Raw genomic sequence first — 576,716 nt, 5'->3', positions numbered from 1 at the left:
GTAAATCTATTCAAAAGTGAAACAAAGACAGCCTTTAGAGGATACCTTACACCTCACCTGGATCAGGCACGTAAGGGCAATTCAGATAAAAATCTTGTTAGCAATTCAACAAGAAATAGAAGATTTTCTCTTTTCCCTGCTTCAGGCTTTATTTAAACTCTTTGTTCAAAAATGAACAGAGTGGTAGTCGGAATCTAATTTACAGATATAGTTTAGACGTCTAACTTTAAATTAGAAGATCACACAAGAAAACCATTTACACGTAAATGTTAAAACCATTACTTAATCTTTTTTTTTCACTTTATATTACATAAAGCCAAAATGAAACTAAATACATGTTAGCCAGCTTCATTCACAAACATTAGTCAAAATATACACATTACAAAAGTAAACCAAAAAAAGAACTATAAACTGATGAAGGATTTTTTTTCTCTAAATTTTTTTTTTTTTTGAAACGCCATTTGCAATTGAATTGCAGTCGCTCTAAAATAAGCTAAACAGGTAGAGTACTCCAAAACACATAGGAAACACTTCATGTTGGTGGGGGAGATGGGCTTTCTTTTAAATGAGAATACTCTTCTGTCAAAGCAAAGCTCTGTTTCAGTTCAGCTAAATAATAAATAGATAATTATCACTCAGACAAAAAAGTCTGATTTAACCTTAGATAATATTGCGATCCTTGAGCAGTCTCGCAATATTTTTATTCCCTTTGAAAGGCATTCCTTTTTTTTTTTCCTCTTTTTTTTCAGGTTAAAACTGAATCGACCGTGGGCGAAGTAACTAACAGAGTTTTCCATCCGAGACCTAACATTTCCACAGAGATATACAAATTTACAGTCTGAGGGTGAGACTTAATTAGTGGAGGGGAGGGGGGAGACACACGGGGTCCGAGTCATGCGTCTTATCCTATGGAAATCATGACCCGCGCTTCTCAGCATCCCGTAGCAGCGGAGGGCAGAAACCCACGCGGGACAGGGCAGGGAGCGGGACGGGCAGCATCCCGCACCGCCGACATCCTTCTCTGCGTGGACTCCACGGGGGGCTACGAACCAAGGACAGAGCTACCCTGTCCTTTCCCGGGGCTGCACCTGGCCCTGCCGTGCCTAGCCGGTGCCTCACTACCCCCCAGCCAGCCCCGTCTCTCCTCTCGATGGCGGGGGTGCTGCAGAGGGACCGTTCTGAGCGAGCACCGCGCGGGTGCGCGGGGAGCCAGGGAGGGGAAAGCCGGAGCCGGCGGACGGGAGTTAACCCCCGTGTCTGTCCCGAGCACACACTTTAAGGGGGCAGGACGGATAGGTCCTTTTCTATTATTTTTTTTTTTCTTCTTTTTTTTCTTTTTTTTTTTTTGTTTTTTTTCTTTCCTCTTTTTTTTCTCTTCTGTTTCAGCTGGGCTATCTGCACAGACCGCATGCAACACACACAAGCTCTACCCGAGGCAGCGGGCGGGGGACACGCAACAGGTCGGCCACCGCCCCGGCGCTCCCCCATCGCCTGTCCCGGTCACCCTCCGTGGCCCCGGCGGCGGCTCGCCCCGCTCCCCGTCCGCACGAATGTGCCAGCAGCCATCCAAGCGGGCACCGGAGCTCTGCGCGGGCATCCTCCGGCCGCGGGTCATAGGGCCGCGGCGTAGGCTGCGGGATAAGGGTCCAGCTGGGGCTTGCCCATGCCCGGCAGGAGGATGTAGGCCAGGGGCGGCTGCAGCCCCGGGCCGGGCCAGGCGCTGCAGTTGCAGGGGATCATGTAGCCCGGGTTACCGGGCGACGGGTGCGAGTGCGTGTGCCCCCCGGCGGCGGCGGCGGCGGCCGCGGCAGCGGCGGCCCCGTGGAAGGCGCCCGCCCCGCCAGCGCCGGGGTAGCCCAACGAGGAGGCGTAGGGCAACCCGGAGCCCGAGGAAGAGGAGGAGGATGAGATCTCGGCCATTTTGGAGCCCAGGTCCAGCAGAGAGTAGGGGCTGCTGGCGGCGGCCGCGGCGGCGGCGGCGGCAGCGGCGGCGGCCGACTGGGGGAAGAAGACGCGGGCGGCGGCAGCGGCGGCTGCGGCCGCCGCCTTCTCGGGGTTGGCCAGGAGCGACTCGGGCACCAGCCCGCCGGCCGCTCCGGCATGCAGCCCGCCCGCCTTCAGCCCGTGAGGGTGCTCGTGGTCCGCCACGCCGCCCAGCCCGTAGGGCACGGGGAAGGCGAACTTGTCCTTCTTGAGCAGCGTCTTGGGCTTCCGCCGCGGCCGGTACTTGTAGTCGGGGTGCTCCTTCATGTGCATGGCCCGCAGCCGCTTGGCCTCGTCGATGAAGGGCCGCTTCTCCGACTCGGTCAGCAGCTTCCACTCGGCGCCCAGGCGCTTGCTGATCTCCGAGTTGTGCATCTTGGGGTTCTCCTGGGCCATCTTCCGTCGCTGCGCCCGCGACCACACCATAAAGGCGTTCATCGGCCTCTTGACGTGATCCACCGGCTTGGACATGGTGTCACCCCGCCGCCCCGGCGAGCCGCCGCCCGCCCCGCACTGGCGGCCGCCTCCTCCGGGATTGTCTGCCGCCTCCTCCTCCTCCTCCTCGTCCCCGCCGCGGTCCGCTCCTCCAAAAGCAATCTCGGCGGGTGCCCAGGCACGGCGGCACCGACTCCCGCGGGTGCGGGGCGGCGGCACCCGGTGGCCCCGCTCGGGGCGCGGGGCGCTGCCGAGCGGCGGCGGCGCCTCCCCGTCAGGGCGCTGCAGCGGGCGGCTCGGGTGGGACGGCCTCCGTTCCCCGCCTGGGCCTCGGAGCCTCTCTCCGCGCCGCCGACGTCCGGGCCAGGGCTCTTCCACGGAACGCCCCACAGGCGACGGCGGCCGGAGTCCAGACGGGACCGCAGAGAAGTCTCGACGGCGAGGGCAGGATCCGGCGGCAGGCGAGCTGCGCGGGGTATGAGGGTCCTCGCTTCGCTGCGGACGCGATGCTGCACGGCAGTCTCCGGTGCGGCGGCGAGCCCTGGACGGGGCGGCGGTCAGAGCCCGCCCGGTGCCATCGCCGGCCGCGGAGCTCGGAGGGCAGCCCGCCGCGGCGCGTGGCGGGGCCGGGCGGGACGGGGTCCGCGGCGGCTCGGGCGCTGCGGCTCGGGCCCCAGGGGGCGCGGGCCGCCCCGCTCACAGCCGCCCCGCTCCGCCCGGGGGGGCGCGGCGAGCAGCCCGCTCCTCGCACATACTCGCCGGGCGCCGTTCGCAAGCGGCCGCTGGGCGCCGCGGGCCTCCTGCTTCGCGCCGCCGGACAAACTTCGCCAAGTTTCGGCGGGATACGGGGCGCTCCGCCTGCCGCGCGGCTCCCCCTTCTCCGGCAGCCGCCAGGTCTCTCTGGGTTTTCTTGGCCGCCGACTCGGAGGGGCGGCGGGGCGGGCGGGAGAGGCGAGGGGCGGAGGGAGGAGGAGGAGGCGGCGGAGGCGGGGAGGGGGGGGACACACCTAATTAAAATCCTCGGCGGTCCGCGCCCGGCGGGCCGCCGGCCGGGCTGTGAGGCGGGCGGCGGGGGCTCGCAGCCGGCGCGGCCGCCCCCTCCTCTCGCCCCGTCGGCGCGGCCCCAGGCAGCGCGCGCCCCGCGTGCCCCCGCGCCGCGCGCCGCCCTATATGCCCGCACGCGGCCTGCGCGCCGCCGGCGGGGCGGGGGGCGGGGCCCCCGCCGGGAGGGGCGGGGCCTCGGATGACCACGCCCCCTCGGCGGGCCCGGCAGCGCGGGGAGGGGACGGGCGCCGCGCATGCGGAGTGTTTTGGGTTGTTTGGGGTTTTCCCTGCTCGGGGCCGGTGCTGCCGGAGGCGGGAGGCTGCCGCCCGGGAGAGCATCCCTGGGTGCGGGCAGCGGATATCCCCCCCCAAAAATTACGCGTCTTTTCCTGGCCGTTCGGGACGCCGCTTCACAGTGCCCCCAGCCCGAGTTGTCCGACCGTGTTCTTCACCTCCTGTCAGTCAGGGTGAACTTGCTCGCCTTGTTTGTGCTTCGGCGGGTCGGTTTTGACTTACCCCTGTGGTATGTGGAAGCGCCGACTCCAATAAACCATTAACTCTTCCCGTGCTGGCATCAGGCTAGGCTCTGCCCGGACGGCTCCGCCGTCCTTTTAAGGAAAAGTCGGAACCGGGCTTCTCGAGTGCGGTGCACGCCTGGGGCCGCAGCCCCTCCGGGAGCAGCGCCGCATCCCCGCCGGACGCGCCTCGGGGCCCGGCCGCCGTCTGGGACATCGCGCGGGGTGGCGGGGGGAGTGATGTCCGCTCGCCGCCGGGATTCCTTTGTCACGCCGCCCGCTGCCGTCTCGTCCGGGTTCCTCTCTGCGGAGCCTGTTCCATCCTCCGGCCGGTCTCTGTCCCCCGCTCCAGCCGCGCTCCAGCCGCTGGGCTTCGCGCCTTCCTTGCCGCCGCACAGCACCTCTGCCCGCCACCATCCCCCGCAGCTCCTTCGCTGGCGGGATGTTTGGAGAGAGTCCGAGCGCCGACCTTCCACCGGAGGGTGGTTCCCGGCGCTTTCCCCGACGGTGAGACCGCCTGGTCCCGCGGCAGCCTGTTCCGACCACGGTGCCCTGTAAAATACCGAGCGGCTCCTCTGTAAACTGCGTCTTCTCTCGTTTCGTGTTTTACGACCCGTGTACTACTACTTAAACCTAATTCTCTCAATCTCCGAATCCACCTTGCCAACGCTTGACCTCCTACAATCCAATTAGCCGTGAAAAAAAAAAAAAAAAGTACCCGTCGGTTGTCAAAACGGAGAGATTAAGATATCTACCGGCGCTGGCTGGTGTACAGGGGAAATGGGGTTTCTCGAAAGTGGGTCCCCACCAAGAGGGGCTAATCCCGGCGCAGGTAACTCTGCCCTGGAGATCAGGTTATCACATCGGCCAGCGCATTCCCCTTTTGGGATGAACAGACAGTATTTTCAACCGCGTAAACCACCCCCCTCCGTTTGTCTAGGGAAACTCTTTCCTACATCTCTCGATCACATGTGGCGTTGTTGTGTTTGACATTTAAGGACTCATCCCCTGTCTCTCTCCGCACAGATCGGATGCCGGCTTGATCCGCTCCGTGCCGGCGGGATTGCGCCCGGATAAAGTCAGCTCGGGGGAAGGCAAGAGCACGGTTCATACACTCCCGGCCGCAGCCATGAGCAGGGTGAGAATCAGTAACATCTACTGGAGTGTGATCGGGTCGGAGAGGGAGAGCGGGGAGGGACAAGCAGCAGCGACTCACTGATGCCACCACCAGTGGCACCCCCGGCTCCCGAAGGCTCCCGGCCCCGCTCCCGCCAGCGGCCCTGGGGAGCAGAGCGGGCTCGGTTCCAGCGAGGCTCCTTCCCCGCTCTTCCTTCCCACCCTTCTTCTCTCACGACCGCACTCCCTCTCCCTGTGACCCGAGCCCGTCGGTGCGAGAGCAGGGTGCGGTGTGGAGGATGGCGATGGCCCGGTGTCGCGACAGAACCGCGTGAAGCACTCAAGGCGGGCACATGGGTGAAGCCCTGTGTGACAGCTCCTACACAGATGAGTGTCCCCAGCACGACCCCTGGTCACTCCGTGGGTACTGCCGCAGCAGGGCTGCTGCTCTGGCTCTGCCAATGGCAAAGCAGGGTGCAGGGAGCGGGCTCCACGGAAACCACGCGGGGAAGGGCCACGGGTGTCGGCACGGGGCTCGGGGACGTTCCTGGGGTCACCATTTGTCTGAGAACAGCACAACCACCAGCTCGCAGGTTGTCCTAACAGACAGGACAGGTGAATTGGTCTTAAAAAGAAGCATTTGCGTAACTCTCAGTAGAGAAGATGCCTCAACTCATGGACTGCATTCCAAAAATGTCATCATTTGCAAACTCATTGCGTCATCTGCACGTGTTTCTGACTGCGTTCAGTCCACCAAATAATGCAAACGGTAATAGAATTTATTGGTCATAAATTATTGTACACGACTCGTTCACAGGCTGAAATCTATGAATGGCTCAGTACTGGCTCAAGCCTGTTTTTCTAATCGCAAATTAAATACTTTATTCGAAGGTCTCTTTTTCAAAAGAGCTTTCCCCCTCCCCTCACCTAAGGTTTGCGGCAACCACTGACTACTAAAACAACCACCCGTGGTTATTTCAGCGATGCTGGTAGTTACAGGGGGCCTGCCTTTCCCTGGTAATCTGCTTTGAAGACAGTTCCAAGTGATGGAAACTCTTATCAGTTCCGCTTGGAGCAAGGTTGGACTGGTGTTAGGAACGACCGGAGGGTCCCAGGTCTGCCCCGGTTCGAGGCGGGCGCGGCGCGGGGGAGGAGGCGGCTGCTCTCCCCCCGGCCATTGCCGCGGTGCGGAGCGGCTGCCTCCACATCCCTCGCACACTCACACACACACACACACACAAACGCAGAGGCACGGGCACTCTCTCGGAGAGCCTTCAAATCCCCAAACACAAAAAGGGAAGGCTTTATCGGAGTTTAGTTACTTATCTGGATTTTTGTTAAACCGCTGCTGTGATCTCCGCGTAGTTGTGCGAGTGTGCTAATTGTTCTGATAATGTGTTGTTATCGATACGATAACAATACAGTCGTGTATAATGTGATTTACTTGCTTTTGACCTGTCAATTCCTGACGCATGCAAATTCAAGGGCGCGATCTTTCCTTCTGCTACCGGAGGGAGGTGGAGGGGAGGGGTGATTGTGGGGGGAAGCAAAAACCCGAGCAGATGCATCATCACACGGAGGCTAAACAAGGCTTTCCAGAATGCAGTGCCACACACCATCCAACAAGATGAGAGCGCTTTAAAAAATACTAAAGGGGGGGTTAGACTATCTTCTCCATAACTGTGTGTTAATTCTGCCAGCTTGCTTATAGTAACTACACCCCACTCCAAATACTGCCCGATTTTTCATATTCTTACCAAACATCTAATCTCTCGTATTTTTTAAAGCTGAGTTTGAAGCGAGTTTCAAGGAAGCAAGCTCATTTCCTCTTAATTTTTATTTGAGCCTAACAATCAGGTAGCGAATCAAAGAGATAAAAAGAAGTTGAAGAACAGTGGTTATCCCGATAGCGATCGTGCCTCCCCATTGAAAAGCTGATTCTCGGGCTCGGCAGCCCCAGCACTCCCCTGCAGTAGCAGAGCCACATCGGGTTTTCACGGCTCCCTTTGTGCACCGAAGCGTTTCCATCCAACAGCTTTGAAAGCTGACATTTTTCTTCGTGTAGGGTATCAGTCACCGGTCCCACCTCACTCGCAGCTGTCCGAAGTTGCTGGGCTGGCTGGAATCTTAAGCACGCCAACAGGTTGGCAGGCTGATCATTCTGCTTGCATGAAGCTTGGCAGGTTTGTGAGCACTCCTAAGTCTTTTTCCTCTTGTGAAATCCAGTACACCTGTAGCAAGAAAGGGAGTTTTACCCCGTGAGCTCTTTATTGTGCATAATATGCTAAACTCATTCATTTGCTTTTACAGAGTGCTTCCAAATGCTCGGTATTATTATTTTTCAATAACATTCGCTTATTATTAGAGCAGCTGGTAGCCCAAGCTCTAGTGAAGTGCCTGGCAAAGGATTCTATCATAAAACACTGGTTTCTAAGTTTATAGTTTCTAATTTGGCTGTGAAAGTGTGATTCTGGATGGAACTTGGCACTCAATTGCTCAGCTGGAGAGTAAACTTTTTATAATAAAAACATCGGTTCATTGGGTTTGCTATTTTAAGTTAGAAGAGAATTAACAAAGTTTTTACTCGTTTGGGAAGCGTAGAGAGGTCCTGTACTTTTTTGAAAACTAAATGTTATGACTTCAGTAAGGGTTGTGACTTAACGTGTATTATTTTAAAAGCAAAGCCCAATCTATGTCTCTGTGCTTTTGGACACTGGGGTTGCTCTTGCAGGAATACCAGACCTAGATCTCACACAACCATTAATAGCAGTTCTGATCAGAAGGTGGTGACGGGATCCTTACTACTCTTAGAAGTAAAGAAAACTTTAAAATTCAGCCTATTCAAACTTGCTAAGAGACCTACATAATGTTAATCTAATCTGAATGCACTCCATTTGTAAGGCAAGCTATTTTAATGTACTTTAATGAGTCAATTTTTTGCTGTTTCTTAATCTTTTTAGCTGTCTGGGAAGAATGATCAGAACCATAGCCAAGGAAGTCTTGGCTTCCTTTGGGGAAAAAAAAAAAAAAAAAAAAAGAGATGATGTTGTGTGGTTACATGCTAGTCCCTGTCTGGGGAAGTGAAAGGTGAGAATTAGTCTCCCAGCAGAGTTCCTGGACAGGCTTAGATATTCCAGAAAAGGCAGCTAAATACCTTTCCAGCAAGAGGAACTACTGAAAGCTCATCAAGTACTACTGATGTGTAAACTTTCCCTGCTTCATATGATGAAATCAGAGCTCATATGGATAGAGACTGCTGTTCCTAGCGTCCAGGTTTCCGTGTTTAGGCAGTTGCCTATAAATTTTCTTCAAAGGCTGAGCAGTGCTCATGCTTTCTTTTTCCAAATAAATGGACCTTATCATTGTGGTGTCACTGCCTTGTATAATCTTATAGCTCCCTTTTAGGAGAGACAAGCCTTGATTTTTGGTGTTTTCTACTACAAGCTTCTTTACATATATAACCTCTGAAGACTTTTACATTTAAATTCCATCAAAATTTTACAGTGACAACAATAATCTTGCTTCCCTTCTTAGGGTGTCCAGCAGATTGATTCATAACTGTAAAACACAAAAGGTTGCTTTGCTCATCATGGGTGCTAGACAGATCACAAAAACAATTTGTGATGCAATTTTGAAGACAAGGTCTTATATGTCACTGGATAAGATTGTTGTTTGGAAACCTTTGATAGGCATTTCAAGATTTGTAAGTGTACCCAAGGAGGCTAGAAAGAAGATCAGAATTTGGTCCATTCCCCTCTGAAGAAGAGTTAAGCATAAATCTTTGCTGTTTGCTTCTGATTCTAATGACATTTTAATTAACTACAATCAACTAGGGAACGGAGGCCCGTAATGGAAAGAATCTATATCTCCTTGGGTTTAAACTCATGGCCTTTATTTCTTTATGGTCAGTGTCTTGTTTATTGGTTTGTAAGAATGGGCAGTTTCTGCATTCCATTTGTTAGGAGGGATCAGAATGCCACTCAAGAAAGTTCAAAGTTAATGGTCCTAAGCCAGTTGTAATGATCAGACGAGTTAAACACAGAGGATGCCTATCCCTACACACCACCTACATTAGTACCTGCACCTGCATTCTTAGCTCAGATCAATGGTGCCACAGCTTTCCAAGCAAATCTCTTCACTGTGTTCACTCATCATGCTTTGGTTTCCATTGAGGCGCAGTTTCAAGTGAGACTTAGTCACCAGGTTCTCTTCATCTGCTCTCATTCATTTGCAGAGTGTGGTCTGCAAAGATTCCAGCTCAACCTAAATCAGCTAGACACCAGTGGCACAAAATAGATTCTGTTTAGTGTTCTTGATTCAGACAGGTGGCCATTGACCATTCCACTTTTTGCATCTACTTATTTTAGGTGCTTCAGAATGATTTTTTCTGGTGGAGGATATAAAAGGCACTTCTGCCTCAGCATGAGTGTTCCACTGACAAGGAGTAGCTCCACTTTGTGGCTGTTCTGCCACCATAGGCATAGATAGTCAAAACCCAAGGACCAGTGAGTTTGTGGTTGCCTGGCTGGCATCCTTAACACAGCTTTTGGGATTTTGCTAGGCATTACATCGTCCTCACAAAAATGGACATTGAATGGAAACTATTCTAATTTTCCAAAGTCAGTTGAATAGTTGAATCTTATAGTGGTAAACATTGCCTCAATATTTTTTTTTTTTTATTTTCCTCATTTAAGTGTGCAGTTTCAATAATAATAATTGTTAGACTATTTTTTTATCTCCAAATTTAGATTTTTCTCTCATTTTAAAAAGTAATCTATTATTTTTTAATAACTTGTCTCTATAAATACTTGTCAGATGTATATAATCATCTGCTACTAAGTAAATACACTACTACTGCTACTACTGATCTGAAAGACTCAGATCTCTTATTTTGTCAGCATCATGAAGGCTTCTGATGGAGTATAGTACGCAGTGCTAGACTTAAAAAAACGTGGAGTCAGTGGACAGAATGCAGCAAGTCTGATAAAGGTCTAAAAATGTGCTACATGCATTGATACACAAGTGAAGATTGAAAGCAACGTTGTTACTTAAGCTGGAGAGGAGAAGGAACTGGTCTTTAAGGGTATAAAAGTTAAATGCAAAAATGAGAGGATTAAATCATGTTTGTGGAGATAAACAAGAGGTAATGAGCTTAAGATGTGAATTCTAGTTAAATCCTGGAAAAAACCACAAGCTTCAAATAATGAGTATAGATATGCAGAGCCTGCCTCTGCCTGGAGAAGGATGAGGGATGTTAAAACAGGTGAGAATAATTCATCAAGAGTGACAAAGCCATAAGACAGGAGTTTTCTTCTGCCTCTCTTTGTATGGATATTTGACATGGGAAGAATCAGTCTTAACTTAGTTCTTCATGTAGTTTTTCCACTTTTCAGAGCCCACACATCCTGCTGGTTCACAGCCTGCAAACTCGCTGTTCCTCTCCTACCCACACGTGTGATGAGCAGCACTGCTCCTCCCCTAAATGAGCATTGCCAAAATGATCATATGTGAGCATGTCTCCCACTGACACACTGAAGAAATGTTCTGTTTTACTATGTGGTTTAGCAGGTTCTGGCCTTCTCTTTCTTAGCACAATTTTATCACTGTCAGTGGGAAGTCCTGTTTCAGCTTTGCTGTTTCCCTCCCCCACTTTATCACCTTTCCATTGTGTTTCAAATCTCCGCTGAAAGTAAATTTTCTCCATCATTTCTGTATGAGTTTCCCCTCCAACTGCATTCTCTAGATCCATAATTAGAATATTTTATAATAGTTTTATCATTTATTATCCTTTATATGAAATGTCAATGCAATGTCAATGTCATTTGGATCGCACGAAAAAAGGAAAGGTCATCACTGATCGATAGCATTGGCAAAAAGTTGCCAATGGTGTGCCAAATCAGTGACAAATTTGACTCTTTGTGTATAAAATTTGTTTAGAGTATCTTTGCTGATAATATGCAGGGAAGTTTGTAATCCTTTACAGACATTTTAATTTCTTACATAATATTCTCCCATGTGAGGATGCTTATTATCAGTGATATAAAAGAGAAAGGTGGTTTTTGTTAGTGTTACTGAAGAATCTGACTTTTTTTACTGATTCTGTAGAAAGAATAAGAGAGCAGAACATACAAAAAGCAATGGAGTTTAAAAGAGAAAAAAGTTTTGCAGCCTTCCTGGAGTTGCCTTTTCATTTCAGTGGGTAAAATAAAATCAAAATTTCCAGAAGAAGTTCTTTTGGTTTTCAATTCTCTTGTCAACTTTCTCTTACATATTATCAGATGTTGTTTATAGAGTATGAAGAAGGTCATGCCAAAAAGTACTCATTTGCCCAGAAAGTAAATAATTCAGACTTGGAACTTCTAAAAGACACAAGAAGAATTAAGTGCAGATCTTTCAAAGTACAAGAGTGCCTAAGTTCCATTGATTTTAATTCCCTCAAGGAGATTCAATGGGATTTTATGCCCCAAATTCCTTGAAAATATCTGTACACTCTGAATGGAATCAGCCCAAAGCACATTTATTCCTTATGATAGAAACAGATTGTTGTATTGTTTCTTGTTCACCCCCTCCAGTTTCTTAATGCTTCAACTGTTTTCCAAGTAGGATGGTTAAACAATGGTTAGAACAAAGACTATATAAAGTTCAATTTTCTTGGATTCATCTGTGTCTTTACTCCATTTTCCAAATGAAGCCCAGTCCTGCTGCACTAGGAGTTACCTGAACAAGTTCCCGTGAAGTAAGCTGGTATGTGACCATACTCAGTGCTAACTGCCTATGTTCATGGCAGCCTAGAGATAAAAGAAGGAAAGTAACTGAAAAATATCCTTCAGGGGAAAAAAATGTATGAACCATGTCAGAAGCACTGATGATTGGCAGTTCCAGTGGCATAGATGATGTGCTGTGGTGTATCTTACCTTGCAAGGACTTGCTCCTGAGATGATGAGACCTAAAATGAGATCTTGTGGATGGCCTTGCCATGGTCTTTTGTTGAATTGGGTCAGGAGTGCCATATCTTTCTTTTGTCACACCATAGAGACACCAGAAGCGTGTCTCTGGGGCCCTGACCTAGTGGGTGGCATTCTTGCTCATGGCAGTGGAATTGGAACTAGATTTGCTTTAAGCCCCCTTCATTCTTGCTCATGGCAGTGGAATTGGAACTAGATTTGCTTTAAGCCCCCTTCCAACACAAACCATTCTATAGTTCAATATCTTAACCACAAGATATTCTACCTCTTCTTTTCAGCTAAGGAACTTTCCTTAAAGCATGTATTAAGCCCCTATTTTGCAAAGTAATTTAACAAAGTTGTGAAATGATAGGAAAAAAAAAAAAGAATTAATGAATAATCTTCTCTTGCTGTGATCCTATAAAAATGTTGCAGGTGTACCTGTTAGAATTGATAATATTGCTGTCCAACAAAACAATAGTAGTACTTGTATTTGAGCAACAAACACTCTGTGCTTTCTTTTGCTTCATTTGAAATAATGACCCTGTTAAAAATATCAATAAAGCTGCTATAGTTCAGAAGAGCCATACTTAAAAACATAGTTCATAAAATCACAAACACAAGGTGTGACCCCAGCCAGCTAAAAAGAAGAGAATTGTTCTTGTTGTCTCATGGAAAAAGAGAAACTGCTCTCCTTTTTTTCTCCTGGTTATCATATGGACAGGTAGAACCTAAAACACATTCATACAATCCACCAGTATTAATACTGGGATTTTCTAGAATGAGATTACTGCAATTTTTTCCCCCAAGTGCTATGTGTGTGAGAGGTAGACAGAAAAGAAGAAATAGTTTACTTGTTTGCTGTAAAAATCCCCAGAGATCTTGGACATAGTAAATACAAAAACTGAAGGCCTGCTCAAGTTCACGGGCCGCCCTGAACTGCCTCCCAGGTTCACTGGAGGCAGGCAGTAAATTGCCCAAACTGAGTCTTTCATGACTTCACTGTTAAATTCAAGCCTTCCCAGGTAAAAGTCCAGTTCATTAAACTACTTGGTTGCCAGCCCCGTTTCCTCTCTCCCTGCACAACGGCATGACTGCTTACCTTAATGACAAGGAGACTGTTGAACATTCAGTTCCTACCATTGCTGGAAAGACTGAAAGTATAATATCCTTTGCCTTCAGAAAAGTGTAACCCTTCCTGCCTCCCTGCTGTATGTATGTTTCCCTCAGACAGAGCTGTGCTTATGAATGTTTTGATCTTATAGGCAGAGATGAGTTTAACAGGAGAGTTTCACCTCAAAGTATAGGTGCAATGAGTTTATTTTGGCTCACAGCACAGAGTTTAAAACAAAATAATAAATTAAAACTGGGAGGAATCCTTCAGGCACTCTGACATTTTTCTTTTTCTTTTGCTCTTTCTTTTTCTTTTTGTGTTTAACAGGAGGTGGCAGTTGTAGCATTTGCAAAATAATAAGTATGATAATTTGACATTGTGATATGATTACTTATGTAAGTGCTTAGACATACAAATACCTAAGCACTAATGTCATCATTGAGAGTCATGGCAGTTATTTCAGCCAAGTTAATAAAAGATCATTACTATAACTATCTACACAGGACTGAACATGATGGGGAATCTGGGATATGAAAAGTCTAACAATAAAAAACACACTCAAAGTTTATTCTTAGTGTATTTGTGCTCATTGTGATTATTCCAACATCAAATCAGAAATAATTCAGCAGGTACTTGATCTTTAGGGTTATATAGAGATAACATTATACAATAAAATTTCACTTTTCTTATCTGTGTATCTTACTCCCTGTTTTCTCTGGTAAGAAATCTAAGCACAGTTAATTTCAACATGATTTCTCTCTAGTTTACATGCTCCTGGATCCTAACATAGAGATGTAAATAGCTGGGTGTGAACTTGCAGGTATTATATTCAGCTGACACAAACAACACAACCAGATAGTTCTGTGTAGATAACAAACTCATTTCTACATCAGTTGGGAATCAGAGCTCAGGTGATTGTTGTTCTTTTAATGATTATTTATTTAAATTGGTCTAATTCAAATACAGAGTTGGTCCCAGTCTATGGCTGGCTGGACAAAATCCACAGGTTAGACAAAACTTTGGGACAGGAGTTAGTCCCATTTCCCTGTCTCATCTCAAACCTCACAGCCAGGACTTTTCCATGGCACTCTACTATCGCTTCTTCTTTTCATCCAGAAAAAGCCTGCAAAAACAAGCCTTGCTGAGTTATGCAGGGGCCAACAAATCTCAGTCCTGGCAGATAGAAGAGGAGGTAAATCGCAAAGTGAATTTCAAAGTGATATCAGCAGAAATGCCTCACTGAATGGGCCAACCTCCAACCTACCCATAGAAATTTTAGACAGTATCTCTCCAGGCTCTTGGGTTCAAAGAGAGCAGCTGTCCCTGAGTTAACCAGGAACAATTGCACTCAACACACCTGCTAAAATCAGTATTTCCTACTGAGGCCTAGAACTCAGTCCAGCACTGATCTGAACATAAGCCCTCCACACAAGCCCCTCACTGAACTTGACAGCAAAACTCTGCAGGAGTGAGGTCCCTGATGGAGTGTAGGGATAGCTCACACAAGACACACTGCAGTGCCATGCCATGTCACTGCCAGTGTTTCCAAGCTCCTTCCAAAGGGAAGGCCAGTGTCTAGACAGAGGAGCGCCACGACCAAAACTGGACGCTCATTTTTAAAACAAACACCACTGCTAGAAAAGGATTTAGTACATTCCAGAAGGCTATCCATGCTATAGTTTGAAGACACATACTCCTGGAGTCTTCCTTCCAGAACCCCTCTCCTCTGCTGCACCAGCACCCAAAGCTGTGGTCTGATGTGGACTGATCCAGCCGAAAAACAACCATCAAAGAAAAAAACCACTAGCTTTCACCAGTCACACAAACACACATCTGACTGCTGACACTGATAAATGAGTGGCAGTGGAAGAGTGAATGCAGAGAGAAACATGGGGTCTTCCATAGCAGCAGAGTCTGAGATCAGCATAACCTACTTGTGAAACCTCATCCTATGTGCCGGTTGGTGAAATTCACACAAGGAAAGCACCACATTTACTCTCTTAGAGAGGGTAATTCTGGTCTGAAATAAAAATTACTATGAAGTTAAGTTCTCCTTTGAGATAGAAACACCACTGCCACCAGCTCTCAAAGCTGCTTGCCACCCTCAGCAGCCCTGGTGATCACAGTTTCAGAGCTGCCACGTTGGGAGGAAGAGAGCCATTCTTCTTTTGCTCTGCAGCCAACAAATTGTATTTAAAAATCGGGACTTGGCATAGATCTGTCTCTACTGGCAGTTTGTTTGTATACTGTGTTTACTTATGACAATGAAGAACCGAAGAAAGACGTTTGAAGCTGATTTATCAGTAATTATCAATGTCTAAGGCCATTACAGAGCAGCCTCTAACAGGCTTTGTCAGTCAGCAGGATCTGGCCTGGAGCATCAACAAGGTATGAATGGAGCCTAAAGCTTTCCTTTTACCTCTGGAAACAAAGAAGGAAAACACATTTATGACTTCTTCAGCCATCCCAGTCCTAACCAGAGTTTCTCTCACCCAGCTGTCTGTCAGGAGAGGTTCCACTGCAGTAGGATCACTAGCCAGCAGAGGCAGTGGTAGCACAGGTAAAAGGTCCAGGGAGACTCCTTTCCCTCACTGCTCGCACTTGCCAACTCATAAGTCTCTGGCTGGTTCGTTTTGACACTAGATGTGCAGGAACAGCTGGGAGCATGGGGGTTGCAGCTCCTCTAATGTGATTCTTCACCTTCCTCACAAACACGTCTCCAAAGCTCCAAGTCACATTGTAGTCACACCCAAACTCGTGACATGCAGCTTACCACACCTCCCTCCCCATGAGCTCCTCAAGGCCCTTCAAAGTCATCTGACCCCTGAGCATTTCAGAGCTTCTGGCTCCTCCTGACTCTCCTAAACACTTTCCAGAATTAAAGAAGCACAGCAGAGAGGAACACACATCCACAGAACTGAAACCTGTTGCAGGAAAATTGCTATAACTTCATATATCTTAATGACTGAGTTTCATTAATAGCCTGTGTGTCCGACGAATTCGACCAGATCCTGGCTGAGCTGGGAAATTTCTGTGGAGAAATCCCTGGCACCACATTTGTTTATCTTTGTCAACAATTTGTCTCATTGTCTCTGTCATTGATGAAACCACAAATAGTGTGCCAAGATCATTTGCCTCAATAAAAATGACAACAAATTTAAGAAGCATAGATACGTAAGCTGGACTACAATCTTTATCAGCGACACCCAAAAACTGAACTGGAACCATTAGCTTTCAAGGACAGACTATTAAAATAAGTTCTCCACCTCAACAAGATAAACCTGTCCATAATGCATATTTGTGTCCATGAAGAAATTGCTTTGATCTTGAATACAATCTTTAAAAGAATTAGAAAAATAGGAAAAACCCTGGTACAAAGGTACAAAGTTGAGGTTTTTGAAACTTGCACACATGTGTTCAAGTGTAATGACTTGATTTCATTGATGTTTAATCCTTCACCTTCAATGTGAAACTCCACAGGAGTTACTTCTAGAAAATGAAAGAGGGCATGCACATGAGGGGTTAATGCAAAGTAGCTTATGTACATTCATCTTATAGCCTCAAATAATTCAAGGTGCTTTTCTCACTTGTCCCCAGTTAGACAAAGCTCAGATATTTACTCCTGACTGAAGTTACAGCTGTTCTTCCTGGCTCTCCCAGGTGTGGCTCAACACAGTAATTGTCCCAGGGCCTCTCTCTTGCACCAGCCATGGAGCAATGGCTGGTGCAAGGGCCTGAGCTAGAGCACCTGATCAGCCACTCCAGAGAGACAGAGCACAGTCAGTAACATTCCCATCAATGACCTCTCCAGAGCTGTTTGCAGATGATGGCCTTCACTTAACACTGAATCATGTTTAGTTCTCCAAATTGTCATATACTATGTCAGTTACGTAAAAATACTTGTTCTACATCTCTGATGGCACTCGCCTCTGGCATCTTAGGCTATACCCTATTCTGAGTTACATTCCTTGTGTTGTGGGTTGGGTGAAATGTCATTGAAGCTATGGGCATACCCACTGCCTTCCTTTAATGCAGCTGTAAGGAACAGTTAATCTGCTTTCTGAAGTAAGAGCGACCTCCTCCCCAAGCAAGAGCATATGTCGCTGTTCTAACCCATGGTCCCCACATGGGCTGCTCAGGTTGAAGGGTGTAGCAGAGGGGTTTAGCTGACTGGTGTTTTTTTAATGGAACAGAATGTGTATGCGTGTCTCTGTGTGTGTGGAAGAAGGAAGGAAAAGCCCTACAAGAATAAATACAGAAAAATTAGGTAGAGCATATACAAAATAATAAGACTGTGGCCAATAGAAAAAAGAAGAAAGGAAGTCTTTGAGCTGAATGCTTGAATCTTCCTGATCTCAGTGAACTGATTCCTAAAGACTTTGTAAATAAATAGTATTTATCAGAGAGATCTGATTCCATAGGAAATTTCTCTTTCTAAAGGAAAAAAAAAAAAAATCACAAGACGCTGAACTTAATTTAAGTGTTCAGGTCAAAAGATATGAGACGAATCCCTACTGAAATCAGAAGAATTGCACAAGATATAAGCCAGACTGGAATTTGCCTCCCATGTTCAATATTCATTTTTCCCTGCCTCTAACATGAATGCATAAACATACAGAGAAAAAAATAGAAGGGATAAGAAGGGAGGAGAAAGGGAGAGTAGAAAGAGAGCATGTAAATCTTATCATTCCTCATATGTGCTCAGTACAAAATTATAATTTAATAATGCTTATTTCTTGACATAGTCATTAGATTTTTTTCCTTTATTAAAATGAAATAGCAATGATAAGCAATAATTCAAGGTTTTTGATTTGATGACATAGGCTATACAATTTTGGCTATATGGATTTTTGTGCTATTCATAAGCCTGTTTAGCTTTGCACTTGTGTTGCAGGAGGATTGAATTATAGCTTTGCAGTAGATTAGATTTCTTTGTATTATTCTATTTATATCTATCTGGTAGCTCTATTACACATTTTCTTCATACTATCTTATAAACTGATTGGGACATGTCTCCTTTTCTATTGTGTGCGTAAGTGCCCACCACAGTATGGATTTAAAAGCAAAATTAAATACCCAGTATCCCAGGCTTAGAAAATCATTGGTGCTCTGTTGCTGCGTTATGATTCTGCCTACAGTTCTACCTACCTACTTTTGGCTTATACAGAAAATGCAATTAGAGACATGGATTGTTGAGAAATGGGAATTATTTTCCATGAATCATAATGACGAAAATTTGTCCATTTCTGGCCCCATTTGCCATATTTGAGCTTAGCTGAGGAGAGCTTTTGATGGCACTCTTACATTCTTAATACAATATGCTGTGTAATATCTAAATATGTTCTCAGCTCAGTTGGCATCTTTGTTTGCTTTGGAGTGCTGTGTCTTTGTGTCCTAAAATATAAGATGTATAATCCTTGCATTTGCTCTGTGACTTGAAATAACTAACATGCTGTTATTTCCTATGAGAGACCTAATAGTTAGGGAAAATGCTGAGTATTATACTCAGCAATAAAATGTTCTTCAAGTGATAATACTGAATACTTTAGCATAAAGCAGATTCTAATAATGGTCTTTTCTTACACTGTAGTTGTTGAATTTGGTGTTTGTGAAAGTAGGACTCAAGAAATGGACTAAATCCAAGTACAGTGTGGGCAGGTGCTGTACAAGCTTTCCCTCTCAGTTTCTCCAAGTCCCCCTTCATTTCAGACTGTTGATGTTTTCACACTGTACCTCCTTACGGCAGAAATGCAGTGTTTTATTGTGTGGACAAATATTTGCTGGATTCTGAGATGAAACCTCCTCAGTTTTTTGGTTTTTTCCCTGTGCCAGGTCTGAACTGGGGTTTTTACAGGTGGGAAGCTGGTGTTCTGATATAGCTGCACAGAGGATGAAGAAGCAAAGCTTCAGACCTTGTTAATTTTTACTCTCCTCTGCACCCAGAAAATATACATTTTTGCCCATTTCTAAAAAGTCTGGCAAAAGACATTTGATAATAGTGATAATGTTTAAACAAAGGCTCAGCAGAGATATTGCCTGTTTTTGGGGCCTCAGTTAAATGAGGTTAGCCTTTTGCAGTTATCTAACTGTAAATTAAATGTGGATCCCGTGATGTCTGAATTAATGTGCCCCAACTGTATTCCTCCAAACAGCCCTTTAAACTAATTTTGCACATTTTCTATATATTTATGATAAAAATGTAAATGAAAGAATCAAAACCTGGTAGCTTTACTTTATAATACTTCACATGAAGCGTACAGGCAGAGTAAACATTGGAGGAAAAAAAAAAGTATTAGTAGCTCTAGGAAGCATAGAGTGTTTAATATCCAGATTAAATATTGGTGGAGCTTGAGCTCCTTTTCTGTCAGTCTATCACCTGCTGTTGTAAAAGACTCCTGTCACATGTCTCCTGACCAATTATGTCTGCAGTAGCTTGGGAAGAATCCCCTATCCGTCTGCTCACGGTGCTGTGGGCTATGAACAGGAGACTGCCCTGAATTATTCTCAGGATAAACCCTTTATGGGTTTTAGAAACAATTAACATATCTATTTTCTACTAGTCCAAAAGCTTTATGGGTAGCACAAATGTAAATTTATTTTAACCTCAAATCCAATGTATAATTTTTGTGGAACTGGAAGTAGGGAACCAGTGTGATTGGAAGATACATTTCAATTAATTCTTCCTCCGACGCTTTATCTCCTCGGCATCAGAACCTTTTATAGTGTTAAAATTAACAATTATGCAGCTGATGGCTGGCTGAAACCACAGGGGATCTGGAAAGGGCTTCAGATAACACAACATGTATAAATCATTCAGGAGAACAATTCATGAAAGAAAAGTTATCTGTGTTTTGGATGACATTGGAAGAACTAAATAGGAGTCAATTTGAGGAAGAGACATTTTGCTCCATTGTCCGGCCTGGCTTTTTTTTTCTTTTTTTTTTATTGTGTTGTAATATACATTTTCAAAATTAATTAACCATTAACAGCAAGATAAATGTTTCTTCTTGTGTTAGGGAAATGCTGGCCTCGGTGGTGAAAGATTATTTCACATGAGCAGCACTCTTCGGGAAAGCTGTTGCCAGATAAGGTGGCGACTGTACTTTGAAGAGGAACAATGAGAAGTGACAGACAAGACCGTGTTTACCAAACTGAATAGAGGACTCGCAGGTTTCCACTCACTGCTCGGTTACCTAAGCCCAGGGAATCAAGGCTGGAGTGCTGTTTCACCAAGCCGGATCAGTAACAAAGTGGTAACTACTTCAGAATATAATAACACGCCGTGAAATCTTACTCCAGGGGGTAACGAATAACATTTTCTTAATTTAATTTTTATGAAATGTTTAAAAAATTACTTTGTTGGAACAGCTCTTGTGTTTATGAATTTGGCAGCTGTGGAGGATTTTTGTCCTATGCTTTTTTTACAACGTTCAGACTTCTGATTACAGGTCGGGGTGTGAACGCAGCACGACTCAAATGTGAAATCCTTTTATTTCAACCAGGCCATAAATGTAGAAATAAGAAGAAGATGTTATTGTTCTGCAGCTTAAGGAAGATCTAAATTTGGCAGCCACACTGTACACAGAATGGCACAGGACTCATGTGTGTGTAGTGCTCTGAGACACAGTCCTGAAAATAACTAACTCCAGGAGAATCTTACAACCCACCTCATCCAGAAAAGGCCACTGGAAATAGGAATCTTTTCCCATTTTTGTCTCTATCACTGCAGACCTGGCAGAGCTGGTACCTTGAGTATAGGGAAATTGCTTGTGGCCTTTGATAAAGTGCTCCATTTTAATTATTTTTATGCTGTGTTTGTGGTTCTACAGTCCTGAACCCAAATATTTGTAGAGCTGAACTCCAGAACAATCTCACTGTGTGCTTACAGCATCTGCAGTTTCTTTGTTGATGTGAACAGTGCAGATCAGCACTGCCAGATGAGAGTCCAAACAAGTTCAGCAGGAAAGAGGAATAGAATAAGAACATGCATTATATATATATATATATATATATATATATATATATATTTACATATGTGTGTAATGTACATATGGGATTGTTTCTTCATTCTGTCACAAATATATCAAGGGGATTTATGTTAGAGGACAACATTAAACAAAGTTTGTGATGCACAGCTGACAAACAGTCAGACTGTATTTACATATGTAAATGTATATATGGAATGCAAACACTGTATGAAAAGGGCTACTAGATACAATGTTTACTTTAACTTAGATGTCTGAAATTGGGAGTGGCAGTTTTTGGTATGTGCATCATCAGCTGTTATCTACTTATTAATAGTTTTTATAATGCATATGATTTTTATTTTTTTCATCCACAGTTATTTTTACATTCGAGCTCTTAGCATCTTCAGGTTCTGGCTACAGTATTATTGGACAATATTACGTAACATATTTCTAATTTTTATTACATGGAACTTTGTATCCCTGAATATGTTTTACAAGAGCATATAAGCATCTTTTTTTCCCATTCAAATTCCAATCCCATTCAAATACAAAATTACTGAATGCAGGGGCAGAAAATATTTGATTCAAATCACATTTTTTTGTTTACTGTCAAGAAAACTTTCTTTTATTATGTGAGGGGATAAATTTTTCTGCTTAATTTTGAAATACATGTGTTAGCTGCGGAGTATATTTTCTCTTGATGACAATCAGCAGATTAGATTAATCTAGTAGCATTAAAGAAATAATACAGATCTTTGTTATTTATGTTATCCAGAAGATCTTTAGAGAGGTCTTGGAAAATGGACCTTATAAGTTATATTAAGTAATGATGTAATTATATTAAATAATGATAAGTAATAGTGCCAAAATGTTTGGCTAAGTCCCTTTTTCTGCTAGTGGCCCACAGAAGTGGAAGGCTGAGATTCTTGTATCTACCTGTGCCAGAAATGTAGTGCAGATCAGGGCCAGCTCACAGACTTTTGCTTGAGGAAAAATTTCTTCTGTGTTCGGGAAAGTTTTTTGCTACCCGATTTATTTTGCTCTGTTCAGGATATCTGGGTCTATTTTTTTTTTTTTTTTTTACTTTTTAAACTTCAGGAAACTGAAATTTGAAAAATTTGAAAGAGCATTTCTTGGCTTTGATTGACATCATTACATTTCACAAGTGGTGAAATTAGTTTTGCTTCTTGTTTTGTTTTGTTTTTGTTTGGTTTTTTTGTCTCAGCAGTCCCAGAAAAGGTAATGTAGTGCTTGATCACGTAGAGATAAAGAAGTGGGGTTTGACAGACGAGGGTACTGGCAATAGATTTCTTGCTGAGGCATTTAAACCAGTAACCTTCCAACCTTATGCTTTTCCTTCTCTAGGAGGTAGCACATATGGAACAGGGATGGCTGAAGGAAACATGTCAGCTTCTCACCTCTGGCAGTTTTAAGACTGCTATCTTAACATGAAGTCTCACTGGTGGTTATTCATCACACTAGGTCAAGCTGAAGTTGCTATCATTGCTTCCAGTGTCCTCTTGGTAGATGGACACCACTAACAGAAGTATGGGTTAACTGCTGTAATAATGCTGCTAAACTGCACCATTGCTGGACACCAGACAAACTGTCCATCAAGCCCTAACTTTTCCTGAAGTGCAGTCTTTGCCCTAAAACTGTCCTCTCATCAGCAACAAACACTGCTTAGATCTCTCTGCCTAGTTTCCTTACTCTAAACTGTGATGATAAAGGGTATTCATCTGGGTCTCTAAGGAATGATTAATAAACAGGCAAAAATCCATTCCCCATAAGGCTCATAGCCACAAAACCACAGGGACATACTGTGTTTGGGGTTTCTTTGCATGAATCTTGTCGTGTTCTTGGTGCTGGTTGTTTTCTACACAGGGGAGGGAAAGTGTGAAACTAGCCCACAGTTTTTGCCAACTATCAGAATAAAACGTATCTGTAGAGAGTATCTTTAGAAAGCAGAGTACATATCCAGAGCACTCAGAGCAAGAATTGTTAGTCTGCTTGCTAGTATTCCCACCCACTACCGTGACACTTGTATTCCTGCTGGAGAGTGGCCCAGCTTCAGAAGGAAGGACTGCGCTTAAATAATGTGGGGCACGTCACTCTAAATAGCATTGGAGACAAACACAAGATGTGTTACTGAGCAACTTAAATTTCTACATGTGTTTTCTTTTGGATTATGTTCACAAAGAAATGGTGAGATTTAATTTAATCAATTAAAATTATTTCTTCCAGCACTTTCAAACACCTGTCCTGAGTCAGGACATTCTCAAAGACGCTTCCTTAAAATAGGTTCAATTTTCATAAGCTGGCATTTTCCAGCAAAAGCAAGAAAAATCACCATTTCTGGTGATAAAATTTCCTTTTTTAACACCTGTGCGAGGCTCTGTCCTCAGGACACTGCAATGATGAAATGGTGGGCACAAACTGCCTCTGCCTTGTCACACAGAATGTGCCATTCTGCACTTGGTTCACTGATCTGGTGGAGGAGACAGGTGTGTTCATTGGTGTCTGTTCTGTATTAGTTGCACAGTGTTTAAGCTGTAAAATCCTGTAAGAAGAAAAGGCATTTGCACAATGTCTTCTTAGAGATAGCACTGTTATAAATCATCACATAAAGAGAAGAAAAACTTTCTAATTGCATGCTTTATCTTCAAAAGTTATGAATTTCAGAACAATCTGCATATCAGGTACCTTGTTGGTATTTTAGTGCTAAAAGGCTTCTGTTGATGTATATCCAGCTTCTATTACCTATCTTTGACACGCCACATAGTTATTTTCTTTTTAATCTCTGAAAAGCAGAAATATTGTGAGCTCTTTGCTGGTGCCAGTATGGATAGGAGCCATCCCTAAAGACACATATATTGCAATTGGCAAGATATAAATCACATACTGTATAAATATAGAGGTGTTTGTGTGTCAGGATGTTGGCAAGTGGTTTGTGGGAAAAACTACTCTGTTGGATGCTGAAAGCATCTTTCAGATCTGCCATTTACGACTCCTCTTTTCTTGATGCTTTTGTGCCAGTCTTTGGATTATCATTAGGGGTATATGTGATTGCGTGTCCAGATGTTGTACAGAAGTGCCTTGAAAGAGAAAGAGGAATTCCTGCCCCATTCCTAGTGAGAATGATGCTGTTAGGAATTTGTTTCAGGGTTTGTTTGCTTTGTTTTTGGGTTTGTGTTTCGTTTTTTTGTTACTGTTTTTTCTTTTTTTACAATCACGTCTTCATTCAGTAATGTCAGCACTTGTTTATTTGTATGGGAGCTTTGTTCTCTACCAAAACTGGTGCTTGCAACTGCCTTGCTTTGAAGCATAGTTATTAACCCTTTCCAAACCTCACCTGCAAAGGTTATTTCCTTTCACCTTGTTTCTTCTTTTATTTTTTTTCTTGCTTTGATGAACTTACTTCAACTTGTCTGCAAGTTCACAGGTCTCAAACTGTGTCTTAGTTCAGCTACCTTGCTTTAAATCCTATGGCATGAGTATTGCTCCTGCAGTACAATCCACACTGGTCCTATGGAAAGCTCCAGACAGTTTTAACTTCTTCAAGAATCCTTCATTGTCCCTTACCTGACAGGGCAGCTGACAGAAGCAGCCAACAGGTACTGCACTTTGGGCACTCCCTTGTGAAGAAGGGTGAAGGAAACAGGACCAGAAATGATGCCTGGCAGTAGTGGTACCTCAGGGCATGCTCCCCAGCACCACCTTGATTTACCAGGGGCCTTAACACAGAGTGAGCTCCTGAAGGAGGACTCAGCTGTCTGAGTCTGGGGCTGACAGGGTGCCTGGGACTCCTCACTGAGTCCTGATGGTCATTAAGGTTATTATCAGCCAGCAATAATGACAAAGCAGACCACCAGCATCTTATGCATTATCCTGGCAGGAATTCATCACCACCAAGTTGAAGGAAGTGATCCTTCCTAAACTCAGCATAGGTGAGACACATCTGCAGTCCTGTGTCCAGCTTTAGGCTCCTCAGTCCAGCAAAGAACTGCAAGGATGATTAGGAGCCTGATTAAGAATATGATGAAGCATCCATCCTATGGGCAAAGACTGAGAGAGCTGGGACTGTTCAGCCTGGAGAAGAAAGGCTCAGGGGAAATCTTGTGAATGTACATAAATACCTGAAGGGAGGGTGCAAGGTGGGTGGAGCCCAGCTCTTCTCAGGGGTGCCAGGCGAGAGGACAAGGGTCAATGGGCACATTGTAAAACACAGGAAATGGCATTTCAACATAAGAAGAAAACTTTTGCACTGTGAAGGTGGTCAGATACTGGAACAGGTTTCCCAGAGAGGTTTGCTCTCCAACTTTGGAGATACTTAAGCCCCATTTAAATAGTGAACAAACTGCTGTAAGTGACCCTATATAATCAGTTGAGCTGGATTAGACAGTCTTCAAAGGTGTCTTCCCACCTCAGTTGTACTGTGATTCTCTCATACATCCTCTTGCTCTTCTTTGTCCTTCAAACTGGAAAAAAAGGCTGACCAGATAGAAAGGTAGAAAGACAAAATGGTGCTTTGATCAAGATCCTGCTCTTTCAGAAAAGAAGTGTTTATATATATAGTGTAGATTTTATGCACAGTACCTGCCCGAATCAACACAAAATTTGAAATAAATAGAGGAGATACCCAGGGGAAGCCATGTGTCTCTCATATCTCAAGCAAGGGATGCCAGTAGCTTTGACAGAGTAGTTAAATATCCAGACAACATAATCTGCGCTGGTAAATCAATAGCAGTTCTCTGTTTGTGACATAATTTCCTTTTTTTTTTTAAAAAAAAAGGCAGTATTTTATGACTAGATCTTTACTACATGCAGGGTCAATGGATCTGTTTCCCATAACAGGCAGCTGGGAGTCCCCAGCTGGAGAGGTGAAGACTTCCAGCCTAAATCTGCCAGATTTGGGGAGGAAATGACTACAAACACAGCAGGCTGGAGTCCAATTGCCAGCCACTGTTTGGATCTGATACCTTGTAAATCCATTGGCAACTCCACAAGGACTAGACCGTCTTGAGGAACAGCTCAAGGATTAGGGAGGATGAAAGAGTTCATGTGCGTGAGAATCTTGGTGCAAGGGACTGTCTGGCCATATATATTTAAAATAATCATGGTAAAGAGTGAGAGACTTTCTAATCACATGTTATCTCAGATCAAATTTTGAGAGAATTGATTTGTTCTGAAGCTACAGCATATACAATAATTCATGATGGTGAAGTATTGAATAAACACTACACTGTCACCTTTTTATTATTTGTCTCAAACTGTACTAAAATCAGTCATAATTCCTGAAAATGAATTCCTGCTATTAGTTATCTGACCTGGATGAGAATCAGTAACCTACAGCTGCAAAGCCATGCATATAATTATACCACTTCCCCACTGAACTTGCATTATTATTATAACTGTAACCAGCCTTTGTAGAAAAACTGCCTCTACACTGCATCTATAGCCTGTTCTAAAATAATGACATGTACCATTTCCAGAGAAGAATTACTGATTAAACATATTCCTTTTAATATTTCATCCATTGTCCTCAAAAATATGACAGTTTCCACTCTTTAATGTATTTTTTCTACACCATTTGGAGTTTAGGATCCATTCCTTAAGAATGAAAGTACAATGCTATCTTGCAGAACTGAGTTGTCATGACAAAAATTGATATCAGTCTAAATTATCTATGCAACAACATGATAGAAACCCAGAAATAGGATAAAGTAGCAAAGCAGTTCAACTTCCATTAAAAATAAAAGCTCTGTTAATAAGCTGCTGGCATGATGTCATTTGATATAACCATTTTAGGGTTAATGGTGGTTTGCTATCATGCAGGATTTTGAAAGTGTTGAAGTTATCAGTGTCCCCATATATGCCTTAGCTCAGCAAAGCAGTTAAGCATGTTCTTAAGTCTCATTCTGTAATCTCTTTCTCTAACCATAAATCCTGCTTCATTGACTTCTGCACTTTTTATACTTTGCTGAGGGAAATTCATACTACCTGTTTGGCAACATAACAGTGGCATGACAGACTAGTGCATGCTTGCAGCATGTTTAGGATTTTGTTAGAGAACACTTCTGGAAATGGGAGGAAGATGTAATAACAGAGAACATCACTTTGTTCTTTTAATTTTACTTTATGTAGATCTTTTAAGATGCAAATGGTGTGTTGCTAATTGCAGTGTCTGTTGAGATACTGATACTAATTCTTCAATTATATTCATTATTATTTAGCCTTTATTTATTGACCCTTCAGGATTCAGAGAGCTACATATGAGCCCTAAATTCTTGCAGTCTAAAATGCAGGTCCAGAAAAACGTGGATATCCTATGGAATTCAAAGTTAGGGGATAAAAAGAGGGAACAAGAAAAATCCCATATTGATTTGGTGAGCACAGTTGTTCCAGGTTTCTTTCCTTTCTTCTGTGTCTATTAACCAGCCCAGTGACTGTACATTTTTGTATGTTTCCACCTTTTGTACACTGATGTCCATTACTTTTGTATGTCAACCATGTGCAAGTAGATAAATCAAGCACTTTTGTCTTACAGAAAGGTTACTTATTCTTATGTACTTTATACCTCAGAATAATTCACAGCACTATGCAGGTACTGGTGCTATAAATAGGAGATGCAGGTCCTTCTTCCAAGCCCTTTACAAGTTTTCACACCATACAGGCCTGGGTGATTTAAAGATGTTCAAAACCACTGGGCAATGCCCTGAGCAACTCAGTATCCAGCTTTGAAGTTAGCCCTGCATTGAGCAGGCCTAGGTGGACCAGATGACTTTGTAATGATGCTTTAATATAAAACAAAAGGAATAGAGGGTGAATCAGATTCTCCAATAAGACATCACCGGTTGTTTCATTATATCCAGCATAATAATGGTAATTATTAAGTCAATATGCGTACACCAACATGTTAAAAAATGTAATGAAGAGAGAAAAATAAAAGTCTTCATGGAGGTATTAATGCTATCTTTTAGGGAGGTTAATGAGAAAATCCTGTTAGACAAGAACAGCTGAGATATGGAATATCATTTTTGTAAGAAGTGCTGACATCTGAGAATTTGTTATTGTTTCAATTCAGGGTGAAATCAAATGTTTCTGATATGCCATGCAAATATTGCTTTAGAAAAAAAGACTTAATTTCTTCAATATTTAATTTCATAATTCTACCATTGTGTTTCAGACTTCATTCTCTGTTTTCAACCAGAGAATATGCGGGTGCTATGTATTTATGAAGTGCTGGGCTGATTCCTGTGAGAGGATGTGCAGTGTCCCTTTTCCTTTGCCAGGCAGACCAGAGAACATTTGCCCATACTTCACGAGAACTGGACTGCACATCCACTGTACCCAGACTTGTTTTAGAGTGAGCACTTTCAGTATCACGACATAATTTCCAGGGCAGCAGCTGGCAGCAGCATCATTATTAACTACCTTCAAGGACACAGTGTGCAGATAGACTGGAACTAACTTCTGGGGCTTCACTTAGGACGCAGGTTGACTGTCGCTGAATGAGAGATTTTGAAGAAATTAACCTTAGCAAAGATGCAAAAGGAGAAGAAAGGCAATGGTAAAGTCCAAAGTGGTATTATTCTAGAGACAAAAAGAGACTTCAAAATTTTTGAAGACTGTTTTGAAATAATTTTACCCACTAATACTATAATAAAGCAGCCAGAGATACAATGGTACCAAAGCTCTAGCTATGGTGATTAGCAATACCCGAGCATTCAAAACTAATCTAGAAGTAAATGAGAGGAGAGAGAATATAACCAGAATACATTCCATCTAAATGCAAGTAAGCGTAACAAAAATAAAAGGAAGAGCCCTAAGAAGTCTTTTATTGAGAGAAAACTGCAACAGTAATATTTGAAAGAAATTTCTCTCTATATAAATCAAATACAACAGAAGGTGCTGTCTGCTGAAAAACCACTTGTGTGCTCTGCTGCAAGTTCTTCAAAAGGGTAAAGAACCTATCTTGGAAGATGATCCAGACAATGTTAAAGAAAGAGAAAGCAATAGTCTTAGGTTTGCTGTAGGAGAAGTATGTGTTTTTTCTGAGCAAAGGCTGAGCCAAAGAACCAGACAGAGACCTGCTCCACTCATTGCCTGAGTTTAGTTTGGTCAACATTACACAATGTGAAGCACTGAAGAACATAACACCCTGCTTCAACTAGCTCCTACTCTACCTTCCTGGAGATAAAGTTTGCTCATCTTCCTTTCACAGTTAAGCATATGACCATCAAAAAATTAGCAATAAACATCAGAATCCAAAATACTCATGACAAGTCTATTAAATAACTCATAATGGGAGTCTTTTGACATTCTTGTGTGGACTATTCCTTGTGTTACAGAACCCTGAAAAGGTCATATGTCTGAAACCTTTTATGTTTGGGAATCAGAAATCTCAAAATTGTGCAACTGTTTTCAGTTTTAGACTTGTCTGAGAAAATGGGTAATTCAGCATCCCAGAATGTCTCTGCATTCTGCCAGCACTGAGGTACCTGATTTGACATCAGGGCTCAACATATTGTGCTTGGGTATAAATAATTCCACTGTCATTCTAATAAAGAGGCCCAGGACCATGAACTTGACTGACTGTATTGTTTCATTTTTCCCCTTCTATGTAAGCAGTCAGATGTGTATTCTAATGTTGCTCTCTAAACATGCTCATGCTTTATTTTAGGTTTTCTACTAATTTAAGGTGTTTCCAGAAGATAGTGATATCTTTTATTGGAGCTGTCCTGGTGCCTAACAGTTCAAAATGAAGATCAGAGTATGATCGAGCATGATTTTAATTCTTTAATGAGATGTGCTGTTGCTAGGTGTTTGTCATGTTTGAGGCATGTGGTGATAGCAGCTGCATGTCTAAACCTGAATCTCTCTGAAAATTACCTGTGCTCATGATCAATAAGTTCTGACAGTTCTTAGAGATCATTCTTAAACTGATAATAAGAGCTGTATCTGTGTGCCTGGTCTTAATTAATGTAATTAATTAAGATTAATTAATTTATTTCCAATTTAAACAAAAAACATTCTGAGCTACCCTCTGTAACTGTTTAAGTTTTCAAGCACTTAATGTAACATAGACTTCCCTTTCCCACCTTTTTGTCAGATGACAAAGATTATGGCTGAACAATCAAATACTCCTCATTCATATTTAATTTGCAAATGATACACTTGTACCTGGAAAAATAATCCCTGCTCTGATGCATGAAAATGGGAAAATGGACAGCTCCTTTTTGGCAATGGCAAGAAGTGGTTTATGGTAATTTAGGCTAACCTTGACCTCTCATATATAAAAGCATGAAACTCTTTAACATGCAGAATCTGTCTAGTTCTCCTCCTGCTCTTCTTGAGTAAATTAACACTCATTAGAAAGTGGGATATGTAAAACCCAATCTTGAATGCAATGGTGCAGGAGATCTGTGTCCTGACCTTCCTAAAAGCATCTGGACACTACTTAATTTAAGCTCACCCTCAGAATTCTTTACTCCAGAACATGGATTCATTTAACATTTTTGTTTTTTCTTTATCACAACTTGCATTCTATGTCCTTTGCCCATCTTTTAACACCACTGCTCCTAGGGTGCCAGTCATGCACCCACACCCAACATGAACAGTCCTGTGAAGGACTCTTCCTTCGGAGTCCAGTTCTTGTGTCCCTCTCTCTCCTGCCAGAGGCAATTGACAGCTTGTACCATAGTCTGACCAGCAGCAGTAGGTAATTTCCCTTCCACAGTGTCAACGTTTTGCTGAAGTTTAGCGCAAAAAAGCAGATTTTTCTCCAAAGCTTCTCAGAGTACCAAAGCTGTATTCTCCGTTTTTGGTGGGTTGTGGGTTTTTTCTTTTCGGTGATTTTTTTAAAATTTATTTTCATTTGTTTGGTTTTGGTTTTTTGTTTGTTTTTTTTGTGTTTTTTTTTATTGGTTGGTTTTTTGTTTGTTTTTTTGGGGGGTGTGGGGTGTGGGGATGTACTTCAGGACCTTCAATGGGTAAATCTCAGGGGTTTACCTATTTTGGAAAAAGTTTTATTTTCTAGTAAAAATGCACCATGTGCTTCACACAGTCTGAGAAAACAGCATTTCCCAAGGGGGTATTGAACATGCTCAGACGAGTGCTCTGTTTTCCTAAGGACACCTGCCAGAACCTTGCTGACTTATCAAGTGTTGAAAAGTGCTTGGCATCAGCCATCTCTCACAGAGTTTCTCTCTTTGTTGACAGTAGGAAACAGCCGTGTTATGCATATTTCTTTAATTCTCTTGGCTGCCTACATAGCAAAGTGTCTCTTATATTTTCTTCTACAGCCACTGATTTCACAAAGAGAAAAGAATATCCAGCTCTTCTTTTGGTCTGGGTTTTAAGGGAGTGGGAACTGACCATGAGCAGTTCAGACCAGGAACTGAACAAAGACAGAAGAGTCTTTCTTGCCTTGGCCTCTGATGGGAACTTCTGTGTCTGCTGGAAAATACTTTTCACAAAATATTTGTTGTCTTGGTCCCTTGTCCCTCCAATCATGTTGTGTTGGTGCCTTCATGATCAGACTGAGGACATCATGGGTTTTTTTAATTTTAGGTTTTGGTATACTTCCTTGAGTGTTATTCTGACTTCTCTCTTTCCCATTATGTCCTGTATTCACAGTTTATTTCACATTTTACCTTAATGAGAAGTTGTTCACACACATGAATTCCCATTTGCCTTCTGATGACCACAGGATGAAAGCTGCTTAAGGCACAACTGTTTTGCATGAAAATATCCATCTCTGACAGAGTCTGTCTTCAGTGTCTCCATTCAATCTCTCATTTTTCTCTTTGTGTTGCATAGGAGAAAAATCCCCCAGTAAGGGAAAAGCTCTTTTTTATTTGGTAGGGAATTAATAGTCAGAGCTCCACATTTCTGTGTGCAAATTTTTCACTCATGTACAATTTTTGCATTTTGATTATTTGTGCCTCGACAAGATCCTCTGGCCAATTGCTTCCTGTAGTAGTCAGACTATCTTCTGCCAAACGAAACATATGCACAGCTATCAGGCATTATTATCAACACCTATCCTGCAGCAGAACTTTTGTTTGTGATGAGTAATTTAACACTCAACACCCTGAAACCTAAAGCTAATATTGTGAAGTACTCCAAGGAGACAAATTGCATGTATCTTAAACTTTTGATAATCATCTGGTAGTTTGGGGACACTGTGGGTTTTCAGCAAACAAAACAACAAAAAGTTCTGTTCCTCAAGCAGCCAGGGAACTTGCTTTACCTCTCCTGGAGCTGAGTATCAGCAGCTTGTGGTGCCCTCCTGGCACAAGGACCAGAAGCTGGGGTGTAGGTGCTCCCCCTCCAGCAGGCTTTAGCCTGCTTTGGAGACCATTGATCCAAAATGAAACTTTCTGCATTCATTCAATTTGCAGCTGATGAGCCAGTCCATTCTCTAATCTGCTTAACATCTGATTCCTGGAAGTAGACCAGTATTATGTTACCACTTTGTTGAACGAGGTTCTATTATCACAGGGACCTACTGTCTTTGACAGTGGTTTTTGGCTTTCACCATCTTTCACTCTCAATTCTGTAATGTAATCGCTGGCCTACACTGAGCAGTGCAAGAGTAAAATATTGACCTGCTTCTCTGGTTAATGGCTATGTAAGCATTACAGTACCCATTCTTCAAAGGAACCCCAGTGATCAGTTGAGAAAAATAAACTTTGTTGTCAAATATGATATTCCTGTGGTGAACCTCACCTATTTGCCTCAGGTTCTCCTTAAAACTTAGTTTAGAATTATATGAGGGGTGAGTACAGCTCTGACTGGCATCAGCCACCAATTAAAATAACTTCCCAATGAAAAATACCTTGAGATGGCTGCTACGTTTTGTTTAGTGGATCTTAGGCCTGATATTACAGCAAATTTCCTATCTGAACCATAGGTGGGCTCAGAGATAGATGTAGAATTTTCTGAGTTGTGGGAGGTATAAACTCTTTCTCCCTAAGGATTCACTGCTGTAAGCTGAGAACAGTGGGAACCGTCCGTACAGCCAGACAGTTGTCTCTGTTCCCAGCCTCTACTGCTGGCAGTCTCCGTGTATCTACATTCCCCCTCCTCAGAACACATATAATTCTTCTCTTCAGCATCTCTCATGTCTCCCCTTGCCTGACAGAGACCTCTGTTCCTCAAATGACTCTTCTCTGGTTTGTCAATAGGTTGTTACCCCTAGTACAGATTTCAGCTGCCAGCTTCTGCTTCTGGCATTTTCTCTTTGCTGACTTGTAAGCCTCAGATAATTCAATGCCATATTCACTCTTCCATCTTACTCTTGAATCCTTTCTCTCCTCACTGTCACTTCCAAGCCTGGTAATTGGTTTTATTGCTTTCTTTAAAAAGGCTTATGTCATCTTGAAACTTACTGCTTTCTGACTTAAATGTGTTGGGACCACCTGGACAGACAACAGCTATCTTTGCCTTCTGATGTGCACAGCTTGTTCTTCAGGATCATGGTCTGGCACAGACTCAGCTTAGGTGCATGCAGGGGTGTTCCAGCCAGGACAGCTCTTCTCTTGGCCTCGAAATCAGAGGGATGGCAGTAGAAGGGTATTGGTATGTGTGCAGACTCACATGACATAGAGTCAGGGTGTCTCCAGGAGAAACAGTCAAGCCTGAGAAGTGGGGAGCTCTCCACAGAAGAGCTTTTTAGTACCTGGAAATGGCATTAATGATGAAAATCCAAACAACTGTATTGTATTGTATTGTATTGTACTGTATGTAGTGAGTGGCAGTGCAGGACAGTGTGGCTCTAAGAAATCCCAAGACAACCTGTAGGAAGACTGCGGAAGCAGAACACTCAGAACAAGAAAGCAAACAACTCAGGAGAAGGAGCTGCTTCTTTTGCTTTGCCAAACAAAAAAAAAAAAACCCCAAACAGCTGATAGTAAACTACAAAGTGTGGTATTTGCTGACTAGGAACTCAACAGCCCCTCCCAATGCAATTCTGTGCATGAGGGACACAAGCTGGCTGTACAAACATTCAAGTAATAAATAGGAGTAGAAGGGTGGCAGCACTTGTAGATGTTGCTTTGCCAAGACAACAGCTAGGAAAGAGATTCTGTTTTAGTATTTTTTTAAAAACATGGAGAAAGTGCTGAAAAAATGCAGTAAGTGATTTAAGAACTGGAAATGCTCTCTTTTTTTCTTTTTTTTTTTTTCTGCTTTTTTTTCTTAAAAGTCTAATCAGAAAGAAAATTGAGAAGGGATTTGATTAGAGTACATAAATCTCTTTCCTGAGAGAAAACATGAGCACTGAAGTGATCTTGAATTTAGTAGAGAATGAAATGGTGGTTGAAATTGGAAGCTAAGTCAATCCAGGACAGAAGTTAGATACCTCTTTTTTTAGGAGTGAGTGGGATTAACTATTCAAAATAACTACCATGCAATAGATTTCCTGTCTCCTGCTATTGTGAGATCAAGACTAGATATTCTCTAGAAGTTATGCATTAGTCAAACACGAATTATCCTTTCATCAAACAGAAGTTACTGGGTTGTGTACAGATTTAATTGGGTGATGAAGCAATAGGTCTAACATACTGAAGATCAAATTTTATGATCTAATGGTATGCTTTTGTAGTAGAACATAAATGTGGATGTGTGGATGTGTATCTGAGAGATATAGTTCTTAGGATTACTGAGTATGTTGGTTTCAGTTTGAGGGTTCTCCATCACCTCTAAATTCCCATCTCTTATATCAGGTCACATCTGTGCAGATTCTTCCCATGCATCCTCCTAATTAACGGCACAAACACTCTTCAAATTCCTTATACACTATGCTGTAAATGTCATAATTTATGTAAATACTATGTGTGTTGTAGCACTTCACCAATTTTTAACCAATCACCAGAACACACCTGGTCCCTCTAAGGAAGTTCTTGATTCTGTTGAATAAAATGGGACGGACACTGAAACATTCAGAGGTTCTGATTTTGAACAAACTCCTCATGCAGGACTATTTGCTCACAAAACCTGGTGCTGAAGGAGATTTTGCTTCTGTTCATCCATGCAAATTCATGTCTACATATTAATTTCATATTTCAGCTGCATATCTGTCTCATCTTGCACCCTGCACAGCTCATGTGAAAGCAGTGATGATACAAACGATCTTTTAAAAATTCTTACTATTAATATAAATAAATACCTTTATATATCTGGATACTTCTTGTATAGTAATTCCTAGTAAGGTTTTGATGGCTTAAGGTTTATGACTTAGGAGGTTTTGTTTAGGAACATCTACATATTTAAGAGATCAGCTAATGTATTGTAGAACTGTGGACATATCTGACTTCAGTAAAGAGCAAGATGAATACTCAAGCTGCTTTCAAGCTGACCAAGCATATGGTTCAAGACTTCTTTCTCCATCCAGACCTGCACGTGAGAAAGTCCTGGGGACTATCTCACTCTACTGACCCCAGCTGGAGCCTATTTACAGATTAGTTCTTATGATTACATCTGCAGAAGGAACAGATGCAATCTGGGCTACTCTGTACACACAACACATGCACCAGGACCACAGTGATAGGAAATGGAGAAGATAGATGACAGACAGACAGACAGACAGACAGATAGATAGATAGATAGACAGACAGACAGATAGATAGATGTGCAATGTATTAATACAATGTTCCTACTGCAATACATTCACTGCAGAGTGGGGAGGTTCACTTGACGATGCTGTTGTGAACATGAAACATTTTCAGGTCCTAGAGTAGCAGAGGTATTTCTCAGAATAAGCTCATGACAGAGCTGGAAGGTTAATCTACAAGCTGATTGGCAGGTAAATGAACTTTCCCCCAGAGAATACTAACAGAGATTTTCCACTTTGTAATTAGACATGTGATTGAAACACATACTAATATATCTGAATCATATTATTGACTTCAGTAACTGTAGCTGAGGCCCAAGGCTCAGTGCCTGCTGTAAGGAGATGAGTGGCCGATGCCTTTTTCTGCAGTACCTCAAATTTCTCATGCTTTGGGCTTGGAGACCTCTCCAAAGTCAAAGTAATAAAGAAACTAAACAACTTAGAAAATTCCTGGTTATTTTACTAATGAGTGTGAGGCAGAGTGTTTGAAACTCTTTCTGAGCTCCCATGGATGGCTGGCCACTAATCTGAGAATACTGAGCAGGCCAGTATGGAGCTTGGGAGCAGCTCCTCAGTTTCATCAGTTATATTTGTGTTTGGCCCCCTTGAGTCCAAATAGCACAAGAAATTATAAATACCCACAACGGCAAGGAATCAAGTCTGGAGGCATATGAATTTTCTTGACGGGGTCCTACAGTGGTTGAATTAATTCCTCAGGGGAAATGTTTAAAAATGGGTGGAGTGAAAGGTATCCTGATGTTATAGTCCTTCCTCACTGTCAGCTCCTGCACAGGGAAATATTTAAATCAAAAGGATTAAATGCAAGTCAGCTGGAGGGGAAAACACAATCAGAGATTCAATAAAATACTTTCAAACTGGTTGCCTTTGTTTTGAGAACAAATTCCTGGGAAAGGAAAAGTAAAATTCAATAGACAGCTAACATGATAAAATAATACAACCAGAAAATTAATACTTTATATCAAATCAATAAATGTATCACTGAAGTACAGTATCCTCTTCCTGAAATAATTTAGTTCAGTTAAATTATCTGTGGAATGTTTTCCTGTTCCAGGCCATTTACCATGGGCTGTCACAAATCCCAGTTCCAAAGGACAGTGGGTGATATTCTGATGATCAGAAAGCCTGAAGCATCTGAAAAGCAGCCACCAGAATGAAGGACTGCTTAATACCTTTAAATAAGGAGAAGATTGACTTCTTAAAATGACAGATACCTGATTGAATTTCTTTACAAAACAAGAAAATAGATTCATGGCGGAATTTTTGTTTGGATGTCAGCTAAAAGAACAGCTTTATATTATTGGCAGATTGTGCTATTCTACACAAACACCTTCAATGTGCAATTAATGAGTGGAAAATGATGGCATTTACTCCTGTTACAGAATGATAGGCTCTAGTTGAGGCCATACTACAGGCATCCCTGTGCATACATGGAATAGGGAAAAGCCTCCAAAAGGAGTGTTTGCAGCTGCTTTAGACAAGATGTCACCACAGGCAGGGTGCAGGGCCAGCCCATGTAGTCCACAACCAACCTGTGGAAGTTGCTTCAAGGGGAGGAATTAGCCATCCACAAGAAGCAGACAGGCAGAAGGTTGCTGCCTGTAAAGATCTCATGTCAAATTTTGTGCATGGACTTAAACCTGACCCATGAGTTTTTTACAGTGGAAATGTCTTTGGCATTCTCAGAATTGTCAGTGCTTGTGACAGCTCTGCAAACACTGGCGCAGGCTGAAGCTGGGAAGAAGCAAGGCTGACTTTTTCATCTTGTAGACAGGAAACTGGAGCACATAAAAATCAAGGGTGCAATTCACAAGCCTAAATGTAAGAAGGATCTACTGTCATTGTAAACATCTGATGGTATCTAAAACATCTGCATGGGGCTTGCAGGCAGGAGCTGCAGGAGGTCTGCTGGGGCAGAGCTGGAGGCTGGGCAGTATATCCAGGGCACTAAACATGGCTTTATGTTTAGAAACCTGAATTGCTCTCTGAGGGATTGTTCAGGGACTGAGTATCTATTGCAGGACAGGAGTTTGGAAGTAGCTATTTTGAGAGATGGTTCATTTGCTTTCACATCTACACTTCCAAAATATGTATAATTAATGTACCCTTTACATTATCATCTCATGGACACCTCTTTTCCTTTCTGTCCAACACAGAGCAACATTTCTGAGAAAATTAGAATCTGAGTCATTCCTCTGATTTGTACCATAATATAATAATGGAGATCCATTTGTACACAGCAATTACTGAAGCTCAATATATTTGTAAATGTGTGCAATGTATTCATGGCAAAAACAACCAATACTATGTGATTTAAGCTCAAGATTTCAAATCTAGAAAAAAAAATTACAAATTTGGTCCTTCTAAAGCCAACTCATTTCCTTTCCATAATGTCCTTTATGTGAGAATTTCTTGAGCTTGAGAAATCTCATCAGCAACAGTTCAGCTTAAATATTTCCTCTCCAACCCATTCAAACTGCTGTGTATTAAATGACTTTGTGGCTTTCTGACACTGTAGGCAGCTCAGTTGAAAATCTGATTAAGCAAAATAATTGCCTGTTGTACAGCAAGAATGTAAGTTTTTATGGGAGAACTGGGTTTTTTGTCATTCATCTCTGTCAGACCTCTGCATTTTGATACACATTTGAATTGATGTCACTGCTGACAAATATGTCCCTGCCCATTCTTTGCTATTATCATGTTTTCCATTGACATTTCTGAGAAAATAAAGAAGACCTTAAAGTTTCTTAAGGACAAGATCCACAGTCCCAGTATCAGCTCTGGGTGATCTCTAACTACATATCACTAGTGAGGATTTAGCCAATTGAGTTGTTATAGCTTAACTAAAATAGCTTCAGCAAAGTTGGAGGGTATATCAGCTTTCAAACAAGATAGCAGATATCTCTCAGAGATGTGGAGTGCAGCTCTCCTCCTTGAGTCCTACCCTATCACACAGCATAGCATAACCAGAAGTTTTGGCTCAGGAGAAGCCCTTGAATTCAGTAAGGTGTCAGAGCTGGACAGAGAAGGAGGATGGTGTTTTTTGGCTAACTGCTCCATTAGTGCTGTGTGGGACAGAAGCTCTGTAGTGCCATGTAGCTCCAGCACAGGGCTGTGTTCTCAACAGGCACATTTGGGCAGATTTTGTTGTCCCCCAGGCCAGACTGCTGTCGAGTTCATGGGCATGAACTCATGTGTTACTGAAGGTAAAACCAAACAGTCCATCAGGGAATAGTAACCCAGAAGGAAATAGGAAGGAGGGAGAAATAAGCAGGAAGTACCCTCTTGCATCAACACATAGAAATGGATCAAAGGAGACCACTGTATTCTGACACAATGTTAAAGTACAAAACCAAGCACATTTTGTTTAGATTATAGTGTTTCAGGTGTTTGTGTTTCTAATGAGCATTCTTCTGTCTGGAGTGCAATGTTAGTGTGATTTTCTTGGGTGTAAAAGAGTCATGTCACTCAGTACATGTAATTATTTAAAAGGAAAATATGTTCTTATATTTAAAGTCTGTTAGTTTTAGAGATCCATTGGCTGAAAAAGTACTTCTATTGACTGAAAGGAAGGTTTCAAAATTTGGTGGTATAAATAACCCAGTTGGTCTTATAAGTGTTGTAAAACAGGTTTTTCGTATTGACTAACATTTGAAATCCAGAACAATATGCCAGATTTACAAATACAAATGAGACTTTATCAGGAGAATTTGGAATAAGACAGAATGTGATGGACAGTGTTCCAGCCAAAGCCAGTAGCTCCCTACCAGAGTCTGCACTAGTGTCAAGAATCAATGGATAACAAGACACAATACTTCTGAGTGATCTGTAGTCTTAGAGGATTAGAATCTTTCAAATCTCTGTCTTGGAAAAATGTTGTATTAGAAATACTGAGGTGCACTGATATGGATAAATAAAACATTCAGAATACCTTGGAAGATCACAGGAAAAAGAGGCTGTAAGTGGCTTTGAGAGGTCATCTACTACCTCCACCCCCTCCAGGGAACATAAACCATACCTCTGATGTTCCTGACAGACACTTGTCTAACCTGTTCTTGAAAAAACATCAGTGATAGAGATCCTTCATCCTCCCAAGGCAATCTATTCCAAGGTTTAACAAGAAAGTTTTTCCTAATGACTAGCCTAAATCCCCTTTACAGAAATTTAAGCTCATCAATTCTTTCCCTATCTACCAGGGACATGAAGAACAGATTATTCCTTGCTTGTATGAATACACTTAAAAACTGTGAAAATTTTTGACTTCGTTTCCCTGATATAGGCCTTGCAATTTCAGGAGGTAAAAGGAGACTGGTAAGAAAAGAAGTCAGGAATCGGTAGAGAGCAAGTGTATATGTGTAGGATTTCATGTCTATAAACTGTTATATAATATATAATGAATGTAAATTTTATGGACTAAGGTGCTAGAATTCAATCCCTGAGAGTACAGTCTAAGACTGCAAACAGCCAGGGGAATACTCCTGATTTTTGAATCAGGACCACCAAGCTAAAGCCTGTTAGTGGGTCCTGGTCATCTTCCTCAAAGGCTGCTTCTGATTTCAGTTTCATTTTGCAAAGAAAAAATTGCCTTCTGACTTTATTTTAAGGTCTTGGGTGGAGGGTAAATATGAAACAGAAAGAAATCAGTTTTATCACATTGGATAATATATAGGATGCATCTCCATTGGTAAAGGACTTTGGAGCAGTAGGAGCAGACTGACAGGGTGGTGCTGAGGACCTCATATCCACACCCTGTGCATTTCAGAGGGGGTGAAGCTGGACTAGCTGCAGCACAAGCCCAGGGACTGAATGCCTTTAAGCAGTGGGAGCACTGGATGTGCATTTTGGAGAATGATCTCTTGGTTCTTCTGTAGCAATTTTCTGCTTCCTCCAAACTGAGTAGATTGTGTAAAGAGGGAATAGGGTGAGGAAGACCACCCTAAGGATTGGTTATTCTGGATGGACAGGACAGGACAAGCAGTGTGGGTGATGAGTTGAGAATTACAGGGTGAAGCCTTGCTAAGTATTTTAGTTTAGTGTTGACTCAAGAAAAATGGATGACAGAAAGGAAAGGCATATAATGGAGGCTGTCTGGAAGCAGTCTCCATCCCTAATGCAGCTTTTCTGGTATTTCTTTCATTTTTCAAGCATGGTTGTTTGTATGGTCATTTGATCCAGAACAGGCAACATTTTATTTTTTTCTCCCCTACTCAGTTTCCAGCAAGGTCAGTGTGCTGGCCTGCTTCACTGTGTGACCACACAAATGATCAGTGGAGGATGGGGTTTAGGAGAAGGAACAGAGGACTGCCTGAGTCATCATGGCCACCTGAAAACCTCTGTGTAAGCTCTGCATAGCCAAAGATGAGTTAAATCCAAGTCAGGCTGACTGAGATGAACGACAATAAGGTTATTCACCCCTGCGGTTTGGAAAGCACTTAGCATGATTCAAAATTAAAGAAATGTCCAAATATAGAGACCTGTCTTGATCTCACTGAACACAAATCTCCTTTAAAGGCAGGATGAAATTCATTTTACCTGTCTCCAGTTATCTAGAAGTTAAATGTCTAAGCCAGTCACCCTGAGCTCCCTCTGTATTCCATCAGGAGTAATAGGTATTTCCTGAGGGTAATTGATCCCTCCTTATGTTGGATGTCTGACACAGGACACATAATTTTCTTTCTGAAGGTGCCAGTTTCTCTCCATTGACTGAAAAAAGAAGCAGGGAGGGTAACTCAAACTTAGATGATGAACTTTTGTGTGTGTAAAAGTAGGAGGGTTGAAACCCATCTTAGGGAACCTCACCATTTGGGTACCAGTGAGGAATCGTATGGTCACAGCTGTATTTCACATTTGTGGCCAAAGCTCTAAGTGGCCTGCACATAAGTAAGGCCTCATAGGTCAATGAGTTTTGTCATTACAAAACTCTGTTACTCCAGGAGAGTAGGAATCAGTCAATAATGAGAAACTACATTTCCTGGCTGAGATGGCCTAATAATTCTTCACACCATGAACTCCTGATTTGTACTCTGGTTTTTTTACCAAGATCTTTATCTTAAATCAGAGGAAGGGTTGGACTTGGTGTGAGTCATCTCAGTGTCCAAATAAACTTAGTAATAATTTGAAATTTTAAAAATTTGACACAGACATTGATTTAATAATATAGTAAAAATAATTGCAATAAGGTATATACTTTTAAAACCCTTTTCTTCCATGTATGTGAATTTCCTTGTTTATTCAATTGTGGTATTTAAGCCTATAAACAACCATTCTATTCAACTGTAAGCATTTTATTATATGCCATTTATTTCTGTGATGCTTAAATGCTTTTGTCATACTCCAGTCAGGTTCTGTCAGGATGAGAACAGGAGCTCTGCTCATTTTTTCCCCCCTAAAACTGAGTATGATTTTCTCAGTTTTACCAACAATCTGCAAGTCTCCCAAATCCAGGCACTAATTAAGATTTCCCTTTTTTCCACTACTGGCCTCACTACTGTTTAAACACCACAGTTTGCTATACCAAAAAAAGTCTCACTTTGAATCTTTCTGCTCCTGAGAGACTCACTCTGCATCCTGCTAATGTGCTGACAAAACATCATCTGTGTTGTTCCACTGGAGTAATTACTCCAATGTATACTTTTTTAATGTAATTAATTTAATGTAATTAAATACATACCATCTGTGGTAATGCAGAGTCCATGTCCTAAGAAGAAAAAAGACATGAACATACATGAATGGTGCACGATACATTTTTTACTCTACCTATTTAGCTAAGCTTCTAAAAAAGGGGCAAGACAATTTCTGTCTTATCTTTAGGCAGCAGATATTTTATGTGGAGTTCCTTCATGTATAAATGCACCCACACTATATCACATCCAGTGTAAGTGCCATTTAGGTAGCAGACTCCCAAGTGAAAGAAGTGCCAGGAAACTATTGTCTTACTCAGGGGAATAAAAAAAATTCCAAGAGTTACACAGATAACTGGCAAATTGTACCAAGCTCACCAGGAACTATAGTAGGTATTATTATCTGTGGGAAAAAATAAAAAAGAACAAACTGGGATAAGCAGTGACCAGCACCAAGGTATTTTATTCTCCTGTGGGCTTGTTGTTTTGGAGGTTTTTTTAAGCTACAAAAGCCAATCTTCACTCAGGAAATAGCGTTTTTTGGTTTCAGGAGTTTGTCTTTTGACAGTTTTTCTCTTTAATCAGAGTTTGACTCCATCACAACAAATGACATTTGTGTTCTTCTGAGCAAAGAGCTAGACAAGATATAATTAGAAATACTTTAGCTGACCTTTCATAAACCACGATCCCCAACAAAACTGTTTGGAATCACATTAAAAAATGGTCTTGCATCTTTTGTGGTTACAGACAAGATTACAGGATACTTTTATTTTAGAATAATTGCACAGTGACCTTCAGTGTTATTTGCAAAGGTCATATTCTCTTCACATACCCTTGATTTCCTTTCAGTTTTCCCTTTTGTCCCACCAGACATAAATTTAGCAAAGGAAGAAGAAAGAGAGAGTATTTTTTCTGTGGTTGAAAACTGAGGAAGATAGTTCAAAGTCCCCATAGGCACTCAGAGGGCTCTGGGCTATGATAGGCTATTTTCTACCATTTAGCTCCTGTATTATCACTACTCCTTTTCCTTCATTATTCTCCACTTATCACATGCAGCATCACTACAGAGCCCAAATAGAGAGTTGTAATTACCCAGCTGCCACCTGATAGTACCCCTTCTATCATCTTTATCTCACAAGGCCTTGCTGTTTCATCATTGGATAAAACTTGCCCATGGCAATGCCTGTGATAGCACATCTCAGAGATACATTTAAAGTTTACTCATTTATCGCAGAAAAATGCTGAACCCATGCAATTATTAGATACACTTGCCAATTTATTTGTTCAGTAAGGCTACTTTAACTCCTTTTTCTATCAGCTATTTGTTCTGTTCTTCTTGAAAACACTGAGGTCACCTTTGGGCACTGGGGTGAAATAGGAAATTTCCAAGCCATCCAGGCAGAAGGAAGCCCAGACACTCATTGATAAAAACAGACCTATGTATTTCCTGGCTATATAGTTTGAAATGTGTGTATTTTGTGCACATTTTTTCCTTATATCACCCCATGAGGCTAACTTGTGGGTCATATGGCTTGTGCATCCCCTGCTCCCAAAGCAGATTTCCTGCACTGTGCCACCACTGTCAGGTCCAATCCAGAAATACCACATTTGGGAAATAAGTAATCTGCTGACAAGCGTAAAAACTGAGCGTAAAAATGTGAGGACATAATATTAAATGTATCCAGATGCAATTGCTCTATGAGTAGTCAACATCTGCTCTGGCCTGCGTGTCTGACTCTGATATTTTAAATTGCTATTTTGCTCTAGGATCAATGCACACTTCCTGTCCTTCAAAGAGAGAGAGAGAAAAAAAAAAAGAGTACAGAGAATGAGAGTTAAAAATATTTTTTTTCCCCTAAAATTTTCAAATCATATTTACTGTATAGCAGCAGTAACAACAAACTTCCAGTTGAATCCCGTGCCAATGTCCACTATGGGGAGCCCCACAGAACTCTCAGTGTGTGAGATTCTCACCCACTTAACATGGGCTGTGGGACAGATGTCCTGAATTTGGGCTGAGCCACTCAATTGCTCTGTAGCCTTGGTCAAGCCATGCAGGAATTGCAAATGTAGATGCTGAAGGTGTAGGTGCATGGTGAACAAAATCAGCACAGGCACAACAAAAAGTACTGAGGTCACAGCACTCACTCAGTAAATCCTCTTGGGTCAGCCAGCCCCAGAGAAGCTCAGTTCCATGATCCTGAGTCCATGCAGGAGGGTCTGTGTATCTCTCTGATTGCATCCCCCATGTCCACAGGGCAGGGAATGCAAAGCAGGGTGAGCCCATCTGTCTCTCTGCAAGTCCAGGTGCCTTAGGCTGGTCTCATCCTGGTACAGAGGTGACTGCTCCTTTCCTGAGTCACAGCTGCCCCAAGCAGCAGCTGAGCAACACTGCACAGGAGTTAACAAGCTTGGCTGGATCTGAGCTGGCTCTGCATCCCAACATCCATGGTTTATCAGCCACCTGGATAAACCACCCACGGGTACTTGGGAGTTGACTGTGTAATACCTAGGGAGAACAAGGAAACTGTGAACAGGAGTCAGAGAAGCCAGAAAACTGAGAAGAGTGCTGCCAGAGCTAGTCAGTGGCAAATTTTGGGAAGGAAGGGATGGCAAAGCTGCTGCTCTGGTAGGGTACTTCTTCCCAGCTACAAAGGGACCTCTGGCTCCCCCATAGGCTTCTGCTTTGGGATGTTATTTTTGAAGCTGAGGACTTCAGAACAATCTTCTCTGGAAGCAAACCTGGTGGGAACTTTCCTGTTCCTGCCATCACCAGCCCTGTGCATAGGATGATTTCTGCAAAGTGAAAGACCCTCCATCGCACTGTCACTGCAGATGATTTGGAGAGGTCTGAAAGCAGTCAACCTAAATATTGAATTTTTATTTAATATTTCCATATATTTTTTTTAAAAAATGACTTGTCTGTATCTCAGTTCCTGATATGTATATAGCAAAATCACAAAATTTCCTTGTTCTGGAGTAAACTGCTTTGAGAGCAGCTCTCATTACCAGGATGACTTAGACTAACCACACTGCTCTGGCATTGCCAAGGGAAAGGAGATCTTGGAGACATTCAGGAGGAGCTGATTGCCTGAGATGCCCTCTTGTGAGATAAACATGAGGATCCCACTGGGTCTTCTATTCACCTTCCAAATACTACACACGTACCACACCCTTTGGAGAAATTCAGGTAGCTTCAAACGTAGGCTGTTCACCAACATGAGAGAAGCCTGAAAAAGTTTCACAAAGCTCCCACCCACTTGAAAAAAAGAGAATACCAGCTAATTAATGGAAATTGGCATTGAGTATTGGTTCCACAAAGTATATTAGAGTTATTTTCTCCCAGCCCCTCAAATACCTCTGAACAGTGTTTGTGTGCAACCTGACACAAAATGGCATACCATGTCATAAATTTTTAACTAATATTTTATTGAGTTTGCATTCATTTCATAAATTTTTATTACTTCTTAGCACTAAGTATTTTAGTACAGATGTTACTATGGCAGTAACTAACAAAAAAGCAAACCAAAACCTATTGCTCTCCTAAAAGCAATACTTTTAATTAAGCAGTGAATGTGTAGCTAAAACCACGTGCCAGGCAGTGAATAGCTGGCTTGAATGACTGTGTAAGTGAGAGAGAGACTGAGCAGCTCATAAGCCCTAAAAGCCCTTTATTGCAGGTACAGAAGTAATTTCACCATATACCATAGTTAATATTCAGGAAATAAAATTATTAATATTATTTAAATATTTGGCTCCATTTAAGAAACTTTAACTTTGAAACAGAGCTGAACCAGATGCCGGCTTTCTTCAGCTAGCCAAAACCAGCACATGGCCTTCCAGATCTGGCTGCTCCCCTGACTAGCACTGCATATATTTCTTTTTGAGGAAGGCAGGCCCAAGAGGTAGCATGTTCACCCTCCCAAGGCAAAGCTCTTCAGGTTTTCAGCAGTAGGACATTTGTACTTTTCTTCTTGCTGACTACTTCAAAAGACCATGAGAAGTTTGTCATTCAGGCTTCCAAACTATGTTTATCAGGGCTCACTAATGGTGAGGAAAAAATTGATACTTCCCCCACCTCTTCCCATACATGAAGAGCAGGATGGTGATTTTCCAGATGGAAAGATGTCAGATTTGTTCCATCCTTGCCAAGCACGGATTTGGTTATGTGGGATCAGAAAAGTGCTGTGCGGAAACAGAGAAGCTGGTTTATGCTCAGTCTCCATATCTGTGGAGGAGAGAGGAAGGGATCATCACTTTCTGGCTCCCCCAGACATGCTTTGCAGGTAGGACTTGTATTTTTATGGCCTAACCCTTGCAAAATTAACCCTAGAAGAACTCTACTTTCCAGCTGCACATCTGCCTCCATCAGCACCCTAAATGCCCTGATAGGACACTTGTAGTTGGGTTCTTTTTCCCCCTTGGACTGAGATTGATGAGAGAGAGGCAGTTTTTTCTGGTTTGGACTTGGTTATTTTTCTCTTATTTATATTACATGTATACAGGGTACAAGGAGTTATGTGCACTAAGATAGAAAGGTGCAAAATGGCTAACAAAGAACTTTTTCAAGGTCTTTTATATGTCCATTTATCCAATTAAAAAATGCCAAGTAATTATTTTTCTTAATGATTCAATGACCCAACACCTGTGTGCTGCACTGCAGCATTTTCTATCCAATCACTTACTACTACCCAAAAACCTCTAAAAGAAGAACATGAAGAAGAAAGAAGAGGGAAAAGAGACAACACCCAAAATCCTCCATCTTGTCTTCTGTTCTCTAACCTTGTTTAAACTCCAAACTTTAACTTTTTCACCCAGTGACTTAAGAAAAATCTCTAATTTACACACTCACGCTCTTAGTTTCTCTATTTAACTTTAACAGTTGTTTTAATGGTGTTATATGAAATTCTGTGCTTTCTTGGATGTCAGAGCCACGTATCAGAGATAAGGGCACGCACTCTGTGCCTCTGACTCCAACACCTAAAGACCCACGAAGGACTCACACATGGGGCCTTGGAGGTCAGTCCTTTTCTTGCTGCCAACTGGGGGTGTCACTGACAGTGGAGTCACCAGACCCAGAGGTACTTAAAAGATGTGTAGGTGTGGCACTTAGGGACATGGTGGACTAGTGGTGGACTTGGTATGCTGGGTCAGTGGTTGGACTTGATGATCTTAAAGGGTTTTTCCCAACCAAAAAGGTCCTACGATTCCAAGATCAAGTAGTGGATAAATCATGGCACAAAGCTGGTGCTTGCTGTTTGTGCTGCTGCAGCACCAGATTCTCCATTCTGGTACATAGCCAAGTTTGGTGCTACACTACCCCAAATAGTTAAGAGAACAATGTAAGTATGTCCCAAAGAGATGGAGCTGAGATATGAAACAAATAACAAATGCCAACATCCTTCTCCCTGCCTCCCCACTCCCCTCCCCCCAGAAGAAACCCAAAAAACAACAACAACCACAACAAAAACACAAACAAAAACCCCAAAACAAAACCAAAGGTGACTTTGGAGAAAAGACTGTAGAAATTATGAGGATTCCCAACTGTACCCTTATGGTATGCTCATACTGAGTTGAGGCCAAGTCACAAACATGCTGGTTCCACACTTAGCCAGCTCCATGTATGTGAGGTTTGATCTTATGAGGGCCCAAGACCAGGGAGCAGTGCCCAGGGCAGTGACACTACTGTGTGCTTAGTGCCATGGGCACATGTTACACAGGCTCTCATTAGCTTTGCTTTTTATTATGGTGAAACAGATCTTGTTCTTACCTAGATAGTCATGGCTTTTTTGAGATCTTTGGGAGAAAGGACCAGGGATGAATGTTGATGAACGCCTCGATTGTTTTTATTGCTTTCATCTGAAGGTTCCACTAAATAGATGGGATCAAGCCCTTGAATCAGGAATAAGCATGTTCTCAGGCAAAGTCTTATTCAGCAAAGCACTTATATATATATATATGCTGAAAGTTAAGTATAAACCTCATATTCACTTCTGGACCTTATATAAGGGACATCCATTTCCATACACCAGGCTGTAAGGTCTTAGAATAATTGAATTGTGTAAGATATGTTCAACCTGGGTCAAGTCCAGAGCAGAGACAGATCAACAGCTGAAGTTTAATATAGATCTTCTTGAACTTCGTTTTTGGCATTATTTCTGAACAGCAGAAGAGAGGAAATCCAGACTGCCTTAAAGTTGCTCCAGAAAGGATAAATCAGTGTCTCCATCTGTGTAATATTCCTTGCATTTCTGAACTCATGGCAGAAAGTGCTCTTTTACATATTCATACAGCATGTGTGTATGTATTGAGATATGTGTAAAATAAATATAAATATATAAAAATATAGAAATATATATGAATATGTATATAATAAATATATAGAGACATATATGAGCTCTGAAACACCTTTCTTAGTATTGTAGCCAAACTCACTTTTCAACCCAGTTATTTGAAGCAGATTAATTTAATAATTTCTATTATGAAATTTTGCAATGAGAAGAACAGGTGTAGCATCATATACAAAACTAGGTCTTTGTAAACAGGACTGTGATAAAAATCTGCAGTTAAATTTTGCTAACGCACCACATTTTCCAGGCAGAAACTTGGACAATCAATGTCCAGGAAAGAAGTTTATAGTATTAAATTACCTTATGCCACAGAGGCAGCTCTGCCCTGATGATGGGTAGTTAAATTTGTTGGTCCAAAAATACATAAAAATAGGACAATAATTGCATCTTTTTTCCTAGCAGTGAAAAGTTATCGCCATTATTACAAGGATGCCCTAAGAGTATAGTCCTAAGAACTGAAGTCCTCTAGAAGAGGAGAGTTCTGATTCTACAGTTTATAAAAAGGAGATTAATTGTTTTTAGAATATCTAGTACATTTCTCTCTCCTCAAAATCACACGCCAGAAAACCTACCACAGTTCTCTTTATTATTTGCTGTTACTGGGAGTATCCAGAGTGATCTACCCCAGCACCAAGCCCTGCACAACCACAGAGAGATGTAATCAGTGCCTCCATGGCACACATATCCTAAAGAAAGAAGACAGGAGCAACATGAGCAGAGGGCAGAGAAAGATGTACAGACAGACAATGTAATGCTGAGGCTAAATCAGCAATGAAGATCTGTCACCCAGGCAGGTCTCCCACATCTCCTGGGCCTCATACCAGCACCATAAAGAAAAGGCTTGGTTTCTTTCCTTGGCCCTCTTAGACCTTCTGCTCATGCGTTGGAGATGCCTGTAGGCTGGTTCAGCAGTTGCTGCACTGATCCAGTTTAAAGCACTCTATGCACCAGTGCAGAGCTTCATCAGCTACACAGGGAAATGGTCGGTGTTCTTCTGCCCACCTCTTTCCCAGGAAAAAAAATCACCCAGACAAACAGAAGAAAACATCAGCACAGTGTGGAAGACTGAAATAATGGCAGCACTGACACTATACCGGCCTTTGGCATATCTTCATGATGTCTGCTTCATATCAGGCTGAAATGTAGCCTGTGGTGGATCAAAAAGGTGATCCTTCCAGCAGGACCATTGCTCTTTTCTAAAGCAGGACATTGAGCTGCTCCTTCCTGGAGGTACTGGGAGGAGAAAGGTTCATGTTACATCAGGGAGGTCCCACTTGGCCAAAGGAAGTTCCTTAAAATTGATGTCTTGAAAGAGGCCGTATTCTGCACTGTGGATTAGGGCCTGAGGCGAGCTCAGCAATCTGGCCAGGAACCAGCTCCTCAGAAAGAAACACAAACACCACCTACACCTGTGCAAGAATAAGCTAGGAAACTTCCCCTCAAATGAGATAACAAAAACCCAGCAGGTTAGTCTCACGTCTCCCATATGAGATAAGAATTGTTTAAGGAGACGCTTCACAGCTCTTGGATTTATCAAGGCTAGATACAGAAATGGCCTTTCACATAATATTTTACCTGAAATCAGAAATTACAAGAACTTTATGGATGCCAGACATTCAGGTAGGTATTTTTTTGAACTTTGCAGTTGTTGGCTTCAGGCACTGGTAGTTTTTCAAGCTAGTTAGAAATTTTATTTACTGGGTATTTACTGGTCTCTATTGATAACCCTAAATCAGTGGGTCATACTATATTCTGGTATAAAGGCCTTTTTTCCTCAATGGCTTCTGATCTGGTTTCTTCCTTCAACATCATGGGAATCACTTTGGTTTATGTATTATTTCAGTTAATTATCGGGTTAGTAATGCTAACTGTTCCATAAATCCCAGGATCATCTGGAGTGGCTAAGGTATTTATAGTGCAGGCTTTCCAGTACAGTATTTGATTTTAACACTAAATTACAAATTTTTGTAAGCAGCTTTCCCTTCAGCTCTCACCCACTTTAAGAAGTGTTAGATGAATACCATTCAGTTTTGCTTTCAGACAATAAAGCCCGGTCTTACAGGCTCTGCCTTCACTACAATTTTAGCTATGTCAGTCAGAAACAAATAGTAGGGAAAGATGTAGGGGGAAAATGTTAGCCAGGACTGATCCCATTAACTGCAATATTTCTTGCTTGTTGTAAGATGAGTAGTAAACTGCCTATAGATTCTAAGTAAGATATAAGTGAATCTCATTCTTGCCTGCTTATAAAATGTTGATTTTTTTTTTTTTTAAACTCAGTTTATCCATATATTCACTTAACAGGAACTGTTATTTTCCAGAGAAAACTGTTTTTATGCTTACCCCTCTAAAGTAGATAGTGGTGGATGCATTTTTTCTTTCTCTCTATGCTGGACAGACAGATCCCCTTTTAAACTCATGAAACTGTACAGTCTCAAGTTCCGTCCTCAATCACACACCCCTCTAGCAATCCAAAGGACAGCATTTCAAGGGTTTCACTTGCCTCTCCCCTCAGCCTCAGCAGAAGTTTGCAAAATCATTTTGAAAGCATTTGTCTTTACAACAGTTCTAAAGATGCCCGATACTTCAGTAATCTGGTAAATAGCAAATAAAACTCTCGGGCATACTCCCTTGATACTTCCACTACTTTGAAAGACAAAGGCAAATTGACTGCCAGATGAGAGTTCTCCAGTACATAAATCCTTGTCTGCAAAGCCACAGAAACTTTGCACAATGCCTTTATCTTTCCTCTCTTTGACTGTGGTGATATAATGGGGACACTGTGTTCAAACAGCTATTTGCTGGAAAAACTGCAAACACTCAAAAAATTAAACCTAGCACAATTGCATTCAGGCTAATGAAAGCTGGGAATGTTACAGAGGTGACGCTCTCCATCTTCGCCATGAGGGTGCATTATGGGACCTGTCATTCCCCGGCACTCCTGGCTGCCAATCTACTGTAGGGAACAGTGCTAACAATACCCAGCGCCTTCCCGGCCGTGGGGTTCGTGTCACCAAAGGGCAGCGGGCTGACGGACGGGGAGGCCGGCCAGGGGAGAGCAAGCGGGAGCACACGATGCCACTTGAGCAGGGCTGATGGCTTGAGGCGCTCTGTCTTGGGGCATTGATAACTACTTTAAGGCATGTCCTCAGGCAGGACAGTTGACACCCAGGGAGGCCCTGTTAAAAGATGAAATGGAACTGGTGTTTTTGTCTGTATTCTTGACTGAAGCCACAACAAGCTGTTATACAAATCCCTAAATTACCTACTTCTCCCACCTCTAAGAGAGATGGGCCAGAGGCACCAGCTGGCTGCGTTCAAAACTCTTTTTCTATGTATAACCATAAAAACAAGCTCTTCTCCAGCATTTATGTGAAAACCAGTAAAAGCAAAGCTAACTGTGACAAACACGCCCAAGAAGTGTTATTATTCACAGAAGATACTTCGAGGGAAATCGCTATCTAGCTGCAATTTGCTTACTTGCTGAGCCCTTGACTCTTACTGAAGGTGTCCAGTGTCAGGTGTCAGAGTTCAAGAGGGTATCAACTACAAGGCATTGTTCAGCACATCATTAATCTCCTGAGGAACTCCATCTGAGGCACACAGCCCTGCACACCGGCTGCAAACAATAGGGCAGAGGAGCTGATAGTCAGCGCTCCCACATGAGACAACTGCAACCCTGGAACAAACAAAATTAAGCAGTGCCTGGACAAGGCTGAAACAGCATTCAGCTCTAGGCTAGGTCATGTGGCACGAGCTAATTAGAGCCAGCTTTGGGAGTAGGGAGCAAGACTTCTGTACCAGGGGAGGGACAACTGTCTCAGCCACCAGTGATGGTGGGAAGACTTGCTGACCTTTGAATTTGTCCCTGCATGAGTTATCCAGTTTTACATTTTCAAAGCCCTTCAAAACTGTTTTTGGAAATGATGCAGATACTCAGCAACTGAAGTCATGCAGGAAGTCAGCGTGAGCCCCTGGGAATGACCCCAGAGAATGGGAGTTATCAACCACCGTGACAGACCTGGTATCTTGGAGGGCTCAAGGCTGAGGCAGCGCATGTTTCCAGCGTGGTATGTTAATAACAACCAGCACTTGAGCTCCCCTGTTTTTGATACACTCGCCCAAACAAGCTTCTTCCTCCTGCTCTACAAAAAGCCAGGGTCATAGGGGGGTGATGCATCTGCCTGACAGCTCAAGCATATGGATTTAACAACGTATGCTAGAGACTCCTGGGACGAGCAGCCCGGAGAGGAGAGTTGTGCATGGCTGCCGGTGTGCATCCGATGGCCTTTGTGGGTGCACACACAAGGTTGTCTTGCCACAGACACAGCGCGGTCAGCCTACAGAGTAGCAGTCATCCAGAGTCATAGAGGATTTGGAACAATCTCACTCCTTCAGCCCATGAACTTGTTGACTATTCGTAAAATTTGTGGCTATTTCTCTGTGATTCTGCTTAACAGTCTCAAGGCAGGCAGCCTTTTCTGATAAACCTTGTAGTGGAGTGTTTAGCATAGCGCCTGGGCCTCTTACATCATCCTAATTCAAAAGCTAAAGAATAGTGAGACCTCTGCCAACTAGGCAAAATAAAAACAGCAGCAACAACTCTAGTTACCATTCATTCCCATACATACCACAGCGATGTGCCGAGCGTCCCGCGGCTGCTGCTGCCTGCGGCACCAGTGCCCTGCACAGGCAGCTGTCAGGTAGCGGCAGGGAGGATGCTTTGGTGGACCTCCATTCAGCTTGATGCTAAAGGCAGGACAATGCACCACTGTGCTCGCTGGGTTTGCAGGGTCAGACGAACATAAAATCCAGTGGTAGGCAGTCCTCTACATTCCAGCATTGCAACAAGATCCTAATTAAGTCTGTACAAGTTATTGATTTTTTTGATTCCCAGATCCCCACTAATTCATCCGTCATAGAGCCCTCCTTACTCACACACTTGAGGACTGCTTAAATATTTTTCCAGCTGAGGAACTGTGGTTACTGGACCATACCCAGAAAGCCTCCTAACTCAAATGAAGATCACCAGGGTCCACATCTTGCCCCATTTGTCATATATTTATTGAAATTATTTTGAAGAAGGAATCCATGGGGCAGAGTAAGAAACTTACTCTGCATTTCATAACTTGAAGTATCATGGTATCTTTGTGAAAGGTGTTTTCTCAAATCTTTAAGCAGGAGAGAAAATTATATTTGGTCCTCTAGATCCTGAAAGAGTTAAAAGTTATCAGCTACAGACTAAAGCCACCATGGGCCATTTAGCTTACAATTCTTATTTTTCTTGCAAAGAAAGTGGGAAAAACATCTCCCACTCTTCTCAAATAATTTCCTTTAACAGAGTTATTTCCTTGGGTAATTTTCTTGTAATGAAATATTGTACCTTGTTTTGGAAAAGTTATGTATCACTACGTTACCTCCCACATTTACATTAAGAATGAAGAAATGTATTTGGCTTTCTCTTTCCTCTTATAAGAAAATGGTTAGCTTGTTGACAATTTTTCAAGGAGCAAAATCTTATGGAACAAAATTAAATGTAAATGAAGGCTTCCATTAGTGCTTCCAGAAAGGGAAAAGTGTGTCTTTCCATAATCTATATTACAAGCACATAGTAATACCGTAATTTAAAATAATTAATCAAAACACATATAATCCATCATTGATCACACTGGCAATTACATCTATTTGTAAGTTTGTAGCACAAAAGTTGCTCAATACTGATGGAGGTTATCTGAATTTACCACAGTAGAAACGTTTGAGAGAAGTTATGATGACGATGGCCTTATTTGCAAAGGAAGAAAAACATCTTCTACCAGAAGGAGGTTACTAATCATAACAAAGCAGACAGCAAGAAACTTAAGGATAATTTGTACCCTTCTTCCTTCCTTACTGGAAAAAGCCATGTTTAGTAACAGCAAGGACTTGTTAGCTTTGTAGCAGTAATCTTTACAGGAGGGACTACATTTGTCTGTGAGGTTAGACTTAGTTTCACTTATTCTAATGGTGGGCTAACAACTTCATCCTAAATGACGTGTGGTGGACTGCTCCATCTCCTAAGATGCAGTAGGAGTCAACACAGGAAAAAAAGAAAAAAGCCTGTGTAGAAGCACCAGCTTATTACAAAGTCACAAGTTCTGAGGCTCCTGAAACTGTTAATCCACAAGAGTCCTTGCCATTTTGAAGAGGTGAATACTGTAAGTCTCTCTCCATTCTCAGATATTCAACTTACTGAGTTTTGCAGTCAGCACCCAGTAGACTTGGGGCACAGCAGATCTTTAAGAAGAAAAGGATGTTTTCCATGAGCTGGACAGTATTACATCAGGTAACCATCATGTGGCAACAACAATCACCTCCTCTTGTGGATTTGGGCAAGCTGTAAACCACAACTGGAGGGAGGAAAAAAAAACCCAAAAAAACAAAAGGAAGAAAGAAAAGAGAAGGAAAAAGGAAAACATCGTATTTGGCAGGCAACCTTTGATGAAGATGGAAACACTCTAATACTAGATTCTCAAAGAAAGCAAGTCAGCGAAGTTGCATTGAGGTGGTACAAAGCCAGTAAGTTCAGTAAGACACTCAACAAGAGTGTGTTGTTTTTCTAAAGCTCTCTATCTTACTATGATTTGCTCTTGTTTTACTTAATCCCTACAGACATTCCAGATTCTATTTTTTCCTCCTTTGTTATGTTTTTGAAGGAAAGAAAGAAAATATACTGTTTATCTACACAGCTATCAAGACAGATTGCCAGGCAATTATCTGTTGGAATCAGTCAGTCTCATTACGAAAGTGCAAGCTTCTACAATAGCTGACACATTCTCCAAAAGAAACACTCATTGTCCGATCACCTTCTAGGTCATCATTGCTGGGCTCATGGATGGCACCATGTACACAGCAACAAAAGCCAGTCTACACTTTGGCCAAATGTGCAGCCAGCACTTTTGTCTGACTGAGTCTTTCCAGTTCCTTCCTGCAGCTCTGGAAAAAAAAGCAGGCATTGTGCAGGCAGGGAGAAAAATCCCTAGTGCCCAGCACCTGTGCAAGAGCTCAGAGTGCATTATACTTATCCAAGTTTGCAAATAAGGGCTGCTACTGTGATTCCTGAACAAAAGGAGCTATTAAGATAAGCGAAACTCTTGCTCCCTTTCCTGCCAGCTGAGTAGCATCCTGATCCCCTGGGTACCTCAGGACCCTCCTGCTCCCAGCTGGCTCTGCCCACTGCTGAGGCAGGGGCAAGCTGCTTGGCAGCCCGAGGTTGGGGTTCAACATTTCCTCCCTTCCTGATCTCATTAGCATGAGACTCAGACAGAGCTGCTCCATTCAGAGCTCTGGCCTCCGCTTGGTTTGGGGGTCTCTAATTCTTGTTTCTGGCCACTGTGCAACCAAAGAGAAAGCAGAGGGTGAAATTATCTGACACTGCTCCTTTCTGAGGGGAACAATGACTGCTGGTAATCAAGCAAAATGCCATCAGCTAACGAAGCTCTTATGAAAAGTACACGTTGATATTTCGGTAAAGCTACATCCTGAGAAGTTAGCATTTCTCCTTCCAGAACAATTTACGGGGCACTGGACATAAATTGCAGCCATCCCAGAGTTTCTGTTTCTTCCTAACAAGTTGCAAATAGTTAGAAATGGAGAGAAGGGTCGCATAGCGATTACAGTGGTTTAAAATCTAGTCCCTTAACATGCACAACTGCCTTTTCCACACAGAAATGAAAAATCATATGAGGCATCACATATATTTCAAAAATATATACATTAATATAATATACATATATTTTTAAGGGGGTTTAAAAGCATCATCTAGTAATATCTCCTGAAGATTAGTACATGATAGCTTTCCCTTTGGAGAAAGAAATGAGGAAATAGAAACCTTTGTGAAGGTGTGACTCCCCTTGCTCCCTAGCTGTAAATGAAGTCAGTATCTGGCTTGGATAACCCTACGTTCTTGTTCTATTTCCAAGATAAGAAAATAGGTGATAAAACAGTTATGTGACTGATATGCAATCTCCTACCCATCCCTGTTTAGTTCTTGGGAGGTAACTGAGCTAAATGCTGGAAAGCCCAGGTTCTGTGCCCAGCAAGACAAGGTGTTTTGCCTGAGTTTGTCTCTCTTGCCTATTTGGACTGCAGGTCTGCTTGGGAAGGGACTGAGCACATGCACTGCCTGTCATAAAGGGTGTTACAAGCCCGTGCACCATCATTCTCCATTACATCGCACTGTATGCTGTTAATACACAATGTTAATTCACTCTGTGTACTCTGTGTACTCTGCTAAAAGACTAGTGTACTATACTGTGTTATGCAAGACCTAATTTCTGGTTTTACTTAGATATATGTCACTTAATAAGATCAATGTCTTGACATGCTCACCAGGACAGATCTCAGCATGGACAAGTGATCAACATTGCTCAACCATTTGACCTTTTTCTTCCTAGAGCCATCAGAGGTTGACTTATTTTGCTTAGTTGCCCAAACTTTGCCAGAACCAAGGATTTAAGGATTTGATGATCCTTAAATCAAATACAATCACCTTTCTTTACCTACGTAGGCATATCAGTCTTTGCACCTCCTGTAGGTTTCCCTCATTTTTTCAGTCCTGGTCATCTTTGGAATGCTGGGGTTGGCTTGGAAAACAGTTGGCAGCTTCAAATAGAAGCAAATCACTGGCCATCTGACCTTGTCCCCTAGATGGAGCTTCCAAAACTAAAATGCATTTGTTCCTTAAAATCATGCTATCTTTGTTGCTGCCGGTAAACCAACCCCCAGTTAGGGCTTTTGACTGCCCTTCTTTGTAGGAAGAATGCTTAAATGCTCCTTGAGACCACAAAACAGTTAAAAGAAAGTTGCCACACTTTAAAATGTTTGTTTCTATTGGCATAAAGTCCACCCCTCTGCAGAGGACCTGAACCACTCCACTAGTGTCATCTGCAGGTGTGAGTGACCATACCTCTGCCACAGCCCCTCTTTCCACTCTACTGCTCCTTCTCACATTAAGGTGCAGATTTTTGCTATTTTAATACACTCCACGAGGAACAAGGCAGCTTTAAACAGAAAAGCAATCTTCAAAGCAGCCCAGAACCTGCTTCAGGTAGGAACGTGAAGAGATGGAATAAAGAGCGTGGGAGGCATGGTATTATTTTGGAAACAGGGAAATCCCAATTTTATTAACATCTCTGAAGCATCCAAATCTTTCTGCACCTGGGATTTTCCCAGGTGGGATGGGGAAGTGCATTTTTCCATTTGATAAAAACCTGGATATAGGGCCAAACTGAAAAATTCAGGTAAACCAGAGTATTTCCAGTCCAAAAACTAACTGCTTATGAAATAGCCGCGCTTCCTTTGGGAATTGGTTGCCCTTCATCACTGCAGTTTCAGATTTGCTTTGTCTTTCCTGCAAAAGTGCCACGTTTTTTTGTTGCAGGGCTTGCTTATAAAAAATATTACAAAAATAGTTTATCGCTTGATATTGACTTACACAAAACCCATGAAGTCTGGTGCCTGATGAGGGCCAAAGCAATACCTAAGAGCCTCCCACAGTTGTGGTGGAGAGCTCTGAGTGTGACCTAGAAACTTCTGTCCCTTGTTGGTCCCTTTGCACAACTGCATGTGACAGATGCACCCGCACCAGCTGGCACAGAGCTTGCACACAGCCTCAGGTGTGGCCACTGGAAATGGTGGTTCTCTGTTTGGCTGCTGCTCCTCAGCATGCAATGAGAGCTCAGGCAAAAATGATTGTATGTTCACAATATCTAGTAGTGTAGCTCCTTAAAGCCCATCTTTCCTCTCAGGAAAGGGAATGCTGGCCGAATTGCTTGACTCGCAATTCTCGCGAAATGGGGTAGCCCCACCTGGTCCTTTGTGTAGGAGTAAATTAATAAAAAATTCGAGGTCAAAGAGTACAGACTTCCAGGAGCAAAGCTGCAGGAGAGACATGATCTGGTACCCCTGTACTTACACCTCATGCCTATGGGTGTATGAGACACCATGCACTCACATGGCTGGGCAAAAGAAATAAGGCAATAATAACAAATACATGTATTTCAATTACTAAAATGTTCCCATACACCAGGCCACAAGCTTAAAAACTCCATCTGTTTATTTAATTGCAGTTTACCAGGATCATGGTAATTAGAGATAAAATAGATCTGTTAGATTATCCAGTTTATTTTACTGCAAGAGCGGTAACTTAATAGGACATATTAACATATTAAATTCATCCTGCCCTAGATCTCAGCCAAAATGCAGAAGAGATAAGAGACGTTAATGCAGTTTGCCTTCATAATAAAATGGTTGATATCTGCTTTATTTTGGCTTGCAGTGCTACTGTGAGTCATGCTAAGAAAAGGCTTTTTTTGTCCTTGTTTTACCTGTAATCTGAACCTCGCTGCATTGTTCAGAGCACCTCCTGACCATATTGCTCTGGTTGTAATTAACCACAGCACCGGGCTTTGGATTCCTGATGCAAATAATATCCCAGAAAGTTACTCTGGATCGAAGTGATGTTTCCCAGAGCACTTGCAATAGTATTTCATTCTGAGCTACAGGTTGCAGCTGGTCTGTCTCTCACTGTGTGCTGCTAAGTGCTTAGACTGGCACTTTATTATCAGAATAGAACAAATCTAGGCTAATGTGTGTAGTATAAAGAGTCCCAGGGAGCCAGGGCTCCTCATTCTCCAACCATTCTTTCCAGTTTTTCTGCTGTTGCACTCCGGATAATTGCAGTTTAATTGGGTGACATGAAATGAAAACTGTGTCCACATTATCCAGGATTATCTCTTTTTCCTGAAGCCTGCCACCAATTGAAAGGAGCCCATTTATCAGTCCAAAGAGCTGTGCTCAGTTGCTTTTACGAGCTGGGAAGAGTGTGAGAACAGGCTGGAAATGGGAGAAAAGGACTTGACAGCTAAGAAAAATTATTTCAGTTGTTTATCACAAGGAAAGTTTATCTGATTCTTTACAAAATGATATGGAGGCTCAGAGTGTCAAGCCATGAGTAATGAACATTGACCAAGTTTGCTTCCTCAACTTGATGTGCTCAAACACTGCCTCCCTTTTGTGTGGGCACAGATCAACTTTAAAAGCTTCTTTCAGGCAGCATGAATACACTTCATTTTACCAAAAAGAACTTTGTATTGATAGCTAGGAAAAAGGGAGGTTGTTTAAAAAGGAAGGGTAGACAATCAGGACAAAATGAAGAGCTTTCAGTTTCCATTATGAGCATGTCGCTCTATTCTTCTCAGCTGTTTATACATTCCCAGCACAATAATGCCTCTTTGCAGTACTATGTTTCCCCTTTTACACTATTCATATTGAAAAAAGCCCTCACATCATGACCACAGTAATAAATACTATAGAAATGTGGGTATAATGTCAATTTGCATTCTGTGAGAAGATCAAGGTAAACCTAAAGGCCAAAAGAATATTCCACTAATGCTCATTCATCATTCTACAGTCCAGGTAACAGAAGGACCTTGTCACTACACTGCACACCCTTTCAATTGCTAGTGCATCTGTGCGAATATTTTAGCCTAATGCACTGATTGTTAAATAGAAAGAGCAGTCTTTGAAATTGTCTACTGCACTCAAATCCCTTGCTGCACAAGGTCTGGGCAGGAGTGGTTGCTATTCAGAAGGAAATATAATGCATTAGTTCAGTAAGCACACTGTGAAAGTGACTGAAGATATTAGGAGTTATTAAATTAAAGTTTGTGAAGAAAAAAAGCTCATGAACTACAAATGGCTACTGTAAATATACCATAAATACCTCACACAGAGGAATGAAAACACCTTCTCCAGTAGTTGTCCAAGCATTTCTGATTATAAATCCAACAGAGAGGAGGGATTTGAATACGTACATACTAATAAATTTCCCTTTTCCATCACTTATGGTTCCTTAAATCATTGGTCAGCTGCACTAATTAACATTTACACCACACCTCTGAGGTGTTTCACAGACATACACAGAAGCAGAGCATTGCTGGCACTGAACCCCCTTTGATTGTGCAGTGTCCTGGGTATGCTCTACATATCCAAAACTTTAGTGTCAAACCTGGTCCTGAGCCCATGGACAGCAAATGGAAAGACTTGTGCTTGTATGAGTGGCCCTGGGATCATCCCACTCCATGTGTCTGTGTGCTGGGTGTTCTCCAAGAAATAAAAATAATATTCAGAGCTTGCACTTCCACTTTTTGTTTAATACTTAATTGACTTAAATGTCATGCTTTGGGTCTTAAGCCAATCTCTAACTATTAAAGGAGGCAACAACACAATGCAAGAGACTTTATTCTGTATTTGCCCACTGGGAACTTTTTGACACATCTCTGGAGTTTTGAATGCCTGCTGCTGTCAGAGATGTTCTGCTGGACAGGGTGAAGCTTGGAGCAAGTCCAGCGTGACAGTTTTGGTTTGCCTGTTACCATGCTGTGAGATGGTGTTTTAAATATTTGGAAAGGGAGGAATAGGAATAGGAGTACTTTAGGATGCCACAGTCAAGGGTTTGTAAAACTAACAAAAACTGGTGAGATGTCATCTAACCTTAATGTAGTCAATTGTACCATGAAATCTGTGCCTGAATGGTGGCTATTCATTTCATGGAAGTCAAATTGCTCCATATTCATCCATCATCCAGCTGAATTCCTCTATCCCTCTCCTTCTTTCCTCTATCTTAAACCATGATTAGAAATGAAACCTACAGGAAACATAACTTATTCTGGTTTTTGAGAAGTGAGCTGTGTAGACAAACCACAAAGGAGCTGGAATTTCATACAGTATATGGACATGTTGATATATTTACTAGCAAAGTCTCACAGGGCAAACATTTTGACAATTAGGAACATGAAATGCATACTCCTGAAGAATGTATTTTTATGATCATGTATTGCAGTTTGACAGCTTCTGTCACGTAGAATCTATTTTTGTATTCTCTTGTGCAAATTTACCAGAAAGCATATACACAGTAAGCATTAAAATAAAATACACAGAGAAGCCAAGCACTTGTCATCATAGCATATAGCCAGGTCCAGAGAGATGAAACTTGTCTTAACCCATGAAAATCAACAGCTCCACATGTAGGAAGAGTGGTGAACACTTATAAAGGCTGGTTAATGTACATGTCCCAGGTAGCGTTCTCCTCTTGTGAACAACACATTTTAAAAGTTACTCTTTCCTCCTGGTCTATGACTGACAACTTTTTTTGGTTTGTTGTATTGCTAATCCATATATTTGCAAGTGAAAAAATGTCTGTCTGTTGGCATAAGGAAAAAAACCCCACCTTAGCATATTTTACCTGGTCTTTAATTTTGAATGATCAATGTCTGTAAGATGTGTTTTATTAGAAAAGGTAGTTGCAGTACCTTCTGTTTTTCTCAGCTATCTATATTTTTTAGATGGCCTATCTCTCCCTTTTAGTTCAAGAGGCTGCTACTGAGAAAGAGGAAAAGATATGACTTGCCTCTTAGTATAAAGAATTTCTATAACTTTGCTTTGAATGTTCCTCAAATCAATGGCCTGTCTCTCTATATATATATACTCAGGCTTTTCATTAGAGTTTTGTCACCCACTGAGGAGTGGGTCACTCTCTGAGGAGGTGTGAAATGACAGGACTGCACTTAAGAAAAGAGATACAATTCTAATTTCCACTTAAATGAAGGGCTGCCTCCATTTTTAAACCAATTAATAAGAATTCATAATTAATGAATAATTAATAACAATAACTAATGAATAATAATTTTTAAACTAATGAATAAGAGGAGTCAAGTGTGGAGTAAGTAAGCCTATATAAACATATATAGGTCTTTAATAAGACACCAGCTTGTAAGGTATCGTGACTTTCACGTAGTGTAAAGCAGATGGCTCTTCAGAAACATTTGCTGATGATACAGCAGGTGTGACATGTTCCATAACATGTCTCACTTGCCTTCACATGTTGGCTCTTCACTGGAATGAATGCAAACTCCCTTCAGCTAAATTATGGATGTTTCATGGGACCTGATAAGGAGGCATGTCCTGGAGGAAGACAAGGCAAAACAAGGCAAAAAAGAGCTTGTACAGGACCCATTTTGTTGGAGAACCCTGTACAAGAAAGACTTGCAGATGATTTAAGCTACAGGTTTTCTAGATCTTTAGCTCCAGTTCTGAAACCAGCTTGCCTGCTAGCAGTGTGGAATAAGCCACAGTATTTCCAGAAGTGGGGAAAAAAATGAATCTGTACCACTGTAGAGGACTCTAGTTAAACACCTTATTTTGAATGTATAATTTTAGGCTTAGCAATCAGGAAAATTCAATCCTATACATTCAGAGAATCTTTAGGAAAAGTGAGTCTGTTCTCACATAAGGATCTAAAACTACTGGCTTCATTAGTTGCTTACAATCAGATGTACTCACATCTGACCACTAATGATGTTTACTGCTCTGACATACTTAGAGACCAGAGATGTTCATCTAAGGAGTATGTTGGCAAGAGAACCAATACACGTGAACTGGTCATGGATAAACTTTTCCTGGGAAAGGGGGTTCCCTGCTGTCAGAAGGTAGAAGGTATGGATCAACCTTTTTTTGGGAAAGAGCAAAATGCTAACAGCACTTGAGAGAGAGCTCTGTGAGATTACTACATACATCATTTAGCCAGTGTGCTTGCAATAACAGATGGGTGAGCTGAATGATAGGTCCCTGCCGGGCCTATGTTCCTGGGGGTTTTTTGTCATCTTCCTTGTTCCTGGTTTCCTAGATTTATTTCCTTCTTTCCTTTTTGTTCACTCTTGCTTTTAAGAAAATGAGGACTTTAGAGGAGAAACAAAGAAATGCTCATAAATGATATATGATTTGTCAGAGCCCAGGGATCAGACTAAGCAGACTTCTGACTAAGCAGTGTTCTGCAGGAAGCCATGGCATTGCAAATAGCTAGACACTGTATTTGATCAGTGGAAGGTACTTTAGGTGCCCCCTTTTTCTGTCACTTGTAAGGGCACAGAGTGTGGAAGATATGTCCCTATCTAGATTCAGTCAGCTGTATTCATTATAGACAGTGAAGGCTCACCTGAGCCAGTTCACCAGGAGAGATAAAACAATCAAGTTGCCACTTAACATTTATGCTCTAGTCACCTCTCAAATAGGAATTGCACTGATATCAACAATCCTCAAATAGCCCCACAAACTGCAAATCCTACAGTATCTCATTTATGTGTACATGCCAGAGTTGTCATACTTGCTTCAAACCGTGAAATTCATAAATCAGGATTTGAAAAGGCATACATTATAGTTGGTTTCAGATAACAATATTATGAGTTAGAGATGAAAGGGAACAGGTTGGCCAAACATCAATCCAATTCCAAACTGGTCTCTGTTTTTCTAAAAAAATAAATAAAAAAATTGAACACACTTATTCTTTTTCATCCAATTTCACATTTTTAAAGAAGATTTTAAAGCAATCATCTTTGCAATTCTACATGAGGAAGGCAGCTCTACTCAATCCATGCATGTCAATTAACTACAACTATGTAAAGTGAAAATCAACTCCAGATTCATGGGCATTCAAATTTAAAAGTCTAGATGCCTAATGTGAGTGTTTCAGGTCTCAGCTGAGGTTGAGGAGATGATGACTGAGATGTCGCTGCAGACACATAAATGTCTACTGTTCTTTGAACCTGTCCTAAGGTGTCCAAGATACCTTCATGGTACTGGCAGATCTGACTAGGATTACTGGGTACTGGAAGAGGAGCTGGATGGAGGCTGGTCTGGTTACCTAATTTTATGCAGCTGAATCCACCACTACTCAGTACAGCCAATGGTATCTACCAGATCCCTTGTTGCATGCCGGACACAGCATGCTGAGGAGTGCCTTCCACTTCCATGGATTCAGACACCACTGAGGACACAAGAACCTTGCCTCTTTTCAATCCCCTGTGCTTCCCCACTGCACTGAAACACTAACACTGCATTGCACAGCAGTTCACAGCTAACAAGACTGGTCCCCACTTGTATTCTTTTTTCCTACCACACTACTCGCTACCTTCTTATTGAAAATGTCCCCCTTATGTTTCTTTATTTGGACACAGACCCATGGAGATATCCTTAATTTTCCCTTTCTGCCTCCTGATATACTTGCTCTGTCTCCTTGTTTGATTGTTTTTCATTTTAATAATGCACTTAGGATTGTTTAAGTAGCCAAGGTATATATACAATTTTTCAATCCTTCATAATGCCTGCACTGTTCTGTGACACCCACATTATATTTGTTCTATCTGAGCTCTGTTGCTGTAAAAACGAGGTTCCTTTCCTTGGACAGATAATTTCATGCCTTTCACCAAATCTTTTTATTTGATCCAGGCTTCTAACAAAACCAAGTAGAAAATTTTCATGCTGACCTTACTGAGTCATTGGCATTTTTTTCCCTACCATGTTCCTCTTTATGCCCTTCACCCCAGCAGTACCAGCCTTGCTAGACCCTTTATTGTTTTCTCCCACACACATCAGTGTCTTTCTTTCCAGCTAGAGTTTGTAGTGCCTTTCTATCCCTCTCCTCTGTCAAGTGTGTCCTGAAAATACATTCTTATGAAACAGCCACAAGCATTACACCACACTGGAAATGTTAACTGTCCATGTGCTGCATCCTGGGTGTTGATGGATGAGATGAGCTCTTGCCATACACAAGACTGAGGTGGCCATTAGGAATGAGAGCTCTGATAGGAGTCAGGTTTAGTTTGAGAAAGTAGAGTAATAGTATGGACAACTCCAATGATTTCTGGTGAAGTGTTCGTGTAGAGAAAGCTGATGCAAGATAGTCTTCTACTGGTACTGGCTTGTTGTAAACCACCTTGGTGCTCAGAGGTCATCCTTTGCTTGGAGTGGGTATGATATTCCATGTCTTTTCCACCTTGAAGCTATTTCAGTGTTCTGATGGGAAGAACATATGATGATGGTTATTGAAACCATTTTGAGAGCACATTAAGAACCATTTAAAACTGGACTTGGGATGGAGTCTTTATGGATTTGCAATGACAATTATCTGTGAGGGCAATAGGTTAGAGATCAAACAATATGCATTAATGCTACTGAGAAATTTGCTGGTTACATTCACAATAATTAACTGTTTTTAACAGCAGTTTCTTAAACTGTAACCTCACCTGAACTGGGACTGCTTTAGTCTCTATAAACTTGCCTGGCTGAGGCTAGAAGATGCTTTTTTTTTTTTTTTTTTTGAGTGTCAGAGTAAAATGATTTATCTAGCACTTAAAACCTCAAATGGGCTGGGCAAGTAATAATTTAGCATTGTAGCTACTACAAATTAATCTTCTGCTCCACCTTTTCTCGTTTTTATTATTTATGACAGTACTACCTTTCACGCTGGGCTCATTAACACTGTGTCATCCAGCGAAATGCCTCCAGATTGCTGCCTACCACTTGGAAGCATTGGGAGAACAGGTAGTTCCCAGTCCATGCTTCCCCAGTTATGTCCCTGTTCCCCACACATGCTGGGACAGGACTCTGGCAGCTCAGGAGAATGGTGAGGTGATGGACACATCCATAAGGCTGCAGTTTGTGTCTGCCTCAGCTTTTCTCCAGAAAAGAGAAAAACAACTACAAGTTGTTCACCTTGCTGAACAACACATGAAGAAAACCAGCCAGGCTGAGAAACCCCATTCTCCTTTAGAGACTTTGCCTCCAGCTGGAGGATACTAAGCCTTGTCCGTCTCCTGCCAGGCACCTGCCTGGGCAATGCTTCTCAGGGGCCTGCCAGAGGGTGTTTGGGGTCACACACTGCAAGGAGGGAAAGAAAGTGGCTGCCAAACCCCCAGCTCTGAGTGTCAGGGTCCCTTAGATACACAGAATGGGGATGCCTTGGAAAATGAGGGGCACAGGAATTTCCTCTTCCATAAGCATCACTTAACATATCACAAAACTATTCTGCTCCTTCTTAAGACGGGACTAATTTCCCCATATCTGATTGTTTTTCCAGAACTTCATGACTCAAAATACTTTGACTTTCAGCTGAAACATATCAAGGATAGCCTTATCACTTTTAATTATTGTCCTTCCAGTTGCTCTTCTCCTGCCCTGCACATTCTCATGCCCTTCTGCGTGCCACCTCAGCTTTGTTTTGCTGAGCCAAGCATCACAAGCACTTGTAATATCTTCTTTTAAAAGAGGATCTCCGTTATCCCAGTCATCTGAGGAGCTCTGTACTCATTCCAGAATGTGGTGCTCCCTCCTCCCTAGACCCTCTGATCACTGTGCAGGTAACCAGCAGTCCCACTGCCTGCACAGCAATGATGGCAGCAGCTCCAGCCTCATAGGCTTATTTGTCCCAACTTGGCACTTCTTTCCTTACTCTGTAACTGTTCTGGCACTAGTATTTCCCTGCATTTATTTCCAATACCTTGGCTGGTTTTGAGCTTTTTTCTTGGTGTTGTGTTGTTTGGTTTTTGGGGGTTTTTTTTGTGATTTTTTTTTAAATTTTATTTTATTTTTTACATGTGTAGCTCTTGGTGGCTTCACAGCTGGCAACTCAGACAGGAGCTCTGACCAACAAACATACCCAAGTCTTTCTACTCCGCACTTTCTTCCAAGCAGGCATTTCCAACCTGTCAGCAGAAATTCCTCTGAGCAATCCCTCCAGCTCCCTCCATGGCATTTTGTATTGCATTCTTCATCAGAATTCTATGCCAGGATGCCCATTTTGTTTTGCAGGATATCCCATTCATCTCTGAATGTTAATGATGTTGTCTAATGAGGCCAACAATTAGCTTCTGATGGTGTTGAGCTGATGTCATCTCTTCAATAATTTATCTCCTTCAAGATTAATATTATCTGTGTTTTGCATTGCTGCCTGCATGTAGCAGTCTGGATCTGCCCTAGAAAGGAGAAAGGTGAGGAAAAAGTATGTCAGCCTTCCTTGAAGGTCTAACTGCTCCTCAGGGCAGGTATTTTCTCTTCCTCTAGGTCCCAGGGTTCACAGAGCTATAAAGCTCAGACCTGGATTTAAAAGAAAACAAAACCAAGCAACTTGCCAGAACCACTGCTGCGTTCCCTCCAATTCCAAAGGAGGGTGGGAGAGGTGGGAGAGAGTACATAAAGCTATGGGCAGATGCAGAGGGCTTGGTTCTCTGTGTTAGCAGTGAATTATAAGGCAGCTTTTCATTCTCTCGATGCTCCTGTTGGATTTTGCAGGGAGACATAACCTCTGCAGATATCTCTGCAATTAACCTATAGCAGGCTACAACTCAAAATACTTTATTAGCAATGATAACCATCTCTCAGCCAGCCCTTGGACTCAAGCTGGCTTGCAGTAATGAAGTGGGCTGATACAAAGCTGCTTGTTTATATGAGTTGAGTGACACAGAGGGATTGCAGCATCTGAGTTTTCAGCAGCTGTGACATTGCCATCACACTGGACTAAAGCGCTTTAATTTTTGTCATGGGATCAGGAGACTACTTATCACCCATGACCATTTGCAGCCATTATTATCCAAAATGCTGGCTGTGAGAGGGAAGTACAAAAGTTAGAATAGCCAGTGACCTTCTCAGTCAAATAACATTGATCTTAATGCATGTAAGACACAGAGCATGTTTCCACTATAAGTGATGTTAAATTTAATAATATTTTGAAATCTCTGGCCATCGTATTCAAATCTTGGCTTAAACAAGAATCAAAAATTAAATTGGCAGTGCCCTTCTCCTGTTTTCATATCACAAGAACTGCTTTGTGTGTTGTACATGCCAAAATGTACAGCAAGTTTGGGACTCAATGAGGACTACCTTGGGGAAGCACAGCCAGTTTGAACACATTGGAAAAGCACGGTCAGTTTGGAAAAGCAGGTTTTTCTTTGGCAAGTCTGCACATGTGAGCCAATACTATTTTGTTCCTTAACTGGACTTCCTAACCATCCACAGACACCAAAATCTAACAGAAGATGTGAAATCCTCTTATGGTGGAAGTTGCTGCCAGCAAAAGTGCTGTGTGAGGTGTTGGTGTTGTCGGGGCTCTGAGAGCACCCATGGTATGGAGGTCCCCTGAGTCACCCACCCACCCATGGGTGCCTGAACACACTGCCAGGACACAGGAAGAGCAGAACTGCCCCACAAAGTGGGGACAAGGTGTAGGGGTGCTTCAGGGACCCCATGTCACCCCTGAGGATGGGGGCTTGGGGATCCTATCAGGGCAAATAAACTTCAGTGGTGCTCATGGTAACCTAACTAGTACTGACTGTTAATTTCTGAAAGTCAAATTTTATTTGATCTGCCAAAACTAGTTTCAAAGTGCCTGATGTGAATAGCTTCATATAGGACCAATTTTTGGAAGATAGAAGGCTAGCATATCACCAGACCAGGTTTAGATCTCTTCAACCTCCAGGTACATGAAAACCCTCACCTGGACATTTGTATTCATTTATCTGAAGTATTTAAATACCCCATTGTTCGCAGCATGATCCACTGTAAACACAGGAGAGACTCCTATTAGCTTGGAAAAAACAGAGGCAATGAAAAAACAACCACTACGGTCATAAACAATAGCTGGTATACAAATAACCATCCTTTTAAACATACAGCTTGGTGTATCCCACTTGCTCCTGAAGAAACAGACTGTGGTCTTATGTGAAATCATTGCAGGAGCTGTTGCACCGTCTCTTCCCTTTCCACCCTTTCTGGCTGCTGGAGTAAGCAAGAGGGTAATGGAAGAGGCAGTTCCCTTTTCCCCTGGGAAATGCAGTTCCCTCTCCCTGACACAACCTCCAGAGCTTTTCCAGAGCCCTCTCAGAAGTGTAGGCACAAATTACAGAGAAGCCTTTCCTCAGCAGTAACGAGGCCCTGGGGATTGTTGTTGGCACTGCAAAAAGTCTCTTGCAGGCTTTAAATAAAGACAAAGCACATAGAAAATGATTGCAGGAGTGGGATGTTGGGAGGCAGTTGGTACAACATGGGAAAAAACACAATGGGAAAATGCAACATGGCAGTCTGGACTGCCGTGCTACTTAAGCACAGGACCTTTTCCATTTCAAATTCATGGAAAACTAACATTCCTAAAGTTAGCCTGCCTTCTCCTTTTCTTACTTAAAGAAATTAGTTTGCCAGAATCAGGGATAACTTCTGAGATTTATTCTCACCAAAACAGAAGTTCCATTTTCTGTGAGTGAAGGCTGCCAGGTCCAGGTGCTTGGGCTCTTGTCTTCCATGCCCACACAGACACACAAATACTTAGTGACACCAAACAGCTTCCAGCATGATCATTTTTGAATCTTGTCCAAACTTCCCATCAGTATTGACTCAAAATATTGTGTGCATCATAGTAAAAAAAAAAAACAACAAAACTGATACTGTTTTATTGACCAAAATAAAAGTTCAGAGAAAGAATTACAATAAAGAAACAGCAAGAGCAGAAAATTTATCACCCATGCTTAGGAAGTCACTCGATCTATGAATGACTTCCGCAGAAGTCTCTTGAAATACATTTTTTGAATCTACATGGGCTACAAGAACTTGTATGCTACACAGCTCTGCATTGTTGTTGCAGTCACACACCAAGCCATCTTCTGCTTCCTCTGACACTGGACCTATTGTGCTGCTCTGCATAAGCGCCCCATCACCTCAGCCCTGCTTTCCATATGGATAAGCTTTTCTTTCCCTGCCCATTCAGTAAGACTCAAGGAATCAGGATGTCACTGGGTCTCTGGTTTGTCCCTCCAAGACTGCAAAAGTTGTGTCACAAGTTGCTGTGTTGTGGCCAGTTGTTCTTATGACACTCAGCTCTTGCATTCTGCTATAGGTGATTTTCAGAAAACAAGGTGGGAAGAAGCCTGCTCTTGTAGGGTAATGGGCTGATCTGCTGCCCTTTGTGATGAGAAGGATCTGACATTTTTCTAGTGAGACTGGTGTATAATTGACAATGAGATCCATCAAGACCAATTTTTCTCTATTTCCAATCAGGGAGTAAAATTAAAGGCATATAAATAAACCCATAACTCACCTGCTGTCATGCAGATGTTAATTTCCTCAACACTTGTTGTACAGGAAGCTTTAAAGTGCTGAAGTTAAACGGGTATTTTTGGCATGACTTAATTCTAATCTTTCAGGTATCATAAAAAGCAGCCAGAAGATATTTATGTCAAAGAAACACGTGCAGCCCTTCCGAGCTGTGCTGGGACAAATGCGGTGCTGCCTCAGCACTGCCCCAGCACGGGAGCTGAGGGGGAGCAAATTACTGGCTGTCACCAGGCGAGCATGTCTATTTGACAGCAAAAGATTGCATGACAAATTTGGGGATTTCTGGATGGTGCTTGCATGGCTGTACCCAATACATATTGCAAACCACTTCAGGAATGCCCTTCTGAAGGCAGCTGACCAGGACAAAAGCCGTATTTTCCCAGCTTACGGCTCAGGAGACTGGGTGTGAACATGGTGTTCAGTGAAACCTTCAGGTCCACGGTCTCTAAAGGGTTACAACTAAAATGTCTGTGGAAAACCAGCTTTAAAATGTTATACAACAAAACATGTTATTGCTGGTATTTGAGTCAGGCTTGATAATGCATTTCAGGCTAAAATATTTCTTTGATTGTCACAGAAATATACGGAGAGCCAAGTGTTTGCTTTCAATGTGCAGAATATATTTGGTTGCATTTCATTACCAGAGGCTAATTGTCTGAGAAACAGTTTTCACATCCAGCATTCCTGATACGGCAAAAAAGAAAAAAAAAAAAAAGAAAAAAAAAGAAAAAGGCTACTGAGAACCAAGAAGCCTTATGTTGCTGATTCTTTAAGAGTGAAAGGATTAGTAGTGGCAGTGAGTATTTAGGCACTTTTTGAAAGAAATATAGGTTAGTTCTTGGATTGATGTGGGTGCCCAGCGATCCTGCCCAGCACTGAAGTTAGAGCACCACGTGTGTGCTGGCTGTTTATAAATACCTCAATAGCCGTTTTCAGTAAAATATGGAAATTCCTTCGTTCTGTAGCTGTTCTCTGTTAGATCATTAAGCATGTCAATACTGCTGAACAATCAAACAGGGGAAAAATGGTTTAATCTGCTTATGCTGGAGTGCTTATTTATTACAATCATTCATCAAGAAGACCTGAAAAAAAGGAGGTTGATTATATCCATTGGTTAAATACCGCATGGTACACAAATGTGGCAAACACAAGAAAAAGATGGGCATCCTGCCTGATAAAGAATTACACTGAAAGTGAAAGGCTGACCTACAGTCAGCACATGTTAATCATTTTTACACCAAAGTGAGTGTAACGCTTCTATAGGGAAATTACTTCAATCTGGTCAGTGCAAGGAGCAGTTTGTATAATCGGATTGCAAATAAGGTTTGATCACATTCCAGCTTAATCTACTCTCTGAGCACCATTTACAGCACTAAATCAAACACTGGGAAGCTGCAGGTGCTGCTTTACAGTCATTACACCCAAGGGGCAGGGACTTGGTAATAAACAGCAAATAAATTGAAGCACTGACTTGCCTGCTACGGGGCATTTCTAATTATCCTCTAGTTTAGCTGGAAATTGTCATGCTCTCATCACAGACTATTTTAACTGCTGCTGAATAAGTGTGACACTTTTAGACTGAATTAACTGAGAATATGAAGAAATGCCTTCCTTTTTTTTTTTTTTTCTTTTTTTTTTTTTATAATGCTGGATCAGAATGTAACTTGCTAAGATTCATGGACGACAATCTGTTTTCATGTCCCCATGCTGGAAGTAGAGACATAACAACTGTAAGCCTCATATATATTAATTATGGACTGAAGACCTACCATAATGAACAGCACTTGTCATACGTTTACTAAACAGTCTGATAAGCAGGGCTGCAGCCTCCCGTGCTGCACTTGAGCCAGGATTGCTGGTGCTGCTGTTGCCTAGAAAAGTTGATCATACGAGTCTATGGTGGTTGACAAACAGCACACTGCTGTTGTGATATATTTAGTGAGTTTAAGGAGAAGGGAGGAAGATAAGACCCCTAACATCTTTTTAAAAAAAAACGTTGTTTGGAAATGCGCAGATAATTGCAGTGATTAAAAGCCACAAATATCTTAACCATTTGTGATATCTCCAGATCCTCCCACCCAGGTTTCAACCTAGTAACTTGTCAACACAAGTAATATTCAGAGGAATGCTGATATAAAAAGACACCTCTGCTGGGAAGTACAGTATCGTAGCAGCAAAGGTATGTAATACACCTTGATGAGAGGTGATGAGGTGATCATTTTTGGTACTTTTAGTAGGATGAGTGATATGCAGGTAGCCTGACAGCTGCAGTTGTGAAGCTTCTGTACAGCTCAAACCCAAAACTAAACAGCTTTTCCTGATAGGAAGATATCAGTTGTAACTAGCTAAGACATATATCTTTCTATTTTATGAAGACATCATTGTGTAAACTTCCAAACCGGATTAAAATCTCAATTTATGATCATATTTTTACCCAGATGAGATGCTTTTTATTAATATACTGTGAAATAAGATTCATAACCTTTATGTAAATTATTCCCACTAATATCCCTAAAGTACTATTTAACAGGTAGCAGTAATGAATGCAATTGGATCACAGCTCTGCAGATATTCTTTTTCCACTTGCTAATGAACAAGAGACAATAGAGTAATCCTTGGGTTTGCATTTTTTAGGACTTCAAACAATTAATAGCTTAAAGGATTTATTGCAGAAGAGATGCGTGACTGCCAGTTTTGCAGTGCTCGGTGGTCCGCCCTCCGAGGAGGACTGCGGAGGGATGGCACTGCACAGTGCAGGGGAGCTGCTGTCATCAGAGCTGCAAATCAGCTCAGCTTGCTGACCTCCCCTGCCAGGCTTCAAGGAGCCAATAAGGGCTGCACATTCACATTATTTATTCCAGCAGGGAGTAAATGGATCTTTTCTGCTGGATAAACTCGGTTGCAGACGGGAATAGCGGTGGAGCAGAGTGCCCACTAAAATACTGTTGAAATTTCTAAACCAAACAGAGGAGCAAGGCTTCACTTCTCTGGAAGTGTCTTCTTAGAGCTGTTGTGGGAAGAAATTAAGAGAATAGAATCGAGCTCAGAAGATTAAAAAAAAGTTAAAGGCCAAAAAGACCGAGATCTCTGTTGCACCCAGTTCTTTTCCACCTACCAATTAAGTTTCAAAACTGCATTTTTATTTGTTATTACAAATAACAAATAACATTTCTAGGTGTTATCACAGGGGCACAAGTATTATTCCTGCACTTGGAAGACTTCCCCCCCACACAAATAGCTACTCTTAGTTCCAGTGGCCATGACTAGGACCACTCAACATTAGCTGGCAACTTTTTTTTTCTTATGGAAATGCAATGAATGTTCCTTTGTTATATGTTGATTTGGTCTGGTATCTGCATTTAAAGTGCCTCCATGTTGTAGATGAGCTATGCTTTTCACATTATGTTCTTTCTTTTGGTTTTCAGGCAAATTAATTAACATGATACAGAAAAGGGAGAATACAAATGCTGAAGCCCTCACTTTAAGCCCTCATACTCTTTTGTTCTCCATTATTGCACCAAATTATTTAATTGGGTCTCTCTGATTGTGCACAGACACAGAAAAGAACACAGTCTATTGTGAGAAGCCCTACAACCATAATGCAGTATCAAATTCAATTCCCATCAAAAGTGCTTGCTGCTAAAAGCCTGTACTGTGGCTGCAGATTAATGAAGATCTGCATTGAGCAAAGTGGTGGTCGTAGAGACATTATTTTTCTCCAATAGAAGGCCTATTCTTGAAGAACAATAAAAGCATAGAAAAGCGTTAGTCTGCTTATGGATGGAAATAAATCAAAATGAATAAGAGGGTTGATGGAAATAGTCTGAAAGCAGTAGAGTGGAATTCTGAAAATACTGTTTTTGTTTTGTAAGGATTTTTTTTCCCATAGTCTCTCAAAAATGCTGCTTGATGGAGGCTCAAAAGCCTTGGAGTGAAGGACAAATCTGAAAAATCAGAAACTAATTGCAGAAAATCAGCATTCTACAAATGCATTTTTTTTTCTGTGCAGAGATGCTGCACAGAATTCAGAGTCAAGAAGAAAATGTAAAGAAAAAGGAAAATGAGTCATTAACTAACACACAAGTTTGATCCAAAGAACAACCAACAGCCCTGAAATAGCATTCAGTCACCTTCAGATGAACTTCTCTTCTGTTTGCCTTTCTCTTGCCATGACTTTGTACATAGTCATCCTTTCTTTCTTTCTTTCAGTGTCAAGATCAACTTTGTGCCTATTTGTGTCAATGATTAGGGCCAAATCCCAAAGTACTTGCCAGCAATGAGAACACCACAGCATTGACTGCAGCTGGACAAGCATGTGACACTAATACAAAGAAATTTCTTTTTAGAGCCATGTGTTTTCTCTGTTTGCACTTGCAGGTGGCATCCCCCTGGCACTGCTCAGCGCTGGATGTGTTTGAACACCGAGCTGAGGACTGATAGAGCCAACAGGCCACGCTGTGGTCAGTGACAGACTGTCAGTCACTGTCAGGCTCTGAAGAGAGGAGGGAATCCACACTCACATCACCTAGGGCCACCCCCCAGATGGAGACAGCCAGGCCAGAATGCTGAGCAGGTTGAACCTCCTCTCTGGAAGTGTTTCCTCCTGTCCATTGGGTATGTTGAGATGCCACCACATTTGGAATACTGATTTGGGTGAACTGTTGGGTGGCCTAAAATGAGGCCAGGTGAATCTGGAAGAGATGTATCAATTTTAAATGTTTAATCTCAGTCCTTCCTTGCAATCTCAGCATCTCAACTGAGTGTACAATCATAAGTGATACAAACACTGAGTACCCAATTCACATGCTCAGGAAGTGTTTCCATCTCTGCACTGAGGATGCACATTTAGAAATAAGAAGTGCAGTAAGTCCAAAACAACAGATGCTTTATTATCAGTGTGCAAGGCTACTTTTCAAGTCTTCAATGTCTTTTAGGCCTAAGTCCCCCACACTTGAAACATGAAACTCTTTATTGAGAAGAACATTAACACAGAATCATTTAAGAAGTCACTGCTGTGAAAGCCAGAGAAGTAACAAAACTTCTTTCCAGAGCTGGAGCCGCTCATGGATGATTCTGCGCATTATCATGATTCAGAGGTCTACAGTGGCTTATCATATTGGATGATACTGGCCTGCTATTCAGCTCAATAATCTATACAGGATAAAATAGAGTTCATCATAGCCAGTGAGCAAGAAGGGATGCAGGTTCTTCTTAATTGCTATTCAAAACTATGTTCTGAACCCACCTTACAGGCTTAGAGCTTCAACATCACCCAGGATTTACATTGATTGCTAAGAATGTACTGACAGTGGAAACAAAGTGGAGGTGCCTTCTTGATTTGTTTTACCCTGGATGAAGTCACACAGAGAAGCTTTGAATCACACTTTACAATAAATTTACATTAGACTGAGTTCTGCGCTCTGTCATTATTAACTCTCGGTCTGAGACCTGTGTTGATGTGAAAATCTCTCAGAACATCTCCAAGGACCTGTGTTCCTCTAGTGACACATATACTGCAGGTAAACTTAAAAAATTACTCCTTTTTGGAAAGTAAGCAGCCTATACTCTCTTATAAAAGCTGCCCCTGAGTATCCAGACCTGGCTACTCTGATTTCTGGGGTTCTGTGAAGAGGAATATGGCCTGGAGACACTGTAGATGTTGAGTGTGTCCAAAAGATAGGAGTACAGAAGTGGATGTCAGAAGGAGGGGAGCAGACTAGGTGCAGTAGCTGTAGCACAAGCACTGACCTGTGCAGGATGTGAACAGTAACTCGATGGCTAAAAATGCCACATCTCATTTACAGGGGCCTTATTCTGTTTTGTGGAGTCTTTGCACAGCTTGAAGAACTCCCAAGTATTTATGATGAATAAATAGACCTGAAAATATAAGAGGGTTTGGAACAGTACACACGTTTTCTTCAATGAAGGATTAAGTGCTCGTGAAATACACTGGGTATCCCACAGCTCTGCAGGGACTGGAGGAGATAGCACAGGCCTAGACACTCACACATTTCAGCTGAAAGGCTGAAGGTCAGCTGGGACACTTCATGGTTCCCAAAGTGACTCCATTGCTGCTACACACCTGAGTGCCAGCTCCTTTTCAGAGCTGTATCATGGGCCTGTCCTATATCAGCCAAAGGGAGACTTCCTGGGAGGTTGGAACAGTTAAAATTGCATGTTTTTCAGCACAAATGATGTAAATATTAGATTTATTGTTTCTGTCTTAGGTCCATCTTACTACTTCTTTTTTTGTTGTTGTTTTGTTTTTCTGGTTGATGATAGCTATCTAGGCTAGAAATCTAGGTTTTGAGCATCATCGATGCTCACCATGCTCTCCATCACCACCCTCTCCTTACCATCCTGTCTGCAGATAGCTGTGGTGAGTCTTACCTGAGTTCCATGAGGCAAACCCTGCTGTTGGGAGGGAGATGTGCTGCACAGGTAGCGCTGATCCAGGCATTCACCAGAACGTGCCACATGGACTCAGCAGTGCAAACCTGCTGGGGGCTGAGATGGTCTCAGGTGCTCAGAGTCTGGTTTATTCTACCAACTCCAGAGGAAGGAGTATTGTTTTCCTGCACCCAAGAGCTGCCTGGAAATTATCTTGAACAACCTGAAACTGGAAAAGAAAGATAGGAGCCATTTACTGTGTTCCTTTCTGAGATCACTGGGTGCAGACTGCAAAAACCTTAGTTTTAGTTTGATCTCTCTTCTCATTTTTCAGATCAGCTGTCAGGTAAAAACACCACTGTCAGGTAAAAAACAACTCTAACAGTTGTACTTCTCAGCCTTTGAAGCTGCCTGGCTGTTTTTTTGTTTTTAAATTTTACAGATGGTAAAACACTAGAAAGGAGACCATAAACTGCCACCCAGCTTGTGCCAGCAGAAAGGAGATGTAGGAGAGGGATGGATGGTGCAAGGACAAGACTCTATGGCACTGCCATGGGTTGAGTCCCTGGTCTGAGCCCTGCCTCCTCTGGTAATTACTAACCACCTGCAGGTTGGTCTTTCTTGTAGGGATGTGAGCAGCCACAAGGGCTGACTATCGCTTCTCATGGCTGTGCTTCTGTTTGCATTAAGTCACATGGAGTTTATAATCCCTACAAGCCATGCCAAACAAATTATTTTGGACAACACTGTACATTTTGTAACTGATTCTGTGTCTGACATTTAGATGCTTCTGCTGAACCCTAACCCAAGACTGATATTAGAGGAAATGTAAGTTCTTCGCTCAGCTTGTTTGATCAGACAAGAGAGCAAACTAAACAAAATCAGGGAGTATATTGAGCTCATACATTGTGCTCTTATTAAAATAACATTTGCTAGGAACAGTGGTGTCAAACAACACTCATGGATTTATACATCTGCTTTTGTTCTAGCAAAATCAAAGTTTGAGTGAAATCCACCCCTTGTTGTGAGAAAACCTCTAACCTTTGCTGCAGCCTACCTAGTGTTTCCACACTGACTACTTGAACAATACATTTCTGCTCTCAGATTATCTTGGCATGAATCCTTCAGTAGGTCTTCTAAGCTGTGGGATTTGAGGGTTGGCGACTAAACTTCCTCATTGGGCGATTCCTTTCCCAAGAAAAGCTTCCCTCAATAAATACTGCAAGCAGCTTGTGCCTGCACTGTCTTTGAAATGTCTGTCTCTGTTTAGCAACAAAAGCACTTAAGACATAGTGAGCTTTGCACTGTGTTATAACTTTCATATTACCCTTTGCACAGCCATTTTACTTCAGCTGCATGCTGTGTATCATTCATTGCAAGTTTACTTCATTCTCTGAATTCATAGCTGATGCTCTCTGGACCATAAAATTTCAGCTGCAAAACCAGAACATCTCATTATTTCTGAAATATCGAGCTTGTATCTTCTTGATAAATAATTCCTACTAGTATAATGTATCAGACTAAAACATATTTTCTGAGGCCAGTGAGGTTAAAGCAGCAATCTCACCTTTTTTAATTTTTTTGCCCTGAAGACAGTGATTTCCATATATAGAGTGACCCCGGTTTGTGTTGAACATGGGGAATGAGGATGAAGCATGAAACGACACATATTGCTGTCAGAGATTTGAAATGAGGCCTGCTAACCTGTAGGCAGCCTTACAGGACTAATCAGTCCCTCACATTACCAATGTATTCAGATTTGCTGCATGCAGCAGCCAGCAATGGCCAGGGAAGTTTTCTTTTTTTATCACTGCCATTGACAAACATTACATTTTAATGCAATTCTCCCCTTCCATCTACTGTCTAAAAAAAAAAAAACTCACACCAAATCCTTTGACACCATATCTCTGAGACACTGGTCTCATCTGGTTTCCTTGATGCTTGAAGAGTGGGTGCGACTGTGTTGATTTGCTTTTGAATATACATTAGTCAGCAGTGCTTAAGCAGCTGATAACATTTTTTTACTCTTGTAGCTGACAACACAAACTCTTTTGAATTCATCTTGCTTCCTAAACTTTGTCTCTGAAGTTTACAGTAGCCCAAGACACCTGAGCTGAGTTTGTTTGGAGATGTTGGAAAACGTGTTAGCAGGAATGAAAGCCAAAGCCTGTCTTTTGCTCACAAGATTTTTCTTTTATTATTGTCTAAGCATTGGTCAAAGCATTACCAAAAGAGCCACTTGAATCCATAAACTGACTTTTCCATTCAGAGCACACACCCAGTGAAGACTGCTTTCTCCCATTTGTAAGACAGAAATTTCAATGCTGGTAAAATGTAATATATGCTCATTCAGATCACTGTTGTGCTAAGTGCTCCTTCATCCACAGACAATAGCATTTCTTGTGTTCTTGGTATATGTGATGCCTCTCCATTTCAAGGTTTCATACAGGGAAATAAAACAGAAAAGTATAGAAAAAAACCCCACTAAAAGTCCTAGTGAGTAGTAGCATCCCAGTATGAAAATCCCTTTAAGTGAGGATTCCATTACCAGCTTTTCATGTGGAATAAGGCATAGCAAGAAGAGCTGGGTCAAGGGCACAGACCATACATCCCTACATCCCTCTAGTGCCAGTCTAGTGCCAGTCCAAGCAGAAATCCACCTGGAAATGTACTTTATCACCAGAGGGCATGCAAATACCTCTCCTTGGATGCTTCTGCACCTTCTTCAGGATTTGTGGTGTGCCTGGAATCCTTGAGTATTGCTCACTAATGCAGTTTGGGAGCTAATGACAACACAGTGAGACATGCAGCAAGGAGGAAGAGCAGGCACTGGTGCTGAGGCTCAGCACATCAGCTGCATGCTTAGCATCTCCAGAATTAGTCCTCCTGTCTTCCATTGCATCCTGAGGACATGGATTTTGCTCCTATTCAGCCACTAGTTCTCTTCCCAAAGGAATAAAGCAATGGTGCTCTCTGCCCTTATGTCCCAGCAGGTTTTCTAGTCCCTTTTCCCCTCTTTGGATCCTTCGTAGGAGGGGAAGAGTGGAGCTTGCATCACAGCTTGCTTTGTTTGGTAAGAGGATCAGTGCTGTAAAACAAAATTAACAGTAAGAAGAAAAATCCATGTTTTTAGTCTTGAGTATTGATAATGCTAAAAATTTTCTGGAGGATGTTTTGGACCTCTCACCCTCAGAAGGTGCTGCTGCAGGGTGATTTAGGCCACATTCCATTGCCACTCTGGGCCACACATTTCTTTACTCTCTTCTTGCACCAATGCTCATGCAAACCTCTAACAAGCCAACTCCAGGCATGCAACTAGCAAAAAGCTAATTTGGGAATAAAATAATAAAAAAAAAAAGACTGAAAGCTTTAAAGTTTTGCAGATTCTGATCCTAAATTTGCTAAGCAGTTCTTCAAGATAATAGGCATCCCACAAATTTAGACCCAACCTTATCTCATTCTGGAAGAAATGGAGATGAGAAGGAGATATGCTGGCTTGGAACAGTGTTTCCCCTGTTCAGTGAGTCTTTAGTGCATCCTTCAGCATGATGCAGGGGCACTCAAGCCAGGTCCAGGATAGCAGCTCTGGAAATGACAGTGCTCCGGTCACACCAGTGCAGTGCCCCAGCCTGGCGGGCCCTGCAGAGGGGAGGTCACATCTGTAACTCCAGACTGCACCAGCTGCCAGCCAGGGCTATGCACAGGGGTCCCTGGGGTGCCGTGCACCTGCCAGTCCTGTGAGGACCTGCTGGACACTTGGGACAGCACCCCTCATCTCTGTGTGGGCAACTGTGCCGGGCAATTGACCTCCACCGGCATTAGCAGCCACCCAGAGGCGGTCACCAGGTGGATGCTCCATCGGATCTGCCTCCAGCTGACTGCATGGACATGGGGAACAACCCCCCAGCTCGTCACTGAGTGCCATTTCCCAGCGCTTCACTCCCGCTCCGAAGGATTTACCTGGAGGCTCGGTTTACCACGGAACTCGAAAGCAGCTCTGGGGAACTGTCTTTTCCTCACAGAACAGAAGAAGGGAAAGTTCCCACCGAGGTTTTACATAAGTGTTATTTTTCCCCTTGTGTAATGTATGCAGCTGAACTCGGGGTTTTTTTTCCGCTTGAAATAAAAGAGCTTCAAAGGCAGTTTAAATAAATAAGTAAGTTTGATGAAGTGATAGAATATTTCTGGAGGAGAGATCATTGGCAAATTCATTTTAGACTTTTTTTTACAAACCATGGCATCTTGTTTTTAAAAAGATGATTGAAGTCTTTGAATTTGCCCCTTGGACCCATTTAAATCTGGTTTCTAATCCCTTAGTCTCTGTAATCATATGAAACCTCTATTTTGGTATTATCATATGAGTCCTAAGTATCTGCCAAATGCATACTATATCATCAAATATTTGTCATACAGTTGTGATTAAGATGTAGAGCCCTCAAAAGAGTTGATAACAGCTTAAGCAACTTTGGAGTAAATGAAGGGATTTAAAGGATTAGAAAAGAGATAACAGATGTTAAATGTGTTCAGATTTTTCTGAAACTTTTGTTGGTTTTTAAATACATGCCACAAATAATGAAATACAGAAGGTTTTCCTTCATGTTATATTCACAATTTCCACTCTCCTACATGTTAAAACAACTAAAAATCAGGTGTCCCTGTCACCATTTATCAGGGCATTATACATCCAAATGCCATCATTCAAGCACTTTATGAAGATGACTCCTCTTCAGTGAGGCAGAAAAGAAGCCCACATGCTCCCAGACCTCACGAGCCAGGCTAGTGAGCCAAAAATGGCCTTTGTGCTCCTTCTCTTTTAAATAAAGGCTCCAGGCATTGACTCACCCCAGCTGTGCTGGTCTTTTGCTGCAGTGTGTGTCACAGAGGCCCTTCCCTGGAGCCAGAGACAAGGAAAGAAGGAGGGTAAATGGGGAGAAATGGCCAGGTCTCACCTGGGGTGGCACAAGGCCAAGACCTGGCCACATTGCTGTACCTGGAGCAGCACCTGGGGGATTCTTCCAGGCACTGAAGAAACATTAAAAACTAGATGGGGTTTAATTCCATGATTTTCAAACACCAAGAGAACTTCTCTCAGCCAAGCAAGTCAGCTCTTCTAGTTCAGGCACTCAACAGATTAACAGTTCTTATTATATTTTATAACAGCAGACATAATGGGACAGATCTTACTGCAGAGAGGCCAGGTGAATAGTTCTTATCCTAACATGCCTTGAGTCTATAAGGGGAAATAGAGATAATTGTGTGCCAAGAGTACCTCATTTTAAATGGTGACCAAGCACGTTTGCACAGACAAGATGATTTTTCTTGGATGACCAGGATGAAGATCTCAGTGGAGTTGTTGCACTCTTGAGCATGATCCAAGACAAGAACTGAACAGTTTTGAACTTGGAAATAAAGTTCTTTCCTGGCAGCAGATGGAAAAGTGTAAGACCACACCTGAAATGGTGTGTTTATTCCAGGTGCTGCTTTATAAGATGGGCATTGGAGCAGTAGAAAGAGCAACAGAGGTGCTCAGGTGTTTCTGCAGGGAAGGGAGTTTAAGAAAACAGACTCTTCATTTGTTGCAAAAGAGGAGGCAGAGAAAAAGGAACATGCAACGCATGAGATGCTGAGGAGTGGTGAAAAGCTGGATGCCAAGGATCTGAGAGTGGAACAAAAAGCTGGAGGAAGAGAAGACAAGGTTTTCACAATGTTTCTGCACACTATCTCCCTGTAGAGGGTAATTAGTATGAGGAGCACAATAACCCACAATCGTCAGGCAGCCCTGGATGTGTTTACAACACAATGGTTTGCTGCATTGGCAGGAGAAGCTGCAAAGTTTCTTGGAAACCCCCTTGTTAAAATTCTTCCATCAAACTGAGGATTATATGACAGAGATAAAATCAAAAAAGCTAAGACATGAAATGCTTTTCAATTAGCAAGGGACAACCAAAAGAAGTTCTTCAACAAAACAGAAATGAAAGAAGAATAAAGGGAAGTATAACACTCATTAGTAAAAGGCAAAAGAGAACAAATAAGCAATGAGGGAGATCAGACTCAAGTGTCCAAAATCTCATTTACTATGGCCTTCCCTCCTTTCACTCTAAAAGAAAAAAAAAAAAACAAAACCCAAAAAAAAATAGTTGTGTCCAATTATTTATAAAGATCAATTTTTGGGAAGAAAGGAAGAAACAGAAACTCCACCCAGGATAACAAGATCAGTTTGCATTAAAAAATAATTCTTTTGGGTAAACAGTCAAGCTAAAGGGGACACAGTTCATGCTACAACACAGAAAGAATGATTTGTAGTCTCCCACAAGGCAATACTGAGCCACAAAAAAGCCAAGCCCTGGTACTTGCTTTGGATGCTATGGTGACACTGAGCTGAGATTTTGGACTCCTAAGTCTCTGTGGTCTCAGCACAGGACAGGCAGCTAGGCATGGAAATTCTGAATATGGAGGTTCTGCTATATCACCATACCTCACTACCTCTATTTTTAGAGGAAAAATTAATTTTATAGGTTTATGGGATAGCCATACAAACAAGTTACTGGGGGAGGAGAAGGTGTGAACTTGGTGTCAGCTGCCCTGCAGTAGCAGCCATTGCACCAGCATGGTGCAATGGGATATGTGAAGGAGTTTCCTCCTCAGTAAATATATGAAGGACAACAGCCAGCCTGGAGAAAGAGAACTTATTGTGGGGAGAGGAGCAATTAAACAGAGCAGTAATTAGTTCCCATATCCATATCCCGAGTATGAGGACACAGGAACATTTCTGAAGGACATATACTTCCCATTTGTGTTCAAAAGGCTGTACTTTAGGATATGATTTGTCAAAATAACCATGTGGATTAATTGGTCTCCCAAGGCTGTTTGCCTTCATTCAATGATCATCATTACAAATGTGCATTTAACTGGTAACTTGTGAGTTACTTGACTGGGGGCATCACAGCACATGTGTTTTCTGGCAGAGGGGAGTAGAAAGTGTGAGACTACACATGAAATATTTTGGAGAGTTTTGAGTAAAATACCGGAACCAATATGAAAAGGAGAAAAATAAGCACTGAGAACAATTTCCAAGCCTTGGAAGCCAAGTCAAGACCAATAGACTTTGGACTGCATCCCAAGGAAGATGTGTACAGTAATGTGCTGGAGTACTTTTGCTCTGCATGCTTTAGGCATATTAACCTTATTAAACGCATATTCAAACAGCTCTTTCACACTTGGCAATATTTTTTCCCCAGATCACTGTGATATTATTTCTGAAAATTAAGTAGAAGTCTTCTACTTTTGTTGTGGTGCATCCTTGTCAACCTGCTGTCAAAATTGGCCCCAAAGAGCTTTTCCCAGTGTTAAATGATGAAGTCATGAAGATCTTTTGGAATGCATCTGCAGGAGCAGGGCTTTTTTTCCTGCATTGTTTCTAGTCAGAAGCAGGTGGTTAGAGACTGCAGCATCTTCTAGAACAGGAGGCAAGAGATGCACAGTAGAGACTGGAAAGCAGAAAGCTGGTACTGCCACCCAGGATTGTCAGGTTCAGGCAAATGAGCATGCAGGAGCCTTGGGTGAGTTGAGTGCTGAGGCTCCCATGGAACAGCTGCTGGAGATCTGGTCAGAGGGATTGGGGGACCTCAGAGAGGGGCAAGCACCTCTGCCAGCAGAAGCACCAGCTTCTGGGCAGAACTCCAGTGTAAACACCTTTCTGAGGAGATAAATCCCATTCCCTCAGCTGTGGTGACCTGTGCCTTATTGCAGGTGATGCTCATGCCAGCACAGCCCCTCCCTGCCTCTCTCACAGTGAGTATTTCCCTCTTCTCACTTTTATAGTGAAATAGAAAGGGAGTCTTTCTATTGATTTCAGTGGATGAGGAGACAGGACTTGAAAGAACAAATCTACCATCAAAGCCCCCACACTAGCTAGCATGGAGCAATTTGGGAGGGTGCCATTTTCTAGAGCAATTCCCCCAGGGTGAGCTGCGCTCCACAGGCTCTCTACAGCTCCAACCAAATATTGTCATGCTTCCCTAATATTACACCCTGTACTGATTAGATTGGTTGATTACTGCTCTTTTATTTAGTTATAAAGCAGTGATGCCCCTATATTTAGCTGGAGGCAGCAACAACAACCTTTTGCATAATGTAGAGAAAAAAACTTGCACCAGCCCTTGGTGATCTGCCTGGGTAGCTTGTTTTATTGGATTTTGTGATATTGAGATGGTTTGGCAACTGTTGGCCTGTCAGATTGAGAGGTCACTCACCAGCCTCCATTAGAGATTTAAAGGCACTGCAAGGAAACTCCTTGTGTCAATTTGACTCAATTTGCAAACTAATGAGTTAAGCCCTCCCAATGTGTTTAGGGTCAGCTCAGATCTATTTGGGAAATGTTTGACTATTAGCATTTAAAGCTTCAGATGTGCCATTTCCCCCTTCTGCTCCCCAGCCCTCCCCAGGTTGCTACCTCCTTTAATTTCCCTGCAGGTTTTAGAAAGGATGCATTAAATTAAAATCACTAGCTGTTTTGTGAGCAGTCTTTTGTGACCAGTAATGAATGTAATGAGTGAAAAAGGAGAGGGAAAACAGGATGATTAAATGATGCTGGGCTGTTTTTCACCCAGCAGTTTGCAATGTGACACAAATGGACAATTGGGGCTTTTCTTTTCCCATTAATTTGTATCTCTGTTTGCACTTGTCACATAAAAAACAGACTATTTACTAAAACATGAGGTAGGTAACAGATGCCACCTCCTTTGGAGCTGAACCTGATTGACCCTATGCCTGATAGTACAGTTGTGCAATGTTATTTTGGATTTTCTCAGTGTTGGACACAGCCCCAAGTACTTTGAAGCCTAGGCTTTACTATCATGTGTTTTTAGAAGTATTGGTACTTTGCCTTGTGTGGTTATTGTGTTTTATAAAAATACAGCACTTATTCTGAAACATTTGCCCAATCAGAACTGAGAAGCAGTCAGGAGTCAAATTTTTTTCAAACTACAGGCAGAAAGAAAAGCACTCCTTCCAACAAAAGTTGGGGTTTTTCCATGATCTGTATTAATCAAAAACTTTAGTAATTAATCAGTTTTCTGAGCCAGCATGTGTTCTGTGTGTGTGCATGTGCGTGTTGATTAAACCAAGCATCTGGATTTGAAATCTTTAGCTATCTTATGTTCATCAGACTATTTCAGGACTATCCCGAAAAACATTTTCTGCCTACTACAAATATACCAGATTCTTTCTTATTGTTTGCTCATTCCTATGAATCCCACAAAACAGCCCCCAGCATAGGAACAGCCCAGATTTAGTACCCTAACTAAAGCAAAGCCCATGCAGCTCTGTGCACACAATCTGAAAGTGAGGCTGTTGAATCGTGGTAGGATTCACATCAAGGCTTTAACCAGGAGTGGATCTGGAGTTTTTGGAAAGCACCCTGTGAGACTGTCCAGCCCAAGCTCTGGGAGATGAACATCTGGCTAAAAGAAAATTGTATAAAACTGAGTATGGGAGCAAGGACATTCTCCATCTGATGTTTCACTAAACGTGTGTTTAAAATGGGTGCACTTGTCACTCCTAAGGACCTCACAGGAGGCTGAATTCAAGGTCTGGTTGAAGCAATCCATGGTTAAGGTCAAAATCCGTACAGAGAACCTTTGCAATAATTCTCCCAGGGACAGGGAAGAGTAGTACTTAATTCAGAATTAGCAGAAATGAGCTGAAGCTGGCCAGGGTGTAATTGATTTTAAAAATGAACTTGGATTCACAAAGAAATCAGGTATTTTTAACATGACTTCTTTCACAGCTGATGGGCTGTGTGAAATGATAGGTCCTGTAGCTCTGACAGGGCTCCAAGGAAAAGCATCACTGCCAGAGACAAGTGACATATGCAGTCAGCCACAATACTTCAGCAACAGGCAGCCTCATCCTACTATTAAGTAAACACTTCATCCAATTTCCATTTCAATTTTATCCTTGCTGCTGACACAAGTCATTAAAATGCACGAACTAGCTTTGCAATTATTCATTCAAATAACACTTTAAATTGTAAGGGGTACTCTTGCTCCTGAACTTGCAGAGCTGCCATCCACACCTCACCGAAACACTCCTTGAAAAACACAGGGATGAGAAAGTGGCCTTTCCATCCTGATTCGCCTCCGCTTAAAGATCTGCTTCTGTTCACAGGAGGAAAATGAACTCTCATGCAAATAAGGCAACAACGGTAAATACTTTTTGTTTTGTTTTTATTGAATGAGAAAACAAACTTTAATTTGAATACTAAACCATCCAGAATATCTAGCTGAAAACATGTTTTTATTATTTACATTCCTAGGTTTGGCTTGTTATGCTTCTGGCATATCTATTCATATCTCTTGCAATATTTTTTCATTTCATATATTAATATTTAATATTCTTTATACATTGTTCAACCTTAATGGTTGTCTAATTTCTGTTTTTCATCCACAGAGAAGCTATTAATTTATGAGCATATAGGGCAGTAAGTAATAATTTGCATGAATGCCTTGAGCAGATATGCTTCCATAGGCCTCCCATAGCATAGACTTTGGAAAGGGTGATACCATCTATTGGCCAAGCTTCAATGAACACTCTTTACAAGAAGAAGAAGAAAAAAGTTTTTTAATCCATAAAGAAGTCTACTAAGTGAAAAATCAAGAGAGATGACAGGAACTGGATTGTTCCTAGGGTTTGTTTGGCTTTTTTTCCTTTTTATTAATGTGTTAAATATATTCCTGTGGTTTAGAAAGCATCGCAGAAACTGAAGTTTTCTGTACATCTTCAGGATTTACAATGAGCATTAAAAAGATTCTCAAAGACTGGCTGGCCTGCAGGGACATCCCCACTCCTGGTGTTCCCAGCCACAGTCTGGGACTTTCTTTCCAGAGGGTCAGTGATAATTTACACCCTGTGGTAAGACTAACTTCTGAGTCCTTCCACAGACAGATGTCAATGTAAAGCACTAATAATGTTTACAATATATTACTGTCCTCAAAAGACGCAAATGAAGCAAATAATGGAATTTATTTTGCATTTGGTTGAGTATGGGGTGGAGAAAACATTGTTTGTTGGTTAAGTGCATGTCTACTGTCTTCACATACAGCTCATTAGAGCATGTGAAACTGCTTGTTCTGAGAAAATCCATGAATACAAAACATTTCTGGTGGAAGACCTTTCTACTGGACAGCAGACTTGAGGAATTTGCAAATTTTTTGCAGACACACAATTTTGACAGAGTTTTCCATGTGAAAGGGTTGAAACCTCTTGTTTACACCACCAAGCCCTCATTTCATTTCTTCTGTGAATCCCTGTATTAAAATTTATAGAATAGAACATTAGAAAATATTAGAATAAATAGTTAAATAGTGGTAATATGTTTTTAAAGTTGTTGAGGGCTTTTTGGTTGGTTGTTTTTTGGTTTGTTTTTTTTTCATTTTGACACAAGTATAATAATAGCTCCCTGACTTGACATTGGGGTGTGATCAAAGCACATTTAAAAAAGATGGACTTCATTGTGAAAGGGAAATCTTGTGTTCTGACAAAGTTTTTACAGAAAGCTTAAGCTCTGCATTTAGTGTAGGTGCACTTGATTAGAGCCCTGCAACCACCAAAGACCACCCAAAACCTTGAAGTGGTAAGAAATGAAGGAAATACCTGGTGGCTGACAGATACCTTTCTGTGCTTTCTCCCCAGCATCTATTTAAGCAGGGGAGTTGATCTGTGAATTTTTCCTTCCATTTTAAGAGTAGAACAAGAATCCTATCCACCAAGCAAGAAGTTACTGCAGAATGTCCTGCAAAACATCTCCTTTCCCAAAAGACATTTCCAAAGCCTTCATTTAAAGACATTTTCTCCATATTTCATGTGCAGTTCACAAAAATAGAGCAGCAGGGCCTGTGCATGTAATACTGGCTTGCTTTGCTGCAAGAGTACATTCAGGCAGAAATATGTGTGACTTTTTCTTCAGTCATCTCCTTTTTATGTGTAGTGATAACTCCAGTTAAATTAGACTCGGTAGCCTGAATAAGCTGATCATGCACAGGGGGTAACAGAGTCAGAGCCTGGCCTTGGGATCACTCACACACAGCATGGTGGTCACAGCTCTCCTGTCCAAGCAAGGGTCTGTGTGTGAGGTGTAGATCTGCAGGGAATAGCCACAGGGGGATAAGATGCTGCTTTTAGGGTACTGGCTGCCTGACCCATCCCAGACAGCTTCTAGGTGCTCTTCCTTGTCTCCTCTTCAGGCAAAAGTGTGAAGAGAGCAAGACTCATGCTTTCTCTCTTTCTCTCCCTGAAGAGATGATGTTCCCTAACTTACTTTCATGAATCTTAACCTCGTTTCTCTGGCATTTTGCACTGGGAGAGCGTAGAAGTCCATAACTAAAGGTCTGATTTAGTTGCTTCTGCCTGGTCTTTCAGCTGGACTGAGAGAAGATTCACTGCTTTCAAAAGTATGGCACTGCTGATTTGGACATTTTTCCTAACTGGACATCCATTAAATAAACGATACCTAGCTTTTAAAAAAAAAAAAAATTAAAAAAGTAGTCCTCCATGTTAAAGACATATTTAATTTTTGTTTTCTTATTGCATGAACTGTGAAAAAGAAGGAGTACATGGTAGAAAGTGTGGCTGAAAAAAATATCAAATGAAAATTTATCTTCATAGTAATTTTATACTCAATTTCCATGGTTGAAGAACTAAAACTCTAATATTAAAGTTCAAAATTAAGCTGTGTATATGAGTGTACTAATAGTACTTGGTAACATGTAAAATAATCTGTCATATTGCTTTTGCAACTAATCATTAATGAATTAATGAAAGTGTTTCACTGGTTTTGTACTGTGTAGCCTAATGAGATATACAGTATTTAAGGCTTTCAAAGATTTAGGACTCTATTAATGAAAAATAATTATTATCTTACAATACTAATTAAGTATAATTTGCACGGAACTAACATTTTCTAATCCCTAAACATTAGTAATGACAACAGTTCCTCTTGAAGCTGTTAACTGCTCTGCAACACTTTTTAAAGGAAGATGAATGGAAAAATGTGCTGGCAGAGAGGGATGCTGGTAACAGCATCCAGGCGGAGAGCCTCCAGGCATATGAGGAGAGGCACATCAGCACCTGCAGGTGCCTGTCTACAGCTCTATACCCCCTGTTCTTGGATTTAGCAGAAATGTAAGAAGAGGACACCAGGACTGATTTGCAAGGTGAGAAGCGAAGCTGCCTTTTGTACTCGCTATGCTATGTACTCGCTATCCTATGGATCCTGAGGACTTGGTGGAGACTTTTCTTTTGCCATAAAGGGATGTCTGAAGACAGGTGCTGGAACGGGATTGACTCACTGGATTTAACAATCTGCTTGTTAAGCAGTCTCCTTTTGTGTAGGTTTTCCCAGGAGCACCACATCTTGTCCCTGCTGCAGGCTGAGGGTACATCCAAGGTCATTTATGCTGGTTTGCTCAAGAAGCAGCAAATGGTTAAACTGCAATAATTGGTGATGGTGTCCATGAAATAGTGGACATCAGCTTACAAGAAATCCAAGTTACACATCCAAGACCCAACTGCTCCATATCACTGCTTTTCCCTGCAGGCATGCCAAATGAACATCATTTCTGCCTGTTGTCCTCTGAGCTCTGTGACACCCGCAGAGTCACAAGTAGCCCCCACAGGTGGTATTTGCAGGGCTCCTCCATGGTCTAGGTAGTAGATGGCAGATACTAGCAGCTGGAGTTTTTCATTCTTTCTTCACATATGGGTGATAAAGAAGAGCAATCTTAATTCTGCCACTTACTTTCCAGTTAAAATATTAATGGTCTCTTTTGTGGATAGGATAGTCTGTGCACAGTAAGGTACACAGATCTTAGAAATCAGAGAAAGGTTTGGGCTGAAAGGGACTTTTAAAGGTCGTCTAGTCCCGTCCCCTTGCAATGAGCAGGGGCATCCTCAACCAGATTAGGTTGCTCAGAGCACCATTCAACCTGACCTTGAATGTTGCCAGGGATATTGCATCTACTATCTCTTTGAGCAACCTGTCCCAGTGTTTCACCACCCTTACTGTAAAAGCCTTCTATCAAATCTAAATCTACTCTCTTTTAGTTTAAAACCATTATCCATTCTCCTATCACAACAGACCCAGCCAGAAAGTTTATCCCCATCTTTCCTATAGGTCCCCTTCAGGTGCTAGAAGTCTGCTGTAAGATCTCCCTGGAACCTTATCTTCTCCAGGCTGAACAACCCCATCTCTCTCAGCCCATCTTCATAGCAGTGGTGGTTCAGCTCTCTAATCATCTCTGTGATCCTCCTTTTGTCACTCTCCAACAGATTTGCTATGCCGAGGAATATATCACCTATCCCTTTGTTCTACTTGACTAAAACCTTACAAATGCTACCCTAAGACTGATGTTATAATCAGGAATGAAAGAAAATGTGGTGACAAGTAGCAAGAAGATAGAAGTGTCTCTCGAGCTGGGGAATATCTGGGTCATGTAAACTGCATCCTGCTCCAGCTGCACTCCATGCTTGCCATGCAATCTTCTGCAAAATTCTACTCTTGTAGCCTGTGGAGACCAGTAGACTTTTAATTGCATTACCAGTATCTGAATGTTTAGCTTTGCATTATAAAGCTATTTGAGTATTTTGGAGATTTGACTGCAATTTTGAAGGCTTTGCTGATTTGTAACCATGTGACATACTGCAAAGAATATTTGCAGAGGTCAAATTAGTAACTGACAGGAAGGCAAATGGAACAGAAGACTGAACAGAATTTGTGATTTTATTATTTTGTGATATGTTAATTTTATGTCTTTTATCTATATGCATTTTATTAACAAACAACAGTATGTTTGCCACACCACTTCCTCAGTGAGAAGTGCATTTTGAGGAAAGAGAAGTCTATAGGAGTTTTGAAGGATCATTTAATTTCTTATAATTAAGGTCTATTAGAAAATAACATGTGAATAGATTTTCCCTGAATGTTCAAAATAAGTTTTGCAGCCTCAGAATGAAGACTGAAATCATTGAATAAGGAGAAAGAGCGGGAATAAATGAATTAACTAATAAAATACATTAACTAATTTAAAGAGCTTAAACAATACTAGTGCTAAATGATGCTGGACTTAAACATTCTTCTGGGGATTCAAGGAGTTCATATGTCAGAGAGAGACAAGAGCTTCTTCAGTCATGGGGTTACCAAGTTGATAAAAAGGGAAAAATAATGTTGCTGAGAGAGGGAAACCCAATCCATCCCACTCCTGCCAGTTTGATGACAGGGCCAGCAGGAGATGCCCAGAGTCCAGTGAGTGATCACAGGTCAGCAGGAGAGCACCTGGAGAGCAGCACAAAAGAATCTCAGCCACTCCAACCAGTAAATCAGCTACATCAGGACCCATCTTAAATGTGTCTTTGCTCACAGCACAGGGAACAAACAAGAGGAGTTAGAGATGGGCACATACCTGCAGGGCTAGGATCTTACTGGCATCACAGAGACCTGGTGGGAAGGCTATGATGCCTGGAGTATTGGAATGCATGGATGCAGGCTCTTTAGGAAGGACAGGCAGGGGAGCTGAGCTGGTGGTGTTGCCCTCTGTATCAGTCACCAGCTGGAGTACATGGAGCTCCACGTGGGGATGGGTGAGGAGCCAGGCCAGAGTTTATGGGTCAGGATTAAAGGGAGGGCAGAAAGAGGTGACTTTATAGTGGGTGGTCTGCTACAGGCCACCTGACCAGGAAGTGTCAAGGAGACCTTCTACAGACAGATAGGAACGACATCGCGTTCGCAGTCTCTGGTCCTTCAACAACTTCCATCTGTTCCAACTTCCAACAACTTTGTTGTTCCTTCAACCCTCCATCTGTTGGAGGAACAACACAGCAGGACATAAGCAGTCCTGGAGGTTGCTGGAATGCATCAACGTTAATTTCCTTCTCCAAGTGACAGAGGAGCCAATGAAGAGACGTGCTATGCTGGACCTTGTTCTCACTAACCAGATGAGACTGCTGGGGACTGGACAGCTGCAGGGAAGCCTGGGCTACAGTGACCATGAAGTGGTCACTGCTTAGGGCAGGGAGGAAATCACACAGCAAGCTCACTACCCTGGACTTTAGGGAGAGCAGACTTTGTCCTTTTCAAGGTTATGCATAGAGAATCATGAGATAAAGCCCTGGAGGGAAGAGCAGCCCAAGAAAAGTGGCTAATATTCAAGGATTGCCTCCTCCAAGCCCAAGAGCAATGCAGTCCAAAAAAAATTAAGTTGGGAAAAAATGGCAGAAAACCTGGAAAGATAAACATGGAGCTCCTGGACCATCTCTAACACAAAAAAAGAAGCCTACAGAGGTTGGAATCAAGGACTGCTAACCTGTGAGGAATACTGAGAAATTTCTCACTATAAAAACATGGAGATCTGTTGGAGTGAGTCCAGAGCAGGGACAAGAAGATTATCAGAGGACTGGATGGGACTTTGAGCAACCTGGTCTAGTGGAAGGTGTCCCTGCCCATGGTAGGGAGGTTGGTCTACATAACCTTTAAAGGTCCCTTCCAACACAAGCTGTTCTATGGTTCTGTGATACAATCTCTCTTCCTCAGCCTCCTGGGCTTATTAGATGATTCACCTCCCCTTTTTAGTCAGTATTTCTTTTTTTGTCACTATTGCATCTTCTTATCCTCATTCCTCACGTCCATCAGGGGCTCTCACACAAGCTGCACACAGGAAAGGATATCAGCATGCTAACCTCCACTCCCTTCCTGCATTGTTCTGACAGCCTGGGACCCTTCCAGCGCCTTTTGTCTTTATTCCTAGGTTGCTGTTCTTTCCTTTCTGTTCATCTACCTCCTGCCCTCCTTATCAAGTCAATTTATGCAAATAAACTGATAAAGTAAAAAGGTTCCTTTTATTTTTTTGAAACTTTATTTTCATACATTTTATTCAATGTCTATGTTGATTAATCCTCTTAAAAATTATCTGCTATTCTGGATAAGCGGAATTAAACAAAACAGAAAAAAAATCTTTAGTGGCTGAATCTTTTATATCTATATATGTTATTGATCAGACCATAAAGACCTTTTGAAAGACCATCTGAAATTTCAAAGCATCAAGAATAAAAATGTGATATCCCTGAAGTGTTGTGTTGCATTTCATCTTCTATCTCCAAATGGTCTTTAAAACTCTCCAGAAAGAAATTCATAACAATTCTTTTGTGAGTAGGTGCAACATAAAGCAATTAAAGACCTTTATTCCAGAGTGTCCAAGTAGGAAAGTCTAGATGCAACCAGTGAATGAGTCTTGACTGTAGCATTTACTGTACTGTAGCTGTGGGCCCTGTTAAACATTCAGTCATCATCTGATAAATAGGAACTACTTCCATATTATAGACATTCTTCTGAGAAATTTTGTGTCATAAAAATGAATAGCAGAACACAGATTTGCTGATATGCATTTTAGAACATAAACTTAAATTTTAAACTTGCTCATCAATGTTAACTGACACTGTTGTTTTCATTTTCCGCTTTCTACTTGCATTTAAAAGGGGGCACTGAAGCAAATAAGGGGAAATGGCCTCCACATCTCATCCATCACCCAGCCTCTACTTCCACTTATTCACATCAGCATGAGCCCAGAGGAACTGTGAGACCAGCAGCAGGGCTGGTACCATTTTGCACAGCTGGAAAAGCCAGCACAGTCTGCCCATTCAGGGCCACAGTTTGGCTCCCTAAGATGGAGAGGCTTGGATGCAGATGGAAGCACACACATCTGTAATGATGAGCAGGATCGATGAGAGCATTAATTCCGTCAGTTGTTTAATGCAGTGGTTGTGTTTCTCTAGAGAGTTGAGCTCAAATTCAATTTAGATGGGAAGTCACAATGATGCTGGCCATTATTTTCCTCCCAAGGAGATATCTATCTGCCTCAGCTACCATGACATAATTGGCAAAATCTACTCAGGACAAGTCAAGTCTAAGATTGATAAGGACTGTTGGGCAATGAACCTTGAACCAGGGCTGCCTGCACCATTCCTTACTCTGACTAGTATTGGGATGTCTAGACCCAATAATTGCTATATTTAAGGAACAAGTTTTCAAATGCAACTTTTAAGGTCTCTGCATTTCACCTGCTGAAACATGTAAGGGCATGCTCCTGACTGCGGCTCACCAGTCATCTGCACTAGGGATTTGAGGACACATTTGAACTTAGACTTGCTCATGGTTTGAGCCTACAGCTTGCCTTTTGGTGGGCCCTGAGCCAGAGGAAAGGGAAGAAGTGAGGGGGTGTGTGGCTCCTTATGTAGACAGGACTCCTCCAGGATGTACACCCATATCCAAACCCAGGACCACTTCCTTTCTCTAAGACCACCTTGCTGTTTCAATCTGGGGATGACTGTGGCACTAACACTCTTAAAAATATCAACCATGATGTTGAAGACCTTTGTATCAAGACACTGAACATTTCCAGAGCCAAGAAACATGTTAAAGATGAGTAATTCTCCTCCTTACACTCAGGCCTTTTTCCAGCTACAGTTGTGGCTTTGTTTATTATTACTGTACCAACATTCAATGTCAACCTCTGCATGGACAGAGCTAAGCAGGGAGGGAAGATAATTTACTTCCTTGAGTTTCACACTTTAAGCAATGCCTCTTATAAAACATGTTTTATTCACTATTCACATGTGGTGAGACTTTAATAGGAGTCTTAGCATATGCTGGCAACAAAATTTAGTCTTCAACATTCAGATTCCTCTCCAAATAAAGGACTATGTCATCTCTGGGATCAGGAATACTAAAAAATGTGAATTCTTAGCTCTAGCTAAAAAGGACATTTCCCACTGCTTCAGTGTACAAGGGTTGTGCTTAGTGATTCAGTAAGACCACCTTGACATTTAAACATATGTCACTCACTTCAAAAATGTTTCTAGCCCTCCACCCTCCTCAACCCCCTGGCCTCTATGAAAAGGAAACTGAGCCTTTTAAGGGCATCTGTCAAATGTCAGGCAAGCATGCATAATCTGCAGTGTGCTCCCAGGGTAACTGCTGAATAGTTGCTGCTAAACCCTTCTGAAATTAAGGAAAGACCCAGACCTGTTGAAATGAAGAACAAAACAGGAGGAACTTTTAAAAATAATTTCTTGGTACAAATGCAGAGGCTTCCACTTTGGAACACGTGAGTCTGTCACTAGTGGTAGCAGACTACCATGGCACACATTTGTGACACTGGCTGTCATAATTAATTCCTTGGTAATTGTTGCTAGGAAAAGAAAGTTACAGAGAATGCAGCTAGCACAAGGTACCCAGCACCAGAAGAGGGAAAAAATTGTTTAGTGAAGCCTTTGGGAAAATTTGACAGATTAAGCTTGACTTTTAAGGTTCTGTAGCTTATTAACCTTAAACTGTGAAATTCTTGAGAAAATGAGGACAGAGTGTGAACACAACAATTGCAAATGTTTCCCCTGTATTGAAATGAAGTGATAATGTGCATCGCTACAGCACATAAATGGCAGAGATGTTGAGAAACTCAGCATTTCCAAGATAATAAAATAAATGGTCAGAGGAAGTTTTCCTTAGCTCATTATGATTTATAAGGCAAACTAGAAGCCTTCTAATCTATTACTCTTGGTAACAGTTACCTTCACACCCAGAGATGTATTTATATATGCAATATATCCAGTAATATCCCGTCAGAAGCTGAATGATTTATCTTGTGGTCTGCAAATTACATTAACAACATAATTAATAACTTAGATATAAAAACTGTGTATGTCAGAGCAGTATGTCATGTAATCAATGGCAACAAATCATTTTCTCTGGTGTTTAATGACTCTTTCAAGAGGGTGAATCTATAAAAACAGAAGAGTCAATCAATGAGGAGGTTGCATACATTGTCTGTCCTATTTGCAGATTTGAAAACTGAAGCTGTCTTTATTGTTTAAATTTTAACTATTGGAAATCAATCTGGGAATATAAACAGAAAGAAAAAAAAGGTATTAATGGTAAGAAAAAGTTGGTATCTGTAAAATCTAGTCAGAATTGCCAGCTTCTCAGGTATAGCTAGACCCCGATCACATAAAACATTTATGAAACCATTATTGCTTGCACAAAAGCATAAACATGGGCAGTACATTGAAAAATTATCTTTTGAAAAGGGAGTGCTTTCTCCAAACTATAACGTATAATTTGGAAGGGTCCTGCAAAATCAATGATCTTTCCTGACAACCCTAGTTCATTCCCAATGCCTGCTCCTGAAAGCGTTAGTCAAAGCCCACCTCATTCATTTTCAGGAGAAGAATAAGGTACTGCATTTCTTCAGGATACAGACTCTCTTTCATTTACTGACTCTGGGTGAGCATTTGCTCAACTTATTTCCATAGGAAGGTGATCTGAATACAGGGAGAAGCTCTTATCTAGCAACTGCTCTAGACTGTCAGGTTCCTCCCTGTTTTTTGGCAACAGACTTTGCACTTGTACTGACTCATTTCAGGTGAATACACTCATTCAGCAGTCAGGGTTGTAATTCAGGAAATGTTTTCATGCTGTTATGACAGATTTTTGTATTTATTTTTTCACTTTAAGATAGAAAGAACGACTGCCTTCTGTGTAGCTTGGAGGCACTTAGAAGCCCCAAAAATTTTTTAAAAAATAAAAGAGATAATTAATAAGGACATCATGCCTTTTCTATGCTATCTGTCTGGAAAAAGCAGCTTTTAGTCTGAAGGCAGCAGAACCTGGACTGAAGTGGATTTGGGTAGGACACATCTACTCTCTGTAGACTTTACATGCCTACAGTGTCCATTTCTGAGCTGGTTACCTCACTCTCTACTAGTAGTAGCAAGAAAAGGCTGTGTACTTCAACAGAACAATGTCAGAGGTCAGCACAGGGATGAAGTAAGTAGTCTCTTCCAATTAACTCAAAAGAGTGTCCACTTCAGGTGGAGAAGTCCTACCTTCAGGCTGCTTGTGGGTATTCACCCCAGTGCCCCTTGTTTGCCAGGAGCTTCACAGTCCTGAATGCCTTTGTGCATGTGGCCCACAACACCGCTGAGAAGTGCAGGTATGGTTATGCTGATCAGAAGGGCAATCTGACTGCTCTCCTGTGATGTACAGAGAACAAAGCTCAGCCTCCACCTACTTCCAGCCCCACCCAGTCCCCTGCCTCCCTTCTTGCTTCTGGCCATGGAGGGTATTATAGCTTGAGCAGCTACAGAGCAATAATTACTATTTGTGTGCATTCTTTTCATTGCCATATTTTTTAGAAGCCACTCTTGATCTTGTTCAAAGTGTGACGCACGGAGGATAACGACTCCTGGGACAAACAAATGGCACTATTTAGGAGTGTAAGCCTCACTTTCCAGCTGCATTTGTATGTATTTGTGCGCTTCCCAAGGCAAAGCTGGAAACCAACTTCAGCTGTACAGCGACAAGGTTGGAGGGAGGGACTGAGAGGAGAGAGGGAAGGAGAACAATAAGATTTTAGATACCTAGAACAGGGAGCATACAGTTAGATAAGAATAACCCATATACGGCAAAAGCCAGAGACAGCCAAGGATCAGTTACACACTGAGCCTTTAATGATCTGCTTACATCAAAAGCCCTTTCAAGGCACAGCAACATACCTGCCCTGCCAAGGCTCCTGAGCTACAGGATAATGTAATGATCCCTACAATATCCCTTCTCTTTTGTGAGTAGTTTAAGCAAAGAAAAGCAGCTGCTTTGACTCCAGTATTAAACCTCATCTCAACTAGGAACAGTAATGCCACCCTATACGCTAAAATGTGCCGTCTTTGTGTGCAGAATGACTCTACCTGGGGTATTTGGGTATTCCTTGTTCAGCTTCAGTATTTCTTTTTTTAATTTTTGATTTTTGGTGCTCATTGTGTGGGAGCTGGGAAGTAATTCTCAAATCGGTTGAACTCATCTTATTTGTTTCACGAGCAGGTATTTAGATGAGCTTTGTCTCCCTAAACCTCTTAATATAAAAAGTAAACTAGATTGCCTGTGAGTGTATTGACTGTGTTAAGAATGCTGGATTGTATTGCAAAGGAGTTGAGACCTGTAATGTTATCACTCAGCAGGAATGGATCCCATCAGAAGGCACATGGCGTGCCATGACGTAGCCAGCCTTAGACCACAAAAGCAGACTTTTCTCTGTGAATTAGACAAACCACACAAAAGGCAACAATAGCTAGCATAAACACTATTTAATACTATTCACAGGCTATTGAAGAGATGGGCGTTGACTAAGAATTGCAGCAAAGCCAGTACATTGTTGTCAGATGAAAGGACGCCTAATGAACAGGAAGCATCATTTGAGCAGGCTGACAGTAACCATATAACTGCAGGATTGTGGGACTGGCATTTACCCCATGGGTCTTTACAGTCAAAAAAATAAAGAGAAATTAAAGCATAAGGAATCCTTTTTTGTAGGCACTTAAAGCCCATAAAGCAACACAAGAAAGTGTACAATTGTCTTTTCATGATTTGTCTGTGCTTCAGCTAATCATAAAAAAAAAGAACTTTTGGGGTGCAGTAACTATAGGTTCTCTGTCACAAAATAAACCCTTCAAACAATAGACGATTTGGGTATTTGCAAATTGCCCCAATTGAAATAAGAGCTACATTTTTTTTTTCTTCAGCTATTTCAAGCTATATTCTAACAACGGCTGCCTCGGTGATGTCAAGATGATACTTGCCCCGACAACCAGGCTAAATCAATGCTTTTGCAGTGGTCCTACTTTGTTTGCTTATGTGTTAGGGTGGAATGAACATAATTAAAAAGGTTCCCTTCTGATACAATTATTCCAACTATGTTCTCCCATCCCTATGATCATAGGGATCTTTCACAGAAGAAAGCTTCCAATTGTTCCTGCTTTGTGTAGCCAACCTTTTAAATTACGCACTAAAGATGCATAAGCAAGATGCCAGAACTCCTTTCTTAGAAGAGATTCAGGTTCTTGGAGAACAAAGATCCAAGAGCAGAATTTAGTTAGTGAGAGTTTTTCTGAGTAAGACTGAAAATATTTTAGGGCTGGTATGTTTCAAAATACTCTTTGGGAGACTGAATCTGGAACAGTGTCCACAGAAAGACCTCCAGGCCACTCAGGCCTGTTATTTGGCAAAAGGCTGTGATGAATAGCATTGTGGCCAGGAAGAAGATATTATTATGTTCTGAAACCAAAGGACAGGCTCTGTGCTGTTTGCCACTGTCTGGGCAGGGACAGTGGAACCAGATATATCTGTGCATGTGTATATATATATATATATGTGCACTGGAAAATCAGCTCCTGAATTCCTGATTTCTCTGCACCCTGCCCCTACAGCAAGCAGGACACACAAGGGGCTGCAGGGAGGATGGATATAGATCTCTTTACTCCCACTTTTGGACACTTCAACCACTGAAAGCCCCAAACCAATTTTTTGGCACTGACACTATGAGTAGGAGGCAAAGCAAGTTTCGAGTAACAAAGAAGTATATTCCATATCATGATTCAACCTCTTTCTCCACTAAATCCTAACAGTTCATTCACTAGGTGCACTGTGATACACTTTCAGAAAAGAAAGAGTAAGCAGGTGTTGAGGGACTGAAAACCTAAGATCCTTTACCACACAAAACAGCTGTGAAAAGGCAATCCCTGTTGAACTGTGTTTCACAGGATTTTAGCTGAATTGCCTCCTTAAGGATTTAATTTTCCTTGCAAAAATTCAACTACTTGAAAATTAGTTCTACATTAAAAATGCTCTGAATGAATGAATGCTGGATCTGGCCAGCTCCTGACTCACTATCAGCCCAGTTTACCTCACCCACGCAAACCTTTTGATATGTTCTGAATTAGAGCATTGGTTATGCAGTTGACTTTACATGCTGTTTATTAACTGGCAGAGGGAGACCAAAAGAAACTCAGATTACAGCATGCTGTGCCATTACACTGTTTTTAAACATCTCCTTTATGTTTATATAAATATATTTAAATATACATTATAATATATTTTCACCAATAGAGTTTGAGTGACTGCTGTATCTAGTTGTAGAAGTACATAAAATGCAATTATAAAATTTCATTGAACTTGAGCTGGTGAGTTGGGTAGTTAATGTTTACGGGGGCACAGCTAAGATTTTCTGGGCAGAATAAACAGAGTAGGATGTGAATGATCAAATGAATAGCTGATTTAGCTTTAGCCACTGTGTGACTTAGTGTAGTTTATCATATATGTAAGGCTGGAAAAGGAAAACAAAAAGAAAGAAAGAAGAGAAATAGAAGTTTAATTAAATGCCATGGATGCAGTATAATGCAAATCTCACAAATAGAGCATAATTGGTTTAGCAGAGGGATCCAATGCCATAAATAACCATTCATAATCATATACAATTAACATATCAATAGTTCTTTTTTTGAGTTATAGTCCATAAGCTAAGTTAGTTCTTCACTAGAAAAGTCTGGCAAACCAAGCTGTTAATTAAACACTTTTCAGAATTCAGTGTCACATTTTTACTCCTCCACAAAAAAAAAGTCTGAACCTATTAAAGTGTCCTTCTTTTCATAAGCAGAAGGACACATTTCTTTCCTATTTAATACCATATAAATCTTCAAAGAGGAAAAAACAGTAATCTCATGCCTTTCCATTACAGCTGGCTGTGCCTTAGTACAGTATTGGTACAAGGCAGTAAAGCAGAGACATTGGCTTTTTTCATTGAGTGGAGTTTGTGCCCGATTGAAAAAGACTTCATGATGATCTGAAACAGCCTTTAAAGAACCTAGTCCCAGATGAGAGTTTATGTACTTTAGGTAATAATTATAAAAATAGGCTAAAAATCATATTTTCCTTGGAATTAATTAATATCTCTCTTCCATGTATATTATGATAATTCAATCCTGGTGTCTCAGTAAAATAAAAAAAACCCAGCTCATTAAGGAATGGCAAAGAGCCTGCCAGCTACCTGCAGAAGTGCTGAGAGCTTTCTGAGTACTCCCAAATTAAAGGGGAATTAGAAAAGCTTTAATTCTTTGCACAAAGGCCTCAGATTTTCACCTCAAAATTGCTTCAAAGAAAGGTGACTCTCCAAGCAGTTCAAGTTCCTGCTCTGCTTTGAACAGAACAAGAGATGCAGACAGGCTTGCTTTCCATCTTTACTGGGATTTGTCTTCATTATTAACTTCACAAAACATAAGTCCACACTACAAACAGCAGACCCTTCTTGACTGATTGATCTCTGGGCCTTCCTCCACTCCAGCTCCACTCTCTTTCTGCCTCCAAAGGCCTCTCCTTATTGCCCATTCAGTTCCCACGTAGGCAGATCTCTGTGTCCGTCCTGAGGCTTCAGCTGATGGAGAAGAAGGTGACAAAATGGTCCAGGTCCCTGCCATGCCTCTCACTTCCTCCTTGTTCAGCCCCCTATTGTGACAGTGTGCAACAATGTTGGGTTTGTTTTTAATTTACTGGTGTGTTATCTTTTAATGAGGGCTCCACTGGAAGGCCTGAGAGCAGCTCTCTGGTCCTACATATAACAATGTTTTATCCTCATATCCACACATTTTCACCCTCACCTACAAATCAGTCAGGCAAACACACATGTAATAACATTCACGTTTGTCTCCACCAAAACTACTACTTTTGAGCTGACATCCATCTCACCATGAGGACCACAAGGATACAAAGACCTACCAGGACTCCCTCTCAAAGGAACCATGTCAAGCTCCAGCATCAGGTATGTTTTAAAGGATATGATGACTTTTTTCTCCATTTGATGTTATATTATATAATCAGCTTAAACACAAATACTAGTTAGGACAGATATCTTAGGAGTTATAAAACATTTTCCGAGCCAATGTGCCTTCTGGATTCCTTGTTGAAATGAAATGGGACTCCATGACAAAAAAAAAACAAAAACAAACTTGAGTAATGAAATGTCACCTTTCACCCCTTAACTCTAATGCCATAGTCTGGTCTGTTGGTTTTCTTACCAACATTTCATTAACAATGCTGTGGGAGGAACAGGGATTTTGATTGATGGGACCAATGTTACACTAAGCTAGTTGATTATTTCATATTGAATGTCATACAAAGATATCTAATAGCACTTAAATCATTAGCTAATGTAAAACAGAGGACATTTAAATCATGAGATAATGGGTACAGATGCTGTACTGGTGCTTCCTAATCTCTGAATCAGCTGAACTTTCAAAGCCAAACTCTAAATCCGGGGTTTCCAAATTCTGCAATACCAGTTCAAAACTTGCAGGCATGGAAAAACAACACCCTGCTAGTGAGCACCACAGCCTTACAGCCACAGATCTCTGAGCTTAATCACTTGCTAGGACTTGACGACATTCCTCATTAATTTAATGTGGTTTTTATCTTCAGAAGTAAAATGGCACACTTAGTGGAATTTATTCCACACACCTGTATTGTGTGTACTCTGTGTATGAATGAAGCCTCATGGCAGACATTAGTGGCACTGAAAACAGCAAGTGCCAATGTAAACAGTATCTCTGCCTCATTTTGGGCACAGGTCTAAGTCCTCCACCCACTGGAGATTATGAGCACAAGCCTTTCTTCAGGTGAGAGTCTGACCAAGCCTCTGGAAAGCACTACAAGGGAATTTTGGATCCAAAAGGGGAATGAATATGCCAAGCACAGGTCTACCAAGAAAGAGAATGATGTAGATCATCACCTGAGGGGCTGATGGGACATATGGAGGCAGTTGGGTCTGTCATGCTCAATTTGGTCCTCTGGGAAGCCTAGCTGTTTCTTTGCCTCCCATTGACACAGTTTATAATCATCACCTGATCAAGGAGACCTTTCTCAACAAGTCCTGATGCTTGCTAGATAAAGTGAACCAGTCAGGCTGAAGTTTAGGCTGAAGACCATGGTGAGCACCACAAAGAGCTGCAGGTGAGTGATATATCAAAGGATGAGTGTGGGAGGGTTTTACAAGAGCAGTGACAGGTTTGGAGCAGTGGGTGAGAAATATGGCTTTGCCCATGGTGGCCACTTGCCCAGGCTTGCCAGAGGAAAATCTGCTCTGTATGAGGAAGGGAGGGAGAGGAAAGTGTCAGGAGCAACACAGCTGTGGAGCAGACTGAAGGACAGGGGAGAATGCAGCTAATACCAGAGAAGTCTCAACAGGAACTTCTGAATTTAAAATTACTAAAGCTGAAAGAATTTCTGCATCCCAAAAGAAGGGAAGGGAAAAGGATTTCTGAAATAGTGTTTCATTGCTAACCATGCAGTGTTTACTGCTAGCTGCAGCTACCCATGCACTGATTTTATACTTGGGTAAGAGTTTTCCCCACTCCTGGGCTGGGGTCATACTCAGAGCCTTTATTTCATTGCAGCTGGCATGTGGGCAACACAAGAAAGCACTGCTTCTGCTGTCCCTAACAAGAAGGGCTATTCAGCGAGAGCCCTTCGACATCCTAACCCTCGCTCTGGGACGGGCCATTTTGAGCACTTCTGTTCAGACCTTCCTTTTGTCCTGACTTCCTTTCCTTCTTAGGACACTTTTTTCTTTTTTTTTTTTCCCCCCCAAAAGACACTGCACAGTCCAGAAATTCTCTGCTCCTTGTGTTGCATGTCTGGAATCCTAACAAGTCAAACCACAGGAGTTAAGCCAAAAATCTGAATGGAGACAATTAAATTCTTCAACACTTGCAAAAATTAAGGAGTCATAATTTATACTGACTTTAAAATCCACCCCATCTGTTAGTACATTTCTAACAATGTGATTTGTCACAGTAAAAAGTAATTAAATGAAATGTATAAAAACGAGTCTCATACTGGTTTATGCATAAAATATATTTTATTATAATTAGTCACCTGAACAAAAGATGATGAAGCAATTATAACTGGCAGCACTTTCAGACTTTAAACACACAGCAAATGTAGTGCAGGCAAAATATTTTCTCCATAAAGAATTGACTCACACAGAATATTTAACAGGGAAACCAAGTTTTATTTAGGTAATCCAATTGTATTCAAGAAACAGAAAGTTTTGTGAAAGGACAGCAGTTATGTGCAGTGTTGGGACCTGATTCAGAGTCAATTAAAAAGCTCCTGCTGATTTCAGTGGCTTTCAACCAGCTTCCTCAGTGTGCCACTGTGCTGAAGAGCTCCCTCACTGAGCCAATAGAAGGAATCAATGGTCTTTTACATTAGGAGAAGAATAACCCACCCGGATTAAATTGATCTCACTGGCTCAACTACATAAAAAGTTCACATTAAAGCTGCCCATTATCATACGAATAATCAAACCCTTCTAATGCTGCTACTGTTTTTACCATTTCCATGTTGTCTTGTTGTGTTGGTTTTGGGGTTCTTTTCTTCACTTTGACACTTGCAGACACACCTGTAGTATTTTATTTCTGAGCTAGAAAACAGAAAGCTCTTTGATTCGGTGTAATACCTTCAGCTGTGAGGTGTTACTGTGTTCGCAGACTAAACAAGAAACTTTGATAGAAAAAAAAGAAACTTCAAAAATATAGTACTAAACCCATATGTAATGAAAAACTTGCAGAGGAGAGAGATGGGATTCATGCCATAAGCAGAAACAGCACTAAAAGCAGAGAAACAAAAAGAATGTCCAGAGAGGGAATGATAGGGAGGTCTATTTCTAACCTGACTCAACCAGAGGGAGACTGTTCTTGTCAGTAATTTAGGAAGAGCCACTGGTAGTTGCTAAACAGCCTCCTCCAAGGGAGTAGCTCTCTGCACCATCACAAAAAAAACAATCAGACAAAGCCATTTAGGGTCAGAACAGATAAAAATGTCAGTCCTTCTGATCTTAGAATGAATTTCTAATATGTCTCAGAAACTTAAATCTCCTTCTTCCCTTTCCTGCAGCTATAGTCTTTTAAGTTTTTTCTGCTTTTGGGCAATGAGGATTTTGTTTATAATGTGGAAAATACAAAATCCAAAGAAGTTTTGTTTGAATTCCTGGAGGGAATTTCTTTCCTTATTTATGTCTCTTAAACTAAGAATTTAAGTTATGCAAATCTAAGTTGCCAACTTTATACTATGCTTGTGCATGTTCTTTGTTTCTTTAATCAACTCTTACTCCTGTCATGTTGAAAAAGGACAAAGTACAATAAACAAGAATCAAGTTTTCCAGAAAGTAGCACACAATCCAGCATTAGTGCTCCTTGCCATCCTTCTTTTCTACCTATTTATGCCCCAAATCTAGCTAACCAATATTGCCCACAGCTAAGAGCACTGTAGCCCAGAACACTGCTATAATATTGACTCTGAAGCCATAAAAGAATAAGTGACATTGTTCATAACTCAAACATCACTACCATATTTCACTTCCAACATTTAAAAATAAAAACCAGAACCCCAAAGCCTTCATTATTTAAGTTAAACAATGAAACTGTTACTGTGTCGCTTGAAGCCCTGCTTTGCTCCCAGTGTCCTAGGACAACTTTTTTTTCCTGATGAAGAAAACATTTTATAAGACACAGATACATGCAAAACATGGCCTCTTTAGATCAGTTGCAGGATTACAGGTCGCCATGAAATGAAGGATAAAAGAGGGAAAGGATTATGCCAGGAAAACATGAGAAAAAACAGTTTCATCTCTCTGTCAAAGTAAGTTACAAGGAGGCAGTTTTAAAAGGTGATAATTTTCTTCACCTTCCTTGTTACCTGGGAAATGCTTAGACTAAAGAAGAATAAAATGTGAAAATGCCTCAGCCTGCACAAGCAAGCCAGAACAGTGTTGACAGGATTACAGAAGTTGCCTAATTAGTTCCTTCTTTGCTAATATCCACCCTAAGAACTTCACTTTAACTGGTAAACAATCAACAATTCAGGGAGAGAAGCTCAGGAGCTAAATGTCAAATCTGAATGCTCCTCTTTCCTGGTAAGGGTCACTTGCCACCAGAGCTGCTCCCATGGGCAGCAGGGACAGGTTTGGGAGTGGGGCAGCTCCCCCTGCCACAGAGGTGGCAGTCCAGGAGCAATGTCAATCAGCCCTGCAGCCTCCCCAGGGTGACCCTCCTCCTGCCTCTCTTCCACCATCGCTTGGAAAGGGGAGAGGAAAACTTAGCCTTGATTTTTTGATTTCTTTTTCTTAAAGGGAACAGGAATTGCTCATCAGGTGTGTATGTCCCCTTGTGGGATGTTTGCTTTCTGCACAGCCCCACCAGATGAGAGGTGGATGTTGCTGCTGTGCTACTCCTGAGAGACTCACACTAAAACCAGATGTGACAGTGATCAGCTGTCTTATGGTCCTATGTGTTTTGAATGTATATGCACATGACTTGAAAATTATGGCTCATTTCTTAGCATATTGTAATTGATAAAATCCCAGTCTAGAGTTTATACATCCAAAGAAACAGAAATTACTATGATTTACCTTTTTCCTTTTCCTCTAGTTAAACAAAACAAAAAATTAGAAAATTTTCATAAACCCACTTTTCTAAAACAAATGAATTCCAGACCCCTAGAATGTTGCAGTGACTTGATAGCAACCATCATGCTTTTTTTCTCTTCCTCAGAGGAATAACAAAAAAAGTCATACAAGTCACAAAGCTGCCACAATTCATTGCTATACTCGTTTCAATGTACATTTTATTCCCATTCTTCTACTTTTAAATTGTGTCCCCTAGATGGTTAACTCCACAGGGAAGGGATTATATCTTTTCTTTCTTATGTAGTTCTATTCATAATGGTCCCCTACTGGTTCTTTTGGACACTATCATAATATAAATACAAATATTTACTACCACTGCTAACACCTAGAAGAATTATCCCTTATATCTGTGCAGCCATAGTCAGTAAAATTTTACAGATCCTGGTCCAGTAAATGCATGTGAATTGCTGTTACATATTGATCCAAATGTGTGGGTACCTGTAAGACCTGCAGCCATCCAGGTTAGTTGTTCTAACTCCTCATTTGCCATCATCATCAGGGCTCTGTATCACTGCTAACCTATACATGCAGTAGGTTACGTGTCCCACACTGGGTGAATAATTTTTGTTTTCACAGGACTCACCATTAACAGGGAGAGAAATTATAACCTGTGTCAAGCAAGCTCGCTGCCTGGCAATCCTCCTCCCTTTCATTTGCAGAGTGGTACACTAAAAGCTGGCAAGACAGACTTTATATAAAGCCCTTCTGCAATAAAGATAAGACACAAGGGACTACTTGTAAATGACTGATTTTCTCCTTTCTGCTCAGTTCACAGCTATATATTATATATTATGGTCTGGTGTTACAGGGAGATTATATATTTGTCACATGGTAAAAGTTTTCATGACTGCTGACTCCACTTTCCACACTTAAATCTATGGTTTTTCTAAAACACCCAGGCACACATGTCTTCTTAAAGTCAAGCTCAAATGAAATACAGTATCAAATGAAAATAATATTATGGCAGGTGTCCCTGTTCCAGATTGTTTTTCTTATATTGATAGCAAGATTTTACTCCAGCATATAAAAAGTCTGTTTTACCAGTAAATACTGTATTATACATGGTTTAGGTATATACAAGGTTTAGGTGGAACAGCTATATGATCAGCAAGGGAATCTACTTTCTCCTTTCATGTCTAAAATAGGTCCATTTCTGAAGTACAGCTACTCCTCAGTTCTGGAAACCGGGAGACAGTTCTTAGAGACAGACACTTCCCCAAAACGGAGGCAGATGGGCTGTGCTTGAAGTGTCTTGAGATGGTGTGGCTGATTTGGTCTTCTCTGGAAGCTGCCCTGCAAAGCCCCAGGCTGATGTTATCACACCACTGACCACAAAAGACTGACTGGACACCCTTTTGTCTATGCTATCTCAGTGGTTTTCCCAGCACGTGTCAGGCTATGTTCCTCAAAACAAACACAGGGTCTGGAAGCAGAGCTCGGTGTAGTACCTGGCTTTTGCACTCTGCATAGATCTGAATGTGAGGAGAAGAGGGAGAAGATTATGGGCAGTTTCCTTCTGCTTGGCAACAAATATTTGCACCAGTTTTCTCTTTCTTGACCTGTAGATGGCTGTACATGAGACAGCTGCTCTGAAATCTCATGTCAGTCGAAGGAGAAAAATGCACACTTTTCAGAGAAATGTTCATTTAGATGTATGTTTTGTGATCAGATAAATCTCTTGAACAATTCTTCCTGTTTTTCATTGGTGTCTGGGTAAATGCCACCTCTAGCTGGCACATAAGTTTCAGAGAGAAAAGTGACTCTGGCCTTATGAACATGCAGAGTTTATCATCCACTTCTAAACTGAGACCTATAAACCAGCCTGGCAAAAGTGCTGTGATATGAGCTGAATTGCTCAAGCAGCACAAGTTTTTTGCATTTTGCTGGTTGCTCTGTCCTTGTCTTTAATCTGCCATCAAATCCTGCTACCAGTTCTTATATTTCCTTTTGCTTCCCTGACAAGATTTCCTTCCTCTTTCTCACAGTTGTCTTGTATTAGTCCACATACAGTGAAGTATGCCATGAAGTTATCTAGAGTGTACCTCAGATGTTGTTACCACCCCAGGAGATATCCTTATTGATCCAAAACAAAACTGAAAATATGATTTTTGTACCAAGTTAGATCTGCAGCTTGAATGAGCAAATGAACACTGTTGACTTTTAAGGAGTGAGCCATCCTCTTTGTTCTGCCTAAGGAGAAGCCCGTGAATTTGATTGCTTGATCTGTATCTTTGGTTCAGCATACAGGGTAACAACTTTTGGCTTTTCCTTCTGCTAATAAGGAAAAATTCAGATAATTGGTGTCTGTCCAAAATCACTAAATATCACTTAATTTTATCATAGGCTAAATTCAGCTGCCTGCTTAATTCCTCAAAGCTAGTGGGACTTGGCTGCATTCTTTTATTAGCGTTTCATTAGCATGACCAGAAGACTGTTTTTCAACATTTTCAACCTAGCACTTGAGGGGACTTCATTTGGAAAATAAATTTATTTCTATTTGACAGAGGCCGTGTCCTCAATAACCTTTGGCTGTGTGTTGCATGTCCCCCAGAGGTGGTCAGGGACACCTGAATTCAGTGGTGCTGAGCGTGTTCTGGGGCTCCTGGTGGGGCCAGGTGCTATGGGCAGTAAACATGGGCATCACACACATCATCCTGGCTGGAGCCAGGATGCAGCAGGGTGGGTACACGCCGTGCACAGGCGCTTGGCAGCACGCCCAGGTCCTCTCGTCTAGACACAGCCAGCGGCTTAATTAAGAGCTAAATAAAAGTTAGGCTGAAACTTTAATGTTCCTTGAGTACTTTCGTTGTTTGCTGGCAGCTTTCCTGGCCTGTGTGGAGGGCTACCCATGCAGAGACAACCTCCAGCCTGACACGGCTGCCTAGCACAGCTCACCGACAGTCCTCTGATGGGCTTCACAAGCTGAGAGGTGCACAGGATCACGTTACCTGCTTTGGAGTGTCTTACCTGGCCTCTGTGGCCTCTCCCGCAGGTCCTGTGTCCTCCTAGCCCACTTGGATGTATTTCACCAACTAAGACACCTGAAATCACTGTAGATTCACTTGAGTCGAGTCACTAGGTGATTTTATCCATCTCCCTGCACACAGGGACAGTAAAAGAGAATTCCTGACCTTCAGAGTCTCGGCAGTGAAGACTGCTACATGCAATAGGGTCAAAGTGATGTGCAAATATTCAGCCGTTCACGCTCTAGGTGTTACTGAATTGGTACTATGGGACCAACCAGGAGCCTCAGCCTTGGGTTAGGACCTTGGTTAACACCAGTATTGTGCAGACTAGCACAGAGACTAGCAATGTCTTTGCTCCAAGGAAAAGGCAGAACTTGGAGAAATAAAAGGAATCAGTGTTGATTGATAATCTTGAGATCGCAACACTTTAAGACACTGCAAGAAGTCTGGGAAATTGTTTATGCAAGTCCATGCAAATTTAGCATGGAAAAGACAATGTTTTTCCCAGTCAAAACCAGTGGGGAGCTACTTAAAATAAAGATGAAAGGTTGGGTGACAACAGGTTGTGAAAGCCCTTACCAGTGAAAGCAAACATTTTTTGTGCAGTAAAAAGGAGAGAGTGAGTCAAAGAGACAAAAACGCCTGCAGATCTGGCTAGATGGGAACAGGGCAAAAAAGCATTTCTCAAGTTCACAGAAAAGCATTTTACAGGATCTACCTGGAAAAGCTGTGCCTCCTGGGATACAATATTTGGGCCAAAAGTTGTCTTTTCTCTTAAAAAACCTGAAAGTGTTTTTCCTTTTTCTTCACTCCCCTTCTCTCTGTGTTTCTCTCTCAGGAAAGTTCTCTGCAGAGAAATGTTGGATTAAAAAACTTTCCTGGCCCAAGTGGTAGGTCACAGATTTTGCTCCTGTTCTCTGAGGTGGGGCAGCAGCTTCTGGTCCTCTTACCAGCTGTCATGCCTATAAACATTTGTGCTTTCAAGTAAAAATAGTATTAAAATAAAATCTATATTTGTGTTTCCTATGTTGCTGGTCTTAAAAGTAGACAGGTACCACAAGGCTGATAGAAAAAGAGTGATTTCTCAGTTTCCATCCCTGCTCCCACCACACTGACGAAGAGATTTCTCCCAGGGTATTCCAACAACAACAAAAAATGTTAATCACTGACATCCTTAAAAATCTTATCTGATCTCAATGTATTTCATGAACATTTCCTAAAAATAGAAATCTCTACTATTGTAGCTCCCTTCCACCTTTACCAACACATAGATAACCAGGCATTAACTGTTAACCCACTGGCCTTGACCAGTCACCCACTCCAACAGCCACTATCACACGGGCAGTGTGACTTTCCTGAATACATTCCTGTTTGGATTGGAGAAGGTTTTTAAAACAAATAAACTGTGAACCTCACACACATGACTTTTAACTTAGGATTGTGGAAACCATTATACATAGAGGATATTGTTGTCTATGTGAAAAGCAATGGCTCCCCTGCTTTTGTCTGAAAAAATCAGACAGTTTTGTCAGAAATGAGACAGAAAAATAGGTCTATTTTTAAAGAAAATACATCAATGAGGTGTACTTCAGTCAGGAAAAAAAAAAAAAAAAAAAGAGCAGCCGATTCCATGAATAAAGCTCGTTCAAAGCCCGTAGTGAAGACTTCCTAGTTTGCCAGACAGTTGGTGGAGTCAGCCATGCCAAACTTGGCACATATTTAAGAGATATACGAACACAATGGATTAGCGGTATTTATATTTCACCCTTCACCTCTCACGGGGGTCACGTTCTCAGAAGAAGGTGACATCATTGTGAAACTTTACCCTGCTTAAAGCCCCAAGCAACATGTCTCCTTATTTAAAGATCAGATTATCCCTCCTTCATTGTTTTGCATTTGATTTTGTTCCTTTTCTCCATTTTGGGGAAGGGCAGCTCACTATTTTGAAGAGGTGATGGAGCATGTCAGGATTTAAGGAGTGAAAGGGAAGAGATTGGTTTGGATTTTCTGCCTCTCTTTTGTGTGCTCTGAAGCTCAATATACTTAGAGTGGTGACTGCAGGTACATGGGCAGAAGAAAGCTTTTGTGCTCTTATAAACCCCAGCGTTTGCTGGGGCTATACCTCTATAGTCAGACAACAGGAAAGAAGTTCAAACAGTTTTTTAGCCACTTTCCATTTCAATGGGTGTTTATTAGCAATATCACTGAGTCCCAGAGACAGCATTTTAAAGTGTTGATAAGGAGTTTGATGCACACACAGATAACACATTGCAAAGAGCAGTAATGACTATGCATGTCCCTGTTTAAAAGAAAGCTGGAGGACTAAGTCTTGCTCACATCTGAGTTTATAGTTTTCCATAAATGGTAGCTGGGTGTTAATATATGGGAAACAACAGGAACACTATTGCTTCTACCTCTTCTAGACAGTTTCTTACTCCACTATGCTCAAGCAAACTCCTCAACTTCAGCATGTTTGTAAATCTGAATAACTGGGGAAAACACCTACCTTTCTATCATCTTTATCTAAAGTAGTTTGCAGAATAAGGAGAACAAATCTCAACCCCATATCATGAATCAAAGGAGTTTCTCATGTCAGGATTTTTTAGCAATTTTAAAAAATATTGCTAATATAAATTCATTGTATTTTATATTAATGGATGTGACAAACAGAGCAGATATAGTAATTTCAGGAGAAAACACTTTCAAAGAAATATGGCAAAGCAAGTGACTCAGTGAGATATTGGCAATTCTGAGGGGAACTCATGTCATTGACCATATGGAAGTGACAAAGTATCACCTCAATGCACTGTTCAAAGATTAATATGAGAATAATGTCATCTTGAATGTCTGCTGAAAGCATGGGTTGTAATTATGTGAATATTTTGGTTACTGTCTTCTTACTAAAGGTGGGTGAATACTGTCATGAATGCTTGATCAGACATTTAACTGGATTTGCTTCTGCCTCACTCACACCTCTTTACTCTCACTTTCCAAGCACTGTAGTGCATTTCAGTTTTACTGGTATTTGCAAAACAAAACAAACAAACAAACAAGCAAACAAACAATAAACAAAACCAACCAACCAACCAAACCAAAAAAAGCAGCAAATTTCAAGGTCATATATTTAAGTATTTCTTTTAGAAGGCACTATAATTTAGCAATCATGACACTTTGTGCTAGAGTGCCCTTAAAAAACTAACCTGTTTCATGGTTCTGTCCCATCTTCTCATTGGGTTAGTCACAAACAGGGAATTAAGACTGGGGAAACCTCCATGTGCATTTTGATCCTGGTCTCACTCACAAAGAAGTCAGTGATAAAACCCACAGATTTCAATGGTGCTGCATCAGAACCTTCATCCTCATGAAAATTTAATAAAGGAGAAGGAATAGCACCATGCAAGATACATGGCCAGTTATGATTTACTGAGAGAAAATTATTAACAGGGATTAACAAATACCTGCAGATATCTTAGTTAACATGCATTTTACTACTTTATATTTCTTTTTATCAACCTCTAAATTCCTATCACATGCAGAAATTACATGGAAATATTCCAGATCTGCACCTTTGGGCATTGCACAAGGTGTAATTCATCACCTATACAGGGGATACACACATGTGCCAAAGTATTTTTCTCAGTTACTTTCCTTTTTCATTTCCCTTTGAAGTCCTTTTTACTATTGGTTTTATATGGAGTAGGAAAAGGTTTCCTAAAGAATTAAGTACTTTTTTAAGGAAGGCAATGGAGGAAATTTCATGACTTTGCTATGTATCAGTTTTTGATAATGGGGTGGTATTTCTGTGGCAATTTCCACTTTCTATATTAATCCTTGGAGTAGCAGCTGTTTTACTATTTCTGCTCCCTATGAGTAAAACAGGGCTTTCTCTGAGCCTTCAGGGATTTCATATTACAGAGTTCCCAAGATTTGGTTTCTCTAAAGAAGCTCTTTTGCACTGTTTCCACCTGAGCATCCAAACTGTGTTCAAAGAGAGGGGAAGGTAAAATTAGAATGACTCAACACATTATGACATCTCTTTGAATTAGTTGTAAGGGAGAGGACAAAGACAGCCCTGTCTGGTGAAGAACACCTGACCAGGAAGCAGCTATATTTTAGCTCATGGACCATGTCCCTGCTGCAGCCTGTAGAAATTACTATAGAGGGGCAAAGTTGGAGGATGCTTGTGGACTACATCTTTCATCCATGGAAATCAATCTCAGACATGCATGTTTACATCCATACGTGCAAGGAAAGACAGAGTGACTTTTGGGCATTCCTGAAGTACCTGCTGTGAGGTGTATCCTCCTTACCCTCTGTCAAAGCAGATCTCAAGAAATGTGACCCCCTTGAAGACACAGGAACTCATGGACAGTGAGGGTCTTGTTCTTACGGCTCGGAGCTGCACTCAGGAGTCATTCAGCTCTTCATACTTCACCTCATTCTCAGGAGGAGTGAAATCTTGCAGGCAGTAATGTCTGCAACAGTAGCTGTGAGAATCTAACACTTGTGAAAACTTTGCTTTCTACCTTGCATTGTAGTAAAAGATAAAAAAGAATGCAAAACCTAAAAATACCTGAAAATGGCTAAATTTCTAATGACTGGTTGAAGTAATAACCTCCCTTAGACCAAAGTAATCTTTGATACAAAGGTTTGGGAAGATGCACAAGGAGAGTCTCCCAGTGGCGATGTTAAAAAGTGAGAAGTTCAATTCAGACTGTAATCAAACATGGAAATTGTATTCTAAAGAGATGCTAATTCTCCAGAGAACATGATAGCTGTCGCCAATAAATACACTGCCAAGGCCTGACATACTCAGGTTCAAGTAACCCACCCATCCATCACACATACGCACACACTTCAAGGCTTCCTAAATTCTGTTTCCAGGGCCTGATCCCTGAAAGACTGAGGAACACAAACAACCTTGCTACATGCCAGTAATCCCATTATCAGGCAGGATCAGGCCCTGATACTGAACATACTATCTCGCTGGTTCTAATCAAAATGCAAATGGCTTACACTGCATTTGGGTTAAGCAACAAACACCAGGAATATTTTGAGATTTCATACTCATAGAATTGAGAAATCTTCAAGGTTGTTTGTCAAAAAGGGGTTGCATCATTATATTTTTCTGCATTTCATTTGTGTTAGCTATGTTAATGTATTACAATTTTTAAATCATGTTTTGTTCCCAAGTCCTTCTATGTTTTTTACAAAAACATCTCTATCATTACATTTGCATTTTAAAAGACTGCGGATGTTATACTTACAATGGGTATTATTTACATTTCAGATTTCCATATATCTGCACCAACTGGCTTTGCTGGATCTCTGGTACAATCACGCTTTCCATTATCCGTCTTCTTCTGCTACAAAGATAATTCACTTTACCTCCAAACTTTGCTAGTCATGCTTTGTATAATAACTCATGTCTTACTATCCCTCACAAGTTTGGCGGCTCCTTAATATAGCACTTACAGAGAGGGTGCACTACATATTGATCTAATTAAACGTTTCTGAATCAGGACAACAATAGTAATGGGATTAATTATTGTAATTTGTGCAGCAGAAGTATATACATAAAGAGGCAATTTCCCCCCTCCCCGTATAGCCAGCAGAAAATGAATTTCAGACATTAGGACCTGAGAGACCAGAGAGCTACAGCTGCTGAGCTAGTGTCCCTCCCATAGTCCTGGCCAGCAGCTCTGACATCCTTGCACAAAGTAATCACAGATCACAGCATTTAATCACTGAAAACAAGCACTCCAGAGGACAGCAGTGTCAATATCCCACTCTCTCATTATCTGTTTGGATTGCACATCCACACTGTCAGATAAACAGAGTGGAAAATTAAGATTAAAAATATGGTAATTTCATTTCAGGCAGCAGGCACCACTCACTGCCCCTATTATGCTATTGATTACCTCTGAATTCAATTTTTCTTTCAATGCAAACTTTAATCTGTTTGCTACCCAGCAATTCAACTCCCCAAGGGCTATTTGAGAGTAAGTAACCATTTAATCTGATGCTAACTGAAAAATCACCGTCCTTAATGAATTGTGTAAATCATTCAGCTCTAAAGCACCTTTGACTTCTATTTCATTTTTTATTTTCTACTCAATATAGGAAGGGATCGGTGTGTGAATAATTACAAAGTAGCAAGTATTTTTAAATAGAGCAAATATGATAAAAACCCTATTATAGTGGGGCATGTGTAATGAACAGTACTTTTTAATTTCAAAATAGCTATTCATTAAAAAAGAATGGGAGATTAAAAAGAGAGGCTCAAAGCTCAAGGTAAAAGTTGATAGACATTGTAATTACATGGTTAATTTCAAAGATTTATATGCTGTTATGATTTAAAAGGAATTTTTATGACCTGACATTTTCATTTGAGAAGATTTTTTATTTAAAATTAATCTTCTAGCTCCTATTCTTAATTATTTCTTGGCAAGCGATAAATGGGAATACAAAAAATGCCCTATATCAAATTTTCAGCAGAATAAATGCATGTGAATTTGTGAACAGCAATAAAGTGGTCCTACTTTCCGTACTTGAATCACTTTACATTGAAATCCAAGGCTAAAATAAATTCTTTGTATATGGAAATTATTGACACTTTTAGGAAGGCTCTTAAGCTGCAGATTCACACTCTGCTTTTTCTTTTCCCGACTAAGAAATTCAAGACTCTTTGACTAAGTCGAAATTGCCTTTCTACTTTGCAATTCAGTTTTCGGCACACCTTTCCTCCTCCTCAGCTTTGACGGGTTTTCTTCCCAGCTCCCAACAAAGAGCCTGGCAGTCCTGGGAGGGACTTTGCTGCCCAAATTTCCTGCAGCCTTGGCGGCAGTGAGGGAAGCCAGGGGCTGACTCAGGCCAGACACACACTTTGGAGCCTGTTTACAGCCTGGCTTGTGAAGAAGGCACATCCCAGTCCTGGGCTGGTTGGGCTAGGCAGGATGCACTCCTGGATGCTACCCCCTCCACCCACTCAGGATTTTTCCTCAGAGCTGGCACAAAACTGGGAGCTCAGCTGCAGGTAGTGCCACCACAGAATCCTTCTCTAGACACTGGTGACCATGCCTTTTGTTGTAACTTTATTGATCATGCAGGGCAGCCTGATATAAAAGCACCTTGGGACCACTCAAAGTTTCCCAGCACCATAGGAGTGCACCCAAGTGATAACAGGCAGTGGTCCCAGTCCTCTCTCCTCTGGGTCTCAATGGGATGTGGGATGAGGGTGCAGGTGTGAGATGCAAGACACAGGACACAGGATGAGGGATGCCAGTTGCAGGATATGGGGTGTGGGGTACAGGACATGGGATGTAGGATGCTGTCTCCCTCACAGTGCAGCCAGGGGAGGCGAAAAGCAGCACGCTCCAAAATGCATTTCCTACCAAGACAGCTGTGTGGACAGCCACAACAGGCTTGAAGGCAGCCCCTACTATCAGTCCTGGTTTAGATTCCAAATAGATTGGGCAAAAACATGTGGGGACTAAGGGTTTTTTGCATGTTACCTGCCAGAAGGTGCCAGTTTGCCCTGCCATCCCTCCACAGACACCCCCAACTCCACATGGCCCCACTGCTTTCAGATTGAGCTTCAGAGATGCCAAGGGAGCCCTGCCAGGTCGGAGGGATTGGCAACATCCCTTTTCTCTACAGCAGCAGCAGCAGCAGCACACTGAGTAAGGGGAAGGACAGGTTCTGCCTCCCCAGTGCTGCTCAGAGGGAGCTGGATGCAGTGAGCTAGGTTCTGGGGGTGGCTCGCTCCCACAGCACCTGCACCCCAGCGAGTGGGAAAAGACAGCGCCCTCTGCACTGCTGTGCTGGGGAGAGCAAAGCCAGCTGGCAGGCACATGGGAAAACACACTGCTCCTGTCGCTGTGATGGTAAAACCTCTTGGAACATCTGGCTGCTTCCAGCCCCAAAGAGATGGTGGTGAGGGTGGTGACAGTGGTGGCACTCAGCAGGTTCCCTGGGGTCCCACTGTGTGCTCATGGGTTTGCGTGTATGCACATGCCCTCAGCACTCTCCCACCTTTGCACACACTCCTCACAACACATGTGGGGGGATCGGTATGTGATAAATCACAAAGGTGCATACTAAATTACCCTTTTATGCCTTCCAGACATAGTCGCCTGCATTTTCTGTCCCCTCTCATACCCCGCTGTTGGCTTTCCTCTCCTTATTCCCAAGCACAAAACAGCTAAAACTAGCTACCCTTTATTTTTCTTTTTTGATTCAAACCTCTAGGTAAAAATTCCCTCCTTTCTCAAAAAATCCCTAATTCTGTAGGAGGTTATAGGGCTGCAGTACTTTAGGGCCTCAGCTAGCCCAAGAGGCAACCACTACCAACACCACCACCATGACTCCTGCCACCAGACGACATCCACTTCCTGACTGCAGCAGGCACTAGACTGGGAATCCCATACAGAAAGCTACTGAAACTTCACTGGGACTTGCCCATCCTTGCATTAGTCCTACTGACTTCCGTAGGACCGCAATAGCCAAGGCTCAATGTAGGACAGCTTGAGCACCTCCTGTGAGGTGAATTGAGAGTGGAGATGTTTCCACCAAGTGAGGGAAGAATTCTTCCTTTCCTGTGGGATGCTTGTTCATCATCCTGGAAATTCCTGAGCTTCCCTATAATATAAAATTATGACAACATGATGTATGGTGAAAAGTTTTAAAGGGGAGAAAAAAACCCTATTCATGTGGTTGAGGTGCACTCTCGGTTTTGCTACAGGTACTGTACAGAGTTGAAGTCATTAAGGCTACTGACATGAAGAAAGTGTTACCAGTGTTTACAGAGCCCCAAGTCATCTGGCTTTAGAGGCAGAAGGCTGAAGTGCCAACAATGTTATTAAAAACCCTCTGCGATTGTTCCAAAATACTTATTTAATAAAGGTAGCATTTACAGAATAGTCCATGTCGGGGCAGAGTAAAAAGGTTTTGCTGGCACTTGTTTGGGAAAGGATGCATTAACCCATGTCTTATGACCCAAAGCATGACTGAAAAGCATGATACCACACAGAAAGTATTTCATGGAAACACAGCAGTACTGGAAGCCTATGTATACTGCAGGTCAGCCTGACAACACACAGGCCTTGAAGAGCCTTATTGTTCCATCACAAACACTTTCACAAAATCATAGGTACATGACACTTAAGATTTAATCTGAATTCTGTACAGTTGCCAAGCATGTCTTTTTAAAAAATTTTTCTAACAGTGGGACTACGGTCCCACTAGAGCTGTTATCTGTGTGTCTCAAAAATTCAAATCATTACATTCAGACAGAAAGAGACCATATATAAGCATTTTGTCATATTTAAATACTTATATATATAAAATCAAGTTCAGTTCAGAAAAGCCAGTAAAAAGTTCATTTACATGATGGAGAGAGACTTTCTTCTGAAATTACTTCTGAATATGAGACTTAGGCTCCTCAGGCTCTAAGCAATTTACATTTTTCTAATTTAATCCCCAAAACTATAAAATTATCAAAACAGTCATCTGACCTGTACTTGCTATACAATTTATCCATGTCGTAGAATTTTAAAAATCAGTCTTCTTTCTACAGAGAAGTATAAATATGTAAGTATGTAAGCATGCATGCACATGGTAAATGTACAGATAATATACTATACAGATAATAAAGTATCCATGAGAGAGAAACACTGGACTGTGCAACATATATTACAAATATGCTCTATGTGTCTATTTTCTCTCACAGCTGTCTTGGTAGGAAATGCATTTTGGAGTGTGCTGCTTTTCGCCTCCCCTGGCTGCACTGTGAGGGAGACAGCATCCTACATCCCATGTCCTGTACCCCACACCCCATATCCTGTGACACACTGTGACAGGTGTCACAGTAACTTCTGATCATACATTAAATAGGTGCTACATACATTGAACACATTTTGTACACATACCCTGGGTATTGAAAGCTGAAATAATTACTTTAAATGGAAAATGATGTTCTCCCTCCCCTTCATTTTTCATTATACAGAAATGATCCCCACACAGACAAGGAGGGGGCTGTCTGCAGCTTTTGCCAGCTGAGAAGAGGACCTGACTTCTGGCAGGAAGAGGAATGTTGCTAAACCATCCCCTCAAGCTACCATATCTCTTCATGATTCTTTGTGCTTGTGCACAGCAGAAGACAGATCCTCCTTGAAGAAGGGCTTGGCTTTTTGTCACTTGGATTTTGTGCCTCCTCAGGACCCCTTTCCTCACCACTCCCACTTCCATATTTCATAATCTGAAAAACAAATTTAAACCCAAGTGATTAGATTTGTGCTTTTCAGGTGTATCTGTTCCTTATCTGGCTTGCTAAAGCTTATCTAGTCAAGAAGCAGCTTAGACCCTCTGGGCAAAGCCCCCTTTAAACTGGGAGCTCTTTCCAGCAGCAGCAGCCTGCAGTTTTGCATGTGCTTTTTTGGTCTCCAACTCCCTCACTCACCAACACACATGCAGTCACCCTCTCAGTCCTACACACACACTTGCCATAAAAACAGACACAGGAAAGGGGGCTGCCTGCCACCCCTCATGTGTCTCTTCCAGACATGATCCTGTAATTTTTACAGTATTTGGCAGCCATCACTTTTAGCAGCTTGGCTAAAAGTGTAGCCCCAGAGAGCAGATTGTGATGAGGTTTTTTGTGTTTTAAGTGGTTCTTTTACACTCTGCACACACATGCAGGATAATTCCAGGGAGCTTAGCACTGCTGGGTAGTTGGAAAGTCCATGCAAGAGCTTACTGTGCAATGTGGCACATTTGCACTGTGGCCAGAGACTTCTGTCTGGCCATAAGGGTTTGCCCCTCATGGAAACAGAGTGAGAAAGCTTCAGCCCCTTCCTCAGACTTCTCTGAATTTCCATGTATTGCTGGCATGGTGTGTAAAGATCATCTGCTAGCCAGAGACCCCTGATAGAAGCTTCTACTACCAGCAGTACCTAGGTGCAGATGTGGTGAATAAGGGCACGCTCACAAAAACCCTCTGACTCTGCCTCTCACAGCCTGAAACGGGGCTGATGGAGATATGGCATACAGCTACAGTTTGGGCTCAAGCTCCCACACTTTAACCTCTTAGCCTGAAAGAGGTACCAGGTTACCTTAGTCCTGTCCTATTTCAGCTCAAGCCTATCAGCACAATAGGAAAATTTGTTCGTGTGAGCACACAGTTCCCTTCATTTGTCCTTCATGATTTCTCCTCCAGGAACAAATGAGAGTCCATAATGGACCCCCTTCATTACAGTGGTCAGTACTGATGGTCTGTCAAAGATGCAGAAAAATGCACGTATGCAGAGTAATTTTAAATTAATATCTTTTAACATGTTGGTGCTGAAAAACTGCCTCTAAAGCTGTTATGATCCATCATGGCAATGAGCACTTATGGACTTTTAAATCCACAAATTAGATGTTGTGCACAGGAACTAGAGGCAATTACATTCAGCTCAGTGCATAGATCCTCAGCCACACAAATCCAGTTTCAGTCCACGCCTTCCAGCATGCCAAACCCCAGCATTTGCTTGTTTATGTATCTATTTATTTACAGCTAGGAGTGAAGCTATTAAAACCATACATATAAATAAAATTGATACAGAGAGATAAAGAAAAAAAATCAGTGTGAACTTCGGTCTATAAAACGGTTATGCTTTCTCACTATTATAGTTTTTGAAATAGCAGAGACCACAGATGCATGTGCACACACACAAACATATGTACACACACAGACTCAAACTTCTCAGCACAAAAAAAACCCAGGAAAAAAAATCATGCAGTGAAAGTTGAGCAAAATTTCACTTTTAAAAATTCCATCTGGATCAGAATATCGCAGCTTCAGTATCTGCAGACTTAGCACATTTTTGTGGCTGTCTTAACTCTCTGAAAAATTGATTTATTTGGAAACACCTACAGACATTTAAAGGCAAAAGAATGAAAATCATACCACAGAAGAAAACATTGTCAGATGGTATTTTTTGCAAGGGTTTATACAGGTAGCTAAATTCCTGGGTGTGCCACATTGTCAGCCAAGCACATGCAGCATGGATGAGAATTTTACTATAAGTGCAGTACAGAAACTCTTCTAAACCTAAAAATTTCATCAGTACCTCTCACTGCTTACCACATAATTGATGATAAAGTTTTCTGTCTCTGAATAAGAGTGCAGGGTGGGAAATGGGGAAAAATCGTTGTACCTCCCCTAGGAAAAAAAGAGTGACAAGCATGTGTTTTTTGTCTTTCAAAATTTGTCTTTTTAAAATTTGGTTTTGTCTTTTAAAAAGTTTTTCCAATAATGAAATGAAACAGAAATTTTGAAACTCACCATCATTACATAAACTCCAATGCTTGGAAAGTGGGGTGAAATCATTGCTCAATAAACCCCTTCAAATCTTTGAGAAGGTTATGCTTATTTCATCCCTTTTCCAGAGAAATTTCTGATTTTCCTGTCAATTTCTCCAAAAATGGGCAAGAGTATGTGAGTCAAATAGAATTGTCATTTTTTAAAGTGATTGGAGCAGCCTCAGAAGACAAAAATTTCTAGACTTTCTGCATGATAATTGGCATAGGATACCTCTGAGGGATGGGGAGAGGAAGGTTCATGGCTGACCTGAGAGGGATGGAGAACAGGAACACCAGGAGCCCAGGAAATTCTGAAGCAACTCAAGGTTAACTTGTTTCAAAACTATTTAAGAAATAATGTTGAAACTATGACATAAAGCACCCACTGAAAGGGATGTGGTGGTGAGGGATGTTCTCTGACTTCAAAATGGTTAAGGGAAAGCTCTTGACAGGGAAAGAAATGCATGACAAGAAAATTGGGATGCCAGTTTTGAGAGTAAATTAATAATAGGAAACACAGGCAAGGTAGATGAAATGCTACCTAATAGACATTTTCTGCTGTATAAATTAAGGAGCTGCTAAGGAAATGCTTTATTACACAACATGTAATTAATGTGTGAATCCTTAAGCCACAGATACTGCTGAGGTTAGAAAGAGAGGATTTTAAAATGGACCAATGTTTATATAGAAATTGAGAATTGTGATACATTAGCTGGAATAAAACCCAGGACACATTCCAACACAAGGAGACTAGTTGCACAAAGAAACTGTCTACAAAACTATTTTACATCATGTCCATGTCCTGTGGTTGCAGAAGGACATGATGAACTGACATCTTGGTGCAGAAGAGAGAAAACGAGAAGGTCATGGCCACACTGTCAGTCACATATAACCCGTACCATTTTTCTAACTCAACAATAAGAATTAAGGGGCAAATTTCCCTTAGCAATAAAAGCTGCAATTCTCCACAATGCAATTTCTTACCTACTTCACCATATGCAGTGCTGCTTAGGACTTCAGACAGTGGGTAAGACTACCTGCAGTTGCTCTTTCTGGGGTTTTTTTTCACTACAAATATACGTTAGAAATGTTAGTTTTGCGACATTTCTTTGCTGCTTTTCCTCCTCCATCCTCTTGTATGCAGTCTGTTAATGCTGTCTAGCTGGACTTTCTTTTCTTGAGCTGCTGGAAGCCTCAAACATGTTTATTACTATACAGGCGATAAATAAGTATTAAATGTCCTACAAATAACAAAATGTATTTAATTTACAAGACCACACTTTTGGAAATCTCAGCAAAATGGCTCACAAAGTGGAACACCTCTGCCATGAAGGTGGCTTGCTCTTGAAATTAAATGCATGGATGAACAGGAAAGGAATCTATATGGCCAAGAAATGCACTCCAGAGGACTGTCACTGAAAGAGACATTCAAAAACAAATTAAAACATTAGTTTGGATGATAAGAAATTATATCAGCATGCACCCTGGTACAAAGATAAATTCCCTAGGGACACTTCTAGGAACATGTAAGCTTTGAACTGAAGTACAGTGGGAAGATCTTTATGTAAGCTGAAAATAAAGTAGTAGTGGAGCTCAGAGTGGCATAGCTCTGTCAGCAAGGCTGGGCTGAGAGGAGAAGCTGAGCTGCTGAAGCACAGCTTTGCATTGATTTAACTGTGCTGCTCCTGGTTTCAGCCCTCAGTCCAGCACACTCAACCTGTCCAGCAGCTGCAACACGTGATGCAGCCAAGGCGAGCCCCGGCACCAGCAGAGGAAAGCCATCACAGCTAAGGGTCCACACATAACAAAAGCAGGATTCCAACCCCTGACTAAACCAATGACTTGCACACTGCATATACTCCCTTTAGCACCTGCCCACCACCTCCCTGGTCTCACTTAACTGGGCAGCTTCTCTGCACAGTAACTCACCTTACCCAAGAAGGTCAGAAGGTGCTCCAGTCCAAGGTGCACCCAGCACCTTGCAATTGACTATTCTCTAGGCAGCAGAAATAGCTCCCTAGGAATTCACCCAGACCCCTTATGGCTCTGCTGGATGTCTGAACTCTCACACTGTGGGCTGCAGCTGAAGTGCTCACACAGCACAATGCCAAGATGCCCCAGTAACATCTTCAGAGATGGCTTATAACATTATGGATGCTAAATCTGAGCCAGAGTGCCTGTAGTTATTGCAGGCCACATAGCTCTCAGGCCTGACTGAAGCCTAGCCTGGGAAATTCATGAGAAGGAATTAAAACAATTCTCAGAGATACTAAAACAGCCTTGCAGGTGTTGTTTTGCAACCTGTTGTTTCTCCTTGCAAGAGACAGTCAAGGGGGGCAGAGTGCCCCTGACCAATGATGGTGGTGTAGTACTTTGTTAACCAATAAGAGTTTCCTTTCTGTACTTTCCACGTATCTGTCTATAAGACAGAGCTGAAGCAATAAACTAGGAATTCTCCTGTCTGACTCCCATGAGAGTCCATGGTCGTTCCTTTATCGCCGTTCCCAATCGGAACGACATAACATCAGGTTAATTGTCCAGCTGGAGCAACATCTCAACGCACCTCGGTAGAGCTCATCCAGCAGTGTCCCTATGCTGGTTTACATTACAGTGTGCCTTTCCCTGACTGCTTGCTTTCAGTTGCTCTCTCCCAACACTCAAAAAGAGAACCCCAGCAGCTGGATGTGCCTTCCCACGCACCAGAGGTGGTACCTACACTCCACCTTATTGCTCTACATTTCTGGGGACTTGCTTACACAGCTCTCAATGCATCATACAACTTTCTGTGGATTATATCTCCTCCCCCAGCACTGGGACAGGGAGTCTGGGACTTTGGAGAAAGTGGAGCAAGAGCATGTCTCCATCCCCAGACCTAACCCTACCACAAAACTATATACAGGTCACTGTCACAGATATATTAAAGTCCCAAAGATGGAGTTGCTGAAGAGTTTTAAATAGCACTTTGAGACTAATGGATAGCTTCACAGGCTGAAATGTGCCAGCCTGGAGTAGATCCTCAGCATATGAAGAATCAATGACTGTAAACGAGGAGCTGAAATTGGAAGAGGCAAAGCACAGTGCAGAACTAAAAAGAAATCACTGCACAACTAATGTGATAGGAGAGGAATTGAAATGGAGAAAAACATCCTATTTCTGTGCCCAAAACAGGTGGAAATGTGAGGAGGAGTTTTTCTTTTTTAAAAAATAATATTTTAAAGTAGTAAAAGACTTTCCATTAAAAAAAAAATGAGGAAAACTTTCATACAGCTATGGGGGAAAAGAAAAAGTGACCTATGATCATGCTGCAAAGGAACTTACCTCCAAATCCGAAACACGTCACAATGATAAATGGAAAGAAGTTAAACCTCCAAATGCTATGACTATCCTCAGTTCTGTTCTGGACAGATGTTTGATGTATTGTATCTCTCTATGACAGAGACCTGAGGGTTCAGAGGGGGTTTTTTTTATTATTTAATATTTTAGTGAAACTTGTATAGCTTGTCATGCCAGCAAGGTATTTTTTAATTAAAATGAAATGTATGTGTGTGTGGGGTGAGCCAGAGTTTATGAGGAGCTTCTTCAGGGGAAAAATGAATCAGTCCAGGATTTTCAAGAAGGATTCAAGGCTAGGCTCGAGCTTACTAACTCAGGAGGAATGTAAATTAGAGTGTACTTACCAGACAGGGAAACCTGGGCTGGGAGTCAGGTTCTCCAGCTGGGGAGTGTGTCTACCCTTGCTGCTCTGCATGGCAAGCAAAGTGGGCATCTTCCAGCAACAGGGGCAATAGGAATGTGATCATGTCTTAATGCAATCCTATGCAGTGGGTTCTAAGAATACTCTGCTTGAGCAGGGAGGTTGGATCAGATGGCACCACTCTGGTCCCTTCTAGCCTGACCCATTCTGTGATTCTGTCATAAAGGTACATCAGGAGCTGTAAAAAGAGCCTCAAGTTCAACTTTCCAGCAGCAATACTCCTATACCTTACTGGGACCAAAGTGGAAGTTTTCCTATTGCCTTATTTCCTGGAGTTTGTCAATGAACTTGTCTCTGGGGAGGGATTCGAATCACTGAGAAATCTGACTGAGAAATGCCATTACATCTGAACACAGGACTAGTATTAGAGGCTAAAATATCAGGGAGGTGACCCTTTTTTAAAGGCAATTGTGTATACTCTTACACCAGGTCACAAAAGAAACAATTGATAGTAAGAGGAGAAGATGAGAGGCATAAATTTATTTCTTCTTACAACACTTAGTGAATGCTATGTCTGTAGTTTATTTTCATATTATTCATATTCATTTTATGAGCATACAGTAGGATCTGTTTTGTCTTTTCCTGGGAGATGAATGGTATTCCTCAGGTTTTTTTATTACTTTCTGAGGGTTTTTTTATTGTTTTCTTTTTCTATTGATTTCATAATGTGATATACTTGTAATAAGTACTTGTCTTCTCTGAAATCATTCTTGATAAACAATACATATGAATCATCATTTTTCAACCTTGTTCTGAACCATTTCAAAATTAATAGACTAATTAGTAACCTGGTAAACTATTATCATAACCATTTTTAAAAAACCAACCACTTTGGTGTGGTCAGAAATCACTGTTGAGATAATATCCATGACACTCTTTTGCAACACCCTGCCACATCCCAAGACTTGAAAGTTTCTCTGCTATGTGCTGAAGCATGCTCTTGTGGTGGGACCTAGAGTGCCAAATATGAAAGGGTGACTCACGTTCCTCGGGATCCAGAGATCCTGTCCTTGAATATTTCACATAGTTGAATCCCTAGTCAACCTGCCTAACTTGAGGTGCCTGGATCTCTCCCCACCAAAGGTACCTGGGGTGGAAAAACTCCTTCAAGAATTGTCCTATTAAAGGAAAGCACCTGACCTGAACTGGGCCATACACTCAGGTGCTGTGCAGAGGCTGGGCAGTGCTACTCCAACTTCAATCTAGTTAAATTTCACTGGCTTTTTCTGCTCTTGCAGTGCTTGATATCTTCCTTCTGCTACTATACAGGTACCCAGCCCTGTCCTAGCTTTTCCAATCTGTCTGGAATTCTAAATTTTCAGCAGCACTGGTGTCTGCATTAGCGCAGCGTCATGGAAGGATTTTTTAATACTGCCAAAGCCGGATGACAACCACTGTGCTATGATCCTACATGCAGCTTCATCTTCAGTCTCTCCCCACTATGCAGGGTGTTAACCAGATTATATTTCTATCTATCTTGCGCAAGATGAATATTTCTAAACTGGCTATCCCAGTCTTACAGTCTGCAGCACTATCTGTGTCCGCAGCATGAATATTTTTATTAAGTCTCCCATCTTTCAAGAGTGACTTTTCTTTACCCTCCCCTAAGCAGCAACCTCTCTGAAGGTACTCTTCCCTACTATGCCTTCTCAAATATTGACCTTTAAATCTATGTGCAGGTGGACAAGGATGAGCTCCCCTTTGTTGGTGCCTGCTTACAAATTTTCTGTGGATCTCTTGATGCCACAATTATTTTATGCACACACCTTCTGCCTAAGCATGGAGAAAAAGCCCTACCACCAACCCCATCGCCTTTCCACAGGAATAGCAGCATCAGGGGCTTGATGAAACATGAGTTCTGCAGCCATCCTGTCCTGCTCAAGCCATCACAAAACCAGCAGCTTTCTGAATATGTCCTGCATGTTGCCATGGTGCAGGAGAGGAACCAGTTTCACCCTCCTGTTGCTGAAAGCCTAGAGTGCCTCAGTAGTGACATTCCATGTGCCACAGGAAGTCTTTCTGTGGAGTTTTATAGGTTTTGCTACTATTTTGCCAGCTGGCTTCTTGGTAGCAAATTGAGCAGGAAATTGCATTTTCCCCCCTCTAATATATTTAACCATTTAATCAGGCTGCAACACTTGGTATTTTCTGTGGGCTTTAAAGAAAAATTCTACCTGTTGTGCCTACAAAATAAAAAAATTATCTCAATATACCAGCTGGGTTTTGTCATGTAATCCATCTTTCTCATGATGTAACCAACAAATTTCTAGTATTTATATTGAAAAGCCATGCACCTAAACCAACCTTCCTTCCTTCCTTCCTTCCTTCCTTCCTTCCTTCCTTCCTTCCTTCCTTCCTTCCTTCCTTCCTTCCTTCCTTCCTTCCTTCCTTCCTTCCTTCCTTCCTTCCTTCCTTCCTTCCTTCCTTCCTTCCTTCCTTCCTTCCTTCCTTCCTTCCTTCCTTCCTTCCTTCCTTCCTTCCTTCCTTCCTTCCTTCCTTCCTTCCTTCCTTCCTTCCTTCCTCCCTCCCTCCCTCCCTCCCTCCCTCCCTCCCTCCCTCCCTTCCTCCCTTCCTCCCTTCCTCCCTTCCTCCCTCCCTTCCTCCCTCCCTTCCTCCCTCCCTTCCTCCCTCCCTTCCTCCCTCCCTTCCTTCCTCCCTTCCTCCCTTCCTCCCTGCCTTCCTTCCTCCCTTCCTGCCTGCCTTCCTGCCTGCCTTCCTGCCTGCCTTCCTGCCTGCCTTCCTGCCTTCCTGCCTGCCTTCCTGCCTGCCTTCCTGCCTGCCTTCCTGCCTTCCTGCCTTCCTTCCTGCCTGCCTGCCTGCCTGCCTGCCTGCCTTCCTGCCTTCCTGCCTTCCTGCCTTCCTGCCTGCCTTCCTGCCTTCCTGCCTGCCTTCCTGCCTGCCTGCCTGCCTGCCTGCCTTCCTTCCTGCCTGCCTGCCTGCCTTCCTGCCTTCCTGCCTGCCTGCCATCCTGCCTTCCTGCCTGCCTTCCTGCCTGCCTGCCTTCCTGCCTTCCTGCCTTCCTGCCTGCCTGCCTTCCTGCCTTCCTGCCTCCCTCCCTCCCTCCCTCAAGCTCCAAAGCAGAGAGCATTGCACTTCTCCTTTGGAAATAAGGCTGTCTTGTCACAATTTCTATCCTGAGTACTTCCTTTCATAGCACTTGAGGAAGAAACCCATGTCTTACTGACTTTTCCACAGCCAAAGTTTAGCAACATAACTCTCACTCTGGTTTCCTTATGTTTACAAAAGATGATGTATATCCCTCTGGAAATGGATTACCAGGTCTGTACAGGCATACTTGTATCTTTGTGTGCCTCTATCAGCATCACCTAAGGAGTCAAAGACAGCTGGAGTCACTCCATGACTGAAGTGTTTGCTCTCAGCTTCACTTATCTTGTGGAGCAGGCTGTCATGGCATGACCTGGAAATCTTCAATTGGAGTTCAGGAGAGAAAGCAAAAGAGAGAAGTTTATCTGGCGCATAGCATCCTTCACATTCCCTAGAAAGCTTGTGTTGCTAACAGCAGGCCTGCCATAGAGAAGAAGACATTTACAAAATTCCCCTCTGGACCTGTGGTGGGTCTCCCTAGAGTCTGGAAGGTCCTGAAAAAAGGAAGACAGATGAGAAAATGTTTTCTTTCTGAATTAGACAGTGAATATTTCAGTTGAAAGGGATTTATGTGTAAGTTTAATTCCTTCTCACAACAGAATATAAACTATGGTGTGAGTAAAGGGTTTTTGCGTGATGTCTGCATCTCCTTCCCTCTCTTTAGGTAGATAAACCTTTCTCTCCCCACACCCCTGATGCTGAACACCAGGATAAATCTGCATGTGGCCAACAGCATTTGGACACTCACATCAACATAAGGAGAGATTATGGTGAGCATTATGGCCTTCTGGTATTGAATACAGAGAAAATAAGGATCAACAGGAGGGCACAATGCATACTGGCTGCAGGCTGGCCAAAATAATCTCAATATCAAGGGCTGTGGAGGTGTTGAGGTGCCACCTGGGCTACCAGCTCAATTACTCAGCTCAGCTGGAGAGAAAAGGCATAGCAGAGAAGATGGCATCTGTGTTTTTGAGTCCTCAAAGGCTATCTGTGGAGAAGGTAAACTCATTTAAGACCTACTTTAAAACCTGCGCATTGTATACCCATTGTTGACCAGAGGAAAAATAAATGGTGTTGGTACACCATGGAGCACTTCAAAGTGAGCTTAACTAACTATAAGTACATCCAGAGTATACCTGGTGAAACATTTTACTTTTTTAGACTTTGTAGGTTTATGTTGTGTTTGCAAAACCATCTATTTGTTTGTTGAAGTGTTATTGTGATACCAATATCACCAGGCCCCATGACTACAGCACAAATGTAGATGTAAATATGGATTTTCTCTCCAACAACTGAGACCTTAAGCTCAACATCTGAGAGCAGTAGGTCACTTGACATGTTTAACACCAAAGAAATGTCCCTCATGGTGTTACAACATTGGTTTTAAAGCTCTTAATTACAGACCCATCAGACCTAGGAACAAGGGTTTCATATCTTTCAATCAGCTGAAGGAGTCTTCCTGACAGCAGCAGTGTCTTCAAGAAAGATATCTGAGCTGAGTGTGGTTGCTGGGAGAGCAGCACTGTATTATTCATGGGAATATGGCAGGTATGCAAACTCCTGTTGAGTTTCCAAATTGCATACAGCTTTTCCAAGAAATAGTCCTGGCATTTTGCTCATTCATAGAGGAAAGGTACTCCCATAAAGCAGATGAAAGGGAAATGGGAGCTTAGCACTCAGAGAAAAGATCCTTTCCTCCTTGTGCCCCTTTAGCACAGGAAAAAGTGACAAACAAGTTCCCTCATTTCCCACAGCAAGGTAGGCAAAGCACAGCACCTGACAGACACCATATCAAAGGGACAAGCCACGAGGTTAGCATGAGGCATCACTCTGTCACAAGCACTGCTCAGCCACCTCTGCCCCAGCGGCACTTGCTCGCCAGGTATTATCTTCCAACAATTTGCCTCCATGGGTTTCAATGGGAAGCACTAAGACACTCTCTTTCAGGAGGAAGAAAAGGGGATCAAGTAAATAAAGAGGCCAAATTACCTGAATGCACCAAGAAGAAATATGAGAGGATGAATTTAAAAGAGACTGCGTGGCATGCTGCTTTCTGCCATCAGAAAGTGGGAGGCCAAAGCAGCACCTTTAAGCTCAGAGAAGATGCTGGAAAGAAGCCTGGGACAATGTGACCCCCTGTGGAGCCAAGAGAATTTTGATGAGTGTCAAGATCAAAATCACCATATTTTAATGCTGGTACTTTTTGTCTCCTAATTTTGAAGACAAAGCCATAATAAAAAATGTATTTTCAGCACTTATTCTGTTTAGATTAAAAAATTGAAATGGAGAAGAAAAGGTGAAGCAAAAGAAAGAATTTTTGACACCAGAAGCAGACAGGGTAAGATATTTTCCTCTTCATCTTTTCCTGCAAGCATAGGCAGCTCCAGCCAGGACAGGTCACCAAGAAACATTGCAACACGTAGCTGGTAAAAGAGGCCCAGATCCATCAGAAGTCTTTACAGGACTGAGCCTCTATGCTTCATGCTAGGTCAATTACAGTGGCCATGGCCAAGCCTGCAGCTCCCTTGGGAGAACACATCCCACTGTGAAGCTAATGTTTGTAAAGTGGTCCCATATAAACAGCTGCCTCACCAGTAGGTAGATAGGACCTGGCAACAGGGAGCCAGGAAAGCAGGGCAACAGATGAGTTGGAACATATCAAAGACAATTATGTGCAAGTAGGTTTTTCCCTGGGTTTTCTCTTCCTCAACCTGCAATGGAAAAAAGCCTGAGAGGTTATGTATGGAGAATAAAAAAATGGATAAAGGAGAGGACTTAATTTGTAGGTGAGTTTGAATTTTTAATACTGTGCCCCAAAGAAACCATTGCCTAGGTAGCCAAATACTATCTGGAGTGACTAATAAAGGAAGGAATTATGGCAGAGACCCCCATAGCCATCCCATCTATCTAAGCTAGTGAACAAGCAGATGCTTTAGCTTTCTCCGCCCAGGAGGCTGAAATTCCCCTCATGAAGAGCCTTCTAACATTAATTGCAGAGACACAACCTGCCTTTCTATAAGACAAATTAATAATTTCCTTAATCCATCATTGGGAAATGGAAGGCTTTGATGCTTTAATTCCTTTCCTGTGACCATGGCAACAACAAAAAGGAGGGGGGTGGGGAATGTTAATTTTCTCATCCATGAGAATTTCGGCAAATAGCATGTTAGCATTCTTTGCCTGTAATTGAGTCTTGGCTGTAGAGGAGTCCAGAGAATTACACAAAAGGCAGGTAACCTCAGACATAATGGTACAATGATGAGAGGGAAGCTGGAGCTAGACTTCAGCAACATCACTCAGGACAGAAAATGCAGAGGGGCTGTAGCACTATGACTATTCAACCCAGTTCTGTCACCCTTCAGGGATAAAATCCAGCTCACCACAGTGTTGTGCTGGGGGCATTGAAGCCCACTGATGCTCAGAAAGGGAGACCTGTTAAAATTAGCATGGTTTACCTTCTCCAAAAAAAGAAACAGAACAAGAGGACATGATTCTTAGTCTGCAGTACAAGTAATTAAAGCATTAAACTTGGTTATTGCATAAAAGTACAGTGTTTGTGTGTGCATGTATATAAATACACGTCTGTGTATACACATGCACATGTATCTCACAAGCTCATACCTCACAGTCCAGTGTATGTTTGCACATACACTACCAGCTGTGAAAGAAGTCTCTAGTACCCAGATGGCAAATTGTTTTTATGTCATGCACAACTTGCAGATGCATGAGTAAACACACCTTCCCATCCAAAACACTTGACCTCATCCATGTGGCCTATGAAGATCAGTCTGATGTGTGCCACACCCTGCAGTACCTGAGAGGATGTTAGCCCTCATGGGCCAAAGCCATGCTGGGGAACACACACCAAAAAGTGTAGCTGGTTACAGCACAGAATTCACACCCTCTAGCTTAACAGGTATGGACAAGGCCTCCACTTCTTTTCCTTAGGAGTACAAGCTCACCCTCCATGCTCAAAACCTTACTTCTACAAATCCACTCAGTTGAAACTATCCAGGGCACACTCACGACAGCTATAGTTCAAAAAAACCCCTGAGGTGTGCAGACAAAAATGCCCACAGAGCTGATACTAAATGCAGCTCCACTGCTGGAGCTTCCACTGATTACTCTGCAGCAAGGAGAGGCTGGATTCCTAGCATGTGAATCAGGTTGCATGGTTTGAGGGAGGCTGATTCACCCAAGTTTGACTATGCTGGAACTGATAGAGCCAAGGCTTTGCGTAAGTGAAGGTATCAAAGCAAGGATCTAACATATATAATCCTCAAACAGAGTGCACGTCCACTTGAGAGGAGTCTGCACTCAGCTGCTCTGAGGAGCTTGTGTCTTGAGGTTCTTGGACATGGCCCATGGGCTGCCTGGTCTGCTTGGAGGAGATGCTGCCCCTGCACCTGCACTCTTTTGTAGCTTGGATTTGTAGGCTGTGTTTTCTAACACTTCTGGCACCCACTTGTCTTTCCAGATGCTCAGGCACTGGAAACATAGTAAATGCTGAATAACATCTGCTTCATCGGTATTAAATAAAAAAATGTTTTGACTTTATGGCTGCTGGGGGAATACAGTGTGATTTCAGGTAGGTACAGAAATACAGTGCAAAGCTTTGAATGGGCCAAGAAGTGTCTAAAGGGCACATTTGTATTCAACCCCAAGCACTCGGACCAGCTCTGTAAACGTCAGGTTCAGCTGGTGACAAAGGTTAGGACACTTCCCTTCTCTGAAAAGCAAACCGCATTTACTCAGTCTGTTCGTGGCGAGACTTGGCCAGTAGGCATCATGAAGCTAAATTTTACTAGCTTCACGAAGCAGCCCTCTTGAAGTAAGAGCCTGTGCAATCAAAGGAGAAGAGTGCCTTTCAAAGGCACTGAGCTTGCTCAGCTGCTCCTCAGAGCTTCTTTACCAGTGGGACGCCTCCCCAAGGATCATGTCCTGCACAAATCTATGGTTTCTCCAGACAACTGCTGTCTGTTGCATTTTTCTGGATTATTAAAACCCAAGGCAGCACTTTGCCAATAGCACTGAGAAACAGAAACAGCAAACAGTTGCTGCAATGCTGTGTTTCATATAATGGGTGTGAAATTTCCAAATAAAATTCTTCATCAGTCCTGAACTAATGTGAGTTTTTACATTCAAACAGTGAGAAAAGTTGATCAAAAAAGTTTTGCAGCTCTCAGGGAACCAGAGATACAGAATGCCCCTAAAATCATATAGTTCATAGGTAGCACTCTCAGCCAGTAGTGCAACTTGAAGAGGTTTTTCCCTCTGAAATACAAACATTTATGTGGTATTAAGATACCTGAAAGTGATTTAGTGATTCTGACATTGTGAGCTGAACTTCCCACAACAGAATTATAATTAAATACATTTAACTTTCACTCTGTGCTTAATCTGCATTTCTTGAAATTCATGTGGACCTATTTAACCTTCAGGGAACATTTATTCACTGAAGATGGCTATTCACTAACCAATCCCACTTCAGCTTAATACCTTACCTTTTGTGATACCTTCCAAAAACAAAATCCAGATGTAAAAGAGTATGCAGGTACCCTTCTAGCAGCACAAATCCTATATGAAAAAGCGTTTGAGCATCTCTATCACCTATCATTTAACCAAGATGCCTGTTTCAAAATTCAGGATGCCTACAGAAGATGGACAAACAGGCCTTGGGCACTCAAAGTGCATTGGGAGAGACAACTAGAGTTATGCACTAGAAATGCCCCTGGAATGCCTGTAATGCAGAGTGTAGGTCTGTTTAAGGCAGGGTTGTTTACAGTGCACTGCACTGCATTGTCATGGTTTCGTGAAGTGCAAACAGGGAATAAGGGTACCTACAGGAGCCACTGGTAGTCTATTTGCTTAGCTGCATAGGTAGAACTGATGTATCTTGTAGTTTAGGGAAAACAAATGTTCTTAGGAGGACAGAGAGAGACACAGATGTATATTTTGTTTACTGTTAGGGATATTAGTTTTAGCACATGTGTGTGTGTGTGTGTGTGTGTGTGTGTGTGTGTGTGTGGGCTTAGAGGATTAAGCATGATTGTGCATTGACAGTCAATACTATTTGCATTTTATCATGTGCAAATGATATTAACACAGAAGTTATGATGCAATGTGTGGCAAGTTTCATTATCCCTCATTAAAGCAGCTCTCTCTTGCAAGTGCAAATGGACTGGAAGGCTGACCTAAATGTAGAAGAAGCTGAATGCTGATCCTTATCTTAATGAACAAATACAATTAGCCAAGTGTAAGAGTGTCAGGTATTGAAATGATCCTCTATAGTATCTTCTTTCTTTTATTTCTCTGCCATGAGCATCTCCTGATGATATCATAGAAGCATCTCATCACAGCACCTGGCAAAAACTACCCGAGGGTCCATGGAGCATCATATCTGGTCAGTCAGTCCAGGCACAGGGTAACCAGCCATTTCTTCTGTGGCTGGACTTCCTCAGACATACGCTTAGACTTCCAGGACATCCTGGGGAAGGTTTCTATTTCATGCCTTTCAGCTTTCTTGACTGTCTCAAAGAGTGGACAAAGCATCAATCCCTTTTACCAGAGCTGGTGTCCCTTGCAATGGTTGTTCCACTGGCAATTTATGATAATGAAGATGTGAATGAGGGGTTTGCAGAGAACCTTTGCCATCCTTTGGGGAATTCTCTTGATAAAAGTGTGGTAACGACAGTGACATCCCTTCTTCATTTTGGTTGCTGATCTCCTTTGATTTGTAGTATCTACCACAAACAACCAAAAGATTTTCATCTTTCATGAAGACCCACTGATGAGCTGGCTTTCATTCCTCTGGAGTGAGGTTTCTGCCAAGAAAAAGAGGGGAAATAATGGAGCTTCATAGATGGAATACTTGAAAACAAAGTTACACACAATCATAGAACAGTTTGAGTTGTAAGTTACCATTAAAGCCCATCTAGTTCAACATCCCTGCAAGAAGTAGGGACATCTTCAACCAGATCAGGTTACTCAGAGCCCCATCCAACCTGGCCTTGAATGTTTCCACAGATGGGGTACTCACCACTACCCTCTCTGGGCAACCTGTTCCAGTGTTTCACCACTCTCATTGTAAAAAATTTATTCCTTCTGTCTAGTGTAAATCTACCCTGTTTCAATTTAAAACCATTACATCTTGTCATATCTCAATAGACCCTACCAAAATGTTTATCCCCATCTTTCTTACAAACCTTGCTGAAGTACCAAATGATCACAGGAAGCCCTCCCTGGGGCCTTCTCTTCTCCAAGTGTAAGAACCCAAACTTCTTCATAGAAGTGCTCCAGACCACTGATCATCTTCATGGCCTTCTTCTGGACTTACTTCAGCAGCTCCATGATCTTCTTATATTGGAGGCCCCAGAGATGTACTCCAGGTGGGGTCTCACCAAAGAGGACTAGAGGGAGACAATCTCTTCCTTCACCCTGCTGTCCATGCACCTTTGGATACAGCCCAGGCCTTCATGGCTGTGAGCACACATTGCCAGGACATGTCCAGCCTCTAACCCACCAGCACCCCCAAGTCCTTCTTTGCAGGGCTGCTCCCTATTTCTTCATCTTCCAGACTGCATTTATTCTGGGGGTCTGTCCTAAATCATCTCCCTGTTCTCCATGTGCCTTAGCACATCTAGGAGGATCTGCTACATGACTTTCCCAGGCACAGAGGCTGAGAGGTTGGTACTTCCCAGGCTGTTCCTTTCTACCCTTTTTAAAAATGCGTGCAGTATTTCCCTACTTCCAGTCCCAGGGGCTTCACCCAACTACCATCATTTTTCAAATATGGAAAGATATATGGATATATGAAGAGACACATGGATTTGTGTAATCCTACCACTGAGTACAAGTTATAAGAGTTGATGTTGCTCCAGACTTGACTCCATTGATTAATAGGCACCATGTGCAACACATTTATATTTTGGGACACAGGGACTTCTTCCTCCTTAGTTAGTGCAAGGGACATCTTGCTTCATCAGAGCAATGGAAACTTGAATCTTTGTGTGTTCCTGCATCAAAGAGACATCTGGGACTGTCTGGGCTTTTCCAGTCAAAGAGCTACATCAGAATTGATTGCCAAGACTATTTCAAATGAGTATTCACAGAGTGCAATGATTAAGACTACTTGTGGACATTCATTTCTAGTCTGAAGTCCTCTAAAATTTTCAAAGCAACAAAAATATTTTTACCTGCTTATGCAATTATATTGCAAGATTGTCCCTCTTGATCTAGCTTCTATCCCCAGTATTTTTTCAAAGAGGCAAGTAATTTCATCTGGATTTGACAAGCTGTAGAGAATTTAAGGTTAAATTTAGGAGAGGTTTGGTCACAGACTTTTAGATGACCTGGCCTCTGGCATCTCATGAGCCACACTCAGTATCCCTGCGTGGCTGACAGAATTTGGGTGCTTCAAGATTTGAACACAACAGAGCTGGCAGGACACAGTGGGACCTTCTTGAAGGGAGCATGCAGCTGCTTACATTGAGGCAACAGGAAAAGTGGAGGACAAGGGTGTATCTGCAATTCTCTCTTGCACTAAAAGCCCCTTGAGGCTGGAGTGAGGCAACCCTGTCTGCCTGGGATCCATTGTCTGGAATCTTCTCCTGGAGATTGGTACCTACGCCCTTTCTTTCAAAAGACTCCACACAGATCAGTCTTTTAAAACACAAAGCAGGAAGAAGAAAAGGTGGTGATAGCTTTTATTATATAATGCCTCGGTATTCAAAGTATATGCTGAGGAAGTGGAAGGCCCGGGTTCCTCTCCCGCCTCAGCCCGAGGGGCCCAAACCCACATCTCCCACATCCCATGAGAGTGCCCCAACAACCCGGCTGGAGGCTACCTTGGGCGGAGGAGCCTCCTCCACCCCTGCTTTGAAACAACCACACTCTGCAGCCAGGAATTTCAGACTCGGGAGGGCGGAGGGGGCTGCGAGGGAGAGCAAGGAGGGGAAACCTCGCTCTGAGGCCGCCACCAGGGAGCGGGGAGCCCCAGGCTGCCTCCTCACTGCCCTGGCTGCTGCCATCCCGGGAGGTTTACACTCTGACTGCGGGTTCTGGCACCCAAAGTCCTCCTCTCTCCTCGCCATCATGATTCTAGGAAAGGCTTTTAGCAAGGGGGCACTGCATCCTTGCCCCTGAGGGCACTTCCCTGGGAGGCAGCAGGCAGGGGTCTCCTTTGGCCCTGTCCTGCTTGCTCTAAGGGTTCTCACACCCCTTCTGGAGCAGTGGATCGGAGCTGGAGCTGCCACGGCGCTGCGTGGGGAGGTGCCAGGTGCAGCTACCAGGGCCCACCGAGCCCCTTCACAAGTGAAATCCTTGTTTTCTCCATGCCAGGGAGGCTCCAGTGGGCATGAGGCACTAAGCTGCAAGTTTTGGCAGCTCTGAGGACTCCAGGGAGGGTGGCTCTGGGCACCTGGGTGAGCTTCAAGATAAAGAATCAGGTGTTTCAAGGGTTTCCAGGCAACTACAGGGTTAAGAAGGTTAGGTTGTCTGTTTTCCAGACAAGCTGCCTAAACACATGGATTTCAACCCAGTTTATACCCTTTGGTTTTGATCTTACCTACAGCAGAGGAGGTTTCTTTCTTTCCAAGCAGGCACACTGGGTGGCAGATGGAATTAATGTCCCCTCCCTGATGCTAGACAATAAATCAGCTCCTCACTAAAATTTGGGATTAAGAGTTGTCCAGAGAAATCAAAGTGGGAAATCAAGCGCTTTCCTCAACTGCAAGGCAATGGATGAGAGAAGAGGGACACACTCATCTCACTCAGATATGATGATTTCATGTTAAAACTCTAGCATTGTTGATACTTCTTCCAGTCTAAGATTGACTTTCCCAGTTAAAAAATAGAAAAAAAAGTAAAAAAAAAAAAAAAAAAAAAAAAAAAAAAAAAAGTAAAAAAGGAATTATGCAAACAATTTAACAGCAGGGACCAGTCTTTCTTATGCTTCCCTCAGGATGGGCAAATGGGAGTCCTGAACAGCTACGAACAACAGTAGCCAGATTCAGTAAAAGGGCCAAAATATCCTGAGAGCTTGGCAGCCATCATGAGCCAAGAAGTCATGAAAAGGCAAATTCCACTTGGCAATATCTGATAGAAGTTTGCCTCAATATCAGTTGCAGGGAAAGGTTGAACTGATAATCACTTCTTTCGGAAAAAAAAAATGCAGCTGGAAGGAAAAGCAGATTTTCTGGTAAATCTGTGACAACAGCATCAGCAGCTCCAACTGGTTTGTTGCCCATTCCTTTTGGCAGCCCAGTCATCTCCCAACGATCTACATGTCTCTATTAAGTAATCCATTTGGCTGAAGCAAAGGGATCCCCATTAGCCACTTAACCAGCCCATTAAGACGTCCTCCTAAGCACTGTGGGCTGTTACAACTTCTTTGCAGAGCACCCATGAACTTTGTAGGGTCCAGCACATGTCCTGAAAATCAGAAAAGAAGAATTTTTTCCTGCGACATGGAGACCTCTGAGGGAAACCTCACTGTTGCTTCCTTCATGCTCTAGGAAGCCCTCCCTAAAAATGTCTCCTTTCTGGGGGGCTTCTCCTCCAAAACAAGCTATATCACTCCCATGGGGCAGTCAGTCAGTGCACTTGTAAGGACAACACCTGCAGGGAACATGCATGCTTCGGCCATGCCTGGCACAGGATAAACACCTGCTCTTGCTTACCAGCAGCACTTGGCCTTTCACTTTCTGCTTTCAGCAACTTGAACTGGTTCTGCACAGGGTCTGTTGCAATTTCTCACATGCACAGAAACACACAAAGAATACAGGCAGGTAAAACCTGTGCAGGGGGACTCCTGCCAGCCCTGTTCGATCCCAGCAGACTGCAAGCATCTTGCTGTTCTTTACATTCTTTTGGCATGTGCAGAGGCATCTTCCTCTTCCCCCAAGCCCTTGATGGTTTCTATCATTTGCTGCTAGAAAAAACAGCAGAGACTTTTCCATAAAACTATTTGAAAAATGCAGATTCCCTTCCCTTCTGTGTTGATGTATATGCATAATGTGACACACCATTCAAGTAAATCTAGTTTTATTGACAGGGATACAAACAGAAATGAACAGGCACATGCTCACCTGAAACTAGATGAAAACAAATTTTTTATTTGCAGGTACAGATATTTATACCAAACGATACACAGAAAACACAATGTCTTTTCTCTGATGTATTAGGAATATGACTCAAAAAAATCAACAAACATTAACCACATACATAAATGTGTGATCTACACAGAATGCTTAAAAGTAATTGCAAAAGGATTTGTTGAGTAATTCCAGAAAAAAAAAAAAAAAAAGATTGTCAGGAGACGACCTGGTTGTGGGAAGAGGCACTTAATTCACTGCATGAATGACTCAGGGTGAATTACTTGCATAACTCCACTCAAGGAAATCACTACTCTGCAAAAGTGCATACATGTTAAATCAACCAAAACACAGAGCGGTCCATATTCTTGGTACAATGCTGCCTTCCTGCTGGTACAGAATGAAGAAAAATGCTCTCAGCTGGGCAGGGAGGGAGAGAAATCCTCTCTTTTGGTATCCTGGCAATGTTTTCAAGAGACAGTTCAACAGCGCTCACTTGTCCTATTCATGCTTGGCACTTGCATTAGAAAGAAAATCCAGGCCTGTAATACTGAAGAACAAGCTCTTGTTGACAGTGAAACTTTGACTAATAAATCTGAGGCTGTATTTCCCACCAACTCAATTTAGTGCCATAAGATAATTATGGTCTTTTCCTGGAAAACAGAAAAGACCATGAAGAAGGTCCGCTGGCATGAACACTAGTAAGATTTACTTTCTTCAGAATATACAGGATAAATAACTCCTTCCTTTATTTTCTATCTGTGCTTGAACTGTGAGGTACAAAGCTTACTGGAATCAAATAAAGGGAACTATTTTTCATTGTTTCACCTCACTTTAGTTCCCTATAGCAAATATCCAGAACTGAAAAATAGAAAGAAAAAGAGAGGAAAAAAAATTTAAAAAGCACCATAGCTCATTCTAAGTCTCATGTACCTGACCAGTGTGACCACAATCCACCAGCCATACTTCAGGCACCACATTCAGATGTTACTGTGAGCAGGTGATACACATCCCATCGGCTGCAACACAAAGATTTAAATTGCATAAACTGGGAGCTTTTTCTCTGGGTACAGTGAATGCAGAAACTTCAGCTAGTATTCCAGAGCCCTTCTGTTAGGAGCATTATTGATTCTAACAACAGCTTGGTCTATAAGGTCTATAAGGAGACTCACTGCCCGTATAGAGGAGGAGCAGCAGCTGCAGCAGGAACAGCTGGGCACGGAGAGCATCACATCCAGAGCAGAGCTCCACATGGTAACAATGGCACTCAGGGCAACAGCATCCTTGGGGAGGCAGGAGAAGCGAGTCTGCTTTGGTAGAGCTGCCCAACAGCTGAAGCACTGACTGCAAAGAGCAGACCTGTCAGACCTGTGTGGTGGCAGCTGCAGCCTGGGCCACCACCGCCCCACTGGGGCCAGAGAGTAGGAGTGAACACAAGGAAATGGATCCTGCTGCCCAAGATCATCTCAGCTATGCTGACAGAATGGAGTAGAAGCCCCAGCTCCTCCTGGTGTTTCTACAGACAACTGAATAAAATGCATAAATACTCTCTGGAACTTGGACTTGAATCTAGGTTTTTCCTTTGTCCCGGTGTAAACAATCCCCCACGTCATTCACTCATGGTGAACATTCCCATCAAAAAGTCCTCAGTATTATGTTTTGGTCATGCACTAGATGGGAAGATCCAAATAGGTCAGCCTAAGGAAAATCTGCAACACTCAAAAGTATGCTCTAAAAGAACAAGGTATCCCATGCAGGAGAGCATGGTGCAGCTTTTAACTCACATGTTTGAAGAAGGCAGGCATAATCCCAGTATCCATGTTGAGCCCAGCAACTTAAAAGCAGGATGTGCCCTGGCTCCTGAACGGCAGTGGGACTACCTCCAGTTTCTCCTCAAGGATATTGTACTTTTCAGCATGTGCTGCATCCATGGCTAAGATCCATAGGGAATTTTGTATCTCAAAACAGATGAAGCTATTGATTCCAGGCCAGTTTGGGAGTCAAGTGGTGCCAAGGTGCAGACAGTGGAAACCCGTTTTCATACATCAGAGTATGGCCCTGATTTTCTGTACATTAATATTGCTCCAAATCTATGAAGCAGCTTTAAACACTGAGTTTATGAAATTCATGCTTGTTTTGTGAGCAGGTTCCTAAAAAGCATCTTTGGCTTTGCTACTTATCGACAGCTCTCTTTCAGGCAAGGGAACAAATCTCCCTCTTCCACTTCTAAAACTGCTGTATTAACATAGGAGCACACACATTTGGCAAGTGCTTGCTCTGGGAGGATATAGCTCCAGGTGAATATTGCACATCCCACAGGCGACTTGTGCTGTGACAACCCAAGCCAAATTTGCTTAGAGGCAACTAAGACAGCTGCATGGTGGTTGTGAGGTAGACTTTTGGTAAAAATATGAGAAATTCTTAACACATATTCCATGGTAGAAAAGGAGAGATGACAATTCGTGTTGTTACTAGGTCCTGCAACATGCTGCACTGGGGGATTATTGGCAAATGCACATAATTAATCCTGTACTAAAAATCCTGCATCAAAATAGCAGAGCAAAGTACTTGAGACAGTTGGAAGACATAGGGAAGAATTTTGCATGGTTTTCAGAAAAAAGCAGTTTTTGAGTGTCTTCTTAAATTAAGCAACAAACTCCTCAGACAGAAGCATAGGACTGAGTGGTAACAACAGATTTTGGAGTTATGCTGCTAACCCACCTCACTTCTGTCCACTGACCTTCCACATTTCCACTGTCCAGCCCAGTGAGCTTGCCAGCTGCTTCAGAGACCATACCACATCTGCACTGGTGCAACTTTAGAAGTTCTCCCATCACAATTTTTTTAATCTATTTGCAATACTTTTTAGCAATTAAAGCAAAAATCTTGGTAATGTGATCTGAGAGATCTCGGACTGGAGAAAACTGGTAAAACCAAGCTGGCATGTATTATTGTGTTTTGTACCTCCAAGTGGATTTTCAGGTCTTGGGGCTACTGATGCCACCGAGAGATGTTTGGAGATGTCAGACATGTCCTGACTTAGCTCAGCCCATAACTTCTGCCTTCAGACACACATTTGCAAGCACAACAGACTTAAGACAGGCTTCTGAGAAATGCCTTTTATTGTATGACAGCAGTTGTCACATGAACGTCCACAAAAGAAATCATTCCATAGCAATACCAAAATCAAATTATTACAACAAATGCAAGAACCAAACCAAACAAAAACCAAAGTTAAAATGATGAAAAAGCAGCAAGCTGTTACACAATGTAAAACATACACAGAAAGCCACATCTTCTGCAAAACTGTTATGCTTATCACCATCACAGGAAAGCAGTGATTTCAACTCTTTCTTCTCTCCAAAAAAAAGAGGCAAATTTTGAAGTGAGATATTTCAAAGGGTCAGTTTAACAAAAAAAAAGAGCAGCATTTCTTCTGATTCTTTCTGTAATCTTATTTCACACATCTATTGGGAAGGCTGAAAGAAACCATCAACATTACTTAAGTAACCAGCACTACTGAGGCTGGTCAAAAAGTCCTCCCTCTTCCAAAGGGCAGTACTAATGGTATCGCAGAAGATTATGACCATCTGGTAAATGGTGCAGTTCACTAAAGAGAATTTTTGTCCTTAAAACAAGCAAATAAGGAAAACATGAGATAGCCTGTCCTGGTGAACTGTGGCTTTGGAAATGCCAACATGCTCTGTTGGCTCACAGCGGTCTTTTGAGAAGGGGTGGAGCAAAGACATACCAAAACAAATGTGCAAAAAACAATTCTCAATATCAGAAGTAGAGGCTGTTCCTAGATTTTTACACCTAAGAAACAACAGTTCTGTAACTGATGATTTTCAGTATTACTATAAAAAATTATATTTATTAGAAATAAGACTCTGGAATATTTTAAGGCACCTCATGGCAAAGAAATATTTTAAAGGCTTGAATAACTCAGGAGACTGAGTTCTTTTTCCAAGATCCCCAGTAATGTATGAAACTTAGAGTAACCTGCTTTACTATTTCCAAATAAAGCACAATTTTTTTCAAAACAACCATTTTTCAAAATGGAAGTTTAAAACTATTTACATTTTTCTTTATAAGGAAGCATAAAATGCTTGTTGGAAAGTCAATGCATTCATTTAACAGACTAAGACTTTCATCACATGTAGGTCTTTTTCTTCCCCTGATTTGAGTTCTGCCATTCAGGTACCTTTTTTACCTAATTAAAATGAAATGGGTCGGTTGGTCTTAATCAACATTTGAACAAAACAGCCATCAACAACACCAGCAAAACCAGTTTCCTGAAAAAAATATTTTTGTTGCTTTAAACCAAAAAGATGAAATAATGCCAAAGACAGACATGAACGGCTTGCTTTTAGTTTTTCTACTCAGCAATTTATGGGTTTCAAGTGTGATTTTGTAATAAATTTGTTTTGTCTGATATTGATATTTGATACCTACAGCGAGTAGTGTCCTGCAAAAACACGTGAAGAAGCAGAATCATAATTTTCAGAGATACCTAGCATTTTTGTGCGCATTCAAAAAGCTACAGGATCAAATTAATTCTAGCTTACAGACTGATAGCTAGATCTGTCAGGGTCTCATACCAGTGAGTCTGCAGCAGCCAGCGTTTTGGAGTTCTGCTCTGAAATATAACTTACCATAGATTGATTTCAGAGTTGAAATGAACTAAAACTGTAATTATACCCTTGGTTTACGCATGCAGATATCCTTGGATCTGGTAAAAAAATATAAACTCGAGGTATGTATGGCCAGGTGAACTTACTATTCTCTTAGAGTACGTAAAAGTCTCTGTATTATACATCACACTTCCTCTTCTATAAGAACTGTTTAGAAATAATAAGGATTCCATATTATAGAGCGCAGACCCTGAATATATTCACACTGCTCAAAAAAAGAAGATAAACAAAGCATCTCCAACTCCCAACTTGACAAAGTGCACTGCCTTACTGGTCAGCTCACCCTAGCTGTGTTTTGCACCACTCCAACCAGGACTTTCCACAGCAAAGCTTGAGCAGAGTTTGGACATGGATCCGTAGATCCTTGCCAAAAAGGCAGTTGTGGACAAGGCCATGAGGTTGAACTTTCTTTACGCTACACAGTCCCCCAGCATTATCTAACATGACTTTACACCTTCATATACCTGTGCTATGCAACCACTGTTCTCACTCAGTGGCATTACAGCCCAATCCTTATTTCAGACAACTTGAAAGGAAAAGAAAACAGCCACTGAACACACAGGATGATAACTGGTGTGCTCTCAGAAGGATCTGCCATAAGCACTGCTTACATGAGCACACCTGTGCCATGTGGCTTGGTGGCTGGTAGCTGCCCCTGGCTGGCTGGTATTTTATCATCAGATGTAGCACAAGCCTCCTCCTGCACATCACTGTGTCACGCTCAGTCCCACTGATCTCAGTGGAACTTGTTACAGTGTAAGATGCTACACACTGCAGGAGAAGTGTTAGGACTTGACAAAAAAAGGGTAGGGGCAAAGGCGTCTCATTTTGTAACTCTCCCCTAATGATTTCAAAGCATGTAAGAGGAGGTTACCAGCAAGCACAGATACCTGATGTTCATTCCACAAGCTCCAAAAGCTCCTCAGAAAGCTGGCTGGTGGCACTGCAGACACAATTCCCTCTCTCCTGGGATCTCACAGCAGGACAGCAAGCCCCAGTGCAGGGAGGATGCTGTGACAGGAGAACAAGGATTCTCACCATTGGGCTGTCTCCCAGAAGAAAAATGTCCAAGATGAGTGGTTGAGGCTTTGGCCTCAATTTATTTCTCAGTAAGGAGTAACTTTGTATCTGACTAAATTAAAGAGCGGTTGAACTGCTTGAAATGAGACACATTTGTGTTTGCCTTACTTTTAGGCCACTGGATGAACACTGGAGTAAATAACACTTGTTTGGCATTACAAAGGTAATAGCAAGCATCTTCAGTATTTTTTAAAAAGCACAATATTTTTCATGTCCTGAAGAAATCTGTTGCATTTTAGTCTCTCCTGTGTCCTTTAAACAGCAAGATGAATAGATGTATTTTCTACTGGACCTCAAAGAATAGCTCACTAAATTTGAAAAAATCTGAAGCAGCATAGCACTTGCTTGATTTATTTTTTAAACATGGGAATAGTGCCTTTGTGTTAAAGTGCTTTGCTGAATCAGGACATAACTTATGAATATTGAACCCCTCTCTCACTGCATTCCTCTCTATCAGCAACAGCCATTTGAAACTACAGCTTGTATTTTCTTACTTATTCTGGCAGGATGGTAACTTCAAACAGCTGAAGTTCAACAGAACCCCTGATGCAAAACTTTAAACATACTAAAGTTACATATTTTTAACATATATCCAATGAATTTGTTGTGTACCCTGCAGTTACAGCTTTGGCTTGAAGGCACAAATATTAAGGCACAATAAATGCAAATAATGTATACATTTCAATGTGTTGTGTTGAAGATAACTTTGTACTACACAGTATTTAGGTATAATGACATGTCATTCAAACATTTCCTCAAGTTATTTTAATACCTTTTTTTCTTTGATAACCTGGGTAAAAAGAGGAATGTATGTTAAATTATTTAAATATTTCTTCAGTGCAAATGTGGTAATTTTCTTCTGAAGTACAGAAGTTTGAGATAGATTTTTCAGCATTTGGATTTTAGCAAAATAAAGCTAATATTTACATTCATCTTGAACAGCATTATTTGAACTGTTTATATATATATATATATATATATAAAATGTATATAGTACTTTTCTATCAAAAAGAAAAAGTGATTTTGGCTTCTTCAAGTTTTTTTCCTACCAGCCTGCATAGGTACTTGTGACAGGCAGAAAGACAGTCGCTCTAGACAAGTAAGTTGCACACTACCAAATCTGCTGTTCTGACAGAGCTGTCATGCTAAAGTGACACCGAAAATAATTTGGTTTTGCTTGCTCTCAAAATATTTCTAAAAGAAAAAAAAGGACACATTCCAATTATTTTACTAAGCTCCAAATATGCACACTAGACCTGTTAGGTGTCCTGCACCTGTTTAAATAAAAGAGATCTCTACCACAAAACTTTCAAATAAAAACTCAATCCGCCTAATTTCCTTAGCAATACAAACATAATTAGTTGGAAAGAAAAACATATTGCACTGAAATGCAAGAAACAGGGACAGTAAAAATTTTCTTCTCTTCTTAAATAGGAAGGATGTCCAGTGCAAAGAATCGCCCCCCTCCCTCCCTTTCCTCGCCTGTTGACACTTGCAAATGCTGTCACTGAATTTAGGAGGTCTCAGGTTTACATTCTAAGGAGAACAGTTAAGGCAATGAGGAATCACAGTGCAGTTTCAGTTATGCATAATCCTGAGGAAGGATCCAAGGAGGAGTCTGTGGCAAGCTGACCATTCTGAACAACTTCCGGGTAATTCTTACTGAAGTATATCTAGGAAAAATATTAGAGTCTCTGAGTAATTAGGCACCAAAAGTCCATTTAGCATCAAACAATATTTCTGGAGATAAATATAGTAGAGATATATATCCTTAAGGAATCCCAACAGGAACTTCAGGTTAGTGGTATTCAGTAAATGTATGTCACTGAAAAATTAGTAAAATTACTATATGAACTTACATTAGAACAAAATGTGAGAAAAATCCCACACAACCTGTCAGTTCCCTCAAATTTTGTTAATTCAGATGAATAGATATGTTTTATCACTTTACATTAAACTGATAAGTAAAATCATTTTACTAGCTCAAAACATGGAGATAAATTAAAAACAGGATGACAAAGAAGCTGTGAAATCTTGCGTCTGCACAAGGGTTTCTCATTTTCACACATAAAATGAACACAATGGATTTGGATGTTAAAATCAGGTTGTAATCCCTATATTTTACAAACTATGATTGACAACCATTGAAACTTCGAAGTATATGTATGAAATATCCCAGCCTTTAATTTGTGCTGCAGAGCAGTTATAGGGCCTATAGAAATGTGATCTCAGGATAGTGAACCACAATAATGAAAGAAGAAGCAAAAGCTTTAACAATGACTCAACCAAGCAACTTCTCTAAAACGTAAGATGATACCAAATAATAGGACAGTTCTTTGCCCAGCCTTTGAGTTCCTGAATTCTACCAATTTCTAGCTCAACTAGAAGAGATACAGGTTTCCTGATAAATGTATAATCAGAACATAAAGGAAATGAAATGCTGTCAAGTTTCACTGTTCCACAATCATCAGTTTTTAGCAGCTGTATCATATCTCTGTTCCTTGACAGATGCGCATAACAAAATGAAATAATGTCAAGACTTGTGTGCTCTTATCTAAAAATGTGTTGGGTGAAAAAGGACTTCAAATGCAATTTTTTTTTCAAAGAAGAATGTGAAAAGTTTTGTTTGAGTCTTTAAAAACAGAAAATACACTATCTTTCTGAAGCTGACACGTGTCACGAGTTAGGTCTCATAGTCAGACTGCTTTGAGTACAGCTTATGAAACATTTCTGCAATTTATATTTAAGAGTGTTGTCAACAAAGTTCAGTTTGTTTGATAATAATATCCTTTTCACATACATGAATACATATATAAGACACATGGGATAAAAAAGAAATAGTCATTCTACAAAAATATTCCTGTAAGTACCACTGTCATCTTTTGTGCACTCACTAATGCAGGGTATATGCATTTTTACAAGTTTCAAAGAATATTCAAGTCTGATTTGAATCAGCAGAAGAATTGGGAGTCCTGTTAAGAGGCATTCCTCAGTAACCAGTCACAATCGGATGCAACGGAGGAAAGTTAATGAGGCTGCTGACTGCACACAGGCTGCAGACAGCAGCCTCAGTATTCCCATCCCGTTCCTGGTTTAAAACATAAAACTTTGGCATACTTTTAATTCAGCTTTTGAATGTGATTTTTTTTTTTAATGGAAAGCTAATAGAAAACCTTGGCACATTACTAGAGATGTAATGAAATGGCAGCTGCTTTTCAACTGTCTCATTGCAATTCTTCCCCTGAGCCCAATCCCTCAAGATATTAAATGCCCAAGTCTTTATACAAGTTTCTTCCACTGCCAACAGAGCTGCAACCATTTTAAAAGTAACCACTGAGGTGAGATAACACCTAGTATTTTAATATTTACACATCTGTCATAGCTTAAAAGTAAAATAAAACAATCCTTATTTTTTCCCTCAAAGTACTCAAACCTGACTGACAGAAACCCATCCCTATCCTGATGCCACCAAAGCCTGCAGAAAAGCCTCTCTCAACACTGCCAAGAGCAGGGAGAACACACCAACTTCTGGTTATCTGAATAATTGAGAATTTTTATTTTTTTTCTTCTTTTCACTGCTTGATGACTATTTCTCTCTTTCCCATAGGGTTTTCTCCTAGCAGCTTCTTGTAAATTGAGCAAAGATAAAAACAGTCTTATGATGTCAAGCATAACTCAGTTGCCATCAAGCTCACGGGCTGTTCAATACATACTCAGCAGTCGCCAATTTGAGTTGTGCCTGTGTTGCTTTCTTTGATATTTACACAAAAAAATGGGGATACTGAGTGACCAAGTGAGCCATACAATAGCAACTGGATCAATTTGGAAGCCTGAGCTAAGGTTCCAGCAACAGCTCAGTATTGCAATGCTTCACTAAGAGGCCCACGAGATTTTATGTTTCTTAAATATGTCCAAGTTAGTTTTCCCAATTTAAGATGTGAAGTACCTCTTCATTTGCACTTAAAGGATATATGCGAATATAGCAGAATCAATACTTTTCTAGAAAATGCATTTGAAGTTTCAGCTTACTGAAAGAAGATATTCGTACAAGTTTGTGTTGTACAGGTCCAAAATGAAATAAATCAAGATTCAGGTCCAAAATATAACAAATTGAATAATCATTGCCAAAGCATAACCACATTCCAAACCATTTTACTTAGCAACCCACTGCAACGCTTTTTGAAAAGTATGTATGTATGTCATATTACCATTTCTTTTTATGTGCAGCATGCTGTTTTCCAAAAACAGAAAGCAAGCTGTTCTTCATAAAAACAGTTCTTAGTAACCACAGTAGGAATGTGGGAAGCCAACAGCAATACATGCAGCAGACTCAGTAGTGTAAAAAGAAAAACCATTGGAATCAGCTCTTCTGACTAAGCGACTTCTCTGAAAGTATGCATGAAGCACAAGGGACAGCAACAACAAAACCCTTGAATTGTCCAAGTCCTTCAAACAGAAAGAACTATAACTCTGCTTCTGGGTAGCTGCTGACTAGAGATACAGTCTCTTGATTCCCATATTTTTGGTCCAAGTGTGGAAAAGCACCATGCTTTGCATTCTTGGCAGATGCTAAGGCTTGTATCTGCCTTCTAGCCTGGGAGTTAGCAAACTTTTTCATCAAACCACATTTCAGCAGAGACCGGTTCCTGGATCTCTTCCCTTCCTGTACAAAATCACATAACATTGATGTGGTAACTGCAGATGACTATATGGGCAAGTAACATCAGGCAATTATTTTTATACATTTTGAATCATCTTTGAATTCAATTGTGCAACTGGGGAGGGCTCCGGGGAAGGAAGGAAGGAAGGAATGACAGCATGACATAGCGAAATTTCTATAGATGACAGCTGGACAGCCTCACCTCTTGCCTTTCCAAGGAGAAAGCCTTAGGAAGCTGGCCTTCACTTTACAGACAAACAATGGTCACATGGATTTGAAGCTACCCTTTTAAATACCATTTATATAACCTCCAGATTGTCATACACATACCACAGAAAACATGGCTAAGCCATTCCTTCCTAATAAGAAAATAAATGAAACAGTGGAAGTGGACAGCAGTACTCATAACACTGCTTAGTTCAAGATAAAATTGTTTCCTCTTGCATGTCTGCAATTTGTGCTACACAAGAATTTATAGGGTATGCTCTCAGCTACAGTGCTTTACTTGAAAACCTCCTTAAAAAATAAAATCTAAGAATGCGAACAGACACAGAAATCTTTTCCCTAATCTTCAAAAAGTCCAGTGAAACAGCATCCAGACATGAGCACACAGCCTCCATGACAGCACAACTTTTCATTTTTTTCCGGCTTGCTGGAAACTCATCTATTTTTTTACTGGAAAATAGTCAAGCACCTGCTATTTTGTTTCCTGTCTTTGTGTGTTGTTCCCTGTCTATTGGTCTTTTGTTTCCCTGTGGTAACACTTTAGACTTTGTGATCCTCTAGCCCTGCTCCACACATCCAGCAACTTGAGGAAAGGAAAGCAGCAAGGCTAAAGAGCTTTGCCTCTGGCCTGTAAAAGGCTCTCTTAGGTTGTTACCAGCTTAATACCAGTGCCTTTCTCGGCTGCTGAAAGCACAGTTACATGAGCTCCAAGCAAGCTGCTGCCAAACTGAGCACTGCCAGTCTCAGCTGAAGCAATGCTAAAACTTTGTTGGCACTGAGAGAATTAAAATCTTGCTCTGGACAGCCTGCATGGTAATTTATCAAGAAAAAAGAAAGCAAGCCAAAGCTAGTCAAAGAGATCCTCAATCACAGGTCATTCTTTTTTATCTCTTTATCTCTGTTTCAGCTTTCCATCTGAGAAGTGGAGATGATACAGCCTCACCTCACAGGCGTATTATGAAAATTAATCCATTGATGTCTCTTAAACACTTTGATTGCCAGAGGAATGCCCACAATTACATTAATAATTTTGTACTCCAAGTAGGATTTGAAAAGTTCACAGTGAATCAGGAACAGAGCCTTGCAGGGAACAAGAAGGCGAGAAAACACTCAACATTTGCTTCTCAGCTGAGCCCTGCTCATCTTTGGTGCGGAACAGAGAGCCAGGGTACAAGAACAAAGTAAGGGAATGAATACACAACAGAAGGAATGTGATCAAACCCTCAGGAACCACGGCATGGTCACAGGTACTAAGCCCCACCTAAAATCTGATGGACCCTTTAAAAAATAAAGGCATAACAGATAAATGTTTGATTCTGCAGCCCTAACATGTTTTTTACAGCAAGTTAAGATCAATGCCCAGCACAAGTGAGTATGTCCTATATTATTTACACTTACTGTTTTGTGTACACACAAAAGGATGCAAGAAATCCAGTCTTTCAACTCAGGGTATATAAATACATGTATCATTTGGAAGTCTGTGTATATCCCACTGAAAATTATGGCTTTGCCTTGCAAAACTGACAGATCCTTTAGTGGAAGGCTTACTGCAACACTGAATATGCTAACTTGAGATAAACAAACTGCAGAGACAAACTTAATTATCTCTTCTTCTAAAATTACCCGTTTTGCTGTTTCAATCAGAGAAGCCGCTTCAGTCTTGCCCACTTGTTGCACCATTTTGTAAAACAAGCTGTCTTGTTCTTGCAGCAAAATGTAAGGCTCACCATATTCTTTCAGTCTTCCCGCATCTAAAACCTGTTAAATCAGCAGAAACCAATGTATTAACATAAGAAAATGAAAAACTAAATGTTAGAGACTAGAAACCAAATGTAGGCAACTACAGGCAAGGGAGAAATGTATGCATTTTTAGTGCTAAGATGAATTTTATACCCTGAAAATGAATTCTGTCCTCTTCAAACTAGTATAGCGCTTTCTCAGTTTACAGACCTGTTGTACAATTTTGAAGTGCCCTCTAGCCATTCCACCTATAGGACTCCAATATGAAGTTATGCAGAATATGGAAATACAATGTTTGTGCAGTCGACAAAGCAGATTATAAGATTCATTGTGTAAGAAGGAAACAAAGAGGTCCAAAATGGGCTCTGAAGTAAACAGCTGTGGGTAAAAACCACGCAATAACCACCAAGACGGTTAAGGGAGAATAAGTAGGTCTTTTGAATTATAGGTGAAGATGTAATTAAAGAAAATGAGGGTGTTGCTGAAAAGATAAACAATTTCTTGCATCAGTTTTCGCCAACTATGTATTAGAAAGATATTTAAACCTCACCCTATTCTTTCCACATAAAGAAAAGATCAGATGCCACCATGGACACAGGTACCCAAAAAGAGGGGAAGGGAAAAAGAATGAACAACAGAGAAATTAAATAAGCATTAAAGTCAATAATCCACAGAGAATATACGCAGTCAAAAATATAGGAAAGAATTAAGAATAAGCTGACTGAACCTCTAGGAAACTGTTCTCAGAACTAGTGACTTCATTTAAGGACTGCATGGCAGCAAACACTGAACTTACATTTTTAAAAGTCTTTACAGGATCAATTCAAGGAAATTTTAGACTAGCATATATATTTTGATATAAGATTAATATTAATCAAATTAATTGAAACAGTCATTAAAACAAAAGACACACAGATCACAGGTAGAATTTGTTCTCCACAGTTTTAGCAATCACAAATCTGATACAATTTTTAATGCACCAGAAGAAAACTAAAGGAAAAATGGTTTATATGGATTTTCAGAAAGATATCTGGTGTAACTAAATAACCATGCTAAAAGAACAAAGCTTTTCAGAAACCTGGACAGAAAACAAGATATTTGAATTAAACAGTACAGCTTTCTTTGTAGAAAGCTGAACAGGTAGGAACTGGTAGGAACCATATTGTTCTGGCATAGGTGGTAACTACTTGTGTTAGTCATTAGAAAAAGGAGGTGTCAGAGAAGTGACAAACCTTTGAATGACACAAAAATGTGCAGGTGAGTCTAGACCAGAGGTTCAGATACACCTAACTAACCTAAGAGAATGAGAAACACAATAGCAGGGAAAAGCCAATATTGACAAATGCAATGCACTCAAATACTTAACTGGCTTATAAATTAATGGTGTTGACTCAAGAAGGAGATTTGGGTTTTAGTTTGCAAGTTCAGTACTTTACGCCATGAGTAGGAGTAATGGAGTTTAAAAAAAAGGAAAAGAATTTATGTGAGAAAATAATTCAGAAAATATTTTTGTTCTTATATAAATAAAACTGAACACATAGGCCTGCTATTGACAATGATATTGCCACAACAAAAGGACTTCAAGGACTCAACTCAAGCCATAATTGTGGTGTACATACTTGTGAGAAAAAAAGAAAGATCAAAAAAAATTGAGCTGTTGATTTCAGGAAAGAAATGAATAAAAGATATTGTGAGGAAAACTTCCAAAGTAACAAAATAGCGTGCAAACTTCTGTTCAAAAGAAGAATCTCCAACAAGCTTGTAGATTAATTCAGAGTCCTGTGAGGAAACTTTCAAATGCGTCGTTTGCCTGTGCAGCTCCATAAAACCAAACATCCTGATGGCCCAGGGCAGGCAGATCTCCAAGCGGTCTGAACCCCAGTAAATGACAAAACACACAGGGAAGGGGCACAGCTGAGCTGACCCCTTTGCCTGAACTGGTGTGAAAACACCACACTGCCAAGATCACTGTCGACTTGTTTGACACCAGAGACCCAGCATCAGGGAAAATGGACCCAAATTCCTTCCCTTCCAGTTCAATTAAGTACATGGCATTTGAATGGAAAATAACTCAGACAACAAACAGCAGCATAATTATATTTAATTTTATGAACTGTATGCACAGCAACCTACAAGAAGATATTTGCTATTTTCGAAAGCTCTTAGAGAACCCAGCCTGTATTATGAATTTCCTTTGCAAGTAATTTCCAGCATCGTTTGGAATTGCAGCTGAAGAAAGTGCTCATAGGAAAATCTTAAATATTAGTAATATTGCACAGCTCAATATAGTCATTTAATAGATGCAGTATTTCACCTGCAGAAGTATACTTGCACACATGCTGACTTTTCAGTGTACTTAGTCCTATCTGATTTACTCTGAATATTTAATGAATTAATGATTTAATGATTAATTATAAATATATCTTTTATCACAATCTTTTTTAAGCCACTGTATGTCACAGGTAAGGACCTTGCTCCCTTAAAAATGCAATAAATTATTGTATACAATTCAACACTTAAATCACATTGCCATAGCATAGAACATCTCTGTTGCCTTTAAGTAAAGCTTTTTCCAGCATATCACTAGATTAAGGGAGCACTCCCGAAGAAAGGAAACAAAAAGCATCCTCATTAAATGTGTCTCTTACAAGTAAAGAACTGGAACAGACAAGTAGAGGGTTTAAAAAAATTATATTACTGCAGTATTGCAATTTTAGCATTCATTTTGCAAATATCTGAAACAATCACAGAGACAATCTTTCCCCTCCAGAGAACCTGGGGAAAGGGAACATTATTCTTCCAAGTTTTAAATAGTCAAGTCCAGAAGACAAATGGATAGAGTGAGCAATTTCTGTCTGGAGAAACTCCATCCACATTTTAAACAAATCATTAACCTATTCATAGCCTTTCTTTGGGAATAAAACCCAAACTTGTGTTATAAAGACAGACAGAACAGCCATAGGGAAAAAAAGCTGTGTTAATTTTTAAAAAAATCTGAAATGAAAAATGAAGAATGAAACTGAACAGACATTATCATTCCTACAAATCAGGAACACTATAAACCCTGTTCACCAAGGAAAACCACTTTCTACTAACTGCTGTCATCTATGAGACAATGGAGAAAATTTAAGCTGGTTTACTTGGTAGTTATGCATTTATGTATTTATATATTTATTAAAAAGCGCTTAGACAAAGAGATAGGTACTCTTCTTTGAAGAAATGTGTGCTGATAAGATTTACATAAATAAATAGGTACTTTGGCTAAGGCTTTGCATACTCTTACTCACTGACTCCAAGCCAAATTAAAATCATTAGGACTTCAAAAAGCCAGCTAATCATTCAGGAAAGGTGGAATCTGGTGTTTACCAGCCACATATTTTCTGATCAACTTGCAACGCTTATCACTGCACAATACAAGAGAATCGAACCCAGATATGTTCCAAGGCAGTTGTACCAGTGGAACTTGATACAGAAGAGCCAGAGAAGCTTGTAGCTGGCGAAATCAGATCGGCAGGGAGATTGTGGAGGACACACAGGAGCACTTGACTCTGAATCAGACTTGAATTTCATCACAGGCTTCAGTGCAGATATTGAGAGAGGGGTTTTGTGCAAATCACTCAACTTTTCAGCTCCTCGCTGACTCTTTGTAAAATACATGGAATAAAAACTTGATCATTCTGTGGGAGCTAACTGCCTGTGAAATGCTTAGACAGCCCAGAGTGAAATAAAAACAAACACAAAAGAGTTATATAAACCCAAAATGGTCATATGTAAACCAGGGCCAGATTCTCAACCCTCTTGCTACTGGCAGCTTTTTTTACCTTGCCTGCACTGTTCTTGCCTTTGTAGTACCACCTTTATAACTACAACAGGATTTTCTCATATGAAAGAGTAATTCCAACAGCACAAAATTTACAAAATTGGCTGCTGGCAATCATACAAAAGAAAACATGCAGGAAAATTGCTGCTCAATGGAATTTGCTCACCTCCCCAAGTATGGTGAAAACATCTTTACTTACAGCTATTCAAATTAGCATTGCTCAAGCAGCAATATAGAGACATGTTAAGTTCTAAAAAGGCTCAAATGATGTATTATTCTTGTGTAAAATCCTCTCATGCCATCTAAAATTCTATTCCACCTAATGTTTCAGCCTGGTTGAATAGTCTGAGCCAGTGACTGCTCATCTGAGTTGTGATCTTTCCAGAACCGTAAGAACCAAAATGGTAGAAGACAACAAAGTTTTGAACAGCATTTTATTTGATATTTGGGGCACATAATTAACACAAAAAGGGGATGATTAAAATATGACAGGGAAGGACAGAGAAACAGAAAAGAAGTATTTGATCTTGACCTGCAATATCAAACATGAGAAGATTATTAGCCATTTAAATGTGTTTATGTTAACTCTAACTAGCACAGGACTATTTGTCTATGCCACAAAAATGTTGCTGAACTAAATATGGGTAAGATTAGAGCACTACATTTTGCCTCAGCTGTAACCTACCAGGGTATCTATCCCCGCTTTGCCTAAGTCCCTCCCTAAACCCCCCAGCTTTGCAGTATTTCCATATTTCCCATAGATTCACAATTTAATGTATTAACCAAGACAAAAAAGCAGGGGAAGAGAGACAAAAAGTAAAACATAAAATGGTGAGAAAGGAGTCAGGAAATTAATTTCACCATGAAAAGAGAGAAACAAAACAACAAGCAACAAGGATAGATGAGCATCAAGATAGTTGAGTTTCCAAAAGAAACTTAGGCAGTAGAGCCAGAACACCTTTTCTGCTTGATGATTGCTCAAATAATCTATATTGTTCTGTTGCACAGGACTTTGGAGAAGCCAACACCAATTTTCTAAGTGAATTTTACAATCCTCTTTGTGGATCAATATGTATATATAATTAATATATATATACAATTGTAATATATATGTATGTAAAAGAAGTGTCATTAGCCACAGAGAGAGAAAGAAAAATGGCCTTTTAAAATGCTGTAACAAACACCATGTACTTACAGCTATCCATAGACACAAAAAACAAAGTTCTAAATCCTGTGTTTTTTAACTTTCAGCAACAAAAGCAGACAAACCAAGAGAACAATAGTTATAAAACATTCTGAGAAAAAAAACAATCCAAGGTTGGAAGTGTTCAGCAACAGAGGAGGGGGGCATGGGAATTTATTTCAATTATTATTGAGGAATGACTAGTATTCTTATTCACGTTCATATTCACCATTAAGCCAGAGGGGAAATGGGACATTTAAGAGTTGATCATAAATGTTTTTATTTCCTATTCAAAAGAAAAATAATTCAAGGAAATTATCTCCTTGGGAATACATCTGATTTAATTTAGACTTGGAGAAGACATCACCAAACAACAAAATCATTATTAAAGTTCAAAACTCTGCTAGGAGTACAACTTTGAACAATGTTTTCCTCAGAGAGCATACATCAAGATGATCTTCAATAAAGTCCTGGGAAGAGGAGAATATTCAGGAGATGCTTCTGGTTACATCATATTATAAGAAATATATTCGCCCAAGACAATACATAGCTTTGTGGGAAAGAGGCAACAGCCTGTACTCCAGTTGGCATTAAGTTCAGATGCAAGCATGTTCTGTCTCTTCTGTCTCATCATGGTTTGTCAAAACAGATCAGAAACATGTACATACTTCTCTGAAGAATCATTTATAAATAGCTACCTATCTAAACATGTTTATGAACACCAAAACATATTGAGAAGGCTGTAAATATAACTTAGAAACAATTTTAAAGGTTTCTTTTATTTTAAAAGTTTCCTTTTTTTTTTTTTTTTTAAAATTTTTGGTGGTGAAGCTTTGGTTGGTTATTTTTGGGGTTTTTTTTTTGTTTTTATTTTTCCTAAGCCTTCATGTTTATTCAAATCATTCCCCATGCTCCTTCAGGGTACCTATACAAATTATTCTACCAGTGACTCCAGACACATTTGGTGTCAAATAATGTATATGAACAGAGCACAGCAAACCTGGGAATTTACCTTCTTATAATCTGAATTATTAATTTCTGATTTTCCAAATAACTCACCTCAGCAGAGTTTAACTTTGCTGTAACAATGCCAGACTTGTCACTGGTCATTGGGATTTGAAACATACTTCCTTATCCCCTGCTTCACAGAAAAGTCAACTTTAGACATCTTGTTCTGTAATCAATTTCTTTAAACTGAAATTACTCTTTGGCTGTAACTTTGGGGAAATTGAGCATGCAGCACTGCCTGGTAAATTAGTTCACACAGGTTTTCTTTAGGCTTCTTGCAGAGATTAATAAATCTACCTTCTTTTCCTCCATCTGATGGCATGCCGCCTTAAGCTGGATGGAATGTCGTGGGGAAAAAACACCCATGACATATGTAGTAATAAGACTTACTCTACTGATAATCACTAGATATGAACTCCTTCTGTGTGTCGCCAAAGAAGTCTGTTAACCACACACTGCAAATGTCTCTTGTATCACACAGTTTCCTCACCTCCAAACATCTGATATACCAGTGTAAGTCCAACCCTTGCTTCAGAGGGTATGAAGGGGCCTCGTGCCAGTGCTTACCAACAGCTGACATGAACACGTACGTGCTGACAAAACTCTCCCTTGGTCAATCAGTAATGACTGCTTCCATCACTGTAAAGCCACATTTCTCAACTAGGATTGCAGAATGACTTAAATGTGGCCTGAAGTGATACGAGATATACTTCAGTTTAAAAAATCCCACTCTTTAATAAGGCTTTTGAGGGTCTTAGAAAGGTAGATAAGCTACAAGGATATTATACTTTTCAAGAGGTTAAGGAATATTGTTGCAGATGACTGAGCATGTCTCCTGGTTTTATCAGTTTCTGATGACAACAAACTTGTGGCTCAGCTGCCATGCACAGTTTCTCCTTATCAGAAACTCTGCTCAGGGCATCAGCCACCAACATGACCTGTGCTAATTTTCTTTTAAACAGTAATACAGTGTTTCTGAGCAAGCAAAAATCATTCTCTAAAGATGTGTATTTCTAGTACAGTCTAGATTTGATACCACTGTCTTTAAAGAAACATGATATGACCCTCCTGTTCTTACACTGATGAAACACTTTCACAGACAAACACCTGACAGAATGAGAGATCAATGTTCATCAAACATTGGCTTCACTTCCTGCAGAAATTCAAATTCAACTTCTTCGTTTGAATGCTTCCAGCTGAAGTACAGCCTCAATAATTAGTTGTTTTCTTTAGGCAAAAGAAGAACCTTGCTGGGCAGCCCTCTTGAAATGGGAGCAGCTTTTAAGAACTAAAGATGCCAATATCTTAGAGAAGTGTGGCTTAAAACTGGCAAACAGAATCAAGAACTCTAGCATATTTTCAAGTTCTTTGGGATTTTGACTTGATTTTAGAGGCAGATAGGTTTGACATTTACAACTGTCACAGACACTCCATTTCAAATGAAAAGTCTTGCTCTGATACAAGACCATGGCACACAGTTCAATATCTTATGCAAAACCTGGCCTAAACATCTGTATAGAATCTTCTCTTAATGGTAAAGATGCATATATTGCTTGGCTTTGAAAGCAATGTCTTCACTGCTAATATTTGTGGAATTCAATAAATTCCAAGAAAGAAAACGGAAGGATCTTGTTTTCTCTCCTGGTTTGGTGAACATCAACCCAGTTTCAGAAGATCTGGGAACAGTGGAATCTGCCTTTGTTCAGAATCAAAATATAACTGACCATTTCTGAAAAATCATTTGCCAAATGCTCAGCTCTTGCAGAAGCTCCAGAAGTCTTGAGTTAACAAAAGAAAGGAGAAACGTTATGGTTTCCAGGCCCTCTGCTCTCCAGGCAGATCCCCTTCTATGAGTATCCTTCGTATTTCTGTCTTCACATTTCCTTACTCAAGAGACTTTGGTCCCAGAACTCAGTGGGGATCTTTCTTAAGTTGAATAAAAACAAAAATGAATTTAGTTCTGATATTCCTTAGTCCGTATTTTCAAGACAGAGGCTGAGCCAAAAAAAGGGGTTTTGTTAGTGTTTGTTCCTTTTGAATAATGACAGCAGGTGCACCAGTATAAATGTAGCAATTTTACTGAGGATTACTAGATTCAGACCCACAAGGTACTTTAAGGTTTCTATGAAGAATTAGATGCTTAGTTACAAAAATTCAGCATCCATTCTAGCTACTATAATCCATTAAGCTCCTTTTACATTCTTTAACAGAACATACTTCAATAGTTCAAGCATAACATCCAATAATATTTCACCACACTCCAGATACTGGGCTAATGAAAGGTCAAATCCTCTTCCACCTTTCTGTTACAGAACAACAAAAAAAAATACCCATCTTATACCCAACCAGTTGTCCTGCTTCAGAATTTTGAAGTTATAATTAATTCTTATTTTAATAAATTTTCATATTCTATAGTCCCAGGGCCCAGGAATATTTATGGTCTCATCAATTGACCTCTCTTAGACATCCCAAGCACTCGAGGGCCAGTGTCTGACAGTGGGCAGCTCTCCACCAAAGTGTGTCCAAAGGAAACACTTTGACATGGACACACTGAAGACCAGAGTCAACACCAATGGTGAGACACAGCTTTCACAAGAACTGTTCTAAAGCAAGGACTGCATGTTCTGTGTCTTGTGACTTAACGTAATACTCCCTAAACAGAATGCTGAGATTTGCTGTAAAACACATTCCTTTTCCAGCAGTGGTATTAAGTGGAAAAGAAAGCCATGTAAAGAAGAGTTGACAGACCATAGCTTTTCTAATTTTAACTCAGTATTACTAATTTAAGTGTGCCATCACTACTTTCCTGCATTCTCCACATCTCCATCTGAAGCTGGGAACTGCAGTGAAAGCTCACATGAAGGTATCAGTAGGACAGATGGGGCTTCCCCACTGCTACGGGAGCTCTGCCTCTCACTGGGCTGCAGATTCAGACTCCCTTATGTTATCCTCTGATGACTCTGGCACTTCTGGCAATGCAGTTTTTCAAAAGGAAGGCCTTAACCTGACTGCCCTGGGTACACAGAGAACACAACATTTTCCTGGGAATGGGGAGCACTGCATCCAGACCTCTTCAGACAGCACAGACTTCTGCACTTCCAGGAAGAATGCTGTGATTGATCCCCATGGTAAGGAAGGGCAGTATGGCCATCACCATCATATTCACTTAGATGTCTATCACCACTGTCTCATCTCCATCTGGATTGATGAAGGATATGAATGGGTCAGATATGGGAACTCCAGAAAGAGACTCAGACCGTGTCTGCCGCGTAGCATTTTCTATCTAGCTGTAGGTGACGCCCTTTGCACCACACACCACACTGCCTGGATCTCTCTCTCTCTTTGATTCCAAGATATTTCTACTTACTCTTGGTGGACTGATTGCTCTGCTGAAGTTAGATATCTACAGTGCAAGAAACACAGTTCCTGACTTATGAGGCCCAGATGTTCCACCATGGCAAACACAACATCAGAAAAATGAGAATAATCGAATGAGGGAGGCGTACCGGAAAGATGTGGGAAGTAGGGAGGCTTATCAGAAAGACGTGGGAAGTAATTTTCTATTGACCAAAAAAAACAACTCAGGTCTGGCTGTGAAGTGCATTGTATTGTTACTCTGAATATTAGTCATTTCAGAATGTAACCACAACAGGTTTTCACATAAATAAATCAAATCTCTTCCCATGATTCTCTCATCAAAAACTTCCTATTTGAATGACAGTTTTTAATTACTAGATCAAGTTCTGCTTGCATAAAGAGTTTCCATTTCAAAGAAGTATTGCACTGATATGAAAACTCTCTGGAGAAACATCCTTGTCATTGAAAAAAGCACAAGTTTTGACTGTGACTTTTCTCTGGAGAGGCCACAGCATAGTATATACAGCAAACAACTCCATCAGGTTCTTGTCAGATGCACATACTTTATTTGCTACTGAACCACTATGTACCTGGGTGAGCCTCAATTTCTACATGCTTCTGTTTGCCCCTCTGTAAAAACAGAGTTTCTAAAAGTCATTTCTCAACCTGAAGAAGGAAGCAGAGAGGAAGAGGAGAAATGGATAATGGGGATTTTATACGATCCCCCTGGAAGTCTTGTGAGTGGTGTCCATTGGCTGCCACAAGCTGCAGATGCAGTTTACATAAAAGGTCTTTGCCCTCTGTGGTGAGGATGGGACAAGGAAGAAGTTGTTGAGGTGGTGGGGAAGCTACAGGGAATGAGGGACCAGTGAAGCAAGCTTGAGCTGAGCTTCTGCCAGGATTTGCCATGACAGAAGAGGTAACTGCAGCTTTCATCCTACCCCCACCTTCTACCATGCAGCAGAGTGCCTACCTGTGCCAAAGAGCCAAAATGGATACTGCTAGCACCTGATGGGAAGAGTTACACCTTGGCTTCTCAAAGTAATGAAGGAAAAGGAATGAGAAAGTGTCCTAGTAGATGCTGGAGTAGCACACAGGGAAGAAAAAAAAAAAAGGAGCTCGAAAACCACTGGATTATAATTTTATGGTAGTATTATTCGATGGGCTGACTTAACAAGTCTTTCCAACTTTGGTTCCAAAGATTGTATGGATACTTCCCTATCTCACCCAGGTGTTTGAAGTTTAATTAATTAATGTTTATAAAGAGCGTTACAATTTCCAGATGAAAGGTCCCATGCAAGTGCAATGTAGCATTACTCATTGAGGCGATTGGGTTAGAGAGTATCACGTTACACAATACAGCTCTTCCCTCAATGATTTTAAGCGTTTGAAGTTCTGATAAAACGTGTTTATCACTAAGACAGATATAATGGAAATACTCTTAAGGCGTGACCTGGATTATGAAAGCAGAGGTATGGTTTTGGGAATGGAACAAACGAGAATTAAAACAACTCCTGAGGCCAGATTTGTCTACAGTTGTATAAAATATATTCTGTTCTTCCTTTTTTCCCTCCTTGAGTAGGCTTTTCTTCTCTTCTAAAATAGAACCGGTTATTACGACGGGTGTGAGCAGACATGCAACAGTTCACGTTCAGTTCCTATTTCCATACTCATCCAACTTGACATTTTCTCATGACTTTCTCAAAATTATTTTCTCTTCTAATTTTTTTTTTTTTTTTAATGTTTGGATTAACCCTAAAGGTGAACTTCAGGGATCTTTTTTCTTTCTTTTTGGAAAGTTCTGCTTTAACCAGTAATTAAACAGAATTAAATCAAAAAACTCATGGACAATGCCAAGCTGGAGACTGCAGCCAACACACTCAACATGATGACCAGTTTTGACCCCTAGTACAAGAGAAAGCAAGGTAAATCTGAGCAAGCTTGAAATAGGGTTACAAGGGTGGTCAGTGAACTGGAGCACCTATGAGGAGAGGCTGATGGAGCAGCATGTTCACTCTGGAGAACTGATGGCTTCGGAGGACTTAACAGCAACCTTCCCACATCTACAGAGAAGTTACTGAGAAGACAGAAGGCTCTTCAGTGAGATACACAGTGGGAAAACAAGAAACAATTGCCATAAAAGGAATAAAGGCTTTCACTGGACATAAGGAGAAAAAAGACTTAATTAGCAGATAATTAAGCATTGGAGCAGGTAGCCCAGAGACTGTGGAATCTCCATTTCTCAAAGTTTTCGAGACTCAAATGGAAAAAGTCTTGAGCAGCCTGATGTGAATTTACTGCTGACCCTGCTTTGAGCAGGATGTTCCTTTCAACTTGACTCAATGGGAAAGGTGGAAAGTCCTCAGTGATATCCACTTGTTCAGGAATAGGCTTGAACATTTGTGACTGATTTAAGAGAGCTGAACAAGTTTGCCCAAAATTTGATTGAAAAATAACTTATTATTTGTCAAAAGACAATTGTTAATATATTGACTATCAGGTTGTATCTTTGTTCTTCTTCCTTCATTTTCTAAAAAACTTATCACGATAGCAAACAAGAGAGATTTGGGATAGCTTATAAATAAGGCATTATTGCACCTAGAGGTCCTAATTAAAGGAGAAACAAAACAAGGGCTTTTAATAATACTGGGTAAATGAATAACAATGCACTTTCTTTGTTGTATTTCTGACTCTTGAAAAACAATCTTCATCAAGTTAAATTTGTGAATTACTAAAACACACCATTGACTAACCAAATTATAGAACACACTAAAAGCTTTCTTTAGCTAAGTCTTCTCAAGTTTTGTGATATTGAAGTAAATAATTAATTTTCCATGAATTCTAATTTTATTAATAGCCCTTATTAATTAATAGTCTTCTAGAAGAATATTCTTTTTCTTGGAACTTTTAACATGTTTTTCTTCCAAAATTCTGCTTTAGTTCCTCTAGGAGTTAGTAAACCAAGTAATTAAAGTGTAACAGAAGCACACCTGCCATAACTCTGATCATTCTAAATATAAGATGATAATTCTAATTTGCCCCTAAACAGAATCAATAACTGAGTAAGGATGCTGAGAAAATAGGCATCCTTAAAAAGAGGCATTGTTACAAAGTTACATTTCAGTTTTCTCCTTTTTTTAATCAGGCTTCTCACCTTCCTCTCTCCCCCAGTTTACAGAAATCTGTAAGATCAAAATGGAGCAATGCAAAAAGATGAAAAATATTTAAAAGTTACTACTGACTGCAGACTCAAAGAGACATCTTCTTGTAGGTCTCTTTTTCAATACTCCAAAGTGGCCAAAAGCATTAAAGACTATTAGACAATTAGGAAACTAGAAATCTTAATAGTGACTAAACTGAAACAACATAAGAGTAAGAATAATGTACAGACACTTAAAATGCAATAGAGTAGCTATGTAGTTGGCAATTATTCTGAGTAGTTTGAGGAAAACGGAAATTTTTATGCTTTGCTCCAACAATTTTTGGCAAAAAAAAGGTAAAAACATTTAGTTTTCATTGCAACTTCATGACATTAAAGGTAAAACTAGGAAAACATCTTTGTGGAGAGAGAATTCTGTGCCTACCATGTTAATGGTAGCTAAAGAACCAAAACCCACAGAAATCCCTTTGGACAGCTAACAAACACACACAGCTATTAATTAGGTCACAGTTGTTTCCTCACAAATCTTTTGTTCATTTCAGTTGTAGAAAACACCAACATATCCATTAGACCTGTGGGGAGGTATTCACCAGAGAAGAAAATATTTATTTATTATATGTTAAATGCTTGCAATTACATGACTACTTGTGGCAGTTCTGCTGGTTTCTCTCTTTGTAAGTAAACTATAATCACTGAGCTCACAATCCATTCTACTCCTTAGAACATCACTCACCTCAGCAGATGGGATTGTTTAATTTTGTGTACTTCAGGCAACCACTGTAACTCAATCAAAAATTTTTAAATGTTTTGAGCATCCAGTAAAATAAAACAAAACAAAAAACTATGGAAAGAACGATCAAGTTTCACTTTCCTAAGACAAAAGTTGAGAGGTATTTTTTAAGGTTACCACCAAGAGGTGAAGATTAATTTCTGCTCATAGCCCATTTAAGTTTGAGTTCCACTTATGAACACAGTTTGTCCCCTGTGCCAGTTATTTCATTAATTGGCTGTGAAGATGTTTGCAAAGGGCTCATGCTCTTATTGCAGAAAATTGTAAAACTGCAGGCTGCACATCATGTCAAGGACACAAACCAGGCAGATTTCCTGAGAGCCCAGGGAACACCACTGCCTTTATGAAAATCATCATAATTTCTATGTATCTGCAACACACTGTGGGGCAGACAAGGTGGCAGATAGGGTATAACATTCCTCTGCTGTGAGTGAAGATGACAGAGGCTGCTGCATTGGTAGTGCTTCATCTTCTCAGTTTGAACCTTGCTTTGGAAAGCTGGCCATGTTCATTACCTCACCAGTCTTGTCCTACTTCTCCCATCACTACCTTTGCTCCAGGGCAGCTGCTCTCTCCTGACCTCCATGCTTCCTGCCCCAGAACCTCCACCACTTCCTCCTCACACATCCCACACCAACTATTGCCACTGCCTCCCTTGGCCCACCAAGACTGCACCCAGCTGACTCTTTCCAGAACCTCACGGGTATGACTTCACAGGCTCCCAGTACTGGCAGAGCTTATTTGCTCAGGTCTCCTGCTGCACCTCACCTGCAGTGGGTTTGTGCCTTGAGGGATGGAAAGCACAAGGCAAGAGAAAGCAAGAATTCTTTCCAGGTCATTACAGCTACAGTTTTATGAGTTGTGAGTCACAGTAGCTAGCTTAATGAGGTTAACTTGGACAAGCCTAACATATGACTTACACTCCTAACCACTGCTGGATCAAAATTAAGCAGAGTCAATAAAATTATTCTTCTTCAGGAAAGAAAAAAAAAAAAAAAAAGTGAAACAGTTCACTGTCTTACCATAATCCTATCACTGTCAATAATGGTGTTCAAGCGGTGTGCAATGGTCAGCACTGTGCAGTGAGCAAAGGTTTCACGGATCGTCTTTTGAATGAACTCATCTGTTCTGAAACACAGCAAGAGCAATGCAGACAAAAATAAGATGTTTGCATGGATAACTGAATGGCAGGCAGGTTTTATGACTTCATCAAACATGACTGGATAGAAGGAAATACGCTTATAAAGTTATTACTGTGCTTCTTCCTCTTGTTATATCAGATGACTTGGAAGCATATCATGACACATACTCCAAAATTTATACCTGACAAGGAAAGTGTTTATTCTTGTAAGTAGAGCAATAGGCTTCATTTCAGGAGACTAATTTCTCAGACTTTGATTATAGAAAAGGGAAAATTCTGTAGATACAGATCATTCTACTGACTTCTACACCAAGAAAACACTGTTATTCTCTTTCAAGATTTAGTTTGTGCAAGCAGTGAAGAAAAATTGGTGGAAGTAAATACCCTTCACTGCAAATCATCTGAAGAACAGACACAAGACAGCCTAGAAACAAGGTTCTTGATTTCAAATGCAAACACAGATTAATTAGAGGAAATGGTTGGTAAACGAAAACAGTACTGGAATAGCTCAAGAACTTGAATACTGAAAAAACCCAAAATTTGGCATTCTGTGTAAATCAAAGCATTAACTGGAATGCACAACCCAAGGAAAGAGACAGAAGATTTCAAGTTAAGAGCAAGCCCTACTGTATGAACTAAGCACCTAAGAAAAGGACAGCAAAAAGAAACGTAAGACTTGTAAAGAATGAAAACTAAGCTAGAGCACAGACACCAAATAACAGGACTGAAGTGAAAACTGTCACAAATGAAGCTGAAAACTGAAAAGGAAATCAAATTACACTGATACATAGGTAACTAGAACTCTAGAATGTTCTTTAGCCCTACAAATGAGCATTAAGGCAAAAGATGGGCAATACTCATAGAACTGGATCTTACTGGAGTAACTAACTAACTGTACAGGAGAAGCACTGACACCACCTCACTTAGAGGACACCTGTCAGGCTTATATATGGAGATCTCTACAATCCTCTCTTAAATCAGTGAAAGGGAAGAGGCATGGCTGGAAGGTGAATCTGAAAACCTGGATTAGGCAGCCATACGGCAATGAATGCCCTCTAGAGGCACCTGACAGCCCACACTGCGCAGGTAGCCTTGGGTCCCACCAGCCAGGCGTTGTGAATACTCACCAGCCTACAAAAACACCCCAAAAGACAAATGGCAAAAATGAAGAAAAAGGAACAGAAACCAAATTTCTCATCCAAGACAGAAGGATGACACAAAGAACTCAAAATATACTGGTGTTAGTTCAACCAAGGAAGCTCCAGCCTAGAAGTCAGTCACCTGAAGTCAGGGGCCTCATTTCCAGAATTTCTATTAATACATGAATTTGTTCATTTGTATGTATGATGACTGGAGAATATTAAAATGCTACAGATTAGGTTAAAAAAAGACAAAGGAGCTATCTGAGTAAACTAGGCTATTTAGGCAGGCATGTTGGCTGCTATCAGTTGCTTGCAAAGCCTTAATTCTTCAAATTTTTCAAAGTAATGAGAAAATAAAATAAAATACATAAAATATTCATAAAACATATCTTCCTCTGATTAAGTAGTATTTTTTTAGACAGTAGTACTCCATACTGAAATCATGTTTGCAAATGATGAATATCTGGTATCACTTCATGAATTACGCAAAGAGAATTGTTCTGACACCATCATGCCAGGAGGCACCAGCAATAAAAAGTGGACAGACAACTTTGGAAGAACTGGATCACTTAGAGGAATGAAGTAACTATTAAGTTTCTACAGTAGAAAGTAGGAGCTCACGTGCTCTGAAGGATGAACACAGCTTCTGTTACAAGCTAAGTTGAAGCAATCAGCATGACAATGGAGAAGACAGATCCTTGCTGATGACAGGAAGAATCATCAAAGAGAAGGAAGACATAAACAGTTAAGTAAGAATTCCATGCGTTCTAACTTTTACCTTCATCTGGGGACTGAAACATTTAAATTCTGTCATGAGCTTAAGAGAACTGTGTTCTGGACCACAGTCTGAGAGGCTTGGTCCTTCTGCTCCTACTTCCTAAAAGAAGCTCAAAAACAAAGTAAGAAGCAGGTGTTCCTCAACTCCTTTTGAACAAAGGCCAGTAAGCAATCAGGGAAAGAGACAGGAAGAGAAGTCAGGACAGGGCCAGGCTCTTTAGTTCTGTGTTATCTCCTTAAGAAAAGGAAGTTGTTAATCATATTCCAGATCACTGCAATACCAGTCCTTTCACCCCAGTGTTAATGCATGTATCTTTTTTTCGCTCTCTCCTCAGCAACACCTCTATAACCTGACTACTCTTACCTCCAGAAGGAAAAAGAAAAGCAGAGATATCCATGAAAACACTCACTATGGAAGAGCCTCATAGAGACAGCTGGATGTGTTCTCTACACTGGTTGAAATAGCAAAACAGAAAAAAAAAATTCAGTATTCAATACTCCCTAGAATTGTGTAAAAAAGCCTTTTTCAGGCTTTTACAGTCAAGCTCAAAGTTTTCTGCAAAGTTACTACAGAACACCAGAATCATAGCTAGCTCAGGAACTTTGATAACAACTTTATAAAGGCTTACAGTTATTTGTAACTCAAGTTATTCCTACTGTTTTCAAAGAACGTCTCAGCCTTGAACATCCCTGTCCTCTACATTAGTTTTATCTTTTATTATATGTCTTCTTTATAGCACTACCTCTTCTTACATTTACAAGGAAAAAACCTCTCATTCTTAGAGAGATACTATCAAACTATTATCTTAAACAGGTATTTCTTGAACACAAGCTTATCACTAACAAGAAACTGCTGTCCATATTGTGGGCGTGACAAATGTTATAAAATGAGACTACAGAGTAATCAGGAACAGACTTAATAGCTCCATCTTCAATATCACGGAACAAGATCTCATGCTGATGTGTCCGCTGACTGACACTTGGCTAGATTGTCTCCAAGGCTCATGGCAGATCTTGGGAGCACAGTTTTTGGGACAGCGGGCAGAAGCACCATCAGTAACGTCCAGGAGAATCTCAGGAAGAAGCTAGGCAAAGCAAGAAAATCTAAAAATACCAAGAAAAGCATCTGTATACAGAATTATTTGCTGACAGAGTGTAGAGACTGTATCACATGCCAGATAGAACTAGAAAAGTACCAAAGAAAGCATAATTTCTGTCCCTTTTTCAGGACATAAATGCACTCTTAGTAGTGCCTACCCACATTGAACAAGTGTCTAGGCAAGTGCCAAGTGATTTTATCACCCACTTCAGTGGATCAGACCTCTTCATCTTTCAGGCACATTAAAAACCAAAGATGCAACCTGAATACCAAAACCAGGGCTGCTGGATGACAAAAACTCCATCCTAATCTGATTATATAAAAATGGGAACCACAATACTCCCTACTGCAAGGAACAATACAACAAGAAAGCACAAAATAGTGGTAGAGTTGTCCCACAGGCACCACAGGTTGAGGATCTAACACCAAGTTTCCCAGCAACCCAAGATCTGGTGTAACCTGAATTAGCTGACTGTGTAAAAAGAAAACTATCTAAAGAGGAAGAATAAATATGATCTGAATGAGAAGCAACCAAGCTGCTGAAAGGAAAACTGGCTAAGTCATTATCTTCTGTCTAATGTCCTCCTGGGATTGTCCTGAAAGCATATCTCACACTACACAATTCCTGAGAGGCTTAGATAATTTCTCCAAAAGAGAAAGAGTTACAGATAGCAGTTAGATGTAATAAAAGGTTAAACCTTACAAGGTTAAGACAGCTAATGAACTGAACTACGTGCAATGGCTGTTTTTACCAGACTCAATGAACAACCAATGTAAAAAGGTGGCAGTGGTTTGCTTGCCAAAAGTTTTGTTCTCTATAAGCCAAAATATCAGTTAACACAATTAAAACAAATTCAGTATTTTTAAAAAATCTCAGTAAGGAATGATTTTGTTTCTGTGTATCGCCAAAGCAACTACGTGAAGATTTTCAGCTCTTCTGCTCCAGATTTCACACAAGTTTCCAGAAAAGTTCAACTGCTTTAAAACCAGACTCTATTCTTCAGAGTGAGAATGGCCCAAGAAGATAAAATCAAATTAAATGTCAGTCATCACCTAAATCATGCAGGTAGTCTGACTTAGGCCAACCTTCTTTATGGTAAGCTCCTTCCCCCCCGCCCAAAAGCATGCACGAAAGTCACACTGTGGAGTCACCTCAGTCCTCTGGGGAAGGTACAATGCCCATCTTTCACCCTGCATCCACTGCCTCACAACATCTCACCCTTCCTTCTCTTCCTGCCACCCCTAACCCCTGCCTTCTCACATGTGGGAGTTCAGGATCTCTGACCAACGAGCCAATATGATCTCGCAGATCCCATTTATTGTTGACATTACACACTTATTCATACATTCTAAAACTACTGACCACACGATCACACATCTTTTCATTGGTGCCCCTATCCTGTCCATGTGCTCTGCACACACCCCTCGGGGCACAGGATTGGTTACAGTCCAGATGTTCAAGCACTCTCTCTTATCTGGCTCCTGTGGTCCTGTTTTCTTGGTTTTTCGGCTTCTTTCTTATTTTTAGAACAGCTTATGTCTCAGCAACCTTGAGAAATTCCAGAGGGTCTGATAAGTAACTACAGACAGTTTGGCTGGTGCACACTATGGCCCAAGCTGTTCAGACGCATTGCTACGCTCACACCCGCTTCCAGGTTGAACTGCAGAAGGGACACGGTGGCAGCAGCAGTTGAGGCTGCTGAGGGAGAGAGATCAAGAGCCAAAGAGCCAAAAAAACAAAAAAAGAGAAAAGTATCTCCAGAGCCTACAGCAGCTCACCATGATCTCCCATCTCAGGTGCTTGATATGATGTGTGCTCACTGCCAGGTGAGAGACAAGGGTGCCAGGTATGGGGGCTGTGCATCAGAAGAGGAGGAGGAGGTTTTCCTTACGCGCCAAAAATGCCTCCCTAACTGCTCAGTTAAGCAACCCACATCAGCATTTCCTGATGATCATCCTATCAGATTGCACAGCTAAAAAATACTTGGCTCTAGTTATACCAACACATTAAGGAAAAGGTAATAATGACTGTAATGCAAACTGAATTCAAAGAAGTTCCAAGTTATTATTTGTATTGTTATGCTTAGAGTTGATACAAACAAACATTTACCTTATTATAATATATATTGCAGCATACATTAATCAAGATCAATTAAATGGATAGTGCAAGTTGAGAACACACATGTGAGATGCCAAAATAGGGAGGATGAGTAAGATGGTATTAAATTTCCACACCTATGATTAATCACAGTTAATCTACCAGAGCCCAGCCAAAAATAAACTAAGAGTGAAAAAAGAAAAAAAAAAAAGAAAAAGAGAACCTCTGGGAAGGGAACGCACTTTTCTAAAGATTTTAGAAATATACTGACAGCTGAACTGTAAAGCTACCCCAGTGGCACCACTTCTCCCCCAAGAAGATGTTAGAAAAATGAGTCACGCCCAGATGACATACAAAATCCTTAATGCATCTGTTTGAGGGACTTGCTGTGTTATTGTCCTCTTTGGACTTTGAGTTCTCCCTCAAGCCATAGTTTGTTGGAACTATATATTCAGCTCAGACTAATTGATGCAGTACGTTTGCAGTATTGTTTCCAAAATATTTCCACCAGTGCTTCAAATGTTTCAAAAATTAACAGTGGGGGTACTTAGCTATTGGAACAATTTAACAAGGGTTGTCATTGAATTTTTTTTGCTATTGAGGTTGGATGTTCTTCTAGAAGTACACTCTAGTTCAAACAGGAATGAATTCAGGAAAGTTCTGCTGGCCTGAGTTATACAAGACAGAATAATGAATAAGTGAGTCCATCCTGTAGACTTAAACATCTCCAACTCTGTTTTGCAACTCCTGTGGTGTTTCGGACAGCTTACCTTCTGCCCCTGCCCCCACTATAACTTACCACACCAGCATCTGAGCCATTTGAAAGGACAGCATCTCATAATCAGAAATATCTGGTTTTGCTCATAGCCTTTTTTCACCTTTCTAGTTTTAGGGGGTTTTGGGAATGAGATGAATTAAATCTTTTGTGTTTATTTATTTCCAACAAACATTTCTTCCAGAAGTCAACAGAACTCAACTTGTTTCACGGCTATTCTGATGTTACAGAGATGCATTTTCAAGAACATTCTTGTCTTCTAATCTATGGCTGCAGGACAAATAGACTTTGAATATTAATTTCCCTGCTCTATGGAATGCACTGAAATTAGGGATCTTTTGAGTGCTTAGTTTATATCCTCTGCTCCATAGCCAAAGCTCAATCGCCCCGTTTTGCATAGACAAAAATGATGGTATCATCAAAAACGTAAAACAGCAATACAAACTACATGAAATATAAAGCATTTAAGTTCATCTCTAAAGCAGGGATGAACATATTAGAAGAGAAACCAGCTCATTTTAATACGACAGATTTTGTTTTTACCTTGGGTCCACATTTGCTGTTGCTTCATCAATGATAAGAATACGGTTTTTTTTTAGAACTGCTCTGGCAAGACACACCAGCTGTCTCTGACCAACACTAAAATTAGATCCAGATTCTGCCAGCTGTGTCTCCAATTTGTTGGGTAGATCTTCCACAACCTCCTTCAGTTGCACCTGTTGACATGTCAACATACTGTAGGATGAGTAACTCTCTTTTAAATCAGCTATTGTGTGTCTGATGACACAACAATAAGTATGCAAGGTTTGCCTTTTATATTCTGACACAAAATGAGTAAGTGCCAAGTTGGATTACAGAGTATGTCAGTTATTAGAATTCTAAAAACATTAAAGCACGTTGTTAAGAATCTATTAATGTTCATTAAAACCAAGATACGAATCAAAATATAACCAAGGCATCATCCCAAAGGATAATTCTTTCATAAAAGACATATAACAATATATATGTCTGCACACACATGCACACATGCATACATAAATGCACATATTATAGTCTACCTTTTTCCATCAACAGCTACACCTTTATCAAACCTGATGAAAACATCTAAAACTGAACACACACAAGCACTGTAATGTTATTGCTATGTGGATTTTAAATACCAGGTGTATATTATCAGATTTAGTAAGTCACCTCTTCTAAGGCGTTCCACAGCTCTTCATCAGTGTATTCATTGAAAGGATCTAAGTTTTTCCTCATAGTTCCAGTGAATAAAACAGGCTCCTGAAATGCAAGTTTCATAATGCAATAGGTAACTTAATGATAATCACAGCTAACCTAAATCAACAATAGCACAGAAATAGCCAACAAGAAGCTATCATTTTTGAAATGCAAAGGTGTTTATTACAACTGCATGCTTTAGGGGGAGATGTGGGGGGTGGGAGAAGCAAGTGTTCAACTACTCTGTATGAAGATAATTTACCAAACAGGACAGGTCTGTTTGAAAACTGTTGTACACAGTTATGTTGGTACTTGAACGGGCATTTACATGCCACTGTTCAGATGCCACAAGCTATATATATACTTATATGAAATCATTGCTATCCTCATGGTATTGTTAATGAAAACCAACAACTAGCACTGTCAATGAGCTCGCACTCCTAAATTACTTTTGGGCAGTTTTGGAAACCTGTTTTTTAAGTACATAAACCAGAGAGGAATCAAAGAGCTCACAATGCCTTTCCGGTTTTCCTTCTGTGTTTGGCTGTGGGTTTGTTTTTTTTTTCATTTCGTACCATAAAAGCCCTTCCATTTTACCATCAGGGCTAAGCAGAAACAGCTTTCACCATTTAAAACCTAAACACATCAAAGTTTATCTAACCTGCCACAGCCCCAAAGCAAACTGACTTAGAACTGGAGCACTGCTGGGCAAAGCTCTCACTCAAAATACACCAGGGAGTCAAATCAGTACCTTCTCCCATTCAGGTACCAATGTGGGTTTACCTGTGGTCGAAGCAAGTTTTGTTCTACTTCAGCTCCCAGTCAGAGCGATAACAGATAATTAATCAAACTGGCACAAATCAAATCACACTGAAACTTGTAGTATTTAAGAAGTGGGGAAACTACTTTGGTTCAAAACTCCTTAAGGAACAGATCAGTACTCAGTAATGTGATTTGCCAGACCTGTGAGTCATGCACTGACACGACTTTAGGGCTAAACTCATTTTCATACCACACATAAAGACAAAAACAAGTCAAAAGCTGTAACAGTGCTCATCATAAATGGAGACCATTCATCATGTTGTCAGTCTTCTTTAAACTGGGGAAATTTTAGACAAAATGTGTTGGGTTTTTTTTTTTCCTTTCTCCCCTGGGAAATAAAATCTAACTTACACTGGGTAACTTCAGCTTATTCTGAGATTAACCTGTCATTACTTTCTCCCCATCTAACCCTAGTGATGCCCAGCTTCAAAGAGCTGCAGCAAACCGGAAGAGAATTCAGACCGTAACTCTTTTATTGTCTTTTAATTTCTAATCCATCTGAGTGCTATGAAACAATTTAAAAACACAGAATATGCCATAAGCAATATAAAAGAAAATACACACTTCTTGAATGAACATGCCAATTATTTGTAAGTATCTGCTGCAATAGCAATGTCACTAAAAACCTGTTGAATGAGCAAAAGGATTTAACACAAAACATTTCCAGGCCTAAAAACAGTCTTCTTCAAAAACACCTAGAAACTAAATTGTTTAACAATACACATTTTAATAAAACATTTGACGTATTTTGAAAGTATTGTTAAATTTATTTTCCGTTTCAATCCATTTTTATAGGTTGACAAAAGAAGAGGCCGAACCTATAAAGTGTTCGTAACTATTATAAAGGTCCTAACAACAGACGTGCACTGCAACAGAAGATAAGAATATTTTTTAATTACCATTTCTGACACAGATTATTTTTTAAAACAGTCTGGTTTATGAGAGGAAAGTAATAAGACTAACCTGTAAATAATTGTTGTAAAAATGCTTGCAGTCAGAGAGGCAGACAACATTTGCATAGAAAAGATTTACAAACACAACCTTTACACAGCTCCATCCAAACAAGCAATTAGAAGCCTAAGCACATTTTTATTTCTCCAGGTAGGTATTTAAACTCACACACAAGGAAACTTCACTCTTGCCTCATCACTCTCTAGGAATGGTTCTGTTTAGCATGTTTTATGTTGCAATTCTAATAAGCATCTCTCTCTCTGGTTTTTCAGCTGCCCACATAATTATGCAGATATTTGCTGCAAAGTAACTACCTAATGTTACACTGCTATTCCCATTATTGACACTACTATTAGCACAGTACAAGACAATGCCTATCATACAGTTAACCACAGCAGAAACTTGATCCCAAACCCTCCTTCCTCCTCTTCTTCATACAATCACTTGACAGTTTCCCATTTTTTAGTAGAAACAGCCTTCCCGTACATAAAAACAAAATTACAAAACGTTACCTGCTAGCCTTTGGACACTCAAAACTTTTGGGACTATGATGCAAACCTTATATAAACTTGACAAAAATCACAGAATTCCACTGGATTAAAACAGTATTAAAACTATGTTAAAAGACCAGTGTATGAAAAAACCTCACATGTATAATTGAATGCAGTGAACTTTGAGCATCTCTATCATTCAACATGTAGAAACTGTATTTGACCTGCAGTTTTCCTGTCTCAGCATCCTATTTTGTTCAGCTGGGCTGAATTCTTCAAAATGTAAAAATCACCCACAATAGCTATGGGCAAGGCTTTCAAAGAGCTGTAGACCTTGAATGAACTGATGATCATCTGCTTTCACAAGAAAGGAACACTACACACAAACAAAAAACTGAATTTAAATCCATATAAAGTTCTCTTTACATACAAAAGATGACTAGTTCCAGTGAGTACTGCAATAACAAAGCCTGCAGCATGCAGAAACAAAAGACATCCTGCATTAGGCAACAATCCAATTGCTGGGGAAGTACCTATTTTTTATTTTTTCAATAGCATACCTGTTTCTTTTTTACTCCTATTCTTTGAGGAAAAAAAAAAAAAGCCTCATTACCATTTGTATTAGATTCTCAGCTTAAAGAAAGTAATACACTCTGCCAGCCTGACAACAGACTACCACACATTCAGACATAACTCTAAATACCAATTCTCTTATAAAATAAAAAGATCTGAGAAATAATGCTAAACATGGCAAAAAAAATCCTCTGATTTACAGTCTACTCTTCACTCTACTGCTAGAACAGTGCAGATGAACTACTTTCCAAAATATGACTTCACATTTGCAGCATATGAGCTTTTCAATTTACCTCCCTCTCCATTGGAGAGCTAATGTCCACAGAAGAGACCAGAGCTCTGGTGAAACTGTAATATGCACAGACTTTGCCTTTTAAGTTTTAAGGTTATACATAACCACTCTCTGATACAATGTCTCATGAAAGTAAGACTCTGAGAGAGATCTGTGTGACCTACTGGACTTCTTTCAACAGCCTATCTTCTACTCCAGCATGAGAGATGAGGCTATTTCCAGCACTGCCTTACTGGGTTTTTTCCCTGCACTGCAGCCTTTCTTGCATTCAGCTTCTAAAATTCATCAAGTTTTATTTATTATAGGTCATCATGGTCTACTCCTTAGTCTGTTCCCCTGGTCTTCTTTGTCCAACCTCCTCCAAGTAACGCAAAAGCTGATAGCTCACTTCTAGGCAGCACATTTGCTCTTTCTAAATCTAGCACCAGTCATTTTGTACAGAGGTGACAACAGAGGTGGAAGTGGTTCTTCAAAGTCCCTTACTAAGGAAGCTTCAGGCAGGAATTGCTGCCAAAGGATCAAGCGACTTCAATGGACTGCTGAAGATTGGTTCATATACTTACCAGATTTTCTCTGCTTTTCCCCAGACTATGGGAGGACAGCATACAGCTAGCACAGATATTCCAAAGGAGCAGACAGGGTACAAAACTAGGAAAAAAATGCTCCAGTCCCCAAAATTGATTCTGCTTATCTTAAAATAATCAAGACCTCACTCAAGTAAGAATAACGCCTTGCTGCAGTTCCTGTGCCTACTGCACAGAGAGGTGCAGGGGGAACATATCCCAACAAAGCACTTTAAACGCTATGGTATCATATTCAAAACATCCATGGCAAACCAAGTCACTCTCTTACTTGAGGTATAATTGAAATTTTCTTCCGCAAGTCATGGAGTCCCAGCTCTGATGTCAAGTACTTATCAATCCAAATCCTTCCTTCAGGTTCCGCCAAGCGAAAGAGGGCTGCTATCAGAGAGCTTTTCCCAGCTCCGGTTCTTCCCACTATTCCAACCTACAGAGCAAGCCAGGCCTGTACAATTAAACTGAGAGCTTTTCAGGAGAAATTAATATGTCAAGCAACATTTTTACAGCATCATAGGATTTACAGTAGAACATGCACCAAATAAAACTTCTCTGTAATTAACATTCTTCCAAGGGGAAAAATCCTCTCCCCTTAAATCAGTCTGGATTCAGGTGACATTTGTATACACGACAATTTCTTGGATCATATTCAAAGGTGAATGATTCTCCCTTAATGTGTGGTGTCCTATTGTGTAAACAAGATGAAGTGGCTCAATGCATACAGTAATGTGATTCATCAACTGCTAATTTTTATACTAAACCTGGTTTGTTGAGTGATGTTAGGCAAATCATTTCAAGCATGCATCTACTACTCAACCCAAAGAAGCACTCCCATAAAGCACTCTGGGAGCAATGTATTCCCAAGTTAAATAATTGAGACTGATTTTGGTTAGTTATGGTTAAGGTGAAGTACTTTAAAGTAGCATGATTATAAACTGTATCCATACTTCAGACATCTTCAAGTACTGAAACTATAAGGCCATGACATCAAGCTGAAATTCCTTTTCAAACAGAAGAAACAGCAAATAATAAAATCACAGAGATTCATGGTTCTCTTTGTTCCCAGAGAAAAACTGGAAGATATATGCAGTGTGAAAAAAAATTAAAGCTTTCAGAAGAAAGAGACAATGAAAAATATGGGATTGATAGCTTTAATGACAAGGAGCTAAGACCTACAAATATTTCTTCTCTTTTAAATTTTTTTTAATGTTGCATTCAGAAAAAGGATTCTTAGAGAAAAACAGTGTACAGTAATCAACTGCATCAGAGAAGATAATGGCCCTCTATACAGATCTGATCTGGCAGAATTTGTTATTTCCTGCATTCTGTTCTAATCCCTACATTTAAAAAAAAAAATAAAATTAAAAAAAAAATCAGCACACTGGAAGAAGTTCAGAGCAGTGCAAAACAAAATTAATATGGGTTGGAGATACTGGTTTGATGTGAAGGATTTATGAGGATTAAGCATGTATAATATGGCTTGGTGAAGTGATTGGGGTGCAGAAAGGAGGAAGAAAGATGAAAACCTTCATGAGCATACGTACAGACACCAGAGGGCAATTACCCACTGCCTGAGACTCACATGTATGCAGCAATGACTGCTGAAATGAAATTCAGCGCAGGAAACTGCATCAAAGTGCAAGGAGAAACTTTCAGTCAGAGACACTAAGTTCAGACAAAACAGGACTGTCCACATTTGATAAAAAATACATACTACAGTGAAATAGTACACTTCAAGGAGCAACTTACACTGCATAATCTGAAAGGTATTTTCTATTTCTACATTCTGATTCAACAATTTCATCCAACCATTCATTATTGTACTATTGCATATAAACTAATTAACATTTCTACAGTGCCTATTATTAAACAGACTAATTTAAGCAAATCTGTTACAAGAAATGATAAAATGTCTAATACTCTAAATTATACCAGTGAAACAATGGAAAAATAGTTCTGAATAAACTACAGCTCAGAAAGAAAATGCTGAATAGAGAACATAGACAACCAGAGTTGTGAAAACGAAAGTTCAATTGTTCCTCAATTGTTATATGTCAATATAAAGTATTGTATCAAGGATATAAAGAAAAAAACATTAAAAAATTACATTGATACTTAAAATAAAAATGCAGCTGCTCTGCATATTGTCAAAATCCCACTTTCAGTTTGGCATCAAATGAAAGGACTATGCTCTTCAACATTTAGAAAAATCTATTTGCATCTTTGGTCCAATTGACTACAGGCTATTGAAAATTGACAGGAATTTGAAATAGCTCTCAGCATTACTAGTAGTAATGATATTATGATACTATCATTTCAGTATATTATCCATTTTTTTAATACATTTTATTCTTCAGAGGCCCACACTCACAACCCGTGCAAATACTGCACCTGTCTGCAAATGGAAGTGGCACCTGTCAGGAATCACAGGGCCAGGATTGTGCTGCCTGATGCGAGCCATGTGCACACACAGGAGTACACCTGCCACGCTGGGCTCGTCATTACTCAAGTGTCACTTGTACTTGTGCAGAGCTGCACAAAAAATGTGAGATTTACAGCATGTCAGCTACTCCACTGAAACTGCCCATGTCTTTGTTATCCCTCCGGCGACCTCCCTTGCATGGTACGTTGTGGGAGCACAGCTGCCATGCCGTAAATCTACATGTGCACCTTCCTAACCTTTTCACTCAGCCCACAGATCCAGGAGCTGTCAGGAGAAGGCACATTTAACAATATGTTGGCCAATAAGCATTCATGAGCTCCCTTGAAACAAAGATAGAGGTGTGCAAAACCCAATGCTACACATGCTAACCTCCCCCTGCTGCAGCTATAGTAGCAGAGGAGGTTAATCACTGCCAGCTACAGGCACAGCAGGTTGTGTCTCCCTGGTCTGTCTCTGTCAGACCACACTACTTCAGCAAAGATGTTTAAAACACAGGGTCCTTCTAAGCCTCCTTTGACTATAGGGAAATACTGAATGCCGAGACATATCAAAAGGGACCTTAACCTCTGAGTGATTTGCTAGCAGTCACCTCTTTCATTCTCACTGTACCCACAGCTTCCCAAACTGGGTGGCTACAAAAAGAACTACAAGTACAGCAGAAGCTTAAACTCACTCCTGCTGCCAGGGGTACTGCAGCCACCAAAAGTCTCCCTAAGCCAGACGCCTGAGTCGTAAGAGCTCTCAATGGCAGCAGTCTGGGCAGAATCTCCAGCACATCTGGAAACCTGGTTCTGGAGAAGATGCATCTCCATAATTAAAAGCAATATAAGAAGGAGAGATGCTTGGGAGATTTATTTTACACAGAATACAGCCTACTGCAGTATTGTGCAAAACATTATAGAAAGCAAACACAGTTCCTGGCAAGTTTCAAGCTGGGCAAATTCAGGATGACGAAACCACAGCATAACTGCTCAGCAAAAAGAAATACCCCCAGTCATCCCTCTCTCTCCTGCCCCCACCCAGGACTGAGGCATGCATTGCTAGTATGTCTTGCTTCCGTTTTTAATTTTATTCCTGTCTCTCACTGAGAAATATAGAACTTCTAGTCTATATTGGAGGGACATAAAACAGCTAAGGAGACAGCCCACATGGCTCTTCTCAAGAGACCATTTTTAACTCATTCACAGCTAATTCCAGAAAATCATCTCAATGTAGCAAAGTCCAGTTGAATTTTAGTAACATGCATGTTATTAACAGGCCCACTTGAGGAAATGAATGGGTTTGGAATTGAATAAAAAAGCATGTTAAAAAGGAAGCAAGGGCAAGGATTGTAGAGTTGAACCAGCCTCCTAGGGAAGACCTCCTAATCAAAAAGGTACACCTGCATTTGAAATATGGCAAAGCACAAATTAACACTTCAGGGCTCCAATTTAATTTTGTCTGTGGGGGAGACCTTCCCTGCAGCACTCTTTCAACAGGGATAGTGTCAAAATTGGGGAGGAGGAGTCATATTTGCAGATGAGGAAGAGTTTTATTTCTATGTTTCTTTTGGCTACCAATCTAATTAATGACAAGAGTTAATTGGATTGGTAGCCAAAAGGAACTGAAATAAAATCCCAAATTCTGAAGTTATGAAACTGATTTGTATTTCTATCTTCCATTTCGGGCTCAGTGCAAGGGCATGTACATTCCTTATTTTCCATTGGTTTTGCTCACCTTGTCTGTTGACATACCTGATTCCAATTATGTTCCCTGTGTTGAATCCCCAGTTTCCTAATGCAGCAAATCCATTTGCTTTGGATTTGAACAAACATTCTGGGCTTGGCTGGTATTTTCAATGTCTGCCACTCTCTGAAGAATCTTAGATATTTTTAAGGAAATTATCGGGTATGTTTAATCCCTTGTTTTGACAGACTGAAATATCATGTTCCCAGACAAATTTATGCCACACTTGCCAGAAATAAATAGGCTGTAACTTTTGTTACTAAATATAACTAAAGCTTAATTTTTTAAAAGAACACTTACTATTATCCTAACATCCACATATTTTATAATGCATTTCCAACATGCAGCTTCTTGTCAAGTCATCATCTTTGCTTAATTTCTGTGAATATCCAAAGAGAGCTGTATACCTACCTTTTCTTTTGGTTCAATCACAACAGACAAATGTCTTAAAACCAATGGTCCGTCTAGACTGTAAGTGAAGTTAACATTCTCAAATGCTATCATTCCTTGGTTAGGCCATTCTGGTGGTGGATGTTTGTTGGTCTCCCAAGGAGCTTCTTTTTCAAGTTCTGTGTATTCCATCACTCTCTCTACTGATATCATCTAAGGGGAGGAAAGACAACATAGATACATGAACTTCATCCTATGGCATACACTGCAAATACTGCATGCATATAAGTATGTGTGCGTATTTTTACCATAGAGATTCAATGCAAATTACTCCATGGTTTTTCTTTTAAACACAGGTAAGAGTATCTGGTGTCATTCTAGGCCTTCTTTATATAACTAAAAAAGTGGAAAGAATACATCTCATGTCCTACCACAGATTCAGATATATCATGATACATAAAGCCATTCATAAGCATTTCTCATCAGTAGGATTAATTACAAACCTAAATACATACATTTTAAGAAAATTAAGCTAAGAGAGTTGTTTGTCAGTCTTGACTAAGATAACACCAATCCATTGTGTGTTGGAAAGACAAATCTAGGAATGAAACTACCAAATGAACTACATGAATGAGTTTGACTTATCCTTGCACAGGATAACCCCCTCAAAAAAATTGCACCATGTGCCTGAGAGCATTGTCCAAATACTTCTTGAACTCTGGCAGACTTGATGCCACATCCACTTCCCTGGGGAGCCAGTTCCAGTGCCCAACCTGGGTGAAGAATCTTTTTCTAGTATCCAGCCTAAACCTCCCCTGACATAACTTTAGGCCCCTCAGGTCCTGTCACTGGTCACCAAAGAGAAGAGGTCAGAGTCTGCCCCTCTCCCTCCCTTCACAAGGAAGTTGTAGACCACAACGGGGTCTCCCTTCAGTCTCCTCTTATCCCAAGTGACCTCAGCCACTCCTCATAAGGCTTTCCCTCCAGATGCTTCATCATCCTCATGACCCTCCTTTGGATGATCTCCAACAGCTTCATTTTGCATTGTGCTGCCCAAAACTGCACACAGGACTGAAAACAAGGGTGCACCACCACTAAGCAGAGTGTGACAATCACTTCCCTTAACCAGGTAGCAACAGAATGGAGATGAAATGCTCTTGCAGGTGTAGTCACCCTTTAATAACAAGGGATTTTTGGTGGATGTCCACCTATCAAAGAAGTTGATGCTAATCATAGTTCCATAAAACGATCAGCATTTCACATCAAAGCCAGGTTAGTGAATGGACTTTCTCTTCCAAGGTATTTCTGAGTCACAGTCTCCAAGAAAGCAACTCAGTACATGTGACACTCCCGCAGGCACTTCCAAAATGTCCCCAATGGCATGAAAAAAACCTGAAAGCTTTCTTCCCATTTCTCAAAAAAATCTGTCACCACCAATCTACTGGTGTGTGAAAAATGCACTGAAAAAGCAATATGACAGCAAAAAAAAAATTCTACCTTCATTATTTTCATTATTATTAGTTAAGCTTGGCTTTGTAACTTCTACAAAAAGACTACACATTTCCTAGACTACATACAGCAAACTGTAATTTTTGGTAACTTCACTTGTCAACACAACAAAAAAAATCCCATTTTTATGTTTAGCATTTTTTTTTACAATCTAATTTTCTTATGTATCATCTTAAGAAAGTAGACAGGCAAATTAGAACATGCTAGTAAATATTATGAATTGGTCAAAGGTGTTCTATATTATATATTTTGGAAAAAACACAACCTTCTCAGATGAATATAAACAAATACTTTCACATTTGTGTTACGTTAGAATGAATTAAAAAGTTCTAAGCCTTTGCAGTGAAATAAGAGGACTCTAAAATGCCCTGAGGGATATAAATATTTTTTTAAAATGTAATAATAAATAACAATACATTATAAATACCAAATAGAAAAACATAATTTAAAATCTTCCTTATAGAAAGGGATTAATTTTAACTTTTAATAAGTTGCAATACAATCATCTATACTGTAACTGGACAGTCCCCATCCAGAGGACAATCCCTGGACACAGTTCACCTCAACAAACATTCAAAACCAGTCAGACAATTTATAACCTAAAAGAAGTTATTTTTCTTTATGACAGCAGAGTGGTGCCTCAATTCCTTGCTAAGGTATTAATATCCTAAGTTAATTAAGAAGAATATCATCCTTAAGGTTTCATGTCATAAGCATGAAAGGAACCAAGAGGGGAAAAGGAAGAAATAAACATTACCAGGTTTTCAACTTCAGCACTTTGTCTAACACCCCACTGGAACGATCCCATGAGGGTGATTGCATAGGAGAGTGCCAAACCAACCTGCCCCACACTCAGAGCTGCAGAAGAAAGGAAAATGAGACTTGAATAGGTAAATTGTAATTAGGCAAAATCTCAGTTAAGCTCTCTTTCATGAGGTTACGTACATGATGGAAGCATCACAGCCAGAATTTTATTTGGTTATGTGCTACTTGCTATCTGTGCAATGAGTAGCTCCAGGCAGAACAGCTGGCTACTCGCTGCATTTTTGGGGTACATTCTGGAGACATTTTAACAAGATAATCCAAATTCTCCTTGGCCTGGTGTTTATCTAAAAACTGAGGCTCAGTCTCAAGATCATACTTACATGGATTGTTAGGGTCATCCCTGTCTGGCTGAGCATTAGTTAACTGCTCCCTATTTTTCTACAGAAATTTGATAAGGCCCTAAATCTAAGCAAAAATTTTGCATAAAATCATTTCAAAATTAGTTATGAACACTTACATCAACTTTGTACTCCTATAAGCAGTCAGATAAAGTAACAGGACAGAATATTTCTTCTCTGTGTTCAGTGGGTCTACTCTCACAAAATAAATGTATTCTGTCTGCCCCAATATTAAGCATGACTGTCCTCTGACTTATTTGAACTTTATCCTAATATAGTTCTATTGACTTCAAGAGGACTATTCTTTATCCAGAGGCAAGGAAAGATTCAGGACCGTTGTTTTGACTTGTCTTTTTGCATTCTACTAACATCAAACCTAGCTCAAAATTTGCAGACTTGTGCAGCATCGAGCATTCAAATTTTAAAACACACGTGCACATACAAAACTTATCCAAAGAAAAAAGAAAAGAAACAAAACCAGCAAATTAGCACTAATTTTCATGTCCAAGATAATTACATCTTCCTTCATGTTTTAGATGACTATCTCATTCTAGTACATCTAACCCAATTACATCCTGGATGATGCATACACTAATGACAGTTCATGAGTGACAGTGAACATAAAATGTATTATTATAAGGCAATTTTCTTTCTGGAACTGGACTATCCCACTGATCCAAGATATGAGAAGAGTATCCCTAGGAAGTTTAGTTTGCCATTTGACCTACTGTACCATGTGCAAAGGAAAAACATTGTAAAGAGGCAGCTCCGTGGGTGTTTCAGTATGAAAAGCAAAGCCCTGTAGGCCCAAAAGAGAAAGACAAAGGCAGGGAAACAGAGTAAGATTTATTTCTTGTTATTGCTCTGAAAGCCAGAATCTCAAAAGTGAAGACTAGAGAAGTGCACGTTTGTTTGCACACTTGGGGATGATGACAGATATATGCCTCAGCCCGGAAGATGTCTGAACTGCCTCCAGTATTTGCAGGAAAGCAGATACAGCCCCAATGCCATAGACTAAGGAAGAGATCATGATCTAGAAAGAAACATTTAACTTAATTACAGCCTTTAAACAACTAGAAACAGCAACATATGAAAAAGAATTAGGCATTACTATACATGGTAATTACTGGGTGAACTTTTTCTAACATCTGTACTTACTCTTGGCGAGAAGCAGGGAACCAAAAGCAACCACTATAACAAAAATGGCACAGATGGCATCCAGACGCACAGCAAACCACCTTGAGGTTGTCAAGAAGAGAAACCAGGCCTCTAAAATGTATTTTATAAAGACACAAAACCAGTGGATTATTAGAAAACAAAGTTGTATAATTATTACTAAATTAATTAATGTTAATAATACGAGTTGTCAAAAAAAACCAACACTGCCATCTTCAAGTGCATGTCTGCATGGACTGATGATGATCAGGATACTGACCAGTTCTCCTGAAATTGTCTAATTTAGTTTTCACACCAGTAGCAACCACAATAAGAAGAGAAAGAAAAACAGTGAAGTCTCGAAGCATGGTCCACTTATTCAAAATGGAAGCCTCTTCTCAACTCTAGTGGACTCAAGTCTTACACAAAAGGCAAAAGTACAACTGCATTTACTGTAGCTGAACTAGAGTCTACAGGATTTTAGCTAGAACATATCACAACACAACTGTCAGAGCCAAGTTTTTAGAAGGCAGCTGCAGCTGGTTAAGCTCCTGTAGGAGCTACTCAATACAGCCACTGCAGCTATACAGAGCTATTCAGATGATTAGACATGTAATTTTACTTTTGCTCACAGGTGGACATCTCCACTCTGCACTCAAATAGCAATTTGGTGCTAAGTTCCATGCCAGGTAGATATGCTAAATACAGCACAAAAAGGCACTGCAATACAGAAGGCAAAGTGTTTGAATCCAGGGCCAAAATCAGAAGCAAAGTATCCATAATAAAGCGTGGCATTAATTACTGTTTAGGCTGCACTCAGAGGAATTGTTCCAGCTACTACCAAGTCACAGCAAAAGGCTACCATTCCAACCCTTTCTGCCTTGCTTGCCATTACTCCCTGCTAAAGATCACTGCAGTTTCAACTGTTCAGTGTTCCTTAGCCCAATGCTGGGAAAAATTCAGACTAAAAAAATTCTCCCTTTTATAAGACAGAGAGCAGGCAAGTATGGTTATAAGTCTGATCATCTTGGATAGCCAGATTATGGAACTTTTGTTCCACTGATCCTAATTGTCCAGGGAGGTGCATTAAACTGCCAGCTTGAGGTGGGTCATTTTGCAACCTTCCAATGCAACAGGGGTCACTGTGCATAAAGAAAGGGATCTGACTGCCACAGGAACTGATAAAGACTCATCGTGATCTGACGACTCACGGGCTTGCTTATAGAGATGGGCACTGGGAGGAAAGAAACTTTGGGTTTGATCAAATGTCAGCCTGCCTTTTAGATGTTTCTGATTTAAAATTTGTTTAACACTCCATTCATAGACATCCCTCAAAGGGGTTCCAATCGAGTGTCCTGAGTCCTAGGCTCAGGCCTAAATAGAGAGGAAGGTACTACTCCAGCCAGTAGTGCTAAACAAAACCATAGCTAGTTGTGAGAGCCTTCTGCAATGCAGAAAAGAATTTAAAACTCTTTAGGAGACTTTAAAACCCAGGACTCCAGCTTTGTGAGCTGGTTTGAAAGGTGCTCTCTTACGTCAGCTACTGCTTGCTCACATTTACTATCAAAGAACTATTCAGAGTGAAAACAACTTCAGGAAATCTCTAGTTCAGCCTCCTGCTAAAGCAGAGTCAGGTCAGAGGTCAGACCACGTTGCTCCTTGCTTTATGCAGTTTGAGCCTTGAAAATTGACACAGTTGAAGCCTGCCCCGCTGGGCAATCTTTGCCTCTGCTTGACTGTGCTCACAGTGGAATAGTTTTTCCTTGAATTCTAATTCTAAGAGGTTAAACATCTCTTGTTACAGCTTACAGCCATGTCGTTGCTCCTACCACTACGTACCATGGTGAGGAACCTGTATTTATGGCAACATCCTTGCAGGTAGCAGAAGGCAGCTATTAAATCCTCTGTACTCTGTGAACTGAACAAACCCAGCTACCTCCAAGGAAATATCTCTTGTTAATACCCTAACTATCTTACCGTCCCCTCCAGGGAGCTCACTCCAGTTTGTCAGAATGTTTCCCAGATCTCAGGGTCCACAACAAGATGCAGTAGTCCCAGTGTGGGCTAACAAGTGTGGAGGGGGACAATCACTTCCCTCCTTCCCCAGCTGTTCTCCTGTTAACACAGCCCAGATGGTGTTGGCCTCCTTTGCTGTCCATGTACACATTCCCAGCGAGGACCAAAACCAAAACACACTTTAAACCAGCTGGTGTACCCCAAAGGCTTGGGTGGGAAAGACACCAAGACAAAGTGTGTAGGAACACAGAAGAGTGTGACTGAGGCTTGACCTCAAAAACAGGTTTATGATCTGCCCAGGAAGGGGATTATTGACAGTTTTGTTAGGGAGATGCACAAACTGACTGAAAAATGAAAGTGTTTTTATGTTCCCTGGATCTGACTTTAAAATACAGAAAAATATTCTCTTAAACGTCAAGGTCCTCTTTGTCTAGTGAAACTTCTATACAGAATTTATTGCCTAAAGATGTCTTTTAATACAAAACTAAACCACAACTTTGTCTTCCCCTGCTATCAGGTACTGTAATGTTGATTTGGGCAGAGAACTAGCAACTATAAAATATTAAGAAATGGGAAATTCAAAGCTAGAGGTGCCTCCCTGGAAGATATACTACACCAGTCACAAGTCACTGAGCTCAACATGGTCAGGGTGTATGACGCTACAACTTGCGATAAACTGTACTTCAAAAAGGCTCAGCTGGTTTTGTCTGAAATCACATAAATCTACAAATTACAAAACAGCCATCAAATATATTTGTATGTCTTACATACAAATATGTAAAAAAACAGGAAATTCACAATCTTACCTAACAAACACAGAACCGAAAACTTGCATTCTGCTATATTTTGAAGAACATTGTAATAGAAAACATTTAAATAACAGAAGTCAAAGAATCACAGTGCAAACCTGAATTATATTACTTATGCTTGCAGAATACCAATATTTCAAACCTTCCAATTATGTTCCATAATTCCGTATTTTAGATTTAAGCCCTGAAAGCTGCTCAAAGTAAAAAGTAAGCTAGATTTATGAAACTTTTTCAGGATTATTTATACTAATAATATCTGCCCATGCCTAGCACACTACTTAGTATCAAATCCTTCATAATATAGCTTGTTTCCTCCACATCTCTCTCTGCCCTCCTCCCACCCTTCCTTTACTTAAAGATGGAATCCAGGAAAATGTTAAAAATTATTCTTTAAGTATTCTTATCAGGCATACTTTCAAATGTTTATCTTATACATTGTTAAAACATATGCATGGATATTCTAAATTATATTACCGCCCAAAGTAAACTCTCTAAATCTAGACAGATAATGTTTTTGTTCTAATACAGGAATTTTACCCTAAAGAGACAAATGCACAGCTCCTACTGATTTTAATGCACATTATATACATGTCGCTGAGGGCATAAGATATTTCCCTCCTACAGTGCAAAGTATTTGATTTTTCACATCAATTCATCACAAACCTGAGTGGAGGTCTTGGTGTGCATCAAATAATTTTTGAAATCTTTCCTCTGCTTTCAAAGCCCGAATAGTCCAAAGACCCTGGAGGGATGATGACAAGTGGGAGAACACTGGACTTCGAGCTACAAAGGGAAATGAGAGTTAACTTAACAATAGCTGAAGGACAACATTTAATTCTTTTTGTACCACACTAATCTTTAATCCTACCACTTTATATTTAACCATACAAACTACTCTACTGCACCTTTTTAGAATAAATATGCAGTATCTTTAACTAATGTTCTCTTACCCTATTAGAATCAGTCAGACAGCCAGGCAGATTAATTTATACAAAAATGTCTTACATTTCTAACAATGGCTGTCACTGAAGTAATTCTTTGAGCTTTATTAATGACATTAGGCATCCATGTTTGTTATGCATAATGCTTAATATTCCATATCATAGTCAAGCTAAAGTCAGGCACAGGAGTCAGATAAGGTCAGAAATACCATTAGTATATGCATGCAAGGTCCCAAAGACCAGCAGCTTAGCATGTTGGTAACTAACTTTATTTACAGATAGTTAACTGACATACCCTAGGTTTATCATTATGCAAAACAGAAGTTCAGCATGTAATTCACTAGTTGAGAACCAAGGCAATAAGGAAGCTATTTGCATAGCAAAAGAAAAAAAAACCTTTGATGGACTGTCTATAAAATACTACCATTTCAAATAATAATAAGTAGGGTTCAAACTAACATTAAGTCCCGCCAAACTACATACTTGTGGATTCTAGACGTTTAATATCTCTTGAAGTGTCTAAGAAATATCGTCGAAGAAAAATGAAAATAATAAATAGTGGAATTAAGGGGATGAGTATCCAAGGAATCACTGCCACAGCCACAGCCACCACACCAAAAATCTGTAGGAGAGTCTGGAGCACAACAGAAACAAAATAAAAAACTCTTTGCCAGAAGAATTTAATTTAAAACAAGTATAAAACTATTTAACACTATTGAAACACTTAAATATTTAAACATAACTACCACATTTAAGAGCAGATGCATTGTATAACATATGAGCAACTATTTTTAAGCAATTTGGAAAACTTAGAGTAATACCTAAATTGACTATTTTTGTAGTTTATGGTTTTCCTCCACATTATTTGTTCTTTAAAATCAGTCTTTACAAAGCTGGTTGACTGAAAATTAGTGTATTTCTTTGTAGACTATTTTGTGACAGCTGTAATAAAGTAATAAATGATCAATGTAATGGATAACTAATCTTTAATGGACCCTAGTTATTTGGTGAATCAGGGATATGTTTTTGCATTCCTGCTACGAAGAAACTGGTGAAAAACTGGATTTCAACTTGAGTTGAAATACTTGACACTTGGAAGAGAGACTTTCAACACAGGCTTGCAATGTTTTCCTGAACATGGCATCGTCCCATTTAGAAAGAACCCAGGAGAGGAGAAAGTGGGCTTTCTCTTCTCAAAGGACTGCATTGTGAAATGCCACAAATAAGAAGAAAATGTTACACACCACAAAAAGTGTCATAAAAGGCTTGTTTCACCAGCTTTACTAGAGTGTCATGTAACAGGTGACGTAAACCTGACTTCACTCTTAGAAAACTAGATATAATGACGGAAACTCTGTTGCCTAGGACAGAGGATCCTGGCCCAACTTTCTGAATTAAATCCTCCATTTTCTTCAGACCCTTTTACATCTTTCATCAAACTTTCAGTTTGAATACAGTCAAGTACATCATCTGCACACAAACTTCTTTCAGAACCCAGCTCTGCATGCATGAATGTATGGTTGGAGACCTGGTATACTATAATGAGGTTGTGTCCATTTGTTCCCTAAAAGGGAGGAAAAACCCCAACCCATACAAAAATAAACCCATACAGTACCAAAACCAGATAACTGAAATCCTAGCTCAAGATTAAATTACTGTATTATTCTCATCAACATATTCCTTAGAAATGACAATATTTTCTAAAGATTTTTCATTTTATGGACTGTACAGCAACTACCTTCTTCATCACCCCACACAACACAGAAATGGATTCCAGCTAAATTTTGTGGCTGCCTGACTTTTACATTCCAAAAATACATTAGTGCCCACTGGGTGCCACAAATGCATGTCTTGCAGCAAAAATGCTTCTCTCCCTTAAACTTCAACAGAGAGCTACCAGGGTTTTCAAACATTTTTGGTGGAAATGTAAATGAAACACTGAATTTCCTGCTACACTTCTGATAGCACACTAAGGCTAAAACCAAGTACAACCTTTACCCCTAAATTTTCTTTTTTTTCCTTCAGGCTTCTCTGACTTTACCCTAATTTGACCTGACCAAAGAGCAAACCCACACACCTTACACATTAAGACTGCATGAGTCAGCTCTAGGCTTAAAGGTCTTAACTCATGAAAGATTTATCAGTATAATAGCCCCCCATCTCATAGATCCTGAAAGCTCATTTTAGGGTCTCATAACTCTATTAAGAAAAACTGCAATAAGGGAAAGGAGCTCTGGAGGAAGTTGCATTACCACTACACTGCTCATCTGTGGGTTAAGGTGTTGATAGCACCATGTTGTTTGACCTTCTAGAAACACACAGCAGAGCACAAACATTTTACCTAGATTTCATCAGAAGGAGGTAAGGTGGCAATGAAGGTGCACAGCGTTTCACCTGGATCAATTATGCACATGGCTTTGTCAGCACAAAGCAAAACAAATCACTCTGGGATCCTCACTCACTGCCCTCAGCTCTTCTCTACCTTCTGCTTCTCTGGCATTCTTTAGAAACCTGCAAACATATTTCCTTTTTATCACTGGATGAGGAGAAATGACATAAAGATTCCTGACCTCCTACAAATGTTCTCCTGTCTAGATCTCTACTTTCCTCACTAATGCTCATTATCTCTGCCAAGCCTGCCAGCCATCCACATGCTGGCTAGTTTCTAGAGGTTCCCACACCTCCATCCTTATCAGCAGAGACTGAAGTCCATTCCTTCCTTCCTGTTCCAAACTCACTCCTGAATGTGCTTTATACACCTGCTGCCTTCCCCCTCTGTCACTTCCTAGACAGTCACAAAAAAGTTGTTTCTGAAGTACAGTCTCCTCACAACATCAACCGCAAATCCAAAGTCAAATGTTGCGGAGAACTGTTTCAAGGAAAAGAATTCTGAGGAAAACAAATGCTTCTGAATAAAAAATAAAGAAGCCAAACTAAAGTTTTAGAGATGATAATCTACAATATGTTGCAAAGTGCCAGTGGGGGTGGGAGTGGGAGTAAAACTATTAAGATCCAGCTCATGTAAACAAAGCCTTGCTATGGCAGAAATACAGGGAAGGAAAAGATGGTTAGGATGACTAAAGTAAAAATCTGACACCGCCTTTGGAAGGAATTTTAGATGAGCCTGCACCACCTTATCATTATAAAAATTTATGATAGGGTGGATCAGTCATGTGTGTTGTCTTTTTTGAAAACCAAACTTGCATATAAATTAACTCTTAATGAAGCAGTCTGAAAGCCAGACACAACCACTTGCAGACTGTAATCATGTAGTCACTGCGTGAGGTAAGGCAAAGGTTCTAGCTCCTGAATTTCACAAGAGACAACCAACTTTTGCAGCTGGAGACTGCCCCAACTTCTACCAGGTTCACTGCATGCAAGCTGCAGGATGCAAGGTAACCAACAGGCTGGCAACAGTGGTAACACGAGTGTCTGGTGTCTCTCCTCTCTGGTGACAAACAGCAAGAAATGCTCAGGACTGGGTGTCTAGACTTCCCATGCCAGAATCAGCTTACAATGGAAAGTTTTATCAAAAGTCCAAGATTTTCCTACACAGAAGAAATATGGTCTACAAAACCATCACCTTCTAATGTATTCCTTAATTTTAGCATTCAATATGTAATGACTGTAAAAGCAGCAAACAAACTGAAAAAAAAAAAAGAAAAGCAACCAAAACAAAAACACAGGAGCTGATGAATTACATTTTACAGCTATCTGCACAGTATTTAAAACAAGGCCACCTTGCACAAAAGACAACAGATGACCAAAGAGACAAGACCAAAAAGACCTGGATAGTTTCAGAAAAAGACCATTGCTTCCAAATGGAGCCACAGTGTCCAATGTCCACCTTCAAACTTCAATTTCCCTGGAGAAAGATGAATCTCCCACACACAGCCGGCACACAGTCTATCCCTAGAGTACAGAAAAGCACGTTGTTTCTGTTGGGAGTTACCCTCTTGCTTACAAGAGTCCTGAGAGATTCCCCCATGATCTGGTCACTCACTCCATTCAGTGTGGCTTTTCTTCCCTTAAAAATCTCCTCTTTTACTGCAGCAGGCATACCCAACTATAACCCTCTGGGGAAATGAATGCTCTGACCAGCACGTTCGCTTGTCAAACATGCTTTCCCTTCATCATCTGATGACCTACTTCTCCATTATTCTTACAGGTGTGGAGAGCGGTATTCTGGAGTTTCTATCCCAAACAGGTCTGTCTCAAACAGATCTAGGACTAACAGGTATTTCTGTACCACAACCACAGAACAGAAAAACATGGTATAGGACCTACTACCATAGGAACCACACCATCCTGGACTTGTAGTTGTTGACCTGGAAGGATCTCTAATCAATGAGAGGATCACAGCAGATGGGATTTGAGACTCGGAGACCTCACTGTGGGAGTCTAGATGTGGTCTACATGGTAAAACTCCTGTCCTAATTTAGAAGTTTAGAAAGTGATGAATAGAATAGTAAAATTGTTTAGATTGGAAAAGACACTAAGATAATAGAGTCTGCAGCACTGCCAAGTCCACCACTACACCATGTCCTTAAGGATGGTATATGCATGTTTTAAGCATGTCCAAGGATGGCAACTTCATCCAAACTTTAAGTGCATATCTGATGACCCTCTGGTTGAGTATTTTGGTACAATCCACTAACTGTATTTACTTGATACCTTCTGACTACACCAAAGTAAACATCTAAAGCCCATCAAGCCTATATTTTGATGACTGAATCTACAGTCAAATCTCATGCAAGAACTGCAGCATTCCAGGATTGGTTTTACCAATACCTAAGCAGCAGCCAAGTACACCTACTCAGCCCCAATTCCTAAATGATACTTCCTGGGCCCCAATACACACTCCCAAGGATTACATTAGCCCATGGAACTGCCACAAAGCCATGCTAATTTAATAACAGCAAAGGCACATGTCCTTGATTTCAGTTTGAACCTTCACTGCATTAACTTTGGGTACTCTCAGTCAGGTTGTGCTGTCTGAAGTAAAGCCAGGTCAAAAAAACTACAAACCCCCATTCTGTTAATACTTGCTTGGCATCACCCTTCCTCCTCCTTCTCCTCTACCCCTGACTGAAATTATTTCCTTGTTAACTCTGCCAAATAACTGCATGAACAATCAATCCCTAATCCAGTTCTGACCTTATCTTTGAATGTTTTTTTTTTTCTTCAAACAGACTATTTTGAACCAGACTGTCTGGACTGATTGACCTGCATCTCTGTTAAAGAACAACTGCACAGGTAGCTGGTTACACTGGGACACCAGAAGACAAGTTTCTCTGGGAAGATGACATTGCAATAAGATCAGAGTGATAAATACTTCACTTGGGCCAGCTCCACCCAGAACCACAGTGTAGATTTTCTGCATTTTTCCCCTTTATTACAAAAAGCCACAGGAAACATCCAAAGAGAAACTAGCACCTAAACAATTCTACTTCATTTTATTCACTTAAAACAGCTGAGGTGAGCAGTCTTGTCTTCAAACTACCTTTAAAATAAAATTTATGGGTTTTCTTTTGGAACAGGTTAAAAATAAGTATATATTGTTGTTTATACTATTGCTTGCATCAAACTGTCAAGAACACATTTGTCTTCAGCAAAAATGCAATGAAGATTTATGAATACAGGAGAGCATATGGGACACATTAAACAGCATCTCTAACAATGTCCTTTTCTGAAGCAACCAGGGACAGCAATCTTTGACAGGAATGACAGCTCTCAATCAGTGTTAATTCAACTATAGGAAAATGTGCATCCACAAGAGAATTTGGAATTTGAAGACCACGACAACCAATGCATTGAAAGGGGGAAAAAACCGACACAACTGGAGGAGAAATGAAAATTATCATTTCAGATAAACTGAATGAAGAAAGTAAGAACTAAAAACTGCCAGCTCTAAGAGCTTCGAAAAGAGCAAGTTCATCTTATCTCCTGTGAGATGCAGGATTCTTCTCCTCTGAATCCTGCTATTTGCAATTAGTGGACAAGGGGTTACCTAACTAAATCAATATGTCACTGCAAATGGGCTGAACACATCTGCCAGATACACCACAGAAACGTATTCAAAATTTCCAATCACATCCTTAATGCTAGCACCTCCTATTTGTTCTCGTCTCTACAAGACAGTCCTTCTGGATTGCTGTTTTTCCAAGTGAACAAGAGTATACTGAGCTCCCCGGGCAAATGTTTTCTGTGCCACCAACATGCTCACTCATTTAACTTGGCATGCCTTTTGTCATTAGGTGAGAAGCCTTAATGTTTGTTTGACGCCACGGTGAACTGTGTGCCATTGTTCTTTAACAAGTGACCTTATAATAAAAAGGGTGTTTTCTTTAATACATTGGCACTGCCACCACTCTCATATTCAAACAGCATTTTATCATCAGTAATCTCTTACCTATCAGTAATCTCTTACCCTGCAAGAAGGGATAGAAATAGATTCTCTGGACACCCTGGGCCAGGAGGCTTAACTGTCTCATGCAGAACTTGACTGTAACAGCAATTTTCAAAAATCACAGTCTGGGTCTGAGACTTCAAGATATGATGCTTTAGAAACAGACACATAACCAAGCTCTAGACTTGGTGATTCTTACAAACACTTGAAATACTCATCCCTTACAACTCTGCACTACATTCCTACAACATACAGAGGTTATCTTCTTTCTAATAATAAACTACCTTCACTCATGTAAGAAGCTTTTTGCCAGGGCTCTTCAGCCATGGTAGTAAGTTATTCCTGCTAATACAGGTTTTCCACGGAAAAACAAGCTTTTATCAGAGCCAAAGCTACTGCTCTACTTAGGCATGCAGCTCCTGCTCTTACCCACTGTACATGGAAACCAATACTGTCATATACAAAAGGACAGTGACAATAGCCAATCTTGTAAATGGCTGTGGACAATATATCCTTGTATTTATAAGCAGTAAAACCTTGAGCAGGATCTTTGGTTTTCTGAAGTACTCCTTGTTTATTGCATCTTGTGCCCCCTAAGTACATCTGCACAGAAGTGCTCTCAGTGATTTGGGCAGCAAGTCACAAATTTGCAATGAGGATCTACAGAAAAGTGAGAGGTCTTCTTCCTGACGTCACAGGAGTTAATTTTTAACTTTACTGTGATCTCTCTGTATGAATAATAAAAAGAGTTAATATGTTTTTGCTGTTCAACAACAATGTGTTTTGTTGTTTGTCGCTTCTCCTGTGAACAGACCTTGGCTATATCCTTATATTGTTCTTTTCCCAAGGAAAAAGAGGTGCACACACAAGAACTGTTCACGTAAACTACAGTGGTCTTTGTACCATGAAAAATATGTTTTATCTTGTGAAACACCTCTGATGTCCAGCACAACTTCCAGGTAGCTTGAGGAAAACAGCATTAATCAGCAAGTGTAGAATATGCACAGACACACAGGCTTTGCTTTCCTAACAGCTCTTGTCAGAACCTGCCTGCAACACTACAGAAAAATGTCTGGCATCACCTAACACTCCCAGAGTTACTCCTCAGGTAGCAGAAAGCACCCCTTTTCCATCATATTAATTTAGAGGGGCTGTGGGTCCAATATCCACCACCATTCCAAGTGTGGTTGCTTTGTTGGCTGTGACACTTGCTCCAAGATTCCCAGAAAAACGCATTTTTGTATCTCCTCTATCAGTCCTTGCTGTTGAGTAATTGGTATTTTTAAAGGAAAATAAAGAATGGCTTGACAATTTTTGCTCCTCCTACCTCTTAGAAGGCATTTCTATGATGTTTCCCCAGCTATACAAGCCCGATACAGCCCAACTGAGCACAGAGCCTTATGAACAAAACAGTTGATTCAACAGTGGGTATTTTACTCTAGTAATGTTAAAAGTAGTATATTTCTCACTGTATTCTTTATTCATATGTTTACCATTTTATCATCAGAGGCTGATTCACTGATCTTTGTCTCCATTTTATCCCACTTAAAAAACCTTTTTGAAAGCTGATTTTATTTCAGTGATAATTATGGAGAACATATACACAGAATGAGAACAAAAAACCCCAAACTCTTTTCAGGCAATTAGGATGCAGGAGACAGGTCTTACACGCCAATACAAAATTATGCAAAAAATGGACAGTAAAAGGACTGGGAAGAGTAAGGCTGGGAAAAGTTAGACCTTTTGACACCTCCAGTACAAAACTGTGAGTGCTGGGGTACTAAACAGGGGAAGTATCACAGAAAGTAGCTCATGCCCTCCACAAACAGCATCTTGTATTGCACTGCTGGAGAAAAACCACTGACCTAGACAGACCACCAATAGCATTCATTCATGTTCTTATGGTCTAGTCCATTAATTTACTTGCTGAAATACTGTCCACTCTTCCTGTGAGGAATTCCTCTGAGCTAATGATGATGTTATCACTTCTTCACACATGATGTGCACTTTTTTTTTTTTTTTTTTTGCAGTTCTTTAAAATGTTTAGCAAAATTGTGCTTACCACAAACACTGCCGACCCACATGTCAAACTCTGTCCCTAAGCCCTGTACTTTCCTGCCTCAGGTCTCTTGTCCTTCATGGCCATAATGCCAGAGCAGCTGTGCACCCTCCTCAAGAATACCTCATTTTCAACTGCATGACCTTTTCTAGCCAAGAATACCTCATTTTCAACTGCATGACCTTTTCTGCTCAGCCAAGTCTAACTTTCACCAGAAGTCAATTCTGGGTCTTTCAAGAATTTTAAAAGCATTGTGCTACATTCAAACTGTGGGCTCTTCTGTTAAAGATTTGAGTATCAATTCCTCAGTAACACAGCTCTTCAGCCTTACAGCAACTACAAAGCTTTTAAGAATTTTATTGTTGTTCTTGCTATTTAGAAATACACTATTCATGTATTGATTTTTAGGTGGAATGAAGAACTACTCGTATTTCTGTAAACACCACAACAGCCTCTCTTCTCTGCCCCAGTTAAATGAAAACTATGAAAAATATTAAGGACCACAGCATTAGCTATCCTAAGAAATAAAAACTACCTTCTGTTTCCTTCAGGTCACACTCCTACACAGCAGATATGCAAAAAATGCTTTCTACCCTTACCCTGACGTTTCTTTCTTTAACTTCCTCAGAGCTTTGATAGTTTGGCATGGCTATAAAACACTACTTTCCTATTGAAAATAAACTCCTGACTCATAATTTTTCAGTACTACAGGATGTCTAGTGATCACTCAGCTTCAAAAAGTTCAAAAAGATCTTTCAGCATAATTAAACTAATCAGCACCAGCAGGTTTCATCCAGTTCAGCTGTTCTGTGCATGTCCAGAACCCAGTGAGTAAAGAGAAAATTCCTTGGCAGAGAATAAACATTATTTACTGTCATAAGTGTGTGCTCATTCTTTATGTGTTACAAATATGTAGCAAACCGACAGGAAGACTTTTCAGAAGTTTTTTTTATCACAAACCACCAATAAAGGCACACTTACTAAAGTAACTAACTGATTCCAAAATCCAAACTTTCTATAAATGAGAAGATTGAAAAATTATTTTTCTAAGTGTTATGTTGTGTTTGACAAAAGGATGGACAATTGAATCAAGCACCAAACCCAGCAGTTTTACAAGACCTAAACCCGTTATTTTAGCATAAAAGTGATGTTCATAGCAAGAGAGTTCTGCTTATTGAAACATTAGATTGATTTCAAAAACCATTAAGAAAATTATTTAGGGATGTGGCTGTGGAAGAAAATGAAATCACTCAGCATCCTGTTCTTCCACTGTGCAGGAATAGATACTATTAAGTGCTTGAAAGAGGGCCTTTCTAAATAAACAGATTTTTGTATTTCAGAAGTACAATCCAAATGAATAAATTTTTTAAAATAATACAAAAATGTCTTGTAATGTAGATGTATGATGTAACAGAAAGACATATGACATTCAGTTACCACCTGAACTCCCATCTTTTCTCACACAGAACTGCCCATACTGCAGTCTCCTCTACCTTTTGACAAACTCATCTGGAATTTTCAAATCAGAGTTCACCAAGTAGCCACAGTATCAGCTTCAGCAAGGAAAAAGTTCCTACATTGTGTAGATGCACACATAACCATGGCAGAACATTTCTGTGAGATGAAGTCTTTATTTTTGCTAAGGATAATTCCTTGTCCCACATGTTTATTTTGGGCATAAATACACATAATGATTTAACACACACACATCAGCTACATGGCTTAGTAATTCAAATTACCTCCAAGTTTCTCATTTCTTCTTGAATCAAAAGTGAAATCTCCAATCCTTTTGCCGAACAGTGAAATCCTAATTTGTTTGTAAGCAGACATTGTCCTATCTATAGTGTATCAGTAGTTTAAGGCAATCTAGAAGATTTGTCCTTATCACCATTTGGAATAGGATTGTTACACTCTCTGACTGACAGCAGAATTAAAGTATTTCTAGTTACTGTAAAGTGTTAGAAATGTTAATGATTTTCAGACGTCTTAAAACTAATCATCAATCTGAGACAGATATGACAGGTTGCAATAATGCTTACCAAGTCAGGGAAATACCTGTAAACAATAATAATAAAAATTCCCACTCTGGCACTAAAAACAGCAGTAGTATATACACAAAGAAAGACCAAAAAGAAAAGGAGAAAACTACAGAATATAACTTCACTTGCATACATAAATACTCTTACAAAATATTTCTTTGCCTTCTTTCACATGAAAGAAAAGCAAGTGAGAAAATAACTTCCAACAGATATGAACAGCCCCAAACAAACAGAGTCTCTTCCTGGAACTTTTACAAATTCTACCTTAACCAAAGTGGGGGAAATTTCCAGACCACATAGAACAGGGGGGAACATCACTGGACTTCCATACAACTATCCTGCTTTCTATCATCTGAAAATAGATTGAAAGTAATCTGATAAACAAAACAGAGAAGCCCATTCGGAGAAGGGATGATTTAAAGCTGACTGTAATTTTGTATTTACAGTTTCTAGCTTTCAAAATACTGCAAGAACAACTACCAATAAACCTCAATATGCTCAGATGTTACAGAAATTAGGATAAAGACTGCACCTCACAATGCTCATATGCTCTAGAAAAAGACAGAATTCCACTAATTGAAAACTTTATTTTTCAGAGCACTATATTCACACCACCTGTTTTCCACATTTCAATGAGAAAATACAAGAGGCCCAGTACAAAACTATGACCTACTTTTACCACATAAATGGAGAAGTGCAAAAACTAAAAGGAAACGAGTTAAGAAAAACAAGAAAAGCAGTAAAGGAGGCAAGAGAACAAGAAGGTAATGACACCATATTTTCAGTATTATTTTACCTTCTTTCCCATGTTAGATAAAGAGTTGCATCTTCAAACTTTATTAATACCAAGTAAATAAACACCCTAAATTATTAAAGCAGTTACATTATATTCATACACAAATTAGTTTTGTTACAGTAGTGATCTCTGCAGCCTTGACACAAATGTGTGGAGAACTGCATGCGTAACTATTCTTATAAAAATTCTAAAAACGAACATAAATAGTAAAAAAAAGAAAAAAAGAAAAAAAGAGAAAAAGGTGGGGGTGAGGCAAAGGCTTAGGCTGGGGATGCATAGTCACTATAGTGAGAACAGACCCTTAACCTTCCCTGGAAAACCAAGGTTATATAAAAACAGGAATTCACCAACTAGCAGTGACTCCAGACTTCACACATTTTATCCTGCACACACACCACCAATCTGAGTAAATATGCAGCCTGTATGATGCAAGATACTCACCCTTCTGTTCAAAGGAATGTGATGACAGGTACAAAATAAAGAACAACAATAGCTTTGGCACAGATTATCTCCCACTGCTGGTCACCATCAACAAGACTAATTGGCTACTGAGATGTAACAATCAAGACATTCAAGGACAGAGGAAGAAAAGGTCAATAAAAAACTGTGCTATTTAGACAAGTGTCTGTGCTAAACTCACAGCTTCTGCATGTTGGTCTTGGAGACACAAATGCAACCCATGCTTCCTCTTCCCAATACCTCCCACCCCTTTTATTTGTTTGCTTGTTTGTTTTTAACAAGACAGTGGGGTTTATTTAAAAAAAAAAATACTAAAACTGAATGCACATGCAAATACTACATTACCACAGCAAACATGAGTATCTTACTGCAATGATCATATTAACCTTTTCTGAAATTAGAGTTCAAAAGTTGCCAATGAAAAATTATACACCCCTATTATTTTTCTTTAGGTTTTAACTGGTCTTTCATTCTGCAATAGCCAGATGCCCTGTAATATGCATCTTGGGAAGGTACAGCAAAAAAAAGTCCTGTAAGGTTTCAGCTGTCAAGTGTTACCAGGCAACTGTTTGTATTTCTGTAATTTATTTATTTTTCATTTAAACCTCAGCACAGCAAAACTACCATGATTCAGCAGAAGGGAAGCTAAAAGGTATCCAAGCTATCCAAGCCACAGGTCTGCACGATGCACCCGGCTCAACAGAGTATGTTGACATTTAACACAGATCCCACTACTGTTTACCTTCTTACAACACACTTAGGATCATATTTTGAATACACACAGAAAGAATTACTCTTTAATGAATAAAAATATCTCTTAAAACGCACACATGCATATCGACTAAACTCAGTTAAACTGGAAAAAACAACGCAACAAACTCCTCAGGAATCCCACCTCTCACAGAAAGCACAAAATAACAACGTCATTGTTAAGCTAAAAGGTCCTGGAATTCCTTCTACACACTTTCCCTGACATCCTCACACAATAAAATGCAGGGGTCAGTGGTACTGAAACAAGGAACGGCAGTTCCACTCTTGTGCACATACGAAAGCAAGTGACCCAAGCTATTATTCCAGTCTGAGGCACTTTTTGTTCCTAATATCCAGATGCAGCAGCTTCTTTTTTCTCCTTTCTCTTTTTTTTATTTTTAAGAAATGACTGTGGACACCTCCTTCACATTTTCCTTTTCTTCAGTATTTTCACTTCATAAAGCTGCAGTCAATGTGTTTTGTGTGTAGTGAGAAGGGAATGGCACATTCAGTGGTGGTCTCAGCCACAGCCTACATTGGTGGCTCAAGTAGTCTCAGGATTAGGTCTTTGTGTGTGATGAAAGGATATGAAAAGTCAGTTATTTAAACTCAGTCAAGCTGTTGATTTTGGGGAGGAAAAAGGTTTTGCAATTCAGTTTTCCTCAATAAATCACTGCCCTTTTTCAAGGGCAGCTGCAGATAGTTCACATGTTCACAGTGTTCTCCAGAAACAAAACAGATCATGATTTTTTTACCCCTCCCCTCAATCTAACGTAGGGTAAGAAATCAAAATGAAGGGGCCATCACGTTAATTACTCAAATTCACTTGAAATTAAAGCAGAAAAACAACTCTGTTAACAAGTTATAAGATCACTGAAAAATTACAAGGGCAAGAAACTACAGAGAAAACCATCCCTTTAAAATTTACCATAATAACTTACAGAACCAAAAGGAAGACTGAAATATGTTTCACCATCCTATGTACTCAATCAGTTTACAGACATAATTTCCAAGCAGCAGTTTATCAGTTTGGGTACTCATCTGACAAAGTCTGAGATAAGAGTTTAAAGATGTTAAGCCTCTGCAGATCTATCTTGAGTCAAAATATGATTCAGTCTTTGTTGAGCTCTCAAAAATAAAGCATCCAAAATATTGGCCACGTAGGAACATCTGGGCACACATGCATAAACCACTATTAAATATTTTGGATTATTAATTCCTAATACTCCCACATTAATTTTAATTCCTAATTTCTAATACTCCCTCAAAATTTTATTTCTTGGCTGGCCTTTTCCCCAGTTAGTGCACCGTGGTTTTTTAGTGCTGCATGGAGCTAAATATTGCCCAGGGAAGCTGTGGATGCCCCATTCTTGGAGTGTTCAAGGCCAGGTTGGATGAGGCTTTGAGCAGCCTGGTGTAGTAAAAGGTGTCCCTGTCCCTGGCAGAGGGTTTGGAACTAGATGGTCTTTGAGGTCCTTTCCAAGCCAAAGCATCCTGTGAGCCTATGATTTTAAACTACAGACCCCACACCTACCAGTGAAGTCCACATCGACAGAACCTTATACTCCCACAGAGGTTAAGGCAGGACATTTATATCTAAATATAGTAAACCCCTCACAGAAAGTTTTAAAGGACTATAAAGGCCTTCACACAAGTTGTCCTCTACCTGAGGAGACTGTAACTTAGCTGGAGAACAGCTGCCAAAACCATGTAATTCCAGTTAAGAGATGCAGACTGAGGCTAAGGAGGCTAACAATAATTAAAAATATATAAGTTCACAGAAAAAAAAAAAAAAACCAAAACCCCACCATCTTCACCAAACAAGTTCATTCAGCTTTTTGACTATCTTAATCAACCTACAGCATTGATCACTACCTGATTTTACAAACAAATTTAATGCCATATTTGGTAGAAATAGTAAGTATCACAGTGAACATTAAATTGCTTTCTATTTTACTGTTTTAGGAGAACTAGTATGTAACCTTATGGTCAGCCAGAATTCATTACAGAAAATAAGACCCAGGCTTAGACTGAAGATTTTAAAGTTTGTTTGTTTTTTTTTACTTAATGAGCTTTGAACTAGACTCTAAACATACCATTAAAGATATCTTAGCTGTAACAACTAACTTAACCTTTGGTTTCTTCTCAATTTTTCTATTTCACATCTACCCACAGGGTTCTGTTCCAATCATGCAGTCAAACATAGCCATAAACACGTATTCATAAAAGAGACTTATTTTTAATTCATAAACCTTGTGGATACAGCAGTAATTTCCACAAAACACAGTCAGCTGCACTAACATGAGATGTCTCACATGCTGTTAAAATTCTTAAGAAGAAAAAATTACTGCCTTCTAATGAGGACTGCTTCTCTTGCACTCAATCTCTCAAGACAGGTGTGTTATATTTTGGTGCACTTCAAACCAAAGTATTAAAAGATAGCAGAAAACTTTAGAAGCATTGCAAGTTGCTACTTTGGGAGACACTGCAAAGCAATGGTTTTGAAAAACCTAATCAGATTTTCAGAAGAATACACAAGGTTCATGATGCATTTTTGTGCTTGTCACATACTTTTCATCTTTGCTTTAACAAGAAAGTGTACAGAGACTATCCACTGTCTTGAAGAGAGTCTTTATTCTCTTTAACTCAATGGAAGAAGTAAAAATTAAACTCTTTCTGTTCAAATAATTAATTTTTATCTGGTATAGCTGTCTAGACTAATAATGCTCATTATGTAGTGCACTGTATAAATCTTATTACATACTCCAAAAAGAATATTACCAATTTTTAGCATTGCTTAAAAATCTGTATTTTGTGTAATTATAAAATTCTTGAAAGTAGTAGGTGGCATTTAATTATTTATTTATCGGTATTTAAATTGGCTCGTCCTGTAGTTTTTGGGTGTCCAATCACATTGTATTTATTTGTGCTGAAATTCTGCACTCACTTGCCAATACAGTAAAAGGGTGGAATGCTTCACAATGATCCCAGCAATAACTCTGAAAAACAACCACTTCTTCAATGCAAATCCGCTCAAGAAAAGCTTCTACACACAAAGTACGATGAACCAGTTACTGCATTGTTTACTAAGTTTCACTTGATTCCTCCTGACAACCATTTAAACAATGAATGTTGGGAAATGTCTCTCAAAGAATCAACAATAATGGCTGGGATCAGAGCTTTTATATCCAGCTAATACTGTTTTTAGAAAGGAGAAAATATTTCTTCCTGAAGGGATTATAAGGAGTGTTACAAAAGACACCTGCAAACAAAACAAGTGACAAAAGATCTCTATCATAACTGATAACAGTTATCCTTTGTAAAAATCTCTGCTTCATCAGATGTAAATATATCCTTGCTCTTGAATATCAAAAGCATCCACTAAGCAAGAAGCCTGCCAATCAAGAAGAGCAAATTTTAGAAAACCTGCCAAGAAGAAAGTATTTTTTCTTATGGATAGCAGTGCATTATTAATCAACAGTAAGATCCTAAACTTTCTTTTCTGATGCCAAATAGAGCAGGCAAGCTTTGAAACATAGCGTCTTTTTAATAATGTACTGGACTTGTAAAATTTACTTTGTTTTTTTGGAAAGCAGAAACTTTTCACTTAAAAAACAAACTCCAGAATTTGACAAATAATTCAATAGCCAATTTAAAAAAAAAACAACATAAATTAATCAAGATGAAGGAAAATGTTTATCAAATGTGGTTTACAGTAGGAGCTTGAAAGAAGGAAATAATCACATCTAGAGAAGCAGCCTTCACTCTTGCATTCCAGACCAGTTCCGTTTTGGAAAGCACACACTGCCTGGAGGATCTATACACTGGTCAATAACTGGGTTTTCCAGTGTGGTGGTAGATGATTCAGTCCTCTGTACCATGTGCCATGCACACAGGGTAGACTCTCTCAGCTTTCTTTTGAAGCAGATCAGTGTGCTCTGTCAAAAGTAAGACAGTGCAGTTCTCAAGACAGTTTGCTTCAGGGTCTGCTCCCAAAAGGAAGTATGGACAAGATCACACCAATTGTGGCCCCCTCTGCTTTTGCAGACTTCTGTAATATATTCCCAGCAAATTTTGCATCCTCAGACAACCTCACATGCCTTTAAACCACACGTCAGGGCATGCAAAACACCCACTCAGTTTCTTGCTATAAAACCACCATGCAAGTAGTCTTGCAACACAACTCTCACATTATTACTGTAAATGCACAGAACTAGAGAAAAGGGTTAATGACAGAGGTTTTTCTCAGGACCACAGGACCCAGAGGATGCTCTGGCCATGAGCAGTACACAGTATGAAGACACAGAGTGCAGTTTGCTGTAAAGGGGGGACACATTTACATATAAATCCCTCTGGCCCAATGGACAAGCGCACCGTGCAGGACAGATGGGTTTGACTTTGTGCATGCAAACTATGTGTATGCTAAGAGAAGAGGATAAGGACTGCAGGACAAACTGAACTTCCAGTCAAAAAAAAAAGGCACACATGATAGTCTCAAGACAGCTGAAATAAAGTAAGATATTCTGTCTAACAAGACAGTTAACGAGACTGAAGTAGACTTGGAATCTGTACAAACAGTAAAAAATGAAATTTTTTATGGAAAGACCATATTACACTTTGAAGAGGAATTTAAATTAATTTAAATTAAATTAAGTGGCCATGAATTAAAAATCCTAATATTCACTGTAAGCAACTCCCTAACTCACAAAAAAAAAAAAGTTGCTGTAATTGATAGGTAAAATACACCACATTCCCTTCTTCCCCAAAACAATACTTTAAAGTGGCACTGTAAAAATCTGAAAAATAAAACACACACTTTAATTTCAGCTATTTCACTAAACTATAAAAAACAATTTATCTTAATAGGTGTTTTTACTTGTTAGAATAATTTATTTTCCTATTTTCAGGAGTTCAGCAAGAACATGATTAAACTGCTCAATCTGAAATGTCTTTGGTTTATTTTTAAATAAGTCAAAACAGGGTTTAGATCCTGAGTAAATTATCTTTAAGAGTCAAAGCAAAGCTAGCAATAGCACTTTAAGAAAAATTTCTGACCTCAGCATGACAGGTGTGATCCCCTAAGTGGATCCAGATAATCCACTAAGTCTTTTTTTATCTAGCCTCCACAATTCTGTGTATTCTATGAATCATGTTATTTTCATACAGTACGATCACTCCTTTTCAGATTTATCCTCCTACAATTTTTTATGAGAAAGATTAATAGCAAGTGCAACAGAAAAATTACCTTGATGTCATATATAATCCTTTATCATTTCATCATCATCAAAATCTCAATGCTTTGTCCATCTTTCTTTTCTGCAGCAACTTATTTCACTTGTTCCTATTAAGGCTATTATATTCACCCTATTACTACTAATCTTTTCTTTGTAAATAGCCACACCTATTTTAATCCGAAATGGTGTGGTAAGCATTTGATTCTTTGTGGAAGTAGACATGTAATTAGGTTAATCTGCGCTATCTTTTCATGTGAGTTGATTGTTTCTTTACTATGGACATATTTCTTATAACAGCAATAAGCTTGCCAGATTGCTTGGAGGCAAATCAGGAGCAATTTACCAAGCATGTAGCTACTATGAGCTGAAATCTTGACATAATAGCAAGCTGTGTATAGCCACTCCTACCTGCCAGTTATTACTCATGTTAGCTTTTTACTGACACGTTAAATTTCAACCGCACCTTTCTTTCATAAACAAGTACTTTCATTCAACTCAGTTACATCTGTGACAAATAGCTGATCTTCAGCAAAGCATACAGGAATCTAAATGCAGAATGCAGTGCAGAAGTCTTTGACAGCAGCAGCTGAATTACCTGTACGAAGTCCAAGAACGTCAATGGAAGCAAGTCATCCAAGTGGCCAATATCTTTGGAGAAACGATTTAAGATTCTTCCTATAGAAACAGGGTTGAGAAGAAAAACACAAGGGAAGTGAATATAATTCCTGCAAAGATCCATGTTTTACCATTTCAAAAACAATTAAAAGGAAACAGCTGGACTCAAAAAACAGAAAGGCAGTTTTGGTAACCCCCATGAAGGGACTCTTCTACAACCACTGCAATATATTTTGAAGAATTTCTTCTACAAATACCTTCTACCCAAATATAAAACCTTTACTTAAATGGGCTCCGAAGATAATATTTCAACAGAATTTAACAGGTGAAACACACATGTTTTATATGCTTAACATGTGCAGGTAAAGGTTTACAGTTCAGACAACTTAATGCAAGTTTCATCAAGCAACATCAGCCAGAATCTGCTCCTATCCTTGACTGAAACTCACTAGTGCATGCATGTCTCAGATAAATCATAGCTGATCTAACTGATCTTTTTTTAGCATTTCTGTTCTCACCCCTCAACATTATACATGGACTCAAATTGCAGGCATTTCTAAAATAAAATCTAAGATAGATTTGCATTCATGTAGCCCTACATTTATACTTATTCAAAACCTTGACAATACTGATCTTTATTAAAGCTAATAAAATGATTTTTAGTCTGCTGTCAGTGAAGCATTTACATTTCTCTATTTTCCCAGGTTCTACTTGAGTGAAAAAAATCAGTTATATCAAGACTTCTTCAATAATTAAAGTCACAGCACTGCCACCCGTAAGTGGATTAGTATCTTTCTCTATTAATCAGTATCTCTACTCACCAGGAAAGAAACGAAACCAGGGGTGGGAATCTGGCCATTTCTAAGGTGTGTGATGCCCATACATGCATTCACATTGCTTTGTTATCTGCATATATCTTGATTCAATTATACTTTTAACTGGTACAAACATATTCACTGCACTGGCAACAAAAGACTTTTTTTATTTCTTTTCAAAGGAGCTCATTAAACTGAAAGCGAGTTTAAAGTTTCCACAGAGTGCGCTGCAGACGTAATTTAGAGATAAGAGACACTGAAGTAACTTCTGTAGCAACCATCATGCTAGTTTTCTGCTCACAGCTCTTTTTCATTATTTTTTTTTTTTTTTAAAGGGAATTTCTGTTCTACACTAAACAATACAGAAAACAACCTCTCCTTAGGTCTGGAACGTGACTCTGAAGAAAGATACTGGTGGCAAAGAGCTTGCTCCGCAATACTTCACTACCCAATGCAGTTACTTCAGGCAGCCAAGAGAAGAATTCATCCTTTTTAGACTTTGCACACAGAGAGGAAGGGTATACAGCAACACAAGACTCAGAAAAATCTCTTTCATCTTTTTCTACTGGGATTAGCATGTGGGGATGTTCCCTTTTACTTATATCAGGGTAGATACATCAGAAGGAAGTCCAAGGCAATTTTTAAAAAAACTTTCTTTTTCCCATGATTTTCTTACATAGAGACTGGTCACAGAAGAGTAACCAAGCACATGCTGCATACATGCTGTCACGAAGGCTTCCTAATATTCTAAAATTTCACATTCTAGGTTATTTTCACGGGCAAAAAGAAAATCTTTCAAAGAGGTTAAATGCTGCCTGTTGATAGAGCTTTCCTCAGCAGCGTGTCCAGGGGGGGGAGATAAGGGAAACTAGGTGTAATAACAGACTGGGCTCAGGGTATTAGAAATCTGTTCACAGATTTGTCACCTGTCTTCTTGATGCCTTAAGTTTTAGCTTTCATATTTTCCAGATTCTGTATTGCATTAGTATGTAAGTCTGAACTTCATATAGAGTATTAGCAAGTTCTCTTCACAGTTTAGTTAGACAACACAGTCCTTTTCCAGCCCTAGAACCAAGGGCACCATTGCAGCTTCAGGACCCAAAAAGTATAAACAACAGTGAACTGAGGAGAGCAAATCGGGAGGATGGGACATCATAACCTCAAGCTGTAATTGGACAATTAACCCCAGTATGTAAATGGACCAAAACTTAAAAAAGTGTGAAAACTGGTGACCAGGTGTCCATCTTGGACAGAGCCATGGCTGGGCTCTTGTACTGCCCTAGGTATATCCTTTTAAGGCCTTTTAATAAATAACCTATTTTATTCCTTCAACTCTGTCCAGCCTCTGTTCTAGGCAGGCTCTCAAGGCATCCTTCTGAGGAACTTCACTTTATTTTACAGAGCACGGAGCACAGCAAGGGGAGGTGACAGTGCTAAGCCCCTCCATGAAAAGCTGTGAGACCCACCAATGACAAGCTGTACATAAGGGCAAAGGATTATTCCCATAGCAAGCAAACCCCACCTTAACTCAGCCTAAGAATCACCCTTTGCCTTTTAACCCCAAGTCAGTTTTATTTGTAGTGGTTTCAGACTTAAATAAGGAGTTGTTGCGCAAAGGCCATCCCACTGCCAGGAGGCAGCAAGGTCACTGGGGCTGGCTATTTTTCCATGGCCACAGCAAGGTCAGCCCAACGCTGGCACCTCCAGCAACCCAGCAACACCTGCACATCAGGAGTGACTGTGGCCTTCCTCCTCTTCCAGAAGTGTTCTGAGCAACGTGGTCATGACAGGAAACTTAGCTTGCCCAGGCCGTCTCAAGCAATCCCTGGTTTCACTTCACATTACCACCAACAGCTCCAGTTCCCAGAGGTGATCATGACACTAATTAATTGCCAAAACTGCATTTTTTTTGCAACTGCCTTATGAAATTGTTAAGTATAACAATGTTTCTACAGCCTCTGTTTTGACAGTTCTGTGAGCTGCCACTAGGGAAGTGGAAATTAATCTGATGTTATCAATAAAACATGAAAACATCTTTTAATCTGCCTAATCCTCTTTAAAATGTAAATACAGTAATTCTGTAAAATGACATTGACTAAAATTTGAGTGAGCAAAAGAAATGGTATATGAAAAAGACAAATCTTGAAAACTGGAACCTTCCACAGTCCACCTAACATAATTAAACAGTGGCAACACGAACCAGTTGTTTCCCAAATAAACATTGAAGCCAATCTCTGATAGCAGAGCTTCACTGATTTTGAATTTTCAAATTAAAAAAAAAAATTAGTCTATTTAGTGTTTGCACATAGAAATTCTGGAAAATGACACCTGAAGTCATTAAGACGAGGAAAATCTTTTGCTTATTGCTAAGAGGTCTGTATCTCCCTCCTGTACTATTTATCTGGTGACCACTAATGCTTTTCAACAGCTAAAGGCAAGCAACAAACCCACAAGCCTTAGCCTCATTTTTGTCATTGCTGTTTTTCAATCCTATTACCTCAGAGACAGTAGAAGAGAAAATACAAGTCTGGAGATGTATTTCAGGTCCTGTTCACACGGATGTAACTGAACTGGCATTTTATACAGCACACCCTACACAGAAGAAAGCTACAGTAACCCACTAAAGCAAGTTCCTTCACCATATAGCAGGGACAGCAATGCACCTCCGAGCAGGAGTGTTATGCTTTGGAAATATCCACAAGATGCCCCACAGTATTGCATATTCAATTACAGTATTGCATTCAAAGCAATTGCTTCATTTATAAGGATATCTACAAGTACAAGAGGTCTATTTCACAAGGTATGAAGAAACAACTGTTTCCACTTACTGGAAGCACAGTAAATCAGTGACTTACTTATGCCTTATTAAGCATGCAAGAGAAAACATTCCAGATTTAAAAGTTAAAGTACCTATTTGAGGTCAGGTCTCAAAATGCTTACAATTATGACTACAGCTCCTACCAGAATTTGCAAACCTAACTTTTGAGAATGGTTCTTCTTTTGAGAATGGAAACTGTTGCACCTGCTATTCATGAAGGGCAGGAGCTGAACCACTTACCTGCCCTCTCACCCTGAAAATTATGATTTCTCTTCCAAACCTTAAAATTCCTCTCTCCTAAACTAACAGACTATCAACATTACTGTGCCACCATAGTTCATATTTCCAAAAACCCCAAACTCCTAGAGTAAGCATCTCTGAGATACATATAAATGCCTAGTGTCCCATCTATAACAATAATTTTTAGATCAGTCCAGTATATCCAATTCACAAAAATTTTTAAGCTTTCTTAATACCTACATCCTTTACTTATCCCAGCGAGGGGCTACAAAAGCAAAAGGAAAATACTACACTTAAAACTTTTAAGTCAAATTTCACCAAGCCACTTATGAAAAGAAGTCTGTTAAGAAATCAAGGATTAAGTATGCCAGTATTACAACAGCATCCAAACTGGTGAATAGTATCTGCTAATTCAATCACTCAGGCTTCCACGTGGTGTGTACTGTTAGTAGCAAGCTGCAAAAGGGGACGTGCTCTCTTCAGCAGTCTTATGTTTGTTTTTACATCAAATAACTTAATCAGAACACACACTGTTGTTAGATTTCTTCCGAAGTAATTAAATAACTATTCAATGCCAATTAATCACTGTTAAATAAGGGTCTGTCACCAAAGTGCTATGTACACATTTCAGACTATTTAATGGTCAAATACTTGGCAGTATCAAAGTTAAACAATGATTCATTAAACCTCCTCCCCTACACAATAGTTAGGCTAAACTTGAAGTGAAAGAATCAAAACTCTTTTGTCCTCCGTGAAAAAGACATCAAACCTCAGTATGTGATATTCTTTTCTTCCTTGCTCTGTAAACTGCTTTAATTGCACAAATCGGAATGTGTTCAGGTGCTACAAACCCACTTTGCTTCTGCAGGTGCCTACTGATACTCTGGAATTGATGTTCAAACCTATCATACAAATAATGAAAACACTCGACTGTGCCACACCTTTTTAAAATGTTTATACATACTTTATCATGAAAGAAATATAATCCAAACTGAATCAACACTCAAGATGTAAACACCAGAAAAGGATTTTTTTTTTTTTAAAACAAGAAACTAGGATCCTCCACTGGAATAGCCAAATGCCATCCACAGTAATCAGTGTTGTGCAACCTAAATTCCAACGACCATAAGAGCAAGAGTACATTATTTCTAAATGTATTTGGCACTTCTAGTATACTTTGTTGGCCAGGGCATTCACTGAAATACTTCTGTGTAACACAATAGAGTAGGCACATTGATTTTCTATACCTTGCAATGAGCTTACAAAACCTTTATACCCACTTGCTTCATCACACATTGCAGAAATACTTTGTTGCTACTTCTCTACTTCATTGATTCGCCTCTTTGGAAAAGTAAAAGGGTTTAAGAAAAGGGCCTTCCACAGATAGAAGGGTTTTGCCACTTGTGTGTGTATGTTTGTGTACAAGTGCACACTCTTGGAATGTTTTTCCCCTCGGAGATCAGGCTAATCCTCAGTGCAGGCAATTTTAATTGCATCACACTTTTTATTTCAATATGCAAATATTATTAATAAATACTGCTTTGCATGGTAACCTAAACTCCTCCATAGCAATTGGCCTAAATATCCCTATCCATGTACTGCATTTACCAGGGGAAAAAAAAGAAATCAAACTCTCTTAAGCTGCTCTGAAACAGTGAAGCCAGAACACCCTCACTGCCCAGCCTCCATGGCGAAAAAGTTACATTCTCTTCCACTCCTTACTGCAAACTTACAGAAACCTGTCTAAAGGCAACCTGTAGTGTTAAGAACAGATTCAAAAAGGTGAATCATTTATGTGTAACTAAAGATAAACAACCAACTAGGACTGCACACTTGCTTGAAGGTATGGCATGCCAAGGAGATGCTCACCTGGGCTAGGACAGACAACCTTTGGATGGATCCATGTCAGACAACCCCAAAGCACACACTGTGCAGCCACTGACTTAGCTGAGCAAGCAGCAGCCCCTCGTGTCCCCCACCCCCGTGGCACCATGGCTGGGTGCCACCGCTGCCTGCAACAGCCATGGCACAGCATGGGCTTCCTGACCTCAAAGAAAGGAATCGTGCACTCCAACAGTCCCAATTACAGCTTGGAACACCAAAGCCCTTTTAAATGGGCACCTGGTAGCAAAATAATGCTCTCAAGTGTATGTGTGGCAATAAAGGCACACTCAAAAAGTAGGAATAGAAGGAATAGCTGTACAGAACCAGGTACATTTTAAATGCCCATCCAGTGAACTGCATTGAACACACTTCCAGTTCTGTCTGTGGTACAAACTGGCAGCTCCCCACATATCTTGCTGTTAAGCTGTGGCATTCAGCAACTGATAAGCCTTTACCCATGCTCAGTTCACACATACAAACACACACCCCCCCAAAAAAAGAAAAAAAAAAAAAAAAAAAAAAAAGAAGAAAGTACTGTAACTACAAGCAGCCTGCCGTTTCATCAAAGCAATGACAAAGTGGATTGTCCATATCAAATGTTGGCAGGAAGCAGACATTACATCAACCTTGTAAAATACAACTATGAAATCAACAAAATAATTAAAGATGGATTACTGACTTTGAAAGGAATTGTAAGTTTGTGAAATATTTCTTCAGAAAGAAATCTGGAAATGCATCTCCTGCATAGCTGTCAATTACTGATCTACCCTGGCTTTTCTTCCATATTTCTACAAAGAAACGTCAAAAGGTCTGTTATCTTTTTTTAATATATGTTTAGCACCACATGTCCACACAAACTGCCATATACAGCATTGCTGTCTTCCCCACAGGCATCCTATAAATATAAATAAGAAATTCTACCCCATTTTTTTCTTTAGCGGTCTGAAACTGATAGGAATATTATCACTTTCTTAGACATTTGCAAATAGGCTCAGTGGTGCTGGGCCGAAATATGCTGAGATCATAATATCCATTTATCTAAACTGCCAGCATGTAATGAATTCAGGTGGGAAGCCTTCTATCCAAATTAATTTACTACTTGAAAAGGACTTTTTACACAAATGCTGTCAAACAAGAAAACAGTTAAGAAACGAGAAGAAAACGTGAACACTGTGTTTGATCTTATTTTTAAGTGCAGGATTTAAAGGAGGAAGAATAACTATGATAAAGATAAGAATGGAAAACAGACTTCTTTGGAAATGAATTTTTATTTTCATGGCTGATGGAGACATCTACATTACGTAGTATGAATTCATTGATTCTAACCACAACATTCAGTTGTTTCTGAAGCTTTCTAGTCCATACACACCACTGATTGGAATTATCCTGCTGTGGCAAACCAAAATAGGATGATGCTCTATACAGCTCTTTTTAACTCTTTGGTAATTTATGTGGTACGGCTGATTTGTCCTTTTTCCTGGGTGTACTCAGAAGAGCATCTGAATGACAACATCTGTTATCACCAGCCAAAGTCTCCTCAAATAAGATACAATTCCAGATGTACCAGCATTTACAAAACAGAATTTGACCTTGGTGCTGTATTATCCTGGCTAATAAAGTGATTCCTTTTAAAAATGTATGCTAGAGCTGGGATAATATATTCATCAGCAATTTTCTAATTATTGATCCCTGCAATCACACCCTGTAATTGATTGTGAAAGGAATATTCAAAATCATTCAGAAGTACAAACTTCTAGCAATACGTAAAAATTTTATGCTAGAACCTAAGTACAAAACTGCATCTCTGCTTCATAATTAGAGTAACAATGGAAGCAGGCACCTGCAACCCCCCCTAGTCCCTGGAGTACTATCAAACTTCTAATACATAATCCTGTGATGAAGATTGCCAGAATAAAGTTCTAACCATTCTAGAAGTTAAGCTCTGGATATCCTCTCTGTTTCATTTTAAACTCATCCAGTGAAGCTGTTCCAAATTATCCTCAGTTCAATGAAAAATTCTATATTTAAACATACTGAAACAAAAAAACTCACAACCTAAAATGACGCCACCAAATCTAATGTACTGCCAAAATACAGCAGAACTCAATTTCTGCTGTATGCTTCAACATAAGCAACATGACTTTTCAATCCCATTTTTAAGGGACACAGTCAAACAGAACAAAAACAAACAAACAAAAAAAAAGGTTTTTGTATAGAGGAGGCGGGTACAGGAGAGCTTCAATTGGCTTCCTTACCCTTCCAGAAGGGGGAAAAAAACTTGAAAATGGTAACCATTTGCAACTTCTTCTCAACCTGCCTTTAAAAAGATGTCAAGTTATACACTACTGACAAAATTCTCCATTGATTTACACCACCTTCTTTTTCTTTTTCATATATAAAAATATTTTAATATTATTTTTATATTTATTCATATTTTCTCACTGCAATGCAAAGCATTTGTACAATAGAAACCCAAAACATTATTTACAAAATGTAGTCTTATACTGACTTTCTACTAGCAAGAGTATTAATTTAATTCTTCACTAAAATATTTAACCACAAATGCACCCACTTCTGAAAGAGCACTTGTGTAGTCTAGTTCTTTCTGCTACAAATCCAATTTGGGTTGAAATTATGTCCCAAGTGCTTTTTAGCTGGAGGAGAGACTTACAAAAAATTAAACAGAATACTACAAATCAGGAGGGACTAGAAATATCTGAAAAGTATTTTGTTACTGGAACACTTACATGAGAGGAGAGAAACAGCTATTAGAGCTATTTTCATATTTGTGAGCTAAATATACATCAATGCAAGAATTAAAAATGGAGATACATGTCACCTTCCTGGTAAGGTTTTTCCAACAACAAAAAGGATTTTTTCTATGCTATTTATACTACCAAGACTTGATTCAGAATAGGCTTGAAATACTGCATTTCAGAAAATATTAGGGTGGATCTCACATATCTCTTGCAAATCTGCTCATATTTGTTGCTTTGCTTACCATTCTATCTCCTAAAAATAAATCTCATAATAAGAATCATAATTTCTAATGTTTCAATGTTTTTCTCTTCCTCCCTCCCTTTTTTTAAAATTGGTGTTGAAGACAGAGAGGCTCAATCTTCACTGCAGTCTAAAATGACAACGAAGAAACAGGACATTACTGAATATAAAGCATTTGACTCCTGAAATCTTAGTTGAAACTGCTATCTGGTTGTCATTCCAAAAACAAATAATATGCCATGTTTTATTAGTCTTATATATTCAGATCTCCATTCATCTTCTTTCTTTTTTTTTGGAACCATGAAAGACAATTCTATAGGGACTGTTTCTTCTGTTTAGAAGCCTATAGGGGCTGAATTCTATGGGCCTGTCTTGGGACAGCCAAGACTTCTGGCTTCTACCTAGCCCACCCATGAGGATAAAGCCTCTGGACAGGCCAAACAGCAGAGGCACTTCACAGCTTCATGTGACTCTGAGAGCCCTTCTCTTTCGTTTGGCATGTTCCTTCAGTTTGATCATTCATTTTAATTTTGCTTCAGCTTAATTTTCTTTCTCTCTTCTTCTGGAATAAGTGACTGTTTGGAAAGGAGGGATTCTCTCTGAAGTTCATACATTATATACCCATGTAATGATTCCTGAAATACATTTTCCCTTTTAACTACTCTTACTATAAAAAAGCCACTGGTAAAAAATTTATAAAGAAAAACCACATGGGTTTGGCTATCCAGAATACGCAATAGATGACACTGGATAATTTTCAAGGGATTTTTTTCCTCCCTCACATGGAATATCATTACTACAGAACTCCAGAGATATTCTGGTATAGCTATCAGAAAGCTCACTTAGTCTGTTGTGCAAATAATCAAAGCATTCTCTTAGAAAATTTGCTCTGTGTTAAAGAAGACCCACACCACACCCTAATGTCCCATGAAAATAAATATTTTGCTTCAATTTGGGACTTTTATAAACCACACGTTGGGGGAAAGTCACATAACATTTGGAAACAACTACATTCACAACGTACGTACCATTCACAAAATAAGATATTGGGAAACCTGCCATCCTTTTTATAAAGGCACAGCCAAGCCCAGGGGCCAGGACTTACAAGAGAGGCAAAGGTGGGGCAGAGATCCACAGGAATGTGTTATTTTCAGCAGTCACAGAGAATACACTGAAGGTGGGCCGCCCACCTCTCCAGCAGGCATGTTAATTCTCTACTACAGGCACTTCTGCTGTAGGTCTCCTTCAGTCCCTGCTCGTGAAGCTTTGGAAATCTCAGTAGAAAGTACGGCACCAGAAGAAGGCAAATGGGCGCGTGCCTGAAGGCTACAGCAATCAGCATGGGAGGGACTTCAGCTGGAATGAAATCCTTTGGGTTTTTTGAGGGGCCTCATTTAGGGCATGGATCCTTTCCAGTGGAGCCAGCTCCGGGGTGTATGGAGGGATGACTTCACCTACTCTTCTGTTTTGTGATTGGCACCAAATTCCACTTGCAAATCTTGCCTCACAACCAACCAAAAATCTTTTTCTCAGAAAAGCTGAAGGCAACCACAACTCAAGAGTTTTATTCCAGAAGTGGTGTCCAAGAGAATATACATATAGTCTGACAATGCATTTCCTTGGGCCATTGGCTTATGGGGAAAAAAATGTCACTATAAAGTAAACTTCTTTACAGCCTAAACTATAATTAACAACACTTAAATGAAATCAAATGAGAAAAAAACCCCAAATGTGACCTCTTCTCTACTGTATATTTTGTTCATTATATTAAAGACATTTTAATAATTACATTATTAAATGCTAAGCATCTTGAAATGCGGCGCTGCCTTTGACTCTACTGTACTCCTCTACTGGGCAACTATTAGAAAGCTTCATCTCAGAAACAAAAAAGAAAAATATACTAGAAATAAGCAGCTACAAATGAGAAGTAGCTGCTGACCACACTAAAACATTAGTTGTGCATATATCAAAACCCAAGAACCTTTAATGTTTATGTATAAATACACCTTAAACAAATCCCCATAGATTTTTTTGACAGCTGAATGCTAGAGGTCAAATTAAAACTGTATGTTTGTATATACGTTGTTTAAAATTGAAGAAAAAGTCCTATCATTTCCTCTTTTTCATGGCTTTCAAATAATAAGAAACTTACAATGATAAATAAGTTAACAGCAACATTTCTTCACTTCTCTATGAGCACAGAAAAAAATTCACACACATCAAGGAGGAGAAAAATTATTTGACTGAACGAACCGTCATTCAAGCAGAAGTGAATACAATTTACAAACCCTTTTGGTTTTGTTCAGTTCAAAGACAGACTTCACTGTGAAGCTCTGATTTACAGCTGTCCAGCAGTATGAACTCCTAAATAAATAAACAGGCTAAAACAGAAGAGTGCTGCTCGCAACAAGGGGCTCGTTGCCATTTGTTGTCTGCACGTCAGAAACACCCAGAAGAGGAATTACGTATCCGAAGCGGGAGGCAGAGCCTGGCTGGGACACAGGCTGCACCACCACGTAGCCAGCAGTGTGCCCTGCCCTGAAGAGTTTGTGTCAGTCAAGAGAAACCAACACAACTGACTACAGAAGGAATAACGAGCTAGGGGAAGATGGAGCAGTAAGCTGGAACAGAAAGTTGCAGGACAAGACGTGTTTTCAAGTGCAGGAACACAAAGGGGTCACAGAATTAATGAGTTTCCCCACCCATACGTTTAACTGCTGTCAGTGTACTGCAGTTACAACGCTACTGGTGCATCTCGAGAGATGATTTTAAGATGAAAAAATTGCCAGCTTGTGGATGAACTTCAGTGCACAGTGAGCAGGAAGTTACAAAGATGTAAGCATGAAAGATAAACAAGCAAAATGATGAGGGAGTAGTTAAAAACACTGGAATGTGCCAACTGCTCCATTTACCGGGTACAGAAATAGTAAAAGCTTTGCATGGGGAGAAGGCTAATGCACTAGCCAAGTCATACTCCTCTCTACAATTCCTGTTAGACTCCCTCACAGTATATTGGGGTTTCAAGATTAAGAAAAGCTCTTCCCTCCATCTGACCCTGGGGAGCAGGTGCAATAGAGAATTGTCAAGAGACAAACTGGCAGTCACAGCCACAGACTTCACCAAACCCGGGTGTTTGGATATTGAGAGAGCTTTTGTGGACATATTTACTTGAATTTTTGCCCTGCTTGCATGTGTCTTCTCCTTCACCCTCAGCTTCATTCACTGCATATCCATTCCCCATTTCCTCTTCTCTCTCTTCCTTCAGCACTGGTTCTTCCATTCTCCTTCACCATGGCATGGCACAAGCTCTAGGTACAAATGTCATCCCACACACAACCAGGGCACAAAGCCCAACACAGTGAGACACAGTGTGGAAGAGTTGGGGACAAAGCAACTGAGAACAGAAGGTGAACACAAGGTGATTGCAACACTTAAAACCAGAGAAGTGCCTGAACTGATGTTTTGGAAATGCAGGGTGACAAAAAGAGCCAGACAGGAGAATAACACATGAGCCATAAAGGCAACAGAAAGGGTGTTTTACATTGAAAAACATGGGAAATACAGCAAGCAAGAGATCAGGTTCTGAAATAGTTCCCAAACTAGAACTGTGGAAGTAAAAAAGCCAGCGTCACCTGAAGGAAGGTGGCAAAGTGCATCCAGTACATACTGCATAACCATAGGCACTGGACACATGCAGCCTATTCACAAGGTTATACTCTGACAGACAAGGCAAGACTGATATCTATTGAAACAGATGTCTTTAGAAAACAATTCAGAGGATTTTAGTTACTTCTTACAGAAGCATATTTCACTCTGCTAACTACAGAACTGCAGGGGAAACAGATGGTTGTGTCTCATTAGTCTTTAGAGTACACTCTGATTAGTTTCCTTAATTTCGTTCACGCACGGTCTTAAGATTTCACAAGGCCAATTAAGATTTCAGGTAAAGGAATTATCAATAAGAGTTTTCTTTCTTCCTTCAAAACTCGTCTGTCATTGGATTTTTAATACTTCACTTACTTAAGCATTGATTTTGTTTTCCTGACACCCATTTTTACCACAATTTGGTTTTGTTGCTTTTTTAAACCAGCAGCTTTTCTGCTGAAAATACATCGGACACATTAGGATGAAACAAGTTCCAGGACTGTAACAAACAGGACAACTAGAGGGAGTCATGTAACAACTATGACAAAAATACCTATCACTTAATACATAAACCACTATTAAACCCCCTCATGGAACTGAAGCACAAGTTATATTTTGTAATATGCATTAAAATTTTTGCAAATAATCACAGATCATAATCTGACCCCAAACATTTTGGGAAAGGTTCTTTCCAAACAACAGCTTTGCCATTATTCTGCTTTCAAAAAGACACCAAATTTCTGATAAGGCATGAATAAAATGGAGAAATACACATATAATAATGAAAGAAAATGATAGAAAAATACCTCGTGTTTTTGTTTCCCTCTTCCCAAAACAGCATGAGCAAAGAACTTGATTCTGTATCAATTTGCAGATACATCATTAAAACATATGAAACAAAACTATACCTCCAAGCAAAAGAACCACAAAAGGCAAAATTGTATTAATAAACCAACCACTATTAAAATTAGAGAGTATTAATTAGTAACAACTTAGCATAGTAGTTTATTTAATTAGAATATTTGGAGAACTAATGTTGGCTCTGATAGTTTTCAAAATGTAGCTTAACTTTAGAATGCATATGGAAAGCATTCAATAAACTTTTCAGCACAGCTGAATGGCATTTACAACACCTCTTAATTTTCTGAAGGTTTATTTTGTCCTTGCCTGCCTCTAGAGAAGTCCTCCTCAAATAGCAGTTCACATTCCTAATATGAACATTCAATTCTTAAAAGTTCTTAGTGGTCAACTATGCAGTGGTCATGCCTCCAGGAAGGGGTCACAAACAAGTTTAAGTCTTTGGATCGCTCTAAAACCTTCTAAGACCTCCTGGACAACTGCGGGTTTGGTTCTTTGTTTCTTTTGGTTTTCTGAGAATGGAAATTGAAAATGCCTTTTGACATCAAGGTTTCATAACCTTTCATAATTCAGTGTTTTTCTGGAAAACTGTCACTTTACAGATAGACAAAATGCTGGGCTTACGAAACAAAAGTCTCTAGCACAGCACACAGTCTATTCCACCTTCCAGAAAGTTTATACTTCTACAGGTACCATGCTCATACCTGCAGAATTTTATCCACAATAGACCACTTGGCATGGTTAGGACCTAAATTAAGTCAAGACATCACAAGTTACCTGAACTAGAAATCCAAATAAATTTGAAAAAAAAATCTGAAGTGTGTTGTAAAACTGTATTTCTCGAGCGTTAACACTTGCATGAGTTACATTCTTTCCTCCTCAGTGCATTCAATCACCCAAAGGACCATTATGTACAGAAAAGAGATCCTAGAAGGACTGAAAAGTTCTGACATCAGACAATTTACACTAGCTGTGAATCCCCTTGAGGAGGTATGAATCATCTCTGAGGTTTAAATTAGATTATCAACCAAGTGAAGCAGCACGGTAAATATACAATAAAAGATGAATGCCTACAGGAAAATAATTTTTGCCCCTAGTGGCAGATGCTTGAACTTTAAAGGATCTGAGACTAAGCTCTTTGTCTAAGCCTTCCTAAGAGAAAACAACTGAAATAATATTTTTGGTTGGTCTAACTTTGCTCCACATGCCACATGAAAACAGTATCTAACCCCTGTAAATGAAAGTATATTGTCACTTCTAAACCAATTGAGGATCAAACAATTTACAGAAACCAAGACTTATTTTGCTGACAATTAAGCTCTATCACCAAGACTCGAGATTCAATGAAATTTGACAATTGTGAAGAAAAAAGCTTTTGTCTGACTAAGTCTGAAGCATTTGGAAGAATCAACAGAAAATCAGAAAACCGAATTAGATTGAAAAGCCTTTGAGGATAAAATACACTAATTAAAGTAACTGCCTTCCTTGCTCTGTTTCCTCTCTGAATTGCTTTGGTATCACAGTAGAAAGGCATACAGCAAGAGGAAAAATTGGTCTGAGGAGCAAATTCACACTTCCTCTTATACCAACAGCATTCTCTGTCCATCCTGCTGGTCAAGTTCCATTATGAGAACCATCACCCCTGTAAGGATGAATGTATAAATCTCTGCACCAAATCTGAGAGGCATGAAAGGTCTTTAAAGCCTTCTTCTTCCATGCTGAACCTCTTTTTTCATCACATTTACTTCTTAGTAATTCAGATACAACCCAAAGCTACCAAAGTGCTGTAGGTCACTAGCTTGAAGAGTATTTTTCCATCTCCTCCTCAGGGTGGGTCAAAGAATGAATGTGTCCTGTTCCTCCAAGACCCATACAAGTAAAGCAACTCAGAATGGGGCCTGGGTTGGAAGGGACCTTAAAGACTACCTAGTTCCAACCCCCCTTCAGTGGGCAGGGGCACCTTCCACAAGACCAGCTTGCTCAGAGCCCCATCCAACATGGCTTGAACACTTCCAAGGATAAGGCATCGATAGGCTTGTCTGGACAACCTGTCAGCAAACCTCACAGCAAAGAAGTTTTTCTTAATATCTAATATAAATGTACTATCTTTCCGTTGTATTAACTTGTCCTCTTTATGCCCATTTAAATTGAACAATATGTAAGATTTCTATTCTAAACACTTCCATGCGAATTTTAAAATTAGTAACAAGTACTCAACAAGCATTTTAGCATCTTGTATCTCCTAAGAAGTACAAACAACAGAGGCAGAGAAGGAAGGTATTAACAAATTAAGCACTGCTCACAGCATTCCATTTTAAGCTAAAAACAGATCATTTCAGAAACCTGGGACTTTGCATTCCACTACACATGTGTTTCTCTATTAAAAGTACAAAACAATATTGCTTTCGTAGGTGGCTGAGATGGGACAAAATTAATTAAATCCTATTTTTCCACAGGAATGTTTCTATTTTTTCAAGCAAACAAACACTTCTGGAAAGCGTCAGATTGGACATTTCCACTCTTGAACACTCAGCAGGTGAACAAAACCATCTGTATAAGCCCTCATAATCTTAGAGAAACACTTATTTCTGAACAATCACTTCTAAACACTGTCCTTAAGCCTTTGGTAGTAGCTGAGCAACATTGGTTATTAAATTGAGGTGCAGCAGAGTTTATTTTTTCTTATCTGAATTAAAAAAAAATATGTCGGGATTGTTTTTTCCATTTTTTCTCTTGGGGATTTTTGGGCATTTAAATATAAGCAGCATTCAGTGAATGCCTTTGAATTCAATATTAAATCATACTTGTAGCTTAATTATGAAAAAAGATCATTGTCACTATGTATTTGGAATATTAAAACTTGTCAGCTTTATAAAAACCTCAAGGCACTTTTTTCTCTCAAATTTGGCTTTATTTTGAAAGCACTCCTTAGATAAGATTTCTTAATATTAGAGTAAGTCTAGCATAACTAGTTTTCTGTTGAAAATACTGATGAAAAAAAATTCTCTCTATATTGTTAGTTTAACAGAAAAAAAAAGATGACACTTCTAAAGCTAAAACCGTCTGTATTTCACAGTTCTGAGGCTTTAAATTTGCAGAGGTTTCTGCAGGTATCTTTTGTGTCAAAGGAGCACCAAAATATTATTTTTTTTCTCCAATGGTAAAGGAACATTAGCTGACTAAAGGTAAGAACTACCAACTCTTCCTTAAACCATTTCAATATTTCTTTAGTCAGGAAATACCAGAAATATTCTGGAAAGCTAACTGTAATTGTTTCCTTTTGGCTGGTTGTTGAGACAGGAGAGAGGAGAGAGGAGGAGTGTTCTTCTAAAAGAAGACTGGGGAATTAATGAAGGGAGAAAGGTATTATACCAAAGTATTACACCAAGTATAATACCAAACTCAAGGAAAGCACATGGGGCTTTACATATGCATATATTTTAAAAAAAATATTAAAAATATGTTTTTTTTCTCTTCTTCTAAGTGGCACTTTCCAAATTTTAGACACCCATCCTTAAGCACGGGGGTTTAACTCTCTTAGTGAAGACAGACACTATCTCTTCTCTAAAGATCACCATGACAAGATTCTAAACAAAAAAATTTGTGCTCTAGAAGAAGAAAGGAACAAGACAGTGTAAAGTTTACAGTTTTTAGGTATTCACATTGAAAAGGAGAGAGCGGGGAAAAACCCAACACTGAGCAAATGCCCCTGGCATCTAATCACTTATTGTCCTCCTGGCATGTCCTAGAAAAGATGGGGCAGGGACAGTATTCCTGTATGAGAAATTAATTATGACATCTTAAGAACAGATGTAGGTATTTTGCCTAAAATGTAGACTAAACTACTTGTTTTGGGTTGTGAACATTCAAACCCATGAACATGAAATTACACTGAGAAATGAATACACGTGGGGACAAAGAAACATGTATTCCCAGTGAAGGGAAGCTTACCACAAAGCAGAGTGGTTTTTCTTGCCTACACATGAATTAGCAATATTCTGCATTGCATCATTTACATATTAAACAGACAGTAACTTCATTGAGAAAAAAGAGGTTTACCACACACACACAGAAATCTCATCACATCTGATAAAAAGAGAACTGAGGAAGAGCTAGACCATCTCTCTTCCATCTATTATTCCTTATAATTGCTAGCAAGAATGTCCAAGTTCCAAATCTTCACCTTCTCAGATTTCCAAGCACCTTCAGATTATTCTGCATTCTCTGCCCCAACACTAACTCAAGCTAGTGAAGACTTATGCTTGAAAGAGGACAGAAAAAGTAGCATTCCTGGACTCAGAAAGCAGAGGATGAATTCAGGACACAAAAATTAAACAAAATGTGGATAAAAACTGACCAGAACCATGTCAGTGGACAGAAAAAACATGACCTTATGAAAAGCTGAACTCTTAAACTTCCTTTGAATTTTCAAATGTCATAAATGTTGGACAATGATAAAAGCTCAAGTTTGAGAAATATCAGTGATCTTTATGCTCTTTTTTTAACTGGTAAATGAGGAATGATGAGGGAATCCTACAACTAGAAGACAAACACATCCAAAGTCATTTGTAAGTCTTTTATAACAGTGCAAAGATGAACACAAAACCAAAACCACCTCCTGAGCACAAAAGGCACTCTGTTCTGAACCAAACATCTGAGAATGAAGACTCTGCCACCTTTCTGCCATACAGCAGCTTGCTTTGCCTGCTGGCTCTGTGAATACAACTTCCTACCCAGCATTAGGTGAGTAACAGCTAAGGCAGCTCCAGCCTATCCAGACTTCTCAGAAACCTCATCACTCTGCAACCTCCCTTTGGTACCATCACAACTAAATATTCTGCTCAAGCCAAAATCAAAAGCTGTGGAAATTAAGTACGCAAATAAGAATCAGGAAAATGTTCAACAAGAGCCCAAATTTAAATGAACATTAAAACAAACCCCAAACAAAAATGAACGTGCAGTTTTCAGTCTCAACCTACCTGCCTCAAGGTCAGTATAGCCACAAGCAATAATTAATGTCCATTACATACTACCATCCTAATTACAGGACTATTGTCCAGTAACTAATAAAACAAACAAACAAAAATGTTCTTCATATGCCTGTTGATATTTTAGAACACTTTGAAAAGCTCTCTTAAAGCTGGTAGATATCAACATACACAGTACAGCTTATAATAATGTTACCCTCTCCAAATGTAACATTATCTCCGATAAAATTACATCAAAAATCAAAACCTGAAGGAGGTTCTGCATATGTATTCACCTGAAAAAAGCCCCGAAGTACCTAATGATTTTGATGAAGGAAAAAAAATTATCTTGGTAAGACGGGGTGGAAGACAGCAAACAATGCTGTATTGTACCATCTGTACGTAACTTAAAGTTTGCATTTTTTAAACTGAACAACACACTAAAGTCAAGTTCAATTCAATACCTCTGCTTCTGCTGTTATTTCTATTCTTCAGGGTTTAGTCTGGATTGCCAAAACAGGCAGATTCACATACAACAGCCATTCTTTTCTACACTAAAATTTTAATTTTGGATCGAGAAGTGCCTTTTGTTTCCAAACACTCTACAAGATCACCACAGGCACAAACTAATCTTCACTTGTTGCATAATCTGCAAGATGCTGGCAATCTGAAAAAAAAAAAAAAAAAAAAAAGAAAAGAAAAAAGAAACCTCAACTAATTAATTCACCCAGATGCTGCAGTGCAGATTACCTAGGATCATCTGGGAGAAAGAATTCTGTGCAGTATAAAGCAGAACAGTGTTAATGAAATGAGTTTGCACTGTGATAGTGTTTGCTTCATTTTAATTTCCAGCTACTCAGATTAAACAAAAAAAAACCAAAAACCCCAAACACCCCATCAAGGCGGGCTGGTTTTTCTGCAAACACCACAGCAGTCTAACTGTGTCTGTGTCTCCATAAGGGACAGCAGTGGAAGGTTATGGCACAGCCAGGAGCCCAGGACAGCCAAGAGTCTGATGTCACCCAGGGTGGGGAACCCAAATGTTCAAGGTTCCCATTCAACCAGAGGGGGAGAAGAGCTGGATGGCCTTTCCCACGCTCCATACATGTGGTCTCACCACCTGGTTGTTCATCATCCCTGCCCAGCTCTTCCCCAAAGTAATTTATATTTGGAAATGCTTATGCCTTGTTCCAAGGTTGAATGAAGTGAGTTTTGATAAGTTTTTCCTCATTTCTCAGAAATGTTAATTTCCCATCCAAAACAGGCATCCATGAACAGCAAAAGGACATTCTATCCACATGGCACCTCCAGTCCCCAGTATCCCCAGCAGTTGTAGCAGCATTCCACAATTTATAAACAGATTAAAAACAGCAAAAAAAAAGGTACATATTTTAAATAGTTATTATCAAAACAAACAAACAAATCCTCTATTTTGGATTATCTCTAAAAGCTTATTTGTAGCTGCATCACCTCAGCTGGGCCCTCTTTTTAAGCCCCTTACAGTTTTCCATCAACATTACAGCAGACTCTCCCTTGGTTTTCAAGTGCTTCCAACCAACATTCAGTTCCTCACTGCCACAAATCTCCCCCAAAACAGCATGCCATCCATGCAAGACTAAAACAAAATTTCATTTTTATTTTCCAGCTACACTTGCAGGAAAGGGAGGTCTCTGAACAGCTTCTGTGCAGTCCTCTAAAGCCAGTATTTTTAATTAGACTTTCCTGTCTTGCTCGACATCCCATGCCTCCTTTTTGCTCGGCTGAGGTGGGGCGAGAGCAGCTCTCTCTGTAGCTGCTTCAGTAAATGAAAACACTAGACTCTGCAGTATCTGGGCAGGTCAGCATATGGTCAGAAATGAGTTTCACAGCAGGCTGTTTTCCCCACCAGGGGATCTTAATGTGAAGAAGATAGAAAATCCCTACGAAGGGACGTGGAATCTTGTGCTGGGGAAGCAGGAGGCTGCACTTGGAAGGGGCTGTCAGTACAAGCTTCACGCTATTTCCCTACCAAATAATGTCTCATCCCCTCCTACAAACAGCTTTCCCAAAAAGCTTTTAATTTTATCTCCCATATTAGGCATAAATGGGGTGAGCTCTGACTCGGTGAACTGAAAATGTAATGGGCTTGTCTCATCGGTTTATGGCCAAGTTTCAGTCAATTACTATTGCTGAAAAGAACAGGATAGAGTTGAATCGAGTTACGCTAATAGATAATAAATGTAAACATAACTCCAGAGTGCCATTTACTGACTTTAAAGACTACTCCTATAGCAATCAACTTTGTAAGGCTCTTGACAGAATCATAATGGTGATAAAACACATGGAAGCATAAGACTATTTAAACTCTTAACAAAGCCATGATAATACTAACAGTAAATGAGCAACTCCCATAAAATATCATTTAATAATCACACCCTGATAAGATTTAAAGTACATATCGCCATTGTTATATGAAAAAAACATTAAAGGGTTTTTTTCTTTAACACATGTAGCAACCTAACAGGTTTTAATTACCACACCTACTTCAGTGACGAGCTGTTCCACTCAAACACCCAAACATAATATTTACAACGTTGTGTGGTTGTTAAGGATCTTGATGATTGATGGAACCCATTGTGTTGCCATCTTAATAACAACAAATGCAAGTGATTACCAACACAGAAGAGAGAATCTGTGTTTTTATTTTACAACAAAAGGCTGTCCTATAGGGACTTCTTTTCAACGTAAACTAACAAACCTGTGCACATGTGAATGCGCTTTAGAGCCTGGCACAGAGTCGAAAACAAAGCCTCTGCTGCTTTAAGGACAATGTATTTTTTTGTATTAGCTTAAGAGAACATGAAAGCTGTCAAAAGAGCTAGTACAGTTTTTCGCAACCCTGCAGAATTCATCTTGACCACAAGGATATATGTGAAAACTGCATCAGAAAGATAGGACAGATCTTGTTTCCAAAAAAAAAAAAGAAAGAAAAGAAAGCAATTGAGTCATTGAGTCAAATAGGAATACAATACATTTCCTGGCATTGCTACTGAATATTTATATCACTGACGAATGAGACTACAAACAAAGTATCTTAACATGAAGCTTTGCCTGGTTAACTGCATGATATGCCAAAACACCACCTACTGTAAATCACACAGTTTAAGACCAGTATTTCTTGTTTAAACACGCTACTTGTTCAGCAGAATCACTTGTGTGAACAAGCATACATTAATGTACACTAACTAGAGCAGTTTCACTATCCATCTGATAAAGTATAATTTAACAACCTCATTATCAGCATTGTAATTTTCAGACTGCTGAAATACCATATTCGTTGCAAATATTATATGGTTGAAACACTTTAACAACATTGCCCATTTGACACTTCTGTCAGATAAAATGCAGATAGTCACTTGTGCATTGATGAACATGCTTTTAATCCTATAAAGAAACTTTCTCTGTCAAATTATAAGCGTTTCAGCACTCAATTTATGAATACCATAATTAAAATCCTTATGCCTTAAAGAAAAACAAACTCTTCATTATAACAACAGCTTTCTTTCACATTTTAATCTTTTATATTTGGAGTTTGCTTTCATGTGCTGTTATTAGCTATCAGTTCAGCATGTCATTTCTGGCTGCCAAAACCAAAAAAGAGTATTTCTCTCCGTAACTTGGTCAAATCTCAAAGTCTAGGTAAGCACCCAAAGGGATCAATGTTTATTTAATGCTTCCACAAAGCATTTGTGGGGGGAAAACAAATCAGCTAATTTAATAGGTCGAGGATAACCATCATACAGTTCAGTGCTTCCCATTTCTAAGAAGGTCAGAAATGCTGTAAAGTCTGCCAAAATATTTCTTTTCCTCCTATAAGTGTCAGAACCAAGAGTTTGGGGAGATACAACTCAGGGAAAAAAAAAAAAAAAAAAAAAAGCTGTGCTTGTGTAGTGATTCTGGTTTAATTTAAATTTCACACAGATTCTCTAGAAGGGGAAGCGATTTCTATTTTATCTGAAGAAATTAATGCATATCATCCATTCCTTCTTATAGCACCCATCAGCAGAGCAGCAGGAGATTTCAGCTTCCTAAACTCAATGCAATTCAAAATTACACAGAATTCGCACTAAAACCACCATAACTGAAAATGATGCAGTTACACATTAGCATCACTTTTCTAATCTCTGTCCCTAAATCCCAGAAAAGAATAATTCATTCACAAGCTAAGCAAGTAATCTTGAATCAAATCCTGAAGTTTGTCAAAAGTAGGATCCTCTGAACTATTCAACAGGAAACTAATTTCAGAAGAGGCAGGTCCCAAATCAAGTCTTTGCTGCTGAAGTCCAGGCCCCTTCCACCTAGCTTTATAACAAATTTGTTTTGAAGTGCTACAAACATCTTGAAAAAGAAATTAAAAGGAAAAACGGCTGAGGAAGGTCTCCCTGGTGGGACTCTTCTAACTCTAGAGGGTTATCTGACTTTTTGGCCACTATTTCCAAAATAAAAAAAGGCCCTGAACTCAGCACTACATGAAGCTGAAAAGCTTATTGTGCAAAAGATCAGGAGAAAATACTACTCTTGCAGATAATGAAGACAACTGAATGGAACCACATTACTATTGCTCAGCAGAGAGGTTGAAAATTCACTCCTCAAATATCATCTCTAAAAACATAACAGATGAATTTTGTTATCCTTCTAAGAGGCCGCTGTAATGCTCAACTGGGATAAAACAGATCATGCTGCCCTCTTGTGCTAGACATGCACAGAAACCAACCCCTTTTTACTCCTGCAAGTGACATGTAAAGAGCAATACATAAAGCATTCACCAGGAAATAGGAATCGTCCACATCTTCCTACTTTACAGATACTTTGACATTCATGTCATTCCCTTACTGGGATATGGGTAGAAGAGCAAAGGAAGTTTCCAGAGAGCCAAATTCTACTCTTCAAATTTTTTTTTCAAAAAAATAAGTTTTGTGAACAAATGCAGACAACTCAAACCCAAAATACTAACACTTCAACTACTCATCAAGCTTTCACAACAGCGGTGTAAGTGATGCAGTAGAGATATCTGCTGATAAACTGGTATTTCAGTCATAAATAAATGGCAAATTTTTCTGAATGCTGGGTAAGACAATACACTTTGGTCACTTAGGATTATCAGCTCAGTAGGGTTAGGCTAAATACTTAAGAAGGAAAAAGAAAGAGAGACAGTCAATTATTAATAAGGTTCTTCCAATGCAAAATATGCAGTAATGTTTAACTATTTTTAGACCTATGCCAAATTACAGAAAGGTGGAATCTGTGTATATACAAATATTTTTGCCTGGGAAGGGAGACAGGAGAGCGGTCCTTTTATTCCTTTCCTCTCTCTGCTGTGTAATCCAGCTTCCAAAAATACATTGACAGTCTTCTATCATCTGGGTAAAATGCTAGTTCCCTTTACAACTTTTCCCTCCCCAGATATTGCTAGTGCAATCTGTAAAGAGAGATCTTGGGCTCATGCCTAAACTGATTCACAAAGTATAATTTTTTTAGAAATAAGTCATCTCATTTATTCACCAAGACTGATTGGATCTACACTGTTGGGAGCTGACAGACATGTCATGATTCACCACGCATTTCCATTTCCTAATGTCGACTCTCTGATGCTCCTCGTTACTCTGCTTCCCCAGTAAGAACTTCCAAGAGCTTGGGATGTCTATTTATTTAAGTTTCCTTCCTCAACTCTGGAACACAGATCACCATGTGTTCAAAATACTAGCCGTGGCATTTTTTAATTACTGATTATTTTCTGATAAATAAAACAGCAAAATTCAGTTCAGCAATTGCTTCTGCTGAAGAGACCTCACATTAATACTGAGAACATGCTGGATGCTTAAATGACAGATCTGACATTGCAATATTAGCTTTGCTAATACAGGATATGATAACTAATAGTTTGGCTTAGCTATTACAATCACAACCCTAGAAAAAGGCACATTTAATAATTTCAATTTCTTTTTAGTATGTCTTTCATAGGCGTATCAAAAAAACAATTGGGGAAAAAAAAATACGTCCCATGTGAAATAGCATGTGAAGTTCTAAAAGATAAATAAACAGTAAAAAATCCACGTAAATCCAACAATGAAATACAGATATTACAAACAGATTTCAGAACTGCTAAATGCTGCAATTCTGAACAAGAACATTGTCTCATGTGTCATCTTTTCTCTTCCCATTTTTTCCTTTTTCAAATAATGCAGAGATCAGAACAGCAGTACTTTTGCATGCCACCTTGACCAAAAGAAAGGTGAAGGTAAGGAAATATACGCATCCTGAAGTTAACCTTCTATTATAAAGCATCTGTTGATTAACAGAAACACATATCTAAGTCACAACAGTGTGTGAATACCAGCGACAGGCAGGTTTTATGAATGCCAGTTTTACAATGCACTGCTAATTAGAGCTTCACAGTGTTACAAAGCAAACTGGTGTTACTCTGCATTGCTGCTGATGTTTTCTCTCTAGTTCTTAAATTTGTTATTATGAGCCAGATTTAGGGGCATTCTTACAAGATCATTACGTATTCTCTCAAAAACAAAATTACTGCACTTGCTGTGCACACATACACAAGAGAGACTAGAGGAAAATCCCCGACACATCAGCACTAGGATTTCTTCTCATGTATGTGCTCTCACAAGCTCACCATTAACCCATTTCCTGGACTTCCCTTCTAATCCTTTGCAGTGTCCTTAGATTTACATTTCCACACACTCACATTACAAGCAGGCCATGTAACACAGATCTAAACTTCTGCAGTTATAGGGGTATTTATTAAGATTAAATTGTACACATTTCTTTCATCATATCATGGACATGAACCTTTTCTCCACATGGGTATCCATTTCCTAAAAATATTACTACTTTCACTGAAGCAATAAAGCCATCCCTATATATTCTTTAATTAAATGCCTTCTGGTGCTATGAGAACAAGCCCATGTCCATTTTTAGCCCAAGGGAGTGAAGGCCATCAGTTTTCTGCTCCTCATGTAAAAGAGAAAACTTTGGCTAGTCAATCAGTTACCATCCACTTCCCCCCCCTCTTCACTCTGCTCCAGCTTCTCTCTCCCTTCTTTTGAAGAACATAAGGATCTGGATCACAGTTTTACAAAATGCACTCATATTCAGCATATGGGAGACACCCTGTGAAACTGCATCAAAACAGCACTGCAAATACAAGTCAATGTACAACACCAAAGCTGCAGCTAATTCATTGTTCTGTAAGCTGCATTTAAAGACAGTAAGATGAAACATCAATAAGCTGTCGGAGTTTGAAATTGAAAAGGACTACACTGTTAAATTTCAAGTGTGTAAGTAAAATTTAGATTTAGAGTGTCTCAGGAAAAGAAGCAAAAGAACCCAACAAAAGTGCAAAAATACCATCAAATTGTAATTGTCCAGAAATGGTACAATTTGTGCAATCAAGAAGATACATTAAATACCAAGGTTTGTTGTTGTTTTTTTTACTAATAAACTTACCTATAGGATTTCTGTCAAAAAACAAGACAGGAGCTTTCAGAATGGATTGAAACATTTTGTTGTGCAAATTCTGACCAGAATTAACCAGAACTTGAAACACCAGAAGACTTCTTATTATGCCAAATAGTATTGTAGCCACTGTTAAACCTGAAAGGAAAAAAAACCAAAAACAAACCATGAATAGAGCTTCCAAAAAGATATGGATCTTTCAGAAGAAGAAAAGAAGTTAAAAATAAAACTGCACTAAAAACAAATTCTCTGGACTTCTGCATATAGCAAGAATCCAAGCCTAGGGGGACTCAAACTGAGTGCAGAGCACAGATACATTTGTCACTAGCTTCAGTTATTATCACAGAAGCCATTTAATCAGTGTCTCTTTTTCTGTTTTGAAAGAATTGGTACTTCATAGAAATGTAAGAAATATCTGTTAACCCATGAGATAAATGTGTATTAAAACTTTCTGCATAACAGCGTTACTAAAAAATTAATTTCACAGTGCCATGTACAATTGTGGCTTGCGGAGGTCACTGTGAAGATTCAACACTTGCCAGCAGGTATTAAACAAGTAATATATACATGGCTGTTTAGAGACAACCAACTCCAAATCAGCCCAAACCACTCATGCCATTCTTCCCCTTGTAAAACACACCAAATCATTTAAACTGCATGTCTTTCACACTTTGTAAAATGCATTCCTTATGTCACGTGAAAGTCCTTCTAGGGAACTGGTCCGCAGACTTTTTGTCTCTCTTCTGGGCACAACTCTGCTGGCAAGACAAGGGTGCTACACGGCAAAAAACTGAAACAAATAATGAGATTGCTGCTGCTCTGTTTATGCTGTGCATAATCTCCAATGGGGCTGCCCAAATTCCCTGTCAAGAAGGGTGAACAGTGAAGGTCTAAACCTTGCATTTAGCAAGCTTCCAGGCTCCACATGATCTGCCTCAGAAAATCAGCAAAGCTACCTCAGGTCTTGAGGACACACTGAAGTTAGACCACAACTATCAGCAGAAAACCTTGCCTATTCTAAGGGCAGGTTAAAATCATGCACAATTCAGGAGCAGCTATAGCAACAGTGAGAAAGAGGGAGGTTTTAGATTATGTGACATGGTTAAGCTATGCCATCCTGTCTCCTTCTCTATTCTCCCAGGGAGCAAAAAAACATATCATCACTATTTAATTTGTCTGCTTGCAGTTAATTGCTTACATTCTGTGAGGTGGTGTTTTCAAGAAAAAAGATGATGGCTGGGACGAGAGTCTGTTTGCCTTGACCCAGCTGCTGTATTCCAGACCAGGCAGAAGAAGACAATTTTTCCAAGAGTAACTGCATATACCCGAACAGGAAAGCTGGGTCATGCAAGAAGGGAGCAGGAGAGGCACAAAGCAGGAGGCCATGGCACAGCCCACTCCTAGCAGCAGTCTGTGGGAGTGACACGAGGAAAGGGACCACATCCTGGGAACCCCACTTTTCTGTACAACTTTACTCAGGCCTGGAAGCAGCTGTTGGTATGACCCTCCCAGAACAAAACTCCTGAAAAGACCTAACAGCTGGAGAGAAGGAGGAACAAGACACGCTTATGAGTCCTTCACTCATTGCTTTCCTGCTCATGAGCTCAGAAGCTCCATATGAGAGAGATAAGAGCCCTTTGAATGTTTTCTTTACAGAAGAGGTGTAGAATTGGTACCTCAGTTCTGGCCAACAATAGTGTTCCCTATTAACAGCAATTTTACTCTTCAAAACCTTTGTCTCACAGAAGCAACAAGGACTAAGAAGGAAATACTACAGTGGGGTTTTTTTGTTTTATCAAACATTCAAAATCAGAAGTAAAAATGTTAAATTGTTTTATACTGATTAAGAGATTACAGAAAAAGGTAAGTTGGATTATTACATATTTCATATAAAATACTTTCTTTTTATAACTTTGTCAGCTTCACTTACAATTTTGTGTAGGTAAGTCAATGCTGTCTGTTCAACCATAGCAAATATCTCACTAAGTCATCTAAACACTTCAATATAAAGATAGCTTTTGTTGTTCAGCTATCTAGAGCAAAATATTCCTTAAAGGATAAAATTTTCACTAATGTGGTTTAGGCTGTCTGGTCAGAGAAAGTGAAATTTTCCACATTTAATCATACTGTGCAGTCCACTGGAACAGTTCACGAAATAAGACATTACACAGAGAAAATAAGAGCCAAGTTTATCTGGCTCCTAAATTGCTGCTTTCCAGGCCAAACACAACGTTTTCTGTCAGCCACTAAGGTCACGTGGATTCCAGAAAACAAACTAAACAAAAAATCCTGCACCTATTCTCTCACCCATGGAGATGTTTCTGAATGCATTCAATGCATATTCTTCTGGCATTCCACCTGTTTTCTCACACCAGTCATTTACATCTCCATGAAGAAATTACCATGCCATACAAAACCGTACATCACTAGGAGTGTTAAATAGCAGAATCTGAGAGCATGCACATGATTTTTCTGTGGCAATTTTTACTACATCTCAGAGCAGTTTTTCAAGATGTTTGGATGCCTGCATGCAAGGATCAACGCCCTTTTCTGAATATTCAGAAGCATAATGCTACCTATTGAAATATATTGAAATGTTTTTTAACAACCTGCTTTGCATACCCATCTAGTATGGCTTTTAAAAACTTGTTCTTTTGCTATGGCACTTCAGAAGAAACATAGCCATGCCAAGTTTTAGAACAGCACAGAACAAACATCCATTTCTAATCCCTCTTGCCATCCATATAATGACTGAAGATTCAGCTCAATGACTTACTAATATATAGACAATAAGCACAACCTTAATGTGACTGACTTTAGAAACACTCAATTCCTGATTTACTCTCCAAAATCCAGGCAAAGCAATTAAAGACTCTGCATTCAACCTATTTCTTCTGTCAGATGTATTTTATAATAAATATATTATAACCTATTTAATCAGAAAGCAAGACTCAGGCTTCTAAACTGTTAGAAGATATTGCTCAGTTACTGCTAGAAATCACATTTCCCCACACATTTCTTTGCACCTCTCAAAACTCTCTATCAGATAATAAACAGTTCTTAGACACACACAGGTGCATGTGCAATTACCTGCATAAATTCCCAAATAAAAGTTAAGGTCTAGAGGTCCGGTCGCATTCGTTCCATTATTTCCATTTGTTGAGAGATTCAACTTTTTTTGATTATTTGCCCTGTGGAAATGCACACAGAAGGTAACCATCATCAAATAAGTGTGTTTAGCTGTTTCTAGATTCAATTCTGTTGAAATCTTTAGTCCAAAAGATCTCATGCATCGATGCTGCCATGCATCACAGCATGAATAGATGCAATTAGAGTCCACACTCAGCATTAAGTTTAAATTTTTTTCCCCCACAAAAGAGGTGGAAATCAGAGGAAGACCTGAACTATTGTAGAACAGGTTCCATTCCTTTTCAATTAAACAAACAGAACTTAACTGAAAAGGCAGAAACCACCAGCCAGTTGTTATCATCAACTTACCAGTAAGAAAGCCACCAGTCCTGGAGCACATAGGCCACCTTGAGCAAAAGAGGCAAATACAAGAATCATCTTACAAAATTAAAAAAAAATTAGAAAATTAAATTTCCTTGCTATTCTTTCAAGCTCTCTGGGAAAACATAACATATTCAGAAAAGTATGCCATCCAGTCTTTCAAGACCAGCAGCAATTTGCCAAGCACATTAGAAGGTGCTCTACAAAGAAAGAAGTTACCTTAAATTACCTTACATGTTAGCAAACTAAAGGAAAGCAATACACTTTAGTAAACAAAATATAGTAGCTCTTCCTAATGTATGTTAATTGAACATTAAAGAACTCATTTTCTCAGTTCCTAAATTTGCTACAAGAGATATTCCAAAATTCTTTTTGATTAACAAACTTTCTGATGTTACCAGTCCAGAAATTTGTGTTTACACAAGATAATTACCAGAAACAGGGTTGAAGGAGGATGAGAAAGGAGAGGGAGGGAAATATTCCTTCTGCCACCTTCCTTCTGTGACAAGAGGTGACTACAAACATGTAACAGGGTTATTATCTCAAAATACACTTCTGTTCATGTGAATTTGAAGTTGTGGGCAGTCTACTACAGAGATTTGATCTTGCTTAGCTACCTTTCCAAGAAACTCAGTGCAAGGACAAGCAAGATGTTAAAATATATGGATTATTTTTTTACAGCAAAGAGAAATAATTTCCACAAAACTAATCTGAATTCTCAGCAAGAAACAGAGAAAAAGGCAATAAGGTATTTTCACTCAGCTTCCTCAGCTCACCATTGCTTTCAGTAAGTTTGTAAATAACTTTCCTTGTTTAAAATTTTTTTTATATACCTGCTACAGTCTGCATCACACAAGGTATTTGCCTATACTCCTCCTCACTTTCTCACTCTGCTAAACAGTGATCCTCCATCTAAACTTTCCTCATAGTCTGCACTTATCAAGAGGTGAGCTGTTCTTTGAACACTTCGGTCAGACTCTGTCCTCCCACAGCCAGTAAATCTCTTTACCCTCCTCAACTGGAAACATTCTGACTGTTCAGGCTTGTTAAACTTTTATAATGCTTTTATACACCTTATGATTTTCTTCTCTTTCTAAACAAAGTACTCTGGCTTATCATTTTTTGTGCCATGTTGTCATCAAAGTAATTATTTTAGTGAGGTATTAAGTTGAAATAAGTGCAAGACCTCTCAATGCTGTACCAACAATTCCATGCTGACACTTGCGTACACTACAAAATTATTAAAGAACACCCAAACATTTTAGATGAAACATTACAGCAACAAGTATGCACTATATTCAAAAAAGAAAAAAAAATAAGAAAAAAAATAAGAAAAAAAAAGAAAAAAGAAGAAAAAAAGAAGAAAAAAAAGAAGAAAAAAAAGAAGAAAAAGAAGAAAAAAAGAAAAAAAAGAAGAAAAATAAGAAGAAAAAAAAGAAAAAAAAAAGAAGAAAAAAAAAGAAGAAAAAAAAGGCATGGGAGGGGGGAATCCTCACAAACCCAAAATACTTTCAGTATTATTTGTGACTTCCAACGACTTACCTGTGCCAAAATATTAAGTACTAAGAGTATAAAAATCACAAAGTAGTTTGCTCCTGCAGTGAAATATTTTCTGTAAACTTTAAAGCCTATTTTTCCCTCATGGCGACTCTCTTCTGGAACTGCAGCCAGTGCATTTTCACCCTGAAAGAAAAAATCCACAGAATAAACCCCATCAACCTCGTAGTTACAGATTCAGATTACGCCACTCGAAAGTCATGGTTCAGACTTAGCAAACAATTAAACAAGGAGATAAAGTGATTATGCATACAAAAATTTTATATTTTAAATACAGAACTACAGCTATGACAAAAAAAAATAGTCTCAGTGCACTAATACTGAAAAATCTACTCTGCAAAGCAACATTTCAAGGATTTTATTTGGCATTGCATCACCAAATATAACACAACTTCATATATAGCCAGGAATATTTACTCTGACCACTATCCAGGTTCTTCTTTTCTTATATACCACCTTTACTTGTAACAGCTCCAGAAATTAAATTTGGGGAAGATTCTGTTTTCAGAATACAAATGTGGGCAACCTTTCCCTTCCAGAAAAGCATTTAAGGTAAACACTCTTTTACAAGTATGTACCAAAATGAACCAACATATACCCAAGACTTAAAAATTATCCATAAAGTTCTAATCATCTCCTTGTAAATACCAACAAAGCATCTGTTAATAGGGAAGACAAGTAAAATGACAAACGAGAAGCCATACTAAGTAAACAATGGACGGGGAACACTGAAAAACAGAGAAGGAAAAAATTATACAGGCATAAAGAAAGTGAAAGAACTAAACAAATTAATAAACTCAGGATTTTTTCTTTTAAATTTTTACAGTGTAGTCAATATACACTGTATATAAAATATAAAAACTTGTGTCAGTTCAGTGGACATGTAACAGTTGATTTTATTGCCACAAGACATGCCTGTACAAGAGCAGTGGGATCGAGACACCTGACAGACATGAAAAGAGAAATCCAACCTACTCATCCATAAAAGGTGAGAAGCCTATCTCGGCTTTTTGTTTCTCCAGCCACCCCACCTTCCCACTTCTCCCCATCCAACAGTCTTAATGCTGCTAAGAAGTTTGGTACACTGTTTGTGGATACAAATTTAAGAGAATTTAAGAGTGGAGTTGCCTTTGGGACATTAATAATTTAAGTTTACTGCACTTCGGAGCAACAAAAAAAACATCCCTCAGAAAGGTACTAAAAAGTCCATAGCTTTTTTTTTTTTTTCTTTCTTTTTATAATCTCACTGCTTTTCATCATAGAGAAGGAACAGAAATAACAGATACCCACAGCAAAGGTGTCAGTCATCAGGGACATACAGGGATTGCTTGTTCCATGGATGCAGTGCTAGCACAAGCCTAGCAGGGTTACAGGGAGCCTGCACTGTTTGAGGTGAACACACACCAGCAGAAGGCAACCTCTGGTAGAGAAACTTTAGGGTTGCTTTTGCACTGGGCAGGCCAAGAGATAAGGAGGCACCTGGAAGTCACACTGGCACCATATAAAGCCTTCTGTTTTCACCAACAAAAGGGCTAGAGAGAGCAAGGCAGTGGTGTCCCAGGATTACCCCCGCAGGGTAATCCTGTGAGCTGCTCAAGATCATGTGGGTATGTTTATGGGTATGTTGATGCCAGCCATGCAAACACAGACTTTGCATAAAGCCACAGCTTCTACATGCACTTCTCAGAGCTCAGGATTTCAGGGGAAGTGTTCATTTCAGTTCAACACTCCACAAACACAGTGAACCCCCCCAATACAGTGGGACTTTAAAGCACTGCTGTCAGAGGACAGACTGCAAGAAGCATAGTGTGGTGGCTCTGGACACAGCCAAGAAAAGCTCCCAGCACCCCGCAGAGCTGATGTTGAACTGCACAGACTGACACTGCAGGGTTTGAGCAGCACCACACTGAGCTGTGAGCTGCCAGCCAAGCCCAGCTGGGCAGCTCCTCCAGAGGCGAGCTGATCTCACCTGATAACGCAATTCAGTAATCCCTGAAATCCCAATGCTGCAGGGAAAGCCCACATCGAAACTTAAGTTCAAAACCAGCCAGACAAGAACCAAGACACTTCTATCCTTTGAGCACTCACAGGTGGCTGCTCCACGGCTCCATCTTTCTGTGAGTGGACAGACGAATCCTGGGACAAGACAGAGGACTCCGAGAAGGTTCGGTTCCGGGCAGCCTTCAGGTTGGGCGTTCCTGGAACTGATGGCTGTTCTACCACCTCCTCATCTTTTTTCAAAAGGGAAGCAAAGTCGATGCCAGATCTCAGGAACTCTGCATAGGTACCTTTCCCCACCATTTTACCCTACAATCAATATAAACTTTTAGTACTTTCATTATACACTTTCCAAAAAGGACAATTTTTCTGACCTGTCCTTGCTACCTCTGGGGTGCTGCAGTTGCTGAGCACACATCCCACTGCAGTAACTGAGCTGAAGCCTCTGTGAGGCTCACTTAGAGGAGCAGGAACAAGCTCTTTAGGCTCTGACCAGTCACCCTGGAGCAGCTAACAGGGCCAACAAACAAACAGGATGAGAACAGCCCAAGTTACAGCCAGGGGAGAACCACCTCCCTGGAGAAGTTGTGGGAGACAGCCAAGCCATTCAGCTTTAGGACAACCTGTTAAACCACATACACAACCATCAGTCTTTTTATATTGCTCCGTCCCAGGGGTAAACACCATCTTCATTTTCTGATCCTTACAGAACCTTACAAGGAGCAACACAGACTATGTCCACATTCCTTTCAGCTCTACCACAAACTCATTTCTCAAGAGCTACTGTAACTTCTAAAGCAATCTGAATGGAAAGAAAAAGAGGGACAGTGTCCTTTTTTGCACCATCACAATGCATCAAAAGTAATTTCAAATATTTCACTACCCAGCCTTAAAAAAAAACAAGAAAAAAGGCCCCAGTTGTAGGCCTTGCACTTCCCCTCTGCCTCTGGTACAATGAAGATGGGAAGGAACCAGCTGCACTGAAGGCATGCTCATTCTCAAAGGACCCAAGACTATTTCTCAGCCTCAATTTAAAAACGGATTTGTTGCAAAATTAACACAGTTCTAAATTCACACAGAAGTGTAAGAAACAAGAACAAAAGCAAAACATTTACACAGTCTTACAGTATATTAAATTTGAAGCAAGGGAAGGCTAAAAATTTATTTCAAAACCAGACAAAGTGTTTGAAGAAATAAGTATTATTAATTCAAGATTATTTATATGCATGATAGAAGAAGATTTTTCAGGAAAGGTATTCCAAGAAAAATCAACTTATTAAGAACTTAAAAACCATATGTAGTCATAAGTAGACAGAAAATACATTTACAAACTAAAAATTGAAATCTGAATTTTATTTTTTTCCTTTCTTAGATTAAAAAGGATAATTACAAAGTGTAAGTATAGACATTGGAATCACTTACATCCTTTAAAATTAGAATCTGATTTGCAGCACGGAGATATTGCAACTGGTGAGTGACCAAAACAGAAATCTTCTGATGTAAGGCCTGACAAATACATCTGCAAAGAGATGGAAAGATTAATTAAAATTCAATGTCCTAAAAGATTTTAATTATATCTGTAAAAGCTATTCAATTACTCAGGTTTTAAAATCAGAAGATGACCATGTTTACTAAATTTACAAAAAAGACCTAAAACCTTAACAAATATGTTCCTTATTTAACTCTTTAAGTTTTCAAGGTAGGGAAAAGAAATAGAATTATTTCTGGTCTGGGAAAAAAGAGGAGGCACTAAGCAATTTCACTAAAATTGTCCTAAACGTTCTTGAAACAAATGTAGATGTCATCAGCTGAACTGCAAAGAGAGTATTTTAAAAAAATTATACTAAAGGGAAGAGAAAGAAGGGAAAGATACTGTGGAAAATTATGGAGAAATGGAGAAATACAGCCAGTAAAAGTAACTTTTTGAGAGAAGCTTTCAGACCAGCTCTAACACTGAGCCACAGAGACTTCTGGAGAATTAAATAGTACTACTGATTTAAGAAAAAAACCCCAAAACATTCCAAAATAGTCCGTAAGTGTTTATTTTTCCAACTGGCTCACTGAGACTCAAGGTATCATCATCCATCTGTTTTTAGAAGTACTGCTCTGTATAACTGAAGAAGAACCAGGGGAAAAGCCCAGTTCTAAGTGAATCATGCCCTTTCTCACTGACGGTACAGAAAACCCAGGGAAAGCCTTCTCAGCAGGGGATATAGCTGGTCCAAGAGCTCAGACATCTGTTGGAGCCTGCCCAGCACTGCCATGACCTTTTTACCTGCCTTTTAAAGCCCCACAGAGCTCACCTTCCCTGAGATTGTCCAGCACTCTCAAGAGGCACACTTTGTTAGACTGTGAGCACACTTAATGCATGACAACAGGACAAACTGCTGCACAAACTCCAGTCACCACCATCACATTTATTAAATACACAAGCACACAGTCACACAAGATCCAGACAGAAAACACCCAAAGGTTCTTCAGCTTTCTTGAGTACAAAAAAAAGCGAGATGAAGAGGCTGTGAAAGCTGCATCCTCTTCCCCAACTAAGAATCAATTTAAACGTAAAAATGTTCCTGGCAGAAGTTAAATGGGTTCTTCTTCATGTTTAAGCTAAACAGAAATTTCAACATCCTTGAAAATGTATTCCAGGGACAAGCTACCCTCGCCATTACAAAATCTTTCTCTGAAGTTCAAGTTTACGTCCTTTGGTGCAATTTCAATCCATTAAATGCCCAAAGGCCCCTAGACCAGTTAATTCCTGTGTACAAAGCCCCTTCATACTTTAAGCCCTTCTCCTCCAGACATGAAAGAAAAACAAATAAAGTAATAAAGAAGTCTCCCAAACAGACTTTTAAGTTGGAGATAGGCTTCTTTCTTTTATGCCTCCTTGCCATGGACACCTGAACGTTCCTGACCACCTACACTGGAGTATGAAGCTGGTCTATACATTTTCTGAAGGGCACAAAATCAAAACATTATTTCAGCTGAGACCTTACCTGTACAAATCATAATAACAGTATTATTTTACTATATGTATGTACTATCTCTATGTACTATATTATGTACAAAACATAACAGGAATATGATTTGCCACATATGGTACTGGTCATAAATCCCAGGGTGCCATTTCCTTAAAAAGAACATGACATTGCTGAGTCATACTTGGCTTGTGACCTACCTACACTCTACACTTCCTTTTCCATGTAACTACCACACTATTGATCCCTGCTATTGTACATTCATGGACTCAACACTTCGCAATTTTCCCGGCTGCATGCACCTACTAATTCACATCCCATAGCCAAAACTTGACAAATATCTGTCTGTTTCCAGAAGTGCCTTTAGAGTTGCCTGGTTTTCTATCACCTGAGTATGGACCATCAATGACCTTCCTACATCATCAGAAATACCAGAATCAGGACAGACCTCTCCAGAAATTACAGCCTTCCAATTCAACACAAATAAGCAAAGAGTATTTTAAGCTAACAAACTTAAGTAACAGGATACTTTAATCCATTTGAAAAACCCACTGCACTTTGACTGTAGCAAACTGCTACATGATTAAAAAATAATTAGCTTGTGCTTTGATAGTGAAGAGCATGAAGCAGGAGACACTGAGAAGGGGGCCTACAACAACACAGTGCTCCCCTGCACAAAGGCAGAGTCTTCGCACCTCGTGCATGCAAATCCTCTTTTGTTCTTCCTTCCCTATCAGGTCTGCTTTTCTTTGAGATGAGTTTTTCCTTCAATCTTTTTTAAGTTTTTATCTCCAAGAACCAGCTTTCTTTCACCTCTGCAAAATGTCTCTCCTTTAATGATTCTACTTTCTTCCTTACCACTCCTTCTCCTTTTTGGAAGTTCACATGCAAGTTTAACTTTACTCTAGTTAATACTTACATTCATTTCAATGAAAATAACCACTGAAATGAAATTAAAACACATGCAGAAGTGCTCACAGGCATAAAGCCTTTGTTATATTCATTTACTTCCTATATTTGTTTTCCTCTCCCTTCCGTTTAAATTTAAGTAGTTTGAGAACAATCCCCCAGTTAGTTTTGCACATTTCAAAGTTTACAAATTTTTTTTAAAAAGTGTGCTATGCTTGCCAGAGACAAAAAACCCACACACCCTACACATTCTACTCTGCTGTCTCTAGTTCTACTCTGCTGCTTCTGTTTCTATATCTACCTTGGCAATCATTTATCTCCATCTCATGACAAGTCCCAGTCACACATAAGTATGACTGGTCCACAAAATTAATTGACCTAAGCACTAATTGTTCTAGGCACCGGGTAGCACTGGATGGCTGGAGAAAGTATATAAGCAAACATAGGGACATGTCTCCTCTGGTACACATTTACACAGCTTCCAGAGTCCTTATATTAGGAACTTTTTTGAGCCAGAGATCCTGGTGTTCAAGTAAGGTCTTTGTGAACTTTTTCTATGTGAATTCTGTCTGATACTAGGAATAATGTGCATACCACTCCCAAGAACCATCACAACTTTAGGTCTGATTTAAAAAGATTCCTAACCTGTCCTGCAACTCTGACTACTCTCACAAGCACAGAGGAGAAGGAGAAAGAAATCAGGCTGATCATCAGCCTGCTACACAGCTCCTGTCACTGGAAAATATACATGGGAAGGAACAATACCTAGAGAAAGGCATGCCCAAATAGACTGATGAAATATAAACCTCACTCTTAAAAACATGATTTTTGAGTCAATACCACTGGTGGAACACAATTTAATTTCTACCTAAAGGTGATCTGAAACTATATAATTTATAGCAATACACAGATAAACAGGGAGAGTAGGAAATTCCTTGGGATCCAAGTGCAATTGCATGATTTTCTTAGAAATCTCAGTCTGCTCCAAACTTCACCATACAAAGAAATATGCTACTGGATCTGTGATGGCCATTCCCCATTTTGAAACTAGAGGCCTCAAAATATTGGATTTCTTAAAAGTTAATTAAAATTAAAAGCCACTTTTTAAAAAATAAATAAAAAATAAAGGCATCTTTTCATATCCGCATACAAATATATAAAAAAACCATATAACTATACTAGTAACCCCCCACTGGAGAAAGGCTGAAGCATGCTTACTATTAACTATCAAAAGAACTCGGAAAAAGGCAACAAATAACACAAAAATGGGAAAGCTTCAGTTTATACCTTCCTAGGTACCAAGGAATCTGAACAAGAAAGAGGAACTAATTGAAAATCTGGCTTTATCTACTCCATCATCCACAGAACAACTTGTCTGTATCACAAAAATTCTTAAGAGCCACAGTCCCTTATTAATAATATCATGGTCTGTTTTCCCACTGGAGCTGTGCTACTTGCATTCTTGCTCATTTGAAAATTATTTATATATTTTAAACTGCTTACTGCAGTAGCTGAATAGAACACAAAAAAGCTGCAAATGTAATGAACCAGCCATCCACATGTCATAGCTTTGGGGAATTACTAGGAACATAACCTATCTTTGATGTAAATACATGGACTAGACACTTGTAAAAAAAATAAACTTTAACATAAAATTACAAGAAAAGAAAGAGCGAGTGAACTGAACAATATCCACTTCAGATTCTCATTAAAAAATCCCCTGTTTCTTCCATCTCATCCATTGTTTTAAGCCTCGTGGTTTGGACTCCTGGGGGAGCAGCCTGCATGAAGTGGTGTTTTGGACATTCCTCAGCACCATGTTCTAAGAAATCATTCTTGCCCAAGTGCTCTCTGTCTTCTCCACATTTTTAGTACTATTCAGGAAGCACTAAAGTACATGCTTTGCCTTGTTTTTCAAAGCAGCTTCCTGAACATAACACTCTTCCCACTACCCCTAGTACCTTTACAGATTCCACGAAGGCCTCAGAAGACCACTTCTGTTTGTAAAAAACCCTCTCTTAAAATCTTGTGCAGGGAGGCATTGCTCAGTTTTCCTTCCCACTACTACTCCACCCAGTCCATTTTCTTAAAAATGCTTTCATTCTACTTGTTTGTGTTTTGCTCACTCTGATCTGAAGTTGCAGAGAAAAAAAATGAAAGTACAGAAACAACCCCAGTTACTTGTCTGAGTTTCGAATTCTCTGAGATAACCTCCTTATACCTCCTCATCGTCACACACTTATCAGCAAAACACATGCTGTGCTCACAGTGCAATGGCTTCTATCTCCTTTATGGTTTTGCACATGCAAAAATCCACACTTCCAGGCTTGCAGTAGAATGTAGATGCTGCCAATGTCACAGCTCACATGAAAAGCAGAGTAAGCTGAAGAGGCAGCCTGACCTCCTTCACAAGGCACCATGCTACTTTCCTGTCTCCCTCTTCATTAAGAGACCTTAAGACTTCAGGGAAAGACAGGTTAGCAGCTCAGGTGGGTGCACTTTCAGAACTCAGGCACTGATACAGTCAGATGCTGGAGTTGCAGGGAGATCTTGTGCAGAAACAGAAAAGCCGCAGCTGAAGCCTAGAAAGCTTAAGCAGGCATTAAAGGAATTTGATAGTGTATGTGAACTAGAGAAGTGATGAACTCCATCTCTCAGCTGTGGCAGCTAAAAAATGAACATAAAGCCTATGCATCATAAAACTCTTACTCCATACTAGCTGACAGAAACAAACAATAGCCTTTTAAAAACATCATTAAAATAAAGCAAAATATAAATGGGGTTTCAGAGTATCCAGATTTGAAACTGCAAACATCACCAGGATGTACAATTTACAAATTCTGATACTGAAAGCTTCCCTGTATGGGGAAAAAAGAATCTGCATGCCACTGCTATTCAGTGCAGTTTCTAAGACCACTTCTGCAAGATTTCTGCAAGTTTTTATGATCATCTAGGAGCGGACAGGAGAGAACAATAGTAAAACCAAATTAATTCATGTATTTGGAGCATGGAATTCAAAGGATGCAAATATGCTAAACAAAATGCATTTATTTAAGGCCTCAACCAAAAACCACTGAATTCCATCAACAGAAGCTTTTCCTTCTAGTAAATTCTAGGTTAAGCATTTTAACATAGAGAGTTGAAAGCTGTGAAGAAGTAAGGACAAAACACTGGCTGACTAACAAAACTATTGTGATACTCACCTCTGTGCCTTAGACTAGACAGTTTCAGGGGGATGGGGAAGAAGAAACTCACTGAAAAGGGAGCCTGACTTTTAATGGGCACTCTCCTGTTTCTCTGGAAATGGGGGAAGGTCCAGTATCCCTCTCTTACATAGCAAACTTGTACATTCTCTTTCCCTCTATTTCTGCCCTCTGAAGTCTACTCTGCAGGCCACATGCCCTGCTTCACCCAGCCAAGAGGAATTTCAAGAACCAAAATGAAAAGTTATTCAAGAATCTAAGACAGTTCTGTCCTCTCCTTTAGCCAGTTGAATTAAGTGCTTATTACTAGCAAGTAAAGTTGAAGCATACTAAGAAGTGACTTGAAATCCCAACCCGTTTTATTCTTCACTCAGTACTAATATTCATAAACCCCATTATTTATAAACCCCAACATTCATGTATGAAACTCAACATTCCTGAAGAAAATGGCATATATTCCCTTAAGAATATTTCTATTTATAATATCATCAAAACAGATTTTTACAGGGCTTTTAAAAACAAAATCAACAAAACACTGAGGGGAAGGAAAAAAACCCTCTATCTTCCAATTACATAAAGTAGGGGAAAAACCAATCACAAAATGAATGTACTAAGTTTCATGAAGAAATCCATCTCCCCAGAAATGCTTTCTCGAGTTTTTCGATAAGGAATTACAATACTACAGTTGCATTTTACATTAAAATAAAGCAGTAACATACTTTTCAAACAAATGTCTTCCAACTTCAGCATCTACTGCACTCAGTGGATCATCCAAAAGATAGATGTCTGCATCTTGATACACAGCTCTGAAAGGTTTAAAGAAATGTCAGTATCACGAAGTCTTACATTAGTTTACTTTAGTCATTGGAGTCTAACAATTTATAAATTTTAGAAACAGCAAGAAACACTAGCCTGGCCAGATTTACACGGGCCTTCTGTCCCCCACTCAGAGTGGCTCCACGATCTCCTATTACTGTTAGGTCACCATTCGCCAGTAATTCCAAGTCCTGTGAACGTGAAAAAACAGATAATTTTTTTTTTTTTAAAGTCTTTTTTAAAGTCATTTTTAAAGTCATTTTAACTTCAAAGACTGGCAAAGACGTTTCACTTCTTATTTGAAAAGTATTAATGTAACACATTAAAATATAAGCTTTCATACTAAATGTAATATCTGTTGTTACTTTTTGACTCTATTCTTTCAGCAAAAGGTAATTGAGAAAGCAGAAAATATAGATGAGATCCTAAAGTTCACTTTCTCTACAGCTGTGCCAGAGGAAAGTGCACTACTATCCATTGTCTTACAAGGAATATTTATTGTTGATTCAGAAAATTCAATAAAATACTAAAAAGTCTAACAGTAAATTTGTTAGTTTTTATTAGAACAAAATTAGCTGTCACAAAAAATAAAAACTGAAGTAACCATTATTGGTAAATTATCTTGCCAATGTCCTTAAAAACTGCATTGTTTTTATTCTTACTTCAATGTATTCAGGAAAAATAACTACAACATTCATCACACTGATTTGGTTAATTTGAGACCTCAGGACTGTGGATAACAACAAAATTATAGTGTTCCATGTCATATTACTGTATTTTCTACTCAGGAAATACAGAAGTTTTACATTAAGCTACAAAACATATTCTTAAAGCTTATTCACAGCTTTTATAAGACACGTAAGTTTGCAAGAAAACTATGAAAGCAAATCTACCATCAGTATGAAGTGGGGATTTTTTTTAATGCTGTTTGCTGTCTTTTAAAGTCATTAAAACCTTAAGTTTAGACAACAACATGACTGAATATCAGCAAGAGATACTAAAACTCTATCTGCCAAGTGTAAAAATCTTGCAAAAAATGTTCATTACAGTAACCATCTGCTTTTCACCTGTGTCACTGCTGACAGAAATATCATAACATGCTGCACGAAACCTTTTTAGCTGCCAAGCAAAATGTCTGTTTCTTGACAAATCTGGCTTAATCCTCTTCTCTATCTCATGTCACAAACTCCTTTGCACACAAACCTTTCAAATATATTTCTTCATATAACTACTTGGATTCAGCAAGTTCTCCAGTACATAGCCCTAAGGTTCTTTTGATAGCTGTTGGCAATGCATAACACACAGCAAACATGACATTTATTTCAAAGGAAAGCATATAGGATATTTACAAAATGAAAGTCACAGAGAGTGCTAGCTTGATCATTTGTGTTCTGCCTCTTATTGCATTTGCACACACCCCTACCACAACACACATGAAAAGGGCTAAAATGTAATTATGAAACAAAATAATAGGGAACAGCTTTTCCCAAATGTGTCAGCGCTCCACACATGCTGTATCTCCCCCTAGTGAAAGTTCTGGGAATCAGAAGAGGATGCCTTACACAAGGATGGCAAAAATAACTCCAAATTTCTGATAAGTAACAGGAGTTATTTCACAAGCTACTTAAATCATTCCATCATACATTGCATCATGCACCACTGGTCTGAAAGAACACTAAAATAAAAATAAACTTCATGGAAAGAAAATACACTAAGAGAAAGCCTTACCTTTTTAAGAGCACAGACTTTTAAAACATTCTCATATTTTTCTTTCTCGTATTCCTTGTCAAACAGTATATTACTTCTTACAGTGCCAGAAAACACCCAAGGCTGCTGTGAAACGTAGGCAATTCTTCCAGTAACATTTATCAAACCTTTGTCTTTAGGCAGTTCACCAAGCACGGCACTTAGGAGCGAAGACTGGAAAATATTTAAAAGAAAATGAAGTGAAAATTAAAAAGTTTGGTTGCATTAAAGACATCACAGAGATTGAGCAGTGTTTACTGGCACGATGGTCTATTTCACCTTGTGTCTCAAACTACTGCTAACAGTAGAAAAGCACTAGTACCCTTTTCATGCAGTCTTGAAGCAACACAAAAAATACTGTTTAGTTCCACATCACCTCCTCCCAACCCTGAAGGACACTGGCCTATCTTGAATGCCAGTATCCTGATGTGGAATGTGTGATTACATACATAAAGGAACTGTGTATTTTCAGGTTTCTAGTTTTCACATTTAATAGACTCATAAGCCTCATGAAATGGTGTAAATATTAAGACTTACTTTTCCAGCTCCTACAGGACCAATCACAGCCAGTAATTCCCCTCGTCTGACAGTAAATGAAATTTGTTGAAGTGCTGGGGTTTCTAAACTCTGGGGATTGAGAAAAAGTCAGGATTTCTCAGTAATGAAACACAAACCATCAAAATAAATACTTAGAAACAGAAAACAATGTGCATACATCACTATAAACTACCAGTCCATATGCCCACCATATCTTCAGGCATAGGTTTTTGCCTCTTCAGTAATTCACAAACACTTCTGAAAGACCCTCATCCTTCACCACGAACATGCAACACAGCTAAAATAGCACTCAAGGAAGAAGGAGGCCGAAGGCAGCAGAAGCAGGGCTTCCTCAGAGCCCACACATCTGCGCGGCAGCCTCGGAAACACGAGGTGGGTGCTGGCCACCACACTGGCATTCTCAGCCCCTGCACAAGACTCAGCGACTCCAAGCACACAGACAAATGGAGGGCTGAGGCTCCCAGAGCCTCAGGAAAGCCAGGGCTCTGTTTGCTCTGGTCAAGGCTCTATCCAAAGTAAAACCAGAAACATGCCATTTGATTTCACACAACTTCATCTTGCACATTCATGCTGCCCTTGGACTGTCTCTTTAACATTCCTTTCCAGTATGCCTATCCTTCACGTTATGGATGAGCTTATTTCCCAACATATTTTGCACCTCTTCTATCAAGGTTGCAAAAATGCCTACTTGTAGAAAGAAAGGATGCTCATGTCTTTAACAGCTATGCTAAACAGCAATTTCTAAGGACCTGGTGCAGCTCCCTCTCATTAAAGCAGAGCACCTTTGTAACAGAATCTGCCTTTACAAGCAACTTCACCCACACTAAGCATGACTGACACTAACATGCAAGCAGTAAAACCTAAGCATTAAATAAACCCCAAACAAGTACTTTGATTAAGGAGCCAACCAAAAACACAGCCTTAAGCTCCAGAAACAGAAGAGCAAGGTTAAGAATACCTCAATATGTCCAGCCACTTTTTGAAGTTCAAGTAGCTGAAAAGGCCATCGGCTTAACTCCATACAAAAGAACAAGAAAAATGTTCTGGGACTACATAAGGAGGAAGCCTGCAATTCATTTCAAATTATTTGGGAAGAAACAAACCCACATCTATGATGGCTGGGATAGCACACACGTGCCAGCAGAAAGCCCCGGCAGGCAGCCCCGCTGCCAGAGCTCTCGGACTCACTGCAGGGCTCACATGAGATGCTCAGGCTGCCAGAAGCTGAACTCAGGCTCCTTGGGCAGCTCTGCTAAACCACTTCTGCTGCCACTGGAAACTTCCACGAGGTGGCACCAACGGGACTTTTTTCCTTTTCTCTGCACAACCCCACCATCCACCCCAAGCAGCATCTGACCCCGAAGTTGATTCCTCTGTCCAGAGCACATAGCTCAGGTGCTCACCTAATGCTAAGGTCAGGAGAACCCTACGAATTTATGGCAGCCAAAGATTTTCTATTTTTTTTTAACACGAAGTTTGTAGGAAGAGAAAATATCTCTTATTAAATCAATGCCTAGATGGAAAAAAAAATAAGCTCTCAGACACACAGGCTCCTCTTCAGACCTCTTGAGGCAGTGCTTCTGTATTCACAGAAGTGCAAAGGCATTTCCGCCCACATCAAAAATTTAAAAAAACCATAATGTAAGAGCCAAAAAAACATTACAGAAAGATTTTTTAAAAGTTCCTACATTATTACTGCCACACTAAAGCAATACTGGAAGCTTTCATAGAGCCTACACAAATCTAGTAATTCAAGCAAACAGCACAGCAACATGTACCTAAGGGGCAGCGATATTTTTGCAAAATAGTATTCCTTATAATTAAAGACGATTTGTCCTGAATTCATCACATCTATTTTTAGCACTAAACTGAGGCACTTAAATTAGTGCACATACTGCAGTTAAGTTCACCTGACAGCTCATTATCACAAATGTCCCAGCTCCCCTGTGCCCTGTCAACTTGCTGCGTCTCCAGCTTTCCTCCTTCTGCCTAACCTTGCATGTGGCTGTTTATGGGACTCAGCTACCAGAAAGCTAATCTCATTAAAAGTGATTCATTTTCTATTGCTTCATCCCTCCAAACTGCTTCACCACAGAGTCATACAAACCAGCACATAATATTCACAACCAGAATAAGTGAGGCAACAGACAGAGCTGCAAGGGCAAGAGGACACAAAAATGATCCCTTCAGGGGCAGCAACTCCTTAAGTGAGCTTGGGCAGACCTTACACGCCCTACAGACAAGAAAACGAAATAGTCCTGCTCACCTAAGGGATACAGAAATCATATATTGCATAGAAGTACTATGCTACTTAGGTTTCTCATGTAAGGACTAAAATTGCAGGGGATAAATTTGGCTTCTGTTCAAATGCTGACTGTAAATCTGAAGTTGCTCAGTTGAGCAGACAGACTGTTCTGTGAATTCAAGGAACAACAGTAAAAAGCTGTACTGAAGAATCCCTAATTCCATGCTGGCATCAGACTAGCCTGTGGTACACAAAGTAATATTTGCCTAAGTAAAACAGAAGTGTGACCAGGAATTAATTGGTTTTGTTTATCTTTTGAGAAACTGTAATACACCATGTTAGGCTGTTTTCCTAAAAGTGCAGCTAATAATCCCTTTTCTACTTCAAGTGATTTTGGATTCATGGGTTGTTACTTGGTTCTTTTTTTTTTAGTATCACTTTTGGGAAACAATCTCTAAAAAATAATAATAAAATAATTATTATCCTGCTGCAGAGTGTCTGTACAGACATCCAAAGTGTCTTGAGAAACCTAGTCAGGGTAGCAAGCTAAGCCTGCTACTTGACAAAGGATAACATACTTATAATACTCCTTTCATAACTCCTCTCCATCAGAACTTACCCCTTTTTTCAGTGAGCAAATCTATAAAATTATCTTGCATCATTTTAAGAGTATATAATAGAAACTTTCTGAGCAGATCTTAACAGTTCTGAGAGAACTGCTCTTCTCCCATGCACACTGCAATTAAATATCAAAATGAAAGTTACATTAACAGTTTTGTGGATGGCTTGTTGGTTTGGGTTTTGGGGTTTTTTTAACTGAAAGAAACCAGTAATTCCAGTTATGCCACCCTGCTTTATGCAATATAAACAACACATGAAAAAAAAAAAAAAAGTGTTTTATGGGCACTTTATGCAAACACTTCCTATAAACTGTTAATGGCAGTACCAAAGTCAGTTTGAGAAGAAAACAAAGACTAAGCAATACACTACATTTTGCATTTGAATGTATTCACAATCAAGTTTTTCATATCAATTAATTGTTAAAAACTTGATCAGTGCCTCAGAAATATTGATGTCACAGAGAAGTCTGAGAAAGTAAAGCAGAATAAAATAGTTATTTTCTTTTGCAGCTGAGTAGCTGCAAGTAGACCCTCAAATATGTTTTCACACCTGATCTTCCTTGGGACACAGCACAGGTAGGGGAATAAGGTTTAGAAAGGGAAATACTTGATGTCTTACTTGCATTACATTTACATGCAAAAGTCATTTTTAGAGCTTCCAGCACCTGTAATGGAGACTGAAAGCTCTCTTATGTGAGGATACTGGCAAGTTGCAATAGTGCAATTCATCACAAATTGCAGGTTTACCATAGCAACTAAAATTTTAAAAGAGAAAGAGTCAACCTTGGCCTTTCTTCCACAAAAGAGACATATAATAAATTTATCACATGTTTATTGTCCCTTTTTCTAGCCATTTTGGTGAGTTTGGTGCATTTTAAGCAGAAAAAATGTGCAGCTGAACAGTCCCAAAATACAGAGCTAAAAATATGTGCTGACTTGTCTCTACAGCTTTCTAATCTGTTGTGAGAAGTATAATATTGTACTGGTTCTAGACTAATAGACTGATCAAGCATTCAGTTCACAAAAAAAAATCACCCACATGTTCAGGCCCACCTTGCTGTGTGGTGTGTCCTTAATTCCAAATTAAGTACCTCAGCCACAATACAGTCCTGCTTAATAAAAAGAGATATTTTCCCAGAGAAACGCAAAGTTTTTCATTTAGTATAGTATTAAGAAATAGCTGCTTTTAAGATGCACTTGATAGTGTTTTCAGTACTATTCTACAGTTACCTTAACATACTGAAAAGACTCTCAAGCTCAAAGGATGAAGTACAACATATCAGCACACTATACATACACACACTGCATTTTAAGATTTGAAATGCCAGTAGCACCAATATACTTAACATGTAAGTAAATTTACCTTATCCCAATAGCAAGTCAAATCCTGAACATGAAGAATGATATTTTCATTACTGCCATGCAGTTGTGGCTTGAAGTGTGAGACTTCATCAAGCATCAGAAAGTTCTGCAATAAAAGAGAAGCAGAGGATATTGCTTAAAGTGAGTCTGAGAATGGGAAAGGAACCCAAACATGGTTTTTGAAAGCAGCATACAGAACATTAATCATGGGACTGGGAAAAACAACTACAAACTGATCAAAGAATTACATTTCCAAAGCAATGCACAACTACAACAGTGTACCTCTAACTAGCTAACACTCGCTCCCAGAAAACATCCAGAAGTGCAGATTTAATAGGAAAGGACTCTAACAATCACCTGCTCAATAAAGAATTCCAGATAGAAATGGATCTTGAGAACCTGTCCTGTCCTTTCCTTGAATCACTGACAACTTTTGAAATTGTTTAACACCCTCTTTCCATGCAGAAGAGGTGAAACCCTCACTGCCACACCTTCTCATTCCACTACTTTGATGGCAAAGACTTATGTTGTTTCATTGGAAGAGTAACAAGGTCACGGTAAGCAGCTGTCCTCCGTCTCTATTAAGCATTCTTCAAGTGACCAACAGAAGACAGAACACTATCTGAATGTTTCCTTATTTCAAAGCCCAGGATATTAACAAAAAAAGAAACCTGCTTACATCTGCATAACTGGTGCACTGCACTTTCACTACTGCACTTCTACATTACATCCCAGTCAGCAGATTATTCCTTCAATTTGCATAAGCGTGCACTTTGTACCATAGCCACACTTCCACCACACCTTGCCTGATGCTAGATTAATAAATATCCCAAGCACATTTAGAAAGGAAAGGAGCTATTTCCACAGAAAACTTTCAAGGATAACAGCTACCACAGTTTTATGACAAAACACAAGAAATTCTTTTATCCTTTGACTCACAGAGTCTAAGGACCTTAAATAGGCAGCAGCAGACAATATTTTGGGAAGAGAAGGAATGTCTTGATCATAAAAGCCAAGACTAGTTAACAAGTAATTAGCTAAGAGTTTGCAGATGCGAGATAGCTGCTGAACACTCACAGAAAGCAGTAACTAAGAGGAAGCAGGAGGAGGATGTCAGGAGCTGTATGAGGGCAGGGAGATTACTGCTAAGGCTTTTACAGGCACAGAGGTACTGCTCAGACTCCAGCTGCTGCGCATTGTTACAGAGGGCAGTGAGAAGCCAAGCATTTTAACGCGGCGGTCCACAGTGTACAACACACTCTTGCTCTGTTAGCACCAGCCATCAGCACTATCAATGCTCATTCTTACTGAATTTGAGTCTTCACTCCAGCACTGAAAGCAGCCACAAGGCAGAACCTGGGACTCGCACCTGTCCTCCATGGATGACAGGGTACTGCAGTGTGAATTATGAATCCTATAGCTCCCATCTGCCTGCTTTGTTCTTCAAATCCCAATCCCAGCATGCCTGCCTATCTGTACACACATTCCTCTTACTTCAGAAACATTTGCAACACCTCTTTGCCATGCACACTTTTCTCCTACATCGCAGCCTACCCTACAGCGCATGTCACGCTTTTTGTACCCGCATACTCACACCACGTCCTGTTTCCAAAACAGGTTATTTCATTACAAATCCCAAACTGCAAAACCATAGTAAGGCTGCATTTGTCAGTGACGTTAAAACAAAGGCAGAGTAAGACAAGGAATCCACACCCCCTCCTAGTCAGTAAGGCTACCTTGATTCTTCGGATGCTGATCACCGACTCGGACACTCTCTCCACAGCTGAAGGGAAGAACAGGGTCACTGTGAGTCTCACTGCTCCGTAGAGGGACACTGCCACAAACACCTTGCTTGCAGAGATTAATTCGCCAAGTAGTACATATGCCATGAAAGTCATGAACACTGTTATTTTGCTTGCCACAAAGAACGAGGCTAAGTTCAGTCCTCGGAGGTAGGAGCTTTTCATAACCATGGCAATCTCCTTCCTAAAAATGCAAAAAATAAGCAAATCACATCAGTCTCTCTCATTACTATAACCTACCCTCAACAATACGATGAGGGAAACCCCCTCTCAGGATTTTACTTTCATATCCTTTCTCCTCCCCTTGCACCACCCCAACTCCTATGCAAACAACTGTGAATAAGACATGTTCTTTGGTAAATAACAAAAACAAACAAACAAACAAACAACCCAACTCAAAACAAAACAAAAAAAAAAACCAACCAGAATTTAAGAGGCTTGGAAATTCAGAGGAGAAATTCATTATATTTAATACCTTAATAGCTATAGAAAACAACTATTTCTCAGAGTCAGAAAACTAACGCACTATTTTCTTCTTCTCCAGTCAATCTAGTTTTTTAATTCAGATTCTAATCTGCTTCAAATCTTTTTGGGCTGCGTGCAAAGAGGGGAAAAAAACCTGTATAAAGGCCAAGCACCCACCAACTCCTTATCCTTCCAATATCAAAATCCATTGTTCAGTCACAAAACTTGTAACAAGATCAACACATACTCTGCAGTTGAAAAAAATCAGGGCAATTTCCAGAAGATCAAGAGTTTGCCCATGACCAAAGTATCTGTCATTATTCAGCTGCTGCTCCTCAAGCTATATCACAGGATTTAGAGTACTTCTTTTCATCTCAGTCTAAATCCTTCCCAGTTTGGACCCTGCGCCTGGCTTCTTTTGCTCTAGGAATTCTGGTTCATAAATTAAGAAAATACTGATCTGTGAGGCCAATTGTTCTGCCAGTCATTGCCCAAACTGAATAGCGATTGAAGTACTGCACAGACACTTAAGTCTCCCTCCAGCAACTGAAAAGCTGCTGATGCGTTTGTTCTCAATTTCCATTTCAGTTAAACTGCAGTTTCCACTTCTCAATGACTCAACAAGTCTAATCCTCAAAATGTTACTGCACTATCATCTACTATGATGTGGATGCTATCAGGCGTATCTCCTTACCAATATAATCATGCTTCTTTATCAAGAGAACCACAACTTACTCCTTCCCCATATAGTCTACTTTTTGTCTGCTTAGTACTATCAAATATAAAATCCCAAAACAATTCCTGATTTCTCTTTCAACATATTCTGGCAATTCTTAGGGAAAATCTTAATAATTTTGATCACTTTCCACTTGGAACTATACATTAAGATTAGAAACTCAGGTTGTGATTATACAATTTGAAGTAAATTAAGCAATCACTAAATGAAGAAAAGGATGCAGGATGCACTTTTCTTCATTTAGTTTTCCAGGATACTGGAAAACTAGTTAAGCAACTTTCCCACTACACTTGCCAAATTGGCTGAAGTGACAAACTTCTAAAGAGTTTCAAAGACTTATTTTTTCAGCTTAAGGGTTCACAATCTCTGATCTCCTCCAGAGTACAGAGAAGGAACATTTGTATGTAAACTATTTGAATTTGGTCTAATTCAATTACTTCTACAAGCCTGGATGAAAACTCTTTTCCCACCCTTTAATAATCCTTAATAATCCGCTCATTATCTGTGTCTCATCGGCAAGTTTTTTGTGCCGCTCTCCATAAATACCAGATAAATTACAGCCTACCTGCAGGCTGCATATAATATATTACATTGTCTTGAGGCACAAACTTACATAAAAGGAAACTAATACGGACAGACACAAGAAAAAAGAGCAATGAAGGAGTTCAGAAGGCATCTTAGCCACTGTCAAGAGGCAATGTGGAAATAGTGGACAATAAAGCATCCGGCTAAATTTAGGAGTTTTAAGTAGTTTTCCACAACACAGTTAAGGAAAGGAAAGAGGGTTCAAGATGTGTTCTGGAAGATCTTACTTCTTCCCAACATTAGAAAGGAAGCCTCTAATCCTAATGAGGTGTTGAAGATGGAAATCTAAAATTTAGTGATGTGAATACACCACTGAGGAAGCTCTCAATGAAGAAATATCCTCTCTGGCTCCATGCAAGACACTAAAGCTTCCCATCAGTCATGAACATTCAAAGAGCACATTATCCTATAATCCAACAGATAATAGAATCCAACAATTATCTGTGTGTGAAGAAACATCTCAGGGAACATTCACAATTTTTCAAGCCTGCACATGGATGAAAAGAAAACTTCTTTTAAGAAAAGGATTTTCAAAATAAAACATTAAAAACAAAAGAGTCAGATAATCTGCAGCAGGATAACACTTTTCTATTTGTATGTTGGAGAGGGACATGACATGAAAATCACTTTATAAGAAATATGCACCCTTACAGTTACCCTTTAGTACTGAATGCTGTTAGTGTCAGTAAAAGGGAAAATACTGACTGAAAATCAAACGTATTAATGTGTTTTAATCTGATGTCAAAGAATCGCTGAAATGAATGTCTTAGGATACCAAACTCAGCTGGCCTTGACAGTTGAATAACAAGGGAATTTCTGATCTACTGTCTCTCTCCCTTCTACCTTTCCCAGGTGGCTTGAGTAATAAAATGCATAAAAGGAGGATGAAACTGCTGCATTACAACTGCTACAGCTTATTAGTTGCTTGTTTTGAACACAAATGTTAAAGAAAGCATAAAAAAGCCTGAATTATTCAAGTTTTTGAGGATTTTTTTAAATTTTTTATTCCCTTAGAATGTATCTTCATTCCTCCACTCCTGCCATATAAAATTTAAAAATAAAAAACAAAAACAAAAAGTGCAAGGAAACTGCATTTTAAAGCACAAAATAAAGCACTTATTCACATGTAAAAAATAGAAAATTACACTGGTCATACATCAAGATGTCTCTTTCCAAGATTACCTTCTTAAACCATTCACAAGTTCCGCAAATGATTTTTCCCAAGCGTACATCTTTATTATCTTCATACCGCTTATCACTTCATTCATGGTCCTAATCCTGACATCTGTTAAGGCAGCTGTCTTGCTTCTGAAAATAGGACAAAGGAAAAATTCTCAGATTCCCTAAAAAAGACCATTTATGATCGCATAACATATTTATAAAGTTTTTGCTTTTATTTGCAAAGACGATTCACAAAACTGTAACTGCATTGAAGGGTTTTCCTGAAGATCTTAAAGCTGACACACAGCAGGCAGACTTGATATGTTTGCATTCTTAGCTCTCAGGGAACTGAGAATTGATTCAGTGTTCAGAACTATGAGTAAGTTTGTGCAAACACACAGTATTAACATATCTGCTGTTTATTGCATTTAGAACTAAACAAAAATAAGAAAATCGCTTTAAAATATTTCAAAATGCAAAAACAATCACCCTTGTCATAAAGTTCTTTTGATGTTGTCAAAGAAACTGGCCCCATTTGTGACTTTTTAGGATTAACTGCAGTTGAAAGAGAGATTACATAGCACATGAGCTATAATTCATTAGATAATCTAGATATGGTTTCTTAAAAAAAATAAAATATTATTTAAGCATTAATTATAATTAACACTAATTTAAGTATATCTATTTTGGACCCACACTATGTTTGCACTGATGGAAAAAATGGAAAACATGTATTATTAAATAATAAAGTCACTGTTTTAATTAGGGAAAAAACACTGAAAGTTAGAAGCCACAAAATTAATGCATAAATCATGCTAATAGATCCCACTGTAATTCTGAATTCATTCACGTAGACAAAAAGTTTGCACATGGAGAGCTATGACCTTACCTTTGTTAAAACATACCTTTACCTGCCAAATTACTTATTTCTGCATATACTAATGAAAGTTAAGTTCCAGAGATCATTAAAAAAAAATTCAAATCTTTTTAGAAGGGGTGACTGGGCTTTCTCAGCTTAACCTGTCCCCTGTAAGATTTCTCTCACACACTGGAAGAAATCACCGTAATTATACAACGCAAGTTGAAAGAATTTCAAGCACCTACTCGTGATTTTAAAAAAACTTCTCAGCACCAGCGTTCCATAAATGCTAGGATGGCTGAAGCAGGGTATTAAAAAATATTTATACAAGGGAACTGACAAAAGGCATTTAGAAACTTGGCCCTAGTGCAATCACGGATTCTTAATAACACTGAGGAAAATAACGTAGCCTAAACCAACCACACCAATGTGGAATGAGATTACCTTTGCTACTTCATATTTTCCTTTTTCAAACAGAAACAGTAACAGAAAAACAATTTCTTAAAGAATGTAATAGCTCATTTCTTCCCTGTACACACACCACCACTAGAAAAGGCAAAATTAGTATGTGTTGCTCATGTCTCTGCAGCAGCAAACAATTCTCGCCTACAATCCTGGAAGTCACCTAACTTCCAGGCTTGGTTTCCACATAATAGAAAGTTGACGATGACAGAAAATAACAAAGTTAACAGAGGTTTCTTTTTTTAAAATGGTGTGAATCAAAAAAGGCTGCAGTTCTCACAAACCAATTTTTCAGCTTTCCTGCTCAAGTGTTATCATAGTAACCATCCTATCTCAAATTGCTTTAAAATGCTCAAGAGGTTGGGGGAGTGGTCTTTTTTATAATTTAAGTTACACTCCCCTTCTTTGCAATAAGCATATTTTGTACGTACATACCAGAAGCCACAGACACAGTGATATCAAATCAAGTATACAGATATCCAGTGCATTATGGTAAATTACCACAGAGAAAAACATGTCCCTGGTATTAAAAATACTAACTTCAGAGTACAAACAGATCAGTCCAATACATGCTCACATAGCATGTCAAGAGTGCAATAAGAAAGGACCTGAAAATTTTTTGTCTGAGAAGACTCCTCTATGATACTAAAACCCATTCTAAATTAAGCATGCTACAAAATTCCTTTTTGCTTTCACAAGGCATATTTGGTGGGTTTTAATTATGTCTGACACAGCAGTTAGACACAGTTTTTATCTTTAAGAAAAAGGACTTGAAATAATAATACTCCAGTTGCATGACTAAGCAATGAAAGCATCCAGCTCTTGTAAATAAAATACATTAAAATGGTCTTGAGTCCAATAACTGAACTGTTTCCCAAATAATATATTAGGTCATGTATTTTCCAAAACTTCTTGTACTTGTGCAAGTAAAAGCAATCCTGCAGAGTACAGTGGATGCCATTCCACAGGATACTGAATCCACATCTGCAGACTCCCAGAGCACTGAGGCCAATGGCTGCATCATGAACTGGTGTGAATGCGTGTTTACGCGACTGAGTCACAAGAATAATGCTGAATAATAGCACAAATTAACTGCCACACCAACTGCTTGGATTTTAGCAAAAGCTTTAATCCTTAAATTACTTCTTCATAGGCTGCTCTCCTTAATTCCATGCAGATTCCCAGCAACTGCCATGTGAACACGCTCATCATTACAGAGCTAAAATCTATTCCAGTTTTACCATTAACTCCTTCTGTTCACTGCACGTTTCTGTTCACAAAGAAAAAGATCTGTGCACATGGACACAAGCAGAAGCTTTTCTAGTTAACAAATTCTTTCCCTTACACTGCATCCAAACAAATGGCTGCAACTGAATGGGTAAAAAACCTCAAACACTGTTACACTGCCACTGATCAATTTCTAAAATATGTACCTTCAAGAAAGAGATTTTTGTCACCCTACTGTCTGACCCTGGACAAGTCTACTTATCTCTGCCTCAGTTTCCCATCTGGGGAAAAAAACCTGGGATATTAAAACCTGCCACCACAGATAAAGCACCAGCTGAGCACTAGGTATTTTAATTATTGACTCAAAGCTCAAAAACTTAGAACTAATGAAAAACAACAATCAGGTAACTAGATACTTATGTATGCATGTTTCACATGCAGTGAAAATTCGCATCTAAGAATCCATGGTAAGTGTTCTACAAACAGGCTTTATCATAAAAAGAAAAGCCCTTAGAATTTGACAGAAAACTCTGAATGGATCATTTGAGAAACAGCCCTTGAACATTATTTGAGAAACAGCACATGAATGTAATGACTGAAGACTACTACACTGGTTACAAATGAAGAGGTCTATGAGTTGTTTTCATTTCATAATTCTCATCTTTCTCTTCATACCTGGCCATACAACAGCAATGCCAGGCTTAGTATGTCTAGAAATTTTTCACTTAAAGAAATTTTACTTATCCAAAGAGCTAAGAGGAACTCATTCAGCAAAAGATGCAAAGAAAGATGCCCAACGGTCCTAAGCATATGTGTACAGAGTAAAAGAACATCCAAATATTTCCAATTAGATGTAAAAGCCTTTTATAAAGTCATAATATAAGTTAAGCATGGCTAATTACACAAGAAACAGAAAACTGGGATGCAAGAACTTGCCTCAACAATCCCATCAGAAGCAAGTCTTGCTGGGTTTTTTTTAGGACAAAGTTACAGAAAAACAAATTAAATTTGTCTGATAATGAAAAATTACTTCAAACTCTTATCTCCACAGCCTAGAACCTTGCAGCTGGAAACCTCATAGCTGGCATCAAAACCACCATGATCAATATTTTTTCCCTTGTCTCTCAGTTCCTTCCCCTTTTTTCTCTCTGAATCTTAAGTCATGCAGGAGAGAGAGCAAGATCTTTGAACAAGAAACTTGCAGAGCTTCCTGCTGCTACTCCTGTATCACCCCAGTAAGCCACACAGAGAAGGGCTGATTACATGCCCTGTGGAGTAACCACCCCCCAAGAATCACTGCAGGAAGGCAAAGCTCACCTCTCACAATTCTGTGCCACAATCTACAGCAAGGTAGCTACAGAAATAATCAGACTCTTTCAATGTACTAGACAGCTAATGAATAGCAGATATTTCCAGCATGTTTGGAAGACAGACCACTTCAAGTCCATAATCTGGAATTCAGACATCTCACATTAGCAACTATAAAAAACATTAGCAAAGATAAAAGACACTGCAAAAAATATCCCCAGACACAAGCTGATACTCTGCCTCCACCCAGTATGCACATTTTAAAACCCAGCACAGAAAATAGCTACAACCCAAAACATGCAGCCTTACCTGAGGGAAGAAAAAAGCCTCCCAATGCAGGTCTGCACAGGGAGAAGAATAATCAGAACTGCCATTCCTGCGAGACATGATGGGCCTATTTGTGTCCAGAGAAGTACTGTTACTGCTACAGCCTGAAGTGGTCCAGCCCACAAGAAGTGCAAGAAAATTGTTACCTAAACAAATAGTTAAGAATCAAAAATTAGCTTTTGACCTTATCTAACAAATTAAACCTCTAGTAACACTTAGGAAGTATTTCTGCCTGTGGCAAGGCCAGGTTGGATGGGGCTATCAGCAAACTGCTAGTGGGAAGGTATCCCTGCTCGTGGCAGGGGGCTGAAATTAGATGGTCTTTAAGGTCCCTTCCAACACAAAATATTCTATGTTTAAGAAACAACTAGAAGAAATGTTCATTATAAACATTTAATCACCAATTTTAAACAAAACTTTCTTAATTCCAACCCCACAGTTTCTCCAGCCCCTTGAAAAGATCTGTAAAATACTTCTTACTTGATCAAATTTGTTCACGTCGTTTGACAGCAGGTTTACTATTTGACCAGTGGTAGTTTTCGCCATAGCTACATTACTGAGACGAAGTGCCTAAAAAATTCAGAACAGCCTCAAATTATCACAGCTTATAAAGCACAGTACACCTGTACACACAAGATTCAATACATAAATACAGTACCAGGGCTAAAGCTGAAGGCACATCTCAGCTTTTGCCTGAGAGCACTGGGGGCTTAGATAAAATAAGGGTTAGACTAAATATCCTAAACAAAGTCCCAAAGAAAAGAGTATTTAAAAAAATTGTCAAGGGAAGGACTGTGAGAATAAAAACTCCCTATCTTCATGTCTAAAGTGATTAAAAATATGAAAATACCAACACAGCAAGTTACTAAGCAAAAGAGCTGTAAATTTCCATGCGCACTGTTCTCCCCCTCACTGTGAGTAACTGTACAAAACAGGAACAGAAAATTCCACCTGAAGGCCAGATTAAAGTCAGAACAGGCCAATTGCAAGCATTCTGTTTTGAACATGTTATCTGACAGAAGGCAAAAACTCCTCAAGTTATTAATAAAATTATTAATCTTTGTCAATCAGAGTGTCCCTTTACAAATCACTAACTCTTGAAACATTGCATATGAATTATATATAATGAAGTTTAGCACATGCTATGAAAAACAACAAGATTAAAATATCAAGTATTTTTATACATTAATAAAGAAGTTAGTCAGTAGAAAATAATATGTGTTTATAAAATATCCCCACCCAAAAAATCACATCTGGAAATATCTGAACATCTGGCAGTCTGAACCTTACTGTAAAGATCCAAACTGAAATTCCTCAAAAATACTGATAACACAGCCAGCTTTCTTTGACACCTACTAGAAGGAAAACATATGTTTGCAGCACAAGTTAAAAAAAATATATAAAGCATGTTAGATGTTTTTTCTGTACAGAAATGGTTCACTCCTCAAAAACATTTCACATTTTTAGGCAGTGCACATCTACTTCTCCCTCTCCAAACATTATTAGGGTTCCTTTCTAACCAATTATCAAACCTGAAGAGCACTGATTGTTTCAAAAATTGCTCCAGTATTTTGAAACAAGTAGAAGAACATCAGCCATCAAAGTACTATTCAAAGCATAATCTCAAACAAAGTTCCTTACATTTTTTGCACCTCACTTTTGTGTTAGAAAGGTATTATTAATCACCGAGAAAATCCCAACTCTAACTTCATTGAAACCAGCAGGCAGAAATTAAAACTCCACTATGAAATTCCTCCGACATTCCAAAAAATAAATCTAGGATACTGGGTTTATGAAAGATCAGATTTAGTTATTTGAGAAAATTATTGCTTCATTCCTTGTCTTCAGCCACCTGTCTCTGATCCACCTGACATCCCCCAGGTAGCTGCCTGCTGCTGTCATGTTTGCTCCACACCACACAATGAGGTTGGTAAGCTCCGAGAAAAGCTGCTAGAAATCCACAGATCATAAAAACAGGAGTTCACATGATGCATGTTTGGAGACATTTCCCATCAGGATGTGTTTACAGCACCTCTTGTACAATATATTTGCTGCCTGAGGTTGACCTGAACAATCAGAAGACCATGCCAATCTCTTGCTTGTGGCCTATGGCCTGGGTCTGTCTTGGACCTGCCACACAATCACCTTCCAGACTTCTTCCTAGCTATTTCTACATAAGCAGCAAAACCAGTTTTAATATGATTCTATGAGTCCACGTCATTTTGACCAAGACAGTTTCAGGAGGAACCACACAAACGTCTGAGCCAAAAGGAGCGTGCTCATCTGTGACTGATTTGTCTTCTCAGGGAAGAGGCAGCCATTCCCATTGTCAGTGGCAATGCAGTTTTAGTATTTCCTTGCTTCCTTCTTGGTTTTGATTGTTTTTCTTTTGTTTTTAAGTGAAATAAGCCTTGCATTTTCCTGGCTGAATGGATCTGCCTCGACTGCAAAGTAGCAGTTTTACTTTCATAACCAATTTCTACCAAAAAGTCCTGGTTTGGTACCTTCCTCTTTTACTACATCTATACACAGCCCCATATGAGCTGAGGAAAACTAACTTCATCCTAGCTAAAGTCAGAACACTGACCTCAAAGAATTTCTAAAAGCTAAGTCTTAAAAAAAATACAACAACAAAAAACAGTTTCCCAAAAGTAGCCTTTGATTTAAAAACTAAGTTCCAAGTCCACACGAGACAGATTTCGTTTTCATTTTTGTTAATAGTTTTCTATGTGCATCACTAATACTTCTTACTGGTAACAAAACTTCTTAAGAGTTTGAATACAGGGTCTTTGCAAATTAGATTTGAACTTTCCAGTAAATGAAAAAGGGTCTAAAATTTAATTATGAACACTTGAAGTTCTGTGTTAAGAATGCTCTCATATCCAATCTATTTATCCTTACAAATCCAAGATTTTATTTTTTACAGCAATTAACAAACTCTGCTAAAGTGCTGGTAAATAAACACCCAGGTTTCTTTTGAAAGCCTGTATGAGGTTAAAGAGAAAATATGACCTATTTATAAGTAGCACATAATGAAGACAAATTATTAGAAAGGTTTGTCCATGCTCTGCTGTTACCTCAACTCTCACTCTCAGAAGTAAACACAAGGGCAGATTAATTTTCCATTTAATCCCATCTCTAGAAACAAGCATGCATATTACAAATATTTGTTTTCCAAGCTTCTAAGCCACTATCAACCCAGCAACAAACACCATCACTATATACGTTTTGCATTAATTTAGTTTTGATAATCTGTTTAGTAAATTAATACCTTAGAGAGATGATTATGTACAAGAAAACATTGTGCCATGTTAGAGCCAAGTTCCCAGAGGATCCTTTTCCGAAGTATCAAAAGAGGAAGAGAAGAAATGTGTGTATGAAAAGTAATCACCACTTAAAATGAGGACATTTTTACTCCCCTCAATTTACTGCTTTGTCCAAAAACTTCACATGACCTACGCCAGTAGCACAAGTGTTGGTGTTAAGTTAATGGAACCTATGTTTAATGGTTAAAATAATGTGGATTTCTTAACGTTTCAAAGAAACTGTGGTCTTGATTCTTCAATTAAACTTCTTTGCTGAGGTCTGAAATTGAGGGTCACTATTCCAGCACCACTGAAGATAGAAAGATGGGGCATTTTCCCTTTCAGCATTCTCAGCAGAGATTTCCTGCTTGGAAGCAGACAGATTCACGGTTTGGGTATTGGCAACAGCTTCAGAAGAGTGAACTAGGGCTCACTGCTCGGTTGCTTGCTGCCCAGAGCATATCAAAGAGAGCATTTCATCCCTCCTATAGATAAAACTCAACTCCTGTTGCTACACTTGCCCTCTGACAGCAGCCTCAACTCCATCTGTAGTTCAGGACAGCTATTTCTTGATCAGGACAGGGACAGCATAGAAGCCACAGCTCACCCCTTCTCACATTTCACTGGATTTAGTGGAGGGCTTCAGTACTCCCACAGTAAAATCAGTAAATGGTAATACAAAACTCTATCTCCCTGCCTTTAGGATTCCACTTGATTCTGAACTTTTGATTCTCCTCTCTCTCTTCCCCCTCAAACATGAGGGATACTAAAGGTGAAGATGCCAAGTGTCCCTGCCTGCCTGGAGGGAGAAGTAGCACTTCCACAGACCTGCTGCCACCCCCTGAGGGAACCTGATGGATGCCCCAAGGGAGGGGAGCAGCCTCTGATCTGCAAAGGAGACAACCTGCTACTAGTTCTACAGCACTGATGGAATAAAATATAAATAACTCCTGCCATTAACCACAGCAGGGGTGGGAAGAAACCTGGACAATGAAGCAGTTCCCAGGAGACTGAGAGTGCTGCAGCATATGGTGACATCCAAGCACCACATCCTGCATCGAGATCAAACTGCAAGGCTGAGTAGCTGCCAGCATTTCCTGGGAGCTCTCTCCTGCTCTATGCTGCACACAACACGTCCAAGAGAAATGGGGGGGCTCCTCCCCAACAGCAGCAGGAGGCAAAAAAAGCAGCTTCTCCAACACTTTAGGGATATTTGACTCACCACCTTCTCTAGGCAGGCCTGAAGGTGTCATCCAGACACCTCAGCAAAAAGAGAAAGCAAAGCCACATGCGTACATCTAAGGCCTGACATATTTCACATGCATTAGGTCTCTACAAATGAGTAACTTCAATGGAATTGCAGGCGTGAGCATAATAAATGACTGCATTTTTAAACTCTCCTAACAGAACAGCTGCCAAATACAAAATATAGCTGTGAACAGGTCTGCTTACCTTCCGATAAATCATGTGGCACATAGCTACCCTCAGCTTCATGCCAGCCCTCTGTACATGATAGAAGTATAAGTGGTGCATTATAGCCAGAATAAGCGTGCACACAGACAGAGCACCTGCGCAGTAATATGCATAACTCAAATCTTCCTCTTTTTGAGAATTTTCAAAAAATTCAATAATTTTTCCCAGAATAATTGGTTGAACTATTTTGAGGGTTTCCTGAAAGAGAAGGAAGAGGGGAAAGTATTAGTAACTTCATATCATACCGTGCTAACAAAGTCTGTAAACAGGCAAAGAAGAGCCAAGTACTGCCGTAAGTCATATCCCTTATTATTTTGTCTTTATTGTGCTCTAAAGTGTCAAGCCAATTTTTATCAACACATAATCCAAAAGAAACATGTTCCACATTAGAATGTAGCTGGAACTTCAAAGAGAACTCTCTCAATTACCAAAAAACCCTTTGATGTTATAAAAATTGCACGAGTATGTATTACACTTCCATTTTTTAAAATGCCATGTGTCCTTTAGAGCCACTTAGAGAGCGAGCAAAAAATCCTCAATTGGGCACCCAAGTCAGACACATAAAATACAGATAAGCCTTACAAAGCAAGTCAATTGTTTGTGATGTCTCAAAAATAATGCGCTCGAATGAGCTCTCTGTTCCATAATCCTGCAGTTATGACTCAGTTTTTTCAGTCTCTGCAGGGCTATAGCTCTCTTTTACCTTTCCAAGAACACTACCAGGTTCTCTGAGCAGTCAAGTTACCAGTACGTGTCATGCAATCTAAGAGGAGAAGTTTCACATTGCTGTTAGCCAAGAAGTAGGTCCTGTGACATTTTACACCACTTACCTCAATCATTGTGAAAATTCCAAAAACTAAATAGGATTTCCAGTAACACAGAATAATGGCTTTTGTTAAATGTGGTGTTTTTCCTCTCTTTTTTGCTTTTTGCACCTCTTTATCCCAGTACCTGACAAACAAAGTGCAAATATGTTGGAGGACAAAAGTAAAATCACAAGGCAATTACCTAAAACAAAACACTTTCAGACTAACAGCCAGATTGTCCTGGTCACCTTAATAAGATCTAATAAAACAAAAGGAATTAAAGATAATAATTCACATACACACTTGGCACTTAGTATTATAGGCCTATTTGCTCTTGCTCAATCACAAACAATTCACCACTCTTGACTATTATCGACCTTGACATATTTGCTGATGAGGAACCCTCCCTTTATTTCTTCTTCTCTCAGTTCAGACAGTCACCACTCACCTTACTTAGGAGCCCACTATCATATGATCTCATGACCACTAAACTGAGGCAGCAGTGACTTTATCCATATGCTCTGTGCTTCCCCAGAGAGGTTTTGATGCCCAACCCTTTCCCATGTCTGGCCCTATTTTTTTTCTACCACATCAGAGGATGAGGATTTTGTCACCCAACCCTCTGCACACCTCTCTGAAGGTGAGGATTCCTCAGCAGAGCGGCAAAGACCTTTCCATTACCACGTCTGCCCACAAGTAGGACACAATCTGTTCACATAAAAACCAAAGACAGTAATAGCCAGCATGATTTTAACAAAAAAGTATCACAATTCAAGCAGACTCCTTAAAACACACTGCTGTCAGACAGGATCCTCCCCCTTTCTTCTGAAGGCTAAGTGTTTTCTGCCAAACCTCTGACCTTGATAGTTTGAGGGGTGAAATGAGTCTAAGGCATGAAAGCCAACTATTTTGCAGCAAGGCACAGAAGTTCAAAGCATACAGATAAGAACTTTTTTTTTTAACCCTCTGTTTTTTTGTTACAAGAATTACAGAGTTATTGTCTACATGCTTTGAAAACACAAACTGTGTAGGTTCCGTGGGATTTCTTGGCTCAAGAGAAAAGACTGCTTCCAGAGGCAGCTACCTATGAATTATATTCTCTGCTTCTTGGTCAAGTACACTAAAGAATTAAAAACCACTCATTTTTTTCTTCTATCATTTCCAGACTCCTGCAAGTGTGTGCTTTTACTATAAAAATCATGGGGAAAAGTCCATCTTCCCCTACAGCTAGTCCCTGAACTGCTTCAAGACACAACCATGGAATTTGGCAAAGTTCCCCAGCTCCAAAGACATTAAAAGCAGCAACTCCTACAAGCTTATCACCAACCCTCTTTCTTCAGTTAACTTATCCAGAGCAGGGTGATGTCAGATTTAGCCATAATCTTTCACTTCTGGATTTTTTTTGCTTCTTGAGGAGTCACTAATCCCAATCAAATTATTGGGAAAGTCCATCTGCTCTGCCTGCAGTGTAAAGGCAAGAAACAGCAAGGCTGTCTTTCACTAGGAGGCATCTTTTCCTCTAACTGTATTTAGTAGAAGATTATTTAAAGACAAAAATCCTGTTGCAAGGTTCACAATAATTTATATAAATAGTAATTATTTGGAGATATTTTCCTACTAAAAGATAGACCCCCTGAGTCTGTAACACTACAAACCAGTACACAGTCCATGAAAAGGTAGTTAAAACCAAGTAAAAACACCTCCTAGATACATTCTTTTAGCTGTCCAAGGCATCTTTCCCACTTTACCAGTGAGTGGCAGATTTTCAATATACATATAGATATATACACCCATATATTTGAAGGGTCACTTAATTCAACTGACACAAAATAAACAAACAATCAAAAAGAAATGAAGTATAAAACTTTTTTTCTCCACTTTTACACAAAGCAATTTGAAGTTTCCACAGCTATTTTACCACAGGACAGAAGATTCACACATTTATTAAGGATTACTACCCTTACAGTTGACCAGAAGTTGTCTTTCACAAGCGTTCTGCAAAGTGTCAAGTTAATTCTAAATGACATAAGGGAAATACTCTAACACAGTTCCATTATGTGTAACTTGAAAAAAACTAAAAAAGCTTCTATGGTAAACAAATTATCTTAGTTCTTATTACCATAAATTCTTCAGTATTTTTAACTTTTTTAAACTTTACAGTAACATCTTTTAATTTTAGAATAGAAATAAGATTTTTACCTTCTCCAGCATTAATGCAATAAAAGAGAACAACTGTACCTTCCAACGCAAAGTAATTTGCAATTTTTCTCCTTACCACTGCAACTCCTCTCCAAGCTTCTCTGAGGAATCTTCTGGCATCACTTTATACATATCATCTTCTTCAAGCTTCCGTTTATGGCCGATAATAAATAAGGGATTCAACCACCTGGTTAAACACAAATTATTAGTTAAGTGATCGGCAGCCCAAAAAGTAATTTCTTTAACATAGTAATTTAAGTCTTTTACCTGGTTCCTTCCTTCTCCTGAATCATTCAACATCTAGGCATTTCACTGCACTTTTATCTAAGAACTAAGCCAACCATTATCTTGCAAATGGTAAAGAATTTCCCACTTCCTAAATCTCTTTATGCCCTTAGCACCTTACCCCCAGGCATCCAGACAGCCACCATAACCATTCTTGGTCCTAAGGGAATTGTTTTCTTTACGGTGTTTCCTTACACTCAAGGAAAAATAGCATTCCTTTAAATATTAAGGAAAAAAACAGAACTTAACCCAACGGTTAAAATATTGACAGCAGTAAATAAAACTGTAATGCACACTAAAAGGCCTTTTTTTGTAACATTTACTTGAGGATAAAAGTAGCTGCTGTTCAACTGACAAGTATTAAAGGTAGTAATTTAAACATAAGCCATGAAATGTAAAAATGGGAAAATAATGGTTATTACAGTTGTCCATCAGACGGAGAAAAAGGGAATGACACATGCAAAACAGGCATGGCTTAGTGGGAACAATGGAGTTAGGGAACTTGCAGTTTTCCATTTAGTTTGTCTCTCTGCTGAATTTGTGGTATTTTGTTTCCAGGAGACATGGATTCTGGCTCTAAGGCTTTTCCGACAAGTACTTTCTCAACTGGTTAGCACCATCAAAATCAAGAAGTCAGGGATGGATCTGTTTTGGAAAAAATACTCTTGCACTCAAGGCAAGCTATCTGTCTGATCTCAATTGCCTGTGAAAGTTCTTAACTGCTGCTTCGTTTCTGATACTTAATTATTCTCCCAACTTCACCAACACAGTTCTTAGAAGAATGTGTGGTGTGGTAGGTGAAATCTATTATTTTCTGGAAGACCTACATGTGAGATTTCAAAACTGAGTTGGCTTACAATGAGGGTATTTATTTACTCACAACCACAACAGTGGTTAAGAATCCTCATCAACTTGCTCTACATTTCTTGCTAGGGCATGTTCCAGTTTAAGTGTGTATACACTGGCTTACAAGAAGGTTGTTGGCTAGTTTTATAGAGGGTGGGTAGGCAGCCAGAACCTTAGAGGAGGCTCAGAAAGTTTCTTCGAAGATAGCACTGTTGTAAAAACCTTTTTCCCAGGCTCCATGGCACAACTGCAAGTAACAAACGGGATTATAGAGTGTTTTTCCTTCACTACTTAGCATGTTAGCACAGTGTTTTCATGACTCACTCAAAAAAAGTAAGTCTCTATCCCTAGAGTAGCACCTTTGATGCCTAACAGCCCTTTTTAAACTCTTGGAGTGAGTACTGAAGATTTGTTTATGTGAGCTGTTAACTTCTTAAAGTATGTTAAAGGTACAATTAGAAACAGAGAGTACTTGTCAGACAACTCTGCTGCTTGTACTTTATGGTTAAATAGCATCAAGGCCCAAATCATTATCACAATTTCCCCACAAAAGGTCCTGATAAAAGGTCTCATATACCAACTGCTCCAATCAGCAGCAGAACTTCTGCCTGGTTTGACACAAGGAACCTGTTCCATTGAAACACGTCTTCTTTGGCCTCAGTTCTTGCAGCTGACCACAGGTGAAAAGCGGGTATGAGGCAAATAACCTCAAAGCCATTTAAATAATTTCTGCCTGCTGGATGAGATAGCCTCTGTTTGCTCCAGGACAAGCAGCTATGGGAATGATCTGCAGACTTCAGTCCACTCCTGAGGCCCATTGATACCCAGCATTCCTTCTCTTGCAACATCAGTATTAGCCTATGATGGATCCATAAACAAGTCACAGGTCTCCTTTCAGACAGAGGCTGAAGTTATCTTTCTCCGCATGAAAATCAGGATGAGGCAGCCCTTTCACAAAAATAATACGAGGGATAAATCCTTCTCCCATCTGTGGAAATGGTCATGAGATTTCACTGGCTACTGCTGCCAAGGTGGTGAAAACAAAACCGGTTCTGACGTTAAACAAGGAACATAAATAGGATATTTATTACAGAATCACAGAAAGGCTGGGGTTACGTCAGAAGGGACACCCAGAGGTCAGCAGGGCCTCAAGCAGAGGGCCACCTAGAGCTGGTTGTACAGGACAACATCGAGACAGCTTTTGAAGATCTCCACAAAGAATTCATATCCTCTTCCAAGCAACCTCAGACAGTGCTCAATCACCTTTACAGCAAAGAAGTGTTTCCTGATGTTCAGAGGAACCTCTTGTTACTCAGTTTATGGCCCCACTGCCTCTGCTCCTACTCCTGGACACTACTGAGAAGAGCCTGGCTCCGCTCACCTTGCACCCTCCTCTCAAGAATCCATCTACACTGATGATACCCCCCTGATCTCCTCACCAGGATAAAGAGTTCCAGCTCTCTCAGCCTTTTCTCCCAGAGGAGATGCTCCAAACCCTTAATCATTCTTGTGACCCCCTTCGCTGTGCTCTTTCCAGTATGTCCATGTCTCTCTTGTACTGGGGACCCCAGAACTGGATTCAGGGCCCCAGCTGTGGCCTCAGCAGTGCTGAATAGTACTGCATGCAGCAGAGGAAAACAAAAGACACTTTAGAATCAGACTTAAATATACAGTCTTAAAAAAAAAATAAAAATAGTGCTATTAATTTTACTCAGTGGAACACACACTTTTCAAAAAAGCAAGCAGGCAACAGAAAGAATAAGGGAAACAACGCTTCTGAAGGCAACTGCTCAATCCTGATGGTATTTGATTCCACACTACAGCCAAGAGCAGCAAGTGCTGACCACAGATGTGCAGTCCACTGGAAAGTAACCAACTGAAAGACAACGCTCTCAAGTATACAGGACCGTAAGAGCCATTAGTTTAGCCTTTGTCCTTAAACTCTCAGAACAACTCACTGATGCCCAGAACTGAGGAGTTCTTACAGTTTGCAGTAAATCCCTTGTCCCCCCATCTCCACACTGTACCTACAGTGGGAGTGAATCTGAAAAACATTTAAGGAGCAGATGAGAGATGATAGTGCAAGGTTAAAAACTGCCAGAAGTCTCAAGGCTGTCAGACTATTAGTTCCAGTGAGACCTGATGTAACTTCAGGGCTTCTCCCTTTCTTCCATTAGTTAAAACCATAACATTGAAAACAGTAATATACTGCACTACAACCTCTATGTTGACATTAAAGAAGGCAAGGAAAACCCACCCAGAGTAAGCAGAAAACTATAGTATTTCATTTTGTGACTCATTTATTATAATGGACGACATGGCAAGGACTCAGCACAAGTCCACATTTCCGTAAGGTGAGGGAAAAAATTGTATAAAAAACTCCAAAAATTTAAAAAAATCACCCATTGTTGACCTTTCTGATTAGTGTCCTCCCAAAATACCCATCTTCAAGAGCTACTGCTACAGAGTTCTCAAGAGTAAAAAAGCTTTTAACATTATGTTGTATAACGACCTTTAAAAGAAGGTTAAACATTTTTCTTTTCAAATGATGCTTAGTACTTCAAGGGCTTTTATCCCAAGAATGAGGACTTCTGCAAACTCAGAAAAGTACAGCAAGAAGAGTTTGAGCATCACCATTTCACTGACACATCCAGAACTTTATGCTGGAAGGTCTACTTCCTGACAGAAGACTTAGCACATGGAGCATGAATGCCCCATGCAGATGATGCCCTGTGGAATTCTCTGCACTCACATCAGAACTGAGACCAACCTATTTCACACAGCCTGCTGTTACTCAAGTCACACACTTGTAACATGCAAACCAACCAAGCCTTCTCTTGCCTGAAGGCTCAGTTAAATTAGAGCGCTGTCAGAGGACTGTTAGAGGAGGCTGACAAATACAGCAAAGACCTACATAAATAAAGAACATCCCTGAAACCCCAACGTAGTCCTAAAGGAAGACTACTCATTAGAGTGGTATGTCTTTTGTCAGAACAGAGATCAGCTACCACAGATCTCTTCAAGGAGTACTAAAAACAAAAAAACAAAAAACAAAAAACAAAAACAAAAAAAAAAAACACCCCCCCCAAAAAATTAGCATTCATTATGAAAACAGAACCTGTGCAAATTGCATTATTCTTTAATAAAAAAGCTAAAATAATAACCAAAATTAAAGAGACTGAGGATAAATATAGACAGTCATCTGAGCCCCTTCTCCCACCCCAATGATGGGCTCAATACCAATCTATTTTACCACAAGAAAGAAAGGAACAATGTGCTGGGGAGATAAGACTCACACTCCCTTTCTGTATTTCCTTCTGAAGAAGCTGTTCAACTTAAATAGAAAGAGGACTGCTTAGTAACTGTCTTTATTTCTCCCAGGTACTTTCCTGTTTACTAAGAATTTTGAATTTATTTTTTTTTTCTTACATATTGCCTCATTTTAGTTACTCTTTCAGAACACAGGGTTCACATGGTGCCTTTCAAAGAGCTTAGCCCTAACTCTTCCTAGCATGACCTACACATGAGTATCTGTAAGAATCCTGAGTGCCTTGTGCTCTGTTGGGAAAGTCTCTGTTCTATCAAACCGATTAGCTGATCAAAGACGTCAGTCTGGAAACATGCCCTGTTACTGTCAGAATACTGATGTCACTTGGAATAAAGATTAAAAAAACAAATTAAAAAAATCACTCTATAACCTGCTGCAAACCCAGAGATAGCCAACTGCAAAGCAGCAAATCAGTGTTCTGACCCCAAAAGGCTTTTCACCTCTGCATCAGTATCCTGGGCAATGATAAAAAAAGAAAGTGATTCATTTCTGAACTAGCAGATACACAACGACCACAATATAAACATTCACTTCCTGCATTTCCCTACTCCTGGGCCCTGACGTTACACACCCTTTAAGATTACAACACAGTCAACCAGCCACAATTTACTTGGTTGCTCAGGAAAGTTCATTTTTTTCCAATTGTTCTGACAGCAACTCCACCAATATACTGGAAAGCCTCTATGATCTGCAGAAAAAGCTAAGACAGTATTTGCTTACCCTCCTAAGAGAAGTCAATCCCTTCTTCAAAGACAGCACGAAAGAGAAATAGGCACTGCTATCCAAAAGGCAGCATCATTAAGGCTAGTAATGCTATTCTGCTTCATACATGAAATAACATTTCCTAAACAAGAAAGCTTGTAAATTAGATTTCCTATCATTCCAAAATCAGCAAAAGAAGAAATACATTACAGATAGGTATATGAAACTAATAGCAGTGTCCAGCTCAAATGGTTCATTAACCCAGGGATGGGACCTGCTGTACCTCTGGATTTGTATCATGTCCTGCTTGCAAATACTCAAAGAAGTACCATTCCCACACTGCAGAGCAGGCTTGCAGAGCTTTCTAGAAACCCAAGCATGTATTGTAAGTTCTTCATGAACTGATAAAGTCTAAAAAATCATCAGCCAAGAAGCATTTGCAATTACGTTACAAAGCCGACACAAATAAAAAAATGTCATAAGATCAAAGGATGTGTCTGTAAGGGCCTTGGGTGCACCCACAAGTCTCCACAACTATAATCCTACAGTCAGGCACTTGCATATAGCAGTACCTTCCTCTGCACAAGTGCAAAATTTCTTTCTTACCAGTTTCACAAGAGCTCCTGCTTTATCCCAGGACAAATCAGAAAAATCAGGCTACACAAGACTGCTTGCCTGGTTAGGAAAATATTTTCTTTATTTGTAATAATAAGCAGAGGTTTAATTTCTGGATAATTTTACAGCACCCAGTCAAAGCTACATCTGGTACACCCTCATCAACTAATTCCTTAAAGAGGTGGTTTACAAACTGCATTTTCCCTGTTCCTCTTAAGCTTATTTGTGCACTACATTACAACCATCACCTGTTTACACTCAATGTCCAGTTATTTTTCAACAGTTGCACAGGAGAGTCTTTGTTTACTCAAATTCTTCCGTAACACTAGGATTTTGTCTCCCTTGAGCAGCTTGGAAGCACTACTTCAACAACTAAGCTGCAAAGTAACACATGTTTCTTTCTCTTTAATCACCTACTTTGGAGATGGCTTTTTTGATAAAATAAATGGGGTTTGCTCACAGGCCCTTTGGATAATAATGCACATTGCTTATTCTTCCTGGTCCCAGACCTCAGGAGCCTGCTTGCCTCACTGTACCTTTGCATTACCTGCCTTTGCAATCTGACACTCTACACCAGCACTGCAATTCAGCACTGCTATGTGCTTGCTCTCAGTCCAGGGGATCACTGGTGGCATGGGATGTACAGAAAGAAGGACACACACACACTGACAGTCCCCAGAGTTATGCTGCAAGAATTCATAAATACTCAAGCAACAGTTTGTAGTCAACATGTGATTTTCTTTTAAACCCCTCCATTTCACATGTTCATCCATTTTCATTAGCAAGCTGCCTTCTCCCACTTCCCCTTACGAAGGCAGTCGTCCACAAGAATAAACAGAGTAAGCCTGATATTTCTTCAGATGCTTTTCAACTGGTGTTTTGGTTGCAACTTCCCTGCCCAGCTTAATGTGGCTTTAAGAGCAGCTTTTCTCATTGCTTACAGAAGGAAAAAATAGGAATACAATGAAATTACTTCAAAGCTATATTAACTCAAAAACGCCCTTCAGGCTTCCAGTTTCAATACGAACTGTATTAACCTTTGATACCCAGCTCCATCTCATCTTCCCAGCTGCTGCTTTTTCACAGCATAGTGTGAGCAGCTAAGCTGCTGAACACCCAGCATTTCCGATACTGACAGTAACACGACTGGTACTTGACTACTTTTATTGCAGGCTGTTTTCATGCTGTTCATCAGCCAGGTACAAAATTACCTTATTCATCTAGCATACTCCTAGTATTTCAGACAGCAAGAAGAAGCACAGACATGGCAAGAAGAATGGGGGGAGCATACTGCAAACTAACACATTCTGCAGGACCAGAAGCAGGGAAGAGAGGGCTGGCATCACCTGTACCTGTGGCATTTCGAAGACTATCATTAAAATATAAATTCCAAACACAACAACCACAGGCCAAGAAAAATATCAAGGTACCAAAGATTTGATGTAAAGGTCTGAAGATTGTGACGTATAAAAATAAACTTCAGTAATTCCTCACTAAAGAAGGACCTAATGGTGGGAATTTCTGTATTAACATCCTTTCTTGGATGGACAAGCAATGGAAATAGGGAGAATTAAAGTGCCCTGTGAGTTCCCACTGTTATTACAAGTGGTACGGTGCCAGAGATACTAAACAAATTACATAAAATAGATGACTGGTCTTTTTAACCTTCCACTCCCAAAATCTAATTGGGTTATCTCCCTCCTCTACCCTACATATTGCCTAGTTTTCTAGAAGCAGGATAGGAAACTATTTTTGGAAAAGAAAAAAAAAAACAACACCATGAAAATAATCTTAATTTTGAGGTTCTGCAGGAATTAGAAGCCTTTTTTTTCTCATCAATGATACAGTAGGCTTTACATAAGCATTCCAAAGGCAAATAGTCTGTGTTTCATTATACGCTTAACAGTTCATCTAACTGCATATCTAAGCACAGATATTTACAGTAGATAGCAAATGCTAACATTTCAACAGTTTATACACACTTGTTGTAACCCATACAATCTATTCAGCACTCTTTATCCACATATTTTAACTTCACTAGCTCATAAACAGTAATTTTCAAGTATTTTCTTTCGCACAATACAGACATATTGCAAATAAGCACGCAAAACTTAAAAATTAATGCAATAGTTCCAGAGAACAAATTATTTAAATTTGACAGCAGGACATTAAATATCTGATAAATGAACAAACAAGGCACTATCAAAAAAAGGCACTTTCAAAAAAAGTTGTATGTATGATCCTCAGTCTTCTTTCATCCAGGAGAAAAAGAGAAGCAAATGTGATTTCAACCTCTGGGTGCAGAAAATGAATTTTCTGTTTATCTATAGTGAAAACACTTTCATTTTCTTCAGAGTTTCTTATAGTACCACAACTGTCCTGGACCAGTAAGTCAATAATTAAACTTGCCTACCTCAGAGATCTTTATAAAGTGGCATTACCACGATCAATTTCAGGCATTGACCATAGGAATTCACTAAACATCAGAAAAGATCCCAGGCAAGTCACAAAGCCTGGTATTTTCATGGTAAGTAAATGTAAAATCCTCACAGTCTAATCTGTTCACTGTCACCTTAAAGAACACAAACCAATTTTATTGGCGGCACCACTGAAGTCCAGTTCAAATATCCAAGAACAACGATGAATTCTTTCCAACTTCTTTCAATACAAGGCAAGAAACACTCAAAGACAGACAAGCAGGCAATACTTAGGCTGCCTGAGAAATCCAGTGAAATCAGTCAGTGGCCTTTCCAATTCTAAGCCACAGGGAGGAGAGAGGAGGAAGTTAAGTAAGGTGTGTAACTATTCATACTGCTACAAGAGAACTCCATGACTTGACTACATTTGGCCAGATGAGCAGCTACATATTGCACAGTCCTCACTCAAAATCCTGGGACTTACATATTTATGTTTACCCCATTCAATTCACACTTAAACCCAAAAATTAAGATTATTTTTTACTCTTCTCTCCCACTGCACTTCACATCACATCCATGAAGATTAAGTGGTTTTGTCATTCTCCCCAAAGCACACGTGTAGCAAGTCAAAAACAATGCTGCCAGACACTAAAAAGTAATGATAAATCAATCATTGACTTATTCCTTGGAGTAACAACTCTGTAGATGCCTTGGTGCAAGTTTTCAGACCACGTTTTAATGCTGTTAATGTAATCACAATTGCCACATGTCAGGTCATGATGCGAAAAGGCATCCAGCCCGAGGATGATGATGGTGTTCAGTACTCCAAAAAAAACAAATACTTGTCATAATCATGGTAAGTCTGTGACAGATAAGTAATTACTATTATTATTAAAATGAAGTTACACATTTGTATGAAATCTAGAAGAACTTTAACTTCTTTTACTTCTCTGCATAACAACTCTGGATACTCTTTCCAGGGTGTTCCAGCTTGCCCTCCTCATGTTGTTAACATCATAAAACTACCCAGTCTTTCAAAAATTTAATCACAGTCTATGTTTTGCAACTTTCCACTGAAGTGGATTCAATGTCCAAATAGCAGAATGCATAAAAATTCAACTACTATATAGAAAAACATCTGTGTTAACTCAAGGGAACAAGTGCTCTGAGCAAATAAAGATACAATTACTACTTAATGAACACGCAAGCTCAAAGATGGGTTAATAGCTAGAAATGAGAAATATTCTTATTCTCTAATGTTATTAATTTAATAATCCCCACCATCCACATCAGAAAAAAAAAATATGCGAAAAAGTGCAGTTCTCAACTGCATGGGGGGCTATAAGGCTTTTTCAATTCCTAAACTTGCTACAGCTGAATAGCTGTTTAAACATGAAAACCACAATTGAATCCTCTCTTCCTTGGACAAACCTTAAAAAGAAAGCAAACCCTCCTACCCATCCTTCAGAGTCCTCATTCTTACCAGCAAACTGAGCCAGCAATAAAAAAAACAACAACCTAACAACACAGATGAAGTGAATCAGAAATTCAAGCATTCCAAACTGTAACTGAAATACCAGCCAGGGCTTCAAAAAGTTTGGTGGGCATGGAAATTGTGACTCTTGAAAGTCAGGATATATCCGAATAATATCTGAAACATCCAGAAGACCAATTTGGGCTTTGATAAACTTCTGTTAATACAGATAATTCAGTGAGAGACATGGAAAAACAAGAATATTTTGCAACTTCCCTGATCTTCACACTTCTGTCATAAATAGCTTTCATTCTTGTAACATTACACAAGGGACACATTATAAAAGTAACAATATTAACACACAATCCAGATGCTCCTCTTTCCCATGAATGTACTGCTGGAGTGTTTAATGTTCATCAAGCTCATACTTGCCAAAGTCACAACCCAAAAGTAAGAAGACAAGCTTTGAACAATGGTAGAAGAATGTCTCTTCAGCCTACACACTCATTACCTGAGTTTTATAACTCAATGAAAACATGACTTTTTTTCCTCCCATGAGTTTGATCCGATTTGCACCAGGCAATAATTTAAGTTTTTATTCTGTACCACTGGCATGAAGTGGGAGAGTGGGTTCCTTACAATGACAAAATTTCACTTTTGGAGAAAAATATAAACAAAATAAAAACAAGAATGACCTTTTGCCAGCTGCTTGCAATGCCATACTTTTTACCCTCGTTGACAATAAGCAGCCAACACCTGGAATATGGAGAGCAGAGCAGGCACAGAACTACAGGGTTCTGCTACTACTCACAGGATGGCCTTACTCAAACACTGTTTTCCCAGTTCTCCAGATGACAACATCTCAGAATGTTCTGTGTGAGACAACAGCTAAAATGAAGCAGTACTCACACAGCTGGAGATGCTACATTCCTTGTAGAAAGGGAGAGTAATTCTTAGTTACCCTTAAAATTAGCTTTATAGCTAAATGAGAGGGTGTTTTAACACTTCCTGAATTTTATGCAAAATGGTATTAACTTGCAGAAAGCTGATAGCCTCTGCTTATTCAATTTTACCCACTGAAGGTATTATTTCAGCTGAAATTTTCACCCAGAAAATACTACTGCTTGTTGGCCGATGCTACTAGTGATCACACACTGAACATTTAGAAGGCTGTTTTCACTGCTGTGAATTACACTGCTATAAAAGCCTGAGAAACAGGACGTTGGGAAAATTCTAAAGCTTTCCAGGCTCCACTAAACCCTTTTCTCCAAAGCAAAAGCCCTATGGTTGTACACAGCATTTACTGTGAAGTCTCAAGTCCCAGTAGAACTCTGGACTTTTAGCAGACCTGTCATCCCCTAAGCACAGCCTTCCACCTATTTTTCCCTTTGCAAAGTAATAACCTAAAAATACATGTAAGGTAAAAGGAGCCTTTCCAGTGCTTGCCTAAAGCTAGGGAAATTTAAGGTACTTCACTGTTGCTAGTGAACACTTCCCTGCAATCCTTGCAGAGTGATACAGAAGGCCTAAAAAAAGGTACGACACGAGCAGTCAGAAAGCTGGCTACGAGCACTGCATGCTTCTTTTTCACATCTAGCTGGATTGGATTTGGCAGAACTACCAGGAACACCACAAGGTCCCAGCAAGGGTAAGGGAACAGTCCAGAAGCAGTCCTGGAATGCAACATGGCCAACTTAGGTTCATCCCATTCTGCCTGGATTTCACAACAAAGCTGTTTCCAACTCGGGCATCCCTGGTGTCAGAGCAAAAGTCAAAATGCTGGACACAGGGAGTTCTTCACAAGTATACAACCTGCCTTTTTTATTATTACTTATTTATTTTCTTTCTTTTTGCACACAGTACCTCTGAGGACATATCCTTGACTGAAAAATATGTTTAGTTAAAATTTGTCAGGGTTTTTAGAATTCCCCTATCTTCTAAAGGGGACTTCTGCACCTGCTCAGAGCTGCTTATGGAATCGAAGAGTTTTTTATTTGTGTTTCAGAGGCTTCCAAAAAAAGAGCTTCACCTGCCCTCCCTTCCTTCCCCCTCCTCCACCACACAACATGTGCACCCTGGTTCAGGCTACAGCAGGTGAAGCAGGAGAAGGACTGCCTCTGTACGTGCTCTTCCAAATGGGATCGGCTAGGACAAACAAGCTTGGCGCTCTCCCGTTTGACTTTGCACGTGTTTTCCTACTACATTTCAAAGCAGCTATAATGTTGAGCTGCAGTTCCTCACCTCTTCGAGTACAGATGTCTACCCACGCCGAGATGCCCACTAATAAGAGACCAAGCACTAACTCCGGACTGGTAGCCATGTGGCCCCATAAAGTTTGTGGCAACACCGCCAGCCTTCGCTCTGTGACACCCCAAACCTGTCCGGAGCGCAGGCAGCAGATGCGTGGGTGAGAGCAGCAGGATGCTGCCCAGCCGTTCCTTAAGCCAGGAAGTTCCCACCTAGCCATGGGGGTCAGAAACCACCTCACTGCTGGAGGGGAAAGCCCAGCACGCCTCGCCGGGATGAGCAATCCCTGCCCGACACCCGTTATTCAAACGGGGAAGCAGAACAATGCCTGGGAGCAGCCCTGCAGCCGGTCCCGAGCAGGGGTACCCGGGCCAGGAAGCAGAACACGGTCCCGTCCTCCCCGCAGCTACCGAGGGAACCCAACACGTGCTCGCAGGGGCGACGGGGCCGCGCCCGCCCGCCTGAGCGCCGCCGTGCCCGAGATAGGCAGGCCCCCAGCTGCGCCGTCCCCGCAGCGCAGCCGGAGATTATCGCGGGCTGCCGGGTTCACCTCAGGAGACCTCAGCCCACCTGCGAGCCGGGGCTGCCCCGGCGGGCAGCGCTGACAGCCGGGCCCGCGGGGGCGGGCAGGTCGCGCCCGAGCCGCGGCTGTACAATCACTGCCAGCGGGGCAGCGCCGGCCGCCGCTTCCCTTCCCCGCTCGCTGCCTCCCCTCCTCCCGCCCGCCCGCCGCCGGGGCGCTCCGGGAGCCCTGCTCAAGTGCGAGCCGGGCACCCTCAGCCGGGGCTCGCCATTCCTGAGCGGCCGGGAGAGGTAAAGGCAGCGGCGCTAAGCCCGGCGCCTTCCTCGCCGGCGGGCACCCCGGCGCCGCACCTCCGGCGCTGCCCTTCCCCCTGCCCTCAGCCGGGCGCTCACCAGAAAAAGAGCCGGGAGCAGAGGTTGGCATCCTGCAGCGGGTTAGGCTTCTCCTCGCGGGGCACCCGCTCCATGCCGCCCGCCACGCCGCCCCGAGCCGCCCAGCGTGCGGCGAGGGCGCAGGACCAGGAGCGACTTCCCACCGCCGGCAGCCGCCGCCGCTCTGCCGCGGGCCGGCGCTGTTTCCGGGAGAGCCGGCACCCCCGCCTCGGCCCTCCTCCTCCTCCTCTTCCTCCTCCTCCTCCTGCCAGCCGCCGCAGGACGCCTCCTGCCGGCCCGGCTTCCCCGCGGAGCCTGAGGAGGTGCCGGCTATCGCCGGGAGCAGCTCCGCTGCGGCTGGCTCGCTGCGGGCCGAGCCTCCGGCCGGGGTACCCTGCTCCGCTCGCCCGGTTTCGCGCCTGTACGTGTCCCTTGCTGATGGAAAGCATCTCCTCGGTGCACGCAGCGCCAAGCGACAGAAAAATCCAATTTTTTTGACAGAAAAATCCGTCGCGACTCGGGCAAGTCGGGCTTAGCGGGAGCAAACGCCATCAGAAACGCTTGCTGTCAGCGCTGCTCCCCAGATGCTGCATGTTCTTCTAGTCGAAAATGAAAACCAAGCCAAAAGAACAGTGTTTAGGAGAGGCTGACAATACAAACTAAAGGAGCTAATTAATTTCAGAACACGGTGCAGAACTGAAATTGGCAGTTTTCAAAGGTTCAGCAAGTGATCACCAAACTCCTCTCCAGTCGTGTTGCCCATGCCCTGCCAAAGGGACCCTGAATAAAAGGAGTTGCAGAAACTGCAAGAGACCTAGGAAGACAGAAATGCAGGAGATGTATCTGAAATAACCAAAGAACTGTTAATCTCTGTGGCAGAATGGTGCCCTGCCATGCTGTTATTTTTAACTCAGTCTCTGAAATCCAGGATGGCGGAGGTTGCAAGAGACCTCTGGAGTTCACCTGGTCCAACCCCTGCTGCTTAAGTGCCGTGTCCAGGCAGCTTCTGGGTGCCTCCAAGGATGGAGCCTCCACAGCCTCTCCAGGCAACCTGTGCTAGTGCTCGGCCACCCCCACAATGAAGAAGTGTTTCCTGGTGTTCAGGTGGAACCTGCTGTGTTTCAGCTTGTGCCTGTTGCTTCTGGTCCAGTCACTGGACACTACAGGGCAGAGCCTGGCTCTGTCCTCTTTTCATCAGTATACACACTAATGAGACCCCTCTGAGCCTTCTGCAGGCTGAACAGTACCTCTCAGCCTGAACAGCTCTCCCAGCCGTTCCTTAAAGGAAAGGTAACCAGAATCCCTTCATCATCCTTGTGACCTTTCACTGCAGTCTCTCCAGTATGTCCATGTCCCTCTTGGACTGGGGAGCCCAGAACATAATGCAGGACTCCAGCAGTGGCCTCACTTATGAGTAGAGAGCAAAGATCACCTCCCTCAACTTTCTGGTAAATACTCATTCTAATGCATCCTAGCACGTCATTAGTCTTCTTTGCCACAAGGTCACATTCATAGCTTATGTTCAACTTGGTCTCCACCAGGACCCCAAGCTGGGGTGGCTCCCAGCCCATACTGGTGCCTGGTGTTGCTTCTCCCCAGGTGCAGGACTTTGCTAAAAGGGAACTTCTCTGAACTTTTTGAGGTTCCTGTCAGCCCATTTCTCTAGCCTTTTGAGGTCCCTCTGGATGGCAGCAAAAGTCTGTGGAGTGTTATCAGTCACGATCAGCCACTCCTCCCAGTTATGTGTCATGGTCCCTGGTGGTCTTTAAGGAAAGACTGGATGTGCCACTTGATGCCACAGTCTAGTTGACAAGGTGGTGTTAGATCATATGGTGGACCCAGTGATCTCAGAGGTCTTTTCCAATTTAATGCATCTGTGATCATCAGTAAACTTGCTGAGGCAGCCCTCTGTTTCATAGGGATCATTTATGAAGATGTCAGATAGTTTTGGACCTAATGTTAACACCTTATGTACACCACTAGTTACTGACTTCTAGCTAGATTTTCATCTACAACCCTGATCTCCTAGACTCCTTCCCACTCCAAGCCAGCGGCAAAACAAACACCATTCTTATGTTCTGTGTATTCATTTCATTCATGTCCCCAGGAGCAGCCAGCCCTTTCTCTTCTTTCTTAAATGTATTGACAGTGAAACTATTGACAGGGCTGGCATCTGACTTTAATTATACACACCAGAGTTGACATGTTGTTGAGATAAAAGAGGGTTGGGGCTACACTATATTATTGAATAAATAGCATCAGTTAATGCTTGAAGGAATGTTATAACCATATGTCAGAAAAATCTAGCTTAACCTTGCTGTCAGTGGACACCTATGGGGCTGGAAACAGCATGCATTGCCTGTGCATACATGGTGTGCCACAGAATTTTGTGAACAGTAAGTAGTACACCTGTCAACATCTTTCTCTAGATAATTCCCTATAAAAACAAGGGAAAAAACTTGTGGAAAGAGTGCAGTGGTTTGAAAGGGAAGACTTTAACAAAATATATACATTATATATTCCATAGCCTGGATAATAAATTTAAATAATGTCCCAAAATTAGTGAAGAAAAGCTCTGCCCATCAGCAAAATTTGACAGGTTTAGATTTCTGTGAGACAGATTTGTCTAACTAGATACTCAAAAGTGAATTAAAAGGTATGACAGCACAGTGCAAGTCCCAAAATGACAATAAAGTTTGGGTCAGGGAGAGGGAGAAAGGAAAATGTAAATCTTAAGCCTGACTTTAGCTTTGTGAAATAGTTGCGCAATGAAAGATTACCCAAACATTTCTTAGTTTGGGGAAGGAAGTAGTAGACGATTCATGAATAGTAATTTATTTTCAGAATGCAGATAAAAGTATTAAAGCAAAATATTCAAATAACTTTTTTTCAGTATTATTGTGATGATGGGAAAAGGACAAAAAGCAATCCTCAAGAAATACATTTTTGGTTTGCCATCATTATGATTGATGAATGTTGACACTACTTAAATTTTAAATACATACTAGTGTTTGCTCCTAAGTCCAAAGCAAAACACTCTAAAAAGTTTTGGAGAAGAAAAAACTAAAAGGAAAAGGCAACATAACATTTTTTCTTAAAACCCTGAAAGCCAAATTAACCTGTAATTCTATCTGCTGAGACTGCAATTAGAAGCTAATGCAGTAATAAAGAAGTGTGAAACAATTGGCCAAAGAAGTGCTCAGGAAAACCTGGGACTACCCATGGAGAGGAAAGGGAAGGGAAAAGAGCACAGTAATGAATTTAATGATCTTCTTTCTATTTTAGGAGTCAGAAAAATCAAGTGCCATTTTATGCATTGAACATTTTGCTATGGTAACACTATTTTCATGTAGAGAGAACAAGATATGTAACAAACTAATCAATGTGTTACTTAGTAAATCTAAATTATTGTAGTCATATGGATAATGATCTAGCAAAGCCAGATATTCAAACAGGGCAATAGCCAAATTAAGGCAGTGGCTACTGAGTTAAACTTGTTATGCATATACATTGTCTTGGGGAAATAATATTTATTCAGTGCATAAGAAAGACAGTACTCACTAAGTAAGAATTTCATGATGTATGGTCTTATGCCTTCTTTACTGCCTTTTCACTTTGAATACAGTCAGACTGACAAGTTTCTTCATCTGCACTTTTAGGGCATTTATCATTAAGGAGTTCATAAATATCTACTTTTCTCAAAACTCTTAGAAGATTACTGGGCAGTTTCCACTGATTTCCAGATGGCAAATAAAGCATGTGGATCTTGTGGTAAAATGTAAGCACTGATCCCTGTTATGGAAAAGGAACCTAAAGCTTAGTCTTTTGGAGGATGTAGCACTATAACCTTTCCTTTTCAAGCAAGCAGACATTGATTTCAGGGCTGGAGAGTTTTTCCATATCATACCCCAGGGCTTTGAGATGAGAACCTAGAAAACCAAGAAGCTGTGGATGTGTGTATTTGAAAAGTCTGTATAAAATATTTGCTTGGCAGTACGTGGTGTTTCTGAGGCAGTATTAGGGACAGAATCAAATTCAAAGCTGTTTGAAAGATGTTGCAGGGATTAGTGTTCCAAAGGCAAGCTATGATAGCAGAATGAGAAGGCTTTACAACCATGCATTGTTTGAGTTTAATGTTTTTGACTGAAGCCAGGCAGAAAGGCAGCCCATATGCCTGCCTGACAAACCAAACAGGCAGCGTTGTATTTCACCACGCTGCTGGCAGGAAAGCAGGCTGTCCCGCTGGCTGGGAGCCCAGCTTGTCACTACCCAGTGGCCTGACTCATCATCTGGCTGATGTATCCACTGGGGAATGGTGCTTGTCCTTCTGCAGTACAGACATACTGGTCTGTTCTTGCTCAGCTGCAGAACGGAAATGTCAGTACTGCAGAACCAGGCTGTAATTTTTGTTATTGCAACCTGAACATCAGTATGTAATGCCAACAGTCTTTCCTGGATGCTTTTCCAATTTCTCCTTGTTACCCCACTAGCCATTTCTATATTCTCTGTATCTTTTTCTACGTCTCCATATCAATCTTCTACATGTCATAGTTTCTTATTTGTGCTGACGTTTTCATTCTCCTTGAATAATGATGCAAATCAGGTGTGTGTGCATCAGTGCCTACTTACCTTTAGACATGGTAGGATATTCCATGCAGCCACAAGTTACCACTCCAGAAGTTTTTAGCCTTCCTTTAATGGTGTTTTACATGTCTATCCCATGGTGATATCTCTGATGCCTTAGAGATGACTGTAGTTGCAGATACCCTTATTTGCCTTACACAAAACTGTGTTGAAATCATTTATCTATAGCAAATAGTTTCTACTGATTATCTGCTAAGATAATATTCAAACCAGTTACTTTCTATTAAATTGAACATTTGATGCAGTAGAAAAGTAACAGAAAAGATTGTAATAAAGTTAAACTTGACTCACCTACCACCTGTTCAGTTGCCCCTAACAATTTCATCTCTTGTATTTCATGCACTTAGAGACTGATATTTTGTATGATGATTTAGATGAGGTTGCATCAGGCTTTCAGCAGCAGCTCCTTGCATTATTAGTGAAAACACAGACTTGTGTGTTTACAATATTGCAGTCCTGAGCTACATAGCCCTCCCTTCTCCATTCCTAAGCAGCTAAGAGCTCATTTCACTGTTCTTCTCTCATCAGGTAACAGGCATTAATCTTCCTGCTACTATTCATTACATTTTCAAGTATTCTATTTTTTGAACCATATTTATAATATTGATAATACAGTTTCTGAAAAGTCTTTCCTTCCATTCTCTATCGACTGATATGTTACAGCAAATCTTGCCCTTTATTTGCTTGCTTCCTATCCTGATCTCTTGGTTTTCTAGCTTAATACTAATGCACGCAGCCAGGGATAATCTCCAAGCAACAGTGAATTACAGTAACAAAAAAATTAAGTTCAAGTAGTTTCAGGGCAAAGGTGAGTCAGCAAACAAAACCCAACCTTCTGCAATTATTGTGCAGACCATGACTGATGGTCTAGGGAAATGAAGATTTCCATCCCTGACTTTTAAAAACGAGATTGCTTCTGCAAGGAGCAGGGAGTTGGGCTCAATTATCTTGTGAGTTCCTTCCAACTTGAGATGTTCTGTGATTCAATGATTCTGTGATCTCTGTCACAATGTTTGCTCAGCATAGGCAACCTAGTCTGAGGGTAGGGAGTGGATTGGCTGACATTCTGACTTGTGCACTTTCTGTGAGCAAGATTGACAGGATATTACCATGACATCCAGAAAATGGAGGGAAAATCTCATTTTTAAAACCTCATCTCAGCCTGGAGGTGAATGGTTCATTTCAGTCATGTAGGTCTGATTCCAGCGATACTGTGCTCTTGCTGTATGGATGAGGATCTTATGCCTAAGAGTTTTATATTGATTTTCTAAAGCAAAACTTGGGACACTGTAAAATATGGAATTCAAATGGCTTTGATAAGAAAGCTCTATTTTCAAAGGTGACTATGAAAACATGTAACAAACTACCAGCAAATAACATTCTTCGACTTGAGTGATTAAAATCTGTGCTTCTTTCAAAGCTTTTCTTGATTACAGCATTCCTTTGCATTTTCCACATTTATTTGTATAAATGTATTTTCCATTGCATGTTCTCTTTCATTTGTTGTTAACCTAAATGGGCAAAAGGGAGAAAGGAGACATCAGAAGTGGAAGCATGGATGTTCTCCTTTACCTTAGGAAGGAAAAGGGAAATAGTGAGCACTCACAAATTTATAAGCCACAGAGCAAATCAGTCAGCAGCTCCACCATTACAGCCCAGACATTTCTGGTTTTTTCTTGAAGCCACTCTATTTACATGCCAAAATCAGGAAAAAGAAGAATTATTTTCTTCTGGAAAGAAAGAAAATTACATGAGTAAGCAACAAGCTCCAGAGGAAAGACACATAGGTCACTTTTCAGAATGAAACATCACTGTCAAGATCATCTGGATCCTGATTGTTTCATTTGTCATTGCCAGACTGAAGCTTGATAAAATTATTTTTGTCAATAGCAAGGGGACAGAAGACAACACAGAAAAAGTCATAAATTACTGCATAGGTCTTTTTTTCTTTCTGTAACACTGAGCCACAGGAAACCTTAGTTATATTGAGTGGCAAAGTGTGGCTTTTTCCCTTCTGGGAGTTACCAACTATGATGGGATTTTGGACATGATTAAAGTAACTTCTCTTGTTATATGGCAAGAATTCTGATATCACAATAGGAACTGCATATGTTTCCAGTAGAGCTCCTCAGTCTATACACTTTCTTCAAATATGAATGAACCTAAAATCCTAAAATATATGATAACTATTTTTTCACCTTTTCTGAGGTGCCTTGGGACAATTTGCTGCCATCAATGGACTGACTGAAAGCCTGATGTTGTCCAGCATCCTGGATGAAGATGGAAAAAAGCTAGAATACTGCAAAGTCAATAATATTTAGAGATAATAAAATCAGGTAAGTTTCAATAGGAAATGAAACACACTGTACTCTTGATTTCTAACTTTAATAGGAACCTCTCAAGGCAAAGTCAAATACAAGTCTGTATATGTGTACACCATTGCCTTTGGAAAACAGAAAGCATAAAAAGTGACCAGGCATTCTAACAAGATGCTAAGGACAGGAAAGTTAAAAAAAAAAAAAAAAAAATAAAAAAATTATAATTTCAAAAATTTTCAGTTTTTCTTTATTTTTCTGGTGAGAAAGGAGAGGATAGTTTACTCAGTTTTCAATACTTTCCTGGAAAGCTAGTGATACATGGAAAGTGGAGAAGGCAATTCTGTTCTAAAAGAAATAAGCTAAGGCCAGCAGAGACATCTTCAATGTATGTTAAGTAACATCTGACCTGGGTGTGAGGCACTTCCCAGCAAATACAGACTGTCAAATCAGAACACAACCCAAGTAAAATGACAGTAAACACCTTTACTCTCAGCCATGACCAACACGGTCTGTCAACACTGTTGTCACTTGGCCTTCCTTAGATCTTGGCTGTTTCACCAGGATCTAGCACATGTAGATCCATGGCCTGACTTTTTGGCTGGGTCACACGGAGTTCCCACTTTTTCTGGTGCACCCACAGTTTGGGAAGTAACTAACAAAAATTGTCTCTGACACTTCTGGGCACAGCTGTCAGCAGCCCACCAATTACCTGCCAATGCAGAGGTCCCAAAAGGCAATTTCTTTTGCCCACATATCCTTGGCATCCTCACTCCTATCCACACACCAGTGGGTGAGGCCCTTATTCCTTAATTCTTTCTTGGCAGCCTGACACTTCTCTGGGGAATTGCAAGCACAGGTGGACTGCATACCAGGAATGCATTTTGTGAGTCAGAGTTTTACAAGATTTCTAGTATAATAATTAGTGCTAAAATCTTCCTTTATCTAGTTTACTTTAAAATGGTAAATTTAAGCCCAAACACTACAAAGTGTTTTGTCTGAAGAAAAGAAGGCTTGGGGGAGACCTTACAGCTCTCCACAACTACCTGACAGAAGGCTGCAGTGAGGTGGACATTAGTATCTCCTATCAAGTGATAGGACAAGAGGAAGTGACCTCATGTTGCACCAGGAGAGGTTTACTTTGGCTATTGGGAAAAATTTCTTTACAGAAAGAGGTGCCAAGCACTGGAACAGGCTGCCTAGGGGTGTGATTGAGTCATCATGCCTGGAGGTATGTAAAAGGTGTGTAGGCGTGGCACTTGGGGATATGGTTTAGTGATGGCCTTGGCAATGTTAGGTAATAGCTGGACTCAATGATCTTAAAGGTCTTTGCCAACCTAAACGATTCAATGCTTCTGTGACTCAAACGCTTATAAATACTGACTCACAGGCACCAAGCATTTATTTTCCTTCCTGTAGACTCTTACAACACCTTAATCACTGCTTGCATCTAGGTATCTTCTAGCAACATGTTAAATGCCATGTATATTCTTGTTCTTAATCTGTTTTGGTTTCTGCAGCTTCAAGCTAATATGCTCACAGCTGTGTTTATGTTAGAGAAAAAAGGTTGGTGTAATGTATATTGCCGTTAGAGGAGAAAAGTCTTCCTTAGTGCTCCCATTCCATGACTGTTTTTCTCAGCCTCAGACAAACCAAGGTGGAAAATTTTGTCTCCCACTGAGGGAGGCTTACTCTTACAGTGAGGATGTTCTACTTTGTCTGTTGTGGGAAGATGTTAACCTTGGTTGCTGCAGCATTTAATTAGATCTCCGAGAAGAGGCAACAGTGCACTTGGAGGGCAAGAACTGAGATCTTGTATTTAACAATAGTTTATGGAAACATAGAAGAGAATAAAAACTTAGAGTACTCCATGTTACCTCAGGGATGTGCACTTTGTCTTCTGAACTTCACTGTATTTCCTATGGCCCGAAGGCTGCATGTCCAAGTGCAAAGAGTGTGTATAGTCCTGAGGGAACAGGCAGGTGTGTAAATGTAAAAACAAGAATGTCATGGCTTCAGATACAGACCACTAAACTCCAACATAGTCACATGTTCTGTGGGAGAAAAGAGAAAGGGCTACTTATGTTTGCACAAAATACACACAATTGTTGGCATTGGTGAAAAATTCAGGGGTACTCCCATGCCATGACTTGAACTGGCCAGATGTAAACCTACACATACTCACTTCTTCCTCTTTCTTTAAAGCTGCAGAGCATTCCTGGGAATCCTGTGGCCATGTTTGCATTTGTTACATTTTAATCTTTTTCTTTCTTTGCATCTCCCTGCTTCCTGATTGAGTCCTCTGGCCTGCAAATTCACCTGATGACCTTTCAACCTTTATACTCTGTGTCAGAGAGTAATAAAAAGACTGCAGATATTTTCAGAAGAGGAGTGGTGGTTCCAGACATAGCACAAGTAGGAGAAACAACCATGAAGTTAGAAAAGCCAGTGTAAGAAAAACTGCTGTGGCAGTAAGGAGTACTACACGAAGCACAGAGATTAAGTGAAGAAGGGCTGGAGGGAGGTATTATCCAAGGCTTGGGGAGAAGGTGGATCCAAGCTGGGGCCAAAGCAAGAAGGAAGGAAAATGAAGTAAAAGGATGGAAAACTGAGCATAATTTAAAAAAAGAGAGAGGTGAGGTTAACCATGAAAGGGGGACAGGGAAGGAGGATGATTATGGCAGGTACTAAGATGACCAGAAGATGGTAATGTGTGGAATGGCTGCTTTGTCCAACAAGCCAAATGTGCACATCACACCTGACAACAAAGTGGGAGAAAACTTCTTTACTTTTTACTTGAGAAAATCTCCTCAATTGCGACCAGGGACAGGCAGGAACAGGTGGAATAAATTTGTGTGTATATAAAATTATATCTCTCTGTATGGAATGGCTTTGGGATGTACCAGAAATCATAGCTGTAATTCTGTTTCTCTAAATAAACACATTTCATACCCTTCAAAATGCACTTCACTGCAGCAAAATTACACTGTCATCCCTCCTGCCAGAGAAAGCTGGTTCCCCTCTCTGTGCTCTTTTCTTCTCCAGATTGTCTTCAAAGGAGATGACCAGCCACCATAGGGTTGCACAAAAGTATCAGCCCTCTCTCTGGATGTCTAAAAGCTTTACACCTCCTAAAGGCAGGCAGCACCATGATTATATTTTCACAGCAAGAATAAGTTTTCCACAATCCCGTCATGCTGCTAACCATGTCACCTGTGCTGATGGCTTTTCCTGCCTGCTCTTCTCAACAGGAAAATGGAGAGTAAAAAAACCTCAGTGAACTCATTTTCCTCATTTTCCTACCAGGTAACCTTTATAATACAGGGTTTCAAGGGGACTGGATAAAGCACTGTTTTCATATATTAAAGCTGAGCTCCTTTGAGGATTGACAGTCATTTTCATTCTTTAATTGTCCAGCACTGGCATAGAGCTTCTGCCTCAGGACCAGGATTCCCAGGAGTTACATTATCACAGAAAAAGAATTAGAGTAATTTTGCCAGCTTTTGTTCTACACTTTATATAATGCCCTTTTGAATGAGTCATTTAGCCTGCCAAATTTTAAAAAATATTTTCCTTAAGTAATTTTGTAAGAATGATATTTCCTTATAGGAAGGTCATTATTTGAAGGAAGAAGGCCCACCCAGCATAAGACAACCATGGCATTAGTAAGTTCTGCTTTGGAACATTTGTGAGTAGATGAACTGGCTGAGTGCTTTCCACTTCCTCCTGCACAGTTTCTATTCAGCAAGAGTGATTCAGTAAACTCAGACATTTCCTTGGACATATCTGCACATAAATTAGATTGACAGCATCCAAACAGGTAAACAGGAGTAAATAGGACTTTTGGAAATCAAAATAAATCTAGCATCCTACTGAACTCCAAGTGGGCTGCAAAGCCTGTTCCCATTCATTGCACTACCCCTCAAGTAAGTCCAAATATGAGATACATCCCTAAACATCCCTGCAGGCCTTAATTATTCAGAAATATATGAGCTGCTGGTAGTCCAGAGATGTGAAGTGATGTTGCCCCTTCTCTGTGAAATAGCTAACATTCTGTTTGAATTAGGCACCACTTGTGGTAACATACTTCTCTCTAAAGAGAAGTATGAGTATGAGAATCTTACAAAAGAAACATGGAATTACAATTCTCATTGTCTTCGCCACAAGGGATAAAACCAAACAATAATTCAGTGGTGATATAATACAGTCTAATACCACAAATGCCAAGGTGATACTAATCTGCATTTTGGTCTCTGCTTCCTTACAGTAACCAGTAGAGAAGCTTAGAGTTTTACTTCTTGCTGAGACCTATGACAGCCATAAAGCAAAATGCTTTGGCTAAGCACATCCTTAGCTCCCTAATGAGACACTATGCTAAAAGCACTTAAATGTATTTGCAAAGTACATTTAAGGTGAGTATAATTTGTATGAATGACAACAAGGGATTGATGGAGAGGGAGAAAAATCTTTGGAAGCAGACTTTAGCAACATTTAAAAAAGCACACCTAAATTTGTTGGCAACTGAACAAATAAAGAATTCAGAGAGAGATACCAATGATACATTTCTACAGCCAAAGAAGAAGCAGGAGTTCCTAACTTTGTTGCTTGACCAGTGAACTATCACAGCTCCTAACATTCATACAGGGAAATTCTAGCTGCCATGGCAACCATTTTTTTCTGGTTGATTGCACTGGATAAATATTCGATTAAAACCGTTTTATTTATTTCTCTAATCTAAAGGTTTCTTTAGTGAAACTGTTAATTTAAAGGTTTTGCTACCTAATCATGCAGCAACTGGCACAGTTCAGCCCTGGCTTGGATGAATGGCAGCACAATTAAATAATAATAAATATCAGACGATAGAGAGTGAAAGCAGTAAGGGAAGTGGAAAAAAGGATGCTCTTTTGGCAGTTAGATGGATGGGTGAACCTATGTGAATGATACTTTTTTATTATTATTTGATGGTAATTTCATAGAAGAGGTAATTTCAGCTTGAAGAAAGCTTTTTATTAAGGCTGTAAATCTGAACACTTTACATTTTTAATCTTAAAAGAAATTATAGACTGAACAAGTGATTTCAAATTGAAGAATCAAAACTTTATTTTTGGACAGAAAAATATAATATTTTTCTTGTCTTTTGCTGTTATTCTCAATTTGGATTATTTTTTACAGAATTCTGTGAATCTAGAGTGAATTATCTTGCCAAGAAAACAACAACCTGAGGAATTTTTCTTTCCTTCCTCCCTCTCTTTCTCTCTCTTTCTCTCTCTTTCTCTCTCTCTCTGCACTTCTTTCCTCCTTTTCTCAGCTCTGGGGACCACTAGCTCTTCTACAAGAGAAGTTGTAATACTTCTGAATCTGAAAGTATCTACAAGTTGCTGCCCCAAGCAGGATCACAAGCAAACCAGAACAACCATGGAGGAATCAGAAGATAAAATGTCAAACAGGATGATGGCTTTTCAAACCCACAATATTATATTTATTACTGGGTTTAGCCATGATCTGGTTTAAATGTTTCTACTCCTCTGATCATATAAAATATTAATGTAGTGACAAGATTGTTTTCATAGTTTTCAATACTTGCTTTTTTTACTCTGCACTCAAACTTTTTATTTTTCTTTCCTTGAAGCATTCCTCTTTTTAAAATTTGGAACAGTATTAGGTTTTTTTCCCTTTGTTTTGACTCTTAGAAAGTCAGAGGTCTGCTTTGTTCATGTTCTTTCACATAAAAGGCATTGTCAATAACACCTGCACAGGCACTAGAATAATTAACATTTTCATTTTTATTATGAGCAGATTTTTCTGATCACATATATGCATTTCTATGTTATCCAAAGAATGCAATCAAGGCATGCATTAGACCTATTCTTACACAGACAGACACTGACACTTTCCTAAACGTCCACACACAACTTTCCCCATGCAGTTGGTCTTTTCTCCTGCCCTCTGACATATGAAATTTCAGAGGAAGAAACAAAAATGCTGCAAAATCCCTAAAATGTTGCAGTGTGAATGTATTTTTTGAAACCTACAAAGAAATAAGAAACAACTTATTCCTGCCCTCTTTATTATTTCTTTTTATGCAGAACTTTATTACCAGCTGCCCAATTTTAATGGGTACCACCACATCCATGGGAACACACTTTGAAACTACAGTTTCTCCTTAGCTGTACTGTCTTGAACAATAAATACACACTTGGTGCACAAGTGCTTTAACCATAGTAGGAATGATGAGCAGCACCAATAACATCTCACACAACCATTTCTAAAAAGGAAACACTATTCAGTTAAGCAGTTTTCTCTGGGAGAGCACTGTGTGTGCTGCAGAGCTCTCACAGGGACAGAACCCAAAATTGGAGCATCATACCTGTACCATGCTCCTCATCTCTCTCTCCCACATGGTGCCTGTACCTCATATTACCCTTATGCTCCAGGTGCACCATGTCACCCTCCTGCCTCGTGCCTTTATCCACTGGGGTCTAATAGCAAAATGGGAGGTAAAAATTAACCACAAACCCTCAAGGCTGACAGCTTTCCATACTGTTCCCCAGGGGTTTTACTGGGATATACCTGGCAGCCCTGTTTGGGTCACTGACCTGAACCCATCCCCATAGGCCCAGCCTGCCCAAATGCTGGCATGGGGTAGCACCTTTCTGCCACCCCACCTTATCCCACAGTGAACCATGTGCTTCCCTTAGCCTCTGGCTTTTGTCAGAATGCCTGGATGCCCCCCTCTTTTTGGTTGCTCCAGATTCAGAAGAGCTGCAGGAGAGCACATGGTGCATCTCTTTGGCTGACAGAGGTGAAGTCAGGAGAAGGTTGTAGTACCCAATACCTTGGGTAGTACAACCAATCTGAAACAAAAGATGTTTTCTACCCTACAAAAGCCAGTTACCATTGTTCATATCCAGGACAAATAATTTTCATTTCCCTCACAAAAACCTTGGGCAAATTCAGACCCTTACAACCAAAGAATGGCAATCATGAGCTCGCTGTAGTTTTCCTGAAGCTGTATAAGAGCTGCAGCTGAGAGCAGCATGACTGTTGCTCTCAGACCACCATAGAAAACTCAGAAATTTGGGATTGAATGGTTGGCCTTGACTGACTGGGGTCTGAAAAGCTTCATAACATCAAATGAAATTTTCCTGGGTATACCTTTCTCAGAACAGTCCTGAAATAAACGTGTATTTTGCCTTTTAGCAGTTCAGTCCAGGCAGCTCAGCCAGTTAATGTGGTTAGAACAACACGCAACTATCTAATGAGAAAGCCCTAAGGACAAAACAAGTTCTCTAGGCTCCCTGCAGCACCTCAAGGCCTATTTCTGTTTTTTACCTTCATTGCAGAAGGAGCTCACACTCTATTTGCAAGCACATCCCCCTGCCAAAACCATCCTCTGGTATTCTTCCAGGAGAAACCAATGAAGATTTTTTTTCTCAGACATGGGAGAGCAAAGTTTGTTTTCTGTCAGAGGTGGTGCCTTTCCACATCACCAGCTCTGGCAGGCTGCATGCATTTCTAAATGTCCTGGAAAGTATTTTTCCTTCCTCCAGAGCAAGCAGGCTCAACTGTGGGGGTGGCTGCATCTCTGCAGAGGAGAAGCAGGATGTCCAGCCAACACTGAAAGCCTTGTTTGCTAATGCTGTTCTCCTGGGAATGTCTTCAATAGGGTAATACCACTTCTGTACTAGCAAACTAAGCAGTGACAGGGACATAATTTGAGGACTTCTAGGTGACACGGAATACACTGAATACACTTCACATCTCTGGACTCCCAGCAGCTTATATATTTCTGAATAATTAAGGCCTGCAGGGATGTTTAGGGATGTTTTCTTCTTGTGTGTCCAGTCTAGCCAGAAACTAGATAGGGGGAATACAGCTAGCAAATGTAGCAAATGTTTCATCTTATGCCATCTTGTCCCTCTGAAGCCTTTTATCACTGCAGTTTCTGGAACAGATGAGTGCAGAGCCAAGCTTTGAGACTTCTGAGATACAGGCTGGGTGATGCAGTAGGATAGGTGGGAAGAGACAGAAAGGACCCATGAAGAACGGGTAATGTTTGACTTCACTCTCGTGTTTCTGTGTAACAGACAGTTCTGGTGCCTAGTGTGCTGCCTCTGCTGAGCCTCTTGCTGCTGTATAACAAACAGTGGAAGAGGGACAATGTCTAGGCAAACACATACCCAAGAATGTGGATTTAGTTGTTGCATTAGAAGTGACATCAGCCTAACAGCAGCAGCTAACACATACCAACAGGCTGGTGAGCAGCATGAGGTCATTGCTCAGCTCTGCTTCATGAACACCATAATTTTGTTACTTTGTCTGCTAATCCTTGTGACATTAATGTGTTTGTAATAAAGTTAACTCTTCCTGTTGCATTTGTTTCTATGGAACCTTGGCCTTGAAGGCATTGCCAGAAGTGCTGTAATAGAACAGTGATCCATGAATTTGAGACTGAGGGACATGTAGGTGCCTAGGCCCTACATTAATTTAGGTGACATAATATAAATGTCTGCATGACTAAGTCTGTGGGCTTTGCAAACCTGAGCAATGACTGAAGAGTGATGACACTTGCACATTAAGCCAAGCCAATTGATATCACAGCAAAAACAATTGCCAAAAAAATCAGTTTGGATTTTAGGAATAACATCTTAGCACATATCCTCATGAGAGACAACAGGACATTTTGTGAGATGCAATAAATATCTTAAGTACTATTATGTTACCCTCCATGGGCTCAATCTGTGGTGTGCCTTAATTGAGTCCATTACAGATTTTTCAACAAAATCATCATAACAGAGTTTTAAAGAAGAATTGGACTTTTTAAAGACATTGTTTTGTTTGCATTTTCAATAGAAAGTGGCACTACTGCCCATTAATTTAAAGTACTCCTTGTACTCAATTTGAAGCTGCATGGAAAGAAAGAGATAGAGATTTTAAAGCAGATGTCATGTTCTTGAGCCCCAAGCCTGAATTTATAAATACATGACAAGACAGATGTCTTAGAAAATGTATTGGGATTTCTCCATCTGAATCCTGAGGTAGTCAAAAGATTTAAGACTGAGGAAGGTCTTAATGCTCTGCTCCCATTCAAACTATTCAAGAAACAGATGGCTGGAAGACCTGCTGTTCTTTTTTTTGCCTCAAAGAATGAGACTTCTGTTACTTTGAAACATTTGTAAATTAGATTGAAGGATTTTGCAGATGAACCAGTCATTAGAGATGCAGGAATTTTTAATTTGTAAAACTGGCCCAGTGACAATGAGTCCCTCAAGACACTGGTAGAAAGAAGAAGTTCAAGCATCATGGTCACACTATAGGCACATTTCAGAAGCTGGATGTTACAGAAGAACTGAAGCATTGCCAGAGGAGAAAGAGCCCAAATCTGCGTCCAGAAAGTGTACCCTGCACAGATTGCTTCTGAAGTGTATAGCAGGAGGTATTAATTTCCTCACTCATGTGGAAATTATATAAAGATGTTGTGTCATCTTTGCTTTAATATCATCCTGAAGAATCTCAAAAAATTTTGCAATCTGCAGAAGGAGTGTCCTAGCAAGTGCTGGTATCAATAATGAGGGGAGAAGAAACCAGATGGAAGCTTATCTGCTTTACTGATTTTGAGGGATAAAGAAAACACAAGCACAGACTCTCTATATTAGCCTGTATTTAGATGGTTCCTCACACCAAACTGATGTCAGCTGTTTTATCCCATTACACTGGATAGCATAAAATACACAAGAACTGAAAGATGAGATGATGTTAACTCCATCTGTATCCTTTACTTGCTGGGCCCTGGGGTCAGGTTTGATATCTTTCCTGACATAGTGAATTTTGCATTAGCAGCACTCTGGCTGTCTAAGGCAGAGGCTGAGTGGTTTCTTCATTCCACTTGCTCTAAAATCCACTGATCACATAGTCTGCAGGATGTACCTAGCATCTGGAGGTTTGGATTTACATAGGTTGAGGAATGTATCTTCCACTTCTTTGACAACTGTTTTAGTTAACATACAATTTTTTGGAACTGATTGCTGCCTTTTTCCATATATTCCTCCCCCATCTTTACTAAGGAAGCCATGAGCCTGTCATCTGCATCCCAATATATGATGTATGTGCAAAGCACAGAATGGACCCAGGTCTCACTGTGGCACTTCCTGTAGCCCTTAACAGAGTGCTTAAATCCAGGAAAGAAATGGCATTTGAGACTACCCTTTGGTAGTCTCACCCAACTGGAGTGCTGGTATCTCCTCAGTCAACGCATAACAACTGCAAGGGCATTCCTGACTGGGTGCTGTCTCTTGCACAACCCATATCCCTTATTGAGTCCAACGCTTCATTATGGGTTCATACCGGCCTAGCATTTTGTATGTGCCTCCTTTCCATACAAGTGGATCCACACTTTCTTTCTCTGTCCCCTCTGACTTTGTACATCTTGATGCCTTTTGTCATTTACTTTGAAGTTCTCTGTGAGCTTTGAGTCATCTTGATTTCAGACCTTCCCAATGTTGTCCCACTGTGGTCTGAACTACAGAGAAGTAGTTTAGCAGGCTAAAATAGTCTATGTTACTCACTTTTCCCTATTCACGCAGTAGGTTTGAAGCTGTTTTTTCTGTCTTGTATATCTGCAGGTTACCAACATCCTTTGCATTCAAGTTCTTGAACTTCAGGCAGTTATAGATAAGTCCTATGAATTTATCACCACTTCTTTCAAAACCAGGGAGCTTAGTTTTAAAACTACCTGAATTTGTCCCTTTCTATTAAATTGGATCATCTTGTGACCACTTATTTTGAAGTTTTACTCCAGAACCAGAGTACCACAAAGCACACATTTCAAAAGCAAGTTTAAAATTACATTAGTTCTTGGTGCTTAAATTAGCATTTGGAGAAGAACCTGTCATCTCTCACAGTCAGCAATTATATGCTCTATTGCAACTAACGAAACAGAAGAAATAAGTTTTCAATATATATCTGGAAAGTTTATGAGCAAAAGACAAGTAAAGAAGCTCAGGTAGCTAACATTTTGCAATTACAGACATGTATGTCTGCCAAGGCTTTATATTACAGAATGGACATGTAGTAAAGGACTGGTCAAGAAACAGGAAGAGCTGGCACAACATGATCAGCAAAGAAGAGAGACAGGGAGGAAAAGAGGCTTATCAAGAGCAGGCAGAAAGCACAATGGAATTTGTTGCCAAAGCATCATATTCTTTTTGGATTCCATCACAGTGATTCCAAATTATCAGAACTATTTATCTTTTAAATACAATTGCCAAGCTTTTTGTTCGTCTGCAAAATCAAGTTAGGTGGTCTTTACCTGTGTTACCCAAGCAGGTCAACTTTTAAGGCATTTAGACCTAGATGGTTTCTTGCCTAGGCACATTTTCCTTCCTTATTTCTTGTAATCCGATCATATTAGTGATATGAGAATCACATTAATGATACATGAATCACAGTAATGATATGCTTATCACATTAGTGATAGGAACCACCTTCATATTTTCTTTCTCTAGAGCAGTATATATCCCTTTAAATAAATATTTCACTTTCACTTTCTGTTTCATTGCTTGTATATGTAGTCACATCCTCAATTTTATCATTCAATGGCAAAGATGCAAATTCCATGCTTTCATTTAAAAGAGATAAAAGCTACATATTTTTAAGCATGACTTTCAGTTCACCTGTGTTTAGGAAGCAGTGATAATACTCAATCACTCAAAGTGGGTGGAAAATATAAAAGGGAAATAAAGCAGGTGAGTAACATCAGCTTTGTGTAAGGTGTTAACACCAAGTGCAGTTCCACATGCCTCAGTGCAGCTCTGGCCAAATGAGGCTTTGTTCTTGGAGCTGGACTTTAGGGTGGAGATCTGTGAAGTATGTGCAGCTGTAAGTGGTGGGTAGACAAAGAATTTGGCACTTCAAGATGTGTTTTGTCTCTCTTCTCTGAATGAGATTTTGTAAGTTTCCACAAATGAGGAGGTGGCACTTCAATAGTTATTCTCCTCTCATTATTGCCCTTCTCAGTAAACATAACACCCTTGCTTCCATCAAACCCCAAATAAACCACTGATTTAAGGCGATTAAAAATCATCAGCCAGGAGTCAGACAATGGGTATACACCTGTCAAGAAATGTATTTTCTTTTAATAATCAGGATAATGGATGCTGTCAGACTGGAACAAAAAAGAATATCAGGACAGAATGGCAATTCAATTTCTTTTTTTTTTTTTTTTTGCAAAGGGCATGTTATTCACCACTGAACTGTACATGCTATTTATAGGAATCAAGAGATTTTACTAATATCTAGTTGTCTAAACAAATTCCCCTACTTTCTGAGCCCAATGCAAATCTGTTGAAAAGCACAGGGTTAAACACTGGAACATCTGCAATATATGTGTAACATGGTAGAGGCTTTGACACAACATCATTCAGAGAGCTGTAAAATACCTGCTGCAGAAGGTGCCTCAGTCCCTTCCAAATTCCTAAAAGTAATTATCTAGATAGCTAACAAGTTTGGCAGGGCCAAAAAGATACAGAGCTTTTAGAAATATTGTAGTTGCCAGCCCAGATGAAAAGTTGTTTTTTTTTTTCTGTGCTCACTGCAGTCAACAGTCTTATTTTGTCTTAAATCTGAATATAATTGCTTTTAGACACTGTTTAATAGTCGTTCCTGAAAAATGAAAGCTTCCAGATTGTATTATCACTTGGCTGTGAATAAAGAATTCGGTATTAAACAAAGACAAAAGACAATTTATGCATGCAGGATGAAACAAAGATGATTCAGACAAGGAGATGATGTTGACTCAGACAAACACAAAGCTCTTCCCCACGATGCTGCTCCATCAGACTCACACCTGTAGCACTGGTCAGCTGTCATCCAGGGTGAGGATCCAGGTTTGTTTCAGGATGTCCAGGAACAACAAATGCAGGTAATAGGCTTTTAGAATGTAAGAGAGATGCTTTTATTCCTACTATGTGTTTAGCATGGGATACGGCCCTAAACTTTGTCCCACTGAGTACATCTATATTGAGAAACAGATCAATGCTATCTAGTGACCACGATGGATTGCAGCTATCCTTTCTCCTATCTTCTCCTCTCCTTCCCTCCCTTCCTTTCTTTTTCCTTTCCCTTTCTTGTCCTGCCATCAGCTTGTGTTGCATGAGGAAAGAACTGGGGAGAGGGAGGAAAAGGAGAATTCCCTCAGCCCAGGGCCAAGGATCAAATGTGGGAAGGCACAACCTTCTCACTTGCACTCTGCTTCTGGACCCCTGAGAAGCCAGCTTCACACAGGAGTACAGTGTTCATTCCTGCCAAAATTCAGCCTCTGAGCAACGTAACTATCAGTATTCAACTACACAAGCAAAAACTTCCCAGTGATGTTTTTCCCATTCATGAATCCTTCCATTCCCAAGCCAAATGAAATAACAACAATAAATTACAAACTTTAACACAATGTGTAATCATGTGTAAATACCATCATCCTGCTAATGAAATTATTTTACTCTCTGAACCTGCAGATCCCACACTGCCATAAGAAACAGCAAAGTTTTTCCTCAGGCATCACCACTTCTGTAATGAAATTGCAGGAGTAATTGCCTTAGTTCTTGTCCTCAAGTATTCCAGTTTTGCTTTCCAGTCTGAGAACTTCTCAGGCAAATATGCAAACATTGCTGGGACATGATTAAATACAGATAGAGAAGCATGAAAGTCACTCTTTACAAGAAAGCACTTACTTTGCTCTGGCTGCCATAGAAGACAGCACCACAAAATTAAGTAGGTCAATTGTGTATTCTCTATCATAATCTCTAAGAACAAACCAATGGTTTGCTTTCCAAGCACCATGCAAGACATTTGGCTGCCTGTGTGGAATTAAGCAGAGCACAGAATAGGAAAGGTTGGTCAGTAAATCAAAAAAGGTACCTCTGGCATGACACCAGGAATTAAAATCTTTAGAAGGAATATGTTTTAATGTTGGAAGGTCATTGAACTACTTGTTTTCCAGATGGACTGATTTTACTCTGCCAAAGCAGTTGTTCATGTGCAAGAGCTATTTGTCTAAGATTACTTAGTGTCTTAATTTCCAAAAGTTATTACTTTTGTCAAGACTTCTTTATTTTTTTTTTTAAATATTTTATGACTATTTTTCATTGAGGACAGTGAATGATCAAGCCTTACTTTGACATAGGTGGCATCAAATTTTACTTTCTTTTGAGAGAGTAAACTGTAAAAAAATAACATATTACTCGATTCCCAGTTCTGGAAAATAATGCTTTCAGAAAGTTCTGAAGAGTCACAACTGAATATGAGTTTCCAATGCACTGTGAAACACATTATTTTCCAATATACTGTGGAAAATAATAGATTATTTTGAATAAAAAATAGAACCAGCATTGGAACAGGCAATACCAGATTATATCTTTCCTTTTTTGTGCCCAAAATTTGACAAGAATATTGAAACATGCCAGTAAAAAAGCCCCAGAAAGTATCTGAAAGTTCAAGAAAATATTTAATGCAAAGGACTGAAAGAATTTAGTGTGCTTAGATTATGAAAACCATAATTGAGGGCATACACTGACTCCACTATAAAATTATTTCATGGAACACTCAAGGATGGAAGGCAGCTCAAAAGATCATCTCGTCCAACCTGGTTAATTTCCAGAGTAGCCATTATTAAAAGATTGTTTAACAAAACAAGAGACACTGACTGATGAAGACACATTAAAGATTTTGAGCAAATTTTGCCCTTGCAGCAAACTCAGAAACACATTCCTGGCTGCATCTTCACCCATTGAATCAGAAGCAAATGCCTTCTCCAAAGATAGACTTTAGTTATACTAAAAAGGTGAAATTGTTGAAATCTAACCCATGTTGTGACATACAGAAAGATGGAAATGTGTTAAGGATTCCTTCTTTTCTTAAGGTGCTGCAATATCAAGAGCTAATAATCTATATGAGAGACAGATAGTAAGTGATAAGCAAGATGCAGCATTGTGATTAATTCCCCTCCTCTTCAGTGCTTGCCCTGCTATGAACAGAGAGCTGAGAAGGGCTTAGATCCTAGTGAACAGCTTCCTGCCTACCCTAAAGCTGCATTCATCTGCTGGGTTTTACAAGGCAGATGAAACTGGACTTAACCTGTGGCTGGCTGTAATCATGCTTTATCAGCTCCTGATAATTTTGGATTACATTAATGTGGCAGGTGTGTTTCATAGCTGATGGACTGTCTGGGTGTGCTTTTAATTAGCAGTAAGGGCTGGATTTAAGAAAAAGGCTGTAGTTGCTGGGCCTAAGTCTAGCTGGGTGGTAAGCTAGGAAAACACTAGTAAGCAAAGAGCTCTGCCCCACCTTTAGCTGTTCACATATGCTTTCTGCCTGGTCCATTTGTAAGTGTGAGACAGATCTCTGCAGTCACCTCACTACTCTTGGAAAACATGGTGATGTTGTCTTAACTATTCAGAGGCACTGTCAGAACAATACTGTCCTTCTCCAGTTTTACAAACCTGGGCTCTCTTTCAGTTTGACACAACACTGAGAACAGTGTCAACTGCACTAAATCACACCTTAATCTAACATGCATTCCTACCTGAAAACTGAAGAGGTAAAGGATTTCTGTATATGAATGAAGTGTCCCATTGAAGAGGAGGCTGAAGAACAGCCAGAGTAGAAAGCTAATCTGTATTTGCTGTAGGAAACTCCAGCTTTGGACTTTCTGACAGGGTAAATAGCATTGTTAGGAGTCAAGAAGGAAAAGTAAAAGATAGAGTCCTTTGCTTCTCTAGAGGAAGTGGTCTGAGGCAGACACAGCTGAGCAAGAATGAAATATTTTGCACTGCTCCCAGAAGCAATACAAAGAAATGGCAGGAAGAACCTATACCAATCCTAGTATTAGGCCTTGGAAGAAGTATGCTTGACATGTCATGGATTTGGGATGTCAGTGGTGAATGACCTTATTGAAAATAATTTCTCTGTGATATAAAACTGCTGAACTCTACTAAATTCTTCTTTCAATATATGAGCAGGTCACAGGAATTGCTGCCCGGACGTAGGCATAGTTCTGTATTTTGTGTATCAGCTTTAAGTGATATCACCAATCTCTATCGGTACTGAAGTGCTTATGTGAGCAGGAGAGGTTGGCATTGGTCACAGGAATTTGCATAGCATGTTCAGAACCTCAGCTGTTTAAGACAGAAGGAGGTGTATGTATGTGTGCTTATGAGTAGGTGCATTTCTACTGCTTTTATGCTAAGAATGACTAGCAGCATAGCAAAAGTCATGATAACTGCACACTGGGCAGATACCCAAAAAATGCAGTAGTTGAGCAGACGGGTCTCTTTCCCACCACACCTCTATGGGACATGGGTAGAAGCACTTTCTTGAAGGAGGACAGGAGGGGAATCTGCTGCAGGAGGGCAGATTTTCCTTCTTGCCTAAATCTCGTGTGAAGTGATAGCCTCCCAGAGGGCTGGTACCCTGGCTGGCTGGTAGAGGCAAAGAGGGCTGTGTCTTCCACACTCCTTATGACATAGACTAAAGAGATGTGTAAAGAGTTTTGCAATGTGATTTTGTGTTGCAATTCTAAAGAGCCGTATTATCAGATGAAATACTGGGAAGGCACCAAAACTCTTCTGGTATGCAAAACATAGCATTAGAAAAATAATTCAGTAGCTCATTTTAATTATTAATTTTCATAATATCATTACTTTATGTCACAATATTCCAGGCAGTTTGGATTACTTTGTCACAGTTGGACCTTATATTCAAAATTTATAACATCCTTTCAATTCTATTCTTCATGTCAAGCTGTTTTCTCTGTCTGTACTCAATAACATGGCACAGTACTCAGAAAGGATTATTTGCATGTACTTTTAAATATACTCATTTAAAACTACTAATACAATCAGATGATATGAACTATGTGCAGACAGGGTTTGTGATTCCTCAGTTCTATCATGATTTCTGCCCTTAATGCCCTGACATCTGGACAAAGGCTCCCCTGGGCATGGCTCCCTTGTGTCCGGGCAGGACCTGGCTTCCAGGACCCATCCCTCCCCCCTGTCCAGGAGCAGGGCAGCCAGGGTCACCAGGACAGCTCCAGTCCTGGGCATTGGTCACCTCCTTAGGGATGGGGACAGGCTGTGTCTGGGCTGGGGCATTGGCCCGTGGGTGCAGATCTGGGTCAGGATCAGAAGGCAGGTGCAGGCTGGCTGCACCACAGTGGGGTCTGTGTCTCTTCTAAAGATACAGCACTAAAGATTTGTATTCAGAGCAGCTCTCATGACATGGGATGAGCCCTGGCCATGGACCCCTCAATAAGGGATACTATAGACTGATAGAATTAGAAAGGTTGGAAAAGATCTCCAAGATCATCAAGACTTGACTGACCACCACGTTTGTCAGCTAGATAATGACACTAAATGCCGCATCCAGGTATTTCTTGAACAGCTGCAGGACAGTGACTCCGCCAGCTTCCTGAGCAGCCCATTCCAATGCTTGACTACCCTTTCAGATAAGAAATTCTTTCTGCTGTCCAACCTGAACCTTCTCTGGTTTCCTCTCATGCTGCCCCGAGCTGCCTGGGGCAGCTCCCCAGCCGATCCTCACCTGGCTTTCAGGTAGTATTAGAGAGTGATAAGGTCATCTCTTTTCTCTAGGCCAAACACTCCCAAGTTCCTCAGCTGCTCTTCTTATGACTTTCTAGATACTTCACCAGCTCTGCTGCCCTTCTCTGGACCTGCTCCAGCACCTCAATGTCCTTTCTAAATTGAGGAGCCCCGTATCTGAGGTGAGGACTTACCAGTGTCAAGTACAAAGGTACAATCACTTCTCTAGCCCTGCTGGCCACACTATTTTTGATGCAGGACAGGATTATGTTGGCTTTCTTGGCCAATACAATCAATACACAATCTGGGTCAGGCAGTGGGGCAAGGCCTTCAGACCATCCCTGAAGAGCTCCAGGGGCATTGGAGAAACTGGACCTGCCCCAGGTTAGTTTCTGGATGGGGTGGAGAAGTTCAGATGCCACTAAGGAAGTCAAGGCCTGGGGCTGAGCTGGGGCTCAGGGCGACGCAGAGAGCGTACACTGCGAAGACCCTCAGGGCAGGTGTCCTGTGCTCAGACAGGAAGGGTCAGCAGGGCCCGGGCCCCACAGCCCTGGAGCTCATGGTGGCCTGAGCTGGCCAGAGGGCAGCGGGGGCTCCCCATGGGGGTGGCAGGGCAGGCCCTCATCCAGGGAATGGGACAGCCCCAGGAACAGCAGCCCAGTGTCAGACACAGCCCAGTAATCATTAGGGTCCAAGGTCAAGCTGGGAAGTCAAGACTGCAGGTCAGGGACAGGGTCCAGCTCTGGATCAGTGGCCCGTGGCCCAGGACAACCTGGGCTGCCAGGCACAGTAGCTCTATTAAGGACCAAGCTTAAGTGCAGATCCCACAGGGCGGAGAGGGACACCTGCCATGGCTTTTCCGCAGCACCGTGCTGGTTGGGAGTCTCTTCCCATATCTGCAGCAGGAAGGGAGATGTGCACCATCAGATGCACCATTTGTAAGCCTGCCTTCAGCCCTAGCAGTCAAACCTCTGGGAAGGGTGGATGTGGATGCACTCAGGGTGCTTACACAGGTTTTCTCAAGGCTGAATTCACTTGTATGATAAACGAATAATTTTTTCAGCATTGTGCTATTTTTCTTCAGTGTTTGTGTGTGTCTGTAGCACTTATATCACAATATTTCTGTTACTTCCCTCTTTCCTAGCCTCCTTACTTCTTTATCTGTGTTGCAATCTTTTCATTTAGCATCTATCATCATTCAAAGCACTGAACTCTTCTATCCACAGCACCCTGGAGCTTTCAGTAATGCTATCAGTATACTGTAGCATAGGCTTATTCTAATAGAGGCTGGGTTTGATTAGTTCAGTCTATAAAAAAACAAGATCTCATTGAGCCTATCACTTCATCTATAACTATTCAGAAGTTCTCATCAAAGCACTTTGAATTTCACCCCAGATTTCAGCACTGATCAAACACATGATTTGTCCTATCATTCTAACTTCACTGTGTTTTAGCTCTTTGCCGCTCATATTTTTATGTAGACAAAGCCTTTTTGGCTTTTTGCCACTTACTGCAAGTCTAGGTTGAGTGCCAACAGCAGCAATACACTTAGTGACAGCAAATGTCTTTAATTCAAGTAAGTTTGCTAGTGCCTGGTGTCAACAGCATAAAATAAGGAACATAATGCTCTATCATCCCAAAGTAGCATTTTCAAATTAATCTTTTATCCTTAATGCCCAGTTAAGGAACAAGATGAGAAAAACAATGTTAATCCTATGTGTTTTTATCCTCATACCAAACACTGATTTGAATCAGTTGTTCAAAATCCCACACATTCTCAGACAAATATTCAAGAAGTGCTCATATAAATAATGCACAAGTGAGCTGTTTGTCTCTTAAACAACTAACAGAAAATGTTTTAAAATGTAATAAAGCACAGCTTGTACTTGCATAGGTATTAAATACATACATACATACATACATACATACATATATATATAATACATAACTATAAAAATAATTTAGTGTAAACCCTGAACTGGGTTACCTGCTGTATCCATATATTTGCAAAGCAATTTTCCTAGTGATAAGGATATGAAGTTTTTCTTTCTCTTCTACAGCAGTATCATAGAATCATGTAATAGTTTGAGTTTGAAGCGTCCTTTTAAAGACTATCTAGTCAAAATTCTCTGCAATGAGCTGGGACATTCTCAATTAGAGCAGGTTACTAAGAAACTTATTGACCCTGAGCTGGAATGTTTACAGGAATGGGAATATAAAAACTGTACTGTCAATAATGGGATTATACTATAGTACCTAACAGTAATACAATCATACTAGTATTGTGACTGCAGTGCTCAATAAAAAGTAATAAATTTGGGATGAATATAAGATTGGGTTTTCCTCTCTGTTTATGTCACCCAGCACTTCATGATTAACAAGCTGAACAGCAAACATCTCAAACTACAGCTGCTCCATACCACTATAATGTTGAAACATGATGTTATCCTTTTGCTATAGTAAATGATGAAATTGTCTTGTTCCTCAATTATCCCACTTCCAGTGATTTCATTGCTCCTTGAAATTCCTCTCCAGCCCCTTCAGCTTATGCCTGCTACCCTGCTTGGGTTGATTTCTAGGCTGCATGCATCTGACAGAGACATCAGAACTTGGTGCTCATCTGGAATGCACCCTTCCTTCTTTCAACACCATCTCGTACTTCACTGCCAGATCTCAGGAACTCCTTTTGTGCTTGTGTAATAGGACCAATCATATTACCATACAGCTGATCTCTTGCCTGACTGAATTTATTAGAGATGTCTCAGGGCATTTGACTTCTTTACACACTGTTTTCACTTCTTTGACTTCTCCAGAACCCTTGAGTCACTAATTCTGTCTTTAAAACTTCTAGTTTTATTTCTTGTCCAACTTCTCCTGGTTGTTTAGGCTTCCCATAACTTCCTGGCAGTGCTCAGGATCGATTTGCATGGTCCACACACTCTGCATAGAATTTCTTTGGCATGACTCTTTATTTATCTCATACATTGTTGTCTCTATGTTACCTCAGGTACTGCCTTTGCAGAGCTCTCTTTTCTCTTATCCAGATAACATCAGGTTTGATTTGCACTTGGTTCTTTTTTGTTTTAATTTTACCATAATTTTCTCCACAACTAATTCAGTTTAGCTAAATGTTTGCTCTAGCTGTGTTTGTCTTCATGAGGGAAATATATGTTGTCAGCAGCCAGATCTGTATCAGCATTGGGAACTCATCCAATTAAAAGCTTACAACAATTGACATAGGCTGAAGTAGATTTCACAAACTGAAAGCTACAGCTTACCTGTGTAAACATTCTTGCCCTGCTGCAGAGGCGTCAACTGTGTTTAAGAACTGGCACTGGACATTTAAAAAGATAATATCAGTAGTAAAAGAAATACTGCATGTTACTGGCACAGTGTTCAGTTTAATAGAGACAGCAAAATGTCACATAATTAGTTACTGTATTTGTGGAGTTCAGAGAAAATGTTTCAACAAAGGCCTGTAGCAAAATGTTTTCCCTTTTTCAACTTCATTTTAAACAGTCCTTAAACTCCTGGCTGTTTTCCAACTATTGTCTGTTCAGTAACAGAGAAAAAAGCTTTGATATAATGGAAAACAGCATTAACAGGTTAACTTTCAACTTCGACTTGAACTTCTTAAATGACTGATTAACTTACTTCTTACAGTTTATAGAAGAAATGAGGGTTGTAAACAGGACTGCTTACTTCTTCCTTATCACTTAAGTATCTGTTTAATTTATTCATCACTCACACACTAACTCTCTAGAAACCAGTGCAGGGTGAAGTGCTTGTGACCATGAATTCCACAGTCATGCACTAGAAAACAATCAAGATAAAGGCCAAGAAACCACTAAGGCCTCCTTAAACCATGAAAGCGTAGTCTACAGTTCAAGTGGTGTCTGCAGGCACTTTCCACTAAAGTAAGCAGCCTTCAGTGTCCCACCAGCATAACAGTCATGAGTTTGTACTGGATGGGACCTTGGTAGGAAATGACCAAAGACTGAGAAGGAGAAGACACTTAGGAGTTTGTATTGCAGTTTATCTACAAATAGAAATGTGAAAACCCTTCCTATGGAAATAGCATGATAACAGCTTTAAAAGAGCAAGGTCTGACTGAGAAGGCACCTCTGCCTTAGATCCAGGTCGCTAAGAAACAGACAGGTAGCCTTGTCCTCCTGAGCCTGGGTAGATCCTCACAAGCTATGTTGATAAGGCACACTGCTGTGAATAGAGAAAAAAGAGGAGTAGGGAGGGATGAGAGAGTGTTTGCTACAGTCATCCTTGCTTTGCCAGTCCAAGTCAGTAGCTTCTGAGTTTGGGGGTTTTTTTGGTGGTTCTGTTTGGTTGGTTTGGTTTTTTGGTTTTGGGGTTTTTTTTTGTCAGTCACCACACTCAGGGAAAGTCCAGAACTAGACCTGAACTTAGCATCAGATATAAAACACTTCTTTGAGCTCCTCTGCGTGCTCAGCCAACATTACTGTCAGTCAGAGGATTTAAAAAAGAAAAAAGATACCTGATGAAAGGTCTTCTCAGTACTCTGTGTGAATTATTATAATCTTTGATAAACAAAAAAGCAAACCCAAAACCATCTTTTTGTATGGTAGATATAGAACAAAAAATAATCTCAACTCTCAGGAATCTGCTTCAAAGCTGGATCCATTTCTGTATTCTCCTCTATGCCCTTTCAAAGTTAGTGAAAATATATATGAAAGATTACATGAAGTTTGACCCCTAACATAAGAAAAATGGTACTACATCATTTAACAGCAATGCAAAATTGCTTCCTTCCTGTGTAATATTGTCCTCAACGTTAAAACCTGGTATATTATAATGACAGCATGTGGCAAACCCACTTTCCATGTCTTTCAAGTTGTCTGTGTTAACAAAAAAAAATTCTATTCACTCTAAATATGTGGGATGTGAGCCTACTAACTAGTCTGAAAAGAAATTCCTTCTTGTAGTGTCATTTTCTGATCTGTACAATCATCCTTTCGGGTCCTCCTCAGTGCTGAGCCTAAGGCTGGTTAAAGTGGAAGTACCAGATGATGGTTCGCCAGGACAGTCTCAGCAAAACTCCTCTTGCTCTTTACATGGAATGTTAATGATGTTTTAGCACCTTTGTTTAACCCTTCCATGAGTTATGAAAAGTCTACAGAAAAAATCCAATGCCAGTGTTCAGTGTGTCATTTTATCACAGCTGTAGCAGGGAGAATCAATACTAGAAGTACCCAAAGGAAAAAATATAGACCACATTGTCAAAAGTAAAGGTGTACACTCAATAGTCAGGGTAATTTCATGTCACCAATGGCATACACTAGCACCAGAGAGAAAAGGAGTTTGCTCCTTCTTTAGGGAGGAGGCCAAAAGTACAGGAAAGGTATAAATACAGCTGGAAGTTGAAATTTTAAAAGAGTAAAGACTGAACAAATCTGCAAAATGGTGTGTGTCCCATACCAGTAATGATTGTATACTCAGGAATTGAATTAGAATAGCTGTTTCAGTGTGGTGCTGTCAGTGCCTGCTACTCTAAAGATGACATTTTAGTAAGTCAGTTGCATAATTTGAGGTTTCTTCATGACATGAGGTTGCAGGAGTTCAGTCAGTGATGGGACAGATGTTTCTGTGCTACGTATTTCATGCAGAGTGTAAGAAGCAGTACATTTTCTACCATGAACAAGTGAAAAGTCTCAGTGGGGGCTGCATGAGGCTCATTCTGCTGACAGTTGCAGCTGCATCACCGCTCAGGGACTTGTTGTGTCTATTGTTGCTCTAGAATCGCTGTTCTACAAATACACCCACAGACACTACCTCCTCCAGTTTTAGAGCTGCTTGCATGGTGGCTGGTTATGCCTGAATTAATTTCACAGCCTTTCAATGAGTTATTTTTCAAGTGTTGTGTGATCCTCCTAAAATGTGGTAATCCGTAAATAGCGCTGTACCGTTTGGACTCTGAACCTATTTTGCTAGATGGAATGGTTGTAAGTTTCCAATTAACTGAAAATTAAGCATTAACTGGAATACTTTAAATGAAAAAAAAATGAAAACAATTAATTTTTACAATTAGAAATTAGTAAGTAAGTACTAGTAATTAGCTCCTATAAAGTTGTACCTTGACTTTCCTTCTAAACATTTGTAATGCCTAGGGCCTTTCTTAAATCACTCAAGTGTGACAATTTCTTTCAGCCACATTAACTTTCTGTAGCAAGTGGTACTGAACTTGTTCAAGTATAATTTGCTTATGTTATGCCTTTTTGCTTACACACGTGACTAAAGTGCTTTTCCCTCCACACAGTGGCATTAGTAAGATCCCTGGTTTACAGAGAAACATGCTGGGAATACAGATTATAGCTTTCATATTTTGTTTCTGTGGGCTGGGAGCTGCTATTGCTGCTACTGCATCAAATGAGTGGAAAGTCACTAGTCGAGCATCATCTGTTATCACTGCAACCTGGGTCTTCCAGGGTCTTTGGATGAACTGTGCTGGCAACGCACTGGGGGCTTTTCACTGCAGACCTCACCTTACTATCTTCAAAGTAGAAGGTAAGGAGCATAATTTAACTGGAACTTATGGAAAGCCACATGTATTGCAAGTTGTGAGCCTGAGGAGTAAAAGATTATTTTGCCTTGTGCAAGGGATTATGTTTAAAGAATTGTGATGAATATAAATAAACAATCTTGTAAGCAGAATATCAGAAACAACTTTGTAGGAATGATACGTATTCCAAGAAAGAAAGTAAGCTCTACTCTGTGGTTGGTAATATGTGATAAGTATACTGGACATAGTGCCAGCAATAACTGTCAGTATCAAACCACTGTTAGCAGAGAAATGGACTAAACTGTCTTGCAGCTCTATTTTCCATCCCAAAAGGAGCATTGTGCTTGCTGGATGGTGAGAGGGGGTAAGATAGCAAGGTCTGTAACAGCTATCAGTGCTCTGAAAAAATCAGAGAGCAAATAACCACATCCACAAATATGTGCATGCTGTGCAAATACATATTAGGAATTAAGTGTTAGTATACCTGCTTGTATAGCAGGCTAATATTTTGACTTTAAAGATAAAAGGTGTGCTGTTTCAGAATGTCCACTTTAATGGAAAATGTTGGATTAGTAAGTCATCTATCAGAGTGTGAGAAGGAACGAAGGCTTCTTGCCTTATGTCAGAAACAGCTTTTCTCAGAGACAGGGACTAACTATTAGTGTACCATGAAATGTGGTTTGTGTTTCTCTCTATGTGTAAAGCAGTAAATTAAGAGGTTTGGTTTTATTTGCTGTTAAGCCTTGTGATAGTAGGCAAAATACTGTTATCAGTTAAACTCTGTGTATGCACTCATGAGGGCCTTGGCAGAAGGACTGCTCTCCCTGGGGTAGACAGCACACAGGCAAGATGGAGTCAGACTACAGTAGGAAAAAATGCATTAAAACACAATTGTTTAAGGGAACCAGAAAATAAACCCAGGCTAGACAGAACCAGTCTCCCAAAGCTTTTACAAGACCAGAAAGAAGTACAGTTCTGTTAAGATATGAACAGCCAGTGGCTGTATGAAATATCAAATATAACAATACATGGTTGTTGCCATATATATATATATATATATATATATATATATATTTATATTACATAGATAGGGTCATAGACGCACACATATATAGAAACTTGGAAGCTTGGGGATGTTCCATATCCTGATCTTTTTTGGCATTCATGCCCCTGACACATCAGACTATGTGCTGATACATATGCTGCACATACAGATCAACTCTTGCACATACAGATGATTTTGAGATAAAACTTGGCATAATTTCTCTACATATTTCATGATGCCCTGTTTCAAATCATCACAAATCACCCATGAGAGATGTGAATGGATAAGAAGAGTTTTATTTCCTCTGAAGAATGTTGTTCATCATCAAAAATCACTTAAAAGGCACAGAAACTCACACATATTTTTGAAAAGTGACTATTATATTTTGCAAATAACAATTTGTGCATTATTTCTGCCAAGATTTAAAGAAAGAAAACTACCTCTTCTTCTCAGACATTGTTTAAAGCAATGTAAAGTAACTAGAAAGTACCATTATTTCTATTGTTAGTAGCACAAAATCTGCTTTCAGAATAATCTGATGTTTGCCACTTCATATTATTTTCATCACTGGATGATTGAAATTTGAATAAACAGAAAATGCATATTATGCATGCATTGTTTAAATATATATTTAAGCATTTGGGTAAGATTTCACATGTTAGATAGATAAGAAATTCACAAATGAAAGTAGCACAGTCTTGTTCATGTAAGAAAGTAACAAGCTGCTGTAATGACATTTAGTAAGTCTAATTTTAACTTGCCAGTGCATGCACCAGCAAAGGGTAATGTTACATGTAGCACAAACACTACTGGGAAAGAGTGAGGTATTCAGTATGGAAAACCTGCTAAACATAAACTACTGATAATCCAAGGAAAGCAAGGGTTCAACAGGGAAAGGGCTTTGCACTCTCACTCCTCTCACTCTGTCATGGATTGTAAAACAATAAAATGCTCACATTTAAGAAGTTATGAACCCTCTGTCCTCAGAGCTTCAATATATCATTATAACTTACATACTGAGGCCAATGAGGCCTGGCAATATAACTTTTCTTCTGCACGTTCATCTTTTTATGGAATCTATTTGCAATTTTTCCCAAGACAACTTATACAAGTTCCTCATTCCATTCCTATCTTTCCATTTTCAGGTTACCCTACAGAAAATATTAGCAATATCAGCAAGAGTAGTAGCAACAGTATTCAGTGAGTGTAGTAAGTCACTTCTACTCCAAAGAAGATTAATTTGATCATTCAATGTTTAATTGCAATTTTTGTGAGGATTTTGCAGAGGAAGTTTTTTTTTTCTGGTTTTTTTTTCGTGGTTTTTTTTTTTTCTATGAAGTTTTAAGGGGTTTTGTTGGGTGGTTTTTTTTCTGTTTTTCACAGCAAACAAAAACCCCTCAGATTCCAGAGGCCTTTTTCTGAGCATGATTACCCTGCAGTCACAGGCAGTATGTAGATATTTACCAGAATCAGCTCAAGGACTAGTGGTGCTGACAGGAACATAGGCAAGGCAATGAGAACTCAGCTTCTGCAACTCAGCCCAGGTACAGATGTTGAGGGGTTCATGTTTCTGGAAGTCTGGGTCAGCAGGACCACACTGCCAACAGTATCCAAAGCTAACTGGGCTTGTACATTGCTGTCAAATGTACACGTGCATTCACATGTCCAGCCATGGTGTGCTCTGCTGCAGTGACTGAAACATTCAGATGAAAGATTTTAGAGGGAGATCCTGAATAGTGACAGCATTGTAGCTAGAGTAATTTAAGGCAATGTTTGTGGGAAGAAGCAATATCTTTTATTAAATCAACTGCTTTGGGAGACGTATGCAACAAAATAATCCATCAGATCTGACACAAATACAACAAGCTTCAAGCTAAATATTATCTGGGAACATTGTCTCTTCAGTAAACTTGGTTGTGATTATCAGAGCATCAGATACACCCATGGAAATTGTATGACTAAAAGCATTACTCACAAACATAAACTCACACAGTCAATAAATGCCACAAATTAAAACTAGCAGCAAGACAACATTTTTTTTCAAAAAGAGTAACCTTTGATTAACCACTCAGTCCTTATCAGCAAGAAAGATACATAAAGACTCTTCAAAGCATGAGCCTGAGAACTGAAGCTCTGGAGTCATGAGCTTCAGAAAGATACTGACTTTTTACGGCAGTTTCCATCCAGCTTGCCTTCTGCTAACTCCCCAGCGCTCCTGCAGTTCTACTGCAGGCAGTAGTTAACCATTTTTGTCATTCTTCTCATGTATATAATTCTGAATTATAACAATGACAGAATTTACCAGATTTGGCAAGAACTATCTTTTAGCTATCAAGCATGGCTTAGACACTTTATTTAGGTATTTTGACTTTGGTGGTGTTACAGACAGCTGTTTCATTCACATAAAATAAAGAATTGTAGCTAGCCAGTTGAGCTGTGTCTACATCTGTTTTCTGTGACACTTCTTTACTCTGTCAGGACAGCTACTAGGCTTCTTCAAACAATTTGTTTAGCATTTTGCGTGACCTACCTACGGCACTGTTTCATGACATGGTTTTCCATACCATGAGCTCAGGGAGACATACAAGAAACTAGGAGAAACCGCTTCCTTGAACTTTTGGTTTTTTGAGGCTCAGATCTCCTGCTGGCGTCTTTTCAGTGCCTTTTGTCAGTGCCTTGTCAGTTTTGGCAGAGCCTGATGGGGCAAATAGTGCTATCCTGATGGTAGCCAATATGGAACACGCCATGCCCAGCTGTTCTGGGTCACATCAGCAAACCGATTCAGAGCTGCCTTTTTATGATACCACCACTGCAATGCAGACAAGCAGCAGAAGGAAATTTATACAAGACAACTGCTATTGCAGCACATGTACCCAGAACAGCCTCGAATAGTCAAACACCATTTGTGTTCATCAGTGTGTAGAGAGCAGCTCTAGCTGGGCTTCAGGGTAACACTAGCAACTTTTCCAGAGAATTCAACCTCTGGAGCAGGAAAGGACTGACATGAGAGTGTCCCTTGCTTGACAGAAACTTACTGCCAGGGAAAGCACACTATGCATCTCTTTGGTGCGAGTCAACAATCCAGCCAGGTACACACACGGCAGCCAAGGCCAGGCTTTTCCTCAGCCTTAGAGGAGGGCATTTAGTGCTAAATCTCCCAGAAGCCAACACCACGGTTTTACACCCGTCCTGAGTGGGTTTGCAGGTGGTCAGGTGCGTGAGTGCTGGGGACGGGGACGGCGCTCCTCCTGCCTGCTGCTTGGCAGATGGCCGTGCCCTGCCCGCTGCCGCTGCCCGCCGCGGTCCCGCTGGGGCCGGCGGGAGCGCTCCTCTCTCCATGGTGCTGCAGGAGCGGCCCCGGCAAGCGCCCGCCGTGCCCGCGGGTGGTACCGCCCGCCCGCCTGGGGACAAGCAGCTGCCCAGCTCCCTGGAAAGGCGGCGTGCCTCGCTTCCCCCGGGGGATAGCCACAGGAGAAGAGAGGTTTAGCTGTACCCAGAGCCCGGGCAAGCAGCAGCTGTGTGCGCTTCTGGCGGGTCACAAAGGAAGGGGCCGGGCCGTCAGCTCGGGGTGGTGGGCTTCAGCTGTCATCAGGAAGGGAGAAATCCACCGGGACGGATTTCTTCTGGCTGATGGTCAGCCACGGGGGACTCTGCCGGAGAATCCTCTAGGCAGTCAAAAGGACAGAGTCACGGGAATCGTGGTTTAACCCCGGCTGGTAAGTGTGCAGCTGGCCACTCACCCCCCAAACACGCTCAGTGGGATGGGGAGGAGAATCAGGAAAAGAGTTCTTACCTCACCCGTAGGCTGAGGTAAAAACAGTTTAATAATTGAAATAAAACAAAATATAACAATAATAATAGTAAAATCACTAACAGTAATAATAATAGGAAAAAGAGAGAGGAATAAAACCCAAGACAAAGAAGTGATGCACAGTATAAATGCCCACCACCCACTGACCGATGCCCAGCTCATCTCTGAGCAGCAATCAGCCCCTTACAGACAATGCACCCCACAGTTTATATGCTGAACATGATAGTCTGTGGTATGGAAAGTCCCTTTGGCTATTTTGGATCAGCTCTGTTTTCTCCCAGCTTCTTGTGCACTTCCTCACTGGCAAAGCATGGGAAACAGAAAAGACCTTGACTTAGGATAAACACTACTTAGCCACAACTAAAACATCAAGGCGTTATCAACATTATTTTCATTCTGAATACAGAACACAGCACAGTACCAGGTACTAGGGAAAAAAAGTAGCTCTATCCAAGCCAAAACCAGAACACAGGATCAAATAACTCTGGAGGATAGCTGTGCCAAAGAACTTTCCTGTAGCAAGCAAATCCTTCTAGGAAAAGTGCAAAGTGAAGGGAGGTATGACTGATCCATGTTCATTAGGCTGAGCCACCCCTCTGATAAACTTTTGTGTTCAATGAGTACAACATCCATGTGGTGACTTAGAAAATTCAAGTCAAAACAGTACTGGCAGAGTTGTCAATATGCAAGGAAATATACACTAGGATCGATAGCTCAAATTTGGGAAAGGTGACTATGAAACATTGACAGAATTCCTCTCAGACTTTTATTAATGGCTTCATTCCCATGGCTTAACTTCTTAAAGTACTCTCCATTTTTCAGCAGGCAGAGGATCACCATTTGGACTGACTGAAATGCTGATTTCAGCATGGGATCTTTTGTACATGCATAGGAATACGATATCAAATCTTGGTAACAAAAGGTTCTCCACTGTTACAGTTTCCATCTCCATTGTAGCCAAGTTATTTCCAAGCTCTACTCTTCTGACATTAGATGACTGAGTCTGCTCTCCCCTCAAACAATATACCTGAAATACATTTGGTCCCTAGAGGAGTCTGCTAATGCACTAGACATCATGAAACATCATGACAATATACAGCAAATACCTTTGGAATCTCTTACATTGCATATCATTGCCCCCACGCCTAAAAATCATGAATAAAGTAAATTAAACAGTTCAGCCTAGGTAGCAGTTAGTTGGAGACATATCGTGCCTTATTATTAGGCTGGTTTCAAGTTAGAAAAGGAATGGATTCATGTGCAGCAGAGCCATTCACAAAGTAGCCTCTGGCAGAACAGATATGAACTGAAGGAGGTGGCTAACTCCCATGTATCCAAGATATTTTTCCCACAGGGAGCTCCTGCAGCAGCTTTGTAGTAGATACAGAGCAAAATCCAGGGGTTTCAATGGGATGGTAAATTCCAGAAGAACCCCCCCAGGGGCAGAACAACCCTGTGAAAACTGGATTTGTAGATCTCAGAGCTGACATATAGGTTAAAGATTCTGAAGTGGTTTTCAAGGATTCCTGCTGCCGAATATCATCTTCTGTTTGCGCTCTTTGATTCCAAGATTTTAATCTATCTGCTCTGAAAATCCATGAATCAAAACCACAATGAATCACTGTTTACTGCTGTTTATTGTGCAGGCTTTCTGGCTCTGGCCAATTACATGAACTAGAGTAGTCCAGAGCTGAGGGCAGACTGGAAAGAGATATGCCTACTGGGGAATCTGCAGCCAGAAAGATACAGAAAGAGAGTCCAAAAACTGCAGGGCTAATCTGCACGGGGCCAGATGGAAAACAGTGAGGGTGGAGCCTTCAGAGGCTGCTGCCAGTGATAGAGAATGTGGCTGCAGGTTACAAAGGGCAGATTCTGACACTGCTTTAAAATCTTCAGAGTTACAGGAAAACACAAGACCTTGCAGACCAGTCCTCCTTTTTAGCTCATTTACACCTGGCTGACTTGACAGCATCTCTTCAATCCTCTTTTTGTGCTCTGAGCCTTCTCACTGGACAAGGACAAGGACAGAGGTTACAGTGCTGAGATTTTTTCCACTTTTGTCTAGATGTGGTATCTAGACAAGAGTAATGTTGCTTTTGCTTATCTTCACTCATTTTTACAGATCTTTGCCACCCAGAGAGGTCTTCATTTGAAGAAAATCACTAAGGAAACCTGAAAGGTAGAAAGTGCTTCTATTTGTTAGTGTGGTGCAAGGACAGGAATGCAAAGCTTGTTATTGGGGCATTAATAACAAAGCTCTTTCATCTTCTGATACTCACATCAGGATAGATTGTTATCTCTGCTTTGCTTTTAGTTTTCTTTGATTACGGCTACATAGCAGCAGAGAGTGTACTGCAAAATGAATAGGACTCAGCAGTAATTGGTATGCAGCCAGTGTCTTAAAATATCTCTGTTCAAACAGGTTTTGTACCCTGGTCTGCCTTGTGAGCACTGAGGTGGGTGAGGGGAGCTTCCCTCTGGCATATGTTGAGGCCAATGTACCTCCTCTTATCTTTTTAGCAGTCATGCTACAACCAGAGCTACATTCAAAGTTCAGAGATACAATCCATTTCATTTTCACAAGTCCCTGCAGCAGGAGGGGAAAGGAGACCTGGCAAAACCAGCTGAGATAGGCAGAGGGTAAGAGAACGAGACTGAAGTGCTGAATTTGTAAATCATTAAAGCTGATGATTTTGAAATTCACACTGCTGAGATTTAAGCTCTTAAATATTTATTTTTCCATCATGGAGCAGTGCAAGGCAGAGGAGAGAAGCTAAGCAAATACCTTGAGAATGAATATGGGGAAATGTAGGGGGAAATACATGCACATAAAAACCTCTCCTACAGTTATTATATGAAATTGGCTAGGCAAGTAAGAGTCACATGTACATTGGCAGAGAAAACAAATCACTTCACAGTCAGTAGGGATATTAAATCCCCTAATGCACATGTTACCCTATCTCTCATAGTAATTACATGTAGTTTTGCAATGTAAAGCAAAATGCCCCATGAGCACAGCTATTTTATTAGAGATGTGCACATGGGACTCCTCCCCATATCCCACATGCATCAAGTCCTACAGTGTCTGGTTTTCCTTATAAGCCTTCCCTGGAGTGGGTGCCATGGATCTTTGCTGGTTCAGAGGCTGGTCAGTGTATTCCCTTTGGTTTTTCACTGACTCAAATTAAATCAAATTCTTGGAGCAGAGGTGTTGCAAGGGGCAACTCAGGGCTTCAGAGCTCCACTTTTTCAGGGTAGTTGACTCAGTCCTGGTGCCAGTACTGTGAGGGCCCTGGTGTCCAGTAGATACCCATAATCCACCCAATCTTCTATCTACAGATGACATTGAAGCCTGGCTCTCCTCTATGATGTTTCTCTTCAGGGATGCATTTCCTAAAACAGGAGAGAGCACATCAACTCAGATTTCTGTGCCTTAATGTAGGACATTCTTAACTGCCAGAGCACTTCTCAGCTGCTGAAAGGAAAATATTTATATTTTTAATTCAGCAAAGCGCATGCTGCAATTCATGTACATGCAAAGTCACCTGAGAACATTTCATTCATATCTCCCCTTAAATAGCTTGTGCTGGCCACCCAGACATTTGCCACCTACATTTCTAAAAAATTACCTGAAACAGTTAAAAAAGCAGAGGTACTGAACAGTTCTGAAGACAACGCCCAAGTCTACTGACACATTCATTTGACAGTTTGGTTTCTTTTTTAGTGTTAACTTTTCTAAAGAAAATGTATGTTAATTTGAAGGTAATTAACCAAAGCTCTAGTAAAACACCTCCTGAGAATTAACCTGCATAAAGGCAAAATTTTTAAACTGCACATCCTGAGCTATCTTGTACTATTGAACAGTTTTCTGTAACCGAGGCTTACATGTGGTAGAAGTGTAAACTGTTTAAACAGTTTAAAACAGTTTAAAATGGTACACCATCAACTGGAGGTGTCATTAATATTATTTTATGAGTATTTTAGGTTAGACTCCAAGTTTTTACTTCTAGCTGCCCCCCCCCCCCCCCCCCAAGTTAATCATACAGACTCTACTGGAGTTTGAAAGAGTACAATTGCATAACCTGATGGTCAAAATGAGAAGCAAAATTAAATACTTGAAGATTCTCATTCATGTGTTTTCAGAATAATACATGCAGGTTTTCTACCAGGTCCACTCTAACAATTTTTATGGTTGCTATTACTTTTGTATCTAGTTAAGATGTGAGGCTTCTCTTCTGCAGATACCAGTCAGAAACAAAGATGTGTCTAGGGCTCATATTCAGGGCAATGCACACTCAATCATATTTCCAAAGGCAACGAGAGCTCTGCAGTCCTAAATTTCCTCTGTAGATGGAAATCTGCCAAAATCTTATGTTGTTTGGAGACTGCCTTTTCCTTCTTCACAAATGAATTTCTAAACAATAACACAGAATGCCACATAAAAGCCTTTCTATTCATATTTCATCCTGTAAGCAGCAAAAGCAGAAACCAAACCCCAGCCAGTCAGAAACAGTGAAAGTGACTCTCTGCCCGTATCTGTGTTTATTGGGCCACCAGGAGAACAGGATTCTCGGGATACATAAACAACTTTTCCATTGCAAGCTCACCACGTGTCCAAGCTGCTGCCCCAGGCTGGCATCCCATCCTAGCAAACATCGTGCCAGATGCTGGGCCCTGAGTCAGCCACCTTTTGGTAGTAGCAGAAATAGTAATCTCACAAAGTGGGGAAAAGAGGTAATTTAATTAACTAACTAACTAATCATTAATGGCATCTGGCTTTTCCATATCATATTTTTAATGGAAATGCTCCACCTAACAAAGCAGATGATAAAATATATTCCAGCAAAATTAATGCAATAGACATCTTTAATTTACACCACCTTTCAACATCCTCATGCCATACATATTTTTGTTTTACTCAGTGGCTATTACAAAATCTCCAATATTGTGCTCACTTAATATCGTCCCTAGAAACTCAGTTCTTCACAGAAATGCAGCGTTTTCAAGCGTCAGTGCCCCTTGTGCCTCAAGGCTCCGATTCCCCCCACGGCCGGGGCACCCTGCAGTGCCACAGCCGTACTTTGGCCTGGCCTTCTCCGAGCGCGCAGCCACCCCCAGCCCATGGCTCAGCTAATCCTTCCGAGCAGTGAAGCTGCCCTGCCGTCCTGCTGGTGCTGGCCCCTCTTGAGGGGCTGTGCTGGGCAGAGCAGGGTCGGAGGCAGGAGGAGATGGCAGCCGAAGCCAGCAGGCTGCAGTGTGTGAGGGCTGCCGAGGGTGCGGGAATGGCTGCACAGTGTGGGGCAGGCCTTCCCCGCGCTCCCCTCGGCACGCACGGAGCAGAACTCTGCGTGTTAACACAAACAAGCCAACATTTCCAGCCGAGGTACTTCACTCAAGTCTGTTTGCCAAGTGGCTTCGCTACCTTCTTTGGTTAAGGTTAAGAGAAATGTTGTTGTTCAAAGGAGAAAACAAGTGGAGGTGTTTTCCCCCCTCACCCTTCCTGTCTACAAATTCAAGCACCTCTGGTCTGCAGTTCCTTATAAACAAATGAAGGAGCTTTTGTGGAGACTGTTGATAAGAGGTGCTCCGCACCACTCCACATCCCACCGACATTCATTATTCTTTTTATGTATGCAATAATATGCAAATGTCCGAGTGCTTCCTAAGGTCACTCACTACTCTGCAGTGCAGTGTTTGCTCTGGTTACTGCAGGGACCTAAGGGCAAGCTCAAGGCAACCTAGGACAGGAAAGGTTGTCAGGGCCAGCTGATAAGATTTTCACCTATCAGCAAGGTGTGCAAAAATCAGATACAACCTGGTGAAAGAAGAGTCACGGAGATGGGAATGGCTTTCTCCTGGGAAGAGATTGCCAGGAGATAAAACGCCTGCAGACAAGGAAAACAAGTCTGATGTACAACAGCTGGGTCATGGAGTAGGAAGAAAACTCCTGAAAAAATACAGGGACTGCAGCCATCCCAAACACATCAGACCATTGGGAAAGCAGAAAATGAGCTTGCAAGGTGCCTGAACATAATGGTGACAAATTTGCCACCACTTTTAGCACAAGAGGCACTGGACCAAATTTCTCAGTTTCAGCAAAGTCTACCTGCTCAACTGGGAGAAATTAAATATTTCCAAATTTTCTAGCATTTTAAGCAACAGAATGAGTGAGAACTCTTATCTAAGGACTTTGAGTGCTTTCAGCCATCTGTTCTTTACAGTTTTGAACCTTGGATAGTATCAAAAATCTGTATCTAGCAACAGAAGTCTATGTTATGCCCCCTTGCTCATACACACTCACAGCACATGGTTATAGCTCTTCATGATGAAGGGAAAGCACTGCTGAACAAGGGACAGGAACTAGGAAGCAAAGAAATGTATTTAAGACCAGCAAAACTCCTGAGAAGATCTTTAAAAGAAGAAGGAATGGGAGCAGGAAAAGTCTGCTCCCAACCAAGATTTATTTTTATTATGCATGAGTCATTCAAAGTGGATTTAAAGCCAGAAATTTTTTCACTGGCATGCTCACTTTACTCAGTAAGTGAAAGAAATAACATTACTTCAGGGTCTGAAGTTCACTGGGTTGCATCTGATTTCACTCACTTCTACCAACAGCAATATTTTTGAAATGGATTTATTTCTTTCTGTTTTCCTTTTCTCTCAACATCCTTGCAGCCTTACTGTCTCCTTCATGCTACCAGCAGAGACAGGTCAGTGCTATGTCTGACCTGGTATTTGCTTAGGTAATCTTAAATTTTTATAATCTATCCTCTCCTTTGCCTCAAAACATCTACCTTCTGCTTTCCAAATTACTTCCTGGAAACTCAGCGGAACAAGAATTCTCTCAAGCTTCTTGTCAGCTGTGGGGGCTGTGTAGATGGACTAGCAGGGATCAATCCAATATCCGGAATCCTCTCAGCTGAAACTAGTTAATGCATATAGATTTTACTGTTTCACAAAAGAAAAAACGAACAAGGAGGACTTTTCAAATTCGTTTGTCTGTAAAATGTGAGATGGCTTCTGTTTGACGCAAGCAAAGCCTCTGCTGCTGTTGTGTGTCCACTTTGGGTACTACACTTGAAGCATGATGCAGAAGACTTGGAAAGAGCACACAGATAAAAGCAACTAGAAACCCTCAAGTTTATGGAACAGGTCTATGAGGAAAGACTGTGAGAGTTGACACTGTTTAGTCTAAAGAAGAGTAGACTAGCTGTAGGCACAGAGATAGTCTTTAAATATGTAATAAGTGGTTGAAAACAGGAAGAGTATAATCAGTTCCCCATGTCCAGTGGTAATACTGCAGGAAATGGTGAGACTGGATTGTTACAAAGAATTTAAAATTAGCAGTTTTATCATTCCATCCTAAAAGCAACTGCCCTTTTTTACGGACAGCCGGCCTCTAACCCTTAGATTACTTTTCCTACTCTGCAGTTCTTTCACTTTGTGATTACCTCTGATATCTATGATATCTATGATACCTGAATCAGCTCAGCCTTACACTCCAGTCCTAGCTGCCAGAAGTGAAATACACCTCTTCATGTCCTCACCTCTTGTCTCTCTGGGACTCCCCTTGCAACCTGTTAAGGTGGAAAGCCATTATTCGGAAAATACAATTTATACAGCAGGTAATGCCCACTTGCCAATAGCTTGTGAACTACAAAGATCTTTTAGTGAACTTTTGATCTGCAAAGGCTAGTTGGTATTAAAGGATCTCTTGCACCTTTTTTAAAAGTATTTACTACTTTTATTATTTTTAATTTGGAGTGGGTGTTTTGCCCTGTGTGTGCAGAGCATTGAGCTCTATGAAACATTTGATGCCTGTGATTTGGCCTAGGTGTTGCTAAGAAATCTACAGCCCTAAACAAAGGCAGCAAACTCATATTCATCCTATTTCACTTCTCCATGATGTTTTTACTGTCAAACAATATTCTGCTAGCATATCTGAAAGAGTGCAAAACAGAAGGGGGGCCCAGGGGGCAGAGAAAGACATTATAGACTCCTTGAAGTACTCAATCTATAAGGATATAAAGCTATTAAGGATAATATTATCCTCCTTCTATCACACAGAAGAGTCTTGGATGGTGTGGGTCCTACGGTTCTGCTCTCTTCCTGCCTGGGAGATATTATCCTGGTTCATCAGGCACCTGAGTCTGGATATAGATGAGGTTTTAAAATTCCAGCACTGGATCTTAAGCAGAGGTTTAGTATTTATCCCAGACCACTTTAGACATGAGTGGTGTAAAACATTGTGTGTTAGTTAATCATCCTGTGGTCACTTTATAGGCAACAGGAACAGGGAATCCTGTCCCTTTCTGGGACAGGTTCTGTCTTATCTCTGGGACATGTCTACAGCAGGTCAGAGGAGCAGTCTAGACATGCCAATTAACAGTATAGCAGATGGATGATTAGTGAAGGTATGGACATACTATGAATCTATCCTGACTCAGAAGATACCTCCAGGTGGATCCCCATACCTCAGATCAGATGGATGTAATTCCTATAACTTTCAATCCAAACATGAGAGCACACGGAAAGCAGTTTCCTTCTCTCCTTCTGCAGCTAATTTTCCCATACTTCACATCTCTCCTCTCTCCTAGTCTGTGCCTGAAGGGAGCAACACTTCCACCAAAAGCTGCTGCAGGGGCAAAGTGCTGCAGCCTTTAAATTGTCGCCTCAGATCAAGGAGTCCCTCTTCATCCCACATCATTCAGTCTTCACTGAATAGACTTTTACCCCACCAGGACTCAGACTGTCCCTGGTGTGACAAGCCTTGTCACCCCCTCCTTCCACACAGCCCAGGTGCCCCGCTGAAATGCATGTTCTTCTTCAGCTGTAGTGTGGTGATGGGTGTGAGTATGGAAAACAAGTCTCTGATAGGCATTTGCTGAGAGCCGACATCTCACTCATGCAAGAGGTAAAGCCAGCTACTTCAAAAACAGCCTGCCATGTATTCCTTTCATCAAGCTTTTGCATAAAACCTGCTCCGTGTGCTCATGTGTGCACACAAATTCAAGTTGTCCCTTGTTTCTATTGTTAAAGATGCTTCACTTCTTGAAAGGTCCTCCACGAATCCCAGACTGGTGGAGAAGTAGTTAAAGTGGGCAAAAAGGCTAATCAAGAGGAAAGGTTGGTTAAACTCAGTTTTGAAGGCAGCTCTTAGGAATCAATGGACATTTTCATGAAGTGTTTAATAGTTAGAGTGAACTGAAGCTCTACAAACCCTTTCCAAAGGAGCCCTTTGTTGAGATGTTGGCAGCATATGTCTGGCTGGAGTCAAATAAATTAGTCATCAGATAAATCAGTCATGCCAGCTATGAGAGTGACACCAAAATAAACAGAATATTTTAGTCAAATCTGTTAAACAAAAGGAACAGCAAATCTCAATTTAAACTTCCCCCATGTAATTGATGCATAATTAAACTTCTAAACATGAATGCAAGTGTGCTGATCCAGGGTGTGTGATGATGAAGATTGTATCTTTGAAAGTAAATGGGGATCTCCGGATGCAATTAAAAGTAATTTTTGAGTTGCTAGTTCCAAGTTCCTACTGGCAAAGTCCAAGAAATGTAAAGCCTGAGTAATTCCTAAATTACTGCAGTTTCAATGCCAGGGAAACTCCACAGATTTTGATGGAATTACATAAGACTCAGACTTCATGAGGCCAACAGAACTTCCTCCTTTTAGAAACAGATTGTCAAGTGCTTTAAAAAGAAAATGTCAGAAAAAGTTTATGGAAATCACATGCTACTGGTACAAGAACAAAATTTGGGGAATGTGCAGCATATGGCAACATCAGTTGGCATAAGGTAACACAAGTGCATTACCCCAAACATGTAATCTTAAGTAATCTACCTTACTAGTCTAAAATACACAAACAGTCTGAACTCTTAAATTTTTATTGTCTTAAAATACAGACAAAATAATAACAGTGATGTTCCTATTAGTCCACTTATCCTTATGATTAGCTCATATATTAATCATTATTGTAAAATGAAATATTTTTTAAAAGCTACTTCTTTTACCTCTGTCCTTGCACCACTCCTCTGAATGCCTGTTAATCTGGTCAAGGACTCAGGTCCTGGAAGGGAAAAAGCAGGGCATGTGAAAAACTAGCAGTGCAAGTGAACAGCAGCATGTGGGAGAGAAGCACTGCTTTTAATTGGATTAAGGAAGTTAAAAATGTTGTGAGAAAGCTTTTCTTATCTACTTAGTGCTTGTTTCCCAACAGCTGCTATTTCAGCCCAAAATATTACACTTTGGGTGCTTAATGTCAAATAAGTAAGCAGATTAACTGGCCTCCAATTCTCACGGGCTTCAGATGTCTGCACTGAGATCTGGCAATGTGACCAAAAGTAGTTCTTAAGTTTGGCTTCTTTTTTACAGTAGTTCATATACTATTGAATTCCATATCTAGGTATTAATTCCAGCAATAAAGTTTCATTCTTTATCTCGAGGAATAAAACTGTATTTGCATTGGAAAGTCTGTGCCACTTTCAATTTTACTATAAACCACTGAGATTTTAGAACTGACAAGGACTGGAAGGAAAATATAGCTCTGTAGGGTGCTTAGGACATTTGTGAATCTGATTCTGCTTCCTGAGATATTTTTGCTGCTCAGCTGTCATCTATATTCACACATTTGGGGCAGTGCATCTCCCTGATGCAGTGCTCCACAAAGGAACCAACCAGAGGCATTGTGCTCTATTTGCACTTATCAGGAACCAATGAAACCTGAACAAAAGCTGATTGCCGATTATTGGCTTCTAGGAGTATGTCCTGTAACTGGCACTATGCAAACACAAAGCACAAAGCAGCTCTGTCCTGGAGTATTTATAATCTAGGGAGCAAACTTCAAAAGAAGTGGGTAGGTTTATGGCAAAGTGGAGGAGGAGAAAGGAGGTAGAAGACAATCAAGCTTGTTTGATTATGCTGCTTCACAAAAAAACAAAAGAAAAAATTCTTCTGGATTGGTGGGGTTTGGAGGGTCCTGTTCCTCCAGGGTACTGTGAGTTACTCCACCAGTCACTGCTACATTTCTTGACTTGGAATAATTTCTGTCAAAATCAAGAAGGTACAGTGCCCCACCTATCCACTTGAAATGCTTTATAGTTTATAGTTCCTTGTCATCTTGAAGGATGAAAATGTCCAGTCTGCACTCAGAGGTGAGGCAGAAGCCAGAACACTTCATCACAGCCAGACTACAGAAAAGGAAAACTGACAGCAGCAGCTGGGGGGGCTTGGTGAACCCACTTTTCTCCAGTGCCCATGGGACATTAGTGGAATGAGTCCAGAGGAGGGCCACTAGGTTGATCAGAAAGCTGAAGCACCTCTCCTATGAAGACTGGATGAAACAGCTGGGGTTGTTCACCCTGGAGAAGGGAAGGCACCAGGGAGGCCTTACAGGAGCTTTCCAGTACCTGAAGTAGGCCTACAGGAGAACTGGAGAGGAACTTCTCACAAGAGCATGCAGTGATAGTAAGAACAGGAAAGGCTTTAAGCTGATGGAGGACAGGTTTAGAGAGATTTAAGGAAGAAGAAACTCTACTGTGAGTTTCTTGAGGAGAGGACATTGACCAACAGAGATCTTCTGTGAGAAAGATGTCTTTAAACTTTATTCAAATAACAAATCCAAGGTTGAGAAGAATATGTGTAGGGGACATTTTTGTAACTGCAATAAAAATCAATGTCTTGATCATACAGATTCTCAGTAACCATCACAAAGGCAAAAAGTCTCAGTGAAGGAGACTTGTCATGCTGTCCATTCCAAAATAATTCAGGAGGTTATCAGTTGATATAGCTGAGGAAGTAATAAAGATAGTTGTCCTCATCAATAATGTGCTCTTAATTACATATTTTGAAACCTCTGTAGCATAAACCAATTTGGATTTCCTCCTTTGGTACACTTTATGCATCTCACACTGTTCTTTTATCTTTTATTTATTTTGGAAAATATGTTTTGACATAGACAAAGGTCTGGTCTTAATTATCTAACTAGGAATTAGATGGGTTGGCCACTTATCCAAGCTTCTGTTTTATACTTAGGAAGAAACTGATTATTTATTTGAGTTTGCCTTTCTATTAATAATTAATTTATAGAACCACAGAATTATTGAGGTTGGAAAAGTACTGTACGATCATCAAGTCAAATCTTCAGCTTTTATCATCATCCATTACATGTATGTGACAGAAGCTCTCATATAGCCAGTTAGAGCAGAAACTAGGGTCCAAGAAACAACTATTAGGGGAAGAACTTTCTGTAAATACATCAAGAATTGGCCTGCTGGCAAGATTAATAAGTTTGATGTGGTACTCCAGGATAAATATTCCTGAAAATTTGATTTGGGGATCCACAAATTACTGTCCACACAGAAAATAAAACTTTTCTCACCTGCAGAGAAAAATGAGAGGGAAGTGTCACTTTACCCAGGCACAGGTGTTCTTTCTCCTGTTCCCCTTGCTGTTTATGCTGGCATGATCAACTGGACTTTATTTGAAAAGAGGAAAGGTTTTACAGTGGATAATCCTTTTTGTCCTTGAAATGCCTAAGAACACTTCTGTTTATCTGTGTTTTTTTCCTGTGGATTTATTCCTATTTCTAGAGATTCAAAAGTTCACTGGTAAAAAGCTGAAATCATATTATTAGGATATTTTGTCCAATTATGACTAACACATGTAAGAGTATACAAACCTGGTAAGGTTTCCACAACATATAAAATGTTATGAAAGTTTTTTTATATGTTTCATTTGAAATGCTGTCTTGCACAACCCTTGGATGCTAATGTATGTGATTAAAGTTTAAACTTACATCCAGCACTTGTTAATCTGCTTATAGCTTCCCTCAGCAATATCAGTGAAAAGGTATAGACCAAACCTGATATAATAAATCCTGTTTATGTAAGTTTGGAGAATAACATCTCATTTTAAAAGGGGAATGCACCTCCTTTTATATGCCTGGGAACTCCAGAGGAGCCTTCCTTGGAGCACTGTGACCTGGGGCAGCATCTGCTCTCGGAAAGCGCATGCAGGGGCTGCCGGGGAGCAAGGTGCAAGTCTGAAAGTCATCTTACAAGTAATGTGACAGAATTAGGAATAGTTTCATTTACATGCACATTGTTTCAATAGCATGTGCTATAACTCTGCCAGCAGTAACAGGGTTCCTATTGGCTTGCTGTGCTAATGAAGGATGAAAAGCAGTAGGCTCAGCATAGATCACTGCAGACTCCTCTGAGGGCATCATGGCCAGGAAGGTCCTGATGATTCAGTCAGTATTTGGCATCCTGCCTTAGGATGTTTTCAGCAAACCTCATATTGTTTTTGTCAAGTGTGAAAACTCAAGTTTTACAACAATAAAGTACACCTTTCTACCTAACTGTCCTTCTAACCTTTTAGGAAAGAAATTACATTGATTTGATATAGCTAATCTGTACTGTTACAGGTCTCTTCATTGTTTTAAAGCTACTTACTAGTAGTTAATTTCACTACCTGTTAAAAGAAAACCCATTAATTGATGCTTGCTGGTTTGGGGGTATTTTTAAAATTTTTGCCTTGTTTGTCTTTATGCTTCTGCCATTTAAAAATCCTCCACAAACCTATGAAGGCCTCAATCTGTGGCACGAAATAGAACAGGGCAGACTGATGATCAGGATTGCTCAGGGCACGCTCCAGAGCAGATACACATTGGAGAGAGATAGCCTATCTCAAACTGAGCCATAAAGTTTTACTACTGGCAACCAAGGTCCAATGCCTGAGCTCATTGCTTGGACCTTCTTTATAGAGAAGTATGAATGTACTGAAAATTGCACTAACTTTTTTAAGGCTGTTCCAGACTCATTATCTCGTTCCAGGCTATATATAGGACAGCTGCCTTGTCCTCATAAAACATCAGCCAGAAGTGCAGCACATAGGCAAGCTGCCTTGGCAGGCTGCCCACTGTGTAATTCCTGCCCCATCAGCATGCCCCCAAGATATAAAGAGAACATAGCAAGGGCATAGAACTTTACCCAAAGAGACTTTGCTGCCATTTCCGATCTCCAAAGACTTTTAAAATAATTTTCTGCCTTTAAAACACGTTTTAGTGTAAAAAGAATGGTTCAGACAGATGGAATTACAAGGTCACACATACCACAGCCCTTCAAATATGTAGTATTTAGAAATCATCCTCTGAGATTCTGGCTCTGTGCCCATATGTAGGTATTTCTCAGACAATATTTTTGCCTGATCCCTCACAATAGAGCAGACAGAAGTCAGGAAGCTTCAGGTCACATATTTACTTCAACTCATAGCTTACAAGATCAGACAGGAAGGTATCTCTTTCCAGACTACCTACCTACCATACGGTGCAGATGTTCCTGTGGTTCTCTTTCATGCCCGGCTCCTACTTTCACAGTAGCTTTTGAAGGCTAAAGGAAGACTCCCAGGAAACAAAGCAATAAGGTCTCCTGACATGAACAGATTAAGACAAAATAGTCCTGGTGTCTTTCACTGTATGAGAGGTTTCAGACTGGAATAATGTGAGGGGTGTTCAAATCTTACCCAGTACTACACAGAGACATAGAGAATGAGCCAAGTGTCTCAGCTTCAGGTTTTGGCTAACAAGATCTGGCAGCCTGTTTCACAAAAAGCTTGCTCTTGATCTTTCCATGCATCCTTTGGATCTGCTTCCCTCTAAAGGCCATTCAGTGAATTATTGTATTATCCTGAATGTCAATCAAGTCTTAATGTGAAATCGATTCTCAGATGAATTCCTTATCTGGAGAGGTGTTTGAGCTCCATGAAGGAGAGAAATAAATACTTTCAGGGTTATTTCTTGTTGTAAGTCATCTTAAATAATGTATCAGTAAAGGCAGAATTTTATATCAGCAAACAGAGGTTTTCATGATAAAATCTATCTAAAAATGAGTGTTAAGCATACATGCTTTTGTAGTTCTTTATTGCACAGAAAACTGAGCCACAAAAGTGAACTGGTTTTTCCCATGAAGAAATTGGGATCTGGCCATCCTCGCTCCCAATCCCATGCTCAGAGGAGTAAGTGGTTCTTTCCAGATGGGCTGAGGCATTTGACCTCTCAAGCATAGTTGTGTTATTGCTGCAGTTTCATGTGATCCCAGGTAAGGAGTTTTGTGGTGTAGTAGAGCTTGGGCAGACTATGTCTTATATAAAAGGGTGAATTGCTCCTTCATTTGAGACGCTCAGATGTGCTATGAAACTGAGACCTTTAACCGAGGAGTTGGGACATCTATTGAACTCCGTGGATAATGACAAGCTGGAATGGCATGCTAAGAAAGAGGTCATTTTGCCTGCTTGATTAAGAAAAAAAAAAAAAAGAAAAAAAGAAAAAAAAAAGAGACATTTAAAGATTAAAGGGACATTTTACCTGTTTGTTATTTGTGCAGGTCGTGGGAAATAGGATAATCCCTAAGCATACTAGTAATCTGAGTAATAATCATTGTCAGCTGGTATTTTTGTACAGCTTCAGCTCTCTATAGGCATCTCTGGAGGGGAGGGGATCAAATCTTAGGTAAACAGAGTACATCTCTCCAGACCTCTCTGCAGAGGGAGCATGGGAAGTTACACTCCTGAATTAAACTGAATGAATCAGGGTCTAAAAGAAGGCTTCCTACAACCTAAACAGAAGGGAAGAATTGAGGTATTTAAGCACAGGACATCTTAAAAGTCCTTAAAATACCCTAAACTTTCTGCAGGCCTGGAAAATATAGTGAAAACACACATCCCCCAGTCAGGGAAATGGAAGGTGCTTTAGAATAATTAAAATGGCACTAGCCTTATATGCTTATGTATTTGAATTGCTACTTAGCTGTTTTTTTAATCTACTGTAATTGCCCTAACCAGAGAAGAAATTTTCCTTTGGGACTGCCTCTTCTCTCTCTGCAAACTATAAGAATCCACACAACAAATTTAGGCAAATCTTTTAGCTAAAGCTGCCTAAGATGCATCCTGCCCTGAAATATAGATATATCTGTATCATCCTGCCCTGACACCAAGATACAAAGAAGTAGTAGTAGCAGTAGGGGTCACTAAATGTTTCCAGGTGGCTCCCAACTATCTGGGGTTGGTTTTTAGAGACTGAAGTCTCCAGGTGCATTTGCCCACACTGACTGGTTCTTCACCAGGCCCTTCATCATCCTCACCATCATTGCCCACTCTATGTAATTTATTTCACTTACAACATCTATTTTGGGGGTAATTAATTAATTTGACCAAAACATAAACTGGCATGTGTTTTTGAGGACAACAGGCTCCACAGATCAGCTTTGCCAATAGATAGCACCTTTTTTTTTGATCTTAAAGCTGATCCTAAGTACAGTTTTAGCATTTCTTAAGACTGCTCACCTCTCTTTTATGTAACCATGCGGCCTATCCTGCAATATTCTGTCAATGCCTGCTGTAAACAAGAGTACTGCCACACTTCTCACTCTTCCCAAGGTCAGCCCCAAACTATAAAGCCTGTACAACTGCCATTGCAAGGCTCAGATGTGAAAAACAAAATTAAATGGTATGAGGAAAACAAATGCTTTCATGTACTCAAAAGCACCACCAACGGAGTCTCTTACTGGGTGTCACATTTAGTTCTCCTGAAAGACTGAAAATGTAATAGTGTCTGGACAACTGATACTTGGAAAGTCAAGTAAACTCATTCCACAATTCCAAATAATACCAGTAGAGTTTGCAGTGGGATTGGGCAAACCTACATGTGAAAATGAGCACATGTAACAAATCAATACCACGTTGGTTCATTTTTTTTATAAAGGCAGGTGAAAAGTGCAGGACATGTCCCACATACACAGGTCTCTAACCTGCAAGAGTGAAGATGTAGCTCCTGCCCAGGAATCAATGCATTACTGAGTGTCACTGGGAAGAGAATTTGCCCTAAGAAAGACAGCTTTATGGGACATTGTGAGAGGGAGGCAGATGGCCATTTTATGCTGTTGCCAGCATGTTTGCTCCTGTGTCCCTCCCTCTCATCAAAATGTGAATGGATCCCCACATCCAAAAATCTCCCCAAAAAATTAAAACTGTGGGTAAGTTGAGATATGTAAATCCTCAAAGAAGAAAACACTGTTCCTTGAAATATAAGGTGCACTATTAGAGGGGTCATTTAATTTGCCCCATAACATCTGAAACTCTTCAAGACAACACAGAGATAGCTGAGGCATCTAAAAGAGAAAAAATAAAGGGTAAGTAGGTGGGGTAAAATTGAATGAGTCAGTAAAGGGGAAGAAATTATCAATTTTTTACTTCAGCCTGTGAAAAGGAAAAAAATTATTATGCATGAAAACAAAAGTGATGCCACTAAAGTGTGGCAAAGGATTTCAGGTAGAAGGTTAAGCAGGTGAAAAACTCTCCCTCCCCCATAGAGATGCCATGAAGCACAAAAGAATACGTGCAAAAGCCCATCAGGTAACTCACCTGAAGAGCATCATCATGGTCTGACCAACATATGCTGAGGTCTACTCCCACGGCAAATTTGCAGTAGACCTTGCTTGGGAAAATCATTATTTTTAGGACAAAACCATTCACACTGGAACTTCCCTACTTCCCCACCAAATGCCAAAAAAACAGAACAGACATTTCCATACAGATCACTTTGGACAGAATACATTTGCCTCAAAAAATTCGCGCCAACTCCTCCCATTCTACACACTAAAATGTAGCAGTCTTGTAACAAGAACAGATCCAGAGCTACTCCCAGTGGGCACCTCAGAAGTACATGTAAATTAACTGCCAGTTCTGCAGTACAGAGCAGTAAAGTTCTCACTCACCCACCTCCTTCGCCACCTGCTGAATATCAGAACAGCCCAGTACCACAGACATGAGCAGCAGCATCCTGCCAGCTTTCCCACCCAGGGGTAGTAAATGATTCAGTGAACAAGATCTGCCTGAATAGATACCTGAAGAGACGCCTGTAATTCAGTTGAGGGCAGTAAGAGGGCATGCCAAGGCAAACACATTCCAGGTGACTTGCAACACTGTGTGAAATTTCACCCTATCATAAATAACACAGTAAATGTGAATGTTGCATTTCCCAAGGTACTGGTCAGACACAACCTTTTCCCTAAAGAGAAGACATGGCGGAAACGTATCACTGCTGCTCCTTAGACCCTGAAAGGCAGATCAGATGGATTCCTACAGCAAGGATGACAATGTTATCCACTCATCCCACCTGCTGCCTCTGGGGTAAAGAAGGATACTTCAAAAGCCTTGCACTCTGTCAGGGTACATACAGTGCATAAATACCTGGGAATACAGCGAAAAAGGTCTATGCCTTTCTCTTTCCTGATGTGACCTTTTCACTGTGTTCTAGCTGTCCACAGCACAATAACTTGATTTCACCACAGTTTGAGGCCATACTCTACCATAGGCACAAAAACCAACCCACTCAGTATGATGAAAACAGATTTTTTTGTTTGTGTCTATACCTTATTTGTCAACAATCAGGTTCAACCATCCATGGATAAAATAGGCATCATCTAAGAGGAGAGAAACCCTTCCCAAGTGTGACCACTGCAGCTGTTTACAGACAGGAGATGACGCAGACAGTTGCCAAATTGTGGTCTAGTTTATCACACCTCTAGAAAGTTGCTTTTCCAGAGGTGCACAGCCAGTCACTCATTTCAACAGTACTGCCTATTGAGTTGAGTAACTTTCAGAAGGTAGGGCTCACATCACTAATTTTAGCAGTCTAAAGAGAATGTCTAAGATAATAATCTCAAAGCTCTTCCGCAATAAGTGAAAAGAGACAGAGATCCCCAGAGAAACGTGTGTGAAGTCAATGGACTGGATCACCCACTGGAAGTGTCCAGCTTCCAGACATGGAGTTTAGACTCAGTGGCTTAGGGCTTAGGCTAAATCCTAAACTTGAGACAGCTATGTTAAGACAGACAGATTCCATTCAAAATTAGCAAATGGCTCAGGCTTGCAGTTCGTAAGTGAGACCCGTGTTTGTATTACAAATTCCTCATGCATTCCTCCCTATCCCATAGCCATGCTATTTAACAGTAAGTCTTTCTTATAAAATGACCATATATATTATTTTGCTGTGCTTTCTTATCTTCATGCCAGAACACCCCTAACACCTGACAAGTTCTTCCTCAGGGCTTGCTATTACTTCTCACGCCTGTGTTTTCCCTGCCCACAGGCAGCATATTCTAAAGTGACAGATATTTCCATGTCTCCCAGGTCCACAGGAGACAGATTTCTTTCCTCCAGGTTTGTTTGAGACAGGTTTGTTTCTGTCTTTTCCTTTCTCACTTTTTTCACTCTGCAGTACTGTTGCATCCTGTGCATCCCCATGCATTCATGTTGTTTGCATGGAGTATCAAAGTGTCAACAGAACTATTCCTCTGTCACTGTGCAGAGTTTGGGAAGTCATGGGAAATTCAGTCCTCAAAGAACAAATTTTTCCTATCCTTAGAAAACCTACAGGCCCTGTTGCTGCAGGATCCCGGTAGCAAAATGTGTTCAGTTCCAAGATCAGCTAGAGTGCAGGAAGCCATGCTGCCTTTCAAGCTGGCAAGAGAGGGGACCCACCGCTAATTTGCACGGGCATGGCTGGCAGTGGGGAGCAGTCAAGGCTCACTGGCTGTAGAGCACAGCCAGATCTGCAAGCTCTCTATTTCAGGGAAACAAATGATACTTCTGGGGATAGTGGGGGCTACTGGAGCTCTGTACTGGACTCAGCCCATCATACATGGAATGCTTGTGATTGCTGTAATACCCAGTACTGAGCAGGAGCTGCATATAGGACCCTGGATTTTTACTGATGCAAAAATTTTGAGCATATCTATAGTCATTTTTGTGTAGTTGTGGGTAAGGGCAGCCGAGACCCAGCCTGCTCTTTGTGGAATGGCAAAAGAGTTGGACACTAAATGTTTATATATATTCCAGTTAGTCCTTTTCTCCCGAAGAAGTGGGTCTACATCTTTTCATATCCATTTGCTGCCCCACTGCTCCTCCCTTTTCAAGGACAGTTAGCAAAGGTAATACCTGACAGCTCAGCAAAGCAGGGCCACCTGTCAGTACTGTGTCTAGCTTGATCCTGCCTTATCCAAGCTGGGGAAGAGAGCTGGCCTAAAGAACAGCTCATTTCACAAAACAGATTTCATTTCTTATTCCTGGCAAAGTGCCTTTTCTTTCTGAGGCTCAGAATGCCTGGAGGGAACTGGTTATTCTGGGGATCCTTTTCACACCATTGGCTAAGACTCTGCCAAAGATGTTATGACCAAGGTCTGGCAGCAGTGCAAAGAGTAGTTTGTGATCTTTGCAATTTTAACATAGTAAATCCATCTGATGATGTGTTTTATTTGCTATTCATTTACTGATACCTAGCCAGCATCCAGGGAAATTCACGTGAGTGATCATGTGAGTGATCACAAACCTCCAGCATGCGATCATGTCATATCAGTGGAAAGCAGATTCCCTGCAAACATTTCTGCTGAGAGCATACAGACTCATTATATCAAACTCTGATAACTACCTGCTCCATTTTCCTGTATCCTGCTTAAATTAGGAGATTGTAAGAAGTGTCATTCAGCTGAATTGGATGAGACAACTCAGAGAGAGGAATGTGCACGTCCCACCTGGAAAGCTGTCCACACTCCCTTTATGCCCCTTTTCACACATTTCAAGTTTCAGACAATGAACCTTTCGTTTAGAGGGCAAACTATCAGCTGTCTCTTTTTTGATAACCAAAATTACCATTCTTCCAAGGTCAGACTGTCTAGGTCTAACTGTTTCTTTCACTTGCATTATCCGCCTGCCACATTTGCTTGTTCAGGGAGATAAGGCATGTGATGTAACCCTGAAAAGAGCTTTTCCTTCTTACAAGTGAAATAATAATTTCTGTTTGCTTTCCTCTGACTGCGTAAAGGATCTGATTGTGAATTCAGAGGTGCACAGATCTTAACACTAATTGAGCAATGTCACTATGAAACTGCCATAGTTGAACTTATATTCAGGCTTTCCATGTTGTTTTCTGCTCTGGATTTTCCAGGTAAATAGATACCAATGGAAATTTTTAAAATACTAAAAATCTTTATTTTCCTTGAGCTTCAGTGTATTGACTTGGAAATCATAATTCACAAGAGAGCAGAGTCTGGTTATTAACCTCAGCAGCAGTTAAATTCACAAATCAGGATCCGTATGTGCCAGTACTTGTAAGTGATCAGAAATTAAGGATTAGTCATAGCATAAAACAACTCTGCTCTAGGACAATAAGGAGAGGACTTCACTGTATCTACATCCCTTTTCCATGTTTTATATGCACCAAATATATTTTCCAGTAGAGGGTGCAAAATTCATCTCCAGCAATACAAAAGCACTAGGTTTCTGCCAGCCTGTATTTGTGAATGACAAAATCTTTTCAGACTATTTCTATCTGCATTTGTAAATATGGGATTTGACATTAAATTATCTGACAGTAAAAAATCTCATCCCGTGACATTTGTAATATAGATGACTCCATAAGAATCTGCCCATTTTGCTTCATTTTACAGTCAATAAAATGAATAAGGGACTCAGGGGCACAGTTGCCCCATTTCACCCTATATTTATCAGGTGAGTAGTTCTGCAGGCTCCTTTGACTATGATGCATGGAGCTCTGATGTCTAGCCCAGATGTGGACATTTGTGCTTTGGCCATCCAAGTTAAACAGAATCCCACCTCTTGCATTTGCCAGGAAATGCTCTACAGTGACAGTGTGGAACAGGGTTACCTATAACATGCTTATTGCCAAACGCCACTTGTCATATTGCATCATATTCACTTCAAATGTAAATGAACTTGTGGGAAGTTCTGATTACTTCATTTGTGGGGTTACCATCAATGTTGCAATACAGAGCAGAATGAAGAGTCATTTGCAGAGGTATTGAAGAAGTCTTGGCTGCAAGGGAAGGGAGAGGAAGAGAAGTGTCCCTGTGGTTAGACCACATTGTTACTGATGGCAGCTGTCATACAGATTGATAACTTGCTTTATTCAAGTGACATCAATCCCTGTAACCGCTTCACATGGCCTTAGTCAGTGATCTTTAAACCTCACAGACCAGTGGATCTTGAGGAAAAGTTTGAAATCTGCAAGTAAATCCTTCTTGTTAAGCTTTCCTCGTAACTGTTCACATGAAAATGAACAAGCATGGATCATTATTCAAAATAATAACTCATTTCAAAGATACAAATGCTGTGAAGATTGTATCACCTTCACTGGATATGATACAATCTTCAAACGCAGTTCTTCTGTGATTTATGCACTCACAAAGTGTTGCTTTTGGCTCAAAGGTGTAACCCTGCCCCTAAGCATATATGAAACAGTCATCACACAAAAACTCTTCAATTAAGGTGTCTCTGCATGCTTAGGTGCAAAGCCAGTGTCACATTTCTAGCCATGGTTCAGTCAAATGGGGAGGTTACAGTGTGCCCTCTGTGGCCTCAGCCTACAACAGTGGGCAAAATTTTGTGTTTATCTGGAGTCTCTGCTCTGAATATTGCTTCCCAGGCACAAAGGCATCTCAGCCTCACCCTTGCTCCCAGCAGGCAGGGATAGCTAATGTAGTAGTATTGTCTCAATTTAAAGAGGCAACAAGAGTCTGAAAAAAATATATGAGCATACCAATACATAAGGCAAGGTCAACCCTTACCATCACCATTTAGAGATCCTTCCTGACATGGGCATCAGAAAGTGGTTTAGGAGCTGGAGAAACAATGTTCACAGCTGCTTCATGCCTTCCATAAAATACTCCAATATTAAGTAAATCCCTCACTGATTGACCTCTTCTGGTGTTAATTCTTCATTGCTTCCATAATAATTATAATAAAAGACACCAGGATTGAGCTCATAATCAAAGAATTGTAAAATCATAGAATATCCTGAGTTGGAAGAGACTCATAAGGATCATTGAGTCCATCTCCTAGCCCTGTACAGGACCATCCTCAAGAACCACACCATGTGCATTGGCCAAACACTGCTTGAACTCTGTCAGGCTGGTGCTGACACCGCTTCCCTGGGAGCCTGTTCCAGTGCCCAGACTCCGGGTGAAAAATATTTCCTGATATCCAACCTAAACCTCTCCTGACTCAGCTTCATGCCATTCCCTCAGTCCTGTCACTGGTCATGAGACAGAAGAGCTTGGTACCAGCCCCTCCACTTCCCCTTGTGAAGAAAGTATTACTGGCAGTTAGTTTTTTTTATGTGAACTATTTAGGGAGCTGGTCATGAGCAGACATAATTTAAATAAGACTGCAAGTCTCTGGATGCACAGTGTAGAAATAATTGTGTGAACCATGCCTGGCTGTTCTGAAGGGAGACACAATGCAGAACTGGACTAGAGCTCATTGACATGACCTGGCAATTTCCAATCCTTCCAATAGAAATCCAAATCCTTCCAATAGAAAATCTGGAAAGCTCTACTGATGAGTAAAAATTAGTCCAAAATTAATCGCATGAAAGGGTGGTTATACAGGGCCACCATCATAACTCAGGGTATTCCCAAGTTTGCAAATACGTTGGGACAATAGAGCCAAGTCACTGAAGGTGATGGAACACTGCAGTGAAAAGTATTGTGTTGCAATAGTACAGAGCATGCCCACAGAAATGCTTAACACTGTCCTCAGTGCTCATGTGAGGATCAGGAAGGGCTTGAGATGTCTTATCTTAGGTGTCATACAAGAAAAAAGTGAAATCAGCATCAAATGCTGGAAGCCATCAGAGAAAAAAAATGCAGAAACAACTCTCAGTTCAAGGGTACTGCAGCCCTACTGAAAACAAATGGACATGACTCAAGCACTTGACTTCCCTGTTGCAAAAAGCTCAGCTGTTGCACGAACAAACCACCACAGAATGTCATACTTTGCTGTAAACTGCTGTTTGAGTGGAGCTGACAAACAATAGCGACCTGTGATTCACAGCCAGCTCATTTGGGAACCCTTCTGTCATGGATTACACATTAAAGCAACTTCTAAAGCCAGACAGTGTAGAACAAAAAAAAAACCAAAAAAAACCAAAAAAAAAAAACAAAAAAAAACCAAAAAAAAAAAAAAAAAAAAAAGATGAAAATCAAAATCCTAATGAAATTATTGTCCTGGTGGCATTTTCAGGCCTGCAAAGCAAAGCTACAAAGGAATTACAAAGGAAGTACCTCTCTGTTTTGCATGTTAATCTAGTTAATTCCTGATAAGACTAATGAACAGCTGTAATTATTACATGCCCTACCACTTGTAGTAATGAATTATCCTAGGGATATAAGGGTGGTGTGCAGTAGTATGTAAGAATATTTCTGAAGAAATTCTGTGGATCAAGAGAGACCTTGTTGTAGACACCATTTGTAGTGTCCTATTATAGATTTCTGTAAGGAAAGGGAAAAGAACATTTTCACCCACTAAGGAAAGGGATGGTACATGTGCTGGGTTATTTTAGTCTCCTCTACTTATCCTAAACCATTATTTCTCTCTTGCTATCTTATGAATTGCTTCATTATTGGTTTATAATGGTAATGCTTACTTACAGAAATGTGTATGTGTTTAATGTCATCAAGGAAACATGAAACTGTGATTGGTGGGGTTGTTGCCAAATAATTTTTCTCGAACCTGATCTCTTCTGAGATACAGTATGAGGCAGGGAGATATAAGATTATTTGTATCACATCCTTTCAATATAAATTAATAAATACGTATACGAATGTTCTTGTTTGCAGTGTTCTAACAAATGAGAGATTTTCTTTGTGAAAAATCAAAGGTTGATATTTCAGTCTGTTTGAAAACCTGCAGAGCAAATTCTCCTCTCAGGGGTGTGCATCCTAGCCTAATGGCTTTATTTTATTTACCTGTGCATATTGATATATTCAATTATGCCTGTGCCACATAAAGGACTTGCGATAATTTCTTGGCATGATGAGTTTGTGGCATAAATCTTTCCCCTAAGCACAGCAACAAGCTTTGATGTACTCAAGGGAAGGCTTCCTTCACTGAGTTCAAAGTTCAGAAGTTCAAAGGCACTTCTGATTAGAAATTAACCAAAACACTTTACGAATGAGAAGGGAACGACCTATTCCACGCCTGAAGAACTTGGCAGGGGCCATTCCCACAAGCCAGCAGACCACCAGCGTGCCGAGAAATGTCTCACAGAAGAGAGGTTGAGTTCAGGGGCAGCACAAACAGGAGAGTGACCTCTTACAGTCCTGCCTTGGAAAACAGAGCCCCTTGACTTCTCCAAGCCTTGTTTGGAGAGCAAATCTGCAACACAGTCTGTTACATGCCTTATTTACAGCACTCCGCATCACTCCAACCAGATGGTAGATATTGAGCTGAATATCCAGAAGGATGCCACCCTTAGGACATCATACTGGTCCCAGGGAGTTCAAGCAAATCTAACCTTCCTGTCTTTTCTTGTGTGGCATGGAAACCCCTAAGCTGACAGACAGAGGCAGCAGGTTAATCACTGAAATGCATCTGGGGAAGGAGCCTGTCAGCTGACAGGCATGCATCCAAGGATGCCTCTGTTCCCTGCCAAAAGCCAGGAACCACATCAGCATTTGCGAGGTTCTTGGGGCAGCTGGGCAGTTTCTGCTTGCACAAGACACTCAGTATGGGAACCACCACTGAAGATGTGAGAGGGGCAAAGGGATGAGGGCTTCAAACCCAAGATGCCCACTTGCTGAACCACCCATGCTGTGATTCACTGGGATGAGAACAAGCAGCCAATGTGTACAAATTAGGTGGAAGGCCTTGAGGAACCCAGGACAATATTGGGCTGCTGGAGTGAGTGAGCAGAGGCTGCTCAGTCAGCTCACCATGAATGAGATTTGCTGGAAAAATGCAAGAATTAACTTCAGTTGAACACAGGGGAGGATGGCACTTTCCTTTTGATTTAGCTGTGGTTTTTAATTTCTGTAGTTTAAACTCAGTCCTCAAAACCTGTCATGTCTTCCATTTCTCTGGCCTCCCTGTACAGAGCTGTGCCTGAGGCTGGCAACCTTCAGCCATCATTCCCAGAGAAGTGGTGGAGTGACATAAAGAGGCAGTGGTGAGTGACATTTCTGCGGGCAGGAGAGAGGCGCTTGTGCTTTTGGTCATGCTTAAGCCAACCTCAGCCTGCAGAAATGCCCAGCACTGGGAATGTGCTGCCAGAGCTGGAGAACAGTTGTGGCAGAGGTGGATAAAACCTCCTGCAAAGAATAGGAAGGCAAAGGGCTTTGAGCAACCTCCAGGGCATACACCTGCTCAATGAGGATCCCAGCTTGAGCTTAGATCCTGTTTGGGATGGGAGGAAAATTGAAACTTGTTCAGGCATGTGATCCCAAAATCAATATTTTCACAGCTCAGGGCATGTGACGTGTCACTGGAAGGTGCCTGGTGAGGACAATGGCTGGCACAGAACTGCAGCTCCAAATGGCTCCAGTCACTGACCAGCCTGTACACAGGCATCTATGAGCTGCTGCCTACAGCCCATGCCTCTAGATTCCCTTTAGAGGCAGGAAAATTCCTCCCATAAAACTGTACACTTTCTAGAGATGTCTCATATTTATGGGACTGGAGCAGGTAGGGTGGGATTTTTGGCTGGTAATAGAATTTCATGCATTTATGTTTTGCATTTCATACTGAAGCACAGAAATTCACACTAACAGTATATTCAGAGACTGCACAAACACCTCCTCCAGCCAAATTTTAGCATTTGTGTCCAGTTCTCTAAAGGATGCAGCAAGCCTGTAGCTTTTGCATACCATATCCTAACCCTCTCTTACAAAATCAGGTTTTTCTTGTATGTATTTAGAAAAGTTAACAGTTCCCAGAATACCAGATGAACAAAATGCTCTGGGCCATCTTTCCAAATAAATCCTTAATCCTCAGACATCACTGAAAGTAATTTTTGTCAATAGCACACCATCCAGTATAAAAACAAAGACCAGTCATTAGGAAAACCGAACACACTGGTGTCTCCAGTCTCAATGTTTGGCATCAGCTGGTGTTTTTATTTTGCTGGCATTTGCCAAGCAATTTACAATCAAAATCCACCACTTTGTCACCCAGAGACTTCTGAAACATGAATTTGCTGTTGAAAGATTTTCTGATTCCCATCTACATAAAATAACTACACTAAACACTGGAAAAGAAAAGGAAACTGAACTTGTCCAGAGCTAACACCAAGTAGAGATTTCTACATTATCCCATTGTCTCCCACTATACAAGTTTTTTGAAAACAAAAAGTGCAGTGCAATATTTGAATCAATATATTACCACCAAAATCAGAAACATGCTCAGTTTCCCACCATCAGCATGAGGCACCATCCAGTGCTGCAAACTCTCCTTACAAACTGCAACCTAAGTCAAAACTGTTTAAGATTTTTTTCTAAAAGACAAACTGCATTTCTGATATGAAAAAAGAGACTTTACATAGTTCTAATACTGAACTCTCAAAAGTGATTCTGCTCTTCTTCACCCAGCTTGTGGATAAAGTGAATTAAAAAGCTGCAATGAACACATAAATGAGCCACTGAAATAAAGAATCAGCTGAGAAAACACACTTGAATAAAGATGAAAACAAAGAGGAAAACAGAAGAAAACCCCTCAGTGCATACCTGGATCTCGATTATCAGTGGAAAAGGCTTTATTTCTTTGCAAGGGCAATGACAAGGTAGAACTACTGCAATGTAATGAGAGAAAAATACTTTCTGTATGGGACCATGAAGGCATTAACATAACAGGCAAAGCACATTATGTCCTGCCCTTGGCAAATGTCTTGCTGGCTACTCTGGACTGTGACCCAGCAAAAATAAGCAGTCCAAATGAATTTTTTCCTAGGTAATACACTGCTTCATTTACTACAGGCAGTAGTGGACTGTTTCCTCAAGAGTCAGCATGGAGGCTGGCCGAACATTGCACTGAAGAAATTGGAAAACACAGTGCTGCACACAGATTACACACAAAAATGAGCTGAAGTGGTGCTTGGTAGACTCAAAAACTTCCAAAAAATTCATTCAATGTTTGAATAGGCAGTGCTCTCAGTAGATGAGAAGATGAGAGGAACTTGATCCTATCCCCCAGCACAAATACACTGACATTGACGCTTATGTTTTAAGATTTTTTTTTCTCCTCGTATCTCATTACTGCCACTTTTATTTGTGATTTCTTAAGCTCAGAAAATTTAAATTGGATTTTAAATCCATTCTCTTTATCCAAGAGACTCTACATGGAGACAACCCCTCCATTTCTCTGGAGGGTTTTATCCACTTCTCTTTCAAATACACACACAACGTCAGAAACCAAATCAAAACAGAAGGATCAAAAGGAGCAGTATTGATGATGGATCAAATGCATACTAACCACAACCGGTTTATTGATTTTTGAATCTGTCACATATTATTTCCTTATTCCCTTTGTTTCTGAATTGCTTGAGCATGTTGATTTAAGTCAGCTTTTAACTCCACTTTGTCACTGTGACCTTTTTTGATCCCAGTCCGTTTGCTCTCAAATTAATTACACTGCAGAAGCTGCCTTGCTCCAGGTTGTGGTTTTCACGTCCATGGTTAAATTAAATCTTTCTATGCCACCAGCTGGGACAAGTGGTGCTTGACAAACAGTGGGGCCAGGGACAGTAAACCACAACATCCTCTTCATGGTACAACCATCCCCTGAGTAAATAAGGAGCCCCTGTGGGAATCGGGGAGATGAACCAGAGGAAGGCATGTAGAGGAGCTTCCTTGCAGATGGAGATGCTGGTGGGAAGGTATAAGGGAGAAACTCACCTTCACCTGTCTCCCCTTCCTTCAGATTGGAAACTGGGGCAAATGCATGGTGAGGGCCAGGCTACTCCTAAGCAGGGCTAGGTAAAGAGCACAGTGTGAAAGATCATGCTGTTTTCTGCTCTGCTGCAGTTTATTTCTGGCTCTTCCAGGGCCCTTGCCAGTCACTTCACATCTCCTCAACCACTCTCTCCAGTTGCTGCCACCCCCTGTTAGCTGAAGCACACCCAGAACAGCTTTGCTCCTACATCCACTTGAGAAATGAGTCCCTCTTTTCCAGGAGCTTGTCTCAGAAAGACACTGGCAGAGCTTAAGGTCTCTGTGTCATGCTTCTCTCTTGGGGATTTCTTTAGCATGTCCAGAGGCATCCTAAAAAAAATAAATAAATAAAAAGTATTACCATGGAAAAATTTCCCTTTGTGTAAACAGCTAGAAAAGCAGTTAAATGTACTGCTATTATGAACTGAAATACAACTCTCTGTGAAAAGAAGATTTCAGATTTTCAGTGTGCTAAATAGCAGGGTAGCAGGGACCACATGGGATCATGTTCTGGGCATAACATATAATCTGTGATCATTAGTGCACCTGGGTGCCACTTAGAGCGATAATAAGCCAAATGCAGCTCAGTGCTACTCTATCTGCTCCAGCCAGGTAACAAAACCACACAGTAATAAAGTCAGGTTAGGAGGGACCTCCAGGGGTCATCAAGTCCAGAAACATCTAATCAGATTGGCTTGTTCAGGGCCATGACTGGTTAAGTCTTGAGCACCTCCAAGGAAGGTCTCCAAGACCTTCTCTGGGTAGCCCCAAGAGACTCCAAGAAGCCTCTCTGGGCAGCCTACTCCCAGTGCTTGACCATCCTCCTAGTAAACAATTTATTATTAATATCTAAAGGGAATTTCCAACCTTCCAACCAGTGCCCCTTGTCCTGTTGCTGTGCTCCTGACAGAGGATCAGCTCCTGCTTCTGTGTGTATTCTGGCTGGGAGCTGTCCTAGTGCCTGTAAAAATGAAAAATGACAGACCCCTCATGCCCAGATATGCCAGAAGCTCAGGAAACAGCAGAAACCAGCTGTGGCACACAAGAGCTGAGGACATACTTTGTGGGAAAGCACTCCCACTGCAGGGACACCAATATCCAAACACTGTCCTGCCGCTCAGACTCTGGTCAGGACTCAGCTTCTTTGTCCTTATGGCTCACTGGCAAGGATCACTTCTGTACACCGATTGCTCTGGAAAATCATTTGCCTCTCTGCCTGCCACCTCAGTTAATCCTTTTAAATTCCATTAGATACAATATTCTTTTCTTTTGAAAACTTTCTAAAATTTTGCAAACTTTCTAAATTGCATTACATAGGGCCACATCTTCTTAAAATCTATCTGGAGGTTTCCTGCCTTTCCACAGCAACCTGCCTGTGCTTAGCAAAAGTTAATTTGATGTGGCGGCCACTTCTGACGGACAAGAGCTGCACCTGTGCTGTTGGCCAGGAGGAATGCACCTCCAGGAAAGTAGGAGACGCACTCCTTCACATTTCCTGCTGAGTTTGTTAAACAGGTTATATCTATTTTTAAAAGATTGTATTACAAACTTTCAGGGAACAACACAGGCTTTTCTCAACAAAATTAAGACAAGCTAAAAAAAAAAAAAGAAAAAGAAAGAAAGAACAATGCATTAATCACAGTGTCAAGAAACAGAGTCAGTAATGTCTGAATGCACTGAGCAGAGAGAGGGAGAGAGGAAAGTTTATTGGCTTGCGGAATGCAATTTTTCACTCCTTTAAAATGCTCCAGATTGTCAGTTCCTATTAATTTTTTACTTTTTGTTATGTAATACATGAGCTGCATAGCTAAAAATCATTCTTGTCCTGGCAGTTTACAAAAGACATGCAGTAATTTAATTTCATTCCTTTTCCCACTACTTAAGAAAAACAATGATAGCAACCCCAGCAAGGACTGGTGATTATTAACTGATGTTCCCAATCTGATGGATTTTTTTTTTTTTAAGGTGAGACAGAAACATTCCTTTGTTTGCTGTCTTTTGAGGAAGAGGATCTGGTTGCTCATTTTTTAGGCGGTGCTTTGTTCTGCACAATGCAGAGCACTGTGCAAGCTCCTCACTTACCATTGTGTTAATCTCCTCTAACGTCTGTGCCAGTTTGGGGTGCCCTCCCCAGATCTAGCAGTGCCAACAGACCTGGCCTTGCCCAGGTGATGACATTCTTATGAGACTGTCTATGTTCCCCACATGTCTGCCTTACTTGTTCCATATTCAGATTCTCAGGGAAACCCTAGCAAACAAGGAAGCTGTCCTTCAGCCTACGAAAAATAAACTTGGGGCTTTTTTCTTTTGCACAAGTGCTCTAGGCACCCAGGAAATCATAACATGGCAAAGCCAGGAAAGAGTCTCAAGTTGCCCAGCCTATGCATGGTAAAATTACGAGAAAAATTACTCCAGGACAAAGGCATAACGACCCTAGCCTGCTTATCCTGGCTGCAGAACAAATGCTGTTGTCATCTGGTGTTTAACGTATGAGGCAATGATGATTACTTGTGATTTTGAGCCTGCAAGAGCTAAAATAATATCCCGTATTTCAGACTTGGGAGCAAAACCATCTCTGAAGGGTTCTTCTGTACATGGCAATATAATTAAAGTTTGTACATTATAAAAATTCGGGTATTTATTAATATTCCAGTCTGATTTGTAAAAAGTGTGTAGTTCAAAAACCTCAGTAGCCTGAGGTTGGTCTATGCTGACTGGAAGCTAGCCAGTGTTATTCCAATCTACAAGAAGGATGTGAGGGAAGACCCAGGGAACTACACACCTGTTAGTCTAACTTCAGTTCCTGGAAAAGTTGCAGAGATCACACTGGGTACTGTCAAAAGGCATTTAAAGAACAATGCAATCCCCAGGCACTGTCAACATGGGCTCATAAAGGGAAAATCCTATTTAACTAATTTCATATCCTTCTATGATAAGGTCACCCAGCTAGTGGATGAAGGGAAGGTGGGGGATGGAGTTTTTCTGGATTGAAGTCAGGGTTTTCATACTGTCCCTTACAGCATGCTTCTGCACAAGTTGTCCAGCTGTGGGATGAATGAATTCATGGTGTGCTGGCTGAAAGACAAAGTCCAAAGCGGTGTAGTGGGGATATCTCTGGATGGTCAGTGGTCACCAGTGGTGTTCCTCACACCTCATTCCTGGGGGCCAGATCTGTTCAATATCAGCCACATTAGCTGATGATACCAACCCAGGAGGTGCTGTTGACACTCTTGGGGAACAAAAGGTTTTGCAGAGTGATCTGGATACACTGAAGCATGGGGCTGTGATTAACGGGATGAAATTTAACAAGTCCACTTGTTGGATTCTGTACCTAGGACAGAATAATGCTGGCAACAAGTATAAACTGGGAGAGGAGTGGCTGGAGAGGAGCTCTGCAGAAAAGGATCTGGAGGTGCTGGTCAGCAGCAGGGTCAGCATGAGTCAGCCAAGTGTCCTGGCAGCCAGGAGGGCAAATCCCATCCTGGGGTGCATCAAAGGCAGCATCACCAGCCTGTCAAGAGAGGGGATTGTCACTCTCTTTTTAACACTGGTGCAGCCTCGCACAGAGTGCTGTGTGCAGTGCTGGGTCCACAATTTAAGATGGATGTTGAAGTCTTTGACTGCATCAAGAGGAGGGCAACAGCTGGTGGGAGGGCTAGAAATCATGTCCTGTGAGTAGTGGCTGAGTACACTGGGCTTGTCTAGCTTGGAGTAAAGGAGGCTGAGGGGTGATCTCACTGCTTTTTGCAGATTCCTGAGGAGGGGAAGATGGAGACTGAAGTGATGATCTCTTCTCCCTAGAATCTAGCAATAGGATGTGTGGGAATGGTCCAGAGCTGCACCAGGGAAGGTTCAGACTGGACATTAGGAAGCATTTCTTTATTGAGAGCATGGTCAAACCCTGGAAGAGGCTTCCTAGGGAGGTGGTTGATGCCCCAAGCCTGTCAGTTTTTAGGAGTTATTTGGACATACCCTTAGTAACACTCTTTAACTTTGGGTCAGTTCTGAAGTATCAGGCAGCTGGAATAGATGATCAATACAGGTCCCTTCCAACTGAAATAGACTATTCAAAACACATATTAATATTTCTCCCCTAAATGCCACTGTTATGCCACATGTTATTCATGAGTCAATGAAACTTGCCACAAAAAATGAACCACAGGGGTTGTTTTTCTTAAAAAAAGACATGAGTACTTTTATTAAGTCCAAGGGAATAAACCAAATAGTCAAATAAACCAAAAGTCAAATGATCCAACACAAAACTGTGCTATTGTATTGACATGATCAACTCATGACCAACAAGAAAACAGAAATCAGTCCCACAGTGGTCTGAGGAACTTTCCCAAGTCATAATTTGTCCCAAAACACAGGAACAAAAACACCCCAAAAAAACAATGCAACAAAAAAAAAAACAAACCCAAAACAAAGGTCAAGTCTTTCACTCTACTACATAAACTATAAATAGGTAAGAAAGCCAAGTAAGCAAATCCACCAGAGCTGTGGTGGCAGGAAGACAGAGGTTGAAGTGAGACATAGAAATGTCTTCCTATGGATGTTAAAGTTCCTATCACATCTACAGGGAGGAAAGAGACCATTGTATCCTAGAAACTCGAAGATGCATGAGTTAAACTCACAGTAAAGGGATTTGCCATTGCGCAAGAGAAAGAAGCTGAGAAAATTATACAGGGGAAAAACACAGCCTCCCAGATGAAAGTTTTCCAGTATCTTATCCCTGCAGACTCCAGCCAGCATGAAAAAAATGTCACAGGGGAAGAGTATCTCTTGCAACTTCCCTTACTCTTCAGCCTGAGGTGAACACTCAGCTGTGCAATGTCATTTTGTGCATACATCACCAAAGATGAGATCAGAAGTGCAACATCTTATTCTGATTTTAGATGAGAAAGATGGTAACAACTGGCCTAGTAACATAAAACATCCACAGAAGCAACACAGTGTCAGGAGATGAAAGGAGGAGCCTTTCCTTGAAGCTAAAGCAAGTCTGATTCTCATGTACACGGAGGCCTCTTTGGAGCCTGGTTAAAATAGGGCTTACAAGGGAACGAATGTATAAATTAGCCCTGCTTGAAGGGCCCTTGTGGGCAGGCAGAGAGTGGGTTTGAGGCTGAAATAATTTCATTTGTCCTAAGCCACCTGCATGGGCTGTCCCTGAAGTCCCTGGCAGCAGACAGGTGGCCCTCAGAGAGATGTGGATCTGCACGTGGCAGCCAAGTCCATCTCTGCTGAAAGCAGCATGGTCTGGGACAGCACAAATGTTGGACGTCACAGCCAGAGGCCACGGCAGCTTCAGCAGGGTCACCATCCCTCAGCAGGGTCACTCACCAGCCTGCCACTTCTGCTGGCCCTCTGGAGGGCAGTTCCTATGCTCTTCAGGAAGATCTTCTTCCTCTCCTTCCCAGGCTCAGGCCTAGAGGTGTCCTGGCTGTGTTCCTGTCCTTCAACACTCAGTCCAGCCTTCCGGTTATCGCATGACAGCAACCAAAAAGTTCTGATGGGCCCTGGCCAAAAGCTACTCCCAAATGCTACTCCCTGGATTCACCAAAGCAGTGTTATCAACAAAAGAAGAGGACAGCTTCCCATGTCATGAAAACATGATGACACAGGTTTAGACTTGAGTCTCCTACCTCAGACTTGATTAGGCCTTAGCTGATAGCCTGGATTGCTCTACTTTACCACCACTAACATAACTCCAGTCTGCAAGATCTCGAAGAGCTATGATGGAGGAAAATGCAAAAAAAATATTTCTTTCCTTTTTCCCTTATGCTGCCATTCCCTACTGTAACTTGATTATAACATCATGGAGATGGGACCTGGATCTATGGTCATCTCGGTGTTCTGAAGTGAGCTCTGGTTACAGCCTGACACCAAACTGGAGAGTGGCTCACCTTCTCCATGACCCTGTTTCTTTTCCATCCTGGGGAGAAAAGAAGGCATCTTGGCACAGAGGTTGAATGGAGCTGTAGCACGCCCCATTCCCAGTGCTGCTGCACAAACAAGCCTCCTGTCTGCTTTCCCCTCTCCCTCTTTCTTGCCAATGCTGCTGTCACCTGAAAGTCAGAGGGTACCAAGGAGGCAAAGAGCAGGCAGAGAGCCACTACATCAGTAAATGCATCTGTGGACCCCCTTTTATCCTGCTGGAGCGTTAACAGATCAACAAACACCCTGTTCCCACTGAGCTCTGACACACATCCAAAGGTACACCCAACTCTGAGGTTTTTCTCTTTTTTTTTTTTTTTTTTTTTTGTTTTAATATATGGGTCTGTAAGGTGATTACATCCGGGTTTGTGTCCACACGGCAAAACCAAAGAGCATTCATCAGAAGAATAATGATTCAAATGTGGCTTCTTATCCTCCAGTGATTGCCCATCTGGCAAAAAGGTTTAGAAAATGTAACAATAGTTTTGAAATAAATAGGAGGAAAGTCAAGACCGGCAGTGTACTTTCCACATCAATGGCAAATATACTACTGATGTGGAAAGTAAATAGCTTCAAACAGAAGGAGAAACCACTGTGGATAACTCTCCACCTGTGAGCTGCAGGCTTGAATGCCACTGCATGAAAACTGAAGTAGAAAATCCCAAGTTCATCACCTCACATTGCAAAAACAGGTATCAAACGCTTTATCACCTGTGGCTGGGTAGTATCAGGGGCCAGCTGAAATTCAGAGGATTAAAAAACCCTGTTACACATTTCAAAAGCTTACGTCCCTGTAGGAATATGGAGCGCTCACGGTCGGCGCACCTGCATTCTACAAGCATTCCTCAAAGCCACCCTCCTGGCCAGGCTGATTGTGGGGAGGATGGCCCGGGGGGCATACGGAAAGATGCAAACCTGCAGCTGGGGAGGAGATGCTAAGGACGCACCTGTCCCATTGCTGCCACCCCCTCCCGACCCCCGCACGAGCACCTGCAGAGGAAGGGGAATCTAACCCCAAATTATAGGTCGCTCCGCGGTTTGCTTTTGGGTCTGGTTCACTTCGCCACCCCGGGGAGCACGCCGCCGGGCCGGGCCGGGGTCCGCTCTGGGAGCCGGGGCGATGCCGGGGCCGGGCGGGGCGGGGCCGGTCCCGGGGCGATGCCGGGAGCTGCCGGTGCTGATTGGGCTGCGCTGCCGCGGCCGCCGCCCCCTCCCCGCCGCTCTCGGCTCGGCTCCGCCCGGCTCCTCCCGCTGCCGCCGGGATCCGCCGCCCGGGGCTCCGCCGGGATCCGCCGCGGCTCCGCGCCGCCCGCCGCCTGCTGCCGGGCCCATGGCGAGCACGTCGGCGGAGATCATCGCGTTCCTGCTGACCATCTCGGGATGGGTGCTGATCTCCTCCACGCTGCCCACCGACTACTGGAAGGTGTCCACTATCGATGGCACGGTCATCACCACCGCTACCTTTTGGGCCAACCTCTGGAAGACGTGCGTTACCGACTCCACCGGCGTCTCCAACTGCAAGGACTTCCCATCCATGCTGGCGCTGGACGGTCAGGCTCCCGCTGACCCCCACCCCGACACCTCCCCGGTGTCCCCTGTGCCGCTCTGCGGGGGCTCCCGGGGCCGCTCCCGGGCCGGGCTCGGCGGGGCGGGCGGGCAGCGGGGGTCGGGGAGCGCCGAGCGGGGCCGGGGGGGCGGCGGGGACCCGGACGAAGGCGGCTCCCCCGCGGGCTCATGGGCAGGTGTCCCCGTGTCCCCAGGCAGGTGGCAGCCGGCTGCTTATGCACACCTGTGGAAGTGGGGGTTTTTCCTCCCCAAACCCCACTAGTTGAGATTATATGCGGTGCCCAAGTGTCCGTTTTGGCCTCTCGTGCTGTCACTACCTGCCTTTCCCCATCAGAGGAGTGTGTGTGTGGATTTGACACAAGAAGAATGCAGGCAAATTTTTCTTGCCGATTTATTTTCCGGCTGTCGTGACATTCCTCTTTTTTATGGTTTTGCCAGCCACGCAACGGTCGGTGGAGAAGAACAAGCCTTGGCGTCGTTTTGTTTTAATTAATGTTCCTTTGCTGGTTTTGCTAAGTGGTTATTAACTCAGATGTAATTGCTTCATTGATAAATGACAGTGTGAAAGCTCGGGGCAGTCAGGGATGCAAAGGTATGCAGAAGGGATGCATAGCTTTGCTCAGCTTTAGGGCAGTGTTATTTTGAAGCAAAGCGAAGAGTTTCACTATAGGGCTTGAAACCAAAGATTGAGTTGATGCTGCGTTTCTTCCCTGGTTAAGGGAAAACATTTTTGCCCTTTCGGGAGGCCGTACTGGGAAACTGGTTCACTGCAGGAAATCGTTACAACTAAACTTTTAGTTGATAAATCCACACTGATTATGGCTGATAGAAACAGGAGAAGTGTGTATGACAAAGGTTTATGTCTTCAGAAGTGACTGTAAAGAAAGGGAGGAAAGGCTTCTAAAATTATGGCACCTTTTCCAAGTTTTTACAGTTATAAATGAATGCAATATGCAGTGTTCCAATGGCTTTGATACTCACAAAAGATCATGCCTACTGTTCACAATCTGGCAAGGCATTTCCTTTGCACTGGAGTCTGAGAAGGTATTTTGGTGTAAAAGCTCTGTTTAAAAGGAAAGGAAGGTCTGTTAATCTAATCACTAACAGAGATTAATAGTAATTGGAACAGGGATTAAAATGAACATGACGTTAATACCAATATCAGAAAATCTTTAACCTCTGTATGTAGAAAGGGCTGAAAGAGGTCAAGATACCAAAAAGAGGTAACACAGGCAGCCCTTAAGCACCACTATTTGCAGGATGCTCCCCTCGGAGGGAGAAGTGCTGTTCCCGGACCTTCTTTTGACCCTGCCCTGTGGAGGCAGAGGGATTTGCCATGTCCTCCGAAGATATAGGAGAGCTGGCTGGCCTCCATTGACATCAGTCACTCTGTGGCCAGGTATAGCAGCTGAGAGTGGAGTTTCCAGGACTGGCAAGGAGCACAGGAGTCTGGGCAGGCAGGCATGGAGTGATTGTTGGTGCGGAACCTTTTGGATCCCTTGAATCTATTGTTCAGCTGTGGTTTTAGGTATGGGTGAATCTGTTTTCACTGTAAGAAAAACATAGTTACAAAGTATGCCAAATCGGGAACATTTAAATTTTCAAAAAGAATGTAACACTTGACAGCAAGATCCCTACCCTCCTTCCCCCCAAACGCTTGTTCATTGAAACTTTGTGGTTTGGGTAGCATGTTCCACTTGGCCAAAGAATGAGTTTCCGAGGTGCCTTGTGCACAGTGAAAGAGCCTTCAGCTCATTTTGGACAGAAGTGAATCTGGAATCCATGTCTAGAAAGGCCCTGTCCCAGTACTTCTGGCCAGGTTGTTTATCAGTAGTGGAAAGTTCTTGGCTTCCGTGTTTTTCAACAGCATCTTTAAATGCTGTGGGGCCAGATTCTGGTACCCAGGCATGATGTGAATGAAAGGCAGGCTGGAGGGAGAGTGATGTGACCCCCCCAGCATAGACCAGGCAAGGTGGGTGGGGTCAGAGGGGCAAGCACTGCAGTCAGGGGTGCTTTCAGTAGGGAGTCTAGCCCACACTCCCTTCCTTGTGGTTACAGGCTCTGCAGAGAACCTGTCAGCAGCTGACTGTGGGTGTGTATGTCCCCTCTTCACCCCAACCCTTCCCCTGTGGGGGAGTGCACTCCAGGGCTGCGGTGTGTCACTCGTGGCTTAAAGAATTTGTGTCTCAGCAAGTAGACAAATCTGTCTCAGCCCTTGTCTAACCTCTTCCTTCCCTCCTCTGCCTCTTTGCCCAGACTTACATGTCTAAGGTGGATCCCAATCCCTGTGACTGGGAATGTGGGAACTTCCTGACTTCATCCTCAGGTGGGGGACTCAGAAGATTCAAACAGGGCAGATCTGGTTTTGTTTTTTTTTTCTCAGGAAAGTGTTTGCGAGCAGAAACAATAACCCTATAAAGATACATGTTGCTCTCCTTGACATGGCAGAGCATTATTGGAAAATTCCTGAAAATATTTCTGCTGTCTCGGGGAAATGTGGCTCTGCTCCACTCCTTTGTCGCGCAGACAGAGAGGATTTGCCTCTCAGAGCAGCTCCTTTTCTACGGAAATATTTTTTGGTCAAATCAGAAACCTCTAAGTAAGCTGGACTTCTTATCCTGAGAGACTGCTCAGGTCTTCCAGGGGATGAGACAGAATGAGGGGGAAAGAAATCAGGGTGTGACCATGCTTTAAGGAACCTGGTCTATGTGAGGTGTCCCTGCCCATGGTAGGGACTAAGAACCAAATGACCTCTGAGGTCCCTCCCTACCCAAACCTCAATGACTCTATGATTCCACACCACTTGCTGGAGTTCTCCTGTAGAGTGCAGGAGAAGTCCTTCCTTCTTCAGAGGCAATGTCATAGTTCAGGTCAGGGGTGCTCAAGGGTTACCCTTGTTTTGGTTTCTATCATGGAGTGGGCTTGAACTGTCCTCCCCGGCTTGCTGTGGGATGGCACAGCAGTGGGGCTGCCCTGATGGCTTTCAGACCATCACTCCACATGGACGGCTTCCAGAGAAAATTGCTTGTGCTCCCCTTCCACCTTTATGCATTCCTGTAGAAGAAATCAATTTGGCCAGCCCTCATTAAGTGCTGAGCCCCACATTCTGTATGCAAGCAAAAATGCTCTTCCTGTCTGTGGGGCTTAAAGTAATTTCGGGTTTACTTTTTGTGCCACTGGTGCTAGGTAGAAATTTACTGATGAAATCACCTCCCCAGAAGAGGACATATCAGTTTCCATGTTTCTAACAGTGGATCTGATGACCTTTTGCAAGAACAGAGCTGAACAAAAATTCAGTTATGAGCTAAAAGAGGGTATTAGAGCTTCGAAAGACATACAAAAGCAATGGGTGTGTACTTTTGGAAGGAATCTGTGCTGTATCCGTAAGGCAGCCTCTTACACTTCACGTGATGCAGACTGCAAAATGTCACCAGAGGCATTTATTGTGAAAGTGGCAGCCCCCAGAACTTTGCATATATGTTTTTTTTTCCATAGTGTCATATGACACGAATATGTGAATGCCTTCTAACTCTTTGTACGCATGAGGAAAGTGTGAGCGGTGAGGCAAGAAAGATGAAGCTCTAACAAGATTAATTTGAGTACAAGATAAAACACATTTGTTTGAAACTAAAAAAAACCCAAACAAAAACAACAAAAAACCAAAAAAACAACAACCCACCTTGAAATAGGTTTCTCTTGGAATGCTGCTAAACATGACTTTATGAGTAATGCATGTTTGTCTGCTTGTCTGATTAAAACACATGGCTTTTTTGCTGCTTGGGAGCTTCATTTGACTGGTTGGTATGTACATGACAAGTTTCCTGCAGGAGCTGGTGCAAATACAGACAATAAACATTTGGAAAAGGACAGGTTTTAGTCTTGAGTGGAGGACTGTGAAAAAACAGGCAGCTCCCTTTTACACTCCTCTTCATTATAATAGAATCACAGAGTGTTTGGGGTTGGAATGGACATTAAAGCATTATAAACCATCTAGTTCCAACCTGCCGACCATGGGCAGGGACATTTACTAGTAAAGGTTGCTCAAAGCTACATCCAAACTTCAATACTTCCAGGGATGGGACACCCACAGTTTCTCTGGGGGAACCTGTTCCAGGGTCTCACCACCCTCATGGTAAAGAATTTCTTCCTAATATCTAACTTAAATCTGCCCTTTTTCAGTTTAGAGGCATTTCCCCTTGTCCTGTCACTACATATTCTTGTAAAAATTCCTTCTCCAGCTTCCCTGTAGACCCACTTGAGCTTCTGGAAGGTCTCCCCAGATCCTTTTCTTCAAGCCTTGTCTTGGTGACCAGTATAATCTTGCTTTATTGGAAGCAAAAAAGAGGTTTAGTTCCTCTTACAGCCAAATGTTATGCAGAGTTTGAATCTAGTATCTACACAATAGGAGGTTAGATTTGGTGAAAAGGTTGATTTCAACCTTTCATGCTTCCTAATGCTCCAATCAACTTATGGGGCTACTAAAACCTTCTGCTTTTCCACAGTACTGGTGTAAATTTTGATTTTTTTTTTCCCCTATATTTTGTTTTAAAAATGTGTGCCAGTTGGCTGATTGCTCTGGTGAACTGAAACAAGCCCTGCTATACCCGGCCTGCCCAATTTGGTGAATTATTTAGTGAGAAAGGTTATTCATTCAGCAGAACTGAGCAGTCCTCCAGTTCATGCTGTTTATAATTGAAAATGATTTCTGAGTGAGTGAGTTAATTATTTCTTGCTGTCTCACTACCCTCTACCTATTTTAAAACTGTGTATTGACCTTCAGGAAAAACTGAATTTCAGCCCTGTGGTTACTAACAAATGCTGGATATTTTAGTTGGGGTGAATATTTACTGGTTTTCCTAGGAGGTTCAGACATAAATAAAAGTTTAGAGGACCTCCGGGTAAACATGTTCATGGTTCAGCACTTTAATGTGTCAATTAGCTAACTAACACTGTCAATAAATTGGACCTGTCAAAAATAATAGCTTCCTTTCCAGTCTTCACCTCATGCTTTACCTGTCTGCTACAAGAAATACATTACACACCACCTAAAGCAGCATAAGCCAACTTTTCCATGCCTATAGCAAAAATTAACAAAGCAAAGCTGCTGTCTTCAAGCCCGAGTCTTGCACAAATCACTCTCTCTCCTACATTCCAACGTGTGAGCCGTATGACAGTCACACTTATTTCATTGACTGTGTGTTTCTTGAGCAGGTGTGCTACAGAAGCATGCTGCAAAGGAAAGAAGTCTGTCTGTGTGCCAGCAGATGTAGATAAATGCCAGTAGGTTGTGTTCACAGATGGGCAGCATAGCTCCCAGGTTCAGCCTGCTAAAACGGGGTGTTGTGTGCTACCAATTGCTTTGTTGCTCAAAGCTGTGAATCAGAGGGGGATTTAAAGCATTGTTGAAGCACAGGGCCATCATCCCAGAGCTGATACACCTTCAGCAGTGGCTAAAGGAGGTGGCAGTAAGGATTGCAGAAGGTGGCCAAGTGTCTGTGGTAGCTATCTGCATCTCAAAGCCCTGCCAGCCAGACACAGGTTTCTCCATCAGGAACGTATCCAGTCTCTTTTTGAGTCTCTAAAAACTTTAGTGTCCACACATCATGTAGAAAGGAATTCCACAGCTTCATTTTACAAGCAAGCACACCTTTTGTTTTGAATCTGCTGCCTTCTATTTTCATCAGATGTCCTCTAGTTCCTGCTTTAATATATTGTTTTCTTATATATTAAAACTTTTATGCGGGGTTTGGTGGGTTTTCTTTGTTTATTTATTATTACATAAAATTTGGTGTAATAGGCAATGACAATGTGGTTTAGCTCTCAACATTTCCACCCACTGGAGATCAAAGCAAAAAGGATGAATACCCTAATAGTGGGAGTTCATTTTCATTTTAAATGAGATGTAACAACAGGTTATGAAGAAAAACATCTTGTGATGGTTATTCAGCTGTGTAAGATTGCAGCGTTCCACCCCGTAAGCAGCGATATGAGATTATCACAGTCTTTCAATTACAAGATATTCTCGGAAGGGAGAAGAAGCCAAGCAGCCCATTGTCCTGTAGAAAGGTCCTGCCCTGGGAGGTCCCTCTGGGAGCAGTCCCAGGCAGCACAGCCAAATTGTTTGTGGCTGAAGCCAGGTGCAAGCTGTTTGTTGAGGTTTAAATATGGCAGTGATTTGTTTTATCCTGAGGGACTGCTGCTGTCCATGGAGCTGAGTGCCTGGCTGACTTCCTTGCAGAATGGGGGCCTTATGGGTGGATCCAAATCAAATCAGTGGCACATCCAGGCAGGCTCAGGAAAGCTCAGGACCCCAGCCAGGGTCACTACTGCCAGCCTCACTGCCGGTCATATTGTACCTGCGATGCACACACACAGCAGAACTGATGTAAGGCTTGCTTTGAGTGCACAGGGTGGCTCTGAGACCTGTGACAGCCCCTGATCAGACCACATGGAGTTGCTCTTATAAACCTCATGGGTACAACCTCTTGCAGATGCTATACCCAGTGCCATGGGATAATGTTTTGGAGCCCTGAGTGCCATAGTATGATTCTCATGAGCTGGGCACACGTGATGATGCCCTGTGAAGGGCACACATCAGCTAGAAGAACACACACAGTGGCAAAGTGATACTGTTGCAGCCAAAATCTGGTTCCATTTGCAATAATGAGTGCCTGATGCTGCTCAGAGGGAGAGAAACTATAGAAAAACTTGTTGTGGTCCCAGTTCTCATATTAGCCTTGCTCTTTCTCTTACAGGTTACATCCAAGCCTGCAGAGGATTGATGATCTCCGCTGTCTGCCTGGGCTTCTTTGGTGCCATTTTTGGACTAGTTGGCATGAAATGTACAAAAGTTGGAGGGTCTGATCAGACTAAAGCAAAAATAGCTTGCTTAGCTGGACTGTTTTTCATACTGTCTGGTAAATATATTTTATTTCTATCCGTTTGCATATTTGAAGTAATTCCGGAGCCGCTTCTTTTCCGCAGAAACCTGTGCACAACTCTCCATGACTTCATTGACTTCAGGGTCAGGCCCAAAGCTCTGCTGCCAGCTCCACTGAATGGTTTTGTCTTATGCTTTTCAGGGTTGTGCTCTATGACTAGTTGTTCCCTGTATGCAAACAGGATTACGTCTGAGTTCTTTGACCCTTCTTTTGTTGCACAAAAGTAAGTACTTTCCTATACTCATAAATCAAACAAGTAGACCTCATGTTTCCTACTGCACACTCAACACACAGAGTCTGTTGAGACAAAGAGCAGCTGCTTCTTCCCTTGGGCAGAGGAGAGTGGGCTGCAGTTTTACTTAATCCCAGTTTCTAACTGGAGCAACCAGGTGCTGAAATTCAAGGAACAAACACTTTGCTGCACAGTGATTGCCCTGCAGTCCGTGTGCCCAGCTCTACTGTGGGCTGGCAGGGCAGCTGGGGTTAATTGGGAGTGAAGCCTGCCTGGATGCCAGAGGTGTGCCACAAGAGGATAGCACGAGACAGAGGGGCTCATTAGCTTCATCATTCAAAAGGGAAGGGAGAAAAGTATTTCCTTGAGCTTTTGATAGAAGGTGGCTGCCATAAAGGTGTTGAGCACTGCTCAATCTTGATTCCTCTTGAGGAGAGGTTTCTGCAGGCTTGGTACAATTTTGCCGACAGATTTTCAAATCCAACTGACTGAAATTTGGATCATAAACCTTACCAACACCCATGATCATATAAGCACTAACATAAATGCTTTGCCTATACTTGTAATTAAATTTAAGAGAGTGAGTATCCATAAAATTTTAGGATCCGCACCAGAGATAATAAGCATCCCTAAAGACTCCCTTTAAAGCTGTGCAAATTCTCAGGTCCTGCAAAAGCAGCAAACCACAAACCAACGCTTGGATTTTGGATTGACATCTTAACTACCAAATCTGAAAATGTTGGCTGTAAATTATTGCATCATGGACTTTCCTGTTTTGCCTTCACACATGGTGTAAACTCTTTTTTCAAAGGCAATGATTTTAAAGTTTTCTTGGCAGTGATTCCAGGATATGTCAAACATTGGCTATACATTTCCTTGAGACCCAAATAAGGGATCAGTAAGGAACCCTGAGCCTTTATGTTTCACTTTGACAGAAAGAAAATAGCCTGAATAAATAACACTAAAGGGATCTACATCTGAAGTAGGGCTGACACTGCTTTTCCTGTCTTGAAACAGTATTAGTTTTCTCCATAATTCCCCTATAGCCTCTGCTTATTTGATGCAGTGAAGACAGGATTGAAAGACCTCCAAAAGAAAGAAGGATGTGAGGTTCTTTGAAGAAAATGGAGCCTGACTATATAGAAAGAAGTTTATTCATGAGGCTTGCTGTTCTTAGTGAAAATTACCATGGTTGACAGAAGTCCTTTTCCTACACTGTATTCCGACCCTTTGCTGCAAAAGAGCAGGCAAACCTCATGGTGGAATTTCGCTGTGAAGGAATGAGAAATCCAGTTTAAATATTGAAATAATGGTAGTAAAACATCCTCTCCAGAAATTACCTTTTGTTGTGGACAACCAGCATAGCTCAGCTGTGGGCATACATAATCATGACTGCAAAGATAAAGGCAGAGAGGAAATCCCAAAGTTTTAATTGGAGTTGTGCACCATGCATGTAGCTCATGCAGTGACCTTGCATCAGACTGAGTTAATGGTGGCATTCAGCTCCTTCCTTTCTCAACCGATGTAAAATTTCCATTTTGTTGCCATCTCCAAATCCTTACTTTGTTATGCATTGCAGCTGCATTTAATGTGCTGGTATATTGTAGAAATTTGGAATTGTCTCTTCACTGAGAAGGTTTTAGCCTTTTAACCTTTTGCCTTTTACTGCATGTTTCTCTCCTGAATTTATTCTGGCAGTGTCAGCGACAAGCTTGAGATGCTGTTAGTGGGAAACAAATGACACAAGATGTTCAGCACCTTGTGTCAGTCATCAGGATTTCCCTCCAGCCTTCTTTACTACTTTTAATTGAATAAACTCTAATTCTTATAGTCTTTCATTTTTGTCCCTCGCCACAGTCTAAACTCTCATAACATGATTGTTCTTATTGATAAATAGGCTTGTTTGTCCAAATTATTTAACTTTTCATATAAACATTGATATGCAACTGAAAATCTTGAGTTTTCCTTGTAAGTACCAGTATAAATCAGAAGGGTTGTTTTCTCTGTTTGAAGTTGTGGAAGAAAGACCAATCAGGACAGCACTGCAACTCATTAACCTGGCGGTGTGGCAGTGACCAGAGAAGGGCCATACACACAATCTATTTAATCATGGTATAGTAACAAATGTTGCTTCAAAAGGTCAAACAAACCCAGCTACAAAGGCTGAGCCCCATGTCTTCTGTCCCAACTAGTAGGTAACACTCAGGTACCCCTTTTCTACCCAATTCTGTCAAATATAGTCATGATTTCTTTCTGTACAATTGAAGAGTTTCAGGGAGGGAAGATGGCGCTTGGTCTCCTTAAATCCCTCAGTCTCTGGTCAACCATTTCGTGTTGTTAGACAAAAATATGGAAACTCGTGTTTCCCACTTTCTAGGCAAATGTTCTTGGCAAATAAGTTGTTATTGCAACAGCCTTCCTGGTTCTTGGTCCGGCTCTGTTCTCCAGTATCTGCATCAACTTCTGTGGGGAGCCTAATCCTGGTCCTCATACCTTAGGTGTGCTCTGGAAGTCCTGTAGGGATGGAGGGCTCCCCAGGAGGGGGCTTATCTCACATCTGAGCTAGCCCCTTTGATCTGCTTTTACAGGTGATTTTACAGGAAGAGGTGCTTCAAAAGTGTTTTAGAAGTGTAATTTGTGTGTATTTCTTGCATGCTGACTATAATGGGATCTTAGGTGATGAGCTCTGATGTAGATCTCTGCTTCTAATGAGAGAACCCCCTGTTCTTGGAGAAACAGAAATCTCCTTGAGTTATGTGAAAACAATAGCAAGGTGGTTGGAAATGTGAGCATAAATAGGATTAAAATTTTAAAGGTTTGGCAGATTTTGAAGTGAAACCAGGATGGGGTGGAGAGTTTTCCAGGGTAGAAGGAGCCATGGTTCCCAGCTTAAATTGGGTGTTGGGTCTGTAAGCTGGTGTTGAAGGCGGGTTCTTAGGCAGAGTCAGTTTATTTCAGCTTGAGCTTGGTGTCTCCAAATTGGGAGCCTGAACAAAGGAATCCCTGGGTCTTTATCTCCTCACAGCCTGTGCACCTGATCCTCACGTGCTCTTCACGAATCTTGCATGTGCCTCTTGGTCCAGTGATGATTTATGGTCTGGGGTCTTCTAACACCTCACTGGATTCTTTTTGAGTATTTCTGCAGTGTGGTTTTTTAAAGACACAAATTTTTCAGAACAGCTGACAGGTATTTTCAGTTAGGTATTTTGGTAATATTAGGGCCTGTGCACATGGAAATGTTCAGAACCAGCTGAGAAGTGCAACTACACAGTGTTGCAGTTGCACAGACAGGCTGTCAAGCAGGGGCTTTTATTTGGTGAGGTGGCTGCCTCACCACAGCTTACAACTAATCCATTTAGTAGCATCTACTCGAACAGCACAGACTCCTGTGTGATGATTGTGGCTGGATGGGGGACAGGGGCCTCTGTTTCCATGCAGGATCCCAGAAGCCCGGAGGAGATAAAGATCTCCTTAAGGGGAAACTGCAGCAGAGAAATAGCAAGAGACACACAAGTGTGTTCTAAAGGAATAAGAGGAATAGGAGACCTGGAGACTGTTGGGCTGCAGCCTAATGCAGGTCATCCTTGGATGCTTTAAGAGTGGTACTCAGGCAAAGAACTGGGGAATGGAGCAGACAGGGAGCATCCATGCTTTGCTGCTTGTCTTGAAGCTTCACCACTGAGGGGAAAGAATCTCTTCCCAATGCCCTTCTTTCCCTTCATTTAGTACTGTTGCTTTAGAAATGTGGACTTTGTGGGATGGTGCTCCTACAGCACCACTGTCTCCTCTTAGAGAGGGGAGCAGTTCCATGCAGCAAACAGTTTGTGGCTGGCCCGGGCAGCAGAGGTGGGGCCATTGCTGGTGACTTAGAGGTCTGCCCATGGATGTGCTGGGGAGCAGTTTCTTCCAGAGAGAATCCAGCCACAGAAGAAGGAGAAAGATGCTGGAACATGCACCTGTGGGTGCAAATGCTTTCACCAGACACACCTGTGTATGCATATGCATACACTGCACGTATGTGCATGTATATTGCATATTCATGTTATGCACATGTACAAACCCTCATGTTTTAAGCAGGCTGGTGTGTGGATGATGAGGGACGGAGTCAGACATCCCAAGAGCCAGAGGAGAAACTTAAGGAGAGTTGTAGGCAGAATTTGTAGTCTCTGGCCCAGCAAAAGCTCCAGTCCAGTTTGGTTTGGGAGCCAACAGGAACAAAACTGAAATGGAGGAGCTGGTGCCGTAAGCAGGTCAAAGAATGATGTAACCCCACAGCAAAGCAATCCAGGAGGAGATGCACAAAGGCCAGGCCTTTCCCTAACCCTAACCCCTAATCCTGGCTGAGCAGGGAGAGAAGCATTGCCCAAGTGTACTGCAGGGACAGAGTTTGCCTCCTGAGTCAGAGAGAAATCATGAAAACAATGTGGGTGAATGGCAGAGCTGCTGATTTTGTGGTGATTAATTTATGTGTCAATGGGAAGTTATTCAAGAAAAATACATTTAGTTATTTTATTCTGGAAATTACCCTCTTAAATCCATGCTCTCTTTTATTAAATACATTTACTGACTTCTTGTAGGTATGAATTAGGAGCAGCTTTGTTCATTGGATGGGCTGGAGCTTCACTCTGCATAATTGGTGGCATTATATTCTGCTTCTCAATAGCTGAAAACAGTCATTCTACAAGGTAAAACACAAGTTGTACTCACTGAAAGAAATCAAAACCTTTGCATTTTTACCTGCTATATGTATGGAGTTTGATTATTGTTCCAAAACACTTTGTAATGAGCTTCTGAAAAAGACTGTGCACATAAAAGAAAATAAGGGGATTTAAGGATAATGCTTTGTCCACCATTAATGTAATTAAGAAAAGCTATTGACTCAGAACAAATACTTGTGATATGTATTTCATAAATATTCTACAGCTGCAAAACCATGCATTTACTGACGTAGGAAAAGTGGCCAGGTGGCTTTACAGGCTTGGATAGACAAGTTTCTCTGATCTCAAATCACCAGATCAAAAGCAAGTGGTGGTGGCAGTGGGACCTCCAGCAGCTGAAGAGGTATGCTAACAAAGAGGAACAGCTGTAGGGAGTTACTGGTCACCTATGATCTGCCACAGTTTTCATGATTAAGCCTTAATTTACTTAGCTGTGAGGGAGGTATATGTTACAGGAAAGTGTAAAGACAGATGCAAAGACAGATGGAGTGGCAATGTTTAACTAGAATGGGACCACACAGAGTAGGAATGTGCCCCCTCCCCTGAAATTTGTAGTTACATTCCCATGCATTTCTTCTAGCTTTATTATTGTAATGCCTGGATGCAGAGATGTCACTTGTCTGTAGGATGAGCTGTAAATTGTTTTTTTTTTCTCTTCAGGAGGGGGTATGCCTATAATGGAGCCACATCTGTGATGTCTTCTCGTACAAAGGTCCACAACAGTGTCCCTGACAAATCCCCACCCAAGCACTTTGACAAGAACGCTTATGTTTAGTTGCACTCTTGGAAGACTCAAAGCGTTTTTAAACGTGATTTTGTACGTTTCATTCAGAGTGATTCCCCTCAGCCCAATGTACTTACCACTAAGACAATGACTTTTAAAAATATTAACTTGCAGCTTTTTACATATTGATGTAAATTTTATTATATAATATTTTAAGATTGATGTTGGTATTGTAAAGTTTATACCTGGCAATCATGAGCTGATATTGCATTCTTGAAAAAAAAATAAATGAGGTATTTACTAATTCAGTTTGTCATGTCAGCTGCTTATGGGAATGGCATCACACACATCGTATTGGCATACTGCAGTTCAAAACCTGAGCTAGTGTTTTTTCTTTGTCTGTCCACAGAAATGTGATGATTTTTCAGGGAGTATTTGTCCAGGTCAATAAATGAGAACAGAGATTACAAATAACCACAAAATGCTTTCTAGACTGAGTCCCTAAAATCAGACACAACTCATGTTTGTTATGAAGTTTGAACTGATGGACCTATAGAATTTCAACAAAAATTGGTTAGTTTGGGACAACAGTGTGAATATAAAAAATGAACAGTCCTATTTAATAATGGCACAGTATAGAAAAAGTTTTGTATCTGATATTATTTAAATTACATTAGATCTACAAAGTCAAGATTCTTTTTGTTTTACATTATTTTTTTGTACTTCATTTAAGTAGAAACACTACTGTATTTTTTTAAGAAGGCAGCCAATATGGACAAACCAGAAATGTACTTCAAGTACATTTCATGTACTTCAAGTACTTCATGTACTTCTGCAACGGCAGGTCAGTGCTTTCCTCAATGTGGCTTTACATGGTATTTTTTTTTTCCATTTGGTGTCCTTTTATACTAACAAAGACCCAACTCCAATACAAAAAAAAAACAACAACCCAATGAACCAATTTCCCCATATAGGAGGCATTTAATGATGATTAGTTTTAGAGGTGAGGCTTTTTTCTTTTCATTTGGTGTTTATTGTAAACCATGGTTGAAACTTAACGGTTTAATACATGGATATATTTTCTTTAAAATGTTGACAATTTTATATAAAGTTCATGATAAAATACAAGAAAATAGGCACTAAAAATTGTATAAAGTAATATTCTGCAGTATATTCTGTTCATTGGTTAACAGGCTTTCTTGCAAGACCAATTTCAATCTTTAATGTAAACATTAGAGGCAAAATATTCACCTCAGAGAAATGAAAGAGACTTTCACCACTGAACTCATGAGTGTGCTGGTTTTGGCTGGGATAGAGGTAATTTTTTTCCCCGTGGCTGGTATGAGGCTGTGTCTTGGATTTGTGCTGGACACAGAGTTGATAATAGAGATGTTTTAGGTATTGCTGAGCAGGGCTTGCACAGAGCCTTTTCTTTTTTCATACCACCACTTCGGTGAGGAAATTGAGGGTGCACGGGAGGTTTGGAGGGACACAGGTGGGACAGGTGACTCAAAGTGACCAAAGGGACATTCCAGACCATGTGACATCATGCTCAGTATATACAGTGGGGGAAGAAGGAGGAAGATATTTGGAGTGATGGCATTTGTCTTCTCAAGCCACCATTACACATGATAGGGCCCTGCCCTCCTAGGATGGCTGAACACCTGTTTGCCCATGGGGAGCAGTAAATTAATTCTTTGTTTTGCTTTGCTTGTGTGTGTGGCTTTTGCTTTCCCTATTGAACTGCCTTGATCTCAACCCACGAGTTTTCTCACTTTTACTCTTTCAAGTCTCTCCCCAGTTCCACAGGTGAGGGAGTGAATGGGCTGTGTGGGGCTTGGCTGAGGTTAAACTACCACAAAAAGAGAGAAGAATTAATTTGTTTCCAAACAGATATGGCCGGTATTGCATATTTCAATATTCTTTTTCAGAGTCAGATTGAATGACACAAGAGCTCTGTAAACAGTATTCCTTGTTATTACAGGACCAATGAGAAAAGTTACTGGGAAACACTTGACGTTTTCACCTGCATTTTGAAACGCAGCAGACCCCAAAAGCAGGACCTCCCATCAGGAATGGAACAATTATATATCTGAAGAATCACTCCAGTCTGTCACAGTGACTAAGCTGCTTTTTAACGTGCTTGTATTATCAGCTTCATGAAGGCCTGTTAAAACAAACAGACAAAACAATTAATAGCTATTAATACTCTTTTGGGGATATTTTTACTTTGTATTTGTCTGTAAGGTAAAATGACATGCTATGTGAGCAAACACCTGTGGACTTCAGGAAGTCCCAAATTGCAACCGGTAAGGAAACGACAAGTGTTGATAATATGTAGATTGTTTCTGTCACAGAACATAAAGCACAGTACAAGCAACCTTACTTTCTCTTCAAAAATAACCAGAAGTATCTTAATGCAACTGACACAGCTTTAACCTTTACATACATGGAAACGTTAGGGTTAGAAACTACTATATAAATTATATGTAAGATTGAGGCTTTTGCTTTAGCACTAGTTCAAATATTTATCTCAGCCTGGTAAGTCAATTAGGTATCTTGAACAAACCTGAAATGTTGTTATCATTCTCAAGACAAAGTGAGTTCCCTTCTCCCTTAAATTTGGGAAGGAAAAAAAATCTTGGATTTTTTTATTAATTTTTAAGATGAGGTTGAAATCTGATAATATTGTGGTTTAAAATCCCAAATTTAAGTTGGCATCTCTGTATATTTATTTGTGTGTATGGTTTATGTATCACTAAGTATCATAAAAACATGGTATTTATATGGCAAGGAACCAAACACAGAACTTTTCTTGTTCTTTTCTTACAAAACACCATCTATTGAATTACAATGTGTAATACACTGTACTTAATCCTCCTCTAGGTGGGTCAGCCACTTATGAATATGTTACCTTCCTCCTTTGGCACACTTTTCTTGGGAAGGCCCCATGCATGTACCACAGATGCACCATTGGGCTCATTTTTATGAACTGTCATCGCCTTCTGACCTCTGTCAGCTTTCATCAATAAAATGTCTTCCTCAGCTGAAGAAATATCCCAATCGTCTTCATCAGCTTCTGTGAGCTAACAGGGACAAGAAAAAACAGGCATTTTTCCTCTGTCTGTTAAAGCTGTGCTGAGATCTTTCCTAAACTTGAGATCTTTCCTAAACTCAACAATGTGAAACTGGTAAAGAAAAATGCGCTGGCACATGGCCTTTATGAAATCTATCATCACAGTTTTAAAATCCACATTAATTCAATTACCTAAATGATATTAATTTGCTGTTATCGAAACTAAAAGAGTTTTTTTTGTTTTTTTTTAAATCAGGAACTGCAAACATTTAAAGTCCTGCCAGTTTTGCATCTGGCATAAACCTCTGTTTTCAGGTATTATATGCCAGCCTTAAAAAAGGATTATCTTTTCTGGGATATTCCAGTGAGATGAAAGTCCTCCAAGCATTAGAATGTAGATTACTTACATGAAAATAAAGATATATCATGCAAAGTGTCAGTTTATAAGCATTCTGTAGTCAAACTAGGAAAAAATATTGCAGTAAAGGCCTTCTCAATTTAAAACTAATTTATTTTAAAAAGAAAATAATGAAAATTAAAAAAAAGACATGGTGCTCAAAATTTAAATATACATTCCCCTCAAGACTCAGTGTCAGCATGTACAAAGAGATTTTAATTAAGTGGTGAATTTGCATACTAAGTTCACAAAAGAGAGTCAATTCAAACAGATGAACCTGAAGGCAATGAGTCCATGGTCCCTCTTACCTCATCTGCCTGAAAACTAAGTATCTCCATTCAGCTTTGGCAAAAAGAGCTACAGCATTTCCCTATTTTTCAGTCAGATGTGGTTTGATCAATCTGAGCTATTTTTAGAGAGCATAACTGTGGAAAGCAAACAATGGTTCCTCACAAAGCTAAAACCTTATTTCACTGGAGTCCTAGTAAGGATCTAGATGGTGCTTCCATTGCACAGAAGGAAGGTTCAGATGCTATAAGAAAACAATGTAAGGTATGTATATGCTAGAGAAAAATCAACAAATATGAACGTGTTTTGTGTCTCGAAAGTGGGGAAGAGACTGCAGTAATGTGTTATCTTGCAACATAACTCCAGTTTAACATTGCAAACTGTTTTTCAAAAACTGACAGATCTGCTCAGTGTGCTGTATTATTAACATACCAGAATTCATTATTCTCCTGTTTCAAATTATCTGCATTTGGAGGGTGTGGTAATGGGAAAGTCAGTCACATATATTGAGAAATGCTGGAGGAAGTGTTTCCTCGAACATTCAAGGAGTCCCAAATTATTGTTAAAGAATAAACATGTCAACTTCAAACAGAATTCAGTTTTGATCAAGTGTAAATACATGGCACCAATCAAAACTGCTTAACAGTTTTATTAACTCAAAAACTTGTATAAAGACATTAAACTTTAAAATTATTAATATTAAACATATAAGTATGGACATAAATATATGCATATAATTACCAAAGCATACAAGATAGTGTGTTCTTCTGTAAAGATTCCAGAAAAAAAGTAGCAGTGCCTGCCCTGCTTTCATAAGCTTATTCTGAACTCACCCTGTCCATACAGGATACAGCAGGGACTCAATGTATTCTAAATTAATTATAGCAACAATAATTTTCATAAAAGGATGGAAAGGTGTGGGTTAGAAGAGACCTCAAAGATCATCCAGTTGAACTCCCCCACCATGGGCAGGAACACCTTCCACCAGACCAAGCTGCTCAAAGCCCTCTTCAACCAGACCTTGAACACTTCCAAGGATGGAGCATCCACAGTTTCTTTGGGTAATCTGTTCCAGTGCCTCAGCACCCTCACAGTAAAGAATTTCTTCCTAATATGTAATCTATATCTACTGTCTTTTCATTATAGTCTAATTTTCTGTCCAGAAGGATCTGTTCCATGATCTTTCTGGGCACAGAAATGAAACTAGCAGGCCAGTAGTTCCCAGAGTTTTCCTTCTTACTTTTTGTAAAAATGGATTTATTTTTATATGTAGTCAGTGATTACACCCAGCTGTGATGACTTTTCAATTATCATGGAAGAATGGTTTGGCAGCTATATCAACCAATTTCCTTAGGACCCTGGGAAACATTTCACTGGGTCCCATGGACTTCGTAAGTTCAAGCTTCTCTGGGGGTCTCAACCTTCTACCACAATAGGAGGGATTTAATTCCCTCAATACTTGCTTAAGGTTTCAGGGGCTTGAAAGATGTGGGAAGGGAGATTATCAGTGAAAAGTACAGCATTTTTAAAACATAGGTTTTAAAGTTTATTTTGCTACAGGTCCTTGAAGCCCAAATTCCTGAACACTATGACCCACCATCTAAAGACCTTTACAAAATCATCCCGCCAATTTGACTGTGAACATTTTATGGTCTTGTAAAATCTGACACTACAAAGAATTTGGAAGTACTACTAGACAGAAAATTGTACTGTAATAGTCATGTCTGTGGTGATAATTTTGAGTCTTGTGCAATTTGCAGATCCCACACAGTCAATGAACAGCTTAGGTGTCATCAATGGAAACTACAAGGACACAGGCTAAATGTCATTATGCTACCTTCATAGCCAAAGTTGATTAAGACAATCACCCCTACCTGGAAAATTAAATAGAAGTGTCACTGTCTTGGGGGGAGTGATGAGTTTCAGATTATCCCACAGTCAGGAGGCTCCAAGGTATCAGTTTCATTATGGCTAACAGGGTTCTCAGTAATTATTATTTGCTAATTTAGTGAAAAAGTATTGTATTTAATGTTAGAACTAGTATCTGTCTGTCTACTTCAATCTAGAAAAAACTATTCAAACTGAAATAAAATCAGTGCTGTTGACTTCTCTTTTGGAGTAATATTTTTTTCCTTTTAAAAATTGTTCAGGCAAAGACCCCACATTGCAGCAAAATTGTTTACCAATTATAGAACTCTAAACTGAGGAGAAGACCAGGGCCATAGGAGCCCGAGGGGTAAAGAATCCATTGTGTTAGTATTCTGCTGGTGAACGCAAGCCATACTCAATGGACAGCAATAGATTTGATGTAGTCTGAAAGTAGTATGTTATTAATGTAATAATGCTGCATATTAAAAGTGATACCTTCAGTTCTTTCACCTCTTCTTTGTTAATAAATGCCTGTGTAACATTAATTCCTCCAGCTGGTTTGTTCTTACTTCCATGGTTAGAAAGACTCTCTCCAACTTGTTTGGTCAGTCTTTTAATAACTGTTCCTAAAATTCAGAAAAAACTTAAATTGACAGTTTCCATTCACAAGGAGAGACTTTACCGTAAACCTTCTAGAAATCTCCCCCAAAGTAAAAATAAGTAAATTCTCTCTGAGATAAAGATTGTATCTTTTTATGCATTTATATAGAAGAGCATGATACACATCTCTAAGTAATACATGAACAGAATCATACTAGAAAAAACATGAAGTGTTTACCTATATATATACACACTCAAGACTAGGTAATTTGCTTTTTTTATGTTTCCTAACACAAAAATATTTCCATGAAATGCAAAATCATGCACAGCTGTCACAACATCCATATAAAAATGCAGTGAAAAACCTTTAGAAGTTTTGGGAGGTGTTCCAGTTTCTCCAGCTCTGTTTTCCTCCATCCCATTCCTATCATTTTTGCCAGAAGGCTTCTGAAAAGCATGGACTATGCTGCTTGATGGTTTTGACTGCTTTTGCAATATCTCTGGTGTTACATAAGACTGTTTCATATCATCTTCATCAGCTTCTTCCTCTGAACTGAATGGTGGTGTTCTAAGGAAAACCACATACAACATGAGCACTTACTGGGTTTCAGTGTGTGCATCACCACATACAAATTTAAGTTTCCTTGTATTTTCCTTTCCAATAATTTTCATTTTTATTAGGGTGAAAAGACAGAATATCCCCTAACTTTTAACTATTAAAAAAAATTAAAAGAAAACAGGCTTCTAGTTAAACTCAGAAAGTTTAAACCCCAAAATGCCCTCTTCTACACACATGACTCCCTCCATTTATGTAACCCTCTTTACAAAACAAGAGACCAATATCAAACAAGTCTTGCCAGGCAAACACAGATGGGCTTTCATGGATTGGCAGGTAGAGCAAATTTCAGGGTCAAAGTATCTGTGCCACAGAAAGCCTCTTGTGACATCAGATGGGAATTTTTCAGTGCAAGTGAAGTGGCAAGGAAGAGGCAAAATAATATACCTGATGTGAAAGGAACATGGAATATTATATTTAATCTTGGTTGCAGTATAAAAATATCAATAAATTGAAAAAATTAGGTCACCAAAGTCTCTAAATGCTTTAACACAGTCAGAAAAAGCATCTAAAATAGAAACTAAAGGAAGTTATTGTTCTTATTGAATATCTTTCTTTCTCAACCACAACAAAGAATAGATATGCTGAAAGAAAAACATGCCATCTTTCGGGGATTATAATAACACATTGAAATGGAGTAACACTTTAAACCAAAAAATGAAGTATGCAGCCCAGACAGTGTTTATGATTTTAGCTTAATAATAGTTTTGGTGGCAAACATGTCACCAAAAATGTCTTTTTCAAAAAGTCAAAGGAACAAAACATACGTGATGCTAGATGTTTTTCTGGAACCTCCACTTCCAAGAATCTTCCTGGATCTAAAAATAATGAGACACGTTATTTCAAGACTGACAGTAAGCATAAAGTTTATATGGAAGTTATGTGAATTCTTACCTCAATTCTTACAACTGAGGAAATGTTCACATCAGCCACAAAAGCCCAAACCCATAGGACCATTATCTGAGGTATGAGTGATTTTAGAATGGCATCTCTTACTTTGGAGTAGAAGTAAACTCAGGGAGGATTGTTCTTTGTCCAGATGGGCGGACAGCTGATGGAGACAACTTTGATGGCTTTTGAGGTGTGGCAAATGAGGAAACTCCCAATGGATTGAACCTGTGTTTTTCTACAAGAAAAATTGTCTATGTCATTCTTACAATCAATGTTTGTTATCTTTCACATTTCATTTCTACAATTAAAGATGTCTCTGCTGCAGACTATAGTTTCACAAAAAAAGGAGAGGAAATATAATTCTTTTCTTCCAAGCAGTTCTGAGTTACCATGCATTGGGTTAAAAAGTGTAGCAATTTGGCAGAAAATGAACCCCCTTCCTTTACAACTAGTCCTCAGAGGTCAGACATCTTTCAGAATTGAACCCTTGGTTATGCCAAGTGTTTTGACCCAGGAAATTAAGAAATTAAGTTGCAATTGTGATTGCAATTGTATTGTTAGTGCTATAAACAGCTACAATGAAGTTAATGTTTCTATATGTATAAATGTGTGTGTATATATATATATATATATATATATATATATATATATATATGTATATGTATGTATATGTATAATATCTGTGTATATATATTTCTGGCAATCCAAAAGAACCACATGTTGTATTTCATAGACTGGCTCTTTAGAATGTGACCAGACCTATGGTTAACAGACTGCTCATGCACCCTGTGTGAGGCCTGTAGTTACGCTTTTGCAACACAGTGATACAAAAACAGTTGGAGAAGACTCCATGGAGGTCGTGTGTGCAACAAATATGGGGAAGAATGGGTTAACAGCCTTAGGTTTAGGCATTCCTATGTCCAAGTGTCAAGGGTTTAAAGGAGGTTAAGTTCCTCAGAGCTTGATAGATTAAACAAGCCACTTCTGATACCTTGGAAAAATAGAGTGTGGGTTGAACCTGTCTATACTAAAATAATTACAACAGATAATGGGAACTTTAGGATATTGGTGCCAACATCCCCAGTTTCTCCATTATTGCCCATCCCTTGCAGAGTTTGCTCAAAAAGGGAAAGTCAAGGGAGTGGACTGAGTAGCACATTGAAGCAGTTCCAGAGCTTGGTCCCACAACCCCCCTGTATTCTGTTACAGCAGAATGGGGTTCTGTTGAGAACCTGGCGCTTACTGCAGCCTGTTTCACACTGGGCCTGGTGGACCAGAGAGATTCAGCCCAGCTGCATTTAAAGAGACAGAACAAAGATATTCTGAGCTGGAAAAGAGACTTTAATCATTAGTCCAAGCAGTTACACAAGTTGAGCCACTAAAGGATAACCTGTCTGGACAAACCCCAATGAAAGCTGTATTGTTTTCCCTTTCCAGGAGGGATACTGGGAATGATGCCAGCACATCTTCACTGAAGATCAAGTTAACCACCTAAGGATTTGTTATCCTTGTTGTAGAAGCAGCTGCTGCTATCATGAACGAAATTTGGTTCACACATCAGCAAGCTTGACCTGCAGGATGGAGACCCTCACCTCTATCTATGGAAGCTAATCAATATGGTAACTAGAACACATTCTGCACCACACACGTCTCACTTGTGAAATTTACTGCGACAGCAAATATAAGGGAAGGAGATGAGGCCACTTTGCCCACTGAAATTAGAAAGGTAACCTCAATGCCACTGAATTTGAAAGGGAATTTCAGTCCTCGTGGCATCTAATCAAATACATTAAGAAGTAAGATGAACAGCATCAGTGGTCAGACTCCCTCTTCAGATGGTCATCACAGCTAGAGGAATTTTCAATAAACTACTTAATCCTGTTGTTCCTACGTTAATCCTGACTCTAATATGTTTTCCTTTGGTCATAAACATGTATCTGGATAATGATCTGTCAGAAACATAAGGTCTGGGTGTGGTATAATGAAAGGTGTGGGGAAGAGAAATTGCCCTATAGAGACCCCCCAAAAATCCATTGAACAGGTGTGATAGCGGCACCAAACTGAAGGTGTGACTGTAGTCACAGGGTGGATAACATAAGAACAAGGTGTACAGCAAAAAGATACATGATGAAGGGACTTCCACGAAATATACCATGTGATGTGTGGCTAAGGGATTATGTGGCCATCATGGCATGCTGAGGGGGTGTTAGGTTATCAGGCAGAAGCTGGATGACCCTTAGCACTACAGTCAGCCAGGGAAGAGGGATTGATGCTAAGGTGTCACTGTTGGTGAATCTGGGATCACAAAATGAGACCAGACTCAGACTATAACCCACACCGCTGGTGCACCTGGGAACATGATCAGACTTACAATACTGAACTAGTTAAAATCAGAAATTAAGCTCAGCCATTACAGGCCCTTCAGTTCTGTTAGGATCAGCTGGAAAGCAAGGGGTTTATTTGCTGCCGAAGTGCTACAGTCCCTACACAACACTATGTATCTTGCCTGAGCTAAGATATTTGCTGTTAAGAGCATATTGATACCATGATGAGAACCCTCTAAAGAAAACAGTTTAGTTGTCCATGACTATATAGAATATTGTTATGGAAAAGTAGGAAAGCAGCTATACAGAAATGCTGTTATATAAAATTTTAAAATAGCAGTTATAAAATGTAAGACAATGAAATAAACCCCAAAATCCATTGTAACCTTCACCAAGAATATGAGCACAGGAATCGGGTCTTCTAGAAGATAATGATTTCTCTTCAACCCGAAAGCCAACTTGACGTTCAAGATGCTCTCGAATTCCAAGCATGGTGGGCTCCTGCTTCTCTTTGCGTTCTCTGGCACTTTCGATTGCTCGCAAAATTTTATTTAAGCGATCACTTGATATTCCACGAACACCCTAAGAAAATAAATTGTATTGTAAACACTCTTTTACACTTCAGATATCACAGAGCTTGTAGTAAAATCGCAGATGTTGGTAGTATTGCTCACAAGTGTAGACATATAGACATATCCTCCACAGCTGTAATTTGATGGCCACCCTCTCAGGTTAGTGGTTAAGGAATTGCAGTTATTTAAAACATGGAAATTTAGCTCTGGATATTATAGGTTGAGAACTCTAGTACAGGAGTGAAAGAACAGAAGAGAAGTGGTACAAAGATTACCCTTCTTTTAAATAATTCAACATCTTACTGCTTTAATTCCCAAGGATTCCAGCTTCTCCTCCAGAGCTTGCTCCAAAACAGCTCGCAATTCTTTAGTTAAAGAAGGATCAGACTTCAGAGCATTTATTAAATAGTGGTTACTTCTATCTGGTTTTAGATCACTTTTCTCAGTTTCTGAAATAAGAAGTAAAATGCTGTTTAGAGATATTTTTAAAAATCCACACTACATGAGACAAAAACTGCAGTGAAGCATGCATTCTTTAGAAACAGCAGAGACATATACGTGCACTTTTCATCTACATGGAATTGTGTAATTTTCAAAACATTGGGCTAGCTTACAAAAGTCAGCTCACTTGGAATCTGTACCTCAGCACCTTGTAGCCACCATCACAAGTAACTTTTATTGCTCTTTACAGAATTGCTGTAGAGATGCTCTGCTAAGTATGTGGCAACAAAGATCTTTACTTTTAACATTGTACTTGAAAAGTTCTGATAAATAAAGACTATCTTCTGATACTTAAGCTTTCTAAACATGGTGTTTCAAATAAAAGCTGAATACTAGCAAGAATCAGAACAAGAATATTATAAACTTTTCCTCAAGAAAAGCTTCAAGCAACATGATGTTCTCTTGATAAAATCATCTACTGAAATTAAACCTTTGCAAAGCTGTAACACTTTCAAAAGTCTTGGTAAAGACAAAACCTTAGTCTGGGGCAGACTGTTTCACAGAAAATACATAATGGATAACAGTCATCTTCAAAACTCTTTCAAGGACAAAGTTCAGTGTCGTGTTTTCTTCTATGCCAGTCTATGACATCATACATACTCAAAAGCAGACAAAGAAGTTCCTATCTCTTTCCCTTGCTTTAAGTGTCAATACTGACTCTTATGTCAATAAAGAACTCTTATGCAAGAAAAAAAGAATCATCTAGACAGATTCTTCCATCTAAAATGAAGACTGTCATTTAAGTCAGGCCAAAGTATTACAGGGTCATACAGGAGAGTAAAGAAGCAAAACACACCCACTTGGAACCTGTCTATAAAGTGTCACTGGCAAGAGAAAATTTTTCTGAATGCCACATAAAGTAAATGAAGCAATAACTAGTGGAACTATGATGGCTGCTTCTGTCTGGCAGTGGTCAGCAAAGCTGGCAAAGGGTATAAAGCATCCCAGGGAAAGCATGTAAACCACACTCCCAACTCCCCTGAAATACAAGGAGAATATTGGGCAGGAGTTTGTCTCTTCCCAGTATGCCTTACTCAATAGACATGGACAGCAATTAAGGCATAATTCTATATTGTGATTTTCAAACATTTTATTTTGAAACAAATGTGTCACTTTTTCTATTTGTAAACAATGACAGCTTATTAGAAAGCAGTTCCATTTGCTTTTCATTTTTCTTAAAGGGAGAGACAAGCACCCTAAAGAAGAGACAAAAAAGCCTCAAGATGCATAAATGACATTTAGGCATATTTAGGTTTTCAGGAAGTGGCTTCCCATAAGATCCTGGAAAGAACTATAGGTAATGAAAACCGAAAGAAAGTCTAGCTGCCATACTATTAGATCTGTGTTGAAGAAGACATAATCAGGCTGAAATCTCATCTGATTCTGGGAATTCTGTGGACAACTCAGTCCCTGACAGAGATAAGATTAAAACTGATTTGTCTGGAGAACTGAGTCCTAGAAGAGGCAAAAAATTGGTCTTGAGGAAACACATGGCTATCTGACTATCCCCAGACAGGACAAGATGACATTATGCAATGCAAAATTCTCCCAAAAAGCAATACATGAGACATTTTAAAGCAGAAGGCTCCCAGGAGCCTTCTGAAAACCCTGTCTATTTCCAATATTAATCCTTACAATAAAATAGATACATTTTAAACTCATTTTAAAAATGAGCTTAAAAAATGCCTAATTACTACATACTAATAAGGGTAACAAGAATATCCAACATTATCCTAATTAATGACAATATTAATTCTTGCTAAGTAACTCAAGCCAAATCCTCTTTGCCAGAACAATTATTTAAGGAAGTGTTTTCTTATTCAACCCTAAATACTAGATTCAGCTTTTAAGAAAAGGGACCTTACATCTGATCCACTGTCTCAGTTCCTACATAATCCTAGAAAATTATGTTCTGAGTCAAGAATTTTCACAGTCTCCCTTACAAATGACTGTCATCAAAACCAAAAAAATCTTGGTCTGTCTTTTCAGACTGCATTCTTTCTTTTTCTCTTCTGCACTTCAGGTCATGCCTTTAGGCACAGAAGAAGAAACAAAGACAATCCATCAAGAGAGAAGATGGCAAGCAAGAGAAACAGCAGAAGGAACGGCAAAAATGCAAGCAGTCTATTTCAGATTGTTCAGTCACTGGATTTGCCCTGGGGAAACCTCTCAACACACAGATGTATTGAAACAATTATTTTGTTTTCAAAACAGTATCACTCCTTTGAAATTTAAACTCACTGGCTGTAGGGTTCAAGACTGATTTTGGTTTTCACACACAGAAGAGATTTTTATGTTACTCAGCTATTTGGTATTTCACCTAAGGTACTATTAGCTGTGTTCAGGAGAAGAATACCATGCAGGATGAACCAGAGCTTTCTGTTCTGTCATTGTAAATGTGGCCTTCTCCAAGTTCTCCTCAGAAGAGGCACAACAGCTGCCAGTGCCAGGCTATGTAACTCTATTCTGAATTGCACAACCCTGGCTGGAGCTGTGGCTGCTTATGGGTAGGTGCAAGCCAGATTACTTGTAAAAATATCTGTGATGCATTCATGAAAGCTGGCAGCTCCAACCTCCACCATTAACTTCCTTCCACCTGAACCTTTTATTCTCTTAGGCAGAGTTTTAAAAGGGAGTGAACACATATTGCAATAGTGTCAGCACCAAAAATTTCCTAGTGAGGGGCTTTTCCCCATCAAACATTTTTGCTCTGCTTAGTTCAAATCTCTTTAAACATATGGAATGTGCCTGCTTTGAAGAAGTTAGCTAGATTTTCGTAAAAACATTGAACCTGGATAAGGAAATCATATTTACAAGCAATAGCAAGCAGGAGACTGACACAAACCATGTTCCCACCCATATCACACAAATATAATGAAATACAATGAAAAATACTGTAGGTATCAAATAATATTTTTTGTTTTCAAGAAACACATGCCAGCATATCTTGAGCTGAATCAATCATTACCTTTTTCCTCTTCTGAAAGCTCCTCTATGGGCTCCAGCATATGCACCAAGGGTGCCTGCTCTAATAATGAAGAAGAACAGGAACACCAGACAAAAAGGACAGAAAAAGGTCAAGGTCCAGAGAGGGAAAGTCAGGAAAAAAACCACCACACTGATGTCAACTTTCTTGATTGCTGAAAACCTGCTTAACCATCACAAACCCACTGCAACACAACTCTTCACTGCCTTGAGGGTACATTTGTGTAGAGGAGACCCTAATACATAGTAACTTCAGGAGTGATTCTGTTGTCCAAAACAGGTGTATGGTGTCATCCCAGATACATCAGTTTTAAGCCATCAGTGCAAGGTTGATTGATACATTACACAACTTCTGGAATGGCACCAGGTAAGATATTTTTAAGACATCCTCAATGACAGGGCCACCCAGGATTATGTAAATCAATATTGTTATTAATTTCTCATAGAAGCAATTTTTTAAGATTAATTTAAAAATATTGTTTATGTGCAATTTTATACTAAAAGTTTAAAAAATACAAGTGAAATGGACAAAGTAAACCTCAAAAATATATGGAAAAATATATTAACTCACTATTCCAGGGTAATTAAGTACTGAGTCCATACATGCAAGACAGACATTTAACGTTTTTTCATATATATGAGATAATTACCAATAAAACCAATTTTAAAAATCTTCAATCACTCCAATTGAGTGAGATTCAGTGTTATCATCTGTTTTAAAGAATTCTTGAAATGTCTGTGCTGCAAACAGCTTCCGAAACACATTGAATTTATCATTTTATGGGCTGTCAGGTACAATTTGCTTCACAAAAATGAAGCCAGACTACACTTTATAAACTTCAGATTTAAGACACGCTTGAAAATGTTTATATGTAGACCAATAAGTATTCAGGTTTTTAAAATGTGAATTAATATTCACCTTCTACAAATTAAATTATATCAATGAAAACTAGAGCTTGAGTGCCTTCTAGGATTTACAATAAAAACAGATATGCAAACTGTACTTACAGCATTCAACTATAGGCATTATAAGAGAAAACAATTTATTGGTCACTATTTTGGGCCTACGTGCATTTGCTCCATCCTTCACAAAAAAAACTCTTGCACAAATGGTTGTTATGCTCTATGGGTAGAAGAAGAGAAAGTGATGCTGCATGAAGATGTTTTTTGGCACTTTTTGTACACCAAGTACAAACATGGATGCACTGTGATAGGAAATCACAGTGAAACAAGCATTTGGAGCTAAGTGACACTGCCACATCTCCAATATTCCCCAGGTAAAGGGGGTTAAATCTGATGGCATAAATACTTGGGGTATGGGAGCTGCTCTCTCCATGCTTTCCATGCCTGTGGTGATATTCAGTCTCTCACCTGCTTTCCTAAGTTTTGCTCCCACAGAACTTGTACTAAATAAGAAGTTTTAAAAAGATGCTTCTTACACCATCACAAGTTGTGAATAAGATGCAAATATCAAGATACCTTAGGAAAACATTTAAAAGCAAAACTCTGAGAGACAAATGGGCTTCTGGTCTTTCACTTTCTAAGGCTGTAAAATTTACCAGTGGCCAGAGCATTCCTGGGCACTGGAACACGATCCTCCACACTACTGCTCCTGGCACACTGCTGCCCTTCACCAACTATGATTCTCCAAAACAGTGTTCAGACACAGTTTGGAATCGTTCCCAAAAGCCTGAAATGTGTCTGTTTGGAAGGACGGAGCCTGAAGCACAGACAAAATGTTCTGGGAAGATTTAATTAAGTTGCATGGGCACTGATGCCTCTGAGTTTCTTGGCTGGACTTACCAGTCAATAAGGCAGTTGCTGTGTAGTTGGATTTAATCTATGCTTGTTTTACCTGTACTTTACCCAAAATGCTCTGATTAAAGGGGATGACTCATCTCTGCACAAGCCCTTGCCAAGTGACTTAACATAATAGGAAGATCCCAGTCCCCAGAACTCAGACCTGAAAATGGTCTGCTGATCGGGCATAAAGGTACATGCCTCTCTTCCTCAGTGTACCAGAAACAGAGGAAATGAAAAATCAGTAATTACTAAGAACAGCTGCAGGAGCAGATCCCAAATGCATTACTGTTATGTGTAATACTGTTGTTCACTATATGGTAACAGGGGAGATCAAATGCTAAGGCATGAGGGAGTGCAACACCTGAAAACACCAACTTCCCTGACATAAACAAGCCCTTTCTTTCTTTTCACTGTACACATATTCTAAGAGGTATCTATTAAACATCACATTGGATTCACACTTAAGGAAAACCATTACTCTGGTTTATAGACCGGTGTGGAGATGATCCCCTTAAGGAGTCCTCTCCTTATGTTTACCAGAGATGTGCTCTTCTGGCCATCTGATCAGCCATATTAATTCTAGCCATCATTAAGGCCAGCAGTGCTGTGTATATCATCCCACATCATCCAGAGTATCTCTTTGGCCAGCTAGTATGTGTAGAGACACAGTTGTATCAAATTAATTAATTTCTTAGTGGATAATTATACCACTGAAAAATTATGTGCCCAGCACACTTTAAGAAAGAATTAAATACCTGTTTTAAAGAGTATTTGAAGACCATTTCTATACAGGTAGAATAGGAAAATACATGTATCAATAATGAAGGATTCAGGCTGTGTAAGTTTCATGCATATCATATATAATTTGTCTGTTCTTACCTACTAGTTAAAAAAACACAATATTCTGACAGTACTATTGGAAAAGCAGTCTTCTGGCCAACATTTAAAGAAGAAATCCCATCTATTTATGTTGAAAAAAGAAACGCTAAAGAACATTTAGCCTGAACAGAAGCAATAAAATTATCTATGGTGTAGTGTCATCTACAGTAAGCACTTTGCACTTGCAATGTAACAAGCTAGGAAAAACCATAAAATTTGGTTTTTTTTAAACTACTGCATTTCTTGAAGATGTAAGGAATGCAAGCCATGGCTACACTCATTATATACTCCTTTAATTTATACTCAAATTACACATACAAAGAGCTGCCAGACCTAACCTGTGATATCTGTAATTTGGACCACTGTTTTTGAATTAATGCACTTCATATATTTTTTCTCCTAAGTGATCAACAGAAAGCCACATACTGCACATAAGCAGCAGAAATATTAGTTTTAAACCAATATTTCTGAGATTTTTTTTTTTTTTTTGACACTTACCTGAGGCCTCTAAGTTAGGAGCCTAGTCACCTCAGACTCCTTCAACAGTCAGCAAAGAGACACAAGCAACTCCAAAGAGCATTCAGATCTTAGTTCAGCTGAACCAAACTCTGAAGGCACCCCTTTTCTCTGTTTACTGTCTAGGAAGAGTAAGTACTTTAACTATATTTTCCTCAGGTGCTTCAGCTATGCCCCTAGTGATAGCTGAGCCTAGATGTCCAAACCCTGTTTGTATACTGAAACATAGGTTTTAATGAACAATCTAATTTGCAGCTTTGCTTTTTAACTACCATCTTCAATTCCACCTAATATTATTGACCTAGCAAAGCCTAAATATTGAACAAGTATCAACATTTCAAGAGTAATAGAGGAGGCAAAGCTTAATTTTAAAATAGTATTTAAAAAAATAAATTGTAATTAATCTGTTGCTTTTTTTGTGAAACTGAAATAATCATTGAAAGTAAGAGCTGATATATTTGCACAAAACCCTACAGGAAGCTCAGAAATGTATAGAAGAATGTTCTACCAGGATGGAATTCAAGGAGCTCTACTAGCTGTCACAAGAAGTCAGGAATATTAACACAAAACCAACAGACTAACATAGTTGCTCTCCTACTTTACACCTAGGATAACTCACATTTGCAACCAGGGTTATCTTTTCATTACATAGATTTAAGATGTGCAGAATGAATACTAGGATGCAAAAGCTTCTGAGCGGCTTTGAAGAATGTACTTAAGTTCACATTAGAGAGCCTTTTCTAGAATTAATTAAAAAAAAAGAAGATATTTTATATGCAGGCAATTATAAGATGATCTGTGCTAAATAAATTTGTCTACAGAAGTTACCAGGAAGTGCTTTCCTTCTCATAAAGGCATGAGATGCAGCCATGATGTCTTAATTCAGTAAGTCAATCCCTTGAGGAGTCCTGAAAACTTCGGGAAAGACACCATAACTTCTGCTAACCTCCAGAAAATTAGGTAAGGCAAGTTTAAAAAACAATCCAGAAGGGAAGAAAGGGGACAGACAGAGAGACCTGCAGAGATAAATAAAATAGTAATCAGCAAAGGAATCTGAAGGGAACACCTTCTTTGAGGTTTCATAATAAACTGATGTTGAATCTTTTGTGTATCAATGGCAGGAACAGCCTTTTCTATCTTGAGAAGTTTCACGAGATGTCACAAACTTCATATTTGAAGCAGCAAGACATTACGAAAGATCTGAATGAGCTCATTTAAATTGTCAGAGTACAAAAAATACTAATGTTCACAGGGCTGTTTCTGCCCTCAGTACAAATGAAAGCAAATGCACCAAGTAACTAATGCTTGACAACCTTGGTAAGTCCTTAGCAGCCATAATCTCCATAAAACTTAAATTCAGGGCAATTGCTGAACAACATGCTGTGAGACTTCTTAGCCAGAACCAGAACTATTATTTTGGTGTAATGAGGCTGGCTTAAATGAAAAATAATTAATTGTTTAAAATGCTATTCCTAATTCTCTTTACTTAATATACTGTTACTTTTGTCTACACAATATTCATCCATGTAGTTTAACTCAGAAAGCTACAAGCAATGAACTACTGAACTTTGCATAACTTAGAAAGAAATCTTTCTATTATTCAAATAATGTTACCACAGAATAATTAGCAATAATATAATCAATTTTCCTTTTTAAAATAATTCTTGTCATAACCAATAGTTTAAAATGAGCACTACATGAGTTCTTTATTCCTCATTAAATTATTGAAAGCTTGATGTATAGTGTCCTTTTCAGAACTTTTTGTATTTGGTGAAAAAGAAAAATCGTCCACATTTTTCACAGACAAATTCCATTTAGTCCCCATGTGACAGGTTTAAAAACTAAGAGAAATAATTAGAAAAATACATTTTTTAGTTATAATTCAAATTAATAAACTGTTTTTAAACATTTTGCTTGCTAGTTTTTCACAACTTTACTACTTAAAGGGAAAATAAAGAATTAGTTGAGCTCAGAATATTGGTATGGTAACAATACTCTCCAATAATTTGCATACTGATTAAAAAACAAAACTATTTTCACAAAGTACAAAACAACATAAATATAGCTCCCTCGCCCCCCTCCCTGTCTAAAGGATATCACAATGCTGCAAGTTAAAATACCTAAGTAACAATCTATATGTAACCACAGATATACACGCTGGCAGAACAAGGACAGGATAACTGTCTATTTTGATTATCTCTTCTGTATTTTTACTCCTTGCCATTTGAAGTCACATGGAAAATACAGTATTTCAAGACTTGAAATAAACATCTCCACATGTTTCCCTACACAAATTCCAGCAGATGCATTTAACTATCCAGTATATGCATATATTAGATGAACATATTTCCCATTAGAAAACACAGATATTTTTCCTCAATAAATTTCATCTAAGTGCTTCAATAATATACATATTCTAGGAAATATTCTCCAATTATTTTAATTTGTTTTTCATTTATTCTTCTCAGTAGTGCATCCTTATAATTATTTCATAGAAATTCTCAACTCTGACATGCAAGTTATGTTCTTCCAACAAAACTACTCTTAGACCTATGATTTGACAAGCAACGTATCTGAGAAGAGTGAGTGTTAGATTTGAAAGTTCTGGATCTGGACCTATTAAAAAACCTTACCATGTAGGGTAACTGATGGACTTGATTTAGATTCTTGAAGACGCTCTACAGGAGTGTTCACTAAAATAACATAATAGTAAAAAAATAATTGAATTGTATTATAGTAAACAGTAACAGATACAGATTCTTAAATGTAGCAATATTTAATCACATTCATAAATTAGTTATTTTTTTACATTAATAGGGAAAAATAAAAAATTTACAAAGTAAAAACCATTTCATCACAACATAAAAGTATATCTCTATATATGCTTAATATTTTTGACACTTCTAGAATCAGGAAAAGAAACTACTAACTAAATCATCACTGAACTAGAATGCAATCATTCTTTTGGTCATGAGTGCATGTTGTCTTTGTGTCACAGGGAAGAAGTCTTGGCCCAAAGCTACTTAGCCAATACCAGCCTGACTGGGGCTTATACTCCCCAGAGAGGATCTGCAGCATCCACACTTGACATCAACAAGTGCAAACCCTCATAGATGTATAGATCATGTATGTGTAGCCTTGGAGTGAATTAGTAATTCAATCCTACATTCCTCAGATCAGCTTGGGGCTAGGAGCAAATCTGCCCATGTGCCATGGACTTTTACTTGTCTGTGCTTCAGTATGAATGACTATGACCAGCTACAGATGAAAAGCTATGTGGCTGTGCTCTTATGAGGCCTTCCTCAAATTAAACCTACTCCCTGCTGTTTGGCTCAGCTCAAGCCAGTGCATGGTTAATACAGCAAAATGATTTCCAAACTGAGATCAGAATTAATTCATCTGTATCACCTATTTCAATAAACTTCAAGTCACTGTAACTGCAGCATTAACTATATGGGTGTTTGTGGTGCAAGACAACATCCTGAAACACTATTATCAGATTTACCTATTTGTAATATACTTCAGTTGTTAAAGTACCACACAGACAAAAATATAAGAGTTCTTAACATTCTTTGAACATCTGTGTCTTAACTGACAAGTTAATCAGTTTTGTCTACTCTTTTAGTATTTTCCCTTTTGTGAGTTCTGCAGTCTAAGAACAGTCAAGCATGAAAAAAGGTAGATTAAAATTACACTTCATAAAAATAAAAAAAAATACAAAAAAAACCCAAAATAAAGTTGTTCTACCCAAGCTTTGTACATTAGAAGTCTTTACAGCTACAAAACATGATCTTTGTAAATCATGGCATGGAAACAGGTAGGTAACCTGTGAAAAACAAATGCATTTCCAGTACTGATTTTATTTCAGTATTTTGTTAGTCAAGTTGATGTCTATATTTGTTTTAGCCAGGCTGCAGAAATCAGAAAGTAAGTCTGTTTTTTCTTGCAGTTTGTACTCACCATCATATGTTTTAACACTTGGAGGTGGTTTTGTGGACAATTCTTCTATCTAAAGGAGAAAACACAAATACATGAACCAATAGAAATGTAAAGGATCAATATCTAAAACAAACATTTGGCATAAAATACCTAGTTTCAGCACTATTCTGTAACAAAAATTATTGGTTATGATTTGTGGAGAAAAATACTTCTTCTGTGCCAAATATATATTTTGTCCATGCTTAATGAATGTTTTTGCATTGTCTTAATGTCTTAATTGTCTTAATGAACTCATGCTTTTTACACCCTGATATTGCCAGTTATAAAATCAAATGAGAGTGGACTTATGGGCCACTTCAGCACTTTAGAGTTTCAATACTTTCTTCCTCAGCAATTCATGTAGCATTTTCCAAGCCTAGCTTCCACTCTGGGAAACACTGGAGTGTTTAATTACACATTGATTTTAAATGCATGAACAGTTCTCCTCTGTGCTTTACAGGTTTGTCTATTTGACACCCCAGGACAAGCACTGAACTGACAGAGTAAAGGAAACACATTGGCTATAATGTGATCTAAAGAAAACAGGAAACTTGTGAATCCTGTATCATTAAAACAATGTTCTGCACTCCAGTTTCCCAGAGAGAACACAATGAATTCAGACACATAGCCAGCGTCAGATGGAGCTGGCACAAGATATTGGACCATGATCCTCTTTTATTTATCTGTTTGGTTATAGCCAGTAGTGTCCCTATTCATTGTCCATTAAGTTTGGATTCTGCAGAAGTGTTAGCTATTTCTCAAGCCCTTCTATTTTCCAGGGATTGAGAACGTAAATCTGCAAAACTGTGCTTCACAAACACCAAACTTGGACTCCTCTGAACCTATTATACATCTGTGGTCGTATTGTTTTCTTTCCAAGGTCACTTTATTGAAGGAAATTCTTCTATGATTAAGTCCTCCATTTCTCCAGCTATAAAATTTGTGGCAGTGGAGATGTAAAAGCTATTATTTGTCTTTCCATTCTTTAAGCATTCAAGTACAGGTTTAACATTAATCTCAAGCAAAATGTGTAAGATCAGATGTTGATTTACAAAGAATGCACCATTTAATAGAGGAATAGGCCACATAATCATGCCATAGTCTAAACTCCAGACTACTCAGATCTGCCCTCCTGCCAATCACCTCTAAAAATCTATAGTTATGTTTCAACAAAACCTTATTTTAGGCAAAACCACTTCATTTCCAAACACAGAATTGTAGACTATCTCAGGCTGGATGGTACCTACAAGGATCAAGTCCAATTCCCTCACTTGACTACCTAAAACCTAAACCTAAGAGTATTGTCCAGACATGGCAATAGCTCTGACAGTACAATGATCACTTCCCTGGGGAGCCTGTTCTAGAGCCAGATCACCCCCAGGGTGAAAAACCCTTTCCTAATGTTGAATCTGAATCTCCCTTGCTTCATTCCGTTTCTCCTTGTGTCCTATTACTGATCACCAGAGACATCAGCACCACCTCCTCCTCCACTGCCCCCCTTGAGGCTGTGATGAGATCACCTCAGCCTTCTCTTCTCCACGCTGAACAAGAAAAGTAACAACAGCTGTTCCTCCTAAAATGCCCTCAAGACCTTTGATCATCTTGTTTGCCCTCCTGTGGTGAGCTGAAATAGTCTGGTGTCCTTCTTATACTGAAGCACCCAAAACTGCACACAGGACTTGAGGGGAGGCAGCACCAGCACAGAGTAGAGTGGGACAATCACATACCTCAGCCAGCTGGAGATGCTGTACATGATACGCCCCGGAACAAGGTTGGCCCTCCTGGCTGCCAGGGCACTGCTGACTCATATTCAACATGACATCATCTCAAACCTTCACATCTCCTCCTGCAGCCTCTTGTCCCCTAGTTTGTGGGTATAACCAGGCTTACCCCATCTTAGGGGAGAATCTGGCACTTGGTCTCACCACATTTCACACGGTAATATTTTAAATAATTATTCTCACAGTAATGAATATGATACTTTATTTTTATTGTGAGAAGTAATGTATGTTCAGATTTCAAACACTAGGTCTCATTATGATAATTTTGTGGCAGACTAAATCCTTTTCACCATCAAAAAATTTTTGGTTTATTAAGCCTTTCTTTATCAAATGTATTTTAATTCCTGGATTACATTCCTGTGTCTCTTATCCATATCTATTCTTATCTATCAACACAATTTCCAAAGCAGAACCAAACCACTCCAGCAATACTATTACAAACTGAATATTAAATATGCAATCAGAGAAATATCAAAGACTAATGCTAGATAGTGTTTCTGTGTCCTCTGCTCTCTGAAACAGAGTGTTTCACAAAACAGACCTGCCTCTTCTGACTAATAACCAGCTCATTCTGCTCCTGAAGCCTCTGCTCCAATTCTTCTATCCTCCTCCTGTAAAAGATGTTATTTCTGTTCAGGTCTTCTCTTGCTGATGTTTTGATTGTCTCAATCTGTGACAGTAGCTAGAAAGCAATCAGAAGGAAAGTAACATAATATTAACACTATACAAGATACTTTAACGCTATGAAGTCTAAACAAGAGCCATGCTTAGATACTTTTAACATTTTTTTTCTCATCAAAAACTTGATGTCTTCTATGACTTCACTAGGACTTGTATATATTATAAAACAGTTGTATGGATCACTTTTGAATTACACAAGGAAGACTACCTAAATCTCAATACAAATAAAAAGACATATAAACATATTGCTGAGATTGCATAAAATTAAGTTTGCAGGAAAAACTATAAATCTATGAAAATGTTTTAATTATAAATAGTGTCCAGCAATGATACTTTAAGGAGGTGATAGGTGAATTTGAATAATAAACCACTAAGTATATTAACTCCAAATGTGGAAGAAAGGGAATGTTATTTAGGTGCACCATCCCAAAAGTAGTACTTACATTACTCCTCCCTTATTCTATTCTTGCACTGTATGTGGGTGTATCTTTAACTACATCCTTTTTGGGGACTGTTCCATGGTTCCTCCCCAATGTTTTCTTGCCAGAGGAGGAGAAGCATTGGTCAGACCACTATGATCTGCTCAGCTCTTACATGGGCACGCAGATGAAAGGAAAATGAAAGGAAAAGAAGCGAGAGAAACAAAGCAGTAAAGAGATTAAAAAGAAATGCAGATATAAAAAAAAAAAATCTGAGGAATAAAGCTTTACATAGTAAAACATATAAACTGATGCAAAATAAAATGCCATGGTGTTTTCTCCTGGAAAAGCTGAACAGATTCTGCATTAGAAAGCTACAACAGAAAAAGCAATAGAGAAGTGATAGGAAGAAGAAAAAAAAGACTGAGACATATGCCACAGGTCCATGGTAACAGCAGGTACAGGGTGGATGAAAGCTACATTTTGGCAAGTCAAATCTCAGCTATTCAGCCTAACCACCTAACACAGAAAATACTGTATAATGCAGTGCTCACAGAATCAGCTGTAAGTTCTTTAAAAGACAGACACAGTTTCAGTTTTCTGTCAGATTCTAAAATGATAAATTCAGTTTCAACCCTGGCTTTAACTGAAACACCAAGATCCTGCCATCACAGAAACACAGAGGTGATAAATACAGCTAAGAGGACACACTCTTATAAACCCTTGATATCTGGCAGATGTACTAGAGAAGATCCAGAATTACTGAAAGGTAAAGGAAAAAATTAAAGTCTCCTTTAGGTGTAAGTGGTTTGCTGTGTGACTTACCAGGGACTTTTCTGTCTCATGGTCATGACGGATGGCTTGTATTAAAGTTGTCCACTTTTTTTCCTGCATAGAGGAAATACATGTTAATTCTTGTTAACAACACATTTAGCTTGATATATGCAGCTCTGCTTCTTGTTAATAACACATGAGCATTTAGTTCCATATATGCAGCTTTACTTTTCTAAATAAAGCATGAATACCAAAAAGATGACAGTTTATATGAAATTTGAGTAATCCAGTATTTAATACCTAGAAAAGTTATAAGCATGATTTACACATATAAGTGTGGTTTTCTTACTAATCACTCTAGAAACTGTATTTGCTCTTTGCTTTGTATATGCAGTCACTGTGAGTGAGAAATACACAAGCATTTTGATACATCTCTCTGTATTAACAAAAAGAGTAGTGAGAGCAGGTGATTCTGCCTTTAAATAATGTAATTTTGAGCACTCATTAACAACATATTTTATGTAATAATGACAAACCCCAAAATTAACATGAGTTGTAGAGTGAAGCAAATTTTCTTTGATGAAATAAAAAAACCAAAAACATAAAGCAAAACTGAGTTTTGCACATCTTTGAGCAGAAGTGACCAAACTTCTGTACAATGTCAGCAGCAAAGACCTTCACATCCCAAAAACCGTGAAAGAAAACAAAAGGCACAGATTGGAAAATCCTGTCAGAAAGTTTCCTAATTTTCTTTTTCATTTTGGGAAATAGAATATTCCAATTTTTCTGTAAGTGGCCTCACAAATGACTAAACATAAATGCTTTATTAGAGCCTTCTGGAACTGAACTTTCACCACACTTGACAAAGACAGTTATATTTAATCATAAAGAATAAGAGAATAAATAAATAAATAAGAAACAATTACTTCATTTATAAAAGATAAAAAATAAACCCCTTTTTGCCATTATATGAATAGAATTAAATAGTATTAAATCCTTAAAACCCGCTATTTTTGGCATTAAGAACAATGAAAATTTTACTTAGGGATTTCATATCCTACTCCAAGATGAACAAAAATAAAAAGAAAGCAAGTAATCTGTCAAAAGCAATACATTAAGTTACAGTGTTACCTGTTTTTCCATTAGTCTAACCACATTCGGATGATCCTGAGGACGCTGAGGTTTCTCCTCTATAAATTCATGGCTGTCTTTCAGTGTTCCTAAATTGGATTTTTGTTGCATATTGGACTTTTGTAATTCTAACAGTTGCTAATAGGAGGGAGGAATACAAAATTTTCTTTAAACACAGTTATGCATAGATTGCATCAGATACTTCCCCCATTTCTTGTGAGCTCAGCATTTATCAAATTTCACGTCATTACTAATATCTACATCTAATACAAATATGACTTGTAAAAGTACACAGGACCTAGCAGCTACAAAATATAAGCTGCTCTGGTAATGCCATGCAGATTTGTTTTCTGATCCAGCCACACTTTTGTGATTCTCTTGCTAGTGAGCATTTCCAAAGCATGTATTGAAAACATGTGAATTCTGTCAGGACCGTAATGCAGAAGTTACTGTCCTCCATATTAACATAAGGATACCTAACATGCAGCAACCACAACAATATCTACTAACCTATAAACAGGTATTCAAAGGCTGAGGAGTAAAGAAAAACTGACATAATAGCTGAAGGGATCATTCATTCATACAAAACAATCCTTTAAAAAAAAAAATGCAACCGAAAGTTATGTTAATAAAATACATGTATACAAAGATAAAATTATAGCTACCATTCAATCATTTTTCAGAGTTCTGCAGGAAGAGCTTTACAATGTCTATATCACATTTCAAATACGTAAAGTTCACTGCCATCTATTGTAAGGGATTCATGCTTTAAATGTTAGAAAATCTAAATTGTTTACATTTTCTAAGGTTGAATTTCTTGAATATAACTCCTTAAGCTCTTTCATAAACATATCTTTCACTTTTTCTATTTGATCAGCCAATTTCTCTCTTTCCTCGTCTTTCCATTTGTTAAATGATTGTAGAATCTCTTCTTCTTTTGATTTTTGCTGCTCACATTCCTGAAATTAAAAAAAAATATATATTTTTCCTCACATTCAATACATATTCAAGCTCCTAAACTACATGTAGAATGCAGTCCCTTTTAGTATTTAGGAAATACTGTGACATCAAAAAACATTTAAACCAACAGTTTTTTTAAGAATTCTAGGGTAACAAACTCTACATTTTGCTAGCTGAACAAGTATACTTCAAAAGAGTTTTGGCAGTTCATTATTTTTTACTGAAAAACACACAAATGACCTTACTTGGTCATATCAAAGACCCACTTAGTTCAGAATCCTGTTCCTCACAAAGGCTCTAAGTGTATAAGTAAGAAAGGCCAATATTGGGGCAAGCAAATGTGCATGTTCTCCTTCACAGTCTCTAAGTTGCCAGCTGTTTTCAGCTCAGAGAACTTCTGGAGCCTGATATAGTTCTGTGAACTTCATTAACTGCATAAACTTCAATATATTTTTCCTCATACACTTTGCAGTCATCCTCTGCCGCTGCATCAGCTTTTAACAACTGCAACAGCTTTTGCCAATGAGCTTCACAAGCTTCATGAAGAGCCAAGTACTTTTCTTGTAGTTTTTTGAATCTGGCTCCTGGTAGGTACATTTGATGGATTTTGAGCCCTGAACTAGAGCACAAGAGGGAATGATTCTTCACTATTCACTCTGTTTAAGTCATGACTTCACAGGTATCAGTATCTCACCCTCCATCTTCATCAAGTGTTTGTCTCTTTTTCAGACTGACCACTCAGCATGCTCAGTCATTTTAAATACTGACTGACCTTCTTTGTAGCCCATCTCCATAACTTTTATAGCTCTCTCCTATCCTTTTTGAGATGAAGGGAAGGGATTAGACTCACACAACATATTTAGGCTGTGGCTTGCACAGTGTTTTTTTCAGAATAATTGGTAATATTTGATTTTCTTTGCTAGCTGCTACTAACATTTCCCCAGGGCTATGTGTCACAAGCTTAAGACCTTGCCCTCCAGTAACAGCACTCAGCTCAGAACCCATTGTTTCATAGACAAAACTAGAACTCTTTTATCCCCATATACATTTACACCACTTTATCCATTAGATTACTTCAACCATTCCACTACATAGCGATGAATTTTTATATAGTTCTCTAATTGTTTGAAGTCCTGCATTTCAGTGTCCAGGACATACATATCTATTAGGAAACACCTACATTTTTCCATCACAGCATTCACTCTGAATTTGTTCTCTAACTATAACATGCAATCATTGTATGACTAGGAAGAATGGGATCATGTGTATCCTTTCACCTCAAAGGAGCATAAGGGACCAAGAATAGGAAGCATGGCAGTTTATATACAAATTCCCTCCAGTAGTAGTTCTCTTTAAAAAAAACCAAACACAACAGTGACATTATGACACCTGAATTGACAGTGGTTGTCGGTCATGGCAGACAAACTGTAACCAGTTACACCACACATTTCTATCTTCCCCGAAATCCCAGAAAAACATAGAAGTTTTGAAAGCTTCTTGTTGTGTAAGACTGCAAACTGTAGCTTCAGGACATTTCAAGTAGTCCCCTTGCAGTTAGGAGTCTCAGCTAAGACAAGTGACTTCAAAAGAGCCCCTAAGGCACCAAAAAATCTGCACTGCACTGTTATGAATACTCCAAGTTCCACCTCATAAACAAAACAATGTTTCAGGGACAGGAGAAATATGTTACAGATGTACTTCTCAAAATCTAGGCACAGAATGAATGAGCAGAATACCTTCCACATGTCCACATAGGGCCAAGACTCATTATTCTGACAGTCCCTGCACTGCTAAGTGAAACACTACCAGCTTTTGATTTGGTCATTCAGTACTTTGAAAATAGAAGCTGAACACTTCCAAGAAAGGGGGAACAAAAGGACTGAAAAAAGAGAAAGCCTGAAGCTGAGTTCAGGGAAAAAGATACTCAATGTTTACAGAAGATGAGGATTTCCTCTGAAAACAAAGAAGATCATCATCCATCACAGACTATCAGGTTGGAAGGGATTATCCTCCAGGATAATCTGGTCCAGCCTTTCTTGACAACAGCACAAACTAGACAAGGTGGCCCAGGACTTGTCCAGCTGAATCTTGAACCTGCTCAACACTGGGAAATTGAGTACTTCTCTTGTTTGACTGAACACAGTACAAATGCTAATTCTTCTGAGACATTCACATTACTTAGTATGTTATTACCTTAGACAGCCTGGCCAAATTAGCCTGTTGTTCAAACTCTAACTGGGACTTGGTGAGCTGCAACTGCTCCTTCAGTTTTTCAATCTCATCCTGCAATTTTTCTGTATTTCCTTTCCTCTTCTGTTCTGTTTGAAAGAAACACTGATTTTAAAAAAGTTTGTTGAAATTTCTGGAACTGTAATACTTCCTGCAAATACATTTCTAGTGTTTCAGCAACATCTTCACAAAGTGTGACTTTCTTAGACCATTTCCCCTCCCACTACCATGATTCTCCATAGATGATTTTAAATATATAAATTCTCTGGACTGCTAACTTACCCTCAAATACTTGTACCACTGACATGTGAAATGAAATATTTACATGAAAAAGTATTCTGTAATTTCAAAGGACTCTAAGCAACACAGGCTTGTAAAAAGGATGTATGAGGGGAAAAAAGTAAGTGCAGTTATTCAATCTCTTAGTTTAAGTTTATTCTTAATAACTTTTGTAAGGAGCCCAATTTACCAAGGATTTACTTGCCTATCATCTGGGAATCTGAATATTATTTCAGAAATAACTTCATGGGATATTTTCCACAGAGCCATTTCAGGCTAATCTTTTTATACAATTACTTCAACTGTTTCTGAAGCATCTTTGACTCTTATTTTTATCAAGTGTAAGGTGCACAAGAACTTCTTTCGTCTTTCAATATATTCAGACTTCCTCAGCTGCTTATTCAGACCCCTCTCACTCTTGCTGCTGCTTCATTTGCCTGACAAGCTACAGTTGTGACCTCATTAGATTCTTCCTACTTTTTCTCCTCCCAAATGCTCCTTTTTTCCTAACTTGTTTCTAATCACTGTTACTTGTCAATACTTGTTAATCCATAGCAATAAATCATAAGTGTGCAGCCTAGCAGGAAGGAGAGAAATTAGATATGAATGAAAAAAGCTTTGAGAACATTGTTTTCCAACCTAAACCTCTTTTAGTGAAGAGAGAAAAAAGTATGCAAGTTAGTGGTAAAGCAACATTGATTGTCATAGATGAAGTCAGACTGTTCTTAACAGTTTCTCTTTCTCACTACATTATACAGTCAGTTTAGTTCAGGAGAGGCTGATGCTATTCAAACTGATTGCAGGTGGGGTGGACTATTTCTGTATTAATAATTATTATATATTTACAAAATTTATTTTCCTTAGTGCTTGTTCATTTTACCCATGCCTTCATAACATACATGCCTAAAGGGAAACTCTGCTTTGAACTGTGCTACTGGCTAAAGTTCAACAGAAAAGCTAGTTTGAGAAGATGCTGCAAATACGGCACACGGTTTTTTGTAAACTATTTTCCAGAGATTGAAACATATGTTGCCCAATACATTGTATCAGCCAGTGGCACTTGCATTCACACAAACTGGGATCTGCCACCTAAAATTGAAAAGCACAAACTTTTCTTCCAAGTTACACAAAATCATGGACTGCACATCCTCACTTTTCTAAACTACCTCTGTCAATATTTTTGATAACATTGAAGTACATACCGATCTCAGACTCTCCTGAGTGACGTCTTTGAATGTGACTTTGTAAAAAGGAATAGGTCATAAAAGCCTTTTCACAAAACGGACACTACAAAAACAAAACAAAGCAAAGACAAAAGCAAAACAAAAAAAAAAAACAGTTGAAAGCACATTAGTAAATATCTTTTTGGTAAATACAGTGGTTAAGGTTTTTAACAGGTTATTACATTTTGTTCATATGTAAAAACAAGGTAACTTTAACAAATTTCATCTCACAAGAACAAAAATTCTCATGGTACCCAAAGGTAAAGTAACAGTACACAATTCTCTAAGAAATGGTATGTGGCTATATTAGTATCCTAGAATCCTTCCGAAGCACAAAGTTGTTTCAATTACTGTTTCTATAATCTACCTAATAGTTTTGAATATAAATTTGAAGTCAAATTTGGATCCCACCCTTCTTGAAATATCCTTTTTGTTCACCTTCAAAGTACATTCTACTTATGTTCAGAATATATTAAAAATAGATGGGTAGTACAGGGACAGAGGCTACATCTACAAACCCTCCAATATAGTTTAAGACTGTGCATGAGGGCCTGTAATAATTTTTGGATCATTCTCTACCTCTATCTTATTTTTTTCAAATAAATACATTTTAACAAAGCACAGACACTCAAAAAAAGTAATTTTTACTTATCAGTGTGATATGACAGTAAGAAACCTGATCAAGAGGTTCAAGATCTTGTCACAATAATCAATGACAGAAGGAGGATCTGGGGAACTACAGGCCTTTCAGTCTGACCTTGGTGCCTGGCAATGTTCTGGAACAGATCATCTCCAGTGTGATCACATACAGGACAACCAAGTGATCAGACCCAGACAACATGGGTTTAGGAAAGGCAGCTCCTGCCCAACTAACCTGATCCTTTTATTATCAGGTGACCTACCTAGTGGGTGAAGGAAAGGCTGTGGATATTGCCTACCTGGACTTCAGCAAAGTCTTCAACACCATCTACCACAGCACTCTCCTGGAAAATCTGGCAGCTTATGGCTTGGGGAGGTACACTCTTCTCTGGGTTAAGAACTGTCTGCATGACAGGCCCAGAGATTGTGGTGGTGTCACATCCAGTTGGCATTTGGTCACTAGTCATGTCCACAGGGATCAGTGATGGGACAGCCCAGTTTATTGTGTTTATTGATGATTTGGATGAGGGGATTGAGTGTACCCTCAGTAAATTTGCAGACACAACCAATTGAACAGGAATGCTGATCTGATGGAGGGTAGGAAGGCTCTGCAGAAGGATCTGGACAGGATGGATTGACGGACAGAGGCCAACTTTATGAGGTACAGCAAGACCAAGCACCAGGTCCTTCACTTCAGCCACAAAACCCCCTTCAGCATTAGAGGCTTGGGGCAGTGTTTATAAAGCTGCTCAGTGGCAAAAGACCAAGGGGTGTTGGTCAACAGCTGCTGAACATGAACCAGTGTGTGCCCAGGTGACCAAGAAGACCAGTGTCATCCTGGCTTGTATCAGCAGTACTGTGGCCAGCAGGACCAGAGCATTGATTGTCCCTCCATACTCATACCTCAAATCCTGTATCCAGTTCTGGGCCACTCACTACAAGAAGGACATTGAGGTGCGGGAGCGTGTCCAGAGAAGAGCAATGGAATTGGTGAAAGGTCTGACAGGTAAGACCTACGAGGAGCAGATGAGGGGGCTGGAGAAAAGCCTGCAGAAAAGTAGGCACAGGGGAGACCTTCTCCCTCTTTACAACTGCCTGAAAGGAGGCTGCAATTACACAGGGGTCAGCCTCTTCTCCCAGGAAACAAATGACAGGACAAGAGGACTTAACCTCAAGCCGTGACAAGGAAGATTCAGGTTGGACATCGGAAGGAATTTCTTCATTAAAAGGGTGGTTAAACATTGGGACAGACTGCCAAGGGAGGTGGTGGAGTCATCATCCCTGGAGGTGTTCAAGAAATAAATGAATGCTGCATTTCGTGCCATGGTCTAGTTGACAAGATGTTGATCAGTCAAAGGTTGGACTTGATGATCTCAGAGGTCTTTTCTAAGCTAGATGATTCTGTGATTATGAGAAATTCACAGATTTCATTTTATATTTAAAGTGCTGCCACTGGTAGTCTGGTATCCTATAAAACACACTTTTCAGCAAACACTAAAGCCATGAATAATTATGACAAATTTTGTTGAGCAAATTCAAGACCTAATATAAAACCAAAATAAAGTGATATAGTATGGCAGCAATGCTTATTGCTGCCAAGAGGGAGCTTACAGTGTAACAGATTGCACATGATTTATAGAATTAAATTGGCTGTGAAATAATGTTATTCATTCAAGCACAAACGTCATGTCATTTTGACTTGCTGGTAGTGAAAGAAAGCTCTTACTGCAGTAGACAGGATTAACACAGAATATTTAGGTTTTGAAATATGCAACACTTTTCTTGCAACTACTTTTCACAGTGTTAACCACAACATGCATTTTATGCCTACATTGCACATGTGAATGTAAGACTTCTGAACAAAGTATCAAAAAAGTGGAAAGCATTATTTAAAATTAAATTTTTATTACTCACATGAGGGTACTGATGAACAAGCCTAAAATTAATGACTTGTAGGTATCAGTACCATTTTATAGTAGCATTTCATGGATAAACTTAAATTAGTGTTGGACTAAAGGCATTACATCTGAATTCCAAAATTAGCTGTAAAGGGCACCTCTGCTAAAAAACATTTGTATTATTTGTAAACAAATAACAGACTTATTTGTAAAACATCCAAGACTTTGAGGGCAAGGAATCTGAACTACCCTCTCAGGAACACCAGTTATTACCCCTATTATCTGGCAATGCAGATCATGGCACAGATAAATATCATACAGTTACTGTTTACTGCTCACACTGCTACCCTGCATTTACAAACACTAGGAAGAGTTCAATCTGTCTCTGGCATTCAAACTCAGAATCCTGAAAACACTGTAGGAACTTCAGGTATTGTTCAACATCATTCCCTGAACTCATTTTTCTCCTGTGAACTTAAATAACTACTAGAGAAAATAAATTACTAACAGAAAAGAAAGAAAGAGGGGAGATCAAAAGTTTACTTTATATGAAATCAAACTACAAATGCGAAATAGATTTCTATCTCTGTTTTACTGCAAATGCCATTGAACAGATTAGCAATGAGACAAGTTCACTACTATGTTTTTCAGCATCCACAGAGACTGTTGCACACTACAAATATTTCTGGAAAACTTGATAATATTTGGCAATCACAGTATGACAATTATTTAAGTTTACACATAAAATGATACATGCAGTTTTCTTTTGCAACACAGGACAAACTGCTTTGTGAGTTGCATAAAGGTTTTTTTAAAAAAAATTAATACCATATCAGCAGCTTGTCCTTGAGACTAATATCTGAATGTATGAACCTTGCCTCATGTGTAGTTCTACTCTTGGGGCATAAGGTAGCTTTTTCCTTACAGAAACACTTGAGACAACTTAGCTGATGTCTTAAACATTGACCTTTGTCTGTAACTTTAAACATACTAGCCTGAAATCATGTCAAGTCTTTGTGCAGTGTACACTTTAGACTTCAGATTACACCTGAGGCTGAAATTTGCATTCATGAAACCTGAAAATGCTGATGCTGAAAAAATACTTACATCAAACTACCACACCATTGTAGTGAGACAAAAAAATCCCTCCCAATAAAAACAGAGTGCCATGACATTGTCACTCAGAACAGCTATGTACTAAGGTTCTTAAGAAAGACACTTTGGGAACAGATTGTTGTGGAATCAGAGCTGAGCTAACTCACTGAACCCCTTTACCATCTTGCCTGAGTCACCTCTGAGTCATACACACAAGCAGAAACTTTGTGAAACTGGAGAACATCAGTGCGGGACAGTGACTTCTCACAGATCGCACATTACTGCTCAGCATCAGTTCTGATGCATTTTCTCCATTTGTTTTCTGACCATGCAGTTGACAGGCAAGGAAAGACAGCAACACAACAAAGTAGTAACATGTTTATCACTTTTTTTGTATATGTATCTGACATTTCAGATGCATCTAAATCGTATTTAAGAGTAAAGAGCACCTAGTAGTAAAAAGAGGATTTGTTAAAGATGATGTAGCATTCTCCCAAGAGTCTCTGAAACACAGATGGAAAACAAGTGCCAGCAATGCACTTCCTTTTGCAAGGTCACTGGTCCTTGCAGTTCCAGCCTTTCACCCAGCAAGCAACTGCATCCCAGCAGAGTGGGGCTGCCCTACTGCCCATCCCAGCAGGCTCAGAGCTGACAAGGTGTGTGTGACCGGGCCACCCTGCCCTCTCCTCTCACCTGGTGGTAGTTTGCTCGTGCCTCCAGCATCATCTGCTGGGTGCTGATCATCTTCTTCCTCCGCCTGCATTCTTCCTTGAGCCCCTGGATCTCCTGCAAGCGCTGGGCCACCTCCTTCCCCAACTGGTCACGCTGGGCCTGTGTCTCTCTCAGAGCCTCCTCCAGGCTGCCGAGCTGGGCGCTGAGGTACTCCTGGGAGTGCAGCAGGTACTCGGTGGAGAGCTGTGCCATGCGCAGCAGCTTCAGCAGCAGCGGGTCTGCGGGGCCCTGGCAGTGCGGGCAGCGCTCCTGATCGGCGCTGCAGAAGGTGACATGCTCCAAGTGCGTCTGCAGGACCGCCACGTCCCCATCCCGCGACACCCGTTCCACGTCCACGGTGCTCAGCCGCCGCCAGTCCGGGTTCTCGTGCCGCCCGCGGAACTGGAACGCGGGATACGCCGCCGGCCCCGCGCCGGTCTCGGCCGTCGGCGGGTGGTAGGAGCGCTGGGAGAAGGGCTGCGGGAGAGAGACACGGCTCAGCCCGGGCCGGCACTCCCCGCCCCGCCGCCCGCCCGCCCGTCCCGGCGCTCACCATGTCTGGTCTCCGTCCCTGCGGCTCCGCTCGGCGCCGGCGTCCTCCGCGTCGCTATAGCAGCCCCGGCCTGTGCGAGGGGAGGCGGCAGTGACGCCGGGCTGTGCCGCCTCCCGCCCGCCCCGCCGCTCCCCGCCCCTTCGGCTCCGTGCTCGGCACAAATCCCGTCCTTCTCCCTCCCGGCATCCTCCTCCTGCGACGCCTCCGTAGCTCCTGGCGGCGCCGCCCTGAGGCGCTCTCTCCCGCGGGTCCCGGTGCTCCCGCTGCCCCGCACGCAGCGCATCCTTTACCATCTTCACACGCTACTCGCATCAACAAACGTATCCTCGGCTCCGCTCTCACGTTTATGCACCCCTAACACAGCTACACAGCGTACGCTTTCTCTCTCCACATTCCCTTCACTTCTTTGAAGTCTGTACATGCCACCCCACTGGCACGTTCATTGCATCAACGTGCCTTCCCATCCTGTGCCTCGACCGTGCTGCTCCTGACTCAAACCTTTCTCACTCCGCCATGACTTACACTCCTTTAACCCGTGTCGTCCTGTGCCCTTCTCCAGCCTCGCCTACTCAACTTTCCCCCAGATGTGACAACACCTGTCACCTCCCCACCATCAGCATTCATAGGCATGTCGTTTCTCTGTATATCTTCACGCTGCTGCGCCCTCATGTGCCTCAGCTGGTAGCTCTATGCAATCTCTCCAGTGCAACTCCATACCCCTCCCAGTGCCCACACAACAACCTCCTGTCTGGTGCTTTCAAACACCTTCCTCACCTTAATATAGTCACACACTTTGCATGCTGCTTCCACACGCTCTCTTTACTCATCAAATCACCACACCTCTGCCTGGTATCAGCACACACCAGACCCACTCCTGCAACCATACAACCCTACAACCTCACCACATCTGTCGTTCCTGTCTCATTCTACTGATCCCAAACACTTCAGCCCCAAGAAGCACCTCATGGCTTGTGTACATCACCTACTTTACCATCCATGGCCAAATACTTTTCTTCAATGCAACCAACAACTTCTGCCTATATCCCTGTCCCACCTCAATTCCCAGTGCTCCCCAGTTCGGTGTTTCTCTTGCTCCTGCTCAGTTGCTACAAACACTGTTTCTAAGCAGCAGCATCCTCTCCATCATACAAAATTAGCCTATTCCCTCACTCATCCTTACCACTCTTTTCCGAAAACTGGCTTTTCCTGTTACCATTTCTTAATATTTCAGTCCCTAGCTATGTCTGCCTTACTGCGATGTTCCACGTTTATACCTCCCTAACTTTTCAGTCCCTTCCACGCATTTTTCAGTTTCTCATACTCTTGGTCATTCATACATACCTCTCCAAGAACAGTCGCACAATATGTGATCATACACTCTATCCCATAGGTTTCTCTACATCATGCATTATAGACTCACAGAGATGTTCTCAAGGGACCTCTGATGATCATTGTCCAGTCCAAATTTCTGCCGCACACTAGTTCACATCACCTGTGGCATTTAAGATGAACAGACAATTCATGACCTCCTTGTACAGCCTGTTGCATGTCTGTGCTCTCCTCCCAATGAAAACATTATTCTTCATATCTCACTGAGTATCTCTTATTACCAAGATTAAAGAATGGTTTGACTATTTTTGCTGCAATTATTCAAGTAACAGTAGGCCACTACTAGAGCGTCCCTTTGCCTTCACCACTCTAAACAAGCCCAGCTCCCTCAACTTCTTCTCATAGGTCATGAAGATCCTAACCGTATTGTTAGGCCTCCTCTGTCCCCTTTCAGCTCCTCCACATCGTTCATACTCCCCCTGAGTATTTCCCTCCATTTGCCTCCTAGGAATTTGTAATGAAGCTCACCTCTCATCTGCACTTTTAACATCCTTCTCTCCAATATAAACTGTAACATGTCTACCAGCGATCTCAATACAGAACTACTTCCACAAAAATAGCAATGCTGCTACATGCACCAACACAAGCACCCTCACAAATTACAAGCTCTTAGTTTTATATAGATTTCTATGTTGGTTGGTGGTTTTTGGACCTTGAACCTTAAGCCTACTGGTCCCACTTATACCCAAGGTTCAGTTCCATTTAGATTCTTCCATCACTTTCCATGCCTCTTGTTTTTAATTTAGAAAGATAATGTGTAATGTTTGCAACATTGCAGTCTACTGTAAGGATAACGTTTTTGCCACCTCTTTGTCTGCAAACAGGGTCTCCAGCAAATCTTCAAAGAAATCCATTTAACATTTTCTTGTGTATATCAAACACAGATCTTCCTGGTTTACCACTGAACTTTGCATTGCTTTGAGTACCAAAATAAGAAAAAAACCCCTGCTAATCTTCTTCAGAGCTATTTCTAATGACAGAGACTCACTTCCATTTAGTGTATAAATACACTTATATTTGTAAGCAGCTTGATCTTTTAAAATGCTCAAATACTGGCTACTGTCCATGCCTCATATTCTTTAAAATGCCTTGAAAAGCAGGTGTTTGAATATTTTTTCTAATCAAGGGAACTTAACAACTGGTAAGTTACACATAATGAAATCTAACTCCCAAAAATCTAAACCTAGTATATGCTCCATCTATTTGACATAGGAGAAATTTCTTTACATATAAAACATGTGAATTTTGAAAGCTACCACTTTGTGTGTCAAGCAGAAGGAACCTGAAAAAGCACACATTAAATAAGGGCCTTTCACTGAGAGATGCATGGGTTAGTAAGAAAAAAATAAACAAACATTATTTAAAGCCAGCAAAGTAAACCACGCCTGAGGGTAGCTTATTCTCTTCAACCAATGTATTCAGTCAGGATTATCCATACAGATTTGCATACTGCTCCAACTAAACCTGCCTTAACTGAACGTGACCTTGCAGAGGTACATAATCTACCCATCATATATAATGGTCTTTGTTGGAAGGCACCTTAAAGACCATCTACTTCCAACCAGCTGCCGTGGGCAGGGACACCACCTTCAAGCAGACCAGGTCACTCAGAGCCCCATCCAACCTGGCCTTGAATGCTGCCAGGGATGGGAGAGGCACCACGAAGCTGAGAAGAGGCACAAGCCGCCCAGGCATCTCAATGGAGATAGAAAAAGTACGGACGGACGGAGGCGGCCCTTTTCGAACTTTTTCCCCTTTCTTTCTTTGCCGGATTTACTCTATTCTGGGAGCTGTGCCCGTGAGTTATTTAGGGTCATCACCCACCCGCCAGGCCCTCTCGATCAGGGCTGGCACCGCCCGCTCCCCCAGCCACCCCTCCCCTCCGGGACGGGCGGCACGGGGGAAAAGCGGCGCTTCCCCGCGGCGGTGTCCGCGGGCCAGGCCCGGACCCGGCGACTGGGGAGGCGGCCCAAGCACGGCCGGGCCTGCGGGAGGCCCTGAGCCGGGCTCCATCTGCCTGCCAAAACCTCCGGCTCCGCTTCGGAGCGCGGCCGCCTCGCCGCTCCCCCCCGCCTCCCCCAGCGGAGAGGCCCCGCCGGGCTCTGCCTCCCGCCACCCTCCTGCACCCGGGGTGGTGGGGAGGGAAGGGAGATCCCTGTGCTTACCTCAGGCTGCAGCTCCGCGGGTCTCGGTGGGCGCTGCAGGGCGCGGAGGGGCGGCGGGGCTGCGGCCGCTCCCGCCCCGGCCGTTACCGGCGGTGCCGCGGCTGCGCCCCCCGGCCTCCGCCGGGCCCGTCCCGCGCCGGCCCCGCTGCCCCGAGGCCGCGGGTGGCGGCTCAGGAGGGGTCGGCGGCCGAGGCAAGCGAGGGCTCCCCCGCTGCTCGCCGACTCTCGCTCCTTGAAAACCTGCCCGGCAGATGTTGATGCCCAGGCGGGATGTCCTTTGTCTTGGTACGGTCCCGAGCCTCTCCGACCGAGAAGCAGCCTTTTCTGTCCCTTTTTGTAAAATGCAACAAGCTTTGAAAAGGCAGCCTTTGCAAATTCTAGGCACGTTTTACCACGCAGTCACCGAACAAGACACGTTTAAACCTGTGGAGCAGCGAACTTCTTAGCGGGATGGGGAGTCGCCGCCGGCGCAGGGCGGGCGGCGCGGCAGGGCAGCGGTGGGGCGGGGGCAGGAACCCGCCTGCCCACCGAGATGGGTAGGGGATCTTGAGGAGCTGCAGGATCCCATCTGCCCGCCCAGCTGGATAGGGGATCTTGAGGAGCTGCAGGATCCCATCTGCCCGCCCAGCTGGATAGGGGATCTTGAGGAGCTGCAGGATCCCATCTGCCCGCCCAGCTGGAGCGGAGTCTCGGGATCTGCAGCATCTTGCCTGCTCAACGAGCTGCAAAGGGATTTGTGGGGCTGCAGAAGCCCGCCTGCCTGCCGAGCTGGAAGGAAGCCCGAGGGACCGAGAGCGTAGTGGTAATCTCCAATGGGAGAAGGTGTGGATCTTTCATGAGAGTTTCCTGACGTGTCCAGGAAAACACCGTGTTCCAATACAAGGATAAAGTCGGGACTATGCTTTCCTGCAGTTAACTTAAACCAAGTAATGTCCGGAGAAGTTGTTATTTTCAATGAAAATATGTATTATATCATGCAGATAGAATCTTTCTATTCATACAGCTACAGATTACATCTGATTTTATTCCTCCCCCCTCTCAGGGTTTTGAATTGTGCTTTTCCTTAATAAATGCTGTGCAGTCTTTGTGACCACAAGGAAAATTTCAGAGTTTGTATTTAATATAAATTATGCTGGCAAATTCACTGATGGAGGTAATCATTAGACATTTACAACACCTAATCTTCATTTAGGAATTCCTTTTGGCCAGGGACACACCGCTGTATTTTCTGAAGTAGACAGAATTACTGAGACACCAGCTTACCTCACTGAACCATGGAATTTTGTTGCGACAGTGTAGATGTGAGCACGTATGCTGTGAACACCAGCTTTAAGAAAAGCAGTAACCATCCAGGTGCTTCAGTTTTTGATGCTCCAAGGGTACCTCAGCATGCTCCAGTCACTAATGGGTGTTCAATCCAGAGGATGAGGCTAGTCTGAAGGAAAACCTGAACATATATCAAAAGTGGACATCCAGTCCTCTGTACTAGTGACTTTTGCTTCTGCAGATCTGTATCAGTTGGGCTACTAAAGCAGGCATTGCCAGAGGAAGATGCTTTATGAAGGCTTTAGTGTGATAAACCTTAATTAAGAGAGGACTTTGAAAACCTGCAGTGTGACAGTCACAGCCTCTGTGGGTGAGGCCTAGAGGCAAATATGCAATGCAAGTTGATCAGCACTTTATGCGACAGGTTGGAGCACTCAGAGAGCAAGATCCACAAGTGCAGTGTCTTGGCTGCACAAGAAATTTTATAACCCCTGCCCTTTTAATGCCCTAATGACAGCACCACAGTCTGTTCAGCATGCCCTCTAAGGATCTCTCTTGCTTTGAAAGTGTCTTTTATATCAAAGTAAATGCTAATTGCGTGAGAAAATGCTGGAAATAGTCTTCAGTTGATGAGGGGAGTGGTATATGAATTGTGCAGAAATGTGAATTTTGGTTGCTTATTCTAGTATCAGTTTAATACAAAATACACAAGCAGGCCTTGGTTGAGGGCTATAACCAAGATTTTTATGCTGAAGGGGCAGCTCTCACTCTGTCACTCTTTCACTCTTGATTTGTTCCAGAGCTTGATTAATCTTTAATTACTAGCTCTAAGTGGTACAGCCTGACTTGGCAAAGGTGGGTATTCTTTAACCCACATTACTACCAGGTTCTACCCTTGTATACCTTGGTGACAAAAGTACTCTCCTAAATCAGGTGTGGATTTACTAGGAGAGGACCAAGAGCATTTGCAAGGTATTTGTGAGGTTCATAGAGGGTACCTGCAACTGGAGAACACAAAAATGAGAGTATTCTGATGGTGGGGTGAAATACAATGACTTCTTGGCACTGGCTATTTGGGAAATGTCCTGGGTAGCAGGGGTATTGGCCACTGAGGGAGGCTGGGCAGGGGAAGCCAGGCTTGGCAGTGCCCTCAGAGCCCTGATGCAATGTGTTAAGTGGAAAAGTTACTGGTGTATTTTGTAGCATGGAGGAGGACTACACACGAGGTACAAGATGTTTCAATTTGAGAGGGCAGTGGAAAAACTGTCTTGGGAGCTGAGAAATAGACTCTTGAGTAATATCTCTCCTACAGCACTCTCAGAGTGACGCATACAAGTAATCATTAACCCAGGTGGAAAGTTGACTTCACCAGAACGGTGCATGTATAATAATGAGTCTAGCCAGATTCTTAGTTTGTTTAATCTTTTCCTTCCTGCCACTTCCCACCATGGCACATTTTTCAATTTTCAAGCGAGCAGCTGTGTGGTGCTTAGTTGCTGGCTGGGGTTAAACCATGACAAATACCTATAATACTTCCATTTGTTCAAACTTTCCATTGCTCAGTTTACCTGAGGAAATAATTTATGTATTTTTATCACAGGAAAACAAAACAGTTTAAAAAAAATGTAGAATGAACCACTCTCCTGACACTTCTGTGTCACCTCCTTCATTCCAACAAATGCCACTAACCACAATTAAGCAGTTTCAATAGGCACTGTTCTATGTAGTTTAATAAATTTTATTTTTAATTTTGGATGCTTCAGACTCTTTACAAATGAAATCTTTTTTATCTTCAAATAAAACAGTTTCTCCTAAAATTTTCTCTTCATGTAACAAGTCTAGCTGGATTTTACTGAGATGGCCAGTTCATTTATCTTCCTTTCTTCCAAACTCAGAGGGAATTCAACTTAACTATATGTCTGCGAAGACACTGAAACCATTGATGCAATTGCAGCAATAGAAAGGTCACACAAGCAAGTACTTGGATTTTAACACTTAACTATCTCTAGGTGAATTTTTAATGGCATATGTTAGATATTTATTCTTTTCCTTACAACTACATTGCACTTTTTCACTTAGGTGGCTATAATATGCTGCAGTTCAGTGGGTAAAAGAGGATGCTAGATGGCATCACAGACGAATGGCTTACATGAACTTATAAAACTCTGCATGAGGGCTGTTCTGTTGCCAGTCTTGAGAGATGGTAACATTCATTTAGGGAGGAAGAGCACGAAGGTGTCTTCTAGAGCAGGCAGAGGTCAGGCTGCACACATACACGCTCTAAATTCTAGTCAAAGTGATTGGAAGTGCGAGCTCTGCTTGTTCAGTGTTTTGGCAGACATAAGATAAAACAAACATTTTCCGTGACAGCACAGCACTTTGCCAATGGTATTTTTCAAAGTTTGTAAAATCAGAGACATTCAAGAGAAACAAAACAGTTTGCTGGTATCACAGAGATTTGAAACTTGGAGTTGAGCTGAGAAAAATATATGTAACTAATGATAGGTAAACCAAAACCAGTTTCAGGGAAATCAAAACTAGTTATGCAAATAGACTAAATTTCATAAATTGCTTTAATCAAGAAACAGGAAGAGTTCATTAATGTTAACATTTTTAACATATTTTCAAAATAAAATCCTTTATTTCACAAAAAAAAGTCTTAATGTTTGAAGCATAGTTTTTGACTTTCAGATTAGCATTTTAATTGAAAAGTGTTCTATGCCCTAAAAATAAAATATATGCTTTAATAGAGACATGTTTTTGTAATAAATTATTTTGCTCCCTTGCCCTAGACAAGACCAGACACTCACACTCCCTTTCAAGTCTGATGACAATGATCAGCTTTTCCAAGCACAAGTTTAGAGCATGTAAATAAAGCTTTTGTGCTGAACTGTAGGTTGTAGGAGCCTTTCTGTTTCCATTTACTGCAAAGGAACCTAGAAAAAGGAATTCCCCTACACAGAGGAGCCCTGTCCTGTGAACACCAATCCAAATGTGAAATTCCAAAAATATGTGGCTACATAAACAAGAATCCCATGTTAAGCAGATGTACACTACTATTTCATTTAGCTTCTTTCATATAGCTAAGCTTCTGACAGGGATGTACATAGGTGAGAAAAAAAATGAGGTACAAGGACTGAGAGACTTCTTACAAGAAGCAGTCCTGAGAATACTACTTCTGTGTTACCATCCTCTCTCACCTCCTTTATTTTCCTACTAGATTGTGCACGCAACACAACAGTCTGCTATATTGCTTCTGTATTGTAACAGTGATTGTCTGCTCAGTTCAGTCTGCTATATTGCTTCTATATTCTTCCTGGACCAGGAAACTTTTGTTAGAGTGGTTTTGGAATTGAGGTTATTAATTAAATTGTATCTACCAATTGCATCACCAAGCATATCAGGGTCCTCCACAGATATAACTATTTCTACCAAATGTCACCTTATTCAGTTCCCAGTCTCTGAAGCCATGAGTAGCTTCATGAGAGATTCCTTGCTAATTGCCACCCTCTGATGTTACTATATATTACCAGCAGCAACTTGGGAAAAATTCCTTAGTTTGCCATCTTTACAGCACTTTGAACGTTGGTGTAGTCTTTGTCATCCACCCTTTCATGCCAGACTCAAGACTTCTGAAGGAACTTGTTTCTGAAACTAGCTTAATTTTTATAAGTCCCTTTGAAAGCATTTTTATATTTCAGCTATATTGCTTTGCAGACCATCACCAGCTAGGCAGGGGAGGTGATTGTCCCACTCTGCAGTGGTGTTGCCTCACCTCGAATATTATGTGCAATTTTGTGTGCACACAATATAAGAAAGACATGAAATAATTAGCGTCCAAAGGAGGAGGAGCGTGCTCATGAGGATGAAGGGGCTAGAGGCGAAGCCTTGTGAGGAGCAGCTGGGCTCACTTGGTCTGTTCAGCCTGAAGGAGACTGAGGGGAGACCCCATTGCAGTTACAGCTTCCTCGTGAGGGGAAGGAGACGGGCAGACACTGATCTCTTCTCTTTGGTGACAGTGACAGGACTGAGGGAATGGCCTGAAGCTCTGTCAGGGGAAGTTTAGGTTGGATATCAGGGAAAAGGTTCTATGTGGCTGGGCACTGAACAGGCTCCCCAGGGCAGTGGTCACAGCACCAGCCTGACAGAGTTCAAGTGTTTGGCCAATGCTCTCAGGCACACGGTGTTATTCTTGGGAATGGTCCTGTGCAGGGCCAGGCGTTGTACTCAGTGATCCTGATGGATCCCTTCCAACTCAGGAAATTCTGTGCTTCTGTCATAGGGCAAGATTGTACTCCCCAATCCGATTTTCATTCTCTGTAATTCTCTGGGCAAATTGGTAACTACTTCTGACTCTAGGGATGTCAAGATGAGGAGGGCGAGAGCGGGCAAAGAGACAACAAATGAAATGCAGACGCAGCCAGCCACACACCCGTACGCCTTTCAGCGGGGGGCCCGGGGCGGGGCGCGGCCATCTCTGTTGTGGGCCGGAGCCGGCCGCGCCGCCATGTTCAGTGAGGGCCCCGCGCCGGGGCGGGGCCGGGCGCGCTCGCGCCGCTCCCTCACGTCCGGCAGCGGGCGGCAGGCAGGGGCGGGCATGCGCGGCGCGGCCAATCAGCGTGCCCCACGACCCTGCCCGGAGGAGCTGGAGCCGCCGCTCGGTTGGGCCTGGCCCGGAGCCGCCACAGTCGGGACGGGGGGCGGCGACGGAGGAGGAGGAGGAGATGGTGTCCCCGGCTGCCTCCGCCGGGCGCTTGGGCTCCGCGCTGCCCTTCCTGCTTGTGCTCCTCGACCTGCAGTACCAGGGTGAGCCGGGCCGGGGTCTCTTTGGGGGTGCGTTGCGAGGGCGGGCTGTGCCGCGGCCGTCCGCGGCCCGCTGGGGTTGGGCCCTCTGCCGTGGTGGCTGGTCGCCTTCTCTCGTCCCTCCTGTCGGGGCTGCGCGGTGTCCACCGTGGCGGCGGGGCACACACTCCACACCCCCCCGCCTCCCCCGGCCCGTGTCGTCTTGAGCCGGGATGGGGGGGATATTTCGGGAAAGGGTGTGAAGAAGGAGGTGCAGCGCTGCCACCTCGTCACTTGGGGCTGTGGCGAAGGGTGCGTAATGAGGGCACGGCCTCTGCCGGTGACCTGTTGGGGTTAGTCGGAGTTCCTGGCGGTGCGGTTGGAGGTGGCTCGCTGTGTGTGCGCTTCGCGCTCCCCGGCCTGCTCACGGACGGGCTGAGGCTGCCGCCAACCACTGTGAGGCCTCGTTTGCCATGGAGCCCTCGAGTGCAGCTGTGTGACAGCGTTGGCCGTTCTGTGCTAGCCGTGAATTTCTCACTCCCATGTGGATTTCGTGTAGTTCCGAAGTTCAAAGGCTTCTCCAGTTGCCCTTCTCAGCCGCAGCCAGTATTAGTGTCACACTTAGAGATTGGCTTTTGATGGTTGCGTTGAATTTGTTCTGTTTTTGTTTTGTTGTTATGGTTTCTATTGTTTTATTTTTTTTGGTTTTTTTTTCGCCACTCACCATTAGCAGTTCAGCTTATCTGCGCTTTGAGCAGCTTGTTTACTTTCACAGTACGCTGCCAGCAACACCTGTGTAGTCAGACTTCTATTCACAGGCTTCTGTTAAATTTCTAACTCTGTTATAGAATGGTGGTTACAGTCTGGGTTTGACCTGAGGGACGTGATTTACTTGTCAGTGGCAGATGGAAGTGGAACTGAAGCTGTCATTAGTCAGAAAAAGTCTATGGGCTTACGGAAGATTCAGGTTAACATTAAAAAATCAGTTGGTACACTAAATTAGAGTCTAGTTCAGCTGGCCAGGTGGCAACAGGAATATACTGTGGCAAAAACACCCTGCATTAGACCACATACTGTCAAATGACTTTTTTTAAAATATGTGTTCTAGTAGTGTTAGAAGACAAATCATAACTTTTGTCAGAGTATGCTGTTGGTTTGTTTTTTTTCCCCTGAGGTTGTGGCAGTGGTGCTCCTGCTGAGGATTCTTTATTTGGAGCTGCCAACCTATTTCAAGTATGTGGTTTAATGGCTATTTGGGCATACCATTATTTCCTAATTAGGGGGATGTTTTCTTAACTTCAGTTAATAAAGATGTAGAGTACAGTAATAGAATGCCAAGTGGTAATACTGGATCTTATTTACTGAGTTCACTAACATCTTAGTTCATGAGTTAATTTTTCAGAATGTGTAGTTACAGAATATTTGTGGGGAGTATGTTAAGTATCTTGATTTTTTTCCCCCCACAAATATTACTGGTGTTTGAGCTCAGAGGTGGTTATAGTCATACTTAAATTTGAATCTTGATAATAGAAGTCTGCCTTGTGTCATCTGATTCACGAATCTGTGGAAGAGTCATTCTGTATTAACTTTGTATCATACAGTTAATGTCAATGAATACTATTAATATCTGGCTGGTAAAAACGTTTTTGATTCCTCCTCTTCATCCAAATTTGTTATGAGTTTGGAACAGATACTCTCTTGGGAAGACTCATTCTTCATTGCAGTTTGTCCACACTAATCACAACAAAAAGAGGAGGAATAAAGGAGTGTTGTTCATTTCCCCTCTTCCTTCTCTTAGCAGAAGAAAGGAAATGTAATATGGGGAAGAATAAATGGGCTCTGAATATACAGAGCTCAGTTGGTTACTGTCAGAGCACAGGCTTTACGTGTTTCTTTTCTTCCCCCCACCTTTTGTTTTTGCCCTAAGTTTGGGAGCTTGTTTGGTTTCTTTCTTTTTTGGCCCCAACTAACAAAGCCTACTTGGGGGAGGGGCTTTTTTTGTCTGTTAGTCTTTACTGTATTTACCAGGTTCCTTTGCAAAGGAAGTGAGTAAAAAGTTGAGGAGTGAAAGTTACACATGGATCACCTAGATACTCTGAGGCTTCTTGTAAACCTCAGGAGCGTTGCTTCTGAAACTGTCGGTGCTTGTCCGCACATTACTTGGTTCAGTGCAGTTTTTGAAAATCATGTTAGCAAATACACCTAAAGCAAAGACCAAACTGTTTAAAAATAACAGCAAACTTAAGATTCAGGGTCATTCTGATAAAATGTGTTGCAAAAGCAGGATCTCCCACTCTCCTGACAAGATAAGGCAATCATTTAGCTCCTCTGTGGTGGAAAAAAAAAATGATTAGATGAATGTAATTAAGATTATTGACATGCATGCTTCTTTTTTGTTGTTTAAACAACTGGTTTTGGTACACAATAGGAACTAATTCTGTTTATTTTCATAGTCTTGTTACTCCACTTGGGAATAAAATTTAGAAGAAAGTGTGTGGAAATTCTACGGGGGGAGAAAAGGAGTATGTAGAGAAATGTAACGTCTTGAAACTGTTCTCAAGTTACAGAGCTTTCTTGAGTTCTTTGCAGTGTGGATGGGACAGATTATGCAAGGATATAGTTGAAGTCTGTAGACTTAAGTGCCTACATTTTAGCACCAATTATTAAAATAATAAATAAAAATAATAAAACAAAAATCCTACCATGAAGTTATAATTACTTAAAGTGAATGTATTTAACTGGAAAAACAGGTTAGCTGCACCTGCTTGTCTTCCCTGTAACTTCTGATTGTTACCCTTTGAGTTGTCAGGGCTAGTACCAATTACCTTGGAATAGTTTGCGGGTTTGTGTTTGTTTGGGTTTTTTTTGTGTTGGTTTGGTTTTCTTTTTTGCTACTTCGACTTGCCCCACTGTAAGGACTACAGCCTCTGAATTTATCCAGAGTATTTGACTTGATTTAGCAGCTGGAGCTCATGTGGGTGGTTGTTTGAGGTCCTTGTATATTTAACATTTAGGTAGTCTTCAGAAAGTATATTCAAGTTAAAATACATGGAAGTTTTAAAAAATAAATTGTAAGCCTGCGTGTCTCTTGTGTAAATTTAGTTTCTTGGTGGAGCACGCAGAGCTTCTCCAACTGAGCCTATGGAATCCAGCACACCAATATGTATCTGTTGGAAAGAGCTCTGTGGAATGGGGTTTGGTGGTTGTTTTGCTCCAGCTGAGCTTTAGTTCTTAGAATCATTCCCAGACCAAAGTAGGTCTGGGAATTTGGGTACATAGGTATGTACCCAAATAGGTTGCAGAGAATTTGAGTCCTTGGACTCCTGTGCTTATTTTCAGTTTTCAGATGTCTACTGTGGACTGCTTTATTTAGAGCAATTGTTTGCCTACAGACAAGAAATGAATAAGCCATAGATCTCTGTGAATAAACAGCCCAGCTATCTGGTCAGTGCAGAGTGTTCCTGAGTAGTTACGGTAAATGTCACTTGTCATCATGGTTAGGCTGATGATGCAGGCTGCTCCTGGAGTTTCATGCATCAAATTATAACGTTCAGCAACTTGCAGAGTTGAGGTTTAATGTATGTCAAATATAATTAGTCTCATTCTACAGGGAATCTACAAGACTTCACAATTTGCTTCTTTATTTATCCATGTTGCTCCTGCTTTTATTACTTTGCTATCAGTGGGCATCTTTCTTATTTGTTTTATTGTCTTCATTATTTTCAAGGAAAAAGATGGCTCTTCCACCTAAAGTATATAACTGTAAAACTGTACTGAACACAATGTTAGAAAGATACCAAATTGTGTAGGTACATCTTACTGTGGAAAAATATATTCTTGGAGATATCCTGATGTGACTGAATGTAAAACAAGGATGCTTGAGACTGGGAATTGAATGCCTTATTTGGGTAAATGAAAAGTTCTTCAAAGAGTAATTTATAGCCCAGTTCTAGGATACCACTCCCAACTAACAAGTTTTGAAAGATTTCAGGTATTTGTGTGGGAAAACATGGGAGGGATTGAAAATTCATGAGTTTTTAGTTGGTATTAGGTCATGTTAAATACTTCAGTCTGTTTATAGTTTGATACCTGCTTTACTGCTAGCATACTTCCAAAGCCAGGGAAATTTGTGGTGAGGTTTTCTTCTAGTTCTGAATTTTTTCGTTGTGTTTTTAATGTGTTTTAAAGGATGCTATACTACTTGATGATTGAAGCTTTAAGCTAGCAAAGCAAAATGGGAAATGAGCAAGAAAGAATGTATTTTTTTGCTGCAGACTGGACATGCACATAAAATGGGAATAAATTTTTTACATACCTAGAATTGACTTTCAAATGAATCATTTAGTAAGATCCTCAAATAATAATTATTTATCCTGTAGGCTATTTTAACTCTATCTACTTAAACAAAAGATACTCATTGGAAATTTGGGACTTCATAAAGTATCTTTCCAAAAAAAGATGTTTTCTGTCATTGTTCTAGAACAAATAATTGAGTTGAAGCCCTTGAATCCAGCTTGCGGAATTACTGTCTGTCTTTTAGTAGATAGAACTTTCTCTAGTGGATGCAGAGGGGATTTTGTTCATTTTCATATAGACAGCTCAAGGATTTTCTTATAATGTGGGATTAAAAGAATTATGAGCTTTATAATGGAGTAGAACAGAAATATAAAATAACGATCCCAGGTGTTGAGAGCTCCTATGTCTAAAATCTTGATTTGTTGATAAGAAATTACTGTTTGTTCATTCATTACAAATACGTTGTTGTTTAACCACCTTTCAGTGTGAGAAGTTTGGATATACTTTCCTTCAATCAGTGGTACTGCAACATTTTTATATGTATTCTAAGAAACAACTTTGAAGTGCTGCTGCATTTTTGTATTTAGAATGCCTATCTGAATCAGCTCAGTGCAAAACCTGAGTGAAATAAGTTATAAATCATTGGATTTTAATGTGATGGGCTTATTCAGGACTTCAATATATTACCTTGCTTAAATGTAGGCAATAGGGTATCCTCTTAATAAATGAAAATTTTTCTAGGCTAAAAGTTTCTTAATAGTCATAAACTGATGGGTAATTTGTAGTGAAATTCTGCCCTGATCTGAAGATTGCAGGAAGCAGGGCAAAGCTGTTGATGTGCATACAGCATGTACTTGCTCATGTACTTCTCATTTCTTCTCAACAGTAGTCTTTATCTGTTGGCTGAGCAGCAGCAATTTATTAGCTTTAAACTCAAACTGGCACTTCAAAGACTTACTACTTCAGTAGGGTTTTGTGCTACTGTTTAAAGTGAAGAAGAGTGAGAATTTTAATTATTTGTCAAAACTTGCAGTGCTGTAGAAGTTTGCCCTGGAAGTTATGAAGATGAGACAAAAGTGCAGTAGATGAGAAGCCAATCTCTAAGTAGCCAAAGAGTTCTCAGTTAAGTATTAAGTTACCATCAGGGTCATGAAATGTAACTTACAGCCTTTGTGTGTTTGCTGGATGTGGGTGTTATGAGCGCTTTCCAGATTCTTCTGAAATTGAAAGTCAAAGTATGTTACTGAATGAGTGGATATGTATTGGGTGCCTTGTCACAGTGGGGTGCAAAGCAGTGCCTTGTATACTTTGACACACCCTAATGAGGACACGCTATGAGGTTATTAAGCTGCAGGGTGCTTTACAGAATCTCAGAATCCCTTAGGTTGGAAAAGACCTCTGAGATTGCTTGAAGTGCAAGAAGATGTGACTTCTGCCTCTATCAATAATGGTGTGTTACATGTATTATCACTGTATGTGTTTGCTGTAATCAAACTGATCATTCAGAACCTTGATCTTTTTGTTTTTCTTTAAGGAGCTGAGTGTGGAATAAATGCAGAAGTGGACAAACAACTTGAAATGGGGAAGAAATTATTGGCTGCTGGACAGCTGGCAGATGCTTTGTCTCACTTTCATGCAGCTATAGGTGCGTATCTCAGGGAGGTGACTCTTGTACTGAAATATCTTTGGGTGGTATTTCCCATCCTTTTTCCCACTATTTGCTTCATTAAATATCCTGCTTTCTTGCAAATTGCATTCCATGACTCACAGAAATCGGGGTATCTTTATACAGCAGTTTTGGACAGAAGCCAACAGAGATGCAGTAGAATATACTTCGGTTTTGATAAAAGAAAACTGTAAAATTAACTAGACGATACATAAACACGTAAGTCACTGTTGTTCTGGAAGCTAGCTGTATGAAAGGAATTATAATTGGCTCTATTATTTGATGAGGTAGTCCCTGTCTGTCTGATCCCATCAAGATCAGGTTTCATCTTCTTGATGTTTTTCAAAGTATGAGTATGTCTTTGAAAGGCTGACTTTATCCAGGCTTTCTCCTATCTGGTGCTGAAAAAAAATTCAATGTTTAAAATAGTCACTCTCTCTTCTCTTATCTTTCTTAATTAAATCTTGAAGTGGGTGATATCTCAGTGAAACTGATGCTGCAAGCTTGAGGTACTGAATTGTTAGTGGAGAGCAAAATTATCCCTCTCTTGTAGTCAGCTAGTGAGTTCATTCTTGTTTGGTGTTCTGCATTTTCAACAAACTGAGAAGTTAAATGTTTGCTTTTAAGAATTTTAAAGCAATTTAGCTTTAAAATTAGATTAGATTAAAATCCTTCAGTTGAAGCAGAGACAGCACACGTAAAGAGCAGTGTCCATTAACACTACAGTTTGTTAATTGCCTGGTGCAGTTTTTTAAGTTGTTTGACTTGTTATAATGTGTACAAATGCATTATTTTCTCTGTGAAAAGTATATTACTAAGGTGTTACACATTGATGAGTTGTACTATTGATACTTTCTTATTTATGCCTCGGTTTATAAGTGAGATGTAAATTAAACATTTACATTTCTGGGTTATTAATATTTTCTTTGTATTCTCCAGGATCAACTTTTCTTATATAAAGGGAATGGTGGAGGCACCTTCATTTTTTTTTCTGTTATGGAAGCTCCTTGTACCATCTAGATGCAGTCTGTTACTCCTTTTGTTTGTGTGTTGCTGCCAAAGCATTTCTGTGGGATCTGTGCACAGTTAGTGCTACAGTGTGGTTTTCTCCTTTATTGTTGGTTGGTGAACTTGAACTTGGATTTGATGAGGAGACCAGTTCAGTGTGTAGCTGTGCAGTTCCTGGTGATGGTGCAGAAGCAGCAGTGGTATGAGGTGCCTGAATGAGTGAAACCCACTGCTTTGTCAGCTGTGCTCAAGCAGCTTGTAGAAACATGGTATGACCACCTCAGTTGTGGCCTTTATGGGATTCTTAGATGGATGCTGATTTTAGCCTGATTGCCTCATTTTCATCAGACTTCTTTGGATTTTGCCTTTTTGAAAAGATTTTAAGCATGATTTGCCCACTGTGCTTGTGAGGAGGTAAGGATTCTTTCCCGGCTGTACTGCATTGCTGTAAACTGTGAGGTAAATATGTCTTTCTTGCCTCAGTCAGTCTGTTTTTGGGTTTTTTTTTTCAAACATCTAAAACAGAAAAAACCTACTGTCCATATTCCCTCTCTTCAACTTTTCAACTTTCTTCAATCCCAGCTTTGTGCCTTCTGTCTGAGTGTCAGTTGCTGTTCATTACTGTTCCTGGAGTACTGAGGCAAAACTATCTGTCAGATAATCATCTGGTGCTAGAATGTGCTTTCTGTGTTAGCTTTTTCCTACCTTTCATCCTTTGTGTATTAATGAAGTTCCTTAATTTCATCTGTTATTTGTACCTAGCCTACATATTTAGGACTCTGCTGCCTTTTATTTTTAAGGATAGTACCAGTTGAATTTATTTGATGTTTATAATGCTGACATGTAAAGGCAGGCAGCATGGGAGTTCCTATTAAATTTCAGCCCTGGAGATTAGCATTTTCACAACCAAAATATTGTAGAGGAAGAGTGCAGGTAACTTTCTCAGTGAGAACTGAACTGGTGTTTTGGTAGTGGAGGTGGCCAGCAATGGAACTTGGTTGCTGATCATAAGATCTTTGGTGGTGCTATTTCTTCCATTTATTTTGAAGTTCAACTTTAACCTCAAATGATACAAGGAAGAAAAATACTGCTTCTGTTCCTCAGATACAGATGTTCTTGTCTGCAGATTCTGGGTTGATTATTATGTTGTTAATAGCATAGTAAAAGTGTCTTCCAACATTGGATTGTTTTGGTGGTTGAAGTTGCTTTTCCTTGAGAACCCCATAATAACTGTCACTTGTTTCTGTGAAATACTTCATAGAGGAGAATGTTAAGAATATTGTTCTTGTTTTCAGAGAGGGGTGTTTGCCTCTTATACAGGTGTATGTGGCAGCCTGGAGAGTGTTAAAGTAGCTGGATCTTGGAATTTTGACCTGGAGACAACCTGGAATGTGTGGGCCCTGGTTAGCCTTCGTGTTTTGATAGTGTGCGTGCATTTGTCTGCTGCTGAGAGGGAATGTTGGTACCCACTTTATTACAAAAGAAAGAAGTTGCTGATATTTCAGTGAATGATATAAAGAGTTTGTGTCTGTGTTGACATTGCATTAACATATTAGTAATTTTGGGAATATTTGCATTTATCCGATATGGTGATCAGCACCTGGGCTGGAAAATGATGAATTGATATGCTTTCAAATGTAGGCCTGCAGTTGGAGGTAAAGAATTAATATGCAGAGGCTGCTCTCTCATATAAAGCTGAAGAACATATACATATTTGACCTTCACTCTCAATTATTTGGCATTTGCAGTATATCTGTAATTAAATAATTAAACTGCATAGAAAATACTGTTCGCATAATGTTGCAAATTTTATGTCTTATTAATGTATACCATTGTTTCCAGTGGCTTAAAAGTCAGATGATATGTTTTTAGTCATTACAATTCCACTGTACCAGAAATTTTCGTGGGTTTGAGATAGTATTCTTATTACTGTTTGTTCATTTGCAGAGGGAGACTCTGAGAACTACATTGCTTATTACAGAAGAGCCACAGTGTACTTAGCCATGGGCAAATCCAAAGCAGCAATTCGTGATTTAAGTAAAGTGGTTGAATTAAAGCAGGACTTCACATCAGTAAGTATTACTGGAATTGAAGATTGTTCAAGTGTAGAGAAAAAAACTGCTTCAAAAGAGGTTTGGGGTTTTTCAGACTTTGCTCAACAGGAATAGAGAATTCATTATCCCTCAGAGGGCTTTAAAGTAGATAAAATAATAGCAGTGGCGTATGTGCCTTAATTTGCAACTGTGCTGTGTACAGTCTAGACAGTTATTTGAACAACTATCCATTTTACTAAGTTCGTGGATTTATACTAAACCCTCCTCTCAGTTATGGTTATTCTGTTGCTCACCAAGGCTTTGCCATTTGGAACGGGGACAAGAGAGCATGCAGATACCTCTGGGGTATTTTTCTCTTAATCAGCATTAGATTTGAGGTATATCTTCTCCACAGGAACTGTCCTAATCTCACTGCATTCCTGTGTGACTTGGAAGTTTTGATTTGCGTACTCCTTTCTAGAATCTGTGTACTGTATGTGGAGACTGCCTCACTAGTTGGCAACTGATGCTGGAGTCCTCTCCAACTGATTCTCTCATCTCCCTTTTTTATGGGTGGTGGCATGTCCTGTATAGTTGATAATAAAGGAGCAAATGTTAGATTCACTGTTGTATGAAAATATTATTATTATAAGTCTTCTAAATCATTGACTTGTCTTTTTAAACAGCTTCTATTACTCTGAGTGTTTAATGAAATAATTAATTGTGGGAGTTGTTTATTGTTTATTATTTCTGCTATTTACTTAATCTGTAAGCAGTTATAATCAGGAAAGTGGTATAAAGTCACATTCACTTTGGTTTGTGAAACTTTTCAGATGAGTTCTTTACATAAAAATAGTCTGTTTTTTGCCACTCCGTTCTGGTGCAGAGCAGTCCTTTGCCATTAAAGAGGTCTTATAAGAACATTAAATAAAAATATAAAGAATGGGTGTCATGATCTTTGGTTCAGCTTGTTAGCTATACTGAAATGAAACTTGTGTTCATAATTAGCTCAATTCCCACTTGTAAATAAAAAGTTTTGTTTCAATTCAGGCAAGATTACAGAGAGGACACCTGCTGCTTAAGCAAGGAAAATTCGATGAAGCAGAGGATGATTTTAAAAATGTGGTAAGTTGGACGGACACCTGTGTGGAACTACATCACTACTTCTAAGGTTTGGTTCTGAGTCAAGCTCACGTCTGAACTCCGTTGCTCTGTAGAGTATATGGTATCTGGGCCTGAGTTACAAGTTGTCTTCACTGTTGTTTGCAGGCGTAGTAGCTAAGCAACCTTGTATGAATAAACGACCAATGAAGTTGCAGTATAGTGATGCAGATGAAATGGGGTGTTGCCTAAACCAGTGGAGCACTTTGGAAAGTCTTTTTTGTGTGTGCCTGACACTTCATGATCTCAGCTTTCTGATAGTTGTACTAGGGAGCAGCCTTCATTCAGAAATAAGTGATGTGGGCCTCAAAGTATGTAGCTGAACTCTGGTTTATGTCACCGTATTGATGTCTCCCCGGGAAATTACTGGGGCATCATGGATCAACCTTTGCAGCTTGCTGTCTCTTTCTACTGGTTGCAAAAGACTTGTTGGCTCTTAATTTAGTCAGTGAGCAGATAAATCAATACATTATTTCAGTGCCATCCCTCTGTCTGTCTCCTAATCTGCAGTGTTCTCCATCTTCATGAATGTATTGACAGTACTTTCTCTCAATGATCAGGAATTACGCAGTTTCTATAGTTGGATATTACCCACCTAAAACTCACTTGGGCTATTTCTAGTTTTGATGGGTATTTTGTGCATTTCAGCCCTATGTTGCAAAGGGAAACTGATCTAACCTCAGGAAAAAAAGCCTTCAGAGAATGTGAATCTTAGTTTCCTCTCTATTGCGCAAAATTTGTATAATTATGGGTATAAATAAGATACATTCTTCATTCTTGCTTTAGCTTCAAGAGTTGCTATTTTGAACAGCTGGTGTGTCCCGCAAGCCAAAATAAGAAGAATTTGCAATGTAACAGATGCTGTCTTGTTGGCTGTCTTTGAAGAGTGTGATGAAAAAAGTAGTTGTGTGGTCCAGATTGCAGCTGTTTAATGGAAATCTTACTAGTAAGTGTGGATGACAAAACTGGAGTGGTTATCCTGAATGTTCTGCAGGACAGCTAAAAGGAGTGGCTCTTTCAGGTAGAAATGCACCAAGCAGATTTTGTGTCTGTAGCAGAGCTCCAGCAGCTTATTCTGAAGTTCACATAGCAATGGCACTTCTGGTTGCTTCTTCCTCAGGAAGTTTCTTAGGAGCATGTGGTCTGATAGCAGCACAGCCCTGCAGTCTGCAAACGTGGGAGGGAGTCACTCAGCTCAGATTAACTGAGGACACAGTTGCTGCAGTAGCAATTATGCAGTGTCTGTGTTGATTGTGAGTCTCTGTGTGCATCTCTTTGCAGTTACTGTTTCTTAAGTATTGCTCAATGCTGCATATAAAATTGTTTCTCCAGTCAAATGTCAAATATCTTTTTCTATTGCCAAACTGGCTGCAAAAATTTAGCTGCTGCCTTTGGTCAGTCAAATTGTTTCAGTACTCAATCAGGCTATAAATCTGAAGTACAACAGAGTTTCTTTCCAGAAGCTGATTTAGGAAAATAACATGTTAGTCCTCAATCTGACTTCCATTTTCCCTTTTTCTATGAACAATATTGCGTTTGTACTTAGAGAATTGTCACATGGTCTGTTTTGAAGAGCATAATTTTCAGTTAAGTATAGTGTATTCAAGCAAAATGAGTAAACAGTATTAAAGTAGTAATTTGTAATAGGTTAATTTATTCTATGGGGAGTGGATTAAATTGTGCTACGTGAAATCTCTAAGTAGAATACCTATTTCGGTGAGAGATTTCCCTTGTTTTCTAAATCTTTCGGATTTCCCATCCCTTCTCTTGTAGTCATGTTCCTTAAAAGGGATCTCAACAGTTTGGGAGATGCAGTGATTTTTGAGAGAGAGAAAGTGGGAAAATTCAGTCCATCTAAATGGAGGGAAGGATGACAGGTAAACTTTTGCAGCTTGTAAGAGCAGTGGCTTTGTGTAGAACTTAAAAAACCAATTGTAACTATTCTTCATATAAAACAGTAAATGTATCCTTTAATATGTACTTGTGAAAAGAAAATTCATGCCCTCAAATTCTTTCTATATAATTTCATAGTATTGGGAAAAAGTTTCATGGTGAGCACCCTAAATGTCTCTAAATGATAGATTGCAGGGCAGTTTCTCTGTATATTCCTGCCCTCTATGGCATATCAGTACTGGCTGTCTTGTGAGGCAGTGTGAGAGCAGGCAGCAGGAATGCCTAGCTGTAAAGGATGCAGTATTCCTTTTTGGGAGCAGAGCCTCTTGAGATTCAGCCTTCATGTGTTATTTTTAGCTATCTGGTTTTTTTTTTTTGTACTCTCTACTTTCCTGTTGGCTGAAATTAATCACGAGGTTTGGTTAGAGGGTGTGATTCAGACTCATGCGTTCACATAGTAAGCAATACTGCATTTCTAGAAGCCTCTCCTTTTGGCCCACAGATGGATCAAGCTGATTAAATTCTTTACATGAGCCAGGTTTTCCACATGAAACAAGGAGCAAGCAGAATTCCTTTGGTGATTTTCAAAGTTGTTGCTCATGCTATATGAATAGTAATTATTTCTCTGCTGCAACTTCAGTTTAGTGTTCATATGCTTTGATATCAAGTTCCTTCTGTTTGGTTTAGTGGTTTCTGATTAATAGAAGTCAGCAGGACAAATCTATGGGTGCATCAACACTCATGTTCAGGGCCTCAAGCCATGAAAGCCCTGGAATGTTTATTTTACTTGTAAGCATGTGGTTTTTACTGAAAATAAAAGGGATATTGGCATACTTTGGTTGATGGAAGGCCTTCTGGAAAGGTGACAAAAGCAATGAAAATCCTGGCAGCCCTGTGTATGTGCCTTACAGTGTTGTCAGTGGCTCTGCTTATGTTTTAGAGAAAAAGACAAGCATTTGAGCTGGAGAATTCTGTAGAAGGTACAAAATTAGAGCAGAATTTCTGCCTTGTCTATTGGAAAATGAGGAAAGGACCAAATTGTTATATTTCTTTTAAATTCTGGTCTTTTTTAAGACTGACTGTAACACTCACAGTTGCAATTTATTGCAATAAATACTGTAAATGGCGGTGTCCTAAATACACAATTCTGTCTGCCTTGGATAGGCAGGAAGGATAAACACTTCAAAGCTCAACACTGAAGGCACAGCTTCCAGCTCCACTAGATGTCAGCCAAGAACAAGTGACTGAGCTCTGTAGATCTGCAAACTGCATTTTCCTCTAGAGAAGCCCTTGCCTGTTGCAAAATACATTGGACAACAGCTTTACATGGTTAGTTGGTGTGTGTAACAGTACTGTTTTGGATGTAGGTGGGAGAGGACATTTTATGGCACTGTAGGTTAATCAAATTAGGTTAAGTCGTTCCTAGGCACACTTGGGTTGGGTATTTGAGGTTCTCTTAACATCATCAGAGTATTTCCAATACTCATCAGGTGTTTCCAAATGCATTCCTCGGTGGTACAGGAATCATCTGTAGCTTCCCAGATAAAGAATAAAAGGTATTTAAATATTTCTTTCGGGTTTTCTTTTTTCCATCTGTGTCATTATAGCTGTGTTACATAATATGTTACCGTTGCAGGGCTTTCCTCTGTGCACTGTTCTTGAGTGCATGGGTGTCTTTATCTCAGATACCACAAACCGTGGAAGTTCTCTCAGTTCCCTTCAGGATGTTTTTCACAAGCTGAATAACAGGCTTCTTACTGCTTTAGTTAACATTACTGATTTAAACATCATAGTAATATGCTAATTACTTAATAAGAGCTTATGAGTGTATGTTTTTATCATCCTGTAGCACACAAACACTCAATTACTTTAGTTTGAATGATATCTTGAAAAATTCCTCTTTCTTTAACTGGACATGTTGTACGACTAAAAATTACCTAGGATGTTTCACTCAAATAATTTTTATTAGTACTGGACTTGCCTCCATGATTGTAACATTGCTTTTCATATTCTACAGACATTTTCTCCAAATACATACATTCCAAGAAACATACCGTGAGTCTAAGGAGTGCAGTGTTACCAAGTTTTTATGGAAGTGTAAGGCTCATCCATAGCAAAGGCTCTTAATTTTTAAGAAGAAAATGCTAAGAAATTAAGGAAGAAATCAAACAAGTCAGCAGGAACTGAAGAATTCAGAACTTCAGAGAGTTTTGTAGACTTGGTACTTTTTAAAATTACAGGTGCAGAAATTTGCCTCTGCTACAAGGTCCAGATTTTAGGGAGAAAGTGGATGCACAGCATCAAGGGCTTATACTCAGAATTTTAACCAGAAGAAAAGCTTTATGAGACTTTGATTGATAATCAACCTACAAAGAAAGAAAACTCTTTGATCACATTCTTCTCTTGCTTAAGACAGTGTACAGAGTAATGGAGAATTTTTAGGTCTAAGTACAACTTGGTTTTTGCCATGTAAAATGAAAAACTGCATGAGGTTCAAAAAGATTTATAAAGAGAAATTGAAGACAAAATGTGGGACCTATGCATGATTTTGATGTAGAACGAGGGGAAATTATGTTAAAGGACTTCTGAGGGCTGAATTTGAATTACATTAGAAGCATAAGCAATGAATATGTGTGTTTTAAGAACTTACTAGTGAAAAAATAAGGAAGAGGCTACTTTAAGATAAATAGGGAAAGCAAAAAGTATTGAATGTCTTCGAGTAACTTCAGTTCACATTCTGTGTTTGGCATGCAAGATGATGCAAGTTTTTATTTAAAAACAAACAAAATAATGTCATGCTGATCTGTCCCTTTTAAACTTTGAAAGTCATTCTGATCAGCAGCAAGTGTGAAACCAGTGCTTCTTTCAAACTGCAGTAATGCTACAAATTCCCTGGTTTTGCAAGGGAATGGCTGAGATTCTTTCTGGCCATGTGTATCTTCCTGGGTGATAGTAAAGTTGCCTGAAAGATTTTTTTTTTAAATTTTCTTTGGAAAGATAAACTTGCCTAAGTGAAAAAGGCAAGGGCAATGTAATGACTTCTGCTTGCTCAGAGAGAAATGAGAGTCCTTGTAGACAAAAGGTTAGACTTGTTTAAAACTCTGTAAGAAACGAGAATGCATGACTGCGCAGCTGAGCCTTTTCCCTGGCTGTAGCCCCTTAACTTGCTGCTGCAGCCACTCTTTGTGAGGAAAATGTCAGAAACACAACTTCACAGTAACAACTGTCTGGAACATGTTTCATTTATTTCTGTCATGAAGTTATAAATATGTATAGTGCTTAAAGTGAGAGATGAAATTGTGCCACTGTCTACTGCTGCTGTGAAATCCAGCGTTCAACAACTGATAACAGAGGTGAAATAATTACGCTACAAAGAGGTCCACAATGTCCAGCAGGTGATGGGGGACAATGTATGGTCTTGTGTATGTGTCCAGTGATGATAGATCAAGCCTGAAGAATTGGATTTCTCTGACTTTTGACATCTTGCATTGAATCTCAAAATATTTTTTTCTTCTGAAGTTCAGAGGTAGAAATGCTTCCAGTGGAGTTTTGAAACTCATTTTGCTTTATTTGCAGCTTTAGTCAGTTCTCCATGATATGATTTTTAATGGGACTGAAAGATCCTTGAACAAGCATTTGAGTCTCTCCTTGTTCATGTTTGCAGCTCAAATCCAATCCTAGCAATAATGAGGAAAAAGAAGCCCAGACTCAGCTGACAAAATCTGATGAGCTGCAGCGCCTACATTCGCAAGCATTATCTGCCTACCAGCAAGAGGATTACGAAGCTGCTATTTCTCTTCTTGATGAAATCTTGGCAGTAAGTGTTAAGTCAAATGGTACTGTGAAAGGAAAGTAAGAGCTTCTGTCTGACATCTGTGTGTTTTTGTTTAATAGTTTCTTCACTGATGTGAAAATAACTTCGGTGTAACTGATTTAGTTTTGCTGAGCACCTTGGGTCTGTAATGATGTTAGAGAGAGGAGAGGGCTGAGCATTAGCTGCAGAAGTAGTCAAAATAATAGCTTGTCTTAAAGATACTTCAGTGAAACTTCCATTGCAGATAACTTTATTGATTATACTTTCTTGTTTTTCTACAATTTGGTATTCTTGGGGAAGCTGGAAAAAAATTTTTCTGAAAGTAATGAAGTTTTGCCAACTATAGGAGTTACAGGTTTTTTTTATCTGGATTTTTCATTGCATATATGCAGACAGTTTTTTGTCTTGAGAAAATGAAGTAACAAAAGATAAAAAACCCCACAAAAATGTAGATAGCTAGCTGAATTTTCTGCTTGTTCCTTAGGCATCTGTATTTGTTGAATCTTAATTGACGTAGATAGCCTGCAAGTGTAAATAACTCAGTCATGTGGGCATTTTGTGTGTCATATAGAAATGTACTAAAAGACAGTTAACTGCTATGACTCTGCACATAGAAATCAGTGCTGCTGACTTGGAGTTTACAGCCTTGGAGCTTTAGGTGACAAAACTGCCACAGTGTGGGAATTGGTTTATGGGGAGGCAATGTGGAAAAGCAGGAAAGCCTCCTCTAAGGTGATAGTTTCCAAACAGCTGATAAGACACAGCTTTAATCTCCTAAACCAAATTTTGATAGGTGGTTCCTCACAAGTAATTACTTTTGCCTTACTGTGACAATTTTACCTCTCTTTATTCTTAAAATCCAGATATTAAGGTCAAACTTGTTGGAGCTGCATCTTACCCACAGGCTTCTTCCTAGAGGACAACTGACAGCTTGGTCCTTGCTGTTCATTACTTCTATTCTTTTGGGAAGATACAATAATTTATGATTCTTATATCCTTTCCTGGAGGCTCAACAGACTGTCCTAGTTTAAGCAATGCCAGTAGATTTAATTCATCTCTCTGCATGAGTTCATTGAATCATTTACAAAATTTTCAGGCCTTTGTTTTTATATTTGGGCAGGTGCATCACAGCATCCACCAGGAAGCAGAGATGCTAATTTCATGAGCTCTGCATGCAGCTTGAACCTTATGGTATTGCAGTTGGCAAAGTGAAATTAAATGGGATTTTTCTTTTGGGGAGGAAATGGAAGTGTTATGGACCAAAAACAAGCTTTAATTTTGGTTTCTCAAGGTTTGTGTTTGGGATGCAGAGCTACGGGAACTTCGAGCAGAGTGTTATATAAAGGAAGGGGAACCAAGCAAAGCCATTAGTGACTTGAAAGCTGCTGCCAAATTAAAGAATGATAATACTGAAGCCTTCTATAAAATCAGCAGAATATATTATCAGCTGGGGGACCATGAATTATCTCTCAGGTAATTTTACTCTTTGCTATAATTATTACAATTGAGACAGAGAATATATAGGTCATGATAAACTGTGAAGTATCTCTTGTGAGGAGTTTGGATGGAGAATCAACTATGGTCTAGATCTGATAAAGGCAGTTCCTTTCTAAAACTAAGGATTGGCAGAAAAGACACCCATGTTTATTCCTGGCAAGACCAGCCATCAATGGTTCCAGGCATCTTGTTTCCTTAACAGAAGCCAGAGTCCCTGCCCATCAGAACTGCTTACAGGTGCTGTCTTCATTGTATATCTCCTAGAAGGAAGTGCTTCTCTAAATTTTCTTCAGTGGAGCTTTTTCTTAACCTTAAACTTCTATTGAAGTTAAGTTTAGGATGCAAATGGAAGATGTATAAATTAATGTTGCAAGCTTAAGAATAAATAAAAAGTACAGGAGCATCCAAGTATGAAAAGCTTGGGGTGCAGAGCTGTTTACCTCTCATTCCTGAAGACAGTCCTGGATGACTTTTTGATAATGCCCTATCCTTTTATTCATACTGAATTAAATTTAAGGTCTTATTCCCATATTCCTCATGTCAATCTGGCAGATAACTGCACTTGTCCAATCTGGACTGTTCAGTTTGTACTCTCTGCCTAACTGCACAAATGGTGGAATACTCCCTATTGCACAGAAGTGGTTTCTGTGCCAATCATAATTTCAGATGTGCCGCCTTCATCTCCAGAATCCTTCCAATATGATTTCTGCCACAGAATCCCTTCAACAAGGTGAACTGAAAAACCCTGTCTTTCTTTCCTTGGTAAATGGAAACTGCTTGTGATTTTAATTGCAAAAAAATCATTTTATAGCTGGCCAAAAGTAAACATGAAAGTAATTGGTTTGCATTAGGCATTCCCTTTCCAGAGCATACTTAATCTTGTGAATTGATAGGTCACTTTTGTGATGACTTTTGGCAGGTGGCCATCACTTTGCCCGGTGATTTCAAGTATAGGTGGTATTGTTATTTAAAAGCGTGATTGAGGGCACTGTTGAATAACAGAATGGAATCAGAATTAAAGGGTTAAGCCTCTTTCTTTTATTCTTATCTGGTGCCATTATTTTTTGCATCATGAGATATGCCAAGAAAATTCTTTAGCTGTTGGACTTGCTGGGTGCTTACTCTTGTCCTTCCTTTAGTTTCTTCCTCTTAATGGCCTAATTATTTTAAAATAATAAGATATTTTTGTCTATGCTTAAGAACAAAATAAGATTTTGTAATCTCTTCCTGAAATTGACATCATGGTTGTGCAATGATGAGACTATGGGATCCAAAACATTTATTCCTTCTTATGATTGCATTGTGGAAGTGTTTTGGATTTTTTAGACTTTGGACTATTTTGAGAGATATTTTCCCTAATCGGAGTCTGATTAAACATTCTTCACAGTGAAACATCAGGCTCAGACTTGGCTGAGTTTCCATCAAGGAGATTTGTGTCTTAGCTGAGCTTTCTGTTTCAAGCAGCACAAAATACACTTTAATGTAGGAATTTTGTTATGTATCCGAATTACAATTGATGGTAATATCATCTGATAACTGCTGTATATAATTTCTTTCATTCAGTGTCTTTAAAGGCACTCTTCAGTTCTTTAGTCAGTTATTAATGTAGCATTTAATCTTTTGTGTGTTTGGCAATATAAAATAATTAAAACCAAAATCAGATAAATATCCCTGTGTGTTCTGGAAGACTCTTGTTGGTTGCACTATATATTAATATTTGGATGAAGGGAGAGATTTGTGTAAAGAACTCAAGTATTGTTTTGTTCAAGTTCATATATGCTGCGTTGTGTCTATAGGTAAAATTTCATAGTATGTGGTGACTTAGTTTTTTTTTTTGTTGTTTTGTGGTTGTTTGTTTGTTTTTCCTTCTCCTTACCTTCCTATGAAAAGTGAGGTCCGGGAGTGTCTAAAACTGGACCAAGACCATAAGCAATGCTTCTCTCTCTATAAGCAAGTAAAGAAACTCAATAAGCAGATCGAGTCAGCAGAGGAATTAATCAGAGAAGGCAGGTAAGTATTCACTGCTATATTAAAGGAAAAAAAATTGAAAAAACCCACAGTTGAGGCACCAACTTACTGATTGAGGAGCTGATTAAGGTGATGCTTTTTGCATGTGTCAGTTGAAGTGGGTACTGAGCAGAGCTCTCAAATTACAATTAAAATAAATATTGACTCGCATAGCAACTATTCTATTCTGATTCCTTCTGATACCACTGTGTCCCTTTTGCATACTTAAATTCTTTCTGCAGCAGGTGATAAGACAAACATAGGGATGGGAGTTTTCGGCTCTCATATATTATTACTTAGCACTGATGAGACCACACCTGAGCACTGGGCCTCCCCAGTGCATGAGAAATGAAGCTACTGGGAAAGTCCAGCAAAGTTCCAGTAAGATTTGAGGCAGGGAGCATCTCTCTCCTGCAAGGAAAGGCTGGAGTGGCTGAGTGTTTGCCCTGAGACTTCTTTGCCACAGGGTGATTTCATCAATGTACCTGAAGGGAGGGTGGAAAGAGGTCTGAGCAAGGCTCTGCTCAGTGGTGTTCTGTGATGGGATCAGGCCAATGGGTACAAACTAAACATCCAAGGGAAGTGCCCTTGGAACATCAGGAAATGTTTTTCACATTGCCTCATTTCCACTGGTGCAGGCTGTCCAGGGGGGTTATGGAGTTATACAAAAGCATCTTGGACACAGTCATAGGCAGATTTCTAGAGATGGCCCTGTGTGGGCAGTGGGGCTAGACCAGATGATTTCCAAGAGTTCCTTCCAACTTCAGCTATTCTGTGATGAAAGGACCATACTGTAAGACTAAAACCAGTTAACTCAGCAGTGCCTGGGTGGCAGAAGTGGTTCTGACTGATAAGCTTTTTTTTTTTCTTTTATGCACCTTGTTAAATGATAGTGCCTCTGTATTCTTGTAGTTGTTGCTTTACTTCAGTTTTCTGTTTCCAAGCACATGACATCTAGCTGTAAGGACCCCGAACAAATCATTAGACATTGTCAAGGTGGCTTTTTTAAATTAAGTACATCAGGAATGTGAATAAGCACAACTGATGCCAGCTTTATTAAGCAAGAAATCTCTTTGTACACTTTCCACTTATTCAATCCAGCAGCAGTACAGTTTTGGGCAGTCGGAGAGCTTGCATTTCTCTAGCTTGTAGCAACCCATGGATCCAATCTCACTTTTGCATTTTTAGGTAAATGTTCTAATCTGTTTCTTGCTCAAACCTTTTAACTTCAGCATTTTGGGGCCTTCACAGCAAAATAGCACTTTACTGTGTGGCTTGGGAAGATGAAAAGAAGAAAATATCTGCCTGATTAGAAAACTGACATAGGGAGCCTTTTTGTACCTCTGTGAATAGGTACCTTTTGTAGTGTACAGATAGCTCTGTGCTCACAGTAAGAATTCAGACTGAGTCCATCTTCAGGTATCAGCGGGGGAGAGGCTTATTTAGAAATGCAGTGTCATGTTAGACAAGAGGCATATCTGGAGACCCTTGGTTATGCATGGTAAGGGATGGCAGTCGTTATCTTTTGCATAAGCCTGACAGGTCTAGTGCCTGGTCTTCTGTCTCACAGCACAGAAAAGGGAATGGGGATGTAATTCTTGAAGTGTCTGCAAGTTTTCTTCATGCTATTGTTTCGCACCTCGCCTTTAAGGCTGTTAAAGGGGAGGTCCTTTGGTAGAAGGATGGGACAATCCGTGAATTTTAAGAATTTTTAAATAAAACACAGCACACTGAAATACTGATTACATTTCATGATACTATGCTTTATGATTTAAACAGGTATGAAGATGCTATCAGTAAATATGATTCTGTAATGAAGACTGAGCCAGAAGTCCCAATTTATTCTACTCGTGCCAAAGAAAGGATCTGTCACTGCTTATCAAAGGTAATTCTGCTTATCTCCCTCTGCAAATGTCTTCAAGACAAACATGAAACAAAACTCCCACAACTACATGAGTTTGGTTTTACTTTTGCCTCTCTAGAATCAGCAAGCTACAGAAGCCATCAAACTTTGTACAGAAGTTCTGCAGCTGGAACCAACCAATGTTAATGCCCTGAAAGACAGAGCAGAAGCTTATTTGCTGGAAGACATGTATGAAGAAGGTATGCTTGTATGCCACTGGCACATACTTTGTGGATGTTTAAAACATAGTCAGTGTTTCAAAGGCTTTTTTTTTTAACATGCACTTTGATTCTACGCTATGTAATTCTTAATTAGCCCTAGTAGTTGCAGATTTACAAAAATACTTGGTGGTAATTTTGTCTTGATTAGCGTAAGTGGAATGTACTTGTTTTATCTACAGCAGAGTTGTCTTTAGAACAGTGGACTGTGTTCAGGATGTTTTATGAGGTGGTGCAGCTTACTCAACTCAGAGACGTTTTATATAATCAGCAATGTCAGAGAATTGCATTTAGAAGTAAAAGGTAATTAGAGCTAGGGTAATGTAAATCCATTTTAAGAGCTCCATTTTCATGTCTTGAGATGGCACTGTGAAATAATACTGTTCTATTCCCTAGCATGTGCTGAGGGCAGAGGAAGGTAACAGCTCTTGCTTCTCCTCTGCAGATCTCTGTAGTGTTGCTCAGAGAGATTCTGTTCACGAGGCTGCATTTTCCACATGGGAGTATCTGTACAATGCATCCTATTATGTGGAGTGATAGAAATGACCTCTAAGATTTTTTAAGTCCAACCATTAACCCAGCATTGCCAAGTCCACCACTAAACCATGTCCCCAAGTGCCATATCTGCATCACTTTTAAATACCTCCAGGGAGGGTGACTTAAACTGTTAGAAATTGGAGGAAAGAAAAGTTCTGCAGCAAGGTTCTGCACAGATGCAGACAGCCAGCCTGGTCTTGTGCTAGGACAAATGTCTCCCTGTTACAGGATATAAGGAAACAGAGAGGACATACTGGGATCTGGGAGAGCTTATTTCCTGTGCTGGTGCCTGCTGGGCTTGGCCTAGCCTGGTTCCAAGTGAAGAACCATGCTAGAGCAGAACTGTGCTTCTCCAGGTTCTCTAGCATCTCCTGTGCCTTCCTCCTGCCCTTGACAGCAGTGAGGGGGTTATAGTTACACTCTGCCTTTCAGCAGAGCTTCCATCAGCAGCATTACAGCCCATTAATGTACATCTGCCTGGAGGTGTCCTCATTTATCCTTTGATGGCTGGTTTCTCTTTGCCATGGAGAACACCAGAGCAATTAAAATTGTAGTCTTATACTTAAAGGGGCAAAATGATTCTCATTCTTCCCTCAAAATTTCAAGCTGGAGGCACCTATTTTCCTGTTAAAGGTAGGAAATTTCAAAGTACTTGTAATTCAGAACTTTGAAGGTGATTATTGTTAAGTGTTCAAGATGCAGTTCACTATGTATAGCTGTGCTCATGAAATGGTTTTAATTACTTCATAATCACATGGGATCCAGGGCTTGTCTACAGAGACAGATGTTTAATGACTCCATTTCTGGCATACCTCATAAGTACAGGAGTCTGTCTAGAGCACAGGTTTTGTTAGAAAAGGAAAAACCTTCTGTGCTGTTTCAAAATTGGTCAGAGCATACAAATGTTTCTGTTTTCTTTTTTTTCCCCTCCCCACTCTACTACTGTAGAGGTTTCAGTAAGAGCATAAACTGGTTCTGTTATTTCTCTTAACAGTCTTGGCATGGATGTAGATTGTCTGCAGTTACTCATGTTGGATGGGAAATTTACCATCATTCCACATGTAGAACTAATCTGTCTCTGTTCGAAAAATTCAGGCAAGATACCAAAGCCAGTAAAGTTGTTTAGGGATACTATATGATTGCCTTTTGAGAGATGGTGAAAATTTGTTGTTTGAAATAATGAGAGATTTGACTGAAAATACTTAAATTGAAAGTGGCAGTGGGAAGTATTTGTTCCTTTCATGTAGTGGAGCAGGATGAAAGGAAGCTTTCTGAAATAGAGGCCAGTGAGAAGTAGCGGTGACTCTTCTGTTTGTGAGGTACTACTGCTTTTAAAAACAGTGATTCAAAAAAATTGATTATGCATCTCACTTGACATACTAGGAATTAGTAATAAGTCTCCTGGTGTCATAGCAAACTTCTAATGGTCATGAAGCTGCCATCTTGCTCCACCTGCTTCCAGCCCTCACCCCTCAGATGGAGAGAGCAATTAGCTCTCTGAAAGAGGAAAATCCCTGCACTGGAGTGTACCATCAAAGCTAAAAAGAGAAAGGGCAATGTATTCTTGCTCAGTGTGCTGGATGCGTTCCCTCTGCAGTGTGCAGCACTGAAACACCTTCTCTTGTGCTTAATGTTTGCAGTCCTTAAATAAGGAAGTTAATTTTCAAAATAAGAGAAGAAATCCGATACTGTCATGGCAAGTAGTTGACCCCTGAGCAGGTTTCCCACAATGGGGCTGTAGGTGATGTGGTGAGGCTGAACACTGACCTGCATTTGGCAGGATGTTCTGCTAGCCCCTCCTAGTATTACCTGAAGCAGATTAAGTTCAGTGGGGCTTACAATTATTGGAGCTGTAAAGCAGCATAATGAAATCCCTGAATTTTCACTGCTTTTATTAGTTTTGTTAGCATATATTCAACACACATATTAGTGCACACTCCTGTTTTGAGCTTTCTTTTAATGACTGGACAAATCATTAAAAATACCAGTAGAAGCCAAAATGCTTTAAGCAGCAAAGGCAGTGTCCTGTGATGTGAAAATGAATATAAATTTTGTTTGGTTTGTAGTAGCCTAGGAAATTGTTTGGGCTCTGGCAATACTTTTTGGATTTTTTTTTTTCAGTAACTGAAGCAAGATTGCAGTGGTATCAGATGTCTGGGTAATACAAATTCATTAGCACTTCCTGCTGTCTTGCTCAGAAACAGTGAAAAACAAATGTAACACCTGCTGAGAAATAGCATCTGCTTGGAAATAATCTGATGCAAGTACTTTGTCTAACTTGAGAAACCTAAGAGACTTGGATCTGTGAATGAGACCTTGAGGATTATAACAGTGAGAGAAGAGCAGTCTCATTAAAGACTTGCTTCCCTTGATAAATTTTGATATTAAAGAATATATAAACTTGGTGTCTTAAGCACTTGCAATAATGATAGAATTTACTTAAAGAAGGGTAGACCTCAAATTTCTTAAAAATTTATTCACTTGCATTCATTCCTGAAAAATGCAGTGAGAGCATGCCTTTGAAAAAAAAAACCAAAACACTAAAATATAACTGTTTGCATATTATGCATGCAGAGGTGTAAAAAAGCCATTATTTGCCTTTTACTAATAATATAACCTTCCTGGTAGTCTGAAATCTGTCTTTATAGTCACTGAAGAAGAAGAGACTTTGTGTTGCGTTGATTGAGTGCAGACTGGGGGAGAAGAATGAATATTAATTTAAAAACTCTGGTTAATTCATCCTTCAGTTGGACAACAATATGGGACTAATGTGCAGTGAGCTTTTCAAGTACTAATTGCTGAACCTTTCTTCTTGGTTTCTGTGTCCTCATCCTAGTCTTAGATACTCATTATGTTCATCCCTGTGACTGCAGTAACGTCTAGAGAATGTTGCAACCTACTTGGTACCCTCCCTTCTTTTTCATTTCCCACAAGTGTGATGAACCTAAAGAGAGGAAATTACCTAATTCATATGTGAAAGTGAATTTCCTCTATTCCAAGGTTTTATTAGATATTTATAATTTAGAAAAAAAAAACAACAAAAATGTCAAGTTGAAATGAAAGCTTTGCTGTTTATATATGGGCAATAACAAAAGTTCAGTTTGTTGGGTGGCTGAGTTCTTTAACTGGAAGCTTGTAGACTTGTGTAACCCTTTTTTTTTGACTTTTTTATAAAAGCTATTAAAGACTATGAGACTGCTCAAGCCAATAGTGAAAATGACCAGCAGATTCGGGAAGGGCTAGAACGTGCCCAGAGAATGCTAAAGCAATCACAGAAGAGGGATTATTATAAAATCCTGGGAGTAAAAAGGTGAGTTATTAATTCCAGAGATGATGATGTGAAAGGTGGTTATTTAAACTTCTAGGGCTGATCACTTGAATTTGTTCTGCTGAGTGTTAATTTTTGTTCTGTATCTCGCTATCTTCACACTTGATGTACTAATTTTTAGTGTTCAGCTTGTAAAGTGGCATTTATTTTACAATTCCTTTAGAAAGAATGGAAAAACAACAGCAGGAAGAGAGGAAATAAATTATTTAGGAAGAAATTCTTAGTATAGATGATCCTGAGTCATATGAATGGGGAAGAAATTAAGACTGGCAAGAATTACAAAAAGTAACAAAAGTTGTGGCAGATAGTGTGATAGATTGGAAAAATCTGGGAGGATTGACTACTGAACAGCTCCCCTTGCTAATGAAGAGTAAGCAAAGTTCTGAGATAGTATTGGTCATCCTTCCAATTGTGAACTAATTTGATCTGTTTTTTGTTATTCATCTGATGGTAAATTCCTCATACTGAGAACTATGTTCTGCAGAGTCACTGGCAGTAGCATCTTTCCAAGAGAAACATATGGATGGTGAGAGAGTGAGGCATTTTTGCTTAACGTTGCAACTTGTTTCCTTTGTTTTGTGTCAAGAGTCTTCAATGCCACTTGCAGAAGGTTAACAGCACCTCATAACTTTCCTGATGCCCTTAATTAGTGTCTCAGTGTTTAAAATAAACTTCATTAGTGTGGCATACAAGCAGTCAGAAAATGAAGTTATCTGTAATTTCATCCATCCAGAAATGCTCGAAAGCAGGAAATCATAAAAGCTTACAGAAAGCTGGCATCCCAGTGGCACCCTGATAACTTCCAGAGTGAGGAAGAAAAGAAGAAAGCAGAGAAGAAATTCATCGATATTGCAGCTGCTAAAGAAGTCCTCACTGACCCAGGTAATGATGCAGTGGCTTCACATTTTTCCTTACTTTTTTACATCAATGTCAAAACCAAAGTGTAAGTCATAACAAACATTTCAGCTTCCCTTTTTCTCTTTCTGCCCTTGCCCATCTTGAGAAAGCAGTGCATGTGTCCAATCTATTGCATGAAGTCAGATGTAATCTAATTATTGTGTTTCAGTGACTTTTGTTAAAAGTCAAATAAAAATTGTATTTTTAAGGTCTCTTCTAGGGTTAACATCTTGTAGAGATTACTAGGATTGACTAACTCTGGATGTTATGTCAAGGATATGTGTGTCTCCTTCTGCTTCAAGTGCTTTTGCCAACTGCATTTAGATTATAAAAGCAACTGAAGTACTCCAGGGAAACTCTGTTATTAGCTGTGCCATGATTCCACCTTGGTTTTGTTTCCTCCAGAAATGAGGCGGAAGTTTGATGCGGGAGAAGACCCACTGGATGCAGAGAGTCAGCAGGGTGGCAACAACCCTTTCCATAGGAGCTGGAATACGTGGCAAGGATTCAACCCCTTTGGTTCTGGAGGAGGACCATTTACATTCAAATTTCACTTCAGTTAGAGCCAAGACTCTCTGGTGGCTGCTGCTGTTTTTTTACTTAATTCATTGAAAAATAAAAAGTCTCTCAATTCAAGACCCAAAATCTTAATTTCTATAATGTTGTCCTTAACCCAGAGTCTTACTGCACTAGAAGAAAGCTCCTTTTTTCTTTCATTTGGTTTGGTTTGTGATGAGCTTGACAAGCTCACACTGATGGGAGTTGTGCTGCCTATGTATTTGCTGTGGATGTGCAGGACGTGTTTATTCCTACGGATGGAAAAAACAGTAAGATGCTACTTAGGACAACACATAAATTTAGAACTCAAGTATATGCTTAAAGATAAAAATGCATGTAAATATTTTTCTGGATTGGGGCCTAATAAACATGGCAAGGGTAGTTCCAGTAGTCTCTATGTTAACAAACTGTTGGTTGTGCTCAGCAGAATGATCCATCTCCCAGTATTTCTAAGAGGAAACCCAAGTGACCACCTGCTGGATTGGTGTTGGCAGTGCCAGAGGTGGGGAAGAGGCTGTGTGCTGAACCAGTCCCAACAATTGCTCTGGACGGAGTGCTTCGGAGTAACTGTATCTGAAATACCTGCTCACTTTGTTGTTCACTAACCTGAAATTAACTGGGGTGATTTCCTTGGTGGAATTGTCAGCAGTGAGGTGGGGGTGGGGAGAAAGACTTGTTTTTCAAAACATTTCTTTTCTGAATGTAATTTTGGGTGTTTGTTTAGGTACAGTTTTTGAGAAGTTTGCACTTTAACACAAATATCTGCTTGAGATTTGAGCAGAAAATTTGATGTGACATTTCCCTGACTCCGCAGCAGTTTGTTGGTTCTGTACATAAAGTCAGAACTGAGACAGGTTGTGATGTGTGTGTATTTCAGGAATGTGATATTAACTCCAGCCTTACCCTGTAATATAACTTCAGTTCTGCTGGGTGATGCAACAGGGAGTTAGTACTAAATGAAATTGTAGTAATTTTATGATTTGTGTAACAGCATCGGTACTGCAGAGACAGCTGTGTGCAAAAAGAGGGACTCACTTCCCACTAGCCAAAAGTCTGTTTTTAACTTTCCTTCTATATGCACGTACTTAAAATGGGTTTGGTGTAGTTGGTGGAGTCGTGTGAATGCACTGTGTGGTGTTACCAGGGCTGCAGCTGGTAGGAATGAGGAGTCTTCTCATTCTGTAACTGCATCTGTCATAATTAGTGACATAATTACTGAGTTTCATCAGCAGCCATTTTCTTGGAATGCAAGAATTACAGTTCATCAGTGTTCTCTTGATTGGATTTTAACTGGAAAACAATAATCAGTTGATAGGAATCTTCTCTCGCTTCAACTACTGGCACTTGAAAACCTAACCAGCCTCAGTAAAACAAATGAAATTAGCAAATAAGGCCTTCAGTCTGAAAGGGAGGGGGTTGTTACTGTAGATGAAGTTGCTGTTGAAACAGAACCCCTGGCTCTTGCCTCAAGTACTTCACCAACATAATTGCAAGACCATGTGGCTTTGTAAAATGTTTTTCAACAGCAGTTTAAAGGTCAGTGTTCACAAATTTATCTTCAAATTGAGGAGCTTGTGTGGTGCTTTCTAATGGTTTGTGGTGGTACAAAACCACCACAGCAGCCTGTTAAAACTCCAGTGTTGGATGTTCACTAAGTTGAATGACTTTTTTCAAGTTCAACTTGTGCTTGTGACCTGTTGGAAACGTTTTTGCTTGAACTGGTGGAGATGCTCAGGGCTGTTCAAAGCAGTTGAGGCTGGCATGGCTCTCAGGGGCTGGGGCTCAGACACGGGAGCTGATTGCACAGTGAGGAACCTGCTGCCCCTGGGCTTGGCCTCTGTGCACCTGCTGCTTGCTTGCAGTACCTAAAGCAGGGCAGGTAGCTGTGAAGGGTGGCTGTCCTGTCCTCTTGCGGCTCTTGTCAGCCCTGTGCTCTGAGGGGTGAGCTTGACCCAGCTGTGCTAACCCTGGGATTGCGTGTGAGCCATTGGAACACTTTTGTACTGCCTTGTTCATGACAGCAGGGGCTGCTTTTAAATGAGTGTTGAATGAGCAATGTGAGCAATGTGCCCAATTTTGTACATGCAGGCGTGGCTGGGCTCTGGGAAGTCACAGTAAAGACTACAGGCAGCTGTGCTTGTGTGCCAGGGGGCTGCTGGGACTAAGTCCTCTTTCAAAGGACTGCCCTTGTGCAGCTTTAAAAGCTCGAGCTGAGAGAATTCTTTCCTGGGGTTTAATATTTTTTTTTGTCTAGAGAAGGAATAAGATGTTCCCTCATGAGTAAATTCTTCATACAAGCCACTGATGTTGGAACAGTGTGGGTTAGTTTCTCCGAGGCAGCGGGACAGTGCTGCTGTAGGCCAGGAGCGTTCAGGAACAAAAAGGACCGTGTGCATTTTGAAAATGAATGAATGGGAATGGGAAAATTACATTTTAAGAACAAAAAGGCTTGAATGTAGTCAGTAGAAGAAAGAAGATGATTAATGCAGGATTGCTGTTTATAGATTCCTTCTGTTGGAAGACAGATTCTCAGAAACAATAGCAAAAGCGACAGTGGAGAACAAGGCTTTCCCGGTATTGAGCAGCTGCCGTTCACAAGAAGTGTTACCACCCTGGTGCTGTTTTGAAGGGCATTGAGGTATTCTGGAAACAAAGTTGTGTTAAAAAGAAACCATTTACGTTGCAAGGCTCTCCAGCACCGCATTTCCTGACATGACTCTGGAAAACGAAGCGCTGGTACCACGCTGAGTGTTAATGATGCAGGCAACACGCAAGGAAGCTGAACTCGCCTCTTTATTTATTCGTGGGTGGCTGTAGTGCAATAATGTTCAGTAACTGAACATTGAAGTAAATCTCTCGGTAGTTTATCAACCATGAGATGTGCATCAAGCATCGTTCCTGTCATTGGGCCTGTATGTAGATGCAAACTTTCTCTCTGAAGTTCTTTCAGTTTTAATAAATTTGCTTCCAACTGGTTTTAAAATGAAGGTGGGGTGGAGGGAGCATATTTTATTTGGTAAAATATTGATAGAAAAATTGATCAGTATTAAAAGAGATTCAAAGTGAATTACAAACTGAAGAGCTCAAACTTGTGACATGCAGAAAATGTGTTAGCTTAAGATTTTTTTTTAAAAACCCAAACCTTAACACTTATTATCATTTCAGTTTTCAGACTAGTGTTTGGAACAAGAATTATTCTTCTGTTTAGGGCTGTGATTTATAGGAGCTTTGCTGGAAACTAGCCAGGATAGCATAGCAGGTTAGTTGTATTTAAAAGTGCCTTATTGTAAGGTATTGTTTGCTCTCTAATACACACTTTTATCCATAAAGCCGTAACAAAATAAATGGGAGAATAATTTTTTTTTTCCCCTCAGCAAATCACTAAGTAGCAGTTCAATGTTTTAAGAAGGATAAGTAAAGCAAGCCAGAGATTTATCAAATGTTTCAAATTATAAAATGTCTTTATATGGAATCATAAACCTACAAAGCAAGAACTGTTTTTACTAGAACTGTGGGAATTATTTTATGGTATTTTTCACAATAAAGATATTTATGATGACAAGAAAGCACTGCTGTGTATTTGTGTTCCATTCTTTCCTCACCCTGCTTTTCAGGTTTGAAGCTGGAGCTGTGCAGAAATGCACAGGGCACTTCTGCAGACAGGAGATGAGAGAAGGAAGCAGCCACATTCTGTGTGCAGGAGAACCTCGGATGTACAGAAGTCAACTACAGCAATTGTAGCTGTGCAGAGTGCTGATTTCACGGTGAGAACAACCAGCCCTTGGAATATCCCTGGGAAATGCTGGATTCCCCAATGCTGGACACTAAGATTTGCCTGACTGGGTGCCAGGACTGTGCTTTTGCCAAAGAAGGCTGGACCAGCTGATTCTTGAGGTCCTTCCAGCCTGGGTATCCTGTGGTTCCATGAAGTCTCAGACTGAAGGCAAGTACTTGATTTGGGGAATGGGTTAAAAGGAACCTTACTGAGAAATATTTTTAATACTTAAGCTCTGGCTCATAAACAATACTGCACTAATGTCTGGTTTGTTAATTTTCTGTTAAACTTAGCAGCTGATCTCAAGAAGATCAAGACATAGAAAAGATACTGTAATAGGAATATAAATTGTAAAAACCTTTCATTTGAATAGTTCAAATATTCTTTTGCTTATTTACTGAGTTGCACCATGTTTTGGCAATACTCTGGCAAAAACCAGGATGTGTTTTCTTCCCTTTCACAGGGCAGAGCATACAGACTGGAAATAAAAAATAAGCTCTCTCTGCATCTCCACACCTCAGCTCACAGCAGAGGCCTTGTTTTGAACACTGCTGTTGCTTCCCTGCAAAAACACTTTCTATAGATGAAAGACAGTTGAGGACTTGCTGCCAGTTTTTTTTCTTTGGCTCTTTTAACCAAGCAGGTTATTGTGTTATACAAAGGAATACAAAAGGAATGGTTATTGTGTAGTACAAAAAGGGAGAAGAGAAAATAATCCTTTTTTTCTCCAGTGATACCTTTTAATATTTTGTACAACACAGGCAATCCATGGATTTAGTATTAACAACATAATGACATGCTAATGCCTCAAAGTGCTGCCTTAAAGAGATCTTTAAAAATATGTGTGACCTTTCTTATTTTATAAGGCATTGTATATCTCAAAAAAAGAGCTTTCTTTGAAAGTAGTATTATGTAGGAAAAAAAACCACTCGAAGATTTTGTACAAATATATAAAACACTGTAGAAAATTGTATGAAACCTTTTACATCTTCAAAATATCTCCAGCAAATTACATTTATAAAATTCTAATCATTTAAGCAATCTCAAGGAGATTTAAAGAACTATTTATTTTTTCAAAGCCAGTAAAGGTAATCCAATTTTAAAAAGAACAAGATGCTACAGAGAAAATGAATATGAATTATCCACTTTTTATACTGCATAATGTTCTCACACAGATAATCATAATTAAAGAGAACTAAGGTTTCTTGAAGAACCTTTAACTTCTGTCCTAAAGCAAATTTTCCAATATATGCTTCAAGCTTAGAATACCAAGGCAGAGCCATGTGAAATGCTGCTGCAGGGTCAGGCAGCAGGATGGAAGTATAAACTCAGAAAAATATTTTTAAAACGAAATAAAATAATGCAGCGAACAGTTATTTTATTGTTATAAAATTATAATTATATATATATAGTTATGTATATATAATTATAATTTTATAACATATATATATATAAATATATATATTTATAACATATATATATATAGTTATAATTATGGTAGGGGGGTTTTGTCCTCTGCTTTGGGAAATCTGTTACTCCCTTGTTGTGCATGAAATTTATACTAATGGTGCATAGGCAGCTGCTAAAGTCCATCTCTGTGATACAAAAGATCAACTTAAAGTTTATGTTCAAGTATGTTTGACTTGCTGCATGATATCTTGAAGTAATTAAGAGAACAAGCATGACACAACAGCTCCTGCACTGAAATGGGACTGACATAAAGAGAACTGACATTAGGCATTACTGACTTCTGCTATTGGGTAACACAGGAAATAATCCATTGGGTACTTCATACAAAGAAGACATAAAAAAATCTGCATGTGACATGTTAAAAACTCTTCAAAATACATGAAGGTAAAACTGCAGGAAATATTAAGAGCCATAAAAAAATCTGCATATCTTACATTTCTTAGTAGTAAGGCTTGAAATACATCAGCAATATGTGATTTTAACTACTTGCTCTTACAGTAAGAAATTGTAAATAACCACCAGCCAAGGACAATGACAATGGATACAAAATCTGCTTCATTTCTTATTGTTTATTCAATTATTTGCTGCTAAGGAAATAATGTGCAGTCCTTACTGATTCACCCATTTAGTGCAAATTACCTGGTCTTTTATAATTTCAAGCAATTAAACTGGAAGACTTAAAAGAATGTGTGGTCTCATCCAATCCCATTTTGAAACCAGCACAGCCTGAACAACAGGGTCTGTATTTAAGGCACTAGATTTCTCTTTAAGACACAAATTCCCCATTTTCAAATAACGTGTATTGCAAGAACTTTTCACTGCAATTTTTGTGGGATCAAAATGTCAGTATCCCATTAAAGCAACAGTTTTGTGAGTACAGGTTTAGAAAATTACAGGAGACACCACTGATAAAGTAAAAAAATACTCATGTATTTTATTATTTTATTTTCAGTTATGAACAGGATGATGATCATCAAAAGTGAGTAGAAGCAGCTTTCAGTTACTGACCTTCTGATGCAATGTATGCTGGTTGGAAAATCACCTCAACCAAAACCATAATGGAATTTTATCACACACTATTTAAGTGGCCAAAAGGAGCCTAAGAATCAAAAATTAGTTTTAAAAGTCTGTAAGAGTGCAGCAATCCTGCATAATAACTGAAGAGTGTCATTCCTTGCTTTAGGTTCCACATGGAGTTATCTTTGTCTAAATTAGACATCATATTTTTTATGGAATTCTTTCTTGTGACCACAGCATTTTTTGAGAGACAAAACTATGGGCATATAACCAAAATTTTTGATATTTAAATACAGTAGCCTAATGCATGGAATATGCACAAAACAGTTTTCAAGTACATATTTAATGTGTGTGTCCTCCCAGACTGACAATGCTGAACACATCTTCATATTCCAGTCCTCTGGGCAATCTGTACTTTAAAGAAAGAAAAGCAAAGCCATTGGGAAAGCAGCTCTATACCAGTTAAAACACCCCAAACTCCCAGGTACCTGTGTATCTCTCATTTTTTTATTGCATTTAAAATGTTTTAAATAGCACTTTAAGTTATAAAGTATTTGACTTTACATTAAAGAATGTTGCAAATAGTGTCAATGTAACAGCTGTAAATTCCATTCAGTCCTTCCCAGAAGACGCTGGAGCTGTCACCATTGCTGGTCATGGGCTGTGCTAGAGTTCATCGTGCTTGAGAGCTGTAACCAAAGGGGGAAAAATACACAGAAGAGTTACATAAAGACAGTGTCTGGCTTTGTAAGATGTGAAAAAAAGCCCTTTACTTTCCTCTTCCTGCTAATCAGTCAGTTCAGCAACATGAACTTCATTTCTGGAGCCTTTCTACAAGCTGACCAGAAGCTTTCACACAGAACAAAACCCACTAAGAATTCTTTATAAGGAAAATTTTTTCCTCCACTTAAGACTTTTAAATATTTATCTGCTAAGTTTTTTCTTAGACACTGAGAGCCGAGATCATCTTTTCATTTTGTTTCACATTAGTCCAAGAAGTCAAGTCTTATTGGGAGTCCTGTATGTGTGTTTGGTTGTTGTGGTTTTGGGTTTTGGTTGTCTGGGTTTCTCATGCTATTTAACTAATTCAGTTTAAAACAATTTTAGTTGAAAAAAACCCCAAACAAAGAAACCAAAACCCACCCCCAGACTAACTAAAATAAAATTTAGTCTAGTGCAAAAAGGCCTGGGTAGATAAGCTTAGACTGAGAGATGCAGAGGCAAATTAATACTCAGTTCTCTACTGCTTAATAGACATGAGCTTTAGATAATCCAAGTGAAGTCTAAGATAATGTGCTTTATTTAATATTTGTGGCTAAAATTATATGTGACTGTTGGTTGTGTTCAAGGTCCAGGAACAGGACACCACTGAGCTTTCTCTTAGATTCTGGCATGAAACAAGAGGTTTTGTCCTGTCAGTGAAACTCCTGTGTAAAGAAGCATCACACAGCTGTCAATCCCCACACCATTTCTCTAAGAAAAAGGGAAATTACACAAATAAAAGATTTGTGCCTACCGACCCCAATCTCAATTTCAACTAGACTAATATTTAATTTTTAAAAGCTAACAGCTGAATATGCATGTAAATTACCTTTTTGAAATAATGATGTTAGATTTTTCTTCTCTCTTTCAATTTGCTGTATTAAGTTTTGGATCTCAGAATCATAATCAACCCATTCAGGAACTATCCGGGCAGCAGCCTTTAGTTTCGGTTCTTTGGTTTGGGGGTTGTTGCACTGAAAGTTTAAAACAGATGTAAACAAAGCAAATGTGAAAATAACACCTTTTCAGAGAATTTAGCTCAAATGAATTGTAAATACTTTTCTTTTTGCTGACTGTAAGTATAGCACAGACATGGCTGGCACAAGACTACTAAAATTTAGATTAAGACTAAGATTTAGACTAAATGGCAAGATTGACATTGGCACATTGAAACTGAACCTGAAGTGGGTTTTGAACAGAGAGCACCTGTCTTTAGAGCACAAACTCATTCTAACAACTGTAAAGACACAAAGAAAACAAAACTATTTACATATAAAACTCTTGTTTTTCTTTCAGATTGTATCTAAAGCATCACAAATAGTGTGTATGTGTTGTCAAAAAATCTAAATGGGGGGGAAAAATTGAGTGGGGGTAATAATGACAGGAAAAATATTTTTGTCTCTGCTTCTATTCCCAAAGAAAGAATAGAAGTATAGTATAGATAGTATAGAAGTTTTTCTTCTTTCTAAACTTGGATAGTGTCCTGAGCATTATACTTTTAAAACTTTGCTTTATCTCCTGTTTATAGCAACGAACCACACCAAGAAAACCATGATAAGGTTCTCAAGGAACCTTCTATGTGGGGAGAATGACAGCAGCCCATAGAGCCAAGCAACAGCACTTCCTCACAGTTCCAGTTATTTGGCTATGGAGAAATTTTAAGGAAAATACATGTATGGGCATGAAGAGCCTTAATCCCATCTGGTTCAGAGACAACATCACTTAATTTTTTAGTACAGTTTTCAGCTTTAGTTTAGGCAGATTTGGTACAGAGCAAGTTGGGAAAGTCTCAGAGGAGAAAATGTTTCAGGGGAAGGGATGGAATGTTGCGGTGCCTTTCAGCAAGGATGCCTTCACAACATGACACACACTAAACCTGAAAAGCCCCAGAAATCACAGCAAAGTTGTTAATCTGTACAACTCATTTAAGTCAGGATCAACTCACCAGGTCTATTGTTTTAGCCTTTTTCTTGGATTTATCATCGCACCAGGTTTCACACCAAAGCCATTCCTGAGGGAGAGACTTAATGGCTACTTGATGAATCATATTATTGGGAAGATCCTGCACAAATTTTGTAGAATCATATATTAGCATTGAATGTAATGTAAGTGATTATCAAGCTGCTATTTAAAAGTACTTTTGCTATTACCATTTCTGCAAATTGTTCTTACATTTTCTTCTAAGCGCTTACCTAGCTCTTTTCCAAGTAGATTCAATACTTGCTCATGCTCATTTTGATGGCCAGTTTCACCTCTCATCTGTCAAGCAATTTTTTCTGGTCCTTACATCTGTTGTCCCTTGACATAAGCAATACTTCTGTCTCATACCCCTGGTTCAGATACTGCCTGTCATACCATAAATACTTCTAAAAGCAAAATTCAAACCAGCTTTCCGTTCTTTAAATTTGAAAAAAAAGCACTCCGACTCAAAAAACATATAATACAGGGTTATGCCACTACTCTAAATTGAGATAACTTATAGGAAAATGGATTCCAGAAACATGAGCTTGAGAAGGAAAAGCTTTAACTGCTATTCTGGTCATGTTCCTTACTTCACTTCTGGGTTTTTTTTTACCTTTATTACATAGGTAGTCTCATCATGAAAACTCTGAACAAAGGCCTGGCTGAATGTAGGGAACACTGTTTATAAATAAGAAATGCCTCAGGTGTTCGCTGCACCTACTCTGGCCAGAGTTACAAACACCAGGGGCAATAACTGGTACATCCACTTGTAAGCTCCCTCACGTGTGCAACTCTTACATTATATTTTAGAAGAAATGTCAGTATTAGTGTCAAGTATTAGTCACATCTTATTTTGCCAATTCACATTGCTAAACATGAAAGAATAAAATAGCCCATATTGCTGCATTATGAAAGATGTGTAATTTAATTCAAATATAGACATAAGTACTGAAAAATTACATCAAATATAAGCATATGGAGAGCCAAGATATTCAACATTCATTGGAATGCTTTATTTTTTTTAAAAAATGTGTAATTTTTGGAAGATAATTTATCACCATTTGGAATGGTTTATCTCCATTTCAATTCCAAAAGAAGAGAGACTGGTATTCTGTTGTGCCTCTCTGACTTTCCAAATGAAATCACAATTCCTGAGTTGCTACAGTACTTTTAGAAGCTGTGAATTTAAAAATTGTTCCATGCAGTAAAAAGTAGAAAGTCAGCTGTTAGTTTCAGGATTTAAAGTAAATTAAAAAAAAATGAACGAATACAAAAAACCCTCTGAACAAAATTACTGTACTGGAAGTCTAGTTTTTATGATGTGTAATTTTTTTCTCCCTAGGAGTTCTATACTTACTCTCCTTGGCATTTAAATTCACCATTTCCCCTTCTATCTACTTCTCTTTGTGGTTTAAGGACCTTAACTACCACCCATGAAGATGGCACTGCTGGCAGATTAGCAGACAGCTGAGATTGCTGCTTCATTGAAAAGGGCAGTGAGCACTCCAGACAGGTATTTAAAATGAAAATAGTAACAGAAGAGCTATAATGCATCCTTATTGGTAGATGAAAGCTCTCCAGCTCTCAAATACATGCACTGTGGTTTGTATTTCCAGGAGTATTGCTGTATTTTGTGTAAGAAGTAGCAATGAAGTCAGCAAGTAGTTCCTATCAATACAATCAAACCAGATTATGATGAAAATATTACTTTGAAATATTCACTTTCCAAAGTAGTTCCAATTCCATTCTGCCAAGTTTTAGCTACCTTAACATCTGGTCCTTGAGTGGCTTTTGATTTGATCCAATAGGCTTACATGAGATACATGCTCTCATGTATTAAAGCTGTAATTGGAAATATAACAATCTTAAAATGAGAAGTTTTAATATTTTGAGAACTTTAGATAAAAGCAGTTTTCTGAAAACCAGTGTTATAGTTGAAACCCTGTAACCTCTGAATCTTAAAAGGTCTTTCTGAAAGACACCTTGTACATGTGGGTAAGACTGTGTTTGGAGAACACACAGCTCTATCACATCAGGACTCTGCATGTGTGATCAGGGCCAGTAATCCATTCTGTTGTCCAGGAAAATGTGAACTTTTTGTTATATCAGCCTTTTGCTCTTAACATACAGCTACAGGCTGCTTCAGCTTCAGGTGTCCAGTCTAGTCTGAGATTTTAGTGTAGCTGTATTTCCACTCTTCTTTGTCCAGTATTGTAACAACTGCTATTTTCAAATTTTATTTCTGGAAAAAAAAAATGCAAATGGCAATAATGTCCTTATGTAAGAGAGAAACTTGCTTGCAGAACAGGGGTGTGGAAAGGCACTGAGCAATGTGGGCTTTGCTACCATGGGATCCTGTTGCTGCTAGAGGCAGGTAAAAATCTTCTGTGCTTTAATAATTTCATAAGGAAAACACCAAAAGCAGGGACAATCTCAGTTATGAAGCCTTCTGAGGTTCACTCAAAGTGAGACAAACTCCAGCCACCCCAGGGTGACCATGTTCAGCAGCCACCAGAGTGCATTTGCAGTTAACTTACAAAAGAAAATTTAATTTACTTCAATGGAAAAAAAAGAAGAAAAAGGAAACAAGCTATTTTTAAACAAGAATATAATTACCATTATCAGAATATAGAGTTATCATCAGAAAAAACATAAATGCAAAGACAATAACAGAAAAATTACAAATGAAGCTGAAAAGTCTTGTAAGTTGAGGTTTTTCCACATTTTTTAAATTAAAAATAATCATCAGTGTTCAGTTTTCTGAACTCTGTTCAGATGCACTCCTGGAAATGGGCCAAACCAGTAGAAAATGGCAAATCATTTTGGAATTATGTAACATTTATGTTGAGATACAAGATATTCCATAGATACTGAGAAAGATAAAGAAAACAAACCCAAAAATGCTCAAAGCCATATATACCTGATCTAGATTTGACAGACTGTTTGGGTCCTGACTAAGAGCCTGGTACTGGCCCCGAAGCCTGTCTCCAGCTGCAATCTTCCTGAACTTCTTCAGGTCCACAACATACAAGGCACTAAAAGGAACAAGAGATTTAAAAAAGGGAGTAAGATTTCTGGGGAGGGGGGTTCACCTTCTTTTAGATAACAGTAATAAAAGTAACAAGAAAGGAAAATATGTTCCCATCCTGAAGGAATATTTTTCTTTACTAAGTGGCTGAAACTACCATAAAATGGTGAAATCAATATGTCATCAGAACTCCTGCCTTATTCATCTGTTACTGAGAATGGCTCTTGGATGCCTCAGTGATCAACACCAACACCTAGATTTTAATCAAATTCACAAACTGCACAAGAAGTGTGTAAGGGTTGTCCTACCTAATATGGTATTTCCTTTTCCCGAGGTGTGAAGCCCAGTATCCCGATTTCCAGAAGCGGTACCCATCCATCTCTCTGCGGCTGTCACAGAAAGGAGTGTATCCATAGGGAGCTCCATTTAGGTCTAGGTCTCTGAGTTCTTTCAGGTCACTTCTCACAATCTAAACAAGAATATGTTCATTTTTATAATTTAGTAGTGTTTCTATGAAGGTAGGTATTGCAGCAGACTTTACAGTGTTTAATTTTAAAACCCCTCAGATGCTACAACAGTAGGTTATAGATAAACTGTTCCACTGGGAGATATCTACCAAATTATTGTTCAAGAAAAATATTATGTATTATTTTTTATTATATTATTAACAGTGACCATCTGTGTAACACATTTATTGAGTAAATTATATAAAACTGACAGTATTTTTTTTAAATTCACAGACCAGTGTTTCTGCTTGCACAATATAAAATTCCTTAATTAAAAAACATAACTTTTGAAATCTACCAATCATGCCCCTTGTAAAGAATACTCCTTATTTGTTACCAAACTTGGGCACTCCAAAATTATTGCATCATTTGAAAAATCCTTGTATGTAATGGTAAAGTACTTTCAAAAAGAGGTTTTAATGACATTTCACAAGTGCCCTTTATTTGCTAATCAATCCTTCTTCCATCAAGCCCCACTTACCTAATTTATCAGTGATAAAGAAAAGTTTTAGCAATTTGGGAGCACAGAGAAGTCCTTATAGTAGTTAGGACAGACAACTACTTTTCCCAGATGGTGTATCCAGATGAAATTGCAGAGAGTTGCTGTCTGCATTGCTACAACTAAATTTAATTTATTCTCAAGCTTTGGAAAAGGATCAAAATAAATCCGAATTGTCTTAAGGTTTTTAATAACCTTGTGATAAACTCTTCAATTCCTCACCTGAGTCAGCACTTTGCCTTTCAGTACATTATGCAATGTTCATTCCTGAATAAAGGAATGCATGCAAATTTTAAATAAAGATAGGATTAATCTTGGAGAATTTCAGCCATCTAGAAACGGTCCAAATCACCTCAGACACTGGCCATAGTGGAAAACTGCTCTGACAATCAGCCCAGAGATGGAATCACTCCAATATGCTTTCAGTGAAATGCCTTTACAATCTCACACATCTCTCCAGGTGCCTTTCTCTCCACCCAGACAATTTAGGACAACTCAGTGTAGGGAAACTCAATGTCCACATGACTGAAGACAAGTAAAATTTACATTTACATTTACATTCTGCAACAGCACTGGTTCTGTTTGTAAAACTGCAGCAGTCTTTTGAGACCAACATCTAAATAAGATGGCCACGGAGAATGAAACTGGATCAATTTAAGCCCAAATTCCTCATACAGCTATATGCCATTATTTTTTCTTACCTGGTCAGCATCGACAAATATTATTTTATCCACAGCCAAAGGGAAAAGAACATCCAAGAAAAGAATTTTGTAGCCCCAGATAATTCTTTGTTTTTCTGTCTGTTGGTAAAGCCAGCGGGGCCACTTATACTGGACCAACTCATACTTGAACCCATACTTTTTAGCCATGTGAGGAATTACATCCTAGAAGAGCAAAAAGAAGAGCAAAATACCATCAGGTTTACATACATGAGACACACAAGGACTCAAAAGGAAAAGGAATGAATGCTCCAATGCAGCTGCAGCTGTGCTGGCCTTACTGACTACATTATTTATTGTTTTAAAATGATCCCTTAGTTTTAGCAGAATCCTCAGCTATACCAGCAGAAATAGCATTTCATGCAAGCTCCTGGAGACTATCAGAAGAGAATAAATTATAATTTATCAGTGGGCTTCATGTTTCAGAAGAGAAGAACCTTATACCTGTCACTGGTATTTAATAGATTCAGGGATTATTTTCCACTGTGAAAATTAAATTTGAATTACATAATTAGTCAATTGCAATTAAAAAAAAAATCACTTAAAATTTTAAGGAAAAAAAAACAGATGATAATGTTCCTCCTACCTTAAATGTTGGGGAGAGATAATTTTTCAGAAACCAAAATTTAACTGGTGTTTTGGTATGACGCAGGACAGAAAGCATCATAATTCTGTGGAAATATAAGTCTACATTAAACAAACAAATACACACAGGTCATTTAATTTCAACTGAACTTAGAAAATACTAAAACTCTTTAACTATAATTTCTTTAACCCAATTTAAGTTGAAATTTTTATCTACTTTTAATTAAAAGCTTTAAACAGCATGTGTTCAAGGGCACGTTGAGATGGCCTTATTTGATCCAGATTGCCTAAGCAATAGTAGAAGGAACAATTTCCAAAGTGGATCTATTAACATGTTTTATTCTAGGAGAAGTGCCTGACAAAATTAGAATAATGGTTAGTGCCTTATATTAACTTGGCTACTGAAATAACTTATCTTAGAATTTATTGGTTGAGTTTAATAGGCTGCTGAAAAGAAAAAAAGCAAAGTTCAAGTCAGATCCTCTTCTGAAAACCCTGAATAACTCTTTTGGGTTCAATTCTTTTTCACTATCGTGGCCTTTGTTTGGTGCAACCAGACAGATAAGCAGTGCCTTACAAACTTACAAGAGGTCAAATCTGCCGTAGAAATCAAAGCATAATGAACTCAAAAATAAGACAAAACAGCAGGTAGGATGTTTTAAGATAACTTTTTTTCCTTTAAAATAAAAATGTCTTTCCCTTTATGAAGGTGGTTGCAGGCTGAAGGAAAGAAACGATGCTCAAACTTCAGATGACTCAGCAATCAAATCACTAAACCAGTGCTCAAATCAGAAAAAGTAACAGAGATTGTTGTGAAAAGATCAGGCAACACTGCAAGAATTCCATAACAGAAATCACTGCTCATTGAAAGGACCCTGAGATAAGTAAGGCCACATGTGCATGTAGTAAATCCAGTCTGAACTGGATACAACAACTGGATATATACAAATAGATACAACTCTAATGAAGTCACTTTCTTTGGTCTTTATACAGAGAGGCTGAACTTCATCTTTTGTGTTTTTACTTCACACATGAAAGACATTTTCTGTCTTCAAAGGATAATGGTATTTTTGAACATCTATAAGTTGAATCACTTTGTTCTTAAAGATTAATTTAGTCCTCACTGTAAACAACTTTTCTTTGTTTTGAAAATTTATTTGGATGTTGTTTAAAAAGTCAGTTTCTTTAGGTTGCTTAGTTTGTACTAAGAAAATTTAGAGTATTGCTATGAAATCCTTGTTTCCCCTTTTACCTTTCCTTACCTTAAAAAACGCTCATATAAATGGCCTGAAGCAACAGAAAAGATGTTAAGAATATCACTTTTCTTTTCCTTCTCATCTGTTGGAGTTTCTTCTGAAAATCTAAGAATTATTATAAATAATTATATAAAGTCAACATTCAGCAGAAAAAAAACCCCTACAAAATTATCATTAAGCTCACAGAGAATCAAAAATATGAATATACACAAAAGAAATGCACGTCCTGCAGTAAACAAATACACTTACATTCTACTTCCCCTGCACACACCTATGATACCACAATCTTTTGGGAGCAAAATGTCATACCCAGTCACTCAGGACAAACAATGGCAATGCAAAAACAACTGGCACTCTCCAGCATTTCCATTCAAACACAGCCCAAATTTGACAAGAATTCTGTGTTTTATCAAAGTAAAAAAACCCCCAAAATTAAAAAAACAAAAATAATAAAAAAAAAAAACAGAAATACAGAGATCTTGAGAACTAGTAATTTTTAAAATCAGAACCAGTTCTTTTCCAAGCTTCATCCACATGCATTCTACAACAGAACAACCAATGTATATTCTGGAAGTGAAGGAAGTCTGCACAGCCCCATAGGGGGTTAAACTGAATATATCCTCTAAAATACAGACTGAGCATAAGAAGAAGATGGTCACACAAGATCAAATCACATATTTAGCCCAGTGCCCCCCAACAGCAAATTACAAGGTTGAGGAGTTATAGCCTTTCTCTGAATACTCAACCTTCAGAGGTCTGTGGTGACAGGATTTCCCAGCGTATTTTGTAACACTTGTTGAATTCTTCAGATTACTCTGATTTCTCTCCCTATAAGCTAACCTGTGTATTTGAGGTATGTTGCACAGAGGTTTCTGTTTCTGCTGCACAGCATTCTTTGCTTGTGTTGAATACCAAAGTCTACCAGGGCTGGTTTTTAATCACGTGCCTTCCAGCACACAGAGGCAAGGGATGGTGGCTGCAGTCTCCCTCAGGCACTGCTTCAGAGATCTCAGAACTGCAGAGCCAGATTGGTTACAGTTATCAAATGGTTTTCAAACCATTTGATACTGTTGGAAATTTACCTCAATAGTCTTTTTTGTGAGGTGAGTCATTCCTCACACACTTAGATTGCATGAGTCACTCCTATTACTTTTTCTTCTGGTTATATCCCTTTTAAACGTATCCTTTAGAAAGTGTAAAAATAGGTATCCTCATAATCTTTAAGAGCAAATGAGACACGTCTCAGATCTCCAATGTATTCAAAAGAATTCAGATCACTCCGCTGATACAAAGCTGAAACCTTAGAAATAGCTGAGAGGCTGAAATGTGTTTAAGTGGTGTGAATAATCTTTGGAGAAACCCACGTTCTTTTCACTTGGGCATGGTGAAAGAAAGAGACATCAATGAAGTGGCATTGTCTGGATGGTATGGCATCTTCAAAGAAGACAGACAAAGCTCTCAACCAGCACTGCATTCTCAAAGGCTAAACAGACTGCAGTTCACAGATCCAAGCAGTCTGTCTCCTTTCTTCCTTTTTGTCTCATGTCTTATATTTAGTGATAGCAGGACTGAAAGAACGTCAAGCTCTTTATAAAGGAGCCATCACATGTGAGAAAAGAAGATCGGGGTTTGATGCAAGGATCTTGGAAATATTGGTTCTGCAAAGCTTTACAGAAAGCAGGAATCTCCCAAAGCTGCTGGGCTGACCTGTAAGGTCACATGGGAAAAGCAGTCAGTTGGAGAAGGGCAGCTCAAGCGTGAAAGGGCTTGGGCAAAGTGGTGTGCACATCTCCCATGTTAGAGCACACGTGGGTCCCTGCAGTGAACAGTATGCTGGTGGATTTTCTTTTCATTCTGGAAAATGAAGGAAGGGTATTTGACAAGATCCTAGATGGCATGAGGCTGACAGCTTCAAATCATGCCCTTCAGCCACAACCTTGAATCACTGGGAAGAGCAAATAAACTTCACTAGGTGAGGAGCTTCCTTCCTTGGTCCAGCTAAGCTCAGGGATGATGAATGGCACTGTGATAAAAGGCAAGACCTGGAAGACTCAGAGATCTCTGGCCTTGTAACCTTCTTAGAGGAAGTTAAGATTTTTATCTCTGCACATACATCCTTTGATGCAGCCAATTAGAAGAAGGAAGCTTGAAGTCAATGAAAAATTCCTTCAACTAACATCATTCTTCAAAGGAGGCACCTTTGTGCTGCAATGTGAGTGGAGTGTGGAAGAAATTTTTCAGAGTTGTAGCATTGTAGCATGTAGTCTAGAAGGGTTTCTGAATCCAGTCAATATGGGTACTAATTGAAAAAGGGGGAATTTAGGTTAGATCGAAGGAAGGAATTCTTTAGTGCAAGGGTGGTTAGACATTGGAACAGGCTGGCCTAGTGGGAGGTGTTCCTACCCATGGTAGGGGGCTTGATACTAGATTATTTTTAAGGGCACTCCCAACCCTTAACATTATGTAATTCTATTATATTGTAACAGTAAAATCATCTGTGGATAAATGTTGATAAACATGAAATCAGCAGCAGAGACTCAATTTAGTCTCAGGTCTGTAGGTACTTGTGGCAAAAGAGGCCTTATCATGAGACATTTTAGAGATGGAACAGAAGCCAATCCTGGATCTACCAAGAGATATCTATGTGCAGGACTGACTGGAGCCAAGTGACTAGTAGATAAAGTAGAACTGCTATGCATTTTCTATATTTTCTTAAGCAGTCTGTGACTGATAACCATTGCCCAAGCTACTGAAAACTTAAGAAAACCTTTTTTGAGTCTTGTTCACAAGAGCAAATTAGAAGTACTACGAAAGTATTAGCCCCAAATGTAATGCTTGAGATGCTTATTACAATTACTTACAGAAAAACTTCAAAGTAAGAGGTAAAAACACTTCTTGAGATTTCATAAATTAAGTCTAGGAGCAGACAAGCAGCATTGGCCTGCTTTTTGATGTTCAGTTTGACATATCTGAGTACCACATAACTGGCTGAGATTTTCACATTGAGACTGATTCCCTGCCACAGCAAAATGAAAAAAAAAAAAAAATAGCCAAAGGAGAAAATGAAAAGAAACTGGAAATGCAAAGGAGGGATTAAGAAGGGAATAAAAAAAAAGAGATTTACAAGACATTATAACTTGTCTTTCCCCCTTTTTATTTACATTATAAATACCTTGGAGAGCCTTTTTACACATTTGTGTCACTATCAAGTAAGAAAATTTACTTGCTATGAGTAATAATACATGTCCTAGAACAGCTGAATTAGAAGCAAATTATGCATTACCTTGCAATTGATTCCACCTTTCCTTTTCTTCCTGTTGTTCCATCTGTAAGAAGCTCTTCATTCACTTTATCAGGCTTTTTCTGTACCTAGTCAGTAAAATAAATGCCTTTGTGCAACTTGGAAAAGTAGTTGATAGTAATTACTACTTGCATTGTGATATCTAACTACGGTGTACTAAGTGGCTAGAGCCACTAAATATGGTGATTAATAAATCAGCCAGCACATTTCAAGCCCTCTGCACATCTTTATGCAAACAATAACTACAAGTGTGGCAAATTTTATCTCATTGTCCTCCCTCACGAGTTTGTGATCCAGCCATTAGCACCTCACAATGGAACTTATCTGAAAGGAAATTGTCATTCTCATAAGCTCCTCACAAGGAGAAAGTGACAAATTTGTCACTGAATCATAAGCTCTCCCATCCAACTTAAGCAATTTCTGCTGTTGTATCCAGATGCTTATAAAGGCTCAAGATTAATTTCATTTACTACCTCAATTTCCTTGATTAAAAGAAATGATTGCTTTTGAAAACCAAATACCTTCTTACACCCTGAATGTGAGAACATACTCGATTCTAATCATATTAATTTCACATGTTTATGCTGTCAAGCTAACACAGATTTCTGTTGACACTAAATCATGCATCTTTTTAGCCAGTGCTCCTGAAGCCCCATCCTACAGATCAGTGAAGTGATTCAAGAGTTCAACTGAATGGCAGAGCTTACATATTCTAGTTATAAGCTTAATACATACCACCTTTCATATGGAATAATATTCCTATTTTGGCTCAAAATAGGAAAACTAGGTACCCTTTTACCCATTCTCTGTGGTATAAAGACAGGCTCGTTGTGCTCCAGAGTCTTACATACTTTCTCTGGGTTCTGGAAACTTTCAGTTACAGGACTGGGGAAGAGACTCGTCTCTGATGTTTTAAAATATTTACAAAATAGCGGAAAATATATAGTATTATGAGGATCCTTCTCCTCAATATAAATGGTACTCCATTAGCTGTTTTTGATACATCTAATGAAAGTAACATAATTTTGTTCACACAAATTTGGTCGCTGAGGATAAAATTCAGCACACCTGATTTTGACTTCCACTCTGGAATCTGGACTTTGTGTAAAATCTCTCCTCAGTCACTAGAGAAAAATGGATGTCTCAAGAAGTCATTCTCTTGGTTTAAATCCAGATATATATGAGCTGGGATGAGCAGTCCTTTGGACTCTCTCCTGTGCCATAATCCTTTTGTTCCTAGCCCTGGACAATCGTCCGACTAGCTGCAGTCTACAGGGGGAGGGAGGGGTATGGCAAGGACAAAGGGGAAAGACGAAGAAGGCCCTCTCTTCATGGGACACCATCCCTCAGTTTATTCACGGAACTTTCCAGGGGGAAAAAAAAAAGAGACCAAGCAGGCAGTGGCAGGAACTTTTATTCTGGGGGTAAGGGGGTGGGGGAGAGTAGGCTACAGTCAATGGGGTGAAACCAAATGGGAGGAGAGAGGGGAAGGATCCGACATGCTACAGACCCGGGGGGAGCAACAGGGAGAAACCATTCCAGTGTAAATGTAACTAGCTTAATGCAATACAACATCTCCCCCTTTTTAATTATATAAAGTTCAAAGCAGAGTTTAACAATTGAAGCCCACCACCCCGTGAGTCCCCAGCGTTTGAACAATTCACTGAACCAGTCCGCGTGAATAAGATGACAATTGGGATAGGGCTCCTCACAAGGTTGAGTGAGAGGTAGGTTTCCACCAAAAGGAAAAACATTTTTAAAGCATAGTAACAGTCAGTGTGTGTCTGCTGGACAGTAACCACATGACAGGAAGGTTTCTTCTCCCTCTTTCCGGCAGCGTCTTCTTTTGGAAGCGACTGCCAGTTGTCTTCCATCTCCTTCTGCTGGGGCTGAGTTTTTGGGAACAAAAGGCTTTACCCATTTCTGAGGTATCCATCAAGGGCCTGTAGGGGTGGTCACACATGTAGCCGCACCCTCAAGTGACAAGTTCATAAGGGCCCTTGGTCTGCCAGGTTTCTGGGACCCTGATTAAGACCGGTGGACGCTGTGACAACTTAAATTGATCACCACGGTTAAAATGCCAAACCACCAGGGGACTCATGTTTACAAATGAACAGTTCAGAAAATTGATGGTAAACATAGCTTTACAAAGCTTTTGTTGTGGCGACATCCACACTGTCCCACCTACTTTACCTGGCTAGGACTTGTTTTGAGTGTCTGGTGGGTACACTCAATCACAGCTTGACCTGTGGGGGAGTGGGGGATGCCAGTTTTGTGTTCCACTCCCCACTGCTGGACAAATTCCAGGAACTCCTTGGATTTGTACGCTGGGCCATTATCTGTTTTAATTTCCCTAGGGATCCCCAGCACTGAAAAGGCCTGCACCATGTGCTGTTTGGCATGCACAGCTTTTTGCCCTGCATGGGCAGAGGCATAAACTGCACCTGAGTATGTGTCAATGCTTACATGTACATATTTAAGGCAACCAAAACTGGGAAATGTGTGTATTGTCCGTCTGCCACACTTTGCAGGCCCCAAGGCCTCGGGGGTTAACCCCGATACCCAGCAACAGCATGGAATGGAGCTGACAATTGGGACAGGTAGCCACAATGGCTTTAGCCTGACTCTGTGTTAGCTGGAACTGATTCATCAGTCCTGGCACATTTTGATGGTATTGCTGGTGGCTCAGCTTAGCCTGCTGGAATATGTCTGGAAGATGTACCTTTTTGGCTGGAGCAGCAAGGGAATCAGGTCTGCGGTTCCCTTGTGTGATTGCACTTGGCAAATCGGTATGTGACCTCACATGCATCACAGAGAAAGGATGAACTTGAGTTAAAACTAAATAAATTAGTTTGGAGAGCAACCTAAAGAGATGTTTGTTCTCGATGTCCTTGAGAACTGCCTGCTCTGCTCTGGACACCACCCCTGCGACATAGGCTGAGTTGGTAACCAAACCGATTGGCTCAGAAAACTTCTCAAAGGCTCTCACAGCTGCAGCTAATTCAGCTATCTGGGGTGACCCTTCCACAAACTCAACATCAGCTTCCCAATGCTGAGTCTGAGGATCTCTCCAAGTCATCACCGACTTGTGGGATGCTCCAGATGTGTCAGTGAACACTGTGAGAGCTTTGAGTGGCCTCCGGCTCCTTTTCTCACGAGGAATGAGGTGGAATTCCTCATGAAACAATTTGTGTGATGGTGCATGAACTGAAATTTGTCCACTGTTGCTGTCCAGAGCTAACTGGAGGTTAGCATTGCTCTGCAGCAGGTGCTCAAACATCTCTTTGGTCAGTTTTTCAGGGGAGTGTTTGCCTTCTCCAGAGAGTCTGACCGGAAGGTGAATACACATAAGGTCACAACCTGCCAGTTCCCAGAGCCTTACCCTGGCCTTTTGGATCAGCTCTTGTGGCTTGGTGATAGTTTTGGGTCGTTGGTGGGAGAGGGAGATTCACTCTATGATGAAAAGTGAATCTCTCTGCCCTTTGATCCACTGCAATATCAAACCATGTATGTGTGGTAGTTTCCAGGACAATGAACTTGAAAGGCAGCTCAGGCTTATAGTGATGAGCCTGTCTCTCAGTCAGAGCCCTTTGTGCTTTTTCAATTGCGGTTTTTGCCTCTGGGGTCAGTTCCCTGGGAGAGAGCAACTCTCTCTCCCCCTTCAATAAATTGAGCAGGGGATCCAGGTCCTTGTTACTGAGACCCAGCCAGGGTCTGATCCCGTTCAAAGACCCGCACAGGGAATGGAGATCCGCTAGGGTTTTGGGATTATTTCTGCAGGACAACTGTCCGTGCGGTGATCTCCAGGCCCAGGTATTTCCAAGGTGGCATCCTTTGAACTTTGTCTTCCTGCAGTTGGAATCCAGCAGCGGTTAAAACTTTAACCACTAGGTCAAGTGTGTGTTGGAATATAGTGTCATTGGGGCAGCACACAAGCACATCGTCCATTTAGTGTAAGATGATGGCTTCCCTTTTTTCGGCATGCACTGGGGACAGCAATGAAGCGACATACCACTGGCAGATGGAAGGACTGCATTTCATTCCCTGAGGCAGAACCTTCTGGTGGTACCGTTTCATTGGGGCCTCCCAGTTGACCGCAGGGACTGAGAAAGCAAACTGTGGTGCATCTGCTGGGTGTAGGGGAATTTGGAAGAAATAGTCTTTGATGTCTAGGACCGCCAATTGCCAATTTTGTGGGAGCATCATTGGGGAGGGCATCCCAGGTTGGAGTGACCCCATGTCCTCAATTACTTTGTTTATCTCCCTCAGATCCTGAAGGAGGAGCCACTTATCCTTCCCTGGCTTCTTTATTACAAAGACCGGGGAATTCCAAGGGCTGCTTGTTTCCTCTATGTGGCCTTTGGCCAATTCCTCCTCCACGAGCTCTTCAAGCGCCCTGAGATTTTCCTTACTGAATGGCCACTGATTTAACCAGACTGGATTATCATCCAGCTATGTTAACTTTTGGGTAGGGTGCTCCACAGTGGCTGTGTCTAAAAATCCTGGGGAGTCTCAGGGATGGTTAGTTTGAGCCCCCGCACTGGGACATGGTGTCTCTCCCCCCTCAGGGGGCACTTGTAGTCAGTGACAAATGGATGGACACTGGCCAATTTCCCATCTGGCCGCTCAATTTGAACAATGCTCTTAGAAACTTTTGCCAACTTCACTCCTCCTACACCTTGGATTTTGCCAGCCACGGGTTGCAGTTCCCAATGTGAAGGCCACACCCTTTCAGGTATGATCATCACATCTGTCCCCATGTCAATCAACCCTTCCACATGGAGATGATCTGATCCATGGGTTAGGTTGCATCCCATGATGGGTTTATCCTCGCCAGCCACTTCTGCCCAGTAGATGCCAGGTGTTTTGTCATCTACTGGGACCTCTGCTGGAACAGGAATGGCCTGGGCGATGATTTGCCCCTTGGCCAAATAGAAGGGTGGCTGAGGGTAATATGCCAGGAGGGTGAGGTGTGTTAAGTCTCCCTTGATTGTCACGGGAGCCACCTCAATCTCCATGAACGTGTGTGCTGCTGTGTCCCCAATAACAAAATACTCACTATCCAGTCCTGTCACGTCTTGTGAATTGTCCAGCAGGTCACTCCAATGACTGTCCAATGAGTAGACCTGAAAAGAAAAGCTTTGGCAGTTACAAGTCTGGATCGCTTGTGAGGCTGCCAGACTTTGTTAGGCATGCTTTCCATAAAATGATTTTTCTGCAGTCCCGCACCCCACTTCCCTTCCTCCCCTTTATCAATTAAGAGAGAGGCTTTTCCCACTTTAGAGCCTCCTACATTTATATTATTGCGCTGGGTGGGGCTGCACTCTAGTTCCAGTTTTTTTGTTGGTTGGCTACTGCTTCCGTTTGGTATTGCTTCTTTTGGCACTGGCTTTGAGGACAGTCTCTGGTGAAATGTGCTGCCCTTCTGCACTGGAAGCAGGTGATATGCTGGATCTGCTCTGATGACATCTGTGGCTTTTTCATTCCTGGTGTTGTTGCTGCCACAGTCCTTGGGTTTGTCAGTCCCAGCCTCCCATCTTGTGCACCAAACAGCTCTGCTTTCCTGCTTTCTTGGTACACTCCTTGGTCATCTGTGCCATGGTAGGTGAAGGATCAATGGGCAGTCTCAGGATCACCCTGTGACAGGCCTCGTTGGCATTCCTCTGAGCCATCTCCTTAATCAGTTCGGCCTGTGCCACTGGTCCTTCCACTTGCCTTTTTATTTCTGCTCGAAGCCGGTCAACAAACTGCAAAAAACTTTCTGAGGGAAACTGTTTAACATTAACATAGATGCCCTGAGTTTCAACTGTTGGCAATTGGTTAAAAACTTTTTCTGCCACGCCACAAATCTTATCTAAAATGGATTTTGTTAGCACCTTAGCGTGGTCCTCAGGTTTAGCCCACATCCCCTCATCGCATAGATGTTCAAAAGTGATTTCATTATCATCTGCATCTTTTGCACCCTGGGTGCTTTGCTTGAGCTCAACCAGTAGACTTTTTAAGGATCCCTTCCATGTGCTTTCCCAAAGATAAAACTCTGAGGGGGTTAGGAGACACTGGAAGAGGTCTCTGAGATCAGCTGGAACTAACTCATGAGATGTTAAAGTAGCTTTCCACATTCCCTTAAGGATTTCACTACCTCTACCAAACTCTCTTTGGGCTTTACAGATTTCTTTTATATTTTGGTAAGAGAAGGACTGATAGTGTCTATTTATGGGTATAGCTTCTTCATCATCCCCAGGGTCCCCACCACCTGGGCCCCCCGCCCACCCCCACCTGCAGTGGGTCCAGGGAGGGGCTCAGCCCTACCCCTGTGGGAGCCAGTCAGGGGTTCACCCACCCCCCATCGCAGGTGCGGGGGTTGTTGAACTGCAGCGCTGAGAAAACCAAAAACCCGCGGTTGCCGCGCGGTAGAGCCGAAAACCACAGCTGTGCGCTTCACTGGACGAACTTGTGTGACGAACCTGCGCCACTCACACTCATCCTTTCCTGGGTCCTCGGCTGGCCCGGGGCTGTGCAGGAAGTCGTCGATGTCCTGAGACCAACCTTCCCAGGCTTAGGAAGGCTGTTGGTCCTGCCCTTGTAGCCGTGGTTACACAAAAAGCAACTCACTGCAACAAAGTAGCTGACAATCCAGAGCTTGTACAATCTACATGTGGGTTCCCAGCTGCTCATGGGATCCCTATCCTTAAGACAAGCTCCCACCTTAGACGCCAAACTGCGGTAATCCTTTTGCTCTCAGCCCCGGAAAATCGTCCAACTAGCTGCAGTCCACAGGGGGTGGGAGGGGTATGGCAAGGACAAAGGGAAAAGACGAAGAAGGCTCTCTCCCTGGGACACCGTCCCTCAGCTTATTCAAGGAACTTTCCTCCTCCAAGAGACCGAGCGGGAAGTGGCAGTAACTTTTATACTGGGGGTAAAGGGGTGGGGGAGAGTAGGCTACAGTCAATGGGGTGAAAGCAAATGGGAGGGGAGAGGGGAAGGATCCGACATGCTACAGACCCGGGGGGAGCAACAGGGAGAAACCATTCCAGTGTAAACACAGCTAGCTTAGAGCACCGTGAATCTCCTGCTATGCAGAAAGGGAATTCAAGTCACCACGATTACATGTTTGAGAACCTTGAGGTAGATGAGAGAAATGTTCTCCATGTTTAACAGCTATTTAACAAATCTCCCACACAAGTAGTATAAACTGATTGGATCAAATGAACTGCATTAATTTGTACCTCTTTCTCTTTAAATATACAAAATCTAAATTATATATTTCAGTATAAATATTTCAATTAATTATTAGTTATTAGTTAATTATTAGTTAGCCTGAGACATATAAGCGTAAGTCATATTTCATACAAGGGAACACTGCATACATACTTGAACTTCAATAATTTTGCTTCTGAAGTTGTTTAAGACCACAATAATGTCTGTCAGGTCAGCTCCAGAATCTGTTCCTTCATGGCTGTGAGGAGAAAAAAAACCCAGACAAATATACTGTCTCGTTAAAATATGTATTGTTACTTGGGTTTAATTAGAGAATAAGGTTTAGAATTGCTGATACCTACAGAAAAAAATTATTTCACTCACATCTAATTATATTTTAACTTCAAAAACTTTGAGTTTTATTAATCACTAGACATTGTCCACAGTCATCACCTTCACTTTTTAATTTGATTTTTTTTTAAATTTACTAATCAATGAAATACTGCAGTAACCTAGAGCTAAACACATTGTTATGTATTATATATATATAAAATATTCAAATATTAACGAATTTTCAGACCTGGAAAACATCTTAGAAATTGCGTGATGGCATGAAACGTACTTTTAAAATAGATCTGCTTTAAAAAGTATAGGGAAGGCTTCATTACAATGCTGAGACAGTGAATATTTGCTTTCAAGTGTACCCTTTTATTGGCTTTGGAAACTGTACCCCTGAAGACACGGCTGTGCAAGCACCACACGAACCTCTGCCCTACTGCACATCAGTTTAAAGCCATTCAGGTGTCTCCAAACTGTACTGCAGTCCAAAGAATAGCTAATATGAAAAATGTTACTGTGATGCAGTATAATAACATAATTTTCAAATTTTCTAGCTTTTGCACCTCAATAGCCCATATATTTCCCCTTCAATCCCTTCTGTCTTTTATCAGCATTATGCAGGTTCCTCTTGCTGAAGATGCCCATATAAAAAATGGGTTTAAGAAAGTAATCTGCCGCCACTTAGGTGTAATTTTTTTTCCCCTGGAAAACTGATATATTTAAATCTTGTTTCAATACATATCATACCACTTACCTACACACTGCAGGATTTTACACACTCATCTGAATTTAATGTATTTTTTTGTAAAATGTGCCTGCAATCACTAAGTCTCATGGAGATGGCCTATCCTTGCACAAAACAACGTTCAGAATTATCTCAACTTTTCTACTCTCTATTGCAGTTTTATTTTCACACTTTTAAAATACCTTACATATGCACAACCAGCCAACAATGGTCTTTTCATCTCAGCAATGTATAATGCTCAGATTTTAATTCCATTTTAAATACAGTGTGTCACTAAAAAATTCTAAAATAGTAAAATATGATCCAAACACAAACTGCTGATAGCAGCAGCCAACCTGATGTTCCCATATTTGTCCCTAGTGTTCACATAACCAAAATTTTCTGTTACTCACTCAGTTACCTTAAAATCCCCATGCTATGAATTTTGTAGGTAGATACAAAGAATTCTGCTGATAAAGAGCATTTTCCAAAGTCTGCAATATTCTCAGAGCGTTTGGTTTGGATGTAAATTCAACAACATTGATTTGTTTCCCTAAATCTCTTTCATGGATACCTCCTTGTGGGCTCCGTCTTTACTGTGTGCCAAATGTTTTACTCTGCACAGAACTCAGTCTGATGAATTTCTATACTACTATGAATAACCTTTTTAAATCCAAGCAGAACACCTTGCATACTGACAGCACTATGACATATGTAATAATAGCTACCTTATTGTTATGTAATTGTGAAAAGCTAAACATATCTAGCAGACTATTTATGTCACAACTTTAACATGTTTCGAAATACTTAGATGCTTTTAATACAAATGACAAAGTGATTGTAAATTGGTACTTACAAAGTAAGTACTGATATAACACAAATTATAATTTTCCATATGGGAAACAAAAGAATTTGGGCTCAACAAACGGAGATCCTTTAAAACCACAAGCCCAAGAAACAGACATACAAATCCTTGCCCAAATTGTAAGAGATATACCTTTCAGCTAAGCAGTCTGCATGACATGTAGAAAAAAAAATTATCTACCTGCCTTTTAAAAAAGTAAAATATTCATCAGGATTTTATATATATATCTTTAGCTATAAATAATTGTTTGCAATCTTATCTTGGAATATCTACTTGTTTTCCTACCAACATCGAAGTCCCAATAATAAGCAATGCTCAGATTATTGAGTACAACAATTTTTATTTTCCTAATATTTATAGTAATTTATTAATAACAAATTGATATACAAGCATGACTGCATGAAAATAATGATCCTTGTTAGAAGTAGTCTATAAGAAAAAGGCAGCTTATTTCAAATGTTGTGTATTTACATGTAGTAAAAATAAATTACTTCCAACTATGAGAGATGTAGAACGTTCTAAAACACCCTTTCTAATGCAGGGGCATTGAGGCCTGTGCCTCAAAGAAAACAGGTTAATCTCACAGTTCAACAGCAGAGAGTATGACTAATCTGTGGATGGAGATTATACTGCAATAGCTCTTGGCAAAATTCCATCCTATCAAACAGTTGCCTGAGTTCTGATAGCAACTTCATACTATTAATACTGTAAAAGAAATAGCAAAGATCCTGGCGCAGCCCTGCAAACATACTTTTCCTGTTGTATTTTAAGTTTACAGTTGGAATAATGAGATGAAATAAATCACATTGTCTAGATTCCTCATGAGGTAATAGTTTTTAGTAACTTAGCTGAGTTTAATTAAGACTATTTGTGTTACAGAGGGAAAATGGGCAAAACTCCAGCAGATAATTTAAATTTCCTTTGATCCAGACTAGAATGTAGAGTGGTTTTGTTTAATTTTGTTTCATTATTTAAGTTAACTACACCTCATTACATTATTTTTTAAACCATGTTATCTTATATAAATCACTTTATATTTCTTAAGAATGAAATGCTAAATTAGACAAATGGTACAGATACAGTTGGTGGAGATTCGGTGAGCCTCTAAGGGTAAGGACTGTTTTTCTGCTTTTTCAACAGATTGTAAGTGATTTCTGGAAAAATAAATTGAAAATTGCAAACAAATAGAATGACTAACATCGTATTAATATTTCTCCCTGTAACACTGATATTAACTAAATGTTCATAGAGATTTGTCAAGTTTTTTTTGTTTTTAAAAGTAGCTGATAATTAACAACATATGGAACTATGCATTCCTGGGCTCCCAGTAATAATAAATGTTTTATAAGAAACAGACCTATTTCAGGCCTATTTCAATTACCTAGAGGGGGAAGAGACATAACAGGAAAAAGGGGAAAAAAAGGAAGAATTGAAGCTGAAATTAAATAAACTATACTGCTCCTCTAGAAGGGATTATATCTAAAGCTTCAAGAGAAAGCTCTCATATGCTACAGGTTTATGCTTTTACATAAAACATGGGGGAAAGGTGATTATTCTAAGGAATAGCTGGAATGATGGTGAGCATATATATTCCTTTACATGAAAATCAACCATGGAAATTACAGCTCTAGAAGCCTTAGAGATGCCACCTAAATGCCAGTTACAGGAATACAGCTTTCTATGGACAGAGATTTCTCCCAAGAGAGGGAAATGTGGTGCAGTCAACATGTAGCCAGGGTCTTGAAATGAAGGGTGCTTTGATATCCCAAGGTCAAGCTGTAATCCTTGGATGACTTAGACTTAGACAACTAAGAAACACTTAGAATTAATGGAAGAAAAAAGTCTAGAACAGAAATTACTACAATGCTCCTGTTAAAAAAAGATGCCACCTATAAATGTACTGCATTCAGAGGCATCCTCAAGGCTGAAAAAAAATATGAGAGGGGAATTCATACTCCAGCTGATCAAGATAGTTCTGGAGAGCAGTGCTCCATTGGATATATTCTTGACATTACATGTTAACTATGTTGGGAATGCCAAAATATTAATTAACAGAACTACGAGTGACATTTCTACAGAATTTGGTGCAAGCCATTGTGTGATAATGCTAACCATCCATGGAGCTGACAGGGCAAGTGCCTGGTAGCTGTGTAGTAAGAGACACTGCTAGCATTTTGACTAGCTTAGGTTTATTATGCATTAACATACTGAAATGCCTTCAAAAACACATGAAGCCATCAAGCAACTATCAATACAGGGAAATAAGGTATCCCTTACAAATTTTAAATCATCATTTGCATCTTATACTTTTTTAATGCTATCTTTGCTCATTTTCCTTCAGTATTGTCAGATCTTTCAAAATATGTTGCACTTTCAGATTTCTGTTTCCAAATGATGGATTCATACTTACGAAAAAATCTGATAAATCTCCTCAGATCTTCCTTTACGCAATCTCAGTGTCCAAGCACCTGGATTTGCTTTCAGCTGAAAATAGCCCTAAGTAAAAAAGACAGTTCTGGTTGCATTTCAGACTCAACCATTTTCATATAAAAAAATCAACTATTCAACATTTATACTAGCCCTGAAAGAAGTGTGTTGGTGATGCAACCAACTATCCTTTCCTGTAGGTCCATTTTAATGTCTTTCAGTGCTCCATTTGTTTCTAGCTGAATTTGAGTTGCATACACCAAGGACAGCAAGTAAAAGAGCAGCAAAGAAACAAATTATTGAACTGACCCTAAATTGAAAAGCTTCTTTGAAACTCAAAATTTTTGTCTGGAGCAACTTTCCAAGTCATCACAATTCCTTCCCATTTTAGGAATACTGTAAACAGCTATCACTATGTTGAAGTTATACAGACAAAGCTTTGAAATGTGAAGAATTGTTAGAAATTTCATCATGCCAAACATAATCTACTGTTGAGACCATATTCAATACTTGTGCAAAAATCAAAGATTCATAATTTATTAAGCATTTCATTCCTTATGATACAGTATTTAGAGGGACTAGAGAACAGATAGGTAAAAGGTTCTATTCATCAAAATCCTTCCCCATCAAATTCCCTTAGCCAATAGAAAATAAATCTTTCACTTCAGAAGTCACATGGTCTTCTGCTCTACAGACTGCAAACATGAAAAATAATTACTTTGCATGATGAGAGGAATTCTCAGGTTTGGGTATGTCCCATCAAGGCTCTAAGCACTTACCTGAAGCATCTAAAATGGGAGCATTCTTTTGCCTGAATCATTGTGTAACAAAAAGGGTTATTTTAATCAGAACATGAATCATACTTTATATTTATCAGGGATCTCAACCTGACTGTAACTGCCTCCTACCACCTACTAGAGGCAATTAAGCTGCCAGTTTAGGCACTACAGGAAAGAGTATAAAACTAGGCCGAATTCAAACCTATACTGTATCACAGGACAGGAGCAGGGGAGAAAGCTCAGCAAATTGGAGATGAGCTCAGCTCCACAATGTGCCTGGTACTTTCAGCATTACTAAGCTTGCAACACAGAGAAATGGATTTAAAGCACAAGATGCTCATGAAGAATTCTCACAAGAAGTGTGCAATTGTAATGACTATTCCTCTACTAAGTACTTACAAGGTTGGCCATCACAATAGTATCAACCATGACAGGATTCTTCTTTGTGCCCAGAGTGAACTGTAACCCTCGAGGAGGTTGTCCAGTTTTCACATCAAAGCAATGTCCTTCAAGTAATATATGTTCCAGTTCATATTCTGCTATAACAGCCCCTTGTATCTACGGAAGGGATGCTTAATCAATAAATTATGTCACTTAACTGTGTGGGAAAAGCAAAATATTACAGTCACAAACATGTTGTGAGGGATTTACCTCAAGGTAACTCCCACAGTCAAAACAACCACAAGAAGATTCCATCCAGAGGGAACTTCACCAAATTATTAAACAGGTATCCAAGGCAATGAGGAAGGATCACTCTCTGGAGGGACCTTCTCTCCACTGACTGTTGAGGAAGCTAAGGCACCTCTGCCTTGGTAAGGTAAATCCCAACTTTATTTTCACAATACATTTTCCAAATACACAGCTTTAGTCAACGAAACACCTTCAATATTTTGCTTAAGCTTATTGACGCAAACAAATTTAAAACTTTGAAGATGGGGTTTAAAATAGAATTATATGATAATTGGCAGAATTGTGAACTAATAGAGGGTGAAATACATTTTGAACTACATTAATAAACAGTCATATATTCCAGTTTATATGAAGATTTATCTAGGTTACAAGAACTAGGAAATACAAAGAATCCTTTAATTCTTAAATTTATGTTAAATATAGTATTTCTCCAAACACAAAGCTCAACATAGCAGGTAAATTGCTTTAACTTGTATTTTGTATTCTGATTTTTTCCTATTCCACTGCTTTAAGACTTGTATTTTTTATTTTTTTAAGAGAGAAAATGAAATAAAGGTGATGATAATAGAAATGGTAAAATGTTGACTTAATAATCAATTACCAAAGAAAATATTTCTGGAGAAGAAACACAAGAGAAATCTTGCAACATTTCCACTTCTCTCTTGAAGTAGAAGGGCCAACACAAGTCTTACCCTGTTTGCAAACTACTACTTACTTCCTGCAAATGAATGTTATCAAGGTCACAGGAACTGTTCACTGCTTCAACCAACCAGCTTTCAGGAGTGATCAAGTTTAGGGTCAAAAGAGGTGATTCTGGCAATTCTAGGAATTTTGCTACAGGTTCAGAAGGAACCTTGTTGATTCCATAAGTTAATTCTGGTTCCAGAACAAAACGATAGAAGCTGTTGAAAAAGAAGTGTGACAAAACCACAACTTTTAGTGAAATACAAAGTGCAAACATGAAGCTCTTCTAAAGTATTTTCAAATACAGTGAATATTTACCAAGTGTGATGAAATTTGGAGGCAAAGTAGCCCTCTATTCTTTTGGAATATCATCAGGCAATACCTACAGAATCTCAAATGGGCAGGTGGATGAACACAGACCTATTCACTTTTGGTAGTTTTGCTGTGGACATGTTTATTTTCCATTAACATTCTAAAGGCTATGAAAGTGAATACCAAGAGGTGCATCTAGACAGCTTGACTGCTAGCAGCCTTGAATTCTCAGAATCTGTATCACTGAACTAAGCAGGACTAATCTATATTGGACAAAAGGTAGAGTTTCTCTCTTCCTCTCCAGCTTTTACCCCAATTATTCCACATTTAAAAGTTCTCCAAAGCACAAGGAAAGAAACCAGGCAGCAAGACCTGCAAAGTGCCCAGCTTCAAAAGCAATCATAACGATGTTCACACAAGAAGACACTCAGAAGATTGATAATTAAGACCGGCTTGTGGGATAAGAAATGTGAATAATTCCTCTCAAAATGCATAAAAACTAAGGACTCCTGTTTTGTGAGCAAATGATTTATTCTCCAACCCACTGGCTAAAGGAGAGGCACTACCACCAGCCTCTCTCACAGGTAATCAGTAATATAGTTGCTAGGATTATAGGTAAAATACCTGCCAAGGAGATGACTGTGCTTAAACATTTCTATTAGAGGGAAAAAAATCCTCTTGGAGGGAAGCAATTTCAGTGTAAATGTCTGTAACTGTATTAGTGAACCCTGATTTTTACACAGATAAAAAAAATTTCAATTTAGAGTAGATACATTCAGGCTACCTTAGTCTCAATAAAATAGAACATCTCAATATGAAAAATGCAGACTGTACATTTATTCAGATGAATTTAATTCTTACGAGTATTGAATCTGTAAAATTCATTACACAAACAGTGGGCTGTAAAGAAGGGAACAACTCAGACATACAATCACCCTTTGCAAGTTTTCACAGGCATAAAAGACTCCCCATTGATTTATGTAAGGCCTGTTAATGAGAGGTGCATTTGATGGACGAGATACCTGTGATACCATACTTGACACTTTAGAACAAGAACTTTTTTCTAAACAAGGGCAAACTACTTAGGTAACATTCAATGAAAAATGAGTCTACAAAAAGAATTCAGAAACACAAAGCAATGCTTATTTTTTAAGAAAATATACACCATTAAGGCTGTTCTTCCAAAATGAGCATGAAAAGCTATGAACTACCAACCTGTTCAGTGGCACTTCGGACAGCTTAGATCTGCAGTTCAAAAATAACCTGAGTTTCATATTAATAATGCCCCTGAGCACCTAAAGGAAAAAAAAAAACCTGTAAAAAATGGTTCTTGGTAATCACCAAACTTTGAAAATGAGCCAAAGTTACATTTGTGACATCCTGCCATTTTTCAAATTTCAGCAGAAATCTAAAACTTTTCAAAGATGTAAATATATTAGTATATTAAAGGCTATTGTCAGATATTCTAAATAAAGATATGACCTTTCCTAAAACTGCATGATTTAGCACATGATATTACTGATAGTCAAAATATTAATGTCTTCTACTCATGCAGTTTTTTCAAGAGCAGCTATCCCCATTCTCCAATGCTTGAGTAAGTGATATTATCACCCTTGTTACATTGTGATTTTAAAACACCTGAATGTCTCTAAGTACAACATATGCCTTTTATGCAACAATCAATCTTAAAATAATTACTTTAACTCTTATTAAAATAGTTGTATATGGAAAATTGCTGAATATAGTAAAGCTCAGAGAACTATTTTAATACTCAATTACTTAATAACTTTAAATGTCAACAATAGATTAACAGTGTATTAAACAATTCCATTAACTTCAAAATATAACAGTAAGTTAACATATTTCTATTTTTTTTTTCCTCAGGTTCTTCACGTATTCGTTTCTAAAACAGTAATGTTCTGGATGCCGTTATATAGGAACCATAATATTAGGACAGTATTTTTTTCTTATTTTTGTGAGCAATCTGTTTTGCTTAAAGCTAGCAAAGTTACTAATTTCTTTCAAGCACTCATAAAACCTTTATCAAGTTACCTTCATTTCTGCGGTTTCTGACACAAAGTGTTTATCTGAAAGCATAAAGCAGCTGTGCCTATTTTTATGGATATTAGAAAGGCCAATAAGATATAAAAGCTAAGTTACAACACCAATACTAGTAAGCCTAATATCTAAAATTACTGCAAGAGCAAATAAATTTGGAACAAAGAAAGACAATAGTCATCATTAAGTCTCTCTTTTATTATGACTGTAATTTTTCTTTCCTGAGTTCAACCCACAGCTTACAGACATTCTTTACTACAGTGCTCTAACTTTACTTAGCCCTAGGGACCAGTTCTATTCCTAGTTTCTTATTCTCATCTTTTGTGTCACCTGAACACCATCACTGAAAAACTACTGAATAAAAAAGAAATAGGGAATAATAGCATATTTGTGTGAAAAAGTTAAGAATCAGGAAATGAGCATCCAAGAGCGCTGGAAGCATTAGAAGGGAAAGCATTACATGACATGAGTTTAAGTTCACCAAAATCAAAATAGAGATCAAAGTGACTCAAATATCTATTTACCATTCAGAATAAAAAGTATTAGAAAAGCCTGTATGGACTTAACCTTCAGACAAAACAAAACCCTCATCTCATTAGCAAGAACAATTCTTCAGCAATCTGCATTGATAGGCTTTTGTGTGTAGAACGAAATTATCTTGCAGAAGGCTGATGCATCATCCCAATTCATCAGCTGACCATGAAATTTAGTACAGTAGCCAAAAAAAAGCCATTCTTAATTAACATTTCAAAGGACTTTAAATAGGAAATGACAAATAAGACAGTAATTCATTATCTCTGCGTTTTTCAACAATACAACTTCTGAAATACTCAACTTGGTTCTATTATTTAGGGCTTCCGAGGACACCAGAAACGAGGAAATTTGAGTCAATACATGAAAATGGTGACAAAACTAGGAAGATTCTTTTACAGGATACTTGAAGAGTTCAGTCTGTTTACTTTAAATAAGAAAATTCAAGGAGCATGAACATTTTGTTCAGGGTGTGAAACATGGCTGAAATATTTCAAGAGGCCTGAAAATTATTCAAGAGCTAGTTTTCCTGTGCATGTGCACAATAAAAAGTCATTTGCAAGGCACTTGAGCTACCACAACTCATCTGAAGAACATTAACTCAGTAAACCATGATTATTCAACCAGCCACTTGGAATTGTTTGTGAACTTCAGGATAATACCAAGCACCTACACTGAAAACAAACTTTTAATAGAATCTTCAACAGAATTGGCAAAATGATGAGAACATCAATGCTTACAGCATGGATCTAAACAAAAATCTGTAATTCTGAGTCTGAGTTTAACAGCAAGGTTAATTAGCCACTGGAAAAGCTCAGTAGGAGCTCTAATCTGTACTCAACTGCTTAGTAATATTTAAAATTAGGAATTGATTAAAAAATTATTTCTACTTCAAATAATAATTGTGAAAAGGGAGTCCTGCGTTATATAGGAAATCAGACTAGATTATCATAAGGGGCTCCTTCAGGGATCCCTTTTACTTTAGGGATGGAATAATAAGACCTCTCTGAAGACAGAATGAACACAGGAAAAAAGGCAAAAGACAATGGAGAGATAAAAAATAAAAGGTTTCATTTTTTTCTCTACATTTTTGAATTATTGGATACTAACTGGAACAAGAAAAAGAAAGGTGGATGATCCTAAGAGTACATAGAAAAATTTTTCCTCCTGTTTTTGGTGAACCATGAGGAAAAAAATCCACAACTCTTCACTTCTGTCCTCCATTTTAGCAGAATGAATTTCTACTTTTCTTACATCACCTTAGAGATCACCTTCATAACTGCAGGACTAGTTAGCTCTTCCATATATTCTGCTAAGAACTTAAGTGGCCCAACCATGGTAAAGTTATGGCAAGCATTTAAATATTTACAGTAGGCAGTGACTCCACCTTGTCTGGAAATACTTTATGCTGACATCTGTAACAAAACATTTTGAAAAAAGGAAAACACAGACTATATGGAAGGTGCTACCTGCCTCACTCTGGAGAGGATTAGAGCAGTTGTTATGATACAATCCAGTAAACATTTTAAAAATGGACAGCAGCTTTGACTGAGCTCTCATTCATACCTTCCTCTATCCTTAAATTGCCAATCTCTCAGACTAAGCAGTAAAGTTTAGATTACAGCCTACCTATAGCTATTTACACCTCTCTCAATTTAAATCCCTTTAATATGAATAACTTCCTGATTGTATTTTTAATTAACAATATCAAAGGATTTATTTGAAATTATTATTAGGTGACAGAAAGTAATATAATAGTTTCACCAGGGTGAAAATCCCAGTCATCATATGGACATATTCAATTCAGGATGGGGCAAGAATCAGGTGTTCTGCCATGGTAGTTACTCCAGAAATTTTGGACCATGAATAGTTACCAATCTAATATACTCAGCTCTAATCCAATTATGTAACTGGAAAAAAGAGCTTTTAAATATAAATATATTCCAGGGAAGTATTTAAATCACCTATATATAGTAAGCTAATCAGAAAGGCATTCATTTAAGAACTTTGAGTTTGGGGCTTGCTATATTTCTATGTCTATTTTGTTTCTACAGCAGGAGATTGTGGCTATCCTGGTAAAAATAGTAATAATTATACATATATAAAAATATTTTCAGGCTAGTTTTAATTTTTGAAAATATATTATTAAAAAGTTTAATCTACATTAAAATATTCCTGGTTTGTTTGCTTTCAACAGCATTTCATTATTCTCTCCTAAGGGTTGGCTTCTTGAATGAAACTAGGGCTCCTATGAATCAAGCAGGATCTGCAATAACTAAACAGCTTGGGACACCATGGGAGTCATTTGCCCAGGTATGCATGAGAGAGCCTGCTGAGCTCAGAGGAATGGAAGCTTCTGTTCTGAGCTGCAAGATCCTTGATGCGAGTTATACCCATAATATGAACTTCTGGCTAAATGAAGAGTTTCCAGTCCATTTCAACATGAAAATATTTTCATTTGGTAATATCAAGCTTGGATTTTAACTGAGAATGGTGAAATGAAAGATCTGGTTCTAGAGTAAAGGTAGTATTCTATAATGTTGAAATAGCAAAATTTTTAATGAATTTTAAAAAATGTTTTACTTTTCTCCATTATATGAAGAGTGAGTGAATGCTTCAACATTTGATATAAAAGGGTATGAAAATGTGAGGGGAAAAAGCAATTTAAGAACTTATGAAACTTGCATAATTACTTCAGGGAAAAAAAAAAAAGATTAAATAGGGTGCAGCAAAAATCAAATTGGAAGCTTCAGAATTGTAACAGACCATAAAGTGAAGAAAAAATTTACATTTTTATGGGAAGACATTTTATGTGGTAAGACACAGTGATTTTCCGCAGTATGTGAAAAAAGAAAATAATTTTAGCAGCTGTGTTTTTAGGACAGTTTCTTTTTAGAAGATCAATAGTTACACACAATGGAAGCCTATCTAGATATACTTGGTAGTATTAATCAACTGAGAAATACCCCTCCAAGAGCTGAAAGGTTTATAGTCCAATCTTCTTATGATGATATTACAGGTCTGATTTAGACCACCTCATTTAGGTGCCTTGGAAAACTAAGGTGATCTGGTTTAATGGAAAGAAGGACATACCTCCTGAGATTTTGAGATGCAAAAATTATGTACACAATCTCCTCCTTTCTTTTTATTGACTGTAGAGAGCACTTACAGACTCACTGTAAGAGGACTGGGGCATGGGACATCTGAATTTTACTTTCAAATTAAATATTCATAATGATGAACTAAGTCATCCTCAACTTCTTTTATGAACTAAAATAACTAAACACATATTTTAAACACATATTTTGAAACAAAAGAAAAAATAACCAAATTTTGTTTATCCTTTACTACACTGTATGTGGAAATTAGAACAAGCTTATTAACAACTTAACTACAAATATACAAATGAAAAGAAATGACCACCATCTTACAATCAATAAATGGGTCATCTTCTGTGCTTCTCTTGTCAATGGATCCACAATAGCAATAATGTCATAGAATGGGTCATTCTCTTGGGGCTTGACTTTTACTACGCTGTTAAAAAAGTATTAAAAACAAGTGACATGAAAACTCTGAACTGAATTGGTTGAAATGACAAACTTTAGACATGAATTTGTAATATCAGAGGCACTTAAGATTTTACTGCTCAAGAAAATATTTCCTTCATTTCAAGCAATTATCATGATGGCTTGTTGTGATACAATTAGAAAAGCTAAATGTGAACAGGAGTAAAAAATATAGCATTAATCTACATACTTCTATACTGGCTATTGATTAGCTACATTCTCTATAATAAAAAAAAAAATTTAAAAAATTAATGAAATAAAACACAGTAAGACTTAAAAAAGAGCCTTTTTGTCATTTGTCCACAGTTAGCTTCTTAGAGATGTGGAATCATTAGATCAGACATGCAGTGGAAGTGACAGAATTTATAAAAAAAGAAAAAGGAGAAAAACGGCATCTGAGAAGTGTAAAACTTGAGGCTGGACTAGATCTATGCATTCCAGAATATAATTCAGTTTGATAGAATTGATTAGCCTAGGTCAAGGAAATCCTAATTAAAGTACTCTGGATTTGCAGGAAGGAAATGTCAGTAAACTTCATTTTAAAAAAGGAGAAAAAAAAAGTCATATGCTGTAAATACAGAAAAGGGGCTATCAGAATTTGTTTTCCACAAAACATATGATAGCAGCACAGTACTAACTGTTACTAGTGTAACTTTGAAAAAGGTGTCAGCCTCTTAGAAAAGGCTATAACTGATTTCACTCCTGCCTTCAAAAACAGGGACAGCCCATCAGCACACACACTGGAGCACCTTTACCAACAAAAAAAAGTAGAGATTTGGAAACAGCATGACAAAAAATTTTATAAAAATTTGTAATTTGATCACAGTTTTTGTACTATCATATGTCCTTTTAAAACATGTACCCATGTGCCCTTTTTTCAGCAAAGGGCAAGCTTGGGAAATCCAATAGGTATTACTAATGAGTTTATTAAGAAAAAGGTAAAGATGCATTATGCTATGACAGATGAGAAGGCTGTTCATACAACAGTTTTAAAATTAGAATGCTTACTCAGTGCTCCAAAAGCTCTATGTATTCATCAGTACACTAAAATGTTAATAAAAAATTACTCAAAGCACATTATCATGACAAAAACAAAAAACTGACCTGTGCTGTTCTTTGAGTAATTCAACATCTTGTCTCATCTCCATTTTAGGCAAAGATGACAGCAGAGCATCTATTTTCATAATCAAATCACTGCCACTGTATAAAAAAAAGGCACATATTGTTTGGTTTTCATTAGAAAAGGAGTAAAACATGAATGTTTTAATGTCAGTCTCTTTGCATGAGGCATATTTAGGAAGCCCACATCCCAAACCTGGACTCTAAGATGATTAAACACCTCGAGACTTGTAGCCTGGAGTTAAATCTTTAGCATGACAATGCCCTAGAACCACGGCAGCCTTAGCTTTGTCAAATGTACACGTCTTAATTTTAAGAGATGCAGAATCCGCAGAGTTATCATTCAGCCTCTATCATTCAGCAGTTCTTTTCCTCAACTGATGGGTGTTCAAATCTGTGTAATTTGATAAAAATGTGGGGCTTGCTCCATAAGACAAATAAAATCTGAATTAACAACAAGTTTTCATTTGTCACAAATTTGCCAAAGAGATTTGATTCAGAATCCAGAAAAGTGATTTTTTAAAAATTTTTCCCATTTATGACAACATCAAGGAACAGACATAAATGACCAGGTTTTAAGTTTGGCCACATATTTCAATTTTTTCTATTGAAATTTTCTATTGAAGTTTTCTTTGAAAATCTTAGTTCCATTTCAGTGTTAAGTCACAATATTTGTCTAAATACTTTTTGACTCTCGCTACTTGAGTTCTAGCTCTTGTTGATTTTGTTTTTGTAGTGATGATTCTTTCAGTTGTGCCAGTCCTAGATAATAGGAATGATACTCAGAAAGTTGACAGACACTGCAAGAATTTTGCTTTCTTCTTTGTACACAAGCTGTATCCTTAGACTAGAAGATGGCCTGAACTCATAATTTTCTTCAGTGAACAGATGCGCAAATGTTGTCTACCATGGTGTCAGTGCACAACACTATGCCTCTACAGGCTCCCTTACTAACAATTCCCAAAGACAATGACTTCAAATATTAATACTTTTAATACATTAAAGCCAGATTTGGCTTAAGATGCACTGTATTTTATCAAGTTTATTATTAATCTTTACAATTACTCTAATGTAAACAAAACCTAGTAGGAATCGCTTACTGTTAGCTGTATTCTTGGTTGTAAGGACAGTGAAAGTAGGGCAAGTATTTGGAGTAATTCAGCAGAGCTGCACACATGTTATGAGGCAAGAGAATTTTACCTTTTACTACTGTTTCCCATCTCCTTGACAATAGCTTTAATCTTTTCTGCTGAGGTACTGTATGTTATCTTTTCCAACAAATTAAAGTCTTCTGCATAGAATTCATTTTCATCTAAAGGACCCAGTACCTTAGACGGAGGAAAAAAAAGTTAAGTGTAGAATGTCCCAATAATGTTGTTTGTAAGTAAAAATAAATTAATATTTTGATGAGTTCACAATAGTGAATATGGAACCTCAATCCCCATATACATCAGTACTATTATTTATAAAACTAATTAAACTTTATAGTAACTATGCAGCATTAGGCTTTTACAGTTAGATGATTACAGTTAATTATCAGTCATGAAGAATACCTGCAATGGAAATATCCATGCTATTTTTCATTATACATCCTTCTGTTAATACAATATTTAGAAATAACTCTAAGGAAAACCCCTCTTAAGTAAAATATTTTAAACTCAAATTACTACTTGTCTACCACACTCTTTAGTTTTTTATTTCTATGAGCACAATCTTGTTCTAAAACTTGTCAAATTAAGCAGAATGGATAGAAAATATAGGACAGGATACAAAATGCATAATATGAGAGGATATAGGATTACTACATTTTTTGGTGTCTGAAGGAAAAGAAAATGCCTTGGTATCCCAGAAAATAGCTTTGAGGATGTTGTTTGGATTTCCTATTCAGTCCAAATTGACCCAAGACAATTTCAATAGCCTACAGGGCTCCCAGGATGTAGAATGTCATAAGTTTAGTGCTGAAGGCCTCTTTCCCAAAATTCAACTGCTTCCTATAAAGGAGAGGTTATATAAACTAATTCCACATTTGATTTTTTTATTAATGATGCATAAGATAGATGAAACCATAGTGTAATTATGAAATACCATGGTAATTTAGAAGTCATAGTTAGAAAAAATTAATTTCCTCATAAAAGCAAAACTTCTGTGATGAAATAGCAAGGACAGAAATGAAGGCTATCCCATGTCTTTTTAAAAGTAATCCTTTAGAGTGAAAACCCACTTTCAGAGATACACATTATTAAATTTATTCAAATATTTTAATGAAACTTACTTCCCCAAAACTTAAAATATGACATTATCTGATATTATCTCCATTAGGCATGGAAAGTAGTAATAATAATTTATAAAATAAATTCATTAATTTAGTTATGAGGGAGCTGACATAAAAAAAGCCAACAATTCTTTAAGGCTAGAGCAACAAAAACACTTTCTGTGTGTTTCTGAGCAGTATTTCAGTTGCATCTCAAAAGCTTTCAGGAGGCATAAGAGTACCTAAACTCACAATTTAAAGAGTTTCCACTAATGAGATGCCAACATAGTTTTCTTTCTATTTCTTTTGAATGGTGGAGGAGTAAATCGAAAATAGAAGGATTAAAAAGTAGTTTGTAAATTGTGTTTATAATGTAAGGCATTGACTGTCATTTAACAAGCACTAAATATTGAATGCAACATTATATTTTTTGATCACAGATAATCTATTGACAAACTGTAATTAAGGCTATTGGTTTCAGCAACAAAGTTATTATACTTTTATCTGCATATTAAGAATTAAGACCATAAAACAGTATTCATAAAAACATGGTGTTTTGACTAGGTTAGTATTTCAAGCTCTAATGTAAGTTATATACATTTATTTACATGGTAAAATAAAGATAACTTCAGGATCAAAGGTTATTCTTAAACACCACAAATAATAAATCAGATACAAACAGATTTTGAGAAGTTTGTCAGATTAAAATAGCTGTGGGAATGACATACACACATAGTGCCTTCAATAAAATGGAGCTAATGAACAAATTAGGAGTAAAACAAAATTAAAAGGCAAGGCAAACATTCATACCATTCGCTAACAACTGTCTGAATAAATGGGAAATCAATATGGTGCATTTTCTTTAGTTCAAAATTGAAGTTCCAGAAGTAAAAAAATCCTAAAAAGGATTGAGAGACTTAATTTCTTTCTTACCCTGCCATTGCTAATAACAGCCATTTGCCCAGGAAGTAGCTTCAGAACCTCCTGGCAGAACATCTGGTGAGTTTTAATTAAATCCAGTCCTAAAGTGTTGTACTTCTTCTCAAAAGCATCACCATCCATTCCCTAAAGCAAAGGTAAAGCATGAGACGCTGGAATGATTCAGCAAAAATAAATTTTGTAACAGGTAAGGAAATCAATGATTTTCTTCAAGTTAGGTAGTAACCAGAAATCAAAATAAAACAGGCACCTCAGCTTTAGTTTAAGCACATAACTGCTGGTGGTGAGCCATGGTCTCACAACCACCTAGAGTGCAATTTGTACCCTGGGGCAACTGTGAATAACCATGAGAGCAAAGCTGAGCCTGAGGTTAAGCAATTTTTCCATGATCCAGTACAACACAGCTGCATGAAAAGTAACACTCTGTTAACAACTCAACTGTATCCCCACTTTTAGGAAAAAGATATTAAAGAAATTGTAATACTCTAAAAACCTGACAGTCATTCTAATATGGTCATTGGTTACAATTTGAATGTGTTTTCAGGAAGTCAACATCATCCAGAAAGACACATAAATCCATTTCTGAAATGGGGAAAAACATGCCAAAATTTACATTGGAACTGTGCCTCATCTGTCAAAATTATTCTGATGTGTATCTCTTCATTAGTAATATACAAATCAAGCAAAAAGATTCATTCAGATAGAATTAATAAAATTACATTAATTAGTAACATACTTAGCATACACAGCTTCATTTGAGACCTTTACGTCTTTCAAAACTTATTAAACAATTAAACTAGAGCATGACTCAAAAATATTAATTTTCTAATATGGTTCCAGAGAGTTCTTAGTCTTCCAACTCTTCCTATTAAAAAAGACTAAAATTTACAAGTCCTTCTGAGAGAAAAACAGTAGTTAGAAGCTGTTAACCCGTAACTCAGCTGCACTCTAATGTAGTCTTAGCTTTCTCTGAAGTCTAAATTTTTGAAAAACATTAATATTGCGATTTTAACTAAACGTGAGAACTACTAAAAAATCAACAATTAATATTAAACTATTAATATACCCATATTCTGAGTTTTTCAGTACTCATATTTTCTCCCTTTAAAGAAATTTATTCTTCAGTCACATGAAGATCATCAAAAATCCAAATGTGCTTGAGAAGAAACTGTATATAGGTTATAAACTTCATGGCATGTGGCTAAACACTGTTATTCTCACCACTTCCTTCCAACAAGATATATGTAAAACAAAAAAGGAAGTAATCTAATTTAGTTTGCACTTACAGGGATGAGGAATTTAACAATTTTGGTTCCAGCAGCAAGGGATTTTGCTGTCTCTTCCTTACTGAGTTTACTTAGGAAACTTTTTAAGTTGCTATTGTTTTGGGTTAAAAAAGCAGCCAAAATTCCTCTTGCAATGGCTGTGTTATCTTCCTTTATTTTTGATGAAGGATTGTTCAAAATTCCAACTCGTGTATGACTGCTTGTTTTCTGCAAAGAAAAACACAGAACAATTAGTAATTTTACAGTTCCATCTGCTGTTACCTAATGTATTCATATCAGTTATAACTATGTGAAATGCTCTTAAGTATTTAATTTTTTGCAGCTATTTGTCTTTCGAAAAGATACGTCAATGACTAATTCAGAACTCCAACTGTGAGTAAAAATGTGATTAGTAAGGATTTTCCTATTCTGTGATACAAATTTCAAACAGAAGTATTAGGTTTTTTTACTACAACAATTGTCTTTGAGCATTTTGCAGAAGCATGTTTTTAACAAAGGACATACACAAGTGTTCATTTACAGACTTAGAACTATTAATTTTCAGAAATTATTGAACTAAGCATAAAATAAATGTAAGAGAATTTATCCACTTATCACTTTAATCTTCAGCAGCAGCAAAATCTTTCACTTGCTAAAATCAGTGATGCCACTCAAATTTTACCAGAATGTGATGATTCTATGGTAGGATCAAATAAGATAACTAACTGAAGAAAAGGTAAATGGATGCCAATGCAGGAAAGAATAAAAAAAATAAGGAATGCAATCACTGGTATTCAGCACTGGAGAGGCTTCCATGAAGTATTTCCAAGATGGTCAGAAAACTATGAGGAAGCACTGAAGACTGGGCTTGCTCCATCTGGCAAAGAGGATACTACAGAGAACTTGAATACTAACCAACAGCTACTAAAGGTGGAGTGAAAAACACGACAGGGCTAAACTCTTCCTGGTATCAGAGTGTAAATAAGGGGTAATACTCACAAATTTTGGCCTGGCAGAAAAGAAATACAATAGAAAGGCAGTGCAACACCAGAGTAATTTGAAAAGGGACAGAATCTCCTCCTTGCAGATTTTCAGAAATCCTTCAAACACACAGCTGACCTGATGTAATGAAGGCAATTTGAATGGGAGGCTGAACTGGATGGCCTCAAGAGGTCTCTTCCAGCTAAGACAGATCAAAATTTTTTCTAATGGAAGTAAATATCTATCAGTGTTTCTAAAATAGCATATATTAGCTGATATACCTAGAAGTGAATTTTCTTCAACCATTTTCACCCTCAGATTTTTGCACACTTTTCTTCAAATGCTGATGGCAAGTCATGAGCAAGTGTGACTAAGCCAATTCTGCTACTATCAGGAGTTATACTAGACCCTGACTTGAGAGATAAAAGAGACTAGAAAGGAGTAAATAACCTCAATACAAATCAGTGGACTTAAAAAAAAATTATTTCTCATGAAATTTGAAAATCACTAGCAATATATGAAATTTAACTGATGTTTCAGGGTTTTTCCTAGATTCTCCTTATCGACACAAGGGGAGTTGCCCAGGTGGTGCTCACCTCTTAGATGGGAGCTGTGGCACATTTCTCCTGCTGAAGAGGGTTAAAAATCAAAGCTACATAGGGCGTACATCTGTCAAGCCTGAGACACAAATCAAGCAGTCCAAGAAATTAAATGTTTTTCTGTAACAAGTGCTTGTACTGTATAGTTTTTATCTTTTTTTAAAGCCTCTTTCTAAGACATGGTTGTTATCACATTTTCTTGGCAACATCCCAATTTTCTAATTCCCTTATAGTGGTTCCTATTTCATTCCTGATTAGAAAATTTAGATGCTTTCCTGATTTCAGTTTAAGTACTCTTTTAACCTGCCCCAAACAGAGGGTCTTTTTGTCATTCATATTGGTGTGACATTTATATTTTCTAAAGTATATTTATATTTCAGACATTCATACTTTTAATCCTATTATTAACACAGAAGAACTTAAAAATAAGCAAACTCATAAATGTGGATTGTCGTATTCTGGATGACCCTCCTATCATATTAAAACACACAGGAAAATTTATCTTAGAAGGACACAAACAGTACATGGAAAAATAGTTGCTTCATGGCCACAGCTGTGTCACATAAATCAGGAGAACACTGCTTCATGGTTCACATCAACAGGCAGTATCCTAAAGTCTTTCCAGGTAAAATTCCAGGCTACCTGATGGGAGAAAGTCTAACTGGGAAGAAATTCATCCTTTTAATACACAGTGTCACAGTTTGTCTCCTGCCTCACGAATTCATGAACAAAATGATCATTTCCCCTCAGCAACTGGGTAAAACAAAAGCAATCTCTTAAGTCTGCACCTGACCAACAAAAACAACAACAGAGTTGCTATACTTTCATTCAAGAGTATGATTTTTGAATGTGCAGAGAGAGTTGTTAAGAACATACTCATAATAATTATTTTAATAAAACCTGCTAGAAACTCACCAGACTTTTCAAGGCATTAGAAAGCAGTTGTCTACCAGCTGGCTGATCAAAATCAGCAATAATCCAGATAGTAACAGCATACAATGCATCTTCATCTGAAAATTAAAGATAATCCTGTTTTACATTCTGGAGGATCTTCTCATGACTAATGAAGAACAAATTGTGTTCATCATTTCAAAATTCATGTGTATGTTTGACTGCTGACTTCAACTGTAAGAACGATCTTTGCCACATCAGAATCTTTTGCCCTCTGAATTAAAATTCTTAGAAGACAATTTATCACATTAATAGAAGAGAGTCACTAAAAGAGCTGATCCATTGTTGGAGCATTGAGACAAGAGTGCCCTAAATAATTAGTTCCAATTAACAAAACTTGCTTTACCAGAGGTTACTTGTAAACATTTGATGGAGGCTGATCATATAGCCAGAAATTAAAAGAATTAAGTAGTTACAGGACCACATAAACTAGGCCACTCATATTCCCTGGAAGCAAAGGGAAAGTCCTTCAACTAAAGGTAGGAAAAAATTTATCATTTCAGGACACAAATGGGAATATACTAAATACAGTCCAAGGAAAGTAAACTACTGTGTGTAAGTGTATATGCAGATAATTTCTGTTTTTCTTGCTCTATGGTCTCCTGTTCTTTACTTGTCATAGAAGAGCAATGGTAGGTCAAAAATCCTGCAAAATTATCTGTAGAATATCAGTCTACTCAGTCATATCAGTCTACCATACATACCTAAAACATAATGCATAGAGACAGAAATTTTCCAAGGTTCTGGTGAGATGCTAGGAAAAGGTTACTATCAAGAGTTGCTGTGGTCTAGAGAAACACACTGGGGAGAGAGATTTGAAATGTAGATTCCAGCTTAAAGGTTATAGGTTTTACACAAGGGATCTCAATCTTAGAAATAAGCCTACAGATTGAAAGCCACTCATCTGACAGCTCACTGCGATGTCCCTGTTACTGTAGACACAGAATCAAATAAGAGTCAAATAACTTAAAAATAAAGAAATTTAAGTGTCTGGCATTTCTTCCTGACAATGAACTAAGTAAAACTCTGTAAATATCACATAAAAATCACTGAAAGAAAGCACTTCATTAACAGGGTTATTGTGTCCCTTGGTGGACTGATGTAAATGAGCAGCTGTTAACTGTCTACTTCTAGAATTTCATAAGGCACAGACTACTGTAAAATTCCATGCAGAATTATGACCCCATTGTTGTAATTTCTTCTCACTCAAGGAAAAGTACTTGCATATGCAATGAGAATATTGTATATCAAAAAGAATTTGAAATGTACAAAAAAAAAATTGAGTTTTAACAAAGACAAAATGTATAAATGAGTTATAAATCATCAGAATATAAATTCTGATTTATTTTCTATAGAAAGACAAAGGATCATTCAGGAAAATTAGAACATCTAACTAGAGGAAAAATAAGGAGATACTTAATGTTAATAAATTAGAAACACAAGAAATTATTCCTTAAATATAGAAATACCTAATTTTGGTATAAACATACAAACTCTATACATTCTGCACTTGACAATGCTGCAAGTAAGAGTCACTTGAAAACCCTACAGACTTCAATATCCTCAAGTACAACCATATGTATGGAAGCTGAGTCTATCTTCAAAGTTGCAAAAGTCTTGTAAAGCTTTTCCACTTCATGTCTGTAAAATAAAAACAACTAGCCACAACATCCATCCCATTTCAAAACTAGAAACACTAACTATCCTGTTAATTATAATTTATGTTTATAATATTAAGATATGCTCTTCTTCCTGAGAGAAGATACTGGGATATTGAGAAATGTTCAATTTACATGGAATCCTTGGAATATTGACTGACTTGGGATATTTTACTGGTAAATTTCAACAATTTGTAATAGCAATATATAGACAGATGGATAACCTGTACAGAAAATTAATTACCTTCTTTTGTTAAATACTTCATGTTATCTGAAATTACAGCACTTTTATCTTGTGAGTCCAAAAAGGAGAAAGTAGAGAAGTCTTCCACATGAAATGGAACTGCATAATGTAAAACACAAAGTATTAGACTTGAAAAAAAATGAAAACAAAACCAAACCAAATCATAACAATATCCAAGAAACGGAGTTACCAGAGGTGGATCTGAAATGTATGTATCTTCGTTCTGCTCCAAGAATATTGGGGTTTATATGGGAAACTACATTGTTCTGATCCATAAGAAAATCCACTGCATTTACATGATCATCTAACAAACCCTGGAGTAAGAGAAAAATGTAAAGTTTGTACTTTCAAGACAGATTTCCAAGACAAACAAAGACCAAATATTTGTACAATCTTTCAAGTGAGCTTAAATTTTCTACCTACACCAAGTTATGAACAATGTCAGGTCAAAACCATATAAATGTTACACAGGTAGTATTTCAAAATATCAGATACACACTTTTCAATGAACAGCTGCAGTACATTCTCAGTTTCTGGTTGAAAAATTCCATATGAGGACTATCTGCTTAGCTGATCCTTCAGCCTTGAATAATTTCAACATACTGTTTCAAAAGCATGACCACAAATTATTGTAACAACGTAATTGCAGGTGTGAAATTACTAATTTCAATCCATCTCATTATAAAAAAATAATATATAAACATGGCTGAAACAATTCACTGTCAAATATTTCATCTTGCACCTGTTCAGAAATGTTAAACATACCATGTGCACTGACTCCAGGAAGAAGCCAGTGGCATTAAAAATCCTCTGAAGAATAAGTTTCTCCAACTGTACCACATCCATCTCCTCTCTGGGAAAGGGCACGCCATTAAACAGCACTTGAGGCAGTGGGCCCAGGCCACTCTTCTTATAAAAGGTTGCTCCTGCCTGATCAAATCAGAAATATCACAGGATTAAACAGACTGTAGCTGACTGTAGTAAAAAAATGAAACTAATATCAAGAGAGGATGAACTCTAATCTCCAAGCTCTCTTCACTGTCACACCTTGTCATGAGTAGCAGGATCAAAACAGAAAGCATTTGGAAACCAAATGGGACAGATGGGACTCATTTGTCAAACAGAATGACAAAAGAAATTATAGATCCATATACATTCCTGTGAACTTTTGATTTATCATCTTGCTGAGAAACTGTCTTTTATTTTGCTTAATATTCTTAGCAAATAAAAATAAAAATGAAGCAAATAACATCAGAGAAGAAACCTGAGACAGTTAAAGCTGCTTTTACCAAAGAAAGAAGACTAAAAAAACTTCAAAAGGTTTTTATGTTTGTAAGTCAAGCTTTATTTGATAAGAAAGCAGAATTCAAGAGAGACCCCTTGACATGCCTACTAGAAAAATACTTGTGAAAACACTCCTGAAAGCAGCAGGCAAGAGTAAATTTTCATAGTGAGAGTAGTAATGCAGAAACCTTTACAACATTTCCATTAATGACTGAATGGTGACTGAAGAAAAATTTGACTCAAAGGTGCTGTATTTACTTGCTTTAACATTCAGCAACATTTCAGCTTAGTACATGCATTGAGTTGTACACAGTGGAGTATTTCATACTCAGCACAGCTCCCAACATACCTTCCTCCCTTCATCGTATTCAGAATGAACACCCAGGATACTCTGGACATCAGCATGGGGGTACTCACTTCTAAGAACATGTTTCACATCGTCTACTGTCAGAACATTTCCATCTTTCACTTCATGGTACATCTGTAAGAATTATAAACAAAAGAAATTTAAAAATGTAGTAAGTTGTCAAACAACTTGATGAAATTAATAGAAGTGAATAAACAACAAACAAGTATAATATTTTTATAGTGCTCTAGCAAATTTTATACTGGTATAATTTTATATTGCTTTTATTGCTATACTGCAGTTTTTATACTGCTTTAGTAATTACCACCATTGCACATATTCTCAATTTTTTATAAGAGCACTGTTCTGATTGATCTATTATTACACCTTTAGTCTAAATCTGAAGTGGCAAAAAAAATACACCTATGTGAGCTGAATGTGAAAGGTTATTTCTCTCTACTAATTGGAGAGGTAATCTAAATTCTCTCTATAAACTAACTAGGCTAGTTACCTAAAATCTATCGTATACGACATAGTAGTTACCTATAAACTAATATGGGTAGTTAATCCATAGTAATCCAAGCCTAAACTAGCCAGTGACACTTTTTGCTACAGTGATAATTTTCCTTACCAATGTTATTTTATTTCATAGAGTTTCATATTATTTTCATCATACATACAATAGAAATTCGAAGTGAAAATTATTCAATCCATTTCTCTTCAAATAAGAAACAACATTTTCCTCTACTCTGAATGTCTCAAACTTTATTTTATTGCTACTATTTTTGTTATCTTTCAATTATATTTAGCATACCCTCCCTTTTTATATTACAGAACAAAGTAAAAAGAGGAATACAACATTTTAAAAAGCACACTGCAAATTGTATTTTTTGATCTACTCATGGATAATTGCTATCCATGCATGTCAGCTCCCTAGCATTTGTGGATTTCTCTTTTAGGGTATTCCTAGTTACTTCAATTCCTTTAATCTTAAACTCTCTAGGTTTGTCCATGATACTGTGACATTTTCAGGCACTAAACATAAAACCAGAAAACAAATGGAAGAAAAATTGTTATGTATAAATACCACATTCTCTAACTTTTACCCACAGAGCCTTTACATAGATGACTTATCTTACTTCTCCTCCATTCATCTCTCATCTCTGAAGTTTCTGTCTTACGAGAATCTGCATTCTCTCACAAAGTTAACCTGTCTCATTAAGCTGCAAGCCTGGAATACTTCTGTGTTTTCTGCACCCATGGACAGCTCAAACATGACCAAAGAAAAGAAATTATCTTACTGCTTCACTTCCTACACTGGACAATAAGAAAGGGTTTTTCAAATTTTATAGGACTGCCAAAGTGACATTAAAATCCCTGTACTCCAAAAGACACAGAACACAAAGACAGGGCTATTACATTAACACAAATAATACAGAATAAATGTTCATAATAGTGAAAGCTGCAAGGCATGCATCTACTTTTTTATGTTATTGAAGAAAGCCTGTCAATAGGCAAAATTACAAGACCAAATTGGTTTCTGCAGGAGGAAAGTACTTCTGCAAATAATTCTATAGACTATTCAGGCTATACATGTTTTTAATACTTCATTTCTTCATAAAGTAAATGCATATGTCTCATGCTATCACAAGGTAGCAAGATCCTAGCCATATAAAAATTAATGAATTATAAACCAGAAGTAAATAGCTGATTTCTTGTGAAAGAACTAACGTTAATTATTGACATAAAGGCCTGAGAGGTGTCAGATTCCTCTGCAATGTAATTAAAAGTTCTCCAAAGAGCTACTCCAGCATCTTCATTTCCATCAACTTCTTCTTTTGTACTTAAAATGAAAACAATTCCAATTCTATAAAAAAAAAAAAAGAGAACATACATTTTAACACAATATCTGCTTCACACACATTTTAATACAAACATAGAAGAACAAAATGTTTGCATTCAAGTGATCTGCCCAGCACTTGGAGATAAAAACCCTGTACCTGGGTGGTGTTTCCATGACTGGACACAGGATACCAGCCAGACATCCTTTATCAGCCCTACAGTATGCTTAAGTTGCCAATGATGTACTGATTTTACATACACCTTTTAAAGCTGACAATAATTAAGATTTCTGTGAGACAATAGGGTTTAATCACAGTACTTTCTCTCCTTATCTGTCTGAGGGTTTTGACTCTTTGCATTCTTACCATCATCTCTTAATGGCTCAAGTCTTTGTCTTAGTCTGGGCAGTGCCTGTCTTTCATTTTTCCTGAACAGGATATCTCGACTGCATGAAGATGTGCTAGGGTACTGATGTCCCATCATCAGTGTGTGCCACTCCTACTAGTCCTTCTCTCACCTTTTTTAATCTTCTGAGCATTGCACCACCCTGACATTGCCATTCATTTTCCACTCACATCAGTTTTAAACACATCTACTACTAATCCCTAAACTTTCATTAAATGAAAGAAAAAAGAGAAAAATGGCCTACTGGAGGTGGTGCATTGACAGTTTTCATGTAAAAAGCCTGGACTGAGACGAGGCCATAGTATCTTTATGGTCCCTTCCAACCCAAACATTTCTGTGAAAACACACAGAACACTGCAATCTGTCTTTCATTATGCTTTTGTAATTGAATGTTAAAAAATAAAGAAAAACAACAACAAAAGATAAGAACTACTAAAATTTTCAAGTAAAATGAAATAGCTGTAATTTATTAAGGACACAGAAAGCCATTTCACAGGAAGATTTTAAATATTTAACATGCAATTCATCTTGCTGAACTTTGGATATCCTTCTTTATTAAACTGTGGAAATAAATAGCCATTCCTGAGACCAATTCACTTTTTCTCTCAACTAGGTATCCCAGGTCAACCAGACTGTTCCTCAGAAGTGTCCCTTCTCTCAAACAATGACTAGTTCACTTTCAGAAATTCAAAACTCAGTGAGGATAAACTCACTTTGGTCTTTAAGTGTGTATATCAAAACAGTATTAGATAAAACAACTGCAATTGAAAGAACCGAATTTTAAAAATTCTCTGAAAGCTTGTTTTACATACTAACTACTTTTATTAGAATGCAACTTTGCAAGGGCACCCAGTGGGACTACTTAACAAGATAAATTTTTGTCAGAATTTTACAGTTCATTTTACACATGCTTAGGTATGTTATACCTTGCAATCTATTTGCTTAAGAATACTTAATACCTGAGTAAGCTTGACACAAATAAGTATGCCTTATTACAATGTTGTTGCATTGGACTTCACTTGAATTCACATCCTTGTCTAGTAGAATAGAAGATTTTTCCTCAAGACTTTCAGTTTTCCTTACCTAAGTGGTACATAATGAAGATGGTATAATTCTGCCAGCTTTATATAATCACCAGTATCTTCTTGGACAGGATCAATAAAAAGTACCTAAGAAGAGAAAACATATCAGGCATCTGATATTTATTCTTGATGTCTGTTTTTATTTTTTCTTCAGATATAAAATCTAAGACAAGAACATTAGTTTCCAGAGGAGCTGCACGCTCCAGCTGTTTTCAATTTTTTAGTGCATTCATTGTAAGAAAACATTAAGACTATAAATGAAAATAACATCAGAATAAAGGAATTCAGACCAAATGGTGAAAATAGGACTTAACCATTTACTGAACCTCAAACCAAGTGATCCCATTTTTCTCTTTTTGTGACTTTATGCCATTATGTTGTTTTTATTAATAAACTCCATATTTATTTTAGAATGACATAATGCTGATTTTTCTGTTACATCTTTTAATGAACTATCTTCTGTTTTGAGAAAAGCAAACAAAAATTAATCAGCAGAACTCGTTGGCTAAAAACTAAGTAGAAAATGATCTTTCGGAAAGAATTCTTCCTTCCTGTCTCAACTATCTTTGTAGTCACTTAGTGTAGCTTGGAATATAAACTCAGATCTTTCAGGCATGCATAGAATCTAAAACTGGAATGTGTCTTCATAGACGAATTATTCTTATGAAGATTTAATTGGACATCTGTACCTCATTTATTCAACTTTGCACTGCAACCTCTCCTTACAATTCATCAAATTTGCTAAAGTAGCTGAAATGAAGCAGAATAACTTTAAAAATTTTGGACACCCCCTTCAGATAATAGTGAAATGGTGTGTTATAGATTTCTATAATATAGCTCTTATATTTAACCCTGAATACATAATGCAATCTACATCACATTACACACATCTTACACTTCATGGTAAACACACATTTTTTATTAACTATTGCTAGTATTTTCATTTTCTTTCCATACACAAACTTCGCATCACTTCAAGCAACTACATCAAAGACAAAGGGATCATCAAGTGCACCCTCAACTTGCAGAGCTTTGCAGAGGACACCAAGCTAAGTGGTGCAGCTGACACACCTGAAGGATGGCAAGCCATTCAGAGGGAGCTGGATAGGCTCACGAAGTGTGTCCATGGGAACCTCACCAGTTTCAACAAGGCTGAGTACAATGTGCTGCATCTAGGCTGGGGCAACCCTCAGTTTATCAACAGGCTGAGGGATGATCAGATCGAGAGCAGCCCTGCTGAGAAGGACTTGGAGGGTGCTGGTGGATGAGAGGCTGGACCTGAGCTGGCAGTGTGCACTCACAGCCCAGAAAGCCAAATGTATCCTGGGCTGCATCCAAAGCTGTGTGGGAAGCAAGGCAAGGGAGGGGATTCTGGCCCTGTGCCATGGTGAGACCCCACCTGGAGTGCTGCATCCAGCTTTGGGGGTCCCAGCACAGGAAAGACATGGACCTCAAGTGGGTCCAAAGAAGGGCCACAAAAGCAATCAGAAGCTGAAGCACCTCTCCTGTGAGTACTGGGAGACTTACAAGAAGGAGAGGGTTTTTTTACCAGTAGTAGAGACACTGTAATGATAGAACAAGAGGTAGCAGTTTTCAAGTAAAAGAGGGCAAATTTAGACTGGATATGAAGAAATAAGGATGGTGAGACACCAAAGGTGTTACAGGGGAACTGGTTGCTCAGAGAAGCTGTGGCTGGACCACAATTAAAATTGTTAAAGGGCAGGCTGGAGGAAGTTTTGGTTCCAGGTTATTGCAAGAGAGCTGGACTAGATAACCTTTAATTAAAATTGGGTTTGCAACCCAAACCATTTTATGATTCTAGGGTTTATAAGATTACCTTTTGTAACTTCAATTTAAATCAGCAATAGCTGCTTCCTTAGCTTACCAAATGATACAGAATCCTAGAGGAAAAATTAAGCTACAAGATAGTAATTATTGTATGCTCTCTGACTGAAATATCTTTTATTCCTCAGTTTATCATCTCTAAACCATGGACAGCTATCATTACCTTCCCTCACGCTTTAATAGTAGTGTATTTTCTATGCATACCATAGCGTGGAATGGAACATAAAAACTCTTCAGAAAACTGTGCCCAAATCCATCTGCAAATCAAACTAATAACCATGTATGACTCACTAGATAAAGCAGTATTCCCTACTCTTAGCAGATCCACATAGTAAACTAAACAATATATCCAGCATGTGTATTTTTTAATAAATTGTCTGCACACATATTAACGTATATACTATGCAAAAAACCCAAAGTTCTCCAAACTTACCAAATGATATAAATTGCGTTTAATCTCCGGTAAAAATCCAGGAAATGTAGGTTTTAGCAGTGCCTGATAGCTTTCAGGCCACGTGCTATAGCTGTGATCTTGTTCTATATTATTAATCCACTAAAACAAAAAAACTGCCATTTAGAAAATACGCACTGAACACTGAGAAAAATATATAATGGACATAATAATACTATAAAATTGCTCCCTTTCTTTTGTTAAATATTAACAGAAAATAGCTTCTACACTTTATTTTTTCTTTTTAATCAAAATGTTTTTAAGACAGCACACAATAAAACTAATACTAGATGGAAAAGGAAAAAGGACCATTAGTACTGTGTATAAGGATGTGAATAAAACCATTTTTTTTCAACTGTGAAAATTACTTTCACAGTACAAACATCAAAAAAATGTATCACACAGATGTGTGTAACACAGCATAACCATCTTGTAATCCAAGTACAGTATTTATCTTCAACCTGCAGCAACAGAACTTCAGACAGATCAAAACAGCCAATTTACATGCAGCTGATTTGTTCTTCTAGTCCTTTCTGTGCAAGCTGGGGCAAACAGAAGAATGAAATGCAGCTTTTTCAGTTGCAAGAAAATAATATTTTAGTGCCTTTTCCCCTGGTATATAACCTTTGTAATGAAACCTGTGTAAATTCTGAGGGGTAAAAATCACAGTTATTGGACAGCTAGAAACAATATATTTAAGTGGCTCACAATTCACTTATCATACTTTTAAAGTACACTTAGAAGTCTTGCATAATATGAGATATTATGTAGTATTATGTAGCTACATTAATTGCTATAAAAGACAAAGTCTATAGTTTGGAGTGTGCAACTACTCTAGATGTATTTTTCTTATCCTTTAAACACCCTATATCTTAAAATTTTATTAAGGGATAAACTAGAGAAAACTACTCATAAAAAATACTGAAGGGATATTACCCTTGAAAACATTTTAAACTGCTAACTTATATATGGCCTTATGCCTAGTATTTCAATTGTAGTACAAAAAAGAAAAACTGTTTCATACAGAGACTTATCAAAGATGTAATCTCTAAATAAATAACATTAGTTACTTACTATTATTGAAGAGTGGCGAATATCTAGTGCATAATTATCTGAAGGATGTATATGCAACCTCATAAATGCACTCAGGATCTCCCCTTTGATTCCAAGTTCATGAAGACCATGCATCGCTTTTCCTTCCAGTTTAAGAATCTCTAATATACTTTTCAGGAAGATAAAATACATAATGTCCACAAAGAACTCTTGTCATGACAAAAATTATTATAAAAACTAAGAACAATCTTCATGTTAATAGTCTTAAAAATATTTTCTCTTTATATTCTTCCACAGCCTAATGTTTAAAACAACATCAGTTAGTAACATTGTATGGCTCTAACTTATTTCAAAACGTAATTACAACAGATTATACAACTCTTTTATTCATTCAGCTCTATTTTGTACGAAGCAATTTTATCCATCTTTACTAAGAAGTGGAAGGACAGCAGAGTGAAAGCTTTCTTGCTGCACTCTCCTGCCTGAGGCAGAAATCCAAGCTGGAGTACCCGAAGAAGCAGCTTTGCGAGTAGAGAAGCAAGCAGCAAGCGATGGAGACACAGATGAACTCTAAGCCTGCATCATGGCAGAACTCTGAAAACAGCACAGAGGAAACACACAGCCAAACCCTAAAACCTCCCAGAAGACCCAATGGGACTCTGGAACATCTGGTGCAATCTGAAAGTTTAAATTTGAGAATAAAAAAAACCTCTGAAGTACTCCACAGCAGAACAGAGCTGGTAAGACTTTTTGACTGCCTTCATGTCTATATTTTCCTGATCTTTAACTAACAGGGATAGGAAAGCATTAACCTTTTTACAAGCATACGTTAGATTCCTTCCATTTCCAAATTAATTATAACAAATTAGAAAACATATTGCAAGAGAAAAGGCTATTCTCAACTACTTAGACAATGTCAATACTCAAAGCAAAACCACTGTAAATCAGTATTCCTCCTACTGGAACGCTTCCTTGCTCTCAAAAGCTGAGTATAGGACCATGAGCACAACTCCCCAGTATTAGTAATGCTGTGACCTTCAAACAAAAGGTACTATCTTACCTAAAGGGATCATGAAAAGCCAGGTCTATATGAAGGCCATTTAGAAATAAATGTGCTTCTCCAGGTTGAATTCCAAGTGTTTCATGAAAATGCTAAAAAGTAAAAAGTACTGCTTACTTATTTAGGTATATGTCTACACTAACACATATAAATCCCCTTAAGTAATTCTGCAAAACAGACACATCAAATCTCTTCCACACAATTTCTTTGTTGACCTGAGTGTTGGAAAAATATTAACCACGTATTTTATGAGTGCTATTTAATACACTTCAGATGTACAGATACAAATGAAAATAACCTACCTGTACAAGGCAGAGAAAAGGACACATTCTTAGTGTTTGCCAACAGAATGTGAAAATACACACATACAGAAATACAGCTCGTAAGTTTTAAAATGATTTCTATATATCCATTCAGCAAAGGGAGAGCTTATGTATGTCCCTCAAACCTCCACTTGAAACCAGCTTTCTCAATAACTTAATGTCTCTCAATTCTGAAAAATGTGTACTTGAATTGTGTCAGAGAATTAGGACAAACAGACCAGAAACTTAAAATCTCGTCTAACAAAGGGACAATGGAAAAACACAGATGAGATAGCATATCTTTGCCTGGCAAATAAGAAAAAATATCCACAATAAGCAAATACAAGATGAAGGTGATATTTAGGGAGTAAAGCATGTATTATAGTTTTCCTACAGAGAGCTCTGAGGCACAACACCATTCAGGCTGTAGGAAGATAAGTGACAGCAGCAACAACACTAGTGTATTCCAACTCATGACAGAAGTAGCAGTCAGATTTCAGGATCTGCCTTTATTCCCAATGGAGAAACAGAAAACACAAAAAATAAACAAAAAAAAATTAATTGAGAAAGAAGTATTTTTTTTTTTTTTCCGATTTAGTTCCCACTTGCTAAACAAAGTAAACATGAACAAAAAGTGTACTTTAAGAAAAGCATGCCTGCAGCAAGCAAGTCAGGTTCAGTATATCACTCCAGATACAAACCTCCTATAACTGGTCAAATGAAAACAAAAATGTGAGAACATTGAAAGTGGTACTATTTCTGTAAAGCAGTGGGGTTACTTTCAAACAGTTAAATGTAAGTAGGAAATGTAAGCAGGGAAAGAACTGAGCTGAATTGCAGAATGATTAAGGTTGAAGGGATCACCATGTGTCATCTGGTCCAATCTCCTTCCCCAAACAATGTCTTCCTAAAGCATATTGCACAGGGTTGTGTCCAGATATGCATTCTTGAATATCTCCAGTGAGGAATACTCCACAACCTCTCTGGGCAATCTGTTCCAGTGCTCATCACTTGTAAAGTAAAGAAGTTCTCCCCCATGTTCAGGTGGAACTTCCCCATTCATCAGTTTTTGCCTGCTGCCTCCTGTCCTATTGCTCAGCACCATGGAGAAGAGGCTGGCTCCATCTTCTTAACACCCTCCCTTCAGATACTTACAGATATTGATAAATTAGAGCTGAGATTCTTAATATAATTTTGATGCTAGATATTTGATTGTCTAGAAGTGCATCCACTTTGTCATAAAAACATTGATGGAAGGAGTATCTAGGCATCCGACACTAGAATATTAATATTAATATGATAATATTAATGTATTTTCTTGCTAAACTTCAGCAAATCATTGCATTGCAAGTTGTGAGTTCAGTTTAATGAGACTTTATTTTTTTATTTTATCTATAGAAGTTATTTGTCTATTTCTTGCTTAGGCATCAACTCATTACACCTAAATCATCACGTCTTTCACTTTTAATAACTTTATTTCCTCCCATTGCATTTCCTATTCAACTTTCATTATCTTGAGAGGGAATCATCCAGTTACACACAGCATGGGATCATATCTCTCCTGCTGCTAGATGGATGTACTACAGTTCAAGAATGCACATGACAATTTATTGTGCTCAAGCAGCAGTGTTCAGGAAGTTTCCTTACTTTTATTCAAAAAAATTTTAGCTTTTAGCTGTCTAAAGGCCTTTAAACTACAGACAGGATGTGACCTCACATGAAATTAAAACTTGGTGTGATAGGTGCATAAAATCCTCCTAAAGTTAATGTAGTCAATACATTAATGGAATCATAGGAGTGATTCAGCTGATCAGCCACACAGATATCCACAGTAATTTGTTTCAGATCCAAACTTTAAGTTACTTCTTCCAGTCCTTATATTTAGCAATGGTTAGTTGACTGACCTTTACTTCTTGTTTTTTTCCTTGCATTTCGTGGTGGAAGAGTAGTTTTTGATTAAGCAGTTAGTTTTGATTTTTGTGTTAAGAGAGCTGCAACTAAGGAAAGTCATTGGCAAGACTTCATCAAGAAACAGGAAAAGTCCTGATACCAACACTCATGCTCTGGAGGAATTACGATCATCTGGGATTTGTTTTGCTTTATGTTGACTATAATCCTAACAACAAGGAGTTACAGGAAGAAGTGTATCTTAGCTCTGTACAGAAAGCAATGAAGTGCAGACACTGATTTTCTCCCTTCAGCAAAAACTACAGAAATTCTCAGCATTGCAAGAATTAAGAGGCCCGCAGCTGAGCCCACTCTAAGATCTCTGTGAAAACCCATGGATCAAAGATGTACCCTGCACACAAGAAAACTGAACAGGTCAGGGAGGTGAACTGCTGAAACTGTTTTGAAAGAATATGGAAATCCTCTGGAGATACTAGTCTTTGCAAGGCAAGAGAAAAAGGCCTAATGGATACAAAGCAAAATGATATATGGAAATGTTGCAAAAGTACAGGAGTGACATAAGTAAGGTATAAACCCCTTTCACTACAGTGGTTGGTCAGTCTTAACACCATGTGAAAATATGTGTTCTGAAGATCAAGAGACTAAGGACAGTACCATGGATGTAATGTCACATGACCAGTCTTACAAGAATGGTGCCTAACATTTAACTGCAACACTCAACTTGAAAGAAAAAATCCAAACTAAACAGAGACAGAAATCATTAATTCAACAAATATTAAGTGGCATCTCAGAATAAATCTCAGATCAGTCAAAATCACAAGAACAAGGACTCCTCACACGGTAACAAGGAACAAAAGATGCAGTGAATCAAGAATGAAAACCAAACCACCATCTGCCACAGATGACATTCAGAACACTTTGCAGAATAGTGCAGAATAGTGTGAAAAAACCACTTTTGCATGTGTGATTCTGAGAAAGTGAAAAGCTCAAAGTTAGCATGTGCTGACCATAACAGAAGCAGCAGGGCTGGATCCAACACCAAAGCTATAGAAAAAGTAACTGATACCTATGTTGCTTTCCCAGTACACAATCTGTGACTCAGCTCAACACTCCACGAAAATTGTTTGGCCTTGCCTAGTTGGGTAAAATCAAAATAGAGAATGGAAGAAGTTTCATGAATAGCAGAAAGTGAAATACTTTAATTGCATAATTAAATGTTACCTGTCTCAAACAGATTTTTAGAACAATTAGCTCTTTTTCTCTAACAAAATCCATGAAAGTCACTGCAGTAAAAAAATCTCCAAAAGCAGCAATACAATAGCAGTTCAAATGTCCATCTGAAGAAATAAAAACAAACCTTCTGATTTTCTTCTATTTCATTTTGCATTTTCTTGTCTACAGGTACTCTTGTCAGTGATCTGTTAAAATAAAATATTTGTATCACTCAACCACTGTATTTTTTAAAAATTATTATTTTATGTGAAATTGGTATTTTAATTAAACATCCAATGCACTGTAACTGAAGAATGCTGTGCTTAAGTCTTTAAAAGAAGAGTATCACAGTACCATAAGAACGGAATTTTTATGAGAAATACTGTTCTGTTTTACTCTAGTAAACCCAAGTTCCAGATTAAGGCTAGTTTTTTCTTGCAGTAATATCATTGATATATTTTTTACCACTCTCAGTCTTTCCTCATGGCTTGTTTGCTTTTTTCTGGAAGTATGTTATAAAAAAGTAAGCTGTTTGGTCATCTAAATTATTACCTGAATACATACCATATTTGCATATTTTAAGTTACTATTACTATCTCCATGGTATGCAACTTTACAGCATGGAGAGCCATGGATTTTTCCAGACAAAGGCAAGGAAAACATGCAAAGAATGACCACTTTAAAATTAGCTGAGACATAGAAAAAATAAATTTGCAGACAGAGACCCATGAAAACGTCAAACATTTACAGACAGACAAAGTTTTAGTTTCCTTAGTAATTCCATCTTTTGAAGGTAACACATTGATTTGTCTTTTTTACCTTTCATGAATGTTCTGGAAGACTATTTTATCATCCTCTGCCACAGTGTATTGTATGTGAAGTTTATAATTATCAGGCTTATCATAAAATACTTCCAGACGAGAATTAACCTCTCCGTGTTTTAAAAAAACCCTAAACCATATTAACCTAAATATGACTGTCCTGATAAATGCCAAAATAAATATTCTAGTTGCCTAGGTGAACATTTTTTTCAAAACAGGGCTGTATATGCTTTAGCAAATTTGTATGGGGCTTTAAGAAAAACCGGAGTCACCTTAAACCTGAAAGTTAACTAAGAAAACCGAGAATGATCCTGCTAACCCAGTTTCAAAACTTATGGATAACAAAGCATTTAATAAATCCTCACCTCCTCCAAAGAAACTAATTTAAAATAGATCTTATAGGGTCATAATGTTAATATTTGTGAATGATTACTAAATAGCAAGCAACAGAGCATTATAATACTTAATTATCTGCTCTTTAAGAATACAATAATATGGAAAGTATACTCAAAGATGGAAAGTACCTCATAAAATGAATTATCAAAATGTTGCCATGACATATATCAGCTGGTACACTGTCTACATCTGATGACATTTTGTAAAATCTACCTCAGACTAGCCTTTTCTACTGGCAATACTGAGACACAAAAATGGAGATGGTAAATTAGAAAGTGAGAGAAAATTTCAGAGGAATGGTATATTAGTTGTTTTTTTTATTTTTTTATGGTCTAAGGAACCCCATTTTTAAAGAACATGCAGTATTTTATTTTCATAACTATAGTTCTAAAACCTTTTAAAACCAAATTTTGTGAAGTAAAGAACGGTTGTTTTCATATGAAATCTGTCTGAAACTTACACAGTTTAAAAGTACTATTATCATAACGATCAGCTATTTCTCTAAAGTGATTAAGCAATGTCTTTATTTCCTATTTATTCTAGTTTTTTCCAAATTAGTATTTTTGACTTGAGTTTAGCATGACTAGACTATTAATGAAATATATTCTGTGCACTACTTTTATATGATGCCTCTTTGATTTAAGTTGTCAATGCAGACCTACTAACTTTAAATTATTTAAATATTTGTCATTGCTCATGTTACAAATAACATACTAGATTGGCACGTTATGATAAATCATGCAAGATAGAAACCGCTATTCCCTTTTAGTAATTTTAAAGTTGTCTTATACTTTCACCCAGAAAATATTTGAAGAGTAGGTAAATTGAGCTAATGCCACAAATACACGAAGGGAGTTGGAGTGGAATGAAACAATTTAATGACTTGTAAAAGCAATAATTTAAATGTCACCTGGCACACTTCAAAATGACTTTTTCCTGTCATTTAAAGAACAGAACTGGACTTGAAGTTTGACATTATGTATGCTTCCACTATCTCCTACTGGAAAGCTGAATTTTGTGATTGCTAATCCAAGTGATAACTTATACCATACTATTTAATAATAATTATTCTTCAAGCATTATAAAAGGCATATTGCTTCCTTGACACTAGATGTTAGAACGGTAGTTTTTCCACTATGGTGTAGATTTTCTCCAACAGACAATCGGGGTGACAATGAAATACTGTGATAATTAAACAAGAGTGGCAAAATGTGAAAGCATGCTGAGTTAAGAACCCTATTTAGTATCACATTTAATTCAGTAATTCAACCAAATATTGCTGATAGAATTACATGGAGAACTTATTAAGTATGAAGTAAAGCATTTCTCAATTACAATACTACTGGCTTACAGGAAGAACAATTTTTCATATTAGGACAGCTACAATCAGGACATGTCCATTTATTTACTATTCATCTGGATCTTCTATTAAGTAATCTGTTATGGAGGAAAGATCTTCCCCAGTAAGAACACTACCACACATTGGGCCGGGGCCCAATCTCAGCAGCAGTGTTGTACTTAGAACTCATGTGTGTGGATCCCCACAAAATTTATTAATAGTATTTTGCCTCTTTCCACTGTGACTAGTTCTGCTACTAATTCAACAAAAGTTTTCACCTAGGAAAATATCACTCCAGTAGAATCCATGAGGACTAAGTGCCTGAAATTAGCATGTGCTCATGGCATCTCCTGCATCAGACAGGAAACATTTAAGAGAGTGATAATGAGCTCTCCCTGGAGTTATCTTCTGCTCAATGAAATTGCCTGGAATCCATCTAGCTAGCTGTCAAACATGAATATCTGACTGCAGGATTTGGATATAAATCTGTATTACTGTCATTACAGTCAAATGCAAACATAAAAATATAATTTGAAGAAAAAGAAAGCTTAAATATCTTACCTGGCTCTTATTGGGAAGTTCTGAGCAATGTCCTTCATTACCTTTAAGGCATCATAAACAGGGGTAGACATAATTCGAGTAGCTGCTTGAAAACTAAGATCTAGGGTGGGAGGAGGAAAATAAATTTAAAAAAAAAAATATCACTGGAAATACCACTCAATCATTACTGCCTATAGTCAGAAAACTGTTTCATATACACAGTCTCACTATTTACATATTTTATGTTTCAGTCATTGATTCAACAGTTATGAAAGTTACATTATTAAAGTTGAAAAACTGGTCACATGAAAGTTTGAAATACTAAATTCAGGTTTTTCTACAGAATTCTGCTTGACTATCTTGAACATACACATTGTATATGTAATTTCTAAATTTACACTCTGAAAACACTCTGAAAAAGCCCAGACCATTCGCCACGAGGTATTAAGCCATCATCAAAAGGGTAGTACCACACTAAAACCTAGATAGACACCAATCCACAGATACCCATAACTGCAGAAAGAGCAAGACCTTCCCAGATCCAGGATTTGACAAGTTTTTCAGATAACAGATATATTTAATGTAGAAAGCTGGACTGAGCATGAGAATTTTACAACTTTCAAAAGGAGCAGCAAATTCACAGAGAAAATGGTGACTCATAAATGGAAAGTCAAACTACTGTAAAATTTCAGTTCTCATAAACACATAGCACATTTTTAAAGGGATTTGTTTTCCAAACTAAGTAAATTTTCAGATAATGGGACAGCTTAAAATTAATCTGTCTATCCACTGAAAAAATAATAATGAAAGTCATTTAGCTATCTCTGGAGTCTAACTTGAACATGACAAATTTTGACATGTAAGACTAGGACTAATCCAATTTTGGTACCAATGAGGTAAAACAGTACTATACTAGATGCTTCCATGCACCTTGTACACATCTACATAGCTAACTCATGCAGTGATGGGTTTTCCTCATAATCTCCTAGTTAAGATGTTTAAGCAAAAACTGAAAACCTCAGGTTATTCAGTTTGAGGAAAGCTGATGACACATACAGTAAAAAACACTGGGCAGAAAGTCATAGAGGATGCTGCCTAGTAAAAGTTTGCACCATCTTCTTGAAGCAAATAGGAATTAAAAAATATGAAGGCTGAATTGAAGTGCATAAGACATTCCTAGTTTGGCCTGACAAGGTACTTCTTGGCTGAAAAAAATTGGTGAGTGAGAGATAGAATGTTAACTTCTATTTCTTAATACTTTTTTTTAACAAAAAGTATAAAAATAAATCTCTCTTAAATTAGGTTTCAGAACCCTTTCAATAGGTGCAGAAGTTGTGATCAGTTGAAGCAACAACACCCAGTTGCTGCTGTTACTACAGAAAGTGAGGAAGCTGTGAACTTGGGTCATACACCTAAAACCCTTCATAAATTGTTAATAATTTCCATTATATGCTGAACAGCTAGGATACAACTATTCAAATACTGCTGAGGCCAAATGACATCTTTTTACTTCCTCAGTTCTCTCTGGTCAGGGCTGTCAAATACAGACCTCCCCTTGCAGCACCCTAACACAGCTGAGAGCACAGTGTAAGGCACCTTGAGGAAAAAGCACTTATTAATTACTTACCTAAAATATAAAAGCTCTTGAAAGACAACTCTTGAATGGCGTTTAGGTTCATTTATAAATAGAAGTATGCCCTATAGCTGAAGTAGTTTTGCTTAAATTTAGTTAGATTTTTACTTCGAAGCTAATTAAAGGAAATCAGAGAGAAGCTGAGCCATTAATTCAGCCACTATAATTAGTCATTAAGAATGACTGTCATGTCAGCAGTAAGGGTATCAAAACAACTGCACCAAAAAATGTGGGGGCTGAAGACTGAAGATCCTGAACCATAAGCCACTATGTCTTCCTGACATAAATTAACAGCATCCCAACACTTAACTACTTTCAACACTAAGAACTGGCTTCTTGGGGAGCAGCATCAGTTTCCTTTTTCATATATATAGCCATAACACCACAGAAAAGACCACCACTAAACAGAGACCTTGTACTGTCTTTTGAAGGTAGACATTAAAGAGATTGAAGTTTCATGGCTGCTTCAGCTTTAATACCAGCCAAGTGGCATTCAATCACACACAAAAAGAAAAATAGTCAAACTCATTATTTTCTTTTCTATTTTTTTCCAAAGTAGAATTCTCAAGAGAACTTTAAAGCAATATTTTTCAATTGGTTTTAATTTTGGACACAGGTAAATCCTGCAGTTGAACTTCATTGATAAAAGACTGCAAGTGAACTACAATTATCCCACACAGCTAGTATCAGACCAGACACTGCTAGCAAGCTCTGTAACAGCACGGTCCCAAAAGAAACTGAAGCTCAGGTGGTTGCTCAGTCTCCATCACTGCACCAATATATAGGCAAACTAATTTTGACCAGGTTGTCCTCTAAAGCTGAAGAATGTAAGGGGGAACTTAAATGTTATCACATTTTCTGAGAGATTTATATTTTATGGCGGTTTACAATTTCAGTCAAGCTAGAGAATGTCCTGCACATCATCAGCACACAAGCTTTAGCAATCAACATATTTGTTTTCCTTTTCTACATGAAAGCTTTTAAAAGCATTTTCTTCCACTTATATTTAAAAACACAACAATGTGAACTCCAGTACACTGATAAAATTTATAAATTAAAGGAAACAGGCTGTCCTAACATGTATTTCATCCCAACCCAGCAGTCATGTCAAAATTATATCTTTTTCTTGACCTCTAAAAAATGTCTAGAACAAGTTTTAGTACCTGAGATGACACATCAGACAGAAAAACAGGCAATATATCTCTCTGTCTTATAAAATTACTTCAATGTTGCCTTAATTTCTAGCATACAATAAAAGGTATCAGCACATGCCTTTTAAATACCTGTGGTATATAATGGCCTTTTTATGAAATTATGTCTCCTTTTAAAAAACCTTCTGTCATATTGTCAATACATTAAAATAATAAAGGAATATTAAATGGACCATTGTGTTAATTTAAAAAAAAACGCAATACATACCCTGCATCTCCCAAACCTTCAGTGGTTCCATGTTGTTAGCAGTTTCAATTAGATGGTTTTTAAACTCTATCAGATTACTCTTCAGATCAGGATGCTTCCGTCTACAATAAAACATTTTATTACAAAAAAGAATCAATTACATCCATCAATGTTTGTTTTTATCTACAGTACTGCTCCAGCTAATATTGTATTCCTAGGATAACAACCAAGAATGAACTTAATTCATTCTTGAAACAAAAACACGGATTTTTGGTGAGAAAAGGTGATTTCTGAGGGCTAAACACCAGTTAAAGAGACTCACAGAATTATTTGGGTCAGAAAGGACCTTTTAGATCCTTAAGTCAAACCATTGGGCCAACACTGTGAAGTCCACACTAAACCATGTCCCTGAGTGCCACATCTACCCAGGGATAGCAACTCAATCACTTTCCTGGCCAGCCTGTTCCAGGGCTCAACAACTCTATCCATAAGGAAATTCTTATTAAATACCAAGAATTCACTTACTTTGTAGTGATCTGTCTCAAAACCTGCCACATAAATTTAGATGGAATAAATTAAGGCAAAGATTGGACAGTATTAACACACCATACAGGTAACTGTTTATTTGGCTTACAATAGAATTATGTACACCTAACTGTACATAAACTGTACCATATATTGACTGAAATTGAATCTTTGTGGCATTAACTACAAGAGGTATAGGCAAGACAAAGCCTCAATTGAGAACACGTTTTATAAATTGAAAGCACTCAATCTACTGAGCACACAGATCATCTGTCAGACCTAAAGAACATCGTACACAAAAGCTTAGCTATTTGTTTTGATAACATAATAGGTAGGTAAAAAAGTTTTGAAGGCAAATATTCAGCCTGCTACGAGACATCCTTGAAAAAAACCCACAAACTCCATTAAATTTCTACACATTTTATGTCTTCTGCTTACATTCATAACTATTTCATAGCTGAGAAAAGGAAAACTTTTGACATGGCTGTAACAGAGGGACAATTTACAGACTACTGAAACATCTATTTCACCTCCTTTATTAAAAAGAGAAAAACCAAATTAATCTAGAAACAATGTCAAAAAGACAGAATTATCTGACAGCTGCACAAATCACTCACAATGGAGAACCAAGAGACTAAGTATAGCTAAACCTAGCAAAATACAAGAAAAAAAGCTCAGATAAAGATATGGCATAAGCATTTGGTATTACCTGCTGTACAGAATCTCAAACACATAGGTGAAACGACAGGGAAACCTCAAGATCTGAGTGCACTTCTACTTCAATGTGTTTAAGAACACAGAGGCAGGAAAGGAGGGGATAGGCTCTCACGAATTTAGACAGAATTAGCAGCTCTGAACTCTGAGATTTACAGTTTCGTGACAATATCTAGAAACACATTTACTTTTTGTTTTAAATAATGAGAGAATGACATCTAGAAAAGACCCACAATCCCAAGGGTTTTTGCCGAAGAAAAAAACTTATGATCCGCTACATGGATGTGCTACAGGAAAAAGGAAGCACTCTGCATGACTGAACTCACAAAATGAATCCAGCAACTGAGGACTGGAAGAAGTGCTTAGTAGGGTAACATTCAATTTCATCTAACAGATCACAGCTTGGAGATAAGAGTTCCTGATGGAAAAGAACACAAATTCACAAATGCCAAAATGAGATGGTATCTATAATAAGCCCATTTTCCTAGAAATATCACTCCTTAACTCTATGAAATCCATTACTATCCTTCTTAAAAACACCTTATGGAGATACATCACGTGGGTTTGGATTTCTTGTGCTACTCTTACATTTTGAAAACCAACATTTTGATTCTAATTATCTAACAAATGGGAAATCACAATGTTCTAAGTTTTTGTGAGTGTTACCCAGGCAGATATTTTTAATTTAAAAAGTTTACTATATACATTCTAAGATAATAAGAAAACTAGAAGCAATACATTGAAATTAACAGAATAAACAATCGTTGCATCTTTATGTTCTCAAGACATTTGAAAAAAAAAATCATAATTTCCACCAAATAAAGTAATTTCCAACATAAATCTCAGTTCTTCTATGAAAAAAACCCAGCTGGTTGAGGTTCCAGAAACAAACATAAAAGTTTAATTAAACTTAAATCAACTCACTTTAATTTGCCAAAGAGAAATCCTTGGACATCGCTTTCCTCCTCATCTTCCTCTTCTTTTGTCTCCTTTGCTCCTGAACACATAACACATGAAGACAATATAAGCCAAGAAAGTTTTTAAGAATTATAAAATGTAATAGAAACATACAATCACTAAGTTGTCATTCCCAGATATAGTTTTAATTAAATTCATACTTACATATTTTGACATCAAAAGTAATTACTCTACAGAAATTTGCAACATAAAAATTAATTTTTTAGTATCATTCATTTAGTAGTAACAATTTTCATATAAAATTAAGTAGGTGTAGTTTAACAGTTCACTTCCCAAAACAGACATTTCTCACTTTGATTAAGTGATAAGGTATAACTTATCAGTTAACTACTACCAAATTCACACTTGAAAAGCCTGATGACCTTAAAGCACTTTAGGGTAGTATTTAATGTAAGCCAGAGAACAGTTTCTTCCCCTTTAAAAAACTAAACTATTTTCTGACATGACTCAAAGGTCATTAAACCCTAGTCTTACCAAAGAGACTTAACTTTCCTTTTATCTTGTGAATGTCCCAGCAAGGTAATTTCTCTGTGTCACCATGCTGTAGTTACTACTTTCTGCAGTAAATGTCTTATTTCAATACATTGTGACATACAATGCTCCAAATTCTGTGGTACATCACATCTTTCCTACAGAAGATGGTAAAAGTATTTCCACAGAAATTCAGAGAAAAAACCTCCTCAGCTCTGAAAAACTAATGTGTAGATACTGTAGCCATTAGTATTTCAGAGATGCCAACAATCATAAGGTAACTGAAGTACAAAGGTAAACAATCTTAAAATTACTGAGAGGAAGAAGACCAGATTGTGTTTTGAAGAGCCACAGAAAGCAGCAATTAGTTACAAAATTGACTGTACCCTAAGCACAGATCTTTATGACTGTTCTCATCTATTTTGATTTGTTAGTTCCTATTATCTGAGATTTCCTCCTGTAGTCAGAAATTAAGTATAACCTTGAAAACATTAATGACTGAATATTGCACAAACTGAAGATTTTAATGCATTTCACTAGTACCTCCAACAAGATACCAAATTAATTAAAAAACGTACATACCTTTAACCTGTGTGTCATCTACTGCTTTATATTCTGTACTCTTTATTGCAAGTTCCACGCCATATCCAGATAAATACATTTTCCTGGAATTTGGTTTCTGTTTGATGATATTATTTTAACACAAGGAAAAAACATAACTTAAAAAATATCTTTAAAATAGATTAACAATATCCAATATTGTAACTTTAAAATAATGTGACTTTTAAGTCATTACTTAAATTTGTCTTTCAATTCAAAATGCAAGGCACATTGACAGTCCACTGAGAAGGCATGTAAAAGAATTTCCTTTATCTCCTGCAAACCACAGAAAGGCTGGTCAAAGGCAGCCTTCACACAACACTAGAAGGGAGACTAGAAAAGGCAGAGCATAGCACCCTACACAATTATTGATCCCTCACGACTCACATTTTAAACCGATACTAATTTCTTCGTAATGTTGGCAGACTTACAGGGTGTTACAAGGAAAATCTCTGTTTTTGCATCAGACTTACTCTTTTTAAAATTTTTGATAAGACAATTAATCATTTTCTGCAAGGAGTATTAATAAAATATATTAAAGGATCTCTGCTAAAAACAGGTTGCCACTTACTAAAAACAAACAACAGCCGCTTCTAACTTTGGAGTGGAAGTTTGACATTCAATACTGTAATTACGCAAAGCATACTTATTTCTGAATATATGTCCTAATTTGCCTCAAATGTATGAACATCCCCTTTCCAAAATGCAATCTGCACATGCACAGCAGCAATTTCTTGAAAGCCTTTAAGCTTTGGCTTGCAATTTCTAAGAACTATTCTGTACTGAATCCTCCAGGCTATAAGTGAAGACCCAGTAGAACTGGGAGGCTTCTCTGTCCATCCTCTAAGCAAAACTCAAGGTAGAGGGAGCAGAGAGCACCCTGTAAGTAGTCTCAGTGATACTGGTTAAAAAAAGAAAGAGACAGCAGAAAGACCTACCTCTTGTGTTCTCAATGCTCCCTCTTCTGGCATTTAATGTAAAAGAGGAGGGAGAATCCATCCCAGTGGGTACCAAAGAATAAAAATGGAGGTTGTGAGCAAGGAAATAAAGGGAAGAAAGGTCTGAAGAGAGAAGTGCAGGCAAGAAGACAACACACATTTGGGGAGACCACGAGGCATAAGCCAGGCAAAGCAATGAGACATTTAATATGCAAGGAGGCATTTAATTGAAATAAAAGCATAAAAGAACAAAGTTCAATAAAAAACTATACCCCACAGAACTTTGAATTCAAGACTGGTTTCCTGAAATTCTCTATTCCATTAATGTGAGCAAACAACTCAAAGTCATTGGCAAGCTACATGTCTCTTCTCCCTGAAATGCCTGGTCTACATAAAACACAGCAACCTCTCACTCCATCAGATTAGTCACACTATTTAAGAGTTGTATTGTGAATATAAATCACAAAAGCCTCCCAATAATCAAAACTGGGGACAATACAGCTCCATGTACTGGTATTTTTCTTGTTTTGTTTTGGGGAGAAGAGTAAGTTAAGAAAAGAATTCAGAAGCATTATGTTTCAAATAGTGACACTATGGAACACAAACATTCTAAAACTGGTCAATGCTGCTGGCTGTGATAACCCATGCTGCTGTATCTCAGTGAATATGAGATTACATGGAGAATATGTAAAAATATAAGTGGTAATTTCTCAATTTGATTCTCTTCTCTATTTTCCATTTTTCTAATTCTAGTTACTAGTATGTTCAGTCTGCTGCACCAAGATACACCAAAATCTTTGTACACCATACAAACTCAGACCTATAACAAAAACAGAGGTATTTCAAGATTAGTGATGCAATCAGTGCTTACACGCAGAATTGGTAACATTACTGCATTTTCCTGGCTTCATAGTTTGCATTTGGTGAATTACTTACCTACAGAGTTTTAATATTAGAAAATGTATTGTGCAAATGCAAAAATAAATGTAGAAAATGTGTTTTGTCAAAAAGTAAGCAAAGCAAAAACAGAATACTAACAGTTTACTGAAACAACATTGATTTGAATTGCATACCTGAACATAATGCCGGAGAACATAAACAATTTCCTCCTTTTTCGCCTTCTCAGATAAAATCTTGTGGAATTTGACAAAGCCTTTTGTACCTATTTCTGCATACAGAATAACCACTGGACCATCCTCTTTGAGAGCTGGGAATTTATGGTCTCCTTTATAAAGATATGGCCTGGGTCTGGTTTTAAAACAAATAGTTGTGATATTATAAAGTCAGAAAATTAATTAAAACAGTGGCAGTTTATCTACTTCATAATTAAAAAACCTAGGAAATGTTTATATGCTAGAAGTATACAAGCCATGTTAAAATCATCACAAAATAATCATGATTGTTCACAAACAAACCCAGAACAACAAATTCACACATTAAAGTATAAGAAACTGAAAAATCAGCATCAACTATAAATAATTGAAATATATTTTATCAAATCACAACACAAAACATATGAAAAGCAGAGCACTCGGATATTTTGTGCATAAGTAACAACCTGAAGCTTTTAATTTGAATGATACATTTATTACAGATGCATAGAGCAATCAGTGAGCAGCAGAGTAGCAGAGGGAGATTCCGTAAATTTTGAGGAAGCTGTGACCACACCTGGAAACTAACTGAGGTTATACTATTTTGAAACCATCAGGCCCTGTTAATTTAGCTAATTTTGCAAATTTTGACTGCCTACCTACACTCCTAATTGAAAACCAGGACTAGAAAAGTTATGCTGCAATGATTTCTTAGATGAATAAAAACATATTTTGAATAAAACCTGGGAAAGATGGAGAAGAAACAGAGGATATGATTGAGTAATACACTCAAGGTACTAATTATTGATGAGCACACTTTTTCAAAGTTGCCTTTGCACTGACCATCAAAACAGCAGTAAACTGTCTTCAAGCACTCCCAAGAGAAGTTAGGAAACTCTAATTCAACGCACAGTACAGAACTGTGCATGGTAGACACTCACGGAAGAGCCATACTGGAAAGCTGTGAGCAGAAAACCACAGTTTCTGTGATGCAGATCTTTGGAAAATCGTCAGTGTAAAAAAACATAGAAAAATTTACACTGCAAAGGTAACCTTTGTAGGTAATGTCCTGCAAACCCTCACTCCAAGCAGAAGCAATTTGTATGAGGTTAGTCAGGGTTTTAACATCAATTTCCTATATAAGTTTGGTAGGTATGCAATCAAGGACCTCACTTGTAAGGCAGAAATAAAAGGAGGGGCCCTGTTTAAGAATTAACTTGGGTACAGGTAGTTGGGTGTCACAGAAATACCAGGCAAGCTATCCCACTGCTATCTCAGGACAAGTCAGATCAAATAGGTGAGATCCAGGAGTCTGAAACGACTCTTGAATGAGCAAGCTCTGTGGAAGAACTGATCCAGATTTGCCCCAATGAAAGCATGTGGGATGTGACTTGTGCAACTTCCTTCTCACAAACAGAGAGACAAAAGCTGCCACTGTCATGGAGAGAGTGGAAAACCTCAACTAAGGGAGCTTCTCTTTTCCTAACTAACTTTATCCACTCTACTTCAACCAGTCAGCTAAGATGGTTACATGCCATGACTTGAATAGTGACAGTCTCATACCACAGTGCACATGTTTCATGAAAATATTAAGTGCTGCAATGAAACAACACTGCATAGAGCTCCGCTAATGACCTTGGGTTGAGAATTTAAGTGTTCAGCTCTTGTAAATCCAAGATAAGCCTCTGTTCTTTGTTTCTCTTCAACACTGAATAGTAGTGACAAGGAATTGATTCTCCTCCTCTTAAAACTGAAAGGTAATTAATTTCCTGCTGTAAGAGATGCTCATAAGAAGGCTGCCTGAAAGACAAGGAAGAACAGCTGGGCAGACAAAAAGAAAAAGATAAAAAAATTACACAGATGTGGAGTTCAGCATTTGCTAATCAGTTTCTAGGGTAGTACAGGCAACTATATGGTTGTCTAGATAGAACCCAGGATAGGGTGAAGAAACAGTGTTATAGAAGACAGCAAACAAGTACTGACAAATCTAAGGCACTGATTGCTTTGAGCAAAATGTGACTCAAATTAATGCTTCTCCTCACAGTGACAGCCCCAGAAACCTTAGTGCTGTGTTTTGGACAGTTAGCAAGATAGCAATCCCAATCATTTAACCATGTGTTCTTTGACATGGCCAGAGCCCTTGACTTCTGGAGCCATTGCACCTCCACACAAAATACTTCAAATTAGAGCCACACAGTCCATTGCAACATGGCTGAAAGTGTAAAAGACATAATCACAGTCGCTGCTGCATAAAGGACTGAATGAAGCAAAACCTTAACCTTGATATGCAGAATATCTGGGCTCTCCTTAGTCCAAAGAGCCTGATGCTGGGTTGAGATTATGAATCCACACAAAAAGAATGCTGCAGCCTCTTCTTTCTCTTCTGGTGAGATTTGAAATTATCAGTCCCTAAAATCAGGACATTTCTAGCATCCTCATCCAAACATAGTGAACAACTGAAAGCAGAACTTAAATTGGCCTGGGTGAACTGGAAGAGTCATGACATAACACAGAATGGAACACAAAGGAAAATAGTTTGAAATAAAAAACAATTAATAAATCAAAAATATGAAAAGACAGAAAGAACGACTGGTTTAGAGCAACCAGCTATGACATGGCACACTGTCCTTTATATCATTTGTTTACCAGGAAGAAAAAAAAAAGGAACAGGAGCACAGCCCTATCATTATCACCTAGCCTAAATATCACCAGCATAGGTGAAGCATCTGCTACCCAGAGTACAAATGGCATTAAGAGAGTTAACGATTACCTGAACATGTGAATGTGAACATGTTTTTCTCAGAGTCTAGCTCCAGGTACTCTAAATAGTTGAGTGACATCATTAGTTTTGGGATGTTGAGAAGGAGGGAAAATTTATCAATATTTTGTCCCTGCAACTCTGAATGGTGTGATGTGATTGACCGCAAAGTTACTGAAAATAGAAGACCAATCAAATAAAAGAAACTACAGTTTTGTTGCAAGTTCTTAATGATTTCTACAGTCTGTCTCTCAATTCTGAATAATTCTGGATTCAATTGTTTACTACTGTGATTTTCCAGAATTTTGTACATTTGGGAATAATACCTCCAGAAAGGAGAACATGCTGAATCCAGTTAATTGCTTTAAAAAATAATAAATTTAATTTATTTTAAAAATAACTAAAGTTTACTATTTTCAGACGTTGCACCAAAATGATATGGTCTCATGATGCTTTAATATATGGCCACAAGAATTCAACAGCACTTGACATTATCTGTAGTATATTTTGGCTTTTATGTGGGGAAAAAAAGACATTTTTTAGAAGAATATAATTGGTAAAAATGGGACATTGTAAACTAGACAGTGAATTGTTTTTACAGAAACCTTGGCTATTGAATAAACAAAAGACAATGATTTAGTAGGTTGTAATTTTATCAATGGACTTAGAATACACCACAAATCACACATGTAGAACACCAAATTATTTTCAGAAGCAACCAACCCCAAAGAGACAAATTTATAGGTTTTCAGGGCTTCTCCCTACAATTTATTTTTCACAGAAAGCAAAATCCAAAAATATACCCTACTAAATCATCTTTCAGCTCTGCATATCTCCATGAAGTGGTTGAGGGTATGGACACTAATGCATATTATGGAGACCATTGCAGGGGGGGAGGGGAAAATAAACAAAGAAAAAAATGCTACATGCAGGTCTTGAAAAACAACAAATTAATACTTTTGTTAAAAAAAAATAGATTAAATATAAAACTGTCATCTCTTTGTTACTGTTATTTTGATATTCTACACATTTTACTTCAGAGCTCCAATTCTGGACTGATGTAAGTTACCACAGGACAAAACCTGCAGAAAGGATTGATAGGTGCAAGCTCTAGCACAGGGTAAGGAAAGGTCATGCCAGTTGAGGTAGACTCTTCTTCTACTTCTATGCCAAGCCCTTGAAACCCAGAAAACCTCAAGCACAGTGACACTGACTACAGAGAAAGGTCTGTCAGCAGAGTACTCTGTGAGACATACAAAACTGTAAGTTTGTCTAGACAGTACACTATAACTTACACTTGACTATTCCATGTAAAAGAAAAAAAAAAAAAAAAAAAAGGAAAAAATACAAAATTGTCCATGTGATTAGAGGACCAAATGTCTATGATTTTAAAACCTACTTTGAGTCATAACTGACAAACTCTTATAATATTAAGCTCTTTAGTAATCTATTTTTCCTCTTAAACTAGATCATTATATTTACCTCTTAGTAGCCTTCTCTAGCAGCTTTTTTATTCTTTTAGTCTTACAGGTGTGCTTCCCATGGATAACCACAAATGCACTGCAGCCTTCTGGTGGAGGTTCATCAGCTGCAATCTAATATTTCAACAATTACACTCAACCAGAATGCTTTGATTGCACTTAAACTCACATCCCTTTGATTAAAATAACTCAACAGCTGCCATTAAGCTGTGTTTCTAATTAAGCCCATTCAAAACTGGGTACGTGGGGGGAAAAGCAAAAAAAAAGAAAAACATTAAAAGATTAAGACCCTATAACCTTTGTGAGATGTAGTCTATTAAATGCAGTCATACTCCAGAAAATGAAAAGTACATTTATCTTCTGTAAAAACAGGACTGAGAAATCTCCTGCACAAGCTGAAATCACAGCCTGTACTCTGAGATATTTTTAATTTTGGTTGTTATCAGCAATCATGTTAACATTCAAAGATTAGTCTTCTAAACCAATAAATCCCAAACAAATAACACCAAATTTTGATTCTCTCTCCCATCCTCTGCCTTTTTAATGAAACTCTACTCAGCTATACCAATATGAAGTGGGAATAATGTGACTGCATGTCAGTGAGTCTGGATTCACCAGCTGAAAGGTAAAAACAAAAAGACATGAGTTTGAGATGATGATATTCCTCCAGAGAATACCTGCAGAACCCCCTAACTTTATTGCAGCTTATTACCTTTCAGAAATACGGATTTCTCACTTTATCCTTAAGGTGGCATTGCTAAAAGGAGGAGTAGCAATTTTATGTTTAGAGGCACAGTTAATTTATGTCCTCTCACTTTTTCATTAACAATGCAGGTTTTCCTAATTTTTTAACTTATTAAATACTAAAACAATGAGAAAGATGAGAAATCCACTAAATAACAAATACAAATCACTTGAAGCTACAGGAAATGTCCTACTCTGGGAATGTCTGAATTCCCACAGGATTATTTGACACAATGCCAAAAATCCCCAAAACCTGAGTTTTAAAAAATGAACAATTGCAAAAGAATTCTACCTTGAAAGGAATGCTATCCATACAACTGAACATGAATATTTGTTCCTGTCAATATAACCAGCTTAAAAAGCATCAGCTTTATCATGTTTGATTCCAAATAATACTGGTATATATTTTACTGAACTATAACAAACATTATTTAGCCAAAATACCACATTCAATCACGTACCAAATGTATCAGGCAATACTCTCACCTGCAGAAACATCTGAACAGTTGGAGAATAAGCCCGTATGGAAAGCGCAAACTTCAATAGATTGATCTGCAAATTGGATAAAAATTGTCCTGCTTTCTTCAAGATTAAATTGTAATAGGAGTACTCTGAATCTGTTGAAGAGAGGAAAAAAAAGAAAAGAAAAGCCAATCTTTTAGTACTTAGCCCTAAACAATGAATGGCATATCCACCTACACTACATAAGCGAGCATTAATGCCAGTGCTGTTTGGCATTCTAAAGTTTTCAGTGTTGTCCACTAATAACTATTTCCTTTCCTACAAATCCAGAGGCCTAATATCACAAAAAAAAACCCAACAAAAAACCCACCAACAAAAGAGAGGTCAATAGCACAAGTTAATACAGAAATTATTTTCAGCAATATAAAAACCCACTCAGCAATAATGTCCCATGAAAAACCTATGTAGAGAGTCTTGAATAGAGCATTATTTTACAAATAATTTCCTCACATTTAGTTTTGAAATACTTCAACCATGCAACTTACATAAATAAAAATCTTCTAAAGGTGTCATTCTTTGAGCTAATCTCACATATTCTATTTCTTCCTTCAAAACACATGATAAGCAAAAGTACGAGAATGGATACAACATGTGAAGCAGCCTCCTCCTTCCCTGCATATCTTGTATTTTCAAGGTCAAAATTAGGACTCTGAGTAAGAAGGTAGGTGGATGGTGTCTGGAAATGATAGAAGTGATAATACAGAACACTGGTTGGAAATAATTAACCTTCAATTCTCATTCTAGAGGCATACTCAATTTTCATAACTAAGCAGCTTCTATCCTCTCATTTTCTTCTTTACAACCCTGTCGTGGTTCTAAAAATAAGATAAAATAAAATCTTCTATTGCTCTTAAAGCCTCTAGTGTCTCCTTTCTGCCTTCTCCTCCTTAAAACCCCTTATTTAGAAAGGCTGAATTTGCTGTAATTCACTAGAAAAAACCCCTAACATTTGAAGAGTGTACAGTCTGCATTTCAAGGAAGGTCCTTCCCATGAATTCTATATGATGTCCTGGTTTCAGCAGGGGTAGAGTTAATTTTCTTCCCAGTAGCTGGTACACTGCTGTGTTTTGGATTTGGTATGAGAATTATGTGGTAACACAGTAGCTTTAAGTTGGGGCTAGACAGTGCTTATCCTGAACCAGGACTTTTCAGTTTCCCAGGCTCTGCCAGCACCAAGGTGCACAAGAAGCTGGGAGGGAGCATGGGCAAGAGAAGCTGACCTGAACTGGCCAAAGGGCCACTCCATGCTGTGGAATGCCACACTCAGTATATAAACTGGGAGAGTTGGCTGGGAGCTGTTGATCCCTGCTTGGGGACAGGCTTGCCATCAGTCAGTGGGTGATGAGCAATTGTATCATGCATCACTTGAGACAAGTTTTATTCCTCTCTTGTTTCAGTTGTTACTATTATTATATTTCAATTTATTTCAATGATTAAATGGTTTTTATCTCAACTCACAGGTTTTACCTTTTCCTAATGCTCTTCCTCAGCCTACTGCGGAGGACAGAGAGTGGACATGTGCTGCTTAGTTGCCAGAAGGGGTCAATCCATCACATATAGTTGTTACAGTCTTACATTATATTCAATGGATGAAAAACCAATCTATGTTCTCTACACCTACACATAGCCCTGGCAGAACCCAAATTGCAACAAAGCTGGTGAAGGCTCTCAGCACAAGTCCTATGAGGAGCAGATGAGAGAGCTGGGGATGTTTAGCCTGAAGGAATCTCAAAGGAGATCTTATCACTCTCTGCAACCACCTGAAAAGAAGCTGTAGCCAGGTCCGGGTCAGCCTCTTCTCCCTGGCAAGTATCAACAGGACAAGGGGAAATGGCCTCAAGCTGTGCCAGGGGAGGTAATGCAGGATGGACATCAGGAAGAATTCTTTCACTGAAAAAATTAGAATGGGCTGCCCAGGGAGGTAATGCAGTCACCATTCTCGGAGGTGTTCAAGAGGTGACTGGGCGTGGCACTGACTGCTATGGTTTAATTGACAGAGCAGCAATCAGTCAAAGGCTGGACTCAGCCTTTGAGGTCTTGTCCAAACTTAGTGACTCTATTGCTCTAAATGAGATAAACTTGGCTTCACACATTCAAAAGAGTGAATATAAAAATTTGGAAGCAACAAATCCTTCCAGATGGAAACTTTTTATAAATAACTGTATTTTCAAATTTTCTTCAAAATTATCTCCACAAAAATAAAATTAAATCTGAAATTTCTGCCTCTCCACTCAGCTCCAAATAACACCCTATTGAAGACAATGAAGAGCAATTAAATGCATAATTCTAAAGATACTGCCTAAATCATTTTTACCACTAGTCCTTAATTTTTTTTGGCTTACAAATCTCATCTGTGCTTGCACTGCTGTGTTTAAAACAGCTGACATTTTTTCCTGGAAGATGATTACGATGATGATGATTTTCATACAAAAAAAAAAAAAAAAAGATATTTTTTTGTCTGCCTACAAAAATGACTGTACAACACGCACAAGGATATATTTATCAAATCAAGCATCCACTGCTACTACTTATTAGCGCTGTTGGTTTCACTTAGAATACAACTGTACTTTAAACTTCACCAAGATGCATTAATTCATATCAAATTTTATATGAGCTACCTGATGCAAAACGAATTTTTAGAGTTTATTATATATACAGAAGCACACAGACTATTCCGAGATGGAAGGAATCCACAAGGACCCTCAAGTTCAACACTACAGTGAACTTAAGCGGACTCTTGAAGCCTGTACATGGATTGAACCTGTGACCTTGGTGTTATTAGCACCATGCTCTAACCAACTGAGCTAATTTCAGTTAAACAGAACAGTGGTCCTGTTCTATGGTTTGCAAATTATTTTCACATAGTATTGAATCTTTGAAATTTGGTACTACTTGACCTCTAAGTTGATTTGAACATTGCCAAAAGAGTAGAAGTCACAGTAAGTTTCTTAGGATGTTACAGGGAATCACAAAGAACCAGATCTTTCTGGTTATAAAATCCTGCATGACAGCATAGTACCACTAAATCCTTAACAAAGTCAATTTAAAAGTAAATAAGAGACCACATTAACAGGATACAGCTCCAGACTGCAGACATCTGAATGCACATGTATGAGCTTCACATCAGCGAACTTTCATCCTAGCCATGAGAAATATAGCCTAGTGGCCAACAAAACCTGAGAAGCTCACTCTGAAGATGCCTTAATTTGCCTGCTGAAAAACTCTCTCAACTCCTGTAGCCAAATTGATTTGACTGACTACAGCAAAAACTGAACAGCCAGCCAAGCAGACTCACATTTAACTGTTGACATTTACTATCTACAACTTACAGCAATTATCTTTTATCACAGGTAAGTTAAAAGTAATTAAGAGAGACAACCAGGGCAATCACAAAAGATAAGAAAGTATTATAGCACAGTGCCTCAGACCTCATGTACACACACAGCACAAAATTAATCTGAATAAATGCTGGTAACCCACAAGAGAATTCAAAGTACTGAGGCACAGGAAATAGGGAGAATAAACATAAGGGACAAAATTAATCAGAAGAACACAGTGTGCTGGAATAATTACTTGGTGGGATGGATGTATGAGGATTGTTCCAACTGCATAGATATGAATGTCTGGATCCACAGATCAGCTAGGGAGTTAGCGATCACAGGCAACAGCGGTTCAGGCAATCACTGGCCAGTTGAATCTCTGTGCCATTCAAGCAAGATTCCAGTAAAGAGGGAATACTTTATTTTACTGCCTTATTAGTATAGAAATGCCATGTTTGTGAAACTAATTCCTCTGGAATCTTTAACGTTTATATACACATAAAAAATACTTGTTTAATTTAGTTGTGAATAATGTGTAGTCTTCCAGACTGCAAAAAATAATTTGCATGATTGTTGTTTATATGAAATATGCTGTTATAATTTTTTTCAGGGAAAATTGCTTCCTTACAGAAAATATGTTTGTGTGTTGGTTTTGTTTTGGGTTTTAATATATATTTATGAGGCTGCTGAAAATTCAATATATAAACTGAAGCACTTGGGAAGACAGTAAACACTCAAGTGATAATTAGTCAGCAGGGAACTGGCTACTCACTTTCCCCCAGTGATCATAAATTAACCTTTAGGGATATAAAAACAGTAGGAAGTTTAAAATGCCATCTTCAGTGTTTTGTGAGTGCTGGTCTTAGTACAAAATTTTTGCAGCTTTTATTTCTTTATAACATACCTGCAGCTCAAAACAGCATCATCTACCTTTCCAAGTATTTGGCAGAAAATATGTTGCACACTAAGTAGATATAAACAAGGTTGCCCATGTTATCTGATGACCTCACATTAATTTAATACAGTGTATCCCATCACTAACCTTTTCCTGTTTTTGATATGGTATAATCAAGATGCTGCCCAAGTTGATTTGAGTTCATATTTAATGTAGACTTCCTGCTTATGCAGAGCATCCATTTCCTTAGGTTGAGACTAACCCAACTATGACTTCACTCTTAGGAAAGCGACTTGGTGCCAGAACTTCAAGTTTCCCTGCATTATTGTCATAGTTGTGCATTGGCCATAAAGATAAATATGCACATCAACTTCTCAATATGCTTAATTAAAGTAGTGTTTGAATATAGTCTCAAGGTTGCCAACTGCCAGCATCTAACAGTTCATTGGCATTATAGGTCATGGAGATCATTCGACTGTAATTTATTTATTCTTAATCACAGAATTTGTTCTCAATCACAGTTTATCCAGGAGAAGCAGGTATTTGACTAACAGCTAATTTCAACAGACATCTGTGTCACTAATAATAAATGTCATTAAAGCTTCAAACTCCTTCTCCAAGCAAGCAAAAAAGAAATGGCTGATAAAAAAAAATCCTGACACATCATCTAATACAGCAGTCTTACGTCAAGACAGTATAACGGCATTTAAACCACTCATAGAAAAAAAATAGAGGAAGTTAAAAGTGACTTCTGGATGTCACCTCATCCAAACTGTTACTTAGAGATATAATTTCAAGGCTTGACTGGGCTCCTCAAGGCTTCATGCAGTAGAACTTTGAATTATCTCCAGGAATAGAGAGATAATCAGAGATTCCAGAGCTTCCTGGAACAGTTTCAGTGTTTACCCAATCCCCATGATAGAAACATTTTCTCTAGCATCTAACCACAACTTCCATGCTTCAACTTCTGCCCTTTGCTTTTTTTCATACTGCTGTGTACCTTGAGGAAGGGCCTGGTTCCACCTTCTTTGCACATTTCTCTATTAGGAAGCTGAAGATACAAGGTATCTCCTTAGTCCTTCCTTTCTCAGGTTCACTCACAGTTCTCTCAGCCTTTCCTGAGAAATCTGCTCCACCTCCCTGGCCATTGCAGAGATCCTCTCTTAGATTTGCTCCCATGATAGACTCTTTCTTTTCACAGGGAGCCCCAACATGGCCCCAGTATTCCAGATTCAGTCTTACAAGTGCCTCATCCAGTGGAATAAACACTTTCTTTGACCTGATGACTACCCTCTTGCTGCTGCAATCTGGCATGTAGTTGTCATGCTCACTGTTTGCAAGGATCCCCATTCCGTCTCTCACAAAACAACTTTCAAGTCAGTCAGCCCCAAGATAATGCTGTTGCTGATATCATTCCAGTATATATTATTCTGTATATATACAGAATGGCTTTTAGCAGCATTCACCACCTGGGCATTCTGTTCTCAGTTACTCCCTCCAGTTTTGTACAGACTTCTGACCTTGAAATCACCATCTCACAGTAATTTTGAGTGCTTTTTTATAATTTTCCCAGTTGATTACAATTAAAATCATAGTTCTTTGTACATTTTCTGCTTGTACTTTTTCCATATTAAAGAAATAATAAGGAAAACACAGGAAGATAGTAAAGTAAAAAATCACACTTTACTTGATATAAAGCACATCACAGAAGCAAAAGCAGCAAAATTATGTTTACCATGTGTGTCCCTGTTCCCTTCTTACTTAACTTTAAGTCTACTTTGGGGCACTTCTGAGCACTCAAATAACATTACCACATGCACACCACAATCTTTTTAAAGTTGTATTTAGTCAGTCACAACTGTTGAAAACTGTTGAAATTGTTTCTCAAGTCCTCTCTCCCATATACAGCATTTGTCATGTACCTGCACTTCTCACTGCTCTTTCCTGCAAGATCTTTCTACAATTTTTTATCTTTTGACTATTAATGTAACATTCAATTTCACTCAAGTGTCTGCCAGTGGTAGTGTTAGATGCCTGCACTCATGCCTAAAGAGTTGTACTATTTTGTAAGTAAAGAGAAAAATGAAGCCTTGTTTTGAAGCCTTTTACACCTTGTTCATCTACTGACCTACCAAGCAGGTCGAATATTGCCCATCCTGGTGTAGAGCCCCATAAGTCTCCCAGTTTTTCATTACCATGGATATTTCCAGTAAATTGCTCTCTGAGGTTTCTTCTGGGGTGGCTTTTTATATTTATTTTGATGGATTTTATGCTTCAGTCTTCTCTCCGAATTTCTAACAACTTAACAGTCTTCTGTCTAATCATGCAAGGCTTTTTTAGTCCTATTTTGTTTTTATTGTAAAACATCAGTATTGATCCTAGACAACAGTCTCCATGCCATGTACAAGTATTAAACCTTTTTCTGATAATTCTTTAAATTTTTCCATTAGCATTTCCTAGCATTCGCATTTTAGTTGTGTGATTTTATGCCCTGCAAGGATCCATCTTACAGAAAACATGGGAGTCTCAGTATCCTATTAGCTCTTGGAAAGTCATGTAAGCAGATAGGAATCTTTAATCTTTACACTTCTGTTCCATTTTGTAAGAGCAGTTCAGTCCATCCCATACTCATTTTTCTTTCTTAAACTCCTCCGCAAGTATTGCTCTTAGGGGAAAATACGCTTTCTGAAATACAACTTTCTGAAAGAAACCTACCTACTAAGCCATAATGGAAGGGTCAGGCTTGACCTTCCTGGAACTAATTAATGTGTAGTGTCTCAAAGTTAAACACAGTGCACATGACAATATTTTAAAAACCACATGCTGTTTAACTTACCTCCTTGCTTATAAACTGTTAATTCCTGCACAGTTTCTGAGAACTGCCAAAACTTCTCATTACCATCTTCTGCAATAAATTCACTGTTTAGAAATAAAAATTAATTGTCCATAGGTTGATTTTGTATGAAGATGTACCACAGTAAAAAACTTCAGTTATTTAAAATAAAAAATACCCATCAGCCAAATATTATTCATGACCATGTCCATAGATGGACAAAAACTGACCTGAACTGTATGGTCAAAAGATATCTTTTTATTATTTCTATCCAAGTTATTTTTATCCAACTCAACAATCAGAGCTGTAAAGCATGCAGCCTATTCTCTCGTTACAGAAAATCCCCAAAATGATCACTTTATTTTTCTACAGATATTTCAAAATCAAAATCAATTCATTTCGGAGGAAAACGAAGATGTTACTCAGTGGAAGGCAGGAACTGGGTAATCGGCCCACTAAATCTCCATCCAGCCTGCAAAACGCCTGAGCTGATTAAATACAAAGCTGCTTCTATAGCTCCTTCAAAGTGCGGGATGACGTTTCCAGTCCTGTCCACAACACTTTCCGAGAGAAAAAAGCAGTTCAGCCGCACATCCAAAAAGTATTTTAACACCCTCCGACAGACAGAAACGCTGCCAGCCCCCTCGGACAGCCCTCCTTCCCGCTCAGCGGAGGTAAACAGGGGGTCCCTCCACCCTCCTGTTCCCCAGGAGGCAGCCGGGACAGGGCGGCCCGCCGGCAGGACGAGAAGGAAAAAGGAGAAGGCCGCACGCACCTCGTCTCCAGCAGCAGGGGGGTCGCCGGCCACTTCGCCGCCAGGCGGGCAATCACGGGCTGTGAGGAGGCCGGAGAGATGCCGCAGGGCCACGGCCGGGGGCACAGAAGGGCCAGCAGAAGCGACAGAAGCGCCGCGCAGCCCGCCATGAGGTGCTCAGTGATGGCCAGACGAGCAGGGCCCCAGCGCAGCCCATTCACACTGGCCGCGCCTCGCCCTCGGCCAGCCCAGTCCAGTCCAGTCCAGCCCACTCGACCGTGCCGTGAGGTGGCGGGCTGTCGCTAACGGGGTGTGCTACGTGGCAGCAGGAGCGCGGGAACAGCGCGCTCGCCTGAGGCCCCCCCGCCGGGCCCGCTCCCCTTTGCTAGCGTCCGGCCTATCGCGTTATTTTATTTTTTTAAAATTTATTTATTTATTTTTTATTTTTTTAAGGTTTCGCCTTGTTTAGTGCAAGTGTGTGATTTACGCAGGGTGCCCTAGGCTTGGGTACTGGTGGCTGCAGGAGGCTGAGGAGGGACGTGGCTGTGTCCAAGGACAGCAGCCCCATACCCTGGCGTTCCCGAAAGTTGCCGCTGGCTGTGTCCTAGCAGGCTGCTCTCCCTCGGCCTTCACCAGCCTACAAACAGTAGTAAAAGTCTTACTCTGGGTGAGTAGCTTCAGACATAATATACATACGCAGTTGTTCCTCTGAGAGGGAGGTATTTAATTTCCCCTTCTTCCAAGTTTTCCAAACTGACTTCTATTTTGAGATGTGTTTTGTTTTCCATCTTCATATTCTTTTTTTCCTCAAGCGGGGGCTTCACAGGAACCCTGCCTCTACCTTCTGATAGCTTACCTTGGAATTTTCATACTCACATTCTCTGATTTCTAATTTTTTTCTGTGTTCAAAATCTCCATAGCTTATTCCATTTCCTCAACAAAGCTGCTACATTCCCTCAGTTCTTCAGACCTAAGAGAGGCTGGTGCTGCTGGAGCTGTGTTGTTGGGATGCCAATACAGAGCAGCTCTGCATAGTTGTTCATCCCCCAGCTGAATAAAAAATAGGGTATTGCCTTTTCCAAAATATGGCTCATGGAACTCAAAGCTGAAACCTGGAATGTCTTACTGCTGCATATGGTTTAATTTCCTTTGTGCACAGTCATCTGCTCAAAGTTGCTTCGTGGGTGGTGGGAGCCAGTGAGGATGTAACTCCAGGGAGGAGGGTATGGATTTTATAATTTGGATGGTTAGTGCTCATTGCAAATTATGGTACAGAAACTTGCCTTCACAGAATGCCTGTACTTAGCATGCTTTTTGGTATTTATCATGTCAGAGTGTGAGAAATACCTCTTGAGGGTCATTCATATGTAAATTCGGCCTAGGGCCTTGGTGGTTAGTCTTTTTTGGACTTATTCACACAAATTTGTGCTGTTAAAAGACCTCAGATAATTTCCAGCTACCGCTGTGTCAGTGGTAGCCAACTTCAGTGTTGATGGGTTAAGTAAATCATACCTAAAACCAGTAGTGCAGCCTTAATACACCTCTGCAGAAATAATGAAAACCACAGGAGTATTTATCTTGCTTTATGGGTAAGGCTATTAGAAATAACAAAATTCAGCATTTTTTCTATGGGGAAAGGCTATGATACACTGTCTAAGCAGTTTCATTTCTTTCATATTGACAGTTCAGGAGTCACTGCTGCTGCTGCTAACAGGGATGGCATGGCTAGAGTACTGTATGAGTAAGTTTGGTCCCCTTGTCTTTCTATGCTAACAACCCAGTTATGGGGCCAAACTCTTTCATCCATATAAAGTAAGTACACATGTGATGAACTGATAAAACACACTTCCACCACTCCCTGGCAAAGTTCAAAATGCTTTTGATGAATTTAAAATATCTCACACTACACTTGTTCTGCACAGAATAGCCTATAGCTGGTTTATATTGACCATCTACCAAAAAATATGCCAGCCCAAGTAATCCTATGGTTAAAGGAATTGCAAGTTGCTTTTTTGATGTTTCTTCAAGCAAAAAAGATGTACATAGCATATTCCCCATGTGTATACATTTACCATGCATTTTTCACATCTCCGTGTGATACAATGTGATGGTGGATTCACCCACCTTACCCTAATCTATCAATTGCTTTTCTATATAAAGTTATTCTGTTACATTTTATTTTATATTGATATTGAAGAGTCTGCTATTGTTGCTTAAATGTCAACTCCTAAGCTGGTACTTGTTTAATCTTGAGGTGTTACAATTTATGATTTGCCATACAAGAAGATAAATAAAATCTGTTTGCACTGGCTATGGAAATATAACTAGCTTTGAATTCAGTGGCAAGATAAAGCGGTAGCTCTGAATCAAAGGTCAGATCATTAGTCCGTGGTGAACTACAGAAAATAGCTAGTCCAATAGTTTTCTTGAGAAAAGATCCTGTCTGCTTAAATTCAGAGATCTCTGTTAGACAGAAAGAGTCTCTGCTGAGATATCTCTTGCATTTAGGGTTATTTTTTTATTAGGGGCCTTAAATTTCTGATCATAGATAGGCAAAATTAAATTGGAAGAGACCTCAGGAGATCTCCAGTCCAGCCTCCAACTAAGAACATGGTTAGGTCTGAGGTCCAGTCAAGTGTTGAAAAAAAAATACACAGCTGACACGGCTGACACCTGCACAACCTTTCTGGGCAACCTAATCCATTGCTTAAGATACAGTTTGGATTGCTCCTTGGAAAGAAATACAGTGCTGTAAGAGAACATTCAATTTCTTCTAAAACCTATTGCATATTTATCAGTTTTTACTTTGTTTTGGTACCTTAACTACATTCCAGCCATGAAGAGACAGTACACACTTTAAAAAGATCTGTTTCTGTATATTGAGAAAGGCAGATTTTAATCTGTTAAACAAAATGCAAACCTAGAAGATGGAGAGCAGACTTAATCTTCATTTTTACAGCAGAATTTTATGTAATTAGGTATTTCAAATAACACTTGGCCATTCTTGTACATACATTCCATATATATGTGTGTGTGAAAAAACGTCTTAGTTCTCTGAAACCATTTTTCAGCAGAACAGAAAAACAATTAGAGCCAAAATTTAAAATTATTCCTATCACAGCTGTGCAAATAGGAATTGATTATCATAGCAGTTTCAGTGTGAATAGCGGGAGTGATTAATGAATGCTTCTCCATAAGATGCAAATGTTTAGTAAGTCACAGCAAGCTATGTCTGTTTTATAGAAACAGTAGCAATAAGTGAAAATAAGTTGAGCTTCATCAGCATATTCAGTTAGCTGAAAATAAAACTTTATTTTCTTAACAGACTGAAAACAATTCCATGGTGAAAGGCTCCCTTTCTCCCTAATTTGTAGGTAATGTAAATGTCAAACACTAACCAAAAGATATTCCTGTTACATGGTTATGTAACTGGTTAACTGATGGCCTCCTGAGCAGTAGCTGCTGGCATCCTTTTATCTTTTGTTAGATTGGAAGATTTTGTTAGGTTCTCTTCAGAACCTGTCAAAGTTGCTACTATGACAGGCATTTAAGGTGTTTCCCTAAAAAGATTCCTAAATCCTAAAAGGATTCTGTACTGCATCACTTTTTGTCCATTCCATTATAGACAAGCCATAGTTTTTTGATTAGCATATCTCAGTATAGTGTTGTTCTGGAGCTGACCATACAAAATATGTTTCATAGTCTGTTAACTTTTTATTTTTATTTACAGGGATGAACCAGTGAAAGAAAAAATGATGCAGAAGTAATATAAGCCTGGTTTCAACAGCTCACAGAATCTGCTCAGTGGCAACTTTCTAGCAATGAGAATTTATGCTGCTTTGCCATGCCTGTGCATACAGCTGCAGGGATAGTAAATAGCTTGCTGCCAGGATGCTTCTCTTTCCAACTTTTACTGAAAAGAAAAAAAAAAAAGAAAAAGAAAAAAAAAGGAAGCTGAAGCAACATTTTGCTTTGTGAAATAAACACAGAAGTTACAGCCTGTTATTTAAAATTATCCACCTCGAAGATCTGGAGAATATACTTCCTGGATCAGGTTAATAAACTTCCTAAAAAACTCTAGGCATGTCTGTACTGTGGAGAACAGTAAAATGTGCTCGTAATGGGGGATGCAGCTCAGTTGGGATACTGGCTCAAGTTCATAAGCAATGCCACTGTTCTGCTGTGCCAACAAACAGTGTGGTTGTATTGATTTTTGTATTGCCCTGACTCCTACCATGCCAAATCTGAGCAACAAACTGCACCAGTGGGTAACTGCAGGGCTTATCTACAATGTTGCAGGGTTTTTCTGAGTTTGTCTAGGCTAAATCTTACTTTATTATTCCTGTGTCAAGCTCATCATGTAGCATGAGTTGGCACTTCTGATGCCAACTAACAATCTTGGTTGTTAACTGACCTGTGCTCACAATTAATCTCTTATTTACAACATGCTGTGAGGTGTTTGGGGCTGAAAAAAAGAACATTTTTCCTTCTTTCTCTAGTTGTAAGTTGTGAATTTATATACTCAGTGAAACACAGGTGATATGCTGATGATATATAATTTAGCCTAAAATTCACAATAAGTTATTAAATCACCATTGTTGATGATTCAAATAATAGCCACATACTTGTATATTAGACATGATTTGTCACATGCAACTGTTGGGGAGATTATAACTTCAGAAGATAAAATATTTATAAATAAAATGCGCAAAGCTGAGTATTTTTACATTAATTGATAAACTGGTATGTGCAATGAAGTGCCTCAGTGCCTACAATGCTGGCCACATAGTGCCACACCAGCACCAAAAGAGACTTTAGTGTGAAGGTAGAGGTGTATTCACTGAGAAAATACACTATTTCCCAGAATAGGGTAGTAGGATTTGAACTGTAGGCCTATCATGTAGGGATCAAAAGGTGCTATTGCTACATGCAAGATGGAAAATATAAAGATGAAATGTACCTGTACAACAAAGTATATCAGTGATTTTTCCTTTTTAGTCAGATAAATGAGCAGAATTCTGAATCCTTTCCAGAATGCCTAAAAATATGTAAATTGGGAAATTAGCTGGTGAGTCCTGAATATGCAACTCAATATGTCAAGCCACCTTTGACAGAAGCGAGGACTGCAGACCCATGATTTACTGTCTACTCAAAGCCAAGTGCAGTTTTTCTTTGAACAAACTCTTCTATCCTTTTTAAACTGGGTTAGAATTGCAATTGTATTTTCACCTGTGCAGGGTACAGACTGCACCATCCAGAGTGCTCCAGTGATAGCATATGCTGGGAGGCAGGGCTCTTTCACAGCAGCTCCTGGCTCAGGCTGGATTACAGACTCAGCAGAAACCATTGTCTTGCAAGGCAGCATGGGCTCTGGAAGAGGTAACTTGTGCAGTAACTCCCTGTTCCTGGTTCTGCATGGAGCAGCATTCAGGTCACAGCAGAGCTGGGTGCCAGCTGGCTTGCAGGCTTTGTGTGACTGAGCAGCTGGAAGGACAAATCTCGTGTTTATTCCTCACTTCCCTTTGAATGTCTTGCTAGTGCACTTCTAATGCCTGAACAAAAACTGTAATACACTTCTTGAAAGAATCACATAAGCATAGAATAGTTTGGTTGGGAGGGACCACCAAAGATCATCTAGTCCAATCTCCCCTGCCTTGGATATTTCCAGGGATGTAGCAGCCACCACCTATTGTCCAGCCATCTCCAATGTTTCACCAAACAAAAATGTCCTTCCAAACCCCTGTGCATTTTGTTGTTTAAATTTCACAGTGGTGACATGGAATTACACCTGTCTTCTATGATGCTGTGACTCTTGACTGGACAAAGTGCTGAGCAACCTGAGGTGACTTTGAAGCTGGTCCTGCTTTATGCATGAGTAGAGCAAGCTGGCCTCCAGTGCACTCATCCAGCCTAAACTATGTGGTGTGATTTGCTGTGCTACTTATACAGAATTTGCTTTGCACAACTTACATCAGTAGATAAAGTTGCCGAAGTTGTAGGCTGCAAGCTGTAAACTTTCACCTAGATATTTTCAGCACATGTTATGGTCAAGTAAAAGAAGGCCCCAGAGCCAGTTCAAGTCAGAAGACAAGGAAATTGCAATCAGCAGCAGAAGCTTCCACCTTAGAGAGAAGTGGCCCAGACACTATGTAGAGACAGTGAGGGGACACAAGGAAGAATGGGAAGGCCCCAGTCAGAATCACAGAATCATGGAGTGATTGGAGCTGGAAGAGGCCTCTGGAGATCATGTAGTCTAAACCTCTGCTAAAGCAGGTTCACCTAGAGCAGGTGCACAGGATCATGTCCAGGCAGGTTTATAGTATCTTCAGAAACTCTCTGGGCAGCCAGTGTCAGTGGTCTGTCATCCCCACAGCAAAGAAGCTTTTCCTCATATTTAGATGAATCTCATTGTGCTTCATGTTGTGCCTATCATGAGCTTAATATTACTACTGGAACCATCAGTTGCATGAGAGGTGGGAAATTTCTAAGGGCATAATTGCCCAGCAATTTTTTTGTTCGAGGTCTTTTTTGGGGAGCACCCAGCTTAAGCTGTAGCACTACTTATAAAAAGGACTTAATAGAAGAGTCTCTTTTTGGCTTATTGATTTAGTGAAAACCTTGTTGAATGCTGTTACGGTGGCTGGCACGTGTAATACCCGTAACAACTGTTCTGCGACTCTTAAGTGTAATTTACTTTAATTAAAAATTTGTGTAGCTAAAGTGAAACAGAACAAGCTGGCTGCTTTATTGTGTGAAATATGACAGATTTGTTTCCAAAATTTGTGGAACAAATTTTAATGCTGCTTTTCTGGTTTTGCTGTGTCCCTTCTATTGGTCTGTCCTTTTGTTAACGTTAGAAGTAGCCAGTAGATGAGTTTTTTGTCTGTCAGGGGTCATTTCAGCTCACTTTTCAATGTGAAAAATAATAGTTATGGACAAGTAATCTAAAGCATTCCTTCCAGCAATTTATACTAAATATCTTTAGAGGGAAAACTGAAATATTACTTTTGAATTATGCAAATCAATATTTTATGTCCTTTTCAGTTAATCTGAGTATATAAAATTTGCAATTTTTATGATTTACACACAAAGATAATTGCAATCCATTTGGTGAAGGCATCTTTAAAAATCAATGTAAAAAATAAGTTACATGTAAATGAAAGAGAAGCAAAAAGTGCAGCCACAAGCCATTACAAATATAATGAAAGTGAATTTAGTGCTCAAGATTTTTATGACCTTCTGTTCTTAAACAATTAAGAAGGTCTTTTGAGTTTAATGCAAACTGGAGAAGACGCATTTCCATGCACATATATATGATTTTCCAGACTAAAGGAACACTGTGAGAATTAAAGCTCCCAGATGAAAAATAAAAATTATGATTCCTATATCTCTGAAGTCAGCATGCTGTATCCATCAATAAATTATAAAATGTGTGCTTTAAAATGTTCATAAACCATGGAAAAGTAAGGAATTACAGGAATTGTAATTTCTGGAACATATACATATAAATTAAATTCCAGATTTGTAGTAGCCTAGTATATTACTTTCTCTGGCACTAGCCAGTCAAAAATCCAAAGAAGTGTAGTCCCAGAAAAATAAGGAATCACTGAATGCTTAAATAAAAAGTTGTGGCTTATATCTATATACAAAGTGATTAAAATATGCATATTTCTGGAGCTTTGCACCTGTGTATTGAAGTGATTGCACGTAATTAGCAATGTGATTATCAAATATGTTTTCGCATGCCGCATATAATTAGACTTACAGAAACACACTACATTTAGAATATTTTAATGTAGATAAACTTTGAGGGCAGAAATGAAGTGTTGTTAAAGAAAAGCAAATTGTTTAACTCCTGATGTGCCAACTGCTGCTACCTCTATCTCCTGTATCCTTCTGCTGGGAAGAGCAGTGGGATGAGCTTTTCCTCCCCATCCTTAGTGCTGCTAAAGGAGCAGTGTGCAGCTCCAAATTGTGGGACACTGATGACACAAAAAGGAAGGAAAAAAGAAGGCAACAGGATTAGTGCTGGATCAATGCTATCTTGATGCATCCTCTTTTGAGTAACTTTGTCTCTGAAATAAAATGATCATTATAAATTAAATGGTCACAATTCTATGTGATTACCATATGGTAATCACACAGAATTAACACCTCAAACTATGGGAAAGTTATGCTTGTCTATTAAATTGTAATAAAGATAGGTTTCTGTCTGGAAAACATGGCTTTATTTTGGGTTCCTGTTATTCTGTGATCCTGATTTCCCACATTAAATGAAGTTAAATCAGAAATACACTGCTTGTAGTGGTTATTCACATTTGATATACTTCTGTTCATACTATAATTTTGATAACTGGCAGTTGTCAACAAGAACTTATATTAGGTCAATAAACTTGGGCCTTCTGAAAGGATTAAGGTTAAATTATAGGTCTACTCTGTGATGCTAATGAATGAAAAGTGAAATCCTGCTTGCTGGAGGCCCCAGCAAATTTTTTCAAAAGAATCTTTCGAAGAGTCTTCCTTTCAAAAGAAAGTGTAAGCTCCTGTTTTCCCCACAGCCTTGCTATAAATTTGGGGTTCCCAAACACTTTATTAAAGGAATGCAATTATAAAATGTCTGGACAACTTGCATCCTACTATTTCTTAGCAGTTGGGAAAGATGATGATAATTGTGCTAAAAACATCTGTATTTAAATAAAATACATTTATAGCATGTGAATTTTTATGTTACAAGCATCAATTTGAATATTTTAATGCTTGTCAATTTTCAGTTATGCTTGCCCAAAACCATGGGAGAGGGTACAGAGCTGCTAATTTTTTTATAGATCAGATTCTGGTATTTCACTCACCATCAATGGTCTGCAAGCCACAGACTGCTGTGGATCATCTCTGTCTTCTCTTAGCAGTGCAATTCTTATTCTGTTACAGTTTGTGTTTTGCCACAAGATGACATGCAGTGTTGGTAGTTTCTAGGTACATGCTTCTCACTGAACCACTTCAATGTGAGATGCCCTTAGACCCCTTGGTCAAACAAACTGCTTTGACCAATCTATATTTTGATCTCCTTTTTCTGACAGCCAAAGAATTATTCCCTTATTTTTTGCCAATTCTTAATCTGAACACTCCAGCAATCTTCACCTCAACTCTCCCTCCAAATTTACAGTTTATTCATCTCAAACCTGTCACAGTGTTGAACAATTTTTCTTCCTTCTCATATTTCTTACGTAGTCACTGGTCTGTTGCAAATGAACTGCAAGGCCAACAGATCCTTCCCTCTGCTGAGGCTTAGGAGAACTATTTTTGTCTTGACATTTGCTGCCACAGATTGTCATTATAGGTTAGAATTCCTAGTTCTCATGGTAATTACAGTTCCCAACATACTTTTATCCAAGATCGTAAGATAAATTATTGCCAGAGACAGATGTCTCAAACCGGGATTTCAAACTGAGTATGAGTTTCTAACTTCTCACCTACAATGCTACTGACTTTTCTGTGCTGTGACTGTTGTAGATTGGCCAGATTTGAGGCAATAGGAGTAATTCTGCTGCAGCCTCAGCTGTGAAATAATTTACATCCCTTCAGCATTAAACCTGAATTCCTCTCAGCCTTTTCCAGAAGTCCAACTGAACTTTAACTGATGATGGGACCAGTATTTCACTAATCTAGGGAGGATAATTTAACGAATAAATATTACCATTCTTATATATTATGTATACACAAAGAGAAAATATTAAATCTTTGTATGGCCATAAGTTAGGGAAGAACCTCTGATTGCATGCCTTTAGGTGCTTCCAGAATGATAGTTAGATAAAAAAGAGTTAAGAAAAATCCCCAAAAAAAAGGACTGAATTGTTCTAAAAATTCTCATAGCAGCACATTAAAAAATGCAGTTCTTGAATTTAAACTTCAAAGGGTCCAGGTTGGCTTTCTGAAAAGGATCCAATAAAGGTCTTGTACAAAATAGCAGCAGCCCAGAAAGTGATAGCAGTTCTCAGCTTGCTGTGATTTTCAGTAAGGGATTGGAGGTAAGTTATGAAAGAAAGGTTCAGACTTGCAGACAGCTGTGAAAGCCAGATAGGGGTGCTAGAAGTTGAGCCTGATCTACCATTTTCCATGTTTTTTCTTCATTTTCCCCCTCTATCCCACAGAGATCAGATGAAGGACTCAGACATCATGTACTACCAAATTGGGGTTTTTTTCCATCTTGGAGAGGAAAACTTCTTTGAAGATTTTTTTGTTGTTTCTTTTGGGGCTTTTTGGTTTTGCCTTTTGTTTGTTTGTTTGTTTGTTTATTATTTTTACATTACACACCAAAGACTGAAAAGATTTGAAGGAAAAAAAAAAAAAAAGGAGAGAGGAAAGGTCTAGTGGATCATTTCTAATATTACTTCAGCTTTTTCTCAGAAAACGCTAAAGTTTCTAGACTTCATATAGAGTTGTGATGGGGATTTGGATCAAGATAAGCCTATGTCTGTCCATGGCACATCTGGAAGCCTGTTTTGAAGGAAAAGACAAGATATGGCCTTCATAACTTTGAAAACATCAAATTTTCCATTTGAGTTGAAAATTTCACTTCTAAGCACAAGCAGAGGTGCTCAAGATGAACTGATAGTTGGATAAGTGACATTTGATGGGTCCTTGCGGATTAAGAGCACCTGAAAGGAAGTAAATGGCTTTCGTGTGATGCTAGGAGTAAGTAGCTGCTTCTGGTGACGCTTATCACCAGGTGGCAGCATTACACAGTCTTGCAATTCCTATACATTGCCGCATGAGCCGTTCTGGGATCTCGGTGGGAGGGTTGATAAGAATATTTGCTAGTTTTTGTTAGGCAGGAGGAAGCATGCATCAATTTCAGAAGAGTTGTATCTCTCTGTTGATTGACCTCTCTGATCAGATACGAAGCTGCAATATGAAAATGTGGGCGCTGACTTCTTGGACACCCTGATCTTTAAACAAGGGAGTTTATCACATGCTGCTAGACTGTTCTTTACTAGGAAAACCAAAACACCATATGAAAATGCAGTATGATTGATGAAAGATATCACATGGTTATCAGAGTGACTGAGTCTGAAGCATCTCCATTTGGACACAAATGTGGAAAAGTAACTGAATGTGGTGCAGGTGACATGCCTTTTATCTGTAATAAGTACCCAAAGGCTTTTCTACACTCTAAGAGTTTACATCAAAAATACTGCTAGATTCAGAAGGCTGAGGGCTGGAAGGAATATGTGTGAGGACACTTAATTTTTTCTATGCACAGGGCAGAAATGAGAGAACAATTTCCTGTGTCCTGTGAAATACTTTCCTCATGCTGCCCTCATGTTGCAGATTCTGATTGTAGATAGCATATGCAAGCACCCTGTGTTGAGAGTCTGGAATTGCAAAAACCCACCCTGTATTTCATACTCTTTGTTTTCTCCCTTTGGCTGCTTGTCATTTGATATGATTTCAATAAATGGAATATTTCTCACTTCACTCAAAAATATTTTCCTGCTCACCGATTCTATCTGGCCACATCATGAAGCCACACAAATCTTTTGAATGGCAACAGCAGCCAGAAGCCCTTTGGCTAATTTTCTTAGCATCATCCTAGTTTCAGCAGGGATTATTGCTGGATACCAGGAAGGCTCCCTGAGTGCTATTGTCTGGGCAGTGGACTCCAGTAAGCCCATATGCTGCCTTGCATGCCAGAGATTTTCTCTGCTAGCTAACACACTCTAACTTCAAGCTGAGTTTTGTAAGTGTAACTTGGTTACATCACAGTACAAAATGAAAGAGGGTGAACACAAATTTTTCTTGCTTAAATTGAAACCTGCAAATGCTCAGCAATGTTGTCTCCATTAGTACATTAAACATGTTCAGAAACTGTCTTGGGTACTGAAATAGAGTGACATGGTCTGACCTACACTGAAGCTATAATCTTGGTCACTGAGTGCTGGTGGGAAATGCTTTCTGGAATGGTTGACTCCCAAATTATATCCAGGAGTTGTTTGAGAGAGTGCTAATTGGCACATGCCCAAACAAGGTTTGAACATTTGGTGATTCTTTATTCTGCTAGATGTCCCCGTTGCAAAGCCCAGGAGTGAAAAAACAAAAGATGACCAAGCTTACCTGGTAGAAATGGAATCTGCCTTTAAATATCTTGTTTTGGCATTATCTAAAAGAATGTAGCTCAAAGTTGTCAGATATGTTCCTTTAATGGGAAACTATCTTCGCAGCCATTGTAACCTAAACAAAGGTATTGAAAGGTATTGTATTAGTTCTATGAGGAGTTACATGGTTGTAAACAAAGAAAAAAAGAAAAATACTAGAATGTTGGAAGCAATTTATCATGTTCCAGTTGTACAAGGTCAGTGTCTTATAGAGGTGGAATTACGACTACTCAAAGTGTAACATAGCTGATCCTTTCTCTCCTAAGGAAAGCATGCAGCAGTGTGGTGTAAGGAATGACTTGCAGAAGCTCCTGCATATGGACTGGCACATATGAGACATTGAAAGCATTGTTTCTGTAGGGGTTGCATTCTGAGTAAAGGAAATTAAAGGTGGTCATAGGTTTAATAATATTATTACACCCAGAAAAGGAATGACAAGCAGAAGTGTAGAGTAGCAAGCCTTATGCTGAATTGCAACTTCACAAGAAATATGTTGCTGGCAGTATAATGCATAAATTGTTTTACAAGGAAGAATAAGGCACTCAGTGTGCCATTGAAATGAAGGTTTGATAAGAGCACATATTAGAATTTAATCTGACGAAAAATAAGGGAGGTCTACGCTTTAAACATTGAAACAAATTAATCCCAGACAAACTACTTTAGTTAGCATTCATTTATTTATTTAACAATTTCTATCCTCATGACAAAGGAAGCACCTGGCACTTGCTGCATGATGAAAAATTGGTTTATTGAAAATATCAACTGGCTACAAGTATTGAAACAGCACAGGTCAAGCAGTGATAAATAATTTAAAGAAACCAGCGTGAGGTAGGTGTCACTTTCATTTTACATTAACGGATCTATTAGATGTTAACCTTGTCAGACATGTAATTGCTAAATGAAATCACGTTTTTGAACCTTTGGTTTATGAAATATCACTTGCTTACTCATGCATTTTGTACAAACCTTGATGCTGGCACTGACACTGTTTCACATGCCCAGTGCTTCAGACTATCAAGTACTGTAATATCCTTTAAAATATGTTGTAAGTATGCCAATTTTTGTTTTTAGAAACCTGGAAGATGTGTTGAGCCTGGGAATTGGCAAGGACAAGGGATATACTGCATTGGGATTCTAAAATATTTTTCTTTGGAACACTTTTACATATTAGCCTGTTTCTGGTAGAAATTATGGTAGATTTGGCATGTAAATTTTAACAGGTGAAGGTATTCTGACTGAAATTGTCTCAAAATTAGCTTTTAACTGACTTTGTATTTTCCTTGTAGTTAAAGTCTCATTGGAGATTTGTAGATGAGTTATGTTTGAAAGGGAAAACGTTGTGATTGAGCACTGTTTGCAACTTTTAGGGCTTCATTTTTAACCCAGTCATGATCCCATTAAATCAATGGGAACATGACTGTTTTCAAAACGACCCTTTTCATTGCTTCATTGATGCTGAGGAGTTACAGCCATGGACTTGCAAAGAAGCTAAATGATTTTATTAGAACTTAATTCCACAGGGACTTGCACAGTAACGTGGGCCTCTATAAAGAGAGCATAAACTACTACCAAATGAAAACTCTATGTTGTTGGTTGTGCCATGGTTTGTGACTCTACATAAAGTGTGGTCCACAGGCCATCATTTATAGCATTCAAATTTGTAAGCAAAAGCCTGCCTTTGAAAGCTGCATAAATACATTGATTCTTGTGGCTGCAAGTAACTTCTAGTTTCGGGAAAAGGAGAACCTTTTAAAAGTCAAGTTTTTTCAGCTAAACATCATTATAAATATTTTTACTTCTCTTGTACATCTATTCTATTGGTTTTTTTTTTACCAGTCTTCATGAATCGGTAACTGTCTTGTGTAAGTTTAAATAAATAAGAATTTAAAATTCTACTGAAATTGAGTGTTTCTGTTTAGCAACTTTAGTTTTGAGCTCCTTTGCATGGAGATGAAGGTACAGTGTTAACAATCTGGTATTTAATGAAAAAATTCTGAATTATGATATTCCTGTATCATGCTAAAAGCATCAGAAGAGATACTTGAGTCTAAATACTTTAGCAGCACTTCTATTTCAAATGAATTTAGCCATATTTCTTGTTAAGTAGTGAATAGGCTGAGATATGAACAAAATGCTCTTACCTTACACATATAAATATTTAAATTTCTCTAGGACAGGCTTTGTGTCACCTAGAAAAAGAAAGAGGTTAGAAGACAACCTCATTAAGTCCACACTTTGGAGGCACAGGGAGTCTGAGAGCAGGTGAGCACAGTGGTGGCCAAAGCAGAGAAGAGAGTCTGGTCTCCCTAAAGAGAAGATGGGTGCTCTGCTGCTCATGCTGGAAAAGAACACGGTGATTTTTCAAGATAAAAATTCTGTTTTCTACTTCAATAAGAGTCAGTGAGTGCACATCTCTTGTCATTAGAGGAAGAAGACTAAATAGGTTTGTTTGACACCAGACTCTGAATTCTTCCAAAGGATGAAAGGACTTCCAGTACCATGGTGCATGGCTGTATGAGGATGAATTTCACCAAGTAATCCACGGTGCTCTCCTTAAAAAAAATTCAGTGAATGTAGAAGTGCATCATCTCTTTTCATGTTTTGGCAAGACCCAAAAACTTGCCACTGTCAGACTTTTACTGGTGTAATACCCCAACACTACTATGGGATGCTGGGAGTGTGCATGCATATGTGGTAGATGTTAGGAGGTGGGTGTGTAGGTTGTTGTTCTTATGGGCATTTACAGTTTGAGCTCCTTCTGTTTAGACCATTTTCTGGTAATTTTTAAAATTTCTGGCAAGCTTTAATGGAAGCGGATACTCTACCCCCAAAAATCCAAGTACTCTCGGTTTCTATATAAAAAGTCTTCAGTTTAAAATACATTTGTCTATTTTTATAAGTTCTAAAGTTAAGTGGTCCCATGGGAAGGCACTGCTCTTCTGTTATCAGCCTTGCAGAGGTGAAGCTGTCTTTAGAGTTGAGCAAAAAAGTTGCTTTAGCACTGTCAGATATCTAATTAATCCCTCAGTAAATAAAAGCATTCTGTAATTAAATAAGCGAGATGTGCAATCAGTTCTAAGACAAAATGCTTTGCATATTAATATATTGTAATCCAGGAGCCATATGAGGCTTGGTTTTGGATATGAAGTGTTTGTAACAGACTTTTAACATTATGGGGAGCACACTGCAGGCAAAACAGTGTGTGTGGGGGGGTGGTTTTAGCAAAACTCAGTGGAGTGTGATCTGAAGGCTGAACATTTGGATGCCTGTTGGAAAAAGAATAATTTCCAGTAGGGAAAACAACAGTTTCAGGATGTGGGTTGTTGTAAACACTTAAGAGGGATTGAAAAGTAATCTTTGACACTTTAATGGAGCAGCTGCGCTGCTGGGGAACCGAAGCTATTGCCTCGGGGAGGTAAAAGTGTTCTGCAAAGGGGGCTCATGGTTTGGGACTTTGTGCTTTGTAGTCTACAAGAACCAGCAGCGCCGCGTACCAGCTAACCTACAATTAGCGAGGTAATCTGTGGGGTGATCGGTGCTGTCCGACTTCCCGGTATGAAGTCTTATGGTTATAACCACTTACGGTTATAATCACGGCCGTACCACCGCGAACGGCGCCAGACACCCGCTCCCTGCGGGAAATGGATGGGAAATGAGGAACCGAACGGAGCCCGCTCACCTGGTTGCGCCCCCGGCCCGTTCCACTGGCGGCTTCCGCCTCCCGCCCCCGCTCCACGCGCGGCCGGTCCCGGTCCGGTACCTGGAGGGGAGCGCGGGGCGGCTCCCCCCGCCCACGCCGGGCCGCCGCGCGCTCCCATTGGCGGCAGGGCCGGCGTGCTGGGCCCGCCCATTGGCTGGCTGGCCGGCCGGCCCGGCCGCGATTGGTCGGCGGGCGGGGGCGGGGCGCGCCCCGCCGGGAGCCGGGCGCTGTGTTTGGGCTGGAGTTGCGGCGGAGCGGGATCGGGAGCGGAGCTGTGCGGCTGCCGCCGGGCAGCGCGTTCCGGGCACGGCGCTCGGCGCCCAGCCGCGGGCAGCGGGCGCGGGATGGCCGCCTCGGGCGGGGTGCGGCGCGGCGCGCTGGGCTGAGCGGAGCGAGCCGCGGCCGCCCGCCTGCCAGGACCATGCCGTCGGGGATGCAGCCGGGCGCCCCTCGGCTGCGGGATCCGAGCGGGGCGGCCGTCCCGGCAGCGGCCGGCAGCGCCTGATCCCGCGCCGCGCTGCCCCCGCGTACCGCCATGGACGAGCGCTTCAACAGGTGGCTGCTGCCGCCGCTGCTGGCGCTGCTCTTCCTGCTCATCGTCTACCAGTACGTGTCGCCCGCCTGCCCCGGCGCCGCCTGCCCCCGCCGCCCGCCGGCCTCCGCCGCCCGCCGCGGGGGGGGCCCGGAGGAGCGGGAGGAGGAGGAGGAGGCGGCGGCGATGCCGCGGCTGGCGGCCAAGTTCCCGTTCGCCCGGGGGGAGCTGTGCCGGCGGGTGCGGTTCGACATGCGGGGCCGCGACGTGATCGTCTTCCTCCACATCCAGAAGACGGGCGGCACCACGTTCGGGCGGCACCTGGTGCGCAACATCCACCTGGAGCAGCCCTGCTACTGCCGGGCCGGGCAGAAGAAGTGCGCCTGCCACCGCCCGGGCGGCGACAAGGACACCTGGCTCTTCTCCCGCTTCTCCACGGGCTGGAGCTGCGGGCTGCACGCCGACTGGACCGAGCTCACCAGCTGCGTGCCCGCCGCCATGGAGCGCCGCGGCTGCGCCGGCAACCGCACCCTCAGGTCAGTGCCCGCTTTCCAGATGCTCCAAATCAGATCCCGCCTTTCCCGGTGCCGTGGCAAGGTGCCCTGGCAGCAGGTCCCGCTCCCCAGCCCCCGGGAGACCATTGTCCGCTGCCGTCCTCAATAAGAAACAAGCGGCGGGGCAAGGCTGGCGTTGCGGGGCAGGTTCTGCTGCGGGCCCTTGCCTTCCCGCTCTGTTACCTGTGATGTTCTCGCTTTGCCTCCAATTCGTGCCGATTCCACGTAAAGCGCGTGCGGGTTAGAAACGGGAGAAACTCCGCTCCTGCTCCGCAAGTTTCTCCTATCTGTGTAGCTGTCCTTTCGAAATTCGTCTCTAACAAATCACTGTGATCTTCTGCAGCAAGAATGCCTCTGCAGCATCTGATGGATCGTTGCAGCTGCTGAAGGTTGTAACTAGCGGAGTTGGAAGTATCCAGAAGCCCTTAAACTCTCTTTGACGCGTGTTGGTGTTGGCGGACAGGCGGGTTCTGAGCTTGCCGTGCTGCTCTGACCGCTCGCCCTCTGTGCAAGCTCAAAGTCTGGAGACCGTGCGTGGCAGGCTGTGTGCAGGGAACACTGAGTACAGTGCAGAAATCGCACCGTGAATGGCCCTTTGATGATCTGATGATAGTGGAAAAGGGAATTCTGTGTGCATGCCGCCTCTCTGCACGTTCTAGTGTGGTTTTGTTGGGTCTCGTGAAAGGTCTTGTCTGTTCTAAACATAGAAAAGTTGTCAGATGGGTGATCTCTCTTGATAAAAGATACCTCTAGGTGATTCAGTAAGTTTTGATCTTCGTTCTGATTTATTTACCATTCGATCAGATTATTCAGGCTAGCGTTAGAACGTATCTTTATTTGTTTGATTGATTTTGGACATGTGTATTAAGGAGTTGCAAGCTGAATTCACTCTTAAACCTCTGCACTTTAATAATTGTAACTCCGTCATCTGTAAAATATTAAGGAAAATATAGGAAGAATACCTTTTTTAAAAGTTGTATAGTTTGGCAGCTACCTTACGTCCTTTCATTTTAGTATCCATCTTGATTTTGTGAATCCACGAACTTTAAATATTCAGTAGAATCACTTCTACGCTGTGGTTTGTATCTTGTCACTTAAGAACATGTATAGCCCATGACATTCGTGGGCACATTTTCACAGGGTTTATTCATCAAGACAATGGAGTTGATTGTTGTTGTTGTTGAATAATTTGAAGGTTATTTGATGTGAACATCAAAGGCCCTCCCATACAGCAAAGCTAGTTGCATTTGGAGAGACTCCAGTCAGAATAATTTGAATTTATTGTGGATGGCTGTGGACTTGGACTGTACTTGCAGAATACTGTTAAGGTAATTCATACAATTTTATGAAAAAAACTTTAGCTGAAGTGTATATATTTGCTGATGGAAGAGAAATGCTGTGAATGTCTTCAGGGACAAAATCACTTGGTGGTAGCTGTAGAGCTTTAAGAAATATTCAAGAAATTTACAACGTAAAAGAGAGGGGAGGAGGAAGAGTAATACTTGTAAAAATGTCTGAAAATACGTAGTCTGCCAGTGAAGTTTACTTTTTCTCTCTCATGAAGAATATTAGTAGGTAAACAACTGAGTGCTAAATTCAATTGTCAAGATTATAAATGAACAGTAAAATTGGACTAGTGGTTTCAGTACTATTGCAGAAAACCATTCTTGTATTAGGTAAATTTAAAACTTCAAGTTCTGCTGCACAGCCAGTCATAGTGGTTATTCAGTGCATAGTTAGTAATTACTTTGATTGAAAAAAGACACATAGTGATACTTCACTATTATAGGTGAATACTGTTTTCTGCATTTTTTTGGTTACTGATTTTGTTTAATTAGCAGATTATTTGGCTAGTGTAAGACTGCACTTCTTGATTTGTCTTCACATAAATGAGGAAAGCCCTGCAAATAATAATTCATTGTATCATTATAATACTTACTCTTGTATTATAACCTGTCCTAGGAGACACCTTTACATTTTTCCCTTTGTTGTGTCATTATAACCATGTAGTTTGAATTCAGCTTCTCAAGGAGCTCTAAAAGGAATCAAATAACCCTGAAGTATGGATTATCTCTGCTGTGAATGTCTTTGCTCCTGGTAAAATTGGAATCAAGCCCAAACTACTTTGCTGTACTATTAGAAGTGTGCATCTAAGTCTTTTTTTAATATCTAAATGGAGAATTGAGAACACTATACCTAAAATAGGCAAGAAACTAGCATACAAGTCTAATGTAAAGTGTACTGAATATTTTTGAGACTTCCTTTAAAGCCTCTGAATGTATTTGAAGCACTAGACTTCCTTGAATAGCTCAAATTTTATATTCTGCCTTCCAGCTATGGTGTCAGAAAATTAGGCTAAATTGTTACATATCTGACAATGGATTTTCTTTGTGGCCAGCAGGACAGACTCTTATGGGTTTGGTACAGAGGTGCTTGATCTCTTGTGCCATATATTTGGTGCAGTGAAGATGTTATGTGTATTTCAGATTTTTTTTTTTCTTGTTTCTCCATGTAGCAGGTGTTATGCGGTCTGTCTTTTACCACACTGAAGGAATAAAGGATTTATAGTGTATGATAGTGAAAACTTGTTTCTTAGAGGGCTAAAAATAGTGTAAGTTAGATTAAGACCTACCTTTTAACACAGATCTTCAGAAGATTTAATGAAGAAACTATAATTAGAATTCATGGGAGAAGGCTCTAGCTGTTAAGGAGTAGATGATTATGGTAAAGGTCCTAGAAGATCTGTGAAACACTACCTCTCCTCAGTCTTTGTCTTTCATGGACAGTGCATTTAAATCAGTTTAGGGTTTTAAAGAGAATTTGTCTTAGTTTTTCCTCTTTCAAAGGTTGGAGTTTGAAGTCTTAGGACCCAAGATGGAACATGGAGCAAAAACCGATGCTGTGCTCCAGAAATCTGAACTTCTTTAAGCCCAAGTGCCAGCATGGACTTCTACCTCTGTGGGACTTAATGGTGTGCTGTGCCTTGTCCCAGATTCACTATGAAAAGTTGTTTGTTATTAACATATTGGATGCTACGGTGAAGTTGTAGAATCACTTTTCTTAGGAAGCAGAGTAATTATTTTGAATGACATGACTTTAAAAAACAACCAAACCAAGACAAAAACTGTAGATTTAATTTCTTCAAACGTTTGCATATGTTTTCATTTTCAGGATGTGAGATTTTCTGCTAAAATACCTTTAAGTGTCTACAGAGCCAGGCTACTAGGTACACTAATATGTAGCTTTCAATTTACAAAAGTTGCTATCTGAATGATGCCTTTTAATTTTTTAAAATTATTTATTTTTATTTTTTTTAAGAAACAGTCTTTTATGTGTTTGCATTGCCTTCTGTGGAAGCCCTTGAAGTTGGTGATGCTTGTGTTCAGCTCCCCCACCCCCAGAACTTGGCCTTCCTTCAGAGGTGCCAAGAAGCTGAGACTGTGGAATCTTAGCCAGCATTGCTTGAGGAAAGAATGGGAAGAGAAATGTTGTGAGATGTCTAACTTGGTATGCCAGGGAGGAGTTGGTGTAAAGTCTGAGTGACATTAGGCTGCCTCTGCAGACAGTGGGGAGAAATAGAATAACACAGGCAGCCCTTTTAAGGGTCTCGGACATGTCTGACACCTGCTGAATTGTCTTCTGGAGGGCCACTTCTTCCATTCACTGATAACAAAGGAAAGGCTAGAATTGTGAATTGGGAAAGACTAGAATTGTGTCTAAAACTAGAGAAGGAGAGTCTCTGCATCGAATATTGCAGAGACATTGTCCAAACTGAATGTCTGTCTCTGTTAGGTTACCAGGTAATCCTTAGGGCTTGCTTTCCTCTCTGCTCTGTGGAGGAACGCTTGAGCTAGCCTGAGAAAACCTGATCAAGGCACATTTTATCCGTTGCTGAAGATAGCTGCCATATAATTAATAATTATTTATCATTGTTTTGAAGTATTTGAAGTTTGATTAAACTAGGAAAGCAATATTTTAAACTACACTTTATTGAAAGAACACTTTATTGAAAGTTTTGCCTAATTTTCCAGTATGAAACAGTGAAATCACCTGGGTTATGTAAACCCCATAAGCTTTATTGTCAATGCAGTTTAGTCTTCAAAACTATTGATTTTCATTAATTCACTTCCATTATACTCTCTATTTCCTTGTCCTGTTTAACTTAACATATGCTACATTTTTCTATGGAAGTGTAAATCAGTAGTAAACCCATGAGTCCTGGAATGGGGAGAGTTGAATAGAAAATATTAGTAAGATTACTTTTACTTCTTTTGCATTCCTTTATTAGACTATTATGTGTTTTTTAAGCTCTAGCTATAATAGGACATAAGACAGACTCTGATCTTGGCAGCTGTGGTAACTAATCATCACAAAAATGTGATACTGTTAATTGAAAAATAAGACTATGCTGAAGATAGTTGAGAGAAAATAATAAAAAGTCACAAATGTTTAAACCGAAAAAAACCCCCACAAATTCTCTGTTGTACATTAGTATCTTCTACTAAGATGAGTGCTGGAGCCAGTAAATTCTATGTAGTTTGTAAAATAAATGTAAGGAACAATAATGACTAAACAATTTCCTGTGCTCCTGCTACTGACTGTGAGCTTTTTACTTCCTTACCTGTCTCCAGTCTAATCTGCTCAAGGGTTACATTGTCCTTAAAATTGAAAAGTGGTGTTGTCTTCCCCAAGTGCTTAGTGTGAATCTTGTTAACTTCAATTTTAAGCCCATTGCATCTTCTGTCTTTTGAGAACCTGAGAACAAATTGATCCTGTTTTCTCTGCAGTAGCCTTCTGGGTACTTTGGTTCTTAGGAAGCCTTCTTTCAAGCTTCCCTGCTTAAATAGTAACCAAACCAAATTCACTCTGTCTTTATTGGAGGAACACAAAGAATGGATTGCTTTTCGGTTTTGTGATAGTTGTTTTCTTGAAAAGTGGTGTTACAGTGGGAGTACAGTATTTAATTTTTTAACTGTAGTACAAAATGGACCAGAAAAGATTACTTGGATTGTTCTGAAAGTTGTGCTTGTGGTTGTACACTTCACTGATATTTACCATTTTGCAGTTGTCTGACATTGACTGTTAGCTTGGGATTCAGACATTATTCATTTTATTAAAGACTATTACTTATATTTTCCATTGTCTTTTTGTAGGAGTTTTGTGCTCATCCCCAGTGGATTTCATTCCCCTTCTGTCAATTTCTTTCATTTGCAAATTGATTTAAGTTTTTTGTCCTTCCTAACTTTTCATCATTGGCACATTTAGTAAAAATGGTTTTGTTTTCAGCATCTATGTTGTTGGTTGCAAACATTGAATAGAATGAAATCCTTTTTTAATAAATCTTTTGTTTGATAACTCTCAGAATTGCTTTTCAGGGAGTTCTGCCCTTGCCACAGCATTTTTTTTTCTAGATTGTGGGGTTTTTTTTGGCTTATGGGAGTGATTGGAGATGTTGCCTAAAGTCGTCCCTTTTTTTTGTTTTTTTGAAAAGCATTTCCTTTCTAATGTTCCTATTTGAAGTCAATGACTGTATTTTAGAGAGAAATAAGGCTGTTTTGATCCAAATTGATTGAGGTAGTAATGCTGTCTGCTATTTTTTTCTTCTATTTGTTTGCAGACAACTTGTCTAGAACTTGTGGCAACAACTACCAACTATCCTTAACTGCTTTTGCACTGTATGTGTCACCTGTGAGGTTTCCCCTGTCAGAATAGCAGACAAATGATTGATGTACCAGAACTTTTCTGCATCAAGGTTGTCACAACCCTGAAAAATCCTTCACCCAAAGATAAGTCTTGTCTTCAGGCTTTTGAAGGTACCGCTATAAATCTCAGCAGGTTGCCTACAAAAAAATGACTAGAACTCATGTTTACTGTTAATTGCCAGGAATGATAAAAGAGCGGTCAGCACTATTTCAAATTGGAATGGAGAGTTCTTATTCATCCATCATTGTAATTTATGGGTAACTGGAACAGAGTAAGTTTTGAGCTGGGATGGTGCATGCCATGGAAATGATCACCTGAACTGCAGTTCTAGTTGTCTGGAAGAGAATTTAGTGATTTATCCAAGCAAATTTGTCCTTTTCTGGTGTTTCTTTCTGGAAAATAATTTTTTTCTGCCTAATAAGGTTTTCTGTACAATGCAGGAGCTGTTTGCTTTTTTGTGCAGGAGCCAGGCAGAGAAGTCCTGCGGGAGAAGAAAAGAGTGGAAGTGTCAGGAACATCCCCTAGGGCTGTACAGTGTTATAAGACATAGCAGCTTTTTCATTTTTAAGCAGTTTTGGCAGTTTTTGTTTTAACTTTCTCGTGTTATGATGCTCTTTTAATTTATATTAACCAGCTGCCTAATTTAGAATAGTTTCCAATCCTTTTGAGTAGGGTATTGCTTAAATTCTTACATAATATTGGGATATTTATCGGTTTGAGGCAGAATGGGAAAGGTTACTTTGTGAACGGGAAAAGTTGCTGTGTAATGCCTTTACACTGATAGAGATCAGATCTGTAGACCCAGCCAGTGGCAAAAATAGGGATAAAATTCTAAGCTTGCTTGTGGAGTTGTTTTTTTTTTAAGAACTCTTTGTGGAGAAGAACAAAATCTCTGCCAGCTCGGCTCTAGTGATCACAGAGAAGCTGAATGGAAAGTGTTAAAGATCTGATTGAACTGAATGGTTTCTACTTTCAGGTGTGCTGGCAGTTTTCAATGTCTTGACTTGTTAGTAAGCAAGAGTAAAACATCTCCTCCCAGAGTTTGGTGAAGCCATGGCAGTGAATTGAGCTTATATGTAATGTAAAGGCTCTGCTGCTGTTTGTGCAGAATGAGAGCAAGGGAAAGCCTGTATTCTTTAATATTTTTAGTATTGCGTTCAACTTGCTGCCTGTTCTCTGGTAATATTTATAACCCAAATTTCTATGCTACAATGATTGTCGTAATGTTCCCAGTTGCCTCAGAAGGTAACTTTAAGTCTCTTAAAACCTCTATAATTGCTGAGCAAGGTTTTAAACACTGTGTAAGAGGCTAATTGCATGAATTAAGAGTCTCATTTGGACAGCTGCTAGGTTACAGTTATTCAGCCGTGAAACTACTGTTTTAAGGGGAAAAACTTAACAGAAGTATTTTGGGATTTTGTTTGAGATGGCATGAATCTTCTTTCAGAGAAATTGCTAGAGTACCAAAATCAGTAACTCTTGAAGTACTTATGGTCTATTACATGATCAGTGCTTGAGATCTCAATATGTATTGACTGAAAAGGTAGAAAATGGGTTATTGTAAGGATAAGAGCTATTAGTGCTTTGATTCTGCTATGAAGCTTACACTTAGGTGGTCTTATGTGTACTTCCAAAAAGATCTGAAGAGAGGCCCACAACTTGAAGTCATCTTAGAAAAAAAACCAGTGTTTAAACTTCATGCCTTAACCTCCATTTTTTTTTCTTAAATAATTGTTAGACTTGATATAAATGTGGTTTTCATTCCCATTGGAAGTGTTTCATACAGTTCTAGGTCAGCTGTGGAAGTGACAGGGTCGTGCAGGACTGTGTCTCTCTGAATGTTTTACAAACAGACAGAAATGACAAACATACTGGCACAGTAGTGGATAAACTTTGAATGCCATATGAAGAATAATTTTGGGATGGGGAAAGCAATGAATAGATGCAGCTTCAGTTTCCAAAGGATGGGACAAACTATGATATTCATAATTGGCTTGAGAGTATATTTCTTGTTCTGTGAAGTAACTTGATGATAAATCTCACCACATGGTGCTCTTTGATACTGGAAGGAAATGGTCCCTTCAGGATGTATGTGGAGGAGCTGACATCTCTGAGACCAGTTACTTTCTGCAAATAAATTAACTTGAAAGAGAGGACAGTGAAATAAAGCGCTTCACAAAGCACTAAAAAAAAAAAATACTATTTAAAAAAAATTCTCATCTAAATTCGAATGATATCAATGTAAATAACTTGCTAACTTACAGATTTCCATTTGATTTGTGAGCTGGCTTTTGTTTAAGTAGCAAATACTTTTGTATCTCAGTGTTTGTGTATTTGCATACATAAAAGTGTCTACTTGAAATTTTTGACTTTAATTTCATGTATCTTTGCACATAGTCTCTGTCTGAGAATGTGTGGATAGGAGGAATAGCAACTGATGGTGTTTGCTTGAGGAAATCCTCTGAGGAAGAGGAGAAAGAGGAGAAGCAGTGTAGGTGTAAGATGTGAGCCTCAAGTGAGAGTGAAATCTAGGAGAGAGCAGGGAGCAGAAGTAACTCTGCAGTCTTGTGAGGTCAAGGAAGGATCAAAGTTATGCAATTTGAATTTTTTTTTTCCGATACAAATGGTTTAGGGTTTAAATTTTTCCACATGTTGCTTTTATACTTGCTGGAGGAGAAAGATACATAGGTAATGAAAACTTGAAGTACTGGGTAGTTTGAGCTCCTATTCTACATAGGTGTTTTATTTTTCTGGTTTTCTCAAGTCAGATAAGTGTTGTAACAAGAAAGCCAAATAGTAAATTAAGCATCTTCAGCTCCAGCTGTGTAAAGCCCTAATAGCAGGGTGTTCAGCTGTTAATTTCATCCTTTAACTAAGCTTTAATTTTTAGTGATAGTAGTAGGACCATTATTTTCCAAGAAGTTCCCAGTGTGAGTGATGAATAACTTCTGTAACTGCAAAAACCTTTGTTTTCATGCCAGAAATGCCTCTGTCAGGCTAAAGCTGTGTCATTTCTGTTGCCGACTTAACAAGGTTCAGATGAGAAGAGTAACTTAATGAAATACTTTATGTTATTTTCTACTACAAATAATTTGGATTTATTATAGAATTATGTGAGAAGGGACCTCTGACAGTCATGTAGCTCAAACCCCTTTCTAAAATAAGTCTAACTAGAGCAGGTTGTTCTAGGCTATACCCAGAAATTTTGAGTAATTCCAGGGATGGTGATGCCACAGGGTCTCTGAGCAGCTTCTTGCAGTGTTTGGCCACCCTTGTGGGAAAAAGAGCTTTTCTTCTCAGCTAGTAGAAATGTCCCATTTTCCACTTGTGTTTGTTTCTTCCTGTCTTACTGCTGTGTGCATCTAAAAAGAGTCAGGTTATGACTTTTCTATTTACTCCCACATGAAAATTGAATAAAGTAATGAGGTCTGCGTGATTGCTGCCTTGTCCCCAGACTGAAAAAGCCTTACTTGGCCACTCTTTATGTGTCATGTGTCCCAGCCTCTTGATCGTCTTGGTGGCCCTCTGCTGACAGCTCCCACTGTACCAAGGTTTGCTTTTTATTGGTGGGCTCAAAATCAGACACATCAATCCAGGTGCTGTCTTACCAGTGCTGAAAGGGGAAATCACTTCCCCGAGCCTGCTTAGTCGCTCCTACCAACAGAGCTCGATTCTTGGTTAGTCTGCTTCACTTCCCAAGGGTGTATTTTGGTGGCTGTTATTCAGCAGTGTCCACCAGGAACCCCAGATCTGTTTCTGCAGAGCTGTGTCCACTGCATGCCCAGCCTGTCTTGTGTGTTACTTCACCTCAGGAGCAAGCTTTTTCTTCTACGTAGAATCATGGAATCATACAATGGTTTGGGTAGGAAGGGCTCTCAAAGACCATCTGGCTCCAATCCACCTGCCATGGGCAGGGACACCTTCCACTAGAGCAGATTGTTCAAAGTCCTGTCCAAATTTGCCATGGACACTTTCGGAGATAGGTTGTCCACAGCTTCACTACCACCCTCACAGTAAACCCCTTACCATGGCTGATCTTCATGTGTTTCCCATCAACACAGGTCTCTTTCTTCTTGAAGTTGTTTGAAATAGAAGCAATGGTCTCTGGAGTGATAACCTCTTTCTCCAGTGTGGGGTTACCCCTGAACCTGCTGAGACCAGACTCTATCCCACCATCCAAGTCATTAATGGAGTTTTAAACAGCATTGCCATCACTGCCAGTTCTTGAGTGACACCACAAATTTTCAGCCACCATCAGACATAGTACCCATGTCTCACCAGCACTCCTCAAATAACTCTGTGTGAGATCATGGCAAAGTCCTTGCTGATGTCAATGTGAATGACATCCACTGCTCCAGGGGAATTTGCTTGATCACCTTCCCAGGGATGGACATGAGACTCATCAACCTGTAGCTCCTTGAATCCTTCTTGAAGCTAAGTGTGCAGTTTTGGTTTGTATTTATGAAAGCTGGGAAGAAAGATTACAGTAGAGAAGATGCTGCAACATCAGAAGGTGTTGAAGTAAGTATTTTAACTGCTCCTTGTTCCTCAATTTGAGAATTCCTGGAACAGTCTCAGAAGCTCTATTTATTAAATAAATTAAGAATATATGCAACATTTTTTTTTTCACTGTGGACATTACATTGGTTTGTTGGAAGAAACAACTTATTACAACAATAACTTTTTAAATGGGCTGTGATTCTTCTGTGACATCCAGTGTAAAGTTGGCATTGAGCATGTATTACAAAAATATGTTCCTTTGTACATTTCTTGTAAGAGTGGGATGGTATGTTTCTCTGGTGCATGTGAGCGTACATTTTTTATTATTAAATTGATTTTAGTAGATAAACTAGAACTTGAATAGCAGTTCAGTGAATAAGAGGCATAATGGTTGACTCAGCATACACTCAAAAAAAAATTAAAAGAATATTTGTCTTTTATTTTTTTTTTATTTGAGGGTATGTTGAGTCAACCATTTCTATTTGAATTCTTTTCATCCATAAAGCTAACATTTTTATTGTTTCCATATTCATATTGCAGACAGTGTTCTTAAGAACTCTAACTTCCATCTACAGTGCTAATGTTTTTAAACTGTTCAAAGTTAAATGATAGTGTAAAACTTTCTCATGTATTAACATGAGATAACTTCCCAGAGTTTGTAATGAAAGTATGTAACTGTTTTGCCTTTTTCCCCTCAGTTATTGGATTGAACTTTCAACATGTATATTTCAATCAGTATATATAAGATTTTATTGTGCAAGTTTCAAAGCTTCTGTAGGCAAATAGAGAACCCAGAAAAAAAAGCAGCAAATATACAGGCAAAGAACTTTACATTTATTTAAAGTGGATTATAAAAGCTTTAAAGTACCAAGCAGAAAAAATTCAGAAGATGTAATCTCAAATAATTAGTTTTTCTGTTCATCTTTATTTTTGACTCCTTTACACTTCTATGAAGTAAAAGTTTAAAGTCCACATTTTCAAGACAGACTTGTGTCACAAACTTCACCTCAACTGTGTTAAAGTGATCATGCCTTTTTGTCAGGCTTTTAAAGCCTGAAGATGCCCATTGAAAGTATTTCCTCCAAACAGAGAATTTAGTCGCCTAAATGAAAGGGGTAACTGAAATTACTTTTCCTAAAAAACTCAGGCCCTCTCTAACACATTTCCTTCTTCAGCAAAGTCTTTGTTTTGCTCTCCAGGACCGTGTAAATGTATGTTGAGTTTTGGAGCACTGCCTCTGACTCGTGCGGATTATTTTTTATCAGGCTGTATATCTTTTAATTTTGATTAAATTGCCAGTTTTCTGAGAATGGAATAAAGAATCCCAGTGTGATATGGGTCAGTACCAGCCATCTAAATGGCTGCTGGGCTTTGCAGTAAATAGAGTAATAGGAAAACTGATGGACTGCATCTGACTTACAGGTTGAGTGGGAAGCTTAAGTGTGGCCAGACAGAACTGTGGCTTTGATAGGAGAGCAGTGGGGATGCTAGAAATTTATCATTCTTGTTTCGTGCTCTGCTACTTGTATTCCAGAACATTATCAGGTAGTTTCAATGAAAATATTAAGCATAAACCCAAAATACAAAAAAAAGGTGAATTGAGAAGACTTCATAGCAAGGAGGTTGTTGGAGTTGCATTGATATTTTAAGCCAAATTGCAAATTATGTATCCTTTCAGGGGATAAATTTATATAATATGCCTAAAGGATTTTCACTTTGTACTGTATATATGGATAGCAGAAGACCTTAAGAGGACATGGAGAATATGAAATACTTCTTTCTCACAATCACTTTTTTATTTTTATCTTTTTTTTTTTTTTCTGTAAATATACCTACTACTTCTTGTGTTATTCAGGTCATGTTCTACATTTTTGATTTACCTTCTTGGCAGCCTGATGTTGCCCACTCTCCTGCATTGCTGTCCTTTCTGTCTTGCCAGCTCTTTTGCCTTTGTTTTATATGTTTTTCTTGTTTGACTCACATCTCTTTTGCATTGTAGCTGCTTGCTTTGCATAGAGTGCGCTGGTTGGAGTAGTGTTCTCTCTGCTGAGTGTGTTCGGCAGGCTGCAGGCTTGAATGGGCTCTGGAGCTGGTCTGCCCTGTCCAAGTTCAAAGGGGCTTTTAGCTGTTTGGCTTTGCAGGAGCTACCACAACCGACCAGTTTAATCTATCCTAAATTCTTTCTTTTATTGTTCACTCTGTTCCTAGCAGTACACAGAAACAGATAAGGAAAAATAAGTCTTTTCCCCCCTACCTGAAAAGCCAAGGGATTGAAAAAAATGCATTTTTGTGTAACTCTGTGTTTCTGCCTTTTCCCTTAAGCTGCTGCTCAGAGGGCTTTTATAATTGTTTCCTTTTGATTTGTGTTCTATTTGCCCTAGGATAAAGCATTAAACAATTGCAAGTTGTCTCAATAGCACATGCTTCAGTCTTCTACTTTCACAATGACTTGGAGAAGAAGGTATTTAAGGTTAGTGTTGACAGCATTGGAAGTAAAATATAGTGTTTTACCATAATGTGTCCAATGGCAGTACTGAAAGCCAGCTGTGCAATGTGAGACACCAGTTTCATCTTGAGGAAGGAGCAGGGGAATCCTTCCCAGCGGGTGAAGGAAGGCAGGCCCTGGCTTTGTCCCCCTGCCACAGAGGCAAAGGAGTTGTTAAATGCTTCTGTAACTTGGGTAGAAAAGGTGGTGATTTGATGGGACTGGAAATGTATGAAGTAAAGAGGAGAAGTTAGGTACAAGCAGAGGGGGAGATACCACTGCCTGAAACAGAGGAAAAAGGGATTTAATGGGAGAGGCTATATGCAAGGAAATCCAAATAGAAAATGTTTGCAACAAGACACAGGAATGCACACGGTTCTATCGAGCCAATTTTCAGCAGGTGTATTGGTTTTGCAGTGGCTTGTTCAATCTCAGTAGTCAAATTTTAGTTTCAAATTTTTGAGAGCTAATTTAAGCAATTAGCATATGATTTCTTACTATTTTTTAATAGAGATTTGTTTGCCTTCTACTTCTTGAATTAACATCTAGTATCTGAATTATTTTTTCTTTTCTCTATAATAGTGGGTTAGAAATTAAGAGAAACAGTAGCTCATGAAAAATCATAAACATATTATTCCAAGTCCTGGAGCCCTGTGAGCAATGTGGTGTGTAAATGCACATAAGCCGACTTTATTATGTGGTTGTTCTTGTCCCCTTCTTTGTCTTTGCAGCCCTTTGATTCTCTTCTAATCTTGCAGTTGTATTTCTTTATGGTCAGCCTGGTGCCTGCATGGCAGCAGCAGTGGCTGAGACACTGATTCATGTGGAGACTAAATTTCCAGACACAATTAGTGAGTGTTTCATGGAGCAGTTAGTCTGCAAACCAGAAGAGGGAGAAGCAGTTTCGTATGTGCTTCTAACCTGTGTGCAGGATATGTTCAGAGTGTTACTGCCATTCTGTAAAATGTATTTACATTTCTTGTAGGATCATCTACCTCCATCTCTAACAATCCCCAGCTTTGGAGACCTTTTTTTTAAAAGAAAATGACTTAAAATTAAAAACCATATTGAAGACAATTCATAAAATTAAAATCCTTGTAAGTGGCATGGAAACTACTTGAGGATGCCATGTGGGAGTGTTGGAGGAAATGCATGCACCTAAGATACTAAGTCCAAAAAGGAATTGGCATGACATAGTTAAACAGCCATGCTGATTATCCTTTTAGGGTAAAAGGTGGTTACATAAAGCGGTTTTCACCATTTTTTAAAAGTTGAGTTTTGTCTGCAAGGGCAAAATACAAAGCTTCATAAATTTCTGCCAGTATAAGGTAAGAATGCATACATTCAGCTAAGAAAGGTTTTTGAGGAACAATTTGCAGGGGGTATAAAATTAATCTTTTTGAAACACACTGTGAACAAGAAGCCCACTGCAGAATGCACAGTGCTAATAGATGATCTCTCCTTCTATCCTCTAGAAATAAAACTCCATTAAAAAAAGCAGCTGTTGTCTTACCTCTTGTATCCAAGTTCGTTTTTGAGCTTGAAGAAGTTCTGAACTGGAACCTTTCATTATGGAGGATGTATTAAAGGATCTCTCTTCAAATTGAAGTGTTGGTAGAAGCAATTAGGGAACAAGCTTAAAAAGAAAAAGCAGGAAAGAAAGAAGAAAGACATAAAACAGATGGTATTTAAAAGTGCCAGTTTCCAGAACTAGATGGTATTGAAAAGAGCTCAGGAATTAAGCAACCAAACTAGTAAATATAGATGTGACCCTCTGATTAGAACTTGGCATTTAAACAAATTGAAAATAATTTTTAAAGACTTCTACTACTTAACAATAAGTTTAGCATCTGCAATGGGAAAACTAGGAGAAATTATTACAGGAAGTAGAATTAGCAGATAGTTTCCTAGTATAGCACACAGAGGCCCCTATGGCTTTTGTAATAGGAAATCACCCCTGAATAATGTTGTAGGATCTAGAATTGGGGTCAAAAAACATGTCTGCAAGGGAAGTTGTGTGGTTGTAGTACACTCAGATAAAAATGGTAACCATATTTATCTTTGTGTGGTTTTTTTCTGCTTTCAAACATTTTTCGGGTCACAATCTTAAAAGATTCCAAATGGAGAACTAAGAAATTATTTTTAGATCTTATGATACACTTTTTTTAAGCAACACTTAAGATTAGCTAGATCTGAAATGCCATTGTGAGAAGAAGAAACTCTTAAATGAGAAGTTCAGCCATAGCATCTTGTTACTGAAAAGCTATTAGAGCAGGCTTAGCCTTTTTTTCCATTTTATTCAGAACTGATTAATGGCTTATGCACTTCTCTAACAATAGAATGCTTTCAATCACTGTTCATGCTTTAAGACACTGTGTTGTGGATATGTAACTGAAAATTGTGCAGAAATTCATGCTGTAAACGAACTAGTTTTATCTCTGCTTGTGCAGCAATGGTAGTAAGCCAGGGGTCTCCTTTGGGACTTTTCAGTGTGGAGCTTAGAATGGTTGTATAAAAAAAAGTTTCATATCTGCATATCTGAGGTGAGTATTGTTTGTCCTGTTGCTCTCACTTTAACTCTTTTTTTTTATTTTCTTTTTTTTTTTTTGTTTGGTTTGGTTTGGGGGTTTTTTGTTTGTTTTTGTTGGGTTTTTTTTTTTTTTTGCTACTGCTGGTGAGGAGGCTTTAAGTGTTTGTATTGTACGCTGAAATCAGGATGTTAGACTTGATAGTCCAAAATCTAAGTGAAATTCAGTCTTTGAAAATGGAGCCCTGGGTGACAAATGGTTGATTTTTTTATTGGCTTATTTGTTTATTATGACTTGGAAGATACAGAAAAGGGTGACAAATTCAGTTGAAGAATCTGATCATCAGTCACACCTATGTTAGGAAAAGTTGGGAGAAAAAGTTAAAGATAATGGCATGGTTAGAAAGATGGGAAACCTCAAGACAGGAATTCTGAATTTGACATGGGAATTAAAACATTTGGAAGGCATAGAGGAAGGAGGTATCCTTTTTTTTTAGGCTTTTTTGAGGGAGGACTGGTGGGGCAAAAAAAAAAGGATGTGGGCTGCACTGTGTTGTAACCTTAGGTGGATTACAGTGGTGGGGGTCAGAGCAAATGCAAATAAGGCTGTGGGTATTTCTGAGAGACTGGGCCTTTCAGAACTGAACGTGAGTGGAGAGGAGAAACAGAAGGTTATCTGTAGTTTGGCAGTGAATTGTAATAGAGACTGTTAGAAGTGCTCTTCCCAGCTTTTAAAACTCACAATAGGTGAGCCTAGTATATTTTTCATGGTTTTGGAAATAACCCAAAAAGCTTACAAGTTGCCTATCCAAAACTTGTACATTAAGGGACTCCTGGTAGTACAGTGCTCATTTTGAGAATCATTGATAGAGAAGGTTTGTAAATAATAGAAGTGAAATCCTTGTAACTTTCCTGAATAAAATACAAGCTCTTGAGGTAAGGAGACAAAAAGTTTCTGCATGGCCAAATTTTTTCATGCTTTACAGGTACTTGGTTTGTCACATCAGCTTCAAGTTTCTTGGTCATAATTGCCCATATAGCACTCGGACTCAGACTCATGCAGACATTTGCACTGCAATAGGTAGATTATAAATCCATTGAATCAAAATAATCATCATGGAGTACAGTAAACTTCATGTGAAGTTTCTGTGAGCTGCATGTATATGTACCTTTTAATCCTTTCCATAATGAAAAAGCATTTTTGGCTTGATGAGATGTCGGTACTTGCACATAAAAAGATGCGCTTAGATACATCTGCTATGGTAAATCCCTTTCAGCTGAAGCTCTGAATTTGCAAATTCTGACAGCTTTTTATTTACTGGTACAGCTGTTAGTGCAGGTACATATGGCACCAATGCTGAGAAATACTACCTGTGAGTTCTTAAATATGTATAAAGCAAAGAAATCCTTTACCTTCATTTGGCATTTTTAAGATAAACCACACTGGCTCTTGAGAATGTAATTTTAAATCTTCAACTACAAGGCTTTTTAAAAAATGATGTATTTTTTTTTTTCTTCAGAAAAAAACAGCTTAGGACCCTGAATCAGACAGTACATTTAGTTGGAATTACTTCCTATATGCACCCACATCTCCATTTTTATATCGAGCATAGGGACTGAATTTTCCAATCCCAATCTTAAAGACTTTATTAAAACAAATATAGCAAACCTGACCAGATAAACCCAGGGAAACCTCGGGTGGAGGAGAGTCAGTTACAAGGTTGGAAAACAAATTACTGCTTGCTTCACGTCATTCAAATGTGCTGGCTTTTCCATAGTCCTTCTTTCAAACCTTGTTCATTCTTCGCTTGTGGTGGTTGCTCAGCTTGAGACAATCTGCATTTTCCATCTTGAGATTTTTCCTCAGAGTCCCCGAGACAATATCCTTACTCAGTCAACATTTGATGCTTGACTGTGGTTCTGCTTTCTGAAGCTGTCAAGAACACTGTCAGTCTTAGCTGCCCTGTAGCTTCCCTACTTGCCATCTGTCCCTATCTGTCACATGTGTGCTTCTTTACTATATCTTTAATGGCTGAGTGCTCAGTGTTTAGGGAAGACATCTCCTTTCTTTACCATCTCATTCCTGAAAATTACTGGTTTAATCTTTGCCACATGATATTTTATGAATTGCAGGGAGTTTTATTGTATACTGTAAATTGTAACCTCACAAAACCGTGAAAACATCAAATTCTGTAAGGAATGAACATGAATTTGTGTCTTTTTAGCATAATATTAAGTGTGAGTTTGCCATGTTTTTGTTTTCCTGCATGCTTTCCACAGAGGCTTCTACTTGACCATTTATATCAGTTACAGGAAAATAGTGTTTGTTCACTGTCAGTATTCCCTTAATGACAGTGACTTCACATTTTTTGCAGCTATTAAGTGACCTTTTTTTTTTTTTCTTTGTAACTTTGATCAGAGCAATCAAGGTGGTATTTTATCCCAGTTACATCAGTTCATATTCCTTTGCATCCCTTATGTTGTTCCTGTTTATATGTGTGGATTTATTTTAGAGAGAAGAGGTAAGAAGTGTATTGTGGAGATGAACTTACTGCAAAAAAAAATGTCCTTAATATTTTGTAAGTGCTTAGGAAGAAATTTTAAGCTAGTAACACCCCATTCAGGTTTTTTCTGTTGAAAGTAGGTCAAGACTGATTTTGGCCCTATTAAAATCAGAGTAGATTATTACTGTCTTATTTAACAGTGACTGGCTACTGAGTGTAGAGTGGAGTGGGAAGAAAGGGCCAGGGTACTTGTCTACTCCCCTTCTCTAGACACAGGATTAAATAGTATTGCCCAAATATTGTTTTTTACTGCATGTGTCTCCAGCTGAAGTGCCTGTGAGGAGAACAGCAAAGGAAGGGCAGGTGGAAAAGCAGTTCCAGTGCTTCCTTGTGCTTCCTAGGAACTCAGGTGGGGAATCCCTTGCTTTATTTCCTTTTCTCCACTGCAGTCTATGTATCGCCATCATTAATGACTGCTTTGGATGTAAATAACAATGGTATAATTGCACTATAAAACTTCTTTATTTGACATTAATAGAAGCAAATTTTGTACCTGCAGCTGATGGTATGAATGTCTAATGCTTCTTCAACAAGTGCTTTTCTCTTAAATTTCTTGAGGAATTGATAAAATGTGCAATTAAATGATAAGATTAGTTGGTGTAAACTTAATTACATCATACTCTACTTATGCAAAACCTACAAGAACACTTCACTGTGGGACTTGAGACTTCATTTTGTTTAAGCTTGAAAATGATTCTATTCTTGCAGATTAGCCTTGCTGTAGATTATTTGATGTTCATTTTTAAAGACACACCTAGGCATAACATCCTTGTGGAAAGAGGACTGTAATTACCAAGGTATTTTAGAATAACTATCTTAAGACAGTTGCTTGGTGTTCAGAGAATAGTTTTTCAATGCTGACAAGTTGAGGAAAACAAAAATTCTGATTTATATGGATTTAAGAGCCTTTTATGTTTATAGACATGGGTAAATGAAACTCTCAAGTTCATCTGTTCTAATTTAGGAAATGCTAAATGTGTCTTTTTGTTATTGCCTAGCCTGTAGGCAAACTGTTCCCCCAGCGCACACAGAGTTTTATTTACAATTGTATAAGTGTCCCTGGTGCATGCTTTGGCAATTCAGTCGCATATGTTGGGCAGTCCTATCAAATATTATATCCTGCATTTGCATCTTCTGGCTGTTGGATGAAAGGGAAGGGGAAAAATGGTTTCTTTCAAAGTGAGTGGTTTATTGGTTTGTTTGTTTTTATTTTAGATACTTCCTACAGTAGCAGAGAATGCTAATATACACAGTTGGATAAGATTTAATGTCATGATGTCAGCAGCATCCTTGTTTCAGAAGATGGAATGAATGCTTATCCATAGCTTCCTGTATTCCTGTGCTGTTATTGAGAAATAGTAATAAATAGGGAGGTCAGCTCACTGAGGAGTCTTAAATAGGTTATTGCTTGTTTCCACTGATCTCAGTATTTCAAACTGAGAACCACTAACTAAACTTACAGTTTGTGCTACGAAGATTCAGAGGCCACCCTGAGGTCTCCACAAGTGATACCAGTGAAAGAAAACTTCTCTCAAATAAAGAAATGTGGAGGTGTCCTTAACACAATAGGAGGTATACTCACTTTTCAGTAGAAATCTTCCTCGAGTGATCCAGAAATAACTTGCCAATTAATCAAAATGAATTGCTTACTTTTAAGACAAGATCTGTTTATCCCTCCCTTGTTAAAAAACTCAGCTAACTGCTTCAGAGATATCGCAGAACCACAGACTTCAGATTATTTGATAGCTCTTTCAGTACTTTATCCTTTCAAATGGGATCTAAAATGACCAGCTAATTTGATATTTACAGTTTTTGAGGCAGTGGTGAAATTACAGATTTACAGAAATCTGTCATTTAGGATGTTTCTTTGAGTTGCTAAGTGGCAACTGGCAGTGTTAAGATGCTTTCAGCATTTCACTAAAATAGGTAGTAGCTCAGATTTCTCAGACTTTCAGGTGATATTAACAGTATGATAATCTTTAGCAAATAAGGGTGTGGCATAAAAGGGACTTAATGGCTTCAATGCTGCTGTTTGAAATCTATTAAAATTCTTCCATATCTGAATTTGTGAGTGCTTCAATATATCCAGAATGATGTTTTTTTCTTTTAAATATTGACACCAAAATCTTCTGCCCTCCCCCAGTACGGTAATTTCCATAAGTGACAAACACGAACAGGAAGGGAGCTTAGTCCATCTTTTATTTGCATTGCAAAGCAAGTATAATGGTATTTTGTTTGAGTGCTACAGATTTCAGATAGTTTTTTTCAATATTTATTATAATACTCCAGGTAATTTATTTTTTTTTTTAATCTGATAATTGTAAAACATGTATTCTAGCTAGAATGACATAGCTGGAAGTCCACATGATATGCTGTATCCTTCTACAAATTTTTTTTTTATTTGAATCACTGATCTTTCAGAGGAAGGTTTGCATTTACGACTCAAAGATCTACTTGATTTATAATAACAGTAATTATTTTTTTCTTGTAGATAATTGTATAAAATGTGTTTGATCTATTTTTCAAACTAGCTGTCAGATCACTTTTTTCTGTTCTCTGTGGCTGGACATTATTTATGGAATACTGCAGGAAATAAATCACTGTTGAGCTACTAGCTAATGAGATAGCTTTTCTGAAATTTCAAGCATTATAAAAAGCAAACTGTTGAACAGCAGTTTGTTGTTTTCTTTTTTTCAGTGCAGAGTGAACTAATGTTCATGGTAGTCTACTCTTTTGGCCACAAAGAACAGCATTATGATTTCAGAGCTAATAATTTTCAGTACAAATGTTTATGGAAGTGAGTGCACATCTTCAGATTTGCATTAATGGTCAGGAAGATTATTTTGTTGAAGATTGGAAGTGCGAGTGAATAGTTATTGTGCCTAAAGCCATTAATGATTTTCACAGTTGCTGTAATGTTTAGCCTTTTAAAAAATTATTTATTTGTCATTGTTCTGCATTACTAAGAAAGCTAACTTTACCATATACATGTAAGCAGCTATTATGCTTTGAATGCATAGGTTTGAAAAATGTTTTGTATTTTTTATGTGGAATGAATCATATATATATATATATATATATATATATATATATATATGTTGTGGGCAGGCTTTTTGTTTAAGATATTCCCCTAGTTCACTGGCTGATAGTTCCAGTTCCTGTAGGGTACAGTAGGCACTTAGAAGTGGCTGAGATGAAGATGCAGATTTCTCTAGACCTGCTGTACTTCCAATCAAAAACTGGAGACTGAGGAAGAGTGGGATGTTACGTTAGGATGCCTGAAGCAGAACTGGCAGCCTGCATTTAAACTACTGTGTCTAACTTGACCCTGAATGTATTCTAAGAGCCTCTGGATTGAGTAAAAATGACTTTGCATGCCCAGTTACACTTCTGAAGTGGTCTTAAATATTAATAGTAGTGTATATGTAGGCAGAGAAATGACTGTTCTTCTATTCCTTCCTCAAAAGTTCAGCTTGGTGGGTTTTCTAGGACTGTATTCTCTTCTGTTTGTACAAGGTGTATATTACTATTGCCTCTTGATTTCAAGGTCACATTACACATCCAAGAGGTGTGATTTAACTATAGACATAGAATTCAGAATTCCATGTCTTTTGTGGAATCTGTAGTTAATTCCGTTGGGTTTTTTTTAAATGTTAATAACTTAAATATATTTGATGTATTTTGGAAAAGCTGAAATATGGCCAGAAGGAAAGAAGCTGCCTAAGAAGCAGTACTGTGTGTTTCAACATTTTGAAATCAGTTTATTTATACCCTAAGAGCCTTACCAGTGGAGGCTGCATCTGTCTCTGTGGAGAAACAAAGGCACACTGTGTTTAGTTTTGTACACATCTGTAAATACATAGATATAAATGTTCCTCAGGCAAAATGCTTGTTTTCCTTTAATGCTGGATTGTTACAGTAGTGTGAATGCTTGCATATACAAATTAATTGAAACCTAATGCATTCAAACAGGAACTCTTAATAAAGCACTGTTTTTTTTATATAGGTAACATTTAAGGATTTTTTAAATGAAAGAATAAAATGTTGATAAAAGTCAAGTGGAATAATACAGTGATCAGCATTTTCATGTCTTCTGCCTGCTGGGATAGTAATATAATGAATTATGAGATGATTCAAGATGTTTCTAAATTCATTGTTAACCTGCTTTGATGACAGAAAGACAGCAGTGCTAGTTATAAACATTTTTTAATTTACATCATGCTTAAGAAATACCATAATTTGAATGGTATGCTTTTAATTTACCCCTTTGTCTCCTTGTGATGGACAGTATGGCACAATCTCTGGCTGCATCATCACTTGTGCATTTCTCTCCACTCCCTTGACTCCCATCCCGCAGTCCTGCCTCATTCAGTGAAGAGGATAGATGATATTAACTTCTTAAGATATTAATCAATGTTTTATCTTAGCCTGGTTGTTCATTTTGAGCCCCAGCCTCTGTTTACTGGAGGCTATTAATTTGTATTTTTCTGTGATTCTCATTGCCACAATGTTTGTGTACCTCACAAAAAAAAAAATTCAATACCCTTTATAAAGTCAAGAGATGATCCGGCAAGTGTAAGAATATAGAATAACAGAACCATGAAATGTTTTGGGTTAGAATGGATTTTGAGAAATCACCTAGTCCAACCCCCTGCCATGAACAGGGTCACCTTCTACTAGATGAGGTTGCTCAAAGCCCCATCCCGCCTGACACTGAATGTTTCAAGGGATGGACCTTCCACATCTCTGGGCAGCCTGTTCCCTTGTGACACCTGTGGTGTCTCACCACCCTCATTACTTCAATCCAATCTAAACCTACCCTCTTTAAGTTTAAAACTATTACCCCTTGTTCTATTGCTACTGCATCACTACTGCTGGTAAAAAAGCTCTCTCCACCTTTGTTATAAGCTCCTGTTAAAGTTTCAAAGCCTGGCCTGCAGTAGGGTCTCCTTGGAGCCTTCTCTTCTCCAGGCTGAGCAAGCCCAGTTCTCTCAGCCTTTCCTCACAGAAGAGGTGCTCCAGCCTGCTGATCATTTTCATGGCGCTCCTTTGGAGTCACTCCAACAGGTCCATGTCCTTATGTTGAGAGCGCCAGTGCTGGATGCAGTACCCCGGTGGGGTCTCACAAGGAAGAGACTCGCTTCCCTCGGCCTGTTGGACAGGTTTCTTTTTATGCAGGCCAAGAGACAACTGCCTTTCTGGGCTGCAAGCGCACAGTGATGGCTCTTGTCCAGTTTTTCATCTACTAGTATCCCCAAGTCCTTCTCTGCAGGGCTGCTTACAATCCAATTGGAAGATTAAAAGGAAAAGATCCTGTGTTTTAGTATTTGACCCCTTCCTTTGCAGTTTCTGGCTTAGGTTGGCATAGAGAAGTGTTTTATTAGGCACTCGGAGAACTGCCAAACAGATGACTGCTGCATCTGTCTTTTTAAGCTGCTGTTTCTGGTTGCCTCTGTAGTTGCACATCCACAGGAGAAGATTCAGTCTTTTACTCCAATTAAATCACAGACAGATGTAAAAGAAGAAAAGGTTGGTAAGGAAAAGAACTTAGGAACAATAAGGCAAGAGAAATAAAAAGTTGATCTGGCCTAATTAGGCCAGTTGATCTCTGGCCTAATTCAACTGATTTATCCCTAGGGTGGATCTTCCCTAATCAATGACTAGGGAAAAGGTTCTTTGAAAATCATGGAAGATGTTCCTGCAGTATGGGTGCACTCAGATTTAGGTGTGTACAAGAAAACTCATCGACAGAAATAAAATCTTAAAACCCTTTATAAAGTTTCTTGTTAATTTTATATTTAAGCAAACTTCTTTTGTCCAGTTTTTGTCCCTAGTCAGAGCATTTCTTCCAGCAGCCAGCTGGTAAAAAGTCATGAGCACAGTATATGAATGTGCTTCGGCCTCTGTAAATCTGGGGGCTACAATTAGAGTAGAAAAGATGTGAAGAAGAATTACATGATGGCATTCCTGTCTCCTATCAGTAGAGTGAGAAACCTTTGTTAGGTGGAGTTCTGTGACTTTGTGGTTGTGTTGGTCACAAGTCCAACACTGTAAGCAGGGCACTCCATGTTTCTCTGGTTCTGGGTGATGCTGTATTGACAGCTCTGCAGGGGGAGTGGATGTGACAGCCACCAAAAAAACCCCAAAAACCCCTGTCAAGCCAGACTGTACTCGTGGGTTCTTTGTTTCAATACATCTTTTCTGTAATTGAAAATTAAGGATGCTGCTAAATTCTAGACGCCTTAAGGGACTGTTCACATCTATCAGCTCTGATTTTTCGAACTTCATCATGTTTGCATGAGTTCTCAGAGGCAAATTCCTGACATCCAAGCAATCTTCTATGAAAGGTGCCATTTAATATTGTAAAGGTTTCAAGCATTTCAATTACAGGCAGAGTTTTTTTAATTAATATTTCTCTGTGAATAACACCCAAGTGATTTCACAGAAGTTTTTTCCTTACACTACTTATACATCTGTGTCTCATTTGGTTGGTCTACTGTTGTTCTTCAGAATATCTCCTAAGCCTTCTACAGACAGTGAACAAGATAAGTTTTAGCCTTATTGGTGAAAGCTTGACAAAACTTACTAGCAAATGATAATGGAGTATGATAAGAGTCCTTTAGCTGTACTCTATAACCCATTTGTCCTCTCATAATAAAATACTGAAAGAAATTCAGTGGTTTGAAGAACCTTGTCTTTAAACAATTTGGGTCCAAATTAATACGAGCTGGATTTAAAAGAGGTTCCTATCCTAGGTTTCATTTTCAAATCAGAAGTGTGTGAACCTCCTGTTCTAGACTTAACTTCTTGAATGCTCCTTGCCAGGTTTTATTGTATACTATTAAAAATACTGCTACTAACTGCTTAAAGGAATGAAAATAATCAATATTGGAATAAATGAGTAACCCTTGCAAATGGATACTCTAGTAAATATCTGGTCTGTATCTTGCATGAGAGACCTCTCTGTGTATATTATATTCTTGGTGATGGATTTAAGTATAGTTAGGATGTTCTTCTCAAGGTAATGTTGGATTAAAGTAGATTTTCTTCCAAAAATTGTTGGAAGCCCTATATTTGTGTGCTGTCAGCAGCTGACAAATTGTATAAGCTGTATATACAGGCTTAACCAAAATGTCTTGTACCTTACTTCATGCACAACTAGGAAATACGCAAAAGAGAAGTTGATAGCCTTAAGTGTTCTGAAAAGTAAGAAAAATATTTCTTAGACATGTGAATTTGTTAATTGTGTTTAACAATTTAACCAGTTTAGCAATTGTAAATTAAATTTTGTGGTTGTTCTTTGCTTCCAAATACTAGGCTGAACCATTTTCTCTGGGTCAAACAGAGCTGAATGTAATGAGTCTTTGTCCTGTTCAAAGGACAGTTACTATTTCAAAATTTTATTTATATTTTCAAGCAGTTGTTCTGTTGCCTCCCTTTTCTCCATGCTATGGTACATAGCAGTTAGTTCTCTTGCCACTCTCCATGTTTTGGTCCCTTATTGCCTGTTGTGGTGCAGTGGTACTGAGAGTATGCTGTTTGAAGGAGTGGAGAAAATTGCAAAAATCAGTACTCTCTCCACAGCCTTTCCCAAGCTGGTATGGTATGTGTCTTTGAGGGCTTTGTTGTGCTTGAAAAATAATATGTTGTCATATATAATGAACAGAAAATCTTCATCTCCTGGCTCTTTTGCATTTTAAAGAGTTATGTTGTGTTTCTTGGTTTGTACTTCACCAGCAAGAGTGTTTTCTTTTTGGCAGTTTTCAAGAGATTCTTGTATTTGATTAGAAGTTGTGCGAATAACAGCATACAGTTTATTTCTTGTCTGATGGAAATGTTGTTAGTAATCACTTACAACATTGTTATCTTGTATTTGTAACTTTTTATTATTCCCATGAGAATATGTAATTATTATGGAAAGGCTTATTCAGAGATAAAAACATTTTCAAATTTGTATTGCAGAAAATACTTTCAGTGTTATCACAACACTTCAAATTGTGTGTATTCTACAAGTACATCTGACAGAGCACTAACCCTTGGCTTCTGGAAAACAAATTCTCCAGCTGTAAACTTCCCTGGAGTTTGCAAGGAGACTTCAGTGTAACTTAAAAAGATGGAAACACCTCTTTCAGTGTTCTTAGTATGCTTTCTGTGGCTTAAAAAAATTGCTTGGTATTGTGAGAAAAAAAAAGAGTTAATTATTTGCCTTAGGTGTTGCTCCTTTTGCAACCAGCCTCTTGTAACATGGCTAGGCAAAGTCGTGGCAAGAAAATTCATCCAGAGCCATTCAAAGGTGCCAGAAGTACTTAAGGCACTTGTCTGGCAGAATCACTAAATGCTGAGTTTCAGGGAAGGCATTATTATCCACACACCACATCTGCCTTGTTTTCTAAACACCTATGTAGTCCAAGCTGTATCTCCAATTACTGAGTCTCCAATAAGACCACCAATTCTTATATTATCATGATAGTTATTTATAAAATTTGATTTAAATTAAATTGAATTTAAAGACATAAAGCTAGAAGAGGCACTTTACATAAAATGCATGGGAAAGCAATTTGACAAAATAATCTTCTGGTATGTCTTTTGCCTTTAGTACATTTTCTACTGCTTTGTTATAAATTAAAATGAAAATGGGAGATTATTGTATTAATAGTCAGGTTTGTATCAATATTGAAGTCCATTTCTAGTGGAATTGATATTACCAAATGGAATGTTGTTTTTTTTTTAAATAATCTTGGTGTGAAGTGAATTGACTCATAGGGCGATAAAGTGGGAACAGTTTAATATTTAAGAAGTGCTTTTGGAATTACAGCTTAGAAGGTATTCCATATGTTCTGTCTGTTTTATCTGTTCTATGTAGCTGTTGCACTTCTGTCACTTAGGTAGCCTGCTGAAGGCTGAAACAAAATTTGAGCTAGTGTATTTTTTTGAATGCTTTTCAATGCTTTTTCAGTGTAATAACAATCAAAATGACTTGGCACTAATAATAATCAATTAATAATAATCAAAATGACTTTTTAAATGTTGCCAGTACAAAAATCAGGTTGTGGTTGCCAGTGTTGTGAATGGTTGGTCAGTGCATTTTCTTACACCTTAAAGCATATAAGTCATTGAAATGATTATACAAAATTGGTCCTTCTGTGAATCTTCTGTTAAAATGTTTGTTAAAATGTTGGCCAAACTTTAAAGTGTACATTGTAATAATGGAGAAAGAAACTTGTGAAAGAACCTTTACATTGATCTACACTGTCTCTTATTTTAAAATTGTGACTTTTATTTTAGATATATGAATGTTTAAGCATGAATAAGCATGTGACTGTACTCTGCAATTCTGTCTGCTCTACACAGTGTAATTTTCTTACGTTTCTTCATTCTGTAGTTTGCTTTTTGAGACCTTATCATAAGTGTATTTCATTGTATCAGAATGATCTTGGGCTCTGACCCCATCTAGGGAAAGGTGTCCCTGCCTGTGGCAGGAAGGGTGGATTAGCTGATCCTCAAGGATCCCTTCCAACCCAAACCATTCAGTGATTCTGTGGTCTAGGTTGGGAGGGTCATATTTAGATCATCAGTGCAAGAGGTCCCAGTCAGGAATCTTCTTGTTTTAAGTTTAGATTTTATTGTATTTCTTGAGAGTAACCTGTTCCTTTGGGTTGTTCTGGTGCCCATGTCTACCTCTGAACCTTTTTGGTGTGCACTGAATGTTTTTTATAACATTAACTTATGAACAAAGATGAATTTCATGGGGAGTTTTCATATTTAGTCATGTGTGATACATATGCTTATTTGTGTGAGTGTACTGTGTGCTTCGGTGCCCAATTTAGTATTACATTTTGAAAAATTGTACAAAATGGTAAGAAAGTGGGAAGAATTGCCTCCTAAAACATAATAAAACAAAACAACCCCCCAAATGAACCTAAACCTCCTCTCTACCTTACTGATACAAAATTAAAATGTTTAACCCTGCAGACTAATAAAGTACTTTTTGCATGTGAATTACAGCATTGCTTTCATAAGGCAGAGTAGTAAAAAGTACATTTTAGATTTGTTTGAATCATATAGTAAGAATTCCTTATGTGTAGCAGAACTGTAAAGCTTATTCTTTGTGATAAAATGGTTTAATATCTGCTCTGAATCTGCCATGTGTAGCTTCTGAAAAAAATTATGTGCCATTTAAAAGTTTCTAGTTGGAAGATTATTGAAATGTAGCAGGCTTTTGTTTGAAGGATATTATAAATTAATGTTATGTATAAGCATATGGAGAGTAAGATTAATCAAAGCCTTTCATGCCCACAGCAATTTATTACAGTAGTCACCGTCTATTCAAATTGTTGTCTGACTAATACTTTAGTTCTACAAGGTGTTAATTCAGATCCTTGAAATATTAAGGATGCTGTTAGAGGAGTCTTTGGGAAGATCTCATTGAGTGGCCTATTCTATAATGAAACACCCATCACAGGAGAAGCTTTTCAGGTTTTATCCTGCAGTGTCTTCATGTATTGATTGGTATGCTGGATCAGACATAACTTAGCATAAATTCAAGGCACTGTTAAATGTAGAAAGGAAAAGCTGATGCTTTGCTGCTTTGTCCAAACCCCTTAGCTGTACAGCTGTGGGGGAACAGCCCACTTCATGGCAATATGGAGAGTTTGATGGTGACTAGGCTCCTGCACCAATACAGCTGTTTCTGGAAATGTAGACTCGCAAAAGAAAGGTTGTTTCTATGTTTCTAAAATGTCTAAAATTAAGGAAACTGATAAAGGGGTTATTATGGGACTAGGTACGTGGTACAAGATGTCTCCCTATTTTAATCTATAAAAAGTAATAGTGCTGTGGTTAACCACAGTCTGTCTTTACTGTCTTCAAGGAGATCTTGTAGGCATTCACATGGATGGTAGTCCTGTGAGCTGCTTTAAAATGGATATGAAACTACAGCTGAAGACTTCCAGCCAGGATAAACTGGCACTGCCTCAGAAAAAGTCACTTCTCTCTTGTCTCAGTTACTGCGCCAATGCTTGTTTCTCCCTTTCCATCCTTCCTGAAACCCAAAGCTCATGTGGCTGTAAATTGAATTGTTTTGGAAATCTATCTCAATTAAAATTAGCTATATTTATGTTTGTGCAGCTGCATATAAGCGAAGGAAGACAGCTTGAGGATAACAACTGGGGCTAGGAGGGCTGAGACTGTTGATTCTTCTGCCAGCTTGATTAGTGCTGTGGGTTACAATCAATCAGTTGAGCTTAGCAGCTGTAGAAATACCACACACAGTTGCAGCTTTAGATCATACTCAGATCATAGCTGATATGAAATTTTGCCCCTGTCATGGTTCACCATTTGCTGTCACAATCTGCAGTTAGGATTCACCAGTTTTTACAGGTGATGTTTTCCAGCAGGGAAGAAGTATGCATATGGAAACACCAGGCATACAGTCCTAAGGAGTCAAAAAGCATTAGAGAAATCACCCATCCTTGAAAATTTTTGGCTAATCTTTTCCTTCACCAGGAAGAAACAGACTCAAAACACCAATGAAAAAAGGAAAAAAAGCTCACACTCCTTTAACCCAGAGAATATAAAGGCTGTGTTGGTTTTGGAGCATTAAGTTTAATAGGTGGCAGTATAAATCAACTTTGGAACCAAGAAAAATCTAATTTACTTTATACCCAAAGATTTTTTGCTGTTTCTTCTTTGTTTTGTGGGATTTTTTCCCCATCTCCTCTTCTTTCTTTGTAGCTGTGATTTGAAGAACATCTTCCCTTGTTTTCTGGGCTCCTATTTTGCTGTTCTTACTGTTTTTCCCCCTGTTGTTCTGTGTCATGTTCCTACCTCACTCTTGTTTCCTGTTTTAGTTCAGTTACTTCCTTGCTCCTTCTGTTTCCCACCCACCCAAGCATCAATCCCACCACCGAGTCATGGGATTTGAAAAGCCTACCAGACTGAAGGCTGCTAGTTGATGTTTGAAATAGAAAGCCATGCTGTCTAGAGGCAATGCCTGAATGAGACACCAAAAAAGCCCCCAGTCTTCTTGTCATAGCTATCAGAAGGGGATGATCCTGTGAACTTTGGGACTCTCCCAGTTAATAAAATGGTCTGGTGAAATAAATGCTTGTAAATAATACATCTCTTTTAAGTAAGTGGTGCTTTTTATTTCTGTTGGCTCTTCATAGTGTTGGAGAATATCTCATATTTCTGACACGTTCATCCCTTCTATGTTCTTGCCTGGGCCGTTATTAGTGAGTATATTTTGTCTTCTCCATTAGCTTTTCTGGACAGCTTGAGGTTTTCTGTGGGTTTCATTTCTGCCAGCAGAGCTCTGAAGATGGGAGATGCTTCTCAGCTGTATTACACAGATGTTGCTGTTATTTTTGTGTACTTTCTTTATATTTCAAGATTGCTGCCTCAGAGAAAAAGAAAATATTCCCAGGATGTGCATGAAGCAGTTGGGTGTGCCAAGCAGCAGGTGTGAGGTGCTGGGTTGGCCTTGAGGAGGGGATACAAGTGCCCAGGTGGGGTCAAGTCAAGTAAGTGGCCAATCTTTTGGGTGGGCCCACAGGCTGGCAAGGAGAGGGGGCTCAGGTTGCCAGAATGGGGAAGCAGGAGTTGAGAGGCCTCTAGGGTAGCAGTGTGGTTCCAGGACAGACACAGCTGTGATGCTGCCTGCTGGTGAGGTCACCTTGACCACTGGGATGCTAGGGTACCTCCCTATGGGCAACTGGCACGAGGCCTTGGCAACCTCTGTAAGAGCTTGACAGCTAGGGGAGCATATGAAGTGGTGTGTCTGGGAAGTAGGAA

At 39.6% G+C, this 576,716-nt stretch overlaps 8 protein-coding genes and 5 long non-coding RNA genes across 31 annotated transcripts in view; 6 read left to right on the top strand and 7 right to left on the bottom strand.

Annotated features, from left to right (window-relative positions):
- Positions 1-1,521: 1,521 nt before the first annotated feature.
- SOX21 (SRY-box transcription factor 21) lies at positions 1,522-2,454 on the bottom strand. The gene has a single exon (XM_086880893.1). The coding sequence runs from the start codon at positions 2,452-2,454 to the stop codon at positions 1,612-1,614; it is 843 nt and encodes a 280-aa protein (XP_086737019.1). The 3' UTR covers positions 1,522-1,611.
- A 72,820-nt stretch (positions 2,455-75,274) lies between these two features.
- Positions 75,275-76,105, top strand: LOC147654107 (uncharacterized). Its single transcript, XR_015284459.1, has 2 exons — positions 75,275-75,309; positions 75,948-76,105. It is a non-coding gene; the product is annotated as an uncharacterized LOC147654107 (long non-coding RNA).
- Positions 76,106-134,178: 58,073 nt separating this feature from the next.
- Positions 134,179-138,904, bottom strand: LOC147654106 (uncharacterized). The gene is made up of 2 exons (XR_015284458.1): positions 136,850-138,904; positions 134,179-136,468 (listed from the first exon to the last, which is right to left on the bottom strand). It is a non-coding gene; the product is annotated as an uncharacterized LOC147654106 (long non-coding RNA).
- A 4,937-nt stretch (positions 138,905-143,841) lies between these two features.
- Positions 143,842-285,932, bottom strand: ABCC4 (ATP binding cassette subfamily C member 4 (PEL blood group)). 2 transcript variants are annotated; one of them, XM_086880889.1, is made up of 31 exons: positions 285,706-285,932; positions 272,953-273,063; positions 270,702-270,822; positions 269,851-270,069; positions 265,574-265,663; positions 265,076-265,239; positions 260,932-261,057; positions 257,898-258,147; positions 256,163-256,267; positions 251,914-252,003; positions 251,359-251,550; positions 249,727-249,821; positions 249,534-249,620; positions 243,147-243,243; positions 241,815-242,033; positions 239,712-239,852; positions 238,158-238,195; positions 237,750-237,850; positions 234,651-234,797; positions 208,904-208,983; positions 191,046-191,196; positions 190,285-190,404; positions 186,800-186,910; positions 185,236-185,336; positions 182,991-183,182; positions 178,686-178,841; positions 174,678-174,767; positions 174,030-174,202; positions 167,477-167,582; positions 153,020-153,154; positions 143,842-148,184 (listed from the first exon to the last, which is right to left on the bottom strand). In XM_086880889.1, the coding sequence occupies exons 1-31, from the start codon at positions 285,777-285,779 to the stop codon at positions 148,077-148,079; spliced, it is 3,990 nt and encodes a 1,329-aa protein (XP_086737015.1). In that variant the 5' UTR covers positions 285,780-285,932; the 3' UTR covers positions 143,842-148,076. The 2 variants fall into 2 exon arrangements, with proteins under 2 accessions (XP_086737015.1, XP_086737016.1); XM_086880890.1 differs by lacking the exons at positions 143,842-148,184; positions 167,477-167,582 and having other exon boundaries at positions 153,022-153,154.
- Positions 284,314-298,196, top strand: LOC147654105 (uncharacterized). 3 transcript variants are annotated; one of them, XM_086880892.1, is made up of 5 exons: positions 284,314-287,132; positions 289,344-289,462; positions 292,537-292,664; positions 294,942-295,058; positions 295,689-298,196. In XM_086880892.1, exon 1 carries the CDS (start codon positions 285,009-285,011, stop codon positions 285,393-285,395), a length of 387 nt encoding a protein of 128 aa, XP_086737018.1. In that variant the 5' UTR covers positions 284,314-285,008; the 3' UTR covers positions 285,396-287,132; positions 289,344-289,462; positions 292,537-292,664; positions 294,942-295,058; positions 295,689-298,196. The 3 variants fall into 3 exon arrangements, 2 of the variants coding, with proteins under 2 accessions (XP_086737018.1, XP_086737017.1); XM_086880891.1 differs by lacking the exons at positions 292,537-292,664; positions 294,942-295,058; positions 295,689-298,196 and having other exon boundaries at positions 285,250-286,974; positions 289,344-291,526; XR_015284457.1 differs by lacking the exons at positions 292,537-292,664; positions 294,942-295,058; positions 295,689-298,196 and having other exon boundaries at positions 286,002-287,132; positions 289,344-291,526.
- An 18,304-nt stretch (positions 298,197-316,500) lies between these two features.
- CLDN10 (claudin 10) lies at positions 316,501-370,825 on the top strand. Of its 2 annotated transcripts, none has more exons than XM_023947553.2 (5): positions 316,501-316,771; positions 364,662-364,823; positions 364,989-365,070; positions 369,657-369,764; positions 370,458-370,825. In XM_023947553.2, exons 1-5 carry the CDS (start codon positions 316,558-316,560, stop codon positions 370,570-370,572), a joined length of 681 nt encoding a protein of 226 aa, XP_023803321.1. In that variant the 5' UTR covers positions 316,501-316,557; the 3' UTR covers positions 370,573-370,825. The 2 variants fall into 2 exon arrangements, with proteins under 2 accessions (XP_023803321.1, XP_086737014.1); XM_086880888.1 differs by lacking the exon at positions 316,501-316,771 and adding an exon at positions 357,577-357,890.
- Positions 322,370-349,280, bottom strand: LOC111944890 (uncharacterized). 3 transcript variants are annotated; one of them, XR_002871449.2, is made up of 3 exons: positions 349,204-349,280; positions 331,645-331,700; positions 322,370-325,015 (listed from the first exon to the last, which is right to left on the bottom strand). It is a non-coding gene; the product is annotated as an uncharacterized LOC111944890 (long non-coding RNA). The 3 variants fall into 3 exon arrangements; XR_002871446.2 differs by lacking the exons at positions 331,645-331,700; positions 349,204-349,280 and adding an exon at positions 326,578-327,367; XR_015284456.1 differs by lacking the exon at positions 331,645-331,700 and having other exon boundaries at positions 324,337-325,015; positions 349,204-349,266.
- Positions 370,826-372,476: 1,651 nt separating the features above from the next.
- DZIP1 (DAZ interacting zinc finger protein 1) lies at positions 372,477-409,876 on the bottom strand. 6 transcript variants are annotated; one of them, XM_086880879.1, is made up of 21 exons: positions 409,744-409,865; positions 407,610-407,681; positions 406,190-406,259; positions 405,619-406,113; positions 401,273-401,357; positions 399,756-399,880; positions 397,400-397,561; positions 396,603-396,740; positions 395,523-395,585; positions 394,139-394,279; positions 391,799-391,847; positions 390,472-390,531; positions 384,624-384,683; positions 381,458-381,603; positions 380,969-381,164; positions 378,364-378,493; positions 378,135-378,185; positions 377,117-377,319; positions 376,647-376,777; positions 373,436-373,607; positions 372,477-372,688 (listed from the first exon to the last, which is right to left on the bottom strand). In XM_086880879.1, exons 3-21 carry the CDS (start codon positions 406,190-406,192, stop codon positions 372,606-372,608), a joined length of 2,493 nt encoding a protein of 830 aa, XP_086737005.1. In that variant the 5' UTR covers positions 406,193-406,259; positions 407,610-407,681; positions 409,744-409,865; the 3' UTR covers positions 372,477-372,605. The 6 variants fall into 6 exon arrangements, with proteins under 6 accessions (XP_086737005.1, XP_086737006.1, XP_086737007.1 ...); XM_086880880.1 differs by having other exon boundaries at positions 380,975-381,164; XM_086880881.1 differs by lacking the exon at positions 384,624-384,683 and having other exon boundaries at positions 409,744-409,876.
- Positions 409,877-410,697: 821 nt separating this feature from the next.
- DNAJC3 (DnaJ heat shock protein family (Hsp40) member C3) lies at positions 410,698-446,173 on the top strand. 3 transcript variants are annotated; one of them, XM_086880887.1, is made up of 13 exons: positions 415,561-415,815; positions 421,121-421,209; positions 421,622-421,732; positions 424,709-424,833; positions 425,845-425,919; positions 431,513-431,665; positions 432,954-433,135; positions 435,050-435,169; positions 436,946-437,051; positions 437,149-437,269; positions 441,002-441,134; positions 441,886-442,034; positions 442,455-446,173. In XM_086880887.1, exons 2-13 carry the CDS (start codon positions 421,173-421,175, stop codon positions 442,610-442,612), a joined length of 1,470 nt encoding a protein of 489 aa, XP_086737013.1. In that variant the 5' UTR covers positions 415,561-415,815; positions 421,121-421,172; the 3' UTR covers positions 442,613-446,173. The 3 variants fall into 3 exon arrangements, with proteins under 3 accessions (XP_086737011.1, XP_086737012.1, XP_086737013.1); XM_086880885.1 differs by lacking the exon at positions 421,121-421,209 and having other exon boundaries at positions 410,698-415,815; XM_086880886.1 differs by lacking the exons at positions 421,121-421,209; positions 435,050-435,169 and having other exon boundaries at positions 410,698-415,815.
- Positions 446,174-448,761: 2,588 nt separating this feature from the next.
- On the bottom strand, positions 448,762-529,735 carry UGGT2 (UDP-glucose glycoprotein glucosyltransferase 2). Of its 5 annotated transcripts, none has more exons than XM_023947600.2 (39): positions 529,229-529,735; positions 528,457-528,539; positions 521,370-521,500; positions 520,141-520,253; positions 515,883-516,057; positions 513,854-513,950; positions 512,747-512,819; positions 510,605-510,705; positions 507,574-507,673; positions 504,602-504,662; positions 501,035-501,126; positions 499,996-500,143; positions 498,904-499,023; positions 496,627-496,712; positions 495,028-495,163; positions 493,300-493,431; positions 492,432-492,596; positions 491,857-491,980; positions 491,667-491,765; positions 489,729-489,823; positions 487,255-487,461; positions 485,963-486,094; positions 483,979-484,106; positions 482,764-482,859; positions 481,525-481,627; positions 476,720-476,799; positions 475,224-475,410; positions 474,218-474,376; positions 473,023-473,108; positions 468,859-468,943; positions 461,470-461,555; positions 458,193-458,291; positions 456,932-457,016; positions 456,328-456,510; positions 454,930-455,090; positions 454,514-454,628; positions 451,577-451,693; positions 450,461-450,605; positions 448,762-449,558 (listed from the first exon to the last, which is right to left on the bottom strand). In XM_023947600.2, the coding sequence occupies exons 1-39, from the start codon at positions 529,375-529,377 to the stop codon at positions 449,536-449,538; spliced, it is 4,557 nt and encodes a 1,518-aa protein (XP_023803368.2). In that variant the 5' UTR covers positions 529,378-529,735; the 3' UTR covers positions 448,762-449,535. The 5 variants fall into 5 exon arrangements, with proteins under 5 accessions (XP_023803368.2, XP_086737002.1, XP_086737003.1 ...); XM_086880876.1 differs by lacking the exon at positions 529,229-529,735 and adding an exon at positions 514,810-514,835; XM_086880877.1 differs by lacking the exons at positions 520,141-520,253; positions 521,370-521,500; positions 528,457-528,539; positions 529,229-529,735 and adding an exon at positions 514,810-514,832 and having other exon boundaries at positions 515,883-515,945.
- LOC111944942 (uncharacterized) lies at positions 529,661-537,498 on the top strand. Of its 2 annotated transcripts, XR_002871467.2 has the most exons (4): positions 529,661-529,874; positions 530,892-531,019; positions 532,533-532,581; positions 532,938-533,933. It is a non-coding gene; the product is annotated as an uncharacterized LOC111944942 (long non-coding RNA). The 2 variants fall into 2 exon arrangements; XR_002871470.2 differs by lacking the exon at positions 532,533-532,581 and having other exon boundaries at positions 532,938-537,498.
- LOC111944956 (uncharacterized) lies at positions 536,983-545,117 on the bottom strand. The gene is made up of 4 exons (XR_015284454.1): positions 545,039-545,117; positions 543,501-543,548; positions 541,319-541,435; positions 536,983-537,189 (listed from the first exon to the last, which is right to left on the bottom strand). It is a non-coding gene; the product is annotated as an uncharacterized LOC111944956 (long non-coding RNA).
- Positions 545,118-545,385: 268 nt separating this feature from the next.
- Positions 545,386-576,716, top strand: part of HS6ST3 (heparan sulfate 6-O-sulfotransferase 3) — a 271,118-nt gene continuing 239,787 nt past the window's right edge. The window contains exon 1 of the mRNA XM_023947176.2: positions 545,386-546,127. Within this exon, the coding sequence (XP_023802944.2) occupies positions 545,595-546,127 (533 nt within the window). The 5' untranslated portion in view covers positions 545,386-545,594. The remainder of the gene's footprint in view (positions 546,128-576,716) is intronic.

The sequence above is a fragment of the Cyanistes caeruleus genome, chromosome 3 (genome assembly GCF_971803275.1).
Source record: "Cyanistes caeruleus chromosome 3, bCyaCae1.hap1.1, whole genome shotgun sequence".
In the NCBI taxonomy this organism is placed as follows: Eukaryota; Metazoa; Chordata; class Aves; order Passeriformes; family Paridae; genus Cyanistes; species Cyanistes caeruleus.
Note: the sequence above shows the minus strand (reverse complement) of the source record. Positions and strands in the feature narration are given on the sequence as shown.

What these genes read in the sequence shown, in the direction of transcription:
- SOX21 (XM_086880893.1), bottom strand. Translation starts at nt 2,454, where the DNA reads ATGTCCAAGCCGGTGGATCACGTCAAGAGGCCGATGAACGCCTTTATG.
- LOC147654105 (XM_086880891.1), top strand. Translation starts at nt 285,778, where the DNA reads ATGCCGCCCGCCACGCCGCCCCGAGCCGCCCAGCGTGCGGCGAGGGCG.
- ABCC4 (XM_086880889.1), bottom strand. Translation starts at nt 285,779, where the DNA reads ATGGAGCGGGTGCCCCGCGAGGAGAAGCCTAACCCGCTGCAGGATGCC. An exon ending in TGCTCCCGGCTCTTTTTCTG is followed by an intron (nt 273,064 to 285,705) that starts GTGAGCGCCCGG and finishes GTGTTTAACCAG; the next exon opens with GTGGTTGAATCCCTTATTTA. An exon ending in TGATTGAAACAGCAAAACGG is followed by an intron (nt 148,185 to 153,019) that starts GTAATTTTAGAA and finishes TATTTTTCCTAG; the next exon opens with ATATACTTCAGTAAGAATTA.
- CLDN10 (XM_086880888.1), top strand. Translation starts at nt 357,671, where the DNA reads ATGGCGAGCACGTCGGCGGAGATCATCGCGTTCCTGCTGACCATCTCG. An exon ending in ACTGTTTTTCATACTGTCTG is followed by an intron (nt 364,824 to 364,988) that starts GTAAATATATTT and finishes TATGCTTTTCAG; the next exon opens with GGTTGTGCTCTATGACTAGT. An exon ending in CCTTCTTTTGTTGCACAAAA is followed by an intron (nt 365,071 to 369,656) that starts GTAAGTACTTTC and finishes GACTTCTTGTAG; the next exon opens with GTATGAATTAGGAGCAGCTT.
- DZIP1 (XM_086880879.1), bottom strand. An exon ending in ATGAGACAGAAAAGTCCCTG is followed by an intron (nt 394,280 to 395,522) that starts GTAAGTCACACA and finishes ATTGCTTTCTAG; the next exon opens with CTACTGTCACAGATTGAGAC. An exon ending in GAGTTTACTTCTACTCCAAA is followed by an intron (nt 378,186 to 378,363) that starts GTAAGAGATGCC and finishes CATTATTTTTAG; the next exon opens with ATCCAGGAAGATTCTTGGAA.
- DNAJC3 (XM_086880885.1), top strand. Translation starts at nt 415,413, where the DNA reads ATGAAATGCAGACGCAGCCAGCCACACACCCGTACGCCTTTCAGCGGG. An exon ending in TTCTTGATGAAATCTTGGCA is followed by an intron (nt 431,666 to 432,953) that starts GTAAGTGTTAAG and finishes TGGTTTCTCAAG; the next exon opens with GTTTGTGTTTGGGATGCAGA. An exon ending in AAAATCCTGGGAGTAAAAAG is followed by an intron (nt 441,135 to 441,885) that starts GTGAGTTATTAA and finishes TCATCCATCCAG; the next exon opens with AAATGCTCGAAAGCAGGAAA.
- UGGT2 (XM_023947600.2), bottom strand. Translation starts at nt 529,377, where the DNA reads ATGGCGGGCTGCGCGGCGCTTCTGTCGCTTCTGCTGGCCCTTCTGTGC. An exon ending in AATACGATGAAGGGAGGAAG is followed by an intron (nt 492,597 to 493,299) that starts GTATGTTGGGAG and finishes TGATTTGATCAG; the next exon opens with GCAGGAGCAACCTTTTATAA. An exon ending in GTCTGTCAAATCTAGATCAG is followed by an intron (nt 451,694 to 454,513) that starts GTATATATGGCT and finishes AAATTTGTGCAG; the next exon opens with GATCTTCCCAATAATATGAT.